At 48.2% G+C, this 564019-nt stretch overlaps 3 protein-coding genes and 1 long non-coding RNA gene across 6 annotated transcripts; all 4 read right to left on the reverse strand.

Moving 5' to 3' along the window:
• Positions 1-64052: 64052 nt before the first annotated feature.
• Positions 64053-373698, reverse strand: KCNQ3 (potassium voltage-gated channel subfamily Q member 3). The gene is made up of 15 exons (XM_047842371.1): positions 373301-373698; positions 114247-114337; positions 111795-111921; positions 107727-107899; positions 102128-102283; positions 100801-100911; positions 99121-99216; positions 97705-97799; positions 90234-90260; positions 74512-74714; positions 73529-73631; positions 71142-71273; positions 68236-68334; positions 66467-66551; positions 64053-64883 (listed from the first exon to the last, which is right to left on the reverse strand). Exons 1-15 carry the CDS (start codon positions 373681-373683, stop codon positions 64149-64151), a joined length of 2616 nt encoding a protein of 871 aa, XP_047698327.1. The 5' UTR covers positions 373684-373698; the 3' UTR covers positions 64053-64148.
• A 4186-nt stretch (positions 373699-377884) lies between these two features.
• Positions 377885-381086, reverse strand: LOC125156460 (uncharacterized). Its single transcript, XR_007148617.1, has 3 exons — positions 380934-381086; positions 380427-380658; positions 377885-379604 (listed from the first exon to the last, which is right to left on the reverse strand). It is a non-coding gene; the product is annotated as an uncharacterized LOC125156460 (long non-coding RNA).
• Positions 381087-435188: 54102 nt separating this feature from the next.
• DNAAF11 (dynein axonemal assembly factor 11) lies at positions 435189-512812 on the reverse strand. 3 transcript variants are annotated; one of them, XM_047841659.1, is made up of 13 exons: positions 512704-512812; positions 503617-503784; positions 498697-498774; positions 489220-489392; positions 486094-486296; positions 479284-479469; positions 476128-476205; positions 470903-470968; positions 466331-466400; positions 465288-465383; positions 442478-442563; positions 437086-437269; positions 435385-435469 (listed from the first exon to the last, which is right to left on the reverse strand). In XM_047841659.1, the coding sequence occupies exons 1-12, from the start codon at positions 512711-512713 to the stop codon at positions 437125-437127; spliced, it is 1359 nt and encodes a 452-aa protein (XP_047697615.1). In that variant the 5' UTR covers positions 512714-512812; the 3' UTR covers positions 435385-435469; positions 437086-437124. The 3 variants fall into 3 exon arrangements, with proteins under 3 accessions (XP_047697614.1, XP_047697616.1, XP_047697615.1); XM_047841658.1 differs by lacking the exon at positions 437086-437269 and having other exon boundaries at positions 435189-435469; XM_047841660.1 differs by lacking the exons at positions 437086-437269; positions 476128-476205 and having other exon boundaries at positions 435189-435469.
• Positions 512813-531002: 18190 nt separating this feature from the next.
• TMEM71 (transmembrane protein 71) lies at positions 531003-560945 on the reverse strand. The gene is made up of 13 exons (XM_047841972.1): positions 560908-560945; positions 558173-558235; positions 554547-554759; positions 552905-553077; positions 542313-542486; positions 541708-541953; positions 541110-541340; positions 540663-540695; positions 538184-538259; positions 535240-535301; positions 535072-535133; positions 533924-534014; positions 531003-531579 (listed from the first exon to the last, which is right to left on the reverse strand). The coding sequence occupies exons 1-13, from the start codon at positions 560943-560945 to the stop codon at positions 531320-531322; spliced, it is 1722 nt and encodes a 573-aa protein (XP_047697928.1). The 3' UTR covers positions 531003-531319.
• Positions 560946-564019: the final 3074 nt, after the last annotated feature.

Consider the following 564019-nt stretch of genomic DNA (forward strand, 5'->3'; position numbering starts at 1 on the left):
ATTTACCTTCAGTAGGCACTTAGTGCAAACAGGTCAACCATGTATTTAATGGGGAAGGAAAAAACATTAAAGACCAGAGGGATTTTAGAATAATTTTAACTCCCTGGGAACATAACTCCTTCAAGAATGTCAGATGGATGGTTGACTTGTGCGTAGAACAGAGTATGAATGATAGCACAGTGTGACCGTGCTACCCCAGGGGCACCCACATGGCTGCTGGATGGGGTTGTACATGTTGTGCACTGGGCAAAGGTGTTGCACTGAGGGGCACATAGAGGCTGAAATGCATCCAGTGTTCAACTCCCAGGTTTGCCTTCTGCCGGGCTGCATCAACCTGGAGGAAAGAGCGCTTTCTACAGTTTGTCCTCCCAGAGACAAAGGCTGTCCCATGTCCTGGTGGCCCTGCAAATGGACCCAGGGCCACAGTGGGCCACTCTACCTTGTCCCAAAGGAGAACACATTTGTAGGTCCTGAGATCGTTACTCTGTGGACCTTCCCCAGGGCCTAGCATAGCCTCTAGTAGCTATAGAATAAATGTTTGTTGAATGACTGCGGAGGGCAGAACGTGAGTTCTTGGAGATTCCCACTGAGCTCAAGCATCTTCTAAGACTCTGGTTATTATCTGATGGACAGAATGCTCTGCTTTAACCTTTTGTAGCCACATAAATTCCTACAGCAGGTTAACGTTATAGGTTAGACCAGCTCTCTGATCTTTCTGCGGAGATTTCGGTCTGAGTGGCTCCTTGTCAAGGCCAAGAAACCAGACTGAAACTTCAGGGTGAGGCCTGGGATGTCTCCAGATGGAAAGTGGCCACCCTGGAAACTCTGTGAGTGAACAGCTGAAGGCATTCTAGAAGGTCATACCCACTGAAGTCATACCCACAAGACTGAGGCTGATGTCATCACCTGGTACATTTGGTATCATTGCCACCACATGGAGGGCATGCTAGGAGGTCTTGCGGTGGGGTCCCCTCCCTAAAGAAAGGGAAAAAAAAGCCTCAAGGCAACCTGGCTATATGTGACAACATCCTTCATGACCTTGTAACATGAGACCATTTAATCAGACTGCATGTTTGCGTGTTACCATATATGGGGGACAAAGAAGCAGAAAACACATTAAAAAAAACGACTCCAGGTGGCGTTCTGGGCTCAGTTCTTCGGGTACAAACCCAACTGAACAATTTCCTGGGGGAAAAAAAAGCCTCGGTGTCACGACCCTCTGTGCGAGAATCCTGCGACAGTCGGAGCTTGGAGAAGGCACTGGATTCATCTCGTCCAAACTCTCTTTACAGATGAGATCATTGAGCCCCTGAGACCGGCAACTTATGGTCACAATGTCCCACTTCCCATGAGCTGGGAAGGGCTCATGATAATAACAGTGCCACTTATGAGGCTATTGTGAGGGCTGAATGAGCTGATCCACGCAGGGCAGTGACAACAGTGCCTGACGGAGAGAAGTGGCTGGAAAACATTAGTAATTACAGCCACTGTGTCTGTCACACAGGAAAGACTCAGTAAACAGCAGCTGTTACGATAAAGGCCCCTCTGCCCTGTTTGAGTGGAAGCCCCGCCCCCTGTCTGGTGAAATGAAGCAGGTGGTCAGTTTCGTGTAGCGCCTGCTGTCCTTTTTCTCCTAGGACACTCACTTCCGGGAGGCGATTCCCCTGGGTTGTCCTGCCGCTCAGAGGAGACAGGCTGAGGGTGATCCTCATTGGAATTACAGAGACCTCTACTGGATTCTCAAGCATGTAACTACTAGAAGGGAAAGGAGCAGAAGTGACCTTATTACAGACAAAATCTTGACTCAGCTCTAATGTGTCTTTTTTAAAGTCGGGAGTGGGGGGAAAGGGAGTCGTTGTGTAACGGGCACGGAGTTTCAGTTGGGGAAGATGAGGAAGTTCTGGAGAGGGATGGTGGTGAGGGTCTCACAGCAGCGTAAATGTACGTAATGCTACTGAACTCCACGCTTAAAAATAGTTACAATGGTAAATTTTAGGTTGTGTGTATTTTGCCGCAATTAGAAGCAAAGTAAGTTATAAACTTTAGGACCTTGGGGCGCCTGGGTGGCGCAGTCAGTTAAGCGTCTGACTTCAGCCAGGTCACGATCTCGCGGTCCGTGAGTTCGAGCCCCGCGTCGGGCTCTGTGCTGACAGCTCAGAGCCTGGAGCCTGTTTCCGATTCTGTGTCTCCCTCTCTCTCTGCCCCTCCCCCGTTCATGCTCTGTCTCTCTCTGTCCCCCCCCCAAAAAAAAAAAAAACGTTGAAAAAATAAATAAATAAACTTTAGGACCTTAATCCCTTTATTTATTTATGGATTGTTTTAAGAAGGCTCCACGCCTAATGGGGGACTTGAACTCATGACCCTGAGATCCAGAGTCACATGCTCGGACTGAGCCAGCCAGGCGCCCTGTGGACCTTATTCCTTTAAACACTACCTTCCATTACCGGGTCATTCTTTGTGTCATGTGCCCCACCACGCGTGCGCCTTAGACTGGCATATAGAGATTTGACTAGCACACGCCTCACTTCCTTTCTTTTTTTTCTTTTAAATGTTTTACTTATTTTTGAGAGAGAGAGCGTGAGTAGGGGAGTGGCAGAGAGAGAGAGAGAGAGGGAGGGACAGAGGATGCAGAGCAGGTTCCGTGCCGATGGGGCTCGAACTCACGAAGCACTAGATCATGACTTGAGCCAACCTCAGAACCTCAACCGACGGAGCCGGCCAGGCGCCCCACGCCTCACTTGCCGTGCAGGGACCTGAGGCTCAGAGACGTCCGGTGAGGCCACAGCCCCCTTTGCCAGGAGGCACCACTGCAGGGGGTGCCACCACCAGACACAATATTCGGTCTGAGGCCAGCCAGTCCGAGGTCTCTGCTCCATGTATGTTACCCGCCCGACAGTGCCATCCTGATCGCGGAACCCCCAACAAACAAGCGGGCTCGCGATCATTCGCGGTAGGACTGTCGTGACTTTTGGGAGCACCCGCTTGGGAGGCCCCTCGGAGTGGCCAGCCACTGGCTGGGGTGCAGTGTGACACTGTAGTTGGCAATCCGAGCCGAGAGCCAAGCAAGGGGAACCTGGGTGCCAGCCGGAGGGGACAGCACGCGTTCAGCCCTGAGCCACGGGGAGCGAGACCCGAATGCGGGGTGTGCACCTCGGGGTCTGCAGGTGGGCGAGCACGGGGCCACTGCGGAAGTCAGCAGCCTTCTGTGGGGCGAGCCAGGTGTGCCTCGGGTGTGGGGCTGTGTCCACCTTCAGGAAGAGCTGCCTCTTCCTCATTTACCCAAGGGGGCCTCCGGGGCCGACGGTAAACACTCACTGTCCTTGGGGAAATGGAGGCTCCCCTGGCCTTGCCTCGGGCCCTGGCTCCCGATGACCAACTCCAAGGCACTGTGGGAAGTGTCTAAGAGCAAGACCTGTCTAGCTGGCCAGGCCTGGGGTGGGCTCGGCCTTTTATATGTTGAGCGTCCTGAGCCAGGCACTGACGCTGCTTGGAACTCGTTTCCCTGGGCACTAAAATGCCCATAAGGGGGTTCTTCATCCGGGTATCTTGAGGGTTAGACGGGGCGCCGTGCCTGGTGTAGGCCAAGTGCTCAGTAAGTCTGGCCCCTCTCCACACCAGGTGCCCTGGGGAGAGACATGGGCGCACACAGGTTTGCACGCCCCTCCCTGATGGGATGCAGTGTCCCCAGGGACATGCAGCAGGTGCTGTGCCTCTGACGTTGCATCTTTTCGCACGCACAAGGGCTCAGGGTGACCGATTCCCAGCGACGTCCTGGCGTAGCATCCAGGTCTCAGACACCCCTTGAGAGCACCCCCCACCCTCCCTCTCTTCTGCCCTCCATTTCTCCCCCCCCCCAACCTGTCATCCTTCTCTCTCCCTCCCTCCACCTTCCCTCCCTCCCGCCCTCTTCGGCTCCCTACCCCTCAGGGGAAAGGGGGTGCGTACCTCGAAGGTCCCACTTAGAAGCAGCTGGATGAACGATGCTCGACTTTGAACAAGATGGAGACCGAGTCCTTTATACCCTAAGGGAAGACCCTTAGTCACGTGATCCCTCCTCCCCCCACTCCTCACGGGGAGAGGACAGCTTTTCGCGCAGGTTGGCAGGTGGGAGGCCTCTGAGGGGGAGGGGGACATCATAACTCTATGCCCTGGAGCAGGTGAGGCTCCATATTAAGGGGCCCGTCTAGAGCCCCAGAGGAGAACCAGGCTGTAATCAGAGAACAATAGCTGCCCTGTTCCACACCCCTACCTCACCTCCAAGGCCTGGGGGCCCAGGGATTGTGTCTCGGGGTCATCAGGGGGACTCTGGGGGATGAAAGGCTGATGAAAGTCACATGGGCCCTCCTGACAAAGAAGGGCAGGCTTTGTCTGGTCTAGTGAATTCCCCAGCAAGAGGATCTCTGGGGGATTCTTCTTATATGTTCCTGGCCTCAAGGCCCGGGAATTTGATGCCTCTTTCCTTAAGGGGTTTCCTGCCCCAGCTGTGGGGTGGGGTGAGATGGGGCTTGATAGTCAGACACGCTAGGATCGGGTACCAGCCCTGCCTCCTCCCTAGCAGCGGGACAGTGACCCGTCGCTGCTCGGATGTGGCTCCCGCCTGCATTTCGTGGGGAGAACCCTGCCTTGGAAAACGAGCACTTATGGGCCGTACGTGTTTTCATGGGATTTTTGCCCCCGTCGTTTTCACAACAGCACCACAGCAGCGGACCCCGGCGAATCCTACGCTCAGGATGGTCACGACAGCAGGGACTCCACTTCCCAGGCTGGACAGCCCATGTCGAGGCGGGGGCATCTATCTGAGCTCACGGCGATGGGATCATTCTGGGTGGGCAGCCCGCTAAGAGCCCTCCGAGGTGTTCCCCTGACCCTCCCTGCTGGGCTCATCCGACGATTCGATCTGGGGTCGCTGAGCCTTGGTGGAACCCACCGGAGGGCTTCTGCAGATAATTAGTTGCTCGTGTGCCTTAAAGATTTGTTTATAGATCATTAGTTATTGTTCAGTGTCTCACGAGCACTGACGATGAACGGAGCTGCCCCAATCCTTTTCCACCAGCCCAGAAGACGCCTCATCTCTAAACTCTTAAGTCAACAGGCAGCATGGCTCAGGGCCGAAATTTCTCCCTTCCCTCCCCCTCCTCCTCCCTTCCCCCTTCCCTGTCTCCCTCCTGTTTAGCTTGTATTCATGAATATGAGTTTAGCTTGGGTGTGAATGAGACAGACAGAAATGCACCTGTGCCTTTGCCTCTGGGAAGAATCCTGTTTAGTGATGTTATACGTGTAACGGATGTTACACCTGTAAGTCCTTCATCAGCGGGCAGACAGTCATGGCCCCGTCTTTTTTACCTCATCGGTGAACCCCTGGTGGCCACATAGGCACAAATTATTAAGAACTCTAGTGTGGCAGCACCCCCAAGGCCTCCTCGTTGCCCTAAGCATCCCCCAAATCAGGACTTACTCAGCTCAGGGGAGGGTCAAACCTCCCCTTAACCTCTAGGAGACCGTGGACTCTGGACTCAGCTCTGTTCAGTTGCTCTTGGGTCCTGTTTTCCTTCTGTCATTGCCGCTGTTGTGGCAGATGGGGTGACTCTAGAAAATTGGTCCTGTGTGGTCCTCTGAGCCTTTGTCTTTACTTCAAGTTCAGATCCCTGCACGGGCCTTAGAGGTCCTCCACATGTGGGCTTTTCTAAGTTAGTCATGCTCGTGGGGCATCTGGGGGGCTCAGTCCGTTAAGTGGCCGACTCTTGATTTTGGCTCAGATCGTGATCTCACGGTTCGTGCGTTTGAGCCCTGCTGTTAGTGCGGAGCCTGCTTGGGATTCTCTCTCTCTCTCTCTCTCTGTCTCTCTCTCTCTCTCTGTCTCTCTCTCTCTCTGTCTCTCTCTCTTTCTCTGCCTCACCCCTGCTTGCGTGCTCTCTCTCCTTCTCAAAATAAATAAACTTTAAATGTTTTTTTAATGTTTTGTTTATTTTTGAGACAGAGAGAGACAGAGTGTGAGCAGGGGAGGGGCAGAGAGAGAGCGAGACACAGAATCCGAAGCAGGCTCCAGGCTCCGAGCTGTCAGCACAGAGACCGACATGGGGCTCGAACTCACGAACTGTGAGCTCACGACCTGAGCCGAAGTCGGACGCTCAACTGACGGAGCCACCCAGGCGCCCCTAAACAAACTTTACACGATAGTCATGCTCAGTCATAATCCCCAAGATGTGGAATGGCTGGGCACCCTCCAGTTTCCCCCACAGACAAATAGCCAGGGTGTTGGGACCAAGTCTTTAGTCCCACCTTCCCTGATGATAAATTACTCTTTGGGGGAAACTCTGGGAGCCTTTCTTGGCCACAGATCCTTGATTAGTAATATCAACTTTATCCATTCGAGAAGGTCTGGTCAGGTCAACCCCCACCTGATGAATCGTGCTCATTTTTTGGTTCCTATCCAGGTATGGTTCCTTTGGCCTAGGAGATTTCCCGTGTCCTCCTCAGCTTTGCAAACGAGAGGGCCCTTTGCAGGCCCCCAGAGTCGTGATGGCAGGGGTAGTTCATGAGCTTGGCATTTGCATAACTTTGAGGGCCCCCCAAGTGTTCCAGAGGTTAAAACGAAATCTTTTCTGCGCGTGATGAGAGGAGGGAAGTCTCTTCCCGAAGTTCAAGTTCTACCTTTCTGAGAGCCTTGTTGTCCACAGGTAGTCAGGGCAAGGGCACTCAAGTGTCTACCGATGGGGGGAAATCGTTTCTACTTGGACTGTGAATGGAGTGACTTTTCTCACCAAAGGGCAGGCATGGGTCAGAGAGGGTGGGACACCAATGCCCGGGCCGCATGTTAACACGGAAGACGGGAGCTCCGGGCACAGCAGTGAGGGAGCACGGGGTCCACACGGGCCATTGGAAAGAGCAAGTCTGCTCAGTAATGCTCTGCATGGGGACTTGGCATTCACAGGGGTGTTTGCAGCTACTGCGGCCTGGGGAGAAATGAAAAGGGACTCGAACCGATACAGGGACACCTTAGCCCGTGGGTGCCTGGGAAAGGGTTGACTCAGCAGGGCTACGGCATTGAATCCTGCATCTTCCAAAGAAAAGCTCCTGGGGGTTAACCTCTGAACCCTCGCCTGACAAGAGTGTCCGTAGACCTGGAGCTTTGGGTCATGCCAGATGCTCCAAGCTAACGATACAACTTATAGCAGGGGCCTTGGGTCACGGCGTGTCGGCTTGACCTGTGGAGCGCCTGAAGACAGAGTAACTTCATGCCTCTAGGCTGATCCCCAATTAAAGCCCTGGACTCCATGGCTCGGGTGAGCTTTTCTGGTTGATGATACTCCATACGTGTTGTCACATGGCAATCCTGGAAGGATTAAGTGCTGCCCATGCAACTTCGCCGGAGAGGGCAACGGGAAGCTGATGTCTGGCCTCTCCCGGGCCCTGCCCCCTTCACCTCTTACCTTTGCTGACTTTAATCTCTAGGCTTTCGCTGTAATAAGAAGGAAATGTGAGCATAAAAGCTGTTCTGGCTCTGGGAGCCCTATTAGTGAGTCACGGAACCCGAGACCCCCAAATACAGCGGGACCCACAGACGAGAAATCGACACAAGACATCAACAACAGAAAAGCCACACTTCCTCCGGGGGAAGGTTCTCATCACCTGCTCTTTAGGGGCATGGAGATTTATCGGGATCCCATGGTCAACGAGTCTGATTACTTGTATATAACCAAGCGTGGGTTCGTGGTGCAGAGAAATCCTATGTGACTCTCTCCAGGGTATGGGTTCCCCTTTCCTTATTTATCGTGTCGTCTTCCTAAAATCCCAAGTGTAAGTCACTCTGGGTACTGCGTCAAAGTCTCAGTGCCTGGACTCATTTGTTCCGGCTGCTGTGATACCCCTCAACCCATCTCTCCCGTCTCAGGATCGCCCTCAGCATCACGGGGGATTCTTGACCGTGGATTTAGGTTTCAGGGCAGCTCTAACACTTGGCCTTCCCCCTTCGCAGGGTTCACAGGAGAGAAAGAATTGCTGCTTCCCCCCAAGAACCTCTTTCAGTGAATTGATGATCTAGCTGGAGCCTGGTGAATTTTTCACATCCAGCCAACTTGGGCCAGGGGCCAGAGTGAAGGGATGGCGTCCAGTTTATCGTTAGGTCCCATCATCTTTTCAAGGCCTCACACGGACTGGCAGATATTCTGGAGGCATTTTTGTTTTAAGGCTGGAAGAGAAGAAGAAGAGGGAATTCAAGGTACTGGGAAAGAAGGAAACGCTACAGAGGCATAAACTCCGGTCCCACAGCGATGGCCCAGGCTCCTGGAGGGGGGATGGGGGGGGCAAGGGTGTGACAGGGCAGTGGGCGGGGACTCAGGAGTCTGTGTCAGAGAGGAAGGACGTGGGCCAGACACCCTGCCGGTTGGCAGCGAAGTCGAGAAGGGGACAGCTCTCCGGTCTCCACTCTCCGCCCGGTGATGGCTTCGGGTTACCCAGCTGTAGCCACCTCGTGTCCCCAGTTTGCAAAAAGCTACTCTAAACTCAGTAACATGTTGTTCCCTAGATGGAATATGTTGTTCGTGTGGAGATTTTCATGCGGCAAGAGCGAAAGAAGAGCTATTCGACTATAAGGAGCGACCAAGATTTCCTGCTCCCCCTGCCCACCCCTGGGCGAAGGGATTTGGACTGCTGAGCCCCCCACCCCCACCCCACCCCACCTCCACCCCGAATCTTGGCTCTTGTGCTGCAGAATAAAGGCAATGCAAGTCCCATGTGGCTCCACGACTTTTAGGAGGCCAGAGTCCTTTGACTTGATAGTCCAGGTAGATGGGGACCAGATAAGCCAGATCAGCCACTTTTGTCTGCAGGGGTGGGAGGGGAAAAAAGCTCGCGTCTGGCCTCTCCGGGAGTCAACGGGGGCTTTGCTACCATCTAAGACCAGGAGAGGGGCGTCATACGCCCTACCTGTAGCACCTCATGCTGCCTTATTCTTGGATTCTTCCTACTCATTTTGGTCAGGAATTTGAGCGTTCACATGGAGTCTCTTTTGTTTGATCTTTCTTCGTCCATTTGTATGTGTAGCTTACATGGGAGTCAGGGAGGATGAGAAACTTGCCCGAGATCACACAGAAAGCCATAGTGCTTGGCTGGGCTGACTCCCGCTTTGTTTTTTCTTCCCCTATACCTAATTGCAAACATCCAACTGTTAGGTGAGCAGGAATCAGAAATATCCTCCACTCTTTCTGTCTAGAATTGACGACGACCGCCTGAGCTGCACCCGCTCTTTTTGGCCCCTAACGAAGACGGGACAATCACTGAATTCTAGAGCTCCTCGAGAGAAGGCATTTATTGCCCAGCGCCAAGGTCAAGCGTCTACTTACTGTGTGAGTGGGGCACCCTTTTCACCCTCTGACAGATGTAGGTTGCATTCTTCAGAAACCAGGAATAGTATTCAAGACAGTACCTAAAGATTCCAATCAGAGTGGAAAGCAATCGTCATCCCTTGTGGCTAATGGAAGACAAGCATAATTTACAAAGTCACGGGCGCCTGGGTGGCTCAGTAGTTGAGCGTCTGACTCTTGATTTCGGCTCAGGTCCTGATCTCCCGATTGTGAGATTGAGCCCCACTTTGGGCTCTGCACTGAGTGTGGAGCCTGCTTGGGATTCTCTCTCTCTCTCTCTCTCTCTGCCCCCCCTCTGCTCCCTTCCCACCCCCCTCAAAAAATAAATTAAAAAAAAGTCATGGGGCCAATTATTCACAGCAAGGAGGCCCTCTCTATCTTTATAGGGTGTGTGGGGCGGGGGGCAGAGGATGAGCCTGAGCAGGGGATAACGCTTAGACTTGGGAGTGAAAAGGCTGTATTTTTAGTCCTGGCATCTTCCCTTACTAGGACGTGTGGCTTCAGGCTGAGTATTCAATTCCGTGGGCCCCCGTGTTTCCATCTACACACAAGAGGAAACCATAGCGCCCACGCTCACCGGTTACCTCGAGGATTAAGCGAGGTGACACTTGCCCAGTTCCTGAGCAGGGCGGGGCTCGCCACAGGTGCTCAGCAAACGATGGTGTTCGTTTATGTATTTGGGGGGCGAGTTGGGGCAAGAGCGCAGGGCTGTTCCTGTTAACCAGGCAGCGAGTACTTGCGAAGTAATATCCCGCCCTGGGCCGGGCCTGCAGGGATCTCTTCTCAGGGCTTCGGGGAAAGAGCGCTGGGCACATGCCTAGGGAGAAGAGCTCTCTGTGCCGCCGGCTCACCCCGGGACCCCGGGTCTTTGCCGCCCGAGCAGCTCCTCGTGGGATGCTTAAGGGGGTGCGGCCGACCAGCTTCTACTTTCCCTCCCATCGGCACCATTCTGTGAGTCCAGCAGACTCTGGGGAACAACTAACTGCTCCAGGAAAGCCGGCTGCAAAGACTCCCCGGGCTCCATCACCCTCAATTTACAGGACACCGAGACAGGGAGGGAACTGGGGCACGGGATGAACTGATTTGCCTGAGGACGCGCTGCTCTCAAGAGACAGGGCTGGATTTGTACCCCGGTGATCCGCTTGGTACCAGAGCACAGCGCGGTTCTAACGGGGCTATCCCCACTTTGCGGAAGGAGGCACTGAGGCTCAGAGAGGCTAAATGACTAGCCTCCATAGCTTCTAAGTGGCAGCGCCTAATATTTTTTTTAACCATATATTGAATTTATTATGTAAAAAGCTCATGCAAAACACCGAATGTCAAGAGATAAGAAGAATAAAACCTCATGACGAGTCTAGAGAAAGAGAAACGAGAGTGAAAAATGAAAGAGTAAGAACTCGTAACTCATAGAGGTGGGAAAACCCTCCAAACGCCTTCAAACTTACTAGTAATCAAACAACAGTTTTAAAACAATCAGATACCATTTCTGATCCATAAATTAAACAATTTAAATGATCGCATCAGTGCTGGTGAAATCGTACGCCATTCTCGGTTGGAAAGCAGTTTGGCAATAGGCACCAAAAGCTTTAAGAATATTAATTCTTTTTAATGTAAGGTCCCTTTAAAAATACTGACCTTGGGGGTCCAAATATCTGGATTTAAATCCTGGCTTCTCCACTTACCAACTGTGTAAACTGAGGTGACTTAAATTAACATGCCTCAGTTTCTTCCTTTCTAAGATGAGAATAATTCTGATAAGTATCTACTTTACTGGATAATGAGGATTAAATGAATCAATACTTGCGAAGTTTTTGGAATAGTGCCTGGCACCATGTGCTGTATAAGTTTGCTAAATGTGAATAGATTCAACTATTTTAACAACTTACTCCAAGAAATTGCCAGTTGAGAAAAAGCTTTATATACAAAATTATAAATTATCACTATGTATAATAGCAAAAAAAAGCTATAATAGAGGAATGGTTATATCATTGAAAATTAAAGAAATATGCATTCATTAAAATTATGTTTATGCCTAAATTTAAACCCAGGTCTCTTTGGTTTTAACCCTGCCCCTCCATACGGACACGAAGCTACCTACTAGCTTTGAGGGCCCAGCTCTGTGGCCCCAATCCCTCCTCACCCCCCCCACCCCCAGTTAGCTTGACAGTGTGCAGGTGTGGCCAGATTTTCTTCTAACAGCCGCAAGTTGCTTAGAAAGCTTCCAAAACAGGGGCGCCTGGGTGGCTCAGTTGGTTAAGCGTCTGACTTCGGCTCAGGTCATGAGCTCATGCTCCGTGAGTTCGAGCCCCGCGTCCGGCTCTGTGCTGACAGCTCAGAACCTGAAGCCTGCTTCGGATTCTGGGTCTCCCTCTCTCTCTGCCCCTCCCCCCACCTCTCAAAATAAACAAAAAAAATAAAAAATAAAAAAGAAAGCTTCCAGAACAGAGAGGACATCAAAGTACCCTGGGGATTGGGTTCAGTGTGTTGTGAATGAAGGAAGAAATGCCCAGCTCAGAGCAGTAGCTGAAGCTACGGGAAGAGTGAAAACTTGTTTGCACGAGCTTACCAGGAGCCTGAGAGAGCAAAGTCCTTCTGGAAAGGGACCTATGCCGGGGACAGTGGCCGGTCACCCTTGCTGCGGCCACGTTGCATATCTCGGTGGACCTACAATGTTCCAGGCTGCCCGTGCTATCTTTGCACCTGCTCTTTGCCTGGAGCGTCCCCTCCCATTTCCTGCCCCAGAAGCTTCTGTTGATTCCTCCATCCAGCTCTAGTCCTTAGTTACCCTGGGGCCCACAGCGCATACTGGGGATCTGCTATGGCCCTTCTCATCGTTTTGCAATTTCTCTTTGCACGGCCGACTTCCCCACTCGAGCATGATTTTTTGATCACAGGGGCTGTGTGATTCAACAAACACACTGAGTAAAGCCAGCCTCCCACTCTGTCATTCGTAGCCTGTACTCAGGGTTTAGGAGGAGATTATAGAACAATTTACTATTAAGTTAAAATACAGGGAAAGGAAAGGATAAGCTCAGGTTCATAGATGCTTCATTTCTCTAAGTTTCGACTTAAAACTCCTCTCTGGAAACTACTGCCTTCCTCATTTATCCTTGCACCCAGTGTTTGCTATATAGATAGTTTTTTAATGTGATTTTTCTCCAAGGGGATACGATGAATAGGTTCTGCCTCATGTATACCTTGGTTCTGTCCCTTACTGTGTTATATATATATTTTTAAATGTTTGTTTTTATTTTTTGAGAGAGAGTGACAGGGACAGAGTGCGAGTGGGGGAGGAACAGAGAGCGAGGGAGACCCAGAATCTGAAGCAGGTTCCAGGCTCTGAGCTGTCAGCACAGAGCCCGACATGGGGCTCGAACTCACCGACTGTGAGATCATGACCTGAGCCAAAGTCGGATGCTTGACTGACTCAGCCAACCAGGCATCCCTACTATGTTATATTTTGATTTGTGTTTATGACCACTTCTTTCTCTCATCTATGAGCCCCTCAGTTTCTGGGTCTATTTCTTCTTCTTTTAAGTTTATTTATTTATTTTGAGAGAGAGGGAGAAGGACAGAGAGAGAGTCCCAAGCAGGCTCCGAGCTGTCAGCATGGAGCCTGATGTGGGGTTTGATATGGGACTCAAACTCACGAACCACAAGACCATGACCTGAGCCAAAGTCGGACGCTTAACCAACTGAGCCGCCCAGGCGCCCCTGTGGGTCTGTTTCTGATTCATCTCTCAATTCCTGTGGATCAGCCTAAGAGATAATTCCTAGAGACTCAACTCGTGTTGTTGATTTGAAAAGCTGGTAGAAAAAAGTTCTAGCCGTGGTCTGATCCTGTAAGAAAGCATGGCTGCAATGCCTCCGTGTTGCTTGCTAACACCCTCGGGTCTATGGACCTTGCTCACCTCCCTCTCTGGGTGGAGGAAACATCCACACCGATTGAGGGACTCAAGACAAGGACACAATGAAAAGAGGCTGCAAACCTGCACAGGGTTCAGAGCCAGTGGGTGATGGAGATTTAAAAAGCTGAAGGGTCATGAGCGGACTCTGAAAGTGACATTAAAGACTGGAGAGATTGGCCCCGGGCCACCGGAGCAGAAGTATTCAGCCACGTTTGTTTGGTTCTGGATTTTACAACCAATAAGAAACTCCAGAAGAAAGGGTAGAACGTCTGCACTCTCAAGGGCGGGAAACTGCCCACGCCCAGAACTTCTAACATGAAACCGTGTCTGCCTTCTAAATTTCTTTTTACAGTCTTCACGTTTGGCCAGCAAATGAGTGTCAGGGATTTAGAAAGATCTGGAATGTAGATGGGCATACCCTCTGACTATTCTCTTCTGGCAGATCTCACCAGGCTGAGGCCCCCGGGGACTCCAGGACCCCACGAAGTCCTGTGAGATCATTGCACCGGGTGTGACGGAGCTCGGCTCAGCTCGACTCGACTCACCTCGGCTGCACTCGTGGTCCTGGGGACCCAGAAATGAATGAGGTTCCATGCTGGCTCGCAAGGAAGTGATGGTCTAGTAGAAGACTCACTGGAGAGTCGATTCCTTGACGTACCCCTGTCACCTCTCTCTGCCGGGTCACCTGGTGGCCGGCAGAGCATCCACACGGCATAAGCAGCCTCTAACTACTGACTCTGGAAGGTGGCAACTGGCCCAGGTTACCTCATGGCCTCCATCCTGGGGTCTCTCTTCTGGCTCATGCAGAGGCATTGCTGGAAAAAGCGGCACAGCTCCATCAGGCAAGGGTTGAGCTTCCGGATGGCCAAGGGGAGGGGAGCGGCTGTGACGGCCCCCTCTTCGACCAGCAGCTGAGGACACCCTGGAAGATGCAACCCCAGACCGCTGACATCAACAAGGTTTGAGCAAAAGCATCTTCTCCCTGTGCTTTAGTAAGTAGAGTCTCCCCGGAGCTCAGGTGGCTCTGAGAGGGACAGGTGAGATAGGCTTGCTTCCTCAGTGCCCGGAAGAGCCGCCGTGAGAATGCACCAGACAGGTGGGGAAGGTTTCACTGAGAGCAAATATTGAAAAAGGATCTAGGGACGCCTGGGTGGCTCAGTCGGTTGAGCTTCCGACTTCGGCACAGGTCGTGATCTCACACTCCGTGAGTTCGAGCCCTGTGTCGGGCTCTGGGCTGACAGCTCAGCCCGGAGCCTGCTTCGGATTCTGTGTCTCCCTCTCACTCTGCCCCTCTCCCACTCGTGCTCTGTCTTTCTCTGCCTCTCAAAGATAAAGAAACATAATGGAAAAAAAGGATCTAAAGCATTAAACAGCAATGGATCAGGTGGAGGCATTTCCAGCGTGAGGGGTCGAGGATATGGTGACTCATATCAGGCAAGGGGATGGTTTGCTGGGAACTTCATAGGGAAGTGGAGAATAATTTGATGGAGCAGTGGGTATGGGGTGCGTGTGTGTGTGCGTGCATGTGAGTGCGCGTGAGCGTGTGCAGGCATGGGTATATGTGTTCGGCATGGGTATGTGGGCATGACTGTGTACACGTGCATGGGTATACGTTACCAGATGATAACCGGGAGGATTAAATGAGAAAAAGATTTGTACGAAGCATGTTGCAAAGTTCCTGGCGTGGAATAAACAATAGACGGTGGCGATTATTATTGATTTACTAAAAATGTATTGAACATTCCCTGCATGTCGGGCAGAATAGACACAAGAGATACAACACTGAATAAGAAAGGAAAAGAGGCTTCCTCTTACAGAGCTCACCTTCTAGTGATTCGAAGATTATACTAGGATATGGATAATAATCTTCCAACAAAGAATCACTAGCTGCTATCAAGAAAAAGGATCTAGAACCTGGAAATAAGTTCTGGGTATTGTCCAGCAGACTCTGTGGGGATTATCTGGTTATATAAGAGTGTGTGCCTTTGACTGATTTATTGAGTAGGTTTTTACCACTCTGAAGAGGTTAACTGATAGCAATGTAAATGCATTTTATGTGGTAAAGGTGCAATTGATTTTTGTCCAGTAAAAAAAAAAAAAAGAATTTATTGCTGTAGGATATCAATTAGCAAATTTGTTTCCAAATTTCTAGGATTGATTATAAAGATCCCTGTTCCTCAAACTCTATTGAACAAATCTTAATTCATTAATTAATGGTTGAATAATATTTCTGACATGTGTTCATTTCTTATTTTTGTGAGTCATGTTTTTACCTTTTTGAAAATTAAAATTTAGCAGTTTTATAAATATATATATATATTTATTTTTATTTTTAATTCCAGTGTAGTTAACCGTGTTATATTAGTTGCAGGTATACAATATAGTAATTCAACAATTCCATATATTATTCCGTGTTCATCAAGATAAGTGTACTCTTGGGGCACCTGGGTGGCTCGGTCGGTTGGGCGTCCAACTTCAGCTCAGGTCATGATCTCACAGTTCGTGAGTTCGAGCCCCGCAACGGGCTCTGTGCTCACAGCTCAGAGACTGGAGCCTGCTTCGGAGTCTGTGTCTCCCTCTCTCTCTCTGTCCCTCTCCCCCTCACACTCTGTCTGTCTCTCTCTCTCAAAAATAAATAAATACTAAAAAAGAAGACAGGTGTACTCAATCCCCATCACCTATGTATCCCATCCCCCTCCCCCGACTTCCCCTCTGGTAATCATCTGTTTGTTCTCTATAGTTAAGAGTCTGTTTCTTGGTTTCTCTCTCCTTCTCTCTCTTTGTTTTTTTTCCCTTTGTTTTTTTGTTTTGATTCCTAAATTCCATATATGAGTGAAATCATATGGTATTTGTCTTTCTTTGACTTAATTTCATTTAGCATTACACTCTCTAGCTCATCCGCGTTGTTGCAAAGGGCGAGATTTCATTCTTTTTATGGCTGAGTGCTATTCTATTGTATATGCATACAGCATCTTCTTCATCCATTCATCTAACGGTTGTGTATTTATTAAAGTGGACAGAGGGCTTATAATGTTCGAGAACGATTTCATTAAAAATATAGGAAGGAAATGTATTTTGAATTTTACCCTGAATCAATTAGAACAGTAAACCCTCCAGGGCATTTGTCAATTTTTGTAAAGAGGCTATGACTTTTTGCTTTAACTTACTGAGCACCTGCTATATATCAGGTACTTTCCTAAGTTCTGTACCTACATTATTTCATTTAATCCTCATGAAAGCATGTAGTGTGGATATGAGAAGTACTATTTTATAGGAGAGGACACTGAGGGTCTGAGTGATTCCGCAGTTTGATCCGTTCTACAGCAGATAGTGACCTTGGCAAGACCTGAGTCTGGAACCTATGCTTGTAACCACCACACTTTAGGGTCTAAACATCCTTAACATTCCTGAGGCTCAACATCCACATCCCCTCTCCCCTTCCCGGCGTCTCCCAGGCTTCTTCATCTCAGGAAATGGCACTTCGCCAGTCGTTCAAACTTGGGAATAACGTTTGGTGACCTCCTGGTGATCACTCTACCATAATTACAGCCTCTTGAGTCTGTCTCTTGAGCACCACTCGAGTCTCCTTATGCACACAACCAGCTCCTAGCCCCAGCCCCCATCATCTGTGGCTGTGGTTAGTACAAGTCTCCTCACCAGTATCCCTGCTCCTCCCCTCCCCCTTTAGTCTCCACTCTGCAGCCAGAGAAAACTTTCTGCACCACAAATCTGACCACGTCCTTTCCACTTGTCCGAGGAGAGGTCCACGCTCCTTCCGTGGCCCTGGGGACCTCCCCCTTGCCAGCCTCTGCACCCTCACTCCTCATCATTCTTTCTTGTAGCATCAGAACTCCAGCCACAGGGAATTTCTCAGCCCCTGGGAAACATCGTCCTTTCCTGCCCCAGTGCCTTTGCATAAACTGTGCCTCTGCGTAGAATGCATATTTAGAGGCAGCCCTGTGCAGATGCCTCTTTCTTTTTTTAATTTTTTAGATTTATTTATTCTGAGAGAGAGAGAGAGAGAGAGAGACAGAGACAGAGACAGAGAGACAGCAAGAGAATCCCAAGCAGGCTCCGTACTTAACATATGTAGCCCCATATGGTGCTTGAACTCACGAACCGTGAGACCATGACCTGAGCCGAGATCAAGAGTCCAGATGCTTAACCGACTGAACCACCCAGGCGCCCCAGATGCCTCTTTCTTAATCAGTGAAAACTTCTTCAACAATTCCTCCAAATGGAGCTAATCTCTCCTTCTCTGCATGCACACAACATTTACCGCTTTTTCTCTAAAGAAACGTCTCAATCTCTCCCTCAAACTGTGATTATTTTGTACAAATGGAGCATCTTGGGAGAGATAACCTAGAAGGTTGGGATGAGCACAGGCTTTGGAATTAGACACATCTAGGCTCAAAACAGAGTCACATTTTATCTGTAGTGATCACCGAAATTGCCTCATGAAGATAACACTACCTACCTTGCGGAATTATTGCAAAAAGAAAAAGTAAAAATAGGCTTAGCGCGGTGCCTGGCAAACAGTAGGAGCTCAGTAAACATTCACTGAATGGATGAATGAGTAAATCTCAAAAGACCCTGCGGCATGATTTGTGTGTGTGTGTGTGTGTGTGTGTGTGTGTGAATGGAAACAATCATTTATTGGAAGTCTTCAAACCCCTTTATTTTATACTTATATTGCTTATCAGATGGATGGTTGGATAGAAAGATAGAAACACAGAGATAGATGGATAGATGATATGCAGAGCTATGTACGTAGATATAGATACAGAAAAAGATATACATACAGATAGTTTTAAATACAGTTAACTTGTTTTCTGAAACTCAGGCTGACAACTGCCCTTATCTGCTCCAATAATGTGTCTCTTTAGAACCTCTGGGGGAAAATGGCTATAATTTGGGCCGGCAGTATAATCATGGCTTTGTGTCTGAAAGGCCCATTCACCGCAGGTTGGGCGGGGGTTGGAGGCAGATCTCTGCTGTATGAAGAAAGAGGCTGTGTCGTCCCCAGGAATTTAATAATGCTTCACTGACATATGACTGGAGAGTCCAGGAACATTCAGAAAACTAGTATAGAAAGGCGTCCAGGAGTAGGAGGGGCCTGAGGATTCAAAGCCGCTTTGAAGGACTCACTTTGTATCAATTTCTGTCATAGACTCACTTTGTATCAATTTCTGTCCTACAGAACAGAAAGGAAGGGAGTGAGGCATCCCAAAGTGGAAAGATACAACGCATCCCCGGACACCGAAGCCCCGGGCCTCTGTGAGGGATCTCGAAAACCCAGCCATTAAGCCCTGGACATAAGCCTCCTCGAGAATTCCATAAAAACGAGGTGTCAGAGGTGGGGAAGGCAAGGTGTCCTTTAAAATGGAACAAAAAGCAGGGCGCCTGGATGGCTCAGTCGGTTGAGCGACCGACTTCGGCTCAGGTCATGATCTCACGGTTCGTGGGTTCGAGCCCCGCATCGGGCTCTGTGCTGACGGCTCGGAGCCTGGAACCTGCTTCGGATTCTGTGTCTCCCTCTCTCTCTGCCCCTCCCCCACTCACGTTCTGTCTCTCTCTCTCTCAAAAATAAAAAAAAATAATAAACATAAAAAATAATAACAAAATAAAATGGAACACAAGTAAATTGCACCTGGGGAATGGAGGTTGAGTTTCGGAGTCATCCTTTACCCCTTACCCCTTCTGCTGCCCCCGTGGACATCAGGCTCATTAAAGGAACAGCCTCTGTTTGGCTAAGCGCACAGCCCCTAGCTCAATAGGCGTTCACTCGATACAAGTTGATTGGATGAAGTTATGCGGAACTCTGTCGTTCCAAATCTCTTCCCCACACATTATCTTACTCAATCCAAAACCCGGGAGGGATAAAGACAGTTTTAGTGCCTGCAATGATTGTTATTATTCCTACTTCACAGTCGAGGGAGCTGAATTCCTGAAGCTGAGCGCAGGAGACCCCCTCTGCAGTAAATGGCAGAGCTAGGATTGAATCCCAGCGGCCCGAACCTAAATTTATCAAACAGACCTCTTTTTGTGGCACGACACAACCTCGTTCCCAACAAACAAAAGCCACAGAGCGGCGGGCTGCTGGTACGTACTAGAAACCTGGTGGGGTCCCGGGGCCAGGGCTGGTTCCTCTCCAGGGGCAAATGGCCAGGCCAACGGGGCGTCACCTGCAGGGGGCGAGAGTGGCCTCGCAAAAGTCAGCGTGAACTGGCCTTGGGTTATACACACAACCGAAGAATCATAGCACCTTCAGGATGAAAAGTTCTTGAAAGTTCTCTAGGGAAACTGTAGCCTAGAACGAGGGAGTGCTTTACGCAAACCACAGGACCATTTCATAAGACAGCAAGACTTATCAACCAGTTCTCCTGCCCCTTTTCCCGGGAGACCCAGTAAAGTACAGTGACCAGGTCAGTCAGCCTGCAGGCGATCCTGTCCTCTTGAGCCCCTGCCCCAAAGCCACACGGTGTTGGGTTTCTCTTCCCGGATGCACGGTCTTACCTGTTTGTGGGTATCTAGGGGCTGGTGCCTTGGTTGGATTCGGGGTCTGTGTGCCAGGGGTGAAGGTTCCTGGGAGGAAATGAGAGAGGGGTAAGCTTGTGGCTTTTGTTTTGGGAATTTTTCAAAAGTTTATTTATTTTGAGAGAGACAGAGAGAGAGAGAAGGGGGCGGGCAGAAAGAGAGGGAGACGGAATCCCAAGCAGGCTCCGTGTTGTCAGTGCAGAGCCCCATGCTGGGCTCGAACCCATGAGGCGTGAGATCATGACCTGAGCCGAGATGAAGAGCTGGACGCTTAACTGACTGACCCACCCAGGCGCCCCGAGCCTGTGTTTGATCTCGGGGTGCCCGATGGGGGGAAGAGGCCCTATGCCACAGGTCCTGCCCTAGTCAACCAGCGGCGGTTATTAAGCCAGGTACCTGGCAGAGCAGTAAGGATACAGACCGGAGGAGGAGGAGATAGAACTTGCAATGGCGGCACTCCCAGGGTAGAGGAGGAAACGGGCAGTGGATGCCATGGGGAAGCCGCCGATCCTGGCACGAAATGAAGAAGTGGATGGGACAGCAGTGGCGTGGCACGGGCAGCGTCCAAGCACCGCTGCTCCTGGGCGAAGCGAACGTGCTTTTCGCTCCTCTGCCTCCGGGCACAGGCTCAGTGCACGCTCAGCGCATCTTCACCCTCAAGCATGGGCTCATCTCAACAGTTGTCTTGATCATGCTCATAAAGTCCTGGTGAAGGGCCACCTCGGGGCATGATCCTTGCGGTCAAGATCCTGGCCCCCGGCCAACCTGATAACACAGCCTCCTGGCAGGGGGTGAGGGAGGGGGAGACTGGTCAGGGGTGAGGCCGACCCACACCTGAGCAGCGAATGGGGGCTGGGGACGGGTGACATCTTCTCTGAGACCCAAAAAGTACAGTGGTTAGCGAGCAGATCGGGTCCATGGGCAGTCTTGCCATTTTCTCCAAGCGGGCCAACAGCTTTTTTGGATTCCTCTTCAATTACGGGGCTCCGACTCATCAGCTAAGCCCCTGAACCCGGAAGGCGTCAACTGATGCTTGCTACCGGGGGGTGTTTCTGTGCGGTTCTAGAAACCGAGCGGCTCTCGGCGCAACCCCAACACAGAGTTCACTAGTCTGTGATCGCTGGTTACAGTTGAACGAAAGGACCGCAGACTCGCAGGCGATCAGAGACGAAAGGGACCCAGGGCGAGAGCAGAGGCATGCTCCGCTCTGGCGGTGTCGCGTTTGCCACTGCCCTTGGGGAAGCGCGTCTCCGGGGGCTGTGGCCATGCTGCGCTGTGGGTGCCGTGGGACCAGTTAGTAGGAGCTGCCATTGAGTGGGTGGTGCCAGGGGGCTGTGTGCTGAGATCAACACCTCACCCGGGCCACCCGATCCAATCCTCACAGCCACTCTGAAAGCAGGTATCGCCTCCCCTGTTTTGAAGATGAAAAAACCCAGGCCTCAGAGAGATCAAGAGAGCCGCCTAAGGACAGACAGCAGCAACGGTGGAATCAGGGTCCCAGCCCGGCTGTGTCTGAAATAAAGACCAGAGCGCATGGCCTCGGGCCGTGCTGGATGCTGGCATCCAGCTAGCCCAAACCAAAGGCGTTAGCTTTTAGTTTTCCTGTGCAATCATGTGAGGCGCTACTCCGATTACAGCTATCAAAATTGCGTTTCCGCGTCTGTTTGCGCAATTGCGATTTCGAGCCTCAAGTCGAGACTTGGCACTTAGGCCCTTTCTTACGAAATGTAGGTAGTTTGACACACTTTTCCTGAGTGCCTGCTGTGTTTCCTGAGAACTAGAGATTAAAGACTCAGGCCCTTGAGGAGAGTGTGGCCCAGAGGGAGGAAGGGCCAGTTAATGGACACTAAATACCAACGATGACTGTTACGACGTAGGGACTCTGGTGAGCGTGGATGGAGGGCCTTGGGCTGCAGGTTCCAGAGGATGTGATTTCAAAAACAAATACAATAAAACTTATGCATTTGGTTAGAGGAGTAGAAAATATAGAAAATTCATGTCAGTGGAGTGAAAAAAAATTAAAATCACAGCTACTTCCCAGTTATAGTCAAGGTTAATATGTGGTGAAGTTTTTTCAGTCTTATTTTGTTCTATGTTCTATTTTCTGTGTATATTTATTACACACCCATAAAAACAAATACACGTAGAAATATAGAGTTGGGATCACGTTTGACAATTTTTCTCTTGCTTTTGTTAGAACTCAGGCTTTCCTGATAGTAAAAATGATTATGTATTAATGTATATACAATTATATTTGTGTACATAATTAATGAACATGCTACGTTACATTGCATATACAGCTTGTATATGTAATTAATGTAATAACATTAATACATAATAGTACTCCACCAAAAAGGCAGTTGCATTCTCTGGAGTGAACAATGTTTGCTTTTACTGGTCACACGTTTCATGGACAGTGAAATCCAGGGAAAAGAAGACATTGGAATGTGGGCACATAAAAGAGAGACGATGTGGGAGATTCCTATAAAGAAGGAGTTTTCATTCATTCATTCATTCGCTCACTCATCCAAGATGGGAAGAAAAGGGTTGGGGTAAAGAGAAGGAAGAGAGAGTTCACCTTACGATTATTAATTATGGTGCTAACTTACGGTTTATTACTTTTCGGTGCGTGCATTACATTTTAAAAATTTAGAGAATGTGGGGCGCCTGGGTGGCTCAGTCGGTGGAGCGTCCGACTTCGGCTCAGGTCGTGATCTCACCGTTCACGAGTTCGCGCCCCGCATCGGGCTCTGTGCTGACAGCTCGGGGCCTGGAGCCTTGCTTCCGATTCTGTGTCTCCCTCTGTCTCTGTCCCTCCCCCTCTCATACTCTCTCTCTCTCTCTCAAAAATAAACATAAGAAAATATAAAACAAATAAAAATTTAGAAAATGTTTCAAAAACGGACAATGCTAACTTCAGTGAACATCCCCTCTTACCTGAGGCTGGGCTGGCCTGGGATGAGCTGCCCTGTGTGGACGCTGCCCCAGCAGGTGGCCCAGAAAGGCTCCACGTGGTCATGGCCTCTGCAGGAGATGGTGTGGAGGACGATGTTTCCCAGGGAGGCCCTCCGGGTGCTTTCTCACCCATGGTCTGAGCCCAGGGCACAGGTAGGTTGGAAGTCCACGCCTGACTGCTGGTTGTCACCCACGGAGTCCGGGCCACCCTCCTGGTAGCTGCACATGGGGCAGTAACAGAAGACTTTCAATTCTTGACCATTTTGATTCAGGTATAAAATTACCAAAACGTTGAAATGTCACCAAATGTAATGTGCATGCATAATACAGATGACCCAGGGACTTACGCTCTACCCTGACCTGGGATAAATGGACCACGGTAAGCTTTATTTTCCTAATTACCAACAAGAAAGACACGTCCAGGGGCACCTGGCTGGCTCAGTCAGTAGAGCCTGTGACTCGATCTCAGGGCTGTGAGTTCGAGCCCCACATTGGATGTAGAGATTGCTTAAAAATAAAATCTTGGGGCACCTGGGTGGCTCAGTCGGTTGAGCGTCTGACTTCACCTCACGTCATGAAGTTGTAGTTCGTGGGTTCGAGCCCCGCGTCGGGCTCTGTGCTGACAGCTCAGAGCCTGGAGCCTGCTTTGGATTCTGTCTCCCTCTCTCTCTGCCCCTCCCCCGCTCACACTCTGCCTCTCTCCCTCTCCCCGTCTCTCTCTCTCTCTCAAAAATAAAGGCACCTTTAAAAAATTACAAATTTTTAAAAAAATATTTAGATTTCTCATCCAGAACATGGTATATCCCTTCCTTTATTTCACTCGATCTTAGCCAAAAGGCCGAGAAATGATATCACATCATTTATTTAAATATGCATGTATTTCTCCCATTAAAGTTTTATAGTTTTTTCTTGTATAAAACCCAGCACTTTTCCTGCTAGGCTTGTAGCTAAGTATTTTATGATTTTTCTTGCCACTAGCCATCACATCATTTTTAAAAAATATTATTCTGGGAAACTTTCTAATTATGGGTAATTGTCAAGATACTGGCTATGGTACTAACGACTTTCTGGCCGGTGAAGTTGATTGCTTTTCCTCATTCTTGTTTTCCTGCTTGCCTGACTCCCATCAGTTCTCACCTCCTCCCAGAAGCCCCTTCACTGGGCTCTCCAGGACAATAGCTCTTTGTAGGCTAGATGTAACTCTCGGTTCACATGCCTGTGTCTCCCTCCCTGGTTTGCGAGCTCAAGTACGAAATGAAACATTGATAGAGCTGCGTTTTCAACAGCCAGTCTGGAGTCTGGTAGTAAATACACGTCTTGATGAGTGGGTGGGAGAATGAATGAATGAATGAATGAATCCTATGACTCCGGTCCCTTGTCGGAACTCACTGAGGCACTATTGGCTTTTAACGAAAGAGTTATCTCAGTTGTATCTTATTTCCAAATAGCACGGGCACGGCTTTTCATCTTCAGCGACACCAGTGATGGTGTCCACAGAGGTGGTGGGGAAGGAGGAACCCCTGACACGCCGTCCGTGGCAGATTTCCATGCTGGCATCATGTTGTTAACATAGTCTTGGCATCATTATCCAGCCAGTTTTAAATCAGCCTAACGCTGCCATAAAAGTCCACCATTTAGTGCTCATTTCAGGAGAGATATTGCTAAGTGCTTTGCCAAAATAAAAATACCTTATCCTTCAATGTGCTCCACTTGTGTCAGATATTCTTACTGATATGCTTATTGGGGGATGCTGGGTGAGAGGGATCAGGGAGACTTCTGTACTATTTTTGCAACGTCTTGTGAGTCTTAAACTATTTCAGAATAAAAGCCATACACGTGAGGGTTAGCAGGACGTTATGCCAATGATATTTGCCGCTTTGGCTTGTCTGTATGGAATCCATACTGGCTCATGTCGTTCTCTTATTTAAGGGATGCTGAGAAAGAAAGAGGTCTCTGGAGAAGGGAGAAAGGAAGGACTTTATTTATTTACGTGAGCCTAGGGGGACTAGGAGGGAGAAACAGGACAGGAGGGGAAAGGGAGAGAAAGCTTCTTACCCAAGGCTGGGGTTGGGGAGGCGCTGCCCCGCGTGGCCGCGGTCCTGGAGTGAAGCTCAGGAAGGCTTCCTGGGTTCTGGGTCTGCTCTCCCTTTGCAAGAGGAGTTGTCTCTGTCCAGGGAACAGTTCTCAGAGAGGACGCTCTGGTGCTCTGGGCTCCGTGTGGGGGGCTTGTCCTTGGTAGTGTTTGCTGGCTTGTGGGTGTGGGCATTGAAGTCACAGACGAGCCCTTGGTAGCTGTACGTGAAGGGAGATTGATAGTCAAGGGAAGCTTTCATATGGTTGACACTTTGGACACAGAACCGTCAAGCCCCTGAAAGGTCATTGGACAACAAATGTACTGAATGCCGAGCTTCGAACCTTACTTGGAACAGTACCCTATATCACCAAAGAGGAGGGTTTCTTTTTGAATGGCAAAGTAAGCTAAAATATCAATTTCCAAAAACACTGTGTGAGGAAGCACTGTGAACAGAATCAGATGGTGCCAGGAGGAAGCTTCTTGAAAGACAGGCTCTCACAGAGATGGCAGGAAGGTTCAATTCAGGGGGAAATCTACCGGCCTCCTTGGATGCTCCGTGGAGAAATGGAGGACGGGGCTCGAGTGTTAATTTTACCTTCTCTCTCCAGTTGGGAAGACTTGAGTGGTGGGGACGGCACGTTAGGATGACAGGCCCCCACTGGCCCATCGGGTCCCTTCTGGGTGGACGAAGGCCGACCTGCTCACTGGTGAGATTTCAGCCCCTGCTTGCCCCTTTGGCGGGTCATTGTGTACAGAACATCCTGTGCAATGGTTAAGATGTGGCCCTGCAGCCTTGTTTCTTCTCTCCTGCCTTACTTCTGGGCTCGGTAATACCCACATGCACCAGAGGCCCGGTCCTTGTTTCCAGATGAATTGGACTCATGGACTCATGGACTCATGGACTCCCAATCAAACCATCACTCAGCCAGGTGACTGGCTGGCTATCGGGCACATCAACCTTGTAAATATGAGTCCACTTGTACATATGTTCTTTCTTCCCAAGCATTTGTACTTTATAAAGGAGCACAAAGAAGACACACAGTTGAGACTGGGGTGGGAAGGTCATGGAAGGACTCTAAAGAAGTGACATTCACTCAATCCTCAGATCTGTCCTCAGAATCAAGTAGGAGAAGGGAACCCACCAAATGCCCATTTTATCCCCTTATCAAGCAGCCTCGTTCCACAAGAGACGAGCTTCCTTCCTCAGCATAACTAAGATAAATAAATGAAGCTACAAGATGCAAATCACGGCAGCCAACTCCAGTGGAACTGGAGATTTACTGTAAATTTCATTTCATGCCGAGAAACCCTGGTGAAGAACCTACTATGTGCATGATACGTGCCAGGGGGAAGGGAGAGGGGAGGAAGATTGTGGGGCTGAAAAAGATTCGGTGTCTGCCATCAATGACCACTCAGGGAGCAGACACACATGGAAAGTCACCTGTGATCCAACCTGGCGTAACACAGAGTCCAAATGACGTACAAGCGCCATGGTGCAGAGTCATAGAGATAGAAGACAAATTTTGATTGGGAGATTTTTAGGAAGGGGGAGGCAGCAGCTGAGCTGGGGATTGACAGATAAGTTGGGTGCTGAAATATGGAAAAGTGGGGAAAGAGTTCCAGGCTGAGCAAGGCAGCAGAGGCATGGGAGGTAGATGCCATCTGCACGAAGAGGCAGGAATTTCAGTGTTGTTTGAACAGGAGATTCAAGGGAAGAGAGCAGATGAGGCTGAATATAATTCCAGAAAAATGTATCCTCCAAGCTAAGGGCTTTGGACCCTCTGATCTTGACTTAGTTCTGAGCAGTGAGGAGACAAAACCTAATCGTATTCCAAGACTATCACTCTTATGGCAGTAAATGGGTATTTTATTTTTTTTTATGTTTATTTATTTCGGAGACAGAGAGAGACAGAGCATGAGCAGGGGAGGGGCAGAGAGAGAGGGAGACACAGAATCCGAAGCAGGCTCTAGGCTCTGAGCTGTCAGCACAGAGTCGACGCAGGGCTCGAACCCACAGACCGCAAGATCATGACCTGAGCTGAAGTTGGACACTCAACCAACTGAGCCACCCAGGCGACCCAATGAATGGATATTTTAAAGACATAAGAGGCTGGGTCCAGGAAAACTGGCTCAGAGGTTATTCTAATTCAAAGGTAGATGGCAAGGACTGGAACTGAGATAATTACGGCAGCAGCCGATAATCTTGGAGGACCAGCCAGATTCAAGAAACTTCATTCAGCCAGAAGTGACAGTTAAGTGTAGGGACAAAAGAAGGCTTAAAGGTGGCTCTAAAAAGGCCACCTGGTGCCAGGGAAAAGGCCAGCAGATGGCTAGGTACTTTCAGAGGCGTAGAGGACAGTTGGGTAGCGGCTGAGTATTATAGGGTGACAATGTCTAAACAAGGTCACAAATTCAATTACCTACAAAAGCCAGGTAGTTAATATGAAAAAAAAAAAAAGCAAGGTAATAGCGAGCAGCGAGGGCTCTGGAAAAAAGGAGAAAGGTGTCCCTTCTAATAGGAGGGATGGGGACAGCGGCTACTCAACTCCCGTTGTTTCTTGGTCACCAGATCTTCTTTTGTAAGAGAATCCAGAGATTACTTTTCTTTAATGGCCAAAACCTTTGATTTTAGCACGGTATAGCTAACCCGTGAGGGCAGAATTCAGTCTTCAGTCTGCCGGCTGCGTCCCTGGTCTGGAGACGACAGTAGGAGTCTGGGGGGTTCACACTCACCCGGACCACCAGGCATGCTGCTGGTAAATGTGTAGTTGATAACAGGAGATTTCTCTGCCACCTCCCAGAAGTCAGAAAGGTTCCGTCCTACAAAAACCACACCCACAGGATCAAATCTTGGGTTCACCTGCTGGAGGGTTCGGCTTATGTCTCAGCTCAGAGAGCTTGTCAAAGAATGGCTGCTGGTTCACCTGACTTTCCTGTCATCATACAGATGAAGGTGCAGTCGGATTCATTTGTCTGACTCACTGGAAGACAAACGAGTACACAAGGCTTAGCAATGGTTCTGAAGCTTTAAGTCTTTGGCTGAAATGAAAATTAAGCTGGAAATCCCTAGCTCAGGATGTTATAGGAAAATAAGGATAACTCCTTCCTTTTAAGGCAACCCTGATTTTCTGGGGTTTTTTTTGGGGGGGGGCGTGCATTATAATATAACGGCTAAGGACACAGCCTCTGGGTTCAACTACCAGTGTTACAACATCAGCGCTGCCATTTACCAGCTTTATGGCCATGAGCGAACTGCTTGACCTCTCTAGGACTCAGTTTACCCATCTTTAAAATGGTGAATATCTGAATTCCACACTCGCTTCTGTGGGCTTTCCAAATCCCCCAATCTCCATGGGATGGAAGGTTTTGTGTGAGTTTGGGTACGAAGTATGGTGCCTGGCAGATGGAGAAGCTCGGTAAATCGTCATAATAATAATAATTATCGCTGGTAATGGGGGTCTCATTATTATATACATTAGCATAGGAAGCAAGAGCATGGGCTTTAGAGAGCCAGATTGTCTGGGTTAGAATTCCATTTCTGTAGAATAATCTTGGGCAAGACACTTGACCTCATACACAATAGTTTCCTTACCCATAAAGTGGGGATAAACATGTAGTTATTCCACAAGGTTGTAGTTAGGATCCAATGAGGGAAAATGTGGAAAGCCCTGGAAGAGTCCTTAGTGGCTAATGATATCTATTATTATTTCTCTTTCTGGCTCCCCACTGTTTCTAGCACAGTAATTGCTGCATGGTGCAGCACACCAGCCTTCTGATGAGTCCATGTGCGGGCAATTGACTAGAAATGTGCTTTGCACAGTGGGTCCCTGGAGGAATGTGAATTGCCTGGGGGTTATATGAGGCCATCTTGTGAAAGAGGCAGATCCTTCTCAGCTGTATGCCGGACATGGGCTTAGGCTGCATATAGATCGAATTCTACATTCTGAACCAACCTTGAGCAAAACAGGCAACCTCTCTAAATCCCCATTTTCTCATCTTTGAAATGGGAGTATAACTATCCAGTAGAAGCTGTTTTCTTGAGTCTGCCTGGGTTCCCCTAACTTTGAGCCTCGGACTCTTCCTCCAAGGTCTTCGAGACCAGGAATAGCTCTGACTGAAAGATGGAGTCTTCAAATACTAGTGGTTGTAACTGGGCCACACTGTCTAAATAAAATGCACACAGAGGTTCCGGGCAGCCCGGCCTGGGCCAGGGCTTGGGGTGGGGAGTCTACCAACTTTGATATACCCTTGATGGACGCCAATTCGCCGAATCTCCAATTTTTCAAGCGTTTTCAAGATGAACACACCTGAGAGGATTGAGGTTGACTTGAAAATCTCCGTGAGGTAGCTGGTAGAATTTCCAACGACGTCCACCAGCAGGGCCGTGAAATCTGCAAGAAGGATCGAGGAGGTTTACGGTTCCGATCCGGAGACTTGGGTGGAAAAGTGTAGTGTGTTTGGACTTTTCAGAGTAAATGTTACGAGTTTGATTTCGCTCCATTTGTTGAGGGATGTTAACGATCATGCAGAGAAATATTACTAATTATAAAGATGTCTCAATTCCAGGAGAAAACTTCTGGATCCACCATCATTTCCCCTCCCACTGCCCTCTCCCTCCGAATCCCTCTATGCCAACACCAAATGTCTGCGGAAAAGCCGCATTACTGAATAATGGTTGTTCTCATTTGTGGTCCCCTATTATCTCATCAAATTGCTTTAGTATACCAAATCTATCAGACAGGAAGTGACCCCACAGTCAGGCAACAGGAATTTACATAATTTTGGATTTTCAAAAAGTGAGGTAAACGTTAATGGTGGGTTATAAAGAGACGGGAAGCCTATACAAAACAGAACCGGGGACTTCTGCTCCTGTGCCCACTTGTGAAGAATGCTGAGGGAGGAGGTTGGGAGAATGTCACATTTCAGGCTCCAAATCTTTGTGAACTTTCTCTCTGAGCAGGATTTGAACAGGGCCATTGCTTGACGCAGTGGGTGCCATTGACCAATGAAAGCTCCCAATACATGTGCAGGCAAAGCGCTGTGACTTCCTCTACTGTTCGCTTGTGGTTTTCCAGGATCCAGTGCACGTGTGGCTTCCAGAAGGGCCATGAATTTTAGGAGCCCTAAACAGTAAGGGGGAAGCTTCTGGTGTCATCTGGATAATTTCCTGTCATGCTTTGGAAAACACTTCTTTTACTCAACGGGATTATGAGCTTCAGTGGGGGGGCAAGGTGACTTGAAAATACAGAACACAGAGGACTGAAAATGCGGAACCCGGAGCGGCGGGAAAATGTCACGTGACAACCAATGGAATGTGCCGCGCACGAGGCCAAGAGGAGGCGGACATTCCTCTAAGGGAACCAGAACCATCGTGTGATCTTACCACACCTGCGCGGTCACACGCTCAGTCTCCCAGAGGGGACAGGCGGTCGTACACAGATGCAGATGTGGACACGTGGCCATGCAGAAGAACGCCTCCTTCCCGTCTCTCTTTAGACCAGCCTGTCCTTGGTCACGTTATGGAAAGTGAGGAAGGGTGGCATTTCATGACTCCTTCCATCCATTTCCTTCCTACTTCTTAAATGTCTTTTTTTATTAATTCAATTATACCATGCATATTTATTGACTGTTTGCAGGGTGTCAGACACCTGCTCGGGACTGAAGCATTGTGTGAGACCCCATCTCTGCCCGCCTGAAGCTGCGATTCGTGGGAGAGAGAGACTTAGAGGCAGAGCAGTAGACGGCCATCTGCTACTACCATTGCATAGAAGCTAAGACCGGGGGTCTAGAGGCAGGACATCAAGGATGGAATCCAGGCGCTGCCCAAGTTTCGGAGAGATCATGGAACTTTCCCAAGGCGCCAGAGGATGTGGTGGAGCTTGAATTTGAACTGAGGTCTGTGTTGGGCCAAAGCGCCCACTCTTCCCACTTTTCCCACTGCTGCTCGAGCAATCCCTTATTCAACACACTGCGCGAACTCTCCCTTCAGAATGGCTGTTTACAATCCCCTTATTAGGCTTGGAAGAAAATCAGCTGTCATTATCTCACCAATATTTTTTGTTTTGATGAAAATCTGAATCATCTAACTTAGTAGCCATGCCTCCAGATGAGTGATTTCTGACTACTTTCACATATAAACAGAAAATAGGGGAAACAACCTTTTGCCTATCCAATTGGTAATGATTTAAGAATGTGACTTAGTACTTCATGTCGGCAAGGGTGGGGGAAAAACATGCGCTTTCAAACGTGATTGGTAGGGGTCTAAACTCATGCAAGGTGTCTAGAGAACATTTTAGCAATTTGAATCACTGCAAAATTGTTTCCCTGTCAAGGACGATGTCCTCCAGCATAACTGGGCACGTACTCAAGCGATCGTACACAAGTACAGCGTTGTTGATAATCGTACAAACACGGGGGGATAAACTAAGTTTCTATCAAGAAGAGACAAATTAAGTCCCTTATGGTACATTCTTGCAACCAATGCTATGAATTCATACGAAGGATGTGGCGTATTTATATTCATTGGAATAGGACGGTTTTTAAGACATACTGATTGGCCTGGGGCGCCTGGGTGGCGCAGTCGGTTAAGCGTCCGACTTCAGCCAGGTCACGATCTCGCGGTCCGTGAGTTCGAGCCCCGCGTCAGGCTCTGGGCTGATGGCTCAGAGCCTGGAGCCTGTTTCCGATTCTGTGTCTCCCTCTCTCTCTGCCCCTCCCCGGTTCATACTCTGTCTCTCTCTGTCCCCAAAATAAATAAACGTTGAAAAAAAAATTTTAATAAAAAAAAAAAAGACATACTGATTGGCTTAAAGGCAGATTATAATGCTAGATAGAAAACATGGTAGATATGGAAGGTTTTCTCTCAATATCCATTCTCCCACCTTCCTTTAGCAAGAGAACACGAAATTTCAGTCGGGCACAACCGGGTTTAACGTAGCTTAAAAACGACATTTTTGAGCCCGTTTGCTGGGGGGTGTGGCCATAGGGCTAAATTCTGGGCAACTGAATGTGGGAAGAAGCATGTGGAAGGTTTCCAGACTGTGAGTTTCTATAGTGGGCGGGCATGTCTTCAGTTCCTTTCTTCCTCTTCCTTGTTGCTGGGATGTGGATGCGGTGGCAAACCATCTTGGACTATGAGAACAAGGGCAATGCATCATGGGAGGCAGGGCAACAAACTAGAAGGACCCTGGGCCCCCTACACCATCATACCATCAGAGCAGCCCTGGTATATTTACCCAGATGGCCACACACAAAAGCTATTACCTTCTACCCTCTGTAAGCCACCTTGTTTTGGGGTCATTTGTCATACTAGCCTGGCTTATATTCTAAATAATACACAGAATGCAAAGTTGGATGGGTAGATGGATGGGGTAAGTGGGATGGCAGGCAGGTAGGCTAGATAACTGGCTGACAGATGGCTTAGGCAGGCAGGTTAGAGAGGTGGTTTAGACCACCTTGGGTAATGGGATTACCTATGGATGTTGGGGCATCAGGTGTTTCTGATTAAAACAAAAAATTGAGTGTTTTCATTTATTTTTGAGAGAAAGAGAAAGAGCACAAGCAGGGAAGGGGCAGAGAGAGAGGGAGACACAGAATCCGAAGCAGGCTCCAGGCTCTGAGCTGTCAGCACAGAGCCCAGCGCAGGGCTTGAACCCATGAACCGTGAGACCATGACCTGAGCTGAAATCAAGAGTGAGCTGCTTAACCAACTGAGCCACCCAGGCACCCCTCTGATTTTTTTGATTATACTGTCCCTGCCATCTGGCATTTTGACTTCATAATACATTATTTTCTTCAAAAATTTTTTTCATTTAAGAGACAGAAAGCATGAGTGGGGGAGAGAGGCAGAGGGGAAGAGAGAGAGAGAGAGGGAGAGAGAAAGAGAGAGAGAGAGAGAGAGAGAGAGAGGCTTAAGCAGACTCCATGCTCAGCATGGGACCTGACAGGGGGCTCGATCCCACAACCCTGGGATCATGACCTGAGCCAAAATCAAGAGTTGGACCCTCAACCGACTGAGCCACCCAGGTGCCCCAATAGATTGTTTTCCAAATCAAGAAAATTTAAGCTGTTTTCATTTAGAGAAATAAAACAAATATGCAGCAAATACATCCTTACAGGAGGGCCTTAAGTCAGAGTTGAGGATATTCAAGAGAAAACAATCCGGGTCTGAAGATTATCCACAAATCCATCGTCCCTACAGATACTGAGCAGTGACAAGATGCCAGCCTGTGCCCAGCCTCTCGTGGCAGCGGTCTGGGGGGAGTGGACATCAGCACATCGTAATGTGTCGGTCGTAAACCTTGTAAAAATCTCTGTGGCTTACAGGAGGAGCCATATGCTATTTTATCAGTGGTGAGGTTCCAGGGATCAATTCTTTTCAAATCATCATTTCAGGTATAGGGAAATATGCTTTGGCTTGCCAGGTAGAAGTAGAAACTCTTTCCTGGCAGGGGCACTGGCTCCAGGCTCCGAGCTGTCAGAGCAGAGCCTGATGCGGGACTCGAGCTCACGGACCACAGATCGTGACCTGAGCTGAAGTCAGACGTTTAACTGACTGAGCCACCCAGGCACTCCCCTACAGTCTCTTTTTTTAATCAACCAAAGAGATCCTTTTAAAAATATAAGTTAGATCATATCACTCTTCTGTGTGGACAATCACATTGGCTTCCTTCTTTTTTTTTTTTTGAAGTTTATTTATTTATTTGGGGGAGGAGGAAGGCAGAGAGAGAGAGAGAGAGAGAGGGAGAGAGAGAATCCCAAGCAGGCTCCACACTGTGGGCGAAGAGCCGGATGTGGGGCTCGACCTCACAAACTGTGGGATCATGACCTGAGCCGAATCAAGAGTCAGCCGCCTGCCCAGCTGAGCCACCCAGGCGCCCCCACATTGGCTTCCTTCTTATTCAGGGTGAGAATCCAAATCCTCGCAGTGGACTATAAACTTCTACTTGATCCCCGATACCCTCCCTGCTTTGCCCCCACAACCTTGAGCTCATTTCCCATGACTGTCGGTGCTGGCTTGCCTGCTCCAGCCATGCTGGCCTCTCCAGTCCTCACCCCGCTGCCTGGGCTTTTGCCTGGAACTCTCAGTCCCCGGATACCACAGGGTTGTCTCTCCACTTCCTGCCTCCTTAGCAAGGACTTTTCTGACCACGCTACACACCGCAGCTGAGCCCATTACCACTTCCCTCCTCACCTGTCCCCTGCTTTATTGTTCTCACGGTTTTTGGTGTATCCATTGACTCTCTGTCCCTTCCTATAGAGCCCAAGTTCATGAGAGCAGGGGGTGTGCACCCGCTTTGCTCAGTGGGGGCCCTCACACCCAGAAGAGGGTCTGGCTAACAATATGCGCCCAGTAAAGAATCACTAGATGGGAGAATGAGCATTGAGAGAGTAATTCTCAGTTTCACCTTGCAGGATTCTCTAAACAGAAGGAGCATCGAATAGTTTTACATTTCAATTATAAAAGTAATACATGAATATACTCGCATTGAAAAAAAAAAAAGACCAGATGAATCCAAGCCCCCTTAATCAACCCTCTTCTGCTGCAAAACACGCAACACAATCTTCTTTCATGGGGTAACCGCTTACCTGGCATCCAGGTATGTGTCTCTTCACCAATGACCGTGTATTCTATGCATTATTTTGTAACTCTCTTTTTCTAATTAAAAATGTCACGGAGGCGCGCCTGGGTGGCTCAGTCGGTTAACTGCCCGACTCTTGATTTGGGCTCAGGTCAAGATCTCACAGTTCGTGGGTTCAAGCCCTGCATCAGGCTCTGTGCTGACAGTGCAGAGCCTGCTTGGGATTCTCTCTGTCCCTCTCTCTCTGCCCCTCCCCTACACACTCTCTCTCTCTCAAAATAAAGAAAGAAAGAAAACTTAAAAAAAAAAGAAAAAAAATATCATGGAAATGTTTCCATACATGGGCCAGATCTGGCCACACCCATTCATTTATGCAATGCCTGTGGCTGTTTTCCAAAGTTTATACACGCAACAAACCATTTTTATTAATGATACGTAGGTATGTTGTTCTCCACTTTTTCTCTTAAAACAACGCAGCATGAACATTTTGTTCTTGCCCGTTTGTTCAGACATACCTATTTCTCTAAGATAAAAACCAAGGAAAGCAGTTTGACAGTGAAATGTGCACACGTTTAAGCATAATAGATATTACTGTCTTATTTCACTCCAGGGAGAAAGGAAGTTAATTCAAACTCATCTGAAAGGGCACAAGCGACATCAGGAAAGCCGTAAGCCTGGGGGGGGGGGGAGTGGCTCCACCCACCTGATAAGTCATTCGTCCGGTTGTTCAGACAGTAACAGTACCGGGTGGGGAACCTGGCCGGGTCCACAGCCTTCAGGTTAGAAACTGTGAAGAGACACGATCCACACTGGCAATCCTGAGACAGAACCTGGCCCTGCCGGCCCGTCGCTCACCATCACCTCCGCCCAGCAGAGCCGGGGGGCACTTACTGTTGTAAATGGCCACGGAAAACTTGTGGAAGGCCACGGAACTGTAGGAGGTGATGCTTAGCAGGGAGAAGAACTTCTTCGTATCTGCCAGAGATAGTGAGATAAAGAAGTCAAATGCCTACTGACAATAAGAATACTACCAATTAGTAAATAGATAAGAGAAATTAAAAAGATGACGAGGGGCGCGTGGGTGGCTCAGTCGGTGAAGCGTCTGACTTCGGCTCAGGCCATGATCTCTCGGTCTGTGAGTTCAAGCCCCGCGTTGGGCTCTGGGCTGACAGCTCGGAGCCTGGAGCCTGCTTTGGATTCTGCGTCTCCCTCTCTGCGCCCCCCCCCACCCCCCCGCTCACACTCTCTCTTTCTCTCTCTCTCTCTCAAAAATAAAATACACATTAAAAAATTTTTAAAAAAAGGATGGTGAGCAAATAAAAATAAATGACAAAAATATACAATAAAGGAACAAAAATGGAAGTTAATGCGCAAAATTGAATATAAGCAAAACCCAAATTGCAGAAGGACCTGTCCCTTGGCTGTGTTTCCGATCTGTCCCTAAGCCCTGGTGGCTCTCTCGCAGGGCACGTGTGATTAGAAATGTCTGTCCGGGTGCCATGTCTGGGGTGCAGCTCGCTCTCAAGATGTTGGCCAGCCTCCTACTTCATGTGGATGTTTTCAATCTCATCAGGGGTCCGGGAGGACACTACGCCTTCCATCTGAGCAGGGAGGAGCCGGCATGCAGAGATGTGACTTGTCTTGCCCAGACTGCAGACCCTCCAGAAGGGAAGTGGGCGCAAGACCAACGTGTGCCTGGACTGGGTTTTTATTTTTTATTTTATTTTATTTTTTAAAAAAATTTTTTTTTCAACGTTTTTATTTATTTTGGGGACAGAGAGAGACAGAGCATGAATGGGGGAGGGGCAGAGAGAGAGGGAGACACAGAATCGGAAGCAGGCTCCAGGCTCTGAGCCATCAGCCCAGAGCCCGACGCGGGGCTTGAACTCACGGACCGCGAGATCGTGACCTGGCTGAAGTCGGACGCTTAACCGACTGCGCCACCCAGGCGCCCCTGGACTGGGTTTTTAAAAAAGGTTATCCTTAAAAAACTTTTTTTTGAATGTTTGTTTATTTTGAGAGAGAGAGAGAGAGAGAGAAAGAGAGAGAGTGCAAGTGGGGGAGGGACAGAGAGAGAGGGAGAGAGAATCCCAAGTAGGATCCACCTGCCAGCCTGGAGCCTGATGCGGGACTCGAAATCATGCACCGTGAGGTCATGACCTGCGTCGAAATCAAGAGTCAGATGCTCAACCCACAGAGCCACCCGGGGGCCCCGACGAAGGTCACCTTTTAAAGCTCTGCTCAGCATCCCGTTCACCAGCTCTGTCAGGTTCAGCGCGGACAGATCGACTGACCTTGCGGGCAGTTCTAGAAGAGATTTGCAGATACTGTCACCAGCAGGCTTTTTTCGACAACAGAAGTTCCCCGATGCCGACATTCAGGCACCTGTGCCTCGTCTTTGGACGTTTCCGGAACTCATCCCCACTGCCGGGCACACGGAGTCCGGAGATAAAAGGCGGTTCTCGTCCTCAGGAGGTGACAGCCAGCGCATACATCATGACAAGTTAGAGAAGACAAGTCCCCGTGAAGGACGGGAGCGCTCCCTTTGTGAATAATTTATCTCTGCATTTGGGGACAGTAGAGATCGGTGGCGATGCCCACGCGTGATGGGAAGCCCACGGAAACGGCAAGGTTTCTCAACCCCACTGCGTTTGGAACTGACTACGTGGTCGAACAGACGATGCCCTGGCTGGGCACCTGGCATCACTCGGAGAAAAACATTTAGTTTATTTATTTATTTTTTTGATTCTGCTATTCTGATGCTCGGACTCCCTCTTCAGAGATCCGGATCTAACAGGTCTGGGACGCGGCCCAGATATCCGCACCAAAATCAATCAACCAGTGGGTCACTCCCCCAGATATTGGGAGTGTGCAGCTGAGTGCAGAGACCTTGCCAGGTTAAGACCCGCCCCTCGCAGGCTCTTTCCTGAAGATTCGGGATAGCAGTAGACGAGGTGGAAAGAGTGGTTAATGCGCCTCTTTATATTTTCACTAACGAGGTGGTTCTCAGTGCTTAATGCTTGGATAATTGTGTGGATCACGCAATCTGAAGACTGAGGCTGTGGGGATTATGAGTGGGGGTCTGGAGAAGTGGGGGCGGGAAGGGGGCTCCCTTAGCCGGCCCGCCCACGGAGCCCCGAAGGGAGGAAGGGACTCACCTGTGGTGTCGAGAAAAGCCACCCCCTTTTCCTTCCTCTCTTCTCCTCCAAGGCCAGACACTGGGGAGAGAAAGACTTCAGGGGAGACACGTCGCTGGAAGAGACTTAGGGGCCTCGGCGCAGGGGCCTTGGGCTTAGAGAAGGGTGGAATCACCTGCCGTGTGAGAAGGCAGACTCCTCCCCCCCAATACTCAAGTCTCCTTAGGCCGACCTTGGCCTAGAAATTCACATTTTAACAAACAGGCAGGTGATCCCCAGGCAAGGGGCCTAATCTACCTCACCCCTTTATGGATCAGGATCTGAGCCCTTTGAGGCTCAGAGTGGAGAAGAAGCTTGCCTAAACAAGAGAGCCCAGAACCTGCTTCCTAAGAGCTGCAGACAAGTGGCCTTGTCATGAGAGCAGGCCACTGGCCCGCTCGGTGAAGTTCGTGCTAGAGAAGAAAACGTCACAGGAAATCTTGAAATGCCTAAGTGTACGTTCATTCTTTATTCATTCAACAAACACTCACTGAGGGCCATGCAATCATGCTGGGAGTTGAGAGAGAGAGAGAGACAGGTCTCCGACTCTGTGGGGTTTGCTGTCTGTGCCCCGGGCAGGAGGAGGGTAATCACACGTGAGGGGCAGCAGACGGGGCCCGGCAGGATGCCACGAGCTCCTCCCTCAAGACGCCCGGCCTGGTCTAGGGGGCACTCTCGAGAGGGCCTCCCTGTGGAAGTGGCTGGAAAGCCGTGACCTGGAGGATCGGTGGTTTGGGGTTAAGTGGCATTATGAACATACCGCATTTGTTTCTATTATTGTCGGAATGATTATGTTTCGTGTTACATTCCGGGGAGGGGGGTGCTTTATGCCCATTTTATAGATGGAAAAACCAAGGCACAGACAGGCTGAAAACCAAGTTCCAGAGCTACAGAGCAAGTCAGGATTCAAGGCTGGCTTAGTTACCTGTCGTGCCGAGGATGGCTGCCTCTTTTTCCTTTTGAATGTCTTTGTTTCCAGACACTGAAATAAAAGTTCTCATGAACGAAACAGGATTATGGAAAAGCAGCCGTGCACAATTCGTAACATCCTTTGCAAGTATCTTGTCCGACATTCCCTTTGAAGGATGGGGAAATTGAGGCCCAGGAAAGCGACGTGATGTATGTAGTTATACCCCGTACCTGGCCAGTGGCCCTGTTTCCTCCTTCCCTTTGCCTCTGGCGACCCCCTTTCTACTCTCTGCGTGTAGGAATGACGATTTTAGATACCTCCTAGAAGAAGAGGCATCATGTAGTATTCGTCCTTCTGTGACTGGCTTCACGTAGCATAACGTCCTCCAGGACCATCCATCATGTGTATGGCAAGATTATCTTCCTTTTTAAGGCTGCATGATATTTCACTGAATGGACATACCGCATTTTCTTTATCCGCTCATCTGTGGACGAATGCTTTGGGGTGTTCCCTGGCTTTTCAAGGACTCCAAGCTTCCTGGTTAACTACTGGAGCGTTGAGGTCAGAGGCAGGTGGGGTCCACGGGTCCCCTTCCGTACACACGGTTACTGGGGGGAGTGGGTGATGCGACGACAGTAGGAACTCTGAGACAGACATTTGTGATCAAGCAGGTGAAGAGCTGGCACACGGCCTGCTCTCCCGTCTGGCGCTCTGAAGGGCACTCCACCTGAAGAGTCTACAGGAAGCCGCCCCAGTGACAATTGTGGCAGCCGCCGACCTCGCCTGTGACCGGGCCGGGAAGGGCAGAGAGACCTCCGTGCCGGTGAGGGATTGGAGCTCCAGGCCACAGGGGTGCTACAGGCTGTGAGGCTGGCCGGCCCCATGCAAACTTTCCTAACCGAGAACCCTCCCTGAACACCACTGCTTCCACCAAGGAGACATTATGTCCATCATTCCTTTGTGTAATCGCACACCCGTGGGTGGATTCTGATAACAGTATTTGACGCGTGAACGAAACACCCCTGAGGCAGAAATTTCTGAATAGGATGCCGTACAGAGGCATTTCTCAAATAAATGGCCAGACAGACAACAGAAAGGGACTGTTCCCTTTTTGGATGAAAAGACCACCTTAGCGCTATCTGTAAGCGAGAAAGTGTTGGTAGTTTTCATATTTTTTGCGTGCTTACTCGTTTAACCACGGTTCATCCTTTATGATTACCTGCGGAGCACAAATTGTCCCCATTTAAAGAGGAGAAAACTGACGGCTCAAATAAGGAAAATGTTTATCGAAAATTACCCTGCGTATGCACAAGAGATCGGTACCACTTGTGTCCTCTGGGGAAGGGAAGCGCTTGGCTGGGGACCACTTTCACTTCGTACACTTTTGTTCCTTTTGTGTTTTTGCATCTGGAACCACGCGAATGCACTAATTAAAACTAAGTAAAATTATGGGGTGTCTGGGTGGCTCAGTTGGTTAAGTAAGAGTCTGGCTCTTGGTTTTGGCTCCGGTCATGATCCCACGGTTCGTGCCTTAGTTTGAGCCGCGCATCGGGCTCTGCGTTGACAAGGAGGAACCTCCTTGGGATTCTTTCTCTCCCTCTCTCTCTGCCCTTCCCCTGCTTCAGCTCTCTCTCTCTCATTCTCTCAAAATAAGTAAATAAATAGGGGTGTCTGGTTGGCTCAGTCGGTTAAGCATCCGACTTCGGCTCAGCTCGTGATCTCGCGGTCTGTGAGTTCGAGTCCCGTGTCAGGTTCTGTGCTGACAGCTTGGAGCCTGGAGCCCATTTCAGATTCTGTGTCTCCCTCTCTCTGCCCCTCCCTCACTCATGCTCTGTCTCTCTCTGTCTCTCTCTCTCATTAAAAAAAGTAGAGAAATCAAAATTTAAAAAATAAAGAGTAATCCCCCCACTGTGCACCCCCACCCCCATTATCTTGCTTGTTTGCCAACAGATTGGAAAAGGCAGCCAGGCCCCTGCCTCCTGTGTGCTCCTTATGTTGCAATGCAGCCACGGTCGTGCTGCAGAGAGATTTTGCACCACCAAAAAGAAAAAGAAGAGGCAAGGAAAGAGGAATTTATTGCAAAGACGGGGATAGCCCATGACAATGCCTCCCATTGCGAAATCGTCCATTGCTGATCGAGCGAGGTGATCTTTGTGGATTTAATAAGATCACGGGAATCCAGGGGTCCCACGAGCCATAAAGCAAGCACAACTGCCAGGAACTCTTACTATGACAGTTAACGCTTAAGCTGCAGACGCAAGCCCCATCTTACAGATAGGAACAGTGAGGCTCGGAGAAGCCAAGGAGTTTGAGAATGAGCGGGGCAGGCACACCCGCCCGTTTACCTGTTGGAGGAAGGAGGGTCATCACCTTTTCCTTCTTGGCTTCTCCTTTCACAGCAGACACTAAAATAAAAGAGCGCTCATCAGAGAAACTATAACCCAGGCTTGACACGAGAAAGAATTGGATCCAAAACGCTCATCTTAAAGACGAGAAGACTGTGATCGGAAATGGCGAAGTGCCTTGCTTAACATGCCACGTGTAGTTGGCTCTTTCAGTTCAGTCACTGCGTATTTATTGATCGACTGTGACCATGTTACGTAGCAGCTGGACTTTAATAAGCTTCGCGTGTGTTGGGTGCCGGGGATACCATGATGAACAAGCGAGTGCAGACTCCATCCCTGTGGCACTTATAGTCTAGTGGGGAAGGCCGACGTGAAGGAGAAGAAGACTCAAAGATATTACGACGAATGACGCGGAATACTTTGAAGAGCGCCGTGAGGGTGTGTAACAGGGAGCCCGATTCATCTCAGTGGTCTGAAAGCCCTCCCTGGCAGGTGATGTGCGGCTGAAGGGTGAATAGTATTTGAGTAGAATGTAACTGGCTGGGGGGGTTGGCAGAGTGTAGATGACACTGTGTGTGCCAGGGGACACGGTGGGCATCGTAGGAACCGGGGATGGCAAGGTGGGCAGGGTCGTGTAGACTATGCGAAGGACTCGGGGTACGCTCCAGAGAGAGGTAGGAAGTCACTGAATAACTTGGGGCAGGTGAAATGAGGGAGGGGCCTGGGAGGTGACTTGCCGAGAGTTGTGAAAAGATCGCCCAGGCTGGTGAGTGGAGAACAGGTCAGGGCGAGACAGGAGGAGAAGCAGGGGCTGGTTTAGAAAGCTCCCTTCATGGTCCAGGAAAGAGAGGACAGTGGTTTGGACAAGAGGCGTAACAGTGGCGGGGGAGATAATGCTGTTGCGCAACGGAGACTCTGGTGCAGGAAGTCAGAGGGCAAAACCAGACATGGGGAATTCATCATCGCCGTTTCGATGGGACTCATTTAGGATTCTGGCCGGACATGTTAGCTGCCGCCATTCTCCAAAGCCCAGTGAAAACCCAGACTTGGCATATAGAACAGGCACTTCTTGAACTCAGACCAGACCCACCTGTGTTCCAAAGGGACAGAATGCACGTGAGGCCCACGCACAGCCTCACCGGAGGACCGGGTCCCGGGAAGCCCGGCATGTCTGGAAGCAGGCGAGCAGGCCCCTGGAGGAAACAGGTTGGGTTACTAAGCACACTGATGCAGAATATCCTTGAGAAAACCGCCTGGGCAGTCATCAGAAACAACCCGCAGAAGGCTCTGAATAGTTCGGATTAGGTTAGGTTATGCTGCGGTAACAGATGAACTCCATAACCTCATCGGGTTGAATGGGGCAACAGAAATCGATTTCTTGTCTATATCAATACTCGCTGCACGTTGGTGACGAGCTCTGCTCCACAGTCCCTGGGGGAGCTTCACTGCCCTGTAGCTCTCCGTCCGGTCCCTGCGGGCTCCTTCGTCGTTGGTTCATTGTGGCAGCGGAAGGGACAGAGTCGGAGGACTATGCGGCCACTGACGTGCTCTGGCAGGAAGTGCCACACTCGCTCCTGCCTAGAACCCGTGCCAGAATTACTCCCGTGGCCCCGCATAACTGCAGAAACCCGGGAATCTGGGAGGGGGAGGCGTGCATAGTCACAAACCAGGAATGCCTCTCCCATAGGCTTTCTGGCTGTTTGGCTGGGAGATTCGCTCCCAATACAGCATCACCGCTGCTTCTAAATAGGAAAATAATATCCGAGTGTACGTGAGGGTTCACCCTACGTCCTTGTCTACAGCACTGTGTGCCAGTCATTCTCCTGGGCATTTCCTTAATTTTTTTTAATTTTTAATTTTTTTAATGTTTTTCTTTATTTTTGAGAGATTGAGAGAGAGAGAGAGAGAGAGAGAATGAGCAGGGGAGGGGGGCAGAGAAAGAGGGAGACACAGAATCCGAAGCAGGCTCCAGGCTGAGTTGTCAGCAAAGAGCCCGACGTGGAGCTCGAACTCCTGAACCTCGAGATCATGACCTGAGCCAAAGTTGGACGCTTAACCGACTGAGCCACCCAGGCGCCCCAAGAATGGTGTTTCTTCTAAATGCCTCCCTGGACAGAGACGAGCCTTACCAGGGAGCAAGAAGCCGGGGCTTTCTTGAAGCCCTCTTACTCTCGTAAACGTGTTTACTCTCCGAATCTATTTTCCTCATCTGCAAAATGGGGACCAGAAACCTAGCTCACTGGGTCTTTGTGAGGATTTAAGATAATGAGTCCAAGGCATTTTACCCAGAGCCTGGCACACGGTAGGTGCTCAACACATATACGGTCATCGTGTGCTGGTTGGTGACACAGGGACAGACCACACATGCACCTTCCCCCAAGCTGATCAGTACCTTAGAGGAGATGGGGACTGGAGCACCTAATTCACACTCGAGGCCAACTGGGTTACATTCTCCATAGAGTGATTTACAATGGAGATGAGAGAGAGGGGTGGTGGGTGGTGGGGGGGAAGAGGAAGAGGGAGAGACAGAGAAAGAGAGAGAGAGAGAGAGAGAGAGAGAGAGAGGCAGGCAGGCTGGAGAATGCAGGACTTAGCACACTGTCCACACCGTCCAGCAAAGGGGTACAAGTGAGCCAACTACGTGAGGATTCTTTCCTCGGGCCCCTCAACTGCTGTGCAAACATTACTTCGCCTTTCTGAGCCTCGTGTGTGAAATGGCCAGAGTCACAGCCCATCTGGAAGATAATTCGTGCAGATGAAATGAGATGAAGGATCACAGCATCTAGCACGGTACGGTAGGTACCTGAAGGGGGTCGATACTTGGGAATCCTAATTCCTGTCTCGTTCTCTTACCTCTGGTCTCTTTTCTTCCCCCCTTCCTCCTCCACCCCCCTCCTGAAGCCCCACACCATGCCCGAGGCGGGAACAGATACAAATTTGTAGTAGAAAAATAATTATCCACATCTACGTGATGGATACACCTCCCTTTTTCGACTCCTGCTTCCTCGTGTTAATCGCCGCCTCCATTTATGAAGAGTAGACACGTTAACCCTTATTGCAGTGAGAAGGCATCTTTCTATTGATTTTGTTCTTGGAGAAAAATGTGTTTTTCTTTCCGTCTAGTTGTTTTTTTTGTTTTTTTTTTTAATTCTTTGCTCTTGGCCAAATCGACTATGTGTTTGGGGTGAGGTTGCCGAATCGAGCAAATGAAAACACAGGACACCCAGTTAAATACGAATTTGAGATAAACAATGCAGAATTTGTTAAGTGTATCTCCGGCAGTCTTTGGAGCTACGGTAGTTTGGAGAGTCGGGGAATTTTATCAAAGAAAATTTGCTTTTACCACGGGCTTGATGTGGTACTGACCCCGGAGGATTGCTCCGTGAATTCTCTGCTGAATTAGAATCCGCGGATTGAACGTGTGAGCTGAGAATTGTGAGAATCCCACCCTTGGTCCTCAGCTGGCTCGCTCTCCTTTTCAAGCATTTCCCCACATTGTGTTTTTCATTTTTTTAATTTACTTTCATTTTTTGAGGGGGGGGGAGGAAGGGAGGGAGGGAAGGAGGGAGACAGTGGGGGTGGGCAGAGGGAGAGGGAGAGAGAGAATCCCAAGCAGGCTCCAGACTCCTCATGGATCCCGATGCGGGGCTCGATCCTACAACCCATGAGATCATGACCTGAGCCGAAATCAAGAGATGGGCGCTCAATTAACAGCCACCCGGGGGCTGCTAATTTCCACAAGAATTTCCACACCGTTCAGTGCCCCGACCCCAGAAAGGACAAATGAGAAGATGGAGAGTGATGCAGACTGTGTGCGGTGATTCATGGGGCCGGGGACGTGCCCTCCACTCCGTAGCTTATACAAACAGAACTGGCTGCGTTTCGCCTTTCTGCCAAACTAGGGAGGCCAAGCTTCCCTTGACTCCTCCTTGGGAGCGTGGGCCATGGTGGGACACCCTGGGGAGGAGCTGGGTGTAGGTCAGAGAGACTTGATTTTAATCTTAAGTCGGCTATTGAGTAGTGCTGTCTGGGTCAATCCCTCAACCTTCATTCACCCGAAAATATTTGCAGAGTGCATGGCATTGGTGTCACCAGCACGGACCCTGGAGCCTGCCAGCCTGAGTCGGCTTCCAGGCTCTGCCATTTGCTAGCTGGGCAAGTCACTGAACCTGTCCGTGCCTCGGTTTCCTCACCCAACGCTGTCAGGAGGACTAACACACGCTATTTGTAAAATACAGTGAACAGTGTCGGGCACAGAGCAAGTACCACGTACGTGTTTAACACACAGAAGCAATAAAGATATCGGCACTCCAGTGGCAAACAAGAGAGACAGTATTCCCCATTCGGTTAGAGATACAATTCTCAAGATTACATCTTACGAAGACTGGATCCGATGTCCAAAAGTTTACCCTAAAACTAAGTCATCGTTTCCGTGCTTTCCTCATGGCCCTAATGGGACGGTTGTTCACGAATCATCGTCTCTTCAGTGACGTGGGCAGGAAACTCATCCGGTAACGACATGACAATGGTAATAATGTACTGACAAGGATCAGAATACGCTGCCCCCAAATATGCCACGAAGGCCACAGCTACAAGCCTCCCCAGAGCCTCCCTTACCTGGCTAAGTGCAGAAACTTCTGAAAACGAGGACTGTTATGAATCTCCCCTGCCTGGGGTCTTAGGGTCGTGAAGACAACGGAAAGTCGGAAAGTCACAGCAAGATGGGTCTGCATCAACAAGCTCCAGTAGAATAATCCTTATCTCCATCTGCTTCCCCATATTTTTGCCTTCCCACCATTCAGCGCCCTGGGAGCTCAAAGCTCTCTTCCTTTCCTGGTCACCTCCCCACAAACTTATCATCCTTCGGTCGAGATGATATGTAAGCCCCAGGGCCCAACCACCTCTGTGGTTTTCGTTTCATTTCTGTGAGGCCCGCCATATGCATATGACACAAACCTTCTCCCGTGGTCTGTTCAATTTGCATGGCCCCAGTCACTGAACCTAAGAGGGTAGAGCAAAGATTTTTTTTTTTTCCCCTCTCCGACAGTATAATCTATGGAACCTCCATTTTGGGGCATTGTTTCTGTTATTCTACCTCCTCAAGCATCCCGTGGGAGAGACACCGATATTCCCATCGTACCAGGGATCAGAGGCAGAAGCCCCTGCTCGTGGTCCCACAGCTCCTAAGCGAGAGAACCACAGTCTCTCAGATACCAAAGTCTGTTTCTTTGGGGCACCTGGGTGGCTCCGTGGGTTCAGCGTCGGACTCTTGATTTCGGCTCAGGTCACGATCTCAGGGTTCGTGAGTTCCAGCCCCACATCAGGCTTCGGGCTGACAGCGTGGCACCTGCTTGGGATTCTCTCTCTCTCCCTCTCTCTCTCTCTCTGCCCCTTCCCCATTCATGCATGTGCATGCTCTCTGTCTCAAAATACATACATAAACTTGAAAAAAAGTCTGTTTCCTTTTTCACCACGTTCCACTGCACCCTCCTCCCTTCTAAATACCATCTCGGTGTGCCACAAAAGGCCGGATGTTATAAAAAAAACCAGAACCGATCGTCTCAAAGTGCTCTGGTGGGCGGAAGCGGTTAGAAATCCGGTCATGCTCCTGAGAGAAGGACTGTGAAGTGTCGTCGTGCCCAGTGAGCCAAGAATCTGCCCGAGAGTCTCGTCAAGTGAATTCGCGATACGTCTGCGTTTTGTGGGCAATAGCCCTGGAGCTGGAAGATGTAAATGGAGGGATCAAAGCTGCTGGGGCTTTAATTAAGCATCACGTTGCTTCCAATTAACAAGGATCACAGATCCACCACGGTTAGTTTGGCCGGCCGGGTAAACCTACCTTTGTCACGCTACTTTGCGGCCAAAAGACGCCCAGTCCAATACAGAATAATCGCAAGGCCCAGGGAAGAGGTGAAGACTCGCACAGAAGTCCTATCCCGTTCGGGCCAGCCACGGTGAGAGCTAACGGGTCTCAACACATTATGGTCTGCTCACTCAGCAACCTTCCACGCAAGTATCAGTTCCCTCTTCCTGAGGAGGACCCAGAGGCTTAGGTGTCGGATAACTTGCCCAGGGTCCTTCCACTGCTGAGTGACAGCTGGCTTTGCGCTCAGGCAGTCAGCTCCAAGGCCCGGGAGGAGGACACTGAAGGGCAAGGTCCTGCCTCTTCAAGAACAGTTAATGCAGGGGGGCTCCCAGATGCCTCACTCGGCTGAGCGTCTGACTCTTGGTTTCAGCTCAGGTCATGATCTCACAGTTCATGGGATCGAGCCCCAGGTCGGGCTCTGCGCTGACAGCGTGGAGCCTGCTTGGGATTCTCTCTCTCTGCCCCTTCTCTCTCTCTCTCTCTCTCTCTCTCTCTCTCTCAAAATAAATAAACATTGAAAAAGCTTAAAAAATTAAAAAAGGACAATTAATGCAGAAAAAGGAGGGAAGAATCTCCTATTTGTTGACTATCTGATAGGCTAGGACTTTTACACACGGTCGCTCACTAGTCCTTGAAGCAGCCTTGATTGTTCTTCTTATTTTATAGTTTGAGGAGAGCGAGGCTCGGACAAACACCTGGCCCAGCAGAAGGTGGCTGAAGGGCCAGGACAGGAACCCCAGGTCTGCGTCTCCACCAAAGCCTGTGATTGGTTGGCCCACTGGCTAAGAAAGTATAATTTGTAGCCATTGCTTTGCTTTGCTCCCAGCGCTTTTTTAGGGCATTCATTTAACCCCATTCCAATTTTTTGGATTAAAGATTACGTTTCCTTTATCACAGATGTGAGGACAAGCCATCCTTACAGCTGATGACTGCACTAAGATTCTAATCAATAGCTTAAGGGAAAGAAACCAGAAAGGGACTGTGATCAAGGGGCGGAGTCTTAGCATAAGTGCAATGTAGAGATTGGGTGATAGAAACTTCTCTCCTATCATTCAGCAACCAGGAGCCCAGAGCTTGGGAATTATAGCAGATGCATTCCTTATCTGGCTTCATGCTCCGGGAAAGAGAGGAAGCCGGAGGGTTTAAAAATATCTACAATATATGACTTACCTGTCTCCTGAGTGGGATAAATGACTTCAAAGATTTTAAGCAGCCAGAAAGATTAACGGCTAAGCCAGAGCTGTGGGGTTTATATGAGTTCTTAGTGAAAGATACACAGGATGGGGGGAGGGGGGGGTGGGGAAAGGCTTGATAACTTTGCTTTAAATCCTTCAGGAAAAAAAAAGAAAAGAAATAATAATCCTGCCAAAAACTCAGGGCGGTGAAACAGGATCAACCCCGTTAGAAAAAAAATGCCTCTGCTCAGGGCTGAATAGACTCCGTGAGCAGAATGACAATGACAATGCACCGATTGAGCAGGGGGACAGGAAGCCTCTTCTGACAGTAATTAGGCATACTGAAGGAGCAGAACAGGATCACTAGGTGATGATTTTCCCTCCTGGTTGTAAAGGTCTGTTTGCCAAGCGCCCCCTGGCAGGCGGGCCAGCGGAAGTCTCTGAAGAAATGGCTGGGACCATTTGTCGATTGCAGCTGGTGCCCAGAGCAGGGCAGACCAGCCTGGCCCACTCACTTCATGTGTTTTTTAATCAGGCCTAAGATGGTTTTACAGTTTTATTTTATTTAAAAATTTTTACCTGTTTACTCACTTTTGAGAAAGAGAGAGGGGTGGGGTGGGGAGGGGCAGAGACAGGGCGGGACAGAGGATCTGAGGCGGGCTCTGCGCTGACAGTAGAGAGAGTTCCCGATGCAGGGCTTGAACTCCCAAACTGCAAGATCGTGACCCGAGCCAAAGCCAGAAGCTTAACCGACTGAGTCCAACAGGCACCCTGGTTTTACAGCTTTAAATGGTTGAAAAAGAAAAATAAAAGGAAGAGGAGTATTTCATGACATGTAAAAAGGATACGAAGTTCACATTTCAGTATGCACAAATAAAGTTTTATTGACACAAGGTGACATTTATTCGTTTATATACTCTCTGGGGCTGTGTTTGTGCTAAAAGGAGAGAGTTGAGGAGTTGTGGCGGAGAAACACGGGCCACAAAGCCCGAAATACTGACTATCTTGCCCTTTATAGAAACCTTGCCAGCTCTATTTTTATCACCCAAGTTCAAGGTTGATTTTTCTTATCTGAGCCGTTGGAGTTCCCGTGAACTTGTCACCCTGCTATCACCCATGCTTCCCTGAATGGATTTCCCTTATATCATCCAGAGAGATCTTGTTTTAAATAACTTTGCTGAGGTAAAATTTACATACTATGAGACGTAAGAGAGATGACTCATTTTCAGAAATACCAAATAAAAGCTATGCTGTCTAATTAACAGTAGGTTTGCAACCTATTGGAAATATGTACCAGCCCCAGTCTCTGCAATGGAGTCCCAAACCCTCAGACGCTTCCCTTCCTGGTTTTCTTCCCCGGTCTATTTCTCAGGCTTATTTTTGTGGGCTTCACAATGAGCATGCGCCAAAGAACAAAGGGAGAAGGGACTGAAAGTCTCTGTGTCGCCTCAGGCAATGTACATTTGTTCCAATCAGACTACTTTTTGCCTTACATGATGTAGGGGTAAGGCTGTAACCTCTATAGTACCCAGCCAATGAGGACCCAGGGGCGGGACTTACCTCTATAGTACTCAGCCAATGAGGAACCGGGGACAGGACTTCATGCTAGGAGATAAATTGTCTGCTGTAACTGCCGCGGGTGAGCCTGTCCATCAGACACTCGCTCTTGCAAGAACATAGATTAAAGCCTTGCTTCGTTGTCCTCCAAGTCTCCGCATCCTTCCTTTGATTGGTCTGGTGGGCTTATTTCTCACAAATACTACTAAAATCCACCCATTTTCAGTGTATAATTCAGTGGCTTCTAGTCAATTTTTGTCCCTCCAGGAAGAGTCTTTGTGCCCATTTACAGCTAATCCTCCCACCCCCACCCCAGCTGCAGGCAACCATCTACTTTTCATTCCTGTAGATTTGCCTGTTCTGGACATTTCATATCAATAGGATAATAAATATGTGAGTAGAGATAAATCATTAAATATGCGATTAGAGATACCTAGGATAAAGTTACCTCCTTCCCCTGGCCCACAAGGGCTCACACAGATGCCCTCTTCCTAAGTCTTTAGCTTACAATCACACAGCACTTTTTCCCTTGTTCACAGCCTCCGAGTGACAGCCCCAAGAACTTTGCACTGGCTGTTGCCTCTGATTGGAATGCTCTTCCCTGGCCCTCTCTGAGGACTGGCTCTTTCCTCTCCTTCAATTATCAGTGTAAATATTGCCTACAATCGGGTGCCTCACCAAAGGATGCTATTGTAATTACTCTGCATTATCATTATAAACCCTAATTATTCTGTTTATTTATCGGCTTGATTCTCTATGGTCTGTTTCCCTGCCAGAGATGTCAGGTTCAGGAGATCAGGGCCCTTCTCTGCCATATTCACTACCACGTTCCAGGGGCTAGTGCAATGCTTGACATAAATATTTCTTGAGCGAATGAATAAATCAATTGTTCAGCTAGACCTTTGATAAAATCTCCGAACTGGTCTTTCTCCTTCTTCATCCATCGTCTACATTTCTGTCTAGTAGAAAGGTAATGCAAACTACACATGCAATTTAAAGTCTTCTAGTGGCCGCATTTAAGAAGCAAAAAAGAATCGGGTGAGATTAATTTTAAGAATGTGTTTTAGTTAGCACAGTATATCTAAACTAGTATCTCAATGCTAAAATCGATATTAAAAATTATTGAGTTTCTTTTTTTTGCACTAGGTTTTCAAAAGCTGGTGTGTATTTTGCACTTCCAGTGCACCTCAATTTGGACTAGTCATATTTTACATGCTCAGTAGCCACACATGCCTGGTGACTACCATGTTGGATGGTCGTCACTGTCGAAATCAAGTGATTTTTCCAGACCACAAAACTGACCGTGACCGCCTTCAACGGCACCTCATCTCCTCTCAGATGGACCCCGGGTGCGCCAGGCTACCCCACACAGTGTTCCCCATGATCAGACACTGGTCCCCTCCCTACCCTATTTTTTGCCACCCTTGACCTCACGCTTTCTGCTCCATCAAGAGCAGGAAGCCTGGGGTTCCTATTCAAACCATGTCCTTGCTGCTCTCCTTTCCATGGGCCTTTCCTCGTGCCTCCCTCTCGCTGGAATGCCAGGAGCAAGGGAGAGAGGCAGGAGATGTTGCTAGAGAATTAGGAAGCCCTGCCGACCAGGGTAAGGGCTTGGGATTTAATTTAGCTGCTGGAAGCAGCTCTGGGAGAGTTGAAGCAAAAGAGAGACATGATCTAATCCATGCTTTTAAAATAGGTCTTGGGGTGCCTGGGTGGCTCAGTTGGTGATGCGACCAATTCTTGGTTTTGGCTCAGGTCATGATCTCACAGTTCGTGAGTTCAAGCCCTGTGTCAGACTCTGCACGGACAGTGCAGAGCCTGCTTGGGAATCTCTCTCCCTCTCTCTCTGTCCCTCCCCCACTCTCTCTCTCTCTCTCAAAATAAATGAACATTGAAAAAAACAGGTCTTTGGCTGCTATTTTCTCCCTTCATCTACCCACACCCCGAACTTCACCTTGTCCTTTTTATCTTCATTTCAGACATCTCCTTTGCTAGGAAGCATTGTCGGATTCCCACCCCTCCCATTAAGGGGATTGTATTAGTATTTGTCTTCTCCTGCTGTGCTGGGGCGATCTCTTTGCTTGTCTGTCCCCCTCAGTAGGCTGTGTCCGCCTTCAGGGCAAGTCCCCTTGTACTTCAAGCCACCACCATGGAGTTTGACAGAGATGTGACAATCAGCACAGGTTTGACAACTAAGTGAATGAATGTTTGTTTTTCTGCCCTTGGTTTTTCATCTGGCTCCTAGAGGACTCCTCTTAATAGCCTTTTTATTTTCTGGGTCTACCACCTTTCATTCATTACTCTGCCCCCTTCAATCTGCATCTCAAACGATTCCTGGAATGTAGATGTTTGGAAGAGACTCATTGGATTTACCCTTTCTCACTCAAGTTTCGCTAGCTCTTCCTCAAGGCAGGTGTTGTGCTAAGGACTGTGGACACAACGGCGGACAGTTCTTGGTCCTTGCACCCAGGGAGCTCACTGTCTGTGAGTCATGGATGGTGCAGTATGACTAGGGACACAGAAAAGTGTGACGGTTCCAGAAAGGGCCACCACCCCTGATCTAAAGTGAATCAAGGGAATCTTCTGAAGGGCCAGGATTTTAAATGATATGTGCAGGATAAGTATCTCAGAGCTGATGACCCGGGTAGACCAGTGATTCTCAGACTGGATCATGTGTATTAGAATCTTCTGGAGGGCTTGTTAAAGCCCAGATTGCTGGGCCCAACCCCAGAGCTTCAGAGTCTGGTCTGGCTGGGCCCAGAGAATTTGCACATCCGAGGAGCCTCCATTTGCTGCTGCTGTGATGGCCAGAGGAAGTAGCTGCACAGAGATGTGGAGACGTGGGAGAGGGGCAAGGCCAAATCCTGTCTACAGGGGTAACACAGGAGACTCCTTTCACCTGGTCAGGCTGCTGGGACACAGCTCTAAGAGAGAGGGAGAGAGTTGAGATCTCTGCGCTCCAGGCCTTCACATTTCAGTTTGGGGAGATCAGTTACCTCAAAGTCACTGTTCTCATCATGTCATCTCACGGTGAAATGGAGATCACAACAGTGGCCTCTGCAGAGGGTTATCATGACCGAATGGTCACAAAGCAAGAGCTTACAGTACCTGGTTCTTAGCGGACATTTGATAATTCTTACCATTACCGTCCTAGAAAGAATGCATTTCTGTGCATTTCGTTGATCCCCGGGAGACATACCTGTTGTGCTAACCATAATAACACTTCTGGGTGAGAAAAAAAGCCACAGCCCTGGTCCTGCTTCTGTGATTTGCTAGCTGTGTGGCCGTGGTAAATTGCTTAGCCTCTTTGAGCCTCATTTTCAGATACTTAAAAACAGTACAAAAAGACAAATGCTGTATGGTTGTACTTACACGAGGTCCCTAGATTAGTCAGAATCATGGAGACAGAAAGTAGAATGGTGGTTGTCAGAACTGGGGGAAGGGGCGTGGGGAGCACCTGTTTAATGGGGACAGAGTTTCCGTTTTACAAGATGCGAGTGTTCCGGAGACGGATGGGGTGATGGCTGCACAACACTGTGAAAGTACTGGACACACGGAACTGTGCACCTAAAATGGGCACCATGGGCCCTCTCTACTCCAGGGCCCCCCTCCTCTCCTCCCTCTCAAGGCCCCTCCAATCAGGTATCAGACCAGCATCCCAGCAGGACTGGCCTTGTCAAGGTCACTATGACCTCCACACCACCAACTCCTCTTGTTACTCAGCTTCTCGGTAGCACCTGGGGCCACCACTCGACCCTGCTCTTCGGGACCAGGTCTGCACTTGGCCTCCCTAGCGCCACACCTTCCTGGTTTTCTTCTAGCTCAAGTCCTGCTCAGCCTCCTTTGCTGGACTCCCCTCACCTCCCCGACCTCTGGATGTTGCACGGCCCAGTCCTTGGATGTCTTCTTTTTCCTCTCTGTACTTGCTCACTTGGGGATGTCATCTTGTCTCATGTTATCTACATGTTGTTGAATTGACCAGTTGATAGATGATAGAGATGCCGACTCAACCTCAAAGGATCTCCTTAACTACACACTCAACTACGTACAAAGGATTTCCACTAGATGCCCCACATGCATCTCAAATTTAACAGGTAAAAAGTCAAATTCATGTCCTTATTGCAAAACGTGCGCCTCCCCTAATCTACTCCCAGCTCAGTTAATGACGCCTTGATTCTTCCAGGTGCTCAATGAAAAATTTTATACTCGTCCTGGATTCTTCTCTTTCTCTCACACCCCGCGTTCCGTTCATCGGCAGAACTTGCCTTCTCGACCCTTCAAACATACCCAGATTGTAAACACTTCTCACCACCTCCAGCCCTGCTGCTCTGGCCTGAGCTCTCACCTGGATTATTGTTAATGCAGTGTGGCTTCTGATTAATCTCCCTGCTTCTGGCCCTGCTTCTGTTAGTGGGTTCTCAATATAGTGCCCAGAGAATTGGGCATAAATCAGGTCTAGTCACCGCTTTACTCAAAGTCCTGCAGGGACTTCTCATCTGACTCCGTATGAAAGCAAATGCCCTTATAATGGCCCACGAGGCCATTCATGACCTGCCTTTTGCCTCTCTTATTTCATTTCTCACTCCTCTTTGTTCTGCTGACTCCCTTGCTCTCCACTGGTCTGACACTGATCTGCCCAGGACTAGAAGATAAACTGATGTAGAGGCAGGATACAAGGACAATTGGACTTTTCTCAGGGGAGACACCTTACACGACTTCAGGGAGCGGGAGCCACTGGGTCCCAGGAGTATCTGGGATAGTGGGCTATGAATGGGCTGCTGCTCCACTTGTGCAGATGGAAAGAGACTTTCTCAGGGATATCATTTTCATGCTCTTTCTCTGTCATACAGTTGCCAGAGGTGGGTAAACTTTGCTGGGAGGGAAATATATTGCTGTAGAGTGGATACTCTTCTCATAACCGCAAAGTCAGCCACAGGCATTTCTGATGACTGATGTGGACTTTGCAGCACGATGACCTTCTAGCAGAAGAGTGGCTACCTACCCTGGTTCCTGGAGGCTACAGGCACCATTTTAACAATGGATCATGGTCATGGGCGCCATGACCGGCTCGTCCAGTGTGGGTCAAATTTGTCCCTTGGCTTACAGACTAAATTGTGGCAGTCGACCTTACCTTTGTGTATGTAGTGTTTTCAAGTGGGCTTATGTACCAGGTGCTTCTGTCACCCCACCTGGTGTCCCCTCTGCCCACCTCTGAGTTCACTCGTAGTTGTGGTAGACAGGTTGCAACATGCTGACATCTCCACTGGCCGTGTCTCTCCGCTCTACTGCCTTAGAGCTTTGGCATTTTGGAGCTTGCTCAGCTGTTGGGCAGGGAAACCTGACAGAGTAGGAGATTTAACACCCCAGGGGCAACCCTAAACCAAGGAAGAATGGGAGTCAGTGGATGAACACCCCAGATTCCTGTCTCAAGGTGGAATAATCCTTTGGTACATTTCACATGGTTCTTATGGGGTTCCTGATAGAATTGAGCCCAGTTACCTGAAGGATTAGTTTTTCCTTTCTTGGCTTTTCTCCCTCCCTTTTCCACTCTCCCCACTCTCTCATGGTGTTTCTTGGGATCACTTTCCAAATAAACTCCCTGAACCCACCATCTTGTCTCTATTCTTCTGGAAACCCAAATTCAGGCAACCTGGTATGTGGGTACAGCTTTTGACTATCACTCATTGAACATTTGTTATGTGCTCTCTCCCTTGCTGAGTTCTCTATAGATATCAGTTCAAACTTCCCACTTTCCAGATGATGAACTTAGGCATCAAAAGGTTCAGTAACCCCCCAGGGTTCCCCACTCCAACTCTATTCTTGTGAGAAAACTTCCCTTCCTACTTTCTGACAATAGAGAGAGGCAAACTGATGTGTGCTTTCCTGACTTCCTCCCACCTCACTCACAGTCTCTCTGAGCCATCCATTTGTTCCTCCTCCCACATGGGGTAGGAGGTGAAGCCTCTACAAAGGAAGTAGCACAACGCTTGGGGGTGGGTGGTCCTGGGTTCTAATTGTGACTTACTCCACTTATGACTTATTCTTAATGTTCCACTTCTTGGGGTCTGACCTTGACCAGATCTCTTTATGTTTCTGAGCTTTGAGTTCCTCATCTATAAAGTGGGAGTGATCAGGTCTAAAAACTGTGAAGGTGGGATAATATTTTACGAAATGCTGTACCTCCAGCCTTCGTATAGTCGTCGTTTCTGGGGAGTGTGATTCACATGTTATGGGTCCAAGAGTAATCCACATCACTCTTGCCTCCATCATAGTTTCTTTCTTGAGTCTTTATCCTCTCCCTCTCAATTGTTTCTTTCCTCACATTTACAGATATGCTCATGTCTCCTCTTTTACCCCCCTTCCCACAACCGACAACAGTGTTGTCACTCCATGTTGCCAATGGGGCAAATAACACTCTGTCCCATGACCATTGAAATGTCTATTTATTAATAAGTGGTGCAGTATCTGTTTTAAGATAGAACATAAAAAATCAGGTAAGAAGTGTTTGCATAATATATATGGAAATCAACCGATTAAAGTTGTTCAAATATTGGCCAGAGCCAGAATAGAAATTACACATACAGTTTAAAAATTACAGGAAATCATATTATAAAGAGCACTAAAGGCCACTTGTGGAATAGTTGTGTTCCCGTGTAAGCCAGAATGTGAAGAAAGCCTACTTGTAGCATGGAGACAAATTCAGGGAGCAAGGCACCAGAATTTTATGCCATTAAAGGGGGTTAAAGAAAATACAATCCAAAATCAAATACAATGGATTCATGTCACTGGAAGTCTCGATCTACTCTGCAGAGATTTGTGTTTTCCATCACTGCTATGTTAGAAAGAAAAAAAAAAAGGAAGAAAAGCCATATCCCACTGAAAGCAACGTAGAGAGCATTTTTCTCTTTAAAACAGGAAATGATTGACAAATCTGATGAAGTGGACCCATCTTGCTAAGGTGACTTTTGAGATGGGGCAGAGCCTGCCTCGTGTCCCCAACAGCAAAATCTCTGACACTTGAAAATTGGCTGCCACCAATCTTGGAGGTTGTTCTCGCATGTGAATTCTTAACCCTCAAGGAATGTGGAGGGTGGAGCTGCTCCCTCTTCGCCTGAAAAAGTATTCAGAGGAGGGCAGGGGCCCAATTACCAGATCAGGTTGACTTCCACCAGGACCTGTGATCTTTTGAATATTGAGGAAGAGAAACACAACTGTTCTGAGCGTTTGGCCTCCCAAAGAATGTTTTTGCAGACTCACCTGTTTCTGCAGGATTTCAAAGCCCTGAAATAAAGGTATAGCCTGGAGATAAAAGACCAGAGGCAGGAAGGACATTTGAATATGTTTGGATAAAACAATGACAGGAGATGCTTGGGGGCAGAGAATAAGGGGCATTTGTGGGATTATTTGCAGCCACACCAAGCTCTAAGAACTAATGGATTCCACCATGAACGAGGTGAAGAATTAATGTGGCATTATTTTCTGCCACTAGCAGCTCGATTGTGAGCCCACTCAAAGGAATAGGCAGGACCCACTGAACAGCCAAGTGGAGAAGCTGACACAGGGATCACTACTCTATCCAGGGAATCAATGGGTCTGATTGTTTTACTACAAAGTCAACTGGATACAGGAGGGCAAGTCTTGGTAGGGGACCGCAAGGCATGATGTGGGAGCATTTCCATTGATGTAGGAGATTCAGTAGGGGGAGACATGAATTTTGAAGGTACATGAGCTTTGGTTACAAACCCAGCACTTCTATAATGAGTGACCTTTGGCAACGTATCCCCCCCACCCCCTGCCCCTAGCCTCAGTTCTCTCGACTATACAAGGGAGACAACAACACCGCCTACATGGGGTTGTGGTGAGGACCGCAGAAGTCAAGAGAGAGACCATCACATCACATGCAACTCAGAAAGACAGTTTGGGTAAGTTTCTCTCCCTTTCCTTGACCCGTCTTGTGGGCAGAAGGAGAGAACGGAACACTGGAAGAAAACACGTTCCCATTTTTCACCCCTCTTAGGCATCAGATTATAGTCCATTTGACAAATATAAGAGGAGTTACAAAGATATTCCTAAGCATTAGGCCAGGCTTTTGACTGCTTAATTATAAGTCACACTCAGGTTATTCTTACATAGAGCCCATTTTTTACTTATTTCCCCCTGAAACTTATTTAAACCACAGAACAGGGCTATTTAGAGGCTAAGAAGACAGGTAGAATGACAGTCTAAAATTACTGCCATCATTCTGACTTTGTCTTAGAAGTTTCTGGTTCAGTCTGACTCAGGAGACCTGGACGTCTATTTAAGGGGTCTAGCAAGGGCTATCGGGAGGCCTACCAAATTCTGGCAAATCTATCCCAAGCACTACATAAATGGAAACCAACTATGTTAATCCTCATTTGAGCCAACAGAGGGCTGTTTACTTTCTAAAATAATTTCCCAGTTACACAAACATAAGGTGTCTTAAGTTGGATCCTATCTGCTTCTTTGCAACTTTTAGTGACAACCCTAGAGTGCCAGTTGTGATCCGGCCAACATGGGCATGTTCTGAGACAAAGCAGGAGACAGAGATCCCACTGAAAAGGGATACCTTAGTAGAACTAATGACTTGGGGTCATACTGATCCCCAAAGAAATCACATCCCATTTCCTAAAATCAAAAACACAGTTTTGTTTTTTTTTTTTCCCAAGGAAGAATCCTGTTAAATTGGCTTCTGGATGAGGATACAACCTGGGTGATGGCTCTGAAGCTGAAGGGGAGGGGGCCAAAGAATAGAACCAGTCCAGGCTTAGCAGGACAAGGAGGGGACAGAGTTGTTGAGGCCAGAGAAGTGAAGGAGAGTGCTTGCATGGCCATGAGGCTGTTCTTTATCCCTTTTCTCAACCGCCCACAGCAACCGTGGGTTTTGCCAGGCCTTCTGAGAGTCAGCAGGATCTTGGGAGAAGAAACGTTGTCATCTTTCAAGGCATGAGATCAATCATATTCCAGAGACAGGAGTGAGTTCCAATCAATGCATCTGGTCTAGCAGTTTCCAGAGTGGGCCAGGAAGTTCTCATTCATCTTCTGGGCCCACCTGTAATGTTTTCTTCTCAGTTGTTACTTACCTTCCGTATCTGATCTCTGATATCTGGACCAGGAGTTAGGAGACCTGGGTTCTTGATTCACTCTGCTGCCCAATCACTTACTCAGACACAGAGTGACTAGTGTGACTCCCTTTACTCTGAGCCTCTACTTCCTGATCTGAGCAGAGAAGTGGTTGTTCTTGATGATCAAGGACTCTTCTTGCTCTGAGCATCAAGAATCTATGAAATTGTATCTCCCTGCATCTATTATAATAAAGCAACCTACTGGTCACACTTTTCCTACGGGGATAACAAAGTTGAGGTTGTTAGAGGTTGGGAACAAATCCCCCCAGGGCAAGTTTGAGCGAGCTTGAACCCTTTCCTCTGGAAGTTCTCCATTCATTGCCAGGGTGCTGTCTGACCGACATCATGGCTTGGTTAACTTTCCTCATTGCAGCCACTAGTTCCTTCATATTTAATTATCCCTGCTACTTGGCATTGCCTCCTAGAGATCATCCTTTGAGAGAATGGTCCAACAGGTGGTATTGTGTGTCCAAGGGAACGGCCACAACCCAATCAACTGCAACCCAACAGTCCTGCCACCTTCATTCCAACATTCCTGTCCTTCCTCATTTCATTGGTAGAGGTGTACTTAAAAAAAAAAAAAAAGAAAAAAAGCCATTGCAAAAGTGCCTGAATCGGGATTGTATCTCCACCACTCTTCTTCTAAAAAGGATTTCTTGGGGTAAATTTAGAATTCATAAATAATACCAAAGACTGAGGCAATGGTGTCCATTTACAGTATTAAAAAAAGCACATGTGTAAGAGTCCCCAGCCATCACTGTACTAGGGGCTTTAAATATATATATATCGATTGTCTCATTTGAACATCAAAACAGACCAGGAAAGTCAAACACTTTTGAGTGTCCTGAGATTCAAATTTTCACCCAGGTCATCTCTAGATCCTTTATATCTCTTTGAGATTTCCACTGCTGGTTTCCCAAGCCATGAAAGCTATAGAGATAGCCTGGTTCTTAACATGTTCTAATCTGGGCATCAGAGAAGTGGTACCTGCTGCCTTGTTTAGGGAACTCTTAGCTCAGTTTTGAGTAGTGTAATATCAGTAACATAAAAACTTTGGGTGATTTGGATGCCAAGAAAGGACTTCTACTCTTTGAAAAAGTTTATCTTCAAATAAGCAAGCCTCCAAGGACAAGTGAGGACACGAGGCAAATTCCTAAGGATGCCTGGGGTTCAGAAAGCAAAGGAAATCCATATGGTCCTACGTGACTTGGAAGCATATTCACAGAAAACAAAGGCCAGCTACGTGGCACCTTCTGGGAGAAGCTGGGGATATGCTTGTCAGTACTGCCCAAAGTGAAGTCAACTTAGACCACTGAACAAATTTCTTCTCTCACTCACTTCAGGAGAATTTGATTAGCAGAGTCCCACTGGCAGAGTGACACTTTTCTCTTGAAATATATGTCTTGGCTAGTACAAGTCTCTCTTGGTCAACATAATGAAATGGAGGTAGCCCAGCTTCTTGCCTGGACTCAATCATTTTAGGGATCTGGAGAGGAGGAGAAAGCTAGTTTTTTCCCAAGAACGTTCTCAGTCTAGAACTTCTTTTGTACGTAGTTTATCTGGAGCTATAAAGCCCAGTGCATTGGACCCAAACTCAAAGTCCTCATTCAACCACTCAGTCTTCCCTGAACTGATGGTATCATTATCATTTTGATGGAGAATTCGTGCTTTTACTTTCCTCCATGCTCAATCTCCCACCAATTCCACGTGAGGAAGTGTTCCTATCTGTGCAGATGTCTTCGGGGATAAAATCAGATACTTTCCATTCCTGGTAGACATAATTTGTAGGGACCTCCAATATTTGAGGCCACCAGATTCCTAGCTCTTCGGTGGCAGGAACTGTGGTTTTCTTAACTCTGAATTTCCAGTATGTTGCACAGTGCCTAGCAGACGGCAGTGCTTAGTAAATCTTGTAAATGGGTAAACAAATGAATGTTTTTATTACATTCTTGGTAGAGTGGCATGGATTTAGAATGGTCTTGCAAATTTGAGTATATCTTATTATATTGGGATTTTCTACAAGTAATTTTTCTTTCAACTTAGTGTCTGGGAACTGCCTTGCACAAAGATGGCAAGGCATAATGCATTCACTGCTGCCTAATTAGCTCATTTTGAACTATTGTATATCTTGGTGTTTTCTAGATGTTTTCATTGAAACTAGAGCTTTATTATATCCATGTTATATCTAAGAAGTCCAAGCTCTTAGTCCCCAGAAAAAGAATAGTCAGTGAATAGAACTTTCTCAGTTTGATTTTTTTTTTCCTTTGCCTCTCACAATTTTTTTTTTCTTAAACTTTTCGTGTTTGCTTGTGTGCTGGTGTTTGATGGTCAAAACGCACACTTGATCTCAACTGCTTTCTTCTCAGCCTGACACGATCACCTCTCACCTAACATTTGGAAGATAGATTGATCTCATTCATTTTGATTCTGCTAAAAAATGACCTCTTGAAGTGTTCATATATCATAGTGTGACACAGAGAGACTGAACACCTATAATGGGATTATGGTTCCACTCGAGGAAATAATTCTCAGTTTTTATAATGGAATTAATTTGTCACAACTTCATGGTATTCTGCTAAAACTGCTGCAGTTTTCCTGCAAGCTTCAGGACCGCTGATAAATCTGAAGTAGAATAATCTTGGGCCACGTTATTAGCCTGTTCTGTTGGATTTTTCCATCATGCTGTTCTTTTGTCTGACAAAAAGATCTTTGTGGAAGCACACGTTGTTTCTCCCCATAACTTAAGTTCAACTCTACACCTTGAATTTCTGCTTCATCAATGCCAGCCATGATGATGATGTTGTCCATGAGCAGATAACTTCAGCAGATTTGGCTTGCTTTTCTGGGATGACTTTTTTTTTTTTTAAGGGATATCCAAGCAGCAAATTCCAGAAGATCATTTTTCTTTTTTTTTTTTTTTTTTTAGATGGGAAAGAATAGCTTTTAAAAAATCTTACCATTTAGTCATTCATGAAAAATGTGTTTTGTCTTCGTCTACACTGATAATGACAGCTTACTGCATGTTGGAGACATGATGATAATTGACACAAACCCAATCTCTGTCATGCTGGCCTTATGATCCAGCAGGGGAAGCTAGGCTGTCCTCCTGTGGTTTAAGAGATAATACAAGCTCTTATCCTTTGTAGGTTTTTAAAAGAACCCAAGGCAGTCCTCTGACTTTGGATCCATGGTAACTATTTTTAGCTTGAGGATGAGAAAGTTTCACTTATCCTGCTGAGGACTCCATTGAGTTCCTGGCGAATGCATGTATTTGTAAGGTACTGAGGCCAGTCGGTTCTGCAAGAATATTCATAAGGTAGGTAAAAATAATTGGTGCCTATGTGGAGGCTTTGATTCATTCTTCAGTTTTTTTGTTTGTTTCAAATAACTCATGTACATAAAGAAAACCATAGTAATGTGTTAGATGATAGAAGCTCAATCATTTGTAGTAAAAGATTCCAGGAAGGTCAGAAGCAAGAACCGAACCCTAAGGAAGGGCCATTGGGTTTCTTAGGTCATTAACTCCAATGGCACTTTCATGCATGTGTCCCATTCCCTTTGCCCTTCAGATTGTTAGAAGGTCAAATGGCGCACCATAGGGGAGGAGGTTCATATCCGAAGTGTGTGTTCATTCCTGTGTCTTTCCCACCTCAGACCTCAACGTCAATACCTCTCTGTGAGATACTCCATGTAAATGTCACCTACCCCTGACAATGCCTGCCCTGGGCCAAAGACTGCAGGCTTTGGTTGTGCCCTGCTAACGTCAGGGACCAAACCTTCATTATTATTGTACTCTGAGCCTTTTGCACAGTAGCTGTTGACATGGGGGTCGAAAGGAGCCCATCTCTGAGAAACTAGTTCTGCCTTCTAACACAGTACCAGAGTTCTGCATCAGGTCACAATGAAACCATCAACCAGGTATCTGCCACAGTGGAATATGCATGTAGATGGTTAGGCCCTTTTGATCCGCTTGATGGTCACCATGGTAACCACCCACAACCAGTGCTTAGATGTGGGATAACAGCAAGACAGTGATACTGTGGCCTAGTCATTTAGCTAACTCAGCCCAAGCCTAACAGAAAACTTTCTCCATCAAAGTGTTTCAGAGAGTAGTGACATCTCGTAAGAGGCCACAGGAGGGCTTGTGCTTAATATGGAATACTCATCCACGAGGGCAGTGCTCTCAGGGGCTCTGTTCGCATTTTGGCTAATCTTACGGCTACGTGTGGTTTAAAAAATCTGGAGGAGTAGAGTTGGATGATTCTGAAAATTTTGCCCTTTTGCATATTAGTAAATGTTGAAGCTTGCTTGTAGTGTGTGTGTGTGTGTGTGTGTGTGTGTGTGTGTGTTTCTGGATCCGAAATGCAATGCGTCAGGCAAGCACATTTTGCAATAAAAGCAAACAGCCCCCTCTTGCCGGGAAAATTGTGTTGTAGGCGCCTGCCACACGACATGGAGGACAGGTACCTTGGCACAATTTCTGGATCCCGTCGTATAAAGGGCAGAGTGGTGTGAAAGGAGGAGACCAGGGCATGGAACGAGTCAGCTGACTGGGCTTGGAGTCCCGGATCTCCAGGGGACGATGGACCGACCCCGGCTTGTCTCTACAGGAGTCAAAGGTTTCTCATTTTTACAAAGGAGAACTTGGACCAGATAATTTCTGGTTTCTAATTTTCATCTGAGATGGATATTTTGTACAAGTATCAGGGGGAGGCATGGGAGTTGAAACCTCATTTTGAAGGCACTGAACTTAGCTCCTGCCCAGAGGGGCACCCTACTTCTGATACATTTCATTATCTTTGGCTACATAAATTGGACACGATTTGAACTTGTGTGTGAGTGTGTATGTGTGTGTGTATTTTCTCCCCGTCAATTCATAACTCACTTGAAATGCTACACTTGGGATTACCACAGATGAGGAAACTGAGGCATGATACCAGACAATGGCAGACCAGGTGAGGTCCCTTTGAGAGCTTTGAGATGGTTTTGCTAGTTTTTCCTTAATCAGGTAATTTTTACAATTCTTGCTTTTGGATAGGCGATGACTGCCTTGTTCCTTTCCTAGCGTTTTAGCTCGGTTGGCCACCTCATTGACACGCAATGCATTTTTGCTGAGCAAACTAGTTGCTTGCCGTAGAAAACAGTTAATCACCGAACTGTTTTACACAAAGGGGCAGTGGTTCGAGAAATAACTTAAACTACATTCCCCGCTTACCAAACCAAAACCCAAACGGACAAGTAGCACGGCTCGTCGATAATTTCTCCCCGTACTGGTCCAATCATGATTTAAAGTAAGAACAGCAGATAAATGTGTATCCTAGAAGAGATTAGCGGTACCATTTATATATTGTAAAGTCATGCAAACCATGCTGAAAAGGAAGCGGCTTCACTGTGGTGACCTGGGGAGGAAGAAGGCCCTGCCCGGTGGGAGGCCGCCGCACACATGCATGTGTTTTTACGCAGCCACTGGTGGTCTCACTGCTAAGTGTCGGCTGTGAGAGCAAGTGAGCCATACAACGTGTGTCTACATTACAAGGAGGACGCAGCCCCTGACCCCTTTTAAATGGGCTTGTTGGGAGGGGTCCATACGGAATCAGAAATCCCGTCCCCTGTGGATGACAGAGGCAGGGAGCCACTGGGTGTGAAGGGGTCCGTGTCCGTGTCTGTCTCACCCTCGGCGAGGTAACGTTTCTCCCTCATCCAGCTCAACCCCCCGTTGGGGCCAAACACGTAATCGTCTCTGTCTTGGGAGATGCTGAAGCCACTCGGAGACCTCTCCAGCTCCTCGTGGTTGACCGACATCAGGGACAGGGGCGTGTCACTGTCCCTCGTGATGCTCCGTCTCTGCCGAGGGGAGACCCGGTCCGAGCAGGGGCCATGCAGTTCAGCCTGGGAGTGATAGCTCACTTGGGAGTCGAGAAGAGTCAAGACAGGCAGGACGGTGGGCCTTTTTGCATACGTCGTTGCTGAGGAGGAAAGCGTCGCCTGGACCTTTCCCGAACTGGGTCCTCCTCGGGGAAGGGTCACTGGGTCATGGGCAAAAAACCCGTAGGGGCCGACTTTGTCAATGGGCACCTGGTGGAAGCTGTAGGGGGCCTCGGGGGGGCCCATCTCCGAATAGTTGCAGATGATGGTTTTCAAATCAGAATCTCGGTTGTTCTCCATCTTCTCCATGTCGGCCGGCGAGGAGGTGCCCTTGGTCGGGTAGTACTCCGTGACGTGCACCTGCAGCCTTTCCATGTGCTGCATGTGCATATCCACGAGGAAGTCCAGTTTCTTTCCCATGTCATGAACCTGAAAAATACACGGACCTGGGAATCACTGCCTTTGCAGGGCTGTGGGGGGACCCGTTACCAGGCGGGAGGAAATAACCACGGTGTCTACTTTTTGGAAAGCGAGAGGGTTCCTGCGAATCATAATCTTAACCACAGCTAATTATTTCGCGCTTCCTGACTCTGAGCCCCGAGCAGCCGTTACCGTTAACCTAGAACCCACCTGACGGGGGCTTTCTGGGAAGGGAAGGCTGGAACCAGAGAAGTGACCCGAGGACAAGTTTTACCCGAGGAGCAGGTGGCCTTGCTGCTGACGGTGGGGTCAAGGAGAGGGAGTTCTTGATTTGCAAACATTCGCTTCGACAGAAGCATGTGGGTTTGAGTGTCCATTCTTCCTCCGTGCGGTGTTAACAAAGATACAAGGGCAGTCAGTAGCAAGGGCTGTGCCCCCCAGAGCTGAGGGTCCACGCAGGGGCCTTGGCACGCGAGCCGCCCTGAGGTAAGCTGTATCTGCTCCTACCCGCAAAACTGGGAACCGGCTCTGTCTTTGTGTGTGTCCCATGTGCATGTGTGTGTAGGCACGGGTGACGTTCTCTCCCCGACGACTCACACCCCCCCAGGAAGCATGGAACCAGGTAGGGGTTGAGACGGCATCCAAGCCTTCCTGGCAACTAAGACTCAGAGCAGTTAGTAGGTACCTGATCTGCTTGGTGCCCGTTAGAGTTGTTAACTCATCTCATTTCACCACAACCCTAGGAGGGGTTTCACCACAATCCCTAAGACTGGGATTACCTCTCTTCTACAGGTGAGGAAACAGAGGCCCCGAGAGAGGAAGTAGCTTGTCTACGGTCACAGAGGCGATAAATGGGAGAGCTGAGATTATAAATTAAAATCTTTAAATGAAAAATGATATTCTTAAAATGCCAGGAAGGAATAATCATTCAAGTTTCCTCTTGCCTCTCTTGAGCAGATCCAATTTGGGGTGATGAATAAAATAAGAAGGTTGGTGGGGACCCTAGCGGGAACTGACAGTGCCATTTATCTGATGCGCACTTGAAGGGACTATGCTCTAATATAAGCCCTTTGCTGCGGAAATGAGAGGTGAGCTGGGCATGAATGGCTTTTCTTTCTGCCCTGACCGAACCCACCCACAGCCCGCCCTGCTCCAGGCCTCCTCGCAGGGACCACACACTGACCCGGACTCTGAGGGAAGGATTAGGGACCCAGGACATGTGGGGAAGGGAACTATCATTTCTTAAGGGAGCACCGTGAGGCACGTGGGAACGGCAGCGATATTTGCTGAGTGTCTATCGTACGTCGGCCACTCGTCTACGTAATTCGCGTGTACCAACTCATTCAATCCTCATAGCAACCTTATGAGGTGTTAGAATCCCCATTTTACAGGTGAGGAAACTGAGGCTCGGCACAATGAACTTGCATGTGACACCGAGCCGGTAAGTGCCAAATCACGATTTAATTTCCACATCCTTCTTCTCAATGGTAGATATCCAGATACTCAACCATCGTATCTCCCGATGGAAGAAAAAAATGACATTTGAAAATAAATTTTATATGCTTTTTTGGTAAGGAAAAGGAAAGACCTACCTGTCTTTCAACTTTCACAAACTTCCCCATCATGCTTTGGTCTTCGATTTCCGACGTGGATGTTCTGGCTACGTACGGTTCGTTCCTAGGAAAGAGCCAACGAGTCTGTAAGATTGTTGTATCTGTCTTTGCTTTGCCAGGCTGTCTCAGCAGAGCGGACCATGGTCCCGGGAGCTATCGTTCCCATGCTCATGCTGATGCAGTCTGGAAGAGGCCCGCTCAACTCTGGAGGCACATGTGAGTCAAGAAAGGCTAGCATTTTCCTGCCTGCAGCACTGGTGTCTTACTTTCTCTGCAGCAATTATCGAAAGCCAAATACGAAGCTGTCTTAGGAGGCTTTGGGTCAAAGTTAATACATCAGCTAACTGAGCCTTGAGGGTTCAGTGCCTTCAAAGTATAGTCCTTTCTTTGGCTTTTAGCGTTGGACTATGGCGGAGAGCTTCTACTCCAAGGGGTGTGGGGTAGGGTGGGTGGGGTGGGGTTGTTCAGTCTCTGAAATCCTATGCAGTGGGTATCAATATCTCCTCTGTTACAGATGCTGAATCTGGAGAACGATGCAAAAATGGATGCTGGCGGAGAAGGGGTTGAGATATGCCTCGCACGGGCTCCATGCCGGTGTGGGTTACGATCTATGCAGAAGAGAATCTTCAGGGAGCCCGGCTGTTGCTGAAAACCATTGCATCAGGCACTTTGTAGGTAGCTGGTTTTCTCTCTCATAGGCTACTCACTCCTGCTACGTCCCTGGCCTGTCTCCGGCTGAGTGGTCTTGAATTAAAGCAGACGTCAGAAACTCGGGGCTCACGTGCTAATTCTAGCCCACTAAGTGTTTTCCTTGGCTCAAAAAGTTTTAAGACATTTCAGCCATTTCAAAAATAAGAAAGTTCATGTGACATCTGGATAATGGGCTCTTCCTGACAAATTAGACTATCCGGAAACAGAGGATATTGATTCCTAACATTAGCACAGCAGATCGGAGTGACAATGACCTCCTTTGGTGACGGCAAGTGCCCTCCAGGTCGTCAGGGCCCACACTCCCTTATTCTATCCCCAGGACTGAAGCTGAAGGTCAGATGCCTTCCATCATCACTCTTACACTCTTGCTTCGTTTCTAATAAGGAGCCTGGTTGTTATAAGGTGTGTGTGAGCTCTTAAGCCTGACTCCCTTCACTCATTTATGTTCCCTGCTTTGAAGCCCTCTGGGAGTAAAGAAGGTGTACATTCGGGCGTTGGCCTTCCGACGGGACTGCTCCCGGTTCCTCGGGACCTGTGCAAGGAACATTTCCAAACACTTTGTGTGGGACGAGCAGAACTTCCCTGCTGACGGACACGCTCTGCCCGCGATGATGTGGCGAGAGGCCGCACATCTGATTTCCTTCTCTGGGACTGGGATCGGTCAACACAGGGCCGACTATGTAGGCAAAGCCAAAGGCCGACCGGAGCAAGAACGCCTCAACTCTGCCCACATGAGCTATTCTTTCCATTCCGATAAACTCACAGGCCTCATCTTATTTTATAACACAGACATTATTATGTTCATTTTCATTAACCGTGGAAGGGAGTGTCCCCCACGTGGTCTGGGAAGAGGGGCGGGCAGTCTTTTGTTACAGAAACCTCACAAATGGCCACAAGCCGGAGAGAAGAGGCTTCAAGCTCTTTTCTTCACTTTCCTGAGGGGAATGGCCACCCCACCCAACCATGAAGGGAGCGAGCTGAGATTTGGGGATGGGGATGGGCCACGCCGCTGGTCAGTCCACGTCTCCGTGCCCCACCTGGGAGATTGCTGGGATGGGTAGGTGAATGCTGCCCCTCTCTGAGACTTCTTGTGTTTTGGGGTAGACGGAGGTCCAGGGGTGAAAATCATGTCTATTCTGGAAGAGACACACAAGGAGGGGATTACATTACAAAGAGCATTACAGGTAAAGATAGGAGACCAACTGCTTCTATTCTCTCTTTAGTCAGGCAAGGTTTGAAATATACAAGAGAAAGGAAAGGGTGGCTAGGGGAAGAGGGAGAAAGCGGGAGCAAAGGAGAGAGAGAATTTTTAATTTCCGTATATTATTACTATTATTATTATTATTTGGTCCAGCGATATGAGGGTATCTCCCCATCCCAGGGGAGACAGGCAGCTCAACCACAGAGAGAGGGTGAGGGTCACATCCTGTTAGCTCCTATAGGAAACGTGTGCTACAAGCCTGCCTGGTCTTCCAAGTCTTTCATTCTTTCCTCAAACATCTGACTAGAGCATTTTCTTGACAAACCCTAGGCTTCGTGTTCAGCCGTGCACATCTCTGCTGTCCTGCAGGCTTCCTGGCCATTGGAGGGACAGATTCACACCCGCCCTGCACCTCACTTCCATTTCTGCGTGAGGCACCGGCTCCCTATCCATTTCACTCTGAACACAAATGGAGACAAATGCCCCCACTGCCCTGTGGGACTGGGACGGGTGTGGGAGCGACCTCGAAGGTTCATCACAGGCCCAGGACCACAAAGGCCACGCCCTCCTCCGCTGACACCACCATGTACTCAATCGCCCTTCTTTTCTCTCTGGTCACATATCAGCATGGCTGGGGATATGCAGTTGGCTACCCAGGTGGTCAACCTCCAGCCATGACTCTTTGGAATACTTGTGCCTAATAAATACTGAAAGCAACAGCAGTGTGAAGGTCTACACTGCGTGCATTAAGATGGGCCGATATTTCTGGGGCTCCTGGGTGGCTCAGTCAGTTAAGCGACCCACTTTGGCTCAGGTCATGATCCCATGGTCCTTGAGTTCGAGCCCTACACTGGGCTCTCTGCTGACAGCTCAGAGCCTGTTTCGTGTCCTCTGTTTCCCTCTCTCTTTACCCCTCCCATGCTCGCTCTCTCTCTCTCTCTCTCTCTCTCTCTCTCTCAAAAATAAATAAACATTAAAAGAAAATAAAAAGATGGGCCAGTATTTTGATCTGGTGTTGTCCTAGACATCAGGCTCCCTCCATCTCTCAGGGAGCCATATTTGTAGAAATAGCAGTATGTTAGGCTCAGAACTCATTCGCAAATCTATTCGTGAAGCAGGCATTGAGCACTGACTGTGTGCCCGCCACTATGCTAGGAAGTGACGGTCGATGTCCCAGGTATGGATTAAGCAAGGTCACAGATAAGCGTTCCTCCAACCCAACATCATCGTTAACTTCCAACTCATTCAATCTGATGGTCCTGTTAATTCTGCAGGACACTACGGCAGAGAAACATTATTCAGATGAGAAACCCAAGGTGCCAGCAGGACTGGACTTGTGTCCACTGGAAATCTTACCAAGGCCAGGGAGCGAGCCTCCCACAGGGCTTTGGTTTCATGATGTCAGTTCTATGCCTTGACATCATATTGTCCTTCAGTTTTTTAAAAGGGTTTTCGCTAAATTCTATCCTGAGATTATTATTACACTATATTTTAACTAACTTGGATTTAAATAAAATTAAAAAATTAAAATAAAATAAAATAAACAACATACGTGAATATTGACTGAAGTTGTAAAAAATATTAACATATTATTGTTATTGTAACATCTACATTAAATAACATTAGGAAACACACACGCAAATAAAAGGTTTTTCTTATCAAAAGAATATTTTTAAAATTCATTAAAGATTTGATAAATTTAAAAACTGGAAAAAAAAAAATCACATATGGACTCTTTCTCTCGGTACAGCCACTGTAATCCTCCGGCGGAAGACGTAGTCCTTTTCTGTAGGTTCCCTATGGGGAGTACATGTATATATTTCTGAGTAAATGTATGTGCATGTGTTTTTGTAATCATATTGTATGTATATATTATTAGTGTCATAAGATCGATGCAGAGAATATATATCAACATAACCATTTGTATATACTTAAGCATATGTATATATGTCCGACTATTATTTGTAATCGTATTGTGCAAATATATACTCAAAGAGGACATAAGTTTTTAATCTCGTCTTATACATTTTCTAAATGTCATTTGACGGTTGCATAACTTTTTAATGAGAGCAGACACCATTTTTTTCTTAATCGGTACTTTTATATAATTGGGGAAGTGGAGTGCGGTGTGTCAGACAGAACAGGAGTTGTGTAGCCAGTTGGATCTCGTGTGACTTCCAGCTCTGCCACTGATTAATCTTGGGTAACTCCATTGCCCTTTGAGCTTGGTTCTGTCATCAGTAAAAGGACACCCACAATGCAATACCTTATGAGGTTACAAAGGATTAGGCACATAGGTGTAGGTGCTCAACAAAAATGGTGGCAATTATTATTTGGGCATTGATGTGTTTCCATATTTTCACTATTAGAAATAACACTCAAACATTTTCAATATAGTGAAAAATTTGTATTTAGAATTGGGCAAATTGATATCATCTCAATCTTGTTGGCAACATCCAAAGTATAATAGTCAGGGGCTAGCCAGACATACGCCTTCTCTCCACCAGGACTGATTGGGGTGTTGACCTTGGCCAAGGTCAATGTCACAGAGCTTCTTCACGGCCTGTTTGGTGCTTGTCGGCCTTGACGTACACAGTGCTTGATGAATGTTTTTGTTCTTAAACTTTCTCCCCGGCATTCTGGATCATTTCTGAGGGCCTTTCACCCTAAGGTTTAGGCTCATCTGGCTTTGACTCCTTAGTGGTCAAGAGAGCATCATTCCTCCAGATGCCGCTGTCTTACCTTGTCTGAAGGTACTTGATCCTGGAAAGCATGTCGAGATGTCCTGCAGAATACTGCTCAATCACATCCTTCACGTCGTAAGGCCTCAAAGTCTCCTTGAATTTTTTTTTATAGAGACGGAATTGTAGAATTCTGCAAGGTGAGGTAGAGACATTTGTGCTTCATGAGTAGAGACAGAAGGAAACTATAATTCAAGTCTAACAAACTCAGGGGCAAGGAGAGAAAAGAACCAAAGAGAAAATGACTTGATGGTGGGAAGTTCCAACTCATGGTCCCGGTTCCCTTCAAACCACCCAGAATGAGGCTGACTAGTGCCTCTGGTCTTCATGATTACCTCCCTTCAGTCATCTGAATAACAATAAAATCATAGTAACAATAAGAGGTAACATTTACTGGGCATGCACTATAGGGCAGACACTGAGCTAAGCATGTTACGAACCATCTGCTAATAGATCAACTCGTAGATGGTGCGGCTGTGGTCCAGAGAGCTCCAGCATCCTCCCAGGGCCATCTGGCTAATAATGTCAGAGCTGTTCTCAAACCGAGGTTTGTATGCTGACAAGTGTCATGCTCTTAATCACTGTGACACACTGCCTTCTATTTGAGGACAGCTGACAAATTTCTTCCTCAACAGCCTCTTTAATTATTTGGCTTGTGAGCGCCTAGAAAAGAGGAACTAGCTTCTGTTCTCAGGTTTTCTCAGTAAAGTGGGGCACCTGAAACTCATAGATGCCAAACCCTCATGTCTATAATCCTGGGAACCAATAAAGGCACCCCAGATGGCTAATGTTCCTTGAAAACCCCATCACGGGGTCAACCCCCACTGAGCACGGCGTCCGTTATCACCCCTAATTGTAGGCCGGAGCTGGGAAACACGGCCTACCCCAGGCCCCCGCTCCTCCTACTTGTGCAGATCTCTTTCCGCAGGGCCTTCAGAGTTCCTTGTTTGTTATAGTCCACGGCAGCCTCTCAACACTATTTTGGCGTATCGATTCTGCCATCCAGTGTACGTGCCGTCCTTTCCAACTGGGTGTCATTTGATAAGCCTGCCCTTTACACAGCTCGGTCAGCAGGGGGTGGCTCGAAGGCCAAATCTGCCCTACTGCCTGTGTTTGAAAGTAACGTTATGTTGGGACACAGCCACCTCCATTCACATATGTACGGTAAATGGCTGCATCTGTGTTACGAAGTCAGAGCTGAGTACTTGCAACAGGGTCAGACCTGTGACCCACAAAGCCTAAAATATTTACTATCTTCCTCTTTTTTTAAAAAAACATTAATGTTTATTTATTTTTGAGAGAGAGAGAGCGTCAGAGGGGCAGGGAGAGAGGGAGACACAGAATCCGAAGCAGGCTCCAAGCTCTGAGCCGTCAGCACAGAGCCCGACGCGGGGCTCGAACCCGCGAACCGTGAGATCATGACCTGAGCTGAAGTCGGACACTCAACTGACTGAGCCAGCCAGGCACCCCACTATCTTCCTCTTTACAGAAAAAGTTGGCCAATGCCTGAACTAAGGCATCGATAAAAATTCTAAAAAGAACAGGGTAGAAGCCAGACCGTGGACCATCCCAGCAGAGACCTCTCTCCTGGTTGACACACATTCATTCACTGATTTTCTTTGAATAAGATCATTCAACCAGTTATGAATCTAGGTAGCTGTGCTTTTGTCCAGCTGTATTTCTGTCACATTGCACATGGGGTGTCATGAGATGACAGGTCAACGGCTTTGCCGAGGTTCACATATTGTGACACTATTGTGCTTCCCTGATCTACTGGGCTAGGACTCTGGCTGAAAATATCCCAACTAATTCTTGGAAAATTCAACTTAGTTTCTAGAATTCACAGCCACCATTGTAGACTGTTTGTAAGCCCATATGCTGATCAAAGTTTTCCGTAAGTAAGCATTTATTTATTTATTTTTTTAAATTTTCTTCTGGAATTCTGAAGCAAAACAAAAACTGGCCAGGGTAGATTATAGTCTCGTCTGATACACACACACACACACACACACACAAAAATCCTATAATTGACTATTTTGTTGAAAATATTAATGAAGACAGATAAGAAAAGCTATTTTGGGTAAGAAGCCTATAAAGGAAGAAAACTCCATGTCAACATGCCCTTCCCTCTCTCCTAGACCTGGCCAAAGGCAGACAAAAAGCATGACAATTAGAAATACCGTCAGGAGCCTGAGCAAGAGTTACCCAGGATGCCTTGCTGCTGTAGAGATCATTTTTCTTCCAGCATCATCTCCCTTGGAGTACTGACATACTCTTGGACCTGATTCAGGAGTTAATCAAGTTCCCACACACCTTCCCAAAGCCAGTATCCTGTGGGAACTGAACTGGGGCCTGGGGAGGCCCACTGTGGGGAGGAAGGGGCCTCACCTGACGGCTCGGATGGCGGCCTTCAGGGTGGGGATCATCTCTTCGATGAGGAAGTCATTCCCGTAGGCCCTGTCTTCTGCCATGGGATCACCTGTCCCAGCATCTGGGAGGGAGACACACATATCAACCAGCAGGCCACGGTGCTTAGAAAGGCTTGGGGACCCCATTCAGTCAGAGCCTTCTAAGCTCAACCGCCAGAGTCCTTGCCCCCACTTTGTGAAACCACGTGGTGTTCTCCAGTTGTGATGCCATTCAGGCCTTCGTGGCATCTCCTATGCTCCAGACAGGAGTCAGAGATGCCCGCGTTCAGGACTGTTGACTGGGGAGAAGGCCAGGAAGGCGGTGACGTGAGTTCTGTGGCCCTGAGTGACTTCTCAGAAGCAGTAGAGGGCATCCTCATGGGGGTTACGATCAGACACACCTGAGTCCAGATTCAGTCACTACCCTTGAGACCTTGTGGGGTCACTTTCTGAGCACTGCTTACCCTCCCTTGTCATAAGCACAAGGGACACACTGAGGTATGTATTATTCCCACTGCCGCCTACTGGGCTCGTTTCTATTACCTCTTCCCACCCCTTGGGGTGCTGACGCCCCTGGGTCTCCAGATCACTCTGCACCTGGCCCCCTATGTCCTTCAAATTGACCTCCATGGCAATGCACCTCAATGTGGCTACACTTTGGAACTATGGCAGTAAGCCCCAAGGCTCCCTGGAGGGGTCTGTGCAGACGAATGTGGGGATCCTGGCACAGAGAATAGCTACCTCGGGACCCCCCTGCTCCCTGAAGTGTGGGGATGTATTACAGGCGCCCCCAGCCCAGCGGACATGAATGGGATAAAGCAAGAAGTTGGTTCAGGAAGGGTGGAGACGGGCTACTCTGCAGACTGGACAGTATTCAACCGGGGAGGGAGGGAGGTGAGGAAGGGGCGGGCATGGCAAAGGGAGAAGTGGAGGAGACAGAGTGAGGGAGAAGACAGGCCTCACCTTCAGAGCTCTGCCAGAAAGCGTAGGCTTTCATGCGGAAGGCGGTGCGGAAGCGTTCTTTATTGTTTAAGCCAACAGGCTTTGGTTCTTTAGGAGGACTTTCTTCTATGGCATCTACATTCAGAGGGGTAAATAGCTTTCCTTTAGTATTGCTACCACGAGGATTAGAAAGGCGAACCCGATCCAAGAGACCCAGCTTTTGGCTACAAAATAAGCAAAAGTGAACAATTTTCCTCCTTGAGTGCAGGCTTTCGTAATCACCCGGCCCTCTCCATAAAGACTCACACATTGACCTCCACGTGTGATGGGGGAGGCGTGCCCTCAGGGCTCGATCTGCCTTAGCAGCTCGGGGTGGCACAGGGCTTGGCAATTTATAAGCCATGACACCTTGGGCACGTTTCTTAACCTCTCTGCACTTCCCTTTCCTCCTATGCTTAGGCTATGCTTAGGTGGAGCTCAAATGACATACGGGACATCAAGTGCCTGGCTCCCAGCAGCGGATACCCGAGCCTCATGCCTTCCCCTGTCCCGTCACCTCTGCCTCCATAACTTCCTCCACTCCATGGTGCCCAGGTAGCAACTTTCACAGAAAAAGCCTTTCAAATGTTCCTCGAACAGTATAAATGACACGAATTACAGGAAGCAGGCACCCTAACCCGGTGGCCACAGATGCCCCCCCAAGGATGGGACTTGGGAGGCGAAGCGGTCCCTAAGCTTGGATGGGGGCATCTTTACTCACTGAAATCAGCATATCTTTCAATTATGAATGTAGGCGATAAACCCCAGTACTATCCTCAGTGCCCCCGTCTTAACCTGTGTCTTCCACAACAGAAATCACAGAGCATTTGCTATCCGGTTCTCTCTGGGGACTGCTGTGCTCATAGTGTTTCAGAATTATGTCGGTATTCAAGCGGCCCCAGGTCTCATCATTAAATCCATCACCGAGAAACAGACACGACTGCATCTCGGATGTGCACGTATTTTGACAGTTGTCAGTATAATCAGTGTCTTTTGTAACCGTATGCATTTCATTTATGAATTCAAGATGGGTATTCTGAGAAGGGGTCCCTGGACTTCCTCATACTGCCCAAAGTGTTCTTGGTTCCAACCGACCAAGCAAACAAATGATTAATAAGTCCACCATAAAAAGCCTTTGTGCAAAAGCCAGCAGTGCCTTGACTTGCGTCCAACTTCACCCCTTGCCATCCAGGTGACCTTGGGCAAACCCGTGCCCTTTCTGAGCCTCAGTTACCTCATCTTTATTATTTTTTTAAGTGTATTTATTTATTTTGAGAGAGAGAACATGCACACAAGCTGGGGAGGGGCAGAGAGAGAAAGGGAGAGACAGAGAGAGAATCCCTTGCAGGATTCTGTGCTGTCAGCACGGAGCCAGACGCGGGGCTTGAACTCACGAACCCTGAGATCATGACCTGAGTTGAAACCAAGAGTCAGACGCTTAACCGACTGAGCCTCCCAGGTGCCCCAGTTACCTCGTCTTTAAAATGGGGACAACCACTCCCTGCTTCCCCCGGTTGCTATGAGACGATGTTTGTCAAGGATGTGGCACAGAGCTTGGCACGCAGTAGGTGACCTGTAAGTATTAATTTCTTCACTCTATTTCTCTACCTCCACCCCTCACCCTAGCGGGCATGAGGACAAAGGCCTTCTTTGCGGGATACCTACCAGAGAAAAGCCATCCTACAAGTTTTCGCACATCAATACACTCCACGAGGTGGCTCCCCCTCATTATCCTACACAGGGCTTGGCACACAGTAGGTGCACCGCGTACTTGTGGCATGCATGGTGAGTGAGTGAATATGGGTTTTTGAAGAAGGCTCTGCATTGGCCTGAGCGGATTTAGTATTTCTAAGGAGTCGGGTTATGACAGCCCCGTGCTTCCTGCCAGGAGCTGCTGGTGTCTCTGCGGCTTGATGCAGTGGGAGAGGTCAAGGGCGTGGGGGCCGCGGAGGAGGGCGGGACACTCCCCCTGCCCAGCAGGTGCCCCGCACTCTCTGGGCACCAGGTCCTCAATGGTGAGCGGGCCTAACAACACCTGCTGCGTAGAGGCCTGGGGAGCATTACACGTGGTAACATCCGTAATGCTTCCTGCCTCCAGCCTGGCGTAGAGAAGGCACGAGGGTGCGTTTGGTTAACAAACACACGGATGAGCATACGGATGGGCGGTATGGCCTCCTCTGGATGGTTCTCTCTCACGCAGCGTTGTTACCTTAATAGTCTGACCGGGGTAGATTCAGGGGAACTCTAGGACACAGATGGCTTTATCCTCCCTGAGTCAAAGACAAAATTTTCGGAGTGGCTCTCCAGACCAGTTCTAGATGAATGACTGATAGGACAGGGCCTGTGGGCTAAAAATACCGGACGAGGCAGAAAGTTGGCTGAACAGACAGAAGGCTTTCCAACCCAGGAGCTCAGGAAAAGGGGGGCGTCAGGACAGTCTCTTCTCAGGCCTGCTTCTCCTTGTCTGCTGCCTACTGACCGTGTCTCACTATCCCGCCAAGCAGATCCGTCCTCCCATGCTGCACCTCCCCACAGCATGCCTAGGTGCGCCCACCTCCTCCAGCTGCTATGAGCCCTGCCTCCTGGGAGCCCCTCGCTGCCGGCTACTTTTAGAATGGCCTGAGCATCACCCGTCTTCCCTTGGAAATCAGGTACTCCCCACGTGGTCCAACGACACACTGCAGTGTGTCTAACACTGTGTCTAACACACCGTGTGCAGACCATGTGTTTCCACGTCGGCTCCCCCAGCCCCCGGAACGTGTAGTCCCCGTAAAGCAAAGACCCGGCCTGGTCATCTTTGAGCCCACGCCCTGCCCTCCCTGTTCAGGGTAGCCGTGAAAATCACGGTCTTTGGGACAATTCCAGTCTGCGTGGAAAGGTCCTGAAACACGTGACCTGAGACACACAAGTCATGGTCTCGGGCCCCAGCTCCTCCCACGCACAGTGACGATGGCCCTCGTGGCGAGGGGCCGCGTGAGGGTTACGTGAGGGGCTGCATGGAAAGTGCTTAGCCGACTTCTGGAATGAGGATTGGAGAAGCCTTCAGTAAATGCTGGCTGTCACCATTATCTCGGTAAATAATTCTCTTCCCTCAGAAGCCACAGAAGGCTAAAGGATGGATAAAATTTCCTGAGCCACAAAATAATCATGTGTGTATGTGTGTGTGTGTGTGTGTGTGTGTGTGTGTGTGTGTGTTTAATGAGCTAAGTTCTCGGGGTTTTTATATTATTTTACAGTGCTTCCTAATGCCAGTCTCACACACTCGCCATTATCACTGAATTTGACCTCTGCAGGAGATAAGTATATGAGGAGCTTAATTCCAGATCGGCTAAGCAAGTCAAAAGTAATGGCAGCCAGGGGGTCCTGGCTCGAAATCTCAGCAGAAACGCCTGAGTGTTAGAAAGTTAATGAGAAGACCCTCTTGGTTCTATCTGTGTAGGGATTTAGGATTTGCCTGTTTGACGTTTCAACGCTTCATTGTAATCTCTCACAGTCTGAGTTGCTTTGGCGATGTTTACTTAACACGCCATGGCCACAGAGGACGGTTTACGAGAGAGAGAGATTCCCACAGCGTTCGGAACCCAGAGGCATCAGGCACAATTCAGGAACCTCAGCTCTGATTTACTCCCGGCCATCACACCCAAGAGGCTTACGGAATTCTGCCTCCAGCAAAGTGGGTGATCAGCTTACTTCTTAATTGCGTTGCCTGGAATCCGAGACCCCAAAGGATAATCAGATGCAAGGCAAAGTCCGCTGCTGAAACTCAAACCCATCTCTGCCCTTCTCCGTATGGATTTCTAGCACATAATTCAGGCCTTGTGCTTGGAGGGTCCTAGAGGTCTTGCAAGAAAAGCCTCCCTTGGGACTGACATCAGGTTTTCTTGGATAGCTGGGGCCCCTGATTTATCAAGTGCAGACAATTTTTAAATATGAATTAAACTGGAAATGGATGTACCGGGGACAGGAAAGTAAAATCAAAAATTAAACTCTGCCCTGGCAGCAGCCATTGCCCTGGGCTCCTGCCTCAGGTTACCCCAGCCAGGTTAAACACCACCCAGTTCCTCGACACTCACGCTTCCTGCTTCCTGGCCTTTGCCCATGCCATGGCCTGTACCCAGGAAAACCTTCATCCCTTCTTTTATCTAAATGATAAAAGAAAAGTCAGATTTTTCCTCTGAGACTTGACCCAAACATCAGCCCCAAGGCTGGCTTGCCCTCTTGGTCCAAATACCTATCCATTCACCCAGCCTCCCTCCCTCCCTCCCTCCCTCCCTCCCTCCCTCCCTTCCTTCCTTGTTTAAAGTTTATTTACTTATTTTGAGAGAGAACACACAAGCTAGGGAGGAGCAGAGAGAGAGAGAATCCCAAGCAGATTCTACACTGCCAGCACATAGCATGATGTGGGGCTTGAACCCACAAACTACGAGATCATGACCTCAGCCAAAATCAAGAGTCAGGCGCTGAAATGACTGAACCACCCAAGCGCCACCCCCCCCCCCCCCCCCCACAATTCACTATAGCTTTTTATGGGCTTTTCTCAACCATGGCACTTGGCCACCATAGTGAAATCTTTGACTTACTAGGGACTCTCTCCCCAAAGCAGTGGTTCTCAACCAGGGACAATTTTGCCCCCCAGTGGACATCTGGCAATATCTGGAGTCATGTTTGATTGACATAACTTGGGGAATGCTCTTGGCTTCAGGCGAGTTAAGGCCAGAGAAGCTGCTAGACATCCTACACACACACAGGGCAACCCCTGATGATGAAGAATTATCCCACCCCAAATGCCCACGTTATTGACACTGAGAAACTAAAAGGTAAGCTATTTGTCTGCAACCCACAGTTTGGTCAATTATCCAGCATCTAACATGGAACCTTGCATATTGTAAGCATTGAAAGCATTATCATGATATCGAACGAATGAAGGAATACAACATTTGATCTTCTGTTAATCAAATGCATCCAATCTCAGCTGAGAGAGGGAGTACTGTGTGGTGGAAAGAGTGGACTTTGGAGTAAGAGACCTGTGTTCAAACCTTTGCTTTGTAGTTAATGTTTCAACTTTGGTCAAGTCGTTAGCTCTTACTGGTTTACTTTTTCTATCTGTCAAATAGAGCTAATGTTATTTATTTATTCAATGAGAATGCAGTCTACACCTGTAAGTGCTAGGCTCTTGGTAACTTGCTGAGAATACAGTGGTAACTGAAACAGACATAGTTTCCGGCCTCCTGTGAGCTTATGATGAGGTCAGGAAAACACACAATAAGCAAATGATGCATACGTTGCTAGAAATCTGACCAGGAAACAGAGCGCAGTAATGGAGTGTAACAGGAAGTCAGCTTAGGTGGAGTGGTCAGAGAAGGCCTTTTGGGTGGATGGGAAGACCAGTTAAGTAGCTGGTCCCTGGAGTTTGGGATTAAAATGATGGTGGCCCGGATGGTGAAGCTGAGACCTGATGGGTGAGAAGAGGCCAGGCCTCAAAGAAAAGGGGTGAGCACTCCCTGGGCAGAAGAATCACATACAGGTCCAAGGGGCACGAGCACTGAGATTGTGTAGTGAAAGGGAGGCACACGATCAGAACATCGTGAGTGAGGCGCAGAGCGGCATGAGGTCAGAGGCCAGATCGGCAGGGATTCTAGAAGTAGGATTCAGAATTAAGGATGGAAAATAGAAATTTCTTTTTGATTTTAAGGGCACTTGGAGCCCATCAAGAGTTTTGAGGAGAGTATATCGGCTCTGCATTTTTTCAAATGTTTATTCTATTTATCTTTGAGGTGTGTGTGTGTGGGGGGTCACATGCATATGAGCAGTGGAGGGGGACAGAGAATCCCAAGCAGACTCTGTGCTATTAGACATGGGGCTCAAACTCACAAACTGTGAGATCATGACCTGAGCCTAAACTAAGAGTCAGAGGCTTAACCGATCGAGCCACCCAGGTGCCCCTCAGTTTTGCATTTAAAAAAGAACACCCATGTTCACAGCAGTGCTATTCACAATAGCCAGAGGTAGAAACAACCCAAAAGTCCATCAAGGAATGAAGAGATAAACAAAATGTGGTATATCCACATAATGGAATATTATTCAGTCTTGAAAAGGAAGGAGATTTGGACACATGCTGCAATTCATCTTGAAAATATTATGTAAAGTGAAATAAGCAAGTGACAAAAAGATAAACACTATATGATCCTGCTTGTTGACTCTAGAGGAGTCAAAGTCACAGAGACAGAAAGTAGAATGGTGGTGGCCAGGGGCCGGGAGGAGCAGAAAATGTCCCTCCTCATGTCACCTTCGTTGGGCATGTGTGTCCTGGAAAAGCTAATACAATTTCAATTAAAACAAAAAAACAAAGAGAAAAACAAAAGTTGAGTTTGGGATGTGTCAGGAAGGTAGGCATCCTGTCAAGCAAACACTTACAGACCTTGCCTTTCTTATCTGAAGCTACAATCCCTAAAATGGTTTCTGGGACACAGAAACGTCTTAACAAATAGTCACTGAAAAAGAGGATGGAGTCTACGGCCATAGCAGCCTGAACACGCCCGATCTCGTCTGATCTCGGAAGCTAAGCAGGGTTGGGCCTGGTTAGTACTTGGATGGAAGGGAGAAAAAGAGGATGGATGGGGGTGCCTGGGTGGCTCAGCTGTTGGGTGTCTGACTCTTGATTTCAGCTCAGGTCATGATCTCATCATGGGGCAGAGCCCCGAGTCAGGCTCTGTGCTGGCAGCCGGAAGCCTGCTTGGGATTCTCTCTCTGCCCCTCTTCTGCACTCTCTCTGTCTCTCAAAAGAAATAAAGAAATAAACGTTAAAAAAAAAAAGGATAGATGGATGGGTGATGAATGAATGGATGGTGAACAAACCAGGAGTACAGAGTCACTGCAGCTAAGAGAAGAGTCTTCTGGAAGAAGCGGTCAATCAGTCTTGTGTGATTTGCTGTGAACACCCCATGAGCACAGACTGAGTGACCAGCACAGAGCAGCCCATCCCACCTACAGGGGTTAAAGCCCTAATTTTCCCCCTTCTCTCCTTCATTCTTTCACCTTCCATCTCTCCAGATGGAAAGGGTGGGGCCTTACACAAGCTATGCAGCCTGCTTTCAGAAGGCTCCTTTAGCACCATGGTCTGTCCCAAGAAAGACAGAGAAGACAAAGAGGTAAAAAAACAAAAACAAACAAAAAACACCTGTCACCATCCATGGGCCAAACCTTTGAGGCTTTGGTGTCCTATTTTTTTCTCTCTGAGAAAAGACCATGGATGAACATTGCTATCTAGACTTTGTTTCTTTTTAACGAAATAGTAGATCTTACGTAGGGATTAGACAACGATCAAGGTGGAGTGGCATCAGGGGCTGGGGCGTGACATGGCCTCCATTGCATCAACACTGAGAAAGACAATGGCAATCTCTCTAGGCTCTCACACCGTTCGTTCATAGTAGAGCTGGGAGAACCAAGTAACTCATATACTTTGTGACTAGCTACAAAGTAAGTTTCCCTGTAGAGAAATGAAGACTCATTTATGCCTTTTGTGAATTTTCCTTGGGACACCTGCATGCCCATCTTCTTTACAGAGTTGGCATTCCTGGGGATTTCTCATATAGAAATAGATGGCCTGTGGAAAGATCATAGGCCTAGGGACCCAATGCTTGTTAGCCTGAAGGATGAAATCATGAAGGACGGAAGGGACAAAATTAAGGTCTTAATCCCTCTCCTAGCCTGGTGAAAAGCCACTAGCCCTTGACAGATGAAAGCAAAGTGCCTCTGTGGATGGATCCTTTCCTGATCTCCTGCTATAGGTAGAACTCCGAGCTCTCTTCCTTTGTTGTTCTCTCTATCCTTGTGTCTGTAACATTCCCATAGCAGCACCCTCAACACTACACTGCTCCTCTTTGGTTGAAACCTCTGCCTCCCCACTAGACAATGAGTTCCAATTTTCTGGGAATCTTCAGGGCCTAACATGAAGCAGGGCTGTTAAAGAACCGAAGGGAGGAAGGAAGGACAGAGGGTAAGAGGGAGGAGAGAAGTATTGCAGGGCTAGGATTCAAACCTATGTTGATGTGCCTCCTATACCAGACCTGAACAATGTGGAGAAGAATGTAGACACAGAAACCTAGAAGTGTGGATGCCAATCAGGAAAATAATAGTGATAATAATAAAAGCAAACCCTATGTAGTACTCATCATGGGTAAGACTCTCTTCTAAGCATTGAATTCTCACAATAGTGCTAGGAGGTAGGTACTCTCACCATAACTGTTATATAGATGGGGAAACTGAGGCAGACAGGTTTGGCAATGTGTCCAAGACAATGTACTCAAGATTCTTAAAAATGACCCATAACTCACAGTGTCCATCACACCAAAATAACATGGGTCCAATTCTGCTGCCATGGCCACAAACTCATAGCATACAGGACCTGAAGTGGCTTAGGGATCCCCTATTCCAACCTCTTCCTTCTAGTGATGAGGCAGCCTAGGCCAGGTGACTGGGGGCTTCTGTCTAGGTTGAGAAAGAATGGGGACAGATAAAGCAGGGAGGAGGAGGCAAGATTGTGACCGGGTTGGCTGTTGGGCTATAGCAACAGCTTCACGACTTGGAAATAACCCTGGTGTGTTCGTCTAGTTCTCTCTCATCTGGAGAGGTTTGCAAAGTTAGCTGGGCCAATGGCCTACTTGGAGTCCTCTGATCCAGTGAATCTGGGAAAATCTATGAGCACGATTCCGGCACATTTACAGCTGGTACTCGGAGGACACACAGACTCACACACTGATGTGAGGTCTCTCTGTCGTTCTTCTAAAAGAATTGCTTTCTCCATGTATCCAAATCTCATGTATGAGTAACTTGCCAATTGGCCAGCACTCATCTCTAGTGAGCATTTGCTATGTATTGGGCCACAGGTACCATTCCAACCAGCCCATGAGGCTGTTCCTATTATTATCCCCACTTCACAGATAAGGACATGAGGACATGAGAGGCTGCTTGAGTTGCTCAAGATCACACAGCTAGTAAGTAGGGCAGCCAGGCATTGAGGTCTGATGGTCTAATTCTGGAGTCTGTTCCCAGCTCCTGTTGCTATGACTACCTCCTAATTCCACCAACTGATTATTTTTAGTCCCTGGTTAAAGAGGAGAGGACCACAGATCAGGAGGGAGCCAGGTAGACATAGGATCCAATTCTATTTGTGCGATTGGGGCTGGGATTTGTGTAAGTTGTTTCACCTTGCTGAGGCTTTGTGCCTTCATCTGTGTAGGGGATATTGGACTCTAACTCTCATAAATGTCCCTCTCAAAATCATGCGTCCTGGATCTGGTCAGACAGCTTCCTACCTTGTATGCAAGCAAATTGTGCTTGCCTTTGGCAAGTGTGAAAGGCTGAAGTGTGTTCCCCAAAAGATATGCCCAAGCCCTGACCTGATAGCTATAATGTGACCTTATTTGGAAACAGTCTTTTTGGATGTAATCAAGTTGAGATGTACTCATACTGGAGTAGGGTGAGCTCTTAATCCAACAATTTGTGTCTTTATAAGAGAAAGGAATGGGAGGTTTGGGTACAGAGAGACACAGATGCACACAGAGAGAAGAAGGCCACGTGGAAATGGAGGCAGAAAATGTAGTGTTGGGTCCGCAAGGGTAAGGAAGGCCAAGGGTTACTAGCAACCACGAGAAGCTAGGAAGAGGCAAGGAAAGGTTCTTCCCCCACAGCCACTGGAGGAATATGGCTCTTGATTCCTTGATTTCTTGACATCTTGATTTTGGACGTCCAGGCTCCAGAACGGTGAGAGGATAAATTTCTATTGATTTAAGTCGCCCAGTTTGTGGCCATTTGTTATGGAATCCTCAGGAAAAGGCAGCAAAAACGAGGGCACAGTGGGTGCATGAGGACTGTTTTTAGTCTGATAACCAAGCCAGAGAGCTGCAACACATTTTTGTGTGCTACGGAATGATGCGCTCATAGGTAGACAGGGGCTACAATGAAGGGTAGGGAGGACCATCTTTTTTGCATACTTTAGCAGAGCCATAAATATGGAATGTCCACACAATTAGAAGAATTGAGAAGAAATCTCTGGTCTTCTACCAGCTTTTCGCCATGGAAAGAGGTGAATTATCTGATTATGGGGTGTGTGAAATAACCATTGACTCATCTTCTTGATTGGGTGAGCTTCTGTATTGAAGGTCAGTTCTGTATTCAAGGTCATACGTGGTCTCTCTCTGGTTGTCAGTGCTCCATGGGGTCAGACAAGCAATGGCCCCAGGTGTCTGGCTGGGAGAGTGTCTGTTCTGTGTGGCTGGTCCTAAGGTCAAACGTAGTGGGAAGTGTTAGGACATTCACTCTTGCTCCCAGAGCCAATCCTGCTTTGCCCAGCAAATGTGGCCTATATTTTGATCTGTTTTGGATTCCTATTTCCCAATTAGCTCATAATTCAGAGACACTCCCCCATATTCCAAAAAGAAAACTGAGACTAAGCCCTCAGGGCATGTTGGGGATCACTCTGGGGTTAAGCGAAATTGGTCCAAATCTTACTCTGCAGCCTGGGACCAGTGTTTCAGGGGCTGCACAGCGGGACAAAAATATTAATAGCTATGGAATTGTGTCCAAGACTCTTATTTTGCTCTCGGTAACAATTTTCCCATCAGTAACATTAGGGGATTGGATTCACTGATCTCTAAATTCCTGTGTACCTTTAACAGTCTTCACTTCTAGGGCGTGGAAAGAGATTTATTGCCCACATCATCTGTCACCCTGTGAGATCAATTTCATGGGGCCAACGTCACAGGGAGAAAGTAACGTGTGAAATATACCTCCTCTCATGGCAGGAACTCCAGCCACAGAGAGCCAAGGAAGAGTAGAAGAAAACAAAACAAGCCAAAGGGGACACCCGCGGTGACTGAGTACAGTTACCTAACTGTTCCCAATGACTTGAAACTACCAGCCGAGTGGCTGGGTCCACACATCACGGAGCCAGATGAACCAGATCCAGTTTTGTTCCTGCTACCGTCTAGCTGCAGGACCGTGTGCAAATCACTTGCCCCTCTGAACCTCAGGTTTCTCATCCATAAAAAAAGAGATTCAAAATAGTTATCTTCCCTATCAGGGCAGCTATGAGGGCTAGATGTGCTGAGAACTTTACCTGGAAAGCAGTAAGCCTTCTTCATAAATTCTTGTGATTGTATTTAAATTCTCTGACTCAAAGGATGATCCTCTACTAAATGTGAGAGCTCTGCAATGGGAAGGATATAACAAGATAGGAGATAAAGAAGACAGGGGCGCCTGGGTGGCGCAGTCGGTTGAGCGTCCGACTTCAGCCAGGTCACGATCTCGCGGTCTGTGAGTTCGAGCCCCGCGTCAGGCTCTGGGCTGATGGCTCGGAGCCTGGAGCCTGTTTCCGATTCTGTGTCTCCCTCTCTCTCTGCCCCTCCCCCGCTCATGCTCTGTCTCTGTCCCAAAAATAAATAAAAAAACGTTGAAAAAAAAAAAGAAGATGGCTCGGATGAACATCCTCCCTCTCCAAAGATGGCTACAGAAGAGCCGAGTCCCGGACGCCGCTGTTCAGATTGAATTGTTTGAAAATACAAAGTAAACAGTATGGCTCGAGCAAGCAGTTGCTGTCAACACAGTTACCTGTTTTGAAAATTCACAAAAACACGATTTTCTATGAGACAAATGCCTCTAATTATCGGCTCTGCTGCATGTCTACTGAAGAGTTGCAATTGATGTTTAAAGTGATGTTCCTACCATAAACTACCAGTCTTTTCTGGAATCATCCATAGAATAAATGAGCCTCAGTATGGTCTTTTGTTGATGTTCTTTAATGCAGTATTATTTTTAAGCACTTGAAAATTTTCAGGTGGAATTTATGCCTGTCATGGGCAGCTTCGTATTTGTCTGCTTTGTGTTTCGTCTCCGATACGCTGGGGAAAAGGACACTGTTCTGCTGGGGTACTGATTCCTGCCAACTTCAAGCAAGTGACTCTACTGTGAGCTGTCAATCATAGCATCTTGAACCCACACTAACAGGTGGATACAGGACCCAGAGTTTGGCCAGCAGTAGCCTCTTTCTCTCTGGGTCATACAGATTGTCCGAGGCATGAGTATGTGACCCAGACTGGGTCAATCTAAGTGCTTCCCTGGGGTTTCTCAAACTGGAGTTGAGTGAAGGACAGATACAGAAAGAGGGAAAGATAGGTGGTCATGGGGCTGCTTGCATCCGCATCGTCATCAGTATGCAGAAAGGCAGCAAGAGAGTGAGACCAGAAAGAAGTGGGGATGAGAGAGGAAAAGAGAAATTCCAGAAGACTTCCATTCCTTGTTTCCTGGGGATCTCACCCTCTTCGTTGGGTGACTATGTGAGCCATTACATTTCCCTCTTAGTCCAAGGTAGTTTCGACTGTGTCTATGACACTTGTAGAATAAGAGTTTGACCATCCATCCATCCATCCACCCATTCGCCCACCCACTTTTTTCAGTAAGTTAATATCTCTTGAAAGCTAACCATGTCTCAGGCTGTGTTCCAGGCATTGTTTTAGGTGCCAGAGATAATGCAGTGAACAAAACAGAGCCCAACCCCTTGGAGGCATTTTATCTAGTACAGAAGGCAAACGAGAAACAAATACATAGTATATTAGATAGTCATCAATGCTAACAACGATAATGAAGTAGGATTAAGGGCATAGAGACTGATGGGGTGTGGGTAGAGGGTCAAAGAGGGGCTCTCTCAGGAGGTGACATTAGACAGAGTCCCAAATGAAGTGAAGGACTGAGCTATATGAAAAGATGAGATAGGAGATCGTGGCCAAGAGGGAACAAATGCCAAGTTCATGTGTCTGTGAGACTCACTGAGCTCACGCTCTACCCCTGGGTACAGGAGGGCATGGCAATCCAATGTGCCGCAGTGGGCCGCAGCCTGATACGATCTGGTCCAGTCACACAGACCCACCCTCCAAATCCCCACCTGGGCTACTTCTGTGCTTGGCTAAGGTGCTAGTTAACTAAATGCCTGAGCTCAGTCTCTACACAAGTAAAATGATGGTACAAAACTCCCTTCATTAAGTCATTTATTTATTCATTCAGCAAATATTTGGGGGGGGTAACCCCCTATACTTCAGGCTCCGTGTTAGCTCACGGTCTAGAGAGGACGAGAGACCAAGTTTTGACTCAATACAGAACAAAAGCTTTCATAGGGAAATTCTGAGCCCTACCTGGGGCACCATGAGTGGTACAAAGGGGGTGAGGGTGTGTGTGTGTCAGCTGCCTCTGTTTTTAGAAGAATTAATTAAGACAACCTAGGAAAAGTGCTCAGCTCCTCATAAGCCCACAATAGAAGCTGGTTCTCTTCCTTCTGATTAGCCTCAGAATCACAGATCCCGAGAAGCATAAAATGATCCAAGCCAACCTCCCAGCCATTGTAGGAAGTCAGTGGGACCAAGGTTCCTCAAACAAGTCTGCACGAATCAAAGCAGTCAACATGGCCCCGTCCTCAGGACTAGAGAAGCTCATCTCTGTGTCGACCCTCTGAGGTGTGTCGGCGGGGGGGGGGGGGGGGGGGGCAGGCTTAGTGAGCAACCATGGGCTTGAGCTCTTTCCATTAAGTTGACGAACTTCCGTTTTCTTACCCCAATGCAGAACCGAAATATGTTAAGTCACAGAGAACACTTACATCAGCCCAACAAATAAACAGAAGTGTGGACCACCCATGCTTGGAGGGGACAAGGAGATGAACTCCAATCTGGTTTTGGCTATTTAAAAAGCAACGAGTAAGACTGAAACACCAGTTAGCCGGAAACTTGTTGAAGACGCTAACACAAAGGTGGAAAATGGTCATCAGCGAGCAAACGTCGCATGCACGTGTCCACTGCTGACCACTCTCTCACCCTGCTCCCTGCCCTCTGGGGTCAGGGAATCGATGTGTCCGTCGACAGTTCACCCGTAACATCCTCTAGGTCTCACACCCGGCCTCCCGGCTGTAATCACACCTGGTAGTTCACCTGTCAATCTGTCAGCCAACCCGTTTGCTGTGCAAACCCAAAATAATTGTGCCTGAGCCTGGACGAGGGGGACCGAGTGGCTTATGTAACTGACCTCGTTCTTCTTCCCCGGGGAGGATGAGCCAGCAAACACCTGGGAACTCTCACCCTGAGAAATCGTGAAACACGTTTTCCTTCTGCATCCCTAACGGAGCTCTGGAGAGGCGCATGAACAGCTTGCTGAGACTCTAGACAGCCCCTTTCTGAGGACCGGGGCGGCATCCTTAGCAAAGCCTCAGAAGGCATCCACCCAGGCTCTCATGAAGCCGGAAGCGCATAATCCAATGCAATTTGGCTGAATCTTGTTCGGTCTGTATAGAAAAGGCTCTCAGGTGGATGTGGCAATTCACTTACAGCGTCAATGCCTGCATGATGCAGGATGCAAAACCCTCTTGGTCACGAGAGAAGGAGAGGACAAGTACCCCTCTGGCAGTCTTGAGACCCGCAATTTGGGGTGAGTCTGCCCTCTTCTACGAAGGGCGCCTCGGCTTCTACACATGTATCTGGGAGAAGATATCTGAGGTCTTCCCGCCTGCCTCTGTGACCTGCCGCAGCTGCTCTAGCAAATGTCCCCTGACGTGGTCATTGTCATTCATTCCTGCCCTCCTCTACCATCTCCCCCAACGTCCCTACAGTCCAAACCAGGTCCAGGCGAGAAACACTCCATCCTTTCGAAAACATGCACAAAAGAGCCAGCAAGTCCTAGCTGTTCTGTATGTGATTTAACTGCTGTGTCTGTCACTGTTTCTTCCAAGAGGAATTATGTCTGGGATGGGGCCCCATCATGGACTCCATTCAAGAGGATTTGACTCAGCCTCCCAAAGGTCACTGTCTTCAAGTATTCCCCCTATCATGTGGCCCAGGCTCCTGCTACCCTCCCTACCTGAATTCTGTCAGTTCTAGAAGGACAGATGTTGAACTTAGTGTCCAGGAGACTGCAAGGCCTCACAAGTAGTTGCTCAACATAACAGATTAAATGACATCTGTATTTATAGTTATTTATATTTATAAATATATAACTTAACTGACGTTTGTGAGAGGTTATCTTTTTTTCTTTACAGTCTCGAGCAGGGTCCATAGTGTCCCTGATATTGTGACATCTTCTTGACAGGGAGAGAGAAGGGAGGGGCACACAAGTGCTCATAATCCAGAAGCCCAACCTGCCTCCGCAGCAGTCTGTAGTGAGCATGGTTTACTGGGGATCATGAATTAGTCTTGATTCACTTTTTGAGGAGCCGTCTGTGAACCCAAGAAGCAAATGAAGCAATATCTAATGGAAAGAATGCGGTCTTAATAGTCAGACCTGAGTCCGAATGTTGATCTTGCCTCTCAAGAGCTGTGTGACCCAAGAGGGATAACTCAAACTCTCTGAGCCTCAACCTCAACCCACAATCGGGGGTACCCGGGACTATCTTACACTGCGGTTGTGAGGACGAAATGAGACAAACATAGGTGGGACTCCAGGCACAGAACTGTGTCTTGCTCACTAAGTGGCTGTGGCTGTGATCACAGCTGAGTTGTCCTTGAGTAAATTCACATGGAAACGGCAGAGGAATATGGTGGTCAGCGACGGCAGCGAGCCCCGAACTCTGCCTCATAACCGGCATGCTGCCCCGGGGCCCTCCGCCATATTGAATCGGACCCTCTGTCCCGCCATGGTGGTGGGAAGAAGGCGATGCGTGATCAGAAACGTACCTGGCTGCAGCTTCCAGCTGTTCTTTCCTAGGAGGGGATGAGAAAGAAAAACATAAAGAGTGTAAATTACACGAACAGCCTCCCCTCTCCCCACAATGTGCCGGAAGCTTCCCTTTGACGAAGATGGCGGTGCTCAGTGGAGCCGTAGGACAAGACGGTGAACGTGCCTGGGACCCAGTGAAGGGGAACGGGTTTCCCCAGCCAGACCCCAGGCCCTGCCGCAAGGGTGTGGCTCTGCATTCTCGGGCCTCAGAGCATGGCTGCTGAGCACTTCCTCTGGCCCAGGCCTTGTGCTGGGCTCAGGGGATTTGTGTAGCGGTGGGGACAGGCCAGGAAACCAGGAATTTCGTCACTCAGCAGCCACACACCCCATCGCTCTGTCACCACCACGCCATCATAGTCGACCTCACCACCATCATCGCTAATATTTATTGAGCAATAATTATTAGGCAGATACCATGTTAAGTTATTTTTATAGATCGACTCATTTAATCCTCAAAACGACTCTATGAGGGAAGTGGTATTATCGTTCCCATTTCCCTGCTGACAAAACTAAGGCACGGAGAGGTTAAGAAAGCTGTTCAAGGTCTTACAGTAGCAGAAGTAGGAAGCAGTAGGAAGTAGCAGACTCAGGCTTCCAACCCAGGGGAAGCCCACCGTCCTGACCACGAGGCCACGTAGGGTATGCGCACATTCCAGACTCTGAGCCTTTGCCCAGGCTCTGCCCAGAACTGTATTGCTAATCCCTCAAATTCCAGCCAGAGGGGTCCCTCCTGGAGTTTCTTACCCAAAGCCCCAGGGTCTCGGCTGAATCTCTTTGCACACGGCACTGCGCTCTGATCACACTGTTTTATAATTGCCTGGTAGTCTGTGAGCTGCTTGGAGCAGGCCCTCTGTCATTTCCAGCCCTGCCATCTGAGCACCCCATACCCTGGCACATGGTAAATGCACAATAAATACTGAATGAATAAGTGGACTATGGGAGAAATGGGGAGAGAATACAAAGCATCATGGCAGAGAAGCAGAGGGACCAGCTGGGGGGTTTCCAGCTCAGGGCTCAGCTCCCAGGTGGAGTCCCAGGTGGCCTTGGGCAGGTCACTTCCTCTGGGCCCATCTCTCTGCCTGAAGCATGTGCACAGAAAGCGCTCTGCCTTTCTAGAATGCTCTGGATGTCTGACTCCGGAGGTGGGGAGAGCATTGAGAGGAGAAGAAAAGGGTGGGGGTGGGTGGAGGCCAAGAGGTGCGCTGGGGTGCCGTGGGGAGCAGTGTTAAAGAGACAGAGCCCCCCGCCCCCATTTCTTCCTCACTCTCCAAGACAAGGATTCCATGCCGTCTCTGTCGTCACACTTCCCACCTCTGGCTTCCCTCCCAGGCTATGAATTTGACTCACTTCTCACTGAGAGAGAGCTTCCCCATGTCCCATCACCAGGTCGGCAGCCACATACACCTGGCCCTGCGCCCTGGGCTTTCCTTCTGAGCACACGGATGCAGGTTCACACTCCACTCGTGCCCATCCTCCACTCGTGCTTCAGAGCCCACGCCTCTGCCTGCTCTCTCCTCCAGTCCCTCTCCTTCCCCCCACATCCACATTGATCCCTCTCCATTAGACCCTTCCTGTCAAGGAAAATGCCCTGGCCCCACATTACTCTCCAGCTGTCATGTGCACTTCCTGTCCCCACACGCTCATTTCATGTCACTCTTTATTCCCTGTGAGCTGGCTTCAAGGCCCCAACAACCCCCAAACGATAAACATCCAGGGGCCACTTCCCCGTCCGTGTCTCCATCAACCTTGTGACAGGATCGGCACAGTGGACCGCTTTCTGTTGCCGGTTACATCCCCAATGCCAAACACAATACTTGCACTTGGGAGAGGCTCAGTAAAGGCTTGGTGAATGAATGAATGAATGAATGAATGAATGAATGGGATAAAGAAATAAAAGATCTGTAACCACATTCCAGACAGGGTGTTTCAGCCCTGTGGTCACTAGCAGTGGCTTCCTATGGGTTCTTAGTGTCTTCGTTTCCTGCTGTAACACCAATACTTCCTTCTGGGCCAGATTCAACCAGAGGAGACTGAACACCTGCTGTAAACCAGGTGCTGTAAAAGGTGCTTCCACACATCCTATTCAATTTGACCTTCACGACAAGAGTCTTCAGAAATAGGTATTATTGTCCCAGTAACCCTTGTCTCATCTTACTTTTACCCAATTTTCTCCCTGAACAACTCTGTCTTCCCAGAGATAACAATGGGCTTTGGCATAAGACCTGGGTTCTCCTCTTTACTTGCTAGGGGGCGACATTGAGCAAGCTAATGAACCTCACTGTTGCTCTCGATTCTTCACCTATAACATTTTGCACATGAAAATGGAGTTACCTCTTCTTCTGCTCTTCCAGGGCATTCTCAATGAAGAGTTCTGCATTTTGCACATGAAACATTTTGCACATGAAAATGGAGTTACCTCTTCTTCTGCTCTTCCAGGGCATTGAGTCTCAAAGACTCAATGACTTAGCATGTATAAAGCGGACCCATGTTACTTGGCCAAAGGGAAGGATGACTGGATATGTCCCCCTTCTCCATTGCTAAGCACTCTAGTGATCTTGCCACTGGTCATAAAAGGAAAAGGTTCTGGTTATACATAAAATTAACTGGGTCTTCTTGGTCAAGAGGCTTCTACATGTGGGGCCTAAGTCTTATCTCAATTTTAGTTCTAATGTCTAATGATTTTAGAGCTACAAGGTCCAATATGGTAGCCACTGGTCATATCTGACTATTTAAGTTGAAATGAAATAAAATCGAAAATGTAATTCCTCAATTGCATGAGTAACAGACAGAGGCTCAAAAGCCACATCTGGCTAGGGGGACCACATTGGCACAGATGTACCGTAGATAATTCTACCACTGCCTTTAGGGAACCAAATGGTATGCAGGTTCCCTGTCAATGGAAGGCAACATGTGGGGCTTTTTTTTTTTTTTCAAATTTTTAATGTTTATTTATTTGGGGAGGAAGGGAAAGTTCAGAGAGAGGGGGACAGAGAATTCGAAGCTGGCTCCGCTCTGACAGCTGAGAGCCCAATGTGGGGCTCAAACTCTGAACTCATGAACTGTGAGATCATGACCTGAGCCAAAGTCGGACGCTTAACCGACTGCACCACCCAGGTGCCTCGACATGTAGTTTCTAATGTCTGCCCTCATCTGTGCTTGCACATAACAATGTACAACCACCATCCCCTAAGGTCCTCCCCGTACCGTCTCAGACTCCCACTGCCTACTTGCACTAAGGAGACACAGTCTCCATGGGCCAATGAATCAGAAGATCTGGGCTTGGACTCATAGCCCTCTGAAGCTCTTTCTAATTCAGAAGCGATGAGTTTATAATTTTCAATAGTAACAGAAAATGAAAACCAAAAAGGCAATACCATCATCCATCAGCGCTAGGCCTAAACAGATATATCCTGCAAATTCACAGAGGACTGCACTGAGCCGGAAACGCTGATATGGCCCCACTCCTAGGCCTGGGCTAAATAACATCATTCTTAACGTTTATTTATTTTTGAGACAGAGAGAGAGCATGAACGGGGGAGGGTCAGAGAGAGAGGGAGGCACAGAATTGGAAACAGGCTCCAGGCTCTGAGCCATCAGCCCAGAGCCTGACGCGGGGCTCGAACTCACGGACCGTGAGATCGTGACCTGGCTGAAGTCGGACGCTTAACCGACTGCGCCACCCAGGCGCCCCAACGTTTATTTATTTTTGAGACAGAGAGAGAGCATGAACGGGGGAGGGTCAGAGAGAGGGAGACACAGAATCGGAAACAGGCTCCAGGCTCTGAGCTGTCAGCACAGAGCCCGACGCGGGGCTCGAACCCACGGACCGTGAGATCATGACCCGAGCTGAAGTCAGCTGCCCAACCGACTGAGCCACCCAGGCGCCCCTAAATAACATCATTCTTCCAAGTCTTTCAGTGGAACATACGATGATGCCACCACCACAGTAAACAGTCGGGCGGTTCCTCAAGAAGTTAAACAGAGGGTTACCAATTCCACTCCCAGGTATAAGCCCAAGAGAATTGAAAACTTATGTCCACACAACGAGTACATCAGCATAATGGCCAAAAAGTGGAAACCGCCCAAATGTGCGTCACCTGATGAATGGATAAACAAAACAGCGCCTGTAATAGAATATTACTCGTCCATACAAAGGAATCAATTTCTGATACATAGGACAACCTGGATGAGACCTGAAAACATGCTAAGTGAAAGAAACCATACTTAAATGACCACATATTATGAGATTTCATTTTTATATGAAAAGTCCAGAATAGGTAGAATAGAGACAGACAATAGGCAAGAGCTTGCAGGGGCTGGGGGAAAGGAGGAGCGGAGTAACTCCTAATGGGTTTAGGGTTTCTTTCTGGGGCAATAAAATGTTCCGGAATGAGACAGTTGGTGATGAATGCTCAACTTCGTGACTACACTAAAAACCACTAATTGTTTACTTTCAAGGGGTACTTTTTAGTGTAAGTGAGACCCTCCTACAGCATATGAAACATACCTCAATATGTTTTTAAAGCATAAACAAGAGACAAAAACCTATAGGGGACAGGTGAGGACACACCAATGAATTATCACCTTTACCGCTGAACGTATGGAGGGAGTTGGCGTTCAGGGACATTTTTTTTCCCAAGGGACTGCCTTGTTGCAGAACGGTTGCTAAGTGACTCTGGTTGGACTTGCTAAGTCTTGCTAGTGACTTTATACTTTTGTCCTTGAAAGAATGAAAGAAAGAAGTGTTCTCTCTCAGTTTAAAAGCCATTCCCCTATCACAGCAGCCCTGCGACACAGCATCTTCCTCCTAGTCTCTGACAGCCAGGACAATGCCTTATTTATAATAAATCAACCCAAAAGAATAGGCCTGTTGCCAAGACCTGGGGCTGCCCAGCAAACAGAAAGCATCTTGGTTCTGAGCTCAGTGTGGTTGCACATCGTCTCCAAGTCCAAGGTCACTCTGTCCTTTACCAGGGAGGCCGCCTGCCCCTGCGAAGGCTCTTGTGACCTAAAAGAAAACTGATGTCATCCCCGACCCAAAATGATGATGGCAAAAACAGAATTTTAGAATCAAAGGAAACCTCAGAGGCCATCACCTGAGCCAAAGGATCTAACGACAGGTAAGAAGATGCAGCCTAGAAACCCAAGCTTTATCGCTGGTTTCTGGAAGCCTTGATTCTTCCATCCCCTTGACTCCTTCGCCAGTCGTAACTCCTTGAGATACCCGCCTCGTCTTATTCCCTTTCTGGTCCTCCACCCACTGTCCTTCTGAAGCATCTACCTTGGGCTAGGCCCTGGCTGGCTCTCACCCTGATTCCTGCACTCTTTTGCTCACCGGTCTCCTCGTCTCAAATCCCGAGCCTGTCCAGCCCGCCTCCACACCCTTCCTGTCATCTTCCTGAAACACAGATCTGATCACGCCATCCTTGGGCTCAAGCGGCTTCTCTCTGCCCTCAGGATCAAGTTTAGATTCCTTTGCTGGTCACCTGTGATTGGTGGACTGGATGCCCGGAGTAGAAAGCTGCACCTGCCACTATGGCCTCTGCAGGAATGAGACGGAAGGCAAGCAGGGGTCAGCTTTCAGGGCCCTGTAGCTCATGGTCAGGTTTTGGACTTTATTCTCCTTGTCACGGTCATCCATTGGAAGGTTTTATGCAGGGAAACGAGCCAGAAGAACCCAGGTCTCTTGAATTTCTGTAAATCTGTACCACAATCTGGCGATAGGGGTGAGGGGATATGTGAGGCTGGGTTCTGACACTGGTTGCAGGTCCCATGATAGGTGGGTGGGAGGGTGGGATGGGGACCGAGAGGGCCACTTGGCTGTGATCAGGTCGCACTAGAATCCCTGAAACCAAAGGCCTGGGCAGAAACGGGCTTCAGAGCAGGGCCCAGCTCAGGGGTGAGCCTCGGGGTCCCTCCACTCTCCCTCCCAACCAGGAATCCAACAGCAATTCTGCATTTGTTCCACACGCGTAAACTCCCGGCTCAGGACGGCAGCGTCTACACCCTGGAGAAGCACAGTCTGTTTCAGTAGCCCAGGCAGTGAAGAGATCACGGGCTTTGGGGGCTTCTTGACGTGGCAGACATCGGCCAAAATGTCCCAAGCTTCTGAGCCCCAGCTTCGCCCCCCTGTGAGAGGAGCCTGGTGACCCGACCACTCAGCCTGTCGCCGGGAGGAGACCGTGAGCCACTCTGTCAGACTCGCCTTGGGGCATCTGTCCAAGATGCTTTATTAGGAAATGGCTGGAGGCGGGTATAGGACCCGAGCTCCCAGAGCCCTCCACTGATTTTTTAAATGTTTATTTATTTTTGAGAGCGAGGGAGTGTGAACAGAGGAGGGGCAGAGAGAGGGGGGCGGACAGAACACCAGACACAGGCCCTGTGCTGTCAGCACAGAGCCCAACGTGGGCTCAAACTCATGCACTGTGAGATCATGACCTGAGCCGAAGGCAGATGCTCAACCAAGTGAGTCGCCCAGACATCCGCCCTCCACGGATTTTAATGCCTCTTAACATTTGGGATCCTCTGGCCTGCTTCCTAGGCTGCCTGGGAGGGCTGATTGAAGTACGAACTCAGATACCTTGGACGGACTGGATATCTAGGGATTATTAACTTCTCTCTCTTCCTTTTTACAGGTGCTGGCTGTGGGCAACGCTTTTCATTCCCCCCCCCCCCCCCCCCCCCCGAGGCCTTTAATTTAATCTACCGCCTCTAAGAACACAAGACGACATCTCCGGGTCATTGGAGGATTCCTCCTGCTGCTTCTTCCGCCTGCCTGTTCCCAGCATCTAGAACGGTCTGTGTGGGTGTACAGGCCATGGCCAGGCAGGGGAAGCATCCAGAACTGTGAGCGAGGCCCACTGCCCAGGCTTCCCACTTCCTCAGACCCCGGCCCTGCTCAAACAATGATCGAACCTTCTCTTCTCAGCCCCTCCACACTGTCCGGTTGGTAACCACCGGTGGCACACTGGGGCCACCTGGGAAGCTTTAAAATTACTGATGTTGGGGGGCCCTGGGTGGCTCAGTCGGTTAAGCATCCGACTTCAGCTCAGGTCATGATGTCACGGTTTGTGAGTTCGAGCCCTGCATCAGGCTCTGTGCTATCGATGCAGAGCCCGGAGCCTGCTTCAGATTCTGTCTCCCTCTCTCTCTGCCCCTTGCACTCTCTCTTTCTCTCTCTCAAAAATAGATACACATTAAGAAAGCACTGATCCCTGGACTCCACTCTTGGCATTTGTGATCAAATAGCCTTGGGTGTGGCCCGTGAACCGGGGGAGTTTTTTGAGCTCCCAGGTGATTCGAATGTGTGGCGCAGTCTGGGAACCAAGCCCTGTTCTCCAAGAAACGACGGAGCCCACAGGCACAAATACAGACCCACGGCGGGGATGGTCAGTCACACCCTGAGCGTTCAGATAGGTGGTCACTTGCCTGAAGAACGGAAAAGAGACGACTGATTCATAGAACCTCCACGTTGCCACGAGATCAATCCTGTTTGGGTTGGTAGCATAATACCTCCAGGCAGCCTGAGGAGGAGAAGGGAGGGGCTGGAATGACCAGACAGCACTGAAACACTCACACAGAATCCCACAGGATTAAAACATTTGTGAAGCCCCTGACTCTTAAGAGTTTAAATATGCCATTGAGGTAGTATCCAGAGAAGCCAGGCTTCCTGGCTTTTTGTAGCTCCTTGGGGAAGAAAGCCTTCCCTGACCCACCATCTTGGAGTCATAACTGGGGCCATCGGGGTGTGGAGAAATGCGAAGGAAGGAGGGGAGGGGGCTGGGCATAAAATCCCCAGAAGGAGCAGGGTTCACTCTGGCTGCAAGGCTCCCTGAGACTTCTCAAACAGGTAGGAGGGTGCACACTATCTTTGTGCCACTTTGGGTGCAAGAGACGGCCTGGGAGGTGAGGTTTCGATTCGATTATACTAGAACTTCAGGAATACCATGATGGTTTGGGGCTTGGGGGGTAACGGAACAGACCCTTAGAGACTGGGACTGGCCTGGACTCTTCACTACGTAGAATAACATCGTGTACCATCTGGTGTCAGACCCACAGACCTGCAGAGACCATCCGTACACGAGGGTACACCGTCACACGGGTTCATGGTAGGCACAGGTTCGGTCCCACGTAGCTGCAGTCGGGGGACTCCACCCTCCTCTTCTCTGTGCTCCCAACAACCCACAACACCATGAAGCAGAATCTCCCTCTGAGGTTTCAGCGGGAACACGTCTACCCTTCTCCCCACCTCTCACTATTCTCCCCACATCCAGCCCACAGGGCAGGAGTGATGGGTCTGGCAGGCGTCCAACATCCACTGGTGCATGATGGTCTGCTGGGCAGGACCAACGAACGGCCCGCTGTCCCATACTGGGCACACGTAAGGCATCTCTTTCTGTCTTGGCTCACGGGTTCTCCCTCACTGGCAGATGTGAGGGGCCACATTTCCTTGTTGCTGATGAGCTAAGTCCTTGGACTCTAGGTCTGCTCTTCCCTGTGGGTCCCTAGGTCAGGAGAGGGGTGGGAAGTAGGAGGAGGAGAAGCCTAGTATGGACCCAGAGTCAAATTTTCCAATACGGTTAGTAAAACAGCTGATGCCTTGGTCCCTCTCGGAGTCCCGTGTCTCTTTCTCGCTCGTCTTCAAACGTGGATGGGAGAACGTTGGGACTGTCACGTTGGTGCCACACAGACAGGACGCCCATAGCCGCCCACAAGCAAGCACGGTCCTGGGCTCTGTCCCCAGTCCCAGGCACGCCCACTGCGGTGCAAGCACACAGAGCCCCCCGGCCCTCCCACAGATGCATGAGCTCAGTCCCGACCCGGCTTATCCCCAGGAGGACAGACCTGAATGAGTTCAGCGGCCGGCTTCCTTCTTTTCTCAAAGTGCTTCTGCCGGTGCTGCTCCTGTACCTTGAGTGCCAGCCCCGACCCCAGGATGCCCTGGAGGGAGAAGTCAGGCCCGGGTCAGCCCCGCTGGCCTCTCTGGGGGCCCCACCCCCACTCCCAGGGCCACAAAGGCCCCCTTCTTCTCTGCCAGGGAGTAGGTTTTGGGTTAAGTGGAATCTCGGTGTCAGGAAGGCCTGGCTTCAGTTCCCGACTGCCGCTTTCTAGTGGTGAGATCCCTGGGCAAGTCACTTATCTACTGCACCTTGGCGTCCTGTACCGGGAAGTGGGCTAATAGTACCTTCCTCCTAATTTTGTTACGGAAAAAGTGAAATCATGTATAGGAGCTGTTTAGTAAGAAGAAGTATGACACAGAACAGATGCCCAGTAAATGTTGCGTGGAATTTTAAAATATTTTAGCCACTTGGGGCGCCTGGGGGGCTTGGTCAGGTAAGCATCTGCCTTTGGCTCAGGTCATGACCTCATGGTTTGTGGATTAGAGCCCCGAAATGGGCTCTGAGCTAATAGCAGGGAGCCTGCTTTGGATTCTCTGTCTCCCTCTCTTTCTGCCCCCCCCCCTTGAGCTCACTCTCTTTCTCTCTCTCCAAAATAAGTAAATATTAAAAAATTAATAAAAATATTTTAGTGCTGGAATTGTCCCTTAAGACTTCTACCGGAAGTTCCCAGAATTGTGACCTGTTCTGGTGTCCAGGTCGGCCTCACACGTGGATTACATGGATAGAAGCCACGCCCTTTTCAAGTTAGAGGAGACCATGTGGCACCCCCACAGCCCCCAACCTATTCTAGATGAGGAGACTGAGATTCACGAAGGTCATATGCCCAAGGTCAGAGAGCTTAGGAAAAACAGACAAGGTAGGGCTACCGCGGAGGACGAGCATCGCTAAAGAGGAAGGCTGCGAGATGAACCAGGGTGGGGGGTGGGGAGGTGAGGAAGGGCGATTTTTCCCTAAGAAGTTTCTTTCCAGCCTCACAATTAAGAGTCAGAACCCATAACCCAAGAGCCTTGTGACTGTGGAAACTTGACTGACCTAATTGAGCCTCAGTTTTCTCATCTGGAAAATGGCGACAGACACCGCACCAATCTCACAATGTTGTCATGAAGATTACATTTGGCACGATTCCAGCACAGGGTAAGTCCGACAAGTGCTTTCTAGGACTGTTGCTACTGTTACGCTCATGGGCGCCGGGATTTGGTGGGTTATTCTATCACGGGTCAAGACTCACTCTGGCGGGAAATGAATTGTTTTTACATAAGCCAGGACACGAAATGACAGGACAAGGGAAGGGAGCTCACATTGACGAAGGACCTGCCACGTGCAAGGCGCTGGGGAAAACGTGGGTGGGAGATATAATCTCAGCCCCCAGGGAGCTCACAGTCTGCGGTCGGGGAGGGGGGAGGCAGCATGGGGTCAGAGATGCCTTTGCAGAGTCAGGCCCAGAGGAGGGAGGGACTCACTGAGCTTAGAGAAGGCAGCCTGGGGACTGGACTTGGAACAGCCCGGCGTGTGGACTTGAGGGGGTCTAAGGGGCTAGCGTCCGCCTGGGAGGTTCAGCTGGGGCCGGGTGGGCGGCGGAGGGGGTCCCGCGTGTCACTCTAGGGAAAACATCGAAGGTACTTACCGCTGGAAGGGCAAAAAAGGAGACGCCGATTAAGGAAAAGGTGGCTGCAATCAGGCGGCCCTCCCACGTTTTGGGCGTCTTGTCTCCGTAGCCAATGGTGGCCAGTGTGATCTGAAGAGAGAAGAAGTCAGACATGAGCCTTCGCGGGGAGAGGGAAGTCAGCTGAGCTCCCCCTGTCGGCCTTTTGTGCTGCCTGGGGATGTTTCCCCCATGGGAGACCAGGTACCAAGTGCCAAGTAAGTACGTGGGAGCCTGGAGACCACACCTGTTTCTAAGTTACGGATTTCCTACCTGTAGTCGATCAGCCAACAAACATTTCAAATAATTGCAAACGCGTGCATGTGCATTCTTGGCATATTTACATATGCGTGATTTTGGGTAGTGCCATGTTTCCCAATGTATGCGTGCCTATGAGTGCGTTTATACATATGGTGTATGTGTGCACTTGTCTGTGCCGATGGGTGTTGTATAGTCCTGGGTGTGTTTACAAGTGTAGTTGACCGTGCACACATACTTATGAATATGGAGAACGGGAAAGCAGAGCGGTTAAGCGTGTGGCCTCTGGAGCCCGACTGCCTGAGTTTAAATCCCAGGTTCCACCACTAACTGGCTCAGGGATCTGTCTTGGCTTCATTACATACTTAACTGCTTCATGCCTCAATTTCCCCATTTTATTTTAATTTCTATTTAATCTTTATTTTTGAGAGGAAGGGGAGGGGCAGAGAGAGAGAGACACACACACAGAATCCAACGCAGGCTCCAGGCTCTGAACGGTCAGCACGGAGCCCGACGTGAGGCTTGAATCCACAAACCGCGAGCTCATGACCTGAGCCGAAGCGGGACGCTTAACCGACTGAGCCACCCAGTCGCCCCCTCAGTTTCCCCACTTAAAAAAAGGGACTCAAAATAGAAATTGTGTTTAAAATATGTTAATACAAGGAAGGACTTTAGAGCAATGCTCTGGAGCAAAGTAAGCCTTCGGAAACTGCTGGTGTTCGTAACACGTGTCCCTGCTGGGTACGGGGCTGTGGGTCTCCAGGTGCGTTTGAAGGTCTGAGTGCACGTGTGTGCACCTGCCACTGTGTCTGTTTGCACATGCACGGCTCAGCTGATAACAGCCTACAGCTAATGAAGTAAGGTCCCTGGGTGATGATGGGCGCTGACTCTTCCCATCACTTGTAAGCACTAAGGAAAAGCCCATTCCAAGTGCGCGCACCTGTGCGTGCACGCGGCTGCCACCTAGGCGCACACCCATGCCGCGCCCTCCACCTCTCTGTCTCTAACAGTCAGTCAGTCCCCATGGGGGGCCTTCAAGACGGTGACTCACCAGGCCCCACCAGAGGGCATCTGCATAGGTCTCGAATTCCTCCTTCATCTCTTCTCCCTGTGCATCCACCTCGGGCACGTCTTTCTCAACCAGGTAGACAAGAAATGAAGAAAGGATGAGCGTCAGGAACCCAATGTACCAGGCGGTGATGAGCTCCTGGGAGAGCAAGCAGTGGACAAGGGCGGTGGTCACTGAGAAGGCTCTGGATGCATGCTGGAGGCAGATACGCTGGAGGTGGAGTCCGGGCTTATGAACATTGTGACTGTGGGCGGGTTACGTACCTCCCTGAGCCTCACCTCCCGTCACCATGAAAGGGGATCAGTAATACGGTCATTCTTTCCTTTTTCTTTCTTTCTGTTTTTAAATTTGAGTATAGTTGACACATTGCATTAGTTTCAGGTGTGCAACATAGTGATTCCGCAAGGTTACACATTATGTTATGCTCGCCCCAAGTGTCGCTATCATCTGTCCCACTATAGCTCTATTACAATAGCTCTATTACATCGGCCATATTCCTTATGCTGTCTTTTATTCCTGTGACTTACTCATTCCATCACTGGAAGCCTGTATCTATCCATATTCTATAGCTCTATTACATCGGCCATATTCCTTATGCTGTCTTTTATTCCTGTGACTTATTCATTCCATCACTGGAAGCCTGTATCTTCCACTCCCCTTGACCCGTTTTGTCCAACCCTCTACCTCCTTCCCTCTGGCAACCATCAGTTTGTTCTCTGTATTTTTTTAAAATGTTTATTTATTTATTTTTGAGAGAAAGAGAGACAGAAAGAGAGAGAGAGAACACACGTGTGTGAGCAGGGGAGGGGCAGAGTGGGGAGGGGGAGAGAGAGAATCCCAAGCAGGCTCCGAGCCACCAGTGCAGAACCCGATGCGGGGCTTGAACCCACAAACGGTGAGATCATGACCTAAGCCAAAATCAAGAGTCAGATGCTTAACTGACTGAGCCACCCAGGAGCCTCTGTTCTCTGTATGTAAAGGTCTGATTCTGGTTTTTACTTAACTCATTTGTTAGTTGTTATTTTATTTATTTGTTAGAATTTTAAAAAATTAAATTTTAGTTAACATATGGTGCAATATTGGTTTTAGGAGTAGAATTCAGTGATTCATCACTTCCATACAACACCCAGTGCTCATCCCAACAAGTGCCCTCCTTAATCCCCATCACCCATCTAGCCCATCTCCCACCCACCTCCCTCCATCAACCCTCAGTTTGTTCTCTATCATTAAGAGTCTCTTACGGCTTGTTTCCCTCTCTTCTCTACCCCCCTCCCATACGTTCATCTGTTTTGTTCCTTAAATTCCACTCGAGTGAAATCATACGGTACTTGTCTTTCTCTGACTTATTTAGCTTAGTGGAATACATTCTAGTTCTGTCCATGTTGTTCCAAATGGCAAGATTTCATTCTTTTTTGATGGCTCAGTAATAGTCCATTGTATATATATATATATACACCACATCTTCTTTATCCATTCATCAGTCGATGGACATTTGGGCTCTCTTCGTTGTCTTTTTTAGATTCCACTTACGAGTGGAATCATATGGTAGTTGTCTTTCTGCCGACTTGTTTCACTTAGCATGATATCCATTAGGTCCATCCATGTTCTCACAAATGGCAGGATCTCGTCCTTTTTTATGGCTAATATTCCATTGTGTATATACACCATATTTTCCTCATCCCTTTGTCTATTGATAGATACTTAGGTTGCTTCCATGTCTTGGCTATTATAAATAATGCTGCAATAAACATAGAAGTGCATACATCTTTTTGAATTAGTGTTTTTGTTGTCTTTGGGTAAATACCCAATAGTGGAATTATTCGGTCATAGGATATTTCTGGTTTCAATTTTTTTTGAGGATCCTTCCTACTGTTTTCCACAGCAGCTGCACCAAGTTGCATTCCCACCAACAGTGCATGAGGGTTCCCTTTTCTCCACATCCTCGCCAACACTTGTTGTTTCTTGTCTTTGTGGTAATAATATGGTCCTTCCTTCCATCATTAACAGAATGAGTGTATAGCTCCAGGAGGAGAGGAAGAGTTCTGTCTTCAGGGATCCTCGGTATCACAGCTCCCGAGACTTCACAGGGAGGTAGGGAGGCAGGAAAAACTGACAGCTGCCTCTGAGACAAGGCCCAGGACTCAGGAGACTTGATTCTGGGCAGAACGTCTCAGATCCAAGATAAAGCTCGGCGCTACTGGGAAATCAACAGCAGGGGTCGCTAGCGTGGCATAGGGAACCCAGCCCTGCCACTGATTTCCTGTGTGATCCTGGCAAATTATCCCCCTCCCCAGCTTTCGTTTCTTTATTTTCGAAATGGAAGTACCAGATCACAGTTCCTCAAAGTGACACGTGTACTCCTCATGGAAGGAAGACAGGCAGTTTTTATGTTAAAGAGTCACTTACTGATTTAAACTATATTAAAAATTAGCATAAATTAAAATGACCATAAAACCCACTATCTCGTGGATATTATCACATGATAGACTAGGACGTAGGAGTGAATGCACAAAAGTGAGTTGATTAAGAGAAAAAATGCTAAGAAACAGTAAGGATGGTGCAGGGATATGGCAAAGATCGGCCACTCACCGAAGTTTCGAATACCCTGACCCAGAGGATCCCTAAGTCTCTTTCGATTTCTCTCATTCTATTCCGATTTCAAAGGTCAGCACGGTAGGTTGGGCAGAAGAAAGTCAAGGTTATTGGCAAACACAGCCTGAAGATTAGGTCTGACGCCCCTGCTGCGTCTTCCCGGGGAACAAAGTGGGTCATATCCATATGCCCCATCTCTCTGACCTTCTGGGTCAGTAGGTCTCGCTGAGAGGGGTGCTTCGTGCCGCTGCTCACACTGGTCTCACTGCCCACACTGCCCTTCCCCATGAAGAGCAGTGGGTCATCTTGAGATTCCCGTCACCTCCACGATGCAAGTTTCCCGAACATTCACTTGCTCAAGGAGACGGAGCTCATCTGTAGTTCCCTTATGCTTTCGCTACGTCCCAAGTAGACTTCTCCAAATCCGTAACACTTATTCTGCTCACTGCTTAGGTCCGGCTTCCCCCACAGCATCACGTGCACAGTGCCCTTTGGTGAGTTCACTTTACAGCTCAGAGAGGTTTCAATGGTGCAGGCAACCCAGCCAGCCGGCCATTCCCTTTGGTGACTGTCGGCCCTGCCGGGCAGGTTCAAGAAGAGAAAGGTGAACTGGATGGTCCTTCCCCAGTGACTGTCTGGGCACGAGCTTCTCGCCTCGTTGAGCACAGCTCTCGTGTTCCTATGTGTTGTCATACCCTCCGGCCCCCAAGTGCGAGTCAGAAGTTTCATCTGGTGTTTAGCTGGGGAAACTGTGGTCTGTTCATGAGCGCAGAGGAAAATTGGTTTTGTTGGATTATTAAGAAGTAGCATAATGGGCACTGAAAAGGAGTGAAAATGTGTCCCAGTTCGGTGCTTTGCAGTCATTCGGAAGGCTCTTCAAGGTAATTCTGACTTCACACGATTTTTCGCTGGTCACGGCCTGTGGCTGCCCCCCGCCCCCCATCCTCTGTCCACAGACTCCTGCCCGTGCCTGGGCCACCCTGCGATCAGACTGGGACTGGGGGACTAGGGTGGAGCCCATGTGGGGGGAATGCCGGCAGCAGCTTCCTGCCTGTTCCTGAAGTCTGCGGCGCAGGGGGCTCCAGGCTCACGTCAGACCCCACGCAAGTGAGAAGACAGCGGCATTTTTGCGTGAAGTGGCAGAAACCCCGGGCTTCTTTGTCCCGGCAGCACAGCCTGGCCTATCCTAACCTTGAAATCCTCACCCCGTGCGACACGGGCCTCCACTCTGTGTTGCCGACACCCAGAGGAGCGAGTCGTGGGACCCGGCCCGGAGGACAGAGGTTTTGAATGAGTGGATGAAGAGAAGAATTGACAAGGGCTCCTTCACCAGGCTTAGAGTGGGGAGTAAGGTTAATCAATGGGGAAGCGGGGCTGGAATCCTGGCATGTGCTCACTTCCTAAACGCACCGCCTGACCCGGAAGTGAATGGCGGCCCAGCAGCCATGCTGCGGCCTGGGAACAGCACAATGCTAAGAGCGGGGACGTGTCGGGGGCGGAATGGCACGCAGGGCTTGACAAGCAGTTTCTTTTTCTGCCTTCGGTCTCCCGCCACGGAGATGTCATTTTGTCTTTAAGTTCGGCCCACCTGACCTCAGTTGTGGGGTCTGGCGGTGGCGTGGATCTGTCTCTTCCCAGGAACTCCATGGGAAATATGCAACAGTCTTCTATTCCAATCCGAGGGTGACACAGGACAGGAATCGAAACCAGCCATTTTCAGCCCTGATGTCTGCCGGAGCCGTGAATCAGCTCAGCTCCATGGCTACAAGGTTAGGTATTGCTAGCATGTCCCCTGACAAGAGAGTAAAAGGTCAGGTGGAGGCCAGAAACCTCAAAAGAAAGCTCAGACCTCACCGAGTCTGGGGTCGGAGGGAACAGAGACAGAATAAAGCATGTATGGCTTCATGAGGTGAAGGGCTCCAGGTGTTTCTACCTTTGTATTTCATTTTATTTCTATATTTATTTGTGTTGTTTGTGAAGAAAAGCGTATTTGGAATAATAAATGAGCACCTACTATTATCCAGGCGCTGAAATGTATCTTTTCTCGCGCGAGCAGCTAGGATTCTCATTTCAACTGCTGAGGAAGCTCATAAAAACAGCATGTTCTAAATCTTTTCACCGTTTGAGGTGAGTGCCCCCTTCTTCTTCTTCTTCTTCTTTTAAAAATTTATTTATGTATTTTGAGAGAGAGAGAGAGAGAGTGACATAGGGGCAGAGAGAGAGAGGAAGAGAATCTCAACCAGGCTCTGCTCGGTGCAGAGCCCAAAGTGGGGCTCAAACCCACGAACTGTGAGATCATGACCTGAGCTGAAATCGATACTCAGAAGCTTAGCTGACTGAGCCACCCAGGTACCCCCTTTTTATTTTTAAGTAAGCTCCACACCCAGCACACAGCCCAACATAGAGTCCAACAGGGAGCCCGAAGCCGGGGGAGGGGAGGGGACTTGAACTCACAACCCGGAGATCAAGACCTGAGCTGAGATCAAGAGCCAGCCGCTCAAGGCACTGAGCCACCGAGGCGCCCCACCCTCATTTTCTAAACGCAGGAACCAAGACCCAGGAGGTTACAGAAAATCCCCAGTCACGCCAACAGAGTTGGGACTCCCCCCAGTCTGTGGGCCCCTTGAACCTTTCCCTCCCATCCCCTGCTGCCTGGCGCTGGCTCATTTCACCCCCTCGACGACCGGGAGGCAGAGCTATCCTCATCTTCCCTCTAGAAATGAGGAACCCGAGGCTCAAGGAGAGTTGAGCGTCTGGGCCACAGGGTGGAGCGGGAGAGGGCTTGAACCCGGATGTGCCTGCTTTTGCTGCTGTTGCACCCCTGCTCGTGCCTCTCTTCCTCCTCCTCCTCCCCCTCCTCCCCCTCATCACCGGTGGTGGCACCGCGACCGCCCTCCGGGGGGGCCACCGTGCGGGAGGGGAAGCCCCGCAAGGCACCACCGGGGGGCCAGAGGCCCACGCGGTCTGGCGGCTTCTCCGCGCCACTTACTTTGCTGTGGGCGCAGATGGCGGAGCCCAGGAGCTTCCACGTGCCGCCCCTGCGGTCCATGCGGAGCATGCGCAGGATCTGCAGGAAGCGCAGGCTGCGCAGCGAGGTGGCCAGCACATTGCCCTGGTTTCCCACGGCAACCACCGGCACGGAGGCGATCAGCACGAAGATGTCTGGCAGCGGGGACAGAGGGGGGGCGGGGGGCGGGGGGCGGGGGGGAGAAGGAAAAGAAGGTCAGGCCAAGGCAGTGGAGCCGTCGCAGCCACTGGCTGCCTGCAGCCCCACACGTGCCGGGCATCGCTGGGCGAAACCGTGACACCAGTCGCACGTGGTAGGCAGGCTTAGTCTCCTGTGGCAGATGGAGAAACGGGAAGTGAGCGCGCGCGCCTTCCCAAGCCGAGCGGGGGACTGGGGGCAGGACTGTCAGAGCCTTTACTCTCAATCCCAGGGAAGCGGTTCCCCAAGGGTACCCCCCCCCACCCCGGTCCCCAGAGGAGGGGTCAAGGCTGCCCCGGTTGTGGAGGTGAAGCCTGAAGCTCAGACGCTGTTGAAGGCAGGTTTCCCCTAAAAGCGGCACCAAATCCAGGCCTTGGCCGTGGGTGACGTGTGGGGAGATAATCTCCCAGGAGGCACAAGGGAGGGGAGAGGGGAGAGGGGAGAGGGAGCCAGGGAAGGAGAAAGGCAAGGTGAGATGGGTGTGAGCAGGCTCTGTTCTGCAGGCGGACCACCTCCCAAGGTTGTCGCCCTGGAAGATGGGAGCTGGGACTTCGGTCTGGGGGCTCCTGCCCCCTGCTGGTGGACGGTCACCCCTGGGGTGGTGAATGTCCCCACACTTCTGAGCTGTGCCACCTGGTGGTCTCCCTCGGCTTCAGGGAAGGCCCAGGCGTAGATTGTGGTAAAACATGAGGTCCACCCATGAATTGCGATGCTGGTGACCGAGAGCAGAGAGGCAGAGGAGACTGGGGGCGAGGGAGGCAATACCCATGCCGACCATCTCCCTACCCCACTGCAGAGGCCAGCAGGTAAAAAGGACCCCATAGCCAAGTCAATTTGGGGAAAAAAATCCATTAAGAAGGTTTTGCTGCTTTAGGACTTCCAGGAACCATCAATATGCGAGTATGCACGGTGGCTCTCAGTTATACAAATGAAGTACAGTCTTTCCCCAAAGATTTCGACCATGGGACTGTTGTTTTGCAAGAGCATCGGTTCTAAGGAACACACTGGAAGCAATGTTTATCCGCTGGGTAAAGTCCAAGCTCCTGAAAACCCTGTGGCCTGGCCCTTAGGGGCCTTCCAGAAGCAGGTGCGATTTGCTGAGCACACAGCGCTCTCTCACACCTCCATACCTTTGTCTGTGTTGGTCTCTTGGCTCGGAACAGGTCCCTCAATTCACACCTGGCTACGTTTGCCATATCCAAGTGTTGCCTAAATGCGCTTAACTTTTGGGAAAAACTTGGTGTCAAACATCTGGATGCCAATATGTCTGTATCCTTGGCTAGGCTTCTCAGTTTATCTGTGTGAAGTTATCCACTTACAATGTGTGTAGAAAGCAAAACACAACAGAACCTGGATGCGTGGCAAATGTGAGTCAGGCCTATGATGCGCAGAGCGAATGGAAGATTCTGGCCCGGTTGGATCCATTCACACCCGAAATGGCAGGGTCTGAAGCTGCCTCGAATATGGAAGCTATGATGTTCACTGATGGGACACGCACTCTCATGTCCAACACGTAGAGAAAAGCAACATTACCCACAAGAGCCATGTTGTGGGAGAAGTCAAGATGAGGAGAGCAGAAAACACAGGCACCCCAGAAAGGAAGCCAGCAAGGATGGGGATGCTGGGGGTGGGGGCTCGGCTCTCCAGGGGAGGCTGGCAGGTGCAGGGTTATTAGGAGCTCGGTCAAATCAGCCCGTCTTAGAATCGTGGAGACTCCTCCACGGGGAATGCTCTTGTCCTGGAAGGGTCCAGGCTCCACACAACACTAGGATGTTCTCCAACTGGGTAGGAACCTCTGAGTTCGGGCACAAAGTCACTTCCCCTACCTCCTGCCAACACACACACACGTACACACACACACACACACACACACACACACACACACACACACGACTTCTGGTCAGCACTTACATAGATCTCTCCAAAGAAGAAAAAGAAGTCAGCTTAACACTTTGCAAAAGACTTGAAAGGAAGGTAAAAAAAAAAAAAAAAAAAAAAAGGGAAGGCAAGCTGGGGTTGCTATGGTCTGAATGTCTGTGTCCTCCCCAAATTCATATGCTGAGATCCTGCCCCCCAGTGAGATGGTCTTAGGAGGTGGGGCCCCTGGGCAGTGATGAGGTTATGAGGGTGGAACCCTCATAAGTGGGATTAGTGCCCTGATAAAAGAGCTTCCTGAGAGCTCCCCACCCTTTCCATGGTGTGAGGACACAGCACGGAGACCAAGAAGAAGTGGACAGCCTGGGACCCAGAAGAGGGACTCGCCCAGAGCCCGGCACCCTGATCTTGGACTTCGGCGACCAGGACCATGAGAAAGACATGTCTCTTGTTCATAAGCCCCCAGTGGGGCATTGTTCTAGCTGCCTGAATGGACAAAGACAGGGGCAGACAGGGGAGGAGGCCAAAGAAAGAAAGGTTAAAAAAAGTACGAAAAAAAAATCAGTAACTGCAAAGTTCTCCAAAGTCGTGTGCACGAGCATGCACACACACACGCACACCCACGTGCCCTCTCCTTGCATTAAAAGTTCCGAGTCAGAAACAAAACCCTCAGGGATGCAACCTCAGCAGCAGACGGGCAGAAGAAAGAGCAGTTTCAGTCATGGTCAGGGCGGTGCCACCAGCTGTGGCCGCCAGGCAGCTCACCCTTGGCTGCGTGGACAGAAGTGTGGCACCTAGGACCGAAGAGGGGTCCAGCTCCTCTTCCCTGGGCTGGCCATCCATACCCAAAGGGCTGTGTTCAGTCCTGGGGGTTGCTTTTTAAAAGGGCGGTGAGCATGCTCGGAGAAGAGGTGATGATTCCAAGAACACGTGATACCAGGTGTAACTGAAGCCACGAAGCACGTTTTTCCACTGCTGGAGTGGAGACGAGGAACAGAATGACGGAACTCAATTATCTGAAGGCAGTCAGAAGACTTAAGGTGGCATAAATACCTTGGAAGGTGGTGAGCGCCCCGGGACTGGAGGTATGCAAGTAAGTGACCACTTGAAGGCTGCTGTAAAGGGGGCGGGAGCATCCGGCGGGGTGGCACGTTGGACTTAGTGCCTTTGGAGGGCCTTCCGAGCCCTGGCGTTCTGTGACCTAGGAATTTGAGACTCCTCCTCCTCCCCGTCCCTGTCACTATATGATTTTAGTAGGATCTCCAGTTGGGAACATATGGGTCCATGCTGCACCAACAGGGGTAAACGAAAGTGACCACCTTCTCTGCTGTCAAAACGCCTGCACCCAGAGGGAAAGGTGTCAGTGACATCTCCCCAAAGCAACTTTCGGGTCAAGGCCCAGCAACATGGTAGGGAGGGAGGGCACAGGTGTTAGATTCTTCCAGACCTGGGTGTCAGGATGGAATCTGCTGCTTACTACCTGTTGTGACTGGAAAACGACTCAGCACCGTGAACCTCGGCTTCCCCCTCTGCAAAATGGGCATAACGTGGACCTACAGAAGGAGTTCTCAACCGGCAGTGGCGTCACCCCTCCCCCGCCCACTAAAGCCAGTCTGGAAGGCTGCGGGCAGTTTGGGTTGTCACAGTGACTGGGGGCTACCGAGTTTCGCGACTGGAGATGCCCAACATCCTATAATGAGCTGCTCCTTCACAGCCCCAAGCCAAGAGCGGCCCCCACCCTGACCCATTGAGAATCCCTGCCCTGTTGAGCCGTTAGGGCAAGCCGCGGAGGAAGGAATTCGGCATCCGGACACTGGAGCAGCTCTTCCCCATCGAGGTAGGGTCGGAGGCTCTGCTGGCTTCCAGAATACCACGTGATTTCCCAGGAGAACAGCGGCTGCTTAAAATTCCCTCAGGGAAATGGTGCACCCAAAGCAGGGGACCAGGGCCACATGTGACTGGGGGGTCAGGGCTTACCCAGCATGCACAGGGGCTTCCTGGCAAACTTCAGTCTTCCTCGCCAGCCTTTGTATCGGCAGCAACATCCGGCAGCCCAGATCCTCAAAGCAAACTCGGCTCCAAAGATGAAAATAGCAAATGTTTCCTGCGTTAAGAACATATGGAGAGACACTGATCGACCAGGACCCAGTTGTCTGGAAGGAGCGATTTCTGTTCCGAGGTTCTGAAGAACGGGATTTCTGTTGTTGCCATTTTGGTGGTGGGCGGGGGAGGAGAGCACGTTATCACCTCCATTCGGTTTGGGACAGCTCCCGTGTCCACTCTCACGTGCTAACTGTCCCTAATATCAGCCTTGCAAAGTGATCCCTTGCTTTCCTCTCTCTGTTTTGGTTCCAACGGATCATTTTTTTCAAAGTCTCTTTTCTTTTTTTTTTTTTTTTTTTTTCCTGAAATTTATTGACAAATTGGTTTCCATACAACACCCAGTGCTCATCCCAAAAGGTGCCCTCCTCAATACCCATCACCCACCCTCTCCTCCCTCCCACCCCCCATCAACCCTCAGTTTGTTCTCAGTTTTTAACAGTCTCTTATGCTTTGGCTCTCTCCCATTCTAACCTCTTTTTTTTTTTTTTTCCTTCCCCTCCCCCATGGGTTCCTGTTAAGTTTCTCAGGATCCACATAAGAGTGAAACCATATGGTATCTGTCTTTCTCTGTATGGCTTATTTCACTTAGAATCACACTCTCCAGTTCCATCCACGTTGCTACAAAAGGCCATATTTCATTTTTTCTCATTGCCATGTAATATTCCATTGTGTATATAAACCACAATTTCTTTATCCATTCATCAGTTGATGGACATTTAGGCTCTTTCCATAATTTGGCTATTGTTGAGAGTGCTGCTATGAACATTGGGGTACAAGTGGCCCTATGCATCAGTGCTCCTGTATCCCTTGGATAAATTCCTAGCAGTGCTATTGCTGGGTCATAGGGTAGGTCTATTTTTAATTTTCTGAGGAACCTCCACACTGCTTTCCAGAGCGGCTGCACCAATTTGCATTCCCACCAACAGTGCAAGAGGGTTCCCGTTTCTCCACATCCTCTCCAGCATCTATAGTCTCCTGATTTGTTCATTTTGGCCACTCTGACTGGCGTGAGGTGATACCTGAGTGTGGTTTTGATTTGTATTTCCCTGATAAGGAGCGACGCTGAACATCTTTTCATGTGTCTGTTGGCCATCCGGATGTCTTCTTTAGAGAAGTGTCTATTCATGTTTTCTGCCCATTTCTTCACTGGGTTATTTGTTTTTCGGGTGTGGAGTTTGGTGAGCTCTTTATAGATTTTGGATACTAGCCCTTTGTCCGATATGTCATTTGCAAATATCTCAAAGTCTCTTTTCTTGTACTACCAGCTCCTTAAGGGCAGTTACAGTGAAGACAGAAGTATCAGTCTACTAATCTCACCCAGTGCCTGGCCCCTGGCATTGCTGATCATGGCCCACGGTTACTAAGCGCGGCTCCTGGGCCAGGCACCGCCTCAAGTGTTCTCTAACATTATCCCCATTTTATGTTTTGAGAAACCAAGGAGTAAACACATTTCTCCAGACTAGGAAGTGGCAAAGAAGGATTCCTGGACTGGCGCTGAGGCTCAGAGCCCACGGGCATAAGCATCATGCTGTGCTCTCTCCCTGGACCCAGGGCCTCCTCCTTCCTTCCCGCCTCCCTTGTTGATCAGACACAGACACCTTTGCCCCCCTCTCTTTGGTGACCTCCTGGGACCCTTGGGGAGTTGTCGCTCCGTGATAATCCCCGAAACTTAGCTCCTGGAGCTAGATGGCTTCCCAGGATGCACCTGCTAAGGTCTCAGCGTGAGACGGTGTGGACTAAAATCACCTGAGAAGGAATTTGCTGAATCTGGTGTCACGAATGACATGCTCAGTGCAAGGCGAAGGTTCTGCCATTTTGTGGACCTTAACTGGGGGGCTGGCATCCCTTTCCTGTGCAGATGGTGAACGCGGAGAGAAAATAGGCAGAGGGCCCGGGCGGGGTGGGGAGGACGTGGAGACTTTAATGCACAAATGGGATTTGGTACTTGGCCTTGAAGGGAGTCAGAGATCCTCAGGGTTCAAGGAGAAAAAGCAGAGGCAGGTTGTAAAACAGAGCATGTGTTTGTGTTAGCTTTCAGAAGGTTAGGAAGCTACGGTTTGTAATACAACTAAGGTTTGGTTTTTGCTTTGACCTTGCTTGTGCCCTCTCATCTCTAGGATAACAAATGTCATTCCCCTCCACCTGTACCCGTGGCAGACCTGACCAACTGACCCCGGCATTGCTTTCTCTTGGGCCTGGACTTGGTCACAGGCTCCAGGAAGCCAACGCCAGTGGTGCCCCAGGGCAGCCCCCCTGCCCTTCACTGTGAAAGTCCGACCAGAGGTGTCTGCCCTGGAACAGCACCATGGCAGGTGCGTGATCTCACCAGTAATAGCAGCCAGTCTCCCGAAACAGTCTCGTACTCCCTGAACGTGGTCAGCACGGCCAGAATCAAGCATCCCAGGACAATCAGGAACCTGGAGGGGAGGAAGGAGGAAACATCTAGTCCTGGCTTGCTCCAGAGGAAGGTGTCAGACAGGATGAAGCTATGACTTCCCTCAGACGTTGGCATGCGCTTTCTCTGTCATCCCCCTTAACCTCACAGCAAACCTGGGTGGCAGGTAGGAATTATCATTCAGTGAAAGAAAACAGATCTGAGAAAGTGTAAGCAGTGTGTTCAGCTCTACTTTACCAGCTGGTTAGTGGAACCAGTTGCGGGGGGGGGGGGGGCGGGGGGGGCTGCAGAATTTTTCAGACCAAGTTACCACAAAGCTTTGGCAAAGCAACAGGAATATAAATGAATTAATAATGTCTCTTGAACATATAGGACAATGGTTTTCAAATCTATGAAACATTCTTAGTATAAACAAGTGACAAATTCGTTTCAAAGATTGATAAATTCAGCAAGCGCCTCCGTGATCATGTCTTAGTATTATTCTTTTTACAGACCATAGTTACTAAAGGAAACAACCTCTCTCATTTGGGGACCTTCAGAATTGTTTTTGAAACTACAGTGTTCTTCCTAATGGAAAAAAGAGGAGCCACCCCAGTGAACGATGCAGAATGCTGGTCCTGGAAAAGTCACAGAGAGGTCATCTTGTTCATGCGCCTGCCTCAGGCAGGAGCACACTGCAAATAATCCTTTGAAATTATCATCTACATGAATTCAGTGGTGGGGGAGGGTGGGGAGAGGGAGAATGTGTGTGCGTGTGTGTGTGCATGCTTCATTGTTTCAGCAAAGAAAAATGGCTCTCCCTCCCCCTTGGTGGAGACTCTCTGGCTCAGTGCTCAGCACCAGGTTCCTTAGGGTCCATGGGTGAGGCTTGGTCCTTCCACTCTATTCGACTCTGCTGGGTTCCCATCCACGCTTTGGTGGCTTGCTTGTGTATGTGGGTACCCACTTGTGCATTCATTCACTCATTCATTCATTCATTCATTCATTCAATATTTATATGGTAGTCACTGGGGACACAGAGCTAGGCTTCATAGGCTTATGATGAATAAGCTGGATCTGGCCTCCTGAGCCCACAGTCCGGCCAATCAGAAAGGACCACGATGTTGGGAGGTTTGGAGACATCTGCTCCTGGCCTTGGCTGGGGACCCGAGTCCTGGCTCTGACCCTTGGTGCCCCGGATCACATTTTCTGATCAATTAGCCTGGTGATCGGCAGATCTGAATCGATATTTCCAAGCTTTCCAGGAACCTAAACAAGATTTTTCAACTCCGTCCTGCGTTTGGTCGTTTTATTTCAAACTTACGGTTCCGGACCCATGCCCGGAATCTGCCTACCCTGAATCCCAAATCTTCTCCGGTGGTGGTGATGACGGTAACAACATCAGCCCCCACACCACCTGTTAGTGATCACCTACCACTGGCCACTGTCAGCGGCCTTCCTCACAGCCACCTCCCAAGGTAGACATGAACTCCCACTTGAGAGATGAAGGAACTCATCAGAAGGATTCATTACCATCTGGATAATCGTGTTGCCCGTAAAATGACCACAGAGTTTGGAGTTCAAAGACACAGGTTCAAAGGGAAGCTCTGCACTTTCTCTGTGATCTTGAGTAGCTCACTGACCTGGGGAACCTCGGTGATCACATTCAGAGGATGGGAATAACAGACCAGCCTAGAGATCCTGCTGCTGTGAGGGCCACAGGAGACAGTGGATGGGGAGTTATCTGCTCAACTGTACAGGATCACGCAAATGAGGCCTGGTGCTCTCCCGTTCACGCACTCGTCACTGGCTGGTTCCCCAGCAGGCCCTGGGGCACGTGGTCTCGGATGATGCTGCAAATCCACACTCTGGTTCTCTCAAGGCTTTATTTGATTCATTCACAGGCTCTGGAGATAAGCCCTAGGTTAGAATCCCCTTCCTCCTTTATGTGGTGTCATCTTAGGCAAGTTACACAACTTCTCAGCGTCTTGGTTTCCTCATCGATAAAATGAACCCAATAAAGGTGCCCACGTCCTCAACTGTTCAATGAGATAATCCACGTCAGGTGCCTGGAAGAGTGTCTTCGTTAAATGTTAGCTATTATTTTTATGGTGATTTAACATCAATGTATCGAGTGCCTCTTCTGTCCCAGGCACAGCACTGGTTTTAAAGATGCAAACATGCATAAAACCTAGCCCTCCTTTTCAAGGACCTCCCAGTGCAGCGGGAAAACAGAGGACAAACAGTTATAGAGGTTATCTGGGTGTCCACCACATGCTTCGGGAGCACAAGACCGAAAGCATCCAAAAGGCAGTGGCCAAGGGGTTGGGAGTATATCTGAGGCTTAGCTAGAGTTGGCTGCATGTCCCAATTTATCCAGGACATTGCCTATTTTAGGTGTGTCGACCCGGAGCATGCCCCCCCGAGGCATCAGGAACAACATGGGCATGTGCAGAGTGCAAATGTCCATGGACACAGAACCCAGTGCAATCTTCTCCTTGAGCAAGAGATGTGGGCCTTTGGTGATCTGACCTTGCTGTCCTCGTAGCCTTATCTTTAGCTGCTTCCCCACTCCCAGGCTAGCTATCCTGAATGAAAGCGTTTCCTCAAACTCCCTCAGTGTATGTGTGCCGGTCTCGATGCTCTTCTTCTGTGCCCATCCTCCCCCCAGCACCCTTTCATGCCCCTGCCGACGTCTTGGTAGCACCAGTCACGCCTTGCCTCTGGAGGCTTCTCTGCCTTCAGCTGCTCTCTGCATGTTCCCCTGTGTGGCCTCTCCCCTGGGGTCCCGGAGCACCCTACTGCATTTCTATTCCAGGACTGAGCATAAGCCATTATCATTTTGCAATCATGTGTTTTCATCGTATATGAAATAAAACGTATTAAATTAACTATGTCGTGCTGAGTTTGAGGTTCAAGTGGAAATATCCAGCAGGCTGATCAAAATTCAAGCCTAAAGCTCAGGGGAAAGGTTGAGGGTGGAAACCTAAGTTCCTTTCAGCTCTTACAGCCTGTGGTTTTAGAGCCAGCAAAGGGGATCCTTTGGCCTTAACCCGCCGCGGAAAGGCAACGTCAGCCTGACTCCCATCTGCAGGGAGTGTGCAGACCCAGGCTGTAGCCAGCAGGGGGCAGCAAACACCAAGCATTTTCTCAGACCTCAAGGAATTCAAAGCACCTGCAACTTCAGGAAATTACTTTCTGAGATTGGAGAACAACCATTGATAAAGCTAAGAGCATCAAGAAGCCCACCTTAATCGGGGAAGGGGAAGATGCTCTTCGGTATTTCACACTTTTCAACTTACTCTTAAGATATGCACTTGATTTCAGACACGCAGACCCAATTACCAGTCTCACCATGGAAACCAGATGTCTGTGGTCAGGCACCGTCTTCCCTCCTACTGTTCTGGCTCTCTCACTCCCCCACATCTCACCGATGACTCTTTTACTTCCTCTGTCACTTTTAAAAGTGTGTTATTTTCATTCCAGTGTCTCTAACTCACAGTGTGGTATTAATTTCAGGTGTGCAATAATGTAGTGATTCAACACTTCCCTACATCGTCTGGTGCTCGTCACGACGAGTGTGGCCCTTAATCCCCTTCCCCATTCCCCCACCCACCTCCCCTCTGGCAACCAGCAGTCTGTTCTCAAGAGTCTATTTTTTGTTGTTGTTTGTCTCTCTTTCCCCCCTTTGTTTGTTTTGTTTCTTAAACCCACACGAGTGACCTCATATGGTATTTGTCTTTTTCTGACTGATTTATTTCACTTAGCATAACATCCTCTAGCTCTATCGATGTTGTTGCAAGTGGCAAAATCTCATTCTTTTTTATGGCTGAATAATATTCCATCACAGGCACACACACACACACACACACACCCCACATCTTTATCCATTTGTGTACTGATGGACACTTGGGCTGTTTACCTATCTTGGCTATTATAAATAATGCTGCAATAAACACAGGGGTGCATGTATCCCTCTGAATTAGTGGTTTTGTATTTTGGGGGTAACTATCCAGCAGTGTGATTGCTGGATCATATGGTAGTTCTATGTTTAATTACCAAATTTTTTTTAAGTGTTTATTTACTTTTGAGAGAGAGACACACACACAGCATGAGTCGGGGAGGGGCAGAGAGAGAGAGGGAGACACAGAATCTGAGGCAGGCTCCAGGCTGTCAGCACAGAGCCCAACACTGGGCTCGAACTCACAAACCTCGAGATCATGACCTGAGCTGAAGTCAGACGCTTAACCAACTGAGCCACCCAGGCGCCCCTCAGTTTAATTCTTTGAGGAACCTCCATACTGGTTCCCACAGTGGCTGCACCAGGTTGCATTCCCACCAACAGTGCACAAACCTTCTTTTTTTCCCACATCTTTGCCAACACTTGTTGCTTCTTGTGTGTGTGTGTGTGTGTGTGTGTGTGTGTGTGTGTGTGACTCTTGTACTGTCGATATTAGCCACGCCACTGACATCCCTGCTCCGCAGCTGTGCCTGTCTCCTTTACCCGACTTTCCCCTGACTTCTCCTCTCCCCTCTCCCTCCTCCCTCCGGCCCACACTCTCCCTCCTCCCAGGGCCGGCAAGTCGGGCCAGGGCTTGTGGCCGATGTCTGGGAGAGAGCCAACAGCGTCCTCCTGTCTGCGGGGTCCGGCTGTCCTGGCCAGCAAGGCTGGTCATGATCAAGGGTCTCAGACATGCCCTTAAATCAGACACCACCTCCTACATGCTTCCCCCCGAATCCTCTGCATCTTCCAGCCAAGCTGGGCTTGCCGAGGGCGGGAGGGAGGCTTTTTTGCTCCTGCGTATGCTGTGTCAAGCGTAAGGTCCAGAGATTCCGGTCTAGGCCCCTTAATACCAAACCTCGGTTGGGCCACAGGGCAAGAGAAAGCGACTGAGGACCCACAGTGGCACCCGGCTTTCCTGCGCCCTCTTCTCAGCCAGGCCTGGCCTCCCTCGCAGGAACAAAGCTGGGTCCTCTGGGAACAAGACACGAGGCCTAACAGCTAAGTATTCCCCGTCCCCGGCTTCCCTCACAGCGAGACAAACTGGTGGCGAAACTCCAGAATTTATCTGATAACTTCTCTTGCTCACCATTTTCTCTTTTACTCCTGTGAGGTGGGGTCACTGTCACCGTTATGTTTGCGTCCCCACTTTACAGATGAGGAACAGAGCCTCCAGGCCCAGGCAATGGGGTCATGATAGGAGGAGGGGCAGCGCTGCTGGGGGGACCCACTGGCTCTGAGAGCCACCGTGGGGCCTGGAGGGAAAATCTTCGGGAACAGTCAGGGAGGGGGAGGGGGCTGACAGCCCGGCCCTTCTCCTCTGGTCTCCCAGCTTGGGAACAGAGACACTCAGTTGCATTTCCAGGTAGTTCCCTGAGGTCCCAGCTGGCTCCCGCTCCAATTACAGTTGCTCTCGGGCAGCTTCTAGAGCACCTGGAGCTCGGCCAGGGTCCTAGATGGGGGAAAGGCAGCAGCTGACTCTACCGGGCTCTCCTGCTTACGATCCGTGTCTGTCTGCCACAAAGTGGGGACGTGTAGAAACACTCTCCCTGGCCAGGTGGAGGCGGAACTGACTCCTCTAGGGAGCAGGTGTTGCGGGTGCCAGAGTAAGCCCACGCGTCCCCATCCTGAGCAGCACAATTGGTTCTTGCTCTTGAGCAGAGAATCCAACCCCTCAGACGATGTCAGAATCCTACCGATCTTCAGCTGAAATGCCCCAAAGGTAAAGCACCCACTGTGTGCCAAGGATTTCCTGATTCCCTATGAGTCAGCCCAGCAGCCTCTTAGAATCACAGCGACTGCCGTCTTGCTGGGAGATCCTCTCTCTTGCGGCTGTGATGACGCAAGCAGAGAGGCCCAGGGGGTACAGAACTAAAGGTGGTCTTCGATCAATGGCCAGCAAGGAAGCGAGACACTCAGTCCAACAGCCCTCAAAGAACCAAATTCTTCCAACAACCACCAAAGGCAGCCTGGAAGAGGATTCTTCACCAGTCACACCTTCAGATGAGACCTCAGCCCCGGCCGACAACTTAATTGTGGTCTTTGTGAGAAACCCCAAGCAGAAGTCCCCGGATCCCCGCCTCCCAGAAACTGAGATAATAAACATATATTGTGTTAAGCTGCTAAATCTTGTGGTAATTTGTCATGCGGTAATAGATAACCAATCCTGGCTAACCAGGATCTGAATCCCGGATCACCACCTAGAATTGAAATGACCTTAGATAGGTTTATTTTCCTGAGCCTCAGTTTCTCGTCTACAATGCAGGAGTAACAACACAAGGGATTTTTGTTATTGCCTTCTTCATCCCAGCCTTTAAGAGATTACGCAAGGCAGCAAAAATCGTGACAGCCAAAATCCACTTCTCTGATGAAGTCTCCATGCAAACATCCTTGAGGATGGGCTACAGGCCAGTCCCTGCCTCCCCATCACGTACCGCATCCAACAGCACAACATGAACCGTGTACACAGTGAGAAGGCAAAGCTTACAAAAGATGCGGGATTTCGTGAGGTTGACGGACATGACAACGGAGGGATGTTCTAAATACAGCACAGCCATTAACAAGTGACACTCTCACTCCAACAATTAAAGACAAATCAGCTGATACCTCAGAGCATTAAAAACCTTTTAGAGTCTTCCCCCCCCCCCAAATGTCGAGAAGATAAAATGCAAAGTCACATTGTATCAGCAAATAATTTGAGCGTAGAAAATACACCCTCAGATCCACACTCAATTCCATCTTTGCCCCTTCCACAAATTAGAGCACGGCTGCAATTACAACCCGTGTGTTGTTAATGATGAGATACAATACACACATTTTCGTATTTTAATTGTATTGTCCAGTGAGATGTCTTCTTCACTATTTGGTGTGAAGTTTGGTTCCATCTTCAGCAGATTCCCTTTCTGTAGATGTTCACCAATTCCATTAACTGTGGAATAAAGGGACTCTCTCAACCTGCCTCATGGGATGGGCATGGCGATTAGAAGAGATTCATGTGTGTGAACTGCCTAGAATTCTGTTAAACATCAGGCATTCAGCAGGTGCTGCTTCCTTACCTTCCTTATCTTATGCTCACAGAGAGGAGTCGAAAAATTGACCTTAATACATATAGAAAGAAACCACTTTGTTTTTAAAAACTTCCATGTTCCTGAAATGAGGTAACAATATCATACACAAATAACCGCACACAAATCTGTGTTTATATCTATCTATGCCCTATCCACACCGACCAACAGACCCACAGATGGGTAATACAGTAGATGCACATTTTGACCATTTAAACCAAGAGATAGCAAACTATGGCCCTTGGGTCAAATCCAGCTTGCTGCCTATTTTTGTAAATAGTTTTTTTTTAATACCACAGTCATACTTATTCGCCTAGGTATTATCTGTGGCTGCTCTTGCAGAGCTGAATAGCTGCAAGAGAGACTGGCCCGCAAGCCTAAAATATTTACCATCTGGGTCTTTAAGAAAAAGTTTCCCAACCCCTGACCTACACTGAGAGCCAAGGGCAATTTAACTCCCTCAGTGTCACCTGAAGATACATTCCACATCCGATGTGGTGCAGAAGAACTATTTTGAAACCTAAAATTTTTTTTTAGTGTTTATTTATTTTTGAGACAGAGGCAGAGCATGAGCAGGGGAGGGGCAGTCAGAGAGAGGAAGGCACAGAATCTGAAGCAGCTCCAGGCTCTGAGCTGTCAGAACAGAGCCCGACGCGGGGCTCGAACTCACGGACCGTGAGATCATGACCTGAGCCAAAGTCAGATGGCTAGCTGACTGAGCGACCCAGGCGCCCCAAAACTATTTTGAAACTTAAAAGTTAGGGATTTAATCTTAAAAACCCCTTTGTTGAGATCAATACCAGAATATTTAACATGATTAGAGGAATACAGTAGGAACATAATGCAGGTTTATGGAGGAAAAGAAATACACATTTTGGGAAAAGAATACAAATTATGGGGGAACCGCGAGATCACGACCTGAGCTGAAGTCGGACGCTTAACCCACTGAGCCACCCAGGTGCCCCTGTCTTATTAACAGTGGCAACAGTCCGTTTGAACTTACTATGGCTGCCCCAGGAGCATATCTGTGGATGGAACTAATTGCACTACGTTGGACTGCAGGGCAAACTTCTCCAGACCTGACCAAGTATTCTGGGGACCTTCTGTCAGGGAAGAGGGTGGGCCCTGGAGCCAGACACATCAGTCCCTCAAGGTCACCTTACCACTGGGCTTCAGGCTCCTCATTTGTAGGGTGAGAATGTAGTGCGGGCTACCTAAGAGGGTTCAAGGAGGTAACAGATATAAAATGCATACAGCAGGCAGTGGGCATGCGGTAATTTGTAGTCGCCCTCCAATTTGCTGACATTATGCTCATTTACCAAATATTTATCATTGGAGCATAAATTTGGGAATCAGGCATGAAATAAGTTTAAATTTTGACTATGCTATTGAACAGCGTGTGACTTGGGGTAAGTAACTTAACCCGTCTGTCCCTCCAATCCCTCAGGTTCGTTGTGGGGGTGATTATTCAATCTCGCAGAGTTGCTGTGAGGACTGAAGCACCTCAGTTTCTCCATCTGTTAAATGGGGTAATAAAATGTTAAGCTAGTGCTTAATACGTGTTAGCAATTATTATTAATATGATTGTTATTTTTATTAATTCATAAAACACAATGCCTGGGAAATTTATAAATTCTCAATGGGAGGAAACGTTACTACATTTGGAATTCATCAGACACATGTCGTCTTTGGGTAAAACTAAGCAACGATACTAATTGTAAGACACATAATTGTAGAAACTACTAAAAAGAGGAAACTGCTAAATAAATTATGACAGCCATTGATTGTAATTCACAGCCTCATTTTAGAGATGTTAAAATGGGGAAAGACATATAGTTAGAATTGACAAAACAGACGTAGGTAACACTGCTTTATAACCAAGTCCTCAGAAACCCTTTGGACGGGATGAGGTGTTAACAAACAACTCAGGTGTGTCTGAGGGGCGGGAGGAAGATCCTATGTCCCCAGTGCTAGCGGGGCACATGCATTAAAGTCTGGGTCCGTGGTTTATTTGGCCTAAGCCCTTCTTTCTATTTTTATCACAGCTGTCATTACTCTGAGTTTGTCTGATCCTCCACACATTTCGCTGGAACCAAAGCTCCCATATTTTCATGGAATGAGATTTGCGGGGCTCACCTAAGCTAGCTGAGCGCCCTTCTGACCCCTCCCACCCCCTGCAGGCATACCTGACCCTTCAGCAAATTATGTCCATTCATCCTCTGATGTACTACCATACATCTGTTCTACTTTTCTGTCTCTTCGACCAATGCCCTCATCAAGCTACATCGTTTTTCCCTCCAATCACTCCAGGGGTCTCCTGAAAGCACTCCCGCAGCCCTCCACTGTTTCCCTCCAGTTCCTCCTGAGAGGACCAGAGCTGTCCTTCCCTGCCTTATATCCATCACTGCCCACCCTCCATACACACACACAGTCAAGCATCATCTGAGCAACTTGGTTTATTAGAGAAGGGTCTGGGGCGGGGGCGGGGTGCAAATCTGGATTTGCATTCTGGATCACGTTTCCAGCCATGTACATTTGGTCACATTATCTCGCCTTTGAAAACCTCAGTATCCTAATTTGTACAATAAGGCTAGGAAAACGTGAGTGGGAACACCTGCCAGGGCTCTGTGATCCCAGTGCAGGTGAAGAGTGACTATCAATGAACATTGATAACTTACAAAGTCCTTCCCACCATTCTCAGCGCCTGGACTGCAGACCCCATCCATTTTCTCTGCCAACTTTCAACCATGCTGAGTGGGTCATATCATCTTACAGAACTTTCCTGCACGTACAGCACGTGCCCAGAAAAAAAAAATGCAGCATTTCTTGTATGCCCATCTAGGAAAGTGGATCCTGGAAGGCTAGAAAAAATGCAGATCTACATTTCCACTCAGGACACTTTACCAGGAACATTTTTATTGACTTTTTCATAATTTCTTCAAGACCTTATCACAGGATACATAGTATCAGAGAGCTGGATGGGGTTCAAAAGAGATAAGAAAGAAAACCTTGAAAAATCAGAAAAGAGAAATTTCAGGGGCTTACTTTCCTCCATGGCAGGAGTCTGCATGGCATTACAGGGTGGAAAAACAAGGGCAGGATTAAAAATCCATAAGCTTCAACTAGAAGTCCAGTCAGCGTTGTCAACAAAATAGTCTTCATTTCACACTATGGCTGGTATTTTTGAGGTCTGAATCCATCCTTCCAGAGACATCTACACTGCCATAAGAATGATACTGAACAACCTCAAGAGGATGTTTAATTTAACGAACACCTGCAGAGCACCTACTATGCTGTGATATTGGGACTGATGAATAAATATACACAAGTGGTCTTCATCTTAGTTTCTGGCCCAGAGCTCCTAAAACCCTTGTAATTTCCTAAGTGATGAGAGGAACCAAGGGATCTTTTGGTATGTTAATGAAGTGCCTTTGGACCCATCTATGGATGGGGGCTGGTGGCCAGGAGAATGAACCATGTGATCAGAGGGTTGGAACTTTTGGTCCCTCCTCCCCCACCAACCTCTGAGTAGGGCAGAAGGGCTGGAGATTGAGTTCAATGGTTTAAACAAGCATGCCTATGTAATGAAGCCTCCATAACAACCTCAAAGGACTCAGTTCAGAGAACTTCTGGGTTGGCCAACACAAGGAAAGCAGCATGCCTGGAGAAGGCATAGAAATTCTGTGGCTTTCCCATATGTCACGCTGGACATCTCTGCATATGGCTGCTCCTGAGTTATACCCTCTTATAAAAAACCTGTAATCCAGGGGCACCTGGGTGGCTCAGTTGGTTAAGCATCCAACTCTTGGTTTTGGTTCAGGTCATGATCTCACGGTTCATGCGTTCGAGCCCTCTTGGGCCCCACACTACTGGTGCAGAGCCTGCTTTGGATTCTCTCCCTTCCCCTCTCTCTTGCTCTGCCCCTCCCCACCTCCTGAGAGCTCTCTCTCCCTCAAAATAAATAAATAAACTTAAAAAAATATAAACCTGCAATCTTAGTCAAATGTTTCTGTTTCTATGAACTAATCTGGCAAATTAATGGAACCCAATGAAGGGGTCATTGGAATCTCTGATCTATATAGCCATTAGCACAGAGAACAACTTGGAGTTTTGATTGGTGCCTAAAATGGGGCCAGGGGGCCACTCTTGTAGGACTGAGTTCTTAAATTATGGAATTGGATGCTATCTTCAGGTAGATGGTGTCAGAAGTGAGATAAATTGTAGGATACCAGTTGGTGACAGAGAATTGCTTGGTACTATGAGGACCCCCCCCCTCCCATGAAACAGAATGGGGTGCAGGGATCTTATATGTGCATTTTTGAAGCACCTATATGTATGAAGCACTAGAGGCAGTATGCCATGGTGGGGAGAGTGTGCCCCATCAAAGACTGCCTTCAATCCCCGGCCCTTCCTTTTTAAATTTTTGTGACCCAGGTGAAGTTGTTTAATTCCTCTTAACTTCCTTATTGGTGCATTGGTAACACCAGTGTCCACCTTGCAGGACTATAGAACAGACTGGTGATAAAGGATGCAAAGTCTCCGGATGCACACTCTGGTATGTGGGAGGTTCCAAATGTGCTCAATGGCAATGTTGCCATGACTGCAAGTATTGGGCACAGCACCTTCTCCCAGGGAGGCCAGAGCAGAAACTATCTAGAGTAACTATACTTATAGATGTTCAGTGTAGGGTCACTGCTCTCTCACCAGAGGGTTGGGAAGGTCCATTGAAGGCTCGCTCCCCAGATGCCTTCCCCAGGCCTGCATGGAGAGGGTCTTTGGTCTATGAGGGTGGAAGGTGAGAAGGCAATGGGGGAATGGCAAACAGGTTGTATGGTTCCCCTTTACCCCTCTACCTTCCAGAAGTTAAGGGGCATATCTGTCCCAGGCTCACAGTAGATGCCAACATTGTTTCTTCAGTCCTCCTCATGTCTCCGATGGAGCCCAGAGTCTAGAGTCCAGAGCATGTGCTCTAGGGCACCCCTTTCCTTCCAGTGTCACGTCTGCTCCAAGGGGCTTCCAGTCTTCCATTGCCACCCAACAGCTTTTTCTTAGGCATTTCTCACTGCAGGTGCAAAGGGTGCCAGCCTCTCATCTGTTCCCAGTTATCTTGCTTACACTTAGATCCCTCCATCCTATGCATTTCACAAAAGACCTTCTAAAGAGGACAGTGGAGACCAAAATAAAAGAATCATCATAGTTAGGGGCCCCTGGGTGGCTCAGTCAGTTAAAGCATCTGACTTTTGATTTCGGCTCAGGGCATGAGCTCACGGTTTGTGAGATCGAGCCCCACATTGGGCTCTGTGCTGACAGCACAGAGCCTGCTTGAGAGTCTCTCTCTCTCTCTCTCTCTCTCTCTCTCTCTCTTTCTCTCTCTGCCCCTCCCTCATGCTCTCTGTCTCAAAATAAATAAATAAACTTAAAAAAATCATTATATTTAATTCTAAGTCTAACAAGTCAACTCTTTTCTCCCCCCCCCCACCCTTGTCCCCTTTCCAGCCCAAGGACACAGGCATATACAATTTTTACATATTGCTTTGTCACAACATTATGTTCTACATTTTATCTTATTAAAGCATAAATATTCTTCCACTTAGCTATAAAATATTCAAAACCATCATGTTTAATGAAAGAGCAGCATTCAATGACATCAGCGCACTGAAATATATATAACTAGTCTCTTATTGATAGATATTTGGGTTTATAGCTTCCAGTTCTGTGCTATTATAAATAATGCTAGAGTAAATATCTTTGTGCATGTATATTTTCCTTGGTGAGGACCAATTCTTTAGAATAAATCCCCAGTGTATCTTGATTTTGAACATGTGTATGAATTCTTGATATATTCTGCCAGACTATTCTAGAAGGTTACAGGACTTTACATTGTCCCTAGGAACATATGAGGACCCTATTTTCACCCAGTTTTACCAGCAATGGTTTATTACCATTTGCTACTGGACTTGCTAGTTTAAAAGGTGTAAAATAGCACTTGGGATTTATATTTTAAAGGAGAATAAAGTCTTGTACCTAAAGATTAAGGTACTTCTTAAGGGACCGCCAGCTGAGGGACAGAGGTTTTTGGAGAAAAGGGACCGAGCCTTCCCAGCAGCTCAGAAATTCTCCCAAGTAGGTATTTACCTTCTCCACCTACATGGTGGCCAAATCAGACACCAGCCTTTTCAACTGCCTTCAGGCTGAAGACAGTGGGAAGAATGCCAATGTGTAATTGGTGTATTACTTACTTTTCTCACCATGCCCTGGAGACTTTTCTCATTCAGATGTAAAAAATGGTCCTCTCAGACCCAAATCAAAAGGTGTAAACATCTTATATTTTCTTATCCCATTAGCACTTTCTTACAAATGGCTCCACCAGTTCTTCTGAGAGCCAAACATAGAGACACAAAGTAAGATCTGGGTCCCATGCTGTTTTTCCCCCAGCATGACACAGCTCTGATTATTCTAGATTTTTTTTCCCTCTCCTTTTGGAAATCTCATTAGAATGGAAACACTTAGTGGCTTCAAGTTTCCAAAATGAGAGATTTTTTAAGAAGTGTGTCCCATGCTAGCATTAGCATGGTGGAGACACATCTGTCTGCCCAGCTGCACTGCAGAAACAATGGCCATCATGGCTGATTGTTGTAGTAATTTCCTTCCCTCATTGGGCTCTGCGTTTATCTTTAAATGTTCCTGGATTTTATATTCATTCACTCAGTCCTTCATTCAATACATGTTTATTGAGCAATTACTCTGTACTGAGCCTAGTGTCAAGGTCCAGAGGTAACCCAAGATTCAAGTCTGCCCTTAAGATATTTATGGCATTATAAGGAAACCAATTATTCCACTGGAAAGTGACCACCATTAGAATGGATATGGAATGTGCTACTCTGCAGGGACAGAGGATGGTCAAGGGCACCCTAATATGTTCTCAGGGGTTACCAGCTGTTAGCTACAATTTCCAAACTGCACAGCATCCTGGACTTTGAGATCCCCTTCTCATCTATTTCTAAGATCAGTCACTTGGAGAAAAATGCAAGATCATTCACTAGCCATGGGTGTTAGGAGTTTTGTCAAGCTTGGTTTCACTTGGCTCTACTACTCCCAACATCTGGAACGAGTGTCACACTGTAAATTGAGGTATGATATTTATCTGGGGGTGCCCTGAGAAAAAGGCACCAGTTGCTGTGCTTTTCCATGTAGGAAATGAGGGATGGGGAAGGAATACTAGGGTCAAAAAACTAATTTCAAGTCTTTGCCACCAACTACCTGGGAGATCTTGGGCAAGTTGACTGTGAGCCTCAATGACCTCTTCGGCAAGATGGGTCTAACTGCTTAGAGCCACTGGAAGAGGTAGGCTGGGAGAATCAGTTAGAGAATGCATGCAAAATCCTAGCATTCAAAATTCTAGCATGGTGCCTGGCACACAGCATGTTCAGCTCAGGTTTATTCCACATCTCCTTCTCCTAAGACACCTTCTGGATCTAGAATAGGTTTGTGATGCTTATTTGCATCAGAGTCTAGAAGGTGCAGCAGGGTGTGTTCTGGGCTTCAGGCTATCAGAGAGGAGGTAAACAAGACAGAGGAAAGCTTAGAACAGACCCTTGGGGTTCAATTATGGAGGAGTGGTGAAGGGCAGGAAGCAGGCCATTTCTTAAAAACAATTTACCTGTGTAGGAAGGGGAACATTTGTTGGCATTTAGGCATCCAGACACACTGGGAGTAATTCCATTAGGCCCCCTCTTCACTGAGGATGACAGACAGTAGGATTTCGCACTCACTGGTCCTTGCCTCTCTCATTCATCAGTGACTCTCTGACCTCTCTGTGAGGTTCTTCCTCATTCTCTGAACCCACACAACCCTCTGTGTCTTTTCTTTTTCTTGTCTAGCAGCATTTATCAGCGTACTTGGGGGAAATGGCTGGTGCCAGCTAAGCACAGGCTGAATGGGAGCCTCGCCCTCCTTAGGCAAGAAGAGCTGGGTATAGAAAACATGTTTGTGTCGATGGAAAGCTATGATGTCAGTTATGAGTGTGCTTCATCCTGAAAATTATCTTTCAGCAAGGACCTTCTCCCCCGATGTAGTGCTGATACGGGTTTTCTAGGCATCACTCTGTCCTGGAAAAATGGTTTGTAAAATTGCAAATTAAAATCACCTATCAATCTTACAAAAACAAACAAACAAACAAACAAACAAACAACAACAAAAAACCCAAAAGCCAATGGCTTCCCTCAACCCATGAACCTCCTAATTTAGTTGTCCTGAGTGGGGCCACTGCTGGTCTGGTTTTTAAACTTCCCTTATGTGATAATACTGTGAAGTCACGATTGAGAACCACTTTCTGAAAGGAATAAATCACCAGCTAACACTGTGGGCTTTGGAGTCAGACTGTATGGATGTGGATCCTGTCTCCAGCTGGTGTATAGTCAAAGAAGGAACCTTCAGTGGGCACCTGCCATGGTAGTGCTGTGTCTCTGCAGTCAGAAGGAGGGGGTTCTGAATCATATCTGTAATGCTTTCTAGTAAAGACATACCAGGCAAGTACTTGATATCTATAGCCTCACTATTTATATAAATTTTCTAACAAATTATTACAAATCTAGCAGCTTAAAAGACACACATTTATCATCTCACAGTATCTGTGATTCAACAGTCTGGGCACAGCTTAGATAGGGCTTCTGCTTTGGGCTGGAATCAGAGTGTGGGCCAGAGCTAGGTTCTCATCAGAGGCTTGACTGGGGAAGAACCTGTGGCCAAGCCACCTTGGGTTGGCAGCAGAATTTATTTCCTATGTTTGTAGGGATTCATGATGGCAGCTTGCTTCAAAGCCAGCAAGAGATACACAGATGGATGGATGGATGGATGGATGGATGGATGGATGGATGGATAGAGCCTAGCAAGATGGTGCTGTACTTTTATGTTATCATGTACATCAGAAGGCATCAAGGGGTACACCTTAAAATCTACTTACTACCCTACTTTCATGTAGAAACTGGGGATATTATATATATCTAATGGGTCATTGTGAAAATTAAACAAGACAATCCATTAAAAGCACACGACCACTCAATGAATGCTGCTATCGTCAACAGCCTGCATAGAAGCCACTGCCTTTCAGCTTCCCACATCAGAGGTCATGGTGTCCTGCTCTGGGCTCCCCACAGCACACTGCACAGACCTGCCCTGTGGCAGGTGTGACACATTCTACTGTCTTCCACCCACCCACCAAGCCTGCTGGGCTCCTCACTGAAGCCTTGCCGTGTGTCAGTCGCTGGTCAAAATGCAAGATGGGCATCACTTTGTCTACTCCTCACAGCAAACTACTGACACACAATCATGGCCATTTTCAAGATGGGCAAACAGAGGCCCTACAAGGTGTAAAGAAATTGTGCTTCAGTAGAAAACTCTGCTTTCTTCAGATCACACCCTTCCAGTTTATCTTAAGTCTTTCACGGTCTTTATTGACTTTAGTCTTTCCCTGTCTCTGAGCTACTTTATGCCTGTAAATTGTAAATAACAGATAGCAATGCAAACTAATGCAAATTCTGTCCTGTCTGATGAGGATTTAATTGATTTCTTTCTCTCTTGTCTTATGAAAAGGAAACCAATGTTGTCTCACTTGCCCATTCAATTCAAAAATTCCTGATCTATAAATGTGTCTGTTTTTCAGATTCCTTTTTGAGCCCTTTATAACATTTGTCTGGTTATGTCAATGACTGATAAATTAAAGAAAATCCTTAAAATATATTTTATATCTGTATGAGAATCATGAGTTTACTTTTTTTTTTTTAATTATCTTTCAACAAAGGTTACCTATATTTCCCAGGCCACATGGCTACTAAGTGGTAAACCCAGCATTCAAACCCACCCAGGTTTGTCTGGCCATCAAAACTCACATTCTTTTTTTTTTTTTTAATTTTTTTAATGTTTATTTATTTTTGAGACAGAGAGAGTGCAAGTGGGGGAGGGGCAGAGAGAGAGGGAGACACAGAATCTGAAACAGGCTCCAGGCTCCGAGCTGTCAGCACAGAGCCTGACCCGGGGCTCGAACCCACAAACCGTGAGATCATGACCTGAGCCGAAGTCGGACGCTTAACTGACTGAGCCACCCAGGCGCCCCCAAAACTCACATTCTTGACCTCATACCATAATGCCGCACACAGGGTAAATGCCCACTGATGCCTTATTTGCCCATTTGGTCGCCTGACATTCCTTTACTCATCACACACACACAGCAGAGCCTCCCACACCCCCTCACTTTCCCATCTCCAGGGGTTAACCTAATGCTGGCCATTCCTGAAAAATCCCTGCAGAAGTCCCTTCCCATTGGTTTCAGTCCCAAGAGCCTCTGTCAGTCCTTCCTCTAAAGGAGTCAACACCTGTCTCCCCATAGATTCCGCCCAGTTGTTGTGTTTCTCCCTTCTGAAGATAACACCACCTTTCTTCCACAAGTGGCTCCTCAAGCATTGGAAGGTGTCACTGAAGGCCCCAAGTCTCCTCTCTTTCCGACGCAGGGTCTGTAAACCCGGCCGCCTGTGATAGACCTTTGCCATCTTTGCCAACCTGTTCATTCTCCTTGAGACACTTCCGTGTTCACTTAATGAGTGATCTTTAGATCCACACACAAGGCGGTCTGACCGCATCGAGGGAAAGGTTCCCCTTCCATAGGTCCAGGCAGAGTGACTTTACGAAGAAGGTTCTTCTTGGGTAGGGTCTCACATACGGTGCCTTGTCAGGCTTTAGTCCTCCAGACCTCCAGTTGCAGACCCCGTGCTCTTCCTGCAGACGGGTTCTTCTCATGTCACTCTGATTTGCCTCCAATGACGTCACCATTCACCCCACCCCCCACCCCCGGGCTGTGATGCTGGCTTTTCTCCACATAGGCATAAACTACTTGCGCTGACTCTCCTCGCCTCAACCTTCCTGGGATGCTCTTCTCCGTGCACGGCCTTGCAGGCAGTCACCAATGGACTGCCTGGTGCTGTGGACAGAAGAGGGGTTCTCCTTCAGGTCCCACCGCAGCCTATTCGGACAGCTTCTGAATTCACTGGAGTTTGGGGCACAAGAATGACACGGTTGACTTTTCAAAGTGAACTTATAGAAATACAGGCTTTGTTCCCCCCCCCCCCCCACGGTTGTTATTATGAAAGCTTGGACCATTTACCACTGCTTGTGGAACTGACCACCTCTTGGACCTAAGTCCTCTTATCTTCATCTTTCCTCAATTTCTTCTTCTTAGGCCCTGCCGTATCTCTAGCCACTGCAATCATTTTGGAAACTCTGTTCTGTTGCTGGAGCATTCAATGTCCACCTCAGCTTTGCCATCTGAATGACAGCCTTCCCAGTGGCACAGTGGACTTCACTAATGAAGGAGCCACTCTTCTTCTACAGCTTTCTATGACTCCCTCACCCTTCTCTAGCCAGGCCCTCTCAGGGGAAAGAAGGATTCTGGCTTAGGTTTCTCACCCCCCCCCCCGCCGCCCCGTCTCCCAGAGCCCATCTCTCAGACAGCTTGACAGTTTCCACCTCTCCATTATCTGAGAGTGGCTACAGATAGAATGGGGGCTCAAAGTCCCAAACTGGCACCAGTGACACTCAGTTCCTCACACATCATCCCCTCCAGCCCTGAGAGAGTGGCAAAGGTTGTCCTTGATCTGTCCCTCTCTTACTGACAGGCCACAGGCTCAGAGGATGTGGAGAGAGAGAGCTTTCTGAGTGGGCAGGTCTGAAGGCCAGCTATCGCTTCGGTAGACTATTGCAAGCTCTGGTTTGAAAACCATCCCAGCCACAACAGAGAAGACCCCAGATCCATTTATCAAGGTCCCTGTGACCTCATGGGGCTCTAATGGGGACTGAGTAATCAATGCTTCTGGAGGCCGAGTTATGGGGCTGCATGGGCAATGTGTCATGAGTGCAGCATTTCAAATGGGATTTCTCTCTCTCTCTCTCTCTTTAGAGATGAGGACACTAAGTTTTCTCCTTGAAATGAGGACAAGGGAAAAAACACACACAAAGAGAAGAAAAATATGCAGAATGACTCAGAACTGAGGTGCCCAGCAAATGCATTGTGTATATATACTTGTCTTCACTATAAAGCAAGGCATGGAGGGAGGGGCAGTGAAAGACCCTGGACTGGAGTCAAGGGATCTGGGTTCTAGTCCTGGCTCTGCCCCAAGCTACCTTGGTGACCTAGGCCAAGTCCCTTTGCCTGTCTGAGCTACAATTCCTCCTAACAGCTAGGTAATTTCTGTAGATCCTTAACTAGTTCTAATACCAACACACAGACCACAATTTAAGCAAGAGATGTGCTCCTGAAAACACACGGGTAGACTTTCATCCCCCCAAATGGAGTTGATTTTTAATGAACCAGGCCAATATTTCTTTCTCTTTTTCTCCCTATTTCCCTCCCTTCTTCCTTATTTTAGGAGCAGAATCCTTTCTTCAAAAGCAAATCTTCTGCAGGAGCCCAATAATTCCAACAGAAAATGTGTAGCAGCTTTATGGGGAGGGATTAGGGGAGCCCTACTCACTTGCCCGTCTTGACATCTCTCATCTCCTCCACTCCCCTCCTTCCAATCACACATGTGCCGTTTGTGGAGCACTGAATTAGGCTCTTTCCTTATTTGAATGAGTCCTCCTTTTGATGAATGCTTTACCTGGGAAAGCAAAAATGACTCCACCCCATGGGGGCTATCATTATCTCGTTTGTTCTCTACCAATGTGCTGGGCTGGATGACTTATCCCATGCCATAGGTGAGGACACTGTCTCAGATAGATGAGAGGTGGAACATGTCATTCCAGATCACTGCTGTAGCTCAGGTACCTGGCGACAGTGCCGAGGGCATAGTCCAGGAATAGTTATCGAGTGAATGGCAGCACAGCCTGCTGACCCTCTCCAACCAATCCCTGCCAAGGCTAGGGCTCCTAGTCCTTTTGACCTCTGCTGGTTCACAGGCACTGAGATTCTTTCTTGGAACATACGATCGCTTTTCCGAATATCACCTTGTAAATGGGGACTGTTGGTTGGGTGTATGCCTATTCCCCCCTCTCCCTGCTACGCAACTGCAACGTGCTGTCTAGGAGCCATGCCATCATTCATAGCAGAGGGAAGTCTCCATCCTGCTTTCTTCTCCTCGGAGAGACAATTAGGGAAAAAGAGAGGAAGATAGGTCTTCCAAAGCCTTGAGCAGTTTGCTCTGAACGACTGTGGCGGATGATCCTCTGACTAAAGATCTTTTGCTGCTCCTCAGGCTTCTGCCTTCAACGAGCTAAATCTGCTCTCCTTCTTTGGAAGAAGTAGGCCATGCACGCTGCAACTGCTCAATCCGTGGGTGGGAGCAGAGGGCAGGAAGTGCCCACCAGATGAGGGTGGGGGTTACCCAGTGATGGGTGGGTCCCAGGTCAGGAAGTTCTGAGCTGCAACTCATATTCCAGAGCTTCCTGTGAGATCAGGTTCAAGCTTTCCTCCACGGGACTTTGCCGAAAGCATCCCTTTGCATTCTGTAGCTTAGAGTGGGTTCTTGGGAACCTGAGGGCCCATGATTATCAGTAAATGTAATGAAACTGGGAATAGGCAAAGAAGCATAAATAGCCACATTTCTCTGTATAATAAACTGTTCTCGTGACCCATGGAGCAGAGGAGTTGCATCTTGTGAAAGAGTTGTAGGTTGGAGGCTAGAAAAAGGGAGGAGTGGAAGCTTGAAGGAGAAAAGGGGACCAAGTCACATGAGAATATGAGACAGCAATGACAACAGCAACAGCAGCAATATCAAAACACAGCCCTGCAACGGCCCTGCAGCTCAGGAACGAAGTGCCCCTTCCTTCACTGGATGATATCTGTGCAGATTTCCCAGCCAGAGGGCAACAGGCAAACATGGCCGTGCTCCCGCCTGGTGCCCAAGGGGATTGGGTAGAGGGGAGAAGACTCCCACTGGTGGTGTGGTATCGTTGGAACGCACTCCACTTGGATCCCAAAGGACAGGGAGCTTCACTGGGCATCTGGGTTTCACAGTTTGGGACTGCACAGACCCCAGGGAAGGGACAAGTACATAAGTAGCTCTTAATACACACAGGAAAAGGTGAAAAATGCCACTGAGGGGTGCACGCAGGGTGCTAGCGAAGCCTCGTGGGGGGAGAGAACACACCTCATCACTTGGTGTCTCCTGAGGGCCCACTGTTACATTCTCAGCCATAGTTAAACACAACTGTTATTAGGAACCAGTGAACTATATTATATTAAAAACAAAGGCAATACAAGCTCAAAATTCATCACTGCCTAATTTTTTACATTTCGCTGTTATCTGTGCCCCTGGGGTGATGCCTTTTGTTTTCAGTATGACAGAAATGTTATATAATGGTGCCTCTGTCTTCCTCATGTTCAGTGGGGTCGCCTTGGTAGTTTCAAGTTTACCACGGTGGGAGTATTCATACCACAGAAATCAGCAAACACTGCAAATCAGGGCTCTTCCTTCCTCCCTACTCTGAGCTGGTTGTTGACTGCTTACTAGCACCCCTCTAGAGAAGAGTCCTAATGAAGGGTCCTGGCAGGGTGCAGAGGAAATAAGTCAGACAACGTCATTCATTCATTCATTCATTCACTCATTCAACACTGCTTACAGATCACCTACTATGTGCGAGGTACATGGAGTCATAATTTCTTCGTGGCTGGCTGTAACAGCAGGCTCAGTCAAAGCTGACTGGCCTAGCTAATTGAGCAGAGGCCCATGCAAAACACTGGAAGCCAAACGATTGAGCATCTTTCAATAAATGCATTTTGATGACTTTTTCCAGCTCACGTGCAACAGTGGCTCCAACTAATAGCTAACAAAGAACTGCCAAGGAGGGGTCTAGCCAGACCTGCTTCAATAAATAGATAAGGATCATTTAAAAGCAGCCCGTTAAGTGTTTGCATGCAAATGGCCCTGCCAGACTCCTTGAAAAACAGTTTGTTCTCCTAAGGAGGTTAAATATTTCCAGTCTTGTTTGTGTTATTAATTTGCTTAGCCAAGTGTGTGGTTGTGGGTGCATTTTTAATAGAGGATGCAAAGACCTTGCAAAATGAGCCTTATCCTTGAAACCTAAATGAGGCAACTTTTCTGAATCCCATGAAAATGACCACAAAATAACCACAACTGTATCCCAAGAACAGATCTGTGCCCCATGCAGGTCAGGTAGCCCTGCCGTAACCTATAGGATGGGAAATGAAATTTAAAAATGAACAAACTCCAGGACGCTGCATGCCTAGCAGCAAGGACAGTACCCAGAATCGGTGTAACCCACAGCTTGGGGGATGTAATAGAAGAATGAACAAACCTGGCCATATTGTAACTCTAGCACCTAGAATAGCACCTGGAACATGGTGGGCATCCAGTAAATTTCTGTTGAATGAATGAATGCTCTTATGCCATAATTCGAACCCCAGTTTTGATGAAAAAGGTTCTTCCAATAATGGCAGACAAAAAGCAGTCACAGAAGAGGAAGGAGGAAGGGGGGTTTATCAAAAGAGACTCTTTTCATATAGTATCTCATTTAATCCTTACAAAACATCTGGAAGGTTTTATTATCTTCATTGTACGGATGGGAAAAACTAAAGTTAATCCAGCCAGCCAGCGTCTTACAGGTTAGGAAGTACAGAGGGAGGTCAAAACCTCGTCTGTTTCAATTTAAAATCCATGTTCTTTGTATGCACTATGAAATGGTGACAGTTTTCCTGGAAATACTCAATTTGGAGAGAAAACTTTTCCCCTGCCCCACAGAAAATATGATAGATGTCCCTCACTGGAGAAGACAGAAAACCAAAAATTCACACCAGAATCACAGTGGTGGCCTAGCACTTTTTCCTCACTTTCTTTCCTGTTTCCTTGTCCACAGAGGAATGGTGTGTGTGTGTGTGTGTGTGTGTGTGTGTGTGTGTGTGTATGAATACTGTTTTCCTTTATTCCTTTATTTTCTTGAACATCAGCTTTTGTTTCAACAGTGAGCTCAGTATTAAACTCTACTTACAGCATCTCTGGCCCAACAGTCTGTGAGGTGAACAGTATGGTTTCCATGGTGTGGAGTAGAAAATTCAGAAAAGGGAAGTGATTTGCCCAAGGTCAATCCCAGCAAATTCATCGAGGAATCTAGTGCGGACTCATCATCTGTTTCGAAGGCGTTTTTCTGCTAACGTTTCTCTGAAACTCCAGTGTGCACAGGCATTGCGTGGGGGCCTTCCTAAATGCAGATTTTGACCCAGGAGATCCGGGGTGAGGCCTGACAAGCTCCCAGGTGATGCCATGGTCTCAGGTCACATCTGATGAGCAGGTCCCAAGGTCAAGGTCAGTTTCATAGAGCTTGTTGGTCATGCAGGGTCAGTTCTCTGTTCTTTCTCCAGTTCACGGACCACACGGGGGACCTGACAGGTCTGGGAGAAGCCATCCGCCCCACTGGTGCCTGGGGGGGCTACCTCTCCTTATCTCCCCTCTGTGTCTGTACCAAAGCGCTGTTTACCCCGGGGCCCCACAGCTTCCTGTTCCTCCCTCATCGCCCGCACACCCAACAACTACCTCTGTAAGTGGTCTCTGAGCCTGTAGTCTTGGCCCTTTGAATCCATTTTCCATAAAACAGTCATTGTGAGCTTTTAAAACGTAAATCTAGTTGTCATGCTAGTGCTCAGGCTCCCTCCCGAAAGGGAAAGGCACCAGCCCTGCTGCCCTGCCCCATATCCTCTTTCAACAGGGCACCTCGGTTTTCATCTGCTGTGAATATTGTGGTTCCACGCAAGATTTCACTAAAAAGAAAAGATTTTGCTGCTAAAGAAATGTGAGAATACCCCTGGCTAATCCGATCTTTTTCTACCATTTCACAGAGGAGGATGAGTCCCAGAGAGGTCCAGCTCCTTTCCTGAGGTCCCCCAGGAAGATACTTGTGGAGCTGGCATGAATCCTAAAACCCTGCTGATATTTTCTTTGGTTTTCTGGTTCTCTTCCCAGTACACCACACTCCCTTTTTTTTTCTATTTTTTCCCCCTCAGATATTACTTTCCTAAGATCCATTAAGTGAGGTCCTTTATCGGCTGAGTGCAATATCCTCACATCTCCAAATCTGCCTCTTGCGATTCCAAGCATGAAGAAAAGCAGAAAGAGTGCAGACTCTGAGATCCTAAGCTTGGAGACGGTTGGGAATAAATAAGCAACAATGACCCCAGCCACCACCTCCCTTCCAAGATTGGAGGAAGAGTTACCAGGAGGTACCGTGGCCAAGGTAAGCTGATTTTCAGGACATGATAAAGTGAGTGCAGAAGGTGATTGAAATTAGTACTTTGGGCTCTGAGCTGATGGAATTTTTTTCCCCTAAAGCATCATTCTTTTAAAAAATATCAAGAATATTCTGGATGAAGGGAATGCCCCCATTTAATCACAAAGTACACCAAAAAGAGCCTCTGTTTACCAAACCCATAAAGCAAACCAGGATTCTGAAAACTGGCTAATTCCCACGTCGGTCCACTGATCTCAAAACCACCCAGGGCAAATGGTTAGACAAGTGGAGTTAAGACATATTCCTTGAGTGACTACGCACATGGGAAAACCCACTATTTGCAGGGAAATAACAGACACTTGGTATATAATTTCTCGCTTTCGTTGAATGGTCAAGTTCGGTCCACAGAAGGGAGAGCTCAGGGTGGGCTTAGAGCAAGAGAAGGTACTCTAGGTGGGCTTTGGGCTAGGGAGAAGAGAACATTCAGGAGGAGGAAAGTCTGGAGGTACAGATGTGTGTCTCTTTTGCTAGATACAGTAAGACGGTGTCAGGAGGGAGGAGAAACCTACGAGTCACAAGCAGGACATCTTGAAATATGAACCAAGAATTCTGTCTAGTACAGTCAGCCACAGGTAGGCTTAGGACAGTGTCTTTCATACGATGTGGAATGTATGCCTGGTTGGCATACAGGGAACTTTTAGTAGTGCAAGTATAGTTGTATGTTTAAAGCGGATTTGAAAGAACATAATTTAACACATCAGATACATGACTTCACAGATAGTCTTGCTTAGGATTAAATTTATGGAGTAAGAACCACTGATTTTCCTTAAAGAGAAAAGTATTAAATCAATACCAACCTGGTTGTGGCAAAAATCATGAAGGTGAACAGGAGTGGCTGACAATTGACAAATACTTGGCTAAAGCTATGTATCAACGATCGCTATTGGTTGTCTCATCAAAGCATACGCTGTGTGTGAAAGCGCTTTGTAAATTCTGTTCCTTCACAAATGTGTAAATTTACATATTCAACAGATTAAATTAGATACTATAGACAATGATGAATAAATTCTCAGACAAAGGAGGAAAAAAGGAAGGAAGGAAGGAAAGGAGGGAGGGAGGGAGAGAGGGAGACAGGAAAGAGGGAAGGAAGGAAGGAAAGAAGGAAGGATTTTTCTGGACCCACTAAGAATCAGTGTGGTAGCCTGGGGATTCAGACAGGAACAAGACACAGTCTTCTGTCCAGGAGGGAGGTAGGCAGTTACAGAAATAACTGTAATCCCATGTAAGAGGTATTTTCTTAAAAAATTTTTTTTTTGAGTTTATTTATTTTTGAGAGAAAGAGAGAGAGAGCGAGCGCACACGTGTGTTAGTGGGGGAGGGACAGGGAGAGAGGGGGAGAGAATCCCAAGCAGCCTCCGCTGCCAGGGTGGAGCCCCAGGTGGGGTCGAACCCAGGAACCGTGAGATCATGCCCTGAACCAAAAACCAAGAGTCGGACTCTTAACTGAGCCACCCAGGCGCCCGTAAGAAGTATTTTCATGGAAATGTGTGCAAAGCACAAAAACATGCTGAAGTCATTAAAGTAGGGGTAGTTTGCAGAGGTGGTGGTATTTGAGTTTAGCACTTTTTGCCAGATGGGCCTTACAAGTAAGGTGTTTAAGGATTCTAGGGCGTGCATCCCAAGATACCACAATCACTGAAAAAGCATAAATGCAAGTCATTACTATTATGTTTTCCACAATGACCACTTAAAAAAAGTGCACATTTTGGGACTCTTCCCTACAGGCTCTGATACAGTATGCATGGGATGTGGTTGGGTTAATCTGAAATTTGACATAAAACCCCAGGAGAACGTGATGCAGTAGGTACCTATGTTGAAAGACTAACTTAGAGAAGGTGGGGATTTTATTTACTTTTGACTCCTCAGTATTGGGCACAGTGGCTTGCATATAGCAAGTGTTGAATAAATGTTCGATAAATGTAAAAAATAATAAATTATTAAAATCCAATAACATACCTAAGCTCCAGAATAATATTTTGTTTTCAAATGGATTTAATTTGTTGATCTAAAATTTACGCTTATATCCTTGTTGAATGCAATGGAGATAGCCCAGAGTTAAAATTCAGTCTCACACAAAAGCAAAAACAGAATTAATTGCTTTTTAAAACTTAATTTTGTGGATTGATTAGCCCAGGCTCAGGCTGATAGTTGTTGGGCCCCCCTTCTGGCAGTGGAGACTCTGCGTGTCTATATGCCCTTGAAAGTGAGGAATCATTCTCTTGAAGAACATTCTGCCTCGCTCCTCCCCAATTCTGACCTGTCTCCCTACTAACTGGTCACAGTTAAAGGGGTCTGATGCGCCAGCTTCCATCAGCAGGAAGATAACGTACCCTCAAGAACCAAACACCCAAGGCGTGCTTTCTCATTTTGCCATTCCCTCTACCTCCAAAAAGTGTTAAAATTAGATTCATTGTAGCTACTTGAGTCAAAGGGAATAGGACAACCTTTATTCTAAGTGGCTGAAAAATGAGCCAATACCTAGACCATGGTCAACTCCAAATACCTTGATGTGGAGACTTTTTGAGCTCTCAACCCTTTGTCCTAACTTTCCATTCTGCTCATTAAAACCCCCTGTTCCTAACATCAGCTACATAATGGTAATTCAGTTGTCAGAAAAAGGAGCGAAATGAAGGAAGGAAGTTAGTTAGAAATTACTGAGTAAATGCATGAAGGAAAGGTCAGGTCTCATTATTCAGCATCTACTGTGTCCCAAGCATTATGTGAGACACTAATACGATGATGGACAGAGCAGACAGCGTCCCTGCCCTCTCCAGGTTTACAATTTAAAGGGAGAGGCTGCATTAATCAAGTATTTATGATAAAGTTGAGACAGAAGAAACCCACCAGTATGTCCCCTGTGTGAGGGTGAGGAAGTGATCTGGAAGAGATCCCTAGCAAGGCTTGTTCTGATTGAGCCCCAAGAGAAAAAAACTGCACTCGGTTGGTAGGAAGAACCTTGAGGAATATTGCTCCCCCGAGAAAAGACTTTGTAAAATATTTTCACACCTCTAATCGAGATGGTATGAGGCGAATATAAAAGTAGCTAGTGCTGCGTCCCTTTGTGAAGGCAGAGGGCACTGAGATTTTAGCCACAATTCAATGCATTCCAGAGGAAGTCAGATACTCAATCTAGAAAGGTCACTGGACTCATTTTCTGGGATTGAGGGGGTAACAGTGGCTGGGGAAGGAGTGCAGAGTCTCCACTTCTGCTAAAAACTCTTCAGGAGTAGGTAGGACCCAGTGCAACCCAGGACAGAGAAGACAGGGTGGGTGAGGACGTGGGCTTCAGATGGAAGACCAGCGATGTTATAAGAGGCTTTACCCATGTGACGCCAACTGGGTGACAGGGATGTCCTGGAGCTTGCTCACACCATCTGGCAGGAGCCAATGATGAGCACCTCTTCCTGACTCTGACTTCACTCACTTTACACTGATAGCTTGAAACTGGCCACAGTGGGAACACATCTACCACAGGAAGTAGCAAATGCTGCAAACCAGGGCTTTTCTTTAAGAGAAGTTATCCCATATTTCGCAGCATTCCCCTGGTTATGGGGTCCAGGCTAACAGCCCACAAGACCTGCGTGGAACCAGGGATATAGAACCACAGCTGAACTGGGGTAGGATTGCTTCTTTGGAAGTAATGCATTTCCCCTTACGCGGTGTCAGCAAGGAGACCCAACTAGCACACGGGGGCATGGGACAAATGATCAGGAACCACTCCCTCCCCTGAGAGTCTGCGTTCCTCTGCTAGAAATAGTCATGGAAGGATTTAAGACTGCAGTGCTGATAACATACATATGAAAATTAAATACCAACTATGGAGTGTTTTTATCCATTCCTGCTGGAAAAGGAGGTGTGTGTGTGTGCATGTGTGTGTGTGTGTGTGTGTGTGTGCACGCACGCACGTGTGCACACGCATCCGCGCGAGAACCTGGAGGCAGGTCCGGAGAATCATGGTTTAGCGGTTTATCTAAAATAAACCAAAGAATTGACAAGTGGCCAAGGCCCGAATTGGAATAACTTCCAAGAAATACGAGCCAGAATGCCAGTATTTTACCCACTAGGCATGGTGTTCTTAAAAATAAACCCGAGTTGTAGCTATTAAGGACTGTGCCATTTTGCAGAAGTATAGAGAGAGGCATCTCGAGGCTACTGCAAGGTCATCCTGGGAAGACAGTGGGGGTATCAGGTATCAATGGGCTCCTGGAGCTGCACTCCACGACAAGCAGAGGACAGCAGGTTTCATTGCGGATCCCGCCAAGACCGAATCAATGAACACGAACTGGGTGAGGAGGATATCATTCCGTGCCCACATTTTGGCAACACTCTCTGCGTGATAAAAATAAGAGTAACTAACATTCATACCAGGATCTTGAGAATTTCACATCCATTATCCTACTGAAGCATCACAGCATCCTTAGAGGAAAGTGTCATTGATTTCATTTATCAGCAGACAAACTCTCAGGGAGGTTGTCCCTTGTCCACGGTGGCGGAGAGAGAAGTGACCCACACAAGTCAGTACGTAATCGAGTGCTTAATGCATATGAGTCCCAGTGGAACCAAATGATGGTTCTTGTTTCTTCCCCTGAGAAAGATCCAAACTCTCATAGTTGACTCAGAGTTGAGGATAGGGCATCGGGACTCAAGTGCGATGCCCTACTTTGCTCATCGCTTTCCAGCCTCTGGTCACACTGGACTCTCACATCTAAAATATTTTCAAAGTGCTATGACTTCATATGTGCCATTTTCCCTGTTCTAGATCCCCTCTTCCCATTCTCTGTCAGTCATAAATTCAAAATTGAGCTTAACTCTTCCCTCCTCCATGAAGTCTCCCTTACACTTCCCAAGAGAGTGGGATTCCTTCTTGCCCTCTGTCTTCCTTTTACTGCGATCCCAATTTTACCCTTAGGGACAGAGCTGTTTGGAGGTTGTTACGGGCTTAATTGTGTCCTCAAATGCATATACTCCCTAACTCCCAGGACCTCAGAACATGAATGAATTTGGGAACAGGGTCTTTAAAGACTGATTATGTTAAATGAGACCATTGGTGGGCTCCTAATCCAATCTGAAGGTGTCCGTATAAAAAGAGGAGATGTGGACACAGAAAGAGACACCAGGGGCTTGTTCATACAGAGGAAAGTCCACGCGAGGACACAGACAGGAGGTGGCTGTCTCCACACCAAGGAGAGAGGCCTCAGGAGAAACCAGCCACGCTGACACCTTGATCTTGGACTTCCAGCCTCCTGAGCTATGACAGGATACATTTCTGTTGTTTAAGCTGCCCAGTCTCTCTATTTTGTTATGGCAGCCCGAGCAAGCTCATACAGGGACCTGTCGGCCAGTGCTTTGTGGTAACCTGAACCCACTGCAGGGTGACAACGATCAGGGCCGATGGCCCTGTGCTAAGGGCATCTCTAAGGAGGTCTAAGCTAAGGTGGTCGCTGACCCTCTTCCAGCACTCTGAGGAGGCGGACGCAGTTCATGTCTGATTCCTCATGTATTTTCTCCTGTAACGTGGTGGTTCGTCCACCTCCCCTGTCTTCGGGTTACAGTAAACACACCCTCATCACAGTTGCCCGCTCCCTGGCCTTTCTGTAGCTCTCCGACCAAGCACAAGTTTTGTTCTCATGTGGAGTCTGGCTGACTTCACTCCACGTTTTCGCACTTGTCTCTCATCACCAGGCATCAAGCCTTTGAGAGAAGCAGGCCTTCTCCTAACCTCTCGGGCCCATAGCGTTTACCAATTTTAAATACGTTCAGTATTTGAGGACGCACAGCTAAGTCCGTTTCTGCTTACCTCCGTTCATTGTGCCTGCCATGCCACAGGCAGTCAACGAATAAACGAGCGGTGTGAAAATGCGATGAAATATCCCGAAGTCCCCCACCCGGCGTGTGGCACACAGTCAGTCTTCAATAAGACTGTCGGTTAGACAGTCTTCAATAAGACTTCAATAAGACTTAAATGTCGGTTTTCTCCCTCCGGTCGTGACGACCGATACTGCAATCCCAGCCCTCCGTGAGATTAGAAGGGAGTTCCTCTTTTCCCCAAGCCCATGGTAAGTTCTGTCACCATTTCTACTCTCGCTCGCCTGTAAGAAAATGACAAACTCACCTCCCGTTGCCTGGGTCTTGCAATATCGCCCTTGCCTCACGAACCGCAGATTCAGCTCAGACTCAGACTCAGAAGCGAGGGAGGTCGAAAGCACGACTGAGTTTGCGCCGAAGTTAAAAACCATAAAGCCAAAGCCGGCGGGATTGTCTTTGGTTCCCTCAAGAGCGAAGAAGCTGCGTTTGATGAAAACCCCCCCTGCTTGTGCAAAATCGTGTCGACAAAGTCAAAGCTACTGAAATTAGCCAGAGGGAGCGCCTATTAACTTGTCACACATTAACTCAAGATTCAGGCAGTTCCGCCTCTGGGTAAACTTTTTTGATTTACGCCAGTCGAGTCCACGTGATTTCTCAACTAGCGGGCTTTTTCGAGAACCCAAAATTTTCAGGCCTCGAAGCGGCAAATGAATAATTTTCTTGAGTCATATGGACAGGGGGTAGTATATTATACTAAAGAATTCTCTTATCTATCCATCTGTTCACTCATTTATTAAAGAAAATATTTACTGAGCACTTACTATGAATCTGGAAAAGAATTAGGCATGGAGAATACACGACTGTAAAAGAAACAGTTCTTTGTTTTTAAATACTTTTTTAAATGTTTATTTATTTTTTGACAGAGAGAGAGAGAGAAAGAGAGAGAGAGAGAGAGACAGGCATGAACAGGGGAGGGGCAGAGAGCGAAGGAGACACAGAATCGGAAGCAGGCTCCAGGCTCCGAGCTGTCAGCACAGAGCCCAACGCGGGGCTCGAACTCACAGACAGCGAGATCACGACCTGAGCCAAAGTTGGACGCTCAACCAACTGAGTCACCCAGGCACCCCAAACAGTTCCTTCTTTTAAGGAGCTCCCAATCTAGTTCCGATCTCGGAGAGATGCGAGTTTTAAATTACTTCATGGAAATGCTTAGAAAAGTGTGTACAACATAGTGAACACTCAAAAAAGTGCAGTCCTTATTTTTATTGCTATCTGGTCGAGACTGAGACAAGAAAACGTTTTCAATACATGGTGGTCAAAGTGTAGGATAAGGGTAATCTTGGGATCGAGGTGCAAAGAGTTAGCTATCCCAGCCAGGGGGTATCTGGAAGTCTCCCTCCGGGGTTATCCACTTGGCTGATTCTTAGAAGGAAAGGAGAGGTAGACAAAGAAGAAAGGAAAAAAATTCTAGGAGGTGAAGCCCAGAAGATAGAGGCCAAATCCTAAATAGCTTCATATGTCACGGTAAGGAACGGAGCATTTATCTTGCAGATAACAGGAAGACACTGAAGGTGCAGGCATCCAGAATATATCACTGTGGCCTTAAAAATTATTTTGAGCTAAAGGCATTTAAGAATCAAAAGGTACAGAAAAGGGCTATGTCTGAACTCCACCCTCACCCCCATCTGCCGAAAAGCAGATCCTTCCCAAACAATTCAGCTGTCATAAACCCCCCTTCAAGGGAAGCTTACTATACCGGGGAAGACTGAATTTTATCACAGCAAACTACAAGTCCCTACTGAGATGAGAAATCGCATTGACAAACAGTCACAAAACTATCTAATGCCCGTCTATTCCCCCGGGACCCATCTATCTTTCCAAAAGTCATTCCTCTTTCCAGAAGTGCCCTTCCTCCCCTTCCCCTTCGCCTCTTAAACTCCAAATTCTAATGGCTTCTTTGAGCCATATTTTCTGCCATCTGCATACATGGATGGAGTTTGCCTTTTCTCCTGTTAATCTGTCTTTTGTCAGTTTAATTTGCATGTCCCACTGACAGAATCTAAAAGGGTAGGGGAAAATTTTTCCTCCCTGACAAAGGATGTTAAGCAGGGGGAGGGCATGCAGCCCTGATCGTATCTGTGTTTCCTAAAGATCTTTCCGGATGTGTGGCGAAGAAGGACATGAATGGTGCTGCTAGCATAGCTTTCCGGGGAGACGATTGGGATGGGGGACTCAACCAAGCTAGTGGCCCTGGACAGCAGGAGGAGCCTGACTCAAAATCCTTGGAAGACTTAGAGTTAATTGACTTCACGACTTCAGTGAGGAGGATAGAGAGTGGAAAACAATAGAGGTTGGAGGACGGTGTGGCTAGGAGCTGCCTTTCACTGACTTTTGGTACAGAAGCAGGTGCGGAAGAAAGCTGGTGAGTTTAAGTTTGAAGGTTGTGTCCATGGTGCCTGTGAGGTGGCTTCCAGGAGGTGATAGTGAATGAGCAAACACGGGCTAGAGCTCCTAAGAGAGCTTACCTAGAGCTAGAAGTTTGGAAGTCGTGAGCTGACAGGTGGTTGGTTAAATTGTGAGAACGGTGAGGATCAATCAGGGCATTCAAGAGCAGGGGGTGGTGGTAGGGCACTCTCGGGCCTTCCATGAGGTGCATTCTTGTCGCTGAGCAAGGAAGCAAACACAACATCGCCCCAGGATGGAACATGGCAGGACAGAGTGAAGCCCCAGGCTGAAGGCATTAGGACTAAGGATGTGCCGCGATTCTCCTACAAGGAGATCGGGGGCGAGGAGAGCACGGGCAAATATATCACCCCGTTTAATTGGCATCTTTCACAGAACATTCCAGCAGCACCGAACTGCCACTGGCTTTGGGAAGGGCAGGCGGGGTTTGATCGTTCACCTTCCATCTGGGAGGCCAGCTCTGTCAAAACCATGTTGGTTTCTCTGCCTCAGGGCCATGTTCAACCTAGCTCCCCTGTTTACAGGTGACAGGACCAAACACCCCTCCCAGCGTCTCCCCTGACGCTGCCTCCTTGGGTGGGTGGGGGGAGATCCAATCAGCACTCTAGTCTGTAACCCTGCCAGGGCTCCCGCAGGAAGTGCCCCTGGAGGCTGCAAAGTCCTCATTTGCACACCGACAGTTACTTCTTCAGTTTCCCAGGCCAGGATAAAAACAGCTCCGTGCCTTCCAAGATGAAGCCCCCGCTAGAGAAAAGAGAAATCACACCCACGCCCAGCCGAAATTCATCTTCCATTTTCTCAGCCTGTCACTGCCGAGAAAGAGACAGCTGCTATTGCCAGCACAGGCAGAAAGAGGAAAAAAAAGAGAAGTTAAAAAAAAAAAAAAAAAAAAAAAAAAAACAACCTCCAAACCCTCACCATATTAAGTCACAGCAATTTTCTTACAGTGTCTCCCTGCTTCTCACTCAGGAAGGTCCCTGTGACATTATTTTGAAAGTTTCTACGGAGAGCAGGGAGGTGAGAATCTATCCCAATCCACATGCAACGGGGCAAAGGGAAGGCATAGTTCTTAAAAGTCATGCCCACACTAATTTTTGGAAAGAAAGCACTCTCTCTCACTGGTTGTTTCCAAACCTCTTTTTTTTTTTTTTTTTTTTTTTTAACATTTTGCTGGGGCCATATATACATTAGGTTGTTCTCCATATCAACCGCCCCATCCCTCCAGAATCACACCTGCTTCTCACCAAGAACACTTGCTTAGTGGGATGGGTGGAATTTTGTCCCCTCCCACCCACCCACACAAAAGGTATGTTGAGCTCCTAACCCCCGCTACCTCAGAACGTGGCCTTATTTGGAAACAGGGTCTTCCTAGAGATAATCAAGTCAAAACGAGGTCATTAATCCAGTATGACCGGTGTCCTTATACAGGGAATCTGGATACAGAGACAGGCACGCACAGAGAGAAGCAACGTGAAGCTGTAACGGGGAGCAGGTGGCCGTGTGAGCGAAGTGGTGTATCTACAAGCCACGGAACGCCAAGAAATGCCAGGAAACACCAGAAGAAGCAAGGAAGCATTCTTCCCCAGAGCTGGCAAAGAGAGCACGGCCCTGCCCACCACCTTGTTTTCGGACTTCTGGTCTCCAGCCCATGAGGGAATAAGTGTCTGTTGTTTTGCACCCAGCTCATGGCAGCCGTAGGAAACAAAGGCATAGAAATGGCTGAGTCTCTGCGGGTGCCTTTACGCCTTCCCTCCGACTCGTGATGTCCACCCCAACCCTCTGGAAGGTTCCAGGCCACGCTTGTACTTTGCATGATGGCTCCGCATCATCAGGCCCTTTAGCTCTTTCCTCCTGTTCTTAGCAATGACGGCCCTGAAGGTGGCACAACACTTCCAATGTTGGATATTCCCGGAAAGGAAATTTGCGTTGATTGAGCTCCCACAGCATGCCAGGCAAGGTGCTCAATGCCTTGGACGCCCTGTCCCTCACCACCTCCCTGTGGACAACAAAGACAATCTTCCTGATAATGTCCAGCACAGGGTAGTCGGTGAAGGTCACCCAACCAGGAGGCAGAGACACATAGATTTAGATCACAGGCAAAGGACTCTGGAGCATACGCTCATCCCCCTCTACCACAGGAAGAGCTACCCTTGTTCTTGTCCACGTCCGTATTCCTGTTTCTGCAAACGTGATCAAGCTACTTCAAGCATTACGGTAACAGCAGAGCTTTGCAACATTCAATATGCAACAGGAATCACTGGGCGATTTGGTTAAACAGCAGATTCTGATTCAGTAGGTTCGGGGTGGGGCCTGAGAGACTGCATTTCTGACAAGCTCCCACACGATGCTGGCCTCTGTACCACGCTTTGCCTGGTGAGGACTTACCCCAACGGACTCCAGAGCAAAGAGCTCCCCGCTTTTGTGTTTAATTGTCCTGTGGATGAATTCACCACACGCCTTTGCTGTCTGCTATGCTTCCAGCACTGTGCTAGGTAATGTGGGCACAAACAAGAATCAAGAACTTAATTCTAAATTCCGTTAGGCCATTGGCTACTATGCTGACTTATTTTCCTTTGTTCAGACAACATAGTGGGCACATAGCAATTGGTCAACAAATGCTTACATTCCTAACTTCTAAAGTACAGCACTCAAGTAACAAAAGCATTACTGCTACCCCTGCGACAGATGTTCTCAGCCAACTGGTAGCATGCACTCTTTCTTCTCTTCACTACCAACGGATACCCAATTTCTATAAGAACAGCCCAAACGCTAACACCCTCGGCTTCCCTGTGGATTGGGCGGTCATGTGACAGATCTGGCCAATGAGATGGGGCAGGGAGGCTTTTGGCTTTCCTTATAAAAGGCCTCCCGTGTCCTCCTTCCATCTTACACGTGGGTTTAATGCCCGTCGATGCAGCGTTTTATGACAACGAGACAACCAGCGTGAGGGAAAAGCGAACATGATCATTCAAACATGGCTCTGGCATCGTTGAGCTGCCGAGCAAACGTCAGCATCTGCCTGCCTCTTATTCCCTGTTCTGTGAGAGAAACAAAATCCTCTCCCGTAAGCCAATCTTGTTGGTGACCTGTACCACTGCCTGAAGGGTTCCCGAACACCACGACCCCTTCCTGGGAGAGGACATTCAATCATGGCACCAGCGGAGGTAAGAGTGGGCTATTCAAAACCAAGAAGCCAAACCACATCAGACATTAAAAACTCCTGGTTTCAAAATCAATTCCAGCCAAATAACAACCTGGAGCACGGTCCACGACTTGGTTTGGATTCTCCCAGAAGCAAATCTTCCGTCCTGTTTTTATTTTCCCTTCGCTTTTCTCATCCAGGCTCTATTAGTCCATTTCCTAAAATAACTTCAACTTGGATGCTGGTATGAGAAAATGCTAAATCCTACGTTTGCCCCACAGCCGCCAGTTCAACCTCGATATGCTGCCAGGGTGTGTGGGGAGCCTGGTGCGTGTAGGATGCATTCCGGGTTATCTTTGAGCTGCAGGCTCAACATTAGCATGAACTCAGAGCTAATAAATCACCTGGACAGCCCAGTCTAAAAGCATCAATGGGAGCGTGGTTTTCCCCTTAGATTTCTGGTGCCAACGGGAGGGAAAGCAGAGAAAACATCCTGCTTCCACCGTCCATCTCGCGCATGAATACATCTCTCTTCTTCACTGCTTGAGAGAGATGCCAATCTACAAAGGCCCTTCATCTCCCTCTGGTTCAGCCAGCGGACACCCACAAAAATGTTTGCCTTCATTAATATTTTATAGACACTTAATATAGATGTATAACATAAATTAGATCCTTATGCACATACACTGGAAGGGCATCTTATGTCAACTAGATGGTAAAGGCAGAGAAAAGGGCAGAAATTCCTTCAACAGCAAGTAATTTAAAAGAACCTCGAGGATCTCCGAAATTTCTCTCAAATCATCAGAACCTCGCATTTCCGTTTCAGCTGAAGCAATAAAGGAAAAGGTCTAATTTGACCCATGGGAAAAGTGATGAAGCGAATAAATGGCGTAACCAAATAATTTATTGTCCAAACCAGACCACGTTTGACAGTGAAAGGTAGAGCTATTCATAAGTGTGCTGGGACAGCAGCAGTAAACTAGAACAGACCTCGACAAACCAGGACATGTGGTCTCCCTATAAATCAGGACGGTTGTCTTTAGTTTTCTCCCAAGTGTGCATAGCTGACTGTGGATCACAGACGTGCGCAGAGGAGATGACCTCAGACTTGCAGATATGAAATGATACAAACGACTCTGGGCATTTGTACAGGCCCTTGTGGTTCCTATGGCACCTCATATTTAGGTCTCCCTTGGTCTTTCTTCCTTCCAGGCCATCACCTTCCTAAGGCGGATGTTAATATCTCCCTTTGATAAAAGGGGACACTGAGACTCAGAAGGGTTGTGATTTTCCCAAGGCCACACAGCTTGGCGGCAATAAACTCAGAACTGTGCACAACTGTCCCATCTCCGTGAAAAGTGTTTTCCTTGGTGGCTGGAAGCTCAACCTGCTCTCCCATTCCAGGTTTGGGAAATTAACTCTGTAATGGCAGGGGGAAGCCTGAACCGAGCTCCTGAAAGCCAACCTCAAGGTGGGGCTGTCTTCTGGGGTGGGTGGGGACAGTGGCTGGGGGGTGGGGGACAGGAAGATCTAACCCAGGAGCTCTAGAAACAGAAAAAATACTTACAGAGCACACCTTACATGATGGGCGAGGTGATGGGACGCGTGTGTATTTCACCTTGTTTGGTTGTCATAGCTAACACATGAGGTGGCTTGTCATCTTCACATTGGGAAACTGAGGCTTGGGTAAATTAAGTGACCTGCCTGTGGTCAGGCAGCTAACCAGTAGCAGACCCAAAGCTAGGCTGTCCATCCCCATACTTGTCACATCAGGTCACCTGATCTGGAACACTGGAAGCCCCGGGAACCCCTGCTTCTCTCCATCACCACTGCTGCCCCGCTCCCACCCGCCATCCACCCCACCTAGACCACTTCGGGAGCTTCCTTGCCTCCCCCATTCAGTCCATGCTCCACACAGTGGCCAGAACCACCATTTCCAATAGCAAATCAGCTCTAGTGGTGCTGGGCGCGCTGCCTTGTGAATATACTAAAAATCTATGAATTGTATACTTTATAAAGTGGTCGATTTTGTGGTATGTAACTTGTATCATTAAAAAAAAAAGGACACTGGGCCACCAATGCAATAACAAGCTATAAAATTAAAATAAAAAGTAAGTCATACCCCACCGTTCTCCTGCTTAACCCTCACCAGCGCACTGCATTTGGAGTAACCCACAGCACCTGGTGTCCTATGAAACTCTAAGAGATCGCACTCACCTCCCCCATCATCCACCTGCTTGACTCACTCTGTACCAGTTATTCCTTGGACACACTGTATAAACTCCAGGTTCAGGACATTTGCATTTACTTGACACTGGGTCTGGAATGTGCCACGCATCTCTATGGGACTGCTTCTTCACCTTATTTGTATCTCAGTCATTCCCTGGAGACGCCTCCCCACTGCCTCCTCAAATAAAATGAGCTAGCACGTCCCCAAGCCATTCGCAATGGCATCATGCTGTTCACTACTTGATGGCACTCAGCCTTGTCCGAAATCGTCCAATGTATGGGTTTACATGTCATTGTCAGCCCAACCCACTTGGCATGTGCTCCATGTGAATGGGTCCATGCTGGACAAATGGGATTCTTCTTTGGATGAATCCATCAGAAATGCCCAATTCTCCTCGGTGCTGCCGCCTATGCTAATGTGACAGTGGAATTGGGCAAAACTAGAAAGACGGTAGAGTTACCCACTGGGCTCTATTTAACTCATCAGTCCTGGCAAGGGTCTTCAGAGCCCAGGTACAGAAGTACAATTGCAAAGGGCAAATGGTTTTCATTTAGAAAATATTTGATTCTACCTGGGAGTAAATACTTCGGAAATCCTTTCCCAAGAGACAATTGTTTCCCAAATGATTCCGGCTTAACCTTGACCTCCATCGGGTGATTCAATCCAAACACACAAAACAACCAACAAATCTTTGAAGCTTGCAGAGATTCCAGTATCTTTTCTTGTGAGTTAAAAATAAATAGAAGGCAGTGTTGACCCTCAGAACACAGAAGCCTGACTGAGAACAAGGCTGAGACTAATGTGAACAAAATGAAAACAACAAAATAACCATGGCCACCACTCGGTGAGCATTTGCTATGTGCAAAGTAACACGTGAGAGGCTAATTTGTGTCATTCTTTTTAGCTTTTTAAAGTTTATTTATTTCCTTTTTAAAGATATTTATCTTGAGAGAAAAAAAGAGAGAGAGCAAGCAGGGTAGGGACAGAGAGAGGGAGAGGGAGAATCCCAAGCATGAGATCATGACCCGAGCCAAAATCAAGAGTTGGACGCTTAACTGACTGAGCCACCCAGACGCCCCATGTGTTATTCGCTAAAGGTCCTTGATGACAGGCAGAGTTTGAGGTGACCTCCAGGATTCCCTGGCCCCAGCATAATTCTTGGGACTGAATGTGATTGATGGCCTCCATCCCTGTGATCGGGCTATCTTATTTGGCACGGCTGACTTTTAGGGAAGTTGTCGGGTGGGCCAGACCTAATTATATGAGCCCTTTAAATCTGAGACGAGGGGCCAGAAGTCAGAGCTTTGGAGCATGAGATTCTCCACTGCTGGCTTAAAGGAAGAAGGGGGCCATGTGTCCGGGAATGTGGGTGGCCCCAGATTGCTGAGAATGGCCCTCGGCTGCCAGCTAGTGAGGGGACAGAGATCTCCATCCTGCAACCCCAAGAGCTGAACTCTGCCGACAACCCCAATGGGCTTTGAAGAGGGTCCAGCTGCGAATCAGCTGGCCACCACCGAATGTCAGCCTCGTGATGCCCTGAGCGACAGCCCAGCCACACCATGCCCAGGGTCCTGTCCCAGAGAACTGCCAGCTAGTAAAAGGTTCTCAGTTAAGCCACTAAGTCTGTGGCAATTAGTTACACAGCAACGGAAAACGAATACGCTCACGGCAACCTTACAAAGCGCATGGAGTCACGTGGCACAGCGGGGAGTGGCACAGAACAACGGTTGTGCTCAGCTAACATCCGCCGAGACTTACTCTGTGCTCAGGGCCGAGCACACAGCATCTCCGTTGATCCTCACACTGAACCCTACGAGGTAGGAACCAGTGTGTTTCGTCTTTGTCTGCAGCTCAGGAAACTCACGAACATTCACCTCATTAATGGCACTGGCTCCGGATTCTGCCCTTGGAGCAGAGGCCGGGTTCCTACTCGGGGTCAGTCTGGACCCAGCTCTGGGCACTTAACCAGAACACGGCACCACCTCCCATGGCCCATGCAGGGGCAGCAGGCAAGGACTTCACCGAACAGGAAGGGGCCCGACCTGGGAGTAGCCGGGGGGTGGTCCAGGCCAGCGGGGCCGTGTGAACACAGGCCCGGAGATATACAGAGATGGAAGGAATGCGGAAGTGAAAGCTGGGTGGTATGGTTTGGATTCGTGCTCTAATGGCTAGGGTTTCTTGAGTGCAAATAGCAGAAGCCAGATTGAAAGGCACCTAAGAAATAAAGGGGATTTATTGTTAAGACAAAAAATGAAAACCAAACAAAAACTAGGGTGTCTCCTCGCATTGCTGAGCTAAGTCGAAGTCGTTACAAGAGCCAGGCTCGGGGCGCCTGGGTGGCGCAGTCGGTTAAGCGTCCGACTTCAGCTCAGGTCCTGATCTCGCGATCTCGTGGGATCTCGCGATCTCGCGGTCCGTGAGTTCGAGCCCCGCGTCAGGCTCTGGGCTGATGGCTCGGAGCCTGGAGCCTGTTTCCGATTCTGTGTCTCCCTCTCTCTCTGCCCCTCCCCCGTTCATGCTCTGTCTCTCTCTGTCCCAAAAATATATAAAAAACATTGAAAAAAAAATTTTACAAGAGCCAGGCTCAAATGCTCCCTCTTTCCTTTCTGCCTCATTTTGTGCAGTGTCCTCCTCCCCTTCCTCCTCTTCCTTCTCCTCCTCTTCCTTTTCTTCCTCCCCCTCCCCTCTTCTTCTTCTTCTTCTCCTCTCTCCCCCCACCCCTGTCACATTCCCTCCTCCCCCCTGGATTCTTCAGGCAACAGAATCACCAACAGCTTCCCAAATACGTGTCGCATTCCAAGCTCCCAGAAAGAAAATGATAGCACCTCTTGGGCCTAAGACTGAATTCTCAGCGGGGGGAATCCACTGGCCCGGCTTGGGTTAGGGCCCCCCACCCCCAGCCCAATCAGCCATTTCCATGGGGTCACAGATCCTAATACGGAACCTTCTACGGCATGAATGGGGAAGGAAGAGGGAAAGTCCTAATAAAGGGATGCTGAATAAAGAACAATAGGTGGACACAGCAATGGGGCAAGACAAGAAAAGGCTCTGGAGAAGAATGTGGTGGGGACTCATGAAATATCTTATGTGTCAGGCTGATGAGCTTACCCAATGACTAATTAATTGATGGATAGAAAGGCTTGGTAGAGCCTTAATTGTTAAGGGACTAACCCATTATAAAGACAGCCCTGGGCCTCTTAAATCATTTTCTTTGGAGGATCAGTTATTCCTCCACAAGTCAGTCCAACCCTGAAATTTTGGGAATTCTGGAAGAACTACCGCTGCCCTCTGCCCCACTCCCATCCTCCTTCTGACTTGGTTTGATCCCATGGGCTGATAGCTTCTGCAAATACACCCTGCTCTTGGCACATTGCTAAATCCAACAAGATATAATCAACCGCGTCTTAACACATGAATAAATAAAAGCCGTGTGAGAGATGGAGGGAATTTAACACCTCTGTACATACCTCTATGGTTACTGCTTGGAGAATTAAAGCACATTTCATGAAAGCCCCTGACTTAGGAAGCTGGTGACATAGGGGATGACACAATGACACTCCAAGTAATGAGAGAGGAGGAGGCTGGAAGGACCCTGTGGGTCCCGGAGCAAGGATAGTGGATATGAATGTTGAAACTGGCAGGCAGTGAAAGCCGGAAGACCACAGCCGGTGCTGCAAAGTGCCATGCCATGGGTGACCCTTGCAATGATTCTAGTGAAATGTGATATTTAGGACAGTCTCAAGTGATTGAAGGAGACCCTACAGATGGCCAATGATCAATCGATCACAGAAAAACTCAGTGAAAGATAATAAGGCAATTCCTGAATTTGAATCTTGAGCTCTACATTGTCATTGATGAATGATCCCGGCCACTTAAACACTCCGAGTCTCAGTTTCCGTGTCAAGAAAACAACACCTGAGTTGCTGTGAATATTTAAAGGTCTGGTGTGATAACATAAAGAACGATCTTTGACAGGAAGAGCTCATTAAATATATGCCAGCTTTCTCATCTCCCATTTCCCTTCAAATCATGGCCTCAGACCAGTTCTTTAAATCCTGGCTCTGCCACTTAGTTTATTGTCCTGGAAATGTTCTGTGTCTAAAGGGTATTTTTCAGCTCAAGTCTAATGCGCCATTTCCAGATGGGCCGGGAGACACGGCAGGAACTTTGTCTTCACTACCAGCAGCTCGTGCCAGTAAGTGTTGAAACACAGATTGAGAGAAGGGACCCAGCAGCCACTCCCTCCTCCACCGTGTTCACCTTCATTCGGTATTTAACCCAGAAAATAGAGCATACTGTCCTCCAAATGGGCAACCGACACCAACCCTGATGCCTGGGCTGTCACAGGAAGCCCATGGGCTCTTGACTAGTAACAGCGTCTCGGCACTACCTTGCCATCGGGGCAGAGACTGTTGTCTTCATGGACGCGTCTAGCATCTCGCTTTGTGCCCGGCACATGGCAGACTCTCAATGAGTGTTTGTTGAATGAATAAATGAGTTAGTGAGGGTCTGGTATGTGCCAGATGCTATATTAGGCGCTTCACATGTAGCAACTCCCTCAGTTCTCATGACAACCCTATGAAATAACCATAATTATTGTAAACATTCCATGGATGAGGAAACAGATGTTAAATAAGTTGCCCCAGGTCACGCAGCTGGAAAACTGCCAAACCCCTCATCACTGTGCTTATCTAAGTGCAGGGTAAAATTCTTCCTGCTTCATAACAACATTAGGCAACGATACCGTTTTAAATAATTATTTTGTTATTATAATCATTATCCATCGCCTCCTTTTGGCCTTAGAAAAGCACTGAATGGGAGAAGGCAAAAGCTTATTCCCATTTGTCACAGAAGTGAAAAGCAGAGTGGGAATTAAACCAACTTACTCAAGACAGTATCAAATATTACACAGCCAAGGGCATCTGGATAGATCAAGGATATTTTAATTTGCTCAGGAACTTAGTCTTCTCTGCACAACCACTTAACAACAACATCAAGTTCCTTCTGAAGCAGGAAGTAAGCTCAGCTCATTTTCTCCCCCATGCATTAGTGGGAAAGAAATGTCTCTTTGAGCCATGTAGACTGGCAGATACCTCCGATGTGGGTAAGTCAAGAGTTGCTGACCTGAGAGGTGGTCGGTTAATGCATCTGCTTGTTTCTGTCCAGTAACTTTTTAGTATTCAATCAACAAGCACTTACTGAACACCCATGTGTAGGTCACTATGCAAAGAATTATGGGAAGGGGTGAGTGGAAAACACTCCCACCCTTGTAAGAACTAGGAAGGGTGATGACATCCATGGCACTCCCCTATGATGCACTGGCGACCTGCACCCCTGGTCTCCTCTGACCACCAGAACAACCTCATAATACTGGCCCTGTTTATGCTCAGAGACGTCAAGGGACCTACCCAAGGCCACACAGTTGGTAAGTGGAAGGGCTGGGATTTGAATCAAGACTTCTCTGATTCCAGAGCTGCAAATTTAACCTCTATATTACACCACCTTCAACAGCAGAGCATCTAGTTTAAGAAAGATCTATTTCCTTGTTTCTGCTCCTGACAAGATAACCAGTAAGAAACTCAAGTTGATAAATATGCTAAAAATGTAAATTCCATGGCTATTCATTTACTGCTGGCTCTCCAGCACCTAGGATAGCGCCGTACACATAGCAGGTTACAAAATGCATACTTCCTGAAGGAGTGAATAATTGAGTCAGTTCTGTAATAGAATTTCCTGAGCTTATCATAACATCTGACACTGCATTTGGGCAGGGGGACAAACAGTGTTTATACTGATGTATAAGCATTTGTTTACCCCAATCCTGTGGAGTAGACTTTCCCAGTTTCCAGATAAGAACATAAATCTCAGAGAGAATAGGAACTTGCCCCGAACAAATGACTCTTCTGCAGTGACACTGGGATGCCACCTTGGTCCTACCGTAATATTTTACACAAGGAAAGAGTGGCAGACTCTGAATGCTTTTGAGGAATTATAAGATAAACCCCTGTTGTATGAGGAACTCAGCAGTAGTGGATAAAAAGTATCAGGACAGGAAGACACTAGACGGGAAAAAGAGAAGAGCCGTGTGATTAATATGTCAGTCCAAACGTGATACGTGCCATGAGGTTTCTTTCTTAATGCTGAGTGAGCCCTTTCTACAGACAAGCAGCCTGAGGCTTAGTAAGGTTAAATGGCTTGCCCAAACTCACGAGGCTACACGTGGTACAGCAGGGCTGAATCCCCACATACCAGATACGATACAACCTCGCCAGTCTCATGATGAGTCTCTAGTCCCACACTGGAACTCTCAAAAGGAGAGAGAACAATATGATCTGAAATCATGCCCAATGGCTTCCTGGAGGAGGTGACAGTGGCTTTGGTTGGCAAAGCAGAGCAGGTGAAAAGGGAGTAGGGAGGGAATTTCAGGCAGGAAAACTGGAAAGGTCTGGAAGTGGGGGGAGGGGGAAGGAAACACATGTAGAGCTCTGATGGGTTTCAGCCAGATGGGAAGCAGAGTAAAAAGTAGTAAATAAACAGTGATTCCTTTTCTCACCCATCTGTGGAGATTGTATTGGGATCCTCATCAAGTAAGACAAGAGTTGCTTCGGGAAAACAGCAATCGCTTTGGATGCAGAGTTGGCCTCGGATCCTGATTCCCATCTTAATGGCTGTGGGTCCCTGAGTAAATTACTTAAACTCCCTGAGCCTCAATTTCATAGCAAGATCAAGTTGCTAACGGTTCGATGTACACAGTAAGTGCTCAATAACTGTTCACTTCCGTTTATTCCTTCCTTTTAGTGAAGCTGTAAGACTAGAAATGCCCAACAATCATCCTTCTTTCCCGGTTCTACACTCTTAGGATAATATATCGACCCCACAATTCAGGTATTCCCACTGTCGAACTGTGCATAAAAGTCTATGCTTCACTAAAAATCTGAGGGGAGATCAGTGGCAAAAGGCTTTCCGGAAACTTCGCTGCTGAAAGGAAAGCCGCAGCTGAGCAGAAAAGGCAGGTGTCCCAGATGTCATTGTGCAGATTCAAACACCAATGAGGGTCCGATGAGGGACCGAGGTACTTGGTACCCCAGAATCCCAAGACTGGCTAGGTCCAAAGATATCAGATGGTGCAGGCTTCTCAAGCTTTCCGGATTCTCCATGTTTACGCTACTGGTATCATTAACTCCTTATTTTTCTTGGGCTTCATGGTTTAGCATAAAAGGTACTTTCACATTTATTTTAAAAAGGAAACTGTATTATTACTTGCTACAAATAGGAGGAAACTGTAAAAAAAGGTGCAATGAAATAAACAAGACTGACTAAATTACAACCAGATACTGTTGTCTGGTTAATGTTCTGAGGCCAGGAATTCTCTCTCTTTCTCTCTCTCCCTCTCCCTCTCTCTCTCTTTATTTATTTATTTTTTTGCTTAAGAAAGAAAGAGAGAAAAAGAGGAAGAAAAGAAGGAAGGAGGGAGAACAGTGGAGAGAGGCAGGGAGAGAGGCAGTAGTGGATAGAGAGGTGTTAAAAATATACTGTCACCAAAATGAGACTTTCTCTTTTTAACCAGAAAGACTGAAAGAACAATAGGGTAAAAATTCTTACACTGTGACTCCATTTCATCTGGCTTCCTGTTTCTCCACTTACTTTTTAAATGCGTCTCATGGAGAAAATCCATCTTGGAGAGAATACGGGCCTAGCCCCTAACTGTGCACACGGGAGACTGAGGTCCTGGTCTCAGGATCTTGAATTCAAGTCCCCCCACATAGAAATGAGCTTGATGTCCTCTGCTCCCTTTTCCAGTCGGCAGAGAAGCCTCTCTCATTTCTGCCCATGTCATCCCGTCATTGTTTATTGGCAACACTGGAGCATTGAGGTAAATGTCTTTTCATTATTTATAGAAGCACAGTCTTTATTGTAAGAGGAACATGACCACAGCACTGGAGTTAACCAATGGAAAGGAAGGATGAAAAAGCTACCCACGTCCTGCTAACTTATCACATTGGCGTCTTTTCTGTTGGCATTTCTTTTATGCATTTACGTAATAGTTGCGATCAGAATATGCATTTTTTTTTTAGCATCTTGAATGGTCTTGTCACATCTCTTACGGCATGTAAGGTGTCACCTCAAGTTTGAAATCATGCCTGTCCGTATCGAAAGCCTGGGGAAAGAAGTGAGCTTCCTCTGGGATGGTTTTCAGGTGTTGTCTGTCCCTTCGTTTCCTCATTTGCAAAGTGGGGGTAATGTTAGTGCACTTGTTCACAGGGCAGTGGTGAGGGTTCAATGGGACGGTATATGGGGAATACTTAGAACAGGGACCTTCACGTAGAATGTGCTCTATGCAAGTTCCTCCTGTCGTATTCTGACTCAGTTTATCTTATCTGTGCCAAAGCTGGAACTGGTCAGATCTCAGTGGCTGTGCAGGGGCCCAGGGCTGACTTCTGAAAGCTGAAATGGATTGAGTTCCTATTCAAAGACTGTCAGCTCTCCCTTCCCTGTGGGCGTCCCTGGGGCTGCAGGATCGAATCTGCACCTGCCTTTTTCAGGCATAGCCCTTGCAGTTTGTTCCTATTTGTAAGCGTGTTGTTTAGGATTATCATTCCAGAAAACTTCTATTCATGCATCAAAGCCCTTGTCAGATGTGCTCTCCCACAGAAAAGCTTCCCTTCTTCCTGAAACTCTTTCTTCTTATGTCTGTAGCCTATATGTGCATCAAATGTTACATTTAGCAACTGAACTCCTAATACATAAATGGACTACATTTATGGCTTTTAAAACAGACAGATATGGTCAACAAATTCTGGAGTTTTGAAACCACCCTTCTCCCTACCAACAAAATAAGAAAATAACTATTGTTTCCTTCAGTCATCTTGCAAATTAATCATTTACGTGACATGGGTTAAGATGTCTCTTACATACCTGTATCATACTCAATGTAGCATTTTCCTAGTCAGCATGTCTTAGATATTTAAGCATATTAAAACATGCAGACTTCCTCATGTTTTCTACCTGCTGCACAGCAGTCCACGGCATAAGCTTGTTACAATTTATTTAGCTATTCCCCAACATATATGTTGTTGCGGCCTTGAACATGTTTTCCCGGGCAGTTACCACTATTTGCTCATTGACACTATTAGCCTGTGAGCCTCTTGGGAATAGCGTCTATATCTTATTTACCTCAGTAGCCTCTTAACTTAGTAGAGTGTCTGTTATATAAGAAGTGCTCAAATTGGTCAATGAACGAATGAATGAGTGAGTGAATGAATGAGAAAATCAAAGGATCCCTCCGGAATCCAGACATAGAAATGAGAAGGCTTTCTTGGGGCACCTGGGTGGCTCAGTGAGTTGAGCATCTGACTCTTGGTTTCGGCTCAGGTCATGATAACACAGCTTTGTGGGTTCGAGCCCCACATCGGGTTCTGCACTGGCAGTGCGGAGCCTGCTTGAGAGTCTCTCTCTCTCTCCCTCCCTCTCTCTCTGGCCCTCCCCCACTTGTGCTGTCTCTGTCTCTCTCAAAATAAAATAAATATACTTTAAAAAAAACACAAATGAGAAGGCTTTCTTGGTTTTTCCTTCTCAATACACTGACCTTGAGGAATCAGAGCATGGGCTGTTTTCCACATGGGACATGGCTGGGGGCCTTCAATTATTTTAGGGGAGCCCAGCTGCTTACAGTAACAGACTGCCTGTCCCATTTTCCAATTTTTGTGCAAATGCCCAGAGCCCTTTGGGCACAGGCAAAGGGAATTTAAATAAAACCAGGAAATAAATAAATCATTGCTTCAAAATAGCCAAATGGGATATTTCCAATAAACCATTTCTCTACAGGAGAGAAGGAACGTGGGAGAAAAAAAAAATGCCCAAAGCAGCAAATTTATGAAGAAGCTATAAAGTTAACGGAAATAGGAGGTTTGCAGAGAAATGTGCTGGTTTAGCATCCCATCACCAGGGGGATTGCTGGGGTGTTGGTTTCTTTTATGAGGCAGTCGTGAAGTTGGAAATATAAACACTTTAAATCATTATTTAGCAAGAGGGGAACAATTTCTTTGGTTCGGCAAGCCTGATCCCTGCCCTGATAATGCCCCCTTGTTCATTTGTTCTCCCTCCCCAAGAAGCTGGAAATATTTGATAGATTGTTCCAGTCTGTGCATTTCCCATGGCAGGGCATTACATCAGATTATTTAATGGGGTGTTCCATTTCAGAGTTGAGACAGTGTGTTCTCTCTTACTTCCCTGCCTTTATTCGTGCAGTCCCTTCTGCCTGGAATGTCACATTTTACTGCTGTTTTTCCCAACCCACTCAACTGAGCCCTCAGGTCTCAGCCCGAGCATTACCTCCCCCAGAAAGTACTCAGCACCTTGAAGAAGTATATCGCTTATATCTAAGCACAGGCTACACAGGTGCCATTCTGTGCATGTGCTTTAAACACGGAGTCTCACGTTTATAGTTTATAAAAGAGGGGAATGTTGACATCTACCCCATAAAGTTCATGTAGGTAATGAGATGTCTATAAAATATGTGCCAATAGCCACTGCCTAGGAAATTATAGTCATTGTAATAATAATTGTCATTAGACTTTTATCACTGGTTGTGGCTCTTGTTACACTGTGCTGTGGTCCTAGACTTCCCCGCCTCTGTGAACTCCAACCGAATTCTACCCTTTTCCATGTATAAACGTTTCCTCTCCTCTTATTTTGCCAGCATAATAAACCTAGGGGTTACACCGTGTACGTTTTCTGTTTTGTTTGGACAGAAGAGAAAATGAGGTTCGAAGGGTCTGAGGGACTTCACCAGGGTTCCCCAGGTAAGGTGAAATCCAAGCCGGTGGCACAACCCTATCACCGTCTATTAACTTGCATTAGCCACCCTAACACCTGGTTTGCTAAACGGATAAGGGAAATGACTATTAAAGGCTGAGAGGGGCGCCTGGGTGGCGCAGTCGGTTAAGCGTCCGACTTCAGCCAGGTCACGATCTCGCGGTCCGGGAGTTCGAGCCCCGCGTCGGGCTCTGGGCTGATGGCTCAGAGCCTGGAGCCTGTTTCCGATTCTGTGTCTCCCTCTCTCTCTGCCCCTCCCCCGTTCATGCTCTGTCTCTCTCTGTCCCCAAAATAAATAAACATTGAAAAAATAAATAAATAAAGGCTGAGAATGTTCCATTCTGCATGATCATTTGGAACAAGGAGGGAAAAATGAAAATAACAGTAAATACACTATTTAGCAGGTGCCAGGCACTGGTCTCAGCAGGTCACAAACGTTAACTCATTCACCCTAACCCAAATCCTAGTGGCAGGTACTATCATGACCCCTGTCCACGGAGGTGGGCCTTGAGACATTGAACAATTTACCAAAGGCTACACAGCCCGTAAATGGCAGCAGTTTCTGCTCTCCTGATACCAGAATCCACCTTTCGTGGCTCCCGAAAGCTGGTCCACAGACCCTTTCCAGTCTATAAACTTCCATACAGAGATAAAGATATTATACAGGATTGGCAGTGTTCTTTTTCTAAGTAAGCACACAAATAAGCATATGAATATGCTTATAGACTCATTAATATCTAACCCATATATATATATGTATATATATATATATACATATATATACACACATATATACACACATACACACACACACACACACACACACACACACTCATATGCTTATTTATGTGTTTACTTAGAAAAAGAGAACACTGTCAATCCTGCTCATGTTAGGTCTCCAACCTCACCTCCCAATTAAAACCAGAAAGTGGCTAGAGCAGAGATTCTTTCATATTGGCCTCTAGGAGGAGCTCATGACGCTCTCTGCCCCTCTGGAACTCAATGCAACTCCAGGGCCAAAGCGAAGGGAAGGCTCAGATTCTAACAACTTCTGTTGGGGATTTTCTTCTAATAACCATGCCTCTATAATTTTTGCTTATTCTTACACTCCCGTGTAGTCAGTCCGTGTGATTCATGGGGGGCTGCCTTCCTTCCCCATCCTGCCACGGTGATCTCAAGTTAGCTCAATCACGGGAAGTGTGGGATGGATATTTGCTGGAACTACAAGAAAAGAGGTATCTCTCTGCTGGGATGGCTCACTGCTGGGACATCATTCCTGGAGCTGCGGGGGGCAGTCTTGCCTCCAGGAGGGAAGAATCTGACAGAGGATAGAGCCCACGTGGAGAAAAGAAGAGCGGAGAAACAGAGATTCCTGACAACACCATCTGAACCCTTCGACTCTGCCTGGCTGGAAGGATCTTCAGCAATTCTTTATGGAAGAATAGAAAGGCTGACCCTGTGGAATAGAGTCTGTGCATATGACCTGTGTTTTGGCCTCAGTTAACTAACTACCTAATGAGCCTGTGGTTATCACTACACAGAGCGGGACATGGTATATGTTAAGATATTTCACAAAGTCCTACGTTTCCGAAGTGGGCTTAAATTGGATGGCACCTACCTTAAAATTGGGACTGGAAGAATGAGGGCCTCAATGGCCTAGCTGCATATGAACATGAGCAGATTATAAAAACAATCTCTGAGAGGACAATTGGCCTATCCATGGACCATTTCCCCAGCTCCAAGAGGAGTGGGTGGGCCTCAAGTTGGGCCCAAGTCCTTCAAAACACTTGCTACCTCAAAGAAGGTCACTGGCTTTCCTCTCAGATCAGGGCATTCCTTACACCTGCAGCCCCTCCCTGGCCAAATGTGAAGGGCCGCAGACTCCAGAAGGTGGCCTCAAACTCATCCCTACGCACTAACTACCAACATTTTGGCAGCGGGAAACTTAATCGAGGGAGGGTTTTGTGAAGTCCAGTTTATCAACTGCCCCAGATATTCTAAAGTCAATCCTGAGACTGGACAAGATCCATATGAAGACATGTATTTGTCTCCAAAAATCTATTTTCATTGAATGGTCTGGAGGCAAGGAGTACACATTGTTGGTTTTTTCTTTTTCCCCCTGATGGAAAGGACCATGGCTAAAACACAGGATCCCAGTTGGCATTATCTGCTATCTGCCTCGAGGTCCCTGGGGATCCTAAGTGTGTCCCAATCTGACAGATCCTAATGGCTTTATTTTAATCCCAGGCCATAAGCAGTTAGAGAGTGACACCGCTCCAGGTAAAATACCACCTTCTTGCTTTTGCCTTTGTCACTGGTTTTTAAGACTCCAGCCACTCCATTTTTCCATCCTCATCGGTAAAATACTTAAACCACCTGGAAAAGCACCTTCTGACGTCTTCAGACAAAGATGTCCCAAGAGCTTCTGCACTTCTCTTTCAAGAATTTGCCCGCTCATCTGATCAAGCCAGAGCACGTATTTATGAAGGGTATTCTGTGTGCAGACACTGTGCTGTTGGGATAAGCCTCCCCAGATGCTTGCATTCTGGAGTAATGCAGGGGTCACTCCCAAGAAGCAAAGACTCGGGAGTTGGAAGTGAGATGTGGGCTCCACTCCTGGCTCTGATTCCAGCTGCCAGCCTCGGACAGATCACCCTCTCTGGGCTTTTGTGACCTAGGCTATAAACTGGGGCCACAACGCCTCCCTCAAGAAGTTAGAAGGATTTAGTGACATCACAGATGACAAGGGCCGAGCAAAATGCCTCGTGATATGGCAACAAGCACTAACATCACGAAGCACCAACTGTGTGACAGGTGGTTGAATGCAGGTACTGATGTGATCCCCATCTTACAAAAGAAGAAACTGAGGCACAGAAGAAACAGGCCCAAAGCCTTGCTACCGATAAACGTAAGCTCCTTCAGGTCGTGTGACTCCGGAAGCAATATGTTCTCCTGCAGCCCCTGAAACACAGTGGCCCTCAAGTCCATGTGTTGGCATTCTTTTTCCTCCCCTCCTGCTTTATAATCTTTTTTCTTCTCTCCTTTCCTCAGTGGGCCTAGAGAAAAGGTGTATAAGAGCCACCTGACATGTTTTGTCACTATCCAGTCTTGTCCGGGCTTTCCCTTTACCAGTACTGATAATGCACAGCATCCAAAGTACTCAACCATGATTGATTTCACAGTGACCTGGAAACCCCTCCATCTAGTCCTGGCCTTTGGGCAGAACCTTACAAGAATTCACTGTAGAAGATGAGCTTCTCCTCCACTTGGAGCCTGAAGAAAATCCCACAGGCCTCTTCTGTGACCTACATTCTAAAGTTCAAGTGCATAAATAGCCCAGGTGGAGAAAGCAGATGGGAGCTATTTTCTATCAAGAAGACGGAGGGGGCGGGCTTTGGGCCAACCAAATCTGCTAAATCTTTCAGCTCTTGCTTCTCAAAGCGGGGCCCACAGACCAGCATTACCTGAGAATCTGTTGAAATGCAGAGTCTCAGGACTGACCTCAGACCTACTGAATCAGAATCTGCATTTCAATCGGATTCACACACCCACTGACAGGTAAGGAGTGCAGCTATGAGGAGAGGGGAAAGGAACGGAATGAGCCGGAGAATGGCCGTCTTCCCTTTCCACTGCCTGGGGGTGGGGAGTAGAGGCACTCCATTTTAAGCAAATGACCGGTAACCAAGCAATCTAGAAATTACAGGGACTTTTTTTTTATGTTTATTTATTTTTGAGAGAGAGAGAGAGAGGGACAGAGCATGAGTGGGGGAGGGGCAGCGAGAGAGGGGGAGACACAGAATCTGTAGCAGGCTCCAGGCTCTGAGCTGTCAGCACGGAGCCCAACGCGGGACTCGAACCCACCAAGTGTGAGATCACGACCTGAGCTGAAGTTGGATGCTCAACTGACTGAGCCACCCAGGCACCCCAGAAATTCTAGGGACATTTAAGGAACAAATTAACAACGCAAAGAAACCACTTATATAGACAGATTAGGGATACTAATCTAACATATACTAATATAACATATAACTAATACTAACATAGTGAGGTGTACCAGTCTAACTCCTGAGGATGCTACCATGATCACAGAACTACTGGATACATCATCACAGTATATGCTTCCATTAATGCCTTTGTCACATCATATTTTCATTACATGTGCCTGTGTCCTTCAGACTGTGAGCTCTCTGAGGGCAAAAAGTATAACTTATTTCTCTTCGCATTTCCAAAGACTAATAGGGCAGGTTTTAAGAATAAATGAATGGAAAAGACTGTTAAGGAATGGCAAAATAAGAACGTCCAAAAGTCTTCTCCTCCGTTAAAGGAGGGGAAAACTAACATCAGCTTTTTCAGAACTCTGTAAATTAACCAAAGGCTTGAAACAATCCAGGAGTATTTATTCGAGGAAAACAGCTGAACCTCGGTAGAAATAGCAAGCTTTTGCATTTGAACGTCCTTAGTCCCATTTCCCCCTTTCCAGCCCAATGAGAGCCTTAAAAACCAAGAGACCCACAAATCAAAGTAAAAACTTGCCTCCGGAGGGGACAAAGTGGGGTTACGGTACCTGCAAAGCCCAATTAGCAGATAGCTGCCATTACTTGACCTTTCTGGTAGTTTCCTGAAGAATCTGACTTGCAGAATCAAATCTATATTTGACCTAACTCAGGGCTTACACAACGAGAACAGCTTTTGCCTAAGAGGATTTTGCTGAAAACAATCCATGGAAATTGTTAAACACTGCATCTGGTTGAGGTGGCAATGACAGTTGGGGAAAACAATGCACTAACCAAAAACCTTGAAGGAAAAATCTGGGTCACAGAGGCTCCTGCACAGTCCTGCAAACGTAGAAGACCAGGCACATTTTTAGTGCTGTGCACAAGTCCAGGGCTTTGTGCACGGCTAGGAAAGACCTGATAAGGCCCTAAGCTCTCACTTCTGGTTGATTTTGAGGCTCTGCACAAGCAGGAAGTGAAGGCTAAGGTGGAATTATAAACGGCCTGCCTGAACACTGAAGGCATTCCCCAGCATGCATGCAGAATCCCTCATCGAAGGCAGAGAGAACTTCCCTATGAATAAGAGGGAACTTATGGCCCTATGAATTTAAGGAAATTCATAAGAGAACTTTTGGCCCTATGAATTTAAGGAAATCCCTGTTCAGTCACTAGTTTTTGACTAAGCCAATGTTCATACCTGAAAAAGAATACAGATTTTACAGAATTAATTCAGGAAACTCACTGAATAAACGCCAGCACCAACAACAAACCCCAGGGGTATCTGATTTCTAGAGTTGACACATTTTATTATTTGAAATGTCCACTTTCTAATAAAGAATATGAACCATGCAAAGAAACAGGTAAGTATTGCTCATACATAGGGAAAAAAAGAGTAGAAACTGTCCCCATGGAAGCCTCGCTATAGGACTTACTAGACAAAGATGTTAAGTCTCATATTTTAAATGTTCAAATAACTGGTGGAAACCATGTATAAAGAACTAAAGGAAAGTTTGAGAATGATGTCTTGCCAAGTAGAGAATATCAATAAAGAGATAGGATATCTATCTGTCTATCTATCTATATGTTTATATATATATAAAAGAACAAAACAGAAAAGGACATTAAATGGAATGAATATTCACTAGAAGAAGTCCACATCAAATCTGAGAAAGAATAAGTCAACTTGAAGGTAGGCCAACTGAGATTATTCAGTCTGAGGAACAGAAAAAAAAAGAAAAATGAATAGAGACCTGCAGGGCACCCTCAAGTATATCAATGTATGCATAATGGGAGTCTTAGAGAAGAGAGAGAGAAAAAGGCAGAAAAAATATTTGAAGAAATATGACTGAAAACTTCCCAAATTTGATGAAAAAGAAGCTGAATGAAGTCTAAGTATGATAAACTCAGCAAATCACACCCAGACATCTCATAATCAAACGTTCAGCAGCCCGAGACAAAGAAAAAAATTTGAAAGCTTCACAAGAGAAGCAACTCATCATGCAAAAGTCATCCGCAAGAAGAATCACAGCTGATTTCTCATCAGAAACTATTGAGGCCAGCAAAGTGAAAGGCATATTAAAAGTGCTAGAAGAAAAATATTGTAAACCAAGAATTCTATATTCAGCAGAACTGTCTTCAAAAATAAAAGAGAAATTGAGACAATCCCAGATAAACAAAAACTGAGAGAATTTGTTGCTAGTAGTCCTGCCCTACAAGAAATGCTAAAAGAGGGGCGCCTGGGTAGATCAGTCAGTTAAGTGCCTGACTTCTGCTCAGGTCATGATCTTGCGGTTTGTGGATTTGAGCCCCATGTGGGACTCTGCACTCCCAGTGTGGAGCCTGCTTGGGACTCTCCCTCTCCCTCTCTTCCCGTCTCCCACTCATGCTTTCTTTCACTCTCAAAATAAATAAACTTAAAAAAAAGTGCTAAAAGAAGTCTTTCAAGCTGGAATAAAAGAACGTCAGACAGTAGTAATTCAAATCTACATGAAGAAATAGCAGCAGCAATAAAAATAACTACATAGGTTAAAGATAACAGACTTTACAGATGTATTTTTCATGTGTAGCTTTTTTCTGTATTTGATTTAAAAGACCTAAAAGGCAATGCGTAAAGCAATAATTATAAATCTGTGTCCATGGGCATACGATGTATAGAAATGTAATTGGTAGGTCAATCAATGGTAACACAAAGGAAGGGGGAAAGAATGGAGCAAACTCAGATAAAATGGACAAGTTGCTAGAAAAACACAAACTACCAAAACTGACACAAAAAGAAATAAAAAATATGAATAGATGTTAACAGGTAAAGAGATTGAATGAGTAACCGTAAAACATCCTCCCCCAACAACAAAGTCCAGAACCAGATGACTTCAATGGTGACTTCCACCAAACAGTAATAAAAGAATCAACACCACTATTTCATGAACTCTAATAAAAAACAGAAGAGGAGAGAACTCTTACCCATTCATTCTATTGCCTTGATACCCGAACCAGAAAAAGACCTCACATGAAAACTACAGATCAATATATATTATCAATATGGACGCAAAATACCGCAACAAAATACTAGCAGACTGAATCCGGTAACAAATGAAAAAAAAAATACATTATGACCTGGTGTCATTATCCCAGTAACACAAAGTTGTTTCCCCATATGTAATCAGTCAATGGAATACATCACATTAATAAAATAAAGGACAAAAAAACCCACATCATTATCTCACTGGACACAGAAGAACCATTTGACAAAATCTAACACCTTTCATGGGAAAAAACACTCCAAACTTAGAATAGAATCTGATAAAAGGCATTTGCAAACCTACAGCTAACCCCATACTTAATATATGATAAAAGATGAATGTTCCCTTCCCCAAATCAGGAGCAAGATAAGGATGTATCCCTACTTCTATCAACATTGTACTGGATGGAGGTTCTACCTGGGACAGTTAGGTGAGAAAAAGAAATAAAAAGTGGCCACATTGCAGAGGAAGAATTAAGCTATCTCTATTTGCAAATGAACATGATCTTGTATATAGAAAATTCCAGGGAATCCACTGAAAAACTAATAGAACTATCAAATGAGTTCATCAAAGTCACAGGATACAAGATCAATATGCAAATATCAATTGCATTTTTATACACAAAGTCAATGAACAATCGGAAAATTAAATTGAGAACACAATTCCATTTATCATGGCATCGAAAAGAATAAATTACTTAGGAATACATTTAACAACAAAAGTGCAACACTTGTACACTGAAAACTATAACACACTGTTGAAATTTTTTAAATTATTTTATAAGTTTAACTAAATGTTAAGACCTCTTTGTTCATGGAGTAGACAGTATCGTTAAGATGAAAATACTCCCCAAATTGATCTATAGACTGAATGCAATCCCTGTCAAATTTCCAGCTGTCTTTTTGCAGAAATTAACAAGTTGAGATCATTGGGTTCCAATTTGACCTGTATTTCCAGTTTTTCTTCTCCAATTATGCAGGTGGGTTCCAAATATAATAAGGAGGTTGCACAAAATGCATAGTATGTTCTATTTCCTCTTTTCTGTCTAAACTGTGGGGATAGAAGTGTTCTGTTCTTCTTTTCCAGAAGAAATAAGGATATTTATTCATTCACTTGATTATTACTGAAGACATACTATGTGTAATTGTTCTATGGACTATACAGCCATGTATATATGCCCATACATGCATGAACAGAGAGCAGGAAGAAATTCCCTCCTCTCAAGGAGCTTACATTCCAGTGGGAATATAGACAATTAAAAAATCTGATCACATTTTATCATCCCATTCAGTCTTCCAGTCTCTTATTATTGAGACATAATTCACATACCATCAAAATCACTCTCTAAAGTGTACAATTCGTTGGGTTTTAGTAAATTCACAAAGTAAATTACCACTACCTATTGCTACAACATACCAAACTCATACCAACTCATCATTCCCAACAGCCCTGAAACTTAAATCTCTCTGAGGGAGGCCAGAGGCAAGAGAGACGCTGGGGCCTAGGAACAGGCATGCAATTTGGCTCTGTATCTGGAGTGGGTTGAGAAAAGTAGAGGGTGCGGTGGTCCCGAAGTCATCAATCCATGCTGATGTACTGGTTTTCTCCCTGAAGACTGAGCTGCCTCCTCCTTCTTACCCTCACGCTTCCCAGAACAGCCACCTTCACATACACCTGCCTCTCCGCCCCACCAGGCTCCATTTTGGGAAACGGCCCTGCACCACTCTACGCACGTGCAGCCCATGCTCCTGCAGGCATTCTTTGGTTCTGTGACTGGCCCAGATCCTCATCCTCGGCTCTGCAGCGGGCTTCCCAAATGGTGGTGGTTGTTTGGAAGCTTGGAAGAGAAGGGTCATAGGCAGGTCTTCCCTCCACTTTCTGTAGAAGAGGCAAGCGGCAGAATGTGTGAGTAGCAGGGGCCATGGGGCTCCAGCTGCAGGAGCAGATGTGACTTGGAGAACAGGAGAGTGCAGCAGAGATAGTTTCGGGGGGCCTGGGGGGTGACCTGGCCACTCCCACTGTTTCCAGCCATCATCTGCACAGTCGCCAGAGGCCATGTCGACACTAGGGTCGGGGAATCAGGTTGCTCTTTCGGCCACACAATAAAGCTCTTTACATGGAGTGTCAGGGCACGGACGAAGGGGAAGTGAGCGAGACACTCATCTCATGCACGAACAGTCACAGCAGCATTACTGGTAATTGCCACAAGTGGATATGATCCAGATGTCCATCCACTGACGGGTGGATGAACAAAATGTGGTCTACCCATACGGTGGAGTCCTCTGTGGCAACAACAAGGAAGGAAATACTGACACGTGCCACAATATGGAGGAATCTTGGAAATAGCACGGTAAGGGAAAGGAGCTGGACACAGGTATACATCTGGGAAGTAGGGAATGTCCAGAATAGGCAACTCTACAGAAAGAGAAGTCGATGAGTGGCTACCACGGTCTGGGGAGAAGGAATAATGGAGAGTGACTGCTAATGGGCATAAGGTTTCTTTTGGGGCTGATAAAATGTTCTACAGCTCATTTTGATGAAGGTTGTCCAACTCCGTGAGCATTCCAGAAACCACTGAAATGGACACTTTAAATGAGTGAACTGTATGGTATGTGAATTTGATCTCAATAAAGCTGTTACAAGAACAAATTTAAGGAGATGCCACAAATCTCAGCAACCAAGATTTTTTTTGAGTTTATTTTTGAGAAAGAGAGAGAGCAGGGGAGAAACAGAGAGAGAGACAGAGACAGAGGGAGAGAGAGAGGGAGAGAGTATCTGAAGTGGGCCCTGCCCTGACAGCAGAGAGCCCCACATGGGGCTCGAACCCACCTACTCTGAGATCATGACCTGAGCTGAAGTCAGACATCTAACCGACTGAGCCACCCAGGTGCCCCTCAGCAACCAAGATATTCGATACCATATTGAAAAAGTCAAAATTAATGTAAAAACCCCATGATTAAATGACAGGATCTGACCCTGCACTTCACATGACTGGTCCGCACTCACCTTCCCCTCACCCCCACCCTGTGTAGCCAATTCACGTGTATTATAGTTACCTCTGCAAAGGGATTACAACCTGAAGAAGGGATCCTCGAGGGGCTTCTCCTCCTGTATTCGTAGTATTTTATTTCTCCAGTTAGGTGGTAGGTTCTTGGGTGTTTATTGTATTCTATACTCCTCATGGTTCTTTTTTATTTTAATATTAGAAAGAATTGATTCATTAAAGTTTTTAAATATCTGCATCCGGGCCATGCACCTTGCACCATGTATGCTGTTAAGGATGAAGACACACGCGTAGGAGGGTGGGCAAAAACACAAGGTGCTCCGGGCCCCCTCCGCCACCATAGAGCTGCCCCAGCAGCCTTGGACAGGCTATTTCCAGACTTCACGTACACGAGGGAAAAAGAAACGGCTCTGTTTTGTTACCTAGGTTTTGTGTTTTACACGCTGAAATACCAACACCATTTATGAAGTTCTATCTGTGTGACAGACCACCGGCTAAGTCCTTTGTATGAACGGGCTCATTTAATTCGGCCAATGACTCTCTATATAAGTGGGGTACAATCACTGTCCCCATTTTAGTCCAGGGACAGGAGGTGCTGAGGTCTGAGTAACTTGCCTGAGATTCTGCACCAAGTAGAAAGTGGAACTGGGGTTAATCTTCTATCTGACCCTAAGGCCAATGCGCCCTGCATCGCGTAACTATCTCCTACTGAGGCAGGATTGAGCTGGCATCACACGCCCTCATCCTGCTGGTCTGGTGCTGACCTCACCTCTAGCTTGGATGGTGACGGAGGACAACTTGGCTGGGCTCGTCCAGCTCTTACAGCTCAGTCCTGGGCCTGGCATCTGCTTGGCAACCCCCCCACGTGTCGCCAGTTCTGTGTGCTCTCCCAAGGGCTGACTTCCTGGGGCTGGAACCCCATCTCCGGGCCCAGAGCCCTGCTTCCCATAAAGAGGCTGATCTGATGCTGTTTGCTCTACTCTGTGTCCCCACTGCTGTCCAGTTTCCTGGGGAGGTGCCATGTTCCACTCCCACAGGCACTGGCCCAGCAAGTTGCTGCTAAGATATCTCCTGGGGCTGGGGCTGGTTTCGCTGGCCCATTACCTTAAATGCCAGAGACAGATGGAGACCAAAGAACCCACGCTTGGGCTTAGACCTGTGAGCTGTGTGACTTTGGGCATGGCACTTAGCCTCTCTGAGCCACAGTAGTCCTGTTTGTAAAATCGGAATAGCTACCTTGCAGGGCTGTTGAAAGGGCTGGCAGTAAAAAAAGCATGGGGCCCAGTCAAGTGCCTAGCACACAGTAAACGCTCAACAAATCACAGCTATTGTTAAGGCATTCTAGACTAAGGACACTTAGCCAATTTCTACTGAATCTGATGGTTTGGGGATGTTACTGGCCATTTATTCTCTTTCTCTGGATGAACCAGTTCCTCTGTATTTCCAACCAGAAAATCTGTATTTGCTTGCAAAGCAAGGCCACCCTGTGTCAACCAGTACTCTTAGAATCTCAGGAGGTGGGTGTTAGTGGTGCAACTGTATCTCCTTGGCAATGAGCCCATCTGGACTTCCGGGCTCTCCCAGGACACTGAATTGTAGGGCAAGGGCAAGGGGGCTTTGCATTCCTCCCAGGCCTCGCTGTTCCGACAGGGTCGGCTGTCTCCAGGGCCTCTAGCTGGCCTTCCTAGCCCCCAGACGATGTCTGAGACGCACAGCCAATTGCCATGGAGACAGGGCTTTTCCTAGGCTCGTGTGTCACACACTGTGCATCAGCAGATTTTAGCTGTGACACACGCAAATCCAAACTGACGTCAGAGCACACCACGACCTCCGCGTCTACGGCTCATGGAGAGCTTAGCTCATCTGGCTTTTTAATGGCGTCATGCGAGTCCGTTTGTCTTAAATCTCTGGGGTTTTTTTTTTCCCCTCCCTAGAACAAGGTGAGGAGACACATACACATGCTTTTAACGTCAGTGTCTTTTTCTGTCTCTCTCCGCTGTCATCATCTAAACTGTGAACTCCTTGGGCTTCGGGCTTCACCCTTTATTTTCCTGTCTCTTCTATAGCTCCAAGGAGGCCAGCCAGGTGGGGCAGAAAGAGTCGGGCAGCCGGGCTCAGTTGTCACATGCCAGCTGGAGACCTTTGCTAGCCAGTTTATGTCTCAGAGCCCTGGGTTTCTCCTCTGTAAAAAAGGGAGTTTGACGTCGCACCTCCCAAAGTGTAGTTGGGAATGAATGATACTATTTATCTAAAGTGCCTTTCAGGGGCGCCTGGGTGGCTCAGTCGGTTAAGTGTCTGACTCTTGATCTCAGCTCAGGTCGTGATCTCATGGTTTGTGAGTTCGAGCCCTGAGTCACGCTCTGTGCTGCCAGCATGGAGCCTGCTTGGGATTTTCTCTCTCTCCCTCTCTCTCTGCCCTTCCCCTGCTCACGCACTCTCTCTCTCTTAAAATAAATAAATAAATAAACATAAAAAAAATAAAGTGTCTTTCAGATAATAAGACCTCGTTCAGTGCTGCCTCATTATGTACAGAGTGAAAGCATTTGCTGACTGAGCTGATTGGTGGACAGATCTCTCTGGATGTGTTCTTTACAGAGGCAGAACAGAAAAGTTCCCCAGGAGCATAAATGATGGAAGACCAATCGTCTCTGGACTGTGTTGGGGGCTCAAGAGCAGGATGAATAGGGGACTAACATTTACTGAGCATCTCTTCTGAGCCAGGAGCTGAGATTGCATTTTATCAAATAATCCTCATGGTGTCTCTGTGACCGTGCATTATTGTGCCTATTTTATGGATAGGAAAATAGGGGCCGTGCTGCAAATTCTTCATTACACCTGTTTGTTTGTTTTTTTAATTCTTTTGGATGTTTGGACTACAAATCCCAGCCTGCCTTGCAGTGGGTGTGGCCAGTGGAGTGGGCGGAGAGTGAGCAGGTGCATCAAGCCTGTGGCATCTGCCTCTCCACCCTGCCCCTTCAGGCAGGAAGCAGAATGTTCCAGAGGTCTGTAGGAGTGGTTCTCAAACTTGAGCTGCTTCAGAACCCCTGGAAGGTGTGTGGAAGCCCAGATTTCTGGGCCCCACCTGAGTTTTGGATTCAGTAGGTCTGGGGTAAGGCCTGAGACTTTGCCTTTCTTCTTCTTTTTTTAATGTTTATTTATTTATTTTTAGAGAGAAAGAGAGAGAGAATGAGATAGAGCATGAGCATGACTAAGGGAGGGGCAGGGAGACAGTGGGACAGAAAATCCCTAGCAGGCTCTGTACTGCCAGCACAGAACCCAGGAACTGTGAAATCATGACCTGAGCCAAAATCAAGAGTCAGACCCTTAACTGACTGAGCTACCCAGGTCCCCGGACAACTTGCCTTTCTAACAAACTCCCAGATGAGGCTGTTGGTTTAGTGCCACACTTTGAGAATGTCTGTTCTGAATCACCATATGGAGGAAACTATCCCTCTGGTTAATACTTGAAATTTTGTGTTATGTATCTGAAATTTGAGGGCTTATCTATTACAGCTGCTAGAAGGACACTAGACATAAAGGCAAAAGAAAAGACTGTGTCCGTGGGGAAATGGATAGTTTTGCAGGCAACAAAAGCTGGCAGATGGGGAGTGTGGAGCCCTGGGATTCACACCCAGATGTGACCATCTCAGATACTTCGGGAGTAAGCTCCAATACGCTCTCTGTGGACTTCAGGCCTGATGCCAAGAGCCACCTTCCAATCCCACCGAATATGAAGAAGTGGCTGTATTCGGCTCTGGGGGACACAAGCAAAGACACAAAATCGCCCACCTAACCAGGGTCCCTGATTGTGTTCCATCTTTGTTACTGGAATTCAGCCATGCTGCTTCCTCTCACTTCTCATTGCCTGAGCTCAGCTCAGGGGTCAAGACTGAAACTGGAGTGTGCCGTCCATTTCTTCTGTGCAGGGCGCTATTTAAATTCTTTGCATGTATTTTCACACTCAACCCTGGCACGTTCTTCCTGGACGTGGACCATGGCTTTTTAACTCACAGCTGGCAGATCAACCCTTTCAGAGCCATGCTTTGAACACGTCACTCCCCTGATCCAAACCTTCAGGCCCTCTCGACAGCCTACAGAGCAAAGTCTAAACTCCTTAGCAGGACTTGAAATTCTCTCCAGAATCTCACACATGGCTCCTTGTCAATCCTCAACCCTTATTACAGCCGGCATCAGTAATTCCTAAATGTTGGCATACATCAGCACTCCCAGGAGGATGTTTGACCCTCCTTAATGAAAACAGCGGGGGATGGAGCCCAGGAAGCTGAAGTTTTGACAAGTTCTCTCGGTGATTCTGGTGCAAATGCTCTAAGAACCGTACTTTGAAAAACACTGCTTTTTAAAACACGAATTTATTGTTACTCGTGGCATTAACACAACCAACCCCCTACTCCCTGTTGCCACTGGACTTTATATCAGAAAGAAACTATCCTTTTGGTTAAAGACTTGTTCTAGCAGCTGGAATTCTCTTATGCGATGCATACATTTTGCCTTCCCCGCCAGACCGTGAGCCTTTTGAATACGGTGCCCCATGCCTATTTCTCTCCTTTTCCTAACTCCTGTCCTCTCCGCCTCAAAGCTGGACCTAGTCCAAGGCTTCATGCAGAGCAGGGGCTCAGAAAATACCCCTTAGGTGAGATTTCTGTCTTTGTGTATTCAGGCAACAGCAAGGTGGGGCAGGGCATGCAGGGTAGCCCACACCGACCCGAACAGAGAATTTACAGTTGGATGACGACGTCTGATAATTCTGGAATAAGTGAGTGGATAATCTGGCCAAGTACTTTCTAAGGGGCTCCTTATTTATGGGACCCCTTTCTCCAACCTTCCAACTTCCTTATTGAATGCCTCAGCTTCCCTAGGATCTCAAAGCTTTATGATTTTCTGAAAAAAAAAATTTAAGCAGACGTGAGTATTCAGCTTTGCTAAAGTAGTCAGAGAAAACTTTAATTTGGCGTTTCAATTAAAACTCTGGCAACGCGTATTGACAGTGCTAGATTGAAAACTGATGGTTGAGAAAAGGCCGTTTTTCTAAAAATACCAAGTCAAGATTTCTCTAGTTTCCAACTACTTGAAAGAGAATCTCCATATGCAGGGAGTCCTGCTTGTAAGCATTTCATTGCAGAAACGGGCACATTTTGTTTTCCAAACACGCTCATCCGAGGTTGTCCTTCCAAGAACTATGGGCAACAGAAGGCAAAACCCCCACCACGTCCCTCTTAACTCTGATCGTGGGCAAGGCGTTGAGTCTGGTCCTCAGTTTCCTCATTTGTAAAATAAGGAGGTTTGGACTCAGGGACTGGCAACTACAGCCTATGGGCCGAGTCGAGCCATTGCCCGGTTTTATAAATAAAGTTTTATTGAAACACAGCCACGCCCATTCATTCTGTATCGTCCGTGGCTGCTTCCCCAATGTAAAATCAGAACTCATTGGTTGGAACAGAGGCCCCCTGTGTCTGAAATATTTCATATTTGTATAGTTTTACAGAGACATTTGCCAGAATGGTTTGAATAGAATATTTTTATAGAATATTTCTTTGTAGAAGAGATTTGCCAGCCCCTGGACTAGGTGATGGTCTGTATCCTTTCCATTACAAAGGTTTAAGAGAAGGTTCATTCATTCATTTACTCACTCAAACTGAATTCGAAATTCTAAGACGGGACCCCAATACTATTCATTTTAGCAGGAGATTCATCCACACACTATAATTTGAGAAGTTCTGGTTCCCAGTTGTGTTGCAGTGATTTGTGACCTGTTCTCATGAAACACTTAGACACCAAGTAAAGATAAGGAAGAGTGATCACACATGCCAATAGGCATGTATTGTGCCCCGATTATGTGCAAGGCTAATAACTCTTTTCGGCACTGGAGGTACAGAAAGAACAACTTGGACCACTTCTCTGCTGTCATGAAGCCAGCCTTGTCTACAGGAGCCCCTAGAAACGACGCACCAGGGCCTGGTTCAGTGCCTGACGAGGAGAGGGCACTGACATGGGATTATCAAAGGCAGAGGTCCTATGTGGTCATTGACATTGTTATTTAGCCTTGACATGAAACTGCATCATTGTGCAGTGGTGATTTAGGTAAGAGGGACCTAAAGATTGAAAAGGGGACCTGGGGGCTGTCCCCACATGACAGCCCTGAACCCTGAGAGCCCACGGCAGGGCTAGTCAAGGAAAGAAGCCCATTTAGGTGCAGTGAGTGGACCAGAGAAGAACAGGAAGCAGAGCCTGAGAGGGAGACAGGGTCCACTCCATGCAGGTGATTGGCCAAGGTAAGAGGTGCAGGTTTCCCTGAGGGGGGAGGAGGGTCACTGAAAGGTTTTAAGTGGCTTCAGGACCCAAGACCACATTAAATGGCATTTCTCAAGGACAGGGTAAGGACCCAAGTTTTCTTTGCTTCCCCAGGGCCCTCAGGATCCCTAACACAGCAGTCATTCCATAAATACCTGGGGAATGAGTGAGCCAAAAACAGACAAAAGGGGGCTTGGGAAACGCTTTCTAAGCTACAAAGCATCATACACGTGAATGGGTGAATGCTACTACTTAAAGATCACTTGCGGGCTCTTTCCGATCAACTAAAAGCAAACTCAGTGACTTCACTGTGAGATCCTGGGGAGGGGGGCAGGGAGGGGAAGAGAAGCTAGGACCTGCCCCTGGGAGGGACGGAAGCCCAACCGGTTTTCGGCACCCAGGCTCTGGGAGCCGGAAGGCTGTGAAGGTTCTACCCTACAAGCTCAGCACGGCCACCTGGGGGCGCTACAGTGGACTGTGTCCACGTGCACTCACTCCCACTGATGACCTCTGGAGCCCACCTTCTGGGACCACCTCCTACTGGACCCAAACAGTGAAACTAACTACCACCACTAACGACTACCACCACCGTCTATACAGCTTACCGAGAACCTTCCAGGGGCTACCACGGCACTGAGGGCTTGTCAGCATGACGTCACCTCGCCTACGCAGTAGCCTGGGGGGTGGGGAAACACCTAACGTGCCTTTGAATCGGGGGTCTTATAGGCAAATGAGCCAAACCGTAAAGAAAAAACAAACTACAGTTTATTTGTGGAAATGCAAATAATCCTAGCGGCTACATGTATTGCACCTTCCTGCATGTCGGAAACGGTTCTTGGCACTTGTTGCGGGATCATCTCACTTCAAGCTCACAGCCACACCGGCGGGTGGGTGCCCTCTACCAACTTAACAGAAGAGGACACGCCAAGGTGGAAGGGACTTGGGAAAGGTCACGCAAGGAGGAACAGCAGAGCCGTCGACGGAGCCGAGGGAGCGTCCCACCTGTCTGCAGCACCTGCCGCGGTGGGGAGCCCACGTCTCCCCACAGGGCAGCCCATCCTGGCTCCAGACTCGACCGCGTATCAAACGGTTCCCTTATGTTGACTCAAGATGGGTGTCCCCGCTCACTTCCACCAGGCGTTTCTATCCTGCTCTGTGCCTCATTTCTATCCTGCTCTGCCTTCCTCCGAAATATCAAAACGCTCCCCACGGTCGGCATCATAACCCCAAGACTGTGAATGCAGAGCCGAGTAGGTGCCCCAGAGAAAATCAGACAGAGCCAGGCTGCAGTCCCCACTCCGCCATTCAGAGCTGGGCGACTGTGCCACTCAGCTCCCACGAGTCTGTACAACAGGGATAATGGTCACCGATGACAACGCCTGGCTCAAAGCAATGCTGTGGGACCAAGATGCTGTTATGCGTGCACAGAGCCAGGAGCACAGTAGGTACTCAATCAACCATCCTCCACCTCGGTCCCCTTAGCGCAGAGTGAACATGTCAGGTCAATAAAACACACTGAAGGAAAACGCACCAGAACTGGCTTGAAGATGTCAAAAAAGAATATTTTTTTTAAAAGAAAGGCAAAAACTTGCTCGAAACTGTGTGCTAGAGAATATGGTGAGCACTTTTGTGTTTTCTATTCTAAGTTTACAGCCTATAATGTAAATGTCATCAGCCTCCTTTCACAGATGATAACGTCTGGGACTCAGAGATGCTGAGCAATTTGCCTGAAGTCACACAGCTTCTTTTTTCTTTTTTCAATTTTTTTAAATGTTTATTTATATTTGAGAGAGAGAGAGAGAGAGAGAGAGAGAGAGAGAGAGAAAGAGAGAGAGTCAGTGTGCCATCAAGGGAGGGGGAGAGAGAGAGACAGAGACAGAATATGAAGCAGGCTCCAGGCTCTGAGCTGTCAGCACAGAGCCCGACACGGGGCTCAAACTCATGAGCTGTGAGATCATGACCTGAGCTGAAGCTCGACGCCCAACCAGCTCAGCCACCCAGGCGCCCCGCAAAGTCACACAGCTTCTAAGTAGCAAATTCAAACGCAGGACTCTTGACCTGAATCTGGCTCTTTTCCCTCCACCGGTCTTCTTTCCACTCCAACGTCTGTCCAACCAAGGTTATTGCCAGTGTTTGCCCAACTCTGGAAAAGATGTGGATCATACGGGCACTGCAGATACACGGGGAAGCTGGATACCCAGGTTTGCAAAGTAAATCCTGAAAAGTCTTGGAGGAGGGACCTGCGAGGCTGCCAAATTAGTCCGAAGGAGGACTCTACAGAGGGGGAGGGAAGGGAAGACCGGCTGGGGAGACAGATTTTTGAGCGTCTTTTCGCAAAATCTAAAAATTACTAACCTTCTACATGTCAAAAGATTTTTTTTGTCAACACATGTAAAAACGCCCTGCTGAGAAGGAGCCCAAACGAGCAGATGGGTGAGTTCGCAGACTCAAAGACGTTGGAGTTGGAAAAGTCCCTGCTGACAGTCTCCAAAGGACAGGCCCAGAATCCCCACACCTGCCCTGCCGGCTGTGAGCTGGGCTGGGCTAGATACCTTCCCCGGGAGCCTGCAGGCTGCCGGCCCGGGCTGCAGTCTCGCTCTCTGGAAACCAGGGCAGACAAAGGTCTTTTTGCTTCTTAGAAGGTTCCTCCGCCTCTGCTGTCCGCTCCTACCCCTCTCCTCTGCGTCTCTCCGTTTTCCGTTTGATGTCCCACGACCTCACTTTCGCCCTCGTGGGGTCGGGGTCACGCCCGTCTGTGACAGGTGGGGACTGACTCAAGGCCACAGAGCTGGAAGTCAGATGAGTCAGGACACAATCATGCCCAAATCCATTTTTCCTCAGAGACCACGAGATTTCCACAGCACCACACTGCCTCTAAGTAACTAGAGAATTTCTGTTTCGTGCTCCAGAAAATGGCAACTCAGAGATGTCAGGGAAGTTCCTTGCAAATGGGATGATAAGATCGAAGGTAAAATTTATATACAGAAGCAGAGCCATAAATCTCAGGATCGTTCCACATTTGGGTTGCATTTTGGTTCTGAGCTTCCCGTGGCCAAAGCGAACAAACAAATAAAAATAACAAAAATGAGATGACGCAACCAGCGTCATCCATGGGGAAAAGTGCCACCCATGCCAGGATGACATGTGTTTGCTGGAACTTGTGCCTGAAAAAGCAGCTTTCTGTGGGGCCAGTGGCTCAGGGGCAGGGAGACCCGCCACTCTCAGCTCCCCGCGGCAGTTTCTTTGGGCGGGACTGGATCGGAACACCCGTGCCAGCCTGGTGGGCACAGTCCGGTGGGGCTAAGGCAATGTGGCCCAAATGCAGGACTCCCGGCTGCCCGGCCTGGGGCAGTGAGAAGACGAACTCTCTCGCTGACTCAAAGCGTGGCCTGAGGGCCAGCAGCATCAGCATCACGGGGGTGACGGGAGAAACGCAGGATCTCAGGCCCCTCCCAACCCATGAAACAGAACATGCACTATGATGAGATGGATGGCTGATGTGTATGCGTTGAAATTTGAGAAATACTGCTCCCCAGGAGCGCCTAGCTGCCTCAGGCGCTTAAGCATCCGGCTCCTGATTTCTGCTCAGGTCATGATCTCATACTGGGTGGGATCGAGCCCCGCGTCGGGCTCTGTGCTGGCGGCATTGGAACCTGCGTGGGATGCTCTCTCTCCCTCTCTGTCTCTCTCGGCCCCACCCCTACTCTCTCTCTCTCTTCCTCTCTCTCTGTCCCTCCCCCTCCAAATAAATACACTTTAATGAAAAGAAAAAAAAAAGAACTAATGTCCATGGCAAGGGCTTGTGAGTACGTCTTCCTTAAGAACTGTGGTGTTCGCTGAAAATACAGATTTCCAGGAATTCCAAAGAGTTAGACCCCTGGTTCTCAAATTTGGCTGCACATTAGTGTTACTGGAGGGGCTTTATAAAAAATAAAGACGCTAGAGTCCCACCACCAGAGATGCTGATTTATTTGGTCTGGGGTGTGGCCCAGGCAACAGGATCTAAGACTTCTCCCCGCGGTGAGTCTACCGTGCAGCTCGGGCTGGGAACCACTGCACCCGAGCCCAACGGGCCCTGCTGAGTGCCTCGTGCTGAGACGTCGGTGGCCAACTACTTAGCGAGATTTAACACAGACTGTGTGAGAGCCGAGGTTCCTACTCCGCACCAATTAAATGAGAATCTGTGGACACGAGGATTGAGCCTCCGAATGTTTTTCAAGTTCCACAGATGGAACCATTTGCAGCCCAGATTGAGTCCAGATTGAGGCTCCCCGACTGAAGCATCGGGCACACGGTAGGTGATTTTTAAAGGTTGTGGACTGTTCCTTAATAATAAATGAGTGTGCAGGGGCGCCTGGGTTGCTCGGTCGGATAAGTGTATCCGACTTCAGCTCAGGTCATGATCTCACGGTTTGTGGGTTCGAGCCCTGCGTCGGGCTCTGTGCCGACAGCTCGGAGCCTGGAGCCTGCTTTGGATTCTGTCTCCCTCTCTCTCTGCTCCTCCCCTGTTCATGCTCTGTCTCTCTCTCTCTCAAAAATAAATAAAAACATTAAAAAAATTTTTTTTAAAAAAGTGGGTATTGTGTTTGTCAGGATTTGACTTAGATAAGTTTTTCCAAAGTGTGATTCCTAGAAGGATCATAGAAGCTTCTCAATGGGGCACCCGGGTGGCTCAGTCGGTTGAGCGTCCGACTTTAGCTCAGGTCATGATCTCACAGTCCGTGAGTTTGAGCCCCGCATCGGGTTCTGTGCCGACAGCTCGGAGCCTGGAGCCTGCTTCAGATTCTGTGTCTCCCTCTCTCTCTGCCCCTCCCCCGCTCATGCTCTGTCTCTTACTCTCTCTCTCTCAAAAATAAATAAACATCAAAAAAAAATTAAAATAAATTTAAAAAAATCAGTAAGTGTGCCCATGTTAGGCTGCTAATGATCAATGAATTCACTCAGCTAGTATGCTCCCGGCTTGTTCTCTGTATCAGCAGAGGCTCATAGCACTTAGCCTCTGAGGGTACATTCCAGACCTCTGAGTAGGGCTGATAAGCTTAGGAGGGCTGGAGGTTCTCTGCACGGCCCTTGAGACACAATCCAACTCTAAGTGTCAGCCAGGCCTGTCTTCCTCCACAATGCCAAGTTCTAGAATATTTACCCTTTAAGTATCACTAGGCCTGCGGAAGGTTCCAGTAGCCCCTTAGACCTAGATAGCTCAGCATCGCCACTCACATGCCAACAATGTAACACGCTTCTGTGAAATATGAAATCCCAGTGACCAATGTTCTTGAAGGGAAGAAACCTGAAATCTATTGACATCTGTGACATGAGTGCCGTGAGACTTCAGAGCAGTGACTTTTCCTCCAGACTCAGGGTCCTGGTAAAGGTTAATTTTATGTGTCCACTTGGCTGGGCCACAGTGCCCATATATGGAGTCAAACGTGATCCTGGATGTTTCTGTGAGGGTGTTTTTAGGTGAGATTAACATTGGAATTGGTGGGCTTGGAGTAAAGCGGATTGTTTTCCATAATTGCTCTCTTGTTTGCAATTCCTGCAGATTTTGGACTTTCCAGCCTCCTAATCACAGATAATTCTTTAAAACAAAGCTCTTTATACAAACACACACACACACACACACACACACACACACACACACACACACACACACACACACAATTGGTTCTATCTGTGGCTTTAGAGAACCTGGACTAATATAGTTCTCAACTATAAAGTGGGTATTGTAGGGGCATCAGTCAGGTAAGCGTCTAGCTTCATCTCAGGTCATGATCTTGCGGTTCGTGAGTTTGAGCCCCGTGTCCAGCTCTGTGCTGACAGCTCGGAGCCTGGAGCCTGCTTCGGATTCTGTCTCCCTCTCTCTCTGCTCCTCCCCTGTTCATGCTTTGTCTCTCTCTCTCAAAAATAAATAAAAACATTAAAAAAATTAAAAAAGAAAGTGGGTATTGTGTTTGTTACAGGATTTGACTTAGATAAGTATCTCCAAAGTGTGATTCCTAGAAGGATCACAGAAGCTTCTCAATGGGGCGCCTGGGTGGCTCAGTTGGTTGAGCGTCTGACTTCGGCTCAGGTTATGATCTCATGGTTCGTGGGTTCGAGCCCTGCGTCGCGCTCTGTGCTGACAGCTCAGAGCCTGGAGCCTGCTTCCGATTCTGTGTCTCCTGCTCTCTCTGCCCCTCCTCCTCTCATGCTCTGTCTCTCTCTGCCTCTGTCTCTCTCTCAAAAGTAAATAAACATTAAAAAAAATAACAAAAAAGAAAAGTCAGAAATATTTACGTTCTGGCAGTTTACAAAACAGCTCACTGACCGCTGCCCTCATGGAACTTTACCATATCCTTCGTTGTGAGTAAACAGATTATTAATACAGGAGCATTAAGAGTCATCCACAGAATAGCCCTTGTCGTTAGTAAGAATGAAAGGCATTTTGATATGACACGTGTGTGACAGATATCTCAAAGAGGCATTTCCACTTCCCACTGCTTTGTAATTATGGCCGTTATTCGACCTTTTGCCTGATCTTGTTCCTAATGTATTAATAAAGACGCACATATGTTCGTATTTTTTAGAATGGTTTGTTTTGAATTTTGATAACTGTATTTCAGGATAATTGGCCGCTTTTGCAATCTTATTAATTTTATTTTATGCATCCGAAGACATCTTCCTGAGAATGCCATGGGCTGGCTGCCAAAAGAGTCCCTCGCAGACGGCACATAACAATGCTGATCAGCAGACACTGGCTCCCGAAGATCGCACTCTGGAAACATTTTCCTTGAGCGCTTTTTCACTTCCCGAAGCCCCGCAGAGATAGATAAGAGAGGTGCAGAGTCTGAAATAGGACTCGTAACTGACAATTTCGATTTGGACGGGAAGACAAGCATCGTTCTCATAAAATCAGTGTCACGACCATGACCTCACTGTCCCTCTCCGCATCTCTGGGCCGTCGTCAGGAATGTGATTTTACAGACGAGGCAACGGGTCCCCCAGACTCTTCTTGGCCCTTGGTTATGTCCCATCAACAGGGGCACTGGCCACAGTGATGCGAGGCCAGACTTCAGGTCTGGATTTTGCTGTTCAGAGCCTAAAGGATCAACGGCTTATTGTCTCTGTTTCTTTCCAATAACTGGGACCAGGAGGAACCCACCCAAGTCTGAGTGTAAGCATGCCTCTGACCTGCCCCCATTAAACCCAGACAAAATAGGGGACTCTTCTCTGAGCCTTGTTTTCACATCTGCAAAGTGGAGATACCACTACCTGTTCTGCTGCTGCTGAGACACATAAATATGTGCAGTAGATCCTAGAACAAGGCAGGGGTGAGGGGTGCTGACGCCCTACGCAAACACCCTTCTGTAATTTCTGTCTCCCCCCAAACCTAGCTGTAACGGGCTACGGTTGACTCAAAGACTTACAGATGACATAAAGTCAATTAGCACAGGGCCACCTGGGTGGCCAGGTCGGTCAAGTGTCTGACTCTTGATATTGACTCAGGTCATGATCTCACCGTTCATGGAGTCAAGCCTTGCATCAGGCTCTGCATGGACGGCGGGGAGTCTGCCTGGGATTCTCTCTTTCTCCCTCTCTCTGCCCCTCCCCCATGCCTGTGCATGTACATGCTCTCTCTCTATCAAAATAAATAAATAAATAAATAAATAAATAAATAAATAAATAAAATAAAGTCAGTTAGGACATATTTTGTATGTTACATGTATTATATACTGTATTCTTATGATAAAGTAAGCTAGAGAAAAGAAACGTTATTAAGAAAATCATAAGGAAGAGGAAACACATTTATAGTGCTACACTATAAAAAACTTGCATATAAATGGACCAAAGCAGTTCAAACCTGTGTTGTCCAAGAGTCAACTGTATACACACATCCATATATACCTGCATATGAATCTCTATGCATCTCTATACATACGTGTGTGTAACCATAGATCTATATATGACTATACCTGTGTGTACAAAATGTACACATATATACACATATGCACATACATACATACAAATATGGTTGTCGAGGATAGTCATGGATTTGACCAGCTTTGACAAATTCCACACGGAATTACCAATTAAGATAAGGGTACCGACCACCATTCAGTTGCTTATTTAACATAATTTACCAAACACCCAATATAAGTCACACCAGACTCAGTTCTGGGTGCTAGGGTACCACCACTTAGTGAAAAAGAAAAACCAAGCCTCTAGCCCCACGGAACTTAGGCTTCCGTAGGGGAAGGACAGACAATGAATGATGAGCAAATCCCGAAGATAATTTCTGAGAGAGAAAAGCTCTATGAAGAAGATGTGCCAAACAGTCATGACTGAAGAGGGTGGGACATGTTCACTTGGGGGGGGTCAAAGAAGACGTTTCAGCGGAGGTGACATTTCAGCTGAGAGATGAAGGTCCAGGGAGGTGGCCATGAAGGTCTGTAAGGAGTACATCACAGAAGACGGAATACCCTAGTATTCCAGAGATCTGAGAGTGCAAATGAGATCATCACGTTCAAGAAGAAACTTGAAGGTCCAAATGAGATCACCACTATCATCACGTTTAAGAAGAAAGGCCACCGTCTCTTCAGTGTAGTCGGCAAGGGGGACATGGGTAGAAATGAGTATGGAGAAGCCTGACTGGGCTTGTGGGCCAGGGTTAAGCGCTATAGGGTTTTGAACGGGAGAAGCAGAAGTGATGTGACCTTTTTAATTGTCTGGATTCCAGGGGGACAAGAGGCGCACAAGTGCCAAGGATGGCTGTTGGGTCTGGAACGGGCCGTGGAGGCCGGGGCAGGGTGCTCCATTCGCTCAGCACCGGCTCTGTTCAGTGGCAGGCAACCCAGCGGGCGAGATCTCACGGTCTTTCCAGTGGACGGACTCGGGCCCAGAGACGGGGCCTGAGCGCCTCTCTCGGATTAGACCCTTCATGCCACCTGCCCTTCCATGAGGACAGCCACGTGTCCTGAAAAGACAGAGGAGAGGGACCTCGGAGGCAAACCTCAGCTGTGTGCACCATTCTCGGGGTGCAGCAACCCCAGGAGGTGCTCTGGTCCCCAAGAAGAGCCTGTCCCTCCTTTGCTGACTTACTCTGGGAGAGTAGCACTGACGTCCCACCAGAGCCATGCCCCAACCTACCAAATCTACCTCGTATATATATTTATACACAAATACACATATACAAATCTCCTCCTCCTATGTATCTATGATTCATACATATGTACCTACAATTCATGGGTATATATACGTATACCTCATCTACTTCACTCCCTAATGTACCCGTCCATGGTGACAAGTGCAGTGGCCCCACCTGGCCCCTGACATTCACCCGTGACTTAATAGCAACGCACTGCTACATGGGAGAACTTACCAAGGCAGGGCTTTGTAGACCTTCTCATGCTCAGAGCCTTGTCGTGGCTTCTCATGGCCCACAGGGTGGCTCAGCTCACTCCGAGGCCAAGGAGCTCCCACGACCCACCTCCAGTCTGACTCCTGTCACTGATGGTCCCGAAGCTCTGGGGACTTCCTCTTGACCTCTCTTCCCTGCTCCTTACCTATGCCCCCCACTCCGTCTCAGTCACCTTCCTCGTACCCTTCACCCATCTCTCTCCGACCCCTCCTTCCAGCCGTGGCTCAGATGTACCTCCACTGCAAGGCTGTCTCTGATGGCACCAGGTCATGTGCCCCTAAAGCACCCTGTCCCCAACGCACCCCGTAAGACTCCCTGGAAACATCCACCCTGTTGGCACCAGGAGGTCAGGGACCGGTTCTGCCTCCCCAGCTTCTAGCGCAGTTTTAGAAAATAAAAACATCTACCCCAGTGGATGTAAGGGAGATGTCCTTAACAGCAGGGCCTGAGGTCCTCGAAAGCCTTATCTTCCAGCCCTTTATCCTGTCCTCCAGCAGGAGAAGCAGGACTATGTGCTTCTCCCGAATTTTCACAGAATGAGAACCTCGGCACTCGCTCAGGAAGGGAGTCGGGGAGAGCAGGGTGCCATCCTGTTCCCAGCCCCATCTGTCCCCCTGCCCAGTTTTGAGGGACTGAACACAAGTCTGTTCCTGGCACACTCTCACCGTCTTCCAGGCTGCCTCTCAAGAGCACAGTAGGCGGGGTGTTGGTCTCCTCCTCCCTCCCACGATACGCATTCCCCCCCCCCCCGCTCCCCCGCCAAGCAGCTTTTGCTGTTGCATTCTCCCTCCTGTTCCCCTCCAGGAGAATTCCATTTCTAAGATCCATGCTTTGCCAGGGCTGCTTTGCCAGGGCTCCCTCTCCCTGCGATGCCTGCCAGGCCATCTCCAGCTCCAAGGCAGGCGCCACCAAGCCCTCCCTTCCCTCGACATCGGAGGTCAAGAGCTCTGCTGGCCTGAAGCTTCCAAAATAGAATTGCCTTGTGACCTCCACTTAGCAGGTCGCCCTCCCGATGGGCAAACCTCCCCGTTAGGTGCCAGCAGCCTGGCCCGGTGACCACAGGGATGCTCAGAGGCCACAGGGTCTCAGCAGAGGGCTGGGGGCGAGGAATGTTGGCAGGAGGGAGGCAGGCAGCTGGAGGGAGCGAGGGAAGGAAGGGGCTCATTGGGGAAGCCAGGAGGAGCCTGGGCAGAGGGAGAAGAAGGGAGGGCAGTGGCCGGGAGGGGGGTCCCGATGGGAAACCGAGCACGAGCAAGGAATGAGCAAGGGACAGAAGCAAAACTTTCAATAACTGTGTTTTTCGTTATGGAAGCTCGCTATAGCCTTTCTTGCTGAATATCTGCTCCACTGTTTCCAAGGATCGTCTGGGGTTTTCCTTCAGTTAAGGTGTTATTATTATTTCTCATTGTCCGGAGGAGGAAACGGGGGCTCAGAGAGACAAAAAGATCAAGTATCTGTCTTTGACTCTCCAGCAGATAGCTCAGCATCAGGGTAGGAAGAAGGAGGTCCTATCAAGTGCTTGCCGCATGAAAAAATGAATACATTAATGGATTCGACATGTCTGACTCCAAATCCTGTTCTTTTCCCATTATATTTTCCTGCATTTCTCTCAGCAGAAAACACACACATGGAGGACAGACCAGCAAACAGTTGAAGCGAACAAAAGTGATTTATTCCTTTCCGTATGTTCTTCTGCGTCTCGCTGGCGGGGACCCCAGTGCTGGGCGGAAGAACTTCTTCCTGGTTTCACGTGAGTCGTTAACGGTGATTGGTGTGGCCCGCGGGCTGCTGACCCCCCAAGAGGTCACAGCCACTTCCCATCACCTGCGCTCTATGCCAGGGTGGCCACTGGGGACAAGTCACCGAGGACACATCACACTGGTTTGAACGTGGCCTGAAAGCACTGAGAAACATACCCACCCAGAAGGTGATCACCGAGCTCTCACCCACTTGGCTCTGTCAGAGCAGAGCTGGGGCACCTCCGCCATCATTGTCAGCGACCCGGTTCCTTACGATGTTAGGAAAACGCAGGCGCAGGATCCCAAGACCAGTAGGATCCGGGCTAGAATCCCCATGTTCAAATGCTTACTCACTATCCCAACACATATATGTCAGGCCTCCACTTGTATGCCAGACACTAGGTATGCAGACGGGGCCCCTTTCCTCACGGAGCCCAGAGTCACAGGAGGAGATGCATGTTAGCCAAGAGGGCAGACAGAATTACAAACTGTATTACACGCCATGCAAAGAGGAGGCCACGGGCTATAGGATGTGTTCTGATGAAAAGCGGGCCAGAGGGTCTCTCCACGGCAGTGCGTCTGGGGGCTGAGGAGGACATTCAGTCACAGGGAGGCATTCCTGGCCCAGTGATGTGCTGGTAAATGTACCTTGCACCGTAGGTTACATTTCCAAAGGAAGAAAATCAAGAAAACGTCAGGCTATTATGATTCAATAATAGCAATAACCATTTATTAACACGTACTATGCACGAGTGCCTGTCCAAGGTGATGTTGGAAGTGGTCAACCTGTCAACTTTTGAAGCTCTACAGATCTCTGTATGTTTTCTTTGGATAGGAGCGCCCCCTGGAGATGAGAAAAAGGGAGCTGTGCATGGACAACTTTCCATAGGGTTTTTATAAACATCTTCCCGTGGCAAAGAAGTTCAAGTCCTACTGACTAGGCTTAGGATTACTTTGTTTTGATGAAAAAGTACCATAGATATGACAACCTGATGTTACACTCTCTAGCTTTCTAACAGAACTATTTCCCATGTTATTAAAAATTGTATGGATTGGGGCACCAGGGTGGCTCAGTTGGTTAAGCATCCGACTTCGGCTCAGGTCATGATCTCACAGTTCGTGGGTTCGAGCCCTGCATCGGGCTCTGTGCTGACAGCTCAGGGCCTGGAGCCTGTTTCAGATTCTGTGTTTCCCTCTCTCTCTGCCCCTCCCCGTTCATGCTCTGTCTCTGTCTCAAAAATAAATATTAAAAAAAAATTGTATGGAGTCTTTTTCCATGACCAGGTAACAGTCCAAAGAGTGCGTGAGAGTGACCACACCCCCAGCGAGGGTGCCCTCAAGGGGCTGGAGGAGATTCACATGGCGTATAAAGGGGTTGGGGATAAAACCACAGGGAGAGGGATGCCTGGGTGGCTCAGTCAGTTGGGCATCCAACTTCACCTCAGGTCATGATCTCGAGGTTCATAGGTTCAAGCTCCACATCGGGTTCTATGCTGACAGCTCGGAGCCTGGACTCTGCTTCATTTTCTGTGTCTCCCTCTCTCTCTGCTCCCCCCCCCCCCACCCACCTTACACTCTCTCTCTCAAAAATAAATAAATAAAACATTAAAAAAAACCCCACAGGGAGTGGCTGGAACTAAAGCCAAGTTGAATCATAAAGGCCTAACTAAACATACTCAAGTTCATTTTTTTAAAAAAATTGACAACCCAGAAATTCTGCTTCTACATATGCACTCAAAAGAATTACAAATGGGTATTCAAACAAAAACTCGTATGCAGTTACTACTGTTTAAAAACGTACATAATGGCATCACTGGCCATAATAGCCTGAAGCTGGAAATAACCCAAACGGCCATAAATACATGAGTAGATAACAGAATGTGGTATATCCATATAATGGAATATAATGCAGCCATTAAAAGAAATGAGGTACTGATATCTGCTATAACATGGACGCACCTCAAAACACATAATGCTAAGTGAAAGAAGCCAGATACCAAAGGTCACATCTTGTATAATCCCATGTACACAGAATACCCAGAAGAAGGACATCCATAGAGACAGAGAGCAGATTCATGGTTTCCAGGGATCTGGGGGAGTAAGGATGGGGAGTGGCCAGTTATGAGTTTGGGGTTTCCATCGGGGCAGATGAAAATGTTCCAGAGCCAGATAAAGGTTATGCCTGCCCAACATCGTGTAAATACTAAATACCACTGAAATGTGCACTTTAAAATGGTTAGTTTTTTATGAGAATTTTCCATCCTTCTAAAAAAGTAACAAAAAGGCCTGTTTCTGGTTTGGCCCCTCTGGCTGCTACCTTGTGAGCACTGGAAATTCTGATTTATTTAGCTACTTCCTTCTTCTTGATTATATCAATTATTTCTTGCTTTTCACATTATAGATACGACTGCAATGAATCTCTTTATGCGTGATGTCTTCCCATGGTTTGTCTTATCCCTTTCGGGTAGATTTCTGGAGGCAGGATTCTCAGGATAAAATATATGGGTATTTTCATACAGCAAAGTGGTTCTCTACCAAAGTTGGGTTAACTCAGCCTCCCATGAATGGTTCGTGAGGGGTCTTCTCATCCCACCCACGTTGGCATTCCCACGTTACTTACCATTTCAAAAAACTGCTTGTATTTACAGGACATGAGGTATCTAGCATCTTCCCCTTCAGTCTTACAATGTTTTTTTTATTTTAATGTTTATTTGTTTTTGACAGACAGACAGAGACAGAGCATGAGCAGGGGAGGAGCAGAGAGATAGGGAGACACATAACTTGAAGTGGGCTCCAGGCTCTGAGCCATCAGCACAGAGTCCGACGCAGGGCTCCAACTCTCGAACTGTGAAATCATGACCTGAGCCGAAGTCGGACACTCAACCTACTGAGCCACTCAGGCACCCCTCCATTTCAGTCTTAAAAAAACCACACCAACTTCCTTCAGAACTTCCTGTTCAGGTAGTTCTCCCATGTAAATGTGGCCTCCTCTCCTGTTCTGGGACCACCTGTTTACCCCCAAGTCCGCATAAATCGTCCTCATTGCCTTGGCCCATGCTGTTCCTACTGTTTAAAATGCCCTTCCTTCCACCCTCCTTTGCCTTACAACTACCTACAAATTCATCAGTCTTGTGTGGCACTTCTCCACAGCTCTCTGACTCTCTGGCACCGTATTGTGTCTGTATCTCTGCTTGCAGAGTACTTTGTCCTACCTCTTGAGCAGGCAGCACATTGTGTGGGAGTCCTTATGTGTCTGTGTTGTTATCTGGATTTTGAGATCCTTCAGTACAGGACTAATATTTACGAATCTCTGAGCTGAACTGAACTCACTCACGCAGTCCTCGACCTGGTCTTCCATACAACGTTGTCAGTCTATGGATGGACCCAGGACATCTCCATAACATGGGGACACAGCTGGAATGTTGAGGGACCATTCCCCATGAAGGGATGGTGTCTTTATTCACATTCTTGGGTGGCAAGGCCTTGTGCTCGACACACAATTCTCCAAGTTGTGACAGGAAGCAAAAGACAGAAGTTCAAAGTGGCAAGGGTTTGAACGCCTAGGGTTCAAACGATTGAAGTAGATTTTAACATGATTTTGAAAAGGAAAAAATGTCAGCTGAGCTGCAGAGACATGGGATACGAGAGCTGGGTTGAAAAATAAATCGCTCAGATATGTTCTCATTTCAAGGTTATATGGATACTCTATGGCTGGGTCCTCACGAAACGAGAATCTGCATCGAGGAGGCTGGGAGTGGGAAAGAGTGGTCTGTGTCATCATATGCAGGCTAATTAAAAATGCATAGATCCTAACAGTGAGTGCTTCTCACACAGCATGATTTACATTATCAATATCGGGGCGTGGAGTTTCCTGACACTGCTGTAACAGATTACAGGGTCTTGGCAGCCTAAAATGACGGGAGTTCGTTCTCCCTGAGCTTTTGAGGCCAGAAGTCCCAAATCAGTATCACTGTGCTGAAACTGAAGTGTCAGCAGGGCTGCGTCCCTCTGTAGGTTGCAGGGGAGAATCCACTACCTGTCTCTTCCAGCCTCCATGGCTGCTGGCATTCCTTAGCTTGCAGCCCCATCGCCCCAATCTCTGCCTTGTTGCCCCACTGTTGCCACCTTCCCTTCTACCTGTGTCCTGTCTCTAATGCCATCCTCTTACAAGGACACGTGTGATTGTATTTAGGGCCCACTGGGAAAATCTGAGACCGTCTCCCGATTTCAAAATCCTTAATCACATCTGCCATTTTTTTTTTTGTAATGCTTTTATAAGATCTTCCTCCTCTGTCTCCTTGTTAAGTTACAGACTTTCCAAAAGTCTCAAATGTCCTCTGACCTGCCCTCTTAACTGTCTTATTCCACCTGTGACTTCATCCTCGGTAGCAAGCAGAAACATCCTAATATCTCCAAGTATGTCTAAGTCGCAATGACATGACTCTTCTCTTTAATAGAAGTCTTCCTTGCTTGTTTAGAAATGGCCTGTTCCCCACCTGCAGAAAAATGGTTTTGTAATATAGTAGACTTTAATGCACTCAGCTAATGTAGAAGCCAGGCTCAAAGTTCATCTGTGAGAATTAGCCCCTCCTTTTTGATAGCAAATCCAAAATCCTAGTAAGAAGTAGAAAATTCACAACCTGGACTCCTGCCCACTATCTTGACTAGTCATTAAATTAAAAATGTTAAAGTACTGTTACTCATCTTAGCATCCTCTCTGCCCAGCCAAGGACTTACATCTAGTAAACAAAGGAGGTGAGGCTGGAGAGGAAGACTGAGGCTATCCCAGGCAGAAAGTCCTCATGGATCTCGGTCAGGATGTTGTGATTATTCTAAGAACAATGGAAAGCACTGGTATGTTTCATTTAGAGGTGGGGGCGGGGGGAGGCAGGGAAATAGATGAGACACAACCTGACCTTCATTTTCACAGGGATCCCTCTAGCCGAGATTCAAACGGCTGCAGCAACAATGTCTGGCACGAGAGCCATCTGGAAGCTGCCAATGATCAGACTTGAGATTCAGGTAGCTTGAACTAAGGATGACAACCAAGGGTGGCATTGGAGAATAGAGAAGAGAGAGACCTCAGGAGGTAGTTTGGAGGTAGAGCCATGAAGGCTTGGTGATCAGTTGGATATGGAAGATGAGAAAGAGGGAGATTTCAAGGGTGTTTTGTAAGTTTCTATTGGAGAATGGATGGAAGTGTCACCCACAGAGCTGAGAAAATACTGGGAAACCACAAGGTTTTAGAGAAAAAGATGAAGTTATCTGAGGGGTGACGACAAGAAGGCAAGGAGATGTTCTGACTAAGAACAGATATACAGATATGTAATTGTGAGTGGAATGTGCACGGAAGAGAGTGGGGGGTCTTGCGTGTGAGATTTCGGCAGGGATGTGTTCCGCCTGGGAAAGATGGGGGCCTCCAAGACAACAGAGAACAAACAATCAGAGAGAAAAAGGTGGGGGAGACGGAGAGAGAGAGAGAGAAGGAAAAGCAGGATGTATCGTTTCATGGAAGATAAAGGAAGAGATTTCCAGAAGTGCTGAATGCTGCTAAGGTATCAAATATGATAAGTCTGGAAAATGTCCACTGGACTTAATGTCCAGCACTAGAGACCTTGGCAAGAACTATTTCAGTGAATGGTGGAAGAAAGAAGCCAGACTGGAGTGCGTGGGGAGGAAACGGAGGCAGCAGATCCAGAGAATGGCATTAAGGATTCACGGAGCTGGTAATGCTTATCAAGCGCTCGGCACAGCGCGAACACCTAGCAGGTGCACCATAAATGTTAATTTCTTTGCCTTTCTCATCTGAACACAAATAGACTTTCCCTTTTGGATACTGAGAGAGATGAACACAAATGTTCCTTTCACAGCTTGGGAAAGGACCAATAAAAAGAATTCTCCATCGCCAAAGTTTAGCCTGCTGATGTGAAATATGCACAGAGGAGCCATTTATTATTGTTGTTGTTTTCCAGGGCATTTCCAAAGTCAGGTCATCCAAATTATATCATGATAAAGGCAATTTATTAATCGAGGTGAATTAAGTTTTACATTTCTACTAGACTTTTCAGACATGTTTCTTGATCACAACTAATCACACTTAGTTCAGATAATATTGTCCCCAAAGTGTATCTCTGATTGTTTACAAGATTCACGTTGTCTATTTTATTTACTAAAAATCCACAAGAGGCTTCACTTGGGGAAAATAAAGTCTTTTGCTTCTTGAAGAAAAGGTGTGAAAGATGCTATCCATGCATAATTGGATGAAAACAAAGTATTGAGCCCCATCTAAGGAGAGGACCCCAGAGCCAAGATCTCCAAATTATTGGGGCGATCTATTCACTCAAACCATCTATAACTGAGGTCTGAATACCAGGTGAGGACCCTAAGGGAAAAAATAATTTTAAAAAGCCAACAACAACATTAAGCCTGTCTTAGAAGACAAAATGAGGACAGATAGCTTGGCCTCCATGGGCAGATAACAGAAGAGAGATAACAAAGGAAATATCCTTTGTACAGACAGTCTAGGGCCCGACTGATACACACAGAACATGGGCTGCTGCTGGGGAGATTGTAGGACCAACTGTCCCCCAAAAGGCCCCATCCCACCTTAGTCCTGTCCAAATGCCCAAAATTGTTCATGACGCACCCAGTTAAGGGTTCTGGAGTCTCCTTTTCACATACTGACGTCTAACTTTCTTTCCTTTTCTCATTTTAAGTAATTAATTAATTATTTTTTATTTTAGAGAGGGAGTGCAAATGAGTGGGGGAGAGGTAAAGAGGAAGACAGAGGGAGGATTCCAACCAGGCTTCACACTCAGCGCAGAGCCTGATGCAGGGCTCGATCTCACGGCCCTGGGATCATAACCTGGGCCCAAATCAAGAGTTGGGAGCTCAACCGACTGAGCCATGCAGGTGTCCCATGGGTTGTAATTTTCAAATGATATGTTTGACTGACCTGTTGCTACTTGAAGTGATAAATATTAAAATAATCAATTACATAAAAAGCGGAAAAGGTTTGAATCTCACTGTAGTGAGGAGTTCATGTTGGCTAGACCTTACATGTCTTGGTTTCCTTAATATCTATAGTAGGTAATTAATAATAATAGCTATGTATCTCACAAAGTGTTCCTGAGACTTTAATATCTTAGGCAATTCTCACCCAACCCAAGAAGCATGTAGTAAATATTATTATTCACCTCCACCATGGAAATGAGGAAAAGGAGGTTTAGAGAGGTCAAGTCACATGGCAATAACTTACAGCTGTAATCCAAACCAATTCAATTTGACTCCAGAGAATAAGTTGTTGACTATCACATTACAAATGTTCATGGGCAGGTAGGTGGATATACAGTTGGAAGGAAGGAAGAAGGAGGGAAAGTGGGGAGGGAAGAAAAAAGGAAGGAAGGGAGGAAGGGAGGGACACAGGACAGGTGGGGATGATTGGACAAATGCATAAATAGATGGATAGTGAGATGGACCAACAGAAGGAAGGATGGGTGGGTGGGTGGGTGGACTGATGCATGCAGAGTTGGATAAATGGCTAGTCATTTGTCTTAGGCTCAATAAAACCATGATCTTCCCAGAGGACTATCACTAGTGATTTAACACTGATGTTTGCATGATTTTAATCCAGTTTCACATGAGAAAATGATTGGCCAGTTACTGAAATGCTATACCTCTTATTACATGGTGACTGCGTTCCATGTTGAAAGGCTCATGGTCATGCAGTTGGGCTTGAGGACTTGTCAGACCTGAAGAGGGAGGTCCTTCTTGGTGTCAGTCCATGGAAGGGTTAGGTCTTCAGACTGGGACATTGGAATGAAATATAAGGCAATGGGTGGGGAGGAGGGTTCCATTTCTCTAGGTCCTGATGATGAAAGAGTCATGCTGTGTAGGGCAATGCTCCAGAGACTGAGTGATAAGACTCATGCAAGGGTGTCCTTACCTTCAAGTGTCATACCAATTGGGAAAGAGATGATGAGTTCTAGAAAGGACTAGAACTCTCTCTGGAAAGCACCAGAACTCTCTCCTTCATAAATGCCATTACTGGAAGTAAATTCCTCATAGGCTCTGAGATTATCCCTCTAATGTTCTCCCTTGGAGTTCAGTAAGGTAGTTTTGAAAGATGAGTTTATTTCAGTGATGCTAAAAGGGTTTGGGGGCAAGGGGTTTAGGCTTCTGTGGGCCATTACTGTGGGAAACAGTGCTTCTGTGGGAGCCACCTGAGGATGAAAAGGACAATCAGAAAGAAAAAGTTTGAAACTGGAAAGTTAGGATTCTTGGTCTATCTGCCCTCTCCATTGGGAAATTCTCATTCTGGGGCTAAACTCTTAAGATTTTCAGACTTACTTCATAACCCAGGGAAATACCTTCATAAGTACTTGTGGGATGTCTGAATGATCAGATCCTTTGTATTTCTTGAACTGTAGACATCCAGACTTACGGCTGATCCTACAGCCCCATGCTGACCACACTGGCAGCTGTTCACCAAACATTATCTCTCTGAGTGGTGTATTTATACCCCCCTTGTCTGCAAGAATGTGGAACACATCAACTGCTGGCAAGAGGAAGAATTTTCATATTGAGCAACTACTCTAGGTCGGGTATTTTTTTTTTTAATTTTCTTAACGTTTATTTATTATTGAGAGACAGAGCGTGAACAGGGGAGGAGCAGAGAGAGAGGGAGACACAGAATCGGAAGCAGGCTCCAGGCTCTGAGCTGCCAGCACAGAGCCCGACAAGGGGCTCGAACTCACAAGCCACAAGATCATGACCTGAGCCGAAGTCGGACACTCAACCAACTGAGCCACCCAGGCGCCCCAAGGTCGGGTGTTTTTATATATATTTTCTCTGCACATTAAAGCTACTGGGCACTTGAAATGTGGCTATGATGACTGAGAACTTGAATTTTAAATTTCATTTAACTTTAATTCATTTAAACTGAAATCGTCATATGTGGCTAGCAAGTACCATATTGGGCAGTGAAGGACAGCACACCTCCAACCTTGCAGAACATTCTACTGGACAGTGCTGACTGAGGACAGCAAGTCATTTGCCTTACAAGACAGAATGTGCAGATAGCCAGGCCAGGATGTGAACTTCGGTCTTTCTGATTCCAAAGCTTCATTTTTATTCATGACCTTATGCGACCTACAATTCTGATTTCATGGACAATTTGTTGACCAATAATTTTCCTTGTCCAAGGAGGTTTAACCTGGCTTTTCCTAGAGCCTTCTGCATTACAGCCCAAATACAAACTAACTTTATGTTGTAAACATGTTCTAAACGATTTAGAACAGTAGATCAGTCATGATAGGATAGTTTATGCTGCAATAGCACACACTCTCCGAATCTCTGTGGTTTCATGTAATTGGAGTTTAGCTAGGAATTTACCCCAGGGATACAGGAGTGCTGATGCATAGGGGCACTTGTACCCCAGTGTTTATAGCAGCACTTTCAACAATAGCCAAATGATGGAAAGAGCCTACATGTCCATCAACTGACGAATGGATAAAGAAGTTGTGGTTTATATATACGATGGAATACTACTTGGCAATGAGAAAGAATGAAATCTGGCTTTTTTTGTAGCAATGTGGATAGAACTGGAGAGTGTCATGCTAAGTGAAATAAGTCACACAGAGAAAGACAGATGCCATAGGTTTTCACTCTTAGGTGAATCCTGAGAAACTTAACAGAAGACCAGAGGGGAGGGGAAGGGGAAAAAAAGTTACAGAGAGGGAAGGAGGCAAACCATAAGAGACTCTTAAACACTGAGAATAAACTGAGGGTTGACGGGGGGTGGGAGGGAGGGGAAAGTGGGGGATGGGCATCGGGGAGGCCACCTGTTGGGGATGAGCACTGGCTGTTGTACAGAAACCAATTTGACAAGAAACTTCATATTAAATAACTAAGTAAATAATTTTACAAAATCAGAGTTTATTTCCATCTCGCTCACATCACAAGTCCATGTGGGTCTGGGCAGGGAGCTACCCTGAGGGATGCTATGCTATCACCTGGTCCCCCACAGCTCCCCTGACGCACTGGCTCCTGACACTCCCAAACAGAACTGATGGGTCAGTGTTATTCTCGTTTCGTTGGCCAAAGCTGGACACACAGGCCACCCTGGAGTATACTTTAGCTGTCAGAGTGCTTGGGTTGTTCTGATTCTGAAATCATGACCATTTACGTGCTTGTTCCCCTAAGAGTTTTTGTGGGCATGCAGACTGCCATGTTGTCTATTCAGCTCTCTGTTAGGGGGGAATGTGTCTGGGAAGCAGTGTGGTTTCAGTCCACAAGGAGTCTACTGGCTAATAGGGGACGCATAGGGTGACCAGCCATCCCAGTTTGTGAAGGACTGAGGAGTTTCCTAAGACATAAGACTCTTTTTTAACTTATTTCATTTCATTTCATTTTAAATTGTTTGAGAGAGAGAGAGAAAGAGAGAGAGAGAGAGCACACAAGCAGGGGAGACGCAGACAGAGGGAGAGAAAGAATCTTAAGCAGGCTCCATACCTAGAGCAGAGCCCAACATGAGGCTCGATCTCATGATCCCGGGGTCAGGATCTGAGCTGAAATCAAGAGTTGGTCACTTAATCGACTGAGCCACCCAGGCACCTCAAGACATAAGATTCCTAGGTGTTAAAAAGCAGGACGGTCCTCCACAAACTGAGATGGTTTGGCCAACCTAGGATAAGACCCACTTCAGTCAACCAGAAGGCAAAGCCGGCTGGGATTGGAATCTTGTAGCAGGAGCCAAAGAAACCCCGGACCAGGGAACGGCAAACCTTTCCTGTAACGGACCACAGAGTAAAATATCTTGGGCTTTGTGGGCCATATGGTCTCTGTCGCAATTACTAAATCTATTACTGTAGCAAGGAATTGCCCGTAGATAATATATAAGCACACGGGCATGGCTGTGTTCCAGTAAAACTTTGTTTACGCAAAAAGCTGGTGGCCCGGAGGCTGCAGTTTGGCAACCCCTTTCCTGGACTCTTAAAGGCCAAGGGCGTTTCAATAGTGCGTGATTGGGAGCAGTGGACACGTTACAGAGCTCGCTGGTCTGTCATTATTCAATCTTCATTTACCACCTGCCTCAGTCTAGGGGCCGGGTTCAGGGCTCCCGTGTGAATATGCTACAGGTGATCTCTTCTCTCCGGGGTTTGATGGGCACTTCCATACAAGTAAATGGGCCATCGTCACGGGACAGCATGGGTTGTCTTCAGAGATGGGGCACCTCTCGAAGAAGGTAGTGGGGGCGGGGGCGGCGGGTAATAACGAGGGCGTGGAGACGGGTCGCTGGAGGGGAAGCGTGTACCAGGCAGAGGGAACTGCATCTGCCAATGTACAGAGGCCGGATGGAACATGGGCCGTTTGGAGAATTGCAAGTAGTTAAAGGTGGCTGGTAGGCAGTACTGGACATGGAGGGCACCCTAACACACGGATTCAGAATGTCTGCTTGCTGGGAGGTCTGCAGAGAATGTTTGTTATTTCTTTACTTTTTATTTTAACTAAAATTATTTCCAAATGGAAACATATTCTATGTGGCACAGAGTTCAACAGGCTACAGAATAAGGTCTCCCTTCTTCTCTATTTAGACAACTGTTCCCATTTCCACAGGCAACCAGTGCCTCTAGCTTCTTATATATTCTTTCAGACATATTCTGTGCAGACAGAAGAAAATATGCGTGCACGTTTTTTCCCTCCCAAATCATTTCCCACACAAATGTTACCAGACTACACACTTTCCTACGTTTTTGCTTTTATCGCTTAAAAATCTAACCCGGAGGTGGTTCCAGAGCATTTGTATTCATATGAAAGCTAGATTCTCGAGACGTTCCGATGGTTGTCCAGGGTCAAGACTCGTGGGGGGAACTCATTATTTTAAATGCGTGTCCCCTGTGCCAGCAACATTCACGGCATATTCCAATTGGATGGATCAAGAGAATAAACGAATGAGGTAAGAGAAGGGAAAATGCATTTTAAGATGCAACGAGGATGGAAAAAGAGGAAGGAAGGCTCTTATTAATATTTAATCCCTTGGAGGCATCTTGCTCCAAGATCTGAGAAATGGCATGTCCTCGTTTCGGAAAACGGAATATAATTAGGGAGGTGCCCATGGCTCTCAGCCCACATGTCCTATTACTTCCTCCAGAATTGGGCACATGACTTTTTAAAAGTCTCAACAAGTAATTCCTTCCTGCCTCTCTGAAAAATGAAGCAATTTAAATTCTGTTTCTAAGGTCACAGAACTGAGCTCAAGGCCGGGCAATGATGGAGATGATTTTCCTGTGGGCAGAGGGACGTTGGCTTGTAAAGAGGCTGCGTGCCCTTGTCTGTGCCTTCTCACAACTCCCTGGGCATCCTCCTGTTCCAGAACCTGTAGCCCTGGGTTGTCAATATCTATTATGTATCTGTTTCCCCAACTAGTGGGAAGCCCCGTGTGGGCAAGGATTACATCTCATCCAACTATACATACCTCTGATGTATGATAGTAACACACACAGCAACCTGAATGCAACTGCAATGAGGGCAGATTGAAAGAATGTGTCTATTAAGGGAAGGGAAGGGAAGGGAAGGGAAGGGAAGGGAAGGGAAGGGAAGGGAAGGGAAGGGAAGGGAAGGGAAGGGAGGGAAGGGAAGGGAGGGAAGGGAAGGGAAGGGAAGGGAAGGGAGGGAAGGGAAGGGAGGGAAGGGAAGGGAAGGGAAGGGAAGGGAAGGGAAGGGAAGGGAAGGGAAGGGAAGGGAAGGGAGGGAAGGGAAGGGAGGGAAGGGAAGGGAAGGGAAGGGAAGGGAAGGGAAGGGAAGGGAAGGGAAGGGAAGGGAGGGAAGGGAAGGGAAGGGAAGGGAAGGAAGGAAAGGGAAGGGAGGAAGGGAAGGAAAGGAGGGAGGGGAAGGAAGGGAGGGAGGAAGGAAGGGAGGGAGGAAGGGAGGGAGGAAGGGAGGGAGAGAAAGAGAAAAAGAAAAAGACAAGACCATGGATCATCATTCCATCATGGAAAGTGACACATTTACTGCATTTCCTGCATTTTCCCTTCCCAACAGGGAAAGCCCTTTGCTGCCATTTCACGTGGCAGAATGTTGAAGCAGCGGCTGCCCATATGACAGGAGTGCCCTGCGCAGAGATAAGAATACACGGATTTGTTTCACGATCTCTATTTTTGTTCCCTGTAGGAAGGGCTATTTCTGTCTTGGCTCAGAGGGGGTGCGGAAGCCAGGCGCGCCCTGGTGTTCACAGGCTGTCAGAAAGTGGCAGTTTGTAAAAACAGGTCCCTGCTGAGAGATGCCCCAAAGGTCTTTCAGAGGCTGGAGATGGCACTGGGAAGTCTGCAACTCGGGGACACATCAGCGCTTGGCACTATGACCCCATGACCCCACGACTGTTACATCAGAGCCAGGCAGGGTGGGGGGAAGCACTGTGGTTTCCAGAACTACCTTGGGAACCTCAGTCCCACCCAACATGCACTAAAACAGAATCTTGAAGGAACCCCCCCCCCCCCACCAGGGAACTAGGTTTTAAACCGAATCTCAAGTAACACTCACATAACGGGACTCCACCCGCCCGACCTCTGGTGTGTTAATTCTCTTCCAGGACCCCAGCAGCCTCATCTGTAGCAGGTTAAGACCGGCACCACCAATGACCTGGTAGGTTTCGTGTGGGAACCAGAGAAGACGACGGACAAGCACTTTGCTTGCAGAAAGCACCTTGCATGGACAAGCACCTTGCAGAAAGCACTAGCAAGGGTCCCCTAGCATCACGATGGTGGTAAGTATCCTCGTGAACTTGCTGCCCTAACAAGGGGTTACGCCAGCCAGTGAAGAGTGAGACATGGCCAGCTTGGCCATTTTTCTTCCAACTGTGGTAGAGAGAAGGCTCATATTCGTCACTGCTTAGCAAGTCAGACTGAGAGGTGATGGGCTTCCTGGATCTCTCTCTTCCTCTATATATACTCCATGTCCCTCCAATGTACAGGGTCTCCCTCCAGTGTTGCCCTTGCTCACACACAGCCCAGTGGCCTGGTGTCTTATGGCCGCCCCAGTTTCCCAGGAACCCCAAGCCCTTGGCCCATGCGGCCAGCTTCCCTGTCATCATCCTTTGCTTTTATTTTGCTCTGCTCCTTCTACTTGGGGCACGTAGACACAGATATCCTGCTCATAAACCAGCAAAGGCTCCTCGTTTTCCAGTGCACAGACTCCGGGTGTGTTCTCCAGGCTTCCGGGCCCTTTGGAACTGACCGCGTGGCTCACCCATCCCACCTCATCCCCCTCCGTCTATCCATCCCATGATACGCCACTCCAGTCGGGCCAGCACGCCCTTCTTGCTGTAAAATGGCCCCTGTTCCTTCCAGCCACCATTCCACCCTCCCTGACTGTCCAACTCTTTTGCCCCCTTCCTGCCCTCAGCCTAGCCGGCCAGCAAGGTCCCACTCCATTCCATTTTCCTCAGGGAGCCGTCCCTGATGGCTGCAGCCTTCACAGTGCAATTGACTCTGAAATCCTACGTGATAATAAGCCCGCAATTAAACAGTTCACGAAAGAGCTATTTACTGACCATCTACTAAGTGACAGGAAGGGCCAACCGAGGGGGATAGGAACTAAATGGAGAAATCGAAAGGAGGTCTTGCTTGGTGACTGACAGGATTACAGGGGTGAGGGAAAGGAAGGCATCCAAGATGACTCCCCAGCTTCCTGCCTCATAACTGGATGGGGGTGCTGCCATTCATTGAGATGGTACCATATGGATGGAATCATGCTGGTGGGAGGGGGATGCAGATCAGTTCCAACTGGGACACTTGGAGGAGCGGGGTTCAGCAGAAAGCTGACTCTGTAAACCGTACAGTTCTGGAGCTCAAGAGCACTCTGTCAAATTGAGAAAACCCACGATGAGCTCACAAATTAGCATGTAGAAGAATAAATGCAATAGACCAGGTGGAAACAGAGCTACAAGAGCCCAGGGGAAGGAGCAAGTGCCAGGGTATGTGGGGAATCTTCTAGAAAAGGTGACACTTGAGCGAGCCGGTCCTTGCAGGACTAGTATAGGCTTAATGTATGAATGGGCAGGAAAAGATCTGTGGGATGAAGGAACAGCACGTGCAAACGTACCGAGGTACGAACAAGAACAGAAAACTCCAGATGGTCAAAATGGCAGAAAAGTAGAGCGCCCGAGGGAAGTGAGGACAATGGCACTGGGGCAGATGACGGGGTTGCAAAATAACAGCGCTTGGACGAAGCCTGACCCAGAGATGTGCTTTACTTGGTCTCGCAAAGTGAGAAATCAGCGATTTTACACCAAAATCTAGATTTCGCTCTTCTACTGAAAGAAAAGGGAGAGTGTGGGCTTTTCATTCTTCCATGTGACAACGGTCAGGTGCAGCAGGGGCTGTTCCTTTGAGAAGCTATGGGCTTTCCAGTTTGTCAAACCCCCCGAACTGTTGCTTCACTCTTGATCTTACCCACCCGGCCCTTACTGGCATCTGAGACTTGACCTATTGCCACGGCTGGAACACAACGCTAAGGAATTTGGACTGATTTCCGAGGGCAACACAAAGTGGCTGAAGCACAAACGGTCACGGTGGACAACACAATGAAGACACGGGGACAGGGTCATTTCCTTTGAGTCCCTTCACCCGGAAGGGTTGACCACAGACTAGTCCTGAATAGATGCCATTCAGAATGTTCTCTGGGCTACACAGTCATTTTCTTAGGATTCAGCTGTCCTCCCTCTTCCGCTCTCAAATCCATTTGTAACAATGCCGTGTCCCAGATTGTGAGTCAGAACGCCTTTACCCTGTTTTACCAGGAAATTCACACTTCCCAGGGCCCCTCAGCAGGGTGGTTCTTTGGCCCACGGCTATCCTGGACACCCAGAGATGTATGTATCTGTCCAGAAGGCAGCTGGCCACCTTTGCACACTGCTCAGGAGAACCTGCTGCATTATACCACAATCTTCAGGCACTGCTGACCCGCCACCCCGCTGGGGAGGCGTGCTGGCAGACGCGTGATGGCTGGGAGAAGAAAGCCTCAAGTCAAAAGACAGCAGGCTTAAAATACTCCTAGCCAGAGCTATTGATCGCCCAAGAACAGGAGTGCACAAGGAACCCAAGAGGGAGGCAGGCAGGCCTAAATTTTTCTCTCAGCAGAGATCTTGTTGATCTATAGAATTTAAACCTATGAAGGAAATGGATGAAATTAGCACCAACAAGCCCGGGGTCTAGCATTACCACTTCAGTGTGTGGAAGGCAGCAATGATGATAAAACACTTGTTTACAAAACTGTTTCTTCGTACCTGCCGAGTGCCTCCCACGGTGACTCAATTCTTTTCCTGAAAGACCTCACACTCTGCTAAGAAATGTACATGATTAAGCAAATAACTTTGATGCAAGTTGAAAAGGACATGGGGTGAGATTTACTGGATATGATGACGACGTGTATTGAAAATTGGGCTTGAGGACTCTAGAGTCTTCATGAAGAGACCCTGGAGCTGGATCACGAAGGATGAGTAGGAGTTAGCCAAGAGGCTGAGAAGAAGGGTCTCCAGGCAGAGGAGGCAGTCATGTCACGGAGCTGAGTGTTTTGGGGGCCACTGAGAACTGAGCCCCGGTCCTGGCTCCATCATTTACCAGCCAGGTCACCGTGGGCATGTTACGTAATCTCACCAGGACTCGGTTTTCTCATGTCTATACTGCAGATGATAAAAGTAGCCCTTGTGAGGCAATTTAGAACGGCACTGTCTCACACAGTGACCCTGGCTGCTGGTGGCCATTTAAATACAAATTCACTAAAATTAACTGAAATTATAAAACCTAGCTCCTTATTATGTATAAGAGTGGTAGTAACAATGCTCAGTAGTCACATGTGCCAAATGGATACCATATTTGCCAATACGGATTATAAAACTTCTCCAGAAAGTTCCGTTGGGCAGTGCCGATGTAGAAAATAAGACTTCTGGGTACATAAGACACCTTGCATAAGTGTTTGGCACATAAAAATGTTCAACAACATAATATATTTTCAATACATTATATTATGTATTTTTATTACGTATTATTATATTATGTATTATGCATATTATGCATATTATGTTAAATTATATCTACGTAATATATATGATTATAATTTGCAAAGGCTTGGAGCAATAATTCTCAAAGTGCGACAACGAAACGAGGAAAGTGACACGTTGCCGTGACGCAAATGAGGAAGAATTAGTATCCGTGGGGAAATGAAGCAGTGGGAGAGGGAGCGAGGACCATTTCTCCCTTTCCTGACCATCTTGTCTGGGCTCCCTTGCTGGCTACCTTCTGATAGGGTTTGGCTAATGGCAATGAGAGAGAAAACAGAAACCAGTTGAGATCAAATGAATCATGGCATGCAATACCAATTAAGTTCACACAGTCCTGTATGTTCCAAGATCCTAAGACCACAAACTGATTTAGCAACAGCTCTGGATGAACTCCCAAGTTCCAGAGATAAGACCGCTGACTGCTCCCGTGACCTCCCTGGTTTCCTGGCCAATCTCTGTCCAGGCCACGCTCACTAACTACTGCCCTAAAACCCCCCCTAGGAGCCTCACAACCTGACAAATACGTCCCCTAATGATTCTCCTTTTTTTTTCAACGTTTTTATTTTTGGGACAGAGAGAGACAGAGCTTGAACGGGGGAGGGGCAGAGAGAGAGGGAGACACAGAATCGGAAACAGGCTCCAGGCTCTGAGCCATCAGCCCAGAGCCCGACGCGGGGCTCCAACTCACTGATCGCGAGATCGTGACCTGGCTGAAGTCGGACGCTTAACCGACTGCGCCACCCAGGCGCCCCTAATGATTCTCCTTTGAGATATTCTTGAAACACCGGTTCTTGGGTTGGTCTTCCTTGCTCATCGTGTTTACTAAACCACCTCTCCCGGGTGGCGGGGACAGCAACACAAGCCAATGACAGGAGCCAGGAGGTTGGGGAGCAGGGTGAGCCCCCCCCCCCACTCCCCACCCAATTTCGGCACAAACTCTGGCAGTAGTTGTATCGCCCCATGCCCCCAACGAAAGCTTCTCTGTTTGGCGGCCCCCGCTTTATAAATGACAGCCACAGTGACTCCAGTATCGTTCTTCCTCCTGGCCCTTCAACCGGGGGTGGTAATGGCTTTTGCAGTTGCCGGCCTCTGGGTGCTTCACTAGCCTACCCTTGCCTCAGCCCCGCCCACGAGCTGCACAATATCCCTTCACTAAACAGTCTTTACTGCAGGCTAATTGTTTCTTGCTGACAGTGCAAGGTTCTACTTATTGTCAGACAATGTGCTAAGCTCCCTGCCCTGGGTTGTTTCTCCTTAAATCTGCACAGTAGGTACTCAACTCTTTACAGAGGAGGAAAGGGACTCATAAGGTTGAGTGACTCACCCAAGGCCACGCCAATCAAAGCACCGTACAGGAACACACACCCTTCCAATTCCAATGTCTGCATCCTTTGTATTAGCCTGCACCGCGCCCAGGTGTGGGCGTCTGAAAAACGCCTCTCCTTCGCCTTCCCTCAGGTGAATATTTTCTTGGCTCCTGGAAGTTGTTCTCAGCATGTTTGTTTTTGTTTTTCTCTCACTCCCCACCCAGGAAGCACTTGCCATTAAGCTTTCACAGCCACGGAGACCACATGGTGACTCTCAGAGAGGGGCAGTGGTTCACCCCGGAGGCTCAAACCCATTTCCAGCTGAGTGTGCATAGGTGTGACACAGCTAAATCACACCAATATATGCACATCCAAACTTATTAAAAAGAGAAATTACTATAGGGACCAGACAAGCTAGGAAGAGGTTGTGCGAATTGTAAGTTAATATAAAAGAGAGCAGCCTCTTTGTAGAGAGAGAGACCAGGTAACCTTAGAAAGACTGCTATTTAGGGCAAAGTGTCATGAGTGATAGCCCTCATTATATACACACACAAATTGTTCCGCGGAAAGAGGATCATGGACTATTACCTGGCTTAACAAAGACAGACAGAGCCTCCACAGCATCCCTTTATATCTTGAGCTGGGAAGTGGGAGAAGACTGTAAAAAGGGTCCATGGGATTATACACGGAAATAAACAAGACGGGACACAAAAATGGCTCAGAGGTTGGGAAAGTCTTGGTCAGCAACACTGATTTAATGCGTGGACCACAGAATTTGTGGGGAAGGTTGATCCCAGTATTATACGCAGCTAAAGCCGACCCAGCCACCTAGCCATGAAAATATGCTTTATGAACCAATGGTTCAGCATAAAAGCATGGAATCCAAGAGGTGAAATCCTGGAACCCAAGTTCGCAGCACCTTGCAAACAAGTGTAGGATTGGGGCCAGTAATAGCTCCTGTGCAGGGTGAAGAGGCAGCGCGACTGGGCTGTGCAGGACCTGTGTTCAACAGCGACACCACGTGGCAGTGAGAATCCATAGTGAGAGTGGAACGAGAAGATTTTCCTATTTTTTCCGCCCCCCCCCCAGGGCCATTAAGAGCAAGACTGGCTCCTTTGCAGACCACGTAAGCCGCTTGAGATTGTGGCTAGTTCAAGAGGCAGCTTCTAGTCATCCTGCTAATAATAAGTAATAAACTGGGAAGGCAGAAGTGAAGCAGTTTATAGAAATCACTGGAAACCTACAGCTTAGTTCTAGGGATATCACTTGCTGTGTGAGACTCAGACCAAATCACTTCACTGCTCTGGGCCTAATCAGCTTATCTTTAAAACATCCTTTGCCAGGGGTGCCTGGGTGGCTCAGTTGGTTAAGCAGCAACCGACTTTGGCACAGGTCATGATCTCATGGTTCATGGGTTCGAGCCCCGCGTCTGTGCTTAGAGCTCAGAGCCTGGAGCCTGCTTCAGATTCTGTGTTTCCCTCTCTCTTTTGCCCCTCCCCTGCTCGTGCTCTCTTTCTCTCTCTCTCTCTTTCAAAAAATAAATAAAAACTAAAAAATTAAAAAAAAACAAACAACAAACACACATCTTTTCCCAGATCTAGGACTCCTCAGAGGACTGTAAGCTCCATAACAACAGGGCCAATGTTATTTTTTTTTAATGCAGAATCCCCAGAGCCCAGGGGAGAGCACTGGCTCATAAATACTTGTTTAATTGAACGGAATTAGTGATCTCAAGCATGATCTGTTCCTCAGTAAACTTAGTCTTGAGCTAAGTGCAAAAGAAGAGTCAGCTTTGGGCCAGGATACCGGTCACTAAAGGATTCACAGTAGTGCTGAGTATACGGAAGAAGGCCCATAAATGCCCATCACTTCACCTTTTCCTTCTTCTTGTCTTTGCAAACTTCAGTGTAATTTTTAGTATCGTACATTCTTGGGCATGGAAAAAGACGTGCAAACGATCTCGTCCTGGGGCATTTTAAGCTTTTAAAAGCCAAAAAATGGTATCATATAAAAGAAAAGCACAGAGGAAGGCTCAATATGTAAATCCCTTTGGTCAGAGCTATTCTGATTGGTGGGTGTAAGAAGGGCGGAGCCTCTGTGCTTGGTGGCACATGTGAGGGAGGGGCCTCTGTGATTGGCAGGGGAACAAAGGGAGGGGCCATGGCCACAGGCCTCCCCCTTCTTCCCAGACTTGGGGGCCCAATCAGCCTGAAGAATGCTTTGCATGATGCTGAACGCAGTTGGAAAACTGCTCTTGTAATCAAGCTTTAAGTCTTAGAGCTGCGGAAACAGAAGATCAGAAAGGTTATGTGACCCTTGAGGAGTCACAAAGCTCCCTTATGGTTCTCTTTATGCTCCCCGGTGACAAAAATGCATCCGCCAGCTTCTTTTCTCCCCGGGCCAGCTGGTTTCCTCCCATGAGAGCCCGTCTCCTCCTCTGGCCCCCTGAGGATGACAAGCATGCTTCCTGTCCTAGAAACAAGCACTAAGGCTTCCTGGGGCTTCCTGAGAATTGTCAGTGTCAGGCCTGCGGGGAGCCACAGGCAGGAAGGCTGAAGAACAAAGAAAGGCAAGACATCTCCAGGAGCCTCACAAGACAAGCAGTCCCAGGTTTTAGGTTGAATAAAAATAGAGCTGGACCCTGCGAGTGCGCTTGACTTCCAGCCTGGGTCCCTCTCTTCCTCCATGGCCTCCTTCCTCATCAGAATCTCCAGCTGCAATCCTGCCTTTGGACAAGCTGGTCCAGTGAGGAGGAGAGCAGATAAAGAGGGCAACTCAGCATCCACAGTGACAAACACCCCTGGATGGAAGGCATTTCCAGAAAGAATACAGCAGCAGGGAGAAAAATGGGGTTCCCAAAGCTAAATCATTAAGGATGCACGCAAGAGCCATACATAAGGCAGATGTGGGAATCAGGCACCGTAATTCAGAACCGCTTATATTTATTTTTATAATCATTAGTATCAGCAATGAGAGTGCTTGCAGTGGGGTAGGCCCAGTGACTGACATGGTTCGCTTGCTCGTGGAAGTCATGGAAGTCTCACAATACCCCCATGCCATAAGAATGCTGTCACCCCCACTTTACAGAGAAGAGAAACTGAGGCTCAGACAGGGTGAGTAAATAGCTCAAGATCCCACCGCTAGGAAGTTGCAGAACCAAGGTCCAGGTCTATCTGATCGTTAAGTATTATCACCTCCTGCTGCTTATCCAGTCCATGAATATTTATTAAGCACCTACTATATGCCAGGCACTGTTCTGCGTTTTCTGATATTGATTCTTGGTATTTGATTTAGGGGCCGATCTGCAGGTGCACAGCTACCACATGGAGCACCATGAGCATTGGAAGAGATGTGTGTGCGAATGACCCATTCAGCACTCCAGCAGGACTGGCACCCCTGAACACGGGCCCGCATGGACAGGCGTGCCTCAGAAAATGAAGCCAGTGCCAGCATTGTTGCCAAAAAAATCACTCACATTGAGTAGCAAGGACCATATGCAAGAAATCCGACTCTCACCATATTCTAGATAAAGGAATGAACTTGTACCTGTATAATAAGGATTCTGCAAACAAAATAAGTGAACAGAAGAACGGTCTAAGAAGGCAGGGCAGGGGCGCCTGGGTGGCTCAGCCACTTAAGGGTCGGACTTCGGCTGGGGTCATGATCTCACGTTCCTGAGTTCGAGCCCCGCGTGGGGCTCTCTGCTGGCAGCTCAGAGCCTGGAGCCTGCTTTGGATTCTGTGTCTCCCGCTCTCTTCGCCTCTCCCCTGCTCACACTCTGCCTCTCTTTCTCTCTCTCTCTCTCTCTCAAAATTAAATAAACATTAAAAAATTAAAAAAAAAAGAAGGCAAGACAAATCTACAACGTTTTGATCACCAAGTCCTTTGAATAGGTCCCTCTCTGGGAGTCTGAATCCCAGCTATCTCACGGAGAACACTGAGCGGTGAAATACTGAACTTTGAAGGGCCCTAGATCCCTCCCAGGCCTTCCCAAACGTCCGTTGGTCAGGCGCCCCTCGCCGTCTTTGTCTTATCCAGGGAGACTGGCTGCACTATTATTTATATTTTTAAACCAACTTTCTTTCCCACTTAAATCCAATGACAGCCTAAGAACAGGAAGTCTGTATCACAACCTTTACCAGGAAAGCCAGATCCCCTCACATAAATGAGTTACTAGAATAAATGTGCTGACCCCAGAATGCTAAGTTCAAAGCAATTTAAAAACCGAGGTAATACATGTGCACGTCCCCTCTGTCTGGGGGGCGGATGCAGAGGAGAAGATTGGAAATAAACGCTGCTCAGATCCCTGGGCTGCTGCTGCTTTGCCAGGACGGGCCTGCAGACTTCACGTCCTCACCCGGGATTCCTTCTAGTGCTTTCCTGCTGCCTAGCGATTGCCCTTTCTCACTTACTAGCTCCTTGTCCGTCTGTATTGCTGTGAGCCCTCAGGCCCGGGTCCCCTTACCCTAAAACCCCCCAGGGTCCACTTCCAGTGCTGGCTACCCCTCTCGGAGCAGGATCTGTTGCTCGTGCCTCTTAAGGCTCCTTTCTCTCCATTCTCTGTGGGGACTGCTGGGATGGGAGCACAGCATTCCACTGTGGTCCCCATGGTGAGGGCCTGGGGAAAAGGAGGAGCATTGAGGAGCAGGAGTGATGGGGTGCCAGGAGATGAGCCCCACTGCCTGGGTTGGGTGTTTGCTCCTGTAACTGACTGATGCAAGCTTGGTCATGTCCCTCAACAACCCCCCCCCCCCCCAACCTGCATGAAGGCAGAGGAGGAGGGCTCTCAAGGGGGGTGTTGGGCATCACAGGCAAACAGCTAAACATCCTGATTAGGAAGTTGGAACTTTCCCAATTTTTGCACTGGGGCTTTAGGTGACTCAGGCGGTGGGGGGTGGGGGTGGGCGCATGGAGAATGAGTCCGGTAAACCCATCCAAAGGCAAGACCCAGTGATGAGGCTTCTGACCCCAGAAGCTACGTGCTATGTGCTCTATATAGGCCACTGCACATCCATTACACAGGTACTACGTGAGATCAAAAGTAAGAGGCCACCAAAGAATCTGGAAATTGAGAAATAGGACTGCCCTTTGGTTACTAATTGATTTTAAAAATAAGCAAAAAAATAAAAGAAATAAAAGTAACCTTAGCCTTCAAGAGACAGAAAGGTTAAGATGGTATCTGTCCAGGAAGCCTTGGCCACACTCTTCCTACTCCTCATGAAAATACCAATGACTCAGGAAAAAGGCACACTTTCCTAACTCAGAACTGTACCAAAACCCAAAAGTGATAAGTCAATTAATGTCAGCATTTGGAAAGAATTTTCATCAACTCCATTTGATGAATTCACACATGTAAAGTGCCTGGCCCATGGAAATACTAAGTAATTGTTAACTGTTATTAGTTTAACTCAGAGGAGCTAGACTCAAGAAAGACTAAATGACCTCTGAAGACTTTGTCTTCTGGAAGAGAGAGCCCCAGCCAGGCTGAGAGGTGCTGCTGTATAGTGGGTTGAACAGTGTCCCCTCAAAACACATGTCCTTCTAGAACCTGAGAACCTGCAGATGTAATTAGTTAAGACAAGGTCATACAGGAGTAGAGTGGGTCCTAAATCCAATGACTACTGTCGTTGTAAGAAGAGGAGAAAACACACAGACAGACATAGGGAAGAAGTCCAGGTGCGACGGAGGTGGAGACCGGAAGGAAGAAGGCCACCACCATGGCCAGCAGCTCAGTGAAGCTGAGAGAAGCCAGGAAGGGGTCTTCCTTTGTGCCTTCAGAGGTGACCCGGTAGACCCTTTGCTTTTAGACCTTTGGCCTCCCAAACTGTGAGAGAATAAACTTCTGCTGTTTTAAGCCATCCAGTGTGTGGTACTTTGTTATGGTGGCCATAGGGAACTCATACAGGACGCATTTGCCCTCCTCTCTCTACTGACGGAGAACCAGGCTCTGTACTCACTAGAAAAGTCAGCAGACCTCTTTCTGCTTGTGAGCACTGCTTTATGAATCAGCCGACACTGTGTTCAGTCACTTCCTTCCTCCAGTCTTTTCATCTCCAGGGAAAAGCCAAGGCAGAGAACATCAGGGCACATGCTGTGTCCTGGGGGGATGGGCTCACTGCAGGAGAAACATCCACTGGGATTGGAGACAGGAAGAGTTTGGGCAGTGGTCCTCCATGTGCCATGGACTGATGGAAAACCAGACTGACTGCCGGAAAACAGAAGACCCCATCACAGTCCATCACATCTGCACAGACCAAATGCCTGGAAGTCCCTGGGACTGGGCCAGGAGGCATGGTGCCCACCGATCTCCTTGATGAATACCTGGCAAAAGGCTGTGACCGTCCCTAATGTGGCAGTGAGTGAGGCCACAGGTGGTTCCCATAAGTCTGCCTGCTGCCAAGCTCTGGGCTGGAAAGAAACCCCTTATCTATAGATGACAAAAGGGAAAAATACGAGAAACACAGAATCTACAAACAGAGCAGTGTGATATGAGTGGAGGAAAACATTATCCTGAAGTCTCAAAGCCAGAAGATACCTCTGACGGAGATGTGCTCCAGGAGCCCGAAGAACATTTTCAAAAAGCAAGAAAAGCTTTTGCAGTAGGATTCGGGAGAACCTGGTCTCTGTGAAATAAGAATAGACTCTTACAAGGAGAGAACCTGACAGAAGGGAGAAAATATCTACATTAAGGAGCTGGGTGCAAAAGTCCTCCAAAATGTTAGTGTATGGATTGCAGAAGAGCAATTGAAAGGGATAACCTGCAACCATCAAATAGGGTTTATGGCAGAAATGCTACAGGGTTTAAAATCAGCAAGTCACTTAATTATTCATAGCAACAGAACAAGTGACCCACTTTATTATCCCTCCTTGGGGGAAAAAATCTTGTAAACTAAAAACAGAAGAATGTTTTGTTCACATGAGAAAATATTTTGACTGTGAGCTATGACATGGGATCCAACTAGTATGATGGACAAGACAAGGACCCGTATTATCATCAAAGTAATTTTATAGTCTCATTTAAGAAGGAAAAATCAGAGGAATTAGAAATCAAAACTAAGAGTTCTGGATTTTGCAAAAAGGGAGAGCAATATACCATTGTTTTTAGTAACATGACTGTCTATCTCCAGAAATAGAAAGAGGTAATGTTTATGGAGTCCTCATGAGGACTTGACATTGGTTAACACTTTAGGTAAAGTTCCTAAGTGAATCTCCACAATAACCCTAGGAGGTAGGTGCTATCGTAGACTCAATGAGCAGATAAGGAAACTGAAAAACTGTGAGGTTAATTTGCTCCAGATCACACCATAGTCACTAGGGAACCAGCTGAGTTGGCTGTAAAATCCACCTCTGAAGGAGTCCTCCCAAGCAAACCAACTGAAAACAAAACAAACAAAAAATAGCAGCCAAACCAAGCACCGTAACTAACAAGAGACAAGAGTGCAAAGTGGCTGGGTATAAAAATAAATGCACGTGCCCAAAACAATACATTTCCTACACATAAACAGAAACAATAAAGTTAAAAAAGTAATTCCATTTAAATTAGCATAACCAACAATAATAACTCCAGCAACCACATAATGAGGGAAAGAAAATCCTAACACCAAATGTTCAGATCTCTAGGAAGACATACAGAAAAAAAAAGTGTTTCGGGAAGAAAAGATGTTACTGTAAAGATTTTGTTTATTTCCCAATTCATTAGGCTTAATATAATTCCTCCCAAACCCCAAAGATTTTGGTGGAGGATAGACACACGGTTAAACTAAATGATTCCAAAGTAACATGGGAGAATATGCCAGAATTTTTTGAAAAACAGGAGTAAAGGCAGGGGCCTTGTCCTAAAAGAAAATGATAGTTATTAAGTATCTTTAATAATCCAAACAGTACGTTGCCAGAATTATGATGTGAAGGCAACAGAGCAAATTACATGAAAAGAGGCTCCGGTAATGTGAAGTTTGGTTTATGGGATAGCAGCATCAGAAACCAAAGAGATCAAGAACAGCCCAGGAAATACTGTCCCAAGCAGTTAGCAAAATTCAGTATTTCCTCTAATCCAAACACCAAAATAACCCCTAACAGAGAGTATGATGTTTGAGAGAAGTGTCCAAGAGAAGCAGGATCATATCAGATGAACAAGTAAGGTAATGACATTCACAGCAGACGGAGAAGATAGACAGGCAACCGGAAGGCACGAAAGAGCAGAATGTGTTCCGACATTTGCAAGAAACTGATTAGACGGAGGACAGAGTTCCTCAGGGAACACAAAAGAGAGCAGAAGGAAAGCAGACCATGAAGGTAAATAGGACTGAAATCATGAGTTTAGACTTAATCCTGCAAGTGACGAGACCCAACTGCAGAATAATTTTCAGAAAATCAGAGACATGGTTAAGTATTTTATTAAAAAAAACTTTTCCTATATATACATATTTTCAAGTTTATTTATTTTGAGAAAGAGAGAGAGAGCACAAGCTAAGGAAGGACACACACAGAAGAGAGAGACAGAGAGAGAGAGAGAGGGAGGGAGAGAGAGAGAGAGATTCCCAATGCAGGGCTCGAACCCACAAACTGTGAGATCATGACCTGAGCTGAAGTCGGACGCTTAACGGACTGAGCCACCCAAGCGTCCCTGGCATTTTAGTAAGATCACTTAGCTGGCAATGTGAAGGAGACACTGGACACAGTGAGGAGAAAACTGGACACAATGAGGAAGCCACTGCAAGAGTCTAGGTGGAACATGGGAAGGCGGGGAGAAGGGCAAGGGGGACACAGGGAAGAGGGTGGTGAGGGGCAGGTCACGTCTAGGTGACACAAGACTGAGAGGGCGGAGCTATGACTCCAGGGGTAGGATAAGGTCAAAGCTCGCACTCACAGGGTTTGACTTTCCCTTGTCTACCTTTAAAAAATGTTGGGGTTTTTCCCTGGCTTATTCTTCTTTGGGGTCTCTTGAGTTGTCATACAGGCCTTCGTCTGTGAGTACTTTCTTCAAGTTGAAAGACAATTTACTTCTCAAGATGGCGCAGTTCCTGTTTTTCCTTTTAGGAGGGCAATCTGTGTCCTTTATTTTTCTTATAGCTGAAATATTTCTATTCGATTAGCTAATTTCTCCCTGAAGCCATATCCTTCACTTTAATAAGAGGAAAACGAGGCCGCTCTATGCATTATTAAACTTCATTTCAGGCCGAAATTGAATTATAAACTATCAGTAGTCTCTCTCTTGTATCACAAGTTATTGGTCTATGATTCATGCTTCTGAACGTGTTTCAATCTTTTAGAGGCAGTGGGACTGCCTTATTTTAAGGGACTGCCTTAAAATAGCCCGAATGTAGCTCAGTGAATATTTTTGAGGCATGTATAATTTTGGAAACTTTCATAGAAACATTTTTTACTAACAATGACCCTGGGACAGGAAATCTGCTTCAGGCTTTGAACATATGAGTTGCTGTTTGTGTCTCTGCTTATTTTCTTTTCCCGAATGTGGTCCTTTTATAAAAGACCCCATCTGTCCCCAGATAAAACGCAGTCATTAAATGGGCCCCTTTTATCCAAACTCCCATGATTTCAGTGGTTTGCTGTGGCATAAACACCCTCAGCACCATCCTGGTCCTGAAAGCTCCTATTTATTTATTTATTTATTTATTTATTATTTATGTATTTGCTTATCTATGTATTTAAAGCTCATATTTAAATGCTCCACCCACCTTGTCCGCCTCGAACACTTTCTGTCTCTTCTTCGGAATCACTCTGACTGCCACCAACTACTCACCACCTCGCAGAGCTGGGTATTAGGAAGGAGAGGAGAAACAGTAGTGAAGAATAAAGTCTCTGAAGTCAGACCTGGTTTGAACCCCAGCTCTGCCAGCTTCTGAGCTCTGTGATTTGGGGACAAGCTCCTGAGCTCCCCAAGATTCAGACTCCTCATTTGCAAAGTGAGGACAGCAGAAAGTCCTTCCATGTGGGCCATTGTGAGGCACGATGTGTGACCCTGGAGAAGCACTGGTGGGAAATTCCCCCAGCCCAGGGGAAATGCTCAATCCTGGACACGTGGCATCATGCAGCCTGAGCTCAAGTTCTGCTGAAGACTCAGCTGTGTGACCTAGGGTAAGCTGCCCACCCTCTCTGAATCTGTCAACAACCATTTCGAAACGGCAAAATGAGGGAACGGGTGTGATGCAGGCAGTCACGAAACTTATTTTCTGAGTGCCTGTACTATGTGAGATACTGCTGGGTGCCACAGAAGCGTCAGCTGGGCCTGAATCCATTGCCCCAAGGAATCCTGGGTCCTTGCCTTTAAGGATACTTAGATCCCATGACCTTGGAGAAGCGCTTTGGACTGGCCAGAGAAATATTAAGGTGTGAGCACAGGAAGCTGCCAAGGGGCTGGAGATGCAAAAAAGAGATAAATATTAAAGGCAAGGGAGGAAGGTTTCAGAAAGGCTGAGCTGTAACAATATTATGATCCCCAAATGCCCCTGAGATGCAAAGCAGTGGGGTAAACCAAGGCAATCCAGAACCAGGGAGAATAATGATAGGGCATGCTGGGGGGAGCGAAAGGCGTGCTGAAAGGATGATGATATGTCTTCATGTATCCCAGTGTTAGGAAATACTACAGAGGCCCAGACACATCCGATTGCACAGACTGCAGACTTTTGGGGAAACTGAGGCTTGAGAGATTGAGGAGGTTTTTCAAGTTCAAGATCCCACAGCTGATGTGATGGGAATTGGACCCTGGGCCTGCCTGGGTCTGCTAGATATTTTTCTCCAGAATCCTGGGAAACTAAAAATGTGAGGTCACAGGATTGGGTCCCCCCACTAAGGAGACGCTCAAGTCGACCAGGGAGATGTCCTCCTTAACGTAGCTCTAACTACGAGGCCACGGCCGGCACAGTGATGCCTGTCTGCTGGTGGGCTCCTTTTCATCCTGAATCGTGGCCTCTGTGAGGACAGGGGCCTCAGTCTCACTCATCGTCCCTCCCAGCACCCCGCAGGCTCAGTACTTTTTGGTTGAGTGACTTAAAAGAATAAATCAACACAGGCGCCTTAAGAACATGCCTGAGATCAGAACAGAGAACAGAGGCAGACTCCTCACTGATCAGAGCCAGACTGGCCCCGTGGTGGGCCTGACTCCAGGCCGCGGGGTCCGTGAACTGAAGAGCCACCGGGCACCCGCCACGAAGCAGCGGCACCGCCTGGGGGTGATGGATGGCAGCCACACGACCCTCTGGGCTCCTGCTTGCTCGCAAGCTCATCTATACCGCCTGGATCACTGGCGCGGCATGATGTAACGGGCTTTCTGTTGCTCTAATGGTCTGGCCTGTCAGTGTGGATTTATCACTGCATAGACGGGCACACCGGGGCCTGTTCAGGACTCTGCAATGGAAGACTTTTAGCAAAATGAAGAGCTTACTCAGGCCAACCTCCTTCCTACTTTCTCAGGTCCTCAGAAACGACCGCCCCCTCATTCCCACGGCACCTGTGCTGACCAGCCTTGGACAAACTTAGTTCCCTTCCTGAACTACGTGTTGAATGAAGGAACGAAATAAAACATGAATAGATGCCCACCACGATGTCTAACGAATCCACAAGATTTTACTTCTAACAAACAGTAAAGCTGTCAATCTTGAAAGTACGACCCTTAAAAAAATTAATATATGGTTGGGTTTATACAGTTGCCAGGTGCCACAGCACATAGCATTTTATCTGGGGATTAACACTATGGGCTCTGAAGTCTGAAGGCCAAGGTCATATTCTTGGTATTATCATTTATCAGATAACGTGACTTTGGACAAGTTACTGGACTCTCAGACCTCGGTTTATTTGTCTGTTAAAATGGGGATGATAGCACCCATATGCACGGGGCTGATGTAAAAAGCACCTGAGACAAACATATGTAAAGAGTACCATGTCACCGTCTCATTGGAATGCTGGCCTTGTCTAGTGGCAATGGCATTACCTGCCCTTTTTAGAGACAAAGCGACAGAGGCTCGGGGAGACTACGTGACGTGCCCAAGGTCACAGTGTCACCCAGGACATCCAGCCCACCACTGAACACCAGCCTGAGCCCCCTTCCAGCCTGAAATGTACCCAAATTGTTCATGATCCTGGTAAATCTCTCTGACCTTCTCAACCCACCTAATTCTGAGGGCAAGAAGCAACTCACGCTCGACTCAGAGGAGAAGCCAGAGCTTGATCTCTCAGAAGGAAATCTAATAAATACATCCCGACAGCACCATTCGCTCTGAGCCAGGGTTCCTGAAATTATATTCAGCACCAAGTGGAAGAGGGAAGCCTTAATGAATCCAGGAGCTGCTGTTATTCACAGCAGATGAGAAAACAAATGAATGTTCGTGCCCGGTGAAGCTTCAAAACATTTGCGACTGATGAGCACCTCCATCCACACCTGCTGAAGCCACTCTATCCACTTGCAAACGTGAGAACTTCCTCTTACCCACATTTCCACTCGTAAGTGGTTTTCAACCATGGCTGCATATTAGAATTACCTAGGTGGCCTGTGAAAGATAATAAAAAAGCACATGTGCTCGAGACCTACCCACAAGGGACGTCAGATTCAAGTGGTCTAAGGTGGGACCTGGTCTTTGCATTTCTAAAGCTCTCAGGTGATTAAAACACGCAGCTGGGGGGTGAGAACCACCAAACTAGGTCATAGTTACTGAGTAGTTGGTTGGCTTGCGACATAAAGTTGTCCCATTTTGTGGAGTTGTAGAGACAGTCAGGGGTCAGTCAGCCACAGGAACTCACGATGCTTGATGCATACAAACTGTCCCCCATCTCCCAGGTTCCACCAGGTTCTTATCACCCTACTACTATACTAAGACAGGGTGGAGCCCTCCATTTCATCCTGTGAAAATCTGCCTAGGCACCACCATTGTGCTCTGCTAAAACGCTGTCCATGAACCACCATCTTGCCCAGCAAAAACCCAGATCTGGCACCACCATCTTGGTTGGCCGTGGTACCGCCATCTTGGTTGGCCGTGGTACCGCCATCTTGGTTGGCCGTGGTACCGCCATCTTGGTTGGCTGTGGTACCGCCATTGTGGGTCTCCCTGCCTTCATTTGCTCCCCCTTTACGTACACACAGAAGGATGCATCTAAGCAGAAAATCTGACTGTGTCACTTCCGGGCTGGACTCAGATTCCTACAGGATAAAATGCAAACTTCTCAGCACGACTCACAGTCTCAGCAAGGCCTTCACAATTGTCCCCGGTTTCCCAGTCGCATTATTTTGTGGCTTCCCCATGTCATTTACACCTGAGCCAAACTCTTCTGCGTTCCATTTCTAGAACACATCGTTCACTACCATACCTCTGTGGTTTGGCCCAGGCTGTTCCTTTCACTAAGAATCCCATCCCCACCAGTGTGTCAGGTAAAATCCTCCTTGTCCTTTACAATCTGGTCCTTACGGAGAAAGAATCTAGCCTCATGAAAGGAGTCCTGGGCAGGTAGCCCTCTGACTGGCCCACTCCTCACCTGTGCTTGTGGTCCCCCGCACCTCCCCCCCAACCCCAGCCCTGGGGGATGGGCACTATTATTGCACCCACATGGCGGGTGGAGGACCAACACAGAGAGGGTTTTTTAAAGCAGATATTCTGGAAAATGGCCTGGATGTGGCCTCAGGGCATGGTTTGGTGGGAGTGAGAGAGCCCAGAGGGGAGTGACAGAAGACAGGGATGGATGGAAAGTCAGAATCACACCATGGGCCTGGGGAGGGTGGGGCTAACAAAGACATTCTGGCAAACAGGCAATTCTTGGGGACACATTAACTGAGGAGCAGAAATCTTTACAGTTTTATTTGCTGTTTGGTGCTTAATTTGCTTCTCCTGTCTCTGCTGACATCCTGAGCTCTCAGCAAAGTCAACTCTACAGACACATGCTTCCAGAGAGAAATCTGGAGAAAAGTCAAAGCAAGGGGCTGAGTCAGACGTCTCTGTTAGCTCAGAGGGGAGAAGGCAAAACTGAGATGGAGAGGGAAACCCTGTCCCCCACCACCATGTGGCAGGGATGTTGGGAGAGTGAAGAAGAATAGCTCATTGGGGGTTCCCAACATACCTGCATATGTGGAATAGAGGTAGGTCGGGCCTACATTTCATTTAAATCTCGAAGATGGGGTGACCCCAATGAATACTCAAAGATGCCAAAGCACGAGTCCCAGCCAGGCCAAGCCTTCAGACAGCAGGCAAATGGTTTCTGCCTTCACTGGTTCAGCTCAGATCCATGTGTATGGGAATCTTGGGGCAGGTGACTTCTTCTTCACCCCTCCGAGGCCAGCTCTGAGCTGTGCAGGCTTCCAAGCTTCCACACAACCAGTTAAACACAGGCGTGAAGGCCTTTGGACACAGTTGGTGATGACCCATCGCGGGGAACGGAGCTTCCCAAAATAATTACATTTCTCCGTGCAGTCCGAGGAAAAGCACAGAGCGTGCCACTTGCGGGTTTATTAGGCTGGTGCGGAGTTGAGCACCCTGGGCCCATCGTTTCGGAGCAGTAATTATGTTTGCAGGACACACAGTGTTCCCGGTCTCTCTCTCCTGGGCATGCCTTCGGTGGGGCTTCCTCTTCCCCTAGGAAGCGAGGAAGGCATTTTCCATTTGTACCAGACTCTGCCCGGTACTGAGCCTCACACGTGGGTTGACTCTTCAGCCCCCTTCTGCCTTCTTCCCCCCCAAACCAAGTCCTGCGTTTGTTCACAGAAAGGCGGGAGGAGTGTGGGGAAGTGATCCCATGGCCTCAGGAGAGGTGGCACCAGGCTGAGGCATCTAGGTCAGGGGTCAGTAAACTGCAGCCCACGAGTCAAATCCTGCAAATCCAGCCTGCCACGCGTTTTGCAAAGAATACATATGTTCTCGGAAGACAGCCATGCCCATTCGTCTACGGATTGTCTGTGGCTCCTTCCGTGCTACAAAGGCAGAGTTGAGGAATTGTGACGGAAATTGTTGGTGGCCCACAAAGCCTCAAGTATTTACTTACTAGCTGGCCCTTTAGAGAAGAAGATAGCCGACCTCCGGTCCGCCAAAAACATCCTGCTATGGGCACATCCAGATACTTCTCATTTAATCCTCACAATGACCAACGGTAAGCACTACTGTCCCCACAACAGAGTTATTTGTCCAAAGTCACGCAGCTTCAAGAGTTGAAGCCGGGACTCAAGCTTGGATCAACAGTAGAGTTACAAAAGTACCCAAGACCGCCCCTGCCCTTGATGCTCACAACCTCCTGAGGGAAAGAGAACACCGTCTGTTGAGAATTGGAGTTGCAAGGGGTCCATGAGATGGGCCTGGGCCAATCTCCTCACCTTCTGATGGGGACACCAAGGCCCAGATGAACTGTGTGCACCTCGCCTTGGCTAGGCCCACTCGGCTAGAGCTGTGCTTGGTTTCCCCGGTGGGCTCAGTCCTCCCCAACTCACCATCCAATTCCAGTCAGGACACTGAGTAGCCGAGTCCCCAGCCCATCAGACCGGAGAGTCTGTTGGCTGCCTATTTCCTTGGGTCTGAGATGAGCTTTGGGCCATCTCATTAGTGGTGATGTTCCTGATCCTAAATTGTGGGGCTCCTACCCCAAGGATTTACTTACCCCCGCTTGTCATTGACCTATCTGCTATGACCCCAGCTTGATAGGGCCTGACACTGGCTTGAGCCAGGCTCCGCCCCAGGAGGCGGGGCGTCTTTCTAAGGTGCAAATGCTGCAAGGGTCCCGCACTTGACTAACTGGCTGCCTGTAACCACGGTACCCCATATGTACCACCCCGACCCAGGCCTCGCAGCATCTCACACTCACAGAATGGATGCCTAGGGACATCATCACCCAAGACCAGGATTCTCTTATTCTCCACGAACTATAAGGAGCTGGGTTTCCTGAGTGCTCTTCTCAGCCTTCATGATCCTGAACATCTTCCTTCTCTCCCATGCCTTCACCTCCTTATATTGATGACTCCCAATCCCTCTCATTAGCTTTGATCACTCTGCCGAGCTCCACACTCATGCATCCAACCACCTACCAGACTCCTCCACCTAGATATTCCACGGGCACCAAATCTGGTCACGTGCATGCCTGAACTCACCAGACCTGACTCACCTTTTTTTTTTCTCCTGGATTCTCCATTCTGTGGAATCTTAGGGGTCTCATAGACCCCCCAAAACCTGATACATCCCCAACTTTATTGTTTACCCCCACCAAACCTGCTCCTAGCCCCCCTTTTTAGGAAATGGCAGTGTCACTGAGTTTTCCATTATAGTCAAAACTTGGGTTTGTTCTTCAAACTCTCCCTCATCTCTCACCTCCAGTAAAGTCTCTACATCGACTGCTTCCACCTCCATGTTTCTCGTCTTTCCCCCTTTTCGCCATGTCCCTGCACTAGGTGACTTGACTCCTATCACATGCTCAGCTGAGCCACGGAGATAAGCATGGCTCTCAGCCCTGCAACTCGACTACCACCCTGCCGAAGTAGTCTATTTTTTTTTAATTTTTTAACGTTTTATTTATTTTTGAGAGAGACAGAGACAGAGTGCGAGCAGGGGAGGGGCAGAGAGAGAGGGAGACACAGAACCGGAAGCAGGCTCCAGGCTCCGAGCTGTCGGCACAGAGGGGGCTCGAACCCACAAACTGCAAGATCACGACCTGAGCCGAAGTCGGAAGCTTATCCGACGGAGCCACCCAGGCGCCCCCGAAGTAGTCTATTTAAAACACATCCGACTGTGTCCTTTCCTCCCTGACACTTAATATGCTCGCATCACTTACTCAAGGAAGCCAAACTCCTGATCTCAGCCCCTGAGGCTCCCACGATCTGATTCCGGACATGCTCTCCATCACACTCTCCCACATCTGCTTCTGCATCACCATAGACAGTCTGGCAAGTACACTGTGCTCGTGCTTTCTCTGAAACTGCTTCCCGCGTCCGTATCTATCTAGGCTCTTGGTGCTACTCCCGCAGTCTGCAACACACTCTCCTTGACATTTCCACCTGAAATACCTTACACACCTTTCAATGCCATATTCAACAACCCCAGGAAGCCCTCCCTGATGTCTTGGTATGGCCCCAAATGCATGGCCAGTCCGGTTAGCCTTCCCTCTGCGTGGTAGGCACACACCTCACTTCATGATAATGCCTTCTGCTGCATTGTCTCTTCTCGGCCAATCCATACAGTTCTTGAGAGGAGGGACTTTATTTACTTATCTCTGTACCCCTAATCTCTAAACACAGTGTCTTGAAATCAGCAGATACGTGATACTCGAATTACGTGAACAAACGCACGAATGAACGAAGGGAGGCAGGTAGACAGTCTCCAACCCTCACTTCCCTTTCCTAACCTCATTAACTGCGTCTCTAAGGAAAGACTATTCTGGAGGAAAAGGGAAGTGAACGCAGTGTAACATGAATTTCTTTTTATTTATTAAGGGGCCATTTTCTGAGCACCTGCTAGGTACCACATGTCATGTCAACTTCTTCACATACAGATTACCTCAGATCATCACGCTGGCAGAAAAAGAGGATGCGTTATCAGCTCCATTTTATTGGATGAGAAAACTGAGCCAGTCAGTGACCTTCTGAGGGTCTCTAAGCTGGCAGGTGACAGCACCCATGCTTCCAGAACCCAGCTTTGGCTGCCATAACCCGCCACTTTCCTGGGATTCAGCTCTACCGTTATTTCATTGTTTTGTGAAGCAAAGTTCGAAGCTTCCCAGCCTGCACAAATTGGGAATAATGTTTGTATTCATTGTCCTAGTTAATTTTTTTTTCTTAAAAAAAAAAAAAAATCAGGCCAGCGTGTTCCCTGGCCTTCATCCCGCTGTTTCTAGGATTGCCCCACACCATGGCTCAGTAGGAGCTGGGAGTGGGCAGAATCAACGCCCACGCAGGCACAGACTGGCTTTCTCCTGCCTTTTCCTGAGGCCCCTGGAGGGATGGGGGGTGGGGAGATGGGCACTCTGACAGTAATGAAGGGAGGGAGTAGCTAATTGTGAGGGTTTCAGAAAACGTCAGTCTCACGGATGGAACGGATAAACAGTGTGCTGGGAGTGAGGGGACTGGATCCCTTCTAGGCTCCAACACAGACTTGGGCCCTTGGCCAAGACCTTTCTCTACTCAGGGACTCAGTCTCCCCATCTGAGGAAGGAGATGGTGGGCTGATATGGGATGAACTGTGTCCCCCTTCAAATTCATATGTTGACGTCCTAACCCCGGTATCTCAGATTGTGACCTTATTTGGATACAGGGTCTTTACAGAGGTGATTAAATTAAAATGAAGTCATATGGGTAGAACCTAATCCAATATGACTAATGACCTTATAGGAAGAGGAAATTAGGGCACAGACACATACAGAGAGAAGCCAGCTGGAGACACAGCTAGGAAATGACCACCTATAAACCAAGAAGAGAAGGAACCAATCCTGCTGGAACCTTGATATTGGATTTCTAGCCTCCGGAATGGTAAGAAAATAAATGTTTAATGTTGAAGCCCCACAGTGTGTGGTACTTTGTTACGGCAGCTGTAGGAGACTAATACAGTTGGACATAACAGACATTCAGTCCCTGCGCCTGCTCACACCATGGTCCCAATCAAGGAAAATAGGATTATAAGGCCAGAAAAGGTAGCCGAATATGGAACTGGGACTATTTAGTTTGGAGGAGAGAGGACTCAGGGAAACACAACCTTTCTATCACATGTCCCATGCAAAATGGACGACCATGGTTGGACCCCATGGGAGGAAACTGGTCTTAGTACCAGTTGCTATAACAAAACTACCACCGTTAAGACTGTGGCTTAATCAACAAACATTTCTTTCACATGGTTCTGGAGGCTGGGAGTCCAAGATCAAGGTAGATTCGGTTCTTGCTGAGAGCCGCTTTCTAGTTGGCAAGTGACCGTCTTCTTGCTCTGTCCTCACACGGCAAGGAGAGGGTCACTTTCTGGTGTTCTTTTCCTCATAAGGGCACGAATCCCATGGCATCATCACCTCCCAAAGGCCCAACCTCCACATGCCATCATATTGGGGGTTAGGGTTCAACAAAGGATTCTGATGGGGGCCGCAAACGTTCAGTCCGCAGCAGGCCCACAGACCCTGAATGGAAGCACAGGGACAGAAATGTCACGTCAGCATGAGGGTGACCTTCCCCAGGATTGTGAGCCTCTCATCTCTGGGGGGTATGCAGACTGGATGGGGTGGGATGATGCCAAGGGCTCACGGCTGAAGGAGGAAGTGCTGTGGGGGAAGAAGTTGGCGCAGCATAGAAAATAACATCCGACAGCTTGCTCAGCAGGGAGATGGCTGTCCCACAGTGTGTGGTTCCACAGTGTGTGGAATCATGGGGTTCCTACGCCTGGGGCCACATGCAGGGTTCCCAGGCCACTTGCAGAGCGGTGTAGACCCCCACCCCTGGTCAAAGTTTATACCAACAGACCTGTATCCACCGTTAGCACAACCCTTTGGAGCATGCACCGTGTGTCAGACGGAAGGCAAGAAAGAGGCTAATGACACGGCAGAGAAAAGACCCGGTCCCTGCCCTTAGACAGTTAACATTCATTCACTCATTCATTCATTCACCGCATCAAAGAGCCTTCCCTGACTGTCTCTTCGAAAATAACACCTCCCGGGCCCCTTTCCCTGCTTAGGTTTTACCCAAGGTTTTACCTATACCCTCCGGTCATATTCCATATTTGGTGCTCATTTGTTTTTCCAACTCCCTCACTAACATGGAAGCACCAGACAAAGGGGACTTGATTGTTTTACTGGTTTATTCACTGCCCTACCCAGAACCCAGAAAGTCAGCAAATTACTATTGAGTCGGACTGTGTGCACAGCCACGAGGCAGGTGCTGGGCGAACAGTGGTGAATTCGGCCAATCTGGTCCTTGTCTTTATGGACAAGAAACACACCAACTGAAGGAAACTGAGAAAATAGCAAGAGCTAATACGGGGGCTTTCTGCGTGCCAGGTGCCCTAAGACCTTCCAGACCTTGTTTCTGTGGGTTCCCGTGGTCTCTATGAAGTTACATGCTGATAATAACAGCTCCCCGTGATAGAGGAGAACGCTGAGGTTCAGAGAGATTCAGTAGCTCGCTCTAAACTGCATGATAGGGAGCAGCGGGGCTTGAACCCAGACCTGCCCTGGCTCTAGCCTTAGCGGCCCCCCTAGGGTCCTCCTCCTGCTGTGTCCCCTGCCCCTGCAAGGAGAAGGTTCTCCCAGACCAAGGGCGTTTGCCAGTTTGGAGTCCACATCGTCCCTTTTGTTTCACGGCTGTGCACCCAGGACTGTGCAAATCCTCTGCCCACATTTCAGGGGCTGGGTGAGCCTCCTCTTGGCTCCCGGGCAGCCCAGGCCCGTGCAGAGACGAGGAGGTGGGGGGGGGGTGTTGGAGGGAATGCTAAATGGAGGGGACAGGCAGCGGTGGAGTGTGGACTTGTGAGCTGGGGGTCCACAGACATGCACGCACACAAAGCCCCTGATGGTGAGGTGGGGGAGCGGGGAGGGAAGCAGGAAGCCCACGGTCTGGAGGGCCTCATTTCTACCGCAGCCCTGCCTCACAAATGCTGGGGGCGAGGGGTAGGTCTGTCTGTGGGACTCCAGGCCAGGGTCCTTAATCTCCAGGCTGTGTCCCATGAGGACACCCTAACCGCACCAAGAGCCAGACTCGTGGGGGGGGGGGTGGGGTGGGGAGAGCAGGATGCTTGCTCTGGAAGCTTCTGCAGGACAAATGGGGTTTGACTTCTCATGCTCACCTGCACCAGGGAGGGAAGGGGTTGATTTCAGAAGGCCGGGAGAATGAATCTACAGGACCAAAGCAAACACCCAGAAGGGGAAGTGACATGAGACACAGGCTTGTCTTTGACCCCCACGCCCTGCCACCTGCCCTTTCAGCCCACCCAGCCTCCTGCCCTGGGGGGGTGGTTGGCACCAGCCTGGCGTCATAGTCGCGCTGCCTGGGAGTGGACAGCGGGGGCAGCGGGACCCTGATGCTGCGTGAGGGAGGACCGAACCCTCCCCTCTCTGCAGGCTGGCGGTTCTGTCCAGATGTCTGCCTCCCTCCCTCATTCCTGCCTTGTGCCTTCCCTATAACTAAGAGACCTTTAAAAAATGTTTGCTCCGTCTCTTAAATAAAACTTTATATTCCACATTTTAATCAAAATCTGGTGATTTCAAAGTAACATAAAGTGCTGATGAGGACGTCAAACTCCACAGGAAAATGTCAGGAGGGAAATACGCTGGATGGACGGGTCTGGGCGGTGGGTTTTCGGGCTCTCTGTCATTACCCCCTTCTTTGGGCTTTCTGACTTGAAGTCAGAACTCTGATTTTCCTTTCCAGCCACTTTGCAGGGAAGGAAATTTTAATGATTCAAACGTCTTCGGGATTTTTACGTCCTTTTCTTTAGAGAGAAATCCCTACAAACCTAGGCGGCTCATCTCTTCAGTACGAAGCGTTGACTGATTTCCACGGGTTGGCAAGAAGAACAGATTCCCCATCTTTGCCTTAAAAAGATCCGGGGGAACTAGAATTTTTAATCCCTGGAAACGTGTCCAATTTTGTAAAAATGTTGCAAACAAGAAGAGTCAAGAGAAAGGACAGGTAAGAGGAGGAAACAGGTAACATCCAGTAAGTAAAGTGATCTGGAACTGTTGAGGGTGGGGGTGGGGTGAGTCTGTGGGTGGGGGTGGGCCCGTGGCGGTGGGACAGCCACAGACTTTGTTGACCTGGGTTCAAAATTCCATTCCACCACTTACTCTAATTAATTATGAACGTTGGGGCAACATTTGACTTTTCTGGGCCTCACTCTCCTCATCTGTAAATGGGGATAATAACCCTGAACTTCTTGAAATTGCGCTTGTTTCCATTTAGGGGATTAAAAAATCCAATTCCCCTGGCTCTAGTTAAAGCAAAGCCATGGAATCTATTTGATTTACCCACCCCTGGGAACCAATGAATGGCTCACCCCAAGAGAAAGGAGAAGATGTGAGCCTTCCTTGTAGCCGGTTTTAGATGGTCTGTTTCCTCATTAGTTGGTGAGCTCGTGGGCAGGTAAGGGCTAAAAACCACACCCCCAAACCCAGAACACAGTAGGTTCTCAGTTAGGATTTGCTAAGCGATGGTAGCCAGCAAGGGAAATGAAGTCCCTGCATTCTGCTGGGGGTGAAGAGTAATAGTAAATGAATAACAATGTGTAATATATTATTATACGTTATTATACATTAAGTTATTATACAATAAAAGCAAATAATATATCATTATTCAAGTTACTAATAAAGAAATTATATATGTAGTTACCATAGAGTATAGCCAGCCAGCTGGGCCAGGTGGGAAGGAGGGGGCAGTGCTTTAGAGAGGGTGATCCCAAACAAATTCTCTGGGATCCGGGCAGATGGCATATCGAGGGCAAAGGCCCTGTGGTGACAAAGAAGTTGACATGGTAAGAGAGAGAAAGGAGATCAGACTGGCTGTGCAGAACAACTCCTGTGCCACAGTCAGATCGGTGGCCCGTTGACAAAGCACCGGAGGATGTGCCATATTCATCGGCTGCCTTCTGCCAAGGTGTCCAGATGTCTCAAGAGATCTCCACATGGTCGGGGCAGGCAGGTCAGCGGTCATGTGGGAGGCAGTCTTTAAGATGCCTCCACCGTCCCTGCCTCCTCGTAATCACACACTCGTACAGACTCCTCCCTGCGGGTGTCACCTGGACTTAGTGACTTGCTCCGAAGGCACATTATAGGGCAGAAGCGATGGGACGTCACTTCTGAGATGAGATGGTAAGAAGACTGTGACATCCTTCTTGAAGACCCTCTCATGAATTCTGTCACTCTCGATTGCATCACTAGCCCTGGGGGAAGCTGTCGTAAGGCAGCCCATGGAGAGGCTCATGTGGGGAGGGACCGAGGCCTGCCAAAGTTGGTCACGAGGGTGAGCCTGGAAGCAGACCTTCCCCACACTAGCCGTCAGATGAGAATGCAGCCCCACCAGACAGCCTGACAGCAATGCACAAGACATCTTGAATCAGAGACCTGCAGCTAAACCACAGCCTGGTTCCTGACCCAGACAAACTGTAAGGCAATTAATACTTTTTGTTTTAAACTACTAAATCTCGGAATTATTTGTTCAACAGCAGAACATAATATAGGTAACAAATGCAGGTCAGAGTGGCACTGACATAGTCACTGGTTTGCATTCCCATCTTTCCTGCTGCCTACTGCCCACCCGGCTAATGCCCTGAAATAATCTTCTCAGCACAAACAAGTTGAGGCCAAGGTCAGCATGGGAGAGGAAGCGGGAGGACTAATAAGGATATTCTCTCCAGCTGCTACTTAGCTATGGAAGTTGGACAAGTTGCTTAACTTTTCTGAGCCTCACTTTCCACACACGCGGAGGGGAAATGGTGCCTGGCTCTTTCCCGGGATCATCTGAAGATTCAGACATGCCTCACAGCCTACCAAGTTCTGTGAGGCAGGCACTGTGATTGGGCCAATTTTCTCAGTGGTGAGAGACCGAGCTCAGAGAGGTTGGTGGGGCTCACCCAAGATCACCCAGCTTCCCCAGGGCGACGTGCCAGGACCTCAGGCCAGAACTCCACAGAGTCCCATTGGAGAGGCCAGCTGGCAGGTGTATTACGGTGTCTGGAGGTGCCACGCTCCTGCCTTCGGGGCACCCGGCCATGGCTGGACAGCTCTGCCAGGGCATGTGGTATCCCCACCCTTGGGCTGGGCTTCTCTCTGCTGGGACACAATGAAGCAGCCCCCTCACTGTGCCAGCCCCTCACCGGTCTGAAGTAGTGATCTCGTAGAGGCTTTCCTTACTCCCCCGTGACTTTGCTCTAGGCCATGTCTCCCTGCTGGTTCCTCTGAACCAGGGTTTCCTGCTGAATCCCTCTCTATCCTCGGCTCTCCTGCTCCCAGCATCCACTTACGTTGCTTTAATACTAAGAGGTTTACGCCGTCCTGTTCCCGGCCAACAAGCCTTGGCTCAAGATGTACCCTCCACCTGGAACTCCCCTTGTCCTCTTTGTCTGGCCCAACTTGCTGCTCCTTCTCCTTTGTTTAAATCTCAGAAACACTCTGGGAGCTAGGATTTATCATCCCCGCTTTACAAATAACAATTAAGGAGCATGCCCAGGAGGATATGAGGATCTGAAACCTGGCAGCCCTCTTCCTCTGGGTCCTGAGCCCAAACGCTGCATCCCCAACCTCTTCTCTGCTTGGCCAAATTCTCCCTGAACTTGACCTGTCACCCCTTCCTCCCAGCTGTCCTTCTTCCTCCTCATAGTTATTCTCAGTATTAAGCACCCTTCATCTTATCACTACTGATTATCAAATCTTTTTTGGATCAGAGATGCCCCAATGCAAAACCGTCTCTCCAAAATGATCATATGCACAGGCAACAATTCACAGGCAACAGCCCTGTAGGGTTGTTCAGGTTGTGCACTGCACAAGGGCACAAAAGTCTTCCAGGATGGGCTGAAATGCCACTAAGCAAGCCCCGAGCCTCCGAGTCTCCTGGAGCAGGAATTCCATTTTGGCAATGAGCCTGCCCAAGGAGGAGGCCCCTTTTGCAATTATTCCTCCTGAAGATGTTGGGATCCACCTTTTTCTAATTTGTATAAAGCTCCTTTACGAGCTGGCATTGGCCATAGCCACATATAATTCAAGGGGAGCAGAGGCCCTGAAGCCTGTCCATGGACTGATCAGCAACATAACTGTTCCTCAGGTCAAGTGACACAGAGTCAGCTCCCACTTATGAATCATGGGCTGGTACCAGCATGCTCTGTGCTGGTCAATAGCTTGGGACTCCAAACACACTCTATAGACACAGAATTCACAGAGTGTCAAGGGCTCAGCACAATCCCCGAAGCTGTGGGCTCTGCATGGAGGAATCATGATGCAGGTATCGTAGCTATGGGTAAATGCATTTGGACTCAGTGTGAGGATAAAAACCAATGTGCCTCAGCCTATGCCTGGCATATAATAAACACTCAGTATACCCTATACTCTCCCCTGCCCCTGGCCCTTTGGGGGGTTGATTCTGTGCTACGAAACTGAACCTGGAAGTCTGACAGGACAGAAATGAACTCTGCAAAACACCGGCCAAGAGAGAAACCCCATAAAATGCATGAAATGTTCCTATCATCCAGCTATTCTTCCAAGTAAACCTGACACAGGAAAAATGGGAACCAGTCGGGGCTATGTAGGGGTGAGCTGAGTAAGAGGGAACGGAACATGTAGTGGCGAGCCTCAGATGGTCAAAGCATTAGAGAGACAGATGACTTCTGTAATTTTCCCTTTTCTATGTGCTGAGAACCTTGGGGTGCTGGGCGGAGTATGGAAGGACCACTATGCAAACGTTGTTCCTTCTAGTCCTCACGACAGTGATGTTGTGAGAGCAGGTGTTACCCCGCTTGGGAGACCCTGAAGGTCAGGGCTTCCGCATGGTCCCAAGGTCACACACTAATGTGCAAGGCAGAGCCAGACCAGGGCTCCCCGGCTCCCCGGGACTCCCCCTACTTGGCCCTACTCGGGGATCAGTGAGAGTCAGGCTGGCTGGGTTCACATCCCAGCTCTGCCCTTCCCTAACTGGGTGAGTTTGGACAAGCCTCCTGCCCTCTCTGGGGACTGTAAACTGGGGATAATGGTGGGACCCACCCCAGGGGGCTGCTGGATGGTTAATCTCTGATAGTGTTCAGAAGAGTGCCTCGCACTTGGGGACTGTTCATTTCACTAGTACTGCTGTTATTTTTGTCACTGCTCTTTGGAAGTCGGTAGTCTGACAGGGGTGTGCGGGGGGAAGCCGAGGGTGGAAGGGGACACTCGCTATCATCAGCCCCAAACGGCACCCGCCCATCCAGAAGTCCCATCTGTGCTCTCAGGAACAGGCTGCTTGTTTGTCAGCAAATGCCCTTTCCTGTTGAAGAGATGTTGACACAGAGAAAATCGAGCTGCTTCGTGCAGGACACAGCCAGGCAGAAAAGTGGCTCTGGGGGGGAGCGACGGCGCAGAGGGTGGTGGGGGGAGAATGGATGCTGAGACCTCCCAGCGATGAGAGCTCCTAGGCTTTCTTCACCCCCTCCTCAAGGTGTCTGTCTCTTAATCGAGCTTATATAACATGGGGGAGGCTGGCTCAGCAAACCTCAGGAGAAGCCAGTGCACTGCCCGAGGAGGGACCCTCAGCAAACCCATTAAAGGAGCTGCACACTGAGAAATCCCATTTCCTACAGTATAAGGGCACCTGGAATACGATGGAAAAGCCATCAGAATCAGAGATGCGGGACATGGAACCAGTTCCTGTCCTACCGTCCATCAGGCAGCTGTGTGGCCTCAGGCCAGTCTTTTACCCTTTCTGGGCCCCAGGCACCTCCTGTGAACAAGGCAGGGGCTGGACCCGAGCCGGACCAGGGCCCTCGCAGCGAGGACTGATGACTTTTTCAGGAGAACAAGAATCTACGTTGTCTATTATCTCTTAACTCTTTTCCTTCCTCCGTACATTTGCTCCTGTATCCATCCATCCCACCAGTTGAAACCAGGGGACCTAGAGACCCCCTCAGCCCTCAAAAATCTAAACAGAGCCAGTGTGTCCTCAGCTATCCTAAATGCCTGGGGGGGGGGGGGGTCAGTGCGTTCCCTCGGATACCCGCTGTAATGGCCTGAGAGGTTGTGTTCCCCCAGAATTCACGTGTTGGAATCCTAACCCACATGTGAGGATGTTAAGAGGTGGGGCCTTTGGGAGGCGCTCAGGTCATGAGCGGGAAGTCCTCGTGGATGGAGCAGGTGTCTTTGTTAGGGACCCCACAGCATTCCCTGGTCCTTCCCTTCTGCCAGGAGAGGACATGGCAAGAAGGAGGAGGATTGGAAGGGGGCCCTCTCCCCACCATGCTGGCACCCTGGTCTTGAACTTCCAGCCCCCAAACTAGGAGAAATAACTTTCTGTTGTTTATAACCTATGCAGTTTGTAGTGCTTTGTTTTGCTGCCTAAAAGAACCTGCTAATCCCCGGATTTCCTGCTGGGTGGGGTCTCTGTTTTGCTTTGCACCCCAGGGGACAAGAGTCAGCCTCTTCACTGGTTTCTTCAAAATATCCACTCACACAAAACATTTTATCAGTTGGGATCGTTAAGATTGATGGGGGCAGGTTATGGGGATGTGACAAGCACATGGCCTCTGTCTCTGGCTCCACCCTGTCTGGTCTCCCCAGTGCTCTTATCCTGACCATAAACTCCAATTTTTCCGCCTCTTGGGGAAGAATAGCCTCCCCTTCCCTCAAAGCCTGGGCCTCACGCTCCACACTGACCTTGGGAATGTAGATAAGGCACCTTCTACTGGCAAATTTACAAAACCAAATCCATAGGAGGGGACATGCTCAGGGGTAAAAAGGTCTTCTCTAAAAAAATATTCTGTCTTCTACAGCACAGGAAATACATCTCTGACACTGGTCATAGCAATGCTGTTCTAGACATGTCTTCCTGAGGCAAGGGAAATAAAAGCAAAAACGAACGACTGGGACTACATCAAGATAAAAAGCTTCTGCCCTGCAAAGGAAACAATCAACAAAACGAAAAGGCAACCTATGGAATGGGAGAAGGTATTCGCAAATGACATATCCCATAAAGGGTTGGTGTCTAAAATCCATAAAGAACTTTTACAGTTCAATACCCCCAGATCCAAAAAATCCAAAAATAAACAATCTGGTTAAAAATGGGCAAAATATATGGACAGTTCCCCCAAGAAGATATACAGATGGCCAACAGACACATGAAAAGATGGCTGCTCATCGCTCATCATCAGGGAAATGCAAATCAAAGCTGCAATGAGATATCACCTCACACCGGTCAGAATGGCTAAAGTCAACAACGCGAGAAACAGCAGGTGTTGGCGAGGATGCAGAGAAAGAGGAACCTATTTCACTGCTGGTGGGAATGCAGACTGGTGCAGCCACTGTGGAAAACAGTGTGGAGGTTCCCCCAAAAGTTAAAAACAGAACTACCTGAGGCTCCAGTAATTTCACTACTGTTCACCCCCAAAATACAGACACACTAATTCAAAAGGGTATACGAACCCCCGTGTTTACTGCAGCATTATTTACAGTAGCCAGACTTTGAAAGAAGTCCAAATGTCCATCAAAAGATGAATGGACAAAGAACATGTGGTGTATACATAGACATAATGAAATATTATTCAGTCCTAAAAAAAGAAAGAAAGCTTGCCATTTGCAATGACATGGATGGAGCTAAAGAGTATAATGCTAAGCAAAATAAGTCAGAGAAAGACAAACACCATATAATTTCATTCCCATGTGGACTTTAAGAAACAAAACAAACAGACAAGAGGATAGACAACACAAAAACACACAAAACAACAACAAAAAAAGACAAAAAATAGACAAGACAAAACAAATAGGATAAAGGAGACAACCCAGAGAACAGACTCTTAACTCTAGAGAACAAACCGAAGGTGACCAGAGGGCAGGTGGGGGGGGGGGGGTTGGGAGAAACAGGGGATGGGGATTAAGAGCACACTTACCATGATGAGCCCTGTGTAATGTACGGAATTGGTGAATCACTATATCGTACACCTGAAACTCACATGACACTGTCTGAAGTGTACTGGTATTACAACAAAAAATTTTTAAAAACAGATATTTTCTCCTCTAGAGCAGCAGTCTAGATTTTAAATTTTTTTTTTTAACGTTTATTTATTTTTGGGACAGAGAGAGACAGAGCATGAAGGGGGGAGGGGCAGAAAGAGAGGGAGACACAGAATCGGAAACAGGCTCCAGGCTCTGAGCCATGAGCCCAGAGCCTGACGCGGGGCTCGAACTCACGGACCGCGAGATCGTGACCTGGCTGAAGTCGGACGCTTAACCGACTGCGCCACCCAGGCGCCCCTAGATTTTAAGCAGCAAGATATAGTTTCCTTCACTGCACATATATTGAGCACCTGACCAAGCACCAAGCACTGAGCTGGATGCTGCATGGATACGGAAAACCGGAAGGAGTCCTCAGTCTCAAACTGTGCTATCCGATGCGCTAGCCACTAGCGACATGTGGTTATTTAAATTTCAATTAATTGCAACGAAATCAAACTTAAAATTCAGTTTCTTAGTGGCACCGGCCAAACTTCAAGTGCTCAACAGTCACATGTGGCTAGTGGTTACCATATTGGATAGTGGAAATACGGAAGAGGTCCACCATCACAGAAAGTTCTACTGGACAGCCCTGGTCTAAAGGGAGCAAAGAGAAAGGGAAGAGAAAGCTATGCCGCCCGGCAGGCAAAGCTTCGAGCACTGTTGCAGGAATGTCCTCCTGAGCTCCACATTAATGCCTGAGCGCCTCACGGGCAGGAGCCACCGATGAAATTCAACGGCAGAGGTGCCTGTTGGAGAGTGGACACGTTCACACTTTTCCAGGAGTGTCATCTATGCACGAGGATACAAGTTCTCTCCATCCTGAGGCGTTCAACTCAGTTGCCTCCACTTCCCAGGTGCTTCTGCCCCTAACTCCTGAGCTTTTCATCTCTTTGCTCTGGCCTACCTTTGCGGACAGCCTACCTCGGATCACAGTTGTGTATGTACGTGTCTTATGGCCCCTTCTTCAGCTGTGAGACCTTCTTTATCCTCAGGACCCAGCACCACAATTTCATAACTGAATAAATGAACAAGTCTGTGAAAAATGAGTGACGAAGTGAATGGATGAGAGCACACACAGTGGCCCATTCCACTGTGGGTTTAATCCAGTCCTGGTTTCTCTGATGTAAACCTATCCATCATCTCTCTAATCTTAGAAAGCTATGCTGGGGCGCCTGGGTGGCGCAGTCGGTTAAGCGTCCGACTTCAGCCAGGTCACGATCTCGCGGTCCGCGAGTTCGAGCCCCGCGTCGGGCTCTGGGCTGATGGCTCGGAGCCTGGAGCCTGTTTCCGATTCTGTGTCTCCCTCTCTCTCTGCCCCTCCCCCGTTCATGCTCTGTCTCTCTCTGTCCCAAAAATAAATAAAAAACGTTGGAAAAAAAATTAAAAAAAAAAAAAGAAAGCTATGGAAAAAGAGATACACGAGGCTTATCCACCTCTAATCACTTGGTATAAAACTCTCACACAACCATGAACTTTTCACTAGATAAAAATAGCTCTCGTGAGTCCCACTTCTTCTCCACTAAACGGGATGGCTTTGCATGCACAAAAACATCCTGACTCTTCTACCCAGCCCCCCTTCTTCTTCCTATTTCTGCTCCTTCTAGACTTGGAGAAGTGTCCTTTCTGCTTATTGAACAAACTCTCTCCATGTGTCCTTGATCCAATCAATAACCTCCCGTGGTTATTGATCCATCAATCACTGACCCCTCCCTTGCCCAATCTCACATCCACTATTGCCCATGGTTGGTTTTCCATCAATTCAGATAGGTGATGCTGATCTCCTAGCCTCTTTCTCTATGCCGTAAACTCACTTGACTGTCCCTTGTTCAAACCCAAACCATGACCCTTTCTTTTTGCCATCATATCTCCTCAAAGACGGGCCATTCCTTCACCTCCCACTCACCCAGAAATCAATCACACTCACTCACTCACTCTCTTTCTCTCTCTCTCTCTCTCCCTCTCTCTCTCATCTACTGAGACTTCTCCCAGAAGGAATCACTACCCCTACTCTCATTACCCAAGTCATCATCTAATTTCCCAAATCCTTCCTTCTCGGGTGTTGTTTCAGAATGGATAGAGGGACAAGTAGGGTACAGGCAGCCAACAGGCATCCTGCAGGCAGAATTTGGCCTGTGAATCTGTTTTGTTAAGTTGATGAGGTATTTTAGACTGAAGATCATTAGCACAAAAATCCAGACTTGCCCTCTCTTGTGACAAATGAGATCTGGTAACACTGGGCTTCCATTCCCACTTGGTGGCAGTCAGTGGAAACAGTGTTTCTCCCTTTAGAGAAACCAGCCCTTGCTAGTTGCTCACAAGCCCCACGAATCCCTATTGTCTCAGTTGGGCACGTTACCCTTTTGTAATATTTGCCAGGCCCCTATGGACACTTGGGTTTCTAACTTCTGGACTACAAAGCTTCAAACGTATGATAATTTATTTTTTCCCCTCGTGGTTCCTTCACAATAAAAGTGTTTCAATACTTCTGGAGGTACGGTCATAAAAGTCTAAACATCACTGAACAAACTCATGGAGCATGGATCATATGTAGTTCTCGCTCATGAGACAGGGCCTTTCTTCCCTTGTCACCAATATTCTTACACGCCATACCTTAAAAATATCTCCTGCAGGGGAGGAGAAGAAAGCACAGGGTCACTTCTCCAAGGGCCCAGAGCTGAGCTCTGTGAGCTCTTCCTACAGGCTGGCGCCTTGTCTCTGTGCCCGAAGGCCACAGCAAAGGGCAGGGCCTAACCCGGTCGTGCTCTAACATGTACCCTGTAGAAGGCTTGCTTGCCTGGCCACCTCTCCATCCTGAAGACTCTCCAATCCCCCGGTGGGCTACTGTGTTCAATGGGTTGGACTGCTCACTCCATTTCTCTCATTCAGTCACTCACTCATCCATCGTATCACTTATTCAGTCCTTGGTTAGCTACGATTTCACTGAGGGCACCCTGTGTTCCAGACCCTGTGCTAGGCAGGGGCAAGACGCACCTTTGCTGATATCCTTCCGATGGCATAAACATCACACGCCCTGGCCTGCAGTACATTCTTCTGTGTGCAGGTCTTTGCACCACGGATTGGAACCAGAGCCCAGACTAAACCCATCTGTGTCCCAGGCACCAAGCTGGGACAGGAAAGCCAGGAAAGCCACAGAAATGCTATGAAATTAGATTGGGCCTATGGACACAAAGCAGGCAGAGACTGAAGAAGATGAAACTCACTGACCTCATAGGAATTAACCTCAAGGCTCCAGCCTGCCTCATGAAGGGCCATCTGGGATGAGGTATGATGGTTCATTCCGGAAGGCAGGAAGAGCATGACCACCCAGGTGCTGCATGCGGCTTCCTCAGGGACCTTCCAATGAGAAGCTGGTTTTCCAGCTACTCCTCCCGCCCAAGAGATACTCCCGCCCTGACTTGGCAAGCCAGAGGTGACATTCCTGCGGGGACCACCATGTGAGGTCCTGAATGACTTTGCATGTGGTTCTCCCAACCTTTACAGTATGCACTTCTCAATTACATATATTTTCTTTCCTACTCTGGAATGAAAGGCATATCTGTGTCGAATCCGTTCAGTGACAAAGACAGGAAATGGAATAAGATTTGCAGACAAGAGGATACTCATGTTTCCATTTTGAAGACTATGGCGGAACAGAGGACAAATATTCTGAGAAGCTGCACATGTCCTCTGTGCTTACATGAAGCCCGTTGCTGGGCAATAATTGGCCTGTGTGTACAGGTACTTTTGGCAGGGGTGGGGGGGGGGGGCGGATTATCCAAGCCTCTTTGGGGACATGATTTCAGTAAGTGAGAAGGTATATTATGAAATACACCCACGGAGGAAGGAAGATTCTCCAGTGATACGCTGTGACCCCATCCAAGGATATCCAGGTAGGGAGGACAGTTCCACTACGTACAGAGTATTGTCGGATTAGTATCCCATCCTCCAATAACATAAATTTAGAAGTAACCCTCTCATTTGCTAAACACGTAGACTTGCCAGTAGTTTCGTAAGTGTGTCATATTCAAAGACATTGCCAAAAAGCTACATCCATGCACGGGCTGAGTGGGAAGCATGCTACCTCGTGTCATTTGAGGGAAACCGCAGTGTCTTCCTTCCTGTCTCTGCCCGCCACAAGCATCTACTCTCTTAGGAGGCAGTGGTGCCTAAAAGGTTTGACCATAGACTCTCTCCTGAAAGGCCTCCCTAAAGAGACAAATTGATTTTTTATAGGATCATGATATTATATGCAGAAAAGAACAAGGTGTCTTAAATGAATGAATGAGTCCATTAAAAAATTTTTTTTAATGTTTATTTTTGAGAGAGACAGAGTGTGAGCGGGGGAGGGGCAGAGAGAGAGGGAGACACAGAATCCAAAGCAGGCTCCAGGCTCTGAGCTGTCAGCACAGAGCCCAGCGTGGGGCTCGAACTCACGAACCATGAGATCATGACCGGAGCCGAAGTCGGACGGACGCTTAACCGACTGAGCCACGCAGGTGCCCCTGAGTTCATTTTCTTTTTTTTTTTTTTCCATTTTTTTTTTTCAACGTTTATTTATTTTTTGGGACAGAGAGAGACAGCATGAACGGGGGAGGGGCAGAGAGAGAGGGAGACACAGAATCGGAAACAGGCTCCAGGCTCCGAGCCATCAGCCCAGAGCCCGACGCGGGGCTGGAACTCACGGACCGCGAGATCGTGACCTGGCTGAAGTCGGACGCTTAACCGACTGCGCCACCCAGGCGCCCCAGCCCCTGAGTTCATTTTCAATATGAGGAAAAAGACATGGGCACTAGAGGAAGAGAGATTTAATCTGACTGTAAATAATAGCACTGCTCTCGCACAGCTGTTACGTGGATGAAATGAGCTTGTGTGTGCAGAGTACTCGTCATTTTCAGAGCTGAATAAAACAGACATTTACTGAGTTTGCTGCAGGTACCAAATGCTGTCCTGAACACTCTACACATATTGACTCACTGGCTCCTTAAGAAAACCTTATGCAGTGGTGGTTATAACCCCACTATGTAGATGAGAAAACTGAGGCCCAGAAGAGTTAAAAACAGTGCCAAGGATCACATAATTCATCAGGGTCGGAATCCGCAGAATTTGAATGTCCAGAGCCCAGGTAACTAACACATAGTAAGCGACTTTGTCTATATTCTTGGGAAAGACCCAGCATAGGCCACAGGTGCAGGCATCAGGTAGCTGATGGGGGCACGTGCATAGAGATGATGGGTAAGACAAAGCCAGTGGAGAAGTAAGGGAGGTGGGAGAAGAGCAAGGGGTGGAGTCCGGGGCCGAAAAGGGGACTGCGTGCTTTGGGTGGGGCAACTTGGCGGTGGGTTCCTGAGGTTTGAAAAAAAGGGTGAAAAGACGTCAGGAAACAAAAGATGGGTGGTAACCCGAAGAAGAGGGCAAGGAGCTATGATAAAGTGATCAATGTCTCAAGGTCAGCCTAGCCGGCAACATACAGCTCCACACGGCCAACGGTTTTGCGGGACCAGTTTTGCGAGACCACGTTCCCGTTTGGTGAGCTGATCAAGGGTCACGGTGTGGCAGTTCTGATTTGCTGAGGGACTTTGGGTGAAGCCCTACTCCTCTCTGTCACGCAAGATACTGACACTTATGACCCTGATGAAATGTAGAGGATCACTGAATCGGTGATCAGAAATAAGGACTGGAGTTCTGGTTCAACTATAAAGTAGCTGCATTCACTCAGCTTCTCTAGTTTGTTGAATATGATCATGCATACCCGTCCTGCCTCCCTGCCTTAGATCTGCCTAGAAGGACTAAAAAAATACAATGAAGGTGAATACACTTGGAGTTTGCACAGAATATGTAAAACTGTAGGAGTGCGATGTTCCAAGAACCTGGTCAAGCAACTAGCAGGTACAGAGCACCCACAATGTGCCAGGTCTGGCTGGCTTTGCACTACGGATGTAGCAGTGAACAACGCGGTCCTCCCCCATGAAACCTACATTGGGTCAGGAAGGCCATTACCACATGAATAATCCCTTGAGTACAGCTGTGATAGACACTATTGAGGGAGAATCTCACGTACACTGAGATCGCACAATTTGGGACGGGCCACAGTCTGGGTTGAATCCTACCCTGACACGTTACAATTGGGAGGTTTCTCTCCCCACTACCTAAATCACTTAGTCTCAGGGCCCTTGTTTCTAAAATGCAAGAGCTTTGGAGAACAAGATGATGGGAGAATGAGATGACAGACACAGAACTTGATACAAAATAGGAGCTCGATAAATACTTATTATTTATTATCCATCAGGGCTATAACAACATTGACAATGACAACGATGATGGCCATGGTGATGGTAGTGATGTTAATGGTGTGATGGTGAGGGTGAGGGTGAGGGTGAGGGTTATGGCGATGGCGATAATGTGATGGCGATAATAACGATAACAGTGACAATGACAGTGACGGTGACGGTGAGGATGGTGATAGTGATGCTGGCCAGGACAGGACCACAGCTGGTCCCTCCCCTCCCCACCACAGAGGGCACACAGGGGTGACTTTACAAGTAAATCTGGAATTTGAAGCCATATGGCACCTTGCTCTGGCTGTCGGGTTCCAGAAAGAGCAGACTGGCATTTCCACACTGGTTTTCTCCAGCTATGTTTCCTCTTCTGGCCTCTGCTCATGCAAGCATCACCTCACCCTGAGAAAATGCCAGCGCCTTTGAGGTGAGCAGAGCCTAGGGAGGCGGGGGCGGGAGCATCTCTAAAGGTCAGGATGACTCAGCCGTCCTCTGAGAAGCCTCGGGTGATCCGGGAGGGTGATGCTGTTAGCACGAGGGAAGACTGGAGCTCTCTCCACCACTCTCCATCACAGCTCGGAAGCTTGACTCACCACTCCTTCCCCTTCCTCAGCAAGTCTAATGAGGGGACGTGGATGATTTATACAGCTGAGCTGCAACCGATGGCCCTCCAAAACGATGGAGCAAATTCCTCGATATCTGCCTGGAAAAATCTCCCGGGAGGTACAGGTTGGAAAGCAAACAGGTGCCCAAGAAGCAGCAGGGTATCTCACTGGCCAGCCTCACCCAAACTTCAGGCCAGAGTCTGGTGGGGGTGGGGAGAACAGGAAGCTGTTCCCTCCAGCCCAGCGCCCTCTGGGGGGATGGCCTGTGGGCAAAGAGGCCCCCAAACACACGGCACTGCTTTTTGAGGAATGGAAGCTGATAGCACCTACGGAGATGCTGGGGAGGAAGAATCAAGTGCAAAACAATTTGGTCAGCAGTCCACGTCACTGGCTGGTCTTGTTTTTACATAGTTGAACTGAGCTCGCTCTAACTGGTGACGCTGACAGCTTTGTCACCGTCCTCTCTCGTCCTGTGTGGGCTGGTCCACCCACATATCATATCAGCCTGGCTCCCGGAGACGCTGGGCTGGCTGATTTTAAGGATCCCTTCTGCCCCTAGGCTCCGTGGTTCTCAGAAAGAAGCACCTGCAAATCGACAGGTGTGGATTCGAATCCTGACTTGGCCACCAATAAACAGTGTGATCCCACTAGGTCCCTGGCCCTCCCTTTATCCATCCAATATTTCCCGAGCCTAGGAAGTACCCTCTGGTGACGTCCCAGACTATTTTTTAGTATTGTGAAAACTTATTTGTTGGCTTTGCTTTTTGCTTGCATGATAGTTAATGTCCTGCTGCTGGAAACACAGCAGTGAACCACATGGTTGTGTTCGGTTTTGTGGAATTATCTGCCAGTGAGGGAGGGGAGGAGAAAAAGGTGAGCCAAACACTCAAGCCATCATATAATGACAAGTGCTGTGAGGTGAGAGGACAGGACCCTCAGAGTGAAGAATAGCTACGCGTGAACTTAGTTAGATGGCCACATCAAAGAGGGCCGTTTTTGGAGAAATGATGCTTATATCAAGACAGTAAGGATTAGGTAAGAGTTAGCCAGCCAGGTAGAAAGAGAGTTATCCAGGTAAGAGGACCAGCACAAGAGGATGCTCAGAGGCAGGACAGGACTTGACACCTCTCAGAGCCTCTGCTGCATTTCGCACAGCGCCACTCACATTAAAATAGTCCATCATAGCGGTGCCTGGGTGGCTCAGTCGGTTAAGCGGCCGACTTTGGCTCAGGTTATGATCTCCCCATTCATGTGTTCAAGCCCCACGCTGCGCTCTGTGCTGACAGCTCAGAGCCTGGAGCCTGCTTCGGATTCTGTGTCTCCCTCTCTCTCTGCTCCTACCCCATTCCTGCTCTGTCTCTCTCTCTTTCTCTCAAAAAAATAAACATGAACAAAAATTGTTTTAAGTACTGCATTATAAAGACTGTGATCTGTTCCTACAAGTTAACTGTAATTCACACCCTAGGAGAAGTGAATTACCATTTGCAGCTTCTAATCAGGAACCAACACTTCGGGGATGATAACCCAGCGTATGAACTGCCCTAATTTGGAATCAACACGTTCAGAGGTGGTTACTTAACACTGAAAATATCTCTGTGTAAATTTGCACCGCAGGTTTGCTGGTTTGCACAGCGGCGGAAGTTAAGTTTTCCTGGGGGATACCTACGCTCAAATCTAGCAAAGGCTACAATTCAGGGTCTCCATGCTGTGTGGGAAACCCAGTGCTGTAGCGTCCCACAGAACTTCTGGTGAAGAAGCAAACGTTCTCTCTCTGGGCTGTCAATGTGGTGTCACTCACTGAATGACACCATAGAGCCCTTGGAACGCAGCTAGGGTGATGGAGACAGTAAATATTTAATTGTATCCAATTTTAATGAAGTTACATGTGAATAGCCACACGGGGCTACTGGCTACCCGGCTGGACCGCGCAGGTCCAGAGCCTGGCGAATCCATCTGTCCTCCCCTTCACGGGAGGCTCCCCCATCGGACCGGACCACAAGGCTGGCAGGGATGCTGTTAGCATCCAGCAGCTGGAGGCCAGGCATGCTGCTGAATACCTCACAATGCGTAGGCCTGACCCCATAACAAAGAATCCTCAGGCTGGGAATATCAAGAGTGCTGAGGCTGAAAAGTCATGGCAACTTAAGGAAAGCAGAGCAAGACTGACATAGGAAAGTCACTGTGATTAAGTCAGATGCTGCCCTGGACACAGGGGCACCCTGGTGCTTGGGGGAAGCAAGGCACAGGGAGCGCGGTGTTGCTACTTAGCTCTGGGAATACCAGCTCTAACCACAAGATGGCGCCAGCAAGTGACAACAATAACTTCCTTTATGTCAAGGGCGCTCCTCTGTTTTTTGGTTTTTTTTTTTTTTTTCTCTTTGATTTTATTTTTCCTTTTGATGGAGATTATGCTATTGTCACCTGTTAGGGCAGAAATGGTGACTCATGTGTCATGACTTCATAGCTGGTTTCATGAGTTTTTGACAGCTCCATCATGGTTCCCACAGTTAAGGATTATTTTCTCTCTATGGGGAGGTTCGGGGAATCTGTGCCTATTCCTCACTGTCCTGACCCCCTAGTTCCACACTTAGCGCGATGCCCGATAAATTCCCGGATAAACGGTTTGGATTTATAGAAGGGTTGGCAGTAGGATTCTGACTGGGAGACTGGGAGGATACAGGGGCAGGAAGAAGGGAAGGTGGGGAGGGGGAGGGGGAGGGAGGAGAGGGAGAGGTTTCTAGGCAGAAGGACTACCAGAAAAAAAAATTGATAGACAACTCGGGGCAGCTATTGGCACATAGAAAGGGTCAAAACTGGGGAGCTGGGCAAACGTGTGTCCAAATCGGCTCTTGGGCAGATCTGGTCAACCTTTCTGTGTCATTCCGTCATCTGTAATTTGAGTTAGCACTACCTGCCTTCACAGACTTTGGATTTGTAATAGCAAAAGGGTGAGATCACAGGCAAGAGAGAACAGTGTAAGCTCTATAATGGCTATAGGTGGAGGTTTTCACTGCCTTGTGGTTACATGTGTGTGTTCCTTATCTGTCTACTTAGCTCCTTGGGGACTGTGATGATACTGTCTTTTCATGCCCTGCAGATAAGAGGGGGCTTAAAAAAAAAAGAGGCGGCTTGAACTGTGTACCTTACGGCAGATGTAGGAGCTTGTTTGATTTTTCTCCTGGTGCCCAACTTTTGCTGAACACTCACAGGATCGCCACTGTAGAAATGTGAAGAAAAGCTAAGAGGGATGGATACTTACACGAGAGGCAGCTGGCTGCCACGTACCCTTACAGGATGGAACTTAGCATTAGTGTCTTTGCCATTTGCAGGGTCTCCCCCATCATAGGCAGACTCACATTAACACAATTCAAAAAGATTGATGTATAAACCAGCATGCCGCGTAATCACTGCACAGCAAGAACAACTGCCAAGGATACTAGACGTTAGTTCCTTGGCTCAGGGCCGTCTCTCCCTGCAGGCCAGCTGCAAACCAGAAGTTGTCTGGGTGAGACAGGAAACAAAACACGTGGCATTAATTACATATTTGAGTACTTCCTGGCGCTGAGCTTCTGGCCAGCCTGACATTTCCACCTTCCACCACAAGGATATGCAGCCACTAAAACCGGACAGGTCGTGCTCCTGGGCCAGTGCCACCTCTCCCTTGGACAACGCTCAGGGGACGCTTCCCTCTCTGCTCCTCCACTCTCCATAGCCAGACTTCCGTGGTGGGTCAACCCCACTTCTGATAGGCAAATTCTCTCGTTAGAGATATTCCTACCTTCTTTGAGAAGGCAGGCTGGTCTTGCTCTGCACGGAGGGACATCCTGCCTCGCAGGCCCCATCTCTCCTCTCCCGGGGGCTGAACTCCTCCTTAAGCTCGTTTCTTTCCCTTACGGCAGGGCTTGCAGAGTGGATCGGGCACCCCCAGCACTCCTTGGTCGCCACTGCTCTTTCCACTTCCCAGCAAACAGCCTCTGACGTGGGGAGGGCTGGGTGCAGGGCTTCAGCACCCCTGCAGCCTGCCTGGGGTATCAGCGCTGTCCCCGGGGCACCACCCTGGAGGAGAGTCAGCGAGAGTGTCAGTTCTCAAACAGTCTTCAGGGCAGCAACAGCATGAAGCTCTAGGTGAAGAGACAATGTGCCTGTTCTTTAGGCTACTTAATCAAGAACTGGTCTATTTGTGGAAATGTCACGAAGCCCCTCTAGAAACCAGATTGAGGTCGGGATGTGGAATGCCTCCCTTTACCTTACCGCAGAGCTGCGGGTTCAGTGAGCATAAATTATTGCTATAAAAAGATCTCGAGGCTATTTGTTACCTGTGGTGAGCAAGGCTCACACATCCAGTAAGAGCGCGCTCCTTTTTCTAGTAGCGACCGAGGTGCCCGCCAGAGCCCCAGGGCCTCGCACCACCAGGTGCCACCACCTGCTTGCTTGGGGAACTCCTGTCACCCGGGTCATGCTGGCCACACCCCTCCCGACTTACTTGTCCAGGCGGGAAGGTCCCGACTTGTGGTGGGAGGGGCAATCATAAAGTCCCGCCTCTCTACCACAGCGATTGGCTCAGGGATTGACATGTGACCACGAGCCTGCCAATCAGAACCCTTCCCTGGAATTTCCAAATGAGTTGAAGAGGAAGAACCCAAAGCAATTAGAAGGTGAGTTTTGAACTGGCAGCAATCACAATTCCACTCTTGTGGGAAAGCGGGCCTGAGAAAAGAAAGCTGGCAACCAGAGAGAAGTGGGGTGAGAGAGAACACCGACAGGTTCTGAGCGTGTCTGGTTTTAACCAAGCCTGACTACCACGTGGTCTGTTGACACCAGCCAAGATCTTTCCTTCTGAACTTGAACTAGTGCAGGTGAGGGTTCTGCCACCTGCAAACAGGGAGTCCAGGCTCGCTGAACTTCTGGCGCACATTCACCCCCAGAAATGTTTGAGCCAAATCCCCTTCACTATCTCGGTTCTCAATTCGCCTTCGTAAACCAAAGATGGCGCAGACTCTCAGATGGCCCTCTGGGCTCAGGGAAGAGTGGAACGACAAAAGGCAGGCATCGCCTGGGCTCCAGGAAGTCAGGTAAGCAGGGCTGTGAGGGCAGACCGACTTCGAATGTCAGCACAGCCCCTTACGTAGGTGATACCTCATGCAATCACACTTCCCCTCTGAGCCTCTGTTTCCTCATGTGTAAGAGGGAGACCATCACAGGAGTGATGGGGGATTTTATGAGACTCTGAGCACAGTGCCAGGCACTGAGTGGAGGCCCCGTAAACGTTCCCTGCTAGTCAAAAAGCAGCAGAAGACATGCCTTCTGTTCTCAGGCCACTCACCCCAGCCCTCAGGTTGGCACCACAGCGAGGGGAATGTAAGTGTCCGTTCAAAGCCAAGTTTCTCCAAGATAAATGTTCTGGGAAGACTTCTGGGTTGGGGCAGGAGGCCTTGTCCCGGGCTATTGTGAGACGGTGAGCCCTGCGTTCTGAACCACAGCCTCATCCCTTGTAAACAGAGAGCGCTGGGGTGCCCCCGAAGTCCCTTCAGCCCCAAATGCTGTGCTTTTCAGGACAAGTGAGGTGGTGAGTCCCAGTGGTTACTGAGAGTTCGTGCGTCCCTAAGCACTTTCTGGCCACTGCCCCCTTTAAGCCTCACCACAGCCATGTAAAGAAGGGACTTACTCTCCTCGTTTTTGTAGATAGGTAAACTGAGGCAAAGAGAGGCGAAGTGGTGTATTTACGTTTGAGTTGGAAGCCAGTGGGGGGAACCAGGATTCCTTCCCAGTCTGACTCCGGAACCTGTGTCTTAACCACTGCCATGGTAATGCACATGCACACACACACACGTACACCCAGGCACAGGCTCATACGTGCACACAAGGCACACACACACATGCATACTCATATGTGCAAGTGCACACACACACAGACACACACACACACACACACACACACACACACACACACTCTCCCCACCTACTGCTAAGTGTGCTGACGCCCAGAACAGCTACCATCGCTGCTCATGCAAGGCCGCCCTGGACGGCAGGGGCACAGAGCCGCCTCACCGGCCCCCTAACCTCCCTCAGACGGAAGCTCCCACCCTGAGCACACTTTCCTGCACTGCCCCTCCTCACCGGTACTGTCATCCTAGGGACTGGGGAGCACCCAGCCAGATGTGCATGGCACCAGATGGTCTAGCTTTGGGCTCCTAGGTTTGTCCTTTCCTCCTCCCCTGAGCACACATCTCCTGGGCACTGTTTTCTCGGGAGGTGGCGTGGCAGTCAGGGGGAGCCCTGGTTTGGGAGGCAGGGGCACTCTGATTCTGGCCCCTGCTCCTCCCCTGGCCCACCGTGCGGCCTTGGGCTGTCTTGTCACACGTCAGGGCCTGTTTCCAGATCTGGTGCGTGGAAACAGACGGCTGGGTTCAACCAGGGCGTGGTGACCTCAGCAGTGCTGACATTCAGGCTCCGCTAAGTCCTTGTGGCGGGGGCTGTCCCTTCGTGTTGTGGGATATCTGGCAGCATCCTGGCCTTTGCTCCCTGGATGCCAGTAGCACTTCTCTCCCATTGTGACAATCACGAGTGTCTTCAGACATTGCCGGGTGTCCCCTGGGGGGAGCAGAACTGACCCCGGAGGAGAACGGCTGGCTGAAATGATCTCCAAGGCCCCAGCACCCCGGGCTCAACATCACTGTCACAGTCACATTTCTCAAACTTCTCGCACTGCCCTCCGACTTCCCCAGGCTGTGCACTGGGGCAAGTGTCAGAGGGAGTCTGTCCTTCATCTAACGCATCTAATCGCTGGGACTGGGGTGGGAATGGCAGGACATCTGTCACCTCTTTCTTTACAGTCCCATTCTGGTCCCAGGGGAGGCCAGCACTCCCCCAGGAGACAGTGGCAGGCTGCCAGGTCTTTGGTGCCCACTTCTCTACAAGGTAGGCACGATGCTTCAGAGGCCACCCATGGATACCTGCCTACTTTGGGGACCTGGCTCCCCAGTACACGAGAGCCACCAGCTAGACCCCAGTCCTCCACAGAGCTGGCCGGATGTACGTCCACTCTGCAGACCTGCCTCTCCCCCTTAGGGATGTCCCATGGTCTGTATTTTTGTTAACGGACCATTGTCCCATGGTCTGTTAGGAAGCTTTTTTGGCTCAGGATAGAGCTCCATTTCCTAATGAATCCTTATCAGCAACAAAGCTGAGACGTGGCCCCATCGGACTTGTGCGCTATTTCCCACATGCTTCACAACTGGGAGGAAAGTAAGCCGGGATGAACGCTTTCAAAAACCCCTACACTGAGCTCTTAGCAGATGCTAACTAAATATCTGTTGAGGTTGACTTGTTGACCGATTGCCTGGGAAGGGGTAGGGTCTGCAAGGTAGTGAGCTCCCCCATCACGAGGAGAGAAACAAGGGAAGGGGGTCCCTAACAGAAATGATACAGAGGCAATTTAAGCACGAGTTTAGGATCAGATTAGATAGCTTTTTAAATATGTGTCAGGTGGGAGGCTCTACAGCCCTGTGGCTTAGGAGAAAATGAAGTAGATCCAAAACAAATTTTTTATGATAATAGTAATAAAAGGCCCTGGGATTCTGGAAGTTGAGTCATTTACCCAGGGAGTACCGCGAACATCTTGAAAATCATCTTTTTTTTGAGCAAGCCAGAGAATACCGCGTTACTCACCCAGTCAGGCCATCTGGCATGAGATTCACTTGACTTAAAACAAAAACAACACCCACTTCCTTTTATGTCCCTGTCTCAGTTTGGGTTTCCCCCAAAGGAAAGCCTGAGAAAAGGGCCTGGGGTGGGCGGTTCTCTGGGGAGGTGAGTCCAGGAAGCTAGAGTGAGGGAGCGAGTGGGGAGAGGGAGGCAGAGAGGAAAGCCAGCGTGGGCCTGTGCTGCGGAGAACGGCGGGTCCATTCCCCCAGCACCACCTAAGAAGCTCCCACAGAGTCTCCCAGAAGGATCCGCGTGAAGGGCAGGAGGCTGGAACACTGGCCCACGTCTCCTCTCCCCCCAGTGGTTGAGTGGACGCCAGGATCGTTCACTGCCCTGCACCGCGGACTAAGCTTGCATGCACGCAGGCCGTGCAAGGTCAGTCTGCAAGCGTGAGCTCACACAGAGCTGCCCCGGGGCAGCCACCGCTGAAAGGAGATGGGGAAGAGGGACATCGATCACCAGAGGCAGCTGCGGCCCCAAACTCCCAAAGTCAAGCCTCTCACCTGCCCTCTGTGGAGTCCGTAGTGCCCCAAACTCACGGCCCCGCCTCATGCTGGTCTCAGGCCCGTTGCCCCTCTGATCCTGGTAAGACAGTCTGCCTGCTCCACACTCTCATGGCTCCAGGGCCAGCCGGACCCCCCGAGTGCTGCATTTGAAGCCCTCGCGAGGCCCCTCACCCCCACCCCCTGATTCATCTCAGCCCTGGCCGCTCCTTCTCCAGCGACAAGCTCCTCTTGCAAGGTGAGTCACCTGCCTCTCCTCGCGCTGCTGTAACATTAACATATTTTGTCTTTATCCCAGTTCCTGGCACAAGGCTCCTCAAACTCTTGCAAATTCCTAAGTGACAGGAGGGTCTTTTGTCATTCATTCTGAGTCTGTGCCAATGAGGCATCTTGGGCGGGGCCAGGTACCCTCAGCAGAGGGCTGGTCACCAGAAGGACCAAGTGATAGAGGGTTGGAACTTACAGCCATTCCACTGACCTCTGGGAGGGGAAGGGAGGGTGGGCCACAGATGAAGCCGTACAAAAACTCTTGAACAAGATCCGACGAGCTTTCCTGTTACTGAACGCATCCACCTGCTGAGAGGGTCACGCACTCCAGACCCGCGGGGACAGGAGCTCCTGCACTTGGGACCCCTAGAGACTTGCCTTAAGCACCTCTTCCAGCTGGCTATTCCTGAATTATGTCCTTTTATAATAAACTAATAATCTAGTAAATAAATTGTCTTCCTGAGTTCTAGCAAATGAATCGAATCTGAAGAGGGCATTTGGGAACTCTGAGTTATAGGCGGTAGGTCAGAGGCACAGGTGACAACCTGGGTTTGCACAATCTGGCACCTGAAGCGGGGACAGTGTCGTGGGACCGAGTCCTTAACCTGGGAGATCTGAGGCTGTCTGCAGGTAGACAGTGTTAGAATCGAGTTACACCGTGGGACACCCAGCCGATGTCGCAAAATGGCTTGCGGAGTTCATACTGGGCTTCCACACGGCCCTTCCTTAAAGGTGTCTGTGGTCTGGCCCCAAGGTCCCGCTGTCTGGAAGGCCCTTTATGTTCATTTCATCCAAACTCCGCCCATCCCCACGCCCACCTGAAACGTCCCTCCCCCCCGTGGAAGCCGCTTCTTCATGGCTGTGTCTGTGGAGTCCAGCGATCATTCGTCTGTCCGTGTTGCCACAAAAAAATGAGCCTCTTGAGCTCAGAGGCCAGGTGTTATCCCCCGAGTGGGACCCGGCACGGAGGAGACAGACGGTGACTCTGGCAGGAGGAGAGGACGACTCTTGTAAACCAGCTTTAATGCCTCCAGACTCCGTTTCCTCCACTTACAACGAGGGAGGGGACTGGGCTGAATCAGGGTTGACTCAAGTGTTTTCTGAGAAGCACGAGACCTTCAAGATGCCTCCAAAGAACACATGCTGAGGCCTACTTGGTTTGGGAGATGCCCCCTCCTCGGACCCCCTTTTGGGAGTCGCCGTGGCTCTGCTGGGGATCCTGGCCAGCTCTGTCTCAGGAGGCCGTGTCCAGACTCGTTCAGCCACAGAAGGCTTTTCCTGTAAAACCCAAGAGCGTCTGGAGAAGGAGAACATCAAGAAGGCACCCTGGGCACAGTCAGCCTAGAGACATCTGGTTCCTTCTAGCTCAAGAATTCCACCAGCACCATCAACTTCGGACCAAACAGAACGTGACAGACTTATTTATTTGATTCGGGGGGAAATGTTCTGACGGAGCTTTCCAGAGGTGAGGAGGCAGTGAGCTTGCAACCATGATGTGGAGGTGTTGAGAAAGCATGGAGGAACCCCGCCAGAGGTTAACGACATCGATGTGGAATTGCAATATGGGAACCGGACAGGTTCGAGAATGTTCATTTTATGTCCAGGGATGTGCTTGTGGGTGAGTATGAACCCCAGAGATAAATACTAATTTGTGTGAATGCACGCTTTTCCTGGACAAGGACTCAGTGCTTTCAAAACATTTTAAAGGGGGTCTGTGAGCCCCCAAAGGCTCTCTGACGGTCCAGACTGGCAGTTCACGGTTCCATAGAAAACACACACACACCAGCAGCTCACAGAGGACGGAGAACAACGGGTCGGGGCCATCCCTGTCTGTTGCTGCAATTCTGCCTTCCGTGTGCTCATCAACAAATTCTCCGCACTAACTCCCCTGATGCTTGCCATCTCTTTGACCTTGGTCCCGTACTTGGCCTTCCCATGCCCCCATTTCTCCATCTGTCAGTTGGGAACAGCACACTATAATTGTGAGGGTCAAGTAGGATGAGAAAACGTCACATAACATGCCAGTTGGATCGTAGTGGGCCCTCAACCACGTTACCCACCATTTAAAAGAGCAGGAAACCTCTCGCTCGTTGGTGTAAGCCTAAGAGGGAAAAATGTCTCATCTGTGATTCAGGTCAAGTTTATCCTGCTAGGCAACCTGTTCCTTTCTGACCGAAAACTTTCTAATTGTTGGAACTGCTTCTGGCTTAGAGCACCATTCATTGTCTGCATCTCAGATGGGCTCATATTCCAGGAGCCCTTCCAGGCTCTGTCCTGCTGGGAGCTCTGGGGAAGGGGTGTATCATTCTCTCAGCCTCCTCTGCTTGGGTCAAGCCAGCGGTGACACCTTCGCTACACGGCTTCACCGTGCACCTCGGACACCAGGGTCTTTGGACAAAAGCTAGCGGGTTAGAGGTCCGTGGGCAGTGGAATGCTGGATTTCTGCATCAGGAAGAGAGCAACCAATAGAATCTGAGCACAGACTCTGGAAAAAGACCTTGAGACAAATCCAGCTACCCCCGTGTGACCAGGTGAGAGAGTTGAGTAGTGCTTCCTGATCATATTAGTGATCATTACAGAAACTAGTGATGATGCCACCGACATAACAAATGATTCAATGGGAGTTTCCAAAGCACCCTGATGGTCATTTAAAGGTTCTCTGGCAAGCCTAAGTCAAGGTGCCCACCAGGCAGGTGACTAGGATCGCATTCATAGGAAGCCCAGGCCCAATCTCTGCCAACCCTCCCAGAACTTTCTCCTGCTTCCCTCCTACTCCCTTCCTGTGTTTACCCAGCTTCTGACTCCCATCTACTCTCCTGGGCCTGCACTAGCCCCTAGGATCTGATACTAATTTAGTTTCTCGGGCCCAAATCTGGACAGCTCTGTCTTTCTGACACCATCTACCCTTAACTTCCGTTCTAGATTCTCCCGGTTATTACTGCCTAACACGGCCTCAGTTCTTAAGATTCTAGGGCCCCTGACTGGGATACCAGCCACATGACGAAGCCCTTTGCTGTGGCCAGCGAAGTTCTCATCTCTCAGAGCTTGTGGTATTGTCTCCTGTCCCCCCCTCCCACCAGCACATGCTGGCTCCCTTGCCGTTCCTGGAATTAGCCAAGCAACCCCGCGGTCTAGATTTCTCTGTAGCTCCCTCCCTCGTGCCCCACCTCCTTCACTCTGTCCCCCATCCCATTTTCTTCTGCTTCATGGCCATCATGCCCACCTGACCTACGACACTGGGTCTCCCTACTGATTGTGTGTCTCCTCCAGCCAGGATGACAGCTCTGCGAGGGCTGAGACCTTGTTCTGTTCATCGCTTCTGCCGATCACTGGAACAGTCCCCGGCACATAGTAGATGCTCAGGAACCGCTGGCAGAACGCGTGAAGGATCACGCTTTGCACCCCACAGAAAAGAACCGTCTTTGAAAGAGGGGTCAGCCCCGATCGTATCCCTCTGGACTGCTGGCCGAGGCCTTCCACTCAGACAGCGCCGGGGGCGGCCCTCAGGCACTGGTACCTCTGCCCTGCAGACCAGGCTCTCCCGACACCTACCCCTCCTGCTCCCTCACCTCCTGCCTCCCTGGGGCATCACCTCAATTTATTTTCATCTTCCCTGGCTTATGCCTTTATTCTCCCCTTCACTCTTTGTCTCACTCTTTGGACGTGAAGGTCATGAAGCTTGTTTGGTGTCCCTGGCGTCCAGGACAGTGCTGGGCGCACAGCGGTCATTTATAAAAGGGACTGTGCCAGAAAAGAAGGTGGGGAAGAAGGGTAACCTGGCTTCAGCCTCGCTGCCCAGGCCCTTCAGGTGATGCTTCTATCGGGCTTCTGCTTGGCTCTTCTTATGGGCTCAAGTCCAGAGTGTCCTTTCCTCTCCTCTCCTTTCTTTTTTTTTTTTTTTTTCATTTATTTTTGAGAGACAGAGAGAGAGCCCAAGCAGGAGAGGGACAGCGAAGGAGACAGAGGATCCGAAGGGGGCTCTGCGCTGACAACAGACAACCCTATGCGGGGCTCAGACTCACGAACCGTGAGATCATGACCTGAGCCGAAGTCGGATGCTTAACTGACTGAGCCACCCAGACACCCCCAGAGTGTACTCTCCTGATTTCCCTTATCTCTCCGGTTTTCATTCCACCCCCTCACTTAGCACCCAATGCAAGTCCCCCAAATCGCAGCCAGTGGTTGGCTTACCAGGCCTTACTTAACCCAAGACAGTTTGGACAACAGGCATTAATATCACCCAACCTAATACCTGACAGCCTATAAGAGCTGTGTCCAGGCCCTGTGATGCCAGACCCCAAAGGCTTGCCTCCGTGTTTTCTCACTTATACCCTGACAATCTTAGATGTGTTTATGGTCTATGGAAAGGAGCTATCATCAGGAAAATTGGAAGAAGACAATTTTTGTTGTTTCTCTTGTGTTGGAGGTCCCGTCATGGCTGTGCTCTCCAGGGTGGAGAAGTCCACATTCCCTACCTCAAGACCTCTTACACAACAGCAGCCTCCTTAGGAGAAACAGGATGACTGATTAATCCAGTGACTGTGGGAGCGTTTTTGCACTGGATGTGACATTTAAAAAAAATTTTTTTTTTCAACGTTTATTTATTTTTGGGACAGAGAGAGACAGAGCATGAACAGGGGAGGGGCAGAGAGAGAGGGAGACACAATCGGAAACAGGCTCCAGGCTCTGAGCCATCAGCCCAGAGCCTGACGCGGGGCTCGAACTCACGGACCGCGAGATCATGACCTGGCTGAAGTCGGACGCTTAACCGACTGCGCCACCCAGGTGCCCCCAAAAATTTTTTTTTAATGTTTATTTATTTTTTAGAGAGAGAGAGAGAGAGACATAGAGTGTAAGCAGCAGAGGGGCAGAGAGCGGGAGACTCAGAATCCGAAGCAGGCTCCAGGCCCTGAGCTGTCAGCACAGAGCCCGACGCGGGGCTTGGACTCATGAACCGCGAGATCATGACCTGAGCCAAAATCTGATGCTTAACCGCCTGAGCCGCCCAGGTGCCCTTGGTTAGGAAATTTGATGACAGAACAGTAAAGTCTTGCCCAATCCTGTAATCCCAAAGGCAGAGAGAAGGAATTCACATGCATTCAGTCAACAATGAGTGGACACCTCCAACGCCCTTTCGCACACACCAGCCCATTCGATCCTCAGCTGGGTATCTTTGTCTAGCACAAATTCTTTCATCAAGTGCGTATTAACCGCTGTGCTAGAAAACAATGGAGAAGACATGATGCTGGTATCATAAGGATAAAAAGACCGTGGAGGGACCCAGCCTGTTTGGGGGGTTGGAGGTGGTGTCACAGGAGAGGAGTGTTGAATCTGGGTGCTGAGGGCACCAGCCAGGAGTAACGAGTAGGAACGGAGGCCCCAGAGAGCCGTTGCTGTTCCCAAGGCCGCCCGGCTAGAAAATGCAAGAATAAGAATTAAAAGACATGATGATGGACACCTTCCTCACGAGTTAGTGTGGGGACCGAGGAAAATAACAGACACGAACGTGTTTTGCAACCCGCAAAGTCCTCTAAAAACACAAGGCATTACGGTGACTCCAGGACCGTCGGAGGAAGCTGGGGCCATTGCGGGGGACTCTTCACCAACGGATGGCTCAAGAAACAGAGCAAGCCTGTTCTGAAACCAAGTCAGGAAACAACCAGTGTGCCATTCGTGGTTAGAGGTTGCCTACTGCTTTAGTCTTTGGTCCTCACCCCCAGCCAGTTAGCCCATTTCGCAGAAGTACTGAGCAATGAACGCACCGCTCCGTGACACACGGCCCAGAAGCTGGGATCCTGGACTCTCCCGCCGCTCTCGAGGGGCCACTCTGAAGATAAGCACTTTGGTCACAAATGGAACTGTGCCGGGAACACCTGGCCCAAAGCAGACCTCTTGGCTTCATGTGGGATTTGTTCTGGACTAACCTCCCCAGCCCCTCACCCCCAGATTCCCTGAACGACACTCCCCACCGATGTCCGTGCCTCGTGATAGCTCCCAGGCAAAGGTTTTTTATTTCCAACATGGCTTCTATGTATTGACCTTTTAAAAAAAAATCACTATTTTTTATCCTCTGAATTCTTCAGGCTGCTGACACCCGGATCACGGTTGTTTTAACTGTTTAGAATAGCAACTCTGTTTATCAGCCTGTGGAACTTCTATTTGTGGGAAATCTCTCTGATGCCTAAAAAAAGAGACCTGAAGACATGACAAATACCTAAAATGGTCAATATTAATAGTAACCGAAAGAAACGAAAATGAAGTGAACTTCCTTGCACACCCATAAAATAAGCCGTGAAGGCGGTAAAACAGAATTCTCAATTATTGATTAAAAGCGAGTACGCCAGTGATTACATCTTGTAAATTAATCCAGGCAAAGTGCATTTAGGCTTGCAAACTGCCCACCTACATGTTTAAAACCCAGTCAGAGATATAGGTCCAGTAAAGTCTTTGAGTCTTACTTATAATGGCATAATAATGGAACATAATAACCCCCTTAAACAAAATCCAAGGGGAGAAATATTACACAGCAATTAAAAGTATGTGAACAAAATAATGTCGGCCACATTAAGAATGTTGTAAGATACTTCATGAAATGAGTAGGATTTTGAATTCTCTGATGAAAAGTTGAACAAAGAGAAACCAAAAGAAGCCCTCTGAAAAGTATCAGTGTTTTATCTTTCGTGTGTGGCTTGGGTGAATTTTTCCTTATCAATCGTTTATCAATTATTTGTTTTCCAATACTTCAAAAGAGACTGCTACTAATTCCACACTAGAAAAATAAGCATCATTTTTTAAAGCCCTCAAAACGTCTCTCCAAAGCGTATAACAAAATCCTCCTATGTCTTAAATTAGGTCTACCAGAAGGTTCCAAACGCAGGATCTGTTATTTGTTAAGAATGCCACATCTCTACCCGCGGACACCCTTTAATCCTTACCCCTGAGTCAAATTCAAAGCACGCTTTAAGGACCTGTTAAAACTCCACTTTGCCAAGTCATTTGTAAACGTCTACGGAGCACCTCTCAGCTCCAGTGAAAACAGAAAGGAATAAAGGAACAGTGGAAACAGAGAGGAACAGCCAAAGTCTGCCCTTGAGAAGTCCAGGTCAGCTGGGGGACACAAACAAAGGAGATGATGACACGATGAGGCAAATGCCCCCCCGAGGGTGGATGACGCTCGCTTCTGGGGCAGTCTCAAAGGCACTGCTGGACGGCACAATCCCTGAGGTCCCCTGATGGCTGGAAGCAGGACATGTGAGAACCTATGAAGGGGCTACGGGATCGGTCAGGCGAAGAAGGGAGAGCGTGACAAGACGTTCAGCAAGTGCAAAGGCAAGCGGGCTTGAAGGGCCCATGGTCTTCATATTCACAGCCGGCACGAGAGCAGATGTAATGAGCTGAGAAAAGACAAGAGGAGGCCAGGGCTTATGACCACGTCAATGAGACTTAGCAGGGAGGAGTCTGGAAGCACGGTCGGGACGCACACAGTCGGTCTGGGTTTTGAGGCAGGCGTGAGGGGGGGGCAAGAGGTAGGGAATCCCATCCGGCAATGATTTGAACAGTGAAGGGAAGGTGCTCTCAGTAAGTAAATACTATGAATAAGTCAGACCAAAGCAGAGCACGGGGTCAGAAGCCAGATTCGGAAGGAAGCCCTTCCTTCAGCAAAACCTGGCCACTGGCAGAGCTAACGAGACGTGTTGGTTCAAATCCCTCCACGAGTATTAAGTGGAACATGAATTCGGAAGGATATTGGTGGATAAAATCCTCAAACACAGAAGGGTGCCACGTGGCAAATGGTTCTGGGAAAGGCTAGACGGTGCTGGACTTCTCAGAGCCTTTAAGGAGCTCATGTGTAGTGTGACTCCATTTGGTGGATAAGCACTTCCCAAACTAGGTTGCTATTGAAACTTTATTTCCACAGTTGTTTGGTATGCTTTGGAGCATACTCTGGACAATGTTACCAGGCCATGGTGTGTGTGTGTGTGTGTGTGTGTGTGTGTGTGTGTGTGTGTGTACAGGATGTGGTTTGATATAGATATACATTCACATAAAAAAAGACCCAAGAGCATTTGGAATGCGTCATGTCAAGGAGGGCTCATCAATGTGTCCCTAAAAATCCACATCTCGGAAGGTGTTGACCCAGGGTGACCTTCTGATGGTGACAGCTCTGTCACATCGACCCTGAGTGGCTTCTGTTAGCCTGAAGACTTAGCCCGGGGCCAAGAGCAGCAGCCCCAGCGAAAGGCTGCAGAGTGTGTCCTTCATTCACTACTGTTCCTTCCACACCAAGTTCCACGTCTCATCCTCCAAACCCTCCTGGTTCCCTCTTCTTGCAGCCCTCCTTTCTTCCACCCTTTGTACTTTCTGAGTGCCAGGGACTGGTGGTTCCACTCTTTATCCCTAGCTGACCTTATATTTCAAACCGGAATCTCTCAAAGAATCTAAACTCAGATGCGATTCACTCTCTTGTAAAAAGTCCGCGCGTATCATTGAAGTGTGTGTACTGTTCTTGGTTGTAACATAATTCACCTCTTCATTTGTGACTCTGATATTTGCGGAAAAATATCGTCCCCAAATGCCATTAGTTTCAACTCCTCGATCCATCTTTCCTGACACTTAGTCAATGATTCTCTGGCTCTAATTCATCACATCGGACATAATGCAAAAATTGAATTAAAACATTTCAGGGCAGGTGGAATACGGATTAGACATAGGATGTGGTTAACATTGCTCAAGGCAATACTGGAGCAGATGTAATTTGAAAACATTTAAGGAGGAAATTACTTTAGGAGGAAAAGAAAAACAACACCCCAATATAGGTATCTAAGTGTTGGCAACGCACCTATATAACAGATAGCTCTGGGTTGATGACTTCATATTATGGAGCTACAATGGATTCCCTAAGCCTTCTCCATTGAATATGCCTCTTTACCATGAAAAACGTCTCCATCATTGAGGGAGCTTGCCTTGTTGATTATGCTGGGAGGGCTCAGGAAATAAGGTGGTGAGATCCCAGGCTGGAGGACTATCACTGCTCTTGACTGCAAATTCCAGAAGAGTAGATACAGGAGTGTTTGATCATTGTGTGTGGGACCTCACATAAACCTGATACACAGGAGGTATTTGATACATATTTAACAAATGAGTTCAGTAAATGGATGGATGGATGGATGGATGGATGGACAAATGGGCATATGGATGAATGGCATGCCAAGGTCAGCATGAGCTCATGGCTAAACTACTACACAACTACTCCAAATAATAATAACCATAGAATAGTGAACACTGATAATTGCCTAGGTACTTTTTGGTAGAGATTATTCCACCATATAGTGCATACTGTTATTTTTTTTTCTTGCCTTATTTTATAAAAAAAAAACTAAGATCTGGAGTTTAACATGGTCAAAATCACATAGCTAGGAAATAGCAATTGCCCATTCTCCACCTTTATCTGGCGATAAAGAATAGCAACATAATGACAATGTCTATTTCAATATGGGGAGAGAATATCAGTGAGAGGTGGTAAATGCTGTTCTATCAGTCCTGCTACTGATTCTGTTTTGTGTTTCATTTTTTATCATTTGTTTCTTTTCGCCACTCATTCATTTTATAATTGTTCTTGTTTTACATCAGAGCCAAGCATTAAGACTGTACTGAACACATTAATGAATAAACGTGAAGCCTATTTTCTGTTGGGTTCCTTCTTAGGTAAAGAGGGCTTGACATTGATGGCACAGCTACTCTGCATCAGGCACTGTAGTAGATGCATCACGTGTGTAAAATCATTTAATTCTTACAATCCTATGAGGCCGGGGGGAGGAGCCTAGATGGCGGAACAGCATGGAAGCTTTTTGTGAGTCTCGCGTCCATGAAATACAGCCAGACCAACACTAAACCATCCCACACACCTAGAAAACCGACTGGAGGATTAACACAACAATCTGCACAACCTGAACCACAGAATGCAGCAGGTACGCGGCGCGGAGAGGTGAACTTGGGGAGCAACAAGTGGGCAGGGAGCCGCCTTTGCAGGCGGAGAGAGGACTGAGATTGGGGCAGGGGGAGAACATGGGAAAAGCAGCCCTCCCCAAAAGCAGCTGGAGAGAAAGCGGAAAATTGGAAACCGCCGCAGGGACTAAACTAAAAAGGGAGAAAGGAGAAAGGACAGGGTTTAAATCCCATTAAGACTATAAGCGAGGGGAGCGCAAAGGCTGCAACCCCGCAGCTCCCTACCTGGCGGTGCTCTGGTGGGAAGGGCGAATCCCCAGGAGCAGAGTGGGGTCCGGGAGGTTCTCGGGCCACACGGGGAAAAGCGGTTCCACTGCTGGAAGGACAGTTGGTGGAGACTGTGGCAGCCTCCCGGTCCCGGCAGACCCCGGAAGGAGGCCACATTCGCTGGTGCTGGAACAAGGCCGTTAAGGGTGAAGCCCGGTGCCAGACGTGCGTTGTGATTTTCCATCATCCCTGAGACGCTGCTTCTACACTGTCTCATGAACATTTTCTGGGACGGGCTGGCACCTGGCCGCAGTCTCAGGGCACCGGCAACAACGGGGTCCAGAGGGCGTTCCCGGGTGCAGCCGGGATTCATCCATTGCTCATTCAGCCGCTGCTCGGTGAGACCCTCCCGCAGAGGGGTGGAGCGGGTCAAAGCCGCAGTCCTTCGGAAGTAAGGGGCCGGGGAAAACAGCCGCATCCCAGACAAAACTCGGGAGAGAGGTATTGCCCGGGGCCTGGTCACGGAGAGGGAAAAAGCGGGGAGTGGAGGAGAGGTGAAGACGGAGGACCGGCGCGCGATTGCTGATCCGGGAGAACACACTGGGTGGCTGGGTGGCGCCATTTTTCACCGCTCCCGCGCAGGCGCACCCACGAGCCCCACAGCACTCCACCCCAGGAGGCTAGCAGCGCCATCTAGTGGAGAGCGGAGCCCTTACACTGAGCCCCGCCCAACTGGGCCAACCTCGCTCTTCAGGAACAGAAATCTCACCAACGGCTTAATTTAAGGATGATAAAGCCCTACATAGACTGACTTCTAGGGGAAAACAAAGTAATTTCAGTCCTATTTCAATCTGTTAGCAGGTCCATCTATTCCATTTTCTTTCTTTTTCTTTTTTTCTCTTTTAAACTATTCTTTTTCTTGACTACAGAAAGAGAAAAAACTCATTATTATTTTCAATTTTTATTAACAATATTTTTCTTTAATTTTTATTACTATATTTTTGATTTTGTGTAAATTTTTTCAAATTCTATTTTACTTCCATCACTTTATTTTAGTGTCCACTTCAGTGTATTCACCTTTTCAAATTTTCAAACGATCTCCTTTTTTTTCTTTTTTCCTCTTTTTAGTTTCTTTTCTTTTTCTTGAATGCAGAAAGAGAAAAACTTCATTTTTACTTTCAATTTTTATTAAAAGTATTTTTCTTTAATTTTTTTACTGTATTTTTTGCTTTTATGTACATTTTTTCAAATTCTATTTTAGTTCCATCATTTTATTTTAGTCTACTACAGTGTTTTCATGTTTTCAAAATTTCAAACGATTTCCTTTTTTCCTTTTTTTAATCTTTTTTCCCTTTTTTGTTTCTTTTCTTTTTCTTTAATACAGAAAAAAAATTCACATTTATTTTTAATTTTTATTAAAAATATTTCCCTTTAATTTTTTCTACTATATTCTTTACTTTTGTGTATATTTTTTCAAATTCTATTTTACTCCCATCATCTCATTTTAGTCTACTTCAGTGTATTCATTTTTTCAAATTCTCAAACGATTTCCTTTTTTTTTCTTTGCCCTCCTTTTTTTCCCTCTAATCTGTCAAAGCACTTTCAACACCGAGACCAAAACACACCTAGAATCTAGCATCACTTATTCGATTTTTGTGTGTATGTGTTTAATTTTTTAATTTTAATATTTTTTAATTTTAATATTTTTTAATTTTAATTTTTCTACCTCATTAATTCCTTTTGCCATTCAAAATGACAAAACGAAGGAATTCACCCCAAAATAAAGAGCACGAAGAAATGACAGCCAGGGATTTAACCAACACAGATACAAGCAAGGTGTCTGAACTAGAATTTAGAATCATGATAATAAGAATACTAGCTGGAGTCAAAAATAGATTAGAATCCCTTTATGCAGAGATAAAAGAAGTAAAACATAGCCAGAATGAAATTAAAAATGCTATAACTGAGATGCAATCATGGATGGATGCTGCAGTGACAATGATGGATAAGGCAGAACAGAGAATCAGCGATATGGAGGAAAAACTTATAGAGAATAACGAAGCAAAAAAAAAAAAGAGGGAGATTAAGGCAAAAGAGCACGATTTAAGAATTAGAGAAATCAGTGACTCATTAAAAAGGAACAACATCAGAATCATAGGGGTCCCAGAAGAGGAAGAGAGAGAAATAGGGGTAGAAGGGTTATGTGAGCAAATCATAGCAGAAAACTTTCCTAACCTGGGGACAGATACAGACGTCAAAATCCAGGAAGCACAGAGGACCCCCATTAGATTCAACAAAAACCGACCATCAACAAGGCATATCATAGTCAAATTCACAAAATACTCAGGCAAGGAGAGAATCAGGAAAGCAGCAAAGGGAAAAAAAAGTCCCTAACCTACAAGGGAAGACAGATCAGGTTTGCAGCAGACCTACCCACAGAAACTTGGCAGGCCAGAAAGGAGTGGCGGGATATATTCAGTGTGCTGAGTCAGAAAAATATGCAGCCAAAAATTCTTTATCCAGCAAGGCTGTCATTCAAAATAGGAGGAGAGATAAAAAGTTTCCCAGACAAACAAAAATTAAAGGAGTTTGTGATCACTAAACCAAACCTGCAAGAAATTTTAAGAAATTTCTCTGAGGGGAGAAAAGATGACAAAATACATACATACATACATACATACATACATACATACATACCAAAAGCAACAAAGATTAGAAAGGACCAGAGAACACCACCAGAAACTCCAACTCTACAAGCATCATAATGGCAATAAATTTGTATCTTTCAGTCCTCACTCTAAACATCAATGGACTCAATGCTCCAATCAAAAGACATAGCGTAAAATAATGGATAAGAAAACAAGATCCATCTATGTGCTGTTTACAAGAGACCCACTTTAGAACTAAAGACACCGTCAGATTGAAAATAAGGGGATGGGGAACCATCTATCATGCTAATGGTCAACAAAAGAAAGCCAGAGTAGCTATACTTATATCAGACGATCTAGACTTTAAAATAAAGACAGGATCAGGAGATGCAGAAGGGCATTATATCATAATCAAGGGGTCTATCCACCAAGAAGACCTAACAATTGTAAACATTTAGGTGCCAAACGCGAAAGCACCCAAATATATAAATCAATTAATCACAAACATAAAGAAACTCATCAATAGTACTACCATAATAGTAAGAGACTTCAACACCCCACTCACAGCAATGCACAGATCATCTAATCAAAGAATCAACAAGGAAACAATGGCTTTGAATGACACACTGACCCATATGGACTTAACAGATATATTCAGAACGTTTCATCCTAAAGCAGCAGAATATACATTCTTCTCCAGTGCACATGGAACATTCTCCAGAATAGACCATATACCGGGACACAAATCAGCCCTAAGTAAGTACAAAAAGATCAAGATCATACTGTGCATGTTTTCAGACCACAATGCTATGAAACTCAAAATCAACCACCAGAAAAAATTTGGAAAGGTAACAAATACTTGGAGACTGAAGAACATCCTACTAAAGAACGAATGGGCTAACCACACAGTTAGAGAAGAAATTAAAAAGTATATGGGAGTCAATGAAGATGATAGCACCACAACCCAAAACCTCTGGGACGCAGCAAAGGCGGTCATAAGAGGAAAGTATGTAGCAATCCAGGCCTTCCTAAAGAAGGAAAAAAGATCTCAGATACACAACCTAACCTTATGCCTTAAGGAGCTAGAAAAAGAACAGCAAATAAAACCCCAAACCAGCAGAAGACAGGAAGTAACAAAGATTAGAGCAGAAATTAATGCTATTGAAACAAAAAAAAAACATTAGAACAGATCAATGAAATGAAAAGCTGGTTCTTTGAAAGAATTAACAAAGTTGATAAACCACTAGTCAGTCTGATCAAAAAGAAAAAGGAAAGGACCCAAATAAATAAAATCAAGAATGAAAGAGGAGAGATCACAACCAACACAGAAGAAATAAAAACAATAATAAGAGAATATTATGAGCAATTATATGCTAATAAAATGGGCAATCTGGAAGAAATGGACAAACACTACCAAAACTGAAACAGGAAGAAATAGAAAATTTGAACAGACCCATAACCAGTAAGGAAATTGAATTAGTAATCAAAAATCTCCCAAAAAACCAAGAGTCCAGGGCCTGATGGCTTTCCAGGGGAATTCTACCAAACATTTAAGGAAGACTTAACACCTATTCTCTTGAAGGTGTTCCAAAAATAGAAATGGAAGGAAAACTTCCAAATTCTATGAAGCCAGCATTACCTTGATTCCAAAACCAGACAGAGACCCCACTAAAAAGAAGAACTATAGACAAATTTCCCTGATGAACATGGATGCAAAAATCCTCAACAAGATATTAGCCAACCGGCTCCAACAATACATTAAAAAAATTATTCACCATGACCAAGTGGGATTTATACCTGGGATGCAGGGCTGGTTCAATATCTGCAAAAAAATTAATGTGATTCATCACATCAAAAAAAAAAAAAAAGGACAAGAACCATATGATCCTCTCAACAGATGCAGAGAAAGCATTTGACAAAATACAGCATCCTTTCTTGATAAACACTCTCAAGAAAGCAGAGACAGAAGGAGCATACCTCAAGATCATAAAAGCCATATATGAATAACCCAATGCCAATATCATCCTCAATGGGGAAAAACTGACAGCTTTCCCCCTAAGGTCAGGAACAAAACAGGGATGTCCACTCTCACTATGTTATTCAACATAGTATTGGAAGTCTTAGCCTCTGCAATCAGACAACACAAAGAAATAAAAGGCATCCAAATTGGTCAGGAGGAGGTCAAACTTTCACTCTTCGCAGGTGATATGATACTCTATATGGAAAACCCAAAATATTCCACCAAAAAACTCCTAGAATTGATTCATGAATTCAGCAAAGTTGCAGGGTATAAAATCAACGCACAGAAATCAGTTGCATTCCTATACACCAACAATGAAGTGACAGAGAAATCAAGGAATAGATCCCATTTACAGTTGCACAAAAAAACATAAAATACCCAGGAATAAATCTAACCAAAGAGGTGAAAATCTATACGCTGAAAACTATAGAAAGCTTATGAAAGAAATTGAAGAAGACACAAAAAAAATGGAAAAAGATTCCATGCTCCTGGATATGAAGACCAAATAGTGTTAAAATGTCGATACTACCCAAAGCAATCTACATATTCAATGCAACCCCTATCAAAATAACACCAGCATTCTTCACAGAGCTAGAACAAATAATCCTAAAATTTTTATGGAACCAGAAAAGACCCCTAATAGCCAAAGCAATCTTGAAAAAGAAAACCAAAGCAGGAGGCATCACAATCCCGGACTTCAAACTATACCACAAAGCTGTAATCAAGACAATATGGTACTGACACAAGAACAGACACTCAGATCAATGGAACAGAATAGAGAACCCAGAAATGGACCCACAAACGTATGGCCAACTAATCTTTGACCAAGCAGGAAAGAATATCCAGTGGAATAAAGACAGTCTCCTCAGCAAGTGGTGCTGGGAAAACTGGACAGCGACATGCAGAAGAATGAACCTGGACCAGTTTCTTACACCAGACACAAAAATAAACTCAAAATGGATGAAAGACCTAAATGTAAGACAGGAAGCCATCGAAATCCTAGATGAGAAAGCAGGCAAAAAGATATTTAACCTCAGCCACAGCAACTTCTTATGTAACATGTCTCTGGAGGCAAGGGAAACAAAAGCCAAAATGAACTATTTGGACCTCATCAAAATAAAAAGCTTCTGCACAGTGAAGGAAACAATCAGCAAAACTAAAAGGCAACCAATGGAATGGGAGAACATATTTGCAAATGACATATCAGATAAAGGGTTAGTATCCATATCTATAAAGAACTTATCAAACTCAACACCCAAAAAACAAATAATCCAGTGAAGAAATGGGCAAAAGACATGAATAGACACTTCTCCAAAGAAGACATCCAGATGGCTGGCAGACACGTGAAAAAATGCTCAACATCGCTCATCATCAGGGAAATACAAATCAAAACCACAATGAGATACCACCTGACACCTGTCAGAATGGCTAACATTAACAACTCAGGCAACAACAGATGTTGGCAAGGATGAGGAGAAAAAGGATCTCTTTTGCATTGTTGGTGGTAACGCAAGCTGGTGCAGCCACTCTGGAAAACAGTATGGAGGTACCGCAAAAAACTAAAAATAGAACTACCCAGCAATTGCACTACTAGGCATTTATCCATGGGATACAGGTGTGCTGTTTCGAAGGGACACATGCACCCCCATGTTTATAGCAGCACTATCAACAATAGCCAAAGTATGGAAAGAGCCCAAATGTCTATCGATGGTTGAATGGATAAAGAAGATGTGGTATTACACACACACACACACACACACACACACACACACACACACACAATGGAGTATTAGTTGGCAATCAAAAAGAATGAAATCTTGCCATTTGCAACTACATGGATGGAGCTGGAGGGTATTATGCTATGTGAAATTAGTCAGAGAAAGACAAAAATCATACGACTTCACTCATATGAGGACTTTAAGAGACAAAACAGATGAACATAAGGGAAGGGAAATGAAAATAATATGAAAACAGGGAGGGGGACAAAACAGAAGAGACTCATAAATATGGAGAACAAACTGAGGGTTACTGGAAGGGTTGTGGGAGGGGAGATGGGCTAAATGGGTAAGGGGCACTGAGGAATCTACTCCTGAAATCATTTTTGCACTATATGCTAATTTGGATGTAAATTTTAAAAAATAAAAAAATTAAAAAAAAAACCAACAATCCTATGAGGCAGGCATTTTTCCTGTATTTTACCCAGTAAAGAAAGACAATGAGTTGGGTGCTCGTGTGTGCTTTTCCAATCACAGTATTTGTTTCCTATCATTTCATGATGTAGCACCATGGTTGAAGTGGGGGAGAGCCAGAGGTGAACTCCCTGGGTTTTCAGGCTGGCTCTACCATTTTATAGCTGAGTATGACCTTGAGCACGTTACTCAACCTCTATGTGACTCAGTTTCCTCAGCTATAGAATAGACATGTTGGTAATGACGTTCTTTGTGTCATGGTTTGTTATTGGATTAAGAAAGTAAATGCTAGTAAAACATGTAAACAGAATTAAGAACAAAATATTTATATTGAGATTAAGTTAATTTTATAGATGAACACAGGCAAAATTGACATCTTTATGTAAAGGCTTTTTAATTCCAAAGCATGCCAAACCCTCCCATTTGTTTGGGGCTTTTGTTGACTACCTTCAGAGTAAAGTTCTTTTCATGTAACTCTTGCACGTTCCTTGTTAAGTTTATCCTTAGATATTTTATCTTTTTTTATTGCTATGGTACATAGGTTTGTGGTCTCATTTTCATTTTCATATTGATTTCCGTGTATTAATTTTTGCCTTCCCACCTTACTGAATCTCTTGTAGCATATTTAACTTTATTCTTTCATGTTTCAGATATTAATCATGTTATCTGAAAATAGCAATAATTTTACCTTTTTAAAAAAATTTTCATACTTCCAATTCCTTTCTCTTGTCTAATCACATTGGCTAGAGTCTCTAGTACAATGTTAAATAACAGCATTAACAGTGAATGTTCTTGCCTTCACATGTCATGACTCTGAACGTTCCAATGTTTTCTCAGTAGGTGTAATGCTAGCTTTTTGAATTAAGATAGGTCTTTTTTATCAGGTAAAAAAAAATACATCAATTCTAATTTTACTAAGAAAGTTTTCAGGAAATGTACGTTGAGTTTTGCCAAATGCATTTTCAGCATCTATCAAGATGATCCTCTGCCTGTTCTCCTCAGATCAATTTGCTACAATGAAAACTGTTAGAGATTTCTTAATGTTACATCCCAGAACAAATTCCACTTGATCATGGGATCTCTTAATGTACTGCTGAACTCTGCTGATATTTTATTTAGAATATTTGCTTGATATTCGTAAGTGGAATTTGGCCTACAGTTTTCTGTTTCTATGCAGCCTTCAATACGTTTTGGCACCGTTGTTATGACTGCTTTATAAAAAGAATTTGGAAGTTCTCCTCCTTTTTCTTTTGGAACTGAACATCCTAAAGGATGACTAGGAATTAGTCCAGGGGAAGATGTTGTGAGGATAAAAAAAAAAAAAAAAAAAAAAAAAGGAAGCGGTACATCGAAGGCACAATCATAAGAAACCAACATCAAACATTATACGTGCAGAGAACTCTGAGCCTGAGGCCACAAAAGCCTGCAGACTTATCCTCCCAATCAACCTCTAAGGTTGAGAGGCAACTTCATATCATTATTTTCTCCTGCACACTCATCTGCAATTACTTCCTGTATTGGTATTTTTTCCTTCTCCAGAAAGATTATGAGACCCTCCATTTACCCCGGAGAATAAGCTCTTAAATTAAACTCCAACAGCACACTGGTGTTTAAAGAGCTGGACTAATAAATTAAGTCATTTTCACATTTATTTAGTCATTCATTCACCCAACATTTATTCAGCCTGTTGGCAATACCTGAAAAAATCAGATACAGCGTCTCCACTCAAGACCTCCAAACCTAGAAAAAAGGAACAAGGATGGTTTTGTCCTAATTTTGCACAGTTAAGCTACTGGGTGGATTTTTTTTTTCAACTCGAAAACAATTTCTTCCACGTATGTTTCTTCAACGTCTAGTGCCTGACGGCCAAAACTCAACGATAACATCAAAGAAATAAGAGGCATCACTGGGATTAGTTGGAGGCAGTGCAGTCTCTGAGTTCCACAACTATTTCTGGTAGACCTCGTGCTGTGGGGTCACCTTGTACCTTCTGCCAACATGTCTTCCCCAGATCACTTGTCAGAATGAAATATACACACATGTCACCGTGTTCTGTCACAACGACATGGTTCCCAGCAGCTCTGCCCCTCCAAGACGTATTTCAGAATCAGAATGTGCCACTCCCAGAGAAAGAGAGCACACTGCTAGGTACACAGTAGGTGCATCTTGAAAAATAGGGACATTCAAGTACGTGAACCTTGAGTTTGCATAAGGAATATGGGGTACCACCTCTTTCAAAGGGTCATCATGAGGCATCGGCCACCTTCATCAGGGATTAGCAAGGACTGAGTGGCAATAATGATGCTAAAAATACACATGAACAGACGGCTTACTCCGTGTTGGGTTTATAGTGTCTCATTTCTTTTTCACAAGACCCTTACTTGGTAACAACAACATTACCTACATTTTAAAATAATTTTTTTAGTTTAGGAAACTTACAGATTTGCAGAAAGGTCGTGAAAAGAGTAGAGAGCCTACAGACCCACAGCCAATCTCCGTATTGTTGACATCCTATGTCACCATGGTGCTTTTATCACAAGTAATCAACTCATATTGATACATTCCTAATTAAATAAGTCCTATTTAATTCAGGTATCACCATTTCCGCCCCCCCCCCACTGTCCTTTTTGGGGGTTGTTGCCTCGGGATCCCATTCAGAATACCACATCGTATTTTGTTATGTTCCTTAGGCTTCTCTGGACTGTGACAGTTTCTCAGGCTTTGCTTGTTGTCGATGACCTTGGCAGTTTTGAGGGGGTAACCAGTCAGCTATATTGTTGAGTGTCTCCCATTTGGGGTTTCTAAGGTGTTCTTCTCTTGAGCAGACTGGAGTCACGGGTTTTGGGGCGCGGGTAGAGGGCCATTCTCATCACATCCTATCAAGGGTATACACTGCCAATATCATGTGTCGGTCTTGACCACCTGGCTGAGGTCGCGTGTGTCACGTTTTGCCACTGAAAATCTGGCCCTCGCTTTCCCTCTTTACATACTGGACTAATCGGAAGGAAGTCACTGTGTGCAGCCCACACTTCGGGGGTGGGGAGCAGTGCTCTACCTCCTGGAAGAGGATTCTCTGGGTAGATAACTTGGAGTTGTTCTGCTCTGGAGATTTGTCCAGAAGCAACAATACCCCAATAATAATGAGCTCAGCACCAGCCAGATTTTGATTGTGAATACCATTGTCCAATAAAAGAAACCAGAGATCTTTTGAAAAATGGCTGATTCTAAGCCTGTGGCAGCGACTATATGGGATGAGTCTGGAGAACCACCTAGCACTAGAAAGTAAAGACGTGCGCGCGCGCACACACACACACACACACACACACACATCAATGGAAGTATGTCAGAGGGACACAGGACCCACCTGGAAACTGGCCAAAGCTGTAGCAATCTGGGCAACAAAATAAATAACGCAGAATAAGACTATAACCCAAAGTATAAAATATATATCATGAGTCCATACTGGCATAGATACACGACTGTATTGTCAGTTTTCAAAGACGAGGGAACTGTGGCTCAGTAAGGCTCAGTCGCTTGTCCATGATCCCACAGCGAACAGGGGTGGGGCTAGGACTCACATCCAGACGTCTCAACCCTAGAAACGAGCTCCTATAAGCATATCCACACACAGCACTTGATGCTCCTTGAGATGCCACGCACACGGTGTTCAGGAAGGCGGGAAGTACGACCAGGCTCTCGATCAATGTCCACTGTTGCCATCGTCACTATTATCACCTCCCTCACCCTAGCACGGCTCTGTGCTTTCCCAACTGCAGGCCTTCCCCGAGCTTCTCTGTTTCCTCGGCCGACCCAGCCCATCACCGCCCGCTCCCCCATTCTGGGCCCTGCTGAAGTCTCGTCTGACGCCTGGCTGAGTCTGTGCTCCTGACTCTGCCAGCGCTCCACATGGGCACCCTCCACTATTCATGATCGCCAGTGGTTTGGACCTGCAAGCTCACCAAGCTTCAATGAGCTACACGCAGTAGGCACTTAATAAATAACTCACAGCACGCATGCGTGCATGAATGAATGAACGGATGGGTGAATGAGTGAATGAACAGATGGGTGAATGAGTGAATGAATGAGTCTTGCAGAAACCTGACCCCGAAGAAGAAGCAGACGCCAGTAAGGGTGTCCTGCAATGCTCTCCTGACGCCTACCTGGAGCAGTGCGTCCCCAGTGACTCCCGTGGGCCCGTGGCCCCTCTGTGGGAGGGGCAGTTGTCTGTAAGCTGCTAGCCTGCTCCCTCTGGCAAGCTCTCTGTGCCATTAGAGCCCTGTGCTTTCTCTTTGGCCTCAAACGGCCCCAATCAATAGGAAGACGAGAGCAAGGGCGCTTGGCCGAATTCAGCGGCACAGCAATAGGGGACCCGGTTACACAGCTGGCAAGGTGGGGAACCACCCACTCCGAGTCGGGGCCGACGCCGAGGAGCAAAGCCCACTGCCGGGAATGCCCTTCTTACTGGTACCACTAGAAATGATAACTGTGTTAGTAACAAGAGGCAGCATTTCTGGAACACTTAACGTGCCAGGAGCCATGCAGAGCGCTTTCCGTGCCCGCCCCCGGCTACTCCCCACCACTGCCCTGCAAGGTCAGCTCACACCCGAGCCTTCTCTCCAGTCGGACTCTCCTTGAGGGCAGGAAGCGCCCTCCTTGTCTCGCTCAGGACACAAGGGCTCTCAGTAGGCACCCAAGTCACACTTGCTGACCGGCCGTGTCACAGGCCACTTGCCGGGCTTCCTTGCTCCTCTGGAGCCTTTAGCCAATGTGACCTACTGGAAATGAGTCCGAGTCTCAATGCAAACACTTAATAACTTGGGTGAGTGACTTATTCTCAGAAGCTCTCTCCTTGCTCTCAATGGGACTAATAGCCTGCCTCCTCGGGTTGTCAAATTTAGGCCACAAATATTTATTGAGCTCTGAGTCCCCGGTCTGAGAAGCCTGCGGGAGGCAGCCGTGTAAACGAAAGGCTTCAATAAAGTACAGCGAGGGTGAGAACTCGGCCGCGCAGGGTGCAGCAAAACGTAGGAGGGAAGCCTCCACCTGGCCTAGGCCATCGGAGAAGACTTCCTGGAGGAGGGCACACCTGAGCCGAGACGGGAGGGAGGAGATGGAAACGGCTGGCAGGAGTGTGCTTCTGGCTATTTTCAACACACTGGTCCCCAGAGCAATGGGGTTGGTTAAGGTGAAGCCCCCTCTGAAGGTGTGCCCTGTTTAAAGCAGGAGGCAGTATCTTCCAGAGGCACGGAAGGTGCCCGTCTTCCTGCGCAGTCAGCACAAGCAGGCACACACACGCCAACACTCTACCCCCTACCTCCATCACGAAGAAAAAACCCCTCCTATTCCTTTAAGACTCTAGGAGCACAGCTGGAGCCTCGCAAGCCTTGGCTCCAAAGTCAACAGTCAATAATTCCAGAGTAAATACCAGCCGAGGAAGCCTTGTGTTCCTTCAATGTCCCCTCTGCACACAGCAAACACACTGATGCCCGTGCCCTTTGGCGAACACCCGCCTTCAGCTCTGGCCTGTGATCCAGTCTCGAGGCCCACCGAGGGTGGCTTGTCACCACTTAAGACGTCCTTGTTCTGCACACGGAGGCACAAAGCCAAGGGTGAGTTGCCACCCTACCGGCTCCTGCCCCAGCCCCCAGGGCCCTCCACCCCAGAGGAATTCTGTTGTAGCAAAACTCTTCCCACCGAGGGAAGGCGAAAGGGCTTTTCTGTCCCAGCCTGTACCTTAATGGCGGGCTCCAGAAATAGATCTTGCCTCTGACGCTGTCCTGTCACTGACGCTTGCCGGCTAGGTGTTTTGGGCACCGTCCCACCTGTCTCCAAGCCTGGAGCTCCTCACCTGTAAGATGGGCACCCTAACAGTTCCCACCCCTCAAGGCTCTTCTGAGATTGGAGCGAGTGAGGACACTTGGAACAGGGGGCCTGGCAGGGTGGGCTCAGGGGGGCACAGAGCACTCTCCTTAGCATGACCTCCTGGGTTCCTTGCGGCAGAAATACAGGCAAACTGCAGGGCCCTGCTCCCGGAAGGAGGGGCTCCGCGAAATTAACCGTGGTTATTCAGGAGCAGGAAGAGCAGGGAGACACTGAAAAGAAAGCACCGGAAAATGAGCAGAGCCGCAGAATCTCAGAATTGCCGTGGCCGCCGTCTCTGGTTGGGATCTTGGGCCTCTCGTTGAGGTGAAGAGCCTCCCCTCCAGACCCCTCTTGCTTGTCCCCGAAGACGAGGTCAGCGAATTCCCACTTTCTCACAAGATTCCCTCCCCCACCCCACCCCCGCCCACCACGACTCCATGCAGGCCTCTTCCATCAAAGAAGCTCCTCTCCGCGCAAGGACAATGCAAGTTCAAAGTCACGGCGGCCGCAGAAGCGGGCCTTGAAAAGTTAGCTACCTACAGCTGGAATTGATAGGAGAGATGGCCTTGGACAGCTACACCTGGAACAGGTCACTGGGCCTCTCTGAGCCTCGGTTTACGTTTCAAAATCACTGGGGCGATAATAAAACACCTAACACGCAGGCCTCCGGGCAAAATGATGTGGCAAGACGTGCCTTAAGCAGCTAACGCGCACTCATGAGACACACTGATCTTCGTATGTTGTGTGCTTTAATCGAATGTTGGGAGTGAATTTGTCCAGCGCTTTCTAGCCGTCAGGCCAGGACCTAAGTGCTGTACGGGTACTGACTCACCTGATTTTCACGCCAACCCTACAAGGTGAGTTCTTGCATCTCAACTTTACTCCCAGGAAACTGAGGCACAGAGGGGTTAAGCCACACGCTCAAGGTAACACGGCTGACAAGTGGCAGGTCAGGCCTCTGGGTGGAGAGCCCCCCACAGACCCAGTGCAGTTTCGACCTTTGCGTGCTGCCCACACCGTCCAAGGTGGATGAATCTTCGTTGCTCTTTCTCTCCTCTTCGGTGCTCTGTCGGTGGACCAAGGTCGGCACCTGGCACGTAACAGACGCGCGGTGGGCTCCACCATGTGCTGAAAGCAGACAGCCTGCCTTGAAGCCGAGTCTCCCCCTCCCCATCTGCCAGCTGGTTCTGCCCAAGGATGAGCTCATCACTGGCGGCACATCTCCTCCCAGAAGCCCCCGCAAGTGGCAAAAACCTCCTGAGGCTAAGAGCCTCTTTGCCAGATCCAGCGTCCACAGTATGCCACCAACCGTGGTCAGGGTGCTCTCCAGACGCCATCTGAGACCGCCCCACAGGAAGCCGGGGGACAGGGGCCCACAGCCCTGGAACAGCTCTCAGGGACTGGGGCCTCCAACACCCACCCAGCAATGAAGGTGACAGGTCGTGGGAAAGACCCGCACAAACCACGGAGTCAGAGAGACCTGGGCTTGAAGCCCGGCTCTGTGTCCTGCCTCGCTCTGCAGCCTGGGGGAGGCCACTTTCCCTCTCTGGGCCTCAGTTGCCTCATTTGTAAAATCCGAACCCTGCCGGCCCCTTCCTTGTGATGTTGCCAAGATCAGCGAGATGAAAAACGCAAATGTCAGATTCAGCGCCACGGGCTGCAGGAAACGGTCCCTGTTAACATCTAGAACACAGAGTGGAGAAACTATCGAACGAAGTTGTGTCCTGGGCTGCTGGGCCCTCCTCCTCTCCCTCCTGCCGCCTTTCTCCCACCCTTGGGCCCAAAGGGCCTGGACCCGACACCTCCCCCTGCTGGCACCCCCCGGAACTGGCTCTCCCAGAAAGCTAACCTTTCATCTAGCGGTTCTCAAAGTCTGACATTCTTATAGAGGCGCTTTTCGTTCATTGGATCATATCTATCAATATTCACTCTCTTCTACACTAAAACTGAGATATTTTAACATAAGTTTAATTCATTTAAAAATAATAAACATATGACATTTTAGCATACATATCTGTTTTGAAAATAGCTATATTTCACAAAGCAGAAAAGGGCACTGTTTTGCCTCTCTGCTTACTCTCTTTGACGTCTGTCTTAACAGAAGACAGCCGGACGCTCACTCCTGCTTCTGCATTCAGGGTGTCCTGATGTAGCTTGAAACGTACGCTCCTGAGACAATGAGACTGGAAAAGGCAAATAAATTCTGAGTATTATGAAGAAAATACTTTTGACCTTTCAGACTCCCTGGAAGGGTCTCAGGAGCCCACAGGGTCCCCAGACCCCACTTTGAGAATAGCTGCTTTGCACCCATTCTTTGCACCCTGGCTGTCAAGTGATGAGGTTCCCTGCCGGTCTGTTGTCTGTCGGTTCTCATTGCTTTCAGGGTAAGTACGGCCCCAGTTCCCCTGTCCAACAGCCTGTGGTGGGGGCACTGCCCCCCTCTCCACGGCCCTCCCTGGAAAGAATGAACAGCCACGTTCCCGCCTGTGAGCCTTTGGCTGGATCAGTCCTCCTCTCCGCAATACCGGCCCAGTTTCTCCCCTGGTCCACCTCTTAACCTTGGAGATGCACCACAGGTACCCCTTCCTTTAGGAATTCTCCTCGCCCCCTCCCACCCCCACGCCAGGTAAGTGCTCACCTGAGCTCACCTAGCACTCTTTGCATACCTCATCCCAGCACTCACCAGGTTGGAATAGGTTTTCCAGGTAAGGAATCACTATCACTTCCGGACTGTGAGCTCTTTGAGGGCAGGGTATGACTCAGTGCGGAGCCCGAGACCCGGCTAGTGTTAGACCCTCATGGAACCTTCGTGTCAATCAGTGTGCTTTATCTCACTGACCCTGCCTAGCATGCCGAGTTCATTTCCTCTCTCATCTGTCCAAATTCCCATCCCCATGGTTTTTATTCTAATTCTCCAATTCCCCACGGTTTTTATTCTAATTCTCCAATTCTAAAAGATGCACTTCCTTTCTCCTCGCATTATTATATTTCTGAGATCAGGATGTCTTAAATTGATGTGTACATTTAACGTTTCTGCTTTCTCGTCTCAAAAAGCTGTGGCTAACTTGACGGTCTATCTTCCAATCAGCAGCATTTTACCTTTTGTCAATATAATTCCTCCGCTCCAAATGCGATGCTGGTAATTCACAACTGTGCCTTTACCTGTGGGCTTCCATACCCCACCCAATGTTCCCACAGGGTCTCATTAACTTGCTGGGGGGCAGGGAGCAAGGAATGGAAGCATTTCAGGCACAGAAACTTAACTGCTCAGAACTGACAAAGGGAGAAGGGATAGCTAGTCTGGAATCACATGATCTGGAAAAAAAACATTACTTTTGTAGATGTGACTGTCCAGATGCCAGAGACGCCCAAGCCCTTTGGGTTTTTGTTGTTGTTATTGCTATTGGCTTTTTATTGTTGTTATTGTTTTGTTTTGGGGGCGGGGGAGTTGGCCCCCTTAGGTAACTTCCTTCATTTTTAATTTTAGTTTTATTTTACAGTGGTAAGAACATTTAGTATGGAATCTACCTTCTTAATGAATTTTTAAGTGTATAATAATACAGTATTGCTGTCCATAGGTACAATGCTGTAAGCAAATCTCTAGAACTTACTCATCTTGTGGAACTGAAGCTTTATGCCCATTGATTGGGAACTCCCTGTTTCCACCTACTAATGGCAACCATCAAGGCATTGACAGTTAACTTAACCAAGCCAGGACTTCCTGTTCTGTGGGATAATAAATGCCCCTAGTGTACAAGTGCCCTTCAGCTGGGTTCTCTTTTACCTGCGGCCAGAGGCATCCTCGCGATCAGGTACTATTTGGAACCTGGTTTATGTGTTTGCTTTCCACCTTCTGTATCATACGTGGACATCTCTGCACATTGACAAACAGAATAATAAAAATTAATGTCTGTTGAAGACTTACTACTTGCAATATTTTAGGAAGCATATTATAAGTACCATCTCATTTTTAAAAAAATTTTAAATGTTTTTATTAATTTTTGAGAGAGAGAGAGAGAGAGAGAGAGAGAGAGAGAGAGAGAATGAGCATGGGAGGAGCAGAGAGAGAGAGGGAGACACAGAATCCGAAGCAGGCTCCAGGCTCCGAGCTGTCAGCACAGAGCCCGATGCGGGGCTCAAAGTCACCAACCGTGAGATCATGACCTGAGCTGAAGCCAGACGCTTAACCGACTAAGCCACCCAGGCGCCCCCAAGCATTGTCTCATTTTTAATTCCATGACAAATCTCTGTGGTCAGAAAAATTATCTTGTTTTTCAGATGAAAAGAAAACCAAAGTTTAGAAGGGAAGAATAACACGACAACTAAACGGAGGGGCCAGAATGTAGACCTGGGCCATTCTAGATAGTCTAAGTTTCTCCCCATAACCACAGCCCCCAGGATTCACCCCATCATTGACAACAGCTGCAAGACACCCTATTTTCTGTATGTAGCCCAACTACCCCCGGCAGTGGCCACGCCCAGCGAGGCGGGGCCCTTCTCCCTCCTCCCCTGCGCAGCCCCGTCCAGCTGGCCCTCCCTCTTTGCTCTCTTCCAATGATCCCGATTCCTAAAGATGCGAAACAGTAATATTCCCCAATCACTTCCTCCTCTAATTTCATGTAACAGGTCCCCTCAAATAGCAAGTCCTTAATTTTAATTGCATATTATGTTCTGTTTCTGAGGGCAGACAGCTATTTTTTCATCCGGCTAATTGTTCAAGAGGCAAAGACAGGGAACATATCGCAACAAATTAAGTATTTGCTAGTTGCTGTGCGACCTTCCCGATTTCCCTTCCAGGAGCTCCTGAGGAAATCTTGTCATCTTTAAAAAAATATTTTTTTTTTGGCTTAGCCTACCTGTGATGATATAAAGGCCAACAAATCCTGGAGCTGTATTATTACCAGGATGATAACAGTAATTAAGACAATGTAAAGATACACAGTCGTGTTTGCCTCCATCTAAGAGGAAAACACACACATGATATTTACTGAATACCTTCTGTGGGCCAAGTACTGGGCTGGACACATGAGAAAATTCACCCCGTTCCCTCCTTCTTATTCAAGAACTACTTACGGGACTCTATCATCCCCTCAGATGAGAATGGAAGAGTCGAGACGTAAAACCACGGGTCCCTACCAGGCGCTCAGCAGGGGCATCAGAAGAAGGAAGTTTTGAGCTCAGGCCAGTGTAAGCCCAAAGCCTGGGCTCTCTTCCAGCTCCCATGGGCACAGTGGCCCCTCCAGCCTCGCAACAGGTCCTATGAGAGTGAGGCAAACATCTCAACTCCTCTCGTATACATACGGTCACCTTCACAGGCAGGAGGCGATTCTCCCAAATTTGGTGGTCCAAGTGACGCATCACAAGCCAGGTGAAGAAGGTGCCAGTGCCCACACACGACAGCCCCTCGAGACTCAGAAGTCTGCCTCTCCACCTGGCCCACTTCCCAAGCTGCCCAGGCCAGAAACTCTCCTGCCTGCCCTCTGCCTGGGCACGCCCGAGGTCTTTCCCCTGACACAGCTACCTGGCCAACACACACACACACACACACACACACACACACACGGTTACAGGAATTTGAGCCACATTCACCAAACTTAAGACATCCAGCTTGATTCCTGGAGAGTCAGTCTTCTTACTACAGAAGCAGGAGGTGCTAATTAGAAGGAAGAAGGCACCTCTGGACAGAGCCTGGATGCAGGCTTCTCCTGAGCAGTGACAGTCCTTCCCAGCAGGGCCCTGATGCGTTTACTACCACGTCCTAGAGAGGGTGCAAGGGTTCCCAGGCCACGGGACCCCCCCAGTGTTTAAGGATTGCCAGTGGTGTTACTCTGCAAGGAAGAGGAGAGGACTTTGCTACACGTGGAAGATTCCTTGGCGAGCTAACTCCTACTTACGTCACCATCAGCCTGCAACCAGAGTTTAGTCGCTCAACAAATATTTACCCAGCATCTGCTACGTGCCGGGCACTGCTCTCGTGCTTGGGATACGTCAGTGAACCAAACGGCAAAAGTTGGCTGACATCCTAGCAGTGGCTGCAGAAGGAATAACCACCAGTGTCCAGGAGGCCCAGCAGCCTGGCTCTCACGGGGACGGGGTCCCTTCACTCTGGCTCAGCCCCTCTGGGTACAACGGAGGACCAGAGAGGCCCGGGCAGGCCTGACTGCGGCCGGGCTGATCCTGGAGTCAGAAATGGGGTGAGGACATCCGGCCATGTGACTGGAAACCTACTAAGCTGGGCAGCCCAACACTATTTCACCGCAAGCCTGAGGCCCACGCTGGGGGAGCTCCCCGTCCCGGGCTCCAAGGCACTAACTGGGCAGAGAACTTGGCTCAGTCACATAAATAACAACCAAAGGAGGAATACATTTCCGGGAAGCCGAAGGGAGAAAGGGGAGTTGGGGGTGGAGGGCCCTAATACAAAGTTTGGAATCTCTGCCCATTTTTTTTTTAAATAGCAATTTTATTGAGATAGAATTCACCTGCCATGATATTTTAACGGGGCTTTGTGCCACCTCGCTGTGAGGGTCAGGCTTCTGAGAAGGGAGACAGGGAAACAAGGGACGGGAGAGATGCTTTTAGCCTCAAGATGCTTTTAGACGCAGGCCCAAGCTGCCGAGGAGCTGGGGACAGGATAGAGGGAGGGTGGCGGGGGCCTGCTGTCCTTCACAGGTTGATACTGTGGACGAGGTAGGGGCCAAAGGGCCCGACGGCCCGCACCCAGATACTGGCTCTGCCACTTCTCGGCTCAGCACCACTTGCCTAAGATACCGACCCTCTGAACCTCAGTGTTGCCATCTCTGAAATGGAGTGAAGGGAAGTACTTGCCTCAGAGAGTTTGGGGGAAGACCGAATGGGACAGGGTCCCCAAAGAACCCAGCCCGAGCATCATCATGAGAAGCGTCTAGTTCTCCCGAAAATTCTCTCGTGGCAAACAGACAAAAATCCGGCCCCATGTCTTCTAAGAGCCCTCAGGTGAAAACACCCCACCCCCGAACCATTCTGTCTTCTTTCCCCCCACAGCCAGCAACTTTCCTCTGAAGACCGCTGTCCACCTGCTCCATGAGGACACAGGGTAGGCGAGGTGGGGAGAGATGCTGCAGGGGTGGGGTGGCGTCACAGAGGAAGGCGGCTCGCAGGGGACAGGAAATCACGCACATCTTCCACGCACAGTGTGTTCCATCCGTAAAGGGCAGGTTCATGCTGGTGAGGGGCCAGGCGGGGGTCCAGGGGGCACCGCCAGCCTGCAGGCAGCGGGGTGGGGATGCTGGGAGCCCAGCAAAGGTCAGACAGAGCCTCAGGCTGCTAGAGAGGCAATGAGGGAAGGGGGGAGCTGGGGATTACAGCCAGGCCCACTCGCTTTAGTGCCGAGATGGCCCAGTGTGTGTGCGTTCACCCACTCAACAGACCTTGCTGGGCCCTGTGTTGTAGGACGTCGGCTGGGGACAGAGACCCTCTCCTTGAGCAGACTATTCTCAGGCTCCTCTGAGCCCTCTTTCTGACTCGGCCTTGGCCTTGGCCCCTGTCCTGGCTTCGGCCTGGCTCAGCTCAGTCTTGCCAAATAATGCTGCCGGGTCTGTTTAGAGAGAGCATCTCCCGTGTGACACCTGTGACCACCCTGCATAGCTGATCGGGTTCCTCAGCCCCACAGTGTCTGAGTCCCCGTCTGCCCTTAGCAAGAACCCTGGTAGGCTAGTTTAGCGAGGACCAACCCCCCCCCTTCACCTCTAGGCACAGTGATTTTCCATCAGCGGCACCCTGGTTTCACACAACCACCCCCACTCTGCCCCTAAGGCAGGGCCGATACAACTCATGCAGGGTGTCCAGAGAGGGGCTCTGGTGGATGGGGGCATGGTGAAGTAGGGAACGGAGGGCCTCCTAGTGGAAGAAGAATCTAGAGGCAGCTCTTCCTGTTTCCCAGCGAGGGCCAGGTCGGCCTTTGAGTCTCTGGTCCTGCCTTTCCCTCTGAGCACCACAAGGCAGGGGACCAAGCTGTGCTTCTGCCGATTCCCGGCTGTGTGACTTTGGGCCAGCTGTGTAACCTCTCTGGGCTCCAGTCTCTCCTCTGAAAAAATACAGATCTCGTAAGTAAACAGAGGAAGAGCATCTAGATGGTTTCCGTGTGAAGCGGTAGCTACAATGAGCCGTGATGAACGTTGTCAGACCTCCTCTGAGAGGAAAAGCCTCACTGGGGAGACTGGGAGTCAATGCGAGACCTTTCGCTTATCATCTGAAAAACTCCTGTGCATCCTTCAAATCCCAAGTCAGAGCTCCCCTTCTAAAAGAAGGTTTCTCTTCCCTTAAAGACTCCTCCCCAGACTCAGCAAGCCTTTGCTGGGTCTGTCTCCCCCGGCACTCGCCAACCCCGACGCGCTGTGTTCGACCTTCTGTGTCCTCGTCCCCGTGGGCTACTCTGGCTGACTTACCTCCATGTGTACCCATCGCCCAGCTGGCAGGGAAGGAAGGCCAACACATTTCAAAAGGTGAACAAACGAAAGAACGAATGAGTGATCTCCCCAAGAGGAGGGCAGAGAGAACAAAAGAAAACACGAAACATGTTGGCGTATTTGAAATTCTGGGACGGAAACAGACTCCTACAAGCATACAAACAGAAACGGACAGGCCATGAATAATGGAAGATTAAAGAATCAGGGCCCTAAGACTGCTCAGCACAGTGCATTAAACCTTAGAAAGTGGTAGACGTCCATGCAGAGGTTAATGGGAAAAGGTTGCAAACCCAAGAATTCCTACCTGTCAGCTGGTCACTGAAGTGTAACAGCAACACGGAGCCATAACCAGAGAGCCAGTGGGGAAATACAGGTTCAAGGATCTTTTTTTTTTTAATGCCAAAAGTAACTGCTTGGAAAATGGAGAGCAGGATTTACACCTTCCGTATCAGTATAGAAGTACGGAAGCAGGGTATTCAAGTCAGATTGAGTACCAATTCTGCTGCCTGGTGACCAGGGGCGAGTTCTTTCACCTCGTGGTGCCTCACTTTACCATCTGTACAATGGGAACGCTGGCAGTGCCGACTTCACGGAGCTCCCGCGAGAGGGAGTTGAACAGGATAATGCATATACAGCATGTGGTCCTGTGACTGGCACCCAGGAGACCTCTGTGGATGCTGTCATGTGCCACCCAAGTGCCCCTTCCGGAACAAAGGGCTCTCCTCCCCCCCCCCCCCCCCCGCAGATGCTGCAATGCTACCAGAACATCCAGCAACCAGCCTTGAGGACATCTCCTTGGCTGAAGAAAACTCCTCACCCAAGACCATGCTTCTTTCCAGAGGTGGCCCACAGCCAACGACTAACCAACACAAGGGGACAGAGGCCTAGCCCCCTTGCTCCAACTTGGGACAATCTTATGAACGATCATCCCAGCTCCGAAGATCCCGGTGGAGCTGGCTGAGGCCCATGTAGAGACCGCACCACACCCAACTTCTTGCTATGCTCAGTGCTGATTCCTCTTCCTTCCCACAAGTGCTAAGTTCTAACAAACATCCTGCAGGCTAATGTCCTCGGAGTTTGCTTTCTGGGGAACCCAACCTGCCAGGCAGGAGACCAACACAGAGATCCCACACAGCACGGTCACTTGAGAAGACCAACCAGCCACTGGGAAGCAAGGTGGATATGGCAGCCCCTCCATCCAGAATGGGCAGCCATTCCATTTGGAAGAACAGATACACTTCCTGGTCTTTCCTGCCTCCTGGACCTCAGACAGCACCATGATCTAAGAACTTCTTTGGCTGACAAGCACTGGACCTCACAGAACATCCCATCAGACCAAGGGATCCACCTTGGAACAAAAGAAGTGCAGAAGCAGACCCAGCCCAAAACATAGGAGACCAAGGAATTGCAAGGAAATACGACTCACAGACGCTTAAGATAAAACATGATGATGACAGATGATCAAGTGGATAGTAAAAGCAAATAGGATCAAATTTCCTTAAAACACACTGAGAGGGTAAAAAAAAAAATCAAATCTAATATTTTTCTTTATCTATTAGCAACACACCTAAAACAAAGCGACAAAGTAAAAGGAAAAAATAAAATAAAGGATGAGAAGGCAGGCAGGGAAGATATTAGACTTTCTGAGATCACTTGTATTATCTGGAAAGACCCTGTAGGTGATTTTGATATCTACCTTCCTTCCTAAGAGAGCATACTCTCCTGAGTAAAAAGAAAATCGTAATGAGCACATCTCATATCAGAATGTAAAGGTGCTGTCCACTACTGTTTTCAGAGGAAAATACATAGCCTTCAAGGCTGGCAGTATTGGAGAAGTCTAGATTAAAATAAACGGAGTGAGGTTTCAATTGAATAATTAAAAAAATCATGGAACATCTTAGTGGAATTAAAAATATAAAAGCATACATTAAGAGTAAAATTGAAAAATAAACTAAAGCCGGTTAAACATAAGCAAACACAATTTTAATAAGAAGCTTTTATAAGTGCAGAGATAGATACATTTTTAAATCACAAAACTGTGTTATAGCTGGTTCTGTGCTGTTATCTTTTTAAATGTAGATGAAATAGATGATTTTAAAGGAAAATCTGAATTACTAAAGTCAGTACCAAGAAAAACTGAAACTGAAACTAAAACTCAACACAGCAGAGAGATACAATAAAAAGTTACGAGTTCATTTAAACCATCAAGGAATGCATCATGAATCATTCCTCTGGCTCTCAGGAAAAGCAGGCATTCTCCCAATCCATTTTGAGGAGGAAAGCATCATGTTGAAAAACTAACCAAAACAGAATTTTATTTTTTTTATTTATTTATTTTTTTTTACGTTTATTTATTTTTGGGACAGAGAGAGACAGAGCATGAGCGGGGGAGGGGCAGAGAGAGAGGGAGACACAGAATCGGAAACAGGCTCCAGGCTCTGAGCCATCAGCCCAGAGCCTGACGCGGGGCTCGAACTCCCGGACCGCGAGATCGTGACCTGGCTGAAGTCGGACGCTTAACCGACTGCGCCACCCAGGCGCCCCATCAAAATAGAATTTTAAACACTGAAAAATCATTCCATCAAATAGTTCTAGTTCAAAAATTCGAAATCAAATCCTAGTAGAAGAATCAAATGGCACATTAAGAAAACAAAGCTTATTACATCCAAAGAGGACATTACGTTTATTAATGCCAAAAATAATAAAGTCTTTACACCAGGAAAAGAAGACAGTCTATCATTAGAAAGGTTATGAGTGGGAGTCATTACATTAATAAGTCAAAGGAAAAAATCAATATAATCATCTTAATAAATGACCAATGGCAATTGATCAAATGTGATTTTTTTTTTTTGAGAGAAGGAGAGAGCCCATGCAAGTGGGGGAGGGGCAGACAGAGAAAGAGAATCTTAAGCAGGTTCCACGCTCAGCACACAGCCCGATGCAGGGCTTGATCTCTGGACCCTGAGATCATGACCTGAGCGAAAATCAAGAGTTGGACACTCAACCGACTGAGCCACCCAGGTGCCTCTGTTCCTGGCATTTTAAAATTAGTAGCCCTGAAAGAATTCTTCACTATGAGAAAAATTGTTTAAAACCAATAAGAAACATCTCAATTCAGAAAACTAGAGATAATCTCACTGGGACAATGCAGAGAGGGCTTGAAGAAGGAGAAACTCAAAGATAAAACTACATCAAACGAAAGTTTCACAGTGTAGATCTTGTACATAATGCCGTGAAACTTTCAAAGAAAAGAAAAACAATGAACTTCAAAGACAGTGACAATTTGGAAAATGTATTTGCAGTATATCTAATAATCACAATGTTACTGCCCTTAATAAAGAACTCTTACAAGATATCAGCAAGTTAAAAAAGAAGAAACATAAAGAGTTAAATATGTATATATAATTTAAAAATTCGCTTAAGGGGCACCTGGGTGACTCAGTCGGTTGAGTACCCGACTCTGGCTCAGGTCATGATCTCGCGGTTCATGAGTTCAAGCTCCACATCGGGCTCTGTGCAGACAGCTCAGAGCCTGGAGCCTGCTTCAAATTCTGTGTCTCCCTCTCTCTCTGCTCCTCCCCTGCTCATGTTCTCTCTCTTATAAATAAATAAACATTTAAAAATGCTTTTAAATAATAAAAGATACCCTTGAAGTAAATAAATTGAAAATATAAAATATGAAAAATAAATAAAATAACTTAAAATAAATAAAATAAAGTAATTAAAATAAATTTTAAAAATGATGATGCAAGTAATTTTGAAGATTCTGGGTAAGAGGCACTATTATCATTTGCTTGGAGAAATTGAAATTGATTCGAAAGTTTTTGGCAAGAAATCTGGAAATAAGTTTTAAAATATTCATAAATACCCATACCTTGATCCACCTGTAGGAATGTATTCTGAAGAAATACACTTGAGAGCATGTGAGGACCCCAGGACAGAAGATGTTATTTACACTTGTTAAAAACTGGAAAATAATGTACAAGTTCAACAGCAAGGCACTGCGTAAAAACATTCTACACGTAACCAGTAAAAGTTATCACGTAGAAGTTAGTATTGGAAAACAGGGAAGTTTTGTTGTTAAGGGAAGAAATCGTGTTGCCAATCGCATGTAGAACATGACCGGAATTTGTGAAAATACACAAAGACCAACAGGGATGGAAGCAGATAAATGAAAGTTTTCATTCTTTCAAAAAATATCAAGCATCTACAAAGTGCCGGGAGTGGGTCTGGGGACTGTCACGTAAAATAGCCTAGATGCTGGTCTTCATGAAATAAATGAATGGACCTCTTTCTGGGTGCTGGGACTGGCAGTGATTTTCCTGTTCTTCTTCTGAGATTCTGTGCTTTTCCCTGTATGTTCTGTATGAAATGTGATTTCAACAGAGTTGAGCAGTTCTCATTGTAGGCTATAATTTGGACTTTACCATGAAGCTTCAACAAACATTAACATCTCAGCTGATAAAATAGTTTTCAAAAGATGTTCCTGAGAAAATTTGCTATCAACTGGAAAAAAAATAAAAGCGAAACTTGACCTCTCCCTCCCACTATACACAAAAATCAGTCCCAGCCTGATAGACGTCTCCATGGAAGATAAGACAATAAATTTTCTAGAAGAAAACAATGTAGATGATCTCCACGGCCTTTTTCATAAAGGAAATAGTTTACCAATTTCACTGCATTAAAATTAAGAATCATTGGTCACAAAAGAAAATAATAGCACCAACACCATTAAGAAAGAGAAAAGTGAAACCACTGAGTGAGAAAAGAAAGATATTTGCTGCACATATAACTAATAAAAGGCTTTTATCCAGAACATACAAGAGAAATGCAGGCAAACCAACAGTAAAGCGACGTGGAGATCGGAGCAATCACTTCATTAAAAAGGATCTCCGAATGGCTTTTTTTAAACATTTCTTTTAATGTTTATTTATTTTTGAGAGAGAGAGACAGAGCAAGAGCAGGGGAGGGGCGGAGAGAGAGGGAGACACAGAAGCCGAAGCAGGCTCCAGGCTCCCAGCTGTCAGCCCAGAGCCTGATGCGGGGCCCGAACCTACGACCGCAAGACCATGACCCGAGCCAGAGTTGGACACTCAACCGACTGAGCCACCCAGGCGCCCCTCCAGATGGCGTTTAACCAAATGAAAAGTGAGAAAAATCTCATCAGCCATGGGGCAAATGCAAATCAAAGCCACAAGGAGATATTGCCACATGCCCATCAGAATGGCTGAACTTGAAACGGCTGCAACATGAGGGTCATTGAGCTACGGTGTGGAGAACCCTTTTGTACTGTTACTAGTACGGACTCACAGCCACATTAGGAAACAGGCATTATATACCGTATTTGAAGACAAACATACCCTCGAGAGCAACAACTCAACTCCTAACACAGACCTTGCAAAAACATGTATATATATGCATCAAAAAGCATACACAAGAAAGTTCCTAACAGCATAATTTGTAATGATCCAATATGGCAATCAGTCCAAATGTCCATCCATGGTGACAGGTGGTGGGGACATACAATGGCATTCTGTACGGCAATGGAAATGCATGAGACACAGCAACATTCACTAACACGGATAGATTTCACCCACATAAGGCTGAATGAAAGAAACCAGATGCAAAATGGCACCTACTACATGGGTCCAATAACATGAAGTCCCCAAACAGGCAGAGGCTGACTATACAGGGTTCGGAATGAACACTCACATCACGAAAGTACAGTAAAACCCTGGATGGCAAGTGACTTGTTCTGCGAGTGTTCTGCGAGACAAAGAAACATTTGTAATACATTTTAGCTTGATAAACAAGCGATGTCTTGCAACACGAGTGTACGCGATGCTGAATGTCACATGATCCCAACTGAGCCAATGGTTCTTCTCTCTCCCTCTCTCCCTCTCTCTCTCTCACTGTGGGATTGTGGGCGACCGTCTCCCATGCTCGGATGCTCAGTCTCAACCCGTGGTATCTGGCAGACGTCGGTGATTTTTCGGAAGGCTGGAAGGTGCCCACAACTGGCGCTGGTGTATTTTTTTGTCACTTCAAAGCCACTATGGACAGTCCCTCGCTTTTCCAGACAAGAGTGAGGTTAGGAATGCTGGGCTCTAGGTCAGGCTGCCTGCAGATACAGACCCTTTCCTCTGCTGCCTTGTTGCCAGGTACACAAAATACAGTGGATGACAAGAGTTTATCAACACGGTACCGTAGTCAACATCCATTAGTGATAGTGAAAGTCGTCCTACATAATAAACCCCCTCTCTATGGTCTCCCTCACACCAGCTACAAAGGTTTTCGAAAGTAAGTGCAGGTTGGGGCGCCCAGGTGGCTCAGTCGGTTGAGCGTCCGACTTTGGCTCAGGTCATGATCTCACCATTCACGGGTTCGAACACCGCGTCGGGCTCTGTGCTGACAGCTCAGAGCCTGGAGCCCGCTTCGGATTCTGTGTCCCCCCGTGTCTCTGCCCCTCCCCCACTCATGCTCTGTCTCTCTCTAAGATAAATGTTAAAAATTTCTATAAAAAAAGTAAATGCAGGTTCATTTGTTTATTTTTCTTTACATTTTGTGTTTTCTTTATTATTTTGTATTATATTACAGTATTGTAATCACTTTTATATGAATAGTTTTGGGTTGTGGAAGGAATCATCTGAGTTTCCATTACTTCTAATGGGGAAATTCGCTTTGATATGCAAGTGCTTTGGGTTACAAGCACGCTTCCAGAACGAACGATGCTCGCAAACCAAGGTTTTACTGTACAAAGAAAAGAAAGTGATTGTTGCAAAAGTCAGCACAGTGGTGACAATGGAAAAGGACAGTGTAGGAGGTGTCAACGTTCTTACATGGTGGTGATGACCAAGCTGTCCCCTCTCCGTGAATTCCCGAAACTGTACTTTCCCGTTATGCACATTTCGTCATGGGTGTCATAATCACAATCAAAAGAGATACTGAGGGGTGCCTGGGTGGCTCAGCTGGTGAAGCCTCCGGCACTTGGCTTTGGCTCAGGTCATGCTCTCACGGTTTGTGAGTTCAAGCCCTGCATCGGGCTCTGCAATGGCAGCAGGGAGCCTGCCTGGGATTCTCTCTCTCTCTCTCTCTCTCTCTCTCTCTGCCCCTTTGCCACTTGTGCTTTCTCTCTCTCTCTCAAAATAATAAATAAACTTAAAAAAAAGAGAGAGAGGTACTGAAGCAACAACAACAAAAATACTGATGTGGGGGCCCCCGCCCCAAGGTACTGAAACAGAATGTGAGGGGAAGGCACCACTTCTGCATTTTCAGACACCCCCCGAGGTGATTCTCTTGCAGCCCGAGGGCCACCTAGCACCGATGCAACGCATCCGAGAAAGTCATACCTCCCGTCTGTGTCTAAACTCAACTGTCCCTTCCGTCTCACCTCAGCTCTACGACCCTGAGCACCTTCCTGTGCCCCAGTTTCCTCTTCGGTAAAACATGGGTGCCATAATGGTATTTCAAGGTATGCTGTAAGGATTACAAATGCCAATACCCGCAAAGGTTTTAGAACATTACCTGGCACATTTTAAGTGCTCAGTAAGCATTAGGCTGGCGTGTTAATAATAATAAAACAGGAGCACGTGTTATTGTTTAAATGAGGTAATAGGGACAAAGGAGTCGAGAGAATGCCAAACATTCAGTAGGCCCTTACAAATGTTATTACTATTGAATGAGTGGTTTCTGTAATCTCGGGACAAACTGGGACTGCCCTCAGTCAGGGGCTGGGAACAGGGGCGGATTCCACTTGCGAAAAGAGTGAAATATCATTCAGAATCCAGAGAGGTGACCTAGTTGTGGAGTTAAGTGGATGCGTCCACCTGGGATGCATCCTCCAAATTAAAATTTGTTAATTCCCCAGAGACGAAGCCTGGCTCTGTCTTTACTTTTTTCCCTTTTCATGTTTATTTATTTGTGAGAGAAAGAGAGAGAGAGAGAGCACGAGCGGGGAAGGGGCAGAGAGAGAGAGGGAGACACAGAATCCGCAGCGGGCTCCAGGCTCTGAGCTGTCAGCACAGAGCCCGACGCGGGGCTCGAACTCATGAACCGCGAGATCGTGACCTGAGCCGGAGTCGGACGCTTAACCGACTGAGCCGCCCAGGCGCCCATGATCCTTCGTTTCTTGATTCGGCCGACAGCGGCTACCGTGTACTCTGAGCGGTGATGGGGGCTGACGGCTGGCCGGACTGAGGCTCATTTAGTCCACGGCTCAGAAACTAGCCCTCCAGATCGGGGTGTCAGAAGGCCAGATCTTCCACAGCACCCCCGCCCCCGTTTACTGGGTGGGGGGCTAGGGCAGGCACATAACCTCCGCAAGCCTCTGCATCTGCGTCTGCAAGAGGAAGAGGAGGACAAAGGCAGCTCTCACGTGTCCTTGATGTTTTGGGGAGGCTGTACCAAGATAAGGGACTCAAAAGCCCCCAACACACAACATGTGCTCAGCTACAAAACGCTTCACGCCCCCACGCCTGGCGGGTGGCTGGAGAATGACACCCATGCAAGCAAATCCGTAGGCTGATCTGGATTTTAGGAGCCTGTCAAGCTAAAACAAAACAGCACCAAACCGCTTTGTAAGGCTGCCCCTGGGTACACAGTGCTCACCAAGGGAACACAGAGTCGGAAACATCCTCCCTCCTGGCCTGCGGCAAGCAGGAGAGAAAACATCCCATTCCCCGCAGCAGGAGACTCCACACAGCTACCCCATTTCTCAACTTTCTGACCCCCTCGAGGCTTATTCTCAGCAAGTGCCAGCCAGCCTCCTGCACCACATCCCACACGGAGGGGGGCACCGTTCTGCGGCCACCAGTCTCGAAAATGGCTGTAACTGCTGTGCATACAGATGTCACACTGCCCGGGGAGCTGCTGTCTTGGAAACTGCCTCCGGAGCAGGAGAGGCTGTGTGTGGACACGGGGTGCATCGTGAGCCAGAAAAAGAACAGTAAGGACCCATTCTAAAGCCGACCGGGATATGTAGCACAAGGCCTCTGTGTCCCCAGGCCGCACCTGCGACGTGCACGCCCACTCCTGTGTGCACCTGCGGCCGTCCGAGACCGTCATGGACTTGGATTACCCAGAAGCTCCAAGCCAGATGGTCTGAATGCCTTCGGCACCTGGCTTCCCCCTGGAGAAACAGGCCTGGTTACAGTGTCACTCCTACGACCCACACCGAGTCCCTCTGTGTTCAAGGAGAACAGTGGCTCTTCAGCTCCTGGGTCAATGGTATTGACTTGTCTCCAAAAGAAACCCTCCGGAAGTCATCGTTGGTTCCCGAGTTGGGTTACAACTTTCCAGGGGAGAATTTACCATTTTTGCCGGGACCTTCAAAACAGAGCCATTCTGCTGTCCTTCCAGCCCTGTCCACGGCCCCTCACCTACCGATCTCCACTGCTACCACTCAGCATCTTCCTAACGCCGCTCCAGCTAAACTAGCCTCCTTGCTGTTCCTCAGAAATGCCAGGCACATTTCTACCCCAGGGCCTTTGCACTCGCTGCCCCCCGGCCCTCGAGTTTCTTAGCCCACAGGCAGCCTGACTCACACCTTCATCTCCCTCGACTCTTTGTTCAAATGTCACCTTCCCGACGATGCCTACGCTGATGCCCCTTGGTCTGCTTGGGCAGCCTCTATGGTCAAAAAACTGCAACATTCTCCACCACCCCGCTGCGGTCACCCCTTTAGGCTCCTCCATTTTTACCATGGCACTTTTCACCTTATAATCCAATAGAGGGGTTTTGTATTGTTTTTTGGTTTTTGGTTTTGTCTCAACTACTCAGCTCTGCCTTGTAACACACAAAGTGCCGTAGACACTACATAAATAATGAGCGTGGCTGGGTCCCGAGATGAAACCTTATTTACACAACTGGATCGCGGGCCAGATTTAGCCGGCAGGCCACACTTTGTTGAGCGTCCTCCCCTCTGTAACAGGGCCAGGCACATAGTAGGTGTTCAATAAACGCTTGCTGAACATACGAGGGAATGGAATAATGTCTCCAGGTGCCTGTTCTCGGGGGAGCACCGCGCTTGGGCTTTCTTCCAAACATCTCCTTTTAGCCACAGGACAACCCATCAGACGGAGGGCTTAGGAGCCAAAGGACAGACGAGGGTGGCCCTGTGGTTCTTCCTAAGGTCCCGATTAAGTGACACAGTGGGGACCGAAGTGTTCCAGGCCGCCGCTCACCCCACCACTAGACACGTGCCTCTCATGCCAGGGACACGTTCCATGAAAATGCCAAGGCACGCTGAAGGTAAGGTTATAATCTTTCACCACCCACCACGGAGACTTTCTGTCCTCATCGGTCCGGCCAGGGTGTGCCCAGTACCTGCCGTGTCCCTTGATTTGCTCCGTGTCATACAAAACTCAGTCAGACTCAGGTCTACGTTCAAGCAAAGGAGGGACCCACCAGGCAGCAAATGTAGGCCATGGGCCCGGCGTGGCCGTTACAGACCCTGACTCTGACAGAGGGCCTGGCCTCAGGAGGAAAGGCCAGAAGTGCAAGCACTCTGAGGGGCCTTCTGTGTGTGGGGCAGGGTGCAGCATCCTTCCCTGCCGCGCCAGGAGGAGGTGAGGGGCACCCACCAGAAATTCCAGACAGAGGCTGGGGAGGTTGAAGAGAGAGCAGACTTCCACCCTGGGGCTCAGGGAAGGTTTTAGCAAAAGGCCACCGTTAAGCCGTGGGTTTGGGGTCGTCAGACCTGGGACCAATTTCTATTCTTGCCCGTTAAGAGCTTATGGAGACCTCAAGCCCCTGACTCGGTGTCTCGATGTCTCAGAAAACAGTGATAAAACTAGTACAACCCCCATGCCCCGAAATTTTTGTTAGAAAATTTAATGGGTTGGGGCACCCGGGGAGCTTGGTCGGTTAAGCATCCGGCTCTTTACTTCGGCTCAGTGATCTCAAGGTTCATGAGTTCGAGCCCCACGTCAGGCTCTGTGCTGACAGCATGGAGCCTGCTTGGGATTCTCTCTCCCTCTCTCTCTCTCCCTCCCTGTCTCTCTGCCCCTCCCCAGTTCCTGTGCATGTGTGTGTGCTCTCCCTCTCTCTCAAAGTAAATAAACATTTAAAAAAGATTAATGGGTTAATCTTTGAAAAATGACTTCCTGATCCAGAGTAAGTACCTAAAATGTGGCCACAACTGTTACCCTCATCATCCTGATTAAATGGGGCCCCGGAAGGCCGGAGCAGGGCTCAGCATGTGTGAGGAGTGCAGGCTGGAGAAGCCGTGGGGCTGCCCCGATCCTCAGGCCCCTGGTAATTGCACAGCCCAAAGCTGGAAAGCCCTCAGATTGGATCATTTGCTTATTTAACCAGCACTGAGCACCACAGACAGATTCCGTCTGCTGCTAAGAGGTGCTAAATGCAGCTTGGCCAGGGCTGCCTGGACGGCCTGGGAAGACAACGTGTGCTTCTGCCCAGAGATGCAACTTAACCCACACCCGAGGACCAGCTCCAAATGCACAGGGTGCGAAAGCGAGCTGAGGCCTGCTGGGAACGGGCCTGCATCCCTGGCAACCAGCCATAAAGCTCAATTAGCCAGCCCCAGCGACAGTCGCGAAGAGCTCACAGACCGGGCACAGGGCTCCTAGGTGCTTCCGAAGATCCCCTCGCGGCCCTGCTGTTTTATCTGGAACTCTCCATGCACACCACGCCCTGAAAGAGGCATCAGGAGGGTCTCAGTAGCAAAGAGATGGCTTGAAGCCCGTTTCACATACCACAGCTCAGATCTAAGTGGTTCCCTGCTCCGTTCAATACAGCTTTTGTGGGGCGCCTGGGTGGCTCAGTAAGTTAAGCGTCCGACTTCAGCTCAGGTCATGATCTCATGGTTCGTGGGTTCAAGCCCCGCGATGGGCTGTGTGCTGACAGCCCAGAGCCTGGAGCCTGCTTGGGATTCTGTGTCTCCCTCTCTCTCTGCCCCTCCCCTGCTCATGCTTTATCAAAAAAATAAACATTAAAAAAAAGTACAGCTTTTGCAACCAAAACGTAGCCCTTTTTTTTAACCTGCCCCAGCATCTTCGCTCAACGCAATTCAGAAACGTAAAAACAGGAAAGCGGAGAGGCTTTTAATCACAAAGCGATAACACCAGGTGCTCAACCAGCATCTCATCCTCGGGAGCTTTCCGATTCACCACACATTACGGAGCTTCTACAACGTGCCAGGGTGTTCGCCGATGCGTCCCCCAGACGCTAGGCCCAGGCTGGGGCCGCAGACCTGAGCTCGGCCCCGCCTCTGTCTACCATCCGTCTGGATGAGTGCCTTAAGCAGTCCTGTCTGATTCCAGGGTCCCCATCCACTAAACGGAGCTGGATCTGGTAGCCCAGCTGGTCGTAACAGTCATAGGAGATCATACGTGAGGAGCCCCGGCACTCGCCGTTGTCACTTTGCACTGCACCTGTTGCCTCCTTAATCTCCATAAGGAACCGCTACTCCCCCCACTTTGCAGATGAGGGTAACACACACGGGGGTGTCCGGGTTCAGTTTCCAGGGAGATCAGTTCTCCAGCCGCGACCTACACCGAGCAGTAGGGCTCTGCAACCAAGAGCTGATCCAGATCATATGTAAAAACCAGTGATTACTGGGGCGCCTGGGTGGCTCAGTCAGTTGGGCATCAGACCTCAGCTCAGGTCAGGATCTCCCAGTTCGTGAGTTCGAGCCCCCCGTCGGACTCTGTGCTCACAGCACGGAGCCTGGACCCCACTTGGAGTTCTGTGCCCCCCCCCCTCCCCCACTCACTCTTTCTCAAAAACAAACAAACGAACAAACATTAAAAAAAAAAAGATGGAGAGATTACCCCAGTGTCCGTGATGACACCTAGAGTTTCGCCCCGTGTTTACTGTTATTCCCGTGTGTGGTTATGCCTCGGGGATGACTACAGCTTGGTTATGCGTGTCATGCTCCGACATTGGAGCCCATCTATTTCCCAAGTGGCTTCTTATCATCACTGCGCTTTTCATAAAAAGCCCCACTGCCAAAGACACATCAAGTCCAATTGATCCAGTTGGACGGTGGCTTAATGGGCTGAAGTCTCATTTTAGCAAATCACTCCCTGAAACTTCAGTACTCAGTCTGGGGGGCTGAGTGGGGCTCACTGTGTCCCCCACGTGACCGCCTTGCGTGATGTCGACCATCATCCGCCATCCCGCCCGACCGCAGTACTCCCTTTCAACACACGATGAGCTGGACAGGGGCCCGGCTCGAGAGCAAAGTACTAGGTTATTCTCTAGCCCCCTGCTCCTCCCCGCCTGGTGACCTGGCCATGTTTAACCTCCCTGGGACTCGGCTGCCCCCTCAGGAACAGAAAACCAGAACAAGAACACCAGGTAGACTGAGGGGAGGAATCATGTAAAATCTCACACAGGGAGTGCCCACTACAAAGTAGAAGCTTTGTCATGAAATGCTGTTTTCCCGCAGTGATCTCTAAGGGCCTGGGACAGGTTCTCCAGAGCCCATCAGCTGAGAATTTAAAGCAAGTGTTCAATAAATCATGCCTAACAGGGGGTTACACAGGTGACCCAGTGAACCTCCTTGGCTTGTGGAACATTTAGCTTGAAAAGCTTTTTCTTTTTCATTTAATAATTATTTCAAAAGGTTAGGGGCGCCTGGGTGGCTCAGTAGGTTGAGCATCCGACTTCGGCTCAGGTCATGATCTCATGGTTCGTGGGTTCCATCCCCACGTCGGGCTGTCAGCACAGAGCCTGGAGCCTACTTCAGATTCTTTGTCTCACTCTCGCTCTCTGCCCCTCCCCTGCTCGTGCTCTGTCTCTCTCTCTCTCAAAAATAAATATTTAAAAAACTTTTAATGAAAAATAAAACAAGCTTTAAAAAAGTTAGAAAATAATTCCCAAACAAGTAACTTGCTCAAAGATGCAAATAAGATACAGGACTCAAATTATTATCACCTAACTCCAAGTTCAAGAATTTGTTTTCTTCGTATTCAGCTAAATGTCAGCTACCTACCCACCTGTCTTCTGCCTGTCTGCCTTCCCTCTTCCTTCCATCCCTCTCTCCTCCTGTCCTTCCCTCCCTTCCTCCCTCTCTTCTTCCCTCCCCCTTCCTTCCTTCTTCCTTCCCATCCTTCCTCCCTCCCTCCCTTCCTTCCTTCTTCCTTCCTATCCTTCCTTCCTCCCTCCCTCCCTCCCTTCCTTCCTTCTTTCTTTCCTTCCTTCTTTCCTTCCTTCCTTCCTTCTATCCTTTCTTCCTTCCCCTCCTCCCTTCCTACTTTGAGCCCTAAGACTATCTTCTTAAAATGGTAGATCTACTGTGAAAAAAATCAAACTTGTAAGACATTTACTCTGTGCAAAAGCCTCACAAGGTTATTTGTGTGCTGTATTTGGGTGGTTACTCAGAGATGGCTGGAGGAGGCAGACAGTGTCACAGGCACACATTGAGTATCCGACTCTGGAGTTACATCAAATCCCACATCAATTAAAAAAAGAAAGTCACCAAGTCTCTAGGGAAATCAGTGTGCCTTCAAAGGCAAGCCCAAGTCCCGGGGTCCCATCTTGACTCTGTACAAGCAGCTTCTGCTAAACGGGAGCACAGGCCCGATGGGCTGCAGGTGCGCTATTTGACATGCTAGCTAATTTTTATTTTCATTTTTTGTGTATTACAGTCTCCCCAAATTTTGGAGCGTCTTGGTTTCATTTTTGCATTTTATGCCTTAAAAAAAAGTGTTATAGTCAAATAGAATGGGAAGAAACCAGATTACGGTGGCTTTTATTTTTTAAATGGCATTCTCCAAAATGATGTGCTCACTCGCATTTCCTAAGTTCTCTATGTGCTTTGCCAAAAAAAAAAAAGTCTCAAATGTCAGAGTCTCTTTGGGGGTGTCCCCCCAAACTCAACGTTTTATTAAAGGTTACTTGCATAAGCCTTTCCCCCTATTAAAATGCTATTTTAATTTTGCTGGAGATGTATAGATCGTGTAAATATTACAGGTTAAGTGGCTGGATTACAGAGAGACAGGAAGAGACTGGATGATGCTAGAAGTGGAGAGGTGGGTGGAACTGGAGGGGGTAAAGGGAGGAAGGAGCAAGACGGGCAGGGAGGATGATCCAGGAGCAAAAGGAGGGAAGGAAGGAAGCGGATAAACTATACAGCATGTCAGATGGATTCACTGAGCTTCCTGGGGACCCCAGGTCATGCTGGGTCTGCCCCAAAGGAAAGGAGCCGAACGTCGCCTTGCGCCCCCAGACGGCCTGGGCACACCCCACCTCTGACCCCAGAGTGAAGCCACCGTGCCTCCACACACATAAGGACTCACCAGTGCAGCCCCACGTCAGGTGCCCTTTGAGCCGGGCCCTGTTAGGAATCTCCCAACGAAAGGGGAAGGCTTCCCCAGACCTCTGCCCAAACAACGGAAGGTGTCCCCAAAATGCCGGAGCACCTACCAATGACACAATACGCCGCGTGGTTGAGACATTTATTCGTAAGCTATGGCTCTGTGTGTGCGGTAGAATCAACCTGCTTCGGTGGTTAACATCGTTGCAGTAAAAACTCTAAGGATGTGCAGAAAGAGCTCTCGCCTCCGTGGGCTCACACGGCAGCCTGGGACTCGGCTTGTGGGCGGGGGGTGACTCTTCCTTCCAGTGCGTTTGAACATTTTTGCAGCTCTCCTGGGAGGCTGTTCTATTCGCAGGTAGGCAACAAGCAGGAAGATCGTCTCTCCTGAAGTACCCGCTTCCTACTGCCTCTTACCCCAGCCTTGTCATCCTGGCCCTCACTGGTCATTTATACCTGAGACCCACAGGGCTAGGGGAGGGGAGAGAGAAGGGATCCCCCCCCCAAAACCCCTGATATTTCAATACCCATTTACAGTGCCCAGAATACCATGAAGATGGAGGCACTTTCTGGGTGTTTCTATCAGAGTCATGACCACGATGCACCTATGTGCCACCAGCATCCTGCCCACCTCGAGGCCCCCAGTGACCAGACCAGGGCCTGCCCCTTTACCAGCTATTTGCCATTCAATAAACTTTCCATGAGCCTCAGTGTTCTTTTCTGTAAAATGGGACCGCTCCGGTCTATTATCTGCACGGGAGCTGGCGAGATGCTACTGGGAACCAAGTCGGCTCACAGTACCTCTCAAAAGTCTCCAGGAGCTTCTGGATTCCGCAGGGTGAAGGTCCGGGCTTTACGGCGGCCCTCGGGGCCCTGGTGGTCTCTACTCCTGGCCTCCTACCTCTCTAACCTCACACCCTGCTTTTGCCCTCGCTGGTCTCCTTGCTCCTAGTGCCCTCCACGCCCGCTTCATCCCTCAGCCTCATGTGCTCGGTGTTCTCTTCCCTCCCTTCCTCGTGCTCTCTGCTCCAGCGGTCCTTCGGACAGGGCCTCCTCGCCACCCAGCGCATCACAGCAAACCACCCTCCCGCCCCCTGCCCTCGCTGCTTGACTCCACGGCAGGAGGACCACTCGGTCCCCCACCACATATTCACGTGCTCACTCGCCGTCTTGCCCGTGACCCTAACTGAAACACGAACTCTGCCAGGGCGCGAATTTTTTGTCTGCTTTGCTGACCTCTGCCTCACGGTACGTCCAACACTGCCCAGCGCCAACAGGTGCCTTGTCACTGTCTGCGGAATGAAAGGTTATCTCAGACAAGAGTAGACCAGCACTCCATGGAGCACGAATCAGGGGACAGAGAGCAGAGAGCAGGGGACGAGTCGGCACTTCTCGGGAGGTCCTTTCTGCTTCCTTAACCTGCCCCCTCGCCTGCTCAGAGTAGCTGAGGGGAGACGAGTGCCAGAAGCTCTCTCCTAGAGGCGACAGTGACAGAAGCCAGCACGGCCTCTGCACTTGACGACCTCACTATGAGGAGGAAGGAAGCCGTCTGAGAAAGCTTCCGGGAACAGCAGAAGCTTCCGGAACCGGCTTTGGAGGACAGCGGGGAACACAGGTCAGGGAGGCACACCTGGCTCGGGGACCAGCATGCACCAAGGGGGCGAGACAGGAGAACAGAGAGTCTCTCGTGATCTGTTCAGGCATCTTGTACCGACCATCTACCTTGTGTCCTGCCCTGTGCTCAGAGCCGAGCGGACTTTGGAGGCAGAGTCTGTTTTCGGGGGGGACCACATGGTTTCGGCTACAGTGAGGGAGGAAGAGTGGGGAAGATCACTGTAGGATCCCACTGGGTATGGTAGTCACGCTGGCTGATGGAACAGCCAATGCGGACCCCAAGGGAAGGGATGGCACAGCCTTACGTAGGAGGGAGACAGCACGATGTCACTGGGCTGACAGCGGTATGTGCTTACGTGTCTGTAGAGGTGGCAGATGGGGAGGAGACCAGTGCAAAGGCCTTGGGGACGAGGAACAAGGGCCTGAGCTGAAGGGGTAAAGAAAAAAAAAAAAAGTCCGGAAAAGAACTCTGGGTTCCTGTCCACCAGATACTTGGGACATTCTCTTCCCAACCTCCGCACAGCCAGCCCAGCAGCGAGACGTGTCTGTTCTACCCTGAAACCCATATGGATCCACACGGATGGTGGGGAACAGCATCCTCGATGCTCCTCCCAGCTCTGTGCTCTCGGGCAAGTGACTTCTCTAAGCCCCAGCTCGCCCATCTGGGTACTGAGGACAGTAATAGGACCCATCCAATAAGGCCGCTGAGGGTGTCACAAGAGTCACTCCAAGAGTCACTCCAGAATATACGCTCAGGAAGGATTAGCTGTTATTACCTCGAATGCTTCCCCTCCTCCCCTGTGATTTCAATCCCATCACCTCTCGTCTGGAGCCCTGAAGGAGCCTCCCAAGTGCTACCCCAGCCTCGATTCTTTTTAATGTTTATTGTTTATTATTTCGTTATTTACCTTGAGAGCGAGAGCACGAGAAAGCGAAGGAGGGGCAGAGAGAAGGGCGGGGACAGAGGATCCGAAGGGCCTTATGCTGACAGCAGAGAGCCTGACGCGGGGCTCGAACTCACAAACCACAAGATCATGACCTGAGCCAAAGCCGGACGTTTAAGCGACTGGAGCCCCCCAGGTGCCCCTGCGCTTCTATTTTTCTCTCTGTTTGAACAACAGGTCCTCTGGCCACATCCCACGGCACTCTCTCCATCCACCACCTGGTTCCAACCCATTGCCTTTTAATGAGTCCCTCCAACAAGCCAACCCCCTTCCTGTCTCAGGACCTTTGCACTGACTGTTCTCTCTACCCACAAGGACACCTGATTCCCTGACATAAGATTTGGCCCAAATGTCAACTCCTCAGAAAGTCCTTTTCTGCCTATCCTATCTAAAAAGCCACTCACCCCAGCGACTAAGGTTTTACTCTATTTCCTTTCATATTTGCTAAATCGATTCAGTGACCTCCCCACTCTAGGTTTTAGCTCCATTGGGGCAGGACACTATCTCGTGCTGAGTTTCCAGCTCAAGGTCTACTAGCTGCTCAATTAATATTTGCTGAAGAGCAAATGAACAACTATTCCAATTTCAGAGCTAGTTTCAAGGCAGGGAGCAGAAGGCACATGCTACCCCCAGACTTTATCATATAATTTAGCCCTCGGTCCTATTTTGTTTGGTGCTGTTCCTCATTCTTCCCCCTGGTGAGTCATCAAGGATCCACAACCAAATCATGCCTTCTATGTCTTCTAGGTTCACTGAAAATAACTCTCCAACCTTCAGATTTTGCCTCTTAGCCCAGTTTGCCTTCAACTACCCAATCATCCATTTGTTCATTCGCTCATTCTCTTGGCAAGCAGTCTGCTGTCTACACTGTGAGCTGGGCACAGCTGGAGACAGAATTGTGGGGCATCGCCCCTGCCGTCCAGACACTTAGAATGGAGACAAGCATGTAAACAGGCAAAGACAACGAGGAGAGATAGATGCTAAGGGAAGGTGCACGCACAGGCACCTCTCACGTTATCCCGTTGGCCTCAGCACGGGACTGGTCGTGGCTCACGTGGTCATGGTCTGATTTGCAGGCACAGAGTCGGACCCCACGGCCTTGTGCACAGGTATGCATCTCGTACAATAACCTGAAAGTGACATGTGATACCCTTAGACCAGCTGGCTCTCGGTAGGACGGCCACCAGGGGCGCTGGGACACGGAAGCAGAGCCAGCCACCTGGCCTGGAGATGCCACCATGGGTCCCAACACCACGGTCCCACCCCAGCTCTGACTCTAGCCGTTAAAGAAGCCGGCCGATGTGCTGGGCTGCAGGGCCCAGCTCTTTCGTGTCCCGTCCATAAGGAAAGCGATCACAGAGCCTCGTCCACATGGGCAGAGACAGCCGGGGGGGGGGGGCATGGACAGACAGCACGGTGAGGCTCTCCAGGGGTCTGGATGCTGTCCCTTCGCATCTGGACACAACGGCACTGAACTGTGGTCCTGTCCCTCCCACGTCTTTACACGGTCACACTGGCTGGTCCACCAGGACCATGAGAAGCAGACGGTGGCCCGCAGAACTGTGGCTCCGACACGTCACCCAGGCCCCCGACGTGATCGCAGAGCTCCGTGCATCCTCAGCCGGAGGCCGCGGCCAGCACTCAGCATAGGCGAGCTGGGAAACCCTCCGCTCGGCTTCACAAAATTAGCGTGAAAAGGCTGGGGCCGGGGCGGCAGGGGGAAGGGCGGTAAAGCCACAGGGAGTCAGCAGAGGAACACCTGTACCAGAACCTTCTCCCAGGCCCACCTGTGTACTTCCTTGTAAAATCGGGCTTCACCAAGCACCCTGCTCGGTCAGTTTAACCAGAACCCCCGCTCTCTACACCTGATCACTTTGGATCTCAGGTTCCTCGTCCTCCTCCACCCTCCAGGTGACGTCTGACCACCTTGCCTGTCTTCAGCGAGTTTCCTGTTAGGGTTTGGTTAATTGGAACCCCTCACCATTACCCCTGCTGTTTCCTCTTAGCAATTTCCGGTCCGCTGACGTCTGCCCTGCCCCTTGGCTAAAAATTCCCACCTGCCACGCCGCATGCAGAGTTGAACCCAATCTCTGCCCGCCGCGGTAAAATCCTATTGCGGTGGTCCCTACAGCTAGAGCGACCGTCCTGAACAAAGTGCCTTACTATCTTTGACAAGTGGCACTGAACATTTGTTCTTTAACAGGAGCCAGGGATGCAACTGGGAACGGGGAGCCACGAACGTGGGAATCCTCCCAGCTCGGGGCTTCCGAGGATCACAGAAAGAGAGGCCCCGATTCCATAAGAAAGTTGGGTAAGCAGATCCTGCCACCACAACGTCCTGTGTCCCTTTTAACGGCATGAACGTGATCCTGACGATGCCAAGAATTGGGAAGGAGGAAACACGTTTGGTCCTAACAAGTCAATGTGCAAGTGGAAAGCAATCAAAGCATCTCTTCTTTTCACTCCGGACTCTGCCTGGCCCTCCCTCCTCCGAATGTCAGCGCTAACGGGAAGCAAATGCTTGAGGCCTACAGCCAACCCTGCAATGCTTTCACTAGTGCTGGCCTGAGAGGGGAGGGACAGGGGCCGCCTAGATTTGGTCAGCGGGACCTCGGAGAATCCAGAGGCTGAAACCCTCAGCACATGGCACCCCCGGAGGAAGAGCTGACTGTGTCTGTTTCCTCTGGAAGCCAGGCGGGCATGTGGGCCGCTGGAAGAGGGTGGTGTGGGAGACAGGCGGGGCCGAGGCTCTGGAATACGAACCCCAGAGATCGCTCCATCCAGAACTGTGGAGAATCATCGAAAACCCTCCCCTTGCCCAGGGCGTGCAGGCATGCGGGGAGAAGGAGGGTGTGGTGTGAGTGAATCGTCCAGTGATGGGGCCATTCATCCATTCTGTTCTTACTTCTTCCTGCTGTCTGTTGAACATCAACTTTCCTCCTGGCTTAAGGAGCCCGGCTTGAGAATCGACCCCCGAGCTGAGCACCATCCCAAACTGCATGGCGTCTGGTGGCCAACGTCTGCTTGGTGAGCTCTTAGACTGAGTTCCCTTAATTCCCTCTTAAACACGCCTGATCACCGCCAAACACAAACCTCTAGCACATCTTAATTCCGAAAGGCACTAACGGCTACTGTGACGGGATCTGGTCTTTCTGCCGTCACAGTCCAGTGTGACCTAACAGGTTATTTACAAATGGGCTCATTTAAAGGCCTCGCATGCTGTTCCATGCATGCTTCCACCGGAGATCCAAGAGGTGGAGCACAGAGGACTTGGGGAGCAGTGAAACCATCCCGTGTGATACTGTAATGCTGGATACAGGACATTACACATTTGGCAAGACGCACAGACCTGCAAGAGTGAACCTGGAGGGAAACCCTGGGCTTGATGTGAATGATAACGTATCAGCATTGGTGCCCCGCCCCTGCCATGCATGATGTTAATAACGGGAACGTGTGTGGAGCAGGGAAGGCAACATGCAGGAACTTTCTGCACCCTCTGCTCACTTTCTCTATAAACCTAAAACTGCATTAAAAAATAAAGCTTATTAATGTAAAGGAAAAAAAAATTTTTTTCCTAAAACCAGAAAATGTTCAAAGGAGGACCTGTCACCAAGAGAGCCATGACCCGGTGCCCTCCTCTGGTCCTGGAGGCCCCTTGGGTCTGAGGAGGCCCCGGGGCTGCTCTGAGCTGCCCCCTGACTCTGGAGTTGGACAGCCTCTCTGGTCACTCCAGCCAGAGCCTTCTGTACGGACCGCGGCCCATTCTGCTCTCCAGGGAGCCGGCTGCTCCAAGTGCCGTGCCTGGCACATTTGAGCAACAGCGGCTTTGGGTTCATTAATTAGCAGTTGGGGTGTTTAAGCAGCATGAATCTGGCCTCCCTGCCATGCCTCAGAAACACTACTTTACAAGGAACGCCAGTGATCCACCCAAACCGTGTCAATGGCGAACTTCAGAAGCCCCCAGGATAAAAGCATCAGAATCCCTTTTCCACCGGCCAGTGTGTATGACTCTTTCAGAACTAAAGTGGGGAGTCATCGCCCCTGGAAGTTTCTGCTGACCCATACAACCTGGGGCTTGTGACTTTCTCCTGCTGTGTTCCCAGAGCAGCCGCACTTACCCTACTGGGGAGAACCATGCCTCTGTCTTCTCTTCAGCTTGGGACACCCCGCAGAGAATAGGGACCTGGATTTGTCCATCCTTTGGACATCTCAGAAAATGTCCTGCAGCTGGGCTCAGCTGCTAAGACCTCACCACGGGGTCAGGGCCACAGGGTGAGCGTGATACTGTCCTCTCCCCAGGGCCACTCTTGATCTCTTCTCCTCAATTCTCATCTGATGCCAATGCCACCAGGTACTCCTCAGCTGACCTGTGCCTTGAGTTGGCCAACACAGCTCAGACTGGCCCCGTTTCCCCTAATCTCCCATAAATTCAGGGCAAACGGGGGAACATGGGAGTTTTGATTAGGGCAGAAGGAAGTAGGTCAGAATGGGCTCTGACGATCAGTGGTTCTTGATGGGAAGAAAGGTCACATACCAAAGTCTCCAGGGGAAGGAGGGCTCTGTCACTTGAGAATGTTCTCCTGATGCCCCATTCCCTTCTCCCTCCTTCCCTGGTTAGGACCTGGGATTGTAACGTATCCGCTGGGCTAGATACGGTCCCCGGTCCCTAAACAGTTAATTTTCAATAAGGGAGACCAGTCTAGATAACCTGGGTGGGTCTGACCGGATCAGTTGAAAGGCCTTACCGAGCATAAGGTAAGGCTTCCCTGATAAAGAGCAAATCTCCCCTGCAGACAGAAGCTTCAGTCTGTGCGGGAAGTTCCAGCCTGGCTGTCCCGACAGCCTCCCCTGAGGATTTCAGAACTGCCTGGCCAGCCCCCACTGTCACATAAGCCAACTCCTTGCAATAAATCTCTTAATAAGTATCTCCTGCTGGCTCTGCTTCTGTGGCTGAACCCCGACCGGGACAAGAACTAAAATTCTGGGTCATCACTCCACCGCGGGACATTCCTGGCGGACAAGGCGAGGAAGAGAATATTCATCAAGCATTTCCCATGAAGGTCAGGCAATCTGTACATGATAAGCACTGATCTTAATTTTTGCAATAATCTCACTGGCCTGCTTTTCCAGATGAGGAAAAAGTGAAGACTGCCAAGTGCCTCACCCACAATCCCAGTTACGGGACGCATGAGCTTTGAACACGTATCTCCGTGACCGCTAAGTCTGTACTTTCCCGCCACACCGAGGGCCAGGGTGAGGTCAGGGGAGGCGAGAGGGCAAGATGCAGGTGGCAGGGAACACTGCAGCAGATGAGACATTCCCCGTTCTTCAGAAGTTTGCCATGGAGCTGCCCTGGGCGTGAGAAGGAGACGGACCCCACCCTTGAACCCTCAGTCCACACTGTGCAGGGAAAGATGCCCTGTTGCAAGAAAGGGCCATTTCCCTCTGTTCCCGGGGAACAGAGACCCCCCAGGTCAGGCGGTCCCCATCCCGCTCTCCCTCTAGCACCCAGCCTCCCCACGCATGGGAGATCACAGATTGCTTCTCGCTTTTGAGAAGCCCTTCTCACACATGGGTTCGGGGTAAGAGAGCTGCTGAGGCTCACCTCCCCACTATCTGGAAGGTGACCCTCCAGACGTGGTTGACTAGTGATTATCCCGTGGCCATCAAACAACTCTGATAAAGCACCCACTCGGGGCCAGGGGCTGTGCTGGGCCAGCAAGGTGGGGTGCCAAAGGGAGCAGACAGCGTCCCACCTTCCAGGAGTTTGAACCTCACAGTGGAAACCGACAAATTCAAAGCCACCTGGCTGGCTCAAGGCAAGATCAACACTGCAGCAGGGCCCCGTCATTTCTTCGTGTAACGTCTCCTCGCGCACCAATGCCTCGATTCTGTGGCAGGGATATGACGTCACAACAAAGATGGAACCGGGGACTCTCAGAAGGCACCGCAGAGGAAGGGGTCTTCAAAGGAATAGCTCCCCCCCCCCTGAAATATAACTGCATCTTCTGAAAGCATCACTTCCCTACAGCCTGCGGGTCGGGAAAGGCCACAGAGAACTGAAGAGTGAGACACGGAGAACAAGAAACCAGGCAGAAATGTCCCAGGTGGGCGGCCGTGTGTGGGCGGCTTGAATTCTCTGTGCAAATTTCCCAATTTCACCAGGTTACAGGGAGGAATAACTCTTTTAGCTGAGGGAAGAGTGCTGCTTCAAAATATCTAACCCCAGGTACCGCCTGGACACTTAGCAATCAGAGCAGAGAGTGGCCTTGGTGAGGGGGACGATGGGTGACAGGTGCTAACACTTCATTTATTTATTTATTTATTTGCTAAGTCAAGTGGTGCTGGGAATAGAAATCTTGGGGGGTGGGGTAAGAAAAGGGGCTCGAGGACTCGGCAACTTGGGGCAACAACTTCTAAACCCACAGAGAGAGAAGAACATCCAACGGACTGGTGGCCTCACACATCCGGCCCTTTGAGCAGCTGATGTCCTTTCCTGCATACCCAAGCTCTGGGACTACTTCTGATGGGGAAGGAGAATGGACTCCCCCCCAAAAAAAAATCATTCGCTGATTTTTCTCTCCACCCTGGAAAGTGGGGGTTTAGAGTTAGATTCAGCTGGGGTTAGCCAGATGAAACTAGATTCGGAAGAAATCAACGTACGTAGCCCTTCTTGTAACTAAGACCTGGGGTGGGAGGGGGGGGTCCTTCAGACCGCCTTCACCTCAATCCCAGAATCAAGATGGCGCCATATTTTAATTCCTGCCCATCTCCATTTTCTCTCTTCCTTGGCCTTCTATGGTGTCATTCCTTGTCCCCGGAACAACGTCTCACCTCCTGTCCCCACCTCCTGTCCCCACTGCCTCCCTCCATCACGTACTGAACGTGCCTACTTGCTGGCCTGTCTCCCCCTCCTCCCCCCCCCCCCCCACTGCCACCAGACTGGCGGGTGTCAGGCTGCCACTGCCACCAACCACCCGGGCTGCTTATGAAAAGTGCATATTCTTGGTGCCATCCCCAGGTAGTATAACTCAGCCGGTCGGTAGCAGAGCCCAGGAATCTGCATTTTCTACCTGTTCCCTAGGTAACGGAGGCTCAAGCAACCCCAGAGCATACCTCGAGCAACTGTGGGCAAAAGAAGAGTCAGGACTGTTAAGGTTTCAGAGCGTCAGTGCCCAGCACAGCGCGGTGGGGGGGGGGGGGGGGGGAGGAGGGGAGGGGGGCCTTTCAATAAAGAGATGTCGCACACTGGCTGGCGGAAGTTGCTGGGCGGGAAGGGGACAGATAGGAGTAAGTAAATAAATTAACTCAGTAATAAGGAACTTATCCACCTTCTCGATCACCCACCCATCCACTTAATTAATCAAGCTCCGTGCCAAAGGGCTATAAAAAGTGTTGAGCAGACTACACATGCCAGGTAGCGTTGTGTTTTTTTCTTTCTTGTAAATCATCATGGACCAAACTCAGTAGGCTGCTTCTTAAAGATTCAGTGTAGAATGGCTTCCCCAAAATTCCCCCCAGGAAAACTCTGGCATAATACTCTTTGAAGATACTTTCAAGAATCCGGCAATGTCCCCAGGCTATTTGCCAAATACTGGTGTGCTGCATTTGAATCTTCTGTTTCTACCTTCTGGGCATACTGGAATCCTCCGTGTGCCCTGCTCTGGTCCTCCGGGTGTGCCCTGACCTACAATGACGCTGGTATCTGCCAGGCACAGGGAATCCAGGGATGGACCAAACATGAGCCCTGCGGTAGGCAGGCTTCCAAGAGGGCCCCAGTCCCCCAGCCCTGGACGTGCACGCCTTGTATAATCCCTTCCCCTTGAACATGTGCAGGATTCGTGAATAGGACAGGATGGCACTCTGATGGTGATTTTACCTCGTATGGCAGAAGGGATTTTACAGATGTAATTAAGGTCCCCATTGACTGGAGTTCATCAAAAGGGAGATTAGCTTCGGCGGGCCTGACCCAATCCGGTGAGCCCACGACCGAGATGAAGAGCAGGAAGTCACCATGTAACAGAGAGGGCTCAGTAGGAGGGACAGAGACTGGCATCTAGAAGCTGAGGACGAAATCTAATTGACAGCCAGCAAGAGCAGAGCCTCCGTCCTACGACCACAAGGAAGTGAATTCTGCCAGTAACAGTGACCTTGGAAGAAGACCGGAGCCTCAGATGAGAATACGGCCCTGGCCAGCACCCTGACTTCTGCCCTGAGATCCTGCGCGGAGAATACAGCCACAGCGTGTCAGGGCTACAAGCTGCAGGGTCTTCGAGATAGTATATGGGTGTCTGAAGCTGCTAAATGCGCGTCATCTGTTATGCAGCAACAGAAAAGCTAACAGGATCCCTCCCCAAAGGAACTCACAGACACCCAGGGATGAAGAACAAGAGTCATCAATTGCTATGTTATATTGTTTCCAAGGTTAGACCCATTCATAACTTTACCACTTTTCAAAAAGTTGCGCCCCGCTTGCCTTCCAAAGATTTTTCCCACTTATCTCTAATTCCATCCAAGCATCCACGGAATCTACAAACTTGTGTGGAGCTCCCGTTCTGTCCCTGAGCCGTGCTAGACCCTGGGGACCCAAGGTGACTCAGCGACGGTTCCTGATCCTCGGGCCTAGAATCCCTGGCCAAATAAGTCCTTTCCCTATTTTGTGCCACCTGCGGATCCCCAACACTGAGTTTAAATGCCACCTCCTAGATTCCACTTCCTAGATACCCCACCAAAATAAAGAGTTCTGTGCTCAGCATCTCCAGGGCAACCTTCATGCCTCTGCTTTCCACTTCCCGGTTCCACCGTGCATCTGTCTGGGATGTACCTCTCCAGAACTATCTACAGAACCCAGTGCCTGAGATGCAGAAGAGGCTCAGGAAATATTGGTTGAATAAATGAGCATCTCATCTAAATCACCCTTGCGTCCCCTTCCCACCCGGCTCTCAAGACAATTCCTATTCTAGAGGTCCGTGTGGGTCAAGGTGAGAAAATACTTCAGGCCCTGAAACAATCTGCATTTCCAGACGGTCTTGGTGGATGACCCCAACCAGCCAGACCACTTTTGCTCACACAGGTCAGTTTCAGAAGTGCTATGCGTAAGATGCGTAAGTCAAGCCACATTTTAAAAGCGCTGGGGGTGCTGTTTCTTTAAGAGACAACTATAACGGGCCATTTTCTTTTATTTTTTTTTAGTTTATTTATTCATTTTGAGAGAGAGAGAGAGAATACACTTCAGCAGTGAAGGGGCAGAGAGACAGAGGGAGAGAGAGAATCCCAAGCAGGCTCTGCACTATATGCAGGGCTTGAATCTATGAACCGTGAGATCACGACCTGAGCTGAAAAATCAAGAGTTGGACACGTGACCGGCTGAGCCGCCCAGGCACCCCTAACGAGTCATTTTAAAGTGGGAAAATGCTTAACATATTCTTGACATCAAGTTCGTTAGCATATAGTGTGGTATCGGTTTCAGGAGTAGAATTTCTTGAGTAGATTCATCACTTACATATAACAACACAGCAACATCCCAACAAGTGCCCTCCTTAATCCCCATCACCCATCTAGCCCATCCCCCTACCTACCTTCCCTCCAGCAACCCTCAGTCTATTCTCTGGATTTAAGAGTCTCTTATGGTTTGCCTCTCTCTCTTTTTTCATCTGACTTTTCCTTCCCTTCCCTTAGGTTCATCTGTTTTCTTTCTTAAATTTCACATATGAGTGAAATCACATGATTATCGGTCTTTCTCTGACAGACTTATTTTGCTGGGCATAAAACACTCTAGTTCCGTCCACACTGTTGCAAAGGGCAAGATTGCATTCGTTTTGATCACTGAGTAATATTCCATTGTATGTATATAAATGGACATCTTCTTTGCCCATTCATCCGTCGATGGCCATGTGGGCTCTTTCCATACTTTGGCTATTGCTGATAGCGCTGCTATAAACACGGGGGTGCATGTCCCCTCTTTGAATCAGCATCTTTGTATCCGTTGGATAAATACCTAGTAATGCAACCGCTGGGTCGTAGGGCAGTTCTATTTTTAACTTTTTGACAAACCTCCATACTGTTTTCCAGCGTGGCTGCACCGGTTTGCACACCCAGCAGCCGTGCGAGAGGGTTCCCCTTTCTCCGCATCCTCGCCAACACCTGTTGCTTCCTGAGTTGTTAATTTAGCCATTCTGACAACCACCACTAATGTTGAAAGGATATAAGGCAGCTTAAATACACAGAGAAATCTGACAGCGAAACTCAAGACTTTCAAAAAGGAAGCATTTCATTTATTGGGAAGGAGAAGAGAGGCAGGCCAGGAGTCTCGGTTACCATCATCCCTGAGCCTCCAGAAAACAAAAGAGGTCAAAGAGGACAAAGGGGGAAAGACACCGGGCTTTCTACTGTTGCTGACAGATGCAAAGAAGCAGCCCATCCACCTGGAGGGAGACACCTGTCCTCGGGGCAGAGGCTCATGGGAGAATCCCAGGTGAAGCGGCACTGTGTATTGTCACAGTGCCTGACACACGTCCTTAAAGAGCAAACTGGACAGTAGGTGCCACATGACCTTTAACGGCATCTCTGCAGAAATTCAGTCATATTTTCCCAACAAGAGTTTGGGATACACGGAACCTCATGGATGCCAAGGTCAGGTCATTACGCAGAGAGGTATTTTTGGAGACCGCTTAGCTAATTTATAGGGAGGGTGACAGATGGCAGAACGGAACTCCAGCCTTGGTCTCGGCCAGGCCCTCATACAACAGCTACCACCTGCTCCCTGTTCTTCAAGGTGAGGCGCAGAGCAGCGTTTCTCTGACCTTGCTGTGCATACAGAGCACCTGGGTATCTCGTTCCAGCAGCTTCTGACTCGTAGGTGCGGGAGGGGCCCGAGGAGCCCCGTGGCTATAAAACTGTATGTGATGCCCAGCTGAAGGAACAGGATTCCAGGGACAGGTGCCAGGACAGCTAAGCGGGGCTGCACAGACAGCTGCTGTGAGGCCCGAGCCCATTACCTGCTGTAAATGCGAATGGGCATTTTTCCTGAGAAGGTGAAGACACGAGCAAGTGTTTTTTTTTTTTTACAAAGAAATCTCTTGTGAATTCAATACCCTCTTGGGTGGGGGACTGGGCTTGCTTCATCCACCAGCACCTGCCTCGTGAAAAGGACTTGAGACCACCTAGGGGGCACATGTGTCCCCTGACTTAGGGGACCCAGGAGGGAAAGGACACCGGGGAGGAGCTGGGCAAGAGTGGGCGGGCCTTAGCAGAGTAACAACAGTGAGTGGTCCAGGGGGCTTGATTCCTGGTGGCGACGTGGGGCCAGGGAGGTAGGAATGTCCCGGGAGAAAGGCTGCCTTCTGCCCGCTGGAAAGGCGCTCTGGGAAGAGAGAGACCGGAGGTGGCCCTGGGCTGCAGAGGGGAGGGGGAACTCCCAGGAGAGGCCCCGTGGGAGGTGGAAAAGGCTTTAGGAGGGAAGCTCCCAGGAACCAGGGAAAGGCCCAGGAGAGGAGGCAGGAGAGTCGGGTACCTGCCCCAGCCCGAGACAAATAAACAGAAACATCAGCATCACCACAAGAGGCCTCCTGATCCGCCCCCTCCCTTCCTCTGCTGTTCCACCCACAGGAGCCAGAGGCAGCCCCTGGGCTCTGCACGCTGAGACTCCAGGGGACAGCAGGATGCTCTTCTCTCCGAGCCAGCAGAGAAGCCACGGCCTAGAAAGGAGCCCGGAGCTCCCAAGGGGGTGGGGGTGAAGCGGGCACAGGGGGACGATGATGCAGCTGCTGCTGGTGCCCCGGGCACCCCTCCTGTCCAGTGGTCCGCGGCACCAATTCAGTGCCAGCATCGGATGAAGACCTTACAGGCCTTAGGCAACTGGGGTATAAACCCCAGCCTCACTCCCTACTAACTGAGTAAAAAAATGGACTCACTCCACCGGCCCCCAGACCCAGAACGAGGACGAAATAGCCCATTGCGTGACACCCGGCACAGCACTTGGGACACAGCAGCTGCTCAAATAGCCCCTGGCTGATTCCAGGAAAAAAAAAAAAAAAAAAGCTTTGTGCTTTACAGTGGTGCTTCTCAGACGTGAAGGAGTTCGGAATCACCAGGGGTAGTGATGTAAAAATGCGAACTCCCTGCCCCCACCACCGGAAATTCTCGTTCAGTAAGGAAGCTGCCCTTTAACCTTCGTCCCAGGTGATTCCGATTCAGGTAATCCACAAAGCACACTTGTCCAGGAAAATATGCCCATGGAGGACATCACAAGAGGAGGAGGCAGATGGGTCATTTCTGCCCCGAAGGAGTGCCACGCCATCTCCACCCAGGACCCCAGCATCCTGGCAACGTTTCAGGCACGGAGCAGAAACCCTGGTGTGAACACCACTGGCCACCCGAGCAATGTGAAGGTGAGAGAGGCGTGTGCATTTGGCACGGCACAGTCCAGCTGTCAGCCCGGACGCCCAGCAAGCTCACAGAACAGGGGGGAGGCCGTGGCCATGCTCCAGATGGATCCTGGGGGCCACGGGAGCACAGCATGACCACCTCCCCTGCCTCAGGGCAGCAGGTAGGGGACAGCTGGTTGCTATCCAGCAGCATACCTGGGCTGTGCGTCATGTCTCTCAAAACAGGGTCCTCCAATCAGACCAAGCACTGAGCTCCGTTGACCCTATTTATCTAAAGCAAAGTAACACTTTGCGCCTGGGTGGCTTAGTCGGTTGAGCGTCCGACTTCGGCTCAGGTCACGATCTCGCGGTCCGTGAGTTTGAGCCCCGCGTTGGGCTCTGTGCTGACAGCTCGGGGCCTGGAGCCTGCTTCGGATTCTGTGTCTCCCTCTCTCTCTCTCTGCCCCTCCCCTGCTCACGCTCTGTCTGTCTCTCTGTCTCTCTCAAAAATAAATAAACATTAAAAAAAAGAAAAATAAATAAAGCAAAGTAATACTGATTTGGCCTGACAAGCAGCCTTGGGGTTCCTGTTCCTCCCATGTCAGCACAGCGGGGAGGGGAAGAGAAGGAGGGAGAGAGAGAATCCCAAGCAGGCTCTGTGCTGCCAGTGCAGAGCCCGACACAGGGCTCGAACTCAAATCCGAGAGATCATGACTTTAGCTGAAACCAAGAGTCAGATGCTTAACCAACTGAACCACCCAGGTGCCCCTCATTTATTCAGTATTCTGAAAACACCATGCTTTCTCACATGGTCCTCAAAATCCTCCGTCATCCAGAAACCCCAGCTCGCCCTCAGCTCACCCTCCAAGTAGCAGTTGAATGGCCACCTCCTCCAGGAAGCCTCCCCTGACTGCCACAGGCTGGATGAAGCAGCTTTCAGCCAGCAGTTATTTATTAATCCAGCAGCGGGTTATTAAATATCTCCTGTACATCACCAACCCCCTTCTTTGCGTTTCCATAACATTCTGGATGGCTCTCCATCCACCTCTGTCCTCTCCCGCCTAACACAGGGCCTGGAAGCCAGTACAAACGAAGCGAATGGCTCTGGAGTTGATCCTGTAATTCCCAGGAGACGCATGTGCTTTTTTTTTTTTTTTTTTTTTTTTTTTTTCCTCCCCCCCCCCCCCCCCCAGTGGTTAACAAACATCATCAGACGTTGTCAAGGTCACCGTAGGATGGAAAATACCTTCCTCTCTTGCAGAACAGAACAAAGCTTTTGCCACCCATGCCCGCCCCCCCCCCACCCCGGGGGAGGGGGGCGGTGGGCAGATTCGCCACCTCTGTTTTCAGAGGCTGAGCTTCCTGCCTGTCTCCTCCAAGAAGCAGGGCTTCCTCGGCGCGTCTGTGTGTCACGCGCCGTCTGCAGGAGCACGTGACTGGGGAATCCCATCTGTTCTCGCATGCACGCCCACCCACGACACATGAATCCGTCTGCAGTGTTTGCCAGGAGCCGCTGCTTCAGGAGCAAAGGAGACCGGCGATGAATTATTCATGCCGAGAAGCCGCTGGCCCCAGCCTCCCAGAGCGGGTCCAGCCCGCAGACGCACCCCCGTGACGACCGGGCTCGGGTCCCGCTACACAAAATAATAATAATTAACAATAACAGGAGCATCCACCTCGTCCTGAGTTCCTACAGCACGCCCTGTTGGGAGCTTAACCTAAATTATTAATTTTCACAACAGCCCTGCGGGGTAGAAGATGGCATCATCCCCGCTTACAGATAAGAAATCCGCACTGCAGAGGGGTAAAGTAGCCAGCCCTGGGTGCTCCAGGTTTCCCCGGGTCTCCAGAAGGGATGCTTCCCCAGGAAGAGGGAGGAGCATCAGGGAAAGAGCCGGAAGCCTGGGGAAAGCCCAGGGAGGGATCCCCTCCAGCCGAGCTGGGGAATGCCTGCCTTCCCAGGTCCCCCTCTGGATTTAACATTCAGAGTCCTACCGGCAGGTGGCTGACTCTGAGCCCTCCCTGGCCCCAGCCCTGTCAAATGCAGCTGATTTCCAGCAGCTTCTTTGCGGGAGAAGCCCTGTCACATCTGACGTGGCTGAATCGGTGATTCTGGAGGACGGTTAGGTAGGGTGGCTGGGGAGGACAGAGAGGGAGGGCGATCTCTAGGAGCTCAAACGCCTCGACACGGCTGTGAATGTCCAACCCCACAGACCGAGGGCGGCAAAGGAGAAGAGACAATGACCATGATGATCCTTTTAGGAGAAGACGGTCAAGTCGGCCAGAAGCACAGAAATACATTGAGGGAAAAAGCAGACATTTTGCTTGTTGGGAATGTATGAGCCTTCCAGAGTCACTTACACGATTCCACAGGCGATGGCAAAACAGAAATAAGCAAGGAAAAGACGAGTGGAAAGATGAAATCTGATGCACGGCGGGCCCAGCTCGGGCGCCGAGCCCCCAGCCACTGCCCGGGAGAGGCCGCAGGTGGTGCTGTTAAAGACACCTACCTGGCAGGGCCACAGAGCCACGCTGCTGTTCTCTGGCTGGGCTGTGACACCTCACCAGCACAAATGGGGTTAAAGGTCCCCAAAGCTAGAGCAGGTGCAGAAACCCCTGGGAGGACTCTCAGCATCCTCCTGAATCACATACTGCAGGGACCTGGACGCCAGGCCGAGCCCACCCTGTCCTTCCTTTCCACCCTCCCCACCCTCCGCCCCCAACAGCCCGAGTTTCTTGCCAGACTGAGGATAGCGGGCCCCACAGCCTGCAGTCCAGCCTGGCCCGTGCGGTGAGCGTGAGATCTGCCACCAGAGGATTGTCACAGCCACCCCCATACTGTGAGCCCCGTCCCGGGCCTCTTCCACGCAGCCCAGGAATGCCGGCCCCTGTTGTCTGCCCCTCTGTCTCCCTGAGCCTGTGAGTTCCCCCGGTCCCCAGCTGCTGAACCACACCACGGCACATCCAGCCCCCGGTCGGGCAGGGACGGAGCACAGGGCCCCCTCCCTAGCACACCACAGCCTCCGATGGGATTCCATTTCTGTCTGCACTCCTCTGAGACCGTGAACCTCTCAAGAGCAGGGCTGGGCCCCTGGTCTGGGCAGAGTCCTGCCGGCCACCAAAGAGAAGTCACTGAAACTACACCCTCTCAATGGGGCCCAAGCTGGTTCGTGGGTGGGGGGTGTGGGCAGAAAACACCTTAGCTCTAACCATGGTCTATGGCCCTTCAAAGGGCTACAGCACGTTGGTAGTATATCTATAGGATTAAAATTTCATGTGATTAGGGGGAAAAGGTCTATAGGCTCATTGCGGCGGGGGGCGGGGGGGGCGCGATAAGGAACAAAAGGCTGAGAAACACAGATCCGAGCTATTCGCAGATCTGACAGTGCACCTGCCAGAGACCTCCCGGCCACATCTCTCATTTCTCAGAAGAGGGCCCAGGGCCCAGGGAGGTCGAATGACCCCTCTGAGACCACAGTGGCAGAGCGGAAATAGGACTCAGGCCTGGGGGTGCTGGCTCTGCCTCGAGACGCCTTCCATCCCCGGGAATGAGATGTCTCGAGGCGCTCGGCTTGCTTTCGTTTTTGAATTTGATGTTTCTAAACAAGAAAGGATTTTCCTGGTAAAGAGAGATCTGTAAGTATTCATCTGCCTTCGCTTTCAAATTCTGAACTGGATGGCTCATTGGAATTCCAAAACTGGCCTTCTCCTCGGGATTCCAAACTCACCAGTGCTTACAGATTCCCAAAGTCACTCAGGAGAGGTGTTAAGGGAGCATCTCCTGAGCCCGAAGCTCTGAGGGGCCAGTGAGGGGTAAGACCGGGGCTGGGCCCACTCGGGAACCTGCAAGGCACAAAAAGAGAGTGGGAGGCACAGAAGCCTTGGCACAAGGAGAGAAGCTTCTCAGAGCGGGAGCTCTCTGTTGCGTGAGACCGAGAAGAGAACCTTTGCCCAGGGGGCCGACCTATAGAACCAAGGTGTGAGTGTGCAGGAGTGTGGGGGCCCGAGACGCTGACAGTCCTCCCGGAGGAGCCACCACCACTGTTTGATGCTCCTTTTGCCCAGAGGAGAAATCCCTGGTGAACACGGCGGGCTACGGAGTCCAGGTTATCACATAGCGAAACACGGAAATTGGGGGACACTTTTATCAAGGGACCGTTTGCAAAGGTGAGGCAGGGCTCCAGGACATCTCGAGGGCGGGCAAAGCCCCCTGGGATTGGCCACAGCAAAGAGGAGTCGCCTCCTGTGTGCCCAAGCAGCAAGAGGAAGAAACCAGGGAGGCTTGGCACAGAGAACCCTCTCCACTGAGCCGTCCTGCCTCATCTTCGGGGGGCACTTCCTGCAGCCAGCCAGGCGGCAGACAGGCATCTTGACCTCTAGGGAATGTTCGTGCACACAGGAGCAGGAGCACCACTGGCAGCTGGTGGTTTGGAATAAGAAATCCGCTTTTGGGCTTTCTCTGCCCAAGAGCATTATTCCCCACATTGAGTGTCCCACAGGAAAACGAGGAGGAAGCAATTACTTTGATGCCCGAGGACAAGATACACGTGAGTTCAGATCAACGGCGTTCTGGACAAGGCCAGCATCAACGGGCATCTGGAAGGAAGAGATCTGTCATCTGGGTGGGTTTAACGAGACGCACTTCGGGGAGGTGAGGAGGGGAGCAGGATAAAAAGCAGGCATGGGAGTCAGTCCTGCGTCCCAACCTGGTTCCGCTTCCAACCGGCTGCGAGTTTAGGGGAAGTCATTTATTCTCCACGAGGAGTTTTAGCCTCCTCATTTGCTAAATTAAAACTGAAGATGCTTGTGGGCGGGGGGCGGGGGCAGGTGAGGAAATGGTACCTCCGTGGTGGGGAGGGCTCTGCAGTCAGACCGCGGTTCAAGTCCGAATCCAACCTTTCAAAGTCACGTGGCCTAAGGCAAGTCAGTCTCGAAACCTCAGCTTTCTCATCTGCAAAATGGGTGTCCCGGCACCTACCTCAGAGCCTGAGGGCTAAGAGAGATCAAGGCGGACACACAGCAGAAACGCAGGAAGAAAACTCAGCATAACTGAGGGGGGCTCAGTCTAGAAAGGTCTACATTGGAGACCTTGTCAACACTGGAGGCTCTGGGATCTAAGGCATGGCGGTGCTCCTTTGAAAGAGGCAATCCCTTCCCGTCACAAGCTCTAGCCGGACAGGAGGCTCTCACCCAAGCCTCGGTCAGGCATCTTTGGTCTCATTTTTCAGCGGTACAACATCCTTGATACTGAATCAACTGGTTCCAGCCATACTTGAAGACAGAGCCACCTGAGTAAAATTTAAAACGTGTAATAGTTTTCATCTGAATATTGCTTTTAAGAGCATTACTTCCTTCTGCATGGCCACTGCAATTTCACTGATGCCCAAGGTCACAGGGGAAGTCCAGAGGCTTGAGTGCTGGGCTCCTGGGACCAGACAGAAGGCCCTTTGCAAAGCACAGCGCCCCCCCTTTATCTGCAGGGAATACGTTCCGAGACCCCCAAGCGATGCCTGAACCTGCAGAAAGTACCAGACCTTGTAGAGACTGTGGGTTTTTTTCCTACACACACACATCTACGGTAAAGTGTAACGTATAAATGAGGCACGGTAAGAGATTAACAACAATGATAAAATACAATTATGGCAATATACTGTGGTAAACGTTATGTGAATGCGGTCTCTCTCAAAACACCTTGCTGAGCTGTACTCACCCCCCTTGTCATGATGAACCGATGCCTCCGCGACGACGTGGTGTAAGGGAAATGATGTGGGCATTGGGACAGAGCGTGAGGCTACCGCTGACCTTCTTTCGGACGCTGTATCAGAAGGAGGATCGTCTGCTTTTGGAATGTGATTGACCGTGGGGAAACCGAGACCATGGAAAACAAAACTGCGGATAACTGGTGAGTACCCCCGTCCTCACCAAGAACACCGTCGTGGCGGCCAGAGGCAAGATGGCCATGCCCACACCTACCTCCGCCGCTCTAGCTGCCTGTGCCCAAAGAGAGCTCTCTCGGCCGGTGAGAAAGGGACGAGCTATTTTCTGCTCTTGGCCAGTATGTGCAGGGAACTATTGTAGGTGCGGTACGAGCTTTATTTCTTTTTGTTTGTTTGTTTATTTATTTTGAGAGACAGAGAGAGCAGAGGAGGGGCAGAGAGAGAAGGAGACGGAGAATCCCAGGCAGGCTCCATGCTGTCAGCGCAGAGCCCGATGCAGGGCTTGAACTCATGGACCGTGAGACCGTGACCTGAGCCAAAACCAAGAGTCGGGTGCTTAACCAACTGAGCCACCCAGGCGCCCCACGAGATTTGTTTCTAATCCTCCAGGATGGTCAATGTTAACATTGATGGACACAGATGGAAAAAAGGGAGGTCCAAAAGCCCTTAAGGCAACCGAGGAACATACCAGTAACAGCAACTGATGAGGCCTGCGTCTCAGCTCTGTGATGTCTGACTGTGCTCTTCTCAATATGCCATTCTCTCCCTTCAAAGGTAAAGAAACCAACAGAGCTTCCCTGTTGGAATCTGGGGGCACCCACTCCAGGGGATGAAAATTTGGCTGGATAAATTCTGATGTGTCTAAGAAAACATCATCTCGTCACTGCAGCGTCCTGGGCACAGACATGGGTCGTCTGCCAGCCCTCGGGGCGGTCGCAGTCAGGAGGCCAACGTGGTGACATCTGCGGCCGTCCCTTGCCCTTGAGCTGCAGGCACCCAGCGCCAGGACTGGATGTCTCCTGGGCTGACAGGCGGAAGTGTGTGGGCTGTGTGCTTTACTCAGAAGAAGACAGAGATTAACCAGATCCCAGGCAGCACAAGAGAGGTCACTGTGGTCAGAACAGACTCACAGAGGGAAGAATTCTCTAGACAAGCACAAGTGTTTACTTAACTGCTTCATGCCTTGATGAACAGCTCGTACCAAACCACAGCGTGCTCGAGATGGGTTGACAAATGAGGCTGCACAAGCATCGTGTTTTGGAGCTTTCGGTGTGGCCTGTATTCCTCAAGGCTGCAAGGAGAACGCCTGCTTCTCCGATGAGGTCTCAGATGCTCCCCAGCACAGTGCAGAAGCCCCCCTGTTTCTCCAGGGCAAGAACCGTGCCCCCTTTCCCTTTAGAACTCTGCGACCCAGGCTAGCACATCGTAGGTGCTCAGCACAAGTGCTGCTGAGGTTAACACGGAATACATTTAAACTTTAATCCAAACGGTAAACACGATGTTTGGAAGGCAAACTAGAAGGCAAGACCAGAATGTTCCAAGGGGAAGTGTGGGCAACAGACAACAAGGGTGAACGATTCAAAGGCTTATATAGAGTTCACGTGTGTACTGAGGACAGCCTTGCTGGATTTTCTAAATGTTCTGATTAAATGTATGTACACGCATGGGTGCAACATACAATACTGTGCTCACCTTATCTGTAGATATCAACAATAATGGATTTAAGGGGCACCTCGGTGGCTCAGTCTGTTGGTCAAGTGTCCGACTCTTGATTTCGGCTCGGGTCATGCTCCCAGGTCGTGGGATCAAGCCCAAGGTCAGGCCGAGCACGGAGCATGCTTCAGACTTTTTCTCTCGCTCTGCCCCTCTCCCCGACTCATACTCTTACTCTAAAAAACAAATAAATTTAAAAACATGGATTGTAAGGTATTTGGCGACAAATATATGCACGCACGTAATTGGTGTGTGGAAGGAAGCTCCCAGCGTAATGATAGCTTAAGCTCGGGTCCAAGAAAAGCTCTAAGAAAATGAAATCCTGATAACTTAGTCACACATTGTTCGACAAGAAGTCTCGAGAAACAGATGCTGGGAGCGGGCGAATGCTCTCCGATAACCACCAATTACAGAAGGGCAGGTGAGCAAAAGGACCCAGAGACTGAGACACAGGCAACATAGTTAAAAATGTTTCAAATCTGTAGGAAGAACAGGAGAACAATGCAAACCCAGAAGGAGCAGAAGAAAGACACCAGGGTGACCAGAAAGAACCGTGTTGCCTAAGGAGGAGGATGGAAAACAAAATGGTGGTTTGCTTAGCACCAATGGCAGTCGGCAACAGATGAAAGACAGAAAGCCACCTTTTTTGCCTCTGATGGTAATTCTGTCTTCAACAAAAAGAATGTTTCCCAGGGGGGCCTGGGTGGCTCAGTCATTTGGGCGTCCGACTTCGGCTCAGGTCATGATCTCACAGTTCGTGGGTTCGAGCCCCGCATCGGGCTCTGTGCTGATGGCTCGGAGCCTGGAGCCTGCTTCCGATTCTGTGTCTCCCCCTCTCTCTGCCCTCCCCTGCTCGTGCCCTGTCTCTCTCTCTCTCTCTCTCTCAATAATGAATAAATGTTAAAAAATAAAAAAATTAAAAAAAAAAAGAATGTTTCCCAGGCTGGAAAATGAGGAACACACTGGAACACAGAAAAGGTAATACCACGATGTGAGACGCTGGCCCAGACAGACCCTCTCCCCTAGATCTGACTGCAGAATCTCAAACGAAATTTGTCTCTCGAAACAGGGAATGAGGGAGATGTCTGGATTCTGACGACGGGCAGATGCCAGCCCCATTTTGCAGAGGAAGAGTCAGGACGGGCCCAGGTTGACATCATCCTACAAGTGCCTATGACCCATCTTCCGGTAGGACGGTTAGCTCCATAGTCTGGGCTGCACCACCAACGGCAGGAAAGAGGAAGGTCATTAACCTCCACTCAGAGCGGCTGCCTCCCCCACCCAGCTGCCTCTTCAGTGCCTCCGCCATCTGACACCCACAGACAACGCACACCCACCATGTCCAAACCAGGTTCTGGGCTTCACCTCCAAACTGGGCTCTTGTCAAGGAACGGTACCTCTGTTCAGCCCAGCCAGAGATCCACAGGCAGTCCAGACCCTTCCTCCTTTACCACATCCACTCCCCGAATGAACGCAGAAAGCTCTGAGCCCCCTTCACTTCTACACCCTGGTCCAACCTACCATCCCCTCCCACCTGCATCACTGAAATGCACCCCCCCCGCTCCCCACCCAGTCAGTTCTCAAAACAACAGCCAAAAGGATCCATTTTGCATTTGCATTTATTTTTTAATTAGTTTAGTGTTTATTTATTTTGAGAGAGAGCGAGCGCATGTGCAAGGGGGGAGGGGCAGAGAGAGAGAGGGAGGGAGAGAGAGAGGGAGAACCCCAAGCAGGCTCCCCATGCTGTCAGCCCAGAGCCGGATGTGGGGCTCGATCCCAGGAACCGTGAGGTCATCAGCGGAGCAGAAATCCAGAGTCGAGTCAGAGGCTTAACCGACTGAGCCACCCATGTGCCCCCTTGCATTTACATTTGGTCTGATCTCCCCGCCCTGCAGGTCTGCTCCAAACTCCCCTCTTCCTTCTCCGCTTCCTCCATGATACCCCAGCTCCTCCGAGTTTCTGGAACACACTGGCGTTCCCACCTCGGCGGGGCTTCGGGACACGGTTCCCTCTGAGAACCAGGTTCTCTGCCACCAGCCGCTGTGCCCACACACCAGCTCTGGGCACGACAGCTCCATCCCAGGGCTGCCTCCTCCCCCCTCCCTCCGTCTCGCTCGTCTCTGTCTCCAAGTCATCATGCCTCACTGTTCGTTCATTGACTTGTTCGTCTGTCGGTCTCTGCAATAGAATCTCAGCTGCCTGGGAGAGGAAGTGCTGGATCTTTAAGCCAAGGTCTGAGGACACAAAGGAACCCAGGGGTAGACGGTGGAGGGACAGAGGGAAGGGAATTCAGGTAGAAGGAACAGTGTGAGCAAACAGCACAGTCATGAAGCAGCACCTGCCGGAAAGGAGCAGGTCCCAGAGGAGGGTGGGAGGGAGATGGGGGCCCAGGAGGCCTCGCCTGCTCACAGTGGGAGCCCCTTCCCCGGACTCACACACTCCATCCACCGCATTGCTAAGATGCCAGCCCCTTCTCCAGGGGCACGGACAGGCCAGGATTCTGATGTGTCCTAAAAAATGGAGTACTGCCATATGCCCCCTCTGCTGTCTGTGTGGAGCAGGAAAACGTACTGTGTGTGCCCTCAGGGGGCCACCGAAGCTGCCAGGACGGACCAGCTTTACCCTCTGTCCACTTGACTACGTGCACGGGCGTTCCAGGACTTTACCCCAATTTCACCGAGTCAGGCCCACTGTCCAGCCACCTCGCTCCTCTCTGGACCCCCAGAGCGTGCAAGGCTTAGCTCCTTCCAAGAAATGGGGCTCACTACTGAACACCCATCAGGGAAGGCAGAGAGGGACGGTGGTTAAGGGCGTGCACTGGAGCCAGACTCTTAGCTTGGGCATTCTATGGCCCTGACACACGACCATGAGAGTTACCCAACCTCCCCATGACACCACATCCTCAGCTCTAACAAACGCAGTTCAGTAAGGACTCCTGCCTGCCAGGGCCGTCGTGAAGGTCAAATGAGGGACTCCCTTCGAGGGAGGCAAATGTATCCCCATTTGACAGCTGAATAAACGCGTTCAGAGAGCTAAGTAACTTACAGAGCCACAGTCTCATTCCAGAGCCCACGTCCTGACCCTCTGAGCCACACGGACCCGTTGCAGGTCCTGGCCTGACCCACCCGGTCCATCCAGCGCTGAGACCCAAGCAGACCAGCGGCCCTGAAGGTCACCCGGGGACGTTGAAAAAGCATATTGGACATCAGCTCAGTTAACTAGAACTGTTTCTTGAGCACGACCAAAACTAGGTCAAAAGAATTATTTCTGGGATTTAAAAAAAAAAAAAAAAAATCTGCAGGAATATCCTAACTGTGCCTCCCATCATTTGCAGACATATGATCTCAAATGGAGAGCTTGTTATTATTCCTTTTCTTTCCCGCTGTGTCAAATCCCTGTTCCTGATGGCAGTGAGCCCCCGCCCCCACCCCCACCCCCCACCCGCCCCCCCTACCCCAGCTAGCTGGCTCCAGGCCCAGAGAAGTGGAGAGGCAGTCTGGGCTGCCGATTTCCCGCCCCCACTCCTGGTTCTACCGTGCATTCCCCAGAGAAGACGTGCCCCCTGCCCCGCACCCTTCCTCCCCATGTTCCACTGCACCCCAGCCCCTACCCTCTCCTGAAGGGTGCCATGTATATGACAACGGAGCCTCATGTCTCCAGGGAGGCGCCTTTGAGCTCAGACCACCCTCCTCTGTTATTTCATAATCCCCATCCCCACCCTTCACTTCACAGATGAGGAAACTGAGGCCCAGAAAGTAAAACAGATTGTCCCAAGGCCCACAGCCCCTTAGTGGGAGAGCAGAGTAAGTGCCCAGGGCTGGGAGGCACCTGGGCTGGTCATCTTTCAACCCCACCGGCAGAAGGGGCCCTTGAGGTACCATGGGTATTTTAGTTTCCTGGGGCTGCTGTAACACAAGACCACGAACGTGGAGAATGAAAGCAAATAGGTTCATTCATGGGGGCCAGAAGTTCAAAATCAAGGTGTTGGCATGGCATGGCCTCGTTCCGTCTGAAGGCTCTAGGGGAGATCCTTCCTTGCCTCTTCCAACTTCTGGTCTCCAGGTGTTCCTTGGCTTGTGGCCGCGTCCCCCCCACTCCCTGCTTTCATCCTTCATGGCCCTTTCTTCCTCCCTCCATGCGTCTCTCCCCTGAAAGTCTCTTATGAGGACACCTGTCATTGGGCTTAGAGCCCACCCAGGTAATCCAGGATAATCACATCTCAAGATCTTTAACTTAATCACATCTGCAAAGACCCTTTTTCCAAATAAAGTCAAGTCCACCAGTGGCTGGGGGTTAGGACATATCTTCGTGGGACCACCATTCAACCCACTACAATGAACTTGTACTCAGGGACTCCAGGCACCTTTGGAAAGCAGGACTGGTGAGCCCAGCTGTGGGTAAAGACCCTCCGATCCAATTTACATCTGTCCACAAGGCAGAGTAGCACGTGGTTCTGCAGAAGGAACCTGCCCTCCAACGGATCCCAGCACACCCTGCCGAACAGTCACTGAAAGTCTCACGACACACAACGTCAGGACAACGAGATCGGCTGACCGCGTGGAAGGCTCGCTGCATCCCGGGCACTGCGCTAAATTGTTCTACGCGCTCTCCTTCGTCCTACGACCTCCATGTAAGGGAAGAAGTGTGGAAACTCCATCACTTGTTAGCTGGGTGATTTCAAACACTTAAGATGATCTGGGCCTCAGTTTCCTCATCTTAAACACGGTAATAACACAGAGGCGCCTGGGCGGGTCAGTCGGTCAAGCGTCCGACTCTCGATTTTGGCTCAGGTCACGATCTCACAGTTCGTGCTGACGGTGCAGAGCCTGCTTGGGATTCTCTTTCTCTCTCTCTCTCTCTCTCTGCCCCTCCACCCCCCCCTCTCAAAATAGATAAATATTTTTAAATATTAATTAAATTAAAATATTAATATTTTTATAAATGAAATATTATTTTTATAAATTAAAATATTATTAAAATAAAAACATTTATTAATGGTAATGATACGAACTTCCTGGAGAGGTCCTCAGGAAGGTAAAGGGGAAGGCATAAGGGAAACGTCCAGCAACAGGGACACTCCATACATGCTGTCATCACCGGGCCCTTTATCACCACCATCACTACCCACGTCTTCATTCAGTGTCTGCAGAGGATTTTATGAAAACTCAGTGCTACGTCTCCCTTCCTAACAGCCGTGACCCCCAACCCTCCACGGGGTGTGAGTAGTAGTTATGTCCTTGGAGATGTGCCATCGAGAGTGTTGCTTCGAGGAGCCCATGGGGGACTCCGTCTGTAAAGGCTCACCACCCTCCGCAGCACGGGCACGAACTGTTGCACGCACGGTCACGTCCGATGACTCACGCGACGCCTGAAGGTCCACGAATCCCCGTCCCAGCCTGGGTGCTTACTTCGCTCTGATTCTTAGATGATGCCCGCATTCACGTAGGGTGTCTGGGTTCTCCCAACCATCACAACATGACAAACACAAAGAGGAATTAAGAAGGGAATGAACTCCACAGTGAAACAGTGCTCAGCTGTGACGCAATATAGAGAGTGACTGACGAGAGCAGGAGACGGGAAGAAACCCGTGCTCCCTTTGTGATCCCACCGCAAGCTCTGGGCGGATGGGAGAGGCCTCAGCCTTGAGCGTCCTCAGCCCTGCTTTTCCCGGCTGGGGGGGGGGGGGAAGGCTCAACATGATGGGCTGCCGTGACACCGGGTGACATTGGGAGGACCTTGTACGGCCCTGATGTCAACTTCCCCTCCCTGTTCTGCTCCCGTGAATAAGGTCCCCGGCCTCTCAGAGGGACCAGGCACAGTGGCCGCCTCAGTTTCCTGCCAACCCAGAGTTATTGGAACAAGCCCATCACGTCCTCCCTCGGGAACCGGGGGGCATCCCACCCTCTTGATACGACAAAGCCTGCCCCCTCCTTGGTCATGAGTGCAGCCCCCATGGGGCCCCGTGGGGCGTGTGGTGTCCTTCTCCCTTGGGCTCTGAGCATGTCTGATAATAAAGTACCGTCGATCTCACCTGCCCAGTGCGGGGTTGTGAGCTCAGCTATTCCCAAAGCCCTAGGGCCGGACTCCCCACCTCACCAGCACGGTGATTGAAACTCCAATTGGGTGAGCTTGGCCAAACTCTCTGACTCATGGCTTCCTCATCTTCCAAACGGATGATAAAACCTTCCCTACAAGGGACCGAAACTCAAACGCTAACTGTAAGGGCTTTCTTGCCCCCCTCTAATAAAATAAGCAAAAAATCAAGGACATAAATTACCCCTGGGACGGGACTATCCATTCTGTCTTGCTGCCCAGCTTTCACACATGATCAGCGACACCTGGATTCCAGAGAAAGGATGGATTATTCCTTTTACCTCCAATATCACACGTGTGATGATCCATCACATCAGTGGATAGCGGACCACAGATTAAAACTATAAAGCTATCTGCAGAAGAAAGAGCAGGAGGAAAGCCCTGTATACTGCAGGGGCAGAAAAGAGAACTCATCCTGTTCCGCAGAGGCAGAATCGACATGACTCCTGGCGTCCCCAGGCCCTGCTGGAGAAGGCTCTGCAAGCAGCAGATCATGACTGATTGGCGATGCTCGTGAATGACTGGTGATGCCTGCCACGGGAACGGCAGTGGGTCAGGCAGGCAGCAGGTTGTTGGCTGAGGTGCCCTCCCTCCCTCAGCAGGAGAAAGACCACCGGCCTGGTTCACTGAGCCCTGGGCTTCTGGTCAGTCCACCCCTCAGGGCCTCAGTCTCTGTATGTATAAACAAAAGGACCCAACTAGGTGATCCCTGGGGTCTCACCTCCTCTTCCTTGTTCTGGCTCCTTTAATCTAATTAATCACATCACGGTGAGAGGCCAGGATGAGGTCAGTGATCTCAGGAAGGGAGAGAAGGAAACCACTCTGACCACTCTCTTGGATAATTGTCCTACTTCTTGATGAACCCTTAAAACCCGACCAGATCTGATTCCAAAGGAAGCCTCTGCAGGAAAGGAATTGCTACAGACTGTATCTGCTGTGTGAACCAGCAAGTCCAAATGTAAGTGCACCCTTGTTCCAGGCAAGACCTGGGAAGTGGGCGGCCGGCCCTTGCTGGGCCCCGTGAGCACTGCCTCCAGAATCACCTTCCGGCCCAGGCAGGAAGAAAAGAGGCAGCACACCCAAGTCTCCCAGCCCCACGCTCACAGTCCATGGCCTGAAATAGCAGACGAGCACTGGGGAGAAAATGGCCCAGGCCGGGCTCTCTCTTCCCCAAAGAGGCCCAGATCTCTTTTCAATAAAATGGTCTTTAATCGCTGTAAAGATTTTATAACAAGTTCCCCATGGACCAATTCTAGGCAATGCTTCCTAGCCACGATCTATCTCTCAGTCATGCCCACGTCCTCCTGTGCCTCCGCCCGGGGATGCTCCCTGGCCTCGATCTGTCTCCCAGTCTCTCCCCGGCTGTGAGCGTCTGCCTCTGTGTCCCCTTTGTCTGTGCTTCTGCAGCCCGGTCTCTCACATCTGTCTCCATCTCTGCATCTCGGCTCTGGGCAGGTCTGTTACCTTGCTGGTGCTTCCTCGTCCTCCTCCTCCTCCAGGCCTCCATCTGGCTCTGCCTCGTTCCCGGCCAGGCTGCCTCCCTCCTCCCCCTCCTCTCTGGGAGCCTTTCCCTTCCTCTAAGGCAGAGAGAGTCCCTCTGCTACCTACACGCTCCCTTCATTCTTCAGAGAAGCTCTTCCAGCTCGGAATGCCTGCACAGCGAGGTCCAAAATTCCTTGGAAACATACCCGCTAAGCTACTCTTGCGGAAGGCAACTTATTTACAAAACATTATTGCAATAATTAACACAAACAATTTAAAATAGCAACCACAGCCTCTGGTCCCCGAAAACCAGCACCTAGAAACATGTCAGTGTTCCCTTCTTGCCCACCAACTCACAGAACACACACACACACACACACACACACACACACACACAGCTTCCTACAGTTCACTAAAAGCGATTAACCCTTAAAATGCTACCAGGCTTGTGATTTCCTTTAGTACATCTTAAAAATGGAAAATACAGGGCGAGATACACCCATCTTAAGTTGAACACGTAAATTTATGTTTTTATAAAAAATATGGAGTGGGTGCCTGGGTGGCTCAGTCGGTTAAGCGTCCCACTCTTGATTTCGGCTCAGGTCATGGTCTCACCGTGCGGTTCATGAGATAGAGCCCTGCACTGGGCTCTGGGCTGATGCGCGAAGTCTGCTTGGGATCCTCCCTCTCCCTCTCTCTTCCCTTCCCCCTCTCACACATGCACGTGCTCTCTCTCTCTCATAATTAAATAAACTTTAAAAAAATACGGAGCACGTATCTTGCCAGGAACATGACTTACATGCATTTTTTTTTTAAGTTTATTTATTTATTTTGAGAGAGAGCGAACAAGCTTGAGAGGGGCGGAGACAGGGAGAGACAGAATCCCAAGCAGGCTCCGCACTGTCAGCGCAGAGCCCAATGCGGGGCTCAAACCCACGAACCGTGAGATCATGACCGGAGCTGAAACCAAGAGTTGGATGCTTAACAGAATGAGCCACCCAGGCGCCCCTCATATGCATTTTAGAACACCTTTTCCACTGGCACAAAGCTATATTCATTCAGGTAAACAAGCAGCTGTTAAGCACTCATTGTGTTCTGGGAACTGACGTTGTGAACAGGAGACCAGCCCTCCCCTATAAAGGTACTTGCACCCTGTGGGAGGAGACAGACCTCCAAATGGAACAGTATTGTATGATGTGATAAAGTCTGTAATAGAAGGGACACCGGACGCAAGTCAGGAGGACCCAGACTGCGACTTCTAAGCTTATTTCTTAAATGATGCGTTAGCCATTTCATGCCCAGAAATAGGGGGGTGACCTTGGCATCTGGAGTAAAGCTTTACATTTTTCAAAACATCATCTAAGAGCACATCCCTCCAGATCCCTCTGTTTTGATCCTTGCAAGCACAGTGCTGGGCACATGCCGGCCCTCCTTGCCCGTGCGTCAGTGAGGACCAGAGGAGTGGCTGCACGAACAGCTCTGGGAGAGCGGGCATCTCGCCTTATTACCTTTGCAGCCTCAGCACCAAGCCCACGCCGGCTCCCAAGAGACGTCCCGAACGTGTGTGTTGAACGAATATCTAGGTGAGGCAGGAAGTGGAGGCATCACATCCTTATTTGACAGATGATGAGACTAAGACGGTAAAGGTAATCCCAAGGCTGCGGTCATCCAGCTAATGAAAAGACCTTCTAAGAAGAGAAGTGTTGTCATCTACCATTAGACTCCATCCACTCGACCCCATACCCTATTCTCTCAAACACTGATTGTTTTCTTATTCCAAAGGACACGTATTTCGAGGTCCACCCTGAAAGGTTGTGTCTCCATGTCAGGTCATGAAACACAAGCAAGAGAAGTCCTAAGAATGGGACTTTTCCAGACACCCTGTCCAGTTCCTCTGCTCACGGCCTTAGATTGTATCTAGAGACAAGTGCTCCCATTCATTCGTTCACTCACTCAGCAAGCAGTTACCGATGCTCTACTCCCTGCCATGACTTGTGCCAAGAACCGAACACAGACAGTAAGGGACGCGCTGTGCCCTGAGCAGCTGACCATCATTCCGAGACGATCTCAACCAGAGACATTTCTTGCTTCTTTCATGAGCCACTTCCTCTTGGAAATCATGTTCAACGTGTGCTTTGGTTAGAGGTCCACCCGGACCTTCCTTTATAAGCATCATTTGGAGTTAGTTCAACTGAGCCACAGGCTACGCATAAGAATCACCCCCCAGAAATAACAAACAAAGACCAACCTCAGTCTCCACATCAGAGCAAATCAACCAGAATCTCTGTGTGGAGCAGGATATGGTCACAGAAATTCTAAAAGTGAGCAGGCCCCATTAGGAACTGCTCGACTGTGTGTTTCCATAGCATCCTTTCAACGTGCCATGTCGACACGTCACTGAATCGAGCTGAAATTCTTCAGTGCCAGCCCTGGGTCTTCCACCAACCTCCCATGGGACTTTGGGAAGGTCACCTCTCGTCTCCAGACTTGGGGAGTTTGCTTTTGCGTGAAATCAAGGATCCAAATTAGGGGGGTCTGCGCGGCCTTTCCAACCGTCACATTGTGTGCCTACAGAAGCTCTAGCTGTTGTAGAACCCCCTCCTCCACTCCAGGTGACAAGCACCTGGAGCCTTGAGGACACCAGTGGGGGACCGTCACCACCAGCTCCTCCCTGTATACAGTAAAACCCTGGATGGCAAGTGACTTGTTCTGCGAGTGTGAGACAAAGAAACATTTGTAATACATTTTAACTTGATAAACGAGCGATGTCTTGCAACACGAGTGTACGCGATGTTGAATGTCACATGATCCCAACTGAGCCAATGGTTCTTCTCTCTCTCTCTCTCCCTCTCTCTCTCACTGTGGGATCGTGGGCGACCGTCTCCCATGCTCGGATGCTCAGTCTCAAGCCGTGGTATCTGGCAGACGTCGGTGATTTTTCGGAAGGCTGGAAGGTGCCCACAACTGGCGCTGGTGTATTTTTTTGTCACTTCAAAGCCACTATGGACAGTCCTTCGCTTTTCCAGTCAAGAGTGAGGTTAGGAATGCTGGGCTCTAGGTCGGGCTGCCTGCAGATACAGACCCTTTCCTCTGCTGCCTTGTTGCCAGGTACACAAAATACAGTGGATGACAAGAGTTTATCAACAGTGTACCATAGTCAACATCCGTGCAAGCGTATGCAATGGCCCCCATGCAGAAGAAAATTCCACTGAGCCAAAAGATAGCAGTGATTCGGGTAGTGATAGTGAAAATCGTCCTACGCAATAACCCTCCTCTCTCTCGTCTCCCTCACACCAGCCACGACGGTTTTCAAAGGTAAGCGCAGTTCGTTTCTTCATTTTTCTTCATATTTTGTATTTTCTTTATTATTTGGTGCTATATTACCGTGCTGTAATCATCTTGATATGAATAGTTTTGGGTTGTGGAACGAATCATCTGGGTTTCCTTTATTTGATTTGATAGACAAGTGCTTTGGATTACAAGCACGTTTCTGGAACGAATCATGCTCTCAAACCAAGGTTTTCCTGTCTGCAAAACAATGAGTTTGGGAAAGAAAGTATCTGTTAATCTTGGAGTACTGCCCCGCACGGTAGCAGCGGGAAGAAGGGCTCAGCAGGGGGTGTTCAGCCCTACCAGTTCCTTGAATGTCCCCCCAGTCCTCCCCTGGCCGCCAGCCTTGGGGCTCACACCCCTTCCACTGCCCCTGAGTCCTGAATACACAGCAGAGTGGTGACCCCCTGGCTGAGGCCCCTATGCCTTGCCCACCACTCCTCATGCTCCACCTCCGACCGGCTTGGGCTCTAGAACCTTCTTCCTCAGGCTGCCCCCAGGTAGTGGCACATCCAGATCATCTCAGCCTCCCAGAGGCCACTCGCATCCCCGGAAACCCAAGTACCACACACCAGGATTCTTCCGTCCTACGAGCCCTGAGAGAGTCATGTCCTGACCACGTACATGGACTAGGAGAGGCTCCCACATCTACTGCTGCTCACACGAGAATCACATCCTCCCAGAATCTGAAGGGACTGGGGACGATATGGTCAGTCATCTACGTCCAGGGTCCCCATCCTGCTACCACAGTCCTGCCAAATGCTCATCCAAGTTCTGTCTCCTCGGTCAGGGGAGCGACCCGTCCTGGCCAGCTCTGATCTCTGGGGAGTCCACAGACCCCGTGCATCGCCTGGTCTGGTTCCCCTTGGAGCCCACCGTGGACATATCTCACCAAGACAGATGTTCTCCCACGGGACCCAGCCTCTTCTGTCTCCCAGGACGATGGAGGCTGCTTCACCTCAGAGAGGCCTAGTCAGACACGAGGACGGAGGTGTGTTGGCTGTTGTCCTTACGGGCGGCTCCACGGTCCCCAGAGTGGGAGGAGAGGGAATAAGGCTGGCTTTCAGGGCGCCTCCACGGATGCCTCATCTTTGTGGCCCTATTGGGACACATCTGCATCATTCTTGCTGGGGCCAGACAGCGGCCTGGGGAGCACCCCGCCTCACACAGAGATCATCATGTTCTCTCAACCCTGTCCATCTGTGGCTCTTGAAGCAGAGCCAGAGGCCTGGACTCACATCTCCTGGCTGTTCCTCACTCATTGTGCAACCTTGGGCAAGTGACTTTGTGTCTCCAGACATCAGTCTCACTTTCCCTAAAGCGAGTTTAACAAAATCTGCTTCCACAGGGTTGTCGTGAGGAACCATGGAGAACCATAGGCAAAACACTTATTGATTTCACTTAACTCAACCTGATCCATGCCCAAAGATTTCCTGTTAATGCTCTATCGACCCAAAATGGAAATTCATGTTCCCAAGGGACCGTATGTTCTTTATCTTTACGTCGGCAGCACCTGAGACAAGACGGACACTGGGCAGGCCGTCAGTGAATGTTAGCAGAGTGAGCTGGAATTGAATTAATTGGGACTGGGGTAAGAATCCATGGCAACCCAGCTTTCCAGTGGCAGAGATGTGACCAGCGAAGACATCTAGGGCCGAGAGCAATGAATGAACATGGCAAAACCCGAGACATAACAAAGCGGCAGTCTGTCGAAACACTGCACATTGTTTTCAAGTCCAGAGTTTAAATCAATCAAGAATTTATTCAAATGCATTAAAGTCAAACACTACAACTAGGTTGAAAGGCATCCTCAATTTCCTACATTCTAATGGTGTTCCAATTATGTCTTTGCCAGACTCCTGACTGGTCTACCTCCAGGGACTTGCCCCTCCGTTCCATGTTGGGCACTAAAGTTAGGGTGACCCCCCTCTAATGTAAATCCAATCACTCACTCAACTGCTTAAATCACTCACTCATCCCCTTTTCTCCATCTGTAATCTAACCACTACCCCTATCTTTCCCTCCCTGTCTTCCATACCAGACATACTGCCCTGAGTCACAATTTACTATAGTTGCTCATTTAAATGCCTGTCTTCCCCACTAGACCCAAAGCTTCATGAGGGCATGAATTAGTGTCCCTCTTGCTTGATCCCCAGTGGCTGTCATGGTGCCGGGCACAGGTAGAGCACTCAAGGACTCTTTCTTGAACTGATGGCCCCGTTCTCGCTGAGAATAATCTGCCTTCCCCTTGAAAAGAAGAAAACACCCAAACAGGTAGAGCAACTGCACGACCCCAGATTCTGGGTGAGATAAAACATTAGTCTTTTCTCCACGGTGGAAGAAGAGTCCCCATCCAGGGTTCCTTTGGCTTTTCCAGTGTCCAGAGTCCATGGGAGAAGAATCTGAGCAGGCATCCTGAACTCTCCGTGAATGGGATGTCAAAAAAGCCGGCGCCATTCATGTGGATCCCCAGCCCCTCCCAGCTCCCAATTCAATGAAAAGCTCCCCTGGCCACCCGTTTGTGGCAAAGAACGCCCCACCGACATGTGCCCTAGTTCTAACTCAGCGGAAACAGCTTAATCCTCCTTCGTGTCCTTTGGGTCAGCTTTCTTTTCAAGTCAGCAAGAGTGATCTGACCACAGAGACAGCATTCTAATTTTCTGAAAATTGCCAGAACTTAAGATAGATGCACATGGAAGGGCAGGATACTGCCTTTCTGGAAGTTTCTGGAAGCGGAGGGAAGCTGATCACAGTTTGTTGAATTGTCTTATTTTTGTTAGTACGTACTGAACAAAACAAACTAACATCTGCACGGTATCTCAAAGTTGCCAAATTGTGTTCGATCTTTCCATCCCCCTTTTTCTGCTCTATTTTTCTCCATAGTTCTTTTTTTTTTTTTCTCAAAATTAGTTAATGTCGGGGCGCCTGGGTGGCGCAGTCGGTCGAGCGTCCGACTTCAGCCAGGTCACGATCTCGCGGTCCGGGAGTTCGAGCCCCGCGTCGGGCTCTGGGCTGATGGCTCGGAGCCTGGAGCCCGTTTCCGATTCTGTGTCTCCCTCTCTCTCTGCCCCTCCCCCGTTCATGCTCTGTCTCTCTCTGTCCCAAAAATAAATAAACGTTGAAAAAAAAAAATTTAAAAAAAAATTAGTTAATGTCTTTATGGAGGTATAATGGACGTGCCATAGTTCTTATCTACGGCATGCTTCTCTGTCATATATTTAACATACTACACGGTTTTTTTAGCTGTTGCATCCATCAGCCACCTCTCCATCTAGAATGCTCATTCCATGAAGGCAAAGGTTATCTTCCTTTTCTGCTCACTCATATACTCTAAGCACCTAGAACAGAACCTGCGCCTAGTAGATGTTGGATCAATATTGCCGAAGAACCAGTCTGCTCATGTGGTTACCACGACCTTCAAGGGCGGATTTTTGTAACCCCGGTATGTCAAAGAGAAAATTAAGGCCTAGAGAAGCTATGTTGTACTTTGAGATTATCCAGGGATCTTTCAAACTAAAACGTGGCTTACTATTAATCAACCGAGATTTTTTTTTTTTAAGTCAAACTGAAATAATATGAATGCAGGAAAGTTCTAGAAGCCAATTCATGTAAGATGAGGATCCTTGTGGGGGCAATACTTTGACGGGAAGGACTGCTCGTGCACGGACGAGACCAAACAATGCCCAGTATCGATGTAAGCTGCTGGAAGAGGCGAAGGGAAAGCGAAACACTGTGCCATGGGAACAGAGGAGGCTTCAGAAATGAGGGGACCAGGAGCCAGCTGGAAGCCCCTGGAGTCTAGAGAAGGGTCAATCCCACGTGGAATCTATATGAACCTCTTTCTGCAAGCTTTTCTAGGTCTACAAAGTTTCTGGCCCCAAAGTTGAGTTCTCAGAACCTCCGGCCTGACGTGAATGGGATTCATTCTTCCCATAAATATTTACTGATCACACACTGGTACCAGAGGTACAGTCCCCATGCTGGGGGACACACGTGGGGCCTGGTGGAGAGCACAGGCCCACGAGCCCATAGTTACGAGGGTGTGAGAAGCCCCAGGAGCCATGCACAGGGCATTCCGGACCACCGACCCAATGCTTCCACTGGTAATTATGATTTCATTTCTTTGATTTGATCTGATTTGATGTATTCATTGTGAGTGTTAATCGATTCTTTAATTTGTCAGTGTGTTACCATTTTGGGCACAGAATAGACGCTCGAACGTTCTAGGAAATGAAACTGAATGAACAAATGAATGCAGACACAGGTAGGATGGGGCTCTTCAGATGATGGAAGAGAGGCTCAGGGTCACCACCGTGTCAGGTGACTTTGATCCTCACAAAGAAGGCAGAGGCAGCCATGACTCTCCTTACAGAGGAAGTGCTAAAGCTCGGGGAGCTTAGGTGACCACTGCACAAGGACCGGAACTGGGCGGGACGCCGGCCCAAGTTGACGCAACCTCAGCCTCCCCCTCCCCTCCCCCCCCCCCCCCCCCCCCGCAGGCTACCTTCAGCTCCTTCTGTCTTCACAGCAACTCTGGGGAGACTTCTGTTATCCTTGCTTTATCAATAAGGGACTTGACAGCAACATGCCCCAAATCAAACTGGATCCAAACCCAGACTGAGTAATGAACAGGGGCCAAGGCAGTAGAGGAAAGCAAGTAGAGACGGTATTTTCAAGGAAAGTTCCCCAGGCTCCGTCCAGCCCCCAAGCCCTCAGCTTTTTCTCACCACTGGCCTGACAGTCAATTCTGATGTCCCCACCAGTTGGTTCCTGTGAAAGGGGCAGGGTCAACACTTATTGAATGGCCTTTTTTAAAGGCAATTCATAATCATCATATATTTAAGCCACAAAATTTCTTTGCCTTCATTCCACCAAATGCATGAATTATGTTTTAGAATATAAGTTTTCACATACGATGCACTCTATCAACAAAATGCCAAATAACACAACCTTTCTTGTGTCCATGTAGTTCTTAGATAGTTTTTTTTTAATTTTTTTTAACGTTTTTTTCATTCTTGAGAGACAGAGAAACAGAGCATTAGTGGGGGAGAGGCAGAGACAGAGAGGGAGACACAGAATCCGAGGCAGGCTCCAGGCTCCGAGCTGTGAGCACAGAGCCTGACTCAAGGCTTGAACTGTGAGATCATGACCTGAGCCGAAGTCGGATGCTTAAACGACCGCACCACCCAGGCGCCCTTGATAGTTTTTAATTAAGTGTAATTCGGAGACACCTCACTCTGCTGAGCGTGCCTGAGGCAGCAGCAAGTGGAATTATCAATAAAATTCTTTAGAGCAATCCTTAGATTTGCAATCGAGCTCTGATTTTCACATTACCACATTCAAACACCGGAAGGGGTCACAGAAGATAAACCGTGACTACAGATGACATTGTGAGATATTTTAACTCGATCGACAGGTCACCGTCCAGTAAGACAAATTTTCAGCATTTCCTAAACAGTATTAGATCTACGCAGGATACCCTCAGTTCTGTTTTCAAATCTGCATTCCAGTGTACGATGGGAAAAAAAACAAAAAACAAAACCCTGAAAACAGCAGTAGGTCGCCACCCTTGTGCAAATCTCTCTTCGGACAATATCACGCCCTGATTTATAACAAACCGAAATGCAGCCTCTACAGAAATAAGTGTGGGAGTTATTTGCACACGAACCTTCTTTGAGCCAGGCCAACATTTTTGTCTCCTTGGTTCTGTTTCCTTTAATTCGCTTGGTCGGAATGTCATTTTTGTTGTGTATTCCAGACTCAGTTTTTATTTTGTTTCTCTCAACTTCTAAACGCAATCTCAAGCCTCTTAAAAGTAAAACAGCCAAACGTAGATTTTTTTATTTTATTTTATTTTTTTTTTTGTATTACACGGTTAAGATGAATTGGGAAGTGAAAGTTCACACCACATTTCTGTGTCCAGGACACATTTAAAATGAATTTTACATTCTGCTAAACATGGCTTTGAAAATTTTCAGTATCATCAGATTCCCACATAGGGCCTGACACAGACCGGGGCCGGAGGAAAACACCTTCTGAGTCAGAAGGAAAGATTTCCAGCCTCTCCTACTGCTAATCGTCACCACGGGTAGATCTGGTGCCTTAAAACACTGCACCAGAGCATTGTGAAGACGGATGATGCATGGATATTACTACACCCATTTTATTTTATTTTATTTTTTTTTTTTTTAAATTTTTTTTTCAACGTTTATTTATTTTTGGGGCAGAGAGAGACAGAGCATGAACGGGGGAGGGGCAGAGAGAGAGGGAGACACAGAATCGGAAACAGGCTCCAGGCTCCGAGCCATCAGCCCAGAGCCCGACGCGGGGCTCGAACTCCCGGACCGCGAGATCGTGACCTGGCTGAAGTCGGACGCTTAACCGACTGCGCCACCCAGGCGCCCCAACTACACCCATTTTAAAGATGGAGAAGTGAGGCCCAAGGAGATGAGTGATTGGCCAGAGTCTCCTGTCAGTTCTTACCCAGAAGCTTCCTCCATTAAGGCCCTGGTTGCCCCTGTCTCAATCCCCAGCGCCTGTGAGCATTGACGTTCCGAGACAAAGAGGAATCAAGGTGGCTAATCATCTGACCTTTCGACGAAGACATTATCCTGAGTTACCTAAGGGGACCCAAGGTAATCACAAGGGTCCCCTAAAGTGGAAGAAGGAAGAAGGACGGGAGAAAAGAGTCAGACAGGAAGAGGCCCCTGTTGCCGGCTTTAAAGGTGGCGTAAAGAGAGTGCAGGTGGCCTCTGGAAGCTGGAGAGAGCAAGGAAACAGATTCTTCTTCCGGAAGGCACGCAGCCCTGCCAACGGCCTGTCTGAGCTCAGTGCGGCCCATTTCAAACTCCTGCCCTCCATGTTGTAAGGTAACACATCTGGGTTAAGCCACTACGTTTTGGGCAATTTGTTACAGGAGGCCGTCGGAAACGAATACATGTGGTTTTTTCTCTTACTTCAATCAAGTCTCTGCTCAGTCACCTTAAAACACTGGGGCTCTGGGTGGATCAGTTGGTTAAGCATCCAACTCTTGATTCCGGCTCAGGTCATGATCTCACAGTTCGTGAGTTCGAGCCCTGTGTCAGGCACTGTGCTGACGATGTGGAACCTGCTTGGGATTGCCTCTCTCTCTCTCTCTCAAAATAAATAAACTTAAAAAAAACAAAAAACAGAGAACTGCTTGGAAGCAACCCCTCCCTCAACACACACATGCCCTCCACCCTTTCCCTGCTGCCTTCCTTCCTGGAACTTCTCACCTCGGCCTTGGCCCACGTGACTCACTTGCTCATCTCGGCCTCCAGTCTGCACTGCAATGCAAGCTTCCTGACAGAAGTCTTTGAGTCCTCCCTGGCCCCTGTGTCCTTGTGCCTAGAGCCTTCCCGGGCACAGAAAAATGCACAGGAAGTAACTAACGAATGCATGACCTTGTTGCCCACGACCCCTCGCCAGGTTCGCTTCCTGCCTCACTCTTGAAGAAGTCGGGGCTCAAAGTTACATGACCTTCTCCCCGCACCAGGGAGGCAGCAGGGCATGAGAAAAAAAAATACGTCCACTCTGCACTTTCTCAGTCTGGGATCACACGCCATCCCCACCAGTTAGTAACCCAGGACCCTGGACGATTATCCTGCCTTCCTGCCTCACTCCTTCCTGGGGGACTGCGCCCTCACAGGACATTAAGGTGAGTGGAAGCCTGTAAATTACAGGGCCCGGCCCTACCAAGCCCTAAATCCAGAGCGACTCTGTGTGCGGGACCCCGAGTGACTTTCTGCTCCCAGTGACACCACACTGCCGTGAAGAACTAGGAATTCTGTGTCCCCGTTTGTTAAAGGCTTCTGGCCTGCCAGATCCACCTGCTGGCTCGTCCCTCACACCCACGCCACCGCCGAGAAGCGGGTCTCACTAGCCCCATTCCACAGATGAGACGACTGTGGCTCCAAGTATGTCGGCAAAGCCCGTTGAGTTCTCCAAGGAGCTCTGTGCACCAGGCACTCTTTCTCTGCATTACCCTCGGTAGTGATTTGACATTCATGTTTTGGTTCCTTGAACGATGTCTGTTTTCCCCACTGGCTATAAGCTCCGTGGAATCAGAGGACCTTTTGGTTTGGGTTCAACTTTGTCTCCCCCAATGCTGAGCGCTGAGCCTGGCACACAGTAGGTGCTAAATATACTCACGGAGTGCGTAAATGGCTACAAGACCAGGCTCTAACTGCCAACACCAAACTTCTCAAACACCAGTGGCTTCAACCAAGATGAGCCCCGGTTTCCCTCTCCATTCAGTCCCGCCACAAGCCACCTGGAAAGCCTGCCCCAGGTGTCAGCCTGGGGAGGGGAGCCCGCATGGGCTCCTCACGGGTCCTGCTGGTGTTCAACTGACCCTCTGAAGTCAGGACCTTCTCCTTCCTCAAATAAATACCCAGGTAGAAGACCACTCCTGCAGTGCTGAAAGCATTTTGCTTCTTTAAATATCATGTTCCTGGGGCGCCTGGGTGGCTCCATCAGGGGAGCATCCGACTCTTGATTTTGGCTCAGGTCATGAACTCCCACTTCACGGGTTCGAGCCCTGCCTCGGGCTCCGTGCACTCAACGTGCAGAGGCTGCTTGGGACTTTCTCTCTCCCTCTCTCTGCCCCTCCCCTGCGTGCTCTCTCTCTCTCCCTCTCAAAAATAAATTTAAATAAAATAAATACATAAATATCATAAAATAAATAAACAAAAATTTATTTTGTAAGGCAATACTGTTAAAAATAAATAAATAAATATCGTATTCCTGCTTCATATTTTATTCGGAATATAACCAGGCAACCTGAAGCTTTTGTAGAGGCTGTTTGTCTCTCCGCCAGACTTACAGGAAAAAAAAAAAAATGACTTTGAGATATTTTTAACGGAGTCCACCCAGCCCCCACCCTTAACCCCCAACACCCATCTCTGTCCCAGAGAGAGGCTCAGGCCATAAATCGTCATCTGTGGCTGGTAATCCACCGGGAGAGGAATGACAAATGCTCTGTTTAGCCCTATTTCCAAGGAAATTAGAATTACAAATTGGAGCTATCACTAAGACCCGCTTAAGCATAACCTTTGGAAATAAAGGTGGCTGGGGTGGGGGGGGGGGGGTGTGGAGGACTAGCATTTGATGGGCCTCCTTCCTTGTCGGTTAGCTTTTGCAGAAATTCACCCCCCAGCGGAAACTGCCCCCGCCCCCCAGCAGCACCAATTAAAGCCGGTGGCCCTGGGGTATTCGCTCCTGCTTTGTTCTCTGCTTAAAGGTGCCACCAACCCAGGTAAGCAATCTCTTTCAGGGAAAGGACAGAAAATTGCTTCTTTAATTGCAGAGATTCGAGGGCTAAGAATAATTTAATTGAAAAACAGCATTACTGAGAATCAAAGTGTTGTGAAAAGGGGCCGGGACAGAGATGCCCACGTGTCACAGATGAGCGAGCACCTGGGTTCTCAAGAAGGCGCGTGGAGAAAAGGGCTCGGCCAAAGATCGTCACCACCACCCGGCCAACACCTCCACGTGGCCCCCAACACCCTTCCCCTGCTCTCCACCCCGGCCCGGGCCCAGGCCCAGATACCCACACCCTGATGGAACCACCCACAACTGCGCACGGTGGTTACGCTACCTTGATTCACTTTCTCAGTTTTGCAGCCAAGTAGTAAGATGTAAGGGCGGCAGTCTGGCTGTGTACGGAGCGGGTTCCAGGAGTCCTGGGTTCGGGTGCTCAGGACCCCAGTGTCAAAGTCACCCTGCCCCTTGGAGACTCTTCTCTTCTCCCCGTCTGTTTGTTTTCTTTATTTACTTCACGCCTATTTTCAGAGCTAAGTGCCAGCCCATACTCTCAGTGCTTTATAAACACCAAGTAATTTAATCGCCACAGCAAGCCAAGCTTGACAAGCGAGACAAGCCCCTGTGACCCCTTTCTTCAGATCAGAAACCTGAGGCACAGAGAGGTTGAGGAACTTGCCCAACGTGACACAGCAGGTAAGTTCCAGAGCTGGGATCCAAACCCAAGCAGTCTGGCTCTGGAGCCCAACCTCGGAGATGATACAGCGTTTCTCTTCTTGGTTCAGCCCGTGCCCCTTCTGGCACCTTCTCATCCGCCTCTTGTGCTGTCCCTTCCGCCCTCACCTCGCCACCCGCTCGCATTCCTGGCATTCAGCTCCGCGTGTGCAAGGTGGTACAATGATGTGTTTTCCCGCTACAAGCACAGCCTGTGTCCGCCCCACGCAGAGAGCCCCTACGCCCAACATAAACGGAGTCATTGCCATTATTCCAGATAGGCCTCGATTCCTAATAAAAGGGTGGCCTTGTGTACAGGATGTGAGCAAGGGCTCTGCAGGCCCACAGCCCGGGTTTGAACTTGGGCAAGTCATGTTACCTTTCTGTGCCTCGGTTTCCTGATGTGTAAAGATAAGGGAATGGGATCATCAAACCTGCCTCACGGGGTTGTGCAAATGGAGACGGGGAGTGTGTGTGTGGGGGGGGGGGGCAGGGTGAGGTGTTAGTGCTGGTGAAACGCAGCCAGCACAGGGCCGTGCCACTCCACCGGCCACTCTGCAGAATGCCAGGAGGGCCACAGAGGCCACGGGGTTGGTGGCGTCACACAGGTCCCAACTCCACGCCTGTTCCTTTTCTGTAAATGGAGAAAATAACTCCTGCCCATTTCCCCCAGTTACGCGGATTCAATGCAACACAGTGAGCGCGCAAGTGGCGTGGAAATTACAAAGCAATTTAGAAACTGAGCTTTATTCTTAGAACAGACGGCCTGGCGAGAAACCGTAAGGGGCCCTTGGACTTCTTCTTCTTTTTTTTTTTCAGTGTTTATTTATTTCCTGAGAGAGAGAGAGAGAGAGAAAGTGCGCACAAGAGGGAGAAGGGCACAGAGAGAGGGGGACGGAGGACCCGAAGGAGGCTCCACACGGACGGCAAAGAACGTGGACGCGGGACTCGAACCCGGGAACCTCGAGATCATAACCTGAGTCGAAGTCAGACCCTCAACCGACTGAGCCACCCTAGACTTCCACGTACGGACTACCACCTTCAACGTGTCTCCAGATAACACACCCCACCCTCAATCCACACCATCTCGAAATTGTCACTGCTTCCCGCCCACTTTACCGACCGGGAAACTGAGGCTCGGAAAGGTGGACGGATGGCAGGGTGTCATGGGAACTCGAAAAGCAGACATTCAGACTCAGGGCCCCAAAGTGCCTCATCGTGGTGTCACTGTCACTCCGGGGGCAGGGGGGGGGGGGAGCCAAGAGCTGGCCTTTCAGAGAGGAGGAGCCCGGCTGCCAGGCAGGCAGACGAGAGGCACGGAGGGGAGAGCGGGCAGGGGCAGGGGTGCCTTGCGCTCTATGCCCAGCCCCACGGCCGCGCCTCTTCCTGACCTCCCTGTGTCCCCGGCAGACTGAGTGCACTGAGGCAGAGACGCAGGAGCTTCCCCTTCTGTATCCCCCGCACCTTGCACGGCACCCCACGCAAACGCTCCCGAGTGAGCAGGACCGACCCAACTGGGGCACGAAGATCACGCTAAGAAGAAGTAAGAGAAAGGGTCCCCTAAGCAGTCAGGCCACGGAGACGTCTTGCCCAGTCCACCAAAACAAACTCACCGATTACTCCGCACCAAGCACATTGACACGTGACAACTACCCCACTTTTAGAGGAGAGGTTGCGTGCCTGGCCGCAAGTCACACAGTTAACAAATGCTTGACTTAATCCCAAGGCTCTGTTTGGAGGCCAGAACTTGGCCATTTTTCTCCACTCCCTTTCTGTCTGCCTGTAAAACATTCCATGAATCTCCAGGCAAGATGTCTGTCCTTCATGTGCCTGCGGCCCAGGGACCCTGCCCGATGCCAAACACAGACCACCGCGCTCCTTGGACTTGGCCAGAGTTGAAGGATACTTCATCGCCTGTGTCTGTCCGAACGCTGGGCTCTTTACAGACGAGGGCCCAGGAGGGACAAGCCAGGTTACCGGTTCCCTCTTAGGGCAGGAAAAGCACCAGATAACGTTCTGGGACGTGTTTATTCCTGACAGCCCCGTGGTGGCTCCCAACTCCCATCTCGACATCGATCCACCCACCCTAAGCTCCTGTCGATGCGATGCTTTAACTGCGGCCAACGAGATTAGTGCCCGACAAATAACTAATTTGGGAAGCGCTGTGCGAAACAGCTTGGCAAACCACATCAGGCCTCACGTTAGCTTGACCTAAGGGTGCCCTACCTGGAAAGGGACAGAACGAAGGGGCTAAACCAAGCTCAGAAGACCCAGGCACTGGCCTCTTTCGCCGCTAATGAGCTGTGTGTCCTCAGGCAACCCCCCCTTCCCCTTTGTGGGATCAGGCTCTCCATCCCAAAGGCCTCTTCCAGCTCCAAAATTCTATGACTCTGGGACCCCATTAAAGCCACGCGTCCACATGTCAGCAGAAATTCCCAGGGAACGCGTAATTACTGGCACTTAACCAACCCATAGTTAACTCCAGCTTATTTCCAGAGGATTTACTACAACTCTGAAAGCTATTTTGCAAGGAAGCAATGTATATTCAATACTGTCAGCGCAAGAGGCAAGTTCTCTATCTCCAAGCCCATAAATTATCCGGGGTATCAGGAGGACACAAAGTACCCACGGCTTGTACAAGCAGGCAGCCTCCCAAACAGAAATCAGGATTTATAGAAAGCTATAAAAAATGTAGAGCCAGAAACGTGTGCGACGGGTATGTGTGGGAGAATGTGTGTATGTGCGTGGCCTCAAATAGCCCAAGGGCATGGCCGATGCAGCTGGTGACGATGAACGTGACTTCTCTCTGACGCCAATCAACCAGCACTGCCTGAGCCCCCCTCCCGGGAGCAGGCACCCTGCTGGAGGGAACCAGGGTGACTCACAGGGGACCCGGCCCTGAACACACTTATACGTGTGGCACTCTCCCTCCCCCATGTGACGTTGAGTCATCTCAGAACCCCGCGGATGCTTCTCTCTTCCACAAAGTGAGAACCCCCAATCTCGTGTCACAGAGCGTTCTGAAGACGTCATAAGGCAACGCATGCAAGAAAAAGGGTTCTAAACATCAGTGATGGGGGGCCTGGGTGGTTCTGTCGGTTGAGCGTCTCTTGATCTCGGATCAGGTCATGATCTCATGGCTGGTGGGTTCAAGCCCCACATCGGGCTCTGTGCTGACAGCGTGGAGCCTGCTTGGGATTCTCTCTCTCCCTCTCTCTTCGCCCCTCCCCTGCTCACGCTCTCTCTCAAAATAAATAAACTTTAAAAAAAGTCTGTGATGGGGCGCCTGGGTGGCTCAGTCGGTTAAGCGTCTGACTCTTGGTTTCGGCTCAGGTCATGATCTCACGGTTTCATGAGTTCCAATCCCACATCAGGCACTGGCAACGTGGGATTCTGTGTCTCCCTCTCTCTCTGTCCCTCTGCCACTTGTGATGTCTCCATCGCTTTCAAAATAAGTACATAAACTTAAAAAAAAAAAAAAAGCAGAAGGGGAAGAGACCTGAGCGAAGGTGAGGAGGAGCCTCTGGGCACGGGAGGAAGGACGGACGGCACAGTGCAGGGGGCGGGGGACAAGGAAAGGAAGGGAGAATGGAGGAAAGAGACATATCTGAGACCGAGGAAGTTACAGGAAGCAGAGCAGTGGGGGCAGAGAAAAGAGGAAAGGAGAATATAAACCATAAGGAGTCGAGATAAAACAGGAAATCAATAAAAATGCCTAGAGTTGATTCATCAAGAGACAGCAGCCGAACCCACGATTTAGAGCCGGGCCAGAAGCACCAGGAGGTCTGAGAACAGACGAAGGAGAAGTGGTTGCCTCTGGGAGGGGCTCGGGACTGGGCGAGGGTGGCCCTGGGCTGGGGGCTTTTCAGCTTGGGGTTTGAATCGCATACACGTATTCCTTCGATAAAAATAAAAGTAGCCGAGGGGCGCCTGGGGGGCTCAGTCAGTTAAGGTCCGACTTCAGCTCGGGTCATGATCTCACGGTTCGGGAGTTCGAGCCCCACGTGGGGCTCTGACAGCATGGAGCCTACTTGGGATTCCCTGTCCCTCTCTCTGCCCCTCTCTCACTCTCTCTCTCTCTGCCCCTCTCTCTCACTCACTCAAAAATAAATGAACGTTAAAAAAAATTAAAAATAAATCAAAGTAACTGAGAACCTGTTAAAGAGATGGAAAACGAAGTTAACACCGAGTAAGCCCTACACACCGGACATCGCCCTCAGCAACTTCTAAGTGCTCTCTGGTTCCCTGTCCCAATAACGCCACAGGGCAATCCTATCCTCTGTGTATTTTTCGTTTCACTTCACCTACTCCGTACCATCATTGTGAGGATTAAAAGAGTTAACAGGGCATCTGGGAAAGCGCCTGGTGCGCTGTTAATGAAATCGGGTGAACAGCGCCCCTGAGATCGACGGCACAGATACTGACAAGCACCCCTCCCTCTTCTGGGGAGCTGCTCGGTCCCCCGTTCCGCAGCTGCTGTCATGCTTTCTCATGACCCTCACTCACCCCCAAGGACACAGGTTGGGAAGGGGGATCCAGCAGCGGGCACCCAAGTCCCTAACCTGGGAACCGAAGAATCAAGCGCACTCCCTCCCCAGGGGCAGACAGAGGGACAGGGTCCCCACCAGGTGGGGGGGTCCGCAGAGAGAAGCAGAGATGAGAGGACGTGTCTGGCCGGCCCTCTGGCCCCTGGCTCCGGGGGTTCCGGCCCCAGGTAAGCCCCGCTCCCCTCTCCTGATCCTGCCCGGGGTTCCCTCGAGGTCCACGAGCCAACAAGCTCTCCAGGAGTCCTCAGCTGGTTCCTGCGGGGCTTCCTTTGCTGGCCTCCAAAAGCACGAAAGGGCAGCAGCGTGTTGATCTCTCCAGGGGTCTCCTAGAACAGGTGCAGAGCTCCGGGGTTCCTGCTGTACAAGGGGAAAAGATGAGGAAGGAAAAGAAAAAGAACAGAGGAGGAAGAGCGGCTTCCAGGGGATTCTGCATTTGGGATGCTGCTGTTTTATAGCTCAGGAGAAACTCAGCGAAGCAATCTCTGGTCAAAGCTACCCAACTATTCTTTCCATTTCCATCTTCCCAGCCCACGATCTGTGCCATTTGGATTTCGACGTCTAAAAATACCTCGCAAACTTCCAAGTGTGTTGGCATGAGCTGGTGGACTCAAATTTTTAATCCATTTGCAAATGTTTTTACACAGCTCTTTTTCCACCCGCCCCCCCTCAAATTCTATTTCTTGCTGAATCACTTCCATCATTCAGTTTGACATTTATGGTGAGCAGGAAGGAAATTATCTTGCACACAAATGTCAACCGTGGCCCTGAAGGTTCCCGAAGGCTGCAGGGAGAGGGTGAAAGAAAGAAGGGCCCCCACTGGTGGGAGAGTGAAGTGTGGTGTCGCTGATGCAGTGGGGGGTTTTGGCCTGGATTCTTCTCGGCTGCATCTGGCTGTGTGACCCTAAGTGGGATACTGGACCTCTCTGAGCATGTTTTCTCCCTCTTTTTTTTTTTTTTAAGTTTACTTCTTTATTTTGAGAGAAAGAGAGAGAGAGCGAGCAGGGGAGGGGCAGAGAGAGAAGGAGAGGGACAGAGAATCCCAAGCAGGCTCTGCACTGTCAGCACAGAGCCCGATGAGGGGCCTGAACTCACAAACCCGTGAGATCATGACATGAGCCCAAGTCTAACGCTTCACCGACTGAGCCACCCAGGTGCCTCTCTGAGGATGTTTCCTTAATGACAATATGGGGACAACGCCATTTCAGTGTAGCTGAGCTGCTGCAGCGATTTGATGGGTTAGACTACCACGTGTACCTCCTAGCCCAAGACAGGAGCTCAACAAATGGCCCCACTCTGAACTGGAGCCACCATCTTGGAACAGCTAACTATCGCGTGTATCTCTCCGCCATCTCTTCCCCACCCAGCAGCAAAGTCCTCCTTACAAAACCTAAATCCGATCACGCCATGCCCTGCTGGGAACTCAGAGGTCTTAGGGTCAGACTAAAATGTTCACCGTCTACACAGCCGTGTCCAAATCCCCATCCTCCCCTCACACCGGCTTCCCCCACTGCCGGCCTCCAAGAAGGATGTTCTCACTCAGCCTCACATGGTTTTTTGTGTCTGACCACCGGGCTCAGAGGGGTTGACTTCACACTGCCTCCCACAGGCAAAGACCACAGAGAGGGGGCAGGGTGGCAAAGCTGAGGGGGAAGAAGGAGCCTTCGTGCTTTCTCCTTCCAGAAGAGTCTCACGACTCCAAGCTCCTCCGCGTTCATCGTCTCCTTCCTTTTGTCTCTGCCCCTCCAAGGGCACGAAACAGGGAGCGGGTGGGTGGGAAGAAAGAAGGAAAGCAGAGCTGCAAAGGGTCATAAAGGACGGAAGAAAGGGTTGCTGTAGAAAGTTCTTTCCAGAGAAAGATGGAATTAAACCCTCCAGAAACCATCTGGCTGATGCCCTTTGTTGTGGGGCTTTCTGAACTTCTCTTCAGCTCTCAAGATGAGACTCAAGAGTTTCCTTTGGGAAAACCTCCCTGACGCACCCCCCCCCCCCCCGGGTCCAGGCAGCCTTCATCCATCCCTTCTGTGTGCCCACTGGGCTGGGGACACATTACATTCCACGTGGGACTGTCCTCACAGCTCCAATCCCAGGGACAGGGAATCAGCCGGTGCTCAATAAACGTCGAATGAATTAGTTAATGAGGGAGAAGGCCACGGCCATGTCCGGGGCTCAGGGGAGAATAAGACGCAGTCATGGATAAACAGGCACACAGGCAAAGATCTGACCAAAGGGGGTGCCGCTTGGCACAGTGCCCCAACCCTGGAGCCGTGAGGAACAGGACTTGGCCAAGAGTCATGGCAGAAGTGGTAACTGTTGAAAATATTTAACCTGTGCCGTTTTCTCCAATGCCTTGATGAGATGAGCTCTGATGGCCTCGGTCCCCCAGCGTGAAGACTCCACGTATCCCACAGAAAGACCGTGAGAACAGAACAAGCACAAATATCCCCCTGCTTGGAGTGTTGAGGGGCTCACCCGAAGCAGGAAAACGGAACAATGGAACATTTTCAAATCAAGTTCTTTTTTTTTAAAGATTTATCTATTTTTGAGAGAGAGAGAGAGCATGCACGTGGGGAAGAGGTGGGGCGGGGGGGGGGGGGTGGGGAACAGACGATCCCAAGCAGGCTCCGTGCTGCCAGCCGAGAGCCCGATGCAGGGCTAGAACTCACAAACCATGAGATCATGACCTGAGTCCAAGTTGAATGCTCAACTAACTGAGCCACCCAGGTGCCCCTCAAATAAAGTTCATTTAAAAAAAAATTTTTTTTAACGTTTATTTATTATTGAGAGACAGAGAGACAGAGAATGAGCATGGGAGGGGCAGAGAGAGGGGGAGACACAGAATCCGAAGCCAGCTCCAGGCGCTGAGCACGAGGTCAGCACAGAGCCTGACATGGGCTTCGAACCCACAAACCGCGAGATCATGACCTGAGCCGAAGTCGGACGCTGAACTGCCTGAGCCACCCAGGTGCCCCTCAGATAAAGTTCATTTGATACAGAACGAAACACCCTGGAGTTGGGAGGACCTCTAAAACCACGGGGGGTCCAAACACCCACAGCCGTACCTCGTTTCTCACGCCACAGCCAAGCGCAGTTTTTTTTTTTAATTGTGGAAAAGTATACACGATGTAAAATTCACCAGTTCGACCACTTTTAAGCACACAGTTCGGTGGCTGTCGCATCGTTATGCAACGGCCAGCACCATCCATCTGCAGAACGTTCCATCCTCCCAGAAGGAAACTCTGCCCCCCGGTAAACAGAAAGTGTCCCTTCGCCGCTCCCCGGCCCCCAGCAACCCCCATTCTCCTTTCTATCTCTGTGATTTGGACTGTCTGGGCGCCTCATATACGTGGTATCACAAAATATTTGTCCCTTTGTGTCCGGCTTCTTTCATTGGGCACAATGTCCTCAGGTTCGTTCAGGTTGTTGTAGCACGTGTCAGGATTTCCTTCTTTTTTATGGGTGAATAATATTCCATCCAAGTGCTGTTTCATCACCTCCGCTGGAATGGACCAGCAAAGATGAATCACTCCCTTCCTTCCAAGACAGCCAACCCTCTGCAGTCGGGCCCAGCCGGTACCGAGTTCTTGGGTTCGTCAGGAGGCGGTTCTGCTGTTGCTTCTACCTGCTGCTCCCTGAGCTGGCCCGTGAAACCCCAGGAGGTCAGTCTTCACGCACAACACTGAACTTGGGATGTCTGGAAGTGAGGGTCACGGCCCTCCTCCCCTCCTCCCTCCAAGCTAGAGATACCCGGATCTACCAAGCAAGGCAGGGGGTTCAGGTTCACCTCTGGTCATCCAGCTCATCCCCCTCTAGACACACTCCAGTGAGTCTGTCTGTCTTGGCCAGTCTGTCAGTCAACAAACACATGCTATGGGCTGGCCCCAAGCTGGGCCCGGGGCACCCAGGTGAACTTGACACGGGTTCTGCCCGCCTGGAGCTCACAACGTGGCAGAGACAGACAAATGAGTAAATAAATGCGTAACATAGAACCTGTGGTCACCGCAGCTTATGACAGGTGCTTCAAAGGATAGGAACACGGGGAGGACAGATGTGGAGGGGCTGATCAGAGAGGCCCCACCCAGAGACTGCGGAAGGCATCTTACACGAGCTGAGGGAGGGTCTCCCAGGCAGAGAAAATGGTTAGGAGCAGAGGCCCTTGCCGAGGGGAGGCAGGACCTGATGTGCCCCGGGGAGGCCACCGGGGAGCAGCTTGGCGGAGGCGGGGAGAGGGCAAGGGCTGGGTCCCTCCGGCCCGTGAACCTCAGCAAGGGGAGTGGGTTTTGTGCCAAGGTTAGCAGAGCTGAGGGGCTCTGAGCTGCAAGGGCATGATCTAACTCACATGGGAAGAGGACAACCCTGGCTTCATGGTGGGCAATGGAAGGAGGGGGCCAGGGCAGGGGCCAGGGCAGAAGCCAGAAGCCAAGTCAGGGCGTTGTAGGGTTGAGGCCAGAGATGCTGGGCTGCCACAGTCATCAGATGGGGCGCCTGGGGACCAGTGAGCATGGTATCCTCAGCTATTATACCAGAGCCTGGGGCTCAGGACCAGGGGCCGTACCCCTGAGGGGCCCTGTAGGCTCATGGAGCCCCCAGCCCCTGGGCTCAGAGGCCAGTCAGCTCTATCCCGGTTCGCTCCAACCCACGGACAACCCCCCCCTTCCACAAGGCTGGTCCCTAACTGATCTGTCCCCACTGATCTGTTTACCGTCATCTCTGAGCACAGACAACCACTGCCTCAAAACTGGACTAGCATCCGCACACAACAGACTCTGGCTGAGTCCCGCTAATGGGCCAGGATCGTTTTGAGGAAATGGCAGGAGAGCGGCCCCGGCCCCGACCAGAGCACAGAAGCTTCTCCACAGGCTGCCGAGCTCCTGGTGTGTGTGTGTGTGTGTGTGTGTGTGTGTGTGTGTGTAATCCCCACGGAAGTCAGCCGCGTTCAGCTTTCCAACCTCAGCTTTTGATGCCCGCGTTCAGATCTGGGTTTTGTTTGGAACTCAGCTTAGGCGCTGCACGGCCAAGGGGATTAGTCGACCGTGTTTGTTAAACACGGACCCCATGCCCAGCATCATGCCTGGCACTGCTAGTGAAAAGAAAATATATCACGCATGGCTCTGGCCTGCAACAGAGCCACGATCTGGTCGGGGTACTCATGGCAAACCTCGCCAAGGCAGAGATTACTGAAGGCTGGAAGGGGTGCCAGGTCTGCTGGAGCTCGGGGAGAAAGGCCGGGAAGGCGCTCAGAGGGAAAGCACGGGCTTGTCTTCAGGACCTTGGAGCTCCCGTCGACCCCCACAGCGGCCAGCTGTGTGCCACCGGGTAAGTTGCCTAACCTCTCTGGGCCTCCACGTCCTCACGTCTACTAGGGGTCACGGTGAGACTAAAATCACGGCCAATGTGCCCAGATCCAGATGTTCTATGAACAACAGCAGTTCCCCCTTGACACTGTTTATCGCGTGTCAGCACTCTTCCAAGCGCTCTATATGCTGACTCGCTTTATTCTCTCAACACTCTGGGAAGGAAACATGGGGACCCCCATTCTGCAGACGGGGAAGTGGAGACCTAGAGGGATGAAAGAATTGCCCAAGGTCACCTAGCCAGCCAGCGATCACTTTAGCCACCCCCCCCCCCCCGCCACTGCGCACGCCGTCCTTCTTCCCCCTTGTGCCCATGGAGCGGTGCGTGGAATGGGCTGGAGACGCCAGAGAAACACAAAGGGGACCTGGTCCAGGGTAAAGCGTTAACGTGGCTTTGCACGCCCACGCCCACGGCAGCATCATTCACAGTCCCCAAAGGACAGAAGCAACGCAAGTGTCCTGGGGTCACTTGGACACACAACACGGGGTCCCTCCAGACAGTGGAGTATCCTCCAGCCTGAACAAGGAAGGGGATTCTGACACACCCTTCAACACCAACCCTGAGGACATTACGCTAATGTCCCAAAGGGACAAATACTGTATGACTCCATTCTACGAGGAACCTAGAGTAGTCAAATCCATAGAGACAGAAAGTAGGATGGTGACAGCCAGGATCGGGGGGGGGCGGGGAATGAGGAATGGCGAGTTAGTGTTTAAAGGGGCTGTGGCTTGAACGTCTGTGTCCCCCCACAAGGTGAATGTGATGGTGGCAGGAGGTGAGGCCTCTGGGAGGTCATGAGGGTAGCGCCCTCATCGATGGGATCACTGACTTATTAAAGACAGCCCAGAGGGGCGCCTGGGTGGCTCAGTGGGTTACGCGTCCCACTTCGGCTCAGGTCATGATCTCGCGGCTTGTGGGTTTGATCCCCAGGTCAGGCCCTGTGCTGACAGCTCAGAGCCTGGAGCCTGCTGTGGATTCTGTGTCTCCCTTGCTCTCTGCCTCCCCTCTGCTCACTCACACACTCCCTCTCTCTCTCTCTCTTTGTCACAAAAACAAACATTAAAAAAAAAGACACCCCCCAGAGAGCGCCCTGGTCTTTCCACCACGTGGGGACACAGCAAGGAGCTGGCTGGCTGGGAGCCAGGAAGTGGGCTCTCATCAGCCACCAAATCAGCCAGCACCTTGATCTCGGACTTCCCGGACCCCAGAACCGTGAGACAGAAAGGGTTGTTGTTTAATCCACCCAACTGATCGTGTTTGTTATAGCAGCCTTAACGGACTGACATCAGTGAGGGCAGAGTTTCAGTTCTGCAGGATGAAAAAGGTCCTACGGATGGACGGTGGGGACGGCTGCCTGACAAGGTGGGCATACGAACGCCACTGAGCTGTACCCTTATGGTTGAAATGGTGTATTTTACATCACGTGTAGTTTACTAGAACTGAAAGGCTCGATATGGGAAAAGAAGGCGGCCGCTCTCCCACTGAGGTGGCCTGCTATGACTCCCTGGACCCTGATTTGGTTTTATTTCTTTTTTCAGCTGGTGTTTTTGGAGCACCTACTGTGTTTTACAGCTAGAATCCTAGAGGCCTCGACAAATCGTCAGCAGAATAGCAGATACACACAGCCCCGTGGGAGCTGGGCCCAGGGGTCTTTTTCTCCGTGGTTTATGTCTATGCAGGCACATAATCCTTGCAACCACCCTTTGAGGTGGGTCCTATGAAACCCCCATTTTATAAATGGAACTGAGAGGCAGAGAAGGGACATGCAGTTTGCCTGAGGTTACAAATCTGGGATCGGACCCCTGCAGCCCAGCTGAGCCCCTCTGTTCCAGTACACCCTCCTCACCGGAAACGTAAGCCACGAGGTCACCCGCACACCACCTTCCCATCCCGCTGAAGTGGCCAGGCTTCTGGAATAGTGAGCTCCATCACAAGGGGTGGCTCTGTGCCTTGGTGATACCCCAGTAAACGTACACGGCTCTGCTATTTCCAACGTCAGCATTTCCCGGTGCTACTTTTTTTTTCCAGATGGAAGCAACAAGGTCCCCAGCTTAATTTGTTTCACGCAGTGACACTAATTAATGTTCCAAAAGCTGAGGCTGAGGAATTGAGGTATATGTCTGTGCGTGTGTGCGTGCGTGTGTGTGCGTGTGTGTGTGTGTGTGTGTGTGTGTGCTTGGGCAGCATGTGGTTAGTATCCGGGTAACTCATTTCCCCAACTTTTTTTTTTAACGTTTTATTTATTTTTGAGAAGGGAGAGACAGGGCATGAACAGGGAAGGGTCAGAGAGAGGGAGACACAGAATCTGAAACAGGCTCCAGGCTCTGAGCTGTCAGCACAGAGCCCGACGCAGGGCTTGAATCCACAGATCGCGAGATCGTGACCTGAGCCGAAGTCGGCCGCTTAACCGACTGAGCCACCCAGGCGCCCCTCCCCAACTTTTGAAATGATGGATGTGGGGATTTTACCCGAGCCAAACCATTGCAGCTCAAAAAGCAGTTCAGGCTTTCCCGAAGTCGTAAAAACACCGTACGAACCCCACAAGCACGATAAATTCTCCAGCTTCCTCCATATATCTTTGCTTCGACTCATCTCTGACAGCGTGAATGCCGGGACTCTGAGGCCAGAGACATCAGCCACAGAGTGACGGCCTTTGGGGGCTAGTGGTTCTCAGCCAAGGGCACTACAGCCTCCATCAGAGCCTCTGGGAAAGCCTGGGAATGGCCTGGTTGATCACACCTGGGGGTTCTAATGGCATCTTGTAGGCAGGGCCCGGGATGCTGAAAATCCTGCGAGTTCCACCATGACGCTCCTGGTTGCTCCACCAAGAAACCCCAAAAAGTATCCAACGACCTCATTTTTCAGGGAAAGAAGGAAAGGCACAGAGACATGGCAGTTTCTTGCCCAAAGGTGCACAGCAATTCCAAGCTTAGAAAAAGCCTGACCCCTCCAGCCACACCTAATTCATCTTACGGCTCAGCTACCCCCGCCCCCCCCTGCCCCACCCATCCAGAGTCCCCAGCCGCAGCCACTGGGAAATGGTCACACCTGACTCACCATCTACCGTTCTCACTTCCAAGGCTCTGCCAACGTTACCCCCTCTGCCCTCAGCCCTAACCCGGACCCTGACACCACTGCATCGTTCTATGCCTAGTTCAAAGGCTGCCTCCTCCAGGAAGCTTGCCAGAGCCCTATCTCAGAACCAGCCCACAGCAGTCTGCCTTTATTTTGTCTTCCAGCCTGTGTGTCAGTCTGCCTCTGTATGCGTCACTGGTTACCACTGCCATCAAACCAGCTGCTTTACAGCCATTATGCCAGCCTACGGCCACTGGTCTGATGGGGCAGGTCCTATTTCTCCATTCTACTGATGAAACACTTGAGACTCAGGGAAGATAAGCAACTTTCTGGAGGTCACGCAGACGGCAAAATAAAGATTTGCTCCCACATCGGAAGCACTGACCAAGAGGCCACCCTCCCCCCCACGGTCATGTGCACGTCTCGCTTCTGTCTGGACAGGGAGGTCTTTAAAGGCAGGAGCTTTGTCAAATCCATCCACCTTTACCTCATGGTGAAGCCTGCATCAATGATGTCAAAGAGCCCAGAACAAGAGCCCTGCTACCCTGTCCCCTGGGCCAGGGCCCATTCACTCCATTGGGCCATCTCTGGCCCAGCATGACCTCCCTCCAGGTAGAAGGCGAGTCGGGAACAGGGCCACACAGCGAGAAGTCTTCTCCGGTTTCCCGCTTCCTACTCCACCCCCAACAACCAACTATAGTTAAAACACAGTAGCTCCGATCAGACAGGGATTAATATCCTGTCACTTCTTTCTGGCTCAGCAAGTCTGCTTGGGAGGCGGCAACAGCAAGGCCCATCAGGGTGTCCAGGGCTTCCAGAACCATGTCCCGTGCCCTTAACCACTCTGCGTGGGAAAGGCAGTGGTAGACGCCCCTCTCCGCAGAGGGCCAGGCCTGGTAGCCATTCGAGCAGAGCCCGAGGACTGACATGACAGGAAGTCACTGATGACAGTGGGCATCTGTTATGGGCTCCCGGTGACAACGGACAGCAGGCATGTTGGTGTCTCCCTGGAAGCCACTCCTCCCCCCTGCCCCTCCTAACAGAACGCCATTTTTCCCAGCCGGATGTGCCGGACCCCAGGGAGTGAATCGGAAGGGGTCAGAGCCATTGATGGTGGTTCCCTTGGCCTTCAGCCCATCAGTCCGTGGAAGGGGAGCAGGTGACCCAGTTCTGGTCAGTGATACATGAAGAAAAGCGTACTGTCCCCTCCTCCCGTGCCCAAGGAATCAGTCAGTGGACGCCTGGCTCTGGCGGATCCATCCGGATGATGGCACGTGGGTAGGACCTGAAGGCCATCCCACAGCGACATCATCATTGCATGGACACCGGTGAGTACAATGGGGGTGGCGTAAAGAGAAACAGCGAAAACCACCCTGGACTTGAAAGTGCATGACCTGGGTCCAAATTTCAAGTCTTAACAGTGACCCGAGGGAGCCATGACTGCAACCTGGTAAGGCCGAACTTCCATACCTCCCTGCCAGGTTGGAGGGTTCACATGTGTGCAATGCCTCGCTTCAGAGTCCTCCAGTTTCCTTTAAAATCGACTGCCTTCTTTAGAAGAGTTTTCGACTTACGGAAACATTGAGACGATGGCACAGAGAGTTCGCGTATAACGTGCACTCAGTTTCCCCCATTACTGACATCTCAGACTAGTCTGGTACGCTTGTGACAACGGACGAGCCAACGCTGATGCGTTCTTATTAACTGAAGTCAGGACCTTATTCGGATTTCCTTAGTTTTTACCCGGTGTCCTTTTTCTGTTCCAGAATCACATCCAGCGTGCCACTTTGCATTTAGTTTCCATGTCTGCACCGGCTCCTCTTGGCTCTGATGGTCTCTGGGTCTTCCCGCGTTTCAGATGACCTTGACCGTTCTGAGGAGCATGCATCGGGTATTCGGTAATGAGACAGGCGTTTTTCTCGGCACCCCTGCTTCCTTAGGAAACCTGAGTCAGGCTGCAGAACCCCCTTCTCCACACTCCTCTTAACCCACCCCCAATGTCAGTTCCTTCCTTGTAGCAAAATGCAAGTCACGAATTCTAGCAGAATTTCATGTTCAGGGCGACAACTTCCAGGTAGAAATTACGATACCGACTTCAACGTTACTTTTCTTCACGGACATGTTTATCTTAGCAGGACTGCAAAAGAACAGCCATTTATCAGACACTGACCATGAGCCAAAACCAGGTTTTGGACTGTATGACAGTCATTTCTTTTCCTCCTTCCACCAACTAGGGGCACAAGCATGGTCCACGCTACAGAGGAGGAAACAGGTTTAGGCTTAAGTAGTTTGCTCAAGGTTACTCAGCTGAAAAAACAGCAGAGCCAGGATTCAAAGCCACCCTAACTGTTACCTGTTTCTGCTTCTATCACTTAAACTGTGCACCTCTTGGGGCTGGCACTGTGCCCCTTTTGCCCAGCACTGAGTATCTGGTTGTGCCCGGTGGGGCACTAGGCTCTGGGCTGCAGAGAATAGATATTGGCACATAAGAAATGGGCAGTGAGAAGGCCAGCCTTCAACCCCTTTAAATAGCCCAACCCAAGGTTCATCCAAATGTACGTTTCATGGTCTCACTTTCTCTTGTCCCTATTCCACACCATTCCTTCAGTGTGAGAATCAATCAGACCTTTGGGTTCTAAATGTGTGACGCAGTCATGGTCACGGCCGTACGGAGGGAAACGTATAAAAGGAAAAATGGTCTTTAACCCTGCATGTATGTTGAAATCTACTCCTTGCTGACGGCAATCTTCCCTGATTCATTTAAACCATGTTGACAACTTTTCCTGAACCCCCAGGAGACTCGGTAAATGTATACACTGGAGTGGGTACCACGCCACTATATGATTATCTATTTACTTACTCATTTGGGATCCCAACGAAGGCAAATGTATCGCCTATCGCTAGCCCAAAGCCTGGCATTTATAAGGCCTGAAATCAATGTCTGCCGAATAATCCATGAGAGTTCCTTCAGTCCCATGAGCAGATGCTTAGACGCATGTATGTTACTCCTAAAGGATTAAGATTTTCCCAAGAAATATCTTCCCAACCATATAAGGTGTTGAAATCATGGCCCAAAAAGAGGAGTTCAAGAAGAAATCTTAACATTCCCTCTAACATTCCAGGATCCTGAAGGTGAAGGTTAATTATTTCCCCCAGGAAGCCACAACGGAGCCAAAGGGTGGAATTCACAGGGCCCCACTTCACAACCAAGAGCCTCCCATTTTCTCAACAAAAGACGTGTTTGTGAGAACAACGGGAATATCTATTTTAATCTTGTTTTTGAAAATGCTAATGTTTCTCACGTTATAAATTAGTAAGATTCTTCATTCTTTGAAAGTATCGCAAAAACCACTCAGAATTATACTCTCGGCAAGACCAAAGTTCTCCATCCTTATTTAAAGTAATTCGCCCTTCCGGGGCGCCTGGGTGGCTCAGTAGGTTAAGCGTCCGACTCTCGATTTCGGCTCAGGTCACGATCTCACAGTTCGTGAGTTTGAGCCCTGAATGGGGCTCTACACTGGCAGCATGGAGCCTGCTTGAGATTCTCTTTCTCCCTTACTCTCTCTGCCCCTCCGCTGCTCTCTCTCTCTCAAAATAAACAAACATTTGAAAAAACTAATTAAGTAACTCTCTCTTTTCATTTCATGAAAATTACTAAACTGTGAACACACAGTAATCTCAACAAGGATATGGCTCCTTCCCCCAAAAGAAAACGCAGACAATGGCCAGGTTTCACTGCACATTCGAGAACTCTACAATCCCGGCATATGGTAAGAGCTCAGAAAGGTTAGCTATCACCACATACCGGGCACTGAACTGACCTATTTACACGTACTTTTAATTCAGATTTTTTTCTTCTTGAATGGCTTGTCCTAAATGAAAAATTAATGAGGGAGAAAAAACACTATAGAATTGCCATGACCCTTAGGCCACAAAGACTTCCTTTACTTAAGAACTACTGAGGAAACACAGAAACACTTGTGAACTTAAGTCACAATATTTCCTTCGCTTAGGAAGGACGCGACACGTGGCAGTCACGGCCAGTCCCCTCCCATACTTCCCCAGAACCCACGGGCAGCACCTGTCAGACGTGGCCTTTGATAAATACCTTTGGCGAACAGCCCACACTTCTGTCTAAGGCATTTCTCTGAGAGGTAATACCCCAATCCAGGGATGGATGGCGTTTGAGGACAATTCTGCATCGTTCCACACTGCAGTCCGGGGTCCCCGGGGGCTGAGCTTCAAGGGTCCCCATGGTAACCTGCTTGAAAATGTATCCATGGCCCTTTTCTCCTTCCTGTTGGATTTCCTTGCCTTTCCCCAATTTTACTTATTTCTCTCATTTCTTTCCTTTGTTTCCTTTTTTTTTTTTTTTTTTTTTTTGAATTCTCTCCTGAATCGTGCATTCTCAACAGGGATGGTATTGCCTCCAAGGGGGCAAAATCAGTTCTTAGGGGAATGGCTGGGGAAAAAAAAAAAATCTTGTTCTTTTTATATAGATATACATACAGTACAGAAAGAAACACGCAGTGTATCTGCAGTATGAAACTGTCATGGGTGGGGGCAATTTTGGAAAAAAAGTGTCTTAAAATTAACTGCTCACAGAAGAGATCGTGAAAGTAAGACTAAATAATCCTGTGTCGAATAAACCACTTGCACTGGGCTCCTTGGCCCCGGGAGCTTCTGGAAGAACGCAGGCGAAGGTCCAATGTTAGCACTCTGCTGAGTACTTGGACGAATCACTTCATGTAATCCGTTCAACAACCTGGAAGGCAGGGAGCGTTAGGTCCATTTTTATCAGATTGGAGGTAAAGTGACGTTTTGAAAAGTACACAGCAAATCAGCCTGAGACCCAGGGTGAGAACTCCGGACCCCTGGTGGCTGAACTCTCAGCCACACCTTAGGACCATCTTGAGTGTTAACCCCAACGTGGCACAGGGAAATGACCCTGCTGTTCATGAAAATAAATCAGGTTTCCATGAATGGACTAAGTGGTGGTGCTGTCCCACAGGTGACATCATTTAAAAAAAATTTTTTTAAGTTTATTTATCTTGAGAGAGAGTGCAAGCAATGGAGGGGAAGGGAGAGGGAGAGAGAATCCCAAGCAATCTCCTCACCATCAGCATGGAGCCCGACGTGGGGCTCGAACTCCTGAACCGTGAGATCGCGACCTGAGCCGAAACCAAGAGTCGGATGCTTAACCGACCGAGCCACCCAGGTGGCCCAGCCATAGGTGACATTATAAACAACCCAAATGGATTATAACATCAGTTACAAGATGATGGTTTTGCAAGCCCCACCTCAATGTTGAGCTCAACGGAAATCAGAGACTCCTTGACACGACACTTGGGAGGACAGGAGGTGGGGAGGGGTGGGGTGGAGAAAAGGTGCTCTGGGCCCTGGGAATTCAGCAGAGGAGAAACCCTCCTCGGCGAGAGGCCACCTGGAGCCTGTGTATGGACGCCTGATCAGCCTGCCCCCTGGCTCGACTCTTCTGTTCATTTGATCCAGACCCTAAGCCAGTGCAACCCAGAGGAATTCTGTTGTAGCAAAACTGTTCCATTGGTATACAGCTGTTGGAAGGTCAGGAGCAGAAGCGAATGGCAGCCGGCCTCGGAAGAAGGTCTGACTGAGTTCAAGTCTTCCCTTTGCCAGCAGTGTGACTGGAGGCACGTTTCTAACTGCTCTGGGCCTCAGTTTCCTCTTCTCTACAGTTCCTTCCAGCTCTGAAGGCCTCTGGGGTCTATAACTGGCCAAGTGCCTCTCTCAGTGCCGGGTCCATAAATCCCATACATCGCTGTCACGTACCTACAGCTGATCAGTTTCACTGGACTTGCTGATTACGAAGCCCTTCCGGTTTCATTTTCTGGACCGACACCAGCAGGTGGAGAAGCATCCATGACTGACACATGTGGGGTGGGCCAAAGCAAAGGCTGGCATTCTAAGGAAGGGTAGGAGGAGGGAGATAAACAGCGTGATAGTGCTAAGTGATTTTCCATTAGTACAGATGGCCCGGACTGGATGAACGCATTCCCCTAGCAAAGTGTTCCGAGTCACGTTAGGTAATATTTCATCCCATCCCTTCAAAAAGACACCCACAAAGGCAGAAATGGGCTTGAACTGCTAAAGCAAGTTTTTTTAAAAGTTTATTTTTTATTTATTTTGAGAGACGGAGAGCAAGTGGCAGGAGGGGCAGAGAGAGAGAGAGAGGAGACAGAGTCCCAAGCAGGTTCCACATTATCAGCGTAGAACCCAATGCGGGGCTCGAACCCATGAACCGTGAGACCATGACCTGAGCCGAAATCAAGAGCCGGACACCCAACCGACTGAGCCACTCCGGTGCCTCTAAAGCAAGCTGGCAAAGAATCTAAGGGCCAATGGCCCAGAAATGCTCTGTCAGGCTGCCCGCTCCTCAGGAAAGCCAGATTTAGCAATTCGTAAGAAAGGACTTGGTGTAAGAGTTATTGTTACTCACACACATAAAGCAGGAATCTCATTAATGTTGCCCAAGGAGGGATATAATAAACTATGAAATGATGCAGGAAACATTGGTTATAATTGATACGCTGGATTTACAGGCCCCCAACTCAACCGTAACACTCTTACAGGGTCCAGGCGATTTTAAAGGTCTCTAGAAGGACGGGAGAAGAGGAGAAGGAGACCCTAGCCCAGGTCTTCAGCATGGAGGGAAGCCCACCACAGGAGGAATCCAAGAACAGCTGATGTACAGGACGCTCTGCGAGCCACACACACCTTTCTTCTTCCTCAACTCCGCGCAAGAAGCAATCTTCTTCCTGAATTCCTTCCCAGTTTGTTCTCCCAAGAGAACATTTCAAACAAACTCTTCTACTCCTCCGTGGCAGAATGAAAAGTCCCGCCCAACAAGGCCACAGTGTGGATGGCACCTGATGACACCTGAAAGCCCGAGGTGGCCTGAAACCTCGGTACTGACATCACCTTGTCACCTGCAAACCTTGTCCTCATCAGTCTCCCCAAAGGTGGCCATCTTAGGGAAGCTGACACCCCTGTAGATGTACGGCCTAGGTTAGTACATCTGGTTAGTTAATCTAGTTAATCTAGTCAGTTAGTTAATGGGTTCCTGGTATCGGGTAATGCAGCACAGACAGCAGTGAGGCAAATCTGTGCGTGAGCAGATGCTCCAGACAGAAAGGTCCCAACCATGGGCTCCCCAGATCCTTCTACGGCTTTAAGGAAACGCTACCTCCGGGTGTTACATAACCATAGCTTCCAGAATACTCCCACCCGCATCGTCTCAAGGGATTCTCACATCAATCCCATGCGGCGGGTATTTGCAGACTGTGGGACTAGTGAGGTGTCCGAACCACAGTTAATGCTGTTCTCCTAATGGCGCATCCAATGTGTTTTTTTAAGTTTACTTATTTATTTATTTGCTTTAAGAGAGAGAGAGAGAGAGTGCACAAGCAGGGAAGGGGCAGAGAGACAAGGAGAGAGAGAAAATCCCAAGCAGAACTCCACTCCGTCCGCGCAGAGCCTGTTGTGGAGCTCGAACTCACGATCCTTGAGATGGCGACCTGAGCCGAAGTCAAGAGTCAGACGCTTACCCGGCTGAGCCACCCTAGTGCCCCCACCCCAGTGCACTTCTGCCAAACCCACACCTGTCTTGGGCCACCCCAAACCAGAACCACATGGCACCATGTCTGCAAGGGGGTCTTAGCCAATCCCCATTCGAAGACCTTTCCCTGGCTTCTCTTCACGTTGCCCCGTTTGAAAGAGACGCGACAAATTTCGTTTTCATTCTGTCAACGCTTGAAGGCGCAGACAAAATAGAGAGCGCGGGGCCTCTTGATTCTTTGGAAAATACCGCAGAATCCCGGCCGATCTATGAAACTTTTAAATGCCAAGTGAATTATTTTTCACGAACACCAAGTTGAAAGGGGGAGCTTCCTAACCATGCAAGAATAAGAAGGTAGTATTCAAGTTTTTTTTATTATTACTTTAATATGAAATTCATCGTGAAATTGGTTTCCATACAACACCCACGGCTCATCCCAACAGGTGCCCTCCTCAACACCCATCCCCCACCCCCCATCAACCCTCAGTTTGTTCTCAGTTTTTAAGAGTCTCTTATGGTTTGGCTCCCTCCCTCTCTTTTTTTTTCCTTCCCCTCCCCCACGGTCTTCTGTTAAGTTTCCAGGATCCACATAAGAGTGAAAACATATGGTATCTGTCTTTCTCTGTATGGCTTATTTCACTTAGCAATGTTGATAGCAGCACTTTCAACAACAGCCAAACTATGGAAAGAGCCTCAATGTCCATCAACTGATGAATGGATAAAGAAGTTGTGGTCCGTATACACAATGGAACACTACTTGGCAATGAGAAAGAAGGAAATCTGGCCTTTTGTGGCCACGTGGATGGAACTGGTAGTATTCAAGTTAACTGCACGTAGCTTTTGGTTCTTCAAGCAGGAAAGGAAACTTAGTGCTCAGCTGGATACACAGGAGGACTTTCCTCTTCTCTCCAGCCCCATAAACCTCCTTTGGAGAAAGCTCCCTTCACCCAACACAGGAGGCTCAACAGAGCGCGACCTTCGTGCATGACTGGTTCCTCATCTGCATTCTCTCGCTGCATTGCTAGACTACCAAATTTAGTTGCTCAGGTCCCTCTTTCCAGAGGAGAATTATGGCTCATCTGCCTCCAGCGTGGCACCTGAATCAGCATGTGTGGTCTTGAAACGAATGACTTTAGCACGCCACGTTGCACCCCTGCACTGTGTGTGTGTCATTACCCGGGCACAAGCCCCAGGTGGAGAGAAACTTGAGGCACGTTCTTTACAGCATCCAGGAATCTAAGAGAGCCTGTCCAGCTTGGCCAACGGTTTTCAGGCCTGGCTTCATCTGGAATCACCTAAGGACCATGCCCGGGTCCCCAGAGACCAACAGTATCAATTTCTGGGGTGGGGCCTGGTTCTGTATCCATGTATGTGCTCTGTGCTGTTTGTGCAAGTTCAGTGTTTTTTAGAAAAAAAATTTTTTTTTAAGTTTTTATTTCCTTATTTTGAGAGAGACAGAGACAGCGTGAGTGGTGGGGAGGGGCAGAGGGAGAGAGGGAGAGAGAATCCCAAGCAGGCTCCGCACGGCCAGCACAGAGCCGGATGCGGGGCTCGAACCCACGAACCGTGAGATCATGACCTGAGCCAAAATCAGGAGTTGGACGCTTAACTGACTGAGCCACCCAAGGGCCCTTTAAAAAAAAAAAAAAAGTATTTTTAACTTTTTATTTTTTTAACTTAACTTAAAAAGTTAAGAGGAGTATAATACCCACATATACTCTCTTCACCGTGATTTTCCATCTGTTAACATTTTTGCCTCACGTGCCTTTCTCTCTCTTCCTATCTGTGTGTACTTTGTACACGTAAGTATGCTTGCATATAGTCTGTATGTGTGCTGAACATTTGAACATACGTTGAGATATTGTGACACTTCACCACTAAAGACTGCACCATGCAGCTTCTGTAAAAAAAAAAAAAAAAAAAAGAATATTCACCTACATAGCCACGATGCAATTACCACACTCAAGAAATTAAATTTTGACATAGTGATGTTATCTAATATGGAGCCCATGTTCAAATTTTCTTAACTGTCCCTATAACATACGCTTTATTATTATTTATTTTTCCCATCTGGGGTCCAATGAAGAATCATGAATTTCATTTGCGTTTCTTCCAGCTTTACTGCAATGTAATTGGCGTGTAACATCAGTAAGTTTAAGACGTACCACGTGATTTGCGATACATATATTTTAGGAAATGATTACCACAGAAGGTTCATAAACACATCTAACACGTCACGTTGTTACCTCTGTGTGTTTATGTGCGCGTGTGATGAGAACTTCTGAGATCTACTCTCTCAGCGACTTTCAAATATACAATACAGTATTAACTATAGTCACCACGCTGTCCCGTAGGTCCCCAGAACTTACTCATCTTAAAAACAGAAGTCTGTACCTTTTGATTATCTTCACCCATTTCCCCCCTACTCCTGGCCACTGGCGACCATCAATGCGATCTGTTTCTAAGTTCAGTTTTTTAAGATTCCACATATAAGTATTTGCCTTTCTCTGCCTGACTTAGTTGGACGTTTAACTGATTGAGCCACCCAAGGGCCCTTTAAAAAAAAAAAAAAGTATTTTTAACTTTTTATTTTTTTAATTTAACTTAAAAAGTTAAGAGGGGTATAATACCCACATATACTCTCTTCACCGTGAAGGGCCCTCAAGGCTCATCCATGTTGTTGCAAATGGTATGGTCTCCTTTTTTATGGCTGAACAGTATTCCATTGTGCATACTTAACCACATTTTCTTTATCCATTCACCCACCCATTGGATGCGAAGACTGTTCCCTTGTCTTGACTGTTATAAATAATACTGCAATGTCCATAGAGGTTCACATTCTTTATTTTTTTTGTAATATTTATTTTTGAGAGAGAAAGACAGAGTGTGAGCCGGGGAGCAGGGGGCAGAGAGAGAGGGAGACACAGAATCCGAAGCAGGCTCCAGGTTCCGAGCTGTCAGCACAGAGCCCGACGCGGGGCTCGAACTCACAGACTGCGAGATCGTGACCTGAGCCGAAGTCAGACACTCAACCAACCGAGCCACCCAGGCGCCCCTCAGCTCCTTTAACCGAGACAGGTCTCTTTGTTTTTACATCAGGGACCTTTGGAAGAGTCCGTGCCAGACAAATTGCAAGACTTCGCACAATGTGAATTTGTTTACTATTTCTTCATGATTGGACTCTGGTCATTTTAGGCCCCACGGCAGGTATGTTGTTCATTTCCACTGTATTATTCGGGAGGAGGGTAGAGTCCGTTTGATTCACAAATTGATGACCAGTTCGAGAAAAGTCTGCCAGGTTTTTCTTAAGGTACCTTCTCGCCTAGGTGGGTCACACGCATGTCAAAGTTTGAAAAGCCTTGTGCCTCAGTGTGTAGCCTGCAGACCAGCCACACTGCCTTCCCCTAGGAACTTTTTTTTTTTTTTAAAGGAAGCCCTACGCCCAATGTGGTGCTCAAACTCACGGACACGGAGATCAAGAGTCATATGCTCTACTGACTAAGCTGGCCAAGCGCCCCTTCCTTGGGGACTTTTCAGAAACACAGCCGTACAAGGCACCTCTCCCAGGAAGGCAGAGTTTCAGTCTCTCCCTGTTACCTGTCTTCCGCATTGTCTTCCGTTGGGGACAACAGTGACACGGTGCAGACAGCCCTGTGACCCAGGCGGGACACCCCTGCGGGATCCCCGTTCTGCCGCTCAGGTCGCTCCAAGAGTCTGAGCAAATCATGCAGGTTCTCAGAACCTGTTTCCACCTGTAAAGGGGAGACCCCGTAGTCTCCCTTCCAGTGCTGAGGCCACATGACGTGAGCCCGGCTCCTGGACAGTGAGACACCGGGCACCTGCGGTCACAGGCCCGCCCTGCACACGGCCTCACGGGGGCCCAGAGACCTGACACTGAGGGCTGTTGTGGTCAACCCCTTCCTCGACATCTTCATCCGACGCCGGTGGTTGGTATCATAAAAAAGTAGCATAAAAAAAGGAAAGGCAGAAGGAAAGCAAGGCATTCAGAAAACCACAAGAAAATAACATGAGGTTATTAGAGAGGGGAGAGGGGCGAGGGGCGTGGATCCTATGAGGGGGGCCAGGGGAAGGCAGATTGAACGACTGAGAGCGGGAGCAAAAAAGGAAACAATGTTTACTGAGTATCTGCAGAGCGTTGGAGGAGGTCACCGAGAGGACGTGACTGCCGGGTGACCCGTGAGCTGGACCTCACCGCCTCCCTCGACCTTGGAATGTGCGCACTGTCCACGGTTCCCACAGTGGGAGCTGAGCCAAAGACGCAGCCTTGAGAGTAAGGTGTTGCTCAGACGGCTGTACTGCGTATGGGACTGAATCCCATTAAGGACTCTCTGAAAACCTTTAAGATTCTGGAGGGCGGGTGGGGAGATCTGCTCAGCTTCCAGCACCCACGACAAGCCTCGCAGATAAGTTCCCTTGCTTATTAAACCTGCCGGCCTAGGGGCGCCTGGGTGGCGCAGTCGGTTAAGCGTCCGACTTCAGCCAGGTCACGATCTCGCGATCCGTGAGTTCGAGCCCCGCGTCGGGCTCTGGGCTGATGGCTCAGAGACTGGAGACTGTTTCTGATTCTGTGTCTCCCTCTCTCTCTGCCCCTCCCCCGTTCATGCTCTGTCTCTCTCTGTCCCAAAAATAAATAAACGTTGAGAAAAAAAAAATTTAAAAAAAAAAAACAAAAAAAAAACCTGCCGGCCTATGGATCTGGAGTGGCCCGCCTCTCTCTTTGGTCTCTCCCTGCCCTCTGCACACGGGGCCAGACTCAGATTTAACCCCGGGAACGCCCAAGGTTGCAAACCAGCACAGCGTCATGTTTAGGTGTTATATATCATCACCTCAACTGAATGTCAACCCTGGGAGGTTCGCGTGATTCTCTCCGGATCAGAAACAAAGAAACTGCAAACCAGGAAAGTGAGCAAACTGCCCCAGGTCCCACAGCTAGGAAATGGCAGAGTTGCATTAAACCCAGGTCTGACTCCATGGGGGCGCCTGGGTGGCTCCGTGGGTTAAGCGTCCAACTTCGGCTCAGGTCCCGATCTCACAGTTCATGAGTTCGAGCCCCGCGTCAGGCTCTGTGCCGACAGCTCGGAGCCTGGAGCCTGCTTCGGATTCTGTGTCTCCCTCTCGCTCTGCCCCATCCTGACTCATGCTCTACCTCTCTCTGTCTTAAAAATAAATTTGAAAAAATAAAAAAAAAAACAAACTAAAAAAAACCCAGGTCTGACTCCAAAGACCAGGCTCTCACAACCCAAGAAAGGATGACCCAATGATAGCACGCCTCATGCCTTTCAGGATGGCTACGATCAAAACAAAACAAAACAAAACAAAAACAGAGAAACAAATGCTGGTGAGGATGAGGAGAAACTTCAAGCCTAGCACACTGTTGGTGGAAACATAAACTGGTGCCACCACTGTGGAAAACAATATGGAGGTCCCGCAAAAACGAAAAACAGCACGACCCTACGACCCAGCCATCCCACCTCCGAATCGTTATCCAGAAGAATTGAAATTAGGGTCTCAGAGGGGTATTAGCACTTCCATGTTTACTGAAATACTATTCACAACAGGCCAAGACGTAAAAAGGAACTAAATGTCCATCGACAGATGAATGGATAAAGAACCCGGACAATAAAGTCCATATTAAATTTGACAATAAATTTCGACAATAAATTTCATATTAAAAAAAAAAAAAGCACCTGGAATCCTGATCGGCTTTTAAAAAGAGGGATCTTTACTCAACATGCTAATAAGTCCACCAGCCGGGCTTTTCCTTTCTAGAGCAGCTGCTGGGTCCTCGGGCCCCACCTCTCATGATGTCCCGGGGCTCAGCCCACCTCAGGGTTAAGGTTAGGTTTAGGGTTGAGGTTAGGGCTGGGGAATGCAAACAGGGGGTATTTCTTGTGACCATTTGCCCTCGCTCTGTCAACGGGTGAGCGAGTGATCATACCCGGCTGGTTGCAGGGGGGTGGTGAGGGCAGCAGGAAGCGAGTGCAGTGTCAATCCAGCAAGATGAAGCCAGCATCTCTTCACTGACAGGCTAAGAAGGGGGAGTCCCCGGAAGGTGCCAGAACAAACAGTGGTGTGTGCTTTTTTTTTTTTTTAAGGCTTATTCATTTTTCAGAGACAGAGCATGAGCGAGGGAGGGGCGGAGAGAGAGGAAGACACAGAATCGGAAGCAGGCTCCAGGCTCCGAGCTGTCGGCACAGAGCCCGACACGGGGCTTGAACCCACGGACCGCGGCATCATGACCTGAGCTGAAGTCGGACGCTTAACCGACTGAGCCACCCGGGCGCCCCGGTATGTGCTTTTAGGGAGACCTTATTCATAATCAACCGATGAATCCTGAGGGCCTGACGTTGGGCTAATTTCACTCAGATGACAGCAGAGTGTCGTCATCCCCAACGTGCAGGTCGTGCGAAGTCACAGAGACTTCAGTCAGTCCGGACGGGAGCTCCAAGTCCAGCACTTTCTCTGCAACAGCAGAATCCTTTTCAGGCTCGGGATGCAGAGAAGGGACGGGCCACACTGGGGTCAAAGCCTGGTCTCCCACCCTTTCCCCCTCCTCCCCTCAGTCCATTTTAAGACTCCTGCAAGCTATTCTTATCACTAACGTCCTATAATGTTGACTGTGCCTATGTGTTGTGGTGACAATGGTGGGGACAGCAGGAAAGCCGTACAGAGCACAGTTTGGGTTCACCCGAGAGTATTCTTCCGCTCACCCGTATACTAAATGCTCACCGAGGAACCACCACGGACCCCGCCGCCCGCGGGAAACTGAGAACGAAGCCAGAGAACGCCACGGCCCAACTCTCGAGTAGCTCTCAGTTCAACGGCAGAGAGGAGCAGGCAGATCAACCCAATGCAATGTGCAAAATCCCAAAGCTGGGGGCGCTGCAGAGGAGGGCAATTCTAGCTCAACGTGGGGTGGGGACGGCCGGGTCAGCCGAAAGCTTCCCGGAGGAGACGACACCGGGGCTGGGCCAAGGGTGAAGGTGAGTAGCCAGGAGAAAACAGGGATGGTCACTTAAGGCAAAGGGAGAAGACTGGGGGTGAGGGTCTTTGGTTTCCGCATCTGCTGTATCCTCTCTATTTAGGACAGAAGGGAGGGAAGTGCGTCTCACAGAACTGGTTCATTTAAAATATAAAGAAAAGCTTGTGCTAGCGTGTGAACCCGTGGTCAGCCCGATTTCCTGGCCCCCCTCATGCCATTAGCTACAGCCCAGAACAGGATAATGGATGCTTCGGAGCACGAATTTCAGTGCCTTGCAAAACCCTGAATCATCAATGAAAAGTTCAATTTGTTCACTTGACTGCACTTCCTTCTGAGCTGGAGGAGGGGCGTACGATGCACCCACTAACTAGGTATACGATTCCCGGTCCATCAGAACCTGCATTCCCACCAGCACCTTAGCCCCCCTCCACGTTCTCCTACCACTGTGCTTCCTGGGTTCTGACTAGCCCATTTTGATTCCAAATTCCATTTCTAGCCATTGCCAGCCGGGAGCCAGCAAGTGAGGGCAGAGGCGTTCCTAAGAGCCCTGTGTTACTAATGGGGTGAAGGGCACCCAGGGATGCCTAGTGAAATACCCAGAGCCCCCAAATTGTTGGCAGAGGGTCAGAACTGGGATCCAGGCTCCCAAAACAGGAGTTGATTCACTGCATTCGGATGTGAGCATCCAGAGCAGTAGCTGGGTGATCCTGGACAAGTGGTCCCATTGAAGTATTCTTACTCTCATCTATAAAGCGTAGATAGTAATTCCCACCTCATAAGATCCTGGAGAGAGTTCAATGAAATAAATGATCTGCATGTCTGAAAGCATCTGGTTGGGCATCCACCTCTTCCTCATCCCACACTCTCAGATTTTCCTGGCCCTCTCGGGGAAACTGAGGCTACAGGCTTTGGCAGTCTCAAACCTGCTTCCGCGTGATGGAATAATTTGAAAGAAGGATAAAATCGAGACGCTGTCAGTAACAGGCCTTAGCTATGCCTCCTCCAGGCTGAACAAGGCAGCGCAGGGGTGCTAGCTGAGAATGGTGGGAGGAGAAGAAAGAAAGAGGTACCCCACAAGCTGCCGTGGGACCCCAGGGTTGGAAGTCAGCCAATAAATGGTGAGCGCCACTTACATGCAAAAGGCAGGTCGAGTCTGGGTAGGTATGTTTGTGTGCATTCAAATCATTGTAGTGCCTTTTTTCGTTATCACATTCCAGTATTAATTTAACTAATTAGCCAATTTAACTGAACCCCCTTCAGTTCAGTTTAACTAAATACAATGCTAGAAACAGAAATGAATGTATTTTCAATCGCTTTTTGCCACCTGAAGAAAGCAAGTAGAAGATTCTGGTAACCCTTCTCTCCAGCCACTAACACCTGCAAATTCATGCAGAAGTGGATGCTGGAGTCTGGACCATCCAAAATCCGTGTTCCTGGCCGGATGCCCCCCCTCCCTCCTGCCAGCTCCTCCTGGCCGGATGCCCCCCTCCCTCCTGCCAGTTTCAGGGAGGCATCCTCTCCAGGCTTCTGCAACCTCTCCAAAGAAACCTGTTGCCAAGTCTGAGGTCCTGTGCAGACGCCCCCACCTGGTGGCCAAATCTGGAAAAGCAATTCAACCAAGGATGATTGGCAGGCAGCAACTCCAAGGCTCCCTGAACTCCCTGGGACCACAGCCGTCATGGGTCAAATGCAGGAGGACACAGAGGAATATCCACCACTGACGGCACAGGAGGGGCCAAACTTATGACCAATTCTCCGCGAAAATGCTGGTAACGTACAGCTTCCCAAGAAGCAGCCATCAGAATGACTAAGCCACAGACAGGAGGCAAGGGGTAACTGGAAATGCCCTGCCAGCCCTGGGGTGTGCGGACAGTTCTGATTTCCTCTCTTGGGTGGAAAGTCACCATTTACATCCCCTTTCTCTCTCCCCAAGTATAAGATTTCCTGTCCCAAGTGTCAGGTGCAGAAGGGAGTTCCATCTTCCTTCTCCAGCAACGCATTTTCATCCTGACTAGCAAGGAGGCTCTTTCCAGGGGAAGGGTGCCTCGGGTCAAACCTCCAGCCCAGGCCCCTTCACATGGCCCGCACCCCTGTCCAGCCAAGGCCAGGCTAGGGGCAGCAGCTGAGGTGGAGGGAATATCAGGGCCAAATCATGCAGGTATTCAGCCAAAATAAACTGCGGCCCTCATCTCTTGGCACCGTTAAGCCCCAGCTCTCCAGGTTCGATCCTGAGATATTCTCATTCTCTCATACTCTCGCTCTCGTGTTCATTAACTCCCGTAAAAATAACCCAAAGACACGCATTTTGACCAGTCCCAGCTCCCAGTTAGAGCAACACCAGGTTCTATACCAGGATGGAGCCCTAGGAAGGGCAGCACAAGCAAGCAACTGATACCCGCGCTCATGCACACGCACGCACACGCGCGCACACATACACACACACACACACACACACACACACACACACACCCACTATGGGCAGTGTTCCACTCCCATCCCCAACTCCAAGATGCATCATCTAAACTCCGTAGCGATCTCAGGAGAAGGGACCCACCCCAAGCAGAAACGGAGCATAGGGGAGGATCCGCTTTATGCTGTTCAACCTCCACGTTAATTGGAAAAACCACATCATTCTTTTAAGCTTCGATACCAACATCCGGAGAAGGTGCCATAAATGCGCACCCGCGCGCCCACAGACATGCCAATCCAATCTCCAAATTAGCTGGGTAATCACGCTTGCATCGTTCAAGCCCTGGTGTCCAACACCCAGAGAGTGGCTCACAGACACACGGACACGCACAGCGGAGAAACACTGAGGACAGACCGGTGTTCCCCCTCGGCAGACGGGCGCCCCTGGGCTTTGAAGCCCCGGAGCTCTCTCGGCTCCGGCCCCCGCCCCCGGGCCCAACCTGCGCCGCCGAGCGGCTGGGTACTCACACGAGCGCGTGGTAGAGCAGCGCCCAGCCCCGCGGTCTCTCGAGGGCGTCGTAGATCAAAGTTTGGATGCGTCGGTACTTGGCGTTGTTCCTCTTGACCGGGCGGCTCAGGGGGGTCTTGGCCAGGAGCCCGATGCCCTGCGGGGTCCTCCTCAGCCCCTCGTCGCGGCCGCCGCCCTCCAGCAGCAGGGTCCCGTCTTTGTCGGCTCCGGCCCCGAGCGCCAAGGTGACTTGCTCCACGTCGCCGGGCGCCAGCCCCACTTTCCGCTCCTCGTCGCCGGCCGCCGCCGCGTCCCCTCCGGCCGGGTTAGCGGCCCCGCCGCCGCCGCCCCCGTCGCCGCCGCCGCCAGCCGCCCCCGCCGCCCTGCGCGCCTTGAGCCCCATCTGCCTCGCCCCCGCCGGCCGCTTCGCCTTCTCCGCTGCTGCTCCGGGAAGAAGGGGCGCTGGGGGTGCGTGGATGAGGCGGCGGCGGCGGCTGCAAGCCCGGGAACTCCAATGCCATGATCCGCGCGCCGCTCCCCACCCACCCCCCCCTCCAAAAGCAAGCAACGGCGGGCCCCCCGGGGGGCTGGGGAGGCCGGGCAGCGGGAAGGGGGTCACATCCCGCGCGGGTCAGCCGCGGGACCCCGAGGGGCGCGGGCCGGGCACTGCGGGCAGCGGGCGAGGGTGCGCGAGGCTGGCGCGGAGGCGCTAGGGCGCGCGGCGGCGGGAGCCTGGCACCGGCGCTCCGGGGCGGCGGCGGCGGCGGCGGCACCCGGGCCGGCGAGCCCGAGACAGCATCGCAGTTTATTTACAAGCCCGGTGCCAACCGCCCGCCCGCCCGCCAGCCACACGCGCCGCCGCCGCCTCCGCCCTCCCCCGCGCTCCCCCCGCCGCGCCCCTCCCCGCCCGCTCCAGCCTCAGCCCCGCAGCCGCCGCCGCGAGCCAGCGCGCCGCGGGCCGAGCGCACGCCGCGCCCCCCCACTCCCTCCCTCGCCGGGGTGGGGCCCCATTGTCCCGCCCCGTCGCGGCGGGAGGCCCCCGCGGGGCCCCGCCTCCCCCTCCCGCCGCCCCCCACCCCTGCGCGTCCTGCGGGCCCTGCGGGCCCGTCTGCGCTGCGGTCGCCCGCGCGGGGCTGCCCGCGCTCCCCGGGGCGTTGGGGCTTTTCCCGGGGCGGGGCGCGGGGGCCAAGAGGGGAAGGGGAGGCGGGCCCGGGGTGCCGGGCGTGGGGCGGGGGGATTCGTCGGTCGGCCTGCGGCATCGGCAGCTTTACGTTTTCCTTTCGCCTCCCAGTCCTGCCGCTTGGCTTTGCAAGTAACATCCAAGTTGCCGGGTTGGCCGAGGCCCAGCGCGGCCGGAGCCCACCGACCCTGGGCGGCGCCCTGTTTGGTTTCTGGTTCATGGTGGCTAGTGCTGCCCTCACCTCCCTTGGCCCTTGGCCCTTGGCCCTTGACCGCTCGGTGGAGCAGAGGGTTGAAGAGCGAGAACTCGTGGAATTGGCTTGGCTCCTAACGTGGGCTCCAGCGAGGCATTCCCTCTCTTGCCCGAGTCTCTGTTCATTCATTCAGTTACTAAACCCCAAGGGAGGGAGCTTCCGCTAAGAGGGGCCATGTTCTCCCACCGGGACACAGCGGATCCCTGCGCTCCAAGAGTGCATTCTAGAAAGGTGGAAGACAGTACCAGAAAACAAACATAGTGTGATTTCCAGCAGCGGCCAGTACTATGAGGAAACGAATTAGCCTGCTGTTGTTAGAAGTGGGAAGCTTCCTTACATTGGCTGGTCCTGGAAGGCCTCATTGTGAGGTGACGTTTTGAGGTGAGACCCAAGCGGCAATCAGGGGCAACTAAGGAAATGTCAGGAAGAGCCTCCCAGGCAGCAGAACCCCGAGTGCCTAGGTGTGGCTGGAGAGCAGTGAGCGCTGGGGAGAGCAGAGGGAGGTGAGGCCACTGTTGGGCGGGGACTAGATCTTGTTAAGTCACCGGCAGAGGACAGTGAGGGTCCAGCACTTTGAACGTGACTCCCCGCTCCCTCCCTCCCACAGGGCCACCGCTTTCATTCCTGCTGCCCCCTGGTACCTGGCGCCTCCTTGCCTTCCCACTCTCTCCAGGCTCCCTGGCTGGCTTGGACAGGGTGGGGAGGGGAGGAGCGGAGAGCAAGGCCAAGTCAAGAAGCTATCCCTAGTGCATAAGAGAAGAGCCATCCGAAGGCCTGCAAAGGGCTGCCAGCTCTGGATTGCCTGAGAGAGTTTGCCAAGGAGAAAAAGAGAGAGAAGGGGAGGAGCCAGGAGGAGAGGGGATGGGAGAGGGGACAGGTATGGCGAGAAAAGATGGGTAGGGGACAGGGAGGGGATGGGGAGGAGGTGGGGGAGGGTGGAGAGGGGAGGGGGTGAGCAGGGGGTGGGAGGGAGAGGGGTGGAGGTGGGGAAGGGGTGGGGAAAGGAGAGGGGAGGAGGTGAGCAGGGGAGAGGGGAGGGGAGAGGGAAGGGGTAGGCAGAAGAGAGGGGAGGGGTGGAGAGGGGTGGGGAGGGGAGAGGAAGTGTAGGTGTGGGCATAAGGAAAGAAGGTAGGGGATCTGTATGAATGAATGCCAGAGGGGAGAACCTTAGAAATCTCAGAACCAATAAGGGTAGCTTTAAGAAAGGAGTTAAACTGTACACGGGCTGAAATCATTCAACAGTGTTGTATTGGCACAAACAAATAAACCGCTTAATGCCACAGAAGAGTTTGGCCAGAAAGTGACTCTCATATGGAAACCTAATGGAAAATAAGAGCCACAACCCGACTGAGAACGATCATCCGTGGGTCACTGGGCTGCGGGACGGACTTGGGGCAGACCGCGTGGACTGGCTGATGGAAATGTGACCGCGCACAGTGGGACCCCCACACACGTTTAGGAAGAGACTGATGCTCAGCAAGGAGCCGGGGGCTGGTCAGGAACCAGTCAGTGGAAACTCTGGAAGGAGGAAAAGTGCAGAGAAAGGGAGGAGCCTAAGAGAGAGGCGCTCCAAAGGGAAGCTCAGCCACCCGTGCTCATCCCCGGCCCACCAGTGCCTGCACCAGCTTCCCATCCCAGTGCAATCCGATGCCTAGGGAACAGTTCTGTCTGCATGTGGGAGCACCTGCCTTCTCTAAAGTTGCCCTCAACCCCGTCCTGTTTTGTTACCTTTATCACTGCCTAAAACGATCCTGTTTGCATTTTGTTTACTTGGTCACTATTATCTCACCAGGCGGGAGCGGGGCCTCAAGAGTCCTACCCTTGAAGCCTAGAAGGATGTCTGGTGTGCTGTAGGCTCATGAACCAGTGATGAATACTGAATGCGGAAGGTAAAGCCCCCAGAACAATGCCTGGCTCACAAGCGTTTGCTGTGTGTTTGTGTATGAGATTTCGGGTTTTGCCTTTTACCGATGTGAAAGTCTTTATTCTTAGAGTCTTAGTATTCACCGTGACTTAAGGAACATTGTGACAGAACTTAAAACACAAAGACTCGCCAGATAAGCACAAAAGGAGACCTGTCAAGGACCCCATAGAAAGAAGACGTCGTTACGGTGCAATTAGTCGAAAGTTCAGATTTTCAGAATCACAATTTGGATCCTTGGGCCCATGAAGACACTTCTATTTTGACGAGAGCCCCAGACTGTCAAATATTAATGTTTTAAGATCAAGTGCAGGGGCTGTGTTCGTGCCTCCCATAAAGCATGAGGTCAAGTCAATATCAAATTCATAACCCTGATCCACTTAAATCCGGTGATAGGGAAACTGCCATGTAGTTTGGAAATTGATTTGCTCAATGGTTTTATAATCCAGTGCGGTGTTGTTCAGGTAGGAGGTTTGGAAATGTCACGAAAAACAGGATGCACTCACAGTGTCGTCTGGGGGACTATGTAATCTCAACAGCCTCTAGCACGGATTCCAGCTAACCAAAATCAAATGACTGTATTCCATTGCAAGGAATCTTCTTTGAGGCTTAAAGTCCCTGAGAGCCCCAGGTACCAACGGGGCGTGGCTACCAGGAGAGAGCTCAGGAACACAGAATCCAGAAAGGCAGGCTGGGGGCCACGGTACAAACAAGGCATTCCGCTGGCGGTTTTGAGTCCCAGTTCTGCACGACCTCAGTGTGTGACCTTGAAAACCCGACCAATTCCTAGTCTTCAGATTGGCCAACTGATACCCCTCCCCTATGCCTTTGATTTGGTTTTACTTTCGCTTTTCCTGGCCTTCATCTTGTGCATGAGGGCCAATGAACTCCTCTCCTGCAGACAGGGAGGCTTCTTGGGAATGAGAGAAAGGTCAAAAGACCTTCTCCGAGCCTCGGTTCCTCCCCCTGTATGTCCTGCTTCCCAGGGCTGTCAGCCTCGAGTGACCAGATGGACAGAAACATGCTTACGGAGACATGACATTCCAGTGACTGTAATCAAATGAGCAGGACGGAATCTCAGGTTCACGGGCACAAGATAACCGGGGGTCCTGTCTACCCTGTCACCTGGTTCCCTAAACACATGAAATGACTGTTTTAGAACATTTTTTTAAAGTTTATTTATTTTCAAAGGGGGAGGAGGGACAGAGAGGGAGGGAGGGAGAGAATCTCGAGCAAGCTCCGTACTGTCAGCACAGAGCCCCAAGCGGGGCTCGATCCCATGAACCGAGAGCATCACTTGAGCCCAAACCGAGAGTCAGATCCTTAACTGACTGAGCCACCCAGGCGCCCCTGTTTTAGACCACATTTAAATTTACTTCTATTATTTGTTGCACAAGAAATGCCTAGTCGTTGTAGAGAAAGTATGACATATCAAGGAGCAAAAAGGCAGCAAGCATGATTTGTCGTCTGGTGGCCCAGAAGTACCCTCTGTTAATATTCTGGGGGAGACCATTGCCAACACTACTGCACTTTGCCTGACCCGCAAACAGAGGGGACTAACGCTCAGCCTCCAGGATGGCACCTTCTCCGATGGTTCAGCCAGCCACCTGGTGGCAGATTGATTACATTGGACCTTCCAGTCGTGGTTGGGGGAAGATGTGTCTCCTGTAGAACAGACACATCTCCTGGATACAAAATCGTCTTTCCTGCCCATCATGCTTCTGCTGGTTTCACCATCCGTGGGCTTAAGGATACCTCACTGTCACAGGATTCCATAAAACTGCTGCTAACCGAGTAACAGTGTCCCCAAAATGCTTGCTCTGCACCTGGTTATAAATCTACCTCTGGGAGGAGCCAGTGAGACAGGTCTTTGCATCTCCTAAGGAGACAGACACCCATTGCCTTTTCGGAGGAGACCAGGCAAACTCCAATGTTGGGTCTTGTCACAGTCCAGGCCAAAGGCTTCCCTCTGTGTATTCTTTACTCTTGAAAACTCAACCACAGCCAACCGTCAAAGGTGCTGTCCTCTTTCCTCACTCCATGTTTTTGCTTTGTTTTCCTTTTCCTGGATGTCGTATCACTCTACATTAGGGCGCATGAACTCTCGGTCCCTTGCAGGGGAGGAAGCTTTCTGGGAATGAATCAGGAGAAAGGCAAAAGGCACCCAGAAGATGAGGGCAGCTTACGGTATGGAATTTAGACCCTGATTCGAATTCTAGCCCTGACTCTGTGACTTTGAGCTTCGTGGCCTTGGGCAAGTTGTTGGACTCATACCCAGCCTGTCTCCTTATCTATAAAGTGGGATAATTTCCCAACCTCCCTACCTCGAACTCCATTTTGAGCTAGACCGAGAGCCCGTGATGTACCGGGCACATTTACTAAATTACTCGAAGGAGTCTGGACATAGGACTGTGGAAGGCAGCTCAAGCCAGGCGGGATGGCGAACGAATGAGCTCCAAGCCAAATGGCGCTCACCTTCACTCCAGATGGCAATAATTAAAGGACTTCGCTTAGATTGTTCTCAATTGGAGAAAGAGTTTCTTTTCCCTGCCTTGTATTTGCAGGTCTTACGTTCACCTTTACATTTATTTTGGGCGTTTCTTAATATCATGTCTTTTCTTCTCCTTTTAAATATACAGGTATCCCCAGCTTTGTGAAAGTTTACGTTATTTACGAAAGACCTACCTGTGTTTACTAACTGAAAGAAATCTTAAAAGGCTTTCGCTTTTACGAAAACGGCAACAGCAACCACAACAAAAAGGCAGAAAGTGACAGCTTTCAAGGTATGCTCTGCCGTGAGCCATTTCAGAGACAGCACTCTTCCCCAGCGGGGAAGGTAGGACCACCCAGCTCCTTCACCGGGAACTGCATTCAGCATCACGCCTTCCAACTGCCGGGGCGCTGAACTGTATCTGGGAACATCTGTGGTTCATCTCCATTTATTTTGTGCATCCGTTAGCAAAATGTGTCCTAAGGTATCAGAAAAGCCGAAGAGAGGTTTTCTTCAGGGTCTGGAAACGCTATTAAAAAAAAAAAAAATTCTATATTAATTGCTTCTTTGCTTTATGCCATTTGGGCTTAGGAAAGGTTTGGTAGGAAAGGTCTCCTTGCAGGTAGCGGGGGAAACCTGTATTGGGTTAAGATATTCACTTCATCCATTAATGAATTCATTCATTAATCCTTCCAGTGGGCATTTACTGATTTCCTGTTTCATGAATGGCTCTCTGTGGGTAACAGGAGGGGAAAAAAAAAGAAAATTGAGTATCTAATTCCATATTTAGTTGAAAAGGTGAGATCAACAATGCAAATCAATTTTACTCATTTCTGTATCATCATCACATCTTGATGAGCTGACTCATGGTACATGTTTATCCATCATCATCGTTACTTACATTAATTGAGTGCTTACTGTGTGCCTGACACTGGGCTAAGCTTTATACGGATGATCTCATCTATCCTAGCAGCAAAGTTATGAGGTAGGAATCACGGTTATTGTCCTCTGTGTTAACCATGATGAAATGACACTTGGAGGGCTTAAGTACCCTGCTCAAGGTCACGTGGCTAAGAGCTGATGGCCCCAGGGTTGGGGCCAAGGTTATCTGGAGTCTGTGCTTTTAGCTACTGAGATGTACTGTCTGAGAATGCTGTTCCTGGCGGAAGGCTCAGCATATGCAAAGGCTGGAAGTCAAGACAATGCATGGAATTTCCAGGGCAAGATGTCTGGAAGTGTGAATGGAGCAGGGGCCCCGTGGGGCAGGCTTGCCTACATGCCAGGCTTATGAATTTGGGGACCTTGAGGTGCTTTAAGGATGGAGTGATGTGTCCCAGGTGGTTTCAGAAAGGGCTTTCTGATGATTCCGTAGAGGACAGATTGAGAGTAGGAGAAACGGATTCCATGAAAACAGCTGCGGGACTACTGTGGTGCCCAGCTGAGATGCTGAGGTCCGGAAGGAAAGTGCTGGCAGATCCCTGAGACGAGGGAAGGATGAGGGATTTAGGAAAGAGAGTCCCCACGAATTGGTATCTGGAAAAAAGCAGGGTCGTGGGTCACTTGGCATTTTAGAGGTGGAAACAAATTCACCCAGTGTCCCAGCCTCTCTGTGCTCTGACTGTGGGTTCCCTAAGCTGAGCATCTAGCCTCTGGCTCCAGTAATTGGCTCCCTGGGCAGTCTGTTCCTTTCTCTCTACCAAATTAAGCTCCTTCTCTCTGGGTCTTAATTGTTAAAACACCCTGTTTTCCCATGCCATTTACATATTCCGATTACCCACTGCCATTTCCCTGCTAATGAGCCCATGTACCTGCTTTCAAGAGCGTCTGGCCGGGAGCCTGCTTGCACAGGAGGGCTGGATACTGTGGGCAAAGACTCTATTCACAGTGTCTTCAGACAAGGAGTGTCAGGGCCATTTTCTCACCTCCTTCCAGTCCTGATGGACCAGACCTTTGTGCCTCATTACCCGCCCCCACAGACATCACGATGCTCCGTTTACCTTAGCGACAAGAAGAAAAGCTCCATGCCAACTGGAGACGCGCTCCGTGTTCTTACCGCAATCATCAAAGGCCCATTGTACCCTTAGCCAATCGCATGCACAGAGCCTATTAAGTCCAAGGTCTTCCTAATTTCCATCACTGAATTCTTTGCAGAGGGGAAGCTGATGCCTGGGTGCTAAGTAACTGGGCAGAGGATTATGGGTAGCTGCACAATGATGCTGAATAGGGAAAGCCTATTTTGAGATAGCCTGCTTTGGGCAAGAATCATGGCTCTGAAAAATGCTTGGTGTTTGACCCTGGACAGTTTAAATAACCAAGTCTCAGCCTCACCTGTAAAATAGGAATAATAATTACCTCGAAGGGATGTTTCCAGAGTAGGGGAGTTCACATTTATAAACCTTTGGCACTTAGAGGTACTTAATACATACTAACTGACATACTGTGAATACGAACAGGTTCATTATAATAATAATAATTAATATGCTATCCAAATTAGGAGAGAAGTTTGGGGTGTCAAGTCCGGTGCTGTTCCGTCTTTGGTGACGCATTTTATATCACAGCCCAGCCCACGTAATCCGATCGACGTAGAAACAACCGAAACAGTGCTATCCTGATGCGATGATACCCTGTGATATTTGCTATTCCGCATTTTATGAAACACTGATGTCACAGCCTGTATGACCTTGCCAGCACTGCCGTCACAAAACGCCACAGGCTGGGGGACTTAAGCAGCACAAAATTACGTTCTCACCACCCTGGACGTTGGAAGTCCAACACCAAGTGCCAGGCAGGGCTGGTTTCTTCTGTGGCCGCTCTCCTTGGCTTGCGTCTCGCCTGGCTTTCACGTGGTACACCCTGGCGTCTATTCGTCCAACTCTCCTCTTCAGGGACACCAGTCAGATTGGATGAGGGCCACCCTAGCCGCCTCCGTTAACCTATGCACCTGTTTAAAAGCCCTGTCTCCAAAGACAGTCACATCTTGAAGCACCGTAGGTTAGAGAGTCAACCAATGAACTTGGTGGGCAGGGCGGGGGGGGGGGGGGTAGGGAGACAACACAATTCGGCGGTAACATGATACCCACTCCAAGGACTTCACATTCCACTAAGGGATCCTGACCCCGGCCTATAAAATGTTAATCAGTTCCAATCTGTACCCGCATTCTTTGGTCTCTGCTTGAAGATCTCCAGCCAGTTGCCTTCCCAGGAATCCACGGCTGTGTAACCGGCACCCCAACCACCTGCCGAGCGCCTGCTCTGTGGCGGGCCCCGTGCCAAGCACCTTTCCTTTTCCACCTCATTCAGTTCCCACCACCATCCAATGATGTAGGTTCCGCACAAATGCACCTTTAAGAATGTCTGTGCGTTGGGGTGCCTGGGCAGCTCAGTGGGTTAAGCGTCCGACTCCAGCTCAGGTCATGATCTCGCGGTCCGTGAGTTCGAGCCCCGCGTCGGGCTCTGTGCTGACAGCTCGGAGCCTGGAGCTTGTTTCGGATACTGTGTCTCCCTCTCTCTCTGCCCCTTTCCCCACTCACACTCTGTCTCTCTCTCTCTCAAAAATAAATAAACATTTAAAAAAATTTTAATGAAAAAAAGAGAATGTATGCGGGTTGTCCGAATATTACCTGTAGGGATATATGTGGAATCTATGTAAATCAAAAAGCAGTGGCTGAGCAAAAACTCAGACCTAGATTTTTCTTTAATGCCCAGAAGGTGGTGTCCCTATTATTGGAAAGGTCTTCATGACGAGACAAAATTTTCCTCAGGGAATGTGAAACTCACAAAAGACTATCATTCCGATGTTTCAGAGGAAGGCAGTGATAACACAGGGTTAAACGTCGGAGGATCTAGGTTTCGGTCCCGACACTGGCACACTGGCTAAGCGGCCTCGGGGAAGGCATGTCGGATCTCTCAGACTCAGTTTCCCCTTCCGGAAAATGGAGATGTCATTCTGTATCCGCCCCAGGCACGGTTCTGCAAACTTAGCTCTATTTTCCTCACCCGGTGGTGGTGAGGTTTGAAACTCACTCTAACCCAGAAGGCTTAATGTTGCATTACAGGTAGATTTGGGGGCTGCGTTATTCTTGCCATCTGACCTGTCATTAATCTCTTTGAACCTGATTTTCCATTTCTATTATCTCTGTATGACATACATATTAAGTATTATGGCCATAATAATAACTTCCTCAGGGGGTCACAGAAAGATGAGCTCATGTAATATCTGCACAACATCACGTTAGGTAGAATTTCATCGTTTTGACTTTTCCTTTGATGCTACAAATAGATGAAGGCAAAGACGCAAAGAACATCTCAGCCTTCTTCCTCAAAGGCAGAGCAGCTAGTGTATTGACTTAAGGCTCCCTTTGAAGTGGGTGCTCGTTTGTAAATTTTCTGAAACCGCCTCACGCGGACTTCATGGGTGGAAGTTCCAGCCAGGGTTTGACTCGGCAGGTGGCATAAAGCCGTGGGGCTTCTGTGAAGTGTAGTGCACAGCACCTGACACCAGGGGGAGCAATTCCTAAATGGTAGCAGCCAGCGGGACCCGGACCAGGTGAGGAGGAAGAGGAAGAAACATGGAATTAAGAGGAGGAGACTTTGGGCCCCCACTTCTGGGGAAACCGTGCTCCCCCAGCCTGTTCCCCATCTCCTCGGCTTCATCGAGGCCGCACTTGGACGCAGCCCTGCTCTAGGAAGAAGTTCCAGGTTCTGTGATTCTGCGATTCCCACCCTGGTCTCAGGCTTCCCCGTGGGTGACACCCCAACTTCATCTTTGGTTGTTGGCCATGAGGTGTTTTTTCTGCTAGTTATTTCTGACAAACTTAAAAATAGAGCAACACATTAAAGTAATTTATGAAGGGTCGCCTGAGTGACTCAGTCAGTCCAACGTCCGACCCTTGATTTGGGCTCAGGTCATGATCTCATGATTTGTGGGTTCGAGCCCTGCGTCGGGCTCTGCGCTGACAGTTCGAGCCCGCTTGGGATTCTCTCTCTCTCTCTCTTGCTGCCCCACCCCTGCTCATACTCTCTCTGCCTCAAAATAAATAAATGAACTTAAAAAAATGAATTCATTAAATATTATATACCATGTATCCGTTGCAAGTGCCTTATTACAGCTGTTGCTTTCTTCTAACTTCAAATATTTCTCAAAGTTCTTCCAGGAAAACCCCCTCTCGTGGCCCTGAGTATCGCGGCATTCTGTGTCCGCCCCAGGCACGGTTCTGCAGACTTAAGAGCTAGACGTCCCCCTACTTAAGAAACGTGTTCCTCAACTGACTTTCAGCGGCCAGCACCCATTTGCCAGTGCAGGTGAGCGTGTAAAATATCTCCACGAAAGCCCGGCCAGTATTAGAAGATTATGTCACGAAAGCAAGCATCACAGCGAGCTCATTTCCAAACTTAACTTTCGGCTGGCCAACCCTACTTTCTTTCACTTCTGGAAAGGGGGGTGGGGGGCAGTGGTCACAAGGGATCTCTACACTTAAAACCTGCTTGCTGCTGTATGTTTACATAGTGCCTCTGTGTCCACATGGTTTTTGCAAATCTTCGCACAACTCGACATGCTTATCACTGCTCAGCAAATATCCATCCCCCACAGCCATGGGAGCACCGTACTTCCCACTAATGTTGGGCTGGTTCCTGTCACCTGCTTTGGCTAGTGGAATATGGGCAGAAGTAACAATGTACCATTTCCCAGGTGAGGCCTTAAGAAGCATCACGTGGTTGTGCTTCTTCGGGAGCCCTGGCCCCCACTCTGACAAGAACGTGCTCCAGACAGCCGCTGCCCCCTCCGGCCTGGGCCCCCAGAATGAGACGGAGGGGAGCAGAGCCCTCCCACTGCCTCTGCCTCCTGACCTGTGATGGATGAATAAATGCTTAGGATTGAAAGCTATTGAAATTTCTGTGGTTTTCTATATCAGGAAACTTAGAAATCAGCAAAAGAGATTCTTTAGAGCCCTTTTGGTAGAGCACCGAAAGCCCTCTGGGGATCCTCTGACCTATAGATATCTGCACCTTTGGCTGACGATCTTCGATCTTCGGAGGATGCTACTTTACCACTCCTTAGGGACAAAAGTTAACTCAGAGAAAACCGATAGCAATGCAAATGGGTTCTGTGCTGGAGAGACACAATGGATTTGTGCGCTATAGAAAAGATAACCCCAAACCTTATGTTTTATGGTCTTTTGAATGGTAACCTGCTGTGCATCTTTTAGAGAATTCATTGCAGCGTTCCTGACTGTCTGTATATCCCTCTGTTCTTGAAAATCTCCTTTGAGCTGGTCTCAACATCAATCACTCTCATTACTTAATGAGTTGTGTGAAAAAAAATCTTTGACATATATTCATCTTATGTGCATGAGAGTTAGGTCCGTAACATTACAATGAACCTCAGCAGTTGTTACAAAGCATTAGCTGACTGACACTCCAGGGTTCTAATACAGTTTCGGTCATCAATTCATTGAGCAACTTGGAGAAGCTAAGCAGCCTATCCAAGCCTCAGTATCTTCATCTGTAAAGTGAGGGTTTGGGACAGATAGTTTTTTTTATTCAGGCCAAAAGCTGGTCCTCCCAAGGTCTTGGGGGTGGGTAAGGGAAGGAGAATGTCCTAAATCCATTTTACAGTCAGAGAGGCTGAGAGTCAGAGAGGTTTAAGTATGACCTCAAGGTCACAGGACACCTCTGGCCTCCCATGGAGTCCACCATCTGTTAGACCACACCAAAGGAACCACCAGCTGCACAGATAAAAAGCTTTCATGAGCCGATGTTTAAAGTCTTGCTTAGAGAAAAGAGCAGTGTGTAGAGTCTTGCAGACCGAACCTGAATCTTGGCTTCAAGATTCACACACCCTATTTGGCAGCTGCTTAACTTCGGGCCAAGTGCTAACCATCGCTGAGCCTCAGTTTTCCAATATGTGATGTGGGGATACAAATGTGTCCTTTATACTGTGGCTATAAAATGACAAAAGAGATGTATGGGGCCCAGTGTAGTGCCTGGCACATAGGAGCAGCTCTACAAAATGCCAGCTTGCCTTCCGTGCCTTCCAGCAGGGCCAGAAGAATACTGCCTTGGGGCTGAAGCAGCCCAAGGTTCAGCTCCTGGCTCTGCCACTTTCTTGCTGTGACCTTAGGTGGGTTCAATCGTCCTGTGCCTTCATTCTTCTGTGTATGAGGTAGATACGCTGGTGACACTGCTTGGTGCTACCCTGAGGACCACAGATGTTCTGAGCACAGAGGGCTGCAACCCAGGTGCTAGAAGCATTGTTCTTAGTCGCGAGCTGACGACAAAAACACACAGACAGAGTGAAGGTCAAGGACAGCACCAACAAAGATCTTTGTATGGGATTTTGAACAGAACCTGCCTTGAAAGCAAAATCAACATCACCAGGGATTCAGGCCCGGGACTACAGATTTGGGGCGGGGGGGGTCCTATAATCAGCTGAAAGGAACAGAACTACGCAAAAGAGCTCCTGCTCAATCAAGAAATTGTGTAAACCCTAATTCCAAAAAATGTTAATGGGAAGGATTATGTATTTATATGCCGTTCTGAAAGATTTATGCCCGTCTTAATGGCTGGAGATGTCCTTCAAATTTTCCATCTGCCTTGGACTAGGCCTAATGTGATAACAAACAGGAAATCGACTGGGCTAAAGGACATGCAGTTTTGTTTTGAACCATAAAATACATGAGGCTGCTGACATTGCATATTAATTAGCTGATCCTTTCCTTTCCAAATTAAGGCTCAGTTTTGTATTACTTGCGCGGGCATACAACTTGGCCCTGTGGCTTTGGATGCAAGGAGGTCTCATTCACTAAATACTTTTGGAGCACGTAAGAGTTTTCAGGATGTTCTAGGTTTGGCAAGGAACGAGGTAAGACCTAACCTAAACCGTGGAACATCTCTCACCATCTAGAAGATGTTGGAAAAGGATAAGACAAGAGAAAAAAATGACCGCAGCCAATCGTGCCAGAAACATCTAGGCTTCTCCAGAGCTTCGCTGTGGTTTTGATCTCGCCGTCCCTGGGAATCGTGTGAGACTCACCTTTTCCTCTTTGCTTTGGCCGGAAGAAGGCTGAGGACCGATTCCTCCTGGTCCTCTATTTCTGTGCCTACGTTTAAAAACCCATTCATTCGTTTCATAAATATTTACTGAGCAACTCCTCTAGGCCGTGTCCTCTGTTAGGTGCCAGAAAAAGCTATAAACAGAAGAGGCAACGATTGTGCACTCAGAAAGCTTCCCTTCGGGCATGGAGACTAACGATAGACATGACAAGCGGGTGATTGTGAGCACGAGATCTTACTTCACGTTCCAGTTAGCTACTGCCGTGGAGCCAACCTCCCCACTCCCACTGGTGCCAAGCCACAGCCCGTTCATCACTCTCGTGGATTCTGTGGGTCGGGAACTCCGACAGGGCAGGACGGGGATGGCCTGCTTCTGCTCCCCAAACGCGGGCCAGAGCACCTGCCCACGGCCCCTCTGCTGTGGCCACCCCAGGAAAGTTGGACTTCTCAGAGGGCAGCAAGCCTTCCAGTGGACGAGGCAGAAGCCACATGGCCTTTTGTGACCCAGCCTCAGAAGCCACGCAGCGTCACTTAACAATGTGCTCCACCAGCTGAAGGAGTCAAAAGCCCCTCAGATTTGGTCATTGAGTCCATGGAAGGAATGTGAAAGAACTGATGGCTATTTTTCAAACCACCCAACACTTCGAGGGCCAATATACCGTCATGGTGAAGGACTTCAGGTGGAGTTCAAAGCAGTTGAACTCAGACTCAAGTCTGTACGTTCACTTACTTAGCACACATTACTGGATGCTTACGGTGTGCTAGCTCCTGTGTTAGGTGCTGGGGGGGGAGCCCGTATTGAAGAAGGAAGACACCGTCCCCCCTTTATTTGTTCTTAATCTCTGTGATGAACATTATGGAATTTTATGGCATGAACTGATTAACGCTTTCCTATGGTTCTGGCTGCCATATAGAGAATGGAATATCCAAGCCCAGGGTTCGATGGAAGGAAGGAGTGAGGGGCCATCTCAGGTGCGGGAGGGCTGCTGGTGGCTTGGACCATGGTGGTGATACTGGAGATGAAGCAGTATAGACAGATTTAGGGCTACAACATGGCAGGCGGAGATGTGAGACGTTCAGTGGGCTGGATAAGGAGGAATAGGAAGGAGACTGAAGACAACTAGTAGGTTTTTGATGCAAGTAATTGAGCATAATGTGGTGTCACTTACTGATGAGTAAGATTAAGAAGAAGAGGGGTGTGTGCGTGTGTGTGTGTGTGTGTGTGTGTGGTGTTGAGGTGGCAGGAAGTCAAGATTATATCTTGGCCTGTTAACTGTGAAGGTATAACAGGCATTCTCTAGAGTATTCCCCATCTAGAATCTGTCCTAATTATTCCAAAACAATAGTCATAGATGCCCACCAAGCTTCAAGCAAGTTCTTTACTGCATTATTTTTAAGTCAAAAACGAGGGGGCGCCTGGGTGGCTCAGTCAGTTGGTTACGCGTCTGACTCTTGTTTGAGGCTCAGGTCATGGTCTCACAGTTTCATGAGTTCAAGCCCCGTGTCAGGCTCTGCACTGACATCAGGGAGCCTGCTTGGGATTCTCCCTCTCTCTCTGTCCCTCCCCTGCTCACGCCCTCTCTGTGTCTCTCAAAAGAAATAGATAAACTTAAAAAAAAAAGTTCGGGGAGTCTGGGTGGCTCAGTCGGTTGAGCGTCCGACTTCGGCTCAGGTCATGATCTCCCAGTGTGTGAGTTCGAGCCCCGCATTGGGCTCTGTGCTGACAGCTCAGAGCCCGGAGCCTGCTTCGGATTCTGTGTCTCCCCCTGTCTCTCTGCCCCTCCCCTGCTCATGCTCTGTCTGTCTCTGTATCTCAATAATAAATAAATGTTAAAAGAAAAATTTAAAAATAAAAAGCTGGAAGTTACCATGATGTCCAGCACTATGCGGTTGGAGGACTAGGCGTCCTTCAGAATGCTGCTTAGAAAGCCTGTAATGAGACCAGAAAATTCTCATTAAATAAGCAGACAAAAGGATGGGTGGATGTTAACTTCAGTGTGTTTATTACTGGTGTGATAAGCATTAGCAGGGAAATGGCCACGAAATACTTTTGGCAAACCCTACAAATCGTGGAAATTTAGAATTGCAAGAAGCCTAGTGGGGCATCATTCCAGAAGCCATGCTCCAGAAAGATCATGAAGACTGGGAGTCTAGAAAGGTCTCTGTTGAGGCTGTGAAACTTGACCCTATTAGTGGGGCGCCTTCTGTTCCTGCCTGCCCGACCCTGAGTATGTCAGGTGGTATCTCAACCTTCCTGTCTTTGCTTCTGCTCTTGTTTTGCCCTTGAGCAGCCCTCCTCACCTGGCTCTCCAGGCAAACATCTACTCATCTTTCCAGACTCAGCTGAACATCATCCTCTGTGGAGTCTCTTCTGACCTCTCTCACCCCGGCTGGTTTTGGCTGCCTTTCTCCTCTGTGACTGTTTAAGCTGTGCCCTACAAGGCTTCCACCCTTGTGGCATACAGCGATTCACTGTATTTATTTCTTGACTTGTCTAGGCTCCAGAATAGACCAAAAGCTCCTTCAAGACCGAGGGTCTGTCGATTATGTCTCAGTATCCCCAGTACCTCTCAACATGTTCATTAACTCACGATTCAAATTCGTCAAGTGCCTTCTAAGTTCCCTGCACTTTTTTAGGCACTTGGCAGGTAGGGTAGACTGGCAGAGACTCTACTCCTTTGCCAATATCCCTTTCGTCCATGGTGGTATGTTGCTAATCTCCGTACGTGGACACCCAACTAAGGAGACCACTCGTCAGCCTCCCTTGCAGTGATGTGGTCATGGGAACAAGTTCTAACTAATGGGATGTGAACAGAAGTGATGTGCACCCCTTCTGCATCATGATCTGAAAGGGAAAGGCAGCTCCTCTCCTTCCCCTTCCCTTTTTTTTGCTGGTTTGAATGTCGACATGATGGCAGGAGCTGGGGCAGCCATTTAGGGTCATGAGATGGAAGCTACGTGCTGAGGCGGCAGGACATGAATTAGCAGTAGGCTAGCTTCCCTTCGCCTTTCCGGCTCCCTCACCATCCTTGAGCTGCCTCCAACCTTATAGGAGAAAGAGAAATTAGCTTCCGGCTTGTTTATAACAGTGCATTTGGGGGGCTGTCAGTCCGTTTTGGCTGCTATAACAAAATAACATGGACTGGGTCGCTTATAAACAGCAGAAATGTATTTCTCACAGTCATGCAGGCTGGGAAGTCCAAGATCAAGGCATGGGCAGATTCGGTGTCTGATGAGGCCACTTCCTGGTTCATAGACAGCCGTCTTCTTACAGTGTGCTCATAGGGAGGTCTCTGGGGTCTCCTTTATGAGGGCACTAATCCCATCACCAAGGCTCTACCCTCTGACCTAATCACATCCCAAAGGCCCCACCTCCCAATACCATCACCTCAGGGATTAGGTTTCACCATGTGAATTTGGGGAGGACACAAATATTCTACAATAGTCTACAGCAGGGCTCCTTTGTTACAGCACCCAACCCTATACCTCACTCGTATAAATGGGCGTCTAAAGGAGATACGATCTCTGTACCAAGTGAACTTGCTTACTATGGACTCAGAGCACATGGCTTGACAAGTGAGCAAGTGAATGAAGGAATAGTTCAGGGTCTAAGCAGAGCCAGCTGGAAAAGAATAAAACCTAATTTGTCTCCATAGGCAGATAGCGTGATATGCTACGAGGCTCAACATTCTTCGGAGATTATGCTTCAGACAGTGGGCTAAGCGTTCCTGCTTCACTCCTCCATTGGCCTTTCCTTCTCTACACAAAGCCACGCACTGTGCTTATTCGGTCCCCTCCTGGCTTTTCCCAAAGCCAGAGCTGTAATGCAGGTGCTCATTACCTCTTACCTAAACCATGCCACCAGCTGCTGAGCCGGCCTCTCCAACTCCCTTCCTTCCCCAGAGCTGTTGCCATGGCAATTTCCCCCTGGCACAGCGATGATCAAAACCTTCCAGGGCTCCCCGTGGCCTTCAGGTAAAAGGCCAGGCTCCTTCAATTAGCTCCTGGCGTTGGTCTCCGGCTCACCTTCGCCATTTCGCTGTCCCGCGACACGCTTTGCCTCCTCCTTCCCGGATGCCTTTTTTCCAGGCTGACCTCTTCCCTGGAATGCCTTCCTTCTTCATCCAGCCTCACCCCTCTCTCTGCCTGTTACAATCCTACCCTTCTTTCAATATGCAGCAAAGGCCTTTTCTTTATGAGACTTTTCTGTGTTTTCAGGTCAAAAGTATTCTGCCCCCTTTCTGGACATTCCCAGCCTCCTGTATTCTTAATACGGCGCTTGTCATGCTGGGATTAGGACTGGATGAGGGGTGGGATGGGGCTGGGGGGGGGAGATAAAACAAGCAATAATTTAACAACAATACTAATGTCTAACCACTCCTGAGGACTTGCTGCAGGCTGGGCTTCTCCCCAGTGTTCTAGCTACATCAAAGCATCCACAGCCTGCTGCAGCCCTGTGGGGTAGGTACTATTGTCTCCACGTTAAGATGGGGAGGTCAAAGGCACAGCAAAGTGAAAGTCACCTGCCCAGGGTCGCACTGCTGGGACTTTGAATCTTGACCTGACCACTTGCCAGACACGTGACTTGAGGCAGGTCATTCCACCCCTCTGAGCCTCAGTGTCCTCACGTCTCAGCAAAGCACCCGTAGGACATGTCGCCCAGGAAGCCCGCAGGCCAGGTCCAGGTAGGTGGTAGGCACTCAATTCATGCTCTCCTCTTGTCTGCAGGGTTATGGCTCCTAAGTCATATATCCAGGGCTTCTCACATATTTCCCTGAACATGGTCGGTGCCCGTGAGCTTCTGTTTTGTCTCAGTGGTCGGCGTCCCGGTCACGCTCTGTCCACTACCTCACGGCATGAGGTCCAGCAATGGGGTCATTGAGGCAGGGAGTGCCAGCTGGCCACTGATAATCCCTTCTTTAACCTTAGTAACAACAGTGCATCTTAACCTAACACGGGCATTTGCAGGCTCTCTTGTTGCCAGACAAGACCTCACCAAGACTGTCCCCCTCCCCACTTCCTGCCCCTGGGGATGAGGATTTGATGCCGAGTCCTCAGGCGCCATGCAGATGAGAGGCTGGGTGATAAGATCCAAGGGCCTGGTCCCTGACAGCTTGCGTTAAGACTGCCGGGCGAGACACTGGGTGCTACATGTAGGCTATGAATCACTGGAATCGACTCTTGAAATCGTTATTGCACTAAAGGCTAACTTGGATGTAAATTAATAATAATAATAAAAAGAGCGACGCAAGAGAAAAATGAACTTGTGACTTGTTTAAGCCCCTGTTCTCGAACCTCTGACAGCCACCCAAACGGTACCCCAGCTGGCATGGACTCACGGGCCCAGGAGGGCACGGCCGCACTGCTTGCTGGCTGAGCGGCCAGGGGAAGGTCCCCCAGCCCCAGCTTTTACGACAGCAAAAGCACCTGCGCTACAGGGCTGTCGGGAGGATACATGAGATCGCGTGCACCAGCGGCTTCGCACAATGCTGGGCACGCACTGAGAGCTCGATAAATGGGAGTGACTGTGATTCCAGGTCAGCTAAAATTGCAGCTTTCCAGCTCCCCAGCCTGGATGTAGCTGCTCCTGAAATAGCCAGCATGATGATCTCATCCTCCCTCCCGTCTTGATCGAATCGACTGCCCCAATGTGTTTCTCTCCGGTCCCTCCTACTGATGTTGTCATCGCCCTCCCCTCCCCTCGCCTGGTGCACAGCATGGTGGGACTCATCCCAGTCCCAGCAGGAGAGCGGAGGAAAGTCACAACCCCGTTACCAAAACGCGATCTGGACGGCTGGTGGGTCTGCCGGGCACATACTCGGCTCAGCAGGGGCCGAGGCAGGAGCCGGGTCCTTACAGAGCCGCCCCGTGGGCTGGCCCTCTCCTGGCACAAGGCACCTAATCCTCATTCCGCTCTCTGGGGTCCAGAGCTCTGGATACAGTTGCACAGACGCTAAGACCAAGGATGAGGGATGTGAAATGATTGGTTCAAGGTCACACATCTGGACAGTGAAACACTAAGGTGGCAAGGAATGCATGCCCAAAGAGATCTCTAACTTTTTTTTTTTTTAACGTGTATTTATTCTTGAGAGAGACAGAGACGGAGCATGAGCGGGGCAGGGGCAGAGAGAGGGAGACCCAGAATCCGAAGCGGGCTCCAGGCTCCGAGCTGGCAGCACAGAGCCCGACGCGGGGCTCGAACTCAAGAACCGTGAGATCATGACCTGAACTGAAGTCGGACGCTCAACCAACTGAGCCACCCAGGCGCCCCGGGGTCTCTAACTTTAATTAGAATAGCTTGCCACTCAAGGAGGAGAGAGCGCCAGGGCGCGAAATTGATCTATCTGGGTATTGGGAGGGGAGTTCTCTTCCGAGTAGTATTTCTGCCCTCCGCTTCCTGCTTTTAGTAATGAAGCCCCAAGAGCCTTCACTGCTGCTGGGACTCCCAGTTTTACCTCCTGGGCCACCCAGTTGCCATCCTACAAAAGTTGCTGCCTTTCCAAACAACATGCTCCCTGCTCCCCAGGTTGTATTTTGCTCTCAGGTTAAATTTAGGTGTGAGTAAAAGAGAATCCAGATCGTAGGAAAGGATGTTTCCTTCAAGGAATAAAAATGGAACATCTGTGCACAGGGCCTGTTGGGGACGTGCTGGGTCCTGTGGTTTGGAAGCCCTCGTCCTAGGACCCGGGGAGGGTCACAGGCCCACAGCAGGTGAAATAGGAGGACATTGGGGCTCAGGGAGGTCACACAGGCAAGGCGCTGTGCTCCCGGCCCTGGTGGCTACCCAAGCAGCTTAACTATGATCTGTTTCATACATGGGGATTTTACCTAAACCTTCATCTCGGAGAGAAGCAGCATCTGCGTGTAAAAATAACAACCAAAGGACACCTGGGTGGCTCACACAGTTAAGCGTCCAACTCTTGATTTCAGCTCAGGTCATGATCTCACGGTTCATGAATTCAAGCCCCGAGTTGGAATTCTCTCTCTCTCTCTCTCTCTTTGTGCCCCCCACTGCTTGAGTGCATGCGCTCTCTCTCTTTCAAAATAAATAAATACAACTTAAAAATAACAAAAAAGCTCCCCAAGCCTTGGTATATGAGACAAATCATTCACAGGGGATAGAACAATCCTTGCTTCTAAGCCTTGATCCTCTGTCATAAGTGCTTAGGCAAATTCCCTTACCTTTCTTTCTTTGCCTACCTTTAGAAGTCAGTGCCCTCGTCTGCAAGATGGGAAATCCGAGTTTCAGTTTGGGGGGTTGTTTTGAAAACTGAGATGACACGTGGCTGCCATCATTAGACCCCGTCCGGAAGTCTGGGATCCGTGTGGGTTCTCACCCTCTCTCCTGTCAGGACACGCTCTCAAGGAACCAAAAGCAACAGCCCACAGATACACCGTACAGAGCCACTTAAGCCGGCATTTCTCAGGAAGCTTGCTCAGTAATAAAGTACTTGCTAATAATGTAGATTTTTGAGCTCGACCCACAACCGCCACATCAAGACTTCTGCGGATGGGCCGTGAACTCTGAATCCACACTTTGAGTGAGCAGCCCTGGGGTAGTTGTTAACGCACACGGAAATAAAAATAATCCTGACTGGGGTGCCTGGGTGGCTCAGTCTGTTGAGCATCTGACTTTGGTCGGGGTCATGATCTCATTCTTTGTGAGTTCGAGCCCCTCATCGGGCTCATGGCTGTCAGCGCGGAGCTCGCTTCAGAGCCTCTGTCCCCTCTCTCTCTGCACCTCCCCCGCTCACACTCGCCGTCTCTCTCAAAAAGAAAATAAAACATTAAAAAAATATATTAAAAAAATAATCCTGACTTGGGTGATAAAACCCGATGGTACCTGCATAACCCAACGAATGGCTCAGGTGAAAAAGTCTGATGCCACCAAATTTCAGCAAAGAAGGAGACCAAATGCTTGGGGTTGCCGTGCACACCTGGGGAGGCTTACGGTGGTTGGGCAACCGTGGAGAACCCTTGGGCAGCATTTACTAAAGACAAACGGAAGGATTTTCTATGAAGCCACACTTCCTCTCCCGCATAGATACACTTGAGAGAAGCGAATGCGTGTGTCCACAAAAAGACACGTCAAGGAACACTCATAGTAGCTTCACTCTCAACTCCAACCTGCGAAGAATTCAAATACTCATCAACAAGCAAATGGATCAATGAACTGAGGCTCCTTCTGATTCTCACAGATCGCACGTTGATGAAAAGGAGTCAAACACAAAAGAGCGCATACCTGACAATCCCATTGGTGCAAAGAACAAAAATGGGAAAAACCAGTGTATGGTTTTAGAACCGAGAACAGTGGCTTCCTCCGATGGATGGGTGTAATGAGCACCCAAGGGACCCTTCCAGTTGGTGAAAATGTTCACTGGGTGGAGTTTTCAATGGTCACATGGGGGTATACGTCTAGAAAAACGTCAAGATGTACGTTAAAGATGTGTTCCCTTTTCTATATGAAAATGAGTTGTTTTGTTTTTGTTTTTTAAAGCCTAACGTTTAAAGGAAATTAAAAGATGGTACTTAATCCTTTTAGCCATGGTGTGGCGCTGGTCTACACTGCTCTGGTCTCCCCCCTGGAGCTGGGTCCGGTGGGAGGTGGGGGAGCCAGATGGTCCCTGTGGCTGATGGCTTCGTCTCCGGGCAGCTGCCGGAAAGCGTCTCCCTGACCCAAGCCCCCTTCCGGAGCCGTGGCTGGTGACACACTTTGTCACTCTTAACAGCTTCATTAAAGTGGCTGAGGGCAGAAATAACCCCAAGTCCAGACAGCTGGGAGCAAATAGATGCTGCTCATTTTAAAGCTCAGCAAAATGTATTTTAGGGAAGCCCGCAAGAGCTTTACGGGGAGAGTCTGTCAAAAATTATCGCCGGCACCCGTCTCTGAAATGGCCCTATCAGCAACATCTTTTATACAAAATCAAAGCAAAACAGAATCGTTGCCTAGAAAGAAAATTTCAACGACATCCCAAGACTCCTCATTCGAAGGAATCAGTCCTCGACTCCTTCTAGAACATCTGCACCAAGGGATCGTCCAGCCTTTATGACCGACAGGGCAGCTCCTAGCCTCTCAATGTTTGCGACTAAAGCCCACTGAGGACTTAACCTGGCTTCATTTCATTTAATCCCTACAACGTCCCAGCAAAGTAGGGACTATGTGACTACCTTTTCACAGATGTGGAGGCAGGATTAGCCAGATTAACTGACTTGCCCAAACCACGCAGCTGGCGAGGGGCGGGGCCGGGGTTCGTGCCCAGCTCTGCCTATCCAAGGCTAGACCACATAACCCCTCTCCTGGGTTCCCCTTCCATCCAAACCAATTCCACCCTGTGACAGTTCGGATATTTAGAAAGATCGTCCTTATAATGAAGACAATCTGCCTTTTTTAATAGTCTTGCTTCCACGGCCTCTGCTGAGTTACTCTGCCTCTACTCCTTGGGGCCACACAGAATCATCTCCTTTTCTCTTACGTGTGAGAACCCTCCAGATATTTGAAGAGAGCCTTCATTTCCCCCTTAGTCTCCTCTGTGCCACAGAAAACATGAATGTTACCTGACAGCCACCAAGTGCAGGGACTGAGCCTGGGGGACTTCCAAGGCTAAAACCTGGACGGTCCCAGCACACCAGGCGATTGGTCACTCGACTCTTCAGGGCCTCCTAACGGTATTACCTGCTGCATACATGGTGTTTTCCTTTACAAGACTTGTTCCGTACAACTACCATATCATCCAAAACTCGCGTGGCAAGTGCCACACTCAGCTGGCTCAAACAAAAGAGGCTTCATAGGGTCACGGAGCTGCGGAGCTCGTGAGTTCCCGGAGCAGCGGAACCCAGGACTCGAACGCTGCGAGCAAGCCCTCGCTCCTTTCCACCTCTCAGCTCAGCCTTCTTCCATATTACTTTTGCCGTCAGTGGAGCTCTGTCCAGGCTTTTATTCTCCTCGCCTGGTGACCCCAGCCGAAATCACGCCCAACACACACAGTTTCAACAAAACCGCAAGAACGAATCCCATTGGACTAACTCGGGTCACCCTCTTTGGCCAGGGGAAAGGACTACAATGGTTGAACAGACCTCGATCTCTTGTCTACCCATGAGCCAAGGGATGGGGAGGGGGGAAACTCACCTAAACCATTTGAGCTGATAATAAAGGACAAATGTTCCCTACAGGGGGTACTCTCATGCTATTCTGAGAAAGCGGGAGGATGACCGCTGGTCAGGGGGGGACAGGGGCTGGCCATGATGGCACCTCTGCTCGATGGGTCCCCTCCATCTATTGGGACATTGGAACAGCTGGGTGTGGCCTTCGAGCCCTTCCCGGTGTGCCCGTCACCTCCTCTCCGGTCTCCGCTCCCCTCCTCTGTCCCTGCCAAGCTCTAGACTTGCTGCTCCCAGACATGGGATCCCATTTCTCGCCATCTACCTTTGCTTACACGCCTCCAGTTCCTAGAGAAAGTCTCCACGTGTTTAAGGCTCACTCTCTTCAAGAGACGTGTCTCCGCCAAACCTCGAGCTCAACTGGTAACACCGCCCTTCGTATCACCCGTCTCCCTTATACATTCTTTCACGGGGGCAGTGGTCACTGGAACAAACTCACTTATTACACATCTGTCTCCGCCATCAGACTGTGAGACCCTGAATATCAGGGTCTGCATCCTGTTGGTCGTCTTTACTTCTCCCTTCACCTCGCCCTTCGCATGGAAGCCGCTCATTGACGAAGGCGGATCAGAGAGATGAACAGTTGGATCCAAACAGTCGGAAAGCGTGAACCTCTCATCTCATCCCTGGATTGCCTGCTCCCGGCATCTCTGTGTGAGAGGGAAGTAAACATTTTATAAAACTACCGCTCTTTGAGTTTTTCTGTTGTACGTGTTATATACAGATGACTTACTTTTCGTTGATAATCCACGAACTGTTTGCATAAAGAGACACATGTGTGCAGGTACGCGGGTGTGCAATTGGCGAAACAGCGGAAGTTAGATCCGCTTTCTGTTAAGCAGCTTTCAAACCGAAGGGTCTTCTTTTCCCTCCTGGAATGGCAACTCTCTCGGTTTTCGGCTTAGACGGTTCTCCACCACCGAGATGAAGCATGAATCGGTGTCTGTAATGTGTGTTCTGACTGAAGAGTGCTGGAGAACTTTGCTGGAGAGGAATGGCTGGCCAGTGAAGAAGGGAAGGTTAATGGTGGGTCTAAGTCGTTTGACAGGAGGGAAGTCTTCTGTGTCTTTGTACGAAGTCTTTCGTTCTGGGGTAAGACTTGCGCCTCCTGTTTTAGGCGGAGGTGAAAACTGACCCTGGTTGTCACCCTAAAGGTGACGAAGGGGTCAGATCTTGAGAGGCGTCCGCTTCGGTGAGGCCTCCACTTAAAGGTGAGGTCTTTATAGTATCTCCATGGAAGAGGAAGCTTTATTCTCTCTTTCAGGGGGAATTCTCTCTTTTTGTCCTCTCAGCCCCAGGGTTTAGGAGAACGTGGAGTTAGAGGTTCTCCATTGCACCTGCCCAAATGTCCCGATGTCAGGTCTCACGGTCCCACTCTTTCCCTGTCATGGTCTGGACTCTAACATAGGACAGCGGTCTGGATTACGTCTCCCTTCTTTGAAACCCTGCCTTGGCAACTACTCAGATGCTGGAGTTTATCTTCAGCACACCCTGCCCGCGACTGTTGGAGACGAGACGCTCCTTTATAAAACGGCCCTACGGTAGTCTGGCTTTGATGGCAGCTTTTGTTGGCAATTAATCACTCTTATCTTCTCTTTCTCATTTTTGAAGACGTGAATGCCATGAAAAGAGCTCCCCCCGTACCGAACTTCTCACAATCATCATTGCCCCCACACCGGTCAAGCGCGACTGTTGTCTGACTTCTTAAGCTTTGCACCGCACCTCGATTCAATTAATGCTACGTGAAACTTGAGTAGTGCTGATGCCATTTTGTGTGGGACGGTATTACCGTACCTACCAAAAGCAGTGGGGTTCCTATTGCCTTCTGACTCGTGGGAAATTCGACTCCAAAACCTCATCTAGAGGGTCTGTTGCCTTGGATCACTTCTGGACCCCACCGTCTTAGCCTGGATTTCCTCAAAAGCAAAGACTTAGACTGAGCTTAACTGAATGGGGTGCAACCCCAGGAGAAGAAACAAGAGGCAGGGAAGAAAAGGGAGGAAGTGCATTTGGGCCATAGCTTCTCATCGTTGGCAGCTTGGTCGTGTGGGGTATCTCTGGGGAGGCTGTATGGAGTCACTGCATCAAGGGGAGGAAGGACAGGGATTTTTTTTTTTTTTTTTTTTTTTGGTGGGCTTCTGCTCCTCTCTGACCAAAATCCATCGCATAATGGCATCAACATACCTAAACATTTGATTAGTGGCTTTGGGCTCCCATGGGCGTCCACTGGGGAAACCAGAGTTAGGATGGGTCTAGTTGGCTTCCATCAAGATGGCGGAGGCACGGTTCCTTTGAGGCCAGCCCTGAGAGGAGGCTGCCCTAATGGCAGTGTTAGGATATGGAACTGTCGCCCCACTGGCTTCACAACATGACGGTGGCGTGAGCTATAGGTCTCCTGGAGACAGAAAGCCACAAGAGGCCTAAAGCGTCGAATGTCCTGGGTTGGTGGTACCCATGCGTTAGCTGTTCTGCATCTGTTTCCCCAGACCCCCATTTATTCTTTGGTTCTCTCTGCTCTGTGCCCCGAGGACTGAATTACTTTTTCTCTCTTTCCCTGTCTCTGCTGGTTGGATTCAGTCAGTGGGAGACACCAGCAGGGGATCAGAAAATAGAGCAAAGAGTTGTGGAGGATTTCTCTGCCTCTGTCTCCCTGACTCTGATTTTAGCAGTGGCCGGAGCCCTCCGTGCCAACTGGATGGCCCTCCTCCCATGCTTCTGGTAACATGGGATCTTCTTGTTCTTAGAAGCCGAGGATTGGTAACAGCTTCTCACTGTCACCAGTGTTTGGGTGTCTCAACATTCCTCAGTGGTATCCTTTATCCTGAACAGACTTCTGTACTTGGACCTTGATTCAATTCTCTTCAACATCCTGGCTTAAGTGCCTTCTGTCTCCTACAGGGACCCTAAGTCTCAACCGTCTTTGTTCATCTCAGGCTGTTCTGTTGTTTTATCAATTTCTGTCTGAGCTTTTACATTTGACATTAACGTTCCTACTAAGTTATTCTACAGCAGGAGAATTAGGACACACGTCCTTCCCTTCTATGAGTCATGTTTTCTTACAGGTTGGGGTCTGTGTCTGACTTCTGCAGGCCGTGATCATTTTGTAAGTATATTTATTTCTTTTGTGCTGGGTTTGCTTAGTCACTGTGTCATTCATTTCCATTTGGCCAGTGCAGGGCCAGCTCTGGGCAGATGTTCTGTTTCCTCTGATACCGTGGGGCTGATCACTGACCCTGTTCTCACTGTATCTGATACCCGATTAAATTGTCCTCAAAGGTACATTTTGAGTAAGGAATGGGTGTTTAGTGCTCTCTCCATTTCTGCAAACTGGTAAGAATAGCTCAGATACATATGTGTGTGTGTGCGTGTGTGTGTGTGTGTGTGTGTGCACATGTGCCCACAAACCTCGGAGAGGGTCACTGAGGTTCTCTCTCTCTTTCTGCCTTCTGCAGAAAGCCCTATGTCCTTGACACCTCCTCCTTCTTCTTGCCTGGGATGCAGGACGCATATGATGCCAGATGTATAGCAACCCTTGTAAACCAATGAGAATAAAAGCCACATGTTAGAAGAAGGCAGAATAGCCAGGCAGAAGGAAACGGATTCTTTCACAGCATCTTTGAGCCACTGCACTTACTTTTGGACCTTTGAAACATGAGAAAAATAAATCCCTTTCTTTTGAAAGTCACTGTGGTTAGGATCAGTTATAACTCACAACTGAACTCAACCTACAGACACAGTGAGATCATCTGTACTTATTCCAATTTCATTCTTTTCAAGCCTCAAGGGCTCCCTTCTTGTCCACAGAACAGGACAAAGCGTGGTGAAAATGTGCATATTCTGACCCGGAAGCACAACCAGGTCCAAGGTACTGAAAAGGCTGCTCATTCCTTACCTCTGTCATTTCTCCTTTCTTTAATTTACCAGGAGAAAGATCGGGCAATCATATATTTAAGGAGGGGTTAAGACCGAGTGTGGATTTGTTTTTTCCACTCGGAGTAAAATTAACTCATCAACAGAGACAATGAGTTGGTCGAAGAATTTACTTACTATTTGTTTGATATTGACTAAGCCATGGGATAAGCCTTCCAAATCTCAGCTCCCTGCTCTGTAAACTAGGGAGAAAACACGGATGGCCACTGTATCTGTTTCCCATTCTCACCGTCACAAATCGCCACAAGTTTAGTGGCTTAACACTACACAAATGGATTGGCTTACATTTCTGGCGTAAGAGGTCCAAAAGAAGACTTCTCAGACTAAAATAAGGTGGCTCCTGTTGGAGGCTCCAGGGGAGAATGCATTGCTTGCATCTCCCAGCTGGTCGTGCTGCTGGCACCCTTGCCCACGTCATTCCCTCCCTCTTCCGGTCCCTACCTCCTTGAATCACAGCACCTGCCCCTCCTCTGACGTCACGTTTCCCTCTGTGTCCCTCTTTTAGGCACACTTGTGGTTACACTCAGGGCCCATCCCAATCATCCAGGATTCTCTCTCCGCCTCAAGATGCTCAGCTTAACCACAGCTGCCAAATCCCTCCTGCCATATGAAGTGACATCCACAGATTCCAAGGATTAAAGCTGGTCATGTGGGGGGGACATTAATCAGTCTGCCGCTCCTAGGACCGAAGCAAAATAGGAAGAGTGCAGGAGACGCTCGTGGAATCTCCAGGTCTCTTGATGAACGTGAGCCGGAGGGACCCCAGCAAAGTCAGGAAGCACGACTCACTCCTCTCTGCGAACACACTCAGAGGTTGTGGCTCCGAGTCTATATTTGGGGGTCTGACAAATGCATTAGTAAATGCATTCAGGAATAATGCTGGATGAGTACAATGATGGCTGAGAAAGTGAACTCTGGGGGAAAGGCAGGGAGAGGAGGGTGACTTGGCACATTCCGTGCAGGACCTACGGCCCCTACAAGGAAGACGGTTTGCCTACCTGGGTCCTGGGGGATAAATGTCCCCTACTGGGCCACTCCCCTGTGATGGGCTCCCTGCCTGAGCTTACTAAAGGGCTCTGCGGCCCTGCAAGGGAGCTTTGATCTCTTGCTCACAAGGGAGGGAATGGATGCCCCAGGCGCTGGTTACCCCAGGGAGTGTGTCCCATGCTGGGATTCAAACCCAGCTCCCGTCTGGAGTCTGGGGAGGTTTGCAGCAGACAGGAAGGCGGGGTCCTCGGGGGAAGAGGAGGGACACCCATCTGCTGATTGCCGGTAATGTGAGGTCACTGCTCTCAGCATTTCCCCCCTGGAGGTCGTAGCTTTGGAATAGCTCTACCGGATCAGCACAACGGGTCCCCCGACAGGAGCAGGCAACTGGGACCCGAGATATGAGGCCCACTGCTCCGAGTGGAGCACCACTGGATTTGAGCCCGAGGTGCCTCCAAAGCTGTGTTCCCAGCCTTTGGACGAGGGTGCTGGCATGGGCTGAGAATGAGGTCCCCGGTGCTAAGGAACGGGAGGCTGTCTCTTTCCTAGTAGAGCCACGATTCTCTCCAGAGAGTTGGGAAGACGTGATTAGGTAAGGAGAGTGGCAGTCCGGCCAAATCGCACCCTGGCTCCCTAGATGCACTAGGAGGAGGCCCTCTACCCCGGGGGGGGGGGGGGGGGCAGCGCCGGGCTGCGGCTCTAGCCCCACAGCTCAGGGCCCGGAGGGGACTGCATGCGGGGAGGGGAGGTGTAGGCTGGTTCGGGAGGACGAACCCCACCCACCTCAAGGCTCAGAGGAGCAGAGGGAGAACGCTTTGGGGAACAAGGTTCCCATTCCAGCGATGATTTGAAGAGGTGACGCAGCAGGGAACCTCCGGGGAGGCCAAGTCAGTGGCGGTGGGGAGGCCAGGCCTCTGACGGGGGTGCTGTGTGACCTGAGACCGCTTTCTCCCCCTCTCTGGGCCTCAGCACCCTCCAATTCACCCTCCAAGCTCTGGGTTCTTTCGGCCCTGAGAGTCTGGGACAGCCAGCAACACAACCAGCCTCTGGTCATGGGGAATGAGTCAGTGTAAAATGCAGTTTTTGCGTCCTTCTAAGAGCATTTGGCTATTCGACAGTATTGACAGGAGCCTTTGATTTTCCTGGACGTGGGGAGAGCTCCCCTCTGGCTGATGTAATAACTTTGACCAGCTCCTTTTTTTTTTTTTTAAGTGTATTTATTTTGAGAGACAGAGAGACGGACAGAGAATGAGCGGAGGAAGGGCAGAGAGAGAGAGAGAGAGGGGATCCCAAGCAGGTTCCTTGCTATCAGTGCGGGGCTCAAACTCGCAGACTGTGAGATCAGAACCTGAGCCCCAATCAAGAGTCGGATGTTTAAGTGACAGGCACCCCGCCCTGCCATCTCTCCAATTGTGCAGAGATCATAATCCGATGGCTTCAGAAGGGCCCAATTTGCCTCTCGGACCGGTTGTGATTAGCCGCCACTGCGTCTTCGAAACCAAAGCCCAAACCAACAACAAGCTGCCCTTACAGAGGGCAATGCCCTCACCGCCTTGCCATGGGCGCCTCCCTCCTTTGTCTGGGACCAGATGGCTTTTGAGTGTGTGCCTGCAAATTAGACACCTGATTTGCATTCCAGAATGCTGGTCCAAGCCTCCACGTCTCCTCAGCCTTCCCCACCCGAGGCAGGTGGGGTGCAAAGTGCAATTTGCGGGCTGCCCTTTCACTGAAGGACCAGCACAAAAAAAAGAAAGAAAAGAAAAGAAAAAAAGCTTTAATCTTGCCTTGCCCTGTGGGGCTCTGCCCAGCGGCCAGGCCCCCGGAGGAGCCAGAGAGCAGCGGGAGCGGGATTCTCTCCCATTCATTATTCACACCAGTGCTTCCCTTTCTATTTTTAATGTTGAGCGTATAGCGGTTCCCTCCGCCAGCTATTTTTAGCAACGGTTGCTGCCAGCTGACGGCAGAGACAAAGGCACCGAGGCACCTTGAGAATGACAAATGGCAATCTGGGTGATGAAAATAGAAAGGCTATTTTTCTTCCTGGAAAGAAAGAGAAGCAAACGACCGCAGTGGCAAAGTTGCCGGGGCTTGAATTGAATTTATAATTTGGAACACGCAGCCGGCCACACACAGAAAGGATTTCCTCCCTCGGTCATTCTCTCCCTCCCGCCCCCCCCCCCCCATCCTTTGTTCCAGATCAAATGCACCCTCCTTTGTGAAGCTCTCCCTGAAGGTCCTTCTGATGAGCCCTGCTTTCTCTAGATACACCACCTCCATTAGTGCTGTCCTTTTCTGGAACCGCCTGAGGGCAGGGACTTTGATCCGGGGGGGAGGGGGGAGCAGGGGGGCGGGGGTCCAGCACTAGCAGCCAAACCCACCGGGCACTCACTGAGGGGCCATTTCATTCTCCTGTTGCACGGAAACCATCTCACAGAATCCCAAGGTCAGACAAGGCTACTCTGAGACTCGGGGGTGGGGGCAGATGTCCCCCTCTCTTGGCTGAAAGGTGTTACCGTGACTTCTTTACCAGTCAGTCGTCCTCGCTCTGCTCTGCCCACCGTCCCCCCGGTAAGAATTAGTGAGATGTCCAGCTGTAGAATTGCACCCCCTTTCCGACTGCATCCAAACTAGAGCTGATCCCTGCTTCTGCAGACCAGCCCCAAATCTCCGAACAAACCCCCAGACCTAGACCTCGCGGCAATGAGTAATATACACAATTTGTTTAACTCTGGGGGTGGTGCCTTTGCCGGAGAGGGTTGACCTCATGGCTCGCACAAAGAGAAGGTCAATCGCGTTTGATGAATAATGGGAGTGGGGGTGGTGGCAGGGACATGAGCCCCCAGGCATCTCGTTTGACCCACCCGAGTCCCACCCTGCAAGCGGCTGAGGGCTGAGTAGTTACTTTGTGTGGCTCTGTGCCATTACCTCGTTCCATCTCACAACAATCCCATGACGTAGGATTATTCCTATGGCTTCCATCAACTTTCTGACCTGCAAATAGATACTTCACGACGCCAAGCACACGCCCTAGGTCAGTGAGGTCTTGAGGGCCAGACAAGACCCTGTGCCAGGTCTGGCCGTGCTCCTGCCCATCGCAACATACCGCATGCGCGTGTCTGAAAAACGGATACATTTAAACGCTGTCACAGGCTTGCATGTCCTAATAAGTATTTTAGTTTGAGGACTCTACCTGCCTCTAAGGTGCCGAGCGTGGTGAGAAACAGGTATATAAGGAAGGCACTGCTGGTGCCCTAGGGAACAGTCCATGCTAATGCTGTGTTTCCATCCTCCCTGCCGGTGACGGGCTCAGAAACCAATATCTGACCCGGTTCTAGGAACCGAGACGCCGTGTGACTCCTGGGAAATGGCTTGCTGTCCCCTCAAAATGAGCTCCCGGAGAACCAGGTCTTCTCCTTCTCTCCATTTCGCCTGGTTGGGGTGTGACCTTCGAAGGTCGCTGCAGCCTCAGTGGTTCTCCGAGCCCAGGGTGAGGCCAGCCCCTCCTTCTGGGAGACACAGGTGTCCTCGCTGACCAGGCCGGTTCACCCTGGACGGTCTGAAACTTGCATGTGATGGACCCTGTCTTGTTCATCACGGCATCATCACCGTCTCAAACAGTGCTGGGCACGTTGGAGGCGCCCAGAGAATATTTGTGGGATGCACTGACAAACGGAAGGTGCTGGAATGACTAAAAACCAGGAGTCTTTTTGCAAAACTTGAACAAAGTCCTGCCCTGAATGATATTGTTCAGGGGTAGATGTTGGGGTGGGAGGGAGACAGACTGACTCACCCAGTTAGAGGGAGAGAAGCAGCCCAGTGTCCTGGCAGGTGGGGGTGGGGGGGTGGGGGGGATCTGAGTCCAGGGCACTTGTTCCTCAGGGGGTGGGTGTCAACCCTGGGGTGCAGTGCACGCCCCGTGTAGAAGACGCAGTGAGCCATAAAGCTGATGGTCCCATCTTATTCCCCATCGTCCAGTCCACACATGGCATCGTGGGCCAAACGCTCAGTACCACACTGTGACCCGGGGAACATATTTAGAGAAACTCAGGATGAGGGGTCCTGAGAACTTTCAGGGAGCTGGGTATGTTTACCCGGAAAAGGGGGAGACAGGAAGAATGGGAGGGAAGGAATGGGAGTCTCCAGGGCACTATAGGCCCCCTGAGCGGTCACGTGCTCCGTTACTAAAGGAAACACCCAGAAGGGAGCGGGCGTGCGCGCGCATGCGCCCTCGCGTATGGTTGCAGATCGCTAGAATCACGTGTGCGAACCTCTGGAGGTCACAAGAGGAGGTCCTCCGTAGTAATCTCCTTTAAATGTGTCGCCTTTCCTGTCAGTGCTTTTCCCACTACGTTGAGATGGTGGTTCAGAGACTTCCTTGCACCTGCCTTTGGCCACCTCTTGCCATTGGGTTAATAAATTCCCTGTCGTAATTATCAGCCTGGAATCCCCGGGTTCCCCATCGTCAGCTTTGTGGTTGCCATCTCTCTGCTTCTTCGTGGTCGCTCTGGGCTCTTGACTTGCTTCTTCCATCCCTGATGTCAATAGGCTGGTACTTTCAACTTGGGGCCCACAGGCCGGTCCTCTTATCTTTCCACCCTGACGGCTTTTAACCGCTCACATTTTCCGCACAGCAGCCATTCCTGGGCCTACTTCGGCCTGGCCCTACTAGGGGTAAAGGACATGAGTGTGGCCTTAAGAGGGACTGCCATGTGAAACAGGCCCATGGGCGGAAAACCACAGAGAGACAGATTGCAGCTCACTATTAAGAGGAAGCTTCCCATATTAGGAAGAGCAGCTCAAAGATACAGCGGACTTCTTTTTGAAGTAGTGAGATGCCCAACACAGGGAGCATACAAAGCAGACACCAGAATTACAGAAATGTTCGAGAATACCATCGTGGGTTATGGGAGTCTGGAGAGAGTGTTAGCGGCATCAAAGGGCTGTTAAAAGTAATTGCAGAGTCTGAATCCATAGGCTTCTTCCCTGGCCACCCCTCTCGCGGATATATATCATGAAATATACAGAAATGCCACTGTGATTCATAAAGTAAAACTTTATTTAAAAGGGTTACTGGACTTGTAGCAGCATAGTTTCTAGATCAATGGAAACTAACAATGCAACTACTATTTTGTGGGGATCTGAGAGGTTTTTTGACTCTACAAGTGACCTTTAATTCTTGAAAGATTTGAGAAGCACAGTTTCAGTGGATTCAAATATCAGATAGGAGAAATCAGGTCAGATGACATTTACCTCCCTTCCGGACCAGTTTCCAAATGCTAAGTAAGCATTCACCTTTAGCTGACATTATTGTACAAAAGAGAGAGGAGAAGTAAGCAAGCTATTAGCAACAATGTGATTTCTTTGTGTGTGATTTATCCTGTTACCGAGAATAATGGATTGTTGAAAAAATATCTAAGGGCATGCCCATTTAAAAAAGAAGAAGAAGAGGAAAGGAAACCGCTTAGTAATTCAATTGTCTACATATTTGTAACCGACATTAATTTAAGAATTCAAAAAAAGAATCCATTTGGTCAGGCCACGCAAATGTCACTTATGTGGTCCTGAACTTTAGACTTTTGCTAAAGTGAAACACACAACACGCCCAAGTCTGAAGAAAGGAAAAATTCATCATTGGGCATTTTCCAACCCCACTGAGGAGCTGAAAGAAACGCAGAAGTTACATCAGCCACAAAGTAGGACTTTCTGTCAACTTCCACAGCACTTGCTGGATGGGCAAAAGCTCTCCTAAGAGCTGAGTGTGGATTTTCGCTTCTGTGGGGTTTGTGCTAGAGAACATGGTTGGCTTCCAACCTAGGAGGTCACACAGCATCCGCAGAACGAAGAGTAGGCTTCCCGAAGCAAAATTTTAGCAGTACATTTAAGGGAGAAATTACAAAACCTGCATCTATAGTAGAGAAGGGTCTTTGGAGTGAGACAGGCGACCCGTGTTCCGGCTCAATTCTGCACCCAGCCTCGGTCTTGGCCCCAGTTTTCCGTGGGGCTGCTTTAATCATATTACCTTGGGTGAGGCATGGCGAGGCCAGGTGCAGTTCAAAAAAGAGAATCAAACTGCAAGGAGCAGACTCCCAGCTCCCTGGGGACATCGCCTCATGCCACATGGGGTCACTCTGGACGTGGTGGGGTCAGCCACGAGGCGGAAAGGGAGGAAAGATCGGTGGGCAGGCACTTTTTATTGTGGTCTCCTTGGGTAGGGACATGCGAAGGCAGGGCAAGCGGGCTCCAGACTGGCTAGTTTGGTGGGCTCTGGGGCATCGGGCTGTGCCTGATAGTCTGGGTGGCTGTGGTGACCCAGAGTATGAGACTCAACGGACTGCTCAGGAAGGGGAGCTAACTAGCCTCTGGCCAGCGTCCTACAGCTAGGTGGGCATGGCCTCTACAAACTAATGTGTTACGCAGGTGTTCCACAGGCCTTGACCAAGCCACCTCCCCTCTCGGGGCCTCAGTTTCCTCATCCTTACGAACGGACTAAAAGTTCTTCAAACTCCCCTGAATTCTGAAGTTATTCCCTTTGACCAAAGCTCTTTCTGAGGTCATTTGCAACAGCTGCAAGAAATCCAGCACTCTCCAGCTTGAACATGCTGAAATTCTAATTTAAAAAAAAAAATTTTTTTTAATGTTTATTTTTGAGACAGAGAGAGACAGAGCATGAACAGGGGAGGGGCAGAGAGAGAGGAAGACACAGACTCTGAAACAGGCTCCAGGCTCTGAGCTGTCAGCACGGAGCCCGATGCGGGGCTCGAACTCATGGACCGTGAGATCATGACCTGAACCAAAGTCGGATGTTTAACCGATTGAGCCGCCCAGGCGCCCCAAGGGATTCTAATTTAATATTAACAAACCGTTTTCAGAGTATTGCCGGTGTTGTCTGGAATGCAAAACGCACCACAGAATAAATATGAAACGCAGATCTAATTTGTAGTCGAAGTGTCTGAAGCCCTGGCCGACAGGTGGTTCACCTTGGCAGCGTTTCTGCCTCAAGTACAGACTGATGCACCAAAGGATGTGCCCCGGGTTTTCCTCTGTCTTGTCTCCAAGGGTGTACTCTTCCCTGTTCAATGGATTGTCACCTTCTTGGGGATAATGAATGTCCCTGTCCATTCATTCATTCATTCAGTCACTCACCACCCACCAACCGACCCGAACATTCTATTTACCAGGTGCTGTGTAAACACGGAGCATGCGAAAACAGAAAGCTAAGGCACCCCTTAGCAAAAAGCTGTGCACCCCTCAATGATTTCCACATCTAGCTCGGGGAGCTCTTTGTCCCGACAAACATGTTAGGGAAAGTGACGGTGAAAGAGCAGAACTCAGGACACTCTCAGGGTTGTCCATGTGTCCCCAAAGAATGGCCACACACATTTCTGTGTATATGGAAAGTAGGAGAACGTTCTGGCCTTGTAGAAAACCAATGTGTGAAAGAAGTGATGTGTGGCTTTCCCTTTCTGGGCCTCTGTCTCTTCTTCACCTCTTCACCTCCCCCCCCACCCCGATTACCTCAGTCTCCACGGGTAAGCTACTTCCTGAACTCCCCCACCCCTTCCAGCCACCCCAAACTTTACCAAGCCCATGGTTCATCAGCAACATCATGTTGGGGGGGACAGCTTAATCAAGTTAAAAATTCAGACTTGAGGGGCACCTGGCTGGCTCAGCCAGTTAAGCACCTGACTCTTGATTTTGGCTTGGGTCATGATCTCACGGTTTGTGGGTTCGAGCCCCGTGTCGGGCTCCGTGCTGCCAGCTCGGAGCCAGGAGCCTGCTTCGGATTCTGTGCCTCTGCTCCTCCCCTGCTTGTTCTGTTTCTTTCTCTCTCAAAAACAAATAAACATTAAAAAAAAATAAAAATAAAATGAAATAAGAATTCAGGTTTGAGCCATCATTGTAGGCTTCAGAAACCCTGTCGTTTCTTCTCAAAGTTCATTCTTTCTTTCCCTTTCTTTTTCTTTCTTCTTTCTTTCTCCGTCCACCTGATCGCACAAGCCACCACTGTGGAGGCATCCTGGGCTCCTGCCTGCCCTCCTTCCCGCTGCCTCCATCCCCCGTCACCCCTTTCGTGTGCCCGCCCCTCACCTCCACCCCTCGGGCACTGTTCTAGCTCAGACCCACACCGCCTGAGCTGGGACCTCTGCAGAGTCTGGGAGGGCCCCTTAAGGCCCAGAGCCTTCCTTTTGGTCAATGCACTTTCCCCCCAATGACAGCAACTTAGACTAGCTGTCCCGGAAGCAGACACGGACGCCAGGATTCGGGTGCAGATGAATTTCGAGGACATGTTTGCAGGACCACCTGGTAAAGGAGCAGGGGAGGCAGAACAGGGATCTGGAAGAGAGTCCTGGGGCGGGGGGGGGGGGGCGGGCTGCCATTTCAGGTCAAGTCTCCAGCCTGCTCGTGCAGGAAACGCTGGGGTATAAGGGAGTCCGCAGAGAGTCTGTCCCGACTCGAGGAGCCAGGCTTCCCTATCCTGCACCATTCGGTTCTCGGCTTGTCTGTGTGGGACGGACGCAGAGGCAGACATGAAAACTCAGGGACATCAGCTATTTCCCCAGTGCCCCGCGGGGTAGGTGGGGGAGAGGTGGAGCCAGGCAATCTGGGTACATGGCTGTGTCCCCACCGGTCTGGTCCCCCTGCTTATTCTTCTTCTGTGCTCGGGGCACAGAGAGGCCAAGTGACTTTCCTGAGTTTCCACAGCCAGGTAGTGGCAAAGTCACAACTCGGCCCCCAGGTCCTCTGGCCCTGTTCGGGGACGCGGCAGGCGGCACAGGGCGCGTCTCAGAGAACGAAGCTATGGCCAGTGAAGCGGCCGCTGATGCAGGCCGGGGATCCGTGTTGCCCTGGAACACCTCCAAACACCCTCGCCTCTCTCCTTCTTCCTGGAGCAGGACGCGTAATGGCCAAGCGAGGTCTGAGTTCTAAGGATGCGAATGGGGAGATCCTGGGAGCTGGGAGCAAAGGTCCCAGTGAGGAGGGAAAACAAATGAGTCAGCTCACCTCCCCCGCCGCCCCGATTGTGTGCCTGTTAAAATGCAAGTCAGTTCATGTCTCTGCTTGCCTCTGACCTTCCACTGGTCTGTTTTACCTTGGACAGAAGCCATGTCTTTATGAGGACCTCTACGGCCCTCTGCAGCCTAGCCCTGCCCACTCCCCTCTACCTTTCTGATCTTACTTCCAACTCCCCCATGCTCACCTGGATCGAGCCACACCTGCCCTCCTGCTAGGCTTCACACACGCTCCTGCCTCAGGGCCTTTGCACTCGCCTTTCTCTCTACCTGGGATGCTTTTTTGTCAGATAACCACCTCCTTCCAGACATTATCCCCGGGGAACCCCATCTCAAGGCAACCTCCCCCGTCTCTTCCCATTACTATTCCCTGCTTTAATTTTCCATTTCTATCATAATTTTACTTATGTTCATGATCTGTCCGCCTCCTGCCCTCCGCCCTGCCACACTTGGAAGCCCCCAGAGGGCAGATACTATTTCTCTCTCCCTCACTCCCCGTTGTATCCCGGTGCCTAGAACAGTGCCTGGCACACACAATGTCCAAGAGATTTGTTGTCGCAAAGAGTGAACTGCTCTGCGGGGTCGTGTCTGTGAAGTTTCTTCCCCCCCCACCCCCCCCCCCCATCCCAGAGCTGTGCTCTGAATCAGACAGGCTAGGCTCTGACATTGACACTCAGAGTTAATGACCACGTGGCCTTGAGTCAAAAATCTCATCTTGGTCATTGAAAGTCTCATTTTTAAAGCAGGTATTATTATTCATATCTCACTGGGTCTTGGGAAAACTAAGACACAAAACATTGATACATGCGAACCACATGGCGGGTGTTGCCTGGGGATCCGGGATAATTTTAAAAATCTCAAATAACCACAGACCTGGGTACTTAGTCTCACCTCCGAAATTAGCTGTTAAGTGTGAAAAGAAGCGCTAGCAAGCTGGTTTTGCGGCATGAAGTCTGAGATGTTGCCTTATTATGTCAATCAACAGGTCATTTTAGTAGACACGTTAACAACATTTAAATAGAAATTTGGGGTACCTCATGAAAAAATAAGACATAACGGGGAGGGGGGAATGTCTTCATTGTCTAGGCTTCCCTTCCAAAGCACCTTAAGAAACCCTTTTGCATAGATAGTTCTCTTTCATATTTAATATTATTTCCTCTTGACCCCCTCCGTACATTTATGCTGATTTAGTATGTATATTCAATAAAGTATATTTAATAAAAAGCCTCTCATGTAAGGGAGAACCCCTCCCCTCTCACTCACGCATTTACCCTGCTTCATTCATTCACGGAACAAATGCTTATCGGACGTTTAACGGGTGCGAGGCCCTGTGCTGGACCCTGGGGTGTCACGGGAGTAAATAATATAGTCTCTGCTTTCATAAAGCTCACGATTTAGGGAAAGAGAGATACTGAAACCTGCCTGCAAATATCGACGATCTAATACTGAAAGTGATCCAGGGGGATACAGAAGAGGCACATGAGAATTCAGAGGAGGGGACAAATTGCTTCCACGCTGAGTCATCCAATGGCACGGGGTCCCCTTTGGCAGAGAAAACCCTCTCTCTGCTGGCTCTGTGTTGCACTCCAACAGAATGAGCGGGGGAAAGGCGGGGGGTAGCTGGCATATAGGACGGCCGCGAGCTGCCTCCGCCATCTCGGCCCCTCTGCCAGGTGTCGTGCGGGTCACTGTCATCCTCCTGCTTGCCACCTCCTGAGGCTTTTCCAGTACTCGTCTACGTGGTCATGGAGACAATGACGGATAAGACAGGGACAGCCGTGGAGATGCCCAAAGAAATGGTTTGGGAGCGGCGTGTTTTGAAGTCCTGTTGTATTTGGCAGGTCAGTGTAAAACCAGTAAAGCTAGGAGACACGACTGGCCACCTCCTCCAGGAAGCCAGTCTTGCCTCAGCTTCTCCTGGTTCGGTCCCCACCCCTTGCCCAGTCCTCTGGGTTCATCACTGAATCACCGTCCTGTGATCATGACTGCAGACCAGGGTCCCTTGGGCCTTCTTTGTCTCTCGAGAAACAGAAATCTTCCAGATCACAGAAAATACCGCCTCATCCACAGCATCATGTATTTCATTAGCGGCAATATTAGTTAACGGCATTTGTAACACAAAAAATACAATAAAATAGGACGAGGGGCACAGAATGAGGTGCAAATGGCTCCCTGACAAAGAGAAGACATGACTTAGACCTAGCCATTGCTTCCCGCCTGAAGCCAGGGCGTGTGCATGGAGCAAGTCCTGACGGGTCCTTGACCGAGGGGGTCACACAGGATGTGAAATTGGATAGCGTTCACGGACTCAGGGGCGCTCTTCTGAGCTTAACGGAACCTAACCTCCTGCCACGGGACTCCAGGTGATTCTGGAAGCACCGAGAAAGCAATGCCTTACGCTGAGCAGAGTTGAGATGCTAGAATTGCCACGGCGGGTGGGGAAGGCTCGGGGCAGGGGGCATCCCGGAACAGGTTCCTACATTGCGGAAGGCCCACCGGGTGATTCTCGACAGGGCTCAGAGCCCAGACCATTGGCCGCAAACGAAGAAAGCTGTTAGGAGGGCACCTGCGTCACGAGAAGTCGGGGAGCGCCTCTGTGGGCCAGGACCAACGCAGGGGAAGCTATGAAAGAGCTTGGCTTGCAAATAGCACTGGGGATGACGGGATCCCCCCCCAAACAGTGGGGGCCAGCTGGCAGCACTTAGCCATCGGAAACCAGGGGGTTGCAACTATTCCAAGGGTTGAGCAGGAGAGCCTGACGCCCAGAGGACTAGAGACGGTGACGACGATGGGGCATCCTCAGGGGCGAAACGGACAGGGGACGACGGCAGTACTCGGCCGGCACCAGCAGAAGACATCGAGGACGAGTGGCCACGATCTGGCCGCTGAAGGTTACTTGTTTGTGTAGCTGAAGGTTACTGGGGCCTACTAACCTCCCTCCATTCTAAGAGTCCCCTTGGGAGAGAAGCCCTCCAGGACGCTGGAGGCCCGAGTCCCCGAGCGTGCGTGCGACGTGGACGCGAGCAGGGCGTCGGGAGGACCGGGGTATACATGTAGATGTGCTGCCCAGCTGCTTTTCCCGGGAAGAGCTGGCGGCCCGTTACGAGGGTGCGGGCAGCACAAACCCTCCTCTAGCTTGCTCCTTCAGGGTTTGCCTGAGCTGCCTCCCCAAGGTCACGCCCCTCCTAGGGCAGCTAGTGACCAAGTGAGACGACAACCCCCCCACCCCGCCCCTGCGTTCAACTAGTCCTTTGTAATTCTCCCACGGCTTTCCCCTGCCTTTATGAGTAGATAGTCCTCTGAAGAAGCCCTTCTTGGGCTTACCGTCATTGGAGAGCACCCAGGCTCTGACTGACACAACGGCCGATAAGACCAGCACATCCTCGGAGACACCCAGGCCAACGCTCTGGGGGAGGCACGTTTTGAATTTAGCAGGTTAGCATAAAACCGGCAAAACTCGGGTTACAAACAGAAACACAGGCCTGCGATCTGTATGCTGCCCTGAGGTTTCGGAAAGAGTTTTGCCTGCGTTCTCAGCAGCCTATATAGAGGGGGCATTGTTGTCTCCTTCCATGCGGCTGACTGCCCGGCTTAGGTGTCACCCCCTGAACGGGCACCGACTGGCCACCCTCAGTCGGCCTGGAGTCGATGTCTTTTCCACACTGCCTCCCCTGCCAGGCTCAGGAAAACATTTGTTCTCTGGGGGCTTCCAAAAACATTGACAGTTCTTGGAAGAGATTCAACGCTAATTTGGGGGACTTTCTCTTTCTCTTTTCCATGGTGACAGCTTTCCTGACAGCATGAGGCCAAGCATTTCGGCTGTTTCAATGGTGAGTTTTGTTTTTTTGTAAAGATGGTGATGAGCTCATCTCTGTAGCTCTGTCTGGGTGGGTATGAGTGGCACAGACATCTCACACGCCAGGGCTGCGTAACGAGCTCTCGGGAGGACGATGAGCTCATCTGATTGCTACCGTGACCGTGGTCCTGGGGTCGGGCTGCCTTCTGCGTATCCGTGGCATCCGGGTTCTCGCAGACGGGCACCTTTGCTTCTGAAGATAGCTCAGCTGGCATTTTCTTTCCCAGCTGGCCATTGGCAGCTCTTCCCCGTGGAAATGATTCTTGCCGCGGACGCCTTCTCAAGCAGCGGTGGACGATGCCCTTTGTCCAGTGTGCCCTTTGCTGTCCTGTCTCCAGACCTTAGCTGTTCCCTCCCCCCGGAATGCCTGCTCTATTCCATCCACACGGCCAAATCCCCATTGTCTTTCGATCGCCATTGTCGCCACGACGTCTTCCCCCAGCCTCTCACGTTGGATGTAATATTCCCCTTATCCAAACATCCACAACAGTGTAGTTCTCTGATAACTTAGAAATAATATCTGGGCAGTATTTCTGCTTTCTAGGTATTTCACACATACATTATCGACCCTTAAAACTTACAATCTTATCCCATTAGTTGCTGAAGGCTTGTCAAAGTCATTGATTCACGGAAATTCTCAGTTCTCCCTGCCCCTATAAAGTTAGGTGAAGCCACGTGACTTGCTTTGGCCAAGACAGCAAAACCGAGGGGCACCGGGGTGGCGCAGTCGGTGAAGCGTCGGACATCAGCTCAGGTCACGATCTCATGGTTCGTGGGTTCAAGCCCCGCGGCGGACTCTGTGCTGACAGCTCAGAGCCTGGAGCTTGCTTCGGATTCTGTGTCTCCGTCTGTCTCTCTACCCCTCCCCTGCTTGTGCTCTGTCTCTCTCTAAAATAAATAAACATTAAAAAAATAAAAACAAAACAAAGCAAAACTGATATGTCATTTCTGGGTCAAAGCTTTAGGGGCCAGGGTGCAACTGGCCACACCCTCTTTGACTCAACCCCGTGCGACCAGCAGTAGCCAAGGTCATGGCTACTCTGACAGTGGCCTGGATTCTTTGCTGGGTGCTGAGAACACAAGATGGTAACGTGGGTACAGCCTTGGAGATGCTCGTGGGCTAGCGCAGAGTGCCCGGGGGGAGTGCGTTACCAGTGCTGAAATAATGGCTATAATGGAAATATTTTCAGAATAATGGAGGGAGGTGGGACGGAGACCCTAAAGGATGACTCGACGTTAGCCAGGCCCCAAAAGCAGGAGTGGGCTGTTCCCAGAAGCCTGGGAAAGTACAAAGACAGGAAAAGAGCTTGCCACGACAAAAAAACATGAAGGAGATGAATGGCCTCCCAAGGAGATCACAACGAAAGCCAACATCCTGGTGCCTTTGTCAACGTGTATCGTTATTACGGTGCCTTTATTACTAATGGCATAAAGGAAGCACTGAGTAAATGCTCATCCCCATGCCGCCCTCCCCAGGTCAAACTCTGTTCTGTGGTTGAGGTCAGGGACGAGGGCCGTTTTCATATTGTCTCTATAAATGTTGAGCAAGGAGACCTGGGTCTTTTCTCCCCAGTGCCTGCCTCTTGCTTCTTCTTCTTTTTTTTTTTTTAATTTTTTTAAAACTTTATTTATTTATTTTGAGAGAGACAGAGACAGTATGAGTTGGGGAGAAGCAAAGAGAGAGGGAGAGAGAGAGAGAATCCCAAGCAGGCTCTGTGCTGTCAGCATAGAGCCCAATGCGGGGCTTGAACTCACAAAACCATGAGATCGTGACCTGAGCTGAAACCAAGAGTCAGATGCTTTACCCAACTGGAGCCACCCAGATGCCTCACTGCCTGTTGCTTCTTTAGTCAATGCCCTCACTTAAAATTGTCAGTGGTGCCCCACTACCTTCAGAAAGGAAGTTCACGCTCCTGGAGAGGCATTCTGGCTCATTCCCAGTCCGTACCCAACTTACCATTCCAGGATCTAAGTGCACTGTGTTCCTACAGAAGCATGTGTCCTGAACTTCCAATTCTCTGGGTCTTTGTTGATCATTCCTCCACCTTGAAGACCCTTCATCCAAACCATGGCCATCTTTCAAGGCCCAGCTTACATCTCTTGCCTGACTCCCTGCCCTCCCCCCTGCAGGGTAAACCCCTCCTCTCTGTTACTGTTGTTCTTTGCTCTGGTTGTTTCTAAGAGGCTATTTCTCCTTTGGTTTTGGGCAGTTTTCCTATGATGTGCTTCGCCGTAATTTTTCTTTTTATTTATCCCATTTGGGATTTGTAGACACTCTGAAATCTCTAGCTTGATGTCCTTGGTCAGATTTATAAACTTCCCACCATTATCTCTTTAAAAATTGCTGCTGCCCCATTCTGGACCTTCTGTCCTTAGGGTCTCTGTTACCCTCTCTTCTGTATTTGTCTGTCTCTTCTCATTTGATTCTCGGTATCTTTCAATTTACAAGTTCTCCTCTGGGCTGGGCTTAATCTTCTGTTCGAGAAGCCCGTACTGTGTAATTTTAGTTACTATATTTTTTTCAGTTCTAAGATTTTAATTATTTGATAGTTTCTGATTCGTTGCCAAAATTCTCAATCCTATTTTTTATCTTCTGGCTGATGCATCTTTATTTTATAACTCCATTATTTATATCACCTATGGTTTGTTTCCATTGCCTGTTTTGTTTTCCATTAATATCAGCTTGTGTCTGGAATCTTTATTGAGCGACATACATTGTTTATGAAGAACTGGGCAACGCGGACAAGGGACATCGCATGCGATGATTCCTGAGAGACAGGAAGTATGTGAGAGGAGCCCAGGATTGTTCCAGTTTTCTGCCTTGGGGAACTTTCTAGAATATTGCAGAGGGAGGTGAAATCCAAAAAGAATGCAGAGGTCTCTGTGCTCTGGAGCTGCTATCAGGGGTGGAGTTTTTAGAAGGGGTTACCGCAGAGAAGGAGGGAGCCATACATATAAGGAACTCCGGAATTAGGCACAGGGTTCGCTTAAGTCTGACCAAATACTAACGTGTGCATGCAGAGCGGGATTCTACACAGCCCAGCAGAAAATAACTATAGCGGAGGAGTGAGCTGGATGGAGATTCTGGAGGCCTCCCAGTGCCGGGGACGTAAAGGCGTTCAGACCAGCCAGGCAGACCTTGAAAAGCCACCAGACCACTCAGCTGACATCCCCCCAAAGCCCCGTGTACATCGGAATGTCCGGTGAGGTTATTTGGTGTTGGTTATGCATCGCATGCTGGGGGCGCGGGGAAGTTAACTTGCCCGTTCAGTTTATGGATCTTCCATCGGAGAAGAGCCATATTCAAGGAAGCGCACCCCGTGAGCCTCATCAGCACCCGGACCCAATTTCGATGATGGGATTCCGATCTCACAGCTGAGACTGTAATGATGCAGGATTTGGGGGGATCTTGGGAAGGGGTGAGTGCATTTTGCACGTGGGGAAATACTTTATGACCGGAAGTTGGACTGTCGTAGAGATGGCCACAGATTCTCACACTCCGCCCATCGGGGGCTGGACCCATCCCGCTTCCGCTGACCGCTGAGAACAGCTCCTAGGCCAGCGTGCCCTTCTGGGCCCGTTTCAGGTCTGTCTTGGGAAACCTGGATTCAAGACGGGCCCTCCTCTGTTTGACATGTCCCCACCAGGTGCTCTTGTCCTTCTATTGGTGATGTAGGGATAGACCACAGTGTGTTGGCCAAGCAGAAATTTCACTGAGGAATCAGCCTCTCCTTCTTGCTGGCTCTCACCAGTTTTTATGAGCCATTCCCTCGGCCCCTCTTTCCCTTGGCTCGTTAGATGACCAGAGTTAGAACTCTGAGGTCATAGGCCATAAACGGACTTACTATTCTTTCAAAAAGAGGTTGCACCTGCTGACTCAGCTCCAGCACCAGGCAGGAGAAGCCCCTGTGGCCGTTTTAAAGAGGAATCGGGGGCGCACGGATTTTCCCTGTCCTCGGAGAGTGACATCATCTCTTGGTGTTCCTGCCAAAAACGATTCCCTGTTGGGTGGACTGTGAAGCATGACTGTGTTTAAAAAGCCACTGAAAGGCTCTCAGAAAAGGGGATTTTGCGGTGTTTTCAAGTGAGTGGGAGGCCAGTTGGGCTCTGGATCTGAGCTACGAAGATTTTTTGAAAAAAACCGAGAGACTCACACGAGGGTTTTCTCTTTACGTCTAAAACCTCCAACAGAGCAGGAAGGCACTTGGCACTCAGGGGTGGTTTCCGAACTGGGTTCAAATCCTGACTCATTAGCTGGATGAATGTCATCGTTTACCTCGGTAACTGAGCTTCCTTCACTGCACAGCGAGGTGAGTAACACCTCTAAGTGTTGCCCAAGCATGAGGAAGCATACCTCCCACCCTGCCCTCTCCCCTGAATTCCAGACTCCACCTGCCCACACAACCCTCCTCAGGTATCCAAAAGGTGTTGGCAGCTCAGCACACCCAAGGCCAAGGCCACATCCCCCCGCCCGACCACGGTCCCCTCCTAACTCTTGCAGACCTCGGTTTAAGTCGACTCATCCTTCCCGTTTCTCAAACACTTCAAAGTCACTCTCAACTCCTCTCTCTCTCTCTCTCTCTCTCTCAAGAACACACACTCCATCTGCAAATCCTGATGTGTCTCTCCTGAAAACATGCACAAAATGCAGTTAACATCTCCCAACCCCTTCCACCACCCCGTCATCTAAGCCAGCACGTCTCCCTCTGGGTCGTCACCACCACTTCCAGCAGGCCAATGGCTTTTCCCATTGCCCCTGCGGAGCAGCTAGGGCGGGCCTTTGGGAAAGTCTTACACCTCGCTCCCACCCTTCAGCGTCCTCCCCGCCCACTTCTGTCTCAGAACGAAAGTAGAGCCGGCAGAGTCCTCTGAGGTGCCCTGTAATCTGGCCCCATTAACTCCCTGACGGCATCTCCCCCTGGAGGTTTCCAGCCATTTAGCCGCTCTGGTCACTCCTCCACGGAACTCCGATCATTCCTACCCCAGGGCCTTTGCAGTTACTGCTAAATCTACTTGGAACCCCCTTGACCAAGAAGTCCATTCTGAGTCTGACAAGTCAGTTTATTCTTTGCCCAAATGCCACCCTCGTGACCACATTATTTTAAATGGCAGCCCCCGTGGTACCCTCTAGGCCTCTCTCTTATTTATTCTGCTCCATTTCTCTTATACCATATGGTTGGCTTGTTTATTTATTTGTTTGTTTTCTGTTTCCCTTCAGTCAAATGTAAACTCCATAAGGTTGGAGATTTTTGCCCATTTTTTTTTTTTTTATTGCTGTGTCCTTAGCCTGGAACACAGCAAGCGTTCAATCAATATTTGCTTGAATAAAGTGAAGGGCGCACAGCAGACATTTAATAAATGTTAGTTATTATTATTCTCATTTTTACAATATTAGATTAGCTTCACTTAACCAAGTATGTCATGTGAAGGATGTGCGGTTGAGCCTAATTTTCTGGTTTAACATGAATTAAGTCATTGTTGATGAAAGAACACATTTAAAATTATATTTTACAAAACAACTCTTCTCTAAAAATAGGGACTGACTAAAATGACTTTTACTTGCTTACTTAACACCCCAAACTCACAGAATGGCTTTCCTCAGATCTAATGAAAAAACTATGGCAGCTCTTTGGCCCTTGCCAGCAAGCACCGTCTCTGCTCTCTCCTCTCTGGAGCTCCTAACAAATCTTATGGAGGGACAGAATAGTGGAGAATACAGACCAAGGGAGCACTGCTCACTCACCTTCTAAGAAGTTTGGTTTCTCCTTTTAGATATAGGCAGAGGCTGGAAGTGTTCATGTGCTGCAATGGCTGACCTCCTGATTACATCATCACCATCACCATCACCATCACCATCACCATCACCACCATCATCATCACCATCACCGCGATCATCACCATCATCACCTTCATCACCCCCATCATCACCCCCATCATCATCACCATCATCGTCACCATCATCACAACCATCATCATCACCATCACTGCGATCATCACCATCATCACTATCATCACCACCATCACCATCATGACCCCCATCATCACCATCACCATCACCACCATCATCATCACCATCACCGAGATCATCACCATCATCATCATCATCACCCCCATCATCACCACCATCATCATCACCATCACTGCGATCATCACCATCATCACCATCATCGCTATCATCACCACCATCATCACCATCGTCACCACCATCATCACCATTGTCACCACCATCACCATCACCATCATCATCACCATAACCGTGATCATCACCATCATCACCATCATCACCATCATCACCCCCATCATCATCACCATAATCATCACCATCACCATCATCACCACCATCATCATCACCATCGTGACCACCATCACCATCATCATCACCATCACTGCGATCATCACCATCATCACCCCCATCATCATCACCATCACCATCATCACCACCATCATCATCACCATTGTCACCACCATCACCATCACCATCATCATCACCGCGATCATCACCATCATCACCATCATCACCCCCATCATCACCATCATCATCACCATCACCATCATCACCACCATCATCATCACCATCGTCACCACCATCACCATCATCATCACCATCACTGCGATCATCACCATCATCACCCCCATCATCACCACCATCATCATCACCATTGTCACCACCATCACCATCATCACCACCATCATCATCACCATTGTCACCACCATCACCATCACCATCATCATCATCGTCACCACCATCACCATCACCATCACTATCATCACCACCGCCATCATTATTTTGATAACTAACAGTTACTAAGGTGCTTACTATATGCCAGTAGCTTTATATGCATTTTATCCGCACAACAACTCCATGAGATCAGCATTATTATACACCAGATCTTACAGAAGAGGAAACCAAGGCTCAAAAGAGGTGGGTGGTATTTCCAAGATCATACAGCTACTAAGTGTCTCAGCAAGGATCTGCCCCAGCTTTGTAAGAACCCACGTCTGCCAGGGGTTTCTACTGTACCATCATCCCTCCCTCAGTTACAACCTTCCTGTGAATTTTGTGGTCCCTCTCTAGCCTAGGGGCAATTGTTTCCGATCATTGGACAGATGGATCTGGCCTGAGTTTGTTCTTTTCTAGGAACAGCTGAATGAGTACATTTTCATTTTAAATCAGATTTTTAAACCTTATAAGACTTCTAAGGACTGATATTGGCCACGTTGGGAATCACTGGAGTTTATGCTGGGGAGGAAATTCGCAATCCAGGCTCGGCTGCCTAAAGACCTACCTGGAGAGAGTTCCACTTGGAGGCCCCCACTGAGCCCCGCTTTGTTCTGCTACACCCCCAGCATCTCTCCCATCCAGCGTGGGGCTCCTGGCAGCTTAGACCCGGCACTGAAGGCAGGGCTAGTGTTTCCATGGTGCCAGGGAGTTGCCCTGACCTGTCCATTAACACAACTCACAATTGATCTAGTTGCTTGGAGACGCAATGTGCTCTGTTTAAGGGGTGAGCCAGGGACAGAATGATTCCAATTGGGAACAACCAGCTCTGGAAGCCCTGTGCCCTGCGTGCTGGGGATAGCGCACCTGTGGGAGCAGGGTGATCGGAAGGACACTGGTGGGCAAGGACGACTTCACTTCTCTGACCCTAGGATTCTGCTGATGGCTAATGCAGACCTGCTGACGTTTCTGCTGAGTTCTCATTCCTGTCTGAAGTCAGCAGCAAAAGGGGTGCTAACTGCATTCAGGTAACACTTCAGAAGGTAATTTCACGCCCTGCCTCAGTGCTGATGAGGCACTATTAATTTGGGGACACTTTAACACCACTTCACTGTGCCAGCTTAGCAACCTGGCTAATTAATAGGGGAAAAAAAGGAAAGAATAAGGAGTTGATTTAAAGAGACATTGCAATGCAATATTAAAAAGTCACTGCAAATGTTCTGATACAAGGAGAGAGTTTGGGATTCTTTATATGTGGAGGTAAGATTATGACCTTAATAATATACAAATATAGAATTTTGTATATTTTTCTTATAAATCAGGATAGAATAGTATAAAGCAAGCATGTGCAGTGGGAACGGCATGGATTTGAAGTAAGATAGATCTGAGTTTCAATCCAGACTCTGTTCTTCCTAAAACAGCTGGAAGTCATTCAAGCTCCATGAACTTCACATTCCTCATCTGTAAAATGGGGCTAAGACTTCCAACACGGCAGGGTTATTCTGATTGGAGACTGCTGTTGACGATGCGCTTAGTGTTGCGTTGGCCCCCTAGCAGACACTTTATAAATCTTGTATCAATGATCGTCAAATATGATAATGTTCCAAACTAGTAGAAGCATTCTTGAAGTGGATTCTATGAATCCAGAGTTGTTTGGACATACCACTCCACTCATTACCTTCCTGTACCAGGAATTGGCTGGATCGGACTCGAGAAGCCTGCTGGGTGTAGGTGGAGGGATGCTGTCCATCGAGAGCTCACCTGAGTGTCTGAACCCGGCTCAGGGTCAGCTGGTCCACATAAGAACCAGGCTTTCAAGTCCAGAATATCCAGCCCCTGGAGGTTTTGGGAGAGGGCAGTGAGACGAAAGATAGAAACTCTGAGGGCAGCACGGGGGAGTCGTTCAAATCGCTGATTTTGAGCCAAGCTCTGTGCAGATTCTTGAGAACCACTCCTAATTTTTTTGAGAGAGAGGGTGCAAGTGAACGAGGGGCGGAGAGAGGGAGAGAGAGAGAGAATCCCCCAAGGGGAAGGGGGGTGGAGAGAGAGAGAGAGAGAAAGAAGTGGGGCTCACCCAAAGCGAGGCTCAGGCTTGCCCAATGCGGGGCTCGAACTCACAAATCGAGAGCAGACAGCCTGAGCTGGAGCCCAATGCTTAACCAACTGAGCCACCCAGGTGCCCTGAAACACAATTTTTAAAAGGACGCATGTGTACCAAAATAAATGCAAGGGAGAGAGTTTGAAAGGCATAAACTAAATAGACTGGATTGGATGCCATGGAGGAATAGAATGGGTGTGGGGACATGGGATTACAGAGAAAATAATTAAGACACATGCATGCATACAGACATGAAACACACCACATAGAGGCTTTGCATTAATTAATTATGACCTGTAATGAGCTGAAGAACATGATTGACTGTCTTCAGAAAGCTTAGATCCTAGGGGAGAAGGGAAGGTGAATCAATAAATCAATATTCATTCCTCATTTCTATAGTGCTGTTAGGAAATCTGAGGAATAATTCAGCCAACTGGAAACAGAGGAATCTAGATTGGTAGTCACTTAAATCTTTTTCCACTAAATATGAGGAATCCTTAGTATTAGCAAGCACTGTTCCAAGCCCTTGAGGCCATCAGTGACCTATAGGAGCTCATTCTGTGAACAGAACCTTATGTTCTAGTGGACACGAAGTTGTAAAATCTCTCAAACGAACTGTCCCCATTCAGAGCTGCGCTCCAGGCCTGGCCTTAGGATGGGTAGGGCATTAAGAGGCAAGAACTTTTATGTCCCTCATTAAACAACAAGCCTGTTACCATTAAGACCTGCTTTTTTCACTTACGTCCCTCAGTGCCTGATTCATACTATGAACCCTTGAAATGGCTGTCGAGGGAAGGAAATTGAGGGAGACAGGGAGACAAAGAGGCAGGCGACCCGTGTTATTTCAGAAGGTCGGAGAAGATGCCAAGCATCGCAGATAGCGTGCGGGAATAGGTAACCTGCCACGACTACTCCTGCCTCGTGAAACCCGCACAGTCTAACACCATACATTCTTATGAGATTCCTTGTCCCCCTCTTCGTTAAGACTTACTGATTTAGGTTTTTACCTCTAGCCTTAGCTAGGTAGCGACCTCTGAATTATTCCACTTTATTTTCTCCTCATCTCCCCTTCCCCTTGGGGGATTCTCTCTCTCTCTCCCTCTCTCCGCCCCTCGTTCACTTGCGCCCTCTCTCTCAAAAAAATTTTTTTTTGTGTTTCAGCAAGTGTGTAGTCTAAAAAAATACAAAGATTATACTATGTGCTTTCGAGATCTATGTTTCTGCATGTTCATCTAGCGCACAGCCCCTGACAACTGAAAAGAAGGACATCCGAAGCATAGATATCATTATATTCATCCATTCCCCTGAATGTCGGGCCCCTCCAACTCTGTGCTGCAATAAACCACACTTCCCCACGGACTTAGACGCGAGTCTTGCCGGGATACGCGTTGCAGGAATGATTGGCGTTGATTGGCCAGGCGCCTGCTGAGGGTGTATTGCCCACTGGGCGCCACTTTTCACCTGATTTGACCGCCACCCTCCCTGCACCAAGAGCTGCAGACAGGTTTCCAGAAGAGAGTGAGCGTTCCCCTTTCTCCACCTCTTGCCAACACTTGATAATGACAAGTTTTTCTATCTCCTTGTTTAATTGGTCTCTTCTGATTGCTGGTCACGGGTGCTTGTTAGCGTTTAGATTTTGCCGTCTGTCCACTTCCTAGTCCTTTTTTTCCCCCCGATCTAAGTTTCTCATGTGATTTAGACACTAACTTCCTATGGTTTGAGACTTTCAAATAACTTTGGATATAAGACGTCGTGTTGAAGACGTCCTTCCCCTATGCTGAGATCCAAAATATATTCACCTACATTTTTTTCTATCACATTTATAGACTGGTATTTCGCATTCACTTCTTCATTCCGTTTGGGATTTGGAAGCAGAGGTTCCTACTTTTTTTCCTTCCCAACACTATTTACTAAATAATCCAGCTTTCATCCATTTGTTTGTGATAATTTATTTGTGATTCCACTGCTGTCACACATCATGTTCCCAGGGTCTATTTTTCATTTCTTTCCTTTGTTTCTATTCCTTTGTCAAAATCACAATACTTTTATTTGTATTGTTTAATATGCATTTATGGTTATGGATTAAGGGAACCTCTTGGTATGTAGCAAGGTGAGTCTGCAATTCATTTGGTTTCATTTTGTTTTGTTTTAGTTGATTTACTCTGAGAGAGAGAGAACAAGCAGGGAACAGGCAGAGAGAGGGGGACAGAGGATCTGAAGCGGGCTCAGTACTGACAGCAGAGAGCCTGATGAGGGGCTCAAACCCATGAACTGTAAGATCATGAATGGAGCCGAAGTCAGACGCTTAACCGACTGAGTCATCCAGGCGCCCTGTTTTGGTTTTTATTTTACGATTTGTCTTAGCCATTTGCTGACCCCCAAGTTCTGCTGCTGTTTTTATTGGAAGTGAATCGAATTAACTATTGAAGGTCTGGCACATTTTTAATGTTTCATCACCCCTTCCCTGCACAATAGTGTATATACACTTGAGTAAGGACTTTTTTCATGTCCATTAGATAGAAGCTGTTTTTGTCTCAATATTTTTGCATGTTTAGGATAATTCTTAGGTACTTGATAGCTTTTGCTGACAGATGGCAAACTTGTTTGTGAATAGCAGCCTGTATTCTATCCTACTTTTAATTCACTGTCGCTGATGTAGAGGGACACTATTAACGTTTTTGCATACTGATCTCACAACTGGGAAAATCTACTGAACCCAGTTGTTCTAACAACTTGTCTTTTTCTCTTAGGCTTCCTGGGAACATAATCACATTATCTGAAAGCAAGGTCATCCCAATACCTCTTATTTCTTACTTGGTTGTTTTTATGTTTTGTTTTGCTTTGCTTTCCCATCAGAACACGCAGTAGCATGCTGACCCAGAAGAGAGGTGGGAAACACCCTTTTTCGTCCCGAGCTTAAGGAAGTGCTTACAAATAAGTGAATTTCACGAAGCGTCATGCTCACTATAGGTTTTTGGAGGAAGAAAAATCTTAGCGGGTTACAGAAATTATTTTTCTTAATGCCCATTGTTCTAAGAGTTTTTCCCTTTATTTTTTTTAAATTTCCCCTTTGAAAATAATAAATAACTATTAAACTTTAGCAAAACTTTGCTGCATCTACTGAGATGATGATATGATACAATCCTCCTTTATATCGATTAATGTGCATTAAATTGATAATTTCATGATGATTAAACCATCCCTGCATTCCTGAAGTAAAGATTACTTGCTAGTGGTGTGTAATTTTTAATACAGTGGTATTGAATTAATTGATACTGTATTTAAGAGTTTCATATCATTGTTCACAAATGAAATGGCTCCATATTTTTTTTCATGAACTGTCTTTATCTGGTTTAGTATGAAGATCATTCTAGATGGCATCTTAATAAGCAATTTTTTCATCTGTTGTTTGCAGGGTTAGATGGTCTAGACTATTTTGTCCTTTGAAAATTTTATAGAATTCTTATAAAACTGCTAGAGCCTCAGAAATTTGGTGGTGGGGGAAGGAGGCTGGGGAGGGAAGTTTTCGCATTAAGTGAAACTTGGAAAATTTTCAAGATTTTAACAGCTATTGGTTAGGTCAAGTTTTCTATTTTTAATTTTTTTATGTTTATTTTTGAAAGAGAGAAAGAGAGAGAGAGAGAGAGAGAGAGAGAGAGAGAGAGAGAGAGAATGAGTGGGGGAGGGGCAAAGAGAGAGGGAGACACAGACTTGGAAGTGGGCTCCAGGCTCCGAGCTTTCAGCACAGAGCCCAACGCGGGGCTCAAACTCACGAACCGCAAGATCATGACCTGAGCGGAAGTCGGACGCTCAACTGACTGAGCCACCCAGCACCCCAAGTTTTCTATTTTTTAATGGATTTTTGTCATTAAAATGTTTTAGTGTTTCAGAAATTTCCAATGTATCAGTGTCTAGTTTCCTTAGTATTTTATTGAAAATTTTAAATTTCTATCATATAGGTCACGGATTTCCCTCCTTTTCCTTTTTTCTTCTCTATTTTGTTAATTTGCATCATCTTCCTGTTTCTCTTGACCAGTCTTTCCAAATGAACACTTTTCTTTATTATTTGCTTCTGTTGTCATTCACGAATTCGTGGATTCGTGCCTTATTTTCACAATTGATTTCTCTTCATTGTTGGGTACATTTATAGTATGTTTTCTAGCTTCCAGAGTTAAATCCCGAGTTTGTTTCAGTCTTTGATATATATATATATATATATATATATATATATATATTTTTTTTTTTTTTTTTTTTTTTTTTTTTTGATAAATGCACTTGAAGTGTCAAGAAAAACTGAGGAATGCTCTGGAATGGACAGATACAGACCACTGACTGGGTGGTCTGCCCGCACAACTTCCTGTGTTACTTCCGCCTTCCATCCTCTGATTCGCAACAGGACCAGCTGTCAAAAGTTGGGAATCCTGCAGATTGTGTCAGGTGGATTGAGACTAGTGGCTGCCCTGTGGACTAGTGTCTGTCTGTCTGTGAATTCATGACAGCAATCCCTCCTGCCTCTATGTTAGTGACTCACAAGTTCCCCTCGGGACCAGTGGTAACATCCTACTGGCTCACTCATTAGTGAGTTTAATACAATCTTTGCTATTTATTTATTTATACCCACGGGGGAGTTATAAATTTACCTATTTAAAAAAAATTGTTTTTTTTTTAACAAAAGCTATAGATTTTCTTCTAAGCATTGCTTTAGCTTCATCCTTCAGATTTTGATCTATGATGCTTGACAGGGAGCTCACACTGAGATGAGCCCGAGTCTGGAGCCCTTGGGAAGCCCGGGCTACGTCAGATAGCACGGAAAGGTAAGGCCAGAAAAATAGTCACTTGTGAACAGCTCAGTACAGTATCATAGTTCACTGCTGCTTACAGAGAAATATGACCAAAGGACATTTAAAAAAAAACCAAAACGAAACAAAACAAAAAACCTCTTTTTTATCTTTACCTGTGTGACCTAAGGAACATTAAATGGGATCTAATTCATAACTCTGAACAACCCTTCTAGATGGCATCCAGCGATCTTTATTTGGCCGTACATTGATTGGTAACTATTTTTATTTATAGAACCCGTCATAGAAAGGAGAAGCAGCCGATGGTCCCCTCCCCCCGCCATTGGCTGTATCTTTCATTCATACACCAACAGGAGAGGAACCACTTCCTGTTTTCTTTGGGAGCAGGGAATGTTGCCTAAACTTGGGTTTCGTGGAGGATGAGAGGCGCTGAGATGGCCTGTGTTCTCCTGACAATGTCTCTTGTCCTACACGTTCTTCCGGAAGCTAGCCACTCCTCCAGCAAGATGTAGGGACTGAGTCCTCTCCCCTTGAAGCTGGATCAGGGTACGACGGAAGTAAGCTATGTCACTTCCAAGGCTAGGTCATCAAAAGGCCACGCACTTCCTCGTTCTTCTGGGATGCTCGCTCTTGGAGCCTATCCATCGGGCTCTGGGGAAGGCTAGACCAGCCTTCGTGGACACGTGTCGGTGTTCTGGCCATCAGCCCGGCTGAAGTCCTGGTCAAAAGCCAACATCAACTGTCAAGCCTGTGAGTGAAGACACCTCCAGGTGATTCCAGCGTCCAGATTTCAAGTTATCCTGGGAATAAGAGAGAGAAGCTGGCTCCACCGTCTGTATCTCTGACCTACAGAAACTGGGAGTATAGTAAAATGGTTGTTCTTTGTCACGAAGTGTGGAATGTGTGTTATGTGGCCAATGTAACCAGAACGGGCACTCTAACTTTTCCCTTTGGTGGTGGAGGTGAGCAGAGCCAGTAACCCGGTTCTCCATAACCCTGAGTGCTATCCGGGAGTCCCTGGGTCGCTCTGGTCAGTGAGTTCTCCCTTCAACAGACCATGGGCAGGTGCACGACAGGCAGGTGCATCTTGCAGATGCAAGACGATGGCCCATCAAGTTGGTCTTAATTTGTCCCCGAAAAGGGCCCCATTTGTGTATAATTATCTCCACAATTGAGGCTCTGGTCAAGGAACGGGTGCCTGTGTGTTGGCTCCTGCCTTCTCAGGGCCTCTACGCTGTCCCCGGACCTTGGCAAAATCATCCGACTTCTGGGCAGCCCTGAGAGGGCTCACCCGTGCCCTCAGATTCAGCACATCGCCAAGCTCAGCTCAGTGACGCCGCTGACAGAGGGCCAATGCACACATAACGCCCCGAATGGTGACGACCTTGGTGTAGTGGGTTCGAGGTGCCGGGGCGGCGGGGGCGGGAGGGGGGGCGGTGTTGGGAGATGCGGCCTCCCAGCAGGATGGGGCCTGGGTCTTGTCCTCCAGGCAACAAAGGGGGTACTTAAGTCGAGGAGGGGTGAAGCGGGAGTCACGTCGACAAACAGATGGCAGGAGAGTGAATGTGAGTTGTGGAAATGGATTTGGAGCAGACACGAGAAGCTCTTTTTGAGGCAGAATTGACAGGAGTGAGTCACCACTTGCACAATGAACACAGGACGCAGTGATGGTGTTTTCCAGTCTGGGTGAGTGGGAAGCGAGGGCGTAAAACAAAAGCCAGAGGGCGGGAGGCAGGACAAGGTGCGAGAAGACGATGGACGGGCGAGCGTTGGACCAGGAGGAGTCAGGTGACCTTCAGGAAGGCATCGAGGGCCTGGAAGGGGGATTTCAGGAGCGTCAGCCTGGAGCTGGCATGGAAGCCACAGGAATGGGCCCAAGCGTCCCAGGACGGGGTGGGACGGACACACGGGGAAGAGGATGGGGCCGAAGGGGTCCCCCGGGTAGCGGCCTCACGCGATGACTGGACGGAGAACCGGGAGAGTGGGCTCTCGGAAGAGAACTTTCCCTGGCACCCGGTATGGCTCCTTGCACCTAGCAGGTGCTTCATAAATGTCCGCCGAGCGAAGGGCCGACCGAGGCTGATCTCTAACACGAGGAGGCGCAAAAGTTAGGGAGCGAACTTGGAAAAGAACAGCTGCTTTTGGCAAAGGTCTGCTCCAGGAGTGCCAGACACGTTGGCCTGACAGGCGTCAACTGGAGACGGGCTAGCACTTTCCACCCAAATGTGTCAGGCAAGCTGTGACAGACTGCGAAATGGTGACAGACACACGCCGCGGTGCAGCCCCAGCTGTCACGCGGAGGGCAGCCGCCCGTGCCAGGGGAAGGAGGGTGCTGTCGCCCAGACCCTGCGGCCGGAGCAGCGCTCACCACCCCGCCCCCCGTGACGGCCACGGTCAGCGGCCTCCGGCCATTCACGGGCCACTCGCGTGCTGAGGGGAGCAGGAGGCAGAGACGGGGACAGCCGTGCAGGGGACGGTGGGACATGATGGTGGAGAAGGGACAGTTTTTGCTGCTCAGTGACACCTAAAAAGAGAAGCAGCAGGAAGAGTTCGTGGACTGGAGAGCATCTGGGCATCGGGACCTGAAGCTGGCACCCCACTGGGTGGGGGGGGCAAGGTTTTCTCTCTCCTGGGGCCCGTCCTGGCCCTGCAGAAACTGATGTGGGTGCATAGCCATGAGCCTTCCCGAGGGCGCCTGGGTGGCTCAGTCGGTTGGGCGTCCGACTTCGGCTCAGGTCATGATCTCACGGTCTGTGGGTTCAAGCCCCGCATCGGGCTCTGTGCTGACAGCTCAGAGCCCGGAGCCTGCTTCCGATTCTGTGTCTCCCTCTCTTGCTGCCCCTCCCTCATTCATGCTGTGTCTCTCTCTCTCTCTCTCTCTCTCTCTCTCAAAAATAAACATTTAAAAAATTATAAAAAAGAAATGGGCACAGGGAGAATCTGCAGGGAACCAGAGTACCAGACCCTGGAACCGCGGACCATCACTCGCATGAACCCATCGCTGAATGCTCACCTCACCTCGCAGCAGTGATCGAAACAACGCATTCACGCCTCCCGCTCTGCCTTTCCCCTTCCTTCCTTCCTCCGCAGCCCTCACCTGCCCTGGAGGAACATGCAGGCAAGTCCTAGGGTGTTTCCTCCTGCTCAGGGGGAATAGATGACCCTTCGGCGCTCAGTCCCTACTCGGTAATGAGACTATCCCCCGCGACAGTCCCCTACCTGGCATGAACGTTCTCCACTCCTCTCCCTCCCCTGCCAGGGTCCCCGGCTGCTTAGGTTGGAAACCACAGCTGAAGAAGAGGGGACGTGTGGCCGTCCTCTCATCCTGCTCCCCTGCTTCTCAGCCAGACTCCTGGCTCTCCTGCTCCGTCCCCGAGTCCCGGAGGACAGGGGCGGGTGAGGGCAGAGAGGCGAGAGGGAGTGTGTCAGCTCAGTTCACTGCCGCCCTCTACCACAGGGTGGGCCCTGGGAGCGGGACCTTTAAGGGCCACACTGACAGGCCCCCTTGCTCCTGGCCTCTGGTTGTGTTTGGCTGGTGGGAGACCCTAGCAAGAGATTGGAGGGAAGGAGGAAAGTAAGGTCAAGGCATTTATTCCCCCAGCTCGTCCCTGTCCTTGGCTGTCTCTCTGTGGCCAGATGGCCACTCCCTCTCTTTACCCATTCAAGTCCAAGGCCAGGAGCTGCCAGGTGCAGGTAAGATGGTCGTCACACGGCTCGGTCAGGCTTCCTGCCCTGCCAGCCGAGGGGATCGGTGAAGCGGACGTTTCTGCCTCTTGAGGCCGTTTCACGGACTCTGCAGAGGCTCCCGGGTTGCCCTTCTCCTATGACCCGGATTCTGGCCAGTCCTCCCAGCTTCTTTCCTCAGCCCCGCACACAGCAGCAGGCCTCCAGCCTCCTGCCTGGGCTCCTCACCCCTCGGGGCAGCCCACATGGACAGCACCCACGACACCCCACATCTGGTCCTTAGCAAAGGCTCGGGCGTCCTGCCCCAGCCAGCCTTGGGAGAGGGCCACATTCCCCGCTTCGGTGGCACAGCTCTTCTCTGCGCCCAGGGGTGATTCTCCCGGCAGGATGGGACTCCGGCCCACCGTGGGCTTCAGGTTTCTCAGGCACGAGTCGGGCACCAGCCTGCGTGTCCCCAGCTTCAGGAAACACTCTTCAGAGCTCCCCGGTGCAATCCTGTGAAGGTCATCTCACGAAGTTTGGGCTACAAAGGAGGAACGCCGAGTCGGAGGCAGAGCTCACAGAAAGGTAACAGCTCCCTCCAAAGACATGTGTTCGTCCTTCTTCACCCCAAAGTCCCCCCGGAAGCCACACTCAGCAGGATCCAAGTGAGGACACGGCACGGGCCCTGCCCAAGGGTCTTAGAGCTCATGACCCCCAAAGACATCATCCGCCACAAAGCCCTGCTACCCTCACACCTCTTTGCATATTTCCCAAGGGAGTGAGTAGCTTTAAGATTCACGAAGCTGGTTTGCGTCTATCTTCTTTGAAAACATCGGCATGGGAATAGTCCCATTCGCTTGGGGAGGGAAAAGGCTTTCAAGGGGGAAACTGAGTCCAAAGTGACCTAGAGACGATCCCATTCTAACATACCGTTAAGCCACCTTAGGGCAAGCCACCTGGTGTTTAGGGGCCTCAGTCCTAAAATGCGAGAGTGAGTTCAGAAGAGTTAGCTTAGTTTGCTCGTGCAATCGATTCACATTTGTCTGCATCACAGAAAAATACGCTCAGTGAGACCCAAGGCCTGTTTCCTTTGGTTCACCATTATTCTCCCCACACTTGGTCCACGGGAGGCATATGTCTACTGAACGAAGAATGAGCAAATGCTTAGTTGAGAGGATTTCTCTGAAGATCGGAAATGAAATGAGTCTAGGGAAACATTGGGCAAAAGACCAAAAACGCAACACTATGAAATCCGAAGATGCTCTCTCGGGAGCGGTGCGAATTTCCCAGCGGTGGGCGTGTCTTTTCAGGTCAAGCATGGTCGGGCCCGGCTCTCCATTGGCTCTCCCTTCTCTGATACTCTGCCTTGTTCAGCCTGCTCCAGTCCCACTGGCTTTCTGGCTATTCGTGAAACCTCGTGCCATCCCAGGCCCTTGCACTGGCTGTTCTAGGTTTTTAGGACACTCCTCCCCCAGGATTCCACAAGGCTCACTGTCTCATGCTTGGATCTCACTGGCGATCCCTGCCACACTGCCCAGATTTTATACCGTGCATCTCCCACCTGGCCTGCTGCAAAGGGGCCTTGTGCTTACCCCAGATGACTGTGCATTGACAAACAGAGTTTTCAGGCATTAAGGGACACTAACTCTGAACGGATGGTAATTCCTTGGAGACCCAGAACAGCAGTGTGGTCCACGGTCAGGGTGAGGCTGTTTGTATTTCGGCTGGGGAGAGGCTGGGAGGGGAAAGTTTTATTTTGAACCTAGCCAATTTAGTTCCTTTATATTTTCTCTGAACGCTGCTTAAAAATGGACGAATTATTTGTGTCTTTTGCCTTGCGGCTAAAGGCACTAGTGGAGACTTTGGCATTCCACATGGAAATCTCTTTCCCTAAACCTATGAGGGCAGTGGGTACACTGACAATGTTTCCATGTTACCCCGGGCAACAGCTTTGCTAAACCCTCTTCCCCTAGGTAAGGTGGGTCTCCTTTCCTCCAGCACCGACGAGCACCTTCCTCTTTCTCATGAGCCCTCATGGCAGCCTCCTCAAGGCTGGTAGAGCTGCTGTGACCTTCTTGTGGCCGACAGAGGCACCCTGCTCGGCTGTCCCCAAGAGAGAACCCGCACGAGGTGCGCGGAGCACCCCAAGTCTCCCACTGCGGCCACCACTCTCTGGGCAGGTGGCTCCCAGCCAAGGACTGAGTGTGGCCGGGGGGTAGCTGGGCTCGGCCGTCTTGACCCAACGGGCTCGTCCTCTGTGGACAATCCTGCACTAGAGCGCCTGTCTTCTCCGAGCTGTGTGCTGCCTTCCCAGGCTCCATTTAGCCCACTAGACTTCCACCTGCTTCCCTCTCGTTTTGCAGATGTCAAGCCCGTACCTACAGCCTTAGCGGCTTTCGCTTCCTACTCCTGCCAGCTCTCTTCCTCCTCACCCCAGGCATTACCACCAGTAATCACGAGACGAAAACTGAAACACCGCTAAAATCATATTAGAGCATTCCGATTTGATCTGAAATTACAGTTTTAACTTCTGAGCGTGACCAATTTGCTGAAGCACCGAGTTAATGATCAGTCCTTTTATCTCCGACTTCGTCTCTCTGCATTAGCAAGCAGTTCTGTGATTAAAAATCAGCGTCTTAATGTAAGAGTTCTATGATTTACTGAACGTTTGCCCTAGCCAACATTTTATTATAGGCAAATGAGCTGTAGCATTTTTAAGGTATGCACTTGAACGTCAAACTGGTGTAAGAATATTACCGCATAAAGTAGAAGTGAGACACTGGAGTGGTGATGGTGACAAATGACTCTGTGTTTACCCCAAACGCGGCATACTACGCACTGTGCACTGAGGAAAACAGGATCGGGTGGGTCCGTCCACCTGGCCTGATGTTTCAGATCAACGGGGGCACTTCAGGGTTATCTTCAAAGTCTGGAGCTTCCTCACTTGGTATAATTTTGGGTTCAGATCGAACTCTTCGGGGCGTGGGGTTTTTCTCTCGAACTATGTTCGCCACATCAGGGAAGGAATGCTTGCTAGGATCTACGTCTAATTTCTCAGTTCGCTTGCTTCTACAACAGAAAAAAAAAAAGGCAAGAGGAAATTGAGAGATGTCATTTTAAATTAAATTTCAAGTAGACTCAACTCGTTCATTCATTCATTCATTCATTCATTCAGCAAACATGGGCAAGTGCTCTCCTTAGAGCATGGAGACAATGGTAAGAGACTGTCCCAGGTTTCAAGTAGCTCGGAACCTTGTGGAAGCAAGAGTCTGACCTGTGGAGAAGTAAAGTGCTGATGCATGGGCAGCTGGAGGGGAGGTCGGCTGAGAGGCTCTGTTCGCCTGAGAATCTTCATTTTTTTTTAAGATTTTTAAATAATCCCTACACCCGATGTGGGGCTCGAACTTATAACCCTATGATCAAGCAATGCGTGCTCTACTAGCCAGCCAGGTGCCCTGCACCTGAGAATCCTTAAATGATGCTACAGCAGGCAATCCCCGCAGCCAGGGTCAACAGTAGAATCCCTGTAGGCAGGTCTTATGTAGGCTCAATGTAGCTAATCAGCCTCCTGGTGATGCAGACAATCCAGCCTGTGTGCTTTTGCAGGGGCGTTTGTATAAGTTCAGGTGCCTAGAAATCTCCGCCCACCAGTTTCCCCCACAAGATCCCACCCCTGCTGTCGGCACCCAGTTTTTTCGGCAATGGCTATGTGGAAACAGAACAAGAAAGATTCCCGTATTGCCGTCATTAGAAAATTCTAGATAATATGGGTCATTGGGCTGCTGCCCTGTCAATTTTGATCTGTAGGCCTGGGGATGGGGCCCAGTACTTTGCATTTATATAAAGCCCCCCCCCCCCACCTATCCCCCAGGGATACTGATAATCAGTCAAATTATTTTGGAATCACTGCCCTGGTCACCCGGCCAGGCATTCAACGGAATACATTAAGTGCCTCCCAGATTCTAGACACCAGAGATCCCATGGTCTGTGCAAATAGGGCGTTTCCTGGTGACATCTAACAGGGCAGCAGAGAGCTCGAATAGAACATTTATCACATTATCATGTAATCGTCTCATTACTGCTCTGTTCTCCCCATTAGAACCAGCATTCTTGAAGCAATTATATTGTCTGTTTCATCTTTGGCATATAGCATTTGTGAATACTTGTTAAATAACGAAAAAAAAGACTCTACTACGGTGCAATCATGAAATTAAATCAGAAACTGTCTCTGACCCAAAGAGAAGCACAGTCGGTCTCATCCGGGAGCCCCACACTGATGTCCTCAGACCAAATTTAGGCAACAGACACAAGGTATTGGGAGGAGCGGGGGGGGGGGGGGGGGGGTCCGACTTTCTCTGGGAAGTGTGAACCTGTTGTTCTTACGCCCATCCCCCCTCCTTTCTGTCAGTCACTTAGCCCTTGAAGGCACTTGAGGTTTCAATTCTTCTCAGAATTTTGACGGATGCACACGGACCCGCTGAAGGAAAGTATCACGTATACGAAGAGTATAAAGTATAAATTTTCCGAAGACCCAGATAGTACACTGTAAACTCTGAAGGAAATTCTAGTTTTTGAAGACCTACATTACAGTCATTATTAAATATGGCTCTGCTTTTTAATTACTGTGCTCTTGTTTAAAAGGCTGCCATATCTATGGCTTAATCAAGTAAATAGCGAAACTCAACTGTTATAATTATGTTGACTTTGAGGAGAAGCAGCGTCTCTCACTTCCAGGCATGTCTCTCGGGCCATAACGTCGGGATCTTCGTAATAAAGAGTGAACTCAGCCCAGATGCAGTTCTCCGCGGCTCACCCACTTCAGATGTTGTGAGGAGTAATTTGCACGCAGGACTTGAATCGGTCATGAGTCTCCGGGTAATAAACAGTGAGCCCATAAGGCCGGGAGCCCCAAAGGATCACACTGATCCCAAAATAAAGAGGAGAGGGCCTTTTCTCCCCTACTGTTTCCTCCCTTAATGTCTCCCTTAACCCGACGTGACTGTTTTACCCACCACCTGTCTGTCAGGGCCAGAACCTCTGGAGTCTAGTCAGAATGACCGGTTGGGCAAAATGAATATTTTCATCAACGGTGGAAGAAAGAAAAAAAAAAAAAAAAAGACTAAAATCACCAGGCATAACACATCAGAGATTGAGTCCTTCTACTAAAGAACACAAGGAAAGAACTTTCTTCTGGTAATATGGTGGGCTAGCATACACGGACCAAAGATTCCCACCTCCCACTGAAAACCCTCGGGAGATCAGGAAAGATGTGATAAGGTGATAAGGAACCATGAGGGCAGGATTCAGTAAAAGGAGGGACCAGAGAGGAAGTGGGTCCCTGAAGCCACCTTTGGCCTGAGGGCATCTGCTGAGCCCCTAAAGTGGTGCTTTGGTCTTGCTGGCCTTGCGGAGTCTGGGAACAGAGGTCAAGGTCCTGAGCATGTCAGGTGCACAGTGACGGGACGCCCTCTCCCCTAGAAGGCTTCGCTCTCATGTAAGAGTGAATGAACAGTAAACCCGCTGTGCCTGCCCCCGAGGGCACTGTGAGGGAAGCAGGACAGAGAAGGGCTGGGCTGTCACCACAGCTGGGGTTTCCATGGGTTTACGGCGGCCACAGTTAAAACCCAGCCACCTTGAATTTAGCGTAAAGTGGTTCCGAACGGGCAGGGTCCTCAGGTAGCGTCTGCCCCAGAGCGCAGGCCAACGCTCCCCGGGTGAGCACTTTTCGGGCCTCTGAGAAGCCCCTAGACTATCTTCTAAGGCAATTCGGGCAGCTTGTAGGAAAAACGAACAAGCACTCAAGGAAAAAAGGCACTTAACGTGAGAACCAGCAGAAGCAACAAGAACGCGAATAGAGACGAGAAACTTCAGATTTTGAATACGACAGCACGGATTATGAAACCAAGGAAATGCTTCAGACTTAATACTATAATGTTGAACTTTTCCTCTGGGATCGGCAAGAAGACAGAGACGGTTGCTGTCACCTCCCTCCCACTCTGTCCTGGTGCCTTTCCCTATGCACTAAGGCAGGAAAACAAAAGGAACAGGATTAGGAAGAAAGAAACTCCACATTCTCTGTAGGTAGACAGAAAATCCAAAACAACTAACAAAGGAATAAAATAGTAAGAGAGATCAGCAAGGCTGCTGGGTACAAAATCAAACACAAAAGTGAGTTACGTGGTGGGGGTGATACAAATGCTGTGAATATACTGAATCCCATTAAAAAGTTGTACATTTTTAAAATTTTTTTTTAACGTTTATTTATTTTTGAGACAGAGAGAGACAGAGCATGAATGGGGGAGGGGCAGAGAGAGAAGGAGACACAGAATGGGAAGCAGGCTCCAGGCTCTGAGCCTTCAGCCCAGAGCCCGACGCAGGGCTCGAACTCACGGACAGTGAGATCGTGACCTGAGCTGAAGTCAGACGCTTAACCGACTGAGCCACCCAGGCACCCCCCAAAAAAGCTGTACACTTTTTAATACTCGAGACGATGAATTTGATGCGATATGTATTTTACCATGGTAAAAAATTAATTGCAAATCTATATCCTAGCAACAAAAGCATAGTTATGATAGCATCAAAATATCACACACCTAAGAAAATTAATACAATATGTGTATATTAAAAAAATTTTTTTAGTGTTTATTTGTGAGAGAGAGAGAGAGAAGAGAGAGGGAGGGAGGGGGAGCATGAGTGGGGGAGGGGCAGAGAGAGAGAGAGAGGGAAGACACAGAATCCGAAGCAGGCTCCAGGCTCTGAGCTGTCAGCACAGAGCCTGATATGGGGCTCGAACTCATGAACCGCAAGATCATGACCTGAGCTGAAGTCGGACGCTTAACCGACTGAGCCACCCGGGTGTCCCCAGTATGTGTATATTTTAAATGAATTTAGACATAAACCTGCGGCCTTCACAAGAAGTAACTCAAAATGGATCACTGGCCTAAACACAAAAGGCAAGACTGCAAAACTCACAGAAGGGAGCACAGGAAAAGAGCTGACTGACCCTGCGGGCGGGCGATGCCATTTTAGATACAGCAGCAAAGGCACGAGCCCTGAAAGAAGTCATCGGCGAGCTGGATTTCGTTAAATTTACAAACTTCTGCTCCATGAAAGACAATTTTGGGAGAATGACAAGACAAGCCACAAACTGGGAGAAAACATCCGATGAACAGCTGTTATCCAAAACATACCAAAAAACCCTCTTCGAATGCAACGATAAGAAAGCCATGGGACTGAAAGAAGGGCCAAGGATCTTCACAGACACGTCACCAGGGAAGATGTGCAGATGGCAAATACACGAACGGAAAGAGGCTCCAGACCATGTGTCGTCAGGGAAATGCATTTGTCCAAGTCCACGGAATGAATAACACCAACTTTGAACGCTAATGCCCACTATGAACTTTGGGTGATAACGACGTGTGTCAATGTAGATTTATCAGTTGTAATAAATGGGCCACCATCATGGGGGGATGGGGATAATGGGGGAGACTGTGTATGAGTGGGCGGCAGTGGATATATGGAAAATTCCTGTGCTTTTTGTTCATAAGTTTTCTGTGACCCTAAAATTGCTTTAAAGAAGAAAGTCTACTAAAAAAAAAAAAGACCTCATGAAGAGAGTAGGAAGATGAGCCGAAGGATGGGCCCAAATTTATCACTCTGGCTCTACTTTATGATCTTGGGCAAATTAATTTCTTTGAGACTCAGTCCAGTAGGAATAACAGGATTTCTCTTGTGGTTATTTTGAAGATGAAAGATAGGTGATGGATAGTATCATGTAGCACAGAGGAGGCACTCGGCACTCAACAAACCCATCCCAAGTGAGGTATGGGTTTGATACCTTGATCATACAGTGTCACAGGACCACAAGAGTTCACGGCATCGGTGACCTGCCCCACAAAATACGATCTCCTCCGGTCCCAAGGAACGGAACCTTACTCCACTGATCTTCCCCTCCGGTCACTCTGTCTCCACAGCATGAGGAAAGGTCCGCTCTGGCTACGAAAGGATCGATGGGCCTCTTCTGGCCCTCCCGGGGCCAGAAGCGTATCACTGTGCCTACCGTCTTCCCGTCCCTCAAACTGACAACCTGCCTGACCTCATTCCCACGTGTGGCCTTCTTAGTTCACGGGATCGTCCAGCCAGAGGCTGAGGTGGTGTCCGTCAATGACTAAGGAGCACGCAAACAACCTTCACACAGACATGTTAAGTGTGGCTCCAAGGTGATTACTTCTCAGTAACAAAAATGAAAACAGCTTTACGGGGCGCCTGGGTGGCTCAGTCGGTTAAGCGTCCGACTTCAGCTCAGGTCACGATCTCACGGTCCATGAGTTCGAGCCCCGCGTCGGGCTCTGTGCCGACAGCTCGGAGCCTGGAGCCTGTTTCAGATTCCATGTCTCCCTCTCTCTCTGCCCCTCCCCCACTCATGCTCTGTCTCTCTCTGTCTCAGGAATAAATAAACATTAAAAAAAAATTCAAAAATGAAAACGGCTTTGCAAACAGACCGTAGGAAGTACTACCATAAAGAATTGTGCTAAGACATCTCTAGTCCTCAAATGTCATCACCGTAATGGGGATTTTCCCGGGGTCTAAAGACCAGCTTCCACACTGGCTGCCCCTCCCTGATCCTTCACAAACAGGAGTCACACTCCTTTCATGTGTGGATGCTGCTGGGGGGGTAATTATGACCGTGAATATTCATGCTAGCAGAATACCCTTGAACCTCTGTAAATTACACTAATCTGGGAAATAGGAGACCAACTGGTCTCCAAGGTTAAAACCAGCAACCCAGCTTTCAGAAGGAATTCAACTCCGTACCCGTTGTTCAAACAAAGCCCACGTTCGAAAGTCCACAAAACTTCCACAGTTGACTCGGGATCTTATGAATGCCTGACGGCTTCTATTATGCAAGACATAAATATAGCTCTCGTTCAGGTATTTTTGTAATGATAATTTCAGCATATACATTTGTATCACAAAGATAGTTTGCCTCGGTTCAAAATAGATTTTGCCATCTGGACAGTAACGGTCTGGAAATCACGACAAGTGGAAGGAAAGTCGAAAGGCCCGGGATTGTGCATTCGAAGGAAGCACTGAAATAACAACAGCTTTGTCCCAAATGCTTGAAGGGATGCCACTGGTCACGGGTGCTGAGCTTCGTTCTGAGGGCATTCAGGAGGCACCGCCAGGCTCTCCAGTTAGGAATGAGGAGAGGCTTCCTGTCACTGGGGGAGTACGGAGAGCGGGCGGGGTCCTGGTGTGGAAGAAGCTGAACCAGAGGCTCGCAGATGATCTGGGGGTAGGAGGTGGGCGGGAGGGCACATGGTGGGGACTCTTGGCCCTGGCAACCCTGAGAGCTTTAGAAGCTATGAAGTGACATCCGAGCCATGAAAGGGTAGCAGCATTCGACGAGGGCTCAGCAGGGCTGTCCCAACGTGTCAAGACCACCTGACCTTCAGGCATTCTAATTTTTTTTTCACGTTTACTTATTTTTCAGAGGGAGAGACAGAGCACGAGCAGGGGAGGGGCAGAGAGAGACAGGGAGGCACAGACTCCCAAGCAGGCTCCGGGCTCTAAGCTGGCAGCGCAGAGCCTCACGCGGGGCTCGAACCCACGAACCGCGAGATCATGACCTGAGCCGAAGTTGGACGTTTAACCGACTGAGCCAGTCAGGCGCCCCCAGACCTTCAGACATTCTAAACTTCTCTCCCTCATTTTGCCCATCTGTAAACCGAGGATAAAAATGGTGAGGATTAAGTGTGTTACTATGGGTGAAGTACACACGATACTGCCTGATACGTAGTAAGTGCTCAGTAGATGTTAGCAGTCGTTGGTGTTGACCTCACCACTCTCACCATTATTGACACAAGAAATTGGGGCCTGTATGCCCACAGATTTGTTTTTTAGGGATCAAGAGCCCTATAAATCCAGAGTCTAAGTTTTGGGAATAGACATGAACATTCACAGCGTGAATCATCTGTAAATGCTAAATAACTGTATCTCTGAGGAAGGTGCATTCTAGCCACCAAATGACAATGAAGAGAACTGTAAGGAAGCTTCCGATGGCTGGGGAGGTGGTACCTTTGGTTTGTGTGCTCTCTGCTGCTGTCCGAGGGACTCGTCCCAGACTCTAACGTTTGTCGCCAACCTGTGATGACTTCGTCTACCTAAAATAAAAATATAACACGCACTGAGTGGTGCATTAGTCTTGGACATATCCTCAAAAATATACAACATTTTAAGTTTTGCTACGTATGCCATGAAAGAGTCTAACTGTAAGCCCCTGCATGCGGTATGAGAAAGTTATATCACAGACTGGATCTGTCTTGCAAAGCCACAAGCTATCCTTCATTTGCCAAAGGCCAAGCAGGGGGGATATGGTGAATTAATTCACATAATAGATATTTTCTGAGAGCCAGAAACCTGCCAAACACTGCTTGGGGTGGTGGGGATTTAGGCGTGGTTGAGACACTGCCTCTGAACAGCTCCCCTCCTCCACCTCCACCTGGCATGTGTTGCAGTGGAAAGCAGGCTGAGCTGGAGGTTCGAATCCCTCCCTTCCCAGCACACTGGACACCCAGGTCATCCTTCATAAAATGAAGGGATGAGATATGAGCTCAAAGGCCCCTTTGGGTATGAAAAGTTCTGTAATTCTTCCACTTTCTTGTTTCAAGTTTATTTATTTATTGGGGGGGGAGGGAGAGAGAGAGGGAGAGAGAGAATCCCTAGCAGACCTCACGCTGTCAGTGCAGAGCCCGAGGCGGGGCTAGAACTCGTGAACCTGTGAGATCGTGACCTGAGCTGAAATTAAGAGTCGGACGCTCAGTCGACTGAGCCGCCCAGGCACTCCTTCTTCCACTTCTTCTAAGCCAAATAAGCTCAGTGCTAAGCATGTTGAGGTCTCAATAAATAAAACTGACTGATTTGATTCAATGAACGTATAGTGAAGATTATTCGCACCCAGCACCTCCTACTAGAAAGCTCAAAGATCTAAGACTATGGGGGCGGAAGAGAACAGGTGGCCACTTACTAGACCCCGACACCATGCTGGACACATGCCTGCCTATCCTAGGCAGTTCATGTGTTTTATTTCACCCCCACCTCCCAGTATAACTATAAGACAAGGATTATTTATAGGCAGAGAGAAGGAACTCTCCTCATGTTGTTTTGGTCCGCTGATCAGGATGGGGGCTTCTGCCTTTTCTTTCCTTTCTTTCTTCTTCGTCTTCTTTTTTTTTTTTTTTACAAGAGGCAGAGGAGCATGAGCCGGGGCGGGGGGGGGGGGTGTGCAGAGAGAGAGGGAGACACAGAATCAGAAGCAGGCTGCAGGTTCTGAGCTGTCAGCACAGAGCCCGATGCGGGGCTCAAACTCATGAATGGGGAGAGATCATGACCTGAGCTCAAGTCCAACGTTTCACTGACTGAGTCACCCAGGCGCTCCGGCCTTTTATTTCCAGGGAGGAGAAAGATCTGGAGCGTGTACATTCCTCTCTCCATCCTAATCATCCTAATCATTTCCCTTTCTTTGGGGAGGAAGTGCTTCGTTGACTGGCCCCATCTCACCGGTGGGCAGGGTCGTTCCCCTGCAGGTGAGGGACACCTGCTGCCCTTCCTCTGTTGGGCCGGAGACTTCACTTGCTGCCCAGCAGCGAGAGGATCCATGAGGACACAGACTAGGCTTGGGCTGTGAGGGTCTGGTCACCACTCCTACCCCCACCTGCTGGCTCGGGCAGGCTGCACTCACCATCTCCGTTTGGGAAGCGAATCGGAAGCCCCGAGGTAGCCTCAATTCTAAACCAGATTCTCCAATCCAATCTTTACCCAACTTCTGCATCAGGGTGCTGGCCAATTAACCAAATTAATAGACCGGGTCGTCGGTTTCCCATTAGGGGCAGAGAGAGAGAGAGAGAGAGAGGAGGACAGAAGATCTGAAGCGGGCTCTTGAGGGGACAGCAGCGAGCCCAATGCGGGGCTCGAACTCACGAGCCACAAGATCGGGACCTGAGCCCAAGTCGGATGCTCAACTGACTGAGCCACCCAGGTGCCCCTAAGAACCAGTGTTTTAGATAGTGAAGAGTATATTTATCTATCACATTTGACAACAGTTCAATCCGTGTTTGTATGTGTGATTTTGTTCCGCTCCCCGACACAGAGGAGCACGCGCACAGGCTTGCCTTTCCCTTCCCATAGACCTCACGGAAGGGCCCGTGTGCAATGCAGAGGGGAAAGATCTGCCGAAATGACACATTTCAACCGATGTACTGGACACCCGGCCAGGAAAAATACCTTGAAGTACCACAGATGGCGTGTGCAATGGCCAGACTTTTGCTGAGACTCTGGGAGGAAGGAACAATGGACACTGCGCGTACTAAAGACGCTAAATTTCAGGTCCAGAAGAGTTTGTTCGGAGACATTTTCAAAGAGAGAGTTCCAGGGGCGCCTGGGTGGCATAGTCGGTTAAGCGTCCGACTTCAGCCAGGTCACGATCTTGCGGTTCGTGAGTTCGAGCCCCGCGTCGGGCTCTGGGCTGATGGCTCAGAGCCTGGAGCCTGTTTCCGATTCTGTGTCTCCTTCTCTCTCTGCCCCTCCCCCGTTCATGCTCTGTCTCTCTCTGTCCCAAAAATAAATAAACGTTGAAAAAAAAAAAAAAAAAAAAGAGAGAGTTCCAGAACCGAAGAGGCCACACAGTCAAGGACCACAGACGAATGAGGGGTAGTCGGCAGAACACAAACTTGTAGAATACTGTGGGGGAATCAGCAACTCAAGCCACCAGTGCGATATTTACTGAATACTTAAAGGAGGTAACTCATGGAAAGGTCTGCCCAATGAAGCAGATTCTATCATCGTCAAACACAGGTTTTGGGGGGAGGAGGTTAATCCTAAAATGTTTTCTTTGCTATGTTTTAAAATATATTAACGTCATAATTTTGTTTTCCGGGCATTTCTTGCCGGCTAATGACTGATGCTGTATTTTTGGATGCTAACGACGGTAAGGTATGAATGTTAACACTCTTTGAATACAAAGACTTGACTGGTTTTTGTCCTTTTCTTTAACAGAATTAGTGTCATGGATTCAAATATTTCCCCCTCCTTCCTGGCCCATCCTTAACGAGACGGAAACACTTTTTAGGTGCTGTTGAGTCCAGTTCTGGCTTGTTAAACCATATTAATATCAAAGATGAAGGAAAAGATAGATACGAGGGGGCTAAACAGACATCTCCAGTCAAGGGGAGCAGAGAGAGGCCATAGATGTTAGGGTGTTGGGAACTGGCACCTTCCTCCTGCAGTGTCTGAGGGAGACCGAAGCATCTCTGGGAGACGCGGTTGTGCAGAGAGAGCATAGTGTCCACTAGAATCTTCTGCAACAATGGAAGTGTTCTGTGCTGTCCGACATGGGGCTCCTGAACATTTGAGACGTGGTTAGTGCACCTGAGCTACTGAAGGTTTGATTTTATTTAAATTGAAGTAATTTAAATTGAAGGGAACATGATTACAGTGAGCCCCAAATGCATAGGTGGGCTTCCGATTCTTCTTCGGGGTGAAGGACGTCCATCCACACCAGTTACCCCTAATTCACCTGTAGTCCTGGACTCTGTGGCCTTTTCGGTTCTGGAACTCTCTGCTGCTCCCTTGACGTGCCTGGGACCTGGTACTCTTATGGAAGTATGAGAACCCGGAGCCTGTGTTCCACTCTCTCTGATCACTGTGGGGTCGAAGGATGCTCCCCAAGCCTGACTCAGGACAACTCTAAAGGACCTTGTCAGCCGCAGAGCTCGCTGGGCGTCGGCTGAGGTCTTTGTCAGGCCTCCACGGCAGCTCCGTTTTCCCCTTTCCTGCTCCTGGCCCCTTCCCTCCCGCTCACAGGCAGCTGCCTGGGGGGCGCTCCCTCACAGGCGCCCTGCATGCTCCCCTCCATCTCAGACCTGTTCCTGGGGAGCCGTGGCACCTTTGCATTTTTAAAACTTTTTTTGAATATTTTAGTTACATTAAACGAGGCCAATGCTAGTGAAAAATCATTAAAATGTCAGTTTTAAGAACAAAGCTCTTGAGCCAAAAGTACAAATTTTGTATTGCTTCACGTTGTAAACGCACTAAAGAGAATGGGAGCATGTGCATAATTAGAGTCTTAAAACACCCCGTTTCTAACACTGTTATTTGTCACATAATAAGCTCAGACAAAGATACTCTGTGTTTATGGAAATGCAAATAGCATCACAAATTTGGAACTTCTCTTCACAGGGAATTTGCTGTGCACCAGAATCTAAATGTGTTTCTTATTTTTAAGAGATATTTTCAGCTTATTTAGTTCCAAAGATTCTTTTAAGTTTAAAAGTTAGAAGGAACTAAGGAAGCAGCACGAAGAAAAATATTAACACCAACATTCATATCAACGCCAAAATTCATCTTAACGCCAGTATTTATATTCACAGCAGGTAAAACACTTCCAATGAGCTCTGACTTTCCCCAGCAGAGGACCACGAGGTCCTGCAGTAGTGACCACTGTCTTCCTACCACACCCACAGCACCAGCATCGTTCTTCCTCTAGGAAGTGATGGTCATTAACATTAACCATCTTATTCATTTGCACTAAGTGTGTTTAGGGATGACTGATGGACAGCTGCAAGGGCCAAAATATGTTCAATAAATTAGATCAGGGGGACTAATGGTTTCCTGAATCCATAGAAAGAAATGTAATCAGCTTCCTGAAAATTCAATTGTGGGACAGGCACAAAGGTACAAATTAACATTTTAATGATGTGATATTACTTTAATTCTCACAGAGTCACGTGATTTCGTGCAGCTGAAAGTTGGGAGCGGACATGGAGGTAGGAACCAAGTCTCCTCTACAGAAGGCAGAAGTCGCTCCTAAGGCTTTTCCGCCAGACGACTTTCCAGTCTTTGCTGACACAGTACCCTGGGATGGCGTCTCATGACTTCCTGAGGCAGCACTCAGCGCGGAGACAATCTACCTCTACTTATTTTATTATTTTGTTTTATTTTATTTATTCCATTTTATTTTATTTATTTTATTCCATTTTATTTTATTTAATTTATTCCATTTTATTTTATTTTATTCCATCTTATTTTATTTATTTTATTCTGTATATTTCATTCCATTTTATTTTATTCTATTTTATTCATTTTATTTTATTTAATTTATTCCATCTTATTTTATTTATTTTATTCTGTATATTTTATTCCATTTTATTTTATTCTATTTTATTCATTTTCTTTTATTTAATTTATTCCATCTTATTTTATTTATTTTATTCTATTTTATTTATTTTATTTTATTTTATTCCATTTTATTTTATTATTTTATTTATTTTGTTTTATTTATTCCATTTTATTTTATTTATTTTATTCTATTTTATTTATTTTATTCCATCTTATTTTATTTATTTTATTCCATTTTATTTTATTCATTCTATTCCATTTTTACTTTATTTATTTTATGTGCCTTGAGAACTTGGTTGGAGTTTCTGGCAGGGAATTGCAGCCACTCGTATACCCTTGACTAAAGAATGATCCTCCTCTGTCCGGGAAGGTCATTTTCTTGGACCGAGCGAAGCTTTGGGAGGGACACACCTGGAGCAGTGAGGGAGGACGGGGACACCCGCCTAGCTGGCTAGATCAGCCAAACCAACCCTGGTGATCAGTGGGGTGACAGATGTTGTAGCCAGATCACCCTCGCATCCATTTTTTTTTTGTACCGTAGATTATTTATGTTTTTGTTTCAAGTTTTTATTTAAATGTCAGTTAGTTAACATACAGTGTAGTATCAGTTTCAGGAGTAGAATTCAGTGGTTCATCGCTTCTGTACAATACCCAGTGCTCATCTCAACCAGTGCCGTCCTTTACGCCCATCACACATCTAGCCCATCCCCCTCCCACAGCCCTCAGTTTGTTCTCTGTTGTTAAGAGTCCGTTTCATGGTTTGTCTCTCTTTTTCCCCCGAGTTCATCTGTTCTATTTCCTAAATTCCACATATAAGTGAAACCATATGGTATTTGTCTTTCTCTGATTTATTTTGCTTAGCATAATACACTCTAGTTCAATCCACATCATTCCAAATAGCAAAATTTCATTCTTTTTGATCGCTTAGTAGCATTCCATTTTATGTATATACCACATTAAAAAATATAACTTATTGTCAAGTTAGCTAACATACCAGCGTATACAGTGTGCTCTTGGTTTTGGGAGTAGATTCCCATGATTCATCACTTACATCAACACCCAGTGTTCATCTCAACAAGTGCCCTCCTCAATGCCCATCACCCATTTTTCCCTCTCCCCCACCCTTCCATCAACCCTCAGTTTGTTCTCTGTATTTAAGAATCTCTTACGATTTGCCTCCCTCTTTGTTTGAAACTATTTTTCCCCTTCCCTTCCCTCATGGTCTTCTGTTAAGTTTCTCAAGTTCCACATCACACACTTGGGCTGATGAAAACTTGGGCTGAGTGAAAACATAGGATATCTGTCTTTCTCTGCCTGACTTATTTCACTTAGCATAATACTCTCCAGTTCCATCCATGGTGTTACAAATGGCAGGATTTTATTCTTTCTCATGGCCAAGCAATATTCCATTACATATAAACCACATCTTCTTTCTTATTAGGAAACTGTCTAAATCCGGGGACTGGTTCTTATTACGAAACTGTCTAAATCTGGGGACTGGTCATCAAATTTATTGTACAAATTTATTGTCGATGGACACTTGGGTTCCTTCCATGTACCTCTACTTTAACAAAATGTATGTGGTTGCTTTACCAACTACAGAAATTACTAAGACAATGAACCAAGACTACATGTGCTGTATAAAATATAGTAACCAGACGCAAGGGAGAGAGACCCAGCTCTCGATCCTTTAGGTTGAACCACAGGAATTACCAATATCTGACCATTTTTGACCTACAAAACAGTGATTTTACATGGTTCAACTTAACTGTTATTTATATGAAGCTGAATAAGAATGAGAAAACAATCGCTCCACTTTAGATGAAGGCTTGCTATCGTGGTAAATTAAGAGAGCAAATGGACAAAGAAAATGGAATCTAACCAGAGATGTTCATTGAAGAACAAAATATAAAACAATCCATCATTTAATTTTTTTTTCTTGTGAATTTACCCTGGTTTCTCAAATCACAGTATTTAGGAAAATCAGAAGCAAATTTCTCTTTCTCTTGGATTTTTACTTGGTACCACGGTTTCAGCTATTGCCTCTATTAAATCTTCTCAAGAAATATTTACTGAGCATCTATTATGTGCCAAACATAGGAGCAAGTGGTAGATATGGAAGGATAGGTTAAAAAATTATCCTTGATCATCTCATGAGAGATAAAGACACATTAGCAGTGAAAATGCATTGAAGGAAGTATAATCGACAGGTATGTGTGTACATTAAATATGGAAGCCCAAGGGAAGGAGGGATGTGCACCGGTGACATGGGGAAGGCTTACTGGAGGACGTGAGGTTTGATATGAATTTTAAAGAATAAGGAGGAATTTGCCAGAAGCTGGAGATTATGTGGTACATTCCCTACATCAGAACATTCCAGAGAGAGAAAGCAAGTGTGAACAAAGACAAGAAGGTAAATGACCACATAAACTAGCACAGACTATTGGGCAGATAATAGATGGAAAAAAGGCTGAAGCACCAGGCAGACGTCAGGTCTTGAGAGAGTTGATTTTAAGGTGCTCGGACTTTGCACAGGAGGTGACAGAGACTTTGCTGGTTTGTTTTTTTTTCCTTCAACTCAGCTGAAGGGGCAATATTCTCAATACACTCTTATTTTCATCAGCCCGAGTGTGTGATGTTAACAAAAATATCAAGTGCAGTGGCATGATGGCTTTTGAAAGAAAGTGTTTCTTTCGTCGCTAGGTAAAAATACACTGTTTTGTTTTTGTTTTTGCCATTACAGCTAAATTGCTTTCTCCTCACCCCAAACTTCACTCTGAAAATACTACTGACACGGAGTCTTATTAGGAAACTGTCTAAATCTGGGGACTGGTCATCAAATTTATTGTACGAATACGTAACATGCGAATTATTGGCTAACTAATCGGTTCTTCCGGGCTTCTGTTGGCCTGTCCACTACGGATGTGTACGCATTTCTCTGGCTTCCCGCTGTCCCACATAACGTAGGTTTTAGACTCTGCATTCAGGGTCCCCTGGCACCCACACACCCTCTTAGAAGGCATCATTTACACGAAGGGCAATCCATTATTCACAATTTGCCCCAGAATGGGAGAATAGGAGAGTTAAATGGAGATTTTTCCCTTAAAAGAATTTACCAGTAATAATTGGCTTTCGTACCCTTCAGGCCAGGCCTCTGCGGTATTTTAACGAGGGTGTGATGTGGTATCCACACTCACAATACAGGTACTGAGCCTGCGTGCAGTTGTGTCCGTTTGTTCTCCTGTCTCTGCTCTGCTCTGGAGAGTTCCGGGTCACGTGGCTCCCGGCTGGGCCTGGCCAACAGGAAGCACTGGAGGGAGGCCGGAGAACCTCGAAGGAGGCTCCAGGTGTCTCTCCCACAATCCCTGTCTGCGTGAGCGACTCCACTCCACGGAGGGAGGATCTACTCTGTGGCTGCCCAAGAGGCCTCTGCGGTTCTGGTTCCTTCCAGGTGACCTGGTGCGTGTTTTCCACCACCACCACCTCCTCCCTCTGTCCTGGGAGAGGAGGGACCCACCTGATGTTACGGCTTTCTGGGTGGTCTTACTCTCCCTCCTTTGGCATCTCAGATCTGCGTTCACCTGTGTAATACATTTCCTGAATTACTCCCGCAAGGTACATTCCTGTATACATTTCCTGTATGCATTTTCAGTGTTTCCTGAGTTTCCATCAGACCCGTAACTGACTTCCTCCATGTGTCTCACACCTCAGGGTACTTGTTAAGACACACACTTCCACAACATCTAATTAGAATCCTCAGGATAGTGGCCTGGGAATCTAGTTTTTTAACAAGCTCTCTCCAGGTGATTCTATGGATCGGGGGAGTCTTGAAAACAGTCTTGCTGATCCCACAGCTTCGAGGCTTTTCCGGATGCCATTCAGTTACACAAGCACATTTACGGGACGTGCGATGGAAAGCCATTGGTGGGTTTTAAGCGTGAGAATAAAATGATCTGACTTAACGTTTTAAAAAGGTCACTGTGGCTTTTGTATGGGGAAGGAATCAAAAGGTGGAAAGGACAGAAGCAGGGAAACAGGGAGGGGCCTGTATGAGATGGTCCAGCTGGGAGATGGTGTTAGCCTGGACACGGCTGAGGTGGGGAGGCAGCGGTAAGTAACTGAATTCAGGGTATGTTCGGGCGGTAGTGCTGACGACGTGTAAGGGTAAGAGGCAGGCCAAGGATGCCTTCTAACCTTCGACTTGGACAATGGAGCCTACGACGATGCCATTTTCTAGGACAGGGAAGACCGTGGGAGGAGCAGGTCTGCAGAAAGCAATTACGGGTTCATTTGGCCATTTGGAATCAGTCCGGCGGATTTACGCTTTCAGGCGGCTTATGAGTTGGCAGGTGCATACAAAATGTCTTTGATTCTAAAGCCTCTACAGTTTGCTAATATTTAAAGCTTTTATTTTCCAATTAATAACTCTAGTTTGTATTTCCTGTGAGGTTGAACAGCACTTGGGGACAGCATTTTGAATTTCCCAATTGTAGTTAGTGGTTTACTCTGTATTTTATGCTTAATATTATTTCTAGGGACTAGTAATTAAATATAATTTCTGTAATTTTTTCTTTTGGAAATGAGAATAAGCTTTTTGGAGGGTTTTGTCTATTATGAACTTTTCAAATTATCTTAATTATATTGCTCAAATAATAAATGGTCTTACTCTTCATTGATCATATTTATCAAAGACAGAAATGGGTCATAAATCTTCTAGTAGAGCTGACTGCTTATCTGTCCTTATGTTTATAAGACCCTGGGCTTTCTACACTTAAATAATGTACAATCAATGAATATAAGGCCGTGAGTTGGATTTTTATTTTATATAATACTTTTATTACTATAGAATAACTTTTATTCCATTTTATGCTTCTTTGCTTTAAATTGTCGTGTCTGATACTCATTTTGCCATAAGTACTCTAAATTTTGCTTGCATTCACTTCATATAGTTTTGTCCATTCTTTTGTTTACGTATCTCCCAGGTCTTTGAGTTTCAGGAGTGTTCTTTTGAGCTGGATCGCATAATGGATTTTACATCTGTTACTTTCTTACCAATATTCTGATTTTGTGTCTCCCTCCTGGTGTTTTTCCACTCCTAACTGTATTGACTTTTGTTTACGTTTATTTTCTGTAATGCTTTGTAATTCACACATTTTAATTTAATTCCACTCATTTTCCCTGAGAATATTTATATTAAATTTCAACATGAACACAGTGCACTGAGAAGACCTAAATGTGAGACCTGAAAACATAAACATCCTAGAACAAAACGCAGGCAGTAACTTCTCTGCACTGGTCGTAGCAACACTTTTCTAGATAGGTCTCTTATCCAGAAAACAAAAGTAATCTTGGGACTACATCAAAATAAAAAGCTTTTGCACAGTGAGGGAAGCCATCAACAAAACTCAAATACAACCTATGGGACGGGAGACGACATTTACAAATGATATACCCAGTAAGAGGTTAATACGCCCCCAAAACAAGAAGCTCATACAGCTCAACACCAAAAACACCAACAGTGTGATTAAAAAATGGGCAGAGAGGGGTGCCTGGGTGCTCAGTTGGTTAAGCATCCTATTCTTGATTTCTGCTCACGTCATGATCTCACAGTCATGAGATAGAGCCCCATGTCAGGTTCCGCACTGGGTGTGGGGCTTGCATAAGATTCTCTCTCTCTCTCTCTCTCTCTCTCTCTCTCTCTCTCTCTTTCTGAAAAAAATACATGGGCACAGAACCTGAATAGACATTCCATATAGACATGAAAAGATGCTCAACATCACTGATCCTCAGGGAAATACAAATCAAAACCACAATGAGATAACACCTCACACCTATCAGAATGGCTAAAATCAAGAAGATAAGAAACAATTATTGGCGAGGATGGTGAGGAGAAAAAAGAGCCCTCGTGCGCTGGTGGCAGGAATGCAAACTGACATTGTCACTTTGGAAAACAGTATGGAGATTCCTCAAAAAATTAAAAATGGAAATGCCATATGATCCAATAATTTCACTATTGGGTATTTACCCAGGGAAAATGAAAACACTAACTCGCAAAGATATATGCACACCTATGTTCACTGCAGCATTATTTACAATAGCCAAGATATGGAAGCAACGTAAGTGTCCATCAATAGAGGAATGGTTAAGGAAATATGGTGTATTTACACAATGGAATATTACACAGCCATAAAAAAGATGAGGTCAGGCCATTGAGACAACATGGATAAGCCTGGAGGGTATAATTCTAAGGGAAATAAGTCAGACCGAGAAAGACAAATACCATATGACTCCACTCGTAAGTAGAATCTAAAAAAAAAAAGCAAATGAATAAACAGACAAAAAGCTGAAATAGACCTATGAATCCAGAGAACAAACTTATGGTTGTCAGAGGGAAGCAGGGTGGGGGGTTGGAAAAATTGGTGAAGGGGAGAAGGAGGTACAAGCTTCCAATTTTGGGAAAAGGCACAGCACAGGAAATACAGTCAATGATACTATCATAGCGATGTAACATGACAGACGGTAGCCACAGCTGTGGTGAACACAGCACAATGTACAAACTTGTCCAGCTTGAGCATAGTTAGCCCTGAAACTAACTATACTCAAATAAAATTTAAAAAGTTAACGGTATGTATTTGGTGGTTGCGAAAGTGTTCATATGTTTGTTCTCCCCACTCCCAGTTTCCTGTTTTCATGTTTCAATCTAAGTTTTAAAAATCATACAACTGTCTTTCTTATATCTTCTTCACTACTTCTTCCAAGGAAAATAACTTTCTGACTCATTTTGAAACTTTACTCAAAACAAGGACAACTATTCCTATAAGACTATTGAAGTAGTTGAGGAGGGGGATGGTGGCTCAGTAGCAGGGCATTAATGGTGGGGGGGACCTGGGGACTGGGAATGAGAAGCCCTCCTTTGGTTTTCAATGCAAGCAAAATAGCAGGAGGTATTACAGATTCGATCCTAATTCTACACGAAGATATCCCTACACGAGGGTATCCCCTATTAGGGGAACCTAATGCAGCACAAGTCTTACTTTTTCTTTGCATTTCCAAGAACCTACCAGAGCACACAGTAGGTGATCATTAAAATATATGGAATGGCTAGGTGGATGGTAGGATAGGTGATGGGTGGGTGGGTGGGTGGGTGGATGGATGGATGGATAGATGGGTGGGTGGATGGGTGGATGGATAGATGGGAAGATGGATGGATGGATGGATGGATGGGTGGGGGGGTGGATGGATGGGTGGGTGGGTGGACAGATGGGTGGACGGATGGATGGATGGGTGGGTGGATGGATGGGTGGGTGGATGGACGGATGGGTGGGTGGATGGATGGATGGATGGATGGATGGATGGATGGACGAACGGACGGGTGGGTGGATGGATGGATGGATGGATGGATGGGGGTGTGGATGGATGGATGGATGGATGGATGGATAGATGGATGGATGGGTGGACAGATAGATGGACGGATGGATGGATGGATGGGTGAATGGATGGAGAGATGGGTGGATGGATGGACGGATGGATGGATGGGTGAATGGATGGAGAGATGGGTGGATGGATGGACGGACGGATGGATGGGTGAATGGATGGAGAGATGGGTGGATGGATAGACGGATGGATGGATGGGTGAATGGATGGAGAGATGGGTGGATGGATGGACGGATGGATGGATGGGTGAATGGATGGAGAGATGGGTGGATGGATGGATGGATGGGTGGATGGGTGGACGGATGGGTGGGTGGGTAGATGGATGGATGGATGGGTGAATAGATGGATGGCAACTAATAGGACTTATAGAAAAGACCCCTAGAGATGCCTGTTCTTGTCTCTTTGTCTACAAATGGGGAAGAGGCAGGAGTTCTATGAGAGCTGTGGCTTCATGCATGCTGGGCTCTGCTGGTGCTGGGCCTACCTGGAGGAAGAGGCATGTGGGGAGCCTTGGGAGATCCCACAGGTACAACTATGACACTCCTCTCTGAGCCAGTAACATAATTCCAAGTTTAAGCAGAAGGGAAGAGAAGCTACTTAAGAAGAATCTGAGCCTTTTTGAAACTGAGACTTAGGAAGTGAGAGGTGAGGGTAGATCTGGGCCCGCAGGTCGTCACGGTCAGTGAGTGGATTCAACAGGGAGAAGACAGGAAGAACGCCCTAAGAAACCCACATCTTGTTTTTGGTCTCTTCCACAGTAATTCACACAGTGCTTTATTCACACTAAGTGCTTAGTAAATCTTTAATGGATTGACTATTTTAATTGATTAATTAATAATTCATTGATTTTTCTAAAGTTTTTCATAATTTGGCAGGAAGTTTTTGAGTTCTAGCGCCTTACTTCCACACATGCTAAATAATTCCCTCATCTGATACAAAAAACTTTCGTGTAACTTATTAATGGGTGTAGCATGTCTTTTCTCTACCACCGTTCTACTTAAGTATACACATGGCAGTGTCTTCCCCCAGGCCTCATAAGTGATTTCTAAAAATGTCTCATAAAGCTTCCAAACTGCCTAAGTCCATTAAATACCAACCTGCACTGATGTAAGCCACTTACCTGATCTGGACGGTAGAGTAGTTGAATCAGTTACTGGGTAAACAGGACTCAGCAATAAGGCCCAGCCCTACGCCTAAAATAGACTCATTTTCCACCAATCCTACATCAACTACAGAGGAATTGGGTCAGTCGTAAGTTCTCCACCTTGTTACATGTTTCTGGTGTTTATATTTATTAGTTATCCATAATTCCAGTGTTGAACATTTAAAAATGTGAGGTTCAGAGTCCCGGAAGAGAAAATTATTAATATAAAACTTCAGAATCTATATAACTTTTAATTTGCCTCTGGCATTAGAGGAAGTTTACATTAATCCAAATTCATTGTTGATATTTTAATAATTTCATTCTTTCTTAACTGTGCCCTGATTGACTTTGCTAAGAGAAGCGTGTAATTCACTGAGTCTGACGAAAAAGATTTCTTTAAAGAAAACAAAATGTGTTTTCTATTTAAAGAAAGGTCATTAACCCACAATATTAGAAAATATATAAATTACCATAGGAATGTTATTTAAAAATCTTTGAACAGATAAAAATACCTATATAAATTAAACATTTTTGAAGTATATTCCATCTCAAACAAGTACATACCTGGCAGCAAAAAAAATTTTTAATTTTAGAAAAAATGATCAGAAAAATAAGAAAGATAGAAATATTGGCTATGATCCCAAAGACACCCAAGTAGTCTGAGGAAAATTTTAGAAGGTGCAATTACTGACATTTATATGTAAAATCAATATGACAGTTGCAGAAGACAGCTACATGGCTTTGAAATAAAAGTAGAATAAATCTAACTATCAAACAGTTCCTCCAAAATTCTTTTATACTTGTTAATGCAATCTTATCTGACAGTTCCCCCTGGATGATCATCTCCGCACAACAGCCTAAAATTGAAGACGGTATTTTATTAAGTTAGGACAAACATCAAGGATGATAATGATGCTTTAAAAGCAAAGACAATATCCTTTTACAGTCTTGCAAGAGATAGTCTCCGTGGGAGATATCCTCCACGGACCTGGAAAAGTTCATGGTTTTTCTTGCCAGCAGCAGTTTGGAATTGCTGGGGTGTTTATATCATCCCCTTCCCCCCGCCCCCACCATAGGTTCTCAGGGTCGGTTTATTACTCTTCCAGTTTCTTCTCCGCTTAGGCGGAGCTATCCTGAGGTGTTCTGCAATATCTCCTAGAGCTTTCCCCCTGGGGTAGCTAGCTTCATAGAGCGCTCTCTGCTGGCTACCTTCCTTTCCTTCCCTACTTCCTGACCAGCAGTCCCTTACCACTCAAGTAAATTGCCGTACTCACATCCCTACACTAGGTTCCTCTTGGGGGAGACCTGAAATTAAAACAGTATTTTACAATCTGTGTCTCACAATTTAATATCTACAATAACTGTGGCTGTCTGAAGGTTCCCGGCCAGAAGGAAGAGCGGCAACCTGGCAGAACCAGATTCCAAAACACTGGTAGTGTTTCAACTGGATCCCATTCATGTCTCTGTGTGCACTCGATATCTTTGAGTGTGCACTCGATAGTTACTTAAAAACTACCTATAGATGTGTGTGTGTGTGTGTGTATGTGTGTGTGTATAGTTTAAAATAAAATGGTTGAATGGATAGTTTAAAATAAAATGGTTGAATGTACCTGGTCATACATATATATGACCAGGTATGGTACTCACCTGAGACTACCTTCACTCAAGTTCAAGGCTCAGTTAGGGCCATTTTGATAGCCATTGAGACAGGCTGCTAGACCTTCTGAAGGGCTGGCTGGCTGCTTATTCACCTCACTCTTAGGTTACAGTCCATCAGAGTCCCCTCTCAAAGTGGGTATGGTTTACCAGAGTCTCCACCCATAGACTTATGCTTTTTTCTTCTCATCCCTGTGTGGCCACTGAAAGCCATTCCTTTTGCATCAGTGGACAGTAACTGTTCACTGCCATATTAGGTACTGATATTATTCAGGTGTTTCACATATGCAGTCTACCTTCCTCAGTTTTGTTCAGCGTCATTATTGCTCCTGATGACCTTGCTGGCAATCAGCGGATGACGTAGCTCTCGATGTCATTCAGCGTCATGAGATGAGGTGAGATTCCCGTAGGGAATGAGTATACATAGGGAAGAGAAGGGGTCCCAGAACTGAATGACCGCCACGCCCACTCTCTGAGGCCAGGGTACGAGAAAGAACCAGCAAAGCAGCAGGTAGTGGCAGAGGACATCCAGTGAGCAGGAGGATCCAGTGGCATAGGAAGAGAGGCGAGGAAAAGCGGTGTATATCTAACGCCAAGTAAACAAACGTTTACAAATGGAGGGACCGATCGTGGTGTAAAAAGCTTCTGAAAGGGCAAATCAGAAGATGAGGGTTTAGTAACGTGGAGGAGACTGGAGACCTCAAAGAGATGTTTCCACGGAGGGGAGGTGGGGGGTGTGAATGCCTAGTTGGGGGTGGTTCTTTCTGAGGAAAGAACTGAAGCAGCAAAATACAGATGTCCGTTCCATGAGTTCGGCTGCAAAGCAGATGATGGCACTACTTAGAAGCGGATGGTTTTATTTTGTACCGGTTCGTTTGAAAGAAGGAAGATGTCTTTAGCACGTTTTCTAATGCAAGATGCAGAAAGGGGAAATTCAATTCTTCTCTCTAGAGAGAAGAGAAAATTGTCAGAGAGAAAAAAAAAAGGTCTCTCAAGAGCCAGTGGCAATGGGACCCAACACACACACGGAGAGTTTGGATAGATCACAGCCAGGTGGTTGGCCGAGGAGGCCAAGCGAGGGAAGACGCGACCGTTGGGGTATGTGGAAAGGACTTTTTTTTTTTGCTTCTGTTTTGTTTCAATGTTGGAAGTTTGGGAAATGAGCCGAGGCTAAGAAATATGTTCAGAAAAAGGAGAAGTATGAATGGAACAGGAAAAGCTAGCAAGATGAGCAGGCAGCCGTCACTACAGGTCCACTTGAAATTAATAAGCAGAGAGTAAAAGTGAGCTTAGGTCGGGTGTATCATACGTATATCCGAGTCGAGGGCAAGTGTGGAGAAATACGTGTCCAACTAATAAAGAGAAGAGAGTCTGAGACTGTGTTTTAGGATCATGGTCTGTGATGTTCACCTTAATGTGTGACCTTCACCTCCAGTGCCCAATACAGCAGAACTCCAGCAAGATGTTCACCAACTGAAGCCGTAAATATAATTTGCTGTTCAGTTGAGATAGCAACTTCCTTAATCTCAGTTAATTATTCGGAAAGAACACCCAAAGGAAATCACGAAGCGTATGCTTGGAGTGTTCCTGTAACTTGTCAGTTGAGAATCTAGATGGGAGTTTAATTTAATGACTTGGAGCAAGCTTCTCAGTGAATACAACATCTCTGTTAAATCTTGTTAAGCTGGACTGTAATGAGATCATACGCCAAATATTCCCAGGCTGATGAGGGTAAGATTGTTTACGTGCATGTAACTTAGTCTGACCACCCATTTAAGAAAACATTCTGAAGGCCAAGCATAAACTCAGGCAATGTGATGGGAAATAATCCCACATAAAATAGGATTACAGTCCTATGTATGGGACCTAAAAATAAACCTCAGTAAATCTGTAGTAGCTCTGGAGAGAAAACCACACACATACCAAAAAAAAAAAAAAAGTTCTGAGGGATATAAAATAAGAATGATAAATGGAAAAACATACATTATTAAACATACGGTTTTGGTTATGTAAATATATTAATTCATTCCCGTAACAATCTATAGATTCAATAAAATATCAATCATAAGAAATGTTGATTAACAGAGGAAGGGACGTTACCAATTAATGGGACAATATTAGTCACTAGTAACAACGGATAACGTGAATGAACAGTAAACAGAAATGCAGTGTGTATCATGTCCCAAGTTCTTCTAACATACACAAAGCTACATATATTAATTTATATAATCCTCACAATAACCTTTTGTGACATGAGTGATTATTAATATCATTTTATGGACAGGGAATCTGAGGCACAGAAGGATTAATAATTTGCCCACGGCCATACAAATGCTGAGTACAATTACCAGGGTTTAACCTGGGTTCTCTGGCTCCAGAGCCCCTTCCTTAATCATTTCCCCTGCTTCTAAACTGCAATGACAACAAAAATCCCAACAGCACTTTTGGAGGCAGAATTAGATAAAACTATTTTAAAGTTAACCTGCATGGAAAAATAAAAGGAAACGGTTGGGGGAGAAAATAATTAAGCAGGAGATTCACGTTCCAGTACTAAATGTATTTCATCTATTTTTTAAATTCTTAAAAAATTTTAAGGTTTATTTATTTTTGAGAGAGAGAGAGAGAGAGAGAAAGAGAGAGAGAGAGAGAGAGAAAACATGAGCGGGGGAGGGGCAGAGAGAGAGGGAGACACAGAATCTGAGGCAGGCTCCAGGCTCTGGGCTGTCCGCACAGAGCCCGACGCGGGGCTCGAACTCACAAACTGTGAGATCATGACCTGAGCCGAAGTCGGGCACTCAACCGATTGGGCCACCCAGGTGCCCCATTAAATGTATTTCAAAGATGCACTTAAGGTATTCACTCATTGAACAAAACTTAACACCTTCTCTTTGTCAGGCTCTGTTCTTGGTGCCAGTGACAGAGTACTACTGATAAGAACAGACAAAAATCCCTGTTCTCATAAATCTTAAATTCTTGTTGAGGGGGATAGACAAAGAAATACACAACTATATAGGCTGTTAGGTCGTGATACCGTCTACGAAGAATATATAGCAGCAAGAGGGATAGTGAATGCTAGGGTAAGGAGGGGATGCTTTCTAGATACAGGGATCAGAAAAGACCCACGGATAGGAAGACACTTGAACAGAAACATGGAAAAGTTGAGAGAGCAAACCATGAGGGTGTCTGGGGGAAGAGCATCCCAACAGACCGGATGCTAGGTGCCAGGGTCCTGTGGTAGAAGGCTGTTGGTCCTGTTTGTAAAATAACAGGGAGGCCAACATGGCCGGAACGATCGGAAGGTAAAGTGGACAAGACGATGGCAGAGGGATGATGGCAGAGGGGCAGGTGGTCAGGACGTTTCGCCTTTAACTCTGAATGGTATGGGAAATGGGACTTGATCTGACTTACATATATTATAAAACCATCATTCTGGCGGCTGTGCTGAAAAAGGAATTACCAACACTTCTCCAAAAAAAAAGACTGAGTTTGATAGAGGACACCCAGGGGCCAAGTCCCTTGACTGGATACGTCTAATGTAATAAAAGGCTGCACACACTGGAACTGAGATTCCCTCTACCACGCCCCCAAAACTAAGGCTAGTGAGTAAAACAGTGCTAGAACCTAAGGGAAAAAATGCCACTAACCGGTGAACAGGACTGCGAAAAAACTCACGAAACAGAAAGTTTCCTACTCCTCTGCCTGCCATCTGAGCAGTGGATTGCCCGATGCTTCCCTGCCGAGAGAGCTGGAGTACGTCTTCATCCACTACCGCACTCATCAACGGTAGCCAAGACATTGGCCCTTGAAGTCACGGTGGGGAAGGTACAGTAGGGGACGGCATCCTGGGAGACACGGCGCCCACAAGGGAAGTTATAAGATGGTACGTGAAGACAGAGGAATTGTAGCAGCACGCTACGGATTGTGACGTTCGTATATCAATTACATCTATCCACAGGACACAGACTCAGTGGCGGATGTCGGGAAGCATCTGGTGCTGTAGATGGCAGGAGGGGAAAGCCTCTTGGAATGTGGACCTGAGCTGGGAGGACCCATTGGCATGTCGGCAACAGAAAATTTAGCCACGACCCCTGAGACAGGGAGCAGACTCGATAAAACTTGCCTACAAGCACGCAGTCTGCAAAGATCCAGCCCCACTTAGGAGTAAGAAAAGAGAAAACTATTAATTTGATGTCTAAGACAACATGCTGGAGGAAGGGTCTGATGAGAAATATTATAGCATTTTGTGGATTCGATTACAAATTTTATGTCCTTGGAAATCGTACACACCCTTGAATTTCCACCAATAAACAATATAATCGTCACAACACAGACACAATCAAACAGGTCAGCTCTTTGCAGTATTCTTTACAAATATTATCCTAAAAGGGAACCAAATATCAAAGCTGATCTTCTTTTCGTTAATTTAGAGTATCCCAATATTAAAAACTACTAAAGGGCACGTTGGGTATTTCTGGAGCTAGGTTATCAGTATGTTAACTAATGACAACACCATTTTGTGAATGAATCAAAATTGTACCTAAGGGTCTACCCGACTTTTACGAGATGCTTTACAATTCCAAGTCGCTGCCTCAGTAATTATAATGCAGCCAGATGCAGTCAATTCCACAGTAAGTTAGAGGCCTGGACATATAAATAGCTCAGTAGTTTGGTACTTCAAGAGTTTCTATGACGATGTCAGTTTTCAGTAATGCATACTTTTAATAGTACGCATAAGTAAAGTCAGGGTTCTGGATTTTTCACTTGTGATGATGTTTAAGAGAAGGGTTTTGTTCTTTGAACTTTATAGTCCTTGCAAATATCTCACTCATGAATGAAAACCAACTATTTTGGGGCAAGAAATTATTCTCCGCAGGTTGTTTTCACTGACTATCTTTCAGTTTGAGGTGTGCAGTTCAGTGATTCGACAATTAAAGTCTTAGAGGAGAACACAGGCAACAACCCCTTCGACATCAGCCGTAGCAGTCTCTTACTGGGTATGTCTCCCTACGCAAGGGAGACAAAGGCAAAAATAAACTATTGGGACCTCATCGAAATAAAAAGCTTTTGCACACAGAAAGAAATAATCAACAAAACTAAAATTCAACCTACTGAATGGCAAGAATATATTTGCAGATGACGTGTCTGACAAAGGGTTAGTATCCCCAAAATACAAAAATCTTATAAAACTGGGGTGCCTAAGTGGCTCAGTCAGTCGAGCGTCGGGCTTTTGATTTCAGCTCAAGTCATGATCTCGCGGTTTGTGGGTTCAAGCCCTGCATCGGGCTCTGTGCTGGTAGTGCAGAGCTTGCTTGGGATTCTCTCTCTCTCTCTCTCTCTCTCTCTCTCTCTCTCTCTCTCTCTGCCACCCCCCTCACTTGCTCCCTCTCAAAATAAGTAAACTTTAAAAAACTTCCAAAACTCAATACCCCCCAAACAAATAATCCAATTAAAAAATGGGCCGAAGACCTGAACAGACATTTTTTCCAAAGAAAACATCCAGATGGCCAACAGACACATGAAAAGATGCCCAACATCCCTGGTCATCAGGGAAATAGGAATCAAAACTACAATGAGACATCACTTCACACCTTGTCAGAATGGCTAAAATCAACAACACAGGAAACGACACGTGTTGGTGAGGATGCGGAGAAAGGGGAGCCCTCTTGCACCGTTGGTGGGAATGCAAACTGATTATCTACCTTTTAAAAGTAAGAGACATATAAAGGGGGCGCCTGGGTGGCGCAGTCGGTTAAGCGTCCGACATCAGCCAGGTCACGATCTCACAGTCCGTGAGTTCGAGTCCCACGTCAGGCTCTGGGCTGATGGCTCGGAGCCTAGAGCCTGTTTCCGATTCTGTGTCTCCCTCTCTCTCTGCCCCTCCCCCGTTCATGCTCTGTCTCTCTCTGTCCCAAAAATAAATAAAAAAAAAAAAAAACGTTGAAAAAAAAATTTTTAAAAAAGAGACCTATAAAGGAATGCTAAGAGGGATTAACTGAATAATAATTTAAAAGAAATAAGAACAGAGATAATGCATATCAATGTTTGTTGAACATAGTAGTCTAAAACCTTAAAAATAGATACCTCAAAGGAAAAATGTTATTTGTAGTTTATGAGTGAGAGCAAAATAGACCCATTCTGAGTCCCTCTATGTAAATTATCTCATCTTCAATGGCGCTCTTCTAGGATGCTTTTTAATAAGCCGCTTTCTATACTTTTCATGTGTCTTTAACATGAAAAATTTCATGTTTCAGTTCGAATGGAAGTTGCAAAAAAAAAAAGAGATTGCTGATCACAGCATCACTCACATGTGTAGATCAGAGGACTGAGGTAATTAGGTTCTCTCTCAGAGTTCCCTATGGGCTATCCTAATTAGCATACAAGCACTTCCCTAACCTGTCGTAGTTACCAAGGACAATGTGATTCTTACGGCTGTGTTTGCCCTCTTATGGCCCGACAGCACATTGTATTTGCTTTTTTTACCGACTCAGAGCAAAAATACATGCTTGATCACCCATAATCGATCTGTTACAAATCTGGCTATGGGAAAATGAAGGATTAATAAATTATTATCGAAACCTTACTGGTTAATCAAGTTTATTCTCTGGGGCAGACACCCCATCCCCATTGTCCTGTTTTTCCTCAAGACCAGAACCCCATTTGACTGGCTCATCTACTCTGCCCCTTTGAAACCTGAGTGACTAGGGCAAAGCTGACCCCACCCCAGGTCATGGGAGGAGATAATAGTAACCAATATAAAATAATAGAAACCAAACAAAGTACTACTATCCCTTTGGCCAGAGATGGGTTTCATTGCCCAAGGTTAAGTTAATCAAGACTTGCTGGGCTCTTCAGCTAAATCGTCCTGATTAGTCCAGAGGAACTTTTGTTCCAAGGTGACGGGGAGGCTCATCTCTCTGTGTCTGTCCCTGATTCTCCGTTTGTCTATCTTCATGCAAGGGAAGGACAAGAGAGCGTGCTGTCCCCGTGGCTGCGAGTGCTCCTCTCAGGAAGGAAGCGAGTCTGAGGACAAAGCTAACATATTGGAGAGACCCTGACCCTCCCCTGCCCGAGCCCTCCCTACTTTCTCGAGATGAAACACTTCTTTATGGTTAAAAGTACTGATCGCCATGTAATAGATGTGCTCGCGATACCTGTCCCACTTGGAAGGACGAGGGGACTCACACACACCAACCCCACCGCCGCTCTGGCTGCAGAGGTGGGAGGGGGCTGCAGAGGCGAGAACAACTGGCCGAGTGGTGACGGGGTGAGGCCCCCCGCCCCCCGCCCCCGGGTCCCAGCTGTGCCCCAGTCTCAGCTCTGTTCTCACACGTCCTGGTTCTCCTGCCTTAGCTGGGGTGAGTGGATCTTCTGGTTCCCTCAACCAAAAGCAGCCATCATTAGCTTTGATAGGTCAAGTTCCTTCAGGAGCCGACGCGTCCAGGCTGGAAATCGATCCAAGTGGCAAGTGACATGGCCTACCTTGGGCATGCAGATCACCAGATGCCCTGTCGTCTGAGATCGCTTAGCAGAGCTGCTGTCCGGCTTCACTTCGGCAGGAAGAACAAGCTGAAATGGCTGACGACAAACAGGAAGTTTGCGTATTACCGGAGAGGGTTACTTCAAGAGGCATTTTCATTACAAATTCAGGATCCACCGTGCCATTTTAAAAACAACGTGCTTAGACTTAGGAAAAAAAGAACCCATGTCCGGGCTATGCTTGATATGCAGGAACTGTTCTACCTGTTTCAATGGACGGTCTAAAGAACAGTCATCGATCACAAACGGCAAAATAGTTATTGGTCCGTTTATGTTAACATGACTAATAATAAAGGGTAAAACTCCTTGTCATGAACTATCAACGTATTTCCATTTTAAAGTCTTTATAGGACTCCTGTGAATGCTCATCATCAGCCAAAAATACTATTTCAAACATTATAAAATTACAATTGCTGTGAATGAAATCATTGACAATTTAAAGCGGGTACATAATTTAAATATAATCTCAAGCATAGGCTACCACATATATAACCATCTACTCAGCTTTGGAACAGTACGAACACAACAGAAATAAGTTAAAAATAATAATTTTATGGAGCTGCACCGTGGCTGGTCAACAACCATTCCCACGGCATACCATTCCCATTGTATAAAATCATGTGTCCAGGGGCGCCTGGGTGGCTCAGCTGGTCATAATTTCGGCTCAGGTCATAATTTCATGGTTTGTGGGTTCGAGCCCCACATCAGGCTCTGTGCGGACAGCTCGGAGACTAGAGCCTGCTTCGGATTCTGTGTCTCCCTCTCTCTATGCCCGTCCCCTGCTCGTGCTCAGTCTCTCTCTCTAAACTAAATAAATATCAAGAAAAATTGTTAAAAACGTTTAAAAATCATGTGTCTAAAAAGTAGCTCTCTGATTGGGCTTCTTTTTTCCTATTTTCATATTACTCTAACAATTTTTGAGGCAACCTAGCTGAGTTGTAGACTTAGCTTTTGAAATTGTTAACAGTCGACTGCATTATACTTACCTTCCCTTTGACCATGACCCGTACGTAAGTTGGTTGCACATCTACATCGATTAAAGAGGTGTCCATATACCTTCAAAATCAAACATGTCCAATCTTAGAACTTTCACAAACATTAAGCTTAAAAAAGTGCAAATAAAAACTAACATTTAAAGAACCGTGTTAGGGGCGCCTGGGTGGCTCAGTCGGTTGGGCGTCCGACTTCAGTTCAGGTCACGATCTCACGGTTTGTGGGTTCGAGCCCCGTGTCGGGCTCTGTGCTGACAGCTCAGAGCCTGGAGCCTGCTTCTGATTCTGTGTCTCCTTCTCTCTCTGCCCCCCGCCCCCGACTTGTGCTCTGTCTCTCAAAAATAAATAAATGTAAAAAAAAAAATTTTAAAGAACCATGTTAAATGAAAGAGAGGTTTACAATTTCCATGCTGAACAGGTCTTAAGAAGTTTGTCTTACGTTAATCCCTAAACCAAAGGAAATTCAATATATCAGCAATTTCATTTTTAGAGCCACAAGTACACTTGACATTGATTGCCCCTCACCTAAAAATATCTGCGGCCTGAAAACACGAGAGGTTTGCAAAGAAAAAAAAAACAACCAAAAAACAAAAAACAAAAACAGCTTGCCAGGTTCTTTCATGAATATTTTATTTTAAGCCCTTAAGACTGACATGAATAGCCAGGGATGTTGAGCCTACTACGAGTGGGGCCTGCAGACCCCCACTCCCTCTTCCTTAGCTGCTCTCTGTCCCCACAGCTGTTCTGCAGCTGCCACAATGCCACCCCCCCCCACCCCCGCAAGACTGGCTTTGCTTCTCCCTGCCAAGCTACCTCCTGCTGATTAAGCAAAGCCTTCCATCTATGGCAGGGACCTCAGGATCGGCTGGTAATTGTTCTCCTTGGCTTTATGAACAAATCAAAGATTTAGGCTTCATCTCGCTTATGTAGACGAACGACTATACGTATAATTGGACATTTAAAAATATTGTGTTGGGCGCCTCGGTGGCTCAGTCGGTCGGATGTCTGACTCGGGCTCAGGTCAAGAGTTCACCGTTTGTGAGTTCAAGCCCCACGTCGAGCTTGTTGCTGTAAGTGTGGATCTTCTGTCTCCCTCTCTCTCTCTCCCTGCCCCTCCCCTGCTCACGCTCTGTCTCTCAAAGATAAGTAATCATTAGAAAAATACTGATTGTGAACTTTAGCGAATGCAGTGAGGATTCAGAAATCACAAACATTAAGGAGAACACCAGGGCCGCAGGCACAGGCCTGGGTCACACAGACGGTGAGGAATTGACCCCACCCCCTCTTCCTCTGTTACCTGGGACGACATTCCTTAACCCCTCCCCGCCTCTTTCCTCACCTGGAAAATAAGGATGGGAAGTGCCCCGCCCCCTAAGATCGCAGTCAAGACCCAGGCATCGCGCCTAGTCCGGAGCTGGCGCTGACAAAGCCTCATGCTTGTAATAATAAAAATAAAAATTCTCGTAACAATACCAAGGCTGGGCAAGGTCTCCCCAAACCTCGTTGAGTATCTACCACGCTAACGGGTCACATCTTCTCGTTCACGCGTGGGGCCTCCTAAAGCGTTCATCTGCCCCTCCCTACGAGGTCCTCGCGTGCTGTTCGCCTCTGCCCAAGACCACCTTCTGCCGGTCCTCTGCAAAGCCCACCACTTCTCATCCCGCAATCGTCAGTGCTCAGTCCAGCAGCTTCCCTGAGCATCCCCTATACACGGACCACCGGACTGCAGGACCCCCGGGCGCCACCCCCGGACTCTGGCCCCTCCTGTGCAGCACGCTGACTTATTAGACGCCTGCCTGTTTACTTCTGGCTCCCCCACGGGGCCGAAGCGCTAGGACAGCAGAGACTGTCTTTGGAATGTGCCAGTGACAGCCTCCCGTCCCCGGTACATAGGAGGTGTTCTACTGATATTTCTGGATAGAGAGAAAGAATACACGGACGAACGAATGAACAAGCACATGAACGAACGAACGAACGAATGAATGAATTTAACTTTCAGAGACGCGTCCATGCGCCAATGAAGATCACAAGGAGTGTTAGTGTCATCAGTTCAGACAGAATCGTGGGAAGGGAAGGGAGGGATTTTACTACCTAGACAGGAGAAGTCGCACCACTCCTTGAAACAGTGCACGACAGGGGCACGAGGAAAGTTTTCGTACGGGGATTGAACATGAAGAGGCCAAGAGAGCTACAAAGAGAAAGGGGTACACATTCATTAAACTCCAGGAATGTGACCAAAAAATGGAAAGAACTAAAAGGATGAATGAGAGTGTTTAATGAAACACAACAGAAAGGGAGCTCGGGTCGCTGCAGGGTCAGGGTCAGAGGACATGAAATCAGGAGAAGAGCTGGGCGCTCTTTAAAGGCAGATGGACTGGCGGCGGTGAGACGGGGCATCTTGTCATGAGAAGGAAGGGACACACGAAGGACTAGCCCTTCCTCACCAGAGCCAAAGGTGGAAACAGCCCAAATGGCATCAACCGGTGAGTGGGTGAACAGAAATGTGGTCCGTGCAGACAATGGAGTATTACTCGGCCGCAAAGAGGAAGGGAATTCTAATATGCTACAACACAGATGAGCCCCGAAGCCCCGAAGACGTTACGCTACGTGAAAGGACACAAGACCACAAGTGATTCCGTTTATACGAGGTATCGAGAATTGGCAAATCTATAGGGACAGAGCGCAGGTTCGCGGGGGCCAGGGCACAGGGTACGTTTCTCATTTCCCTGTGAAATGACTACTTAGTGGCCATGCGCTTCCGTTCTGCGGTGATGAGGTTGTCCTGGGGCTCAGCGGTGGTAAGGCCTCACGGCATCGTGAAGTTACCGAGTGCCTCCGAATCGGACACTTGAAATGGCCGAAGTGGCGAATTTTTAAGTTATGTGTATTTTACCACAAGTAAACAAAGTGGGACGTCGGGCTGTGAGTACATGTCCTGGCCCCTCTGATTACTGTAGTTACTTTGACAAGACTCGCTCTCTGGAAATTTACTCCCTTTTGGATAAATTTCAGGATAACAATCCCTCTTCCTTCACTGGGTTACTGGAAGATCAGATGAGATAGAGCCCACAAAACGGGCCTTAGAAAGAGAGAGGACTGTATTAAAATGCATGCCTGTGAATGTTCACTGGCTCCCGTTACCAGTATTCATGCATTCACTCACTCGGGCGTTCATTCGTTCCTGCACGCACACCTTGTGGGTGCTGGAGACATAAGGAGGGCCGAACAAACAAAGTTCCTGCCTTGACCGCACATTTACAAAAAAATGCAAGTAAATTAACAGTTTGTCAGGTAGAAATCAAAAAGCGCGAAGAGGTGGGAGGAAGTGCTGGGGTAGGGGTAGGCACTGTTTTACATCGGATAGCGGGGCACAGGGGCCTCCATAATGAAGTGACATGTGACCAGAGGCCCGCAGGAAGTGAGGCAGCCAGCCACGTGGGCACCCAGGGTGACGGCGGTGCAGGCAGAGGGATGCATGGGTGCAAAGTCCCGAGGCACCAGTGTGTCTTGAAAAGGCTGGAGAAGTGGAAAGACCCTATACGTGGACCCTGAAGTCAGACGCATGAAGGACAGTGAGCCGAAACCTACGATCCTAAAGAAATGAGGCAGGGACGCAGCCAGGGGAAAAAGTGTCTGCTGGAGGTAAAAAAAAAAAAAAAAAAAAAAAAAAAAAAAAAAAAAAAAGCTGCAGGGGGTACCCCTGGGTCTCTAAGAGGGGACTGGGAGGCGGGGGCCACCACCTGCTGCCTGGTGCTTACTGTCACATCAGAGTGATTTGGAAAAAACAAGGAGGAATATAAAAGGACAGTGGCAGTAGGGAAAGGCGAGGGGCCCGTGGTATCAGCGTTAGGAAACAGCAAAGCTGTGACAATTATGTAAACTAGGCCTGAGCGGCAGGGCCAGGGTGGCTCAGTCGGTTGAGCTTTAGAGTCTTGGTTTCAGCTCAGGTGGTGATCCCAAAGTCATGGGCTGGGCGAAGAGCCTGCCTGGGATTCTCTCTCTCCTGTCTCTCTGCCCCTTCCCCCGGTTCATGCGCCCTCCCTCACAAACAGGATTTAAAAAATTAAAAGTAGGGGCACCTGGGTGGCTCAGTTGGTTGAGCGTCTGACTTCAGCTCAGGTCATGATCTCGCAGTCTGTGAGTTCGAGCCCCGCGTCGGGCTCTGTGCTGACGGCTCGGAGCCTGTCGCCTGCTTCTGATTCTGCGTCTCCCTCTACCTCTGCCCCTCCCCTGCTCATGCTCTGTCTCTCTCTCTCTCTCTATCAAAAATAAATAAACATTTTTAAAAATTACAAAAAAGATTAAAAGTAAATAACTAAACTCTGCCTTCCAAACAGAAAGTCCAAAGTTCGTAGCCCTGGGATTATGGGTTTATTTACCTCTGCCTTTGTTTTCATTTTCATGCTTTTTAAAATTACGGTAAGTTCTCGGGCTTAAAAAAAACGAAACAAAACTTCTTCGTTTGGCAAACCAAATTCCATTACAAAATACTTCAGGACTCAAGAGATGGCACTGAGAATGACACCAGAGAAGCCATTTAGTAAACCCATAATAAAATGACTTTACCTATAGACAGCAAGGTCCAGGATGATCTGGTTACGTTTTTCATCATCTTTCAAGGAGAAGTCAAGTCTAAGGAACAATCAATCCGTTGGGGGGAAGACAAAAAAAAAGATGACGTCTTTAGCAATACTGTACAGGTATCCCACCCCTTATCAAAAGTAAACTTGATAATAAGTATATACTAATCCCCGATGACAAACTTATTCTGGGAGGTGTTATTTAAAACTCTCAACAGAAACCTACAATACGCGCATAAATTATTTATTTACCTTGTTGAAATGTGAGAATCCTAAGGCAAACTACATACAAAAAAAAGTAGCATTGGTGCAGAGATAGAGACATCTGGTGGTTAAAGCTTTCTTTTCGATTTCATTCAAGTTTGTTAGAAGCAAAACTAAAACGCTGGGATTGTTTATGGGGAAGAAAATGTCATATCTGCCTCCCTTACCCAGCGTTCTATCCCTTCAGTTTTAAATAGTCCTGTCTTCCTTCTTTCTCCTTGCCATCTTTTTTTTTTTCTCCTTTCATTGTTGACCTTTGCACCACCCTGGAAAATGCTGAGACACTGCCCATGATCTATCACCTCCATATAGGCGAAGAAACAGAGGTTCAGAGAGGTTGACACAGCTGGGAAGGCGGCCATGTGAGCCTGGAGAGGCAGGATTTCAAAGCCCTACATCTTTCAACTATACCGTACGGCTCGGTCTGAGGTATAACTTCCATAGTGTCAATATACCATTCAGAATTATTTGGCTGATTTATTTTGAGCATTTCACTTGTCATACCATTCTGTAAGGTATATAGTAAAACAATATTAAAGGATGTATGCTAAATCGTTTGGAACAACTTGGCCATCAGCAAGATGTCTGTGTGGGGCCGTCCCTTTTGGTGCGTTCAATGACCCAGCCATGCAGGACTCCTTCAGTTGCTCAAATGACCCATCCCTTTGTGATCTCCTCTCAGGAGCTTTCTTATGTGCCAGTCCCTCTGCCTTGATTGCTTATGCCCCAATTGTCCAGCCAGCCAACTTGAACTGTCTCTTCGCAGATCATTTGAAAGGTAATTTCAGAGAGGTTTTCTACGGTAGAGATTGCTATTCATTCCCTCACGGTCCACTTCCCCTTTCTCCACAGTAATAGGACCCCTGATTTTAACCAGGAACATGGCCGTGCAGAATAAAGGTGACACTTTCCTGCGCCCCCCGCAGCTGGATATAGTTGTGTGATTTAGTTCCCTGAAGGAGAGCATTATATGGCACTCTCCAGGAATTTCCTTAAAGAGAGGGCGCATGTGTCCTTTTCTCCCTCTCTTCTTCTTCCTCCAGTTGGATGGAAGAGACTATGGGAGACCCAGTCATGAACTACAAAGACTACTTAGCAAGCTACTGCAACTCTCCGGGCAAGAGGCAGATGACACGTCCTAAGGTGGTGGGGGATGGCATTAGTGAGAAGCCGTGGATTCAGGTGATATTGAAGGAAGAAATTATAAGGTCACTGATAACATGACAGAGAGAAGAGTCAAGGATGAATCCAAGGTGGATGCTTGCTACTGAGTTGGAGAACGCTGGGGAACGAGATGGAAAGTGATCGTGGGGATAGAAGTTAGGACTTCTGTTTCTGTCATGGTAAGTTTGTAATACCTATCTTATAATCACATGGCGAGGACAAATAGCTCATTAAACATCCAAGCCTCGAGTTCAGGGAAGAGGTTGGATCTGGTTGTAATGTACAGATGGTGTTTAAAGCCATGGAATTTGGTGAGAGCTTCACAGAGTCAACGTGAAACAAGAAGGCAGCTGAGGAGTTGGCCACTACTTAGGCACATCACAAAGAGAATCTGGCAAAGCCTATGAAGACGAGCAGGTAATAAGGTCAAAGAATCTGAAGCAAAGGGAAGAAGTTGCTGTAAGAAGGAAGATGATGATCAGTTTGGTCAAATTTGCTGGGTCAAGTACATAGGGCCTGAGATTTTAAATGATGTGACTGAACACAGGGATAATGTGACCACGGAACACAAAAATGATGTGACCATGGAACACAGAGATGATGAGAACACAGAACATGGAGATGGTGTGACCATGGAACATGGACATGATGTGACCATGGAACACGGAGATGATATGACCACAGAACACGGGGATGGTGTGAACACAGAACACAGAGATGATGTAAACAGAAAACATAGATGTGAGGTGAACAGAGAACAGAGAGCTGATGTGAACATATAGAAATGATGTAACTATGAAAGTTTTATGTGACAGGATATGCAGACATGGTTTTAAGAAGGAAAGCGAAGTAGGGAACTGGTGACCGAGTCCAGGCATCTCCATGAGGAACGGCAGCTACAAAGAGGTGTTAAGCATCTGACTCTTGGTTTCGGCTCAGGTCATGATCTCACGGTTCGTGAGTTTGAGCCCCAAGTCGTGCTGGACGCTGCTGGTGTGGAGCCTGCTTGGGATTCTCTCTCTCTTCCCACTCCCCTGCTCATGGTCTCTCTCTCTCTCTCTCTCTCTCTCTCTCTCTCAAAATAAATAAATAAAACTTAAAAAAAAGATACACGATGTCACAACATGCGTATACTGATGAGAGCAATTTGGTAGGAGGGAGAGAAGTGACCCGGAAGGGAAGGAATCATTGCAGAAGCAAGTCCTCTACAGGAAGAGGTTTGGGATCAGTCCACCAGCAAAGTCACTCTATAGGGGAAGTCCACCCATTGCAGCAGGAGGCAAGAGAGTATGTGGACAGGTCCAGGGACACTGGTAAATCAGATGGGAAAACTTCTGATTGCTTCTGTTTATGGAGTAAGAAACAAGGTCCCAGTCAGGACCACAGAATGGAAGTAAGAAGGGAGCAAGCAGTGTGAAAGCAGGCTACGGGAAATCAGAGGAGTGAATTACCCAAGAAAGTACAACATGATTGCCGGAAGTCCGCTAGAGATCTATGGTGGTAAATTTACAGTAAGACCGGCAGGGAGAGTTGAATGTTTTCTTCCAGCCTCACGAGGGCAAGTCCAGCAACAGATGGCATGGTAGATTTACATAGGGTTGAGGTTACGAGAGAGGACGCGGGAAGGAAAGAAGGACAAGGGACTTGAAGATCCATGTCAAGGACGAATCTCTGAGACGAACCATAAAAGCATAGCGGAGTGACAGAAGATAAGAACACGAGGGGAGAGGGGAGGCAGGCAGAAAACCAGCAGGCTGAACAGATTCCTGTTCTTAATGGGGCTTCTGATTGTTGGCCGTGCAGGGCGCTCCCCGGGAGCACAGGAGGTGGTGCCCAGTGGGACACTCGAGGGAAGATTCTGGAGGCGGAAGAGATATAGAAGATGGAAGATCTGAGAATAAGAGTGGATTGTGTGGCTGGCTGAGGGAGGGAACGATGGCAGGGAGTGAGGCAGTGGGGCGAGGGAAAAAGCAAGGCTTTGGTGGATTGTCTGCAAGTAGGACAAAGTCACATGACCAGTGATGGGAGGAGAGGCAGAGGAGGCAGAGAGAGAGAGAGAGAGAGAGAGAGAGAGAGAGAGAGAGACACTTGTCCGGGCGGGGGGTGGGGTGGGGGGTGAACATGGTCTTCTGCAGCGAGTGGGGCAGAGGGCGAGCATGAGGGCTGGGCAGGGCTAAGCGCACGACCACAATAAGAACAGAGGTGGTATTATCTAGACGGCCCCGGCTCCAAGGGGGCTGGGAACGTTTAGGGAAAGGGAAGAAAAATGGTCTGAGAGTGGCTACCAGGTTCAACTTTCCTCGTGGTGTATGTACGTGGCGAGGGAGAATACGGAGGGCAGCTGTGGAAGCAGAACCCTGAGTTTCCCTTAGTGAAAGAAGATAAAAGGGACGTCGAGAGACAAGGTTGAGGATCGAGGCTTTGCTGACCAACACATACTCCAGAGGGCACAGAGGCAGGGAAGGAGAGGTCAGCAGGGGGGAAGAGAATGAGGTGTACAGAGCCACAGGGACTAAGTTTCTGGTGGTGACGGATGACCCAGGAGGGCAAGGAAGGGTGATGACGGCAGGATGGAAGTTGGTAGGAGGAGGTGTTCAGTTCTTCACGGAACCCCCCTCAATAGGGTTAGCAGGAGGGGCAGGTAACGTGGGCAGTGTGGTGGGGGGAGAGGTGGTCTCACCAGGGGCCCAGAGGGCTCTGAGCGTCTCCCTTAAGCCCCCTGCTATAGGCTGAGAGACAATCTTCCCACTAGATTTCTGAGCTCAGTGAATGCAGACACCTGTCATATTCACTGCCATATCCTCATGCTTAGTATCGTGTCTCGGGCTACGTTAATTTCTGCAGGAGAGAGAAGGGCTGTGTGTGTGAGGGGCTGGTAGATATGAACTTGATCACGGAAGTCACTAGAGCTGGGTTAGCACGAGCAAGTCAGTCACACCATCTATTAGCTACGTGGCCTTGGACAAGCCACTCTACGTCTCCCAGGCTCAGGCTTTGAACCTCTGAGAAGGAAATACTGCCTGGCAGGTAAGATTGCCACGCAGATGGAATACACAACGCCTGGAAATGATCAGGACGGTCTCTTTATCCTGGTCCTGGTGTCGAAAATGAAGTACTGAAAAGAAACAGGCTTTGAGCAATGAAATGAAGCCAACGAGATTTAGTCCAAAGGCTTTTTGGTCGGTATTTTGGCTATAAATGGCCTTTTTTGGTTTTTTAAATTTTGCCTGCTTTCTAGTTTTAGATTTTAAGACAGCCAGATAGGGCAGCCATCATTACACTTGAGCATTTCCAGGTCGAATATTTTCCCTCTCTCATTACCGTCCCTGAAGGATCTCCATCAGTTTCTTTCCTCAGCTCTCACGTGCTTTGTAGATGTGTCCCAGAGCGTCCAGTAGAGGGACACATAGGAAAGGTACCAATACTCTCAGCCAGCTTGTTCGTGTGGCGCTTTACAAATTAATAGACATAACAATAATGCACGTGGAATTTTCAGGCAGAAAAGCGTATAGGGCCCAAAGTTTCCGCGGATACATAACTAAGATTCCCATATGTCAAGATCATTTTCTGAACGCCAAGAAAATGAAATATAACGTTATGCACTCGAAAACATCAGAGATGTTCCACTCTCAACTATGCACAAAATGACATTCTTATCGGGCTCCTCGAGCTTGTGAAGAACGCTTAGATATATTCTCCGCGAAGCAAACCCGCAACGGAAACCATCATCAGGACCACCCCCATGCGCTTGACTTCTTCAAGCCTCTCTTTGGCCTCACGTACTTGGGGTCATTCACATTCAACACTTTTCCATCTTCGGTGATCAAAATCCTGGGTGGTTTCACTTTCTTCTTCTTTCCACTTGAGATGGGAGCAAAGGGCAGTGGGGAGAGAGGAAAACAACGTAAAAGGAATATTTTTGTGACACCGTTTAAGAAAAATTGATCAGGCATTTGTGAATACATGAATAATTCACCGTTATGAAGTCCATTCTGTTACTCCTATGCTGGGAATTGACAGGGCAGATTTCTTTATGATCGTTATCTATATCTAAGGCAAAAATGTGACCTAGACAATTTGGCAGTTAATTCAAAAGGGGGAAAAACCCTCTTTTTCATGAAATATCCATGAATATTTAAATTCATCTATTTTATGCATGATTTACCCTGATAAGTGTCGATTCTCCATTGGTGGATATAGCCTCTGCTTTAGTTAAAGTTTTAATTTTTAGGGGTGCCTGGGTGGCTCAGTCAGTTGAGCATCTGACTGTTGACTTTGGCTCATGTCATGGTCTCATGGTTCATGAGATTGAACCCTTCGTGGCTGTCAGCACAGAGCCTGCTTGGGATTTTCTCTCTCTCTCTCTCTCTCTCTCTCTCTCTCTCTCTCCCTGCCCCCCCCCCCAAAACAAATAAATGAACTTTTAAAAAAATTATAATTTTTAAAATGCCAAGTAGATTCGACTCTATAGAAATAAAAATACCAGTACATGAGATTCTACATAAACAAATGTCTATCACAGAATTACTCACAGTGGCAAAACTCTGGAGCTATGAGGAAAACCCACCAACGGAGGAGTCAGTGGCCTAACTATATTCATGCTACGAAATATTTTGCGGTTGTTAAAAACACGTGTCTGCTCTTAACCTCACTGGTCTAAAAAGTGGCAGAAAATGTGGATGGAGGAAAAGAAACAGTGCAGATAGGAAAGGCTCATGAGATAACATGAAAAATGTAGAGCGTAGTCCTAGCTATTTCAACATCACTGAAGATCTATAAAAACCTAAAAGAGCCTGTATGGACAAGCTCTACAAAACCACATGGAGGAATGTGTGTAGATGAGAGAACTGTAGGCAAGTCTTTGCCTTGGATTTCCATTCTTCTAATCCCGATTTTGGATAGTGAACTGTATATGAAAATGTACATTTATTCACATTTTGCTGCATTTTAAGCTGGTTCTCCTGGTCCAGGTAAGTTAATGTGTCCATGTACCACATTAGTCTCCATGACGAGGACAATCCAGGGGCATCCTCCAGAAGGGGCAAACATCGCAGGGACCCATGGGACTGGGAACGCCACTGTGCACTTGCACAGAGTGGCTTGGTCTTCTATCCAAGCCAGCTGTATTTTTTTTTTTTAGGCTATCAGGGAGAGGAATTTTTTTTTCCTGGTTTCAGGCTCAATACAATGTATTATACGATATACTGTACTATGTATACATTTCATGCATGCATACATATAGACATATATTGCATACACATGGGTGTATATGTGTATATATGTTGGAAATACAATACATATTATATAAAAACATGTAGAATTTCCATTGCAGAAGGTTCTTAAGTCTGCAGACCACGTTTACATTTATTGGCTCCTATGATTCTCTCAACCACACAGTGGAGTAGGGAAGGCAGGGAGAGAATCCCTGTTTAACAGACGAGGAAGGAGTTGAGGAGAAGTTGGTATTTGCCAACATCGCACAGAGAGTAAGCAGCAGAGTCGCCACGTGGACCCACATTTTCTGATGTTTTCTGATGCTCTTCCCAAAGCACTGGGTGGCCTCACCGTATACAGACGGCCAAATTTCACAAACAAGCATTTTGGATAAAACTCAATTCTCGTTTTTGTACCTCCCTATCTAGCTACTGAATAAAATTGTATGAAAGCAGCAGAGATTGCTAATGGTTGTGTTCACTCTTTCAGTTTCTTGCTCGCAGGTGACAATCACAGGGAAAGACACTGGGCTTCGCGCCTATAACTGCCGTGCAGACGACGGTATTTCAGAGCTAAGTGATCCCATCCCCAAGCACACGAATTGTAAGCATTTCTGTAAGTGATACATTTTACGTACTAGATTTGAGCGATGACATGAAATGGAATGACACCGAGTCGAGCTTTTAAAAAGCTTCCCTGACAATCAGAGCATAAGCGTTCGAGCTTCTAACAAATCGTCAAGTTCGATCAAAACAGTTTCAGAAGTGAAAGCGTGCTGTTGAATGTCCAAGACAGTTGTACTGGGAAAACAATGCCTCATAAGACTGCTTTCTAATTTTGCAAATTATGAGACACAACGGAACTTATTCGTCCCGCAAAGTGGCCTTTTCCTCGGTGCCATGATAATCAGTATCTCTAACCCGGGACATCCCTACTGCTTGATTCATTGAAAGTTAAAAAAAAAAAAAATTAAAGACATCCAAAAGACATCCAGCAGCACTATCAACATAGCCAAAGGATGGAAAGAGCCCAAATGTCCATCGATGGATGAATGGATAAAGAAGATGTGGTTTATATATACAATGGAGTATTACTCGGCAATCAAAAAGAATGAAATCTTGCCATTTGCAACTACGTGGATGGAACTGGAGGGTATTATGCTAAGTGAAATTAGTCAGAGAAAGACGAAAATCATATGACTTCACTCCTATGAGGACTTTACGAGACAAAACAGATGAACATAAGGGAAGGGAAACGAAAATAATATGAAAACAGGGAGGGGGACAAAACAGAAGAGACTCATAAATATGGAGAACAAACTGAGGGTTGCTGGAGGGGTTGTGGGAGGGGGGATGGGCTAAATGGGTAGGGGGCACTAAGGAATCTACTGAAATCACTGTTGCACTAGATGCTAACTAATTTGGATGTAAATTAAAAAAATAATAATAATAAAAATAAAATAAAGGTATCAACAAGGAGAAAAACACAGAAAAAAAATTAAAGACATCCAAACAAGACCCTACGTAAAATGCCATAATTCATGACATCCTAAAGAAGGCAGTTTGATATTAACAAATGTCAGTAGACACAATTCAACAGGAAGCTGAACTTAGAAGCCAAGTCAATTAAGTGATGGCTAACAAAGATTGAACACAGAGAAGGAGTAAACCCTGTGCAATCAAGAAAATACAGTCCATAGCAGGGCATTGCCTCACTGTGGAATACCTTAATTTTTCTTGGTCTTTCCGTTGTTTTTCCATATGCCTAAGTGTTTCCAATCTAGATTCAGGAGTAAACAAAGAGGGCTTGTTCCAGAATTCCAGGTCATCCTCATTGTCCTTGAATTTCTTTTGGTTGTATTCCCCTTCTTGTCCTTCCTGGACATGGTCTTTGTGCTCTACTGAAAACGGGCTGGGAAAGAACAAACAGACACACAGAGCATGTGAGACCAGTACTGGATGTCTGAGTTTCATCCTAAATGCCGCCCCTTCAATCTCTTACACACTTTTCTTGTGTTGTCTTCGTACCTTTGAGTGACAAAACACATCTGAAAGAGAGCCAACGTAAGCCATGCTGGATGAACGTACTGTCCCAAATGGGACAGGCCCTCATCATCTAACACGGGGCATAGTGCAGTGATCGGATGAGAAGCTCCCAGGCTGGTGGGATGTGAGTCACCTGCGGAGCCGTGTGAAGGGCACAGATGCCTCGACCTGCCACCAGAAAGTCTACTCAATAGATGTGGGATTGGGCCCAGGAATCTGTGTTTTATGACAGCTTGCAAGAGGTTCTGATGATCAAACTCAGGGACCACTGGGCCTTCCCAGGCACCCCACTTCCAGGCTGGGACCCTCAATTCCTGCCTCCACACTGCTCCCAGAGGAGTCTTGTCAACAGGCAAATTACATCATATTAGTTCCAGGTTCTTTAATGATGCTCTCTCTCCAAAATTCTCCAGTGGGATATATGAGATTCGTGGCCTGGTCTTTTATGGACAACTTCTGATTTCATAGCTTTGTGTAGGAACAGTGCTGTGTGCTCTTTTTTTATTCATGTTTTGTGGGTTGTCAAAGAGTTCTATGGTGTCTCTGACATCAAACGGGTATATGAGATATTCAACAGTCATCCAACGTGGATTCGAGAAATATTTCTTGAGCATCTCCTCTGTGCCCGGCACCAGAGATCCAAGCCTAGGCCAGACAGACAATGACAGTCCTTTCAGGAGATCCTATTCTAGCAGAGCAAAAATGACACCGTTCACATAGTAAGCACTGGGGAACAGCGTTCCTCACCTCTCCCTGCAACATACACTCTATTTCGAAATAACATTGCATGAAAAAATCCGCATGAAGCCTTGAGTACCAAGCATGACAACCAGGAAGCGCTCACGCAATGTTACGTTTTGTTATTGTTACTGAAACGAGATAACACAAAAGGCTCATTTAGTTGACCTTCAGATAAGATGCTTTGTGAAGGGATAGACCAAAAGTACTAGAGCATGAGGTTTAAACAATATAAATAGAACAGAGAATAATATCTGCTTACATTTTTTTGCATATTACAAAATGTAACTGGTTTAATAAGCAAAACAATGCAAACTTCTGAAAATGAATACTTTGCCATATAGCTACAGTTCTCTATGGTGTTGAAAAGGCAATCTATTAAGGGGATTTATAATATCCTATCACATCGTAGGTAATCATCACTGAAATAATTGGTTCCATTTCCAGTTAAAAGAATTTGTTTAAAAAAGAAGAAGAATTTGTTTTTGGGGGCGCCTGGGTGGCTCAGTCTGTTAAGCGTCTGACTTCGGTTCAGGTAATGATCTCACGATTTGTGGGTTCGAGCCCCACGCCGGGCTCTGTGCTGACAGCTCAGAGCCTGGAGCCTGCTTTGGATTCTGTGTCTCCTTCTCGTTCTGCCCCTCTGCCCCTCCTCCACTCACACTCTGTCGCTCTCAAAAATAAACATTAAAAAAAAAATTAAAAGGATTGTTTTTTGCTGGAAAGTGACTAATTGGTTCACTTTTCTATTTTGTAAAATGTAAAAAGATAGTAACACACATAAACATCACTGCACTTAATAAAAACTATAGAAATATCAGCTAAATAACTTAAGTCTCCAAAGGCAAAATGCATGGAAATGTGAGCAGCCAGGAGACAAAACAGACTGATCTCATCAGGATACAAACAATGGGCTCTTCAGCCACTTCCTTCACATCTGTGCTCTCAGAACTCTCTTCCCACTCGTGAGCACATCCCACAGCCCTATGGTCCCGTTTAGAAGAGTCCCATCTCCGCCAACACTCATTTTCGGGAATTAGAGGCCTACAATTTAATTTAATTTATTATATTTTAGACAGAGAGGGAGTGAGCGGGGTAGAGAGGAGAGGGAGAGAGGGAGGGAGAGGGAGAATCCCAAGCAGGCTCCACACTCAACGCAGAGCCCGACTCGCGTTCTATCCCACACCCCGGGATCGTGACCTGAGCTGAAATCAAGAGTCTGATGCTCAACCGACTGAGCCACCCAAAGGCCTACAGTTTAAACAAAACTTCACTTACATCCAAATCGAAGCCCTTGCCCTCCCTCTCCAAACCCCTCACCCCTCACCTAGCTCATGACTGGGCTGTGCACGGGGAGAGGGGCACGGGCTACGCCAACCCCCCTTCGCTCATCTACTCCTTCCCTCTGTATCCTACCTCGCTGGCTTCTTCAGGTCCCCCCGACTTCAGAAATTTGGGCCTGGGACAATGGATGGGGAGAAGGAGGCAAACATCTCATCTGACACTGATGCTCTTACACCTTGGCACCTGGCTCCCTTTCTAGGGCCGATGCCCAGTTACCGGTTTTGTCTTCTGAGCACATTTACTGGTTCTCAGAGACATTACAATGGCCTTCCAAGTACACGGTTCCCTATCAGAGTGACCAACATACTACCCGGCTGGTCATTTATGACAACTCAGCTTGGGCCACTGACAGTCCACCCCACGGTCCCTCATTGCCGCTACTCACTTGGACAGTATCCTTTCAAAGAGAGCCAAGTGCAGTTCCTTCTACCATGTGTACTTGGCCCACGGGGTATTCCCAAATCCTCGACATGACAGATGCTGAGGCGTGAGTTGATTCCATTGACGCCCACTCTCCTGACACTCCTGCTCTAGGCTATTCCAGGACACATCACATCATTTCAAGTCTCCAGGCTGGAAGCAGGCTGCCTCTAGTCAAGGGGTGAGATGACTGCCTCCCCTTCTTGTAGTCGCCCCCCACATCTTTATGGCATTTCTTCTTGCAGCGTTAAAAGGGAGTGGCTCCCTACTCCTTTCTGACTAAGCGGATGATTCACTAGTTTGATGACCGTCCGCCAGAATGTCTGGGTGTCTGTGCAAATAGGCTGAATGCAGTCATGGGAGGAACGGAAGGACCAGTCAGTCCTGTGGAGAAGTAATAGGGCAAGAAACCAACCCAGCCGTGTGCTTCTACTCAATGCAAGCAACAGCCTGCTGTCAACATTTGTCAACTTGTATGAAGCAAGAATAGTGGATGATCCCCAACACATTTTATGTGCCTATTATAACTGACGCAAAACACTGGGGAAAATGCAGTGAGAAAAGAATATTACAGCATAAACTCACGAATGTAGGTTTAAATATTATAAATAAAATGTTAGAAAAATGAATGCAGAAATCTACTACAAATATATCACAGACAAAGTGAGTTTCTTCTGGAAATTCAAGGATGGCTTAATATTGGGAAGTATATTAATGTGACTCAACACATTAATAGACAAACATGATTATCTCAATAGAGGCAAAAAAAAAAAAAAAAAAAAAAAAAGAAAGCATTTCATAAGATCCAGCATCTGTGATGATAAGAGCGCTTCATCAACTTGGAATCAAAGGAAATTCACTTAACTCTACCAAGACCCCACAGCAAATGCGTTACTTACTGATGAGAAATTGGAAACCTTCCTTTTAAAGTCAGAACCAGATACAGATTCTCACTCTTACTGCTGCCATTTCGCCCTCTACTGGGGCCTTAGCAGCCACCATAAAGAAAATTACAAAGCAGAGGCCTAAGGATTGGAAATTCTTTAAAGTTGCCATTTATTTTTTTAAAAAAAGTGTTTTTCCACATAGAAAACACAGGATCAGGGGCGCCTGGGTGGTTCAGTGGGTTGAGCGACGGACTTCGGTTCAGGTCATGAACTCACAGCTCGTGAGTTCGAGCCCCCGCGTCAGGCTCTGTGCTGACAGCTCGGAGCCTGGAGCCTGCTTTGAATTCTGTGTCTCCTTCTCTCGCTGGCCCAACCCACTCGCATTCTGTCTCTGTCTCTCTCAAAAATAAATAAACGTTAAAAAAAAAAGAAGAAAGAAAAAACACAGGATCATCTACAGACTACGGCACCTTTTTAAAAAGGTCAGCAAGATTGCTTAATACAATATCAGTATATTCGCCTCTTTATCCAACAGCAAGAACCAATTACAAGAGTATTTTAAAAATGCCATTATACAAGATACTTAGAGATAAATCTAATAAAAGAAAACCTTTATAGAGAAAAATTATAGAACCTTATTGAAGGATTCAGAAAAAGGTCTAAATAAATAGAGAAAGCTATTCCACAGTTCAGCAAGGAAAGAATCAAAGTCATGAAGATGTCAACTTTCTCCTAATTAACATATAAATTGAATGCAATTTCAATCAAAATTACACTAGGGATTTTTTAGGGAACTTGAATAGCAGATTGTAAACTCCTAACAGAAAAGTAAAGGGCTAAGAACAGCCGAGATAAATCTGAAACGTGGGAATACCTCCTACCAAATATCAAGATTTACCATAAATCTACAGATTAAAACCACATGAAGGTACATCCACGGAGCAGTCCAGGGAGCCCAGAAATGGACACACGAGGACGCGTGTAAAGGGCATATGGGAAGGGTGGTGTTACAGATCAGGAGAATAGCACCTTAATAATGGAGCAATCAGCTACCCATATGGGAAATGACAGGTACCCTACTACCCACCGTAGTCACAGCTTAATTCCACACAGACAGATAGGACACTGGAGTAATGAAACGTTGCCTAAATGAAAAATTTCCTAAGTGAGACCAAAAAAATACAAAAACAAACTTGACTATATTACTATTTTTTAATTCTATAAAGCAGAAGCACTTATTAAAATTAAAGATAAGTCAAAGGCTGGAAAAAGATATTTGCAAAGCACATAACACTAAAGAATCTGCATCTAGAATATGAAATAACTGTAAGTCAATAAGAAAAAAACTTAACAACTTATTTAAGGTAGGCAGAGGGCCTGAAGAGTATATGAATAGCCAATACAAATATTAAGAAGACACTTAAGATACTGAAGCTCACCGGTAATTCTAGGAATACAAATTAAATATTAGGTGTTAACAAACAACTTGATTGGTCCATGTTTTAAAATCTCATATTATCCTGGGGTGCTTGGGTGGCTCAGTCGGTTAAGCGTCCGACTTCGGCTCAGGGAATGATCTCGCAGTTTGTGAGTTGGAGCCCTACGTCGGGCTCTGTGCTGACAGCTCAGAGCCTGGAGCCTGCTTCGGATTCTGTGTCTCCTCTCTCTGCCCCTCCCCGGCTCATGCTCTGTCTCTGTCTCTCAATAATAAATAAACATGAAAAAAAGAGTTTTTAAATATCACATGATCTAATATTGGCAAAGATTAGGAACTCTCCTATACTGTTGATAGAGGAGTATAAATTAATGCACTTTAGAAAACAATTGGGCAACGACTATTAGGTTGAAAAATGTTCCTAATTAATGATGTGGCGATGTCACTGCTGAACGCTCTAGAGGAACTTTCATACCTGCATAAGGAGACATGAGCGATGTTGTCTGAAAGAAATAGAAGAAGGGAAACACCCAGATGGCCACCCAATGAGGGGAGTCCGCACCTGGACTGGTCTGCAGCTGACCCCAGCTCTGAGGGCCATGCAGGTTGTTAGAGCTGATGCACATCTGATTGGTCAGGGCCAACGAGTCACTAGCTGTTAAATATTTTGAACATCACCTCTGGGATAATCTGTGATTTGTTCATCCCATGGATTACAGAGTCAGAATGAATGAACTAGTTCCACCTGTCTTTATACGCAAAAATCTCAACAACATAACATTGAATACAAAGCAAAGTTGTAGAAAGATATTGTTTGCGCTAAACGCACACACATGCACACACACACAGCCACTCTTGTTCAAGGAGGCATAATTATATCACAAATATATCTAAAATATGGATGGGATCACATATACCAAATACACACTTAACTTTCAGGATGGCGGACCCACTGAAGAGGAGAGAAGGGGATAGCCTCTCAGTGATGTTGTACCTTTTTATCGTTTTTAAAAAGATACAGAGCATAAATGCAAACTACTGGTATTTATTAAATCTGGGTGGAACTATTGTGTCTATTGATTTTTTAAATATTTATGCATGTCTGAAATATAATTATTATTTTCTCAAGATTAAGAGATTCTGTTTTCAAACTATTTAAAGCTTTCACCATATGGAATCAGATCAACTGACTGTGGCTGTAATTCACTTAAAATAAACAAGTGTGAAAAATTCTGGCTTGTAAAAAAAAGGACCAATTTAGAGGCTTATTAATCACATTAAAATGTATTCATTATATAATTCACAAAACAGAATATTTTATGATGCAATCAAAATTGTTTGATTTATAATAATGTGATTTACATTTAACTTTTCTGAAATACCCCTGTTAACTCATCTTTCCTGTGCATCTTATAGAGATTTGTCCGAGGATAATTTTAGATGCAAAGGAAACTTGGGAAGGAAGGAAAGCCTCAGAGAATTGTCACAAACAATGAGGTGTTCATACTCTTCCCCCCAAAGTCACATCACAATTGATTCTCCAAATCGATCACCTGAAATATGATACTGTGAACACTTTGGGAAGAGAAAAGCTGCTTTTAACTGAAGTTAAGTAGAAAGTAAACCCTCGTAATTTGCGCACAGAGTGGCACTGATGTCTGCGTACCTCTGTCCCTCGAAGACTGAGTGACTTCTCTCCTTGGCCTCATTTTCATCCTCTTCTCGAAGCTTCCTCTGAGCCTCTTCCTTGTCTTTGGCCCGTTTGAGGCAGTAAGCTTCCTCTTGCTCTCTGATTTGTTGTTCAATTACTGGAAAGTTCTGCAAGGCCTGAATCCTTTCTGAACGCTCGATTTCTTTACCGTCCAACCACTTGAATAAAAAACAACCAACGTGGTGTAGCTATTCAAAAGTCACAATTTGAATCACGTTGACTTTGACTGGAATACTGTAAACTTAGAAATAACCAATAATGCACCTTGGTGATATGGAATTAAGAGCAAAGTAATGAATGGGAAACATCAGAAACTTTGATCTAAATCAATGTCTATTTCATATAATTAACAGAGTTACATAGTATCTTTATGGGTAAAATAATAAGAATGTTGTCTGTTGAAACCAATTATTAGTGACAAGCTCTCAAAATCTATGGATTTTATACCTGCTCACTGTATAAAGAACATCAAAGCTTCAGGTCAGACCACAGCTCCAAAGTATAATGGTGCTGCCTCGAAATGCTCTCTACAAAAGGGGGTCTGGTATATTAGACAGAGTTGGGCGCCAATACGAACGGGCCCATTTTCTACCCTCGACAACAAGATGCACCCAGTAGGTTGTCAATTGTTATGGTCACTGTTTATACCTGGTATTTTCAGAGTGATTTTCCAAGCTGAAATACTAAAATAGGAACACCAATTAAAATGTGACGTTTCAAAGCTCCTAGTTTAAAGACACCTATGTATTTTTCCCAGCCCCATTGTATAGAAAGAGGTAAGAAATGCAAGGTAGGCTGTATAATGGCCCCTCAAGAATGTTCACCTTCTCATCCCTGTGAATGTTACCTACCATGGCAAAAGGGTCTTGGTAGATGTGATTAAGTTAAGGGTGTTAAGATGGAGAGATCATCCTGGATTATCTGGATGGGCCCGGTGGAACCACAACGGTCCTCATTAGGGAAAGAAGAAGGCAGAAGTGGCAGGGTCAGAATCGGGGGGAGATCAGAGGAAGCCACCACTGCCGCCTTTGAGGCTGGAGGCAAGGGCCACAAGCTCACACATGCAGGCAGCCTCCGGAAGCTCAACGTGCAGGGAAAGGAGTTCTCCCGGAGGGAGGGCGGCCGAAGGCACGCAGCCTTGCCAACACCTGAACATCAGACTCCTGACTCCGGGACCGTAGCGGCAAACATCTGTGTTGTCTTAAGCCACCACGTTTGTGGTAACTCACGACCACAGCAACAGGAAACTAATGCACAAGGGAAAACACACGAAGCTTGGGTAAAATTGAAATCTAACAAATTATCAGGGTCGGTAAAATCATAAACCAAGATCACAATGCTGACATTTGGAAAAAGAATTTAAAATACGCTTTGGACCCAAGGACCCATGCGGCTGTTGTGGATGGGCTGCCGGTGTCGGGCACGTGCCTGACAGCTGTCACAGGCTTCTAGCCTGACCGCCACAGCAGCAACCCGGGGCTCGGCTGGGCTGGCCCCTGCACCCTTCCAGGGATGTGGCTCATAGCGCTATGAGCCTGTTTCTGTGCAGGGCCTGTTCCTGTGATATTCTGGTTCTCATCAGTTCATTTTGTTAGTACGTCACTGGATAGTGAAGATCAGCTTGGGTCATGTTTGAGCTCATTTATCATTTTATTCTAAATATATGTTCTGGATTCAATTACCTGAGTGACTCATTCTCTTAATCAAAAACATTTCACATTAGAAGAAATGTGCTCCGTTACTCCAGCAATCTCGACTATGCAGGACACGGCAGTCTAAAAACAAACGTCCTCTGAGAACAGAAGAAAATGCCTATGGTGAAGCCAGTGCATCCGTGCGTTTTCTTGCAGAAGCGTGGGGCCACACGCAGGTCAGACATTCTTGGAATTACATGAAAGTTAACATTACTCGTTTAATGTAAGCAGGTATAGGATTTCTCTAGAAACCACCTGTTTTTTTCCCCAGGTTCCAAAAATATTAGGTTAGGGGAGATACAAGATAAGAGATTAGCCACATCGGGTAGACGTTGTCAGATGAGTTCCCTGGACCAGCAAGCATCAGTGAAGAATCCTCGGGGCACCTGGGTGGCTCAGTCGGTTGGGCATCCGACTTTGGCTCAGGTCGTGATCTCGAGGTTTGTGGGTTTGAGTCCCGCGTCCGGCTCTGTGCTGACAGCTCAGAGCCTGGAGCCTGCTTCTGATTCTGTGTCTCCTTCTCTCTCTGCCCCTCCCCCGCTTGTGCTCTCTCTCCCTCTCTCTCTCTCAAAAATAAATAAATGTAAAAAAAAAGAAAAGAAAAAAGAAATGAAAGAATCCTGTGTGCCACATCAGACCTAAAAATCAGAAACTCTGGGGTGGGGCCCAGCAAACACCACCCAAGTATTCCAAAGCATAGCAAAGTTTGAGAACCGCTAACACAGAGAACGTGTTAAGAGAAAGCACTGATAAAAAGAAAATAATTATAAAAGCACAGTAGCTTAAGACAGTGTAATACAGAGGTATGTAGCTGTAGTAATCTCAAAAATTCTTAAGTTTTCAGTCTGCTATTAGTAATGATGAATGCCCTCCATGACTCTAATTTCCATTCCTCAACAAACAGTTTAGGGGCGCCCGGGGGGCTCAGTCAGTCAAGCAGCTGACTCTCGGTTTCAGCTCAGGTCATGATCTCACGGTTCGTGAGTTTGAGCCCTGCATCAGACTGCACACTGACCGTGTGGAGCCTGGTCGGGATTCTCTCTCTTTCTCCCTCTCTCTCTCAGCCATGCCCCGCCCCCCAATCTTGTGCACTCTCCGTCTCTCTCAAAATAAATATATACACTTAAAAAAGAAAGAAAGAAACAGTTCAGTTAAGCTCTGTTGTGTTCTGAAAGGAGAAATGTATTCAATCTATTCTTCAGGAGTTTATTCAAGCTATCAAAACAACTTTAAAGTGTCGGTAAGTCGAAGGGTTGGTTTCGATTTTCTGGAATCTTCCCTCCTCTAAAACTACCCGTTCCCCGACGATGCCGCGAATGAATCAGGCATCACTGCGGCTGCTTGTTTTCCTTTTTCCGAGGTTTCTGCATCATTAAAATAAGCGTACCTTTAACTGCTGTAGTGTGGCCACCACGAACTGCCTGTAGCCGTCAAAGTCAGCACATGGGTTACCCATGAGAAAGAGCTCCTTCAGGTGGATATTGTGCCCAAGCGTTTTAACGCTGCTCAGCTCTCCAATGAAGTTTACGGTCAGGTCGAGTTTTGTCAGCCCTTCACATCCTGTTGAAAGGAGTGGAAAGAACACAAAGCAAAAAAAAAAATTAAAAAAAAAAATCACACTGGTAATAAAATGTGTGTAACAGTTCATACAGAGACAACGGTTGGAATAGTTTAAGTCCGCGGATTAAGTGCATCACCCAACAAGTGGGTGTTCAGAAACAGCACCTCAAAGGGTTAGCTCTAATTCCTGTCTCAATCTGCATTTCCCTTTTGTCCCTGCGGCCAGGGGAAATCACTTTCCCTGCTCATATCTGCGAGGCCAGGGGGGAAATTACTTTCCCTGCTCATATCTGCAAGTCCCGGGCTGGTAAACATGTGCATTTGGTCACCATGTGGTGTGAAGAAAGCCAAGTACCAGCTGCTGCCAGAGAGCACCCGTCATCAGGACGAAGATCCCTCTAGAGAGGACACCATCAGTCTGTCTGAGAATTCTTCCAGGTAGCCGGGACACATCTCGCCATGAGGGGTGATGGTGGCGGGAGGGTTCCCCAAAAGGAAAAGGCAGTTCATAAACCCCAGGCATCAGAATTAATGTTCATGAAGTCACAGCGAAGACACAGAATGGCTCCAAGGCCACAGAGAACGGCACTGAAAGTATCAACAAAGGTAAAGAAGAGTTTGGTCCTCAGGGGAGTAACAGAAAAAGGGGTAGTCGCTGAAGCAGAGCTTGTCGTAAATCGGCCCCATCTACCTTCATTGGAGGGACAGCCGGATGCTACGGAGATCTGAAGCAACAGCCTTCACTCAGGTTCCGTGAGAGCTTGGTAGTTAGGAATGCAGCCTGGAGAATTAGGCAGATGGGGGTTCAAGTCCCAGCCCAGCCTCGTCCAGAATTCCATGTTTTCCTCCTATCTGGTCATATCCCAAACCAGAATCTTCCAAATGAGACAGTGCTAGCTCAGGGCTTCCAGATGGATGTAGGACCTCACCCTCCATTCATTCATTCACCCGTCCATTCATCCAGGAGTTACTGGGTACCCACTGTGACCAAGTTAATGAGCCAGGTCTTCAGGATAAAGTGGTTAAAAAAAATCCATGGCGTTTCACCTCAAGTGTATGTTTAATATAGGGAAAGGAGAAAAAGATGGGCATTCCAGGAAAAGAAGGTACTTGGTGCAAAGGCACCGAGAAGTGAATCTAGAGGAGACAGAACCAGAAGGAGGCAGTGCCCATTGTTACATTATAAACCAGCGTAAATCAATATGTACTGGTTCTTCTTTTTCAATTCCCATTCATTGTTCAGCTCACCGTTCCTGGCTGCCATCCCCAACATTCTAGTGGGTTTGTTCCTCTACAGGGGACCAAGGACCTTCGTACCGACAAAATTAACAGACCCCTCAATTCATTATGTTACTAGAAAAGTCTGCTGATATGGCCTGGTTAACCACAAATTATCTCCTTTAGACATTTTTTACAGATTGATTTTCTTTGTCTTTTTAGCTTTATTTATTTGTTTGCGTCTAAGTTTTTCATTGCAGTTAGTCAACATACCATGCTATATAGTTTCAGGTGTGTAATACAGTGATTCAACAATTCCATACATCACCTGTTGCTCATCACATCAAGTGCCTCTCTTGATCAACCATGACTTCTCTTTGAAATGTTTCATCTGTCTTGGAAAAAGTGATACTGCTCTCTCCTTGTCCTCTTTTATGATGCAGTTTCTTCCTCTTGATCCCCATTATAGACTTTTCCACTCCATCAATGGTAATAGAGCCCAGATTTCCATCCTCGACCCAGTATTTTCTCTCCTCATGGCTCTCTTGACAACAACAGTTGCGTTCCTTGGTTTAACCAACCCCAAATTCTGACGAGTCCCAAACAATAACTTTACATCTGACCATCCAACCGAATGTCATACTCCTCTTTCCAAATGCCTGTAAGACATATCCCATTCGATATGTCTAAAAATGAATTCTCCATTTTTCCTCTCATTCTCCACTCCTCACGACAGCTTTCCTGCCTCCTTGATGTCTAAATCCTGTCAATGTCATTGCCATTTTGGTATCAGATGTGTTTGCGGCCAAGAGTCAAGCCAGAGTTAACTTGAGTGCTAACCTAAGTTGTTCCCTTAACCCCTCCATTACATCAGTCACCAAGCCATACAGATCTCAATGGCCACATTGTCCCACCTACTTCTTGTCCACTGTAATCCTGTGACCAACAGTACAGTTCAGGTTCTTATCCTCCTGTGCATGCAACATGGCATATGTCCTAAATCATCTTTCTATTTTGAAAACAGGAAGGAAGGACCAAAAGAAGACAAAGGGTGGCATTTCAAAGACTCTGAACAAGTTCAAAAATGTATATGTATTTGATTTTATTGTAATTGTTTCCACGAAGGACCCTCCAAATGTTCATTATGGTTTTCAAAGTGATAAATCTTAATTGTTTTCCTACTTGGCCTACCCATAAGAAATGAAACCCCATCCGCCATTCTAATGAACAATTCTTGCTGAACTAGCCAGGCATGAGAAAGCCTCTTCTTTGAAGTTAAGTACTCCTTCCTTTAACTGATTCCTCCCCTCCATCTCTCCTGTTCTTGGAAGATCCATGTCAGTGGCCCGTGGGGCTGAGAAGGTCATTGAGACAACACTGATCTCCCAAGGGGGAAAGCTCACACTATTAGAAACCCCACCTCTCCTTCCAAGTTAGGGTAAGGAAAAGGGATGGAAAAAGAAGACAATTTATTATATCCCGGTGAATCCACGATGCAGGGGGGTGCAGGAGGTATGCTAGCTAATTCTTGCCATCCAGCAAAACATAAAAATAAACAAGTGGATATCCATCTTCTTAAAAAATTTTTTTAACATTTATTTTTGAAGGAGAGAGAGAGAGAGAGAGACAGAGCGTGAGTGGGGGAGGGGCAGAGAGAGAGGGAGACACAGAATCTGAAGGGGGCTCCAGGCTCCGAGCCATCAGCACAGAGCCTGATGCGGGGCTCGAACTCACGGACCGTGAGATCGTGACCTGGGCCGAAGTCGGATGTTTAACCGGCTGAGCCACCCAGGCGCCCCTATCCATCTTATGTCTAAAATTATACTGCGCTTTACTCAAGTAGGTGGGCTGAGTCTGTATATCCATCTTTCCCCCCTCTTACCTCAAACCTTTAAAATTAAACAAAAAGTGTACATTTGCCAGCCAATATGATGCATCCTCCCTTCCTACTGCCCATCCCCCCAAACACATCCTCAAACTACCCTGCGCCCACCGCCTCCCTCTTAGAGCTGGAAGGTGGCGCCCCCATGGGAGAAGCGTCCAGGAAGAGGCCTGCGGTGGGCTGTGGACTAGGTTCCCCAAACTCAGACAGACAACAGTGACAATGCTGCCCTCTAGTGGCGGATGTGCAAAACATACCGGAAAACAACTCTCGGCTTCCTTTAAGACACTTTAACAAAAACAAGACTTGGACAGGCCGACTGAGAGTGACAGTTTGAATTACTTCTCTGCCATCACAGACTGACATATTACTACCACAAAACGCGCATACAGAGTCCATTTTTTTCACTCCACTTGTTCCCATGAGAACGTGGAATGGGGCTGTAGCGTGGCAGCTGGGGGAGAAGGACGGCTCCAGTTCTCATGCAGAAAAATGCCCATGATGGAAAGAGTCTCCCCAGGTCCAGCACTGATGATGGCTTTGGGGCCTTTGACAGTGACGACAGCTTAGGTTTTGAGGATGAACATTAAGAACGTATGATGAACACTGAGGTCACTGTTGGCACGCAACCTTGACAGCCACTGAAACACCCATTTCTACGCTGGGCGGCAAACAGGCTAAAATATACCACCCTAAGTAAAGTCCTCCTAATTTTAGCTATTGGCAGATGGGAGTGGGGTGGGGAGAGCAGCCTGCCTGCCTCTGCTCCGAGCCCCTGTACTCCAGAGTAAGGCCTGCCAGGCGGCGTGCCCAGCCCACAGCAGCCCTGCCAGCCAAGCGGGAGGCCGGATGTGGAAAGAGATCCTCACAACTGCAGAAGAAGCCGGCACTGGCCACCGGATCGGCCAAATCCTTTGTGATTGTGAGCAGACGCCAAGTGTTACCAGACATCGCAAAGTAAATAAAAGCACGAGAGAGAAGCCTGAAAACTGGAACGAGAAACCTTCCAGAATGTGGAGTGACAAGACAAAGAGGTTTACATAAGGAATACGGGGTAAGAGGCATGGAGAATCGATCTAGGACGACCAAATCCATTTTAAGGACATTCCAGGGGAGGTGAGAGAAAAAAGGGGCTGGATATGTCTATTCCCTTGATCGTGGTGATGGTTTCACGGGTGTGTGCGTGTATCCAAACTCAACAAACTGTTCACTACCTATGTGCAGGTGTTTGTACATCAATTAAACCTCAATAAAGCTATTAAAAAAAAAAAAGGTTGTGCTCCAAAGAACATCAAGAAAGTTGACAAGAAGACCTCAAGATGAAAAGACGTATCTATAAATCATGTATTGGACCAGATATTAGTATCCAAAACCTATAGATAGGCCTTACAAATCAACAATAAAATGACAAATCACCTAATTAGAAAGTGGGCAAAGGTTCTGAATAAACATTTCTCCAAATAAGATACACAAATGTCCAAGCTCATCCGTCATTAGGTAAACGCAAATCAGAACCATGATAAGACACCCTTCACATCCATCAGGATGGCCCCTAGAAAATAAAGAAAGAAATAAAAACAGGGAATAACAAGTGCTGGAGAGGATGTTGAGAAGTTGGAGCACTCAGAAATTGTTGGTGGGAACATAAAATGGTACAACTACTTTAAAAAATAGTTTGGCAGCTCCTTAAAAAGTTAAATGGAGAGTTACCACATGATTCAGCAGTTCCCTAGGTATGTACTAAATTAAGTTAAAACATATTTTTATGGGGCGCCTGGGTGGCTCAGTCAGTTAAGTGGCTGATTTCAGCTCAAGTCATGATCTCACAGCTTGTGAGTTCAAGCCCCGCATCGGGCTCTGTGCTGACAGCTCAGAGCCTGGAGCCTGCTTTGGATTCTCTGTCTCCTTCTCTCTCTGCCCCTCTCCCGCTTCCCCTCTCTCTGTCTCTCTCTCTGTCTCTCTCTGTCTCTCTCTCAAAAGTAAATAAGCATTTAAAAAAAAAAAAAACACGTTCATGCAAAAGCTTATACGTTAATGTTCATAGCAACTTTATTTATAACCAAAAATTAGAAAGACTCAAACATCCATCAACTAATAAATGGGCAAAGTGTTGTGTATCCATACAATGGAATGTCACTCGGCCACAAAAATGAATGAGGTACTGATACCTGCCACATGCGGATAAACCCTGAAAACACGCTACAGACACAAAGGACCACATACTGTGCAATACCATTTACATTAAGTGTTCAGAGAGGGGAAATTTGTGGGGACAAACAGATCAGGGGCTAGGTAGGGCATGGAGGAAATGAGTAATGAATGGCAGTGGATATAGGTTTTCATATGGGGTGAAGGAATGTTCCGGAATTGGATAGTGATAATGGGTGTACAACCTTGTAACTATACTAAAAACCCTTGAATTGTATAATAGGAAAAAAGTGAGTTTTATGGCATGTGAATTATACAGCAATTAAAAATAAATGCTTCAGATATTTCAACTAAGAGACATCCTGAGAAAAAAATACGATTTTCCAAATTCATCTTATTTTATTTTATTTTTCATTGAGGTATAATTAACACACAGCATTATACTCGTTTCACGTGTGCAACACAGGGATTCAATACTTGTGTATATTGTGAAACGATCGGTCTACTTAGCATCCATCACCTTACACAATTATAGAAGTTTGTTCTTTGTGATGAGAATTTTTTTTTTAATTTTTTTTTCAACATTTATTTATTTTTTTGGGACAGAGAGAGACAGAGCATGAACGGGGGAGGGGCAGAGAGAGAGGGAGACACAGAATCGGAAACAGGCTCCAGGCTCTGAGCCATCAGCCCAGAGCCCGACGCGGGGCTCGAACTCCCGGACCGCGAGATCGTGACCTGGCTGAAGTCGGACGCTTAACTGCGCCACCCAGGAGCCCCGTGATGAGAACTTTTAAGATCTACTTTCTTAGAAATTTTCAAATATGCAGTACAGCACTATTAATTACTAAATTATTAATTAATTAATTAATGCTCATGATTTATTTATTTTATAGTTTTTTAAATATAATTTATTGTCAAGTTAGTTAACACACAGTGTATCCAGTGTGCTCTTGGCTTCAGGGGTAGATTCCCATGATTCATCACTTACATACAATACCCAGGGCTCATCCCAACAAGTGCCCTCCTCAATGCCCATCACCCATTTTCCCCTCTTCCCTGACCACCACCACCCCCCCCAGCAACCCTTAGTTTGTTCTCTGTATTTAAGGGTCTCTTATGGTTTGCCTCCCTGTTTGAAACTATTTTTTTCCCTTCCCTTCCCCCTTGGTCTTCTGTTAAGTTTCTCAAATTCCACATATGAGTGGAAACATATGATATCTGTCTTTTTCTGACTGACTTTCTTCTTAAGTGCACGTGGAACATTCTCCAAGATAGATCACATACTGGGTCACAAAACAGCCCTCAATAAATATAAAAGGAATGAGATCATACCATGCATATTTTTAGATCACAATGCTATGAAACTTGAAATCAACCATAAGAAAAAATTTGTAAAGCCTCCCAATGCATGGAGGTTAAAGAACATCCTATAAAGAATGTATGAGTCAACGAGGCAATTGAAGGAGAAATTTAAAAATATATGGAAGCAAATGACAATGAAAACACGACAGTCCAAACCCTTTGGGATACAGCAAAGGCAGTCCTAAGAGGAAAATACATTGCAGTCCAGGCCTACCTCAAGAAACAAGAAAAATCCCAAACACAGAACTTAACCTCACACCTAAAGGAACCAGAAGCAGAGCAGCAATGAAAGCCCAAAGCCAGCAGAAGAGAAATAATAAAGATTAGAGCAGAATTAAACAACGCAGAATCCAAATTAAAAAAAAACAGTAGAACAGATCAATGAATCTAAGAGCTGGTTCTTTGAAAGAATAAACAAAATTGATAAACGCCAAGCCAGACTTCTCAAAAAGAAAGGAGGGAGGACTCAAATAGATAAGATCACAAACGGAAGAGGAGGGATCACAACCGACACCACAGAAGTACAATTATTTAGAGAATACTATGAAAAATTATATGCCAAAATACTGCACAACTTGCACGAAATGGACAAATTCCTGGACACCCACACACTACCAAAACTCAAATGGGAAGAAATAGAAAATTTGAACAGACCCATAACCAGGGAAAAAATGGAATCCGTTATCAAAAATCTCCCAACAAATCAGAGCCCAGGACCAGATGGCTTCCCAGGGGAGTTCTACCAGACATTTAAAGCAGAGATAATACCTATGCTTCTCAAGCTGTTCCACAAATAGACACGGAAGGAAAGCTTCTGGACTCATTCTATGAAGCCGGCATGACCTCGATTCCCAAACCAGGCAGACCCCACTAAAAAGGAGAATTATTTTATAGTTTTAAGGTTTGTATCTCTTGGCTCCCTTCCTCTCTTTTGCCTGCTCTGCCCACCCCCACCCCTGACAACCACCGAATCTTCTGTTCTGTGTATCTCTGAGCTTGGTGTCTTGTTCGTTTTGTCTTATTATTCAGATTTCACATATAAGGAAGATCATACGGTATTTGTCTTTGGCTGACTTATTTCACTTAGCATAATGGCTTCGAAGCCCGTCCACGTTGTCATAAATGGCAAGATTCCATTCTTTTTTATGGCTACATAATATTCCATTGTGTACATGTGTACGTCATTTTCTTTATCCAAAAACATATCCTTTTATATGATAAATTTGAGATGTACTAGAGATATTCAATGTAAAAATACAATCATTAAAACTAGAACGTAATGTAGAATGTATTTATATTCAGAAACTATAAAGAAAAAGTGAAAAGTTGAATCTATTAAAATGTAATACTTCTGAATGATACTAGCATCATAAATGGAACAAAGGAAAAGTAGCAGACTCAAGAGAAAATATTTATAGCATACATAACAAAACATTAATATCTGGAATGTATAAGAGCAACTAAAAAAGATAAACCAAAATAAAAATAACCAATAAATGTAAAGTAGAGATAAGAAATGCAAATACTCTATAAAAATCTGAAGGATTATATGGACACTCAATACTAATATGGGAGATGCAAATAATTTAAATAAATATTTGATAACAATGCCTTTGTTTGTTTGTTTGTTTGTTTTAAAAAAAGATTGCTTATTGGGGCGCCTGGGTGGCTCAGTTAAGTGTCCAACTCTTGGTTTCAGCTCAGGTCATGATCTCACAGTTGGTGAGTTTGAGCCCCACATCGGGCTCTGTGCTGAAAACCTAAAGCCTGCTTGGGATTTCTCTCTCCCTCTCTCTACCCTTCCCTGGCTTGCTCTCTCTCTCTCTCTCTCTCTCTCTCTCAAAAAAAAAAATAAATAAATATTAAAAAATTGTTTATTAAAATTATTAGTGAGGTTGTGTAAAAATGGGTACTCACATGGACTATCAGTACAAAAGTAAATTGATATAACCTTTTTGGGGAATAATTTGGCAATTCTTATCAAAATGTGCGTATTTAAACCTAGGAATTCCATTTCTGTGTGTTTATCCTATAAACACATGCACACAGAGCGAACTGTGAAGAATCGTCATTGCAGCCATGCCTATTATACAAAATGCTGGAAACCACCCAAATGCCCATCTGCAGAAAAATTGTTAGATAAATCAGTCTACCATCATTCTGGTAGAAAGCCCCCGTGGTTCCTGGATGTGAAAGAACAAGGTAATTTCACAGAAGAAATCAATTCTCAAAACAATACTCATAGTATGGTTCCATTGACAAAAAGCAAATGAAACAAAACTAGCTTGTATTCAACCAAGGGTTATTTTTTTTATAAATGTTTACTTATTTATTGAGAGAGAGAGAGAGAGAGAGAATCAGAGAGAGAGAGAGAATCCGAAGTAGACTCCACCCTCAGTGTGGAGCCCGATGCGGGGCTTGATCTCATGACCGTGAAATCATGATCAACCAAGGGTTAATTTTAACACCACTATCTCTGTGAGGGAAGCTGGTTAGGAAGGCATGAAGTGGACTTCCATTTTCGAATTCATAGATCTATTATTATTTGAATTTTCACCAATAATTAATAAACGTAAGACTTCGGTAAAATGTTAATTTGAAAAGTACACCTATTGTTTAAGCAGTACGGTTTAAATCTAGATGCAAATCTCAATTTTAATTCATAATAAAATGTAAGAAGAAAATTCTTACCTTCCAAATTTTCAATTTTTTCAATGTTGTTTAAAGCTAAGTTCAAATATTCAAGTTTCTTGAGTTTGCTAACATTTTCTGAAAGATACAAATAATGTAATCAATTAACCTTCAAGATAAACGCTATCGTTACACAATCTACTGTGAAAAGGATAAAGGGAATCTAAGCATTATTATGGTTATGAAAACCGTGTTGCTTTTTCGTGTCTGTACTTGGGCATGAGAGATTGTTGGTTGCCCAAAGCAACACCCATGTCTTTCTCCATAGCTCCTAATAGAACCCACTTCTGCTCTTGTCCCCAGCCAGCTCTAACTCCAGAGGCTGGCTTCACCAAGCTGGGCCAGTGCATAGCAACAGCATGTCCCTTGTTAATGCCAATTCAGGAACTAGGCTTAAGCCAACCAGCCCCCGGCAATCTCCTGGCAACATGTGATGCAGGAGGAGGACATGCAAATCAAGGTCTCCCGGTCAGATAAGAGGGAAAGGTCTGTGTTCCATGCTTGGGGATGGTCTTTTCCTTTTTCCTGCTGGATGTTATTAGGGAAGAAAGTGATACCCTTACAGATACTCACAGTCCTCTTACAGCCATGAGGAAACCAGCAGCAGGATGGAGCCCGTACTGTGGTTGGGGAGCAGAAGGAAGGCATCACCGAACCCTGGAGACTGTCCTACCTCTGGGCTTACCGGTGGGTAAGATACGTGATTTCCTTACTGGTAAGCCACAAGGAAGCTGGGGTTTCCTTCACTTGAAATCAAATTTACCCTGATACATACAGGATTATTGTTTTTAACAAACACAAAAGCTCTTAGAGGCAAAGTGATAAGCATAAATAAGTCAGAGAATTTCTGTAGGATGGGGACACTTAAAAATGCTAATAATACTGGGGCGCCTGGGTGGCTCATTTGGCTCATAAGCTTCCAACCTCGGCTCAAATCATGATCTCGCGGTTCACGAGTTCGAGTCCCACGTCGATCCGTGCATCAGGCTCTGCACTGAGAGCTTCGGATCCTGTGTCTCCCTCTGTCTCTGCCCCTCCCTCGCTTGTGCTCTCTCTCTCAAAGATAAATAAACATTTTTTTTTAAAAACTGCTAATAATACCATAGCTAACATCATTGAGAGCTTATTGTATGCCACGTATATTTCTAAGCATTTTGCATACATGATATCGTTTAATCCTCTTAACAACCCTGTGAGGTAAAAATTACTGTTGTCCCCTTTTCCAAATAGGAATACAAAAGTGCAGAGAATTAATCACTTGTGCAAGGTTCAGTGGCAAAGCCAGGAAATCTTGACTCCTGAGTATATATCATGACACCACACCCTAAAAGCACAGTCCTTTCTAAGAGGACACGAATGTAGGAAACCCTGCTAAGGAATGCGGATTTGGGAATTCCTCACTTCCATAAGGCTCCTTCTGCCCATTTTCCATGGAGATTAGGAAGAAGAAATATGATAAATTTATAGTCATCATCACCTTTATCATTGTTACATTTCGTTTAAAATTTAGAAAACACCACCTAAGTGTTCCCATAGGCCTAAGAGTAACACTTTATCTCTCTAAGCCTCAGCTTACTCATTTTTTTTTTTTAATGTTTTTTTTTTTTTTCAACGTTTTTTATTTATTTTGGGACAGAGAGAGACAGAGCATGAACAGGGGAGGGGCAGAGAGAGGGAGACACAGAATCAGAAACAGGCTCCAGGCTCGGAGCCATCAGCCCAGAGCCTGATGCGGGGCTCGAACTCACGGACCGCGAGATCGTGACCTGGCTGAAGTCGGACGCTTAACCGACTGCGCCACCCAGGCACCCCGTTTCATTTTTTTTTTTTTAAAGGGTATCTGGGAATAAATTACTGGAGTTTCTCTTAGCAATTAGACGACTGTAAGTAATACTGATGTTTCCAGGAGGTTCTCTAGGCAACACTGGAACATTCAACAGTCAACAGATCTGCGAAGCTCTGTGTGCAAACAGAGTGTCTAGTCTGCACCCTAAACAAAAATACCTGAAGTTATTACTGTTCGAACTACCAGCCAACAACAAAATACTTGCTCCTTCCCCACATTTGTTACATGTATAACCTTCTAAATGTGAAAAGGGTCTTCTGATAAGGAAAAAAAAAAAAAAAGGAAGATTTGTTTTAGGAGGATTTCTTAAACTATCTCTCAAGAATAACGGGCTGAAAAAAAACCAGGAAAACGGGCTAAGGGGGGAGCCTGGGTGGCTCCGTCGGTTAGGCGCCCAACTCTTGATTTTGGCTCAGGTCGTGATCTCAGAGTTCGTGAGGTTGAGCCCCAAGTCGGGCTCCGCACTCTCAGCGCAGAATCCTGCTTGGGAGTCTCTCTCTCTCCCTCTCTCTCTGCCCCTCCCTCCCTGTCGAAATAAATAAATAAACTTCAAAAATTAAAAAAAATTTAAAAAAAAAGAATAGGTTAAATTGGTCAGGGGGAGAAAAGGCTCTGCAGATAATAACGCTCAGCACTCTTGGCAAGCGGGAACGGAGGCAGCCAAACCGTGGTTCTAGCCCAAACCATCCTGGAAACAGTTCTCACCCATGGCCATAACCAGACCCACAGACTTGCCCTGGACCAAAGCCACCCCCCAGTGCAATCAGCTCTGCTCTCAGGTAGGCCTTAGGCTCACTGGGGAGCCGTTGCAAATGCAGATTTGGGGAGCCCCCCAGCAGGTTAAGTCAGGAGGTCTGGGAGGGGGCTGGAGCCCCAGGTTAACAAGATCAGGGGGGTGCCTGGGCTCACCCTGGGACCATCACTAAGCACAGCCCCCCAAGGGAGCCCATGTGCACCCCGCAATGAGGAACAGAGCTTCAGTAGAGGCAACCATTTTTTTTTTTGCAAACTCCTACCTCGAGGGCACAGGAGCCAGTCTGAGTCCCGGAGAAACACTTTTGCTTGCTAATAAAGTGCCTAAGTGCCTATGGGTGGAGTAGCACTGAAAAATCCCATTATTAGGATTTAAAAGAGTGTTTAATTCAAGAATACTTTGGAAGCAGAAATGTAAGCTTTCTCACAGCTCTGAAAAGGCCTGAAATACTATGCCGCTAATTAGTAATTGTGATGGACCCAGCTGTGGAGATTGAAATTTCGGGAACTCTTTTAGATCTCTACAATTAGGACGGCTCCTTAATGCCCCCCCCCCCAACCCCGCAGAAAAGCTGGTGGTTTTCTCTAACAGCCTTTTTAATTGAACAGTGTGCCAGAGTTTCTAATCTCTGGTGAAGTGAAAGATGCCAAAAATAATGATCTGAAGAAAGATAAAGAATGTTAACAAATCTTCAAAAAATAATGCAGATTCCAGGCTTTTTTTTTTTTTTTTTTTTTTTTGCAACCCACCAGGGTTTCTCAGCCTCAGCAGCACTAACACTGTGGGGCCAGCCCGGGCACCACAGGACAGTTAGCGGTGTCCCGGGGTCCCGGTACAGGACATGCGGCGGCACCCCCTCCGCCCCCCCCCCCCCCCCCATGCCTGTGGCAACCAAAACCGTCCCCGGGCGTTGTCAAACACCCCTGTCGAGAACCACACCGGGGCAAGTTCGAATGACCTTGCAGGCTGACCTCTGGTGCCAGTGCCAGAGCCACGACCCTTAGGTGACCCTTATGTCCGTCCCTTCCACCCCCCCCCCCCCGCCTCTGCCCCCGCCCCCACGTGGCCAGCCTGGGTGGATCTGGGCTGGCAGCAGACAGCATCTGGGTGAGCGCGGAGCTCAAGAAGTAAGTGCGTTGTTTCACGCATTCCCTGGTGTAGACACGGCAAGACTAAGTTAACAGACTCACCTGATTTCACACAGGTTTTTTTTTCCCCCCCTTTTCCTTTTCGAGAGAGAGAGCATGAGCAGGGGAGGGACAGTCTGTGCTGTCTGTGCTGAGAGCAGTGAGCCCGACGCGGGGCTCAAACTCACGAGCCCTGAGATCACGACCTGAGCTGAAGTCGGGCGCTCGACCGACTGAGCCACCCAGGTGTCCCCTTCACACAGTTTCTAGGTGGCCGAGGCAGGGATCGAGCCCATCAGGGCCTGCGCTCTCCTGAGTGTGGGAACACTCCTGTTTCCATCTGGCGGGTCCCCCTTCTCCCTGCCCCTTAACTCATTCTTCCCCCAGGGACCGTGAGGAGGGCCCACCCATCCGATGGATGAACTGGGAGAAGGAGCCGGGCAATGCCCGGTCCCCCTCTGTCCTGGCTTCTGGGCTCCCCCCGCCAGCAGAGAGGACGCGCTCCTGTCCCCCTACTGCCACACGCAGGGGGCCTGCCAGCCTCTGGTTGCCCAGCCTGCATGTGACCGGGTGGACACATTTAACCTGAGGGCGGTTTTAGGAAGCCCCCGTGGCGGCGAGTCTAGGCCACCTTCTCCAAAAGGTTTTGTCAGTTACGATGCTGACATTCTGATCCGTCTCCCTGTCACTTCATTCCTAACTGGAGCAGTAAACAGGGGTGTGGGTGTGGAACCCCCTCGAGACCCAATACAGAGCACACGGCCTCACCCAGACACGAGCTCTGTAACCGCGGCAGAGCGAGCCACCACAGGGAATCTGACGAGGGTTTACTCAACTCCCACGCAACCCTTTCTGTTCCATGGAGCGGTGTGAAACCAGGACAAATGCCTGGATTCTATTTTCCTTCTTTCAAACTTTTACCGAACCCTGGCTACAAACGGGCAGGTCGACAAACATGCCTGAACATCGCAACTCCTCGATGGCGTCCCTGGAGAGCCTCAGGCAAGGGGACTGAGCAGCGTGGGAGCTCAGAGAAAGGTCCAGGCAGGCTCCCGAGAGCCGGCCGTGTCTGTTTGCCCGGGTGGTTCTTTGTCACCCGTGTCGTCTTCTTCTAAGAATCATCCTGCAACTTCCCCAGGTTTCCCCACTCAAAACGTCAAAGAAACCATGAGAACAAAATCCTGAACACTTACCAATTTTTCCAATGAGATTATTTTGAAGATAGAGGATTTTTAAGTCCCGGCACCATTTGTCAATATGCTCTAGTCTTTCTATTTCTTGCTGATGCAAGGAGAGCTCCTCCAGGGAAAAAATGACACAGTCATTGTGCTCGGAGTTCCGTCTAATAAGATCTTCTGTAACTGAAAGAAAATTTGTTATGTGTTACGTCTCCGTCCCTATGTTCATCATCAGGTTATGACATGACGAATGCATTGGATTTTCTTCCCCGTTAAATGTCAATCCCCCAGGCCCGAGTGATTTTCTAAGGGGAAGAGAACAGACAAGTGTTGCCTTGTCTGGCGACACCATGGTGAGTCAGAGAGATTTTGCCTTTTTTGCACAAGGTCTACCTACATTTTGCTGTAGGGATGGAGACAGAGTTGGTGGGTAATGGCCATAAGAGTGTTGCTATGGCGTATGTTGACATGACATCCTGTGGTGCTATCATGCCAAACTGGACGAGACCCGCTAAGGAGACCACGACAGGGTAACTTGCGACTAAGTGGCATAGTCTGGCCACCAGGGGGCCAAAAGCGTGTAAGCAGCTCCCAGCGTTCTGTAAGGAAAGGTCTGTCCATTCAACTGACATTGATTAATTGAACTCGAGCTGGAGAGGGAGGAGAAGCACGCTAGATTTTGCACTGCAATCTTGTAGAGCAGCTACCCTGAGCTCTGTTTCCAGGAGGAATGAAAGGAGCCGCTCACGGGAGGGGGGGGAGTAAGAGTCCCTGCCCCTCTGACCAGAGTGCTATGCGGCACGGGGGTGGGGGGCTGGCCTGCCACGGGGGCACCGAGGGAATGGGGACAATTCTCTGGTCCACGGTTGGAGCCAAGGGCAAGACGGGAATCCCCTTCCTAAGACACACCCAAGTTAAAGACGTGATGACAACGGAGACACCCTATGTTTTCCAGTGCTATTAAAAAGATCATTAATCCATTTTAATGTCCCGCCTTTTAGGTGGACAGTGGAATGCTACATGTCCAGCCCAAGAGACAACAAAGATTCATTTGTTGCCACGTACAAGTGCCAGGCACTGTCCTAGGTGCTTTGCATGTATTAACATACGAGTATGTATAGGGGGCAGATGAGGAATTGACACACAGAGAGGTTCAATAACTTGCCCAGGGTCTTGGACCTCTACAGGCTCCTCTAGCCGAGACAGAGTTCTTCACAGCACCCTCGGCTGCCAATGTTCACGCCACACTCTTAAAGGTGGACTTGCCCTTTTGTTAAAAAAAAAAAAAAAGGAGTGGGGGAGGGGGTGCCTGGGTGGCTCAGTCGGTTCAGCGTCCAACTTCAGCTCAGGTCATGATCTCACAGTTCGTCAAGCTCCGCATCAGGCTCTGTGCTGACAGCTCGGAGCCTGGAGCCTGCTTCAGATTCTGTGTCTGCCTCTCTCTCTGCCCCTCCCATGCTCGTGCTCTGTCTCTCTCTCTCTCTCTCTCAATAATAGATAAACGTCAAAAAAAAAAAAAAAACAGTGAAAACAGCTACGAACTCGATCATCTGTGTGCAGGAGGCTGAACCCCTGCTATTTCTGGTGGTAGGAGATGGGGTTGCTTGCAAAGACAGCTCTTTGGAAGTCAGGGGAAACATGAAGGTCTGGAGATTAAAACACCATGCACGGGGCACGTCCTGCTGTTCTACGTTTTGGCTCAACTAGCAGGCAGAGGTGGCTAACAGACCCCCAGCCGGGTCCCGGGGAGAAGCGGGCCCAAATGGCTGGCAAAGGGGCTAACAGGGCGTTCTGGCCAGTCCTGGCCCCCCGGGGTCCCCACTGCCTGCTGCACTCTGCTGTCTCCGGACGCCACGGCTGGTACGCAAACCAGCATAAACAGAAAACAGCTTTCTGGAAACCAAACCTCTAACAGAAGGGCATGAAAACTAGTCTCCACACATCCCACTCCCAAAGTTGGCTCTAATAGCTTCGGTCAACTGATAGTGGATGCACGGGTACAGCAAGTTGAGGACACAGCAAAGCTGTTGCGTGAAGTCAAATGTATTACCTGCCTCTGTAATTATCTGTAAGAACTGTCTTAGCAACGATGCAACAGGGATGAAGGGGTTGGGACGGCACAACCAATGTTATTTCAGCGAATTCAGTGAAATGTGGGAATTATTCGCTACTACGGATAAGACCCTCAATGACCAGGAGGGTATGTGTAACCTTAACTACACCAATCCATGGAGCAGGGGGCCGGGTTTTTGGAGGCCTTGCCGCCATCAGACCTGGAGTCCACGGGACCAGGAGGATGTGCCCATCCGGAGCCCATGCCCTTCCGTCTAGAACACGTCCCAGGTGGAGGAACAACAGAATTCTCTGCCCAAGGGGCCCCAGGCCTGCCTCCAAGCTCGACGCTGGCCACTTCTCCAGGTCCATCCCAGACCACACCATCAGGTACGCATCCCAAAGTGTCCAAGGAGCAGCTGTTTGCTGAGCTGTGGACGGATATGCAGGCTGCGTATCCACCTTCATACGTGGGCTTGAGGGGCCAGGATAGGGCCAGGGATGGGAAGAGAAGGGAGGGATGGCCGGGGAACCAGCTCTCCCCAGCCCTGCCCCCCCCCCGCTCTGGCACAGATCCCAAGGGGTTCGAGAAACATATTAAATGTAGCCTTCTGGGTCATTATAAAGGTCTCCTTGTCCAGGGTGGAAAATGCATTTTATGCGGCAGTTTGATTATAACTTGATACACGGGCCTCGTGATAGTCTTTCCCTGGGTCCCCAGTTGCCCCCGAAGGCTTAGTGGGTTATTCATACTGAAGATATAAACCCAACTTGAATCCCACAGAAGCCGTCATCGGTAAGTACGGTTAAGTCGAATGTGTTCAGGGGGATTCTGAAAACACCTTGTTAAGCATCACCGTCTCTGGCCTGCAAAAGCTAACATCAGCATCTGCGCAGCCCCCTGGGGGCTTCCTGGGTCTCAGAAACACTAAAGGTATCTCAGGCCTCTCCAGCCCTACAGTCTTAAAGGCTTTTCCGATTCGTCTGACCCTAAAGGCCAGCAGCTTCCTCTACGGACACCAAATATCCTTCCTACATTCCCTGGCTACACCTTTCCTAAAATTCAGAAACCCTTTTCATTATGCTATTGCATGTGTGAATGTGATCACTTCCATGCGATTGCCAAACCCTCCCTTTCAGAGGCATGTAGATATTGGGAAGGAATTATGTTGATCCGTATCTCCTAGCCGCAAAAATTAAGATGATAAAAGTCACTATTAGTCAAAAGGAACGGGGGGAGAGGAGCCCCGGCCCTTAGCATAATCACTAATTGGTGTGTACACGCACACACAGGAGGGACCGACAGTTGATCTGGCACCCCAGGGACGCCTGCCCAACAGCAACAATTACAGACAATTAGGACAGATGAAAAGAAAATGGAGAATCACAGAGGAAGGCCAGATCTCCCAGCGGCCTACTTCTGGGCTCTTCCATATTAAGCAAGCTGACGCGTGGCACACCGTTTTATGGCGCTCAGGAAACTGCTGTTACGCGGCACTGCCCGCCTGCAACGGCAGACGTCAGTGAGGAAACCAGCGTCCCCAGGAAGAAACGTGCAAGAGCGTCCACGCGGTGGATGGGGACAACAGTGTTCCGCACCTCGCGACAGGAAAGCATCCTACAGTTCTACGCACCGTGTAATTCAGAACAAACGTGCTCGAGCTCCCGGGAGCACGGTTCACCTTTGGGAAGCCCTACGCCGAATACGACAGCACTGCATTTACACGAAGTCATTCCAGGGATTTAAAACTGTCTTGGAAGTCTCAGTGGGTCGTCATAACGCTATTTCGAGAGAGATGGCGAGGGCGACGCCCACCACACAGTGGAGGGAGAACATTCCCGGGTAGCGGATGAGAAACAGTGTGCTTTCACGTCCTGATTTTGGAAAAAATCGCAGAGCAAAACGCAGGACTTGAATGGATTCTGGGAAGTATCTCGCCCACGGGGGGTGCTAACCAAGATACGGCTGGAGCCGTCGTGGCGGGTAAAACCACTGACAGCATAACCACGGATTCGTATTTCTCTCACTAGCAGAATGCTGCTAAGGATTCCGAGGGTTTAACCGAAACTCACCGGCCAGCCCAGGCTTCTTTTCGATTCCTTACAATGACCGGGTTCTCAACAACTCCAGGGAGGGCAACAAAATGATTTTGTGGGGTTGGGGCGGGGCAAAGGGCAGAAGGAGAAGGTTTCTGGAGTCCCGGAAGTTGTCAGGCTGCCGTTTCTACCAAGATTTTTCAGTGGCTTGAGCAAAGTTCTAGAAGCTTCCAAAGCCGCCAACTTAGTGTTCATTCCTTCAGGCTTTATATCGTGTTTTGTGAACAGCCCTCGATTCCTCACTAGATTAGAATAAAGTCAATAATCTGTGTTCCTAGCAGGTTTTGCAGAATGTTTAAACATCTCGGAAGACGCAGCAGATACATTTATGACTTAACAAGAGACGAAGGGGTCACAAACAGGAGAAGGTCACCTCTTGTAGCATCTAAACTGTTCTTTCTTGTATGGTTTCCAATGGACGCTTTTCAAAACAGGATTGCTCATTTGCTCTGCCTTTTTTTACTGACTCAAGGTCATCATAACATGCAACGCTAGCCACACAAGACCTAACGCAACGATACCCTCTAGCGTCTATTCACACGGAGAGTGCTAGTAAAGACCATGGTGAAGTGCCATGGGGCAGTGACAGAAGTGTACAGGGAGGACAGAGAAAGGGGGGATCAGGGCTACTGAGCGACAGGAGGGACGTCAAAAGAGGCATCATGGAGAAGAAGCCTGAGCTGAGTGTTGAAATGTGAGTAGGTATTTGCAGGATAAACAGATGAGAAAGGGCGCTCTGGCTACAATGGGCACTATGTTGCACTTCCCAGATCCCTCCTTCCAAACTGAAGGATCAGTTCCTCCAGCTGCTGGGAGTGGTGCCAGTGGACTGCCCTCAGGCTGCCCACTTTCTTCCTAAGTCACTCCGCTGAAATGACACCCCGACCAACGCCACGCCCCTTCCCAGGAAAGCCCATATCCAACGACTGGCTGATGAGGGGCCATAAGGGCCCAGCCCTCTCACCCAAGCTTGGGAAAATTAGAATGTCCATTTCCAGTTTAGACCTCCACGTATCTGGGTGGGTTTGTGGGTAAGGCCTTTGTTAAAATGCATCATAGCCCAACGTCCTTCCCCACCCAGTCTTGCCTCCTTCCCTACCCACTCCAGTAACGTTCCCGAGTGAACCTCCTACACACTAATCTGCATCGAAGAGTCTGCCTTCCAGCCAACCCAACCTGGAAGGGTTGATATCACAAATGGTACGTGAAGGCAGACGCTAGCCACGACGGGCCTCCGGAGTCAGAGTCGGCTGCCCGAGTGGCAACGAGGACACCATTACTGGTGGTAGGTGGGGCACAGATAGTGTCCGGCACAAGGCAGCTGGGGGACGTTCAACACTTGCACTACAGTGTCAACCCATTTGGAATACTGTAACACAAGTGCCGTAAAGCAGGTGGATTATAAACTAGAAACATTTATTTCTCACAGTTCTGGAGGCTGGAAGTCCAAGGTCACAGCACCGGCAGATCTAGTGTCTGGGGACAGCCAGCTTCCCCACTGATGGTGATCTCACACAGTGGAAGGAGCAAGCCAGGTCTCTGGGGCCTCTTTCATAAGGGCAGTAATCCCAATTATGAGGGCTCCCTGCTCACGACCCACCTCCTATATGAATTTGGTGGTGGGGGGGGGGGGGACACAAACATTCAACCTATAGCAAAGAGATCGCACCAGTAAGTGTAACGTGACACATTGGGCAATAGAGAAATACAGGGGACACTATAACTCAAAGGACAGCTGTATTGGGTGGCTGCTGTTGTGGACACTGTTGGAAAGGAAAGGCTGGACGTGATTCATCGGACAGTTAAAAAAAGCCAGAGTTGCACACTGGCAGCGTATAAAGAGGTTTGCTTCCTAAAACCAGAGGGTAGAGAGGCCAGAGAACAAGGACTAGGACTATATCATAAGAGGAGAAGGAACTTCATGTTCCAAACATGATGGAGTCATAGGGACAGGAAAATCCAGGAAAGAAATATATGAAAACACCCACCCACCCACCCACACACACACACACACACACCAAACACTGAACATCAGGAAATCCAAAGGGAAGTCAGAAAGTGTCTTGAACAGAACAAAAAAAAGGTGGGAAGCCTGGGTGTCTTGGTCGGCTCAGGTCATGAACTCCGAGTTCGTGAGTTCAAGCCCTACATCGGGCTCTGTGCTAACAGCTCACAGCCTGGAACCTGTTTTAGATTCTATGTCTCCCTCTCCCTCTGTTCCTCTCCCACGTGCACTCTGTCTCTCTGTCTCTCTCACAAATAAATAAATATATTTTTTAAAAGGCATATCAAAATGTGTGTGATATGGCTAAAACATAAGTTGGGGAAAATTAACAGCACTAATGCCTATAGTAAGAAAGGAAAAAGGTCTCAAACATTAGCTTCCTCCTTAAGAAGCTAGAAAAAGAATAAATTGAACCCAAACTAAGCAGAAGAAAGGAAACAAAAAAGAAAAAAGATTAGACCAAAAATCAGTGAAATAGAAACAAAAACAATGGAAAAAGTCAATAAAAATACATAAAAAAATAAGATTGGTAAACATCTAGCCAGACTGATCAGTAAAGAGAGAGAAGATATAAATTTCCATTATTAGCAAGGAAAGCATGACATTAGATTATACAGGATTAAAAGGCTAATAAGAGAGTAATCTAAATAACTATGCTAATAAATTCGAGAACTTATATTAAAAGGGAAAATTTCTTAAAAGACACAAACTACCAAAGCTCACGCAGCAAGACACAGATAAATCAAACAGCCCTGCATCTACCACAGTAGTTGAATATGTAGTTCAAACCTTTCCACAAAGAAAACCATAGCACAGGCATCTTCACTGATGAATTCTACCAAACATTTAAGAAAAAATAATACCCAGTGCACAAAAACACTTCTATAAAATGTACAAAAATTTAAGAACTTAAGAAAATGTAAGAATGCTTGCTAAGATAATTCTACAAAGCCAGCATACCCTGAGCCCAAAACTAGACAAACACAAGGCCAAGGCTGACCACAAGAGATGCTTTTAAAGACCTGGGCTAACTGATAGAAACTGGGATGACAGACTCCTAAAACAATGAAGGTCAGTAGCAACACTTAACTTTAGAAGCTAGGTGGATAGATGTTCTAATGAGGGACAAGGTTGGAGTGGGGCCAGAGGTCTACATCCACGGAGGGCAATGGAGATGGTGAATAGAATATGACATTCCTAAGGCCAAAATAGATGCTCAGCCAACAAAGGTACTACTCAATCTGTGCAATCAAAAGACAGCAAGGATTGATGACCAGAAAACGAAGGACAGTTGCCTCAATAAAAATTCACAGGGGTGCCTGGGTGGCGCAGTCGGTTAAGCGTCCGACTTCAGCCAGGTCACAATCTCGCGGTCCGTGAGTTCGAGCCCGGCCATCAGGCTCTGGGCTGATGGCTCGGAGCCTGGAGCCTGCTTCCGATTCTGTGTCTCCCTCTCTCTCTGCCCCTCCCCCATTCATGCTCTGTCTCTCTCTGTCCCAAAAATAAATAAACATTAAAAAAAACAAAAAAAAAAATAAAAATAAAAAAAAAATAAAAATTCACAATTTCTTGCCAGTCTCCAGACCTTAGTGAGTTTTGGGACCCGAAACAAGGGTTGCCAGAGTTAGCGAATAAAAATACTGGGTGTCCTGTATTTTATTTGACAACATGTTGTCTAAAAGAGAGGCTGAGTCCCCAAGAATAGTTGGCAAGGATTCATCCAAATCCTTTCCAAAAGGCCTGCTGGCCATTTACTTGAGTGACAATACCCTGGGGAAGGGGGAATACCAAATCACTGGGACCTTTTGGGGGCTCCAGGTCTGAGCTGCCATTAACATCTGGAAACAACAAAGCATTGCCTTACCACAGTGGGGACCTGTGGGGGCCAGGTAATAAATGGAATCATGCCCGCGACCAATTCATTAACACATGTTGAAGAATATTTGGGTTGTTTCCATTTTTTAGCTACTATGAAAGCAGTTGCTATAAATAGTCACACACAGTCTGTGTGTGTACAAAGGTTTTTGTTTTCCTTTTGTAATAGCTAAGGATTACACGGGTGGGAGACAAAGTTTTCGTTTAATTTTTACCAACGTTGGTCTAATTTTTTTGTCTACCGTTTAGAAAGGAGTGTGAGAACAAATACCAACTGGTTTAGGGTTGGGGCTTTTCCTATTCACAAATCACCCACCCCCTCCACCACCAGGCTGTCAGCTCTTGCACGGAAGAAACCTCATCATCAAGCACAGTCTCTTGATTTAAAAATATTCACTATGACACTTCCACCAGAAGTGAGCAATTAGGCTGAACTGTACAAAATCGTCATAAAGGAGAGGAGAGTCGAAGATGGTGTTCGCGGGCAAATAAAGATGTTAATCCCCTCACGTTGCACATTCCGCGGGTGTATTTTTAAACACTTAGCAACACTTCGCCAAGTCGGTAAAACGGTTCTATTACTGCCTTCGTTTTGGAGATGGGGCTTAGGCCCACCTGGGTGAAGTCACTCGCTCGAGGTCTCAAGGCTGCCAGGTGGAGGAGGGGGGCGCCGGCTTCGGTTCCCTCCACCCCCGGGTACGATGCCTAATCGAACAGTGTGGACGCTGCAGCCCTGAGACAGTGACTAGCCCGGGACCACCCGGCGAGCAAGGAGGCGCTTGGGCCCCGAACCGGATGTGTCTGACGCCAAGCCCTGGACCTTCCACCACCCCCTCTCACGAAGCCCCCGCCTTTCTCGCCCACCGCATTTTATGGACGAGGAACCTGAGCCCCGTGGAGGCAAGGCTGCCCGCCGGGTCGGCGGAGGGGCTGGCCCAGCCGGACCTGAGGAGCGCAGGGTTGGGCCGGGGTGCGCGGGCGGGAAGGGGCGGCGGCGGCCCGGGTCCCCTGGGACGTGGGACGATGCCCGGAAGGGGGACGGTCGAGGGCGGCAGGGAGGAGGGGACGCTTACTCCGGCCCATGGCGCCTCTCGGGTTCGCGGGCCCGGGAAGAAGCTCGGACTCCTAGGACTCCGTACACGCTTCGCAGTCACGCCTCCGCGCGTCCACAGCGGGCCTCGGGAGCCATGGCAACGAGGACTCTACGGCGGCCGCACGGGGCCAGGCGCCGCCGCGTTTCCCGAGCTCGCGAGAAGCAGGAGGCAGAGACTCCTCGACGAGCGCTCTCCCCTCCCCGCACCCTGTCCTCTTCCCCGTCCCCACCCTGCCTTCCCCGGACGGCTCCCCTTTCCCCAGATCGTCTGGACGGTCTAAGGAGAACCACGGACGCTCGCTTCCAGGTGGATCCGCCTCCCAGGCGTGCCTCCCAGCCCGCCCTCCACTTTCTCCTCTCTGGGGAGTTAACGCGCTCCGGAGCCAAGGGGGTCAGGATGGCGCCCCCACTGCCCTCGCCGGCGGGGCGGGCTTAAACTTCTCATCTGTAGGATGCGGGATAATAAAAAAACTTCAGGAGATCCTGGTGGAGATTTTTAAAGAGATGATTTGAGTAAAGGAAAGACACGTTTTAAAAACAGCCTCCCTGTAAAGGGTAGTTGTCCTCGTTGGATTTCATCTCCTTAGTCACAGCCCAGCACCGATCTCCTCCTAACAGGTTTTCTAAAAACACCACCTTCAGCAACTTTCCCTACCCACCCACCACTTTGTGGCTGCCAAAAATAGAAAGTGCATCTCCTGGAATTCCCATTACTCCTCTTGCATTTCCCCAGACCCCTCCCCAAAGCGCCCAATTCGCTTTACCCAATTCTGGACTAGGAAGGACATCAGTAATTCATCCTCGGTTAGCTTCATACGTTCACATGTCAGCGCTTTAAGGGATGACAAAGTTGTTTGTTTGTTTGTTTGTTTGTTTATTACCACCTTCACTCATTTTGTCTCCCTCTCCCCAGCCTCTGGCAACCAGAACTGATTTATTCTTTGTATCTCTGAGTTCATTTGTTTGTTTTTAGATTCTGCATATAAGTGAGATCCTAGAGTATTCGTCTTTCTCTGCCTGACTTATTTCACTTGATGGAATACCCTCAAGGGTCATCCATGTTGTAACAAATGACAAGATTTCCTTCTTTTAACGACTGAAATATATATATATATACACACACTATATATATACTATATATATATATACACTATATATATACACTATATATATATACACACACATATAATCTTTTTATGACTGAGAAGTATTTCATATATATGTATAACCACATTTTATTTATCCATTCATTTTTTTTAATTTTTTTTAACATTTATTCATATCTAAGAGAGAGCACGAGCAGGGGAGGGGCAGAAAGCGAGGGAGACACAGAATCTGAAGCAGGCTCCAGGCGAGGAGCTGTCAGCACAGAGCCCGACGCGGGGCTTGAACTCACAGACTGAGAGATTGAGAGATGGTGACTTGAGCCAAAGTCAGACACTTAACCAACTGAACCACCCAGGCGCCCCTATCCATTCATTTTCTGATGGACGCTTAGGTTGCTTTCACGTCTTGTGTATTATAAATCATCCTGCAAGAACACGGGAGTGCAGGTATCTTTTTGAATTAGTGTTCTCATTTTCGTCAGATAAATACCCAGGAATGGAATTCGGGATCATACGGTAAGTTCTATTTTTAATTTTTTAAGGAACCTCCATAATGTTTTCCACAGTGACCACCTACCGATTTACTTTACCACCAATAGTGCAAGAGAGTTTTTTTCTCCACATCCTCACCAACCCATGTTAATGCTTGTCTTTTCGAGAATGGCCATTATAACAGGTGTGAAGTAATACCTCATTGTGGTTTTGATTTGCATCTTCCCGATGAGCACCTTGTCATGTGCCTGGTGGCCATGTGTACGCCTTCTTCGAAAAAATATTGATGCAGATGTTCTGTCCATTTTTAAATAAAAAAATTGGCTATTGAGTTGCCTGAGTTCTTTACATTTTTACCTTTTGTCAGATACATAATTTGCAAATATTTTCTCCCGTTCCATAGGTTGCCTTTTCATTTTGCTTGATGTAGTCCCACATGTTTATTTCTGTTTTGGTTTCTTTTGCTTTTGTTGTCAGATTCTCCCCCCCCGCCTAAAAAATCATCACCATGACTGATGTCAAGGAACTTACTCCGGACATTTTCTTCGAGGAGTTTTATGGCTTTGTTTTGCCTATATTATCATTACAAAGTAATTATTACCCTCTGTCCCTTTGCAAAGAGAGAGAGAGAGAGAAAGTATGTGTAAAATATTGCTTAAAAACTTCTTCCATCCCAATCTTAGTAAATAGTACAGAGTCCGTGGTCTCATCTTGAAATGTATGTGATGTTTACATTATGAAAGAAGATTCGTAGAGTAACGTGGAGCATAAAGAAATGTGTTCTGGGGCGCCTGGGTGGCGCAGTCGGTTAAGCGTCCGGCTTCAGCCAGGTCATGATCTCGCGGTCCGTGAGTTCGAGCCCCGCGTCGGGCTCTGGGCTGATAGCTCAGAGCCTGGAGCCTGTTTCCGATTCTGTGTCTCCCTCTCTCTCTGCCCCTCCCCCGTTCATGCTCTGTCTCTCTCTGTCCCAAAAATAAATAAACGTTGAAGAAAAAAAAAAAAAAAAAAGAAATGTGTTCTTTCAGCAGGAACCTGTTAAGCATTCACTGTTGCCGAGTATTAGGGTTTGCCAAGTGGCGACAAGAACGTGAAGTGAGGCAGAGAGACAGGAGCCAGGAGGGTGGAGGGCAGGAGGGCCTGGAAAGCCAGTCAGTTTGGCTATGGGCACAATTGCATGGGGTGATCAGATGAGGGGTCATGGAGGCCGTGAATGCCAGCTCAACTAGAACAGAATGGTGGGATCTCAGGCACTCTGTCCCCACAGTGGGAGAACCATTTGGAGCTCCAAGGAGACTCCCAAAACACTCCCAACTATCAATTTAGGTGACATCCACCGATCCTGCCCCAAAGCCTGGTTCTTGTCGTGTCACTATGTTTTGGAAGCAACACTTTGCCGGGCGAGGAGCATGAGCTCTGGCCTCGGAGACCCGGTTCAGATCCACAGATCTGCTACCGCGTGGCGTTAGGCAGATGACTCCACGTTCTCGAGCTAACGCTTCCCCCATTTGTGTGTGGAGCTGACCATACAGGCAACGTATGGCTGTGCCACCGAGAGAGGGGTCTGTGAGCTGGCGTCTGGTTGCTCACGGAGGACGTGACATGCCATCAGCCACAGGCGAGGTTAGCAAATGGGCCTATGCCCAAGTGACAGCGAGAGGTTCATCAAGGCTAAAAAAAGGTCTATTTCTGGCGGGGAGCTGGTCCCGGGGGATAAACCAGGTAGAAGGGTGGTTTCTGAGATGACAGAGGGATGAAGTCAGGACCAGTAGAAAGGACCTTGGCCTCTGGGTCACAAGAGACAAGAGGGAGATATTCTAGGACTCTAGAAAGTTCTCAAGACCGGTTGCAACCCAGATATCTGATATGTTGGCTCTGAACTTTCATCCTCACGCTCACACGGACTCACTCTTAAACCCTGTGGGGGTCAGAAGGGCCTGGAAATTTTCCTATGAAACTTAAAGTCTGTTACCTATGAAACTCAATATCTGTGGAGCAGGGGTCTTCTATCCATTTAGACGCAAGTAAACGAACAACGGAGCTGTGCTCACCATGGTCCAGTGTTTTGAAAGTGTTAGCTAATTCTTACATTAACCCTTCGAGGTAGAAAGTGTTACCATCTACATATTGACCATAAGGAAACTGAGGCCCAAGGAGATTATATTACCAGAATTTTATGCCCCAAACTGAATTCTCTCCTGCATCACTTTTGAGGGCAGGAGGGAGTTTATTTTTCATCTCCGAATCCTACCTCTCAGCACAACTCCTGATACTCACTAGGTGCCCAATAAATCTTTGTTGAACGATTGAATGAGCAAGTCAGTGAGCCAGTCTCTTTAAGAGCGTGGCACCCTGGATGCACACATCTCATGACTTAAATAGGATCACCACGGGAGTGTCCGTGTTTTAAGGGGATCTATCAGGTTATCCAGGAAGGGTGTCCCATTCTTTGGGCCATTGGACACGTCCTTGGCTTAATACCTTTTCCCCAAAATCTAGGATGGGAGCTCCTTTGGGGAGCAAGGTCTTGACCGATTGTTCTCCACTCTGGTGGAAAGGAGAAGGGCCTCGGATGATAAAGCAGAGAAACAGGAATATCTACTTCATGATTTGTCATGGGCCAGGCCAGGGTGGTTTTGACGTGTCCTCCCTCAGCCCAACATCACAGTCACTCTGTCTCTTAGGAACCAAGGACCCATGGGGCACATAGGACAGGTGCACGATGGGGTGTGATTGTTACAGTCCACTGACAGAAGGGAAATGGGGGAATAAATCACACTGTGACAGCTCCAGGCAAATCGGGGTTTATTTTACTCAAACTGAATGAGATTGTTTAGAGTCACGGTGTGTGTCTGTTTATGCAAATAATTATTCAAAACAGACTTGTTTCTTTGGCCCCTGGAAATGTAACTAGATGAGTGAGGCCTCCTGAGGAAATGACTACGACATTTTTGTGTACATAAGTAGGAGAAGTAAATCTCAGAAAGGGTTTTTTTTCTTTTTTAATTTCCGATAACAGCAAAATGGTCCTTCTTCTTTTGCGTTGGATAAATTCGAGAGACGACCTAGAAAGCTTTTTGGTTCTTATTGTTTTCATCATTATATATAATTTAGTATTTTTATGATGTGTCACAAATACTGTGGTTACATTTCGATGGTATTAATATTCCGCCAGGAGAGTTTCCTCATTGCGTCTTCGTGACAAGTAAACCCCCAAGTTTACCAGCACCTCTATAATATCAATTACTGGCTGGCTTGCTTGCTTGCTTCCTTTCTTCCATCCATCAGCAAATATTTATCAAGTGCCTTCCAGGCACGGTTAGGAGTAATCGAGACAATGTATGTAAAGCTCTTAGAAGAGCACTTGCCATTTAGGAAGCGCTCAGTAAGGATTAACTATTCCTGTGGGTTGGTGGGGAGAATGGGTGATGGGCATCGAGGAGGGCACTTGCTGGGATGAGCCCTGGGTGTTGTCTGTAAGTGACGAATCGTGGGAATCTACTCCTGAAGCCAGGACTACACTGCATGTTAGCTAACGTGACAACATATAAAATTAATAAAAGGAAAGGAAAGGAAAGGAAAGGAAAGGAAAGGGAAAGGAAAAGAAAAGAGAAGAAAAGAAAAGAAAAGAAAAGAAAAGAAAAAGGAATAGAGAAGAAAAGAAAAGAAAAGAAAAAAGAAAAAAGAAAAAAAATATGCATAAGTATCTAAAAAAATAAAAATAGGGGCGCCTGGGTGCCTCAGTGGGTTAAGCAGCCAACTCTGGCTCAGGTCATGATCTCACGGTTCCCTGGTTAGAGCCCCGCTTTGGGCTCTATGTTGACAGCTCAGAGCCTGGAACCTGCTTCGGATTCTGTGTCTCCCTCTCTCTCTGCCCCTCTCCCACTCTCTCTCTCTCTCTCTCTCTCTGTCTCTCTCTCTCTGTCTCTCTCTCTCTCAAATAAACATAAAAAATTTTTTTGACATAAAAATAAATATGCATTATCAGATGTGAGTTCCTCAAACCTCAGACTCTCCGATGATTCCATGCAAGTACAAGAACACATCTCAAAAGCAAGTGTAAAATGATTATTAAATTATTCTCTGCAAGTTTTCCATCTGTTAACAGATAAAGTGAGGTACACTAAAACCGTCAAGAGTTTGAGCGAACCTGGGTTTGAATCAGGCTGTGCCAAACTGAGTGGTCAGGTGTGCCTCCCTCCCAGGAGCTGGTGGACAAGTTTTTATAGAGAAGACGGGAAGCAAAGCAAGGAAATCATTGGATCGGCTTATAGCTTAAACAGTTGCCTTATTTGGGAAAGCCCCGTTGGCTGTGATGGGTTGTCTGTAGGTTCCGCCTCGGTCACCTTGAGGCATTTGTAGAAATTGACTCTGGCTTACTTACACAGGCTGCCCAGGCGACAGAGCCACCTCTGTGTACTTGGCCTCCTCGCCTAAGCACCTGAACACCTCCAAACTTCTTGCCTGTCTTTGCTAGCTTGATCCAAACTGTTGCCCGTCTCCGTTAGCTCAATACAAGTCAGAGTTGACCCTTCCGGAAGGCCTTTTACTAATCTGCACCTACTCAGAGCAGAGTCATCGGGGTATGCTCCTCCCCCACTGAGGATTCAACAATTCACTTGACTTTCTTGTTCCTTCGTCTGTGAAATGGGAAAAGTAAAGGGCCTGCCTGCTTGCGTTTCAGAGAGGTTTACAAGAGAGAACGTGTCAAGAGTTTGCCTCCACTAAGTGCTCGGCCCATCTCCGTTTTTGTTGTCACGCGCGAGGAAAGGTGGAGGGCGATGGCTTGTCCCAGGGAAGACCCCCGGGTACAGCCAGTGGTTAGACCAACAGGGGTCAGTCGTGCCTCCGTCACCGTCCCGAGAGTTGGACCCATCAGCACACGTTTCCACTGGAGGAAGAGGCTCTTGATCTCGGAAGGCTGCCGACCAAGTTTTTCCCTGATTCGTTTATTAGTTTGTTTCAAGTTCGGGGGTTTTGTCATTTTTTTAGCCCTTCCTGGAAGACAGGTAGTAGCAGGTGCTGAGCCCCCCCCCCCCAAAAAAAAAATTGGAGGAGCAAAAGCTAAAAAATTGTATGCACTAATTTAATTTTCTCTGAGAACTGGGCGAACAACAGCTTTGTTCCGTTTGAGTGTGAGAACACCCGGGGCCAACTCACAGAAAACCCAAGATCTTGTCTGAGAACCACTGAGCTCTACGAACAATGAGCAAGGGTGGGAGAAAGTGAAATCCACAAAAATTAAAACTCTATCTCCAAAAACATTAATCCTGCCTTAATATAATCTACGAGGATACACTTGAAATGAGGACCCCGGGGAAATTTGCAAGCAACTGCCAATTTTGCTAATGATAATAAGTTTATTTTAATTGCTAATATATCCCTAATTACTCTAGTTCTAAAATGTTTACTTGGCTGCCAGTCATCTTTGATTTATGTTCTTCGTGGAAAGAGTTTGTCATATCAATCAACCCGTTTCAAGTTCGGGGGCAGCTGCTGAAGATGATCTCACCTTCCTTGTCACACAGCTCGGCTGGGTACCATTCGTCCAAAGGCAGAGAGAGGCCTTCCCCACCAAATCTTCCAGAATTCATAGCTTCCTGTTTCAGCTGGAAAAGAGTCGTATTTTTAAGACCGGTTACATAAGCAAAAAGGACTGACACTATCCATTCCAAACTCTCTTTTTAATCTGATCTCCTGCCTGTTCCGTCTCCTCTATCTATCTGAATGCGTGCGTGTGTGTGTCCAAATCATTGTTCCAAGAGCATCATGTAGTCCGTGTAAAGATTCCTAATCTGGGGGAGGAGGTGGTGCATGACAGGATCCCATTGACCTACTTTCTCATTTTTTCCCCTCTTTCAACAAACATGTGTTGAGCCCTTAGGGCTGGGGTGGCGTGGTAACCAAGACTGGCAAGGTCTTGACTATGCCACACCCATATACTCATAGAAGGAGACGTACAGTAAACAAGTAGATAAACAAACGCTCCGTAAGATGATTGCACGTGATATGTGTTAGGAAAGAAAAATGGGGTGGTAGTTTGAGCTTGGAGGATGGCTACTTTGGGTGATCCGAGTAGGTCACACATCGGGTGAGTCCTGAGCATGAGAAGGAGCCAGTTACATGAAAAGCTAAGAGAAGACTGTTCCCAGGGAGAGAGAAAAGAGCGACTGGGGAGAGGCTGGCCTGCTAACAGACAGAATAAGGCAGCTCGTATGATGGGGAAGATGTGCAGAGAAATGTTAAGGGGTAGGTAGGAGGCAAATAATCGGGTAGGACCTTGTAAGGAGACAGGATGTTATTCCAAACGTGATGGACACAGGTGCGTACAGGGAGACCACGCGAGGACCCAGGGAGAAGAGCCTAGAACACGCCCTTGCCTCACAGCCCTCGGAAGGAACCAGATCTACCAACACCTTGATCTCGGACTTCTCACCTCCGGAACCACGAGAAAACAAATTTCTGCTCGGTGGAAATTTTGAGAAGGCGATGCGGGTCTCTGAATGTGGAGCGGAGATCTGAACTGGAGATTTAGTTGGCCCGGTTCTAGTTTACAGAGGTGTTGACACCCATGCCCGTGGCTGAGAACACTCTAGAAGTGAGTGTAGCTAGAGGAGAGGGCCAAGAGCTAAGCATGAGCATTCTCTGAATTTTGAAGTTGGCACGATGCGGAAAAATTAGCAAGGAAGACATAAAACCAGTGGGGTAGGAGGAGAAGCCAAGTAAGAGAATTGCTTCCAAGAAAGAAGGACTGACGACATCTTTAAAATGCTGCCATGGGTCAAGTTGAGTGAGACCTAAGTCTTGATCACGGGATCAAGCATCGTTGAAGGGTGTCGCGGCTTTGCCAGGGGCTGCTCCGGTGGACGGTGGGCTTATAATCCTGACTGGCGTGGGTTCAAGGAAGACTTGGAAGAGAAGACTTGGGGACAAAAAATTGTGGAAGAAAAACCTACCGAGGAATTTTGCTGCTCCTGGGAACAGAGCAACGGAGAAAGAGAGCAGTTATAAGGGAGGTGGAGTCCGAAGAGGGCTTAATTAAGACAGGTGTTATGATAGCACATTGGCATGCCACTGCCTAGAAGAGAGGGCAATTCTTGGAGGAATCTCCATAAATAGAGAGGAGGGGGCGGGCTGCAATCGTGAGTGGTGAGTCGGCCTTAGATAGCAGCAAGGACCTTCCAGCCACAGCACAGGGAGGGAGGAGAGTAGGAGCAGATGCCCGTGGGTGGATGAACACAGTGCCAATGGCTGGTTGAGTCTTCTTAGCTGTTTCTATTTTCTCAGCGAAATAGGAAGCAAGGACATCAGCCAAGAATGGCTTGGAAAGGATGTCTTGAGGGTTCGAGGCGGAAGGATAAGGTAGCAAATGGCCAGGCTGGGGACGGGGAGAGTGAATACATAGAACGGGCTAAGATGATTGCCAGGCATCACCACACACACCTCGAGGGTTGCGGTCATGCATTTAAAGACAGCCTCCCGCGTGTTTCCTCACAAGCCATCTTCGGCGTGTGGAAAACTGCGTAACAGGCACAGCTTCAGATGCAACCAGAGCTGTGGGTTTACCGAGAGAGCACAATGAGTGGAGGGACATGCGGGGGAGCGACAGTGACGACGGCTCATGGGACCTAAGGTGAAGAGGTGCGGAAATGAAGACACCATGGAATGGTATCAGGACCAGCGGAATTTGACGTGGTAGCATTGAAAAATTATTGTAGGTGAAGAGGTGGTGAGCTGGAATAGCAGTGGTGGTCAAAAGTGGAATGTTTAAGAGGTGGCTGGGTGGCTCAGCCGGTTGAGCACCTGACTCTCAACTTCAGCTCCGGTCACGATCTCATGGTTGGGGGATCAAGTCCCGCATCTGGCTCTACGCTGGGCATAGAGCCCACTTAAGATTCTCTCCTTCCCCCTCTCTTTGCCCCTCTCTTGCTCATGTGCCTGTGCATGTTCTCTCTCTCTCTCTCTTTCCCTCTCTCTCTCTCTGTCTAAAAAAAAAAAAGTGGAACGTTCAAAATTGAGACAATGGAGGAAGTAACGGCAGGGTCCAAGGTCTGACGGTGATAGTGTGTGACCGTTTTAAGGTGGAAGACCAGATTACAAGCACAGAAGCAGTAAAGGAAGTGAGAGGTCAGACAAGAAACACGTGAAGGATGCTCGACATTAGCCACCAGGGACTGCAAATCCATCCGAGGGTAAGTACCACTATACTCCTTTAGGGCGTGGCTGAGATCAGAAAGATAGATGTCACCAAGTGTTGGTGAGGACTGGGAGAAACTGGAACCTTCTTCGCACGCTGCTGGTGGGGATATAAAATGATGAAATTCCTTTGGGAAATAAGGTGGCAGTTTCTTAAAACGTTAAACATAAATTTACTGTGGGACCTAGCAATTCCATTCCTAGGTATCCACCAAGGAGACATGAAGACGTCTATCCCCACAAAGACTTGCGTGTGAATTTCCTAGCAGCCTTATCCACGGTGGCCAAGAAGCAGAAACAACACAAATGCCTGTAATGAATCAATAAACGAAATGTACTTTACCCATATAACGGGGTATTATTCTACCTTGAAAAGAAACGAAGCGGTGATTCATGCTACAACATGGAGAAACCTTGAAAACATTATGCTAGGTGGAAGAATCCAGACCCAGAAGGTCACATGTTGTGTGATTCCATTTATATGAAATGTCTAGCAAAGGCAAATCTGTGGATATGGGAAGCAAATTAGGGCTTGGCTGGAGCCGAGGGGTGGGAGTGAAAAGTGACGGCAAATAGGCAGTCAAAAATGTCTTAAAATCGGGCTCTAGTGCCGGTCGCCCAACTCGATAAATTCATTAAAAATCATTGAGTTGGGGGGGCCTGGGTGGCTCAGTTGGTTGAGCGTCTGACTTCAGCTCAGGTCACGATCTCACAGCTCGTGAGTTCCGGCCACGCATCAGGCTCGCTGCTGTCCGTGCAGAGCCCGCTTTGGATCCTCTGTCTCCCTCTCTCTCTGCCCTTCCCCCCCCCCCCACTCTCCCTCTCTCTCACTCTCTCAAAAATAACAAACATTTTTAAAAAAATCATTGCGTTGCACGCTTGAAATAAAGGAATTTTATAGGATGTAAATGATAGCTCAATAAAGCTGTGTGTGTGTGTGTTTTCATCAAAAAAGGAAACTAAAAAGGATGAAGGAAATCAAGTGGCCCGAGTATTCAAGGGGATAGCTGTGTGTGTATTGACATCTCCAGGAAGATTGGCAGGAGTCATCCTAGAAGGAGTAACGACCGGGGAGGTGCTAACGTCTTCAAGAAAAGAGGGGTCAGTAGTCGATGCACCAAGAAATGGCAGCAAATGATGCGGTCTGATGGCCTGAACTCTAAAATCAGAGGTTTCACGGCAACCGGGACAAAGTTCCAGAAATGGCCATGAGAAGCAAGGACACCCAGCCTGCTGCCAGGTCCGGGGATACGACGACTCTGGGAGAGAAATCTCAGTGCACGTGCTTATCATTTATAATGAATCGCCACAACAGCCAGGTGAGGTATGCAGGGGAAGATCCCGGACTGGGAACCGGACACGGGACCCTAGTCTCAGCTCCTCCAGTGGTTACCGATTGACCTCAACTTACCCTCTTGGACCTTCAACCATAAAATGAGAACAATAATCACTCTCAACGTCGCAGCGTTGTTCTGAGGGAGACCCAAGAGTATTTACAAATCCACCCCCACGTTTCATAATAGGAGGCCACAGAGCTGTTCTTTGCAAATTCTCTCCATTTTTTGCTGAGATGGAGAAACCTGAAGTTCAGAGTGGTTAGGTGATTTGTCCAAAGCCACACAGCACTTAAAGAGAAGACAAGAGTTGTATCTCCTCCCATCCTCCACGCTGCCTCCCCTTGGCAAAGCCTCCTCCCAGGAGCAGCACCCCTCTAGGGTTCCTATGCCCACTCTGAGAGAGGAATAATAAGTAAACATCCCATTTCAGCAGTGCTACAACATAATCAAATCTCAAGAAGCCCTAAAACTAAAGTAGACTAAGCCTGATATACAGAAGCCTCTTGGAAAATCTGGACACAGCCATTGTTTCCACCACAAGCCATGGACCTCCTGCTCTCTTTCTCTGCACCAGCCACACCGTAAGCCTTGCCATTTCTATGCTGGATCATGTCCAGCCATCGGCCCTTTAAACGGTGACTTACCGATTCCTTTCTATTTTCCAAGCAGTCTTCTGTGCACTGAGGATTCAAAGCATTCCTGACCCGCTTGGAGCTTTTATTCTGGCGAATTCAAGAGGCCAGAGCAGGAGGAAATCAAAGACCAAAACCAAAGCAAGCAAATAATAAACTCCGTATACAAATGAATAGGCAGGAAATGAGACAGTTCAGTTTCCGGGGCGGTGGGAGTGGATGGGGAGAACATTCCTAGAGTGGTTGAGCAGGCTTCCCCGCAAAGGTGGTATTTGCCTGATGAGAGGGAGCTGGCCTTGAGAAGTTCAGGGAGAAGAGCGTTTCTGCCAGAGTCTGGCAGGTGCAAAGGCCCTGAGGTGGAGGTGGGCTTGGTGTATTATAGGAACAGAAAGGAGAGCAGTGCCGTGGCCATGGCATAGTGAGCAGAGGGGAATGTACTGTGGGATAGAGTGTCTTCAGCAGGAAAGTGAAGTGATCTGATGTACCTTTGAAAAAGATCGCCGTATGTAGCCGTTGTGTGGAGGACCGGACTATCGCCTGGATGACTAGAATGGGCACAGGCCAGCTAGGAAAATTTCTGCCTTCAAGTAAGTGCCTCCCTGGTCTTCAAATGTCCCTTCCCATTTTCCTCCCCTTCCAAACTCATGCCCCTTCTTCACGAGGATGTCAGAAGGCTGCACAATAGCCAGAAGGCGGAAACGGGTCAAATGCCCATCGGTGAATGAATGGAGGAACAAAAGTGATGCATGCTTACAAGGGAATATTATTCAGCTGTACTGAATAATCAGGAGTACCGATACCTGCTATGGTGTAGACAAACCTTAAAAACATCAGGCGACGTGAAAGAAACCAGACGCAAAACGCCGTGTATTGTACGATTCGATTTATATGAAATATCCAGAAGGAGTAAATCCATAGACAGAAAGCAGACTAGCTGTTGCCAGGGCCTGGGGGACGGGTCATGGAGACTGACTACTTGAGGGACGTTGAAACTGTTTTGGAGCTTGATCGTCGTGGGGGCCGCACAACACTGTGACTGCGCTAAATGCCGCTGAATTCTGAACTTCCAAACGGCTCATTTTATGTCGCGTGACTTTCACCTCAATTAAAAACTTTACAGGAAAGAAAGCGGGCATTACATGTGTGTTTCTAGCAGGCAGGATAAATGTATTCCGACTGACAGCAGTTGGGAGGAAGGATCTTTTGGAAAGACACCGATTCGTCAGAGACTTCCAGAAGGAGCTGGACAACCAGGCAGTGGGGGGGCTGGCAGCAGGTTGAGTGCAGCCCTGGCTGAGGCCAGCTCGTCCCTGTCCCCGGGAGACAAGAGAATCTGATCGGCCAAGCTGTGCCCCGTGCCTCCGTGCTCCCCACGGTCTGCGATGTGGGTATGAGATCACAGCCTTCCCCAAACCCACAGACTGAGGGCAGCATCACTGAAAGAGGGGAAGAAGGGATAAGAGGCAGAACAAGACAGCAGATGTCACCACAAACACCCTTCATCGTGGCGCGTACATTCTTTCACTGCATCTGTCTGGACAATGTTTGCAGCTGGCACTGCCCGGGCCCTGGGGATAAAAGTGGTCTCTGCCCTCCCGGAGCTTGTAGTCGTGAGGAAAGATGGTCACCAGCCCTCCGCCAGCGGGCAGGACGCTGTGCAATGGAGTACAGAGGACACCAGGGAAGCTTTTCTGTCTGTCTGTCTATAATCCAGGCAGAGGTAGGAACTCCACACCTTCTTTAGGCCTCTGGGGCCACCTCGAGTCACTTCTGTCTTATTGCTCTTCATACTGGTGTCACTGCGTGTCTGTCTACGTCACTCATTGGACAGTGAGCCCTGAGCTGCATGGAGCTCAGAACTAACACAGGGGCTAAGAGTTGGAAAAAAAAAAAAGAAGGAAAGAAGGAAGGAAGGAAGGAAGGAAGGAAAGAAGGAAGGAAGGAAGAAGGAAGGAACGGGAGGAAAGGAAGGAAGGAAGGAAGGAAGAAGGAAGGAAGGGAGGGAAGAAGGAAGGAAGGAAAGAAGGAAGGAAGGAAGGAGAGGGAGGGAGGGAAGAAGGAAGGAAGGAAGGAAAGAAGGAAGGAAGGAAGGAGGAAGGAAAGGGAGGAAGGAAGGAAGGAAGGAAGAAAGGAAGGAAGGGAAGGGAGGGAGGGAGGGAGGGAGGGAGGGAGGGAGAAGGAAGGAGAGGGAGGGAGGAAGGAAGGAAGCAAGGAAGGAGAGGGAGGGAGGGAAGAAGGAAGGAAGGGAGGGAGGAAGGAAGAAAAGAAGGAAGGAAGGGAAGGGAGGGAGGGAGAAGGAAGGAAAGGGAGGAAGGAAGGAAGGAAGGAAGGAAGGTAGGAAGGAGAGGGAGGGAGGGAAGGAGGAAGGAAGGGAGGGAGGGAAGGAGGGAGGGAGGAAGGAAGGAAGGAAGGGAAGGAGGGAGGGAGGAAAGAAAGAAAGGAACAGAGGGAGGAAGGAAAGAAGGAAAGGAGGAAGGAGAGGAGGGAAGGAAGAGGAAGAGAAAGAAGGAAAAAAGGGAGTGGGGGAAGAGGGAGAGAGGAAGGGGAAGGGAGGAAGGGGGAGGGAGGAAGGGGGAGGGAGGAAGGGGGAGGGAGGAAGGGGGAGGGGGAGGGAGGGAGGAAAGGAGAACACATGGATATACTGGATACACTACATTTTAGTTTGTTTCCCGCTTCCTTTTTGATAAAGGGCCTTTAAAACTAACTTTTGTCGCGTGGCCATCTTGAACTCCACACTGGGGGTGGCTATGAGATGACTTTCCTACAGGGTGACAGCTGATGGCTGCCCTCTCACTAAATCATAGCAGGGGGCTGGGCCTGACATCTGCCAGAGCCCTCTGCTTCCAACAGGACAATGGCAGCACGTTTGACCCCAGATGGCGGCTGTTTCCATGCCCAAAGTCCTTCTCACCGGGTGGCTTGTTTTCGTATCTCATCAACCTTGCAACCGAGACGGGTTTCTTGGATAAACACCAAGATGTTGGCAGTGGCCGTCTCTGAGTTGAGGGATTATGGGTAACTTCTTCTCTCGTTTATTTGAATGTTCTCATTTTTTGTTTAAAAAAAAAAATGATGGTGAATCACTTCCAAAATAAATAAAATCAGATTATTCATTTCATGAAAGTGAATCCTTCCTCATGCTACTGTTTAAGCTCACTTTCTCTTGCTTGGTGTTCTCCATGACAGTTCAGTGATAGTCCCCTCCCCTTGAGAGAGAACCACAAGGCATGGCCTTAGGCCTGTTTTCGGAGAAGCTGTTACTATATACCTAGCATCGGGGAAGGTGGGCCACTCTAGGATGTGGTTCTTGATTTTTCCTTTCACCAAAAAGGGGGAGAAAGAGAAGAAGAAGCTGATGAGGCCGCTGGCACGGAGATTCAGCTCTCTCCCCTTGCCCACAGCAGAGCCCTTGTAGACTCAACCCGAGTGTCACCCACAGGGAAGTGTGCCATTTCAATGTGCTTTGGGGTGGAGGATGGGTCACCTTCCCTCTCCGCAATGCAAATGCAAGATGACCTTCTGCATTGAAAATAAAAGTCCAGAGGCACCAGCCTTGGTCTCCTCCCCCACCCCCACCCCCCGCCCCCCACCCACTCCTGCATTTCATTTCCTTTGTTTTCATTTCTTTTAAGGCTCCCAAAGGGTAAGAAAAGTTTTGCCAGCTTGTAGTATCCACCTGCTAAATCGCTCCCCACCCCCTAGGTACCCACCGGGTCTGGCTCCCTGGCAGGTGCTGCTTGCAGCTGTAGCCCATTTCACCCAGCACGGGACAGATGGAGGGGTACAGCCATCACAGTGGGATAGGGTTTTTGTGTGTGTGTGTGTGTTTTAATAAGCGATCAGACCTTCATCGGGGCCTGGTAGGGAAGTGTGGCATCGAGGCAAAGTATGCCAAGGTAGCAGGTGTCTGCTCCGCCGTATTGCATGAGCAGTAGTGGGATTCCTTTCGGGGAGGAGGGGGGTGGTTGGCATCCCCTGCGGCACAGGCAGATCGTTTTGCATCTGAGTTGCTTTGAAGTAACCACCGACCCTGCCCGGAGAAGCATTGAGGGGAAATGACACTGGAGTCTCCAAGACCTGAGCGGAACCCGGGCTTCGGCGATCATGAGTTGTGGGACGGCACGAGGCTCGCATTCTGAGGTCTGCCTTCCTCACCTTTAAAACGTGGCTGTGGTGGAGTCTGCGAGAGCCCGCGGGGCATCCACATGCTCCCCTACACGTCCCAGCTCTCCCCACCACCCATGGTTGTGTACCTCTCACCTTCACTCGTGGTGCGGAAGGGAAGGGATATGTCCCTCCCCAGTCTAAGGCAATTAAGTGGGCAAGCTTGGAGGCCAATGGCTTGGTTAAAAGATAACGCAGAGTCGCCCGGCCCACATTAGTCGTTAACTGTTGTCTGGTCACGGCAGCTACAATATGAAGTCAACCTTGGCAGGACCTCGGTAGGGATTATAGAGAAGGCGGGTACAACGTCTCGCACATCGTACAGGTTCCGTCAAAATGGCGGGTCTTCCCATGAGCCGACAGCTATGGAAGCTTACACGAGCAGAGGGCCTCCAGCAAACGCGATGGCACCACGTGACCTCTCTCTCCTGTGGCGTCTGGGTCGAGTCATCCCTCTGAGATTTGAGAATCTTGAGGTTCGAGAAAGAGGGCAAAGGTCACAGGTTGGCTCTGGTCATTTAACTTCTTGCCTCCCGGGACACTTTTTCCCGAGTTAGCATTTCTGGAGAGAGTGACTAGGGCAATATTTAACCTTCGGGGTGCCAGGCCGTTCACCTGTAATGCTTCCAGCAGCAGTCAGTAACGGGCAGGGCAAGGGCCGAGGGGTCACACAGACCTGGGCGTGACTCCTAGGCCCCCTACGTGCCCTCCTTGTGCTTGGGAAGGTTATCAAGGCTCTCTAAGCTTACTGTAAAATGGTGGATATTCTTCCTGCTGAATTTGTTGGGGTTATCCAGAGAAACAGAACAGGATGTACGATGGATGAATGGATGGATAGATAGATGTAGATCTACACAGATCTGCATCTAGATATCTATGGATATATATACAGATGGTGGCTGACCGACAATGGTTCTTATGATTTTTCAACTTTGCATTGCCGAAGCGATAGGCATTCAGTAGAAACCACAGTCAGAATCTGTGCAAAGGGGCTTTGCAGATGGGATTAAGTTAAGGATCTTAAAATGGAGAGACTATCTTGGATTATCTGAGCGGGCCCAACATAATCACAAAAATCCTCATCAGAAAGAGGCAAGGGGTCAAAAGTCGGAAAAGGGGGCGTGACAGCAGAAGCAGAGGGATGTGTTTTGAAGAAGGAGGTAGGGCCCGAGGGTCAAGGAATGGAGGCAGCTTCCAGAATCTGGAAGAGCGAGGAAATGGGGTCTTCCCTGGAGAGTCCAGAAGGAACGCAGCCCGCTGACGTCTTGATGGGACACTCCTAAGACTCATTTTGGGGCCATCAGACCTTCAGAACTGTAAGATTGTACACTTATTTTGTCTTAGGTCATCAACTCTGCGGCAACGTGTCACTGCAGTGATAGGAAGCTTAAATAATTGGGGAGGAAACGTCCCCGACACAATAAAGTCTGACATACTTGTAAACAATCATTTTTATTGCTGCATCTAACTTTGAAAGGTATTATCATGTAAACATAGTGACCCTCTATAAAACCGTGCACAACACAGAAGACAGGCAACATAAGCAATTCTCAAGGTGTGCTTTCCTGACAGAGCATCAAAACAGCAGGCTCTCGGGGCACCTGGGTGGCTCAGTCGCTTAAGAGTCCGACTTTGGCTCAGGTCATGAGCTCACGGTTGGTGAATTCGAGCCCCGCATCGGGCTCTGCGCTGACAGCTCAGAGCCTAGAGCCTGCTTCGGATTCTGTGTCTCCCTCTGTCTCTCTCTGTCCCTTCCCCACTGGTGTCCTGTCCCTCTCACTCTCAAAAATAAATAATAAAACATTAAAAAATTTTTGAAAAAAAGAACTGCCTAGCTGGAGAACAGCGTGCAGAACAAATCTGAATCGCAGGCCACATTCACCTCGAGAACAGGCACCATGTGAGAGCAATGACAGGGAGCGTCTTGTCCAACTCTTTCGCTGGCTGTACAATTGTACCGTGTTTATGCATGTCAAGGCACTCAAGTGTTTTGCCTTTTTTTTTTTTGACCCTTAAAGATCTTCTTCTCTTCTATTTTTAATAGCACATGAGTGAAAGGCGATCATGAACCCCAAGAAGGTTGCAACCTTGGCAAGGAAATGGTTCAAAAGAAGAAGGTGCTTTCCCAAAGAGAGTCTCTCTCTCCTGCCCATTTTCCACGAACCCTCATCTACTGTCACCAACTCTCATGAAGCTACTCCCTGGGGAGAATGAACTTTGTCTTCACTGTATTTTATGTGCAAACTGCAATTTATTTACTTTGTTATTTATTCGAGAAAGAGAAAAAAAGAGAGAGAGTAAGCAGGGGAGGGGCAGAGGGAGAGAGACAGGGAGACACAGAATCCAAAGCAGGTTCCAGGCTCTGAGTTGTGAGCACGGAGCCCGACACGGGGCTCGAACTCATGAACCGTGAGATCATGACCTGAGCTGAAGTCGGATGCTAAATGACTGAGCCACCCAGGCGCCCCATATTTACTTTCAAGTTGGCATTAATTAAACAGTTCAACAAGGGATAGGGGTTTGTAGGCAGGCCCAGGAATTTGCATTGTTAAAAGCGCCTCATGGAATTCTCTAGATGAAAATTCATGTATGAAAACAATGCCTCAGGGAATAAGAGGGGACCATCTACCCACGTGGTTAGTTCTCTATCACATTTCCCAGCCAGTTTCCTTTCAACTGCTAGCGTTGGCAAAGTAAAGACGAATTGATATTATCTTCCTGAGCAGATTACAATTTAGGAAAGCAAAAATGAGATTAAAAAAAAAAAGACACATAACCAAATTAAAATGGTTTTTTCTCAATAAGTAGTTGCTCACTCCCTTCCAATAAAGCAGTTGATTCCAAGCAGACTGCAAATCAGACAATTTCTGGATATTCAGATTGAAGTCATTCGTCAGAGACCGTCCTACATGGTTGGCAAATTTTGGCAAACCTGGAGCAGAGAAAAGAGAAAAGAAATACATGATTCATCCAGATAGACAGGAAATGCGGTAACTGCTGAAATCACTGTGCACACGCACACGCACACACACACACACTAGCTTGAGTAATCACAATTAGGAAGAGGAGAGCCTCAACTTGGAGGAGCTTTCATTTTTATCCCAGCTCAGTGCTTACTTAACCACCATTTTATTTATTTATTAAAAAAAATTTTTTTTTCCAACGTTTATTTATTTTGGGGACAGAGAGAGACAGAGCATGAACGGGGGAGGGGCAGAGAGAGAGGGAGACACAGAATCGGAAGCAGGCTCCAGGCTCTGGGCCATCATCAGCCCAGAGCCCGACGCGGGGCTCGAACTCACGGACCGCGAGATCGTGACCTGGCTGAAGTCGGACGCTTAACCGACTGCGCCACCCAGGCGCCCCGATTAACCACCATTTTATATTGTTTTCTTTCCCCACCTTCGCCACTTCCTCTAGAACAGAAATCCTTACAGGATAACAAGTGGGTTTTCCCCATAGTCTATTCATTCATTCGCCAGTTACGTAAGCACACATTCCAACAGGTAAGAGCAGAGAGAACAGAGGTTACCCATCTTGTTCCTCTGAAGTCATAAATGTGCAGAACGCTTATGCTGATGCTAACACACGACTGGCAACATGGGACAACTGTGATGGCCTTCATTTGGAAGGGACGCTTGGGCCACTGGTGAACGATACACACAGTCCCCAAACTCGCAGGCTTTAAATTTAACAAAGAAGGTGGTTGAATGAAAATCGCATTACGGGACGGAAAAGGTTCGTTTGAGAACTATGAAGTGTGAAAGGATAGGACCCTAATCTAGTCTACTATGCACGCTGCAAGACAGGCAGGGGACGGCTGTTCCGCTCATGAGTGTCGAGCTGAATTAAGTACTTGTCCTCCAACCCCTTAGATTTTCATCCTTGATTGTTGGAGGAGCCTCATGAGTCATCCTTGACTCTCGATATTAATAACCATGTCTTTGGCTTATTAGCTCCTGGATATGTTTATGTGTGAGGGAAAGGGTTGCAAAATCTTTAATATACAGACACGGAGCTTTTGGCTATAAAGGAAGTACTTCAAGAAATGGTATAGCAAATCCATCCAATTTAATGAATACTTATGGTGTATCTATTCTTCTCTTTTTTTACGTTTGTTTCTTTTTGAGAGAGAGCGTGCATGGGGGAGGGGAAGAGACAGAGGGAGACACAGAATCCGAAGCAGGCTCCAGGCTCTGAGCTGTCAGCCCAGAGCCCGATGCGGGGCTCGAGCTCACGAACCGCGAGATCGTGACCTGAGCCCAAAGTCGGACGCTTAACCGACTGAGCCACCCAGGCGCCCCTGGTGTATCTGCTATTCTCAAGACATTCAGATGGATACAAAAATGAAGTCAACAGTCCTTGTTTTCACGGGTCTTAAATGCAACAGTGTGTGTCCATGAGGCTGGGGAGGGGGCAGCAAATAAGAAAAAAAAAAAAAAAAATGGAGAGGGAACAAGAGAAAAACAAGTTAAAGTATGTACACAAATAACCAAAGGAGGAGGGATCTTATTGAAGCTGTGGATGAGAGTGTGTAGGAGAGAAATATCATCCTGATCCTGGTCTAATTTCTTTTAGGAGATAACAAAATGAGGAGCTCAGGACCATGGGAGTTGCCCTGAAAGCGACAGGTGACGCTATCCCCTGCAGGTCAGATATTGGCATTCCAGGAAGCCTTCCCTGCCTGCTTCCCCCATCCTCCTAGTCTGGCAGAACTTCTGTCCCGGTGTTCCCCTAGCCTCTGTGCTAACTCTGTACTTGCACTTAACCCTATTAAATGCGACTTTACCTTGCCCTTTACATGTGTCTTTAGACTCAGAAATCCCAAGGCCTCGGCACAACAACCCTGGCACCTCGGGGAAGTGTGTGACCCTTGGGAGAGACTCCATCAGTGTCTGCTGAGCAGAACTGGACATTCAGCGCAGCGCAGAATGTATCGTTAAGTTCTCAGCAGAGATTTAGGAAGGTTAAGTGATGCCACTTTAGAAATCAAGGGGTAAAGAAGTTACAAACCATCTTTCCAGGGTTCTCACAGTTGATGGGCAAGGAATTACCCTGACAGGTTGTTAAAACTGAAGATCCCTCAGGAATTGGGATTCAGAAGAGCTGGAATCACGATAGACGCTCCCCAGTTGGTTCTAGAATAGATGTCCCCAGGCCATGGTTTGAGAAACTCTGCTCTCATTACAGTCCTTAACAAGGTGAGGCTGGTCTTTTCAATTAATTGCACAAATTCATCTTAAAACCCAGAAGGAAGGGATTTAAACAATGCACACCATCTGCCAAGCAGTGACAGTTGGACGTTGAGTTACGAAGTGGCTCTGTGGCTGGAAGTCTTTTGTGTAGACCTCGTTGGTTGGTCCGGTCCTGAACAGCGTGACATCACAGCCCAGAAAGCTGAACATGAGTGCCAATCTGTCCTCAGCGCTGGCTGAGGTACACTTCTAAGTTCTGCAGACACAGAGAATAACCCGCATCCAGAGGGTAGGAAGTGAGGGTCTTAGAGGAGTTTTAAATGAATGTTATTAATAGACAAGGGCTAAAGAATAAGAAGTTCTTGGGTGACCTCGGGACCCAATTTTCTAACCACGAGGTGGACCACATCTTGGCTATATCCAAGCCTGTCCCCAGAAGCCTGGAATGCCAGGAAAGGAAGGGAAACATCGCTCAGACTGTCAGGAAATCAATACTGGCTGGAGTCCTAAACAAAATAAATCTTCACCAAGTCCCATTGTGATTTCAGCATTAACACAGTGATTTCGTAAATAGGGCGGCACAGCGTCGAGAGCAAAGGCCGGTGAGCTAATTTGAATTATAGAGCTCCGTCTCTAAGCTATGGGGGCTGGCCTCTGGCAGCCATATAGAAGAGGGGGTCATTAACACAATCCATCTTGCAACGGGATGGGGTTTTGCAGGCCGTTTGAAATTCTGTGAGCATCTCACCCAGACCCCAACAACACTTTGAAATATGATGAGCCAGGGCAGTCAGCACGCAGGGGGATCGTGAAGTGAGTGAGAGGTGGCAGAGACATCACACTTTGCAAGCGAGACCATTTCATGGGCAGTTTGCCAGCTATTTGGGGAACTGTAAGATAAAGGCCTCTTAATAGGTATTTATAAAGTGCAGTGCTATGAACCTATAAAAACACTTTAACGGGGGACCTACGCATTTTAGGTTCACGTTATTTACTAAGTCCTACTGCCTCGAAGCTTAATTTTCTCAATTTTGAAGAACTGGTAAAAATGTAAGAGACTGGATGAGGACGCTATGAGATTTTAGCATTAACAGAAAGTATTCTTGGAGACAGATGACGGGGACGCTTCCTGTGCGTGGTCATTGCCATCCATCAGGCAGCCAAAAGCACTCTCAGGTAGCCGGCTACAGTCGTCTTCGTCAGGATGATGGTAACACAGTCAACACTTACTGAGCACAGGCGGTGGCTTCGAAATAGTCGGCAAGGCTGAGAAACAACGACGTGACGGTATCTTGGATAAGAAAGAGAGAATATCTAAGAAGCGCTTCAAAATGACCAAAATTGGACTGAAGTACAGGGCAGGGATCAGAGGAATAATTTGAGAGATTGTTACTTACAGGCAGTAGTTATCACCAATGGGCACGTGACGACACTGGCAAATATCCCTCCCAGAAAGCACCTGAAACAACAGAATTTCCCAGGTTTCGTAAACTAGTTACGCATTTCCAACGCCTGGGCTGTTCTTTTGGACGAACGTCTCGTGATTTCAAGATTTGCTATAAAACTTCAGTAATAAACATAGTGTGGTTTTGGCCAGACAATAGACATACAGGTCAATAAAAGAATGGAGAGACCAGAAATGAGCCCATACAGATACAGTTAAGCGAGTCTTGACAGAGGAGCAAAGGGAATTTCATGGATAAAGGATAGTCTGTCCAACAATAGTGTTGAAACAATTGTACATCCACATGCAAAAGAATGAGCCTCCGCATATACATCACAGCCGAACACAAAATTTAACGATTTAACTCAAAGCGAGTCGTAGTCTGAAATGTGACCACAAAAGTACAAAACGTCTACATAAAACCAAGGAGAAAATCCAACTGCTTACCACCTCACCCCAAAAGTGTGTTAAAATGTCAGGTTTTTACCAATCTGATGGGTATTGCTTCAGAGAGTGGATTTAAAAAAAAAAACCAGAATAATTTCTTTGTTGTTTTTAGTTTCAAAACATGAATCACTGGAAAAAGTCATAAATACATACAAAGGGAAAGGAAAATATCATCGAAAAACTCCATTGGCCTAAAGCAGCCACTGTTAAATTTTGATGAATACCCTTTTTGACATCCCCTTGTATGCATTTAAAAAATTCCTTTAAATTGAGATTTGAAAAATGTACAGTAAAGCCTTTAAAGTGCACATCTCGGTGGTTGTTTTTTTTAACCTGAACTCCTGCATTCACCACCCGAGTCAAGGTATAGAATTATTTCCAGCAGTCTCTAACGCTCCCTTTGCCCTCCTTCCTATTCTTTCCCCCAGAATTAACCACTCTTCTTTTATCTATAATAATGGATTCCTCTCGCCTTTCCTTGAATTTTGTAGGGATCTGAAATGATACAGACTCATGTCTGAGACCCATTCATGCTATTACCCATGTCGATAATTTTTCTCGTAACCATTCTCTCACTTCAAAAATCTTTTTATTTTTCAAACAACTTTAGATACACCGGGAAGTTACAGACATAGTACAGAGGGTTCTCATACACCTTTCAGCAACTTTCCCGATTACCAGCATCTTACGCTTCTATGGCACATTGTTGGAAGTGACGAGCCAACATTGCTGCCTCGCTATTAACACCATGTGCCATTTGTAACTCACGGTTTTCCCTAATTTGCCCATGTTCCATGACGGCATCCGGGATGCCTCAGACATTTTAGTCATGGCTCCTTGGGTTCCTCTGGGCTATGACAATTTCTCAGACTCTCCTTGGTTTTGATGACCTTGACAGGTTTGAGGAGTCCTGTCCAGATAACGTGTAGAAGTTCCCTCGATCTGAGTTTTCCTCTGGTTAGACTGGGGTCCAGAAGGCCACAGGGGTGAAGTGCCACTCTCATCACCTCGCATCAAGGGTACATGCTATCCACGTAACTTAGCCCTGTTGATGTCAACCTTGACCACCTGAGGTCACATTTGCCCGGCTTCTGAAGTTTCCTTTCCCCCTCTTTCCAGGTTCTGTTTCTTGGAAGCAAGTTTCTAAATGCAGCTCAGGCTCAAGGGACAGGTTGTCCAGTTTCCTTCTTTTATTTATTTATTTATTTATTTATTTAAAAAAAAATTTTTTTTTCAACGTTTATTTATTTTTGGGACAGAGAGAGACAGAGCATGAACGGGGGAGGGGCAGAGAGAGAGGGAGACACAAAATCGGAAACAGGCTCCAGGCTCCGAGCCATCAGCCCAGAGCCTGATGCGGGGCTCGAACTCCCGGACCGCGAGATCGCGACCTGGCTGAAGTCGGACGCTTAACTGACTGCGCCACCCAGGGGCCCCAGGACCTGGTATTTAAAAACACAACTCTCCCAAGTGATGTGAGGTATCTGACCCTCAAGAGGCGGGGTGTGACAGCAAGCAGCATTTGCTGACCGGAGCACAGGCACCACAAAGACCCCAGGTCTGGACCACTTATCCCTGTTTCACTGATTGAACAATATCGATGAGCCCCTGGCACTGGGGATACAGAAGTGAAGGAGATGCTCTCAGGTAATTCACATTCTTGTGGCAAGAGATTCATCATTGACATTTAAACAGATGAACATATAACAGGTCAGGTGGTAAGCGATAAGTAAAGACAAAGTGAGGTGTGTGTGTGTAGAGAGTGGTAAGCTATTTATACGGTGTTGTCATGGAAGATCTCGCTGATGATGTGACAGTTGAACAGATTCCAGAAAGAAGTAAGGGACATGTGTTAAGAAGCTTTCTAGAGAAGATCGCACTTGGCGGAATAAACAGCAAGTGCAAAGGCCCTGAGGCACAAGTGCACTTAGCACAGAAGGGATATGACCATTGCCCTGTAGACTTGAGCAAGAAAAGAATAGGAGGGGTATGGTGGACCGAGAGTAGGACAGAAACTTGCCTATAATCAGGCAAGAGCATCATGGGACCTGAGGTGCTGAGTGGACTTCCCAGGAGCAGACACTTTATGTTAAGGTATAAAAACACAATGAGAAAGATGGGAGTCCCAGTGGGGACTCCGAGTGCCCTTGAACTCCACGCGGGATTACTTAGTTTGTATCCGTAATAGGGAGTCACTGAGGATTTAAACGAAGGATGAAACATAATAAATTCCAATTTCTAGCAAGATCCACTGGCTTTCGTATGCTTTGTGAGATGATGAGAGGACGGAAGTGATCGCAAAAGGGGCACTGAAGGGGCACAGGCAAATGAACAGATCTTAACCACAGAGCTACCGAACATGCATCGTGGAATAAGGCAAGGACATTATCAATCAGTTACAGCTTCCTTACTTATGAAACACTGCTGCGTGCAAATAAAATCTGAATTACCTTGCACATGCACAAATGATTAAGCACGCGGCCAGTAGAAATGCTTGAAAGAAGATGTCTCTCCACAAACTGGTTTCTAAGAGGAAAAGTAAAAATAAATGAATTAGAAACCATCGCTGATACTCTTGGTACAACAAAATTGTACTGAAGTTTCTTTTTTCTATAAGAAAAAAACAGACAAAAAAACCCCACAGACACCGAAACGACGACGCGGTTTTCAAATGTATGTCATCTCGAGCAATTTGCCCTAAGTAACAAGATAAAATTATCAAATGCCGTACAGGTCTACTCATTAGATAATTTCAGCAAATAATACATTGTTTCTGTCCTTACAAAATGATTCTACTACGGGGCTCCTGGGTGGCTCAGTCGGTTCAGCGTCCAACTTCGTTTCAGGTCATGATCTCACGGTCCGTGAGTTCGAGCCCCGCATCGGGCTCTGTCTGACAGCTCAGAGCCTGGAGCCTGCTTCGGATTCTGTGTCTCCCTCTCTCTCTGTCCTTCCCCAGCTCCCACTGTCTCTCTCTGTGTCTCAAGAAATGAATACACGTTTTAAAAAATTAAAAAAAAAAAAAAGATTCTACGGCATAAACAGTTTGGGGCTTGCCTTTTACCATAATGTTGGGGAACCACTTGGTAGAATGTAGGCCAGTGTCAGAAATCTAATTCTGAGGATGACGCCTAAAACTTGGACAGCGCCTTGTCATTCACAAAGAGCTTTCATACCTCAGCTCATCGAATCAACACAACCGACCTCTAAGGAAGGAACCGTTGTCCTCACTCTGCATGTGAGAAGACCAAGACTGAGGGATGATGAAGTTTGTTCAAGGTCAAGATTTATAAACCACGTGTAGCCAGAACATAATGTTTTGCCTGAAATGGGGCAGGGAAAGAGAATGGCCACTTTGCATGCTGGGAGTCTCCAAAGGACAGAAAAGAGAATGTATATCATGAACTATTTGTCCCCGCAAAACTCTATCAGCAAAGGATTTCGGTGTTCTAGAGCCACGGTGGAGATGACAGCAAATCCTCCAGCCGTCACAATCGTAGGCGTTAAACCAATCACGAACCCGGCTATTATTCCAATCACCTGAAAGAAATCAGGGCTGGTTTATGGATGATCACATAAAGATCCAAGGAAAAGGATAAACGGACCTTAACTTAATTTTCCGCCCAATGCTTCAAAAGCTCAAGTTTGCCACAGTTGTTTAAAACTTGGAGTGACTTTGTGCGGCGAATGTGTTTATTTTTGCTATTTATGCTATGAATGAAGATTGAGTCAGCTAACAAAGCCTACTTAGTCCGTAATGTGGGCGGAATACTGAGGATTGGCAATGTGAAATATAGCAGTTGTGAATGATGTCACTGCCAATGTGCAGTATTTCATGTATACTGTGAATTAAATAAGTTATTGTGGGCTCAGCCGAACGCTCAGCCATCCTTCTGAAGTGTGTTTGTATTCTTAGCCGACTCTGATTTGACGTGGAATTTGGAAAACATTGCCTCACAGAAACAAGTCCAGCTTGACAAACTGCTAAAATCGTTAGACTTTGAATAGTGAACAGAGCCCGGTTTAAATTCCAGTTCTACAAAGATCCAATTGTGTCATTTGGTACAAGGTATGCACTAGTTCATCCCATCAGTAGCCACTCACGTAGTATCTAGATTGGCTTAGCGCGACTGTCACTTCCTTCAAGAAGCCCTCCTTGATTCCTTCCACTCCCCTGTGGCTCTCAGCTGCCCCCTCTCCGTACCCCCCTTATCCCTCGTGCATTTCCGTCAACAGTGTTTTCATACTGAATTAAAATTGCTGTTTTCCGGGGCACCTGGGTGGCTCAGTTAGTGGAGCGTCTGACTATTGATTTCAGCTCAGGTCACGATCTCATGGATTATGAGTTCGAGCCCCGCATCAGGTTCTGTGCTGACAGTGGGAAGCCTGCTTGGGATTCTCTGTCTCTCTGTCTCTCTCTCTCTCTCTAGTAATAAATAAAAACTCTTAAAAAAGTTGCTGTTTTCTTTCTCTAGATTTCCCCACTAGATCGCAAGCTCACCGAGAACAGTCAGCATCTATCTGCCGTTCTTGGTGGCAGTGCCCATATTTTTCTGGGGACCTACCTCTCCCTCCTCAGCGCGTGGTTCACGTGGAGACTGAGTTCCCTCCCAGCATTGGATCTGCTCCCAGCCATTTGGAGCTTCACAGACTTACGGACAAAGCGATTGGCTTTGTCCTGTAAAAGTGACCCTTCCAGAACCAATGAAACTGGGCACCTTATCAGAACTCGAGAAGGTTTTCATCTCTTTCCGCTGGACTGGAATCTGGGAAGTTGCAGGCACAAAGCCACCGAAAACCTCCACGGAGTAATAGCTTTTTGAAAGAGTAAAGTACACCCAGAAGACAAGAGACAACACAAGGAGAGACCGACAGGAATCTGCAATCTATGCCTGGAATTTTCATTAATGAACCAATAAACCGTGTTACTGATTAATCCATCTTGAGATGGGTTTCCATCCACTGGAACTCAGAATATGTTGACCAACAAAGATGATGTGGGGCAGGCCTACATCCTAAGCTGGTAGAACATAGCCTGGGCTGCACATTCACAGTCTACATGTGAAGGAGATAGAATTGAATCGGAGGGAGACCTTGTCCACCCAGGGCTTCATAGCCAGGTGGAGAGGAAAACAGTCTCCGTAGAGATAGAATTCAGAGCGCTAGGGAATCAGAGGGATGTGCTACCTCTGCCAGCCAGAAGGGGGCAGACGAGGCCCCACAGAGGTGTTCTTTGCTTTGGGCCTTTAAGGAGTAGGAGCCTTCCGGGAACAGCAGGTGGGACACACATTCCAGACACAACAAAGAACACGTACAAAGGTTTACATGACCTGTCTAAACTTGAGTATTCTTACCTCCAGAATGGAGACAGCGCACCTGATTGGTCCGCCAGTTTCGGAGCACCTGCTCTGTGCCAGGCGCTCCGTGGGCAGGTTGGCATCAAGGAGCTCCCAGCCTGCTGGACAAGACGCAGAAATTCACATGCCACCACAGCGGAGGGAACGGGCACGAAAGAGGGGGGCCGTGAAAGCCAGAGGAACACACAAAAAAGGGTCGCTTTAACGAGCTCCTCCCCGGAAAACGGGGTGGGGTCCCCGGAGCAGGTGGCTGTGGTTGATCCAGAAACCGTCTAAACGGTAAAAGCCGCGTTCTCTGTCATCCCAACACCTGGAAGGGGCCTACAAAAGCCTTTCAACACTCACCTAGTAGCTGATCTGGGATGGTCAGTAAGGTTCATGGTTTGGTGGAGACAAAGAGGAGATACTTTTTCTGTGTAACCTCCGTCTTACGTAACATAATCTCACATGTATTTTGAGTACTTCTCTACATGACACGTGATGCGAGGTGCTTATTTTAGTCATTACAAGGTAGGATCTAGCTCTCTCCACTTACAGATGAAAACCCTGTTTGAGAGAGTTCAGTTAACCGCTCCTGAGTTGCAGCTACCACGCAGGGGGGGGGGGGGGGGGGGGGCTGGGCTTTGAACCTTGACAAGCCGAGGACACGGCCTTGATGCAACCCTGTGGGCAAACGTGACTAATCCGACGTTGGCGACCTGGAGGTTGAAGACGTTGCTGGCTGAATTTATTTCGGATTTGCTCCGGACAGGAAATACCAATGCCTTTATATCTTTTGACTTTTCCTTGCCAGAGGCATTGCATTAAAGGACTGTGTGTTTCCTTCTTTTCTTCCTTTTTCCTCTTACATGGCAAATACACAGCTAAGCACGAAGAATAAAATAACAGACACCTTTGTACGTGCCACCCAGCTTTGGCGAAGCGTAACATTTTGCCAAATGTCTTCAGGGTGTTTAAACAATAAATTAAACGCTGCACATCCAGTCCTTCCGGTGTCTCTAAGAGGACATCCTAGAAGGAGCCGCCTCCTCTGCGCATGCGTCACCCGGAGCTGCCCCGCCCCGTCCTCTGCGCCTTGCAGGGGCTGATCCTTCCCAGTCATCCTTCCTTGCAGGGGCTGATCCTTCCTTAGTCGTCTCTAAGTCATTCTTTGGCCCCGTCAGGAAGAATTCTTTGGGTGTGGCAAAGATTTTCAAACAACAACAACAACAACCGAACTCACTTGCGTGATCCAGAAGGTTCTCCGGGAAATGTTCAGAAGTTGTCCCTTGAGACTGAAGGGCCAGGTCGTGGGAGTTCTCTGGCGGAGTCCGAGACGCTGCGTGGCTGGAGGAGGAGGCTGCCTTCCGCTGCTCTGCCTCGCGTGCATCAGTCGCAGAACCATCGCGATCGTCGCCTGGAAAAGGAGAAGGGCTCGGTGTGCGCATGCGTGTGTGGGGTCGGTGCCGTTGGGTGCGTGGTAGCCGAAGGCCATCCCCCTAGCGACGCTTTGCGATTAGGGTGGGATGAGTCTCCAGGTCAGGTGGCGTTTCAACTTGCCCTCGTCTTTGAAGGCTGCAGAGGAAAAGGCTCTTCAGGGCAGAGATGAGCAAAGGCCAGAGGCATAGAGCGTTGGGAAGGTAGCCCATTCCAGTGTAGTTAGAACGAAGGGACCCGGTGGAACGTGAAGCTGGGAAGCTAGACTGAGCACAGGTCTCTGGAGGCCCTGACTTCCCCCCGGAGGCATTTGGAGCTTATGTGGTGGGCAGTGCAGTGACAGAGCGGCTCTGGGTGACGGTGACGCTGCACACACACTTCTGTGGCACATTCATTTAGATAAAGTAATATGTGTTTTTGGTGTCTGGTAAAATCCAGGCGGCCTCGGGCCACCTGGGTGGCTCAGTGGGTTAAGCGTCTGACTCCGATTTCAGCTCAAGAGTTCCTTGCTTGGGATTCTCTCTCTCTCCCCTTCTCTCTCTCTCTGCCCTTCCCCTGCTTGCTCACTCTCAAAATAAATAAACATTTTTTAAAAATCCAGGTGGCCTTGCAAGAAATCATGAGAGAGTAGCCTCAGACTCATGTACAGAAGATAGACCATCTCACCCACAGTCCCCAAGGGAGTTGGGGGTTGTAGAGGTGGGATTGGAGAGTGCGTGGTGGGTCTATGAGCCTCTCATCTGTATCACGCCAACTCCTTCTGTTTTTCATTCATTCATTCATTCATTCATTCATTCATTCATTCAGCATTTACTGGATGTGGTTATGTACCAAGAACTGTCCCAGCTGCTAGCTTCCAATGGTGGAGATGATGCTTTTGCCCTCATGTGCCTTCCGTTCTGGTGGGGGAGAGAGAAAATAGCTATGGTAAGTGTCGGGAGGGAAACTCTCCCTCTGTAAAATATCTGGAAATGTTGGTTAAAATGTAATAAACATCTTAAATTTCTTTTTTGCGTTCAAAGAGGCTGTGGTCTGGAGAGGGACAGACATATATGCCAACAATTCGGAGGCAGTGGGGTCATTGCTACAACGAAGGGCAGCAGAAGGCATCCGGGGAGAGTCTAGGAAGGAGTGTCTGAGTCCGTCAGGGGCGATTCAGGCAGGCTTCACACATGAGATGGAATGAAAGCGGAAACTCGATGAGGAGTTCTTCCAGAGAGACAGCAAGAAGACGGAAGGTCGGAGACAGGATAAGGAGGGAGGGAGGAGGGGTGAGAGGAAGAGGATGAGGATGAGGAAGGGAAGAGGAGGAGAAGAAAGAACTCGTGAGAGAACACAGCAGCGTGGTTCCCAAAGGAGCAAGTTCTCTTACGAGGCTGGACGGGGGACCACGTGGGTGTGGGCACTTCCGGCAGGTGATTCTGGCTAGACTGCCAGGTCATGAAGGGCCTCATGGGTCCCACTCAGGGGCTAAGGTTTATGCTGTGGGCGATCTGGAGCAGGAGTCTAACGTGAGGAGTGTTGGGGGTTCAAGTGCTCGCTCAGCAGTGAGAGACTCCCAGCCCCATTCCAGGAGCCCAAGAGACACATGGGGTCCTCCTACAACAGGTCCTCCTTCACCGGAGGAGGTTTATCCCCCGGGGACAATTGGCGATGTCTAAAGATGTTTTTGGCTGGCACTCGCGGGGGTGGGGAGGATTGCGATTGGCAGCTAGGGAATAGAGCCCAGGGATGCTGTTCACATCCTGTAATGCACAGGACGGGCCTTGCGATGAAGGAGTGTCCAGTCCCGAGTGTCAGTAATGCTGAGGCTGTGAAACCCCGTCACAGGGGGAGCAGACCCAAGCGTAGAAGGAGTCTCGATCATTAGTGCTCTCTCAGCAACTCTGGCAAACACTTAGGAGCGGGGAGAACATCTGCATTTTCCTGCATTTTCTGTATCTTCCTGATTGCCCTTACTCTTGTCAAAACGCCCCACGCTCCGCCTTCTTAGGGCAAATCATAACTGATGATTTTGCAATTCTTCTGTAAACACATACTGTACGATACGTAATTTGTGCGGTTTTTGTTTAATATCTGCCTCCCTTACTAGACCGAAAGCCCCAGGAGAAAAAAGGTCGCTTCACCTGTCCCAGCCCCCGTCACCAGCAATGACACTTAGTGTGTTTGTCAGCACTCGCTAAGATGTGTTGATAAACAGAGAGTTCCGGTGGGAGGCAGGGAGGTTGAGACACGTGAAGTCGGTCGTGAAGGCGCTGTAAGAACTCGGGCCACTGTCACAGGGCCGTGGTAACCATAGAGACAGGGGGTCACGGCTCATCTTCGTGGAGGCTACGGCCGATCTGAGGCGGTAGGAGAGCGGCCTCCAACCCCGGGCCGATGGGCTGACTCCCTCCGTGAGTGGCGCTGCCCTCCCACGCGGCCTGGATACTGAGCCAATGAGCGGGTGCTTTGGGACCGGGGAGTTTCTGCCAGCCTCGCAGTCCCCCTCCCACGATCCCACCCACGACCTGTGGCCGCTTGACGAGGCAGTCTGCGGAAGCATCCTTGCCGGTTGCCATAGAGAAAGGAAACGGCCGAGTGAGACGTGTGGATCATCCGGCAATGACCGTGCGCAGAGGAGGCCGTGGGTCATGAGCACCGCGGCACCGTTCTCAACAGCCTACCCAAACGACCCAACCATCAACAGATGAGCGAATCAAGAAGGCCCTGCCATTTGCGACGCCATGGATGAACCTGGGGGACGCTGTGCCAAGTGAAATCAGTCAGTCACAGCAGGACAAACCGTGCCTGAGTCCACGGACATAAAGGCACCTAAGATCGTCAGCCACAGAGGCTGACAGAATGCTGGTTTCCAGGGCCGGGGGGGCGGGGGCAGGGGTGGTAAGGGGATTGCCGTGCAGCGAGTGTAGAGTCTCAGTTACGCTAGATGAACAGGTTCTAGGCATCCGCTAAATCCTTCACAACTGTGTTGTGCCCTGCAACATTCGCCGGGAGGGTAGATCTCAGGGTTATTGTTCTTACTACACACAAGCGAACACACACCCGGACACATACACCCGGACGCAGGGAAACTCTGGAGTTGTTGGATATTCCTATCACCTTGATTGGGGTATTTGCGTCTGTTCGAACTCATCCAATTTACACATTAGATACGTACAATTCTTTGTGTATCAGTCATATCTCAATAAGGCCGTTAAAGAAGAGAGAGAGAGAGAGAGAAGCCTATCCGGTCAAATTCACGCGGGCGTGAGAAAGAGCTGAGAACTTTCATGGCTGATTATTCCTTCAAGAGTGACGCTTAACACAAATCCGCAGAGATATAGATGGGAGAGATGTGAGAAAAGGAAAAATGTTCCTGTGCTGTTTGTTGCCCAAGCCTGCCTTGTTGAACTTACAGCTTTGCACCGGGAGCCGGAGGAACTAAAAATGTGCCCATGAGGAATACTAGAATATGGCACAGAATTTTCTGGAAGAAGAGATGGCATTAAAGAGAGGAAGCTACAGGGGCGCCTGGGTGGCTCAGTCGGTTGAGCGTCCGACTTCGGCTCAGGTCACGATCTCGCGGTCCGTGAGTTCGAGCCCCGCATCGGGCTCTGGGCTGATGGCTCAGAGCCTGGAGCCTGCTTCCGATTCTGTGTCTCCCTCTCTCTCTGCCCCTCCCCCGTTCATGCTCTGTCTCTCTCTGTCTCAAAAACAAATAAACGTTTAAAAAAATTAAAAAAAAAAAAGAGAGGAAGCTACAAAAGATAAAACCTTAGCATGAAAGAATGATCAAGGCATTTTCAGCTGTGGAAAGACAGGGTTTGCCCCCAATGTACACTTTCCCTTACTGACATTTAATTTTTGTCTCCACCCTTAACAATCAATGAGAGGCTCCTAATGCAGATACAGCTTCAGCAAATAGTTTTTAGATTACATTTGAAGATATTTGTTTAGCTTCTCCTGATTTATTTAAATTCAATATAGCTTTCTTCTGTGTTTTTTAAATTTTTTTAATGTTTATTTATTTTTGAGAAAGAAAGAGAGAGACAGAGCATGAGCAGGGGAGGGGCCGAGAGAGAGAGAGAGAGAGAGAGAGGGAGACACAGAATCCGAAGCAGGCTCCAGGCTCTGAGCTGTCAACACAGAGCCCGACGCGAGGCTCGAACTCCCAAACGGGGACATGGTGACCTGAGCCGAAGCCAAACGCTGAACTGAAGGAGCCACCCAGGCGCCCCCGGCTTCCTTCTGTTTTCAAAGGGTCTGTTTCTTCCAAGCATATTTCCCTACGTTTGCATATAAAATGGGCATTATTGTTTGCCGTGGAGGGAAACACAAAGCCACGTACAGATGTTGTCATCAAAGATATTTATAGGAGAGGCATGCGCTCTGGAAAAAAATCACAGACCTCAAGCTGGGAAGCCCTGCCCGTGGTTGTCTTGCCTTTCTTTCCTCGGACTGGCAGAAGCGGAGCGGGCAGTCCTGATCAGTCCTCCCTGCACGAAAGCTTTATCTTCTTTCCGTGTGACTCACAGCCTCTGGGAATGTCTCCCAAACTGCAGCCTCGGGGTCTGGGAAGCTGCTAAATGCCACGGCTAAAAAAATGAATTGCAACTGATGAGGAAGGTGGTCTAGACACAGCTGCAGAAGGGGTGAGCTAAGGATAAAATAGGCAACCAATGAAAACCCTTGTTCGTCTGAAAAACGAGGGACGAGCAAGTTAGGGGAAGTAAGTTTTGATTGCATCCGTGGCCCCGGAGAGAAGACGGCAGAACAATTTAATTTTGAATTTTTCTTGAGTCTTCTGATGAGGCGACGTTGGCAGAGAAAAATAAATTGCTGATACAAGTCACGGGGCCTTGGGTAAATCCGGAAAACCAGAAGTCTGGGGAAGATTTGATTACATTTGACAGCAAAGATGAGGGATTTCAAAGTCCCGTGAGCCCTCCGTTGCCTAATTACTGATGTTGCAGGGGGGTGGCTTGACTTGTTATATTTAGAAGATGTTTGGAAACCATGAGGCTTTTAGCAAGATATCTCATCCTCATGCGGTGCCGCTGTGGTCCAATTGCTTTCCGATTGTTTGGACATGTTTCCAGGAGGCAACTACAGGAAAGCTAGATGTTAATTTCCAAATATGCGGAACACTGCCTTCGGAACAGCGATTCCCAAACTTCCAGCATCCAAGCATCATTGTGCCGATTTTTGTCGTATCCTGGAGCCCGCTCACTCTTAGCCATGTCTTATATTTTCTCTAAATTGTTTTGTTAAACCCCTTACTTTAAGGGAAACTTGACATCAATCACTTACAGGCCACACAGAGAAAGCAACTTAAAATGGACTACAATGAAAATAAGAGCTTCTTTAATTTGCCCTCAATATTGTTGTACCACAAAGCTCTGAGCCGGTTCTTTGTTAAAAAGAACTTTGTGAAAACAAGAGTAGCCAGAGTTTGGAACCTTAAAGCCGCCAAGATTTTAAGCTGAGCCTTTCTCCTGGGTTGTGTTAGAAGGACTGAGGGAATCGGAACAGGTGTCGGAGATGCTCCGTCACTGTGGGATTCAGGGTTCGTGACCTCTGCGTCCCAGAGGTGTCTGTCCCCCCCGCCACACACTTCGGGAAATGTTGCTTTAGAACCAAGAAGAGACTTGCCCCGTGTACTCCAGAAAGCCAGCCTCGAACCGAGGGATGGAAACTTTCAAAAAGCACATGATAGGTCAACGTAGGCAACCCACTGCCACAACGGTATTACCAGTGGGAGGAAGAGGCAGGCTTAAAAAGTCACAGCAGTCCCAAGTGGGGAAATTCAAGGAGACAGAAAGTAGACTTAAGGTTGTCAGGGGCTGCGGTTGGGGAGGGGGCACAGGAATAGGGAGTGGCTGGTAAGGAGTGTGGGGGTTTCTCTTTGGGTTGATGAAAATGTTCCCGAATTAGAAACTGATCCTGGTTGCCCGGTTCAGTCACGGTGGAAAATAATAGGGAGGTTCCTCAAAAAAGTAAAAATAGAGCTGCCCTCTGTCTTTACCCAAAGAATATGAAAACATTACTTCGAAAGGATTCATGCGCCTCTATGTTTATTGCAGTATTATTTACAGTAGCCAAGACAGGGAAGCAGCCCAAGTGTGCATCGATACATGATGGATACGGAAGATGTGGTACATATTATACAATGGGATATTGCTCAGCCGCAACAAAGAATGAACCCTTGCCATTTGCAACAACATGGATGGATCCGGAGAGTATAATGCCAAGCAAAATAAGTCAGTAAGAGAAAGACAGATAAATACCATATGATTTCACTCACATGTGGAATTTAAGAAACAAAATAAGTGAACAACAGCAACAACAAAAGAGAAAAGCCAAGAAACAGACTCATAACTATAGAGAACAGACAGTCCCCAGAGGGGAGGTGGGGGGTGGGGGTGGGGGATGGGTGGAACAGGTGAAGGGGATTAAGTCGCTTATGATGAGCACTAATGTATATAATTGTGAATCACTATATTCTGCACCTGAAACTGACTTAGCACTGCATGTTGACTATACTGGAATTAAAATCAAAATTCTTTTTTTTTTTTTAATCAAAATTCTAAAAAGTGGTCATGGTTGGACAAACTGCCTTGTGAATATCATTTGAAGAAACACTGAATTGTACACGTTAAAATGGGAGATTTTGTGACATGTGAATTATATCTCAATTAAAAGGCAATTCGTGCTCTTTATTACCATAGGCATTTGTGCCAGGGATGTGTAGGCATCTGCCAGGGATGCCAGGAGTAGGCAAGATAACCTCTATGTGGCCTTCTGATTAAAGATTCCATACATCTCTTGTTTATCGGAGACCTTAAAGCTACAGGACTCTTGAATTGACTCCTTTATTAAGCTGAACACCATTAGCCATATTCTCCTCTTTGATGACATCTTGCTCTTCGGGTTCCCTGCCTGAGAAATTTTCCCCATATAGCATAGTGACCTATGCTCAAGACTCTTGGGTTGGAATCCAGGTGACACTATCTCCTCGTTGTGTGCCCCTAGGGAAAGGACCCAGTCTGCCTTAGTTTCCCTCTCCATAAAATAGGGAGGAGAATAATATTCTCTCCAAGTTGCTGTAAATGTAGGCTTTCCTTTTTTCATGATGCTGAGTAATAGTCCCTTGTACGTATATACCATATTTTCTTTACCCATTCACCATGGATGGACACTGGGTTGTTTCTATATCTTGACTCCTGTAAATAATGCTGCAGGGAAGAAGGGAATGAGAATATCTCTTTGAGATTCCAATTTCAATTCTCTTGAGTCCATGCCTAGACGTGGGATTGCTGGATCATATGGTAGTTCTATTTTTAATTTTTTTGTGAAACCTCCTCATTGTTTTCCGTAGTGGCTGGACTCATTTGCATTCCCACCAACAGTGCACAAGGGTTTCCTTTTCTCCATATCCTTGTCAACATGGACGGATCTAACACACACACACACACACACACACACACACACACACACACACATTGTAATATACCCTCACCGACATTGGAGACGGGATCTACATAACACAGATTGGTTGGGATGGCTGGCTGACCCATGGCACTGATTACGGTAGGGAAAATTATAACTGGAGTTTCTGTTCAACCTCCTCAGTTCCTTTCTAACTCCCCTTTCTGCTCATTCATGTTTTCCGTAGGTAGATCCCTTTATTCCAGAGACCTCCACTACTTTTCATATTGGCTTCCAAAGCAATATCTCTAGGCCCTTCCTTTGCTCCGGAACTCCTTTGTTACATTTCCAAACCTCCCCTGGCCATCTTTCCCCTTCCCATTGGTGCCTCAAATTCAGCTCCTATGAAATAGAATTCATTGCCTCGCTTCTTTCTTTCTTTCTTTCTTTCTTTCTTTCTTTCTTTGCCTTTTACGACTAATATGTCCTGTGCAGAACGCCAGCCCCCGTGCTAATATGTACCTTTCATGAACTCGTGCATTTCATCCTCACAAAAATTCCATGTGCTTCCATTTTTTTCTCTTTTGTATATGAAGAAATGGAGGTCATGGGGATTATTAACTTGCCCAAGAACACCGAGGTGGGAAAAGATGGCGTCAGGACTTGAATCCCGGCCCACCCAGCTCAAAAAGCCTTATTAACCTCCTCATCATTCCAACAGTACTGTCTTCCAGGCCTTTGTGATGGCAGAACTTTTCATGCCGCCCTCCCCTCCCCCCACCCCGGCTTTCTTTGATTCCCTCCCATGTCTCATCATTACATTCATTCACCAGCCTGTCCATTCTGCCTTGAAGAACATTCCTTAAATCTCCTCCTCCCTCTCTATTTCCAGAGCCACGTTCCTTAGGGTGCCCATTGGTTTGAATTGCCTCTGAGTGCTCACTTGGTTTTCTTCATTGAATCGTTACTTCATGTTATTGTAAAGGTAATCTTTGAAAATTCAAATCTGATCATGTCATTGCCCCGCTTAAGAGCCTTCTAAGATACCCCTGACTGAATAGGATAAAATCCAAACTCCTCAACACGGCACAGAAGGTTCTCCAAATATATCTTTGGTCTATCTTTCCAGGCTCATTCCCCACCTCCCTGCCTCTTTCTCTTCTCTTTGTGCTGTTTATACATCCTTGTTATCGTGAGAACTGGGATACCCTCAATTTAATTAATCTTGTGTTCGTGTAAGAATTGTGTCTTCACTTCACAAGCACCCTGTTTTGAAACTAACCCAGGATTACACTCATACACACACACACACACACACACACACACACACACACACAAGCGCATTTAAAGCCTTAATCATATTGTGGCAATATACATTTCCTGGTTTTGATAATGACTGTATATAGTTGAGTAAGTCGTAACCAGTGAGGGAAGCTGGATAAAGTATAGGCAGACCTTCTCTGTACTATTTTTTGCAACTTCTCATGAAGCTATAATTACTGCAACTTAAAAGTTTTTTAAAAATTAATGTAGCATTGTGTTTTCTGCCCAGGAAGCAGGTTAAGAAAAATGTAAGACATGTAAGTACTCTACCTTTATTATTACATTATTGTATTACAGGACTCGTCTTGCTTGCTCTTGGAGCCTGGGCTAAGAGGTCTATGTTGGAAAGAAAAGCAAAACCCTTACTAGAACTAGAGCTAAGACCAGGCTTTTGAACCAGACAGACCCACGTTGGATTCCAGTTCTGCTGTTTTATAAACTTAAAATTAACTTGGGCAAGTCACTGAACTCCAAACCTCACGTTCACCATAATTATAAAAAGTGAGGGTTTGGGGATACTTAAACAAGGTAATGTATATAAACAAGGTCATAAACTTAAACAGGACAAAATGTAAAGTACTTAGCTTATGAATAAACATGTTTGACTTCTCTCTCGCCACATCAGCAAATCCTGTTGGCTCTTTTTTATTTTTCAAGTTTTTTTTTTCAACGTTTATTTATTTTTGGGACAGAGAGAGACAGAGCATGAACGGGGGAGGGGCAGAGAGAGAGGGAGACACAGAATCGGAAACAGGCTCCAGGCTCTGAGCCATCAGCCCAGAGCCCGACGCGGGGCTCGAACTCCCGGACCGCGAGATCGTGACCTGGCTGAAGTCGGACGCTTAACCGACTGCGCCACCCAGGCGCCCCTCAAGTTTTTTTTTTTAATGTTTATTTATTGTTGATAGAAAGACAGAGCATGAGCAGGGGAGGGGCAGAGAGAGAGAGGGAGACACAGAATCGGAAGCAGGCTCCAGGATCTGAGCTGTCAGCACAGAGCCCAGTGTGGGGCTCAAACTCACAAACCATGAGCTCATGGTTTAATACAAAGGGTGGGGCTTTTTATTTTTTTATAGTTTATAATTATTTTGAGGGAGAGAGAGAGGGAGAGAGAGCGTGCACAAGTGAGGGAAGGGCAGAGAGAGAGAATCCCAAGGTGAAAGCACAGAGACCAACAGGGGGCTTGATCCCACGAATCGTGAGACCGCGACTTGAGCGGAAATCAAGAGTCAGACACTCAACCACTGAGCCACCAGGTGGCCCTTAAGTGACTTTTTAAAATATGGCCCATTCTTTCTTTTTTTTTTTTTTAAGACAGGGTGGTTTTTTTTTAATTTTTTTAACGTTTTATTTATTTTTGAGACAGAGAGAGACAGAGCGTGAACAGGGGAGGGTCAGAGAGAGAGGGAGACAGAATCTGAAACAGGCTCCAGGCTCTGAGCTGTCAGCACAGAGCCCGATGCGGGGCTCGAACCCATGAACTGCGAGATCATGACCTGAGCCGAAGTCAGACACTTAACTGACTGAGCCACCCAGGCGCCCCTGGCCCATTCTTTCTATGAAGTGATGGTCATCTCTGGAGTTTACATTTGGCTCAGGACCACATGGTTGCTGCGGCCCATTTGCAAATGATACTTCACCGTGGAAAAGGCGATTCAAACTCACCGATAGCGTTGCAATGGTGCGTGTCCAGCCTCCCGACCCCCTCCAACCAGGTGTCCTCACTTAGGGAAGAGTCAACATCACCAAAGATATTTCCATGCTGCCAGGATTTAGAGGCACCAAGGCTGAAGAGATTAGAAAAGGAAGGGCGGATTCTCTTTTTCTTTCTAAATATCCTGGAAAGAAATGAAAGCATGATACATAATGAAAAGCAGCCCCCTCTGGTTCAACACCGAGAATTTAGTGAGAATCATTTGATCCATAGAACACATCTGCAAAGCTCATTTCATTTGTTCCCTCTGTTAACCCCACAGAAGTTTCTTAAACTTCTGTGTGCTCCAGGTGCCTGGATCAATATCTAAGATACTGAGATACAAGATCCAACCTTGGGCACAGAAAGTTCACAACCCATTTTAGGAGAAAGACAAGGATAAGGCAGACGAAGCTAATGCCTTCATAGAGCTTTTTCCTGCACCAGGGGTCTTTCTCAGTGGTTTACATATGATAACTCACATTATACTTGGAACAGCTTTGGGAGGGAGGTACTGCCGTGACCCTATTTTTTCAGATCAGGAAACTGAGGCACACAAGGCTAAGCAACTTGGCTGAGATCATCCAGGAACTGTCACAACTGGGCTGCAAACTGAGGCAGGCTGGCTCTATGGTCTCTTCTCTGCATTACCAGTGCTATGTAGGGGGCTTGTGCTCTGATGGAACTAACTAGAAGCTGCACTGAGAGCACCAGGGGAGGCATTGCTGATCGGGAGTCAAGGGAGGCTTCCCGGGGGAGGAGACCACTGAACTGCATAGGACTATCTGGTCTATTCACTGAGGAACAGGTAGGTCTTATATTAAGTCATGCTAGGAAATAAGGCTGGGGAGGTAAAAATAAGGAGGGAATGAATGAAGAACCTTGAAAGTGACAATAGTGGAGAAACTTGAATGTCGTGTGAAGGAGTTGGGTTTTGACATCGGAGCGAAGGGAAACCACTCATGGGCATGATGGTGACGTAATTTGTTTCACATTTCTGAAGGATCTTGACTACTCACACATCCACACTGCCAGCAACGTGTCCTCTACATTGTAACCAGTGTCACCGTGCTAAGGATAATCCGGTCATTTGTCAATGGCTCCTCTTTGCCTGCAGAACAAAGCCCAACCCCCTTAGCTGGACTTGAAAGTTCTCCGCTCAGCCCCCGTGTCTGCTCAGTGTTCTCTCATGTTCCTTCCACCCTGAGGTATATCTCTGCCAGACCACCCGCCATTCCCCAAATTGTACAGGGTCTCCTGGAAGTCTCCTTTGCTACTTTCATTTTAACTGAGATCCTACTTCTCTCCAGACTCAAATTGATCTTCATTATCTCTAGGAATCTTGTTTCAACCGGTTTCCCCGCGTGAAATAGCCTTCCCTTCCTTTTCTCCTGCCCTGCAGTCTATTCAGACCTCCGCCCCGGCACCCGTATCACTTGATCACCTTGGTTTATTTTCATGTCAGCTATCCCTGCCCCTTGTCGGTCTTTACGCTTCCATGGTCTGGAGCAGGAATGAGCTCTCGTAAATCATTGCTGAGTGAACAAATGAATGAACGCGTAATTAATGGATGGATTGGATTTTGGATTCTTTGACGTATTATCCACTACTTACCTAACTAAATTCTCCTTGTAAAGAACACTGGCCTGGGGTGGGCTCAGAGTTATGTTGCCATCTTTGTCACAGAGGAAAGGGTCCTCTGTCCAAACATAGTAGCCATTGGAGACGAGTCTGGGACTTCGGCGACAGGTAACGTGGGAGCCCGTCAAGAGAGCTGCAGAGCAGCCTTCAAAGGAACTGTCACCATCCGGGAAATCACAGGCAAAACTAAAGAGGGAAGAAAGGAAGTAGTTTAAACCTCCACCCACCACGTCCAGGCCCATAGGAACCACATTTCTAGCCACCATGAAGGAAAACAGCTCTTTGCATTCACGGCTACCTCTGTGCATGCATGCATTCAGCCACCTGAGAATGTCACTCTTAATCTGGGCTTCATCTCCTCGCTAGTGACAGCATTGGACAACAGGGCATTTAGCGCTTCGTTCTGTTTGAAACATTTTGATGAAAACGTTATAGGCTAATCAGTCTCCTCGCCATAGGATGCAACTACACCCTTGACAGTAATCCATTTTCTTGGATGGAGAAATTGCAGACTGGCCTATTTGGGGTGCTTATCATGTGAGCTTATTTATTTGGGGTGCTTATTATATAAGTTTATTATTACAAGCTATTTGGAAGCTTACAGTCTCCACCCCCTCCCTTTGAATAGTCCTCCAATTGCCATATCCTTACTCTTCCCCTGCAGTAGATAAATTAAAACTGTGCAGCCATCAGATATATATGAGTTACAAGGTGAACACGCAGTCAGAGAGATCTTTTTGACCTTGGCCAATTTCCCACCTGGTCAGCTACCCAAACGACCATACAGTCTGTGATCTGGTATCCAGGGAAATCTCTTAATATTCAGCTGGGTAAATATCCATGTGTCTTAGGTTTGAAAAACAATCACATGCCTGTGTGATTGAAAGGCAACATCATGCCACATGCTCTACTGAATTTCTGGTAAAGTGTTAAATGTAGAAGCCTGTCTGCAATTAATACGTGCACTAAAGTTAGTAAAATACTACTTTAAATGGATATTACTTATTGAAAATGTGGACCTGGCTCATAGTGAATGCTTTATCTACTTTTCACTAACCTCCCCAAAAGCTCAGTATTGTATGTAATCATCATTGTACTGTAGGAAAAAAAATGTGTATGTATACATATATACACATATATATACACATATATATATAATGTATATATATATACACATATATATACACGTATATATATATAATGTATATATATACACATATATATACACGTATATATATATATAATGTATATATATATGTGTATATATATGACATATATATGCACACGTATATATATATAATGTGTATATATATATATATATACACATTGTATATATATGATGCAGGAGGACAAATAACTTGGACATTTTATAATAGCCAGCAAATGATAAAACTAGGATTCGAACCCCTATCTGGAGGGCTCATTCCACACGGCTTGTTAGTTCGTGCTTCGCTGATTCATTTGACGGTAGCGAGAGGCCTGGCATTTACAAACAAGGGCAGGCTCTAACGCCAACGCATGATTCCTTTATACCACTGGCACATTTTACAAAATGCTAGAGAAAACATCAACTGAGGCCTGCGTAAGGAATAAAAGACAGAGAGAAGAGGCAGGGGAGGAAAAAAGGAAGGAAGGAAAAGGAGCCTTCTTCGGAGAACTTGAACAAAACGGTCGACTCGACACGTGTTTGTAGAACATGGCATTCGGCCAGCTGGTGCATTGGTGCGGGATTTTGTTGCTCTTACAAACTGAGATAGCAAAGCATATTTAGGAGAACCTTAGTTCGGGAAAAAGTAATCAGTGTTCCGTAGTTTCTTCACTCCCCAAGCAATTCACTTTGCCATGCCCCACCCCCCACCATTCTGTTATTAGGTTATGCAAGTTTTCATTTTGTGCGTGCATGGGACTGAAGATTTATACCCACGCCAAAGCTGGATGGGAGCTAAAACTAACATTTTTAAACCAGGAATACAAGAAAATGAGACACACAGGGGGAGAACCGTGATTGACGTGGCTTGCGAGAAGTCCCATGGAATACCTTGGGAAAAGGCATCTGGGAGACGGCTCTCCGGTATATCGTCTCTCAGAGCCTGAAGAACCTGCAGAAGCATAACGGGAGAGTGCAAATTTATCACACCTCCCCACCACGCATGACTGCAAATAACGGAGGCTTTAAAGAAGGTGTGAGTAGTTCCTGCCTCGGCAGGGAATCCAACTGGTGCGGCCATGCAGTGAAATCAGGACTAACCCAACTTGTCACCGGGGCCGAGCCAGAAATAACCCAGGGGCTTCTGTCATCTGTTTCTCCTCTCACTCCGTATGCCTCTAGAGGTTTCTTACTGGAGGATGAGGGCAATAATAAACCATTAACATCAAACCGACTCATCACGAAAAGGAGGAAGAAAGCATCTTGTGTGAAACTGTAGAAAACCCAAATCAATTACTCGGTGTGCTAGCTTTTTTTTTTTACCTTACTCAGTAATTTGAGGAATTCAATCATTTGCTTAGACTGTCTCTCATTAGCGCATTTTAAGGCACTCCCGTTGTAAACTCATGAGGAGAAGACATTAGGGAAGGAAAAAAATAAAGTTTTGTTTTGTTTTATATTTTTTTTGTTTTTTTTTGTTTTTTTTTTGTTTTAATTTTTTTTTCAACGTTTATTTATTTTTGGGACAGAGAGAGACAGAGCATGAACGGGGGAGGGGCAGAGAGAGAGGGAGACACAGAATCGGAAACAGGCTCCAGGCTCCGAGCCATCAGCCCAGAGCCCGACGCGGGGCTCGAACTCCCGGACCGCGAGATCGTGACCTGGCTGAAGTCGGACGCTTAACCGACTGCGCCACCCAGGCGCCCCTTGTTTTGTTTTATATTAATAATTTTCCAACGTATGAGGCCTGTGAATATTCTTCATTAAAAATAAATCATCCTTCCTTTCATTTAGCCATTCACTCCACTTTAACCAAAGGCATAGCACCTAATCTCAGCTGGGGAAAGTGCAGCTAATTAATATCCTACACTCTAAAACACGATTTTATATAGTCATGTGTGAACACTTCTAATAGAGAGGCTCGGTGAAACTTGATTCCGTCGTGGACGGTTAGTATCTAAGACAAAGCAAGGAGCTTAGACCTTCAGATTGGGCTGGTTGGTTTGTAAGGAGTAAATCGTAGGTGTGTGAGGTGGGGTTAGAAGCAGGGTTTGGGGAGAAAATGACAAGAGGAAGGAAGAAGCTTGAAACCACTGCCATTTGAACAACGCCCTTATTTTCTGCAAGTAGCTATCAAAATCATTCAGTATTTTTTATAGACAGTTTTGCATCTTAATAGTAGCTGATAAACAATCTCCTTTCACATTTACGCACAGGCATCTAGAAAACCAGTGATTTCTTTTCCCCCCACTAAAAAGACAAATACCACATTTCTCTCCAGGAAAGAAATGAAGTCAAAATCATTGCCAAAGTGAACACTGGCATTGAAGAAGCACAAGCTACTGACAGATGGTTAATGGTACAAGTATCAGCAAAATCAAAGCAAGGAAATTGCTGAAAGAAGTCTAATCGTTCGAAAGATAATTGCGCGTAGCAGCTCTCCTACATTTACTTGCCACTGGTGTTGACATCAGTTGAGATGTTCGGTACATCTTGGGAAGGCTGCTTGTTCAAACTTCACAGATTTTCTGAAAGAGACATTAAAAAGGAGGTGGATTATATATTAAAAATAGAACAATGATGCCAAAACAGATGGCATCTACTAATTGCACTAGTCAGGCTTGTTTACTGAACGGCACAGAGATTTAGGGCTGAAGGAGGAGACTGGGATGAATGACCACCAGGGTTGCACCTGCTACAATGTTATATTACATTTTCCATCGTCTGGCTTGGTGCGTCCAAATAACCTTTTTCTGTAAATAAGAACAACATCTTATTTGGGAAACCTAGATTGATGTGGTTGATTTGTAGTCAAAATAACTAATGAACACGAATTATTTGATTAAGAAACTGGAAAAAAAAAAGATTGGTTTTAGAGCCCTCTAACTAAACGTGTTTGTATTTTCGTCATGCGACACACATCACCCTCATTATCAAGTTTCAAGCGACGCTTGGGGATCGGCGTCCGTCTTTCGCACAACACCTCCAACCCTTGACAGGTGGTCATAGAGAGGGCTGGTGGTCTTTAAGAGGTGCTGTCAGCATGGATATTTGCAACCAGTGCAGGCAGCATTGCCCTAAAAATTGTCTGCCACCAGGCAGATTTCAAAACTCAGTTTGCATAAGCATGTAATTTACTCTCTCAATTACAAATTAGGCATATATCCAAGTGTGTAAATTACGTCGACTTTGATCATATGCCATTCACCGCATAGATCCACCTGCTGTAGACCATGATACTTTGTACACAGCGCTGTTCTCATAGCCTTGCAAGGTAGGACTGAATTCTTGTTCTGATTCGCCACCTCTATCCACATTTTGAAAATGCGATGTCTAGTAATGGATTGTTTTTGTAGCTGTCACACATCAAGTCAAACCAGGATAATCCTAGAGCTCCAAATGGATTCTTTCAATAAATTATATGCCACAGCTTTTAGAAAATATAGATCCTAGCTTCTAGAGGCCTTTAGGGGAGTCAAGAGAACTTTCTGGCATTCCTTGGAAGATCTCTAAATCAAAGCACACATTCGTAGATGTTGCTCATTTAGAATATAAACCAATATTGTTTGCATCATAATATAATAGTTTGTCACTGTCCTTTTGACTTTTGATCGATATCATCTGAAGTGTGCAGCCCAAATTACACCATGTTAGCTTTCCCCAAGTATTGAGTTTAACTTTCAACCAACAAGACCTGTGGCCGAAGGCAAGGTTTTCCTGCTATGTCGTACAAATATTTGCGTCAGGCCACAGACAGTACAGTTGATTAAGGACTAGTCACACTGGAAAAGCCTTCAGTAACAGCTCTAAATCTTTTCAAGAAACAGCTTCTGTCTACCAGTCCCATCAAAGTCACACATCCGTTCTGAAAAATAATCTGTCCATACGTGTTCCTTCCAAAGGGAGTTCCCAGTTTCCTCTTCCCACTGATGAAGAGGAGAATTACTGAAGTATGAAGCTTCCTGTGGCTGACGGTGGAGACATCCAGGATTCAGCAGGCTGTCGGCTGAAAATAAAGACAGAATGTCAACAGGTGCAGGGAAGTCTCATCATAAAGAGAAATCCCCTTCGCTCCTCCTAACAGATGCTTGCACGCATTACCGTGTGCAGGAGTGTGCAGAGAGGTTTTGTCTTCAGCGGCCTTTTGCTGTTTTGGTTGTTTCCTAGAATAAAAGGGCATGTCGTTCTTGAGAAAGTCAGCCTTAAACCGCTCTTGTTTTCTTTCAAAAACAGCCTGTGTCACCAGAGACTGAGAAGCAGAATGAGGTCACACTTCCTGTTGGGCTCACATCAGTGGCATTCACGCCCAGGAGGATGGTGAAACCTCCAGTCTTCTGGACCAGCGACAGGTGAGGTGCGGCCCACAGATCAGGCCAGCTGGATACATCACGGTCGCTCAAGGGATGCTTTTCTGAGCTACCTCGTCACACCGAGCTGTAAGAACATAAGAGAAACTTCTGGAGAACACTTCTCAAACACTTCTTGCTTGTCATCTTCTGGTGCTTTCCAACATGAGTACTGCATAGTTGTGCTCTGTCCAAATCGACTCAGTTTATTGGCGATAATGCGCGGATGCTATTAGAGTCAGAATTTTATTCCATACCAAGAGCTGGATTTCATGAAAATGTCCGTCGTGGCAATATGTTGATTCACCAAAGGTTGAGCTTTCCAGGAAACTCCCTGGGTGGCATTTTACATTTTATATTTACATTTTAGTTGAGCTCAAAGAATTTCCTGCTGTCGGTAGGTCCCTACAAATCTCTGCTATTGTAAATGATAAAAAAAAAAAAAATACGTTCCGACAATACTGAGGTGCATTGGGTAGTGGAAAAAGTGTGGGTGCAAAGCCCCAGGGGGTCAGCCCGGCAGAAGACTTAATCTCATTCTTTCTTGGGGTTCTCCCAAGAAAGGGGTTCACCTTTCTCCCTGAGGTGATGCCAAAGGCAGGATCTTCTATAGAACATGCTCCTAGCAACAGAAGCTGTTAGCGGAGCAGTCACGTCGAGTCTTGGTAGAAAGTTTGCAAAGATGACCCTCAAAGATGGTTGTGTGATCTCTTTCCCTTCAGTGTGGGCTGAAGCGAATAACTTGCTTCTCCTGCATAGATGAGACACAAGTGATGGGTTGGCACTCCCACGATTAGGTTACAAAAGACTGCGGCTTCTGTCTTGTTGGCCTCTCCATTACCTTCTAGGCTTACACGCTTTGAAGAAGCAAGCTGCCATGTTGGAAAAGTACACAAGACCAGAATCTGAGGGCTTATCTGAAATACCAGTGAAGGACTGAAGCCCTCAGTCCGATGGCTGGGAATCCACTCAACCGCCACGTGAGTGCCTCAGAAGTAGATCTTTCTCCAGCTGAGCCTTGCCATGACTACGGCCCCAGTCAGCCCTTTGATTCCAGCCTTTGAACACCCACAAGCAGAGAAACCAGCTCAGCATTGTCCATATCTCTGACCTGTAGAAACTATGTGATAAAAAATCGTATTTGAAAGCACAAAGTTTGGGGTAACTTCTCACACAGCAATAGATAACTAATACATAGTCCCAACAAATGTGACTTCCTGGGCCATTTGTCGTTCCAGTCTATTTGGTCAGGGTGCCAGCCTTAGAATACAGGCACGTTTATTCGAGGCTGGGGCTGGTCACATCTGCCTACATTTACCAGGTAGCCATTTTGCCCAATGGCAGTTCTGGGCGTGTGGTACCCTCTTCCTTGAAACCCGTAGCTCTCCTCCTTCTTGGTCTCTCTCTGTGTCTCCTATTCTTTCTATTTTCATCCTCCTCCTTCCAGCCCCGGCTAATGTTTTCTAGAGGAGGAAGGGGAAAAAAAAAAATCCTTCTGACTCCTCAAGACCCTGGGCTCTGCCCAAGTCCACAAGTCCCCTTTCCCAAAAGACTGACGTCAAAAAGGCTTTAGTCTATTCCTTTACTGATCTGGAACATATCAGGACACCATTAATGATCCCAATCATTGCTAACTTTATGGAGCCCTTACTAGTTCCCAGGCGCTGTTCTACTTCCTTCACAGATAGTATTAGCACATTTAATCCTCATCCCAACTCCACGAGGGAGGCTCTGTTATTAACCTCATTTTACAGATGAGAAAACCGAGGCGCAGAGAGTCCGATACTTCGCTCGAAGTCACGTGGCCGGTAAATGGAACCGAGACTACGAGCCTGCCTTCTTAACCTGTAAGCAATAACGATCACATCAGACACGTTTGAGCATTTCCTATGAGGCAGGCACCGTATGAAACACTCCGTGTGTGTGATTAAACCTCACCCAGCCCTAGGAAATAAGTACGATTATTACACGCAGGCAGGATGGCAGTTTGGAGGGGTTGCCCACCCCATCAAGGGTCAGGGATGGAATTCTAGCCCTGGAGCCCACCCCTTCGCTCCTCTCTCCCCAGGTCCACTTGTCTCCTGGCCGTTCCTTAAATGCCAGACTCGTGCCTGCTCCAGGATCTTGTGCTCATTCTTCTCTCTGCCCAGAACGTCCCCCTGATAGTCGCAGGGCGTTCTCTCACCTCCCTTGGCTCTCAGCTCCAGTGTTTTCCGTCGCTAACTGAACTGCCCTCCGCACACTCTCCTCGCTCGTTCCCTGCTTTATTCTTCTCCTGAGTACCTTTCACTCTGCCACGTACCGCAACTTTTATTTTTTGCAGTGATAAATTCACTCCTCAGCCAGACTGTAAGCTTTATGAGGGCAGAGAGTTTTGTCATTTGTCTTCATTCCTGGAGACCCGACATCAAGGATCCTGCCTGCCAAGAAACAGGTTATCCAGAAACGTTTGGGGAATCAATAAATAACTGAAGTAAAAGCTAGGTAGAACTGAATTGAGCCCTCTATCCTGCATGCTAGAAAGCAGCACTTTTATTATTTTTTTTGATCTATTTTTAGTTTTTTGTTTATTTTGAGAGGGAGAGAGAGAGGGGCCGAGAGAGGAGACCGAGAAGCCCAAGCAGGCTCTGCACTGTTAGCGTGGAGCTGGATGCGGGGATCGAACCCATGAACCACGAGATTCTGGCCTGAGCCGATGTCAAGAGTCAGACGCTTAACCAGTGGAGCCACGCCGGTGTTTTCAAAAGTATGTTACGGGGCGCCTGGGTGTCTCTGTCGGTTAAGCGTCTGACTCCTGATTTCTGTTCAGGTCAGGATCTCGGGATCTCGCCTCTCCATCCCGACAGGTGCAGAGCCTACTTGGGATTCTCTCTCCCCTCTCTTTCTGCTACTCCCTCACTCTCCCTCTCTCAAAATAAAATAAACGTAAAAAAAAAAAAAGTATGTTCCCCAGAATGCTCAATCCTCCATTATCAGTGGAGGGTATGTGTATGGAAGGAGAAAAGTGTAAGCAGTAAATATAAGCCTGCTCTCACCACTAGAAGTCCTACCCAGAGCAACGAGGCAAGAAAAATAAGTAAAAGGTATTCAAATCAGAAAGGAAGAAGTAAAATTATCCATTTGCAGATGACGTGATCTTATATATAGAAAACCCTAAAGACTTAAAAAGAAACTGTTAGAACTCATAAATGAATTCAGTAATGTGGTTTTTTTCCTTTTTTTTTTTTTTAGCATTTATACAAGATTTCTTGCAGCTAGAATTCCTGTCTCAAAAATGCTCTAGATACGTCCTTACTGTTTGCTCAGCGTTCATATTTGCATTACGGTGGAAATTTATTATTTTTTTTAAGAGAGGACGAGAGAGAGAGAGAGAGAGGCTGAGAAATGGGGGGGTCGGGCAAAGGAGGAGGATGGAGACAGACTGATCAGCTCACAAAAACCCTAAATAAGAGCTTGCGTTCTTGGTGCAAGAACAGGGTTCTCTTCGTCTCTGTCGTCCCCAGCGGCAAACACAAGGCGGATGCAAAGCAAGTCCTCAGAAGATGCGTGTGTTCGTGGAGTCACAGAGCATGAAACGACCACCCTCAGAGACGCCAGTGACTGGAAATACGTGTCCCTGTGACTGGTGACAAAGAAACATCAAGAAATACCTGGCATTGGTGTATCGATTATAATGTGCAAAACGTGTAAGATTTGTTCTATCGAATTCGATGTTCATCACAACCCTGTGAAGTCGATTTCCACCTCCCATTTCTATATGAGGAAAGGAGCACCAGAGAAGGGTCTGGTTCCCAAACACTCTGGTAAAAGTGTCAGGTTTAACGTAACGACTCCTGGTTTTATTCCAAACCCCTTGGCTCTAGAATGCTTCATCATCTCAAATTGCTATAAAAAAAAAAATAATAATGGCAAGAAATGAGTTAACGCACGGATTTCCTTTAAACGTATATGGT

The sequence above is a fragment of the Prionailurus viverrinus genome, chromosome F2, assembly GCF_022837055.1.
Source record: "Prionailurus viverrinus isolate Anna chromosome F2, UM_Priviv_1.0, whole genome shotgun sequence".
Classification (NCBI taxonomy): Eukaryota; Metazoa; Chordata; class Mammalia; order Carnivora; family Felidae; genus Prionailurus; species Prionailurus viverrinus.

Excerpts from the sequence above, each read along its gene's own strand:
- KCNQ3 (XM_047842371.1), bottom strand. The coding sequence starts at position 373,683 with ATGGGGCTCAAGGCGCGCAGGGCGGCGGGGGCGGCTGGCGGCGGCGGC. Across the intron at positions 111,922-114,246 it reads GAGACTGGCTGCTATTACTG|GAAACATTTGCTATTTTCAT; the intron begins GTGAGATCACGC and ends TTCTTAACGCAG. Across the intron at positions 64,884-66,466 it reads TTGTGAAAGTTGAAAGACAG|GTTCATGACATGGGAAAGAA; the intron begins GTAGGTCTTTCC and ends TGTATTTTTCAG.
- TMEM71 (XM_047841972.1), bottom strand. The coding sequence starts at position 560,945 with ATGGCAGCTTGCTTCTTCAAAGCGTGTAAGCCTAGAAG. Across the intron at positions 535,302-538,183 it reads ATCATTTGTGCATGTGCAAG|GTGCTTTCTGGGAGGGATAT; the intron begins GTAATTCAGATT and ends CTGTTGTTTCAG. Across the intron at positions 535,134-535,239 it reads ATTGGTGATAACTACTGCCT|ATACCGTCACGTCGTTGTTT; the intron begins GTAAGTAACAAT and ends TTCTTATCCAAG.
- DNAAF11 (XM_047841658.1), bottom strand. Across the intron at positions 470,969-476,127 it reads TTGAATGTGAATGACCCCAA|ACTTGACTTCTCCTTGAAAG; the intron begins GTACGTGAGGCC and ends ATTGTTCCTTAG. Across the intron at positions 466,401-470,902 it reads CTGGACCTTGCTGTCTATAG|GTATATGGACACCTCTTTAA; the intron begins GTAAAGTCATTT and ends TTGATTTTGAAG.